This window comes from Bos indicus, chromosome 19 (genome assembly GCF_029378745.1).
Source record: "Bos indicus isolate NIAB-ARS_2022 breed Sahiwal x Tharparkar chromosome 19, NIAB-ARS_B.indTharparkar_mat_pri_1.0, whole genome shotgun sequence".
Classification (NCBI taxonomy): domain Eukaryota; kingdom Metazoa; phylum Chordata; class Mammalia; order Artiodactyla; family Bovidae; genus Bos; species Bos indicus.
Genome location: NC_091778.1, coordinates 34311048 through 34735049, shown reverse-complemented (window position 1 = coordinate 34735049; position 424002 = coordinate 34311048). Strand labels below are relative to the sequence as shown.

The 424002-nt window shown below is 46.4% G+C and overlaps 10 protein-coding genes, 3 long non-coding RNA genes, 4 other non-coding genes and 1 pseudogene across 62 annotated transcripts; 10 read left to right on the top strand and 8 right to left on the bottom strand.

The window, feature by feature from the left end:
* The first annotated feature begins 10100 nt into the window (after nucleotides 1–10100).
* Nucleotides 10101–31133, top strand: ADORA2B (adenosine A2b receptor). Of its 2 annotated transcripts, XM_019980610.2 has the most exons (3): nucleotides 10101–10997; nucleotides 17030–17125; nucleotides 29737–31133. In XM_019980610.2, exons 1-3 carry the CDS (start codon nucleotides 10663–10665, stop codon nucleotides 30398–30400), a joined length of 1095 nt encoding a protein of 364 aa, XP_019836169.1. In that variant the 5' UTR covers nucleotides 10101–10662; the 3' UTR covers nucleotides 30401–31133. The 2 variants fall into 2 exon arrangements, with proteins under 2 accessions (XP_019836169.1, XP_019836171.1); XM_019980612.2 differs by lacking the exon at nucleotides 17030–17125 and having other exon boundaries at nucleotides 10108–10997.
* Nucleotides 31134–31214: 81 nt separating this feature from the next.
* On the bottom strand, nucleotides 31215–40849 carry ZSWIM7 (zinc finger SWIM-type containing 7). Its single transcript, XM_019980622.2, has 5 exons — nucleotides 40705–40849; nucleotides 38744–38765; nucleotides 37745–37847; nucleotides 33625–33729; nucleotides 31215–32372 (listed from the first exon to the last, which is right to left on the bottom strand). Exons 1-5 carry the CDS (start codon nucleotides 40793–40795, stop codon nucleotides 32256–32258), a joined length of 438 nt encoding a protein of 145 aa, XP_019836181.2. The 5' UTR covers nucleotides 40796–40849; the 3' UTR covers nucleotides 31215–32255.
* TTC19 (tetratricopeptide repeat domain 19) lies at nucleotides 39453–70083 on the top strand. Of its 7 annotated transcripts, none has more exons than XM_019980615.2 (10): nucleotides 39460–40561; nucleotides 41203–41315; nucleotides 42652–42762; nucleotides 43189–43227; nucleotides 43952–44008; nucleotides 44274–44335; nucleotides 46466–46560; nucleotides 67597–67751; nucleotides 68468–68565; nucleotides 68985–70083. In XM_019980615.2, exons 1-10 carry the CDS (start codon nucleotides 40363–40365, stop codon nucleotides 69013–69015), a joined length of 960 nt encoding a protein of 319 aa, XP_019836174.2. In that variant the 5' UTR covers nucleotides 39460–40362; the 3' UTR covers nucleotides 69016–70083. The 7 variants fall into 7 exon arrangements, with proteins under 7 accessions (XP_070630478.1, XP_019836174.2, XP_019836172.2 ...); XM_070774375.1 differs by having other exon boundaries at nucleotides 39469–40561; nucleotides 68468–68630; XM_070774376.1 differs by lacking the exon at nucleotides 39460–40561 and adding an exon at nucleotides 40919–41123 and having other exon boundaries at nucleotides 68468–68630.
* A 1106-nt stretch (nucleotides 70084–71189) lies between these two features.
* Nucleotides 71190–186419, bottom strand: NCOR1 (nuclear receptor corepressor 1). Of its 21 annotated transcripts, none has more exons than XM_070774356.1 (48): nucleotides 186401–186419; nucleotides 169995–170172; nucleotides 166430–166572; nucleotides 159058–159250; nucleotides 153512–153694; nucleotides 147883–147996; nucleotides 142277–142333; nucleotides 141678–141730; nucleotides 141318–141344; nucleotides 139210–139276; nucleotides 136757–136929; nucleotides 135482–135572; nucleotides 133411–133589; nucleotides 132881–132935; nucleotides 132106–132207; nucleotides 128104–128231; nucleotides 126388–126605; nucleotides 125454–125516; nucleotides 123123–123262; nucleotides 121502–121628; nucleotides 113260–113812; nucleotides 110601–110730; nucleotides 107868–108063; nucleotides 103229–103378; nucleotides 102357–102517; nucleotides 100787–100907; nucleotides 100593–100694; nucleotides 100159–100259; nucleotides 99285–99453; nucleotides 98116–98256; nucleotides 96810–96893; nucleotides 96081–96337; nucleotides 95491–95851; nucleotides 93671–93898; nucleotides 91546–91755; nucleotides 90995–91144; nucleotides 90549–90656; nucleotides 88804–88969; nucleotides 88140–88627; nucleotides 85724–85852; nucleotides 85083–85240; nucleotides 84694–84917; nucleotides 82568–82714; nucleotides 81167–81309; nucleotides 78342–78395; nucleotides 77449–77670; nucleotides 73854–74033; nucleotides 71190–72230 (listed from the first exon to the last, which is right to left on the bottom strand). In XM_070774356.1, exons 2-48 carry the CDS (start codon nucleotides 170100–170102, stop codon nucleotides 72043–72045), a joined length of 7542 nt encoding a protein of 2513 aa, XP_070630457.1. In that variant the 5' UTR covers nucleotides 170103–170172; nucleotides 186401–186419; the 3' UTR covers nucleotides 71190–72042. The 21 variants fall into 21 exon arrangements, with proteins under 21 accessions (XP_070630457.1, XP_019836150.1, XP_070630456.1 ...); XM_019980591.2 differs by lacking the exon at nucleotides 186401–186419 and adding an exon at nucleotides 186021–186162; XM_070774355.1 differs by lacking the exon at nucleotides 186401–186419 and adding an exon at nucleotides 185427–185562.
* Nucleotides 186420–186427: 8 nt separating this feature from the next.
* Nucleotides 186428–236149, top strand: PIGL (phosphatidylinositol glycan anchor biosynthesis class L). Of its 5 annotated transcripts, XM_070774378.1 has the most exons (8): nucleotides 186439–186734; nucleotides 194752–194851; nucleotides 218943–219033; nucleotides 222267–222334; nucleotides 224079–224110; nucleotides 225838–225971; nucleotides 234648–234745; nucleotides 235988–236149. In XM_070774378.1, the coding sequence occupies exons 1-7, from the start codon at nucleotides 186497–186499 to the stop codon at nucleotides 234735–234737; spliced, it is 753 nt and encodes a 250-aa protein (XP_070630479.1). In that variant the 5' UTR covers nucleotides 186439–186496; the 3' UTR covers nucleotides 234738–234745; nucleotides 235988–236149. The 5 variants fall into 5 exon arrangements, 4 of the variants coding, with proteins under 4 accessions (XP_019836180.2, XP_019836179.2, XP_070630479.1 ...); XR_011562237.1 differs by lacking the exon at nucleotides 224079–224110 and having other exon boundaries at nucleotides 186428–186734; XM_019980619.2 differs by lacking the exons at nucleotides 234648–234745; nucleotides 235988–236149 and adding an exon at nucleotides 227855–228325 and having other exon boundaries at nucleotides 186448–186734.
* On the bottom strand, nucleotides 190179–222269 carry LOC139177727 (uncharacterized). The gene is made up of 3 exons (XR_011562238.1): nucleotides 219288–222269; nucleotides 199049–199131; nucleotides 190179–196437 (listed from the first exon to the last, which is right to left on the bottom strand). It is a non-coding gene; the product is annotated as an uncharacterized lncRNA (long non-coding RNA).
* CENPV (centromere protein V) lies at nucleotides 230140–238374 on the bottom strand. 3 transcript variants are annotated; one of them, XM_070774381.1, is made up of 5 exons: nucleotides 237978–238374; nucleotides 235902–236000; nucleotides 234587–234656; nucleotides 231323–231437; nucleotides 230140–230585 (listed from the first exon to the last, which is right to left on the bottom strand). In XM_070774381.1, the coding sequence occupies exons 1-5, from the start codon at nucleotides 238328–238330 to the stop codon at nucleotides 230575–230577; spliced, it is 648 nt and encodes a 215-aa protein (XP_070630482.1). In that variant the 5' UTR covers nucleotides 238331–238374; the 3' UTR covers nucleotides 230140–230574. The 3 variants fall into 3 exon arrangements, with proteins under 3 accessions (XP_070630482.1, XP_070630480.1, XP_070630481.1); XM_070774379.1 differs by having other exon boundaries at nucleotides 230140–230445; XM_070774380.1 differs by lacking the exon at nucleotides 230140–230585 and adding an exon at nucleotides 230600–230767.
* A 9326-nt stretch (nucleotides 238375–247700) lies between these two features.
* On the top strand, nucleotides 247701–248074 carry LOC109573563 (enhancer of rudimentary homolog pseudogene; annotated as a pseudogene).
* A 12938-nt stretch (nucleotides 248075–261012) lies between these two features.
* On the top strand, nucleotides 261013–262916 carry UBB (ubiquitin B). The gene is made up of 2 exons (XM_019981805.2): nucleotides 261013–261166; nucleotides 261852–262916. The coding sequence occupies exon 2, from the start codon at nucleotides 261858–261860 to the stop codon at nucleotides 262773–262775; it is 918 nt and encodes a 305-aa protein (XP_019837364.2). The 5' UTR covers nucleotides 261013–261166; nucleotides 261852–261857; the 3' UTR covers nucleotides 262776–262916.
* Nucleotides 262917–274382: 11466 nt separating this feature from the next.
* Nucleotides 274383–283536, bottom strand: LOC109574349 (uncharacterized). 3 transcript variants are annotated; one of them, XR_011562236.1, is made up of 5 exons: nucleotides 283018–283536; nucleotides 281637–281921; nucleotides 280359–280475; nucleotides 275327–275469; nucleotides 274383–274950 (listed from the first exon to the last, which is right to left on the bottom strand). It is a non-coding gene; the product is annotated as an uncharacterized lncRNA (long non-coding RNA). The 3 variants fall into 3 exon arrangements; XR_002183069.2 differs by having other exon boundaries at nucleotides 274383–275469; XR_002183070.2 differs by having other exon boundaries at nucleotides 274383–275465.
* TRPV2 (transient receptor potential cation channel subfamily V member 2) lies at nucleotides 282140–299818 on the top strand. 2 transcript variants are annotated; one of them, XR_011562233.1, is made up of 15 exons: nucleotides 282140–282344; nucleotides 283965–284201; nucleotides 286341–286474; nucleotides 288171–288464; nucleotides 289173–289456; nucleotides 291370–291543; nucleotides 291899–292054; nucleotides 292553–292648; nucleotides 293425–293495; nucleotides 293937–294102; nucleotides 295761–295827; nucleotides 295929–296245; nucleotides 297028–297213; nucleotides 298009–298088; nucleotides 299638–299818. XR_011562233.1 is itself a non-coding variant. In XM_019982335.2 (15 exons), exons 2-15 carry the CDS (start codon nucleotides 284002–284004, stop codon nucleotides 299730–299732), a joined length of 2262 nt encoding a protein of 753 aa, XP_019837894.2. In that variant the 5' UTR covers nucleotides 282140–282344; nucleotides 283965–284001; the 3' UTR covers nucleotides 299733–299818. The 2 variants fall into 2 exon arrangements, 1 of the variants encoding a protein (XP_019837894.2); XM_019982335.2 differs by having other exon boundaries at nucleotides 297086–297213.
* A 1343-nt stretch (nucleotides 299819–301161) lies between these two features.
* Nucleotides 301162–303319, top strand: LOC139177726 (uncharacterized). Of its 2 annotated transcripts, none has more exons than XR_011562235.1 (5): nucleotides 301162–301456; nucleotides 301623–301724; nucleotides 302163–302229; nucleotides 302670–302748; nucleotides 302981–303319. It is a non-coding gene; the product is annotated as an uncharacterized lncRNA (long non-coding RNA). The 2 variants fall into 2 exon arrangements; XR_011562234.1 differs by having other exon boundaries at nucleotides 301163–301456; nucleotides 301677–301724.
* LOC139177845 (small nucleolar RNA SNORD49) lies at nucleotides 301531–301597 on the top strand. Its single transcript, XR_011562311.1, has one exon. It is a non-coding gene; the product is annotated as a small nucleolar RNA SNORD49 (small nucleolar RNA).
* Nucleotides 302010–302079, top strand: LOC139177844 (small nucleolar RNA SNORD49). The gene has a single exon (XR_011562310.1). It is a non-coding gene; the product is annotated as a small nucleolar RNA SNORD49 (small nucleolar RNA).
* LOC139177867 (small nucleolar RNA SNORD65) lies at nucleotides 302836–302909 on the top strand. Its single transcript, XR_011562332.1, has one exon. It is a non-coding gene; the product is annotated as a small nucleolar RNA SNORD65 (small nucleolar RNA).
* Nucleotides 303309–337799, bottom strand: LRRC75A (leucine rich repeat containing 75A). Its single transcript, XM_019980429.2, has 4 exons — nucleotides 337401–337799; nucleotides 315142–315270; nucleotides 306944–307059; nucleotides 303309–305224 (listed from the first exon to the last, which is right to left on the bottom strand). The coding sequence occupies exons 1-4, from the start codon at nucleotides 337650–337652 to the stop codon at nucleotides 304684–304686; spliced, it is 1038 nt and encodes a 345-aa protein (XP_019835988.2). The 5' UTR covers nucleotides 337653–337799; the 3' UTR covers nucleotides 303309–304683.
* Nucleotides 337800–373372: 35573 nt separating this feature from the next.
* Nucleotides 373373–423725, bottom strand: LOC109573730 (zinc finger protein 624). Of its 9 annotated transcripts, XM_019981119.2 has the most exons (7): nucleotides 423576–423609; nucleotides 420374–420461; nucleotides 419809–419896; nucleotides 418368–418433; nucleotides 416436–416562; nucleotides 415628–415723; nucleotides 411383–413808 (listed from the first exon to the last, which is right to left on the bottom strand). In XM_019981119.2, the coding sequence occupies exons 5-7, from the start codon at nucleotides 416503–416505 to the stop codon at nucleotides 411584–411586; spliced, it is 2391 nt and encodes a 796-aa protein (XP_019836678.2). In that variant the 5' UTR covers nucleotides 416506–416562; nucleotides 418368–418433; nucleotides 419809–419896; nucleotides 420374–420461; nucleotides 423576–423609; the 3' UTR covers nucleotides 411383–411583. The 9 variants fall into 9 exon arrangements, with proteins under 9 accessions (XP_019836680.1, XP_019836684.1, XP_070630449.1 ...); XM_019981121.2 differs by lacking the exons at nucleotides 411383–413808; nucleotides 415628–415723; nucleotides 416436–416562; ... (2 more) ...; nucleotides 420374–420461; nucleotides 423576–423609 and adding exons at nucleotides 373373–377747; nucleotides 383375–383461; nucleotides 383899–384025; ... (1 more) ...; nucleotides 386488–387087; nucleotides 387177–387784; XM_019981125.2 differs by lacking the exons at nucleotides 411383–413808; nucleotides 415628–415723; nucleotides 416436–416562; ... (2 more) ...; nucleotides 420374–420461; nucleotides 423576–423609 and adding exons at nucleotides 373373–377747; nucleotides 383375–383461; nucleotides 383899–384025; ... (1 more) ...; nucleotides 385713–385813; nucleotides 386488–386504.
* Nucleotides 398625–398696, bottom strand: TRNAW-CCA (transfer RNA tryptophan (anticodon CCA)). Its single transcript has one exon. It is a non-coding gene; the product is annotated as a tRNA-Trp (tRNA).
* Nucleotides 423726–424002: the final 277 nt, after the last annotated feature.

The window sequence follows — 424002 nt, the reverse complement described above, 5'->3', positions numbered from 1 at the left end:
AGGGGACGACAGAGGATGAGATGGTTGGATGGCATCACTGATTTGATGGACATGAGTTTGAGCAAGCTCTGGGAGTTGGTGAATGACAGGGAAGCCTGGCGTGCTGCAATCCATGGGGTCACAAAAAGTTGGACATGACTGAATGACTGAACTGAACTGAACTGATGATAATTTGTTGGGTTTTGCCATGTAGGAGATTTTTTATCTTTATCTTTTCTTTTATGCCTTTGGATTTTAAGTCAAAACTGTTCCCCTTTCCAGAGTTATGAAGGAGCTCTGTTATGGAAGAGTGCTTCAGGGTTTTCTTCTAGAACATTCTTCGGTTTTAAATCCTTGGTTCCTTTGGGTTTCGATATGGTGTTCATGTGGGGTATGGAGATATATGCTTTTGAAAAGTGTATTTACTTTTTTCCATGGTAATACAAGCTCATGGTTTAGTTACCTCCCAACTTATAAATAGTAACTCACACTGCTCTGTGTTCACTCTGTTGATTTAAGTTTGTTTTTCTACGTTACATGAGAATTTAAGTCCTGTGTCTCCACTCCACATCCTTTGTTCACAAATGCCCATCAGATCTGTCTACTAGGCGGTGGACCCTGGGATATGACCATGTTCTATTCCTCTCCTTTTAAAAATGAATTAACTTTTCATTTTTTAGTAAGTGATCTTATTTAGTCATTATGATCCCCTTTTCAAAAATATATAAACTAGACGGATTTGGGGTTAAACTGCGTGGGATGGAGGAACTCCTCATTTTCTTCTGCAACACATTTTCTTCCAAAAAATTTTCTCCTCACACAATCTTGGGAAGCTTCCCCAGTGGCTCAGCAGTAAAGAATCCACCTGCCAATGCAGGAGATGCAGGAGACGCGGGTTCTATACCTGGGTTGGGAAGATACCCTAAGGAGGAAATGGCAACCCACTCCAGTATTCTTGCCTGGAGAATCCCATGGACAGAGGAGCCTGGCGGGCTACAGTCCATGGGGTCACAAAGAGTTGGACATAACTAAGCACGCATGAGTACACACTATTATCGTTTGAAATAGCTGGTTACATTTGTGTCTGAGTAAGTTACAGCCTGGTGTTTGTTTTCTTGACTTGAGTACTTTCAACCTAGCATCAGAGCAACCCTAAGAGTCATCTGCAAATATTCCACGTGGTTTTCCCATGTCAAGTGCTGGGGGATACAACTGTGAATGACACAGACTCAGCCCAGACTCTCTGGAGCTCACATTCTGATGCACTAGGAAGAAAAGTAGAGTGGGGAGAGAGGCGGGTGGGCTGGTGAGAGCAGGTACTGCTCTAGGAAGGATGATCGGAGAAAGGCTCTGTGAGGAGGTGACAAGAGTTTGAATCAATACCTGGAAGATATGAAAGGGAGCCTGATGAAAACGGGGAGGAGGGGTGGACAGACTGGGAGCAGCCTGTGCAAAGGCCCTGTGGCAGGAACATGCTGGTTGTGTGTGGGTGGGGGCAGATGTGTGTGTATCTGTGTCTGTGTGTTTGTGTTGGGAGCATACCAGGGGGCCAGTGTGAGCAGCAGAACATGGAAGCAACTGTCTAGAAGAGGGAGGGAGGTGAGAACCTCCCAGCCTGATCAGAAGTAACTGGAGGGTTGGGAAGATGGTCTGACTTAATCTCCTAAACATTCTTTTTGGAAGTCCAGCAGAGATGTGACTGTGGTGGGACAAGAGTGTAGTAGAGATAAAATGATAAAGCCTGGTGAGGAGGTCAGGTGAGCATGTGGGAGCTCAGACAGGATGACAGCAGGGAAGATGGACAGGAGGAGGGGGTTTCCAGCAGAGCTGACACGTGCTCCAGCCTGCTGTGGGAGAGGGATCTTGGATGACAGCGGGCAGGCATGTGAGCCGGGCATCTGCTAACCCTGGTGCCACCGGCTGAGCTGGAGGAGACTGGTGGGGGTGGGGGTGGGTGGGGGTTGGCGGGAACCCAGGGAGGCGGGGTCAGAGTCAGGCTCAGGTGCCTTTTCAACATCTAAGAAGAGAAGTTGAGTGGACAAGAAAACAGTCATCCCGAGCCCAAGAGAAAAGACAGAGAAGACACCTGAAGGAGGATGGTTCCTGGTCCTCTAACACGTAGCCACCGGGGAGGCCGAGGGCATCTCGGAAGCCAGCATTTGGGGAAGGAGAAAGTGATGAACAAACACTGCCGAGAGGCTGAGTAAGATGGGTGAGCACTGAGAACAGACCCTGGTTGTGGTGAGACAAGCATAGGTGTTGTGGGTTGACAGGGCCTGCGGGACCATGGGCTGGAGGTGGGAGTCGGGACACAGGAGGAAGTGGAGGCCGAGACCTCTGCTGTGAAGGGGACACAGGGCAGGCTGCAGGAAGTGACATGAAATGGGGAGGGATGTCACTGTCATCCTGTTTTCTCCCTGAAGGGTGGAAGGATATGGCCCATTTTCCTGCTTGTGGGATCAGTCTGGAGCAGGGGTCAGCGAGGGGAGCAGGCTCTCAGGTAGCAGGGCCGGGGTGTCCATAAGGACGTGCACAGAACGGGGGTAGGGGGCGAGCGGCTGTGAAATCCCGCACAAGCTCCAGGCGCCTGTGTGCGGAGGCATAGCAGTGGCTATTTGCCCATCTGGGTGGACACATGTTTGTTTTCACAGCTGGTGCAGCTGGATGAGGGCCCAGGGGCTGAGTGTCAGGTGTGGGGTGGGGTCTTGCACAGGAAATGGGCTGGGAGGGGGCTGTGCACAGCTGAAGCTGATGTCCTGAAGCCAATCCAGGTGCCGCTGGTGACTGTGAGGCAGGCTCACAGGGCCAGCGTGGTTCAGGAGGCTGGAGAGGCGCGTGTGGGCCAGGATGTGGGCCAGGGAGACAGGCAGAGGGGTTCACAGAAAGGCAGTGTTGGAGCCACCAGGAACGGCAACACTGGGGCGAAAAAGGCAGGGATGGGGAAGAAACTTCCTGGAAGTGGGCTGAGCACCGGGGAGCAGGGGGTGAGCAGGTGACCACAGAGAGAAATGGCTCCCAACTGTGGAGGAGGGGAGCTCAGACGTGAGCCCCACATGTCCCCCCTCCTCAGGGAGTCTGGCGGAAGCCTCAGGAGTCTAGGGGGACACGGCTGGGGCCCTGCCAGCAGGAGGGCAATGGACGTTCAGAGAAGAGGTGAGGATTCGCAGTGTTTTCTGGTGATGCCACGAGTTCAAGGCCTGGTAGAGACGTGGGGTCGGGAGGAAGTGGACTCTGAAGTCAGATGAGGGGATATTCGGCTGATGGGGGACAACCGTGGGAACATGAGGTGGACTCCAGCCAGATCCTGAGAGTCAAGAGCACCTCCTGGAGGAATCAGAGGGGTGGACCCTCAGGAGGGCCCAGGGGCCTGGGGCGGATCCCAAGACGACCCCGGCCTGCCCTGCACCCCAAGGAAGATACACGCGGACATGTGGATCTCTGCCCTTGCCCTGTGCAGGAGGCCAAGAGTCATTTCCGCACCTCCTTCCATCCTGTCTCAGCAGCCGCTGTGGTGTGCACCCACCCCTGGTCCAGCAGCCCCAGCACTGCAGGCAGGAGGTCTGTCCACACAGCAAGGAGCCTCCAGCCTTAAAAAGGGAGGAAGCCTTGACACGTGAACAACATGGATGAGCCGGGTGGACACCGTGCTGCATGAACTGACCAGTCACAAAAGGACCAGTACTGTATGATTCTGCTTCCACGAGGTCCCTGGAGTCATTGGGTCCATGCAGAGTGGGGCAGTGGTTCCCAGGGCTGGCGGAGGGGGAGGGGCGGTTATTTAACAGGTTGTGAGTTTCAGGTTTGCAGGATGAAGCAGCTCTGGAGGTGGATGGTGGTGACAGCTGCACCACGATGTGGTGGCACTTAGTGCCACAGAAGTGCGTGCACTTAGCTGTGGTTAGAATGGCTCAAGAGGAAAGTCGACGTGGGGGAACCGAGGCTGCCCTGTGAGCTCTGGGCTGTACGTCGGACCAGAATCTGGCTCCGGATCGTGGCGCCCAGAGGGAGGAGGAATGGGATGGGCAGTGACTCAGGTGCTGAGTGCCCGGGGGCTCCCTGGAGACACCTGGGTCACCAGGGTGGTAGCTGCAGTGGGCAGGGGCACCTCTAAGCAGCAAGCGGATGTCACAACAGCAGGCCCAACCTGTGGGCTCTCCCTGACTCCAGCCTCCATGCTGGATCTCAGAGCTATTGTTAAAATGGCCTGACTTCCCTTCAGAGAAAATAGGGTCTGCTGAGCTCCATACACTCACCTGAGCATCTGTGCCACTTGGCTGGGGCCCCGCAGTGCTTGATGGGAACCCGAGTCTGACCCACAGAGCCGAGGAGGCCAAGAAAATTCTGAACAACAAGGGAAGATCTATACTAAGACACCGTCAAGTCAGCGCTTTTCGAAAGTATGGCATCAGCTGGGGAGAGAGCAGTGATTGCTGCATCAGAGTGGAGTCCAGAGGTGCTGCGGCTCAGGGTGGCTGCCCACGCCCTGAGCTCAGGGAAGAGGATGCCCTGCGGTGGGCACCTGGCCACTGTGTCGTGATGAGGGGCAGGTTGGATCCTTCCTCCCCGAGGGAGAAACAGCTCCCAGTTCAGAGACTGGCCTGCTTCACCACATAATATGAAAAGCTTCTGTTCAACAGAAGACATTGTAAACAAAATTAAGAGATTAAAGACAGACTGAGGGGGGAACGGAGAAGGCAATGGCACCCCACTCCAGTACTCTTGCCTGGAAAATCCCATGGACAGAGGAGCCTGGTAGGCTGCAGTCCATGGGGTCGCTAAGAGTCGGACACTACTGAGCGACTTCACTTTCACTTTTCACTTTCATGCATTGGCGAAGGAAATGGCAACCCACTCCAGGTTCTTGCCTGGAGAATCCCAGGGACGGGGGAGCCTGGTGGGCTGCCGTCTATGGGGTCGCACAGAGTTGGACACGACTGAAGTGACTTAGCAGCAGCAGCAGCAGGGTGGGGGGGAAACAGGCTGAGAAAAATATCCGCAGTACATCACCGGCAATACCCAACATTGGGTAATAACTAACACAAAGAGCTCCTAAAAATAGAGAAGACAAACAATCCCAACAAAGGAAAGATTCATAGCCAACACTTAGGAAAAAATGCAAAATATTAGTAAGAATGAAGGGAAGCTTGCCTTCAGCAGAAAGCCATGTGAAATAAAGCAACAGTGATGGAGTAGGAAATAGCAACCCACTCCAGTATTCTTGCCTGGAAAATTTCATGGACAGAGGAGCCTGGAAGACTACAGTCCATAGGGTCATAAAGAGTCAGATGTGACAGAGCACACACACATACAGAGAAAAGTGATAAATTCCTTCAATTGAGATATCTGGTTTTCCTTTCATTAAAAATAATCTTTTGACATTCAGACTACCTGTTCTTTGTTGTACAACTTCTATATAATCTGGCTCTCCACCCCTCCTTGGATCATTTCTCTCAGGGTTCTTTGAGATGCTGCTTCCTGGGCTTGAAGTTCTAAAATTTCTCACCAAATACAGCATAACTCTCAACTTAAAAAAAATAAATAAAGCAACGGTGATATCAACATTTCCTTACCCAGTAGGGAAAAGCAAAAAATGTTGATAACATTCGGGTTTGGCACAATTATGCAAAAATGGATGTTCTCATGTACTGTTGCTGAAGGATTGATAAACTATCTTTCTGGAAAGTGATTTGGTGATGTTAGTGTGTTAAATGTTTACATTAAATGTTAAATAAGTAATTTAATACAGTGTTCCCACTTCTGGAAATTTAGCCCAGAAAGTACTCACGGATATTCATGAAGAGCTAGCAGCAAGAGTAACAGCAAAAATAATGGGAATAAAGTAGGAATTTCCATAAATAGAAGAGTGATAAAAACTAAACTGTGTGTGTCCAGTAGTATGGAATACTGGGCAGCTTCGAGAAAGACGGATGAATGTGCTTTTTGAAAGATGTCCGTGAGATAGTTGTTAGAAACAGGTTTCTTGACCATCTGGGTGGGTGGGGTAAGTCTGTTGTTTAGTTACTAAGTTGTGTCCCCAACTCTTTTGTGACACCATAGACTGTAGCCTCCCAGGCTCCTCTGTCCATGGGATTAGCAAGAATACAGGAGTGGGTTGCCATTTCCTACTTCAGGGGATCTTCCTGACCCAGGGATAGAACCCACATCTCCTGAATTGTCAGACAGATTCTTTACCACTGAGCCACCAGGGTAGCCTGGGCTAAGTCTACTTTTATTTAAAACAAAAATATGTGTATATGCACACACACACACACACACACACACACACACACACACACATATGCCCAGTTCACTAATTCCAGGTTGCATGCCTTTTTCATAGGATATGTCATCACTGACATCTTTGATTCTATAACATATGGCTCCATGTTTATATAAGCACAGAAACATGTCTGGAACAATACTCAAATCTGTGCACCCCAATGCGGGGGTGTAGGATTAGGGAGATTGGCGAGAGCACTTTTCCTGTCTTAAACATGTCTATGAGTTTAAATTTGTAATATGAGCCCCTGTCATTTTTGCCATGTGTGAAAACAACACATCAACAACAGGTACCAGACCTGGATGTGGTCACCAGAGCTGCTGGAGGGCCAGTTTTACTTTTCCACCCTGGACAACGTTTATTCTTAAGGGGGTGACGATTCTCCTTTCATAACTTTTTCGTATTTCCCCAGAATCCAAGCTGTCACCTCTGACACTAGGAAGAACAGAGCAGGAGCCGAGCTGAGTCTGGAGCAGGGGCTAGCTGCCCACTGTGTCTGTGGCCAGTGCAGAGTTAGGGCTTCTGTCCTGGACTCTGATTGACAGGAGGTTAGAAAGAGAAATGAAGTTAGAGGTCACTGAATTCAGCTTTCTCATTTCACGATTTCATCATTGAGGAAACAGAGGTTCAGAGACATGAAGCAGTGGTTGTAGTCCTGCAGGGAGAGCTGGCCCTGCCCTGGAGACTAGGCTATGGGGTCCAGCTGTCATCCTGCCCCATTGGGTTCTGTCTCAACCGGTGAACCAAGAACTAAGATCCCCCTGAACCAATAACTGTGTAGCTCTGAATTCTGTGGCATGCTTTGCCAAGAGTTCCAGAAAACATGCCCAATGTTGGAAACATTTGTGGGGTTATTGAACAAGAAATCCAGAGGGAGCTGTTGCTGGAGTTGGTTGTGCTGTTCAAAGATGTGATCAAGAACACAAGCCCTTCCTCCATCTTTCCTCCATAACCTTCTGTATGTTGATTTTCACATCCTGGACTAGGATGTGATATCCATATTCTTTGTCATGTGTGGCAATTGAAGTCTCTACTCAGTTTGGTGGTCAACTCACTATTGGACATAGATTTCTGCAAGTGCCTTGACCCTATAGGTCCCCCCGCAGGTCCCCCCGCTCCTGCAGAAGGGCTCCTGTGTGTGTCGGCCTGGCTTTCAATGCTCTGGTAGACAGTTTACAACTCTGCCTTAGCCTTCATTTCCTGCTTCCTCAAAGTCAGCCAGAAGTGAGAGATTATTTTTTCAGGTCTCCTCTGGGCATATGCAAACCTATGTAGCTTTCTATATTCTAAGGAATGAGTCAGAGCTTTTTAAAGCTCCTTATGGACATCTCATTTTCTGATGTTTGTAAGTTTTCAGGGACCCTCTTTTTAGCCTCAGGGGTACTGTACTCAGGCAGCTGCACTGTTTCTCCTCCCCTCTTTCTGAATACACACATTTCTCCACCTCCAATGGCCAATTCCTCTATAAAGCTTTATCACAATTTTTCTTTAAGCCAATATTTAGTTTTGAGTCAGAATTTCTCAATGAGGGCAACATTGGTATTGGCATTTTGCTGGGACAGTTCTCCATTGGAAAGGGCATTTAACATTCCTGGCATCTGCTCCCAATGCCAGCTGTGGTTACACAAAAGAGGGAACCAAAGACATGCACAGATTTCTAAACACTGGAATTCAGGGGTCAGTGTCACTTGGGTTAAGATCCTCTACTTCTCAGAAATGTGACTATCACTATGAGATACCTATGTACTATTATTACATTTATATAGAGAGAGTTAACCTCTCTGATGACATCTCAGAGTGCTGTACCTACTCTAGGGCCATCTTAATGCCACCTGGATTCTGCTCTTACGGCTGAGGCAGGACACGGGGAGGGAAGTGGGAGGCTGGGGGCCAGGCTTCTGGAAGAAGGTCAGCTGGTTCACAGAATACACCTTCCACCATCACTAGTTAAGACCCACTCTGGTTTGTATGGTTCTGGCCCTAATTTATCCACATGTTCCCATCACAGCAAGAGTTTGCAAGGAGCCTGGATCCCACTACAGGCGACCACATGGCATATGGATCCTTCTGCCCCCTTTCAGCCCAACGCCTATGAGGTAGGTGTTGCTATTTCATCTTATGCACAAGAAACCATGTCTTAGAGATATCAATTAACTTGTCCAGGGTCAGTCTCAGAACTGGGCATCAAACCTGTGGTCCCTGCTGCTGAGACCTGGGCTCTGTTCACTGAACCCCCAATTGCTTTCAAGACTAAACCTCAAGACCTCCCCCAGACTCCTCCCTTTCTCCTTTGTTTTCTCAACAATAACTGCCCGTTGAAGTTACTGCCACCCCGGTGGGTCCAGTTCAGATTCCAACGTGAGTTCTGGGATAGACAGCCAGGATCACTGAATTCATTTCCGGTAAACTTGGTAGAGAGGGGTAGGCAGCAGGGTGAGTGGAAGGGCATGTGTGAGCTGGGGACTACAGTGGAAGAGGACAGAGGAAGAGGCTTTGCTGGGGGTCCAGCGTGGACCCCTGTCGCATGGAATTTGGCAGGCTGCATGGAAGGCAGGCTGTGGGGTTAGGGTTCCTGCTTCAGTGATTCAAGGAAGGTTTCTTAAAGGAAGTCAGCCTTGGAAAGGGGACCCGGGGATTCCAGGCACAGCAAACCACACCCTGGGCAGAGCACAGCGACCAGCTGGCTTCCGGCTCCCTCCTGTGCCAGTGCTCCAGCCACCCCGCTCTGATGGTCAGCGCCCAGCTCAGAGGCTTCCTAGGGCTGGTGTCCAGCACCTCCAGTGGAGCCCTAGCATGCTCCCCAGCGAGGCGGGCCTCCTGTCTCTGCCCTCCCCGCAACCCCGTGTGACTGTCCGTGAGCCAGCGCCCGCCCCACCCCCAGCCAGGCACGGTGCCCCGACCCGGCTGCCTCCCCACTGCTCAGTGCTGCCCAGAAAGCCGGCCCCCCAGCTCTCCCCGCTCCTCCCCGCAGGAAGCGCTGACCTCTCTGCGGTTCTGGTTATGCTTCAGCCGTTGGTCGGTATGCCAACAGCGTTTGAGTTAAGTGCGGCGGATGTGGGCGGGGGAGGGAGCGCGTCTGAACTTGGGCCGGGGTGGAGCTTGTGGGGCCTCCAGTGTTTTAGCACAAAACCAAGCTATCTTGACAGAAGTAACACCACCACATGGAAACTAGAGAGAAAGCGCCGGTCACAAGCTCGCCCAGCCGGGCCCTCTTCTGTGGGTGCGTCCCAGACCCGGTTCCTCTGGTGAAATTCGGCAGGTGGTACCGGTCGTGCTGATGGGGACTGCGGGGCTGTGGTCACCGGCTGCGCTGAGAGAGGGTTTCCGCGCCATCAGTCATGAGTTTAAAGAGGGCACGGCCATAGTTGTTCCCTCTGTTCAAAGAGTTTGCAACCATCCCCGCACGTAGAATATTTTCATCACCCCAAAGGAAATCCTCTGTCCTTTTATCAGGCAGCTCCATCTTTTATTTTCTGCTTGACGTTATTTCACAAGTATCTTAACAACCTTGTCAGGTGACTGCCAGCAAGGGATGTGGGATGAATGGTGCTGTAGACTCCGGACCAGGAGCTTCCCGGAGAGGAGTGGGGACCCGGGGCAGTGATGGGGGCTGGAGGATGGTGAGAGCCGGCAGTGAGGGACGACCCCCAGCGGGACTGGGGTGCAGAGAAGCTCTGGAAGCGGGATGGGCAGCCCCGCGAACGGATGTGGCCGCAGAGACGGTGTCCTCCCGGGGCAGGCGAACTGGGGCCGGGGGTGAGATCAGTCACTGAGTCCGGGGAGTGGGGGCGGGCAGGGCCTGGGCAGGGCTGAGGATAGACTTGGTCTTTGGCCTGCTGGGCTTGGGCCGGGTTCTCCTCAGGAGTCCGATAGGCGGCAGGGGGCGCAGGGCAAGAATCTGGGGTTCAGCTTGGGGACTGAGCTCAACCGGGGTGACCAGGGAGCAGAGGGAGCGTTGGGAGGGAGAGGCCGTGAAGACGCGGTGTTGGGGGGGGTGGTGTGGTCGGCAGGCCAGCGTTCGGAGGCCGAGGGCAGCTGCCCGGACAGCGGTGAGGGATGAGGAGCTCCCCCGAGGGACAGGCGGGGAGGAGCGAGCGGCCAGTCCGGTCCCGAGTCCCCAGCGCCCGGTGGCCAGACGGTGAGACCGCTCCGACCGCCCCACCGGCTAGGGCGCAGGGAGCGCGGGAAGCGCGGCTCTGCCGGACCCCGCGGCGGGCGGAGGGGGCGGAGGGACGGGCCCGGGCGGGCTCGGCCGCTGAGCTGCGCCGCCCCCGCCCCGCGCCGCCCTCGCCCCGCCCGCCGGCCGGCAGAGCTCGAGCCCCGGGCTCAGACGCGGAGGGGCGAGCGCGGGCCGGGCGCTCCGGGAAGCCAGGTGGGGCGAGCCCGAGGCGGGCCGGGCGGCGATGCCGCTGGAGGCGCAGGACGCGGTGTACGTGGCGCTGGAGCTGGCTCTGGCCGCGCTGTCGGTGACCGGCAACGTGTTGGTGTGCGCGGCGGTGGGCACCTCGAGCGCGCTGCAGACGCCCACCAACTACTTTTTGGTGTCGCTGGCCGCGGCCGACGTGGCCGTGGGGCTGTTCGCCATCCCCTTCGCCGTCACCATCAGCCTGGGCTTCTGCACCGACTTCCACAGCTGCCTCTTCCTCGCCTGCTTTGTGCTGGTGCTCACGCAGAGCTCCATCTTCAGCCTCCTGGCCGTGGCCGTCGACAGATACCTGGCCGTGCGCGTCCCGCTCAGGTGAGGCTCCTGCCCCCGGGAACCCAAACCCTTCCGGCTGCGGGCGCGAGGCACGCGAGTTCCGGCCGGCAGCCTCCCGACCCACGTGCGCCGCGCCAGACCCTCTGGGCGCCTCGGGCGCGCGTCTCCTTTCCGGAGCCCGAGTAGGGACTGCCCTGGGCCCCGGGGGCGCAGCCTGGCGGGGCAGCTCCGGGAGGGCTCCCGGCGCACAGGTGGGCGCCCGCATTCCCTGGGTTTGGTGGGGCCCTGGAGGCTCCAGGACAACCGTGGACGCTGGGACGCGCGGGGCAGAATGACGGGGCTCACGGCCAGACCGGGCGGCACCGACCCGAGGGAGGTGCCAGTTAACTTTGGGGAGCCCTGCGTGCTGCGCGCGGACTCTAATCACTCCCTTATACTTTAAAGAATTAGAAGGCTTCCCGGCTCGCTAAGACCGACAGCCTGAGAGCCTCGTGCTTTGTGTAACCTTGTCCCAGCCGCTGGGAAGGTGCCACCAGCGTTTGCAAACACCGGAGGACTTGAGGGTTGCTCTTGGTCCAACACTCCGAAGATGCAGGATTCGGGGATGGAGCGCAGCGGCAAGGGGAGTACAGCCTCATGTGCAGCTGCGAGCTTGAGAGCCCGGGTGTTACGCGGGGCTGAATTGAAAGCACTTTCTCTGCCTCTGGTGCCTGGATGCCGTTTGGCGTTTCTGAGTTGGGTGAGCTTGGGATCTCTTTGGACTAAGAACTGAGACAGGGAAACTGAGTCATGGGGTAGGTGGGACAGGAAGGAGTTAATCGCTGTCTGCCAAGTCTATGAGGTACTTTAAACTCCTATCCTTTAATCCCAGCAATAATTCCTGAGGTGGGTACCTGCGTCCTGTCGGGGAGGGAGGAGGCTCAGAATGGCAGCTCTGGAGCAAGTGAGGGAGCAGGACCCATTCAGCGCTGGGCCCCCGCATTCCCAGGCGTGCCTGCCTGCTGCGTCCTGCTCTCCACCGGGGCAGAAAGCAGATTCTGCCTGCAGTGAGTCGGCGGTTATAAGGGAAACCTATTTGAGGGGAATTGACAAGGAATAACAAACACTCTCCCAGCAGGCTCACGTGTCAAGCCTGGTCCCTGTGCCCTGTATCTGGGTCCCAGCGGGAGCAGGAACCTCCTGCTTGGTGGGCTGTGAGCCTCCTGTCTGTCCGGGCCTTTCCACTTGCTGCCCCTTGGCCTGCGACCAGGACACCCCTTCCTCAGGTGTGACAGAGCCCAGGAATTTCCGAGGTCCGGGGCTCACAGCACACTCTTTTCGTAGAGGTCCCTTTCCCACCTCCTGGTCCTCATGTTGGTTACTTGGTGCCCTTCTGGACTTTATGCACCCAGCAGGCAGCCACAGGCACCAGCCTCAACTGCCGGAAGCCCTTTGGGCTTGGCCCTGACGGAGGTCCAGAGAGACCTCTGCTCAAGCTTCAGAAAGCATCCCCCACGCCTGTGCAGCAGGAAGTTCCATGGGAGTTTGAATCTGTCAGTTCTTGTCCTGGTCTCTGCTGGGCGGCTTGAAAGAATGGGTGTGGGTGTGTTAAGAGGAAAGAACTGTGAATCACAGCCCCTGAGTTCCCCTTTGTATCTGTAGAGGGCGGGAGGCAGGTGTGGGGAGGGCAGAGCAGCCCGTCCCACCCTGTCCCACCCCTGCCCTCCTGGCTGGCCTGCGTGAGGTGTGTGTGACCCATCCAGGCAAGGGGTGCCTCTCTTCCCCCCACCCTTCCCTCCCACCCCCTACTTCCCCACGTGGCACTAAGCCCACTCTCACAGGCTGGAGAGGTCCTCCTGGCTCCTGTTTCAGCACTTCCTGGCCCCTTGAGCTAAAATGGAGATTACAGGGCCCCACCGGGCCCTCCTGACTCAGAATCCATGGGGTGGGGTGTATCACCCCATGATTCCAGTATCAGAATTCACTGGGGACTTCTGGACCCACCAAAGTTTGAGAACTTCGGGGAGTCAGGGAGACTGGGAGCTCTCCCTTGTTCACTAGCCCGGCTCCCACGCAGCTCTGAGGCTCTCCCTAGGGTCACGGGTCATGGGAGTGAGGTTGGAAGTGAGCCAGCGAGGGAGGTGTCTCCTGTAGAGGCGGCAGGAGCCAGGTGAGGGCCAGGAGCTCAGGCCCGTGTCTTACCTGGGCAAGAACAGTGTTTGGACTCACCCTCAGTGCCAGGTCACTGGTGGCCCAAGGCTCTGAGTGAGGCCCACATGGCTATGGTGGGTACAGCTCAAGAGTACAGAGCCCACAGTCCCATAGCCACCCAGTTGTCAAGGCAGATACTGACCAGGGAGGGTTGCAGGAAAGGGGAGTCAAGAAGATGCTGGACACAAAGATGAGGCGGCCTCAGAGTGAGGGGCGCCTACACACAGGAGACTGTCCTAACTCAAGTCTGCGTGGTTCCTGATGCCTGCCCTGGCACAGGGTCCAGGCGCAGTGGTGCCCAGGGGACAGCAGGGAGGGGGTTCGGGGTGGGTGTGTCTGCCCGCAGCTGCTGGCTCTCACTTCACCCTGGGGCCATTTCTGGCTGGAGCACTTCCTCCTCCCTGATCTGGTTCCCCGCAAGCCACACCCCAGGCCATTGCAGGACTGAGTGGTCCCCTCTGCCTGCCTGGAGGCCTGCCTCCCTGCTTCTGGACACTGTTTCCCCAAGCTCCGCTGCTGAAGGAGGGTGTTGCCAGGAGCACTGGGTTGGCTGGGTCGGTCAGCAGGATGGAAGGGTCTGTCTGTCTGTCCCTGGACCCTCCTGCCCACTTTGCCATGTGGCGGCATCTGTTTTTCTGGGAGCCTCACATGTCCAATCTGGGAGGGAGGCGTTGGGGAGTCTTAGCAAGACTACGTCTCTGGTGGAAAGGTGACATCCTCGGAGCTCCTTTTAAGTGACTGAACTGTAAGTTTTCGGCAGGGCATTCTGAGTGGCTTTTTGTCTTGTTTACATTTTTTTCCTTTTTTAAAATTGAGCTTTGTTGTTCTTGTTTAGTCACTCAATCGTGTCCGACTCTTTGTGACCCCATGGACTGCAACACACCAGGCTTCCCTGTCCTTCACTGTCTCCCAGAGTTTGTTCAAACTCATGTCCATTGAGTCGGTGATGCCATCCATCTATCTCATCCTCTGTCGCCCCTTCTCTTCCTGCCTTCAGTCTTTCCCAGCATCAAGGTCTTTACCAAAGAGTCGGTCGGCTCTTTGCATCAGGTGGCACAGTATTAGAGCTTCCGCCTCAGTTCTTCCAATAAATATTCAGGACTGATTTCCTTAAGGATTGACTGGTTTGAGCTCCTTGCTGCCCAAGGGACTCTGAAGAGTCTTCTCCAGCACCACAGTTCAAAAGCGTCAGTTCTTTGGTGTTCAGCCTTCTTTATTGAGCTACAGTTCCCATATAGTAAAATTCAACTGTAATGTTGTGGTTTTTTTTATCTTTAGTATTTATTTTTGTCTATTTTATTTATTTGTGCCAGATCTTAGTTGCAGCACATGGGATCCTTAGTTGCAAACTCTCATTTGGGGCATGTGGGATCTAGTTCCCTGACCACAGATTGAATCTGGGCCCCCTTCATTGGGAGCATGGAGTCTTAGCCCCTGGACCACCATGGAAGTCCCTATGATGTTTTGAAATACGGCTGGGAAAGAAGGTTTCAGTTCTGGGTGCCCCCAGCCCCACCTTTCCAAGGACCCCAGCCTTGGGTCCTTCCTTCTTCCACAACAGGGCCGTCTTTTTTTCCCAGATCATTCCCACTGCGGTGGGTTCAATGGGGGCTCCCAGAAGGATGTCCGCATCCTAATCCCCAGAGCCTTAGATGGGAAAGCATGAACATCAGCTCATGTAGGACTTCAGGGAGGAGCTTATCCAGGATGACCTGGCTCCTGAGTACAGTCCCATCCCCATGAAATAGACAAGCAGGGAGAAGCAGGGGCGTGTGGGGATGGAGGCAGAGACTGGAGTGATGCTGGGCCTTCAGAACCCGACCTCCCCAAAGCCTCTGAGCTCTGAGTGCAGCCCTGCCCACACCATGATTCCAGACTCTGGCCTCCAGAACCATAGGGAGTGAATGTTCTTGGCCACCATGTAAGTTTGTGGTGCTTTGTTACGTGGCCCCAGGAAACCCGTGTCACTACGTGAAAGTGCGAGACCCCGAGTCCCTCACTGCTCCCCCAACCCCCGTGCTGGCCGCTCCACATTTCCTCCCCAAGAAGCTTCTCCACCACAACCCGCCACCAGGCTCTCGGCCTCCGTGTCCCACGTCACCATGGCGCCACCAAGTCATTCCTGTCGAGTCACCCTTCCTGGGCCCGCCCCTTCTCAGTCGAATCTGAGGGTCCCTCCTGTGCCTCGTTGCCCATATCCCTCAGCAGCTCTTTACTGGCTCCTGGGGGACCCCCACCCCACCTCCTCCCGCTCCCCTCCAGCCATCTCCAATCCGGAGGGTGCCGGGGTCCTGTCCTCTCACTGCAGGTAGCGTGCAAGCAGTTGGACAGTCGTGTAGGAGCCCCTGGGGCTGCAAGGCGAGAGGAGCCCCGAGAATCCGGGGTGGGGAGGAGAGGGGGGCTGCCCCCAACTTAGGCTGCCCTGAACCATGGTGACCGGCAGGCAGCCCCTCAACAGAGGAGGGACAGTGTGCTTGGCTGCAGGGTTTCAGCAGCATTTGCACTAGACTCTGGAAAGCGCAGCTCACCTTTGATGATGTAGAGAACGAGCGTGTGTAAAGGGGTGAGGTTAACTGCATTCTCGTGAGCTGTGACTACAGCTGTCTGCAGTGCCCTGGGTCACCCTCATACCAGCTCACCTGCTGGCCATGGTCACGGCAGAGGGACACGGACAGACACGGGGGGACAGGTGTGGTCCAGACATCGAACAGGAACATGGTTGTGAGAGGCAGCTGCTCTTTTAACCCTTTGCAAGTGCTGGGTCCCCTGTGTGCCTCCTCTGGGTGAGTCCTTACAGCAGCCTTCTGGGCGCCATCCTGTCAGCCCCTCCTCCACAGATGGGGCCACCAGGGTTCCATCCATCCAGGGCACATGGCCAGGATGGGGTGAGCCTGTGTCCCCAGAGGGAGTGGGTGCGGGTGGGCTGTCAGAGGACTCCCCTCACAGAGCGGTCCCTTCTAGGAGTGGACGAGATTGCCAAGACAGAGAGGACCCTGTGGCTGAGGGAGGAGGAGCCGGCTGTGCCTTGGCCGGCCTTCGACCCGTCACAGAAGGTGACTCAGCTGCTGGGACCCACGGGGGCATCTCGATCACCTTCCCCTTCCTCAGAGGCAGGAAGCAAGGCCCAGTCTTTCCTGATGCTTCTGGTTCATTACCCTCAGGAACTGGGCTTCCCCGTGCTTCTCCCTGTCACCCCGCCCCTCCTCCTCACCCCGGAAACCCATTAAGAGGTTGTGCTCTTGACCTCAGAGGCTGGCAGGCTGGAGACACTGCCCTGGGCAGCAGGAACTGAGGGGCAAGAAGCAAATGTCCCTTTTTGAAAAAGTTGGGAACAGACTGAGTGTGGCCTTCCAACTCACCAGGCTGACAAGGGGAGCAGTGCTCTTTCTGGAGGGCAGAGGCTGGAGTTTCCTGCGGGGGACAGATGGGAGGCTGGAGTGTTTGAGCTGTGGTGGGGCCTGTGCCAGAGCAGCGGGGCTGCTGGGCTTCGGGGTAGGGGTCCCAGCTCAGCAGGTCCAGGGGAGCCCCGAGCTTGCCTACAAGCTTGGATTTTGTCCTCGAGGCACCATAAGTCCATGAAGGACTTGGTTCTGTTTGTTTTGTGTTAGAAATCAACCAGTGTGAAGAAGTCAGCGTTCAGAAGCACAGAGGGCTCAAAAGGCAAGCCCACACCAGCCACTCTGCCTGGGCGGCCCTCCCACCCGGGTGCCCCCTCTGCGGTGACCACTGTGTTTGTGCTGCCTCCTTTAACAGAACCTGTTGACTCTCTCCCATGCAACCCAAGCCCTCTTCCCTGCCACGTTCCCTTCGATTTCTGTTACATTTTGATTTTTTCCTGTGGATCATATTTCAGCCTCTGTTTCTAACGCCATCACTTGTAGGCAGTATGTGTTCGCTGTCGAGAAAAAGAAGGAAAAGTGCTCCTCCCCCGTCTCTCTGCCCCTGCTGGCACCCCATCTCTACCTCCCTTTGAGCAGGTATGTGGTTTCGCCTACTTGATAGAGGTTTCATTTTCAAAAGGCGATCCCTGCTGTAGTAAAGAGATCGAAACTGTGTAAGAGGGTAAATTGTGGGAAGTCAGTCACCCAGTCTGACCTTTGGTTTCCCACTTTGCCTGTCAGACAGCTACACTGCTTCTTAGATTTTTTTCTACAGAAATTACGTATTGAATACGTTTATACTATACTATTGTTTTTACACTGTCAATGTTAATATCTTCTGCGTTTTATTCCACACCTGTGGTAAAGTTCCCTGCACTTTGTGGAGAAGTTCCGAAAGGTGGAAACAGGTATCTGGCATGTATAATATGTTCTGCTCATGTGTTTCTCACTCATCCTGAGCAGAGCATTCGATTGGAGCAGAAATGCACACCTGTCATTAACCCATCTTCTCCAGGTGCGTGCTCAGTCACTAAGTCGCGTCTGACTCTACAACCCCATGGACTGTAGCCCGCCAGGCCCCTCTGTCCGTGGGGTTTCCTAGGCAAGAATACTGGAGTGGGTTGCTGTTTGAGACGGTTCTAAAGGTGGGTCACTCAGGTTCTGTTTGTGGGTGCCTCCCACTGCTCAGAATGATGTCAGATTTTAGTCTGCCCCGTGTTTGGACCATGAGCTTCCCATTTGGAAATTAAAAGACATCCTGGCTCCCGCACGTCCTCATGGTGGAGGGTGCTGGTGCCATGTGGGTGTCGCAGGGGTTCTGCCATTTCTTGCCGCCGCCATATCTGCTTTCCTCTTTCTGGGATCCCACGTGTGTGTCTGTGTGCCGCCCGTAGGGGTCATTTTTAGGACCTGGGTTCTTCCGTGCCAAAAACATGGTTTCTTTTCATATGTGGTTGGCAGTTGGACTGGATGTGGTCACAGGCTAGAAGGCGTTGCTTTGACACCCAGGGTTGCTCAAGAAATCTGACGTGGGTGTGGGTGTGGTTCTTCTTTGTAACTCATGTTTCCTTGGAAGCCTTTGGGATCCTTTGCTTTGCTTGGTGTCCTGAAATTGCATGAAGTCAAAGTGTTAGTTCCTTTGTCCATGGAATTCTCCAGGCTTGCTACTGGAGTGGGTTGCCATTTCCTTCTCCAGGGGATCTTCCCGACCCAGGGATCCAATGTGGGTCTCCCGCATTGCAGGTGGATTCTTCACAATCTGAGCCACCAGGGAAGCCCATGAGGTTGGCTCTAAATACTCACTTTTCAACTCTTCTCTTTCCTCTGAGGATGATATCTTTCCAGTCTGAAGACTGAGGTTTTCTGTCAGCTCTGAAATCTTACAAGAGAAGTTTTCTAGATTATTTTCTTATGTCCATTCCCTGTTTGTCCTTCTGGGATTCTTGATAGGTGGAGACTTGCCCTCCTTGACTGATTTTGTCTCTTAGATGTCCTCTTACACATAAGATTCCAACGCTTACCTCTTCATTCTCCCCTGGACGAGTTCCTTGACTTCCCCCACCCCAGTTCTTCTTCTTTTTAATTTTAGCATTCATATTTTTTCTTTTGATTTAAGGTTAAGTTTCTGGACTTGACTTTGAAAGGCCAGTTTTGGATTCACATGATTGAAATTCTTGCTGTGGCATGGACTATATATATAATCAAAACTCTCCCCTCCCCCCCAACCCTATCCTCTGTCGCTAGGTCTGGAGCTTCAGCTGGAAGGGAGGGTGAAGTGTCAAGGGATATGTGCCCAGCACAGAGGGAGTGGGGTGAGGCTGCCCCAGGCTGGCCAGCAAGCCTTTGCCTTGACCTCCGCTCCTTCTCTAAATCCTGTCTGGAGCCTGCTGTCCGCGAGGTTGGAGCCTCTTGTGCCAGCCACCCTGTTTCTGATTCAAGGCTCCGTGCCCCTCCCGACAATCCCATCTGCCCTCTGGCTTCTGGAAACTCACCAGATTCTCTGGCTTGCTGGGCATCTCCTTCCACTTATACTTTTAGGAGGGTTTTGAGTTTACTTCCTTTCTGCTGCCCTTAAACATGGTTTTCTGAGAGGTGACAATTAGGTGGGACCTGGAAGGCCGGGAGGGGCTTTTAATCAGGAGTTTGTTGAGGTTGGGTTTGCATTACTGAACAGCCACTCTGGCGGACTGCAGGGGCATGGACTGGAGGGCAGCCCACTGTCATTGGGTGAGAAGGAAGGAGTGTGGCTGGCGCAGAGGCCACGGAGATGGAGACAGAGTCTAGGGATCCTCGAGGCGGGCAGCGTCTGGACTTCTCCACCTGGAAGAAGGCTGATGCCAAAGGCAGCCAGGAGGTTAGCAGAGTCCAGAGCAGAGGAGTTGCCAGGCCAATTGGACATCTGGACAGGAGAGGACCCTGAGGCCAGAGGTGGGCCCTGGGGTGGCAGTCAGTGAACAGGGCCAGAGACATGGCTGGTCAGGGCCAGATGGCCATGGACTCACTATGTTTTTTTTTAATATGGAGACTGTAAATATTAAATTTTGGTGTTGGAGAAGACTCTTGAGAGTCCCTTGGACAGCATGGAGATCAAAGCAGTCAATCCTAAAGGAAATAAACCCTGAATATTCATTGGAAGGACTGATACTGAAGCTCCAATACTTTGGCCAACTGATACAAAAAGCCGCCTCATTGGAAAAGACCCTGATGCTGGGCAAGGCTGAGGGCAGGAGGAGAAGGGGGTGACAGAGGATGAGATGGTTGGATGGCATCACTGACTGAGTGGACATGAGTTTGAGCAAACTCTAGGAGATACTGAAGAACAGGAAAGCCTGGCATGGTGCAGTTGAGGTTGCAAAGAGTTGGACATGACTGAGCGACTGAACAACAACAAATCTCTATTGAAAGGCATCACAGACAGGTGCTGCAGGCTGCACCTGCCCCCACCCCCAGCCAGGTCTCTTTGGTGGCTCCTCTGCTTCCGCCCTGTTCCCGACACCAGCTCTGCACCCATGCTTTGACCTGATGCTCCCTGCGGCTTCTGGGGCTGAGGCCGGCCTCCCACCAGTTCTGGTCTCTCCTCCAGCCTTCCACCCCCCGCCACCCCGCCTCCCCCTTTATGTGTCTGCTCTGCTTCTCAGGAACTGCCTCAGTTCCCTGGCTGAGGTCAGGCCTTTGCACCTGCCATTCCCCTGCCTGGCGCATTCTGTACCTGCGGGCTCTTCCTGATTCTCATGGCACTCTCTCTGCGAGGCACCCTCACAGCTTCTGTACACGTGGGGCATTTTCTAGATGATTCGTCTGTTAATGCAGAGCTCGTGCTGCTCCCTCAGCCTCCCCAGGAGGCGGCCCAGTGACTAGCCTGTGTGCTTGCGTGTGCACACATGTGTGCTGGGGGACCTGCCCTGATAGGTGTGGACCAGCCTGTGGCCGAGACACGATGAGCCCATGGAAGGTGTCTTCAGGAAAAAGCAGGGTAGAGCGGGAGTCCTGGGGCGACCCACAAGGAAAGGAAGGAGAAAAACAAGGTTGTGTTTCCAAGGGGAGACTTAACTCTTAAGTTTGGCATTTTATAAAATCATTAGAAATGTAGTTTTTTAATAGCAGGGACTTTTAAAAAATTACACGATGAATGTCTGTGTGTGTCTGTGCATACATACACAAGCACACATATACTGCACCCATTCTGAAATTTTTAAAAAGTCCCTGCTATTAATGGATGTGTATATGTCTCTGTACCTATATCTGTGTGTATGTGTATACACACATATTTGTATCCATCTGACTCATCTGGTCTGTGGTTTCAGAAAGAATGAGTCATTCTGAACTAGTGTGTTTTTTTCACAACTTCTAAATTGCAAAACGAATACAAATCCCTAATTGCTTACATTTTTCCTACTTTTGCTTCCTCTGTCTTACACCCACCCACACGCACAGTTACACTCAGGAGCTTTAGGATTGACACAGTCTATGGTCAGATGTCCCAATTGCCCTGATCACGTTCTTCACAGTTTAAAAAAAAAATAATCCAGGTTTCCAGTAAAAGGTCACGTGCGCATCTAATATGTTCTTTTGGCTTTGTTTATTTGTTTGGAAACATTTATTTGCCTGTACTGGGCTTAGTTGTGGCACATGGGATCTCTTAGTTGTGGCATGTGGGATCTAGTCCCCCTGCCAGGGATCACACACAGGCCCCCTGCAGTGGGAGCCCAGAATCTTAGCCACTGGACCACCAGGGAAGTCCTGATTTTCTTTCTTCAGGAAAGTTCCTCAGCCTTTTTTCCTTCTCTTTCAATACATTGTTTTTGGTTTGGTTGTTTTCTTACGATTAGATTAGAGTTTCTGGTGGGAACACGGCCTGCTTGATGTTGTGTCCATTTCCACCTGTCACAAAGGAAGGCACTCGGGGTCCATCTGCCCACTGCTGTCACGTTAAAGCTCGCTTAGTTACAGCTGTGGCCGCCGGGGTTCACCACAGTGAAGGTCTGCTTTCCCCAGCAATGATTCTTCTCGGGTCAGTTATCACCCTGTCAGGTGGTAATTTTATTTTTTCTCAGTTGTTTTACTGTATCAGTTGGCTTTCTTCTATAGGGAAGAGGTTGCCTTTTCTTTGCTGTTCCTTATATTACATTTTTACACACAGTGGACTTAGGGAATGTTATTTGCACATATTGTGTTACCGTCCATTGCTGCCCAGGTTTGGAGGATGGGAGCCCATTCAAGCTGACTTCCGCCTGAGCGTCCCCATTGAGTTTTTGAGCACGTCTTATGTTCTGGCACAGAAAGGTTTCTCAGGCTCCATTGCGTGTTCTAGCATCAGAATCAGCCGTTTCTCCAAGGAGCCCTGTTTCCTTTCAGTGGAGAATGATGTCTAGGAGCCAAGACCTGGCTGGTGTGCTCATGGATGCTGGAGCATCGTCTCTTCTGGCCCTTGAGATGAGCAGAGCGAGGAGAACTTTGTTTTGTTTTGTTAGATAACCACTTGGAAGAACTCTCACTGTCTCATTAATGAGCAGGATGATGGAGTTAATAAGCAGGTCATCATTGGGCAGCTGTCAGCGTAGTAACCGGTTCAGGCAAGAATAGTCAATAGGTGATAAAACTTACTGATGGAACTTAAAGGAGGGCCAACATACTCACCTCGTGGACTCAGCTCGCCAGGCTTCTCTGTCCATAAGATTCCCCAGGCAAGAATACTGGAATGGTTTGCCATTCTCTTCTCCAGGGGATCTTCCCAACCCAGGGATTAAACCCGGGTCTCCTGCATTGCAGGTGGATTGTTTACCATCTGAGCCACCAGGGAAGTCCAGATATATTTACAAAATCTTAAAGTACATATACCACAAGATACAACTCATCATAAACGGAGGAGCAGTTATAGTGGAAAAGCCTGATGGACACTCCAATGACCACTTCACATCAAGGTTACTGTCACCAGGATCCACATGCCTCTTGGTGTCTAACTGGTCAAGTGCATGGTGACCAATGTGTTTGATAATTAATGTGACAGCTGTCCTTCCCCAGGCGGGGGTTCCTGTCGTGTGAATGGGAGCACGTGTGCTGGGTGAACAGAAAGGTACTGGGGCAATGCAGGTGTTGTCTTGGTGGTGTTAACATCGCTGGTTTCAGCAGGAGAGGAAAGACCCCTCAGTGTGACTGCTGTGCGGCCCAGAGGGGCCAAGGAGAGTAAAGCAGGACCCAGGCAAAGCAGAGAGGTTGGGGCCTCTCTGCCTGCTGGCTACCCTGCACCCCCACCCCGCTGGCACCCAGTGCAGTCACGGTCCCACTCACTCGTACCTCCTCGTCCAGCTACGTCGTCTTGGCACCCGTCAGCCTTGCTGTCATCGCAGTTTTGCCAGGATTTCCATTAGACTTCCTGGTACATTGTTAATATTCACCGTGGCAGCTCTACCCCGAGAGACCTACCCGCTGGGTGGTGAGAGTTACTTTGTTAGTGCTCTAGTTACAGCGCTTGGTAGGTTTTGAGAGGTCTGTCCTCGCCCCTTGTCATGCAAGTCCTGTTGTTATTTGTGTGTGGTTTTAGAAGATGAGAAATTTTCTAAGGATTATACATTGCTTCAGAGCAGAAGTATTTCTGTTACAGAGGAATGAAACTTGTGAGTGAGACTGAACGTAAAGAAAAAAGACGCTGAGCGAACAATCAGCAATTTTAAGAAGCAGGACAGAACTCCGTGTGTGTTTACTTAGTGACCTGCCTGCAGAAAGTGCTTCGTGCACATGATGTCTGGGATCAAAGGCCAGGCAGCAGCGGGGCGGGTTCCGCTGCCACCAAGGGCCCCATTTTTCTGAGAGCAGAGCTCAGACTCCCCCTGTCTGGACTCAGTGTCACTGCCAGGGACAGCTGCCCTTGGGGATCCGCTGAACTCAGAGCTCCCTGAGCGCTGGGAATCCTGAGACAGTGGCTGGTCTGAGCTGGCTGCAGGAGAGGAGGAGCCCTGCCCCAGAAATAGGGCAGTGCTGGTTCAGCCGTGCCCAGCGAGCCCTCTTTCATGACTAACCCAGTGTCCACACTGCTTGTTCCTTTCTGTTGACTCCGGCCATGTGACTGTCTTGATCCGGCTCGTCCGTGGTGGTAGGGGCAGGGGGGTGGGGAGGGTGTCCAGCACAGCAAGGGTTCAGCCACTTCCTAGAGCTGGACACCCCCAGGACATCCTTCTGTGTGGCTGGACCCAGTCCTGCTTGTTTGGAATAGGGAAGGCACCTAAGTGTCCTCTATCCATCACCTTCCACTTACTTGCCCTGCACTCAAGGCAGATGTAGGAAAGGACATGTTGCCTGCCTTTCAGGAATGGTTTGGGGACACATGGGGATGTTCTGAGACGAGAGGTGCACAGGGAGAAGGAGTGAGGGGTGGGCAGGGTGGAAGCCAGGCATTCCAGAGAGGACAGGGGCCTAGCCGGAAGTGGGAGATGGGAGGGGACATGGGAGGAGGGGAGCGGAGCCCCCATGAGATGCCAGGGCTGCTGGGGGTCCTCCCCGCAGCCTTCTGCCCAGTGCATCAACCCCTGCCTGCTCTCCAGAATCCCTGGCCGTCTCCCACCTGCGCCCGGGTCCAGGCAGCACCGCCTGGACACTGACTGTCCTGCCATCGTGGGGCTGCAACTGTGGTGCCAGTTGTGACTCTGTCTTGAACTCCCCCACCCACCCACCCAGGGGTCTAGTTGTGTCACTAGCAGAAAAGTCTTTCTGCCACCTTTTAAGGACTGCCTACTGAGAGAGCATCAGAGGCCTCTGCCAGTTCCCACGTGGCTGCCCGTGGAGTCGGGGGCGGGGAACTCCTGGCACCAGCAGCAGCTTTGGCAAGAGCAGAGGGCGGCTGAGCTGGGCTTGGCTGCACCTACACTGGGCCCGTGGCTGGGTGAGCAGGTAGGTGGGGTGTGGGCAGGAGCTGGGATCGGGGGAAGAACCACAGGGTCCTGAGCAGGACAGTACCTGCCTTGAACACAAGTGGAATCAGATTGGATGAGTGGCTTTGTATTCTCACTGTGGCTTCGGAGCTGCAGGCCAGTGTCCACCTCTGTGAGCCGGAAGTGGCGGTGATGACCTTGGGCACCGGCTGAGAGGGACGCGCGGGCCTGCAGGTGGTGCCGCGCTCAGGTGAGGGAGGCCGTGTTTCTGATGTGCTCTGTGCAGCTGGTGGGGGGCAGTCTGCAGGGACGTGTCTCCAGGACAGGGTGTCTGGCCGTGAGATTCAGAGGCTGCTCCGGTGGGGGTATCTGTGTGTTCAGTCCTTGCTGTCACCCTGCTCCACGCCAGTGTCTTCTCTCAAGTCAACCACTGAAAGTTTCCTAACTGCCCTGCTTGCCTTTTTGCTCCGCTAAACTCCATCTCTGCAGGGATCTCTATACCAGCACAGCATGCCTTGGGGCCCAGCCCTCCATCCCCTGGCTCCCCACTGCTTTGGGGCAGCTGAGTGTCACACTTTGCCCCTCCCTGTAGCCTGGGGACGCCCCGCCTTGCTTGAGGTTCATTCATATTCCCTCCTGCTTCTCTGGGAGAGTGAAATCCCTTCCTGTCTGGAAGCCTTGCACATTCTGTTCTCTCTGCTTCTTGTTGAGTTGCTCAGTCGTGTCCGACTCTGTGACCCCATGGACTGCAGCAACACAGGCTCCCCTGTCCTTCACTATCTCCCTGCTGCTGCTGCTAAGTCGCTTCAGCCATGTCCGACTCTGTGCGACCCCACAGACAGCAGCCCACCAGGCTCCCCCGTCCCTGGGATTCTCCAGGCAAGAACACTGGAGTGGGTTGCCATTTCCTTCTCCAATGCATGAAAGTGAAAAGTGAAAGTGAAGTTGCTCAGTCCTGTCCAACTCTTAGCGACCCCATGAACTGCAGCCTACCAGGCTCCTCCATCCATGGGATTTTCCAGGCAAGAGTATTGGAGTGGGGTGCCATTGCCTTCTCCATACTATCTCCCTAAGCTTGCTCAAACTCATGTCCATTGAGTCAGTGATGCCATCCAGCCATCTCATCCTCTGTTATCCCCTTCTCTTCCTGTTTTCAGTCTTTCCCAGCATCAGGGTCTTTTCCAGTGAGTCAATTCTTCACATCAGGTGGCCAAAGTATTGGAGCTTTAGCTTCAGCATCAGGCCTTCCAATGAATATTCAGGGTTGATTTCCTTTACGATTGACTGGTTGGATCTCCTTGCAGTCCAAGGGACTCTCAAGAGTCTTCTCCAACATCACAGTTCAAAACCATCAATTCTTAGGTGCTCAGCCTTTTTTATGGTCCAACTCTCACATCCATACATGACTACTGGAAAAACCACAGCTTTGACTATACAGGCACTTGTGGGCAAAGTGATCTCTGCTTTTTAATACACTGTCTAGTTTGTCATAGCTTTTCTTCCAAGGAGCAAGCATCTTTTAATTCCATGTCTGTAGTCACTGTTTCCTCTGCTTAGAAAGCCACTCTTCCGTTTCCAGACCCTTCTCTCCTTCTCTGCCACTGTCTTAGAGGCTTCCCTAATGCCGTGTCTGAGCTCTTCCTGGCTTTCTCTTATCTGTACCCTGTTCATTTTGATTTGGCAAATTCCTTCTGACTTGTATGTTTGTGTGTTTACCTGTTTATTTTCTGTCTGTTCCATTAGCTCTATCATCCACGAGGGCTGTGATTCTGTTTGCTGTGCCAGCAGAGTGCATGGCTCAAAGGGAGAACTCTGAATGAAATAATGAACCATTAGAGGAGAAAGGCCGTGATGGAGTTCACAGAGAAGGCTGTGACCAGCGGCTCCCCAGATGAAATTAGCTGCTTTTCCTCATCTAAGACAACTGAACATGAAAGTTATTTTTCACAGGCAGGATCCAGCAGTTGTGAGTTCAGATGTGGTTGCGTTCCAGTTGTTTTGAACTCTGGCAGGAAACCCCACCCCCACCCCCGGGACCCTTTTGTGTACAGAGGACTCTAATGTTGCTCAGACACAAGTGAAGTTAAAAAAGCAGCATAATGTGGTGCGAGGAACAGGGGCCTCAAGTCCGAACTTAGCTTTGGTCTTTGGTTCTTATGTTCTTATTCTTATATTGCCTTTGTTACCTAAAAACTTTGTATCTCTATTTCCTCATTTGTAAAATAGAGAAGTTGGACTAGACAGGATAAAAATCCCTTCCAGTTTATATAAGCATGCTTTTAGCTGCAGGTAACAGTGACTTTTAAGCAGTCAAGACCATCGATTCTCTCTTGAGCTAGAATATGGAACCATGGTGGTGCTAGACTTGGTGCAGGGGCTAAAACACACCACTGAGAACCTGGACTCTTTCCTTGCTTCTGCTTTGCCATTAGCCTTGTTTTTCAGGCTCCTGCCTCATGCTCACAGGATGGCTGCTGCAGCTCTGGGCTTCACAGCCTCCCGGAAGAGTAAACGCATGGGCATGGGGGAGGAGCTCTCCTCATGGGTCTCTCTCCTGTTACCATGTAAAGTCTCTCTTGGAAGTATTCTAGCAGACTTCCTTTGTCTCATTGGCTACAACCACCTCCTGTAGCCACCCCAGTCCATGACTGAGAGAGAATTTGCTTGCCCTGATCTAATTCATCCCCGGGGCTGGTCTGCACTCAGCTGTATGAACTTCAGAAAGGCAGAGGCGTGAGAGCAGGGCCGCTGCAGAGGCTGCCTCGTGGGTCTAAGGTTCTGTGACTAGAGTTGTGTCTGCAGGAGGCGGCCCTGTTGCCCTGCAAGGGCCTGATGCGTTCTTCACGCCCCTGGTGCGGTCATGGCCGGGAAAGGTATTTCTGTAAGGAATGGCTTTACATTCCTAGACGAGGAGGGAAGCAGAGGGGAGTTGGAAATAGATGCAGCTGAATGGCAGCTGCGCCCACAGGTCCTTTGCCATCAAGGCCCCTCAGCTGAGCTGCGTGTTGCTGGGAGCAGAGATGAAAGAATGTAGCCGACGGGAGGCAAGACCAGTTCTGCTGCCCGTCCAGGCCCCAGCATTGGGCGTTCCTAAGGAGCAGGCTCTCTAAAGCTGTCTGGTAACAAGTTGGAATATGTGTGTGTGTGAGCTCATACTAATGTGCCAGGCACTTTGCTAGCTCCTGGGGATGCTGATGCAAAGGGATGAGGTCCGAGTCCTTAAGAGGCTGGATGTTCTAGTCGAAGGGCAGACACCTGTAACGTAAACAAAGCCCTGTGACAGGTGTGTGTCAGGGGGCGGAGAGTGGGCATGGCCCCCTTCACTGTGAGCTGAGCCGGAAAGGAGGTGACCTTTGAGACAGCAGCTGGGCTCAGTCGTGTCCGGCTCTTTGCGACCCCATGAACCATAGCATGCCAGGCCTCCCTGTCCATCACCAACACCTGGAGTCCACCCAAACCCATGTCCATTGACTCACTGATGCCATCCAACCATCTCATCCTCTGTCGTCCCCTTCTCCTCCTGCCTTCAATCTTTCCCAGCATCACGGTCTTTTCAAATGAGTCAGGTCTTCGCATCAGGTGGCCAAAGTATTGGAGTTTCAGCTTCGACATCAGTCTTTTCAATGAACATCCAGGACTGATCTCCTTTAGGATGGACTGGATGGATCTCCTTGAAGTCCAAGGGACTCTCAAGAGTCTTCTCCAACATCACAGTTCAAAAGCATCAATTCTTCGGTGCTCAGCTTTCTTTATAATCCAACTTTCACATCCATACATGACCACTGGAAAAACCATAGCCTTGACTAGACGGACCTTTGCTGACAAAGTAATGTCTCTGCTTTTGATTATGCTGTCTAGGTTGGTCATAACTTTCCTTCCAAGGAGTAAGCATCTTTTAATTTCATGGCTGCAATCACCATCTGCAGTGATTTTGGAGCCCCCAAAATAAAGTCAGCCACTGTTTCCCCATCTGTTTGCCATGAAGTGATGGGACCAGATGCCGTGATCTTTGTTTTCTGAATGTTGACCTTTAAGCCAACTTTTTCACTCTCCTCTTTCATCAAGAGGCTTTTTAGTTCCTCTTCACTTTCTGCCATAAGGGTGGTGTCATCTGCATACCTGAGGTTATTGATATTTCTCCCGGCAATCTCGATTCCAGCTTGTGCTTCATCCAACCCAGCATTTCTCATGATGTACTCTGCATATAAGTTAAATAAGCAGGGTGACAATATACAGGCTTGACGTACTCCTTTTCCTATTTGGAACCAGTCTGTTGTTCCATGTCCAGTTCTAACTGTTGCTTCCTGATCTGCATACAGGTTTCTCAAGAGGCAGGTCAGGTGGTCTGGTATTCCCATCTCCTTCAGAATTTTCCAGTTTATTGTGATTCACACAGTCAAAGGCTTTGGCATAGTCAGTAAAGCAGAAATAAACGTTTTTCTGAAACTCTCTTGTTTTTTCGATGATCCAGCAGATGTTGGCAATTTGATCTCTGGTTCCTCTTTTTCTAAAACCAGCTTGAACACCTGGAAGTTCACGGTTCATGTATTGCTGAAGCCTGGCTTGGAGAATTTTGAGCATTACTTTACTAGCATGTGAGATGAGTGCAATTGTGTAGTAGCTTGAGCATTCTTTGGCATTGCCTTTCTTTGGGATTGGAATGAAAACTGCCCTTTTCCAGTCCTGTGGCCACTGCTGTTTTCCAAATTTGCTGGCATATTGAGTGCAGCACTTTCACAGCCTCATCTTTCAGGATTTGAAATAGCTCAACTGGAATTCCATCACCTCCACTAGCTTTGTTCATAGTGATGCTTCCAAAGGCCCACTTGACTTCGAATTCCCCGAAGTCTGGCTCTAGGTAAGTGTGAGTGATCACACCATCATGATTATCTGGGTGATGAAGATCTTTTATGTATAGTTCTTCTGTGTTTTCTTGCCACCTCTTCTTAATATCTTCTGCTTCTGTTAGGTCCATACCATTTCTGTCCTTTATTGAGTCCATCTTTGCATGAAATGTTCCCTTGGTATCCTGCATACTGCAACTGAAAGATCCTGACTGCTGCAACCAAGAGCTGGTGCAGCCAAACAAATATTTTCTTTTTTAAAAGAATTTGCTACTTGCTCTCCTTGACCATGATTTATCATCAGAGGTGAGTTAGTAAGAATGAAAATCTTGTTGAAGCAAAGCTGCTTATACATTTGACTGTCGTCAGCATTGCAGACAAAAGCCCCTAGTGCCCTATGAATGTGGACCTGAGGCTGCTGGAGTCAAGTCCTGGCACAGAAAGCAGGGATGGTGGGATGCTCTGAGTTTGCTGTAACAGACCATGTCCTTTTGAACAGGTATAAGAGTCTGGTCACTGGGGCCCGAGCGAGAGGAGTCATTGCTGCCCTCTGGGTCCTGGCCTTTGGCATTGGCCTGACACCGTTCTTGGGGTGGAACGACAGAAAAATTGCCACCAACTGCACGGAGCCGGGGGATGCAGCCACGAACGTGAGCTGCTGCCTCATCAGGTGTCTCTTCGAAAACGTGGTGCCCATGAGCTACATGGTGTACTTCAACTTCTTCGGCTGCGTCCTGCCCCCACTGCTCATCATGCTGGTCATCTACGTCAAGATCTTCCTGGTGGCCTGCAGGCAGCTACAGCGCACAGAGCTCATGGATCACTCAAGGACCGTCCTCCAGCGGGAGATCCACGCGGCCAAGTCCCTGGCCTTGATTGTTGGCATCTTCGCCCTGTGCTGGCTGCCAGTCCACACCATCAACTGTGCCTCACTCTTCCAGCCAACCTGGGCCAAGGTGAAGCCCAAGTGGGCGATAAACACAGCCATCCTCCTGTCGCATGCCAACTCGGCTGTCAACCCCATCGTCTACGCCTACCGGAACCGAGACTTCCGCTACACTTTTCACAAAATCATTTCCAGGTACATCCTCTGCCGGACGGACATCCTCAAGAGTGGGGAGGGGCAGGTGGGGTCGCAGCCCACTCTCCAGCTGGGCCTATGACCCAGGCTTTGGCCTCTTCCAGGAGAAGGCTCAGTAACAAAAGGACGGGGCATGCTTGGCCAGTTCTCACTGGAAAGACAGCAACCCTCACAGGCCAGCTGGCTGCCTCTTCTGAGCGCTTCCCTGGAGGTTCCAAGTACCTCGTTAACATGTGACTACTACTTCCTGAGGTTGACAAATCTATTTATGGTTCTCTGGCTGCTTTGTGTGGATGATGCTGATGGTATGAATGGATTGTAAAAGTATGTTTTGCTTTTTTTTAAGAGTCTGCCTCTTTTATAGTAGAAAATGATCAGAACTATTTTACCGTGACATACTGTGAACTATTATAATACAAATATTTTTTTAACTTGGAGGCAATGGGAAAGGTTGGGCATGTTAAAAATAATACCTATTCTGAGGAAGGTTACCAGGAAAAGTAAAAGTATGAATATTCAACCAAGAGACTGCTGTTTTAGGGAAATAGGCTTATAAGTTCTTACGTAGAACATCATGGCAGGCTCGACAACATTCTGCTCCATGTACAGCACCCCACCCCGGAAGAAGCAGCTGGAGAAGCGGGGTCCTCCACTACCAGGCTCTGATCCCCTTCCAGAGCTAGGTGGTGATTTTTACATCTCTCCCAAGTTCAAGTTTGGCCATGATGCTGGACCCCAAAGTGAAAATTTTACTAAGGTGGGTTATGTAACTGTGTTTCTGTATGAGGTGAAATAAAAATAAAAACTTAACAAAAGTTCTGGGTGGTGTGCCAGCTTGCTGCAGAGCTCACCTACCTTCTGTTCCGTATCCTAAAATAAGTTCACACCCAGGCCCATTTCCTGAGTAGAGCCTTGACAGGTTTTATTTGCCGCACCACGGCCTAGGAGACGGCTGTGCCAACCACAGAAGCTTGCGCCGTTGTGACCTTCCACACATTCATTCCTTAGCACCTCCTGTTTCAGGGGTACGGGTTGGGAGTACCTAGGCTGCAAGACCATTTACTTCGCCTGTCTGGTGGCTAGCTCAGCTCCTCCTGCAGTAACCCTGCAAGGACGTGAAGCCCCAGAGAGACGGGGAAAGCCTGTCCTAGGACCCTGTTCAGCTGTGGATGATTGTCCCTGAGGGAGGTGCCTGTCCTGTCTCAGCTCCGTCTTGTGTTCATTTCCTTCCATCACAGCTCCTTTGCTCTCTCTTGGGGTCCAAACGAGTCCCATTCCTCCCCCGCCTCACAGCCTCTGGAGATCTGCCTTTTCTCACTCAGCCTGGAACACCCGGCAACATCTCTGGCTGCTACGAGTCTCAGAAATGCTCCCCCCGACCTGCCCTTCCTTGTTCTAGGTGCTGCCTTTCCAACAGCACAGCCTATTTAAGCAACTGTTTTGGCCTCAACACTGCAAATGTCTGGAGCCTGCTGAAACCAGCACCCCAACGTCTCTTTGTATCTGCTGCTGTTGTAGCCACATCCCTGCTCTGACCTTTTGCTGCAGAAAGACCTTCTGGGCCCAAGAAAAAGGACTAACGCTTGCGCGTCTACACCATCATACTGTCCCCTCTCCCATTCTAGCCTCTTAAGAAGGACTAGGACTTTGGTTGGTTGAAAATCTCACTCACTGTGGATGCGACTTGATGTTAGGCTTTGGAGGCTAAGATGCTTGATTACATCTGGAAATTTTTTACTCATGGGGCCTGGAGACTGGATTTTTCGCGAGGGATTCACACTGTATACATGTCCTGGCTCTCAAGTCCAGGGCGGAAGGGGACACTAACGTGAAGTCTGGTCCATGTCTCCTCCACGTGAACCACGCGTGACAGGGCACGTGTGTCTCTGGACGGGACTTTACTTTGAAAGATGGTCAGTGATGCTCCGTCTGCACTTTTATGCTTCCTGTGTCTTCTCCACTGACAGTATGTCAGTCAGTTGCTTGTCAGAGACACTCAGCTGCTGACAGGTCCTTGTGATCTGACTCAGGTAAACTGCCAAGAGGTGCTTGCACTGGAACACACAATACACAAGCCAGTTAGAAACAAGGAGGGCCAGGCTTCACAGAGCAGGAAAGGAGCGGGGCACACACATCAGGGGCCCGCAACCCACTGCCTAGAACCACAGACCAAGGTTAGATAGGACAAGGAGGTTTTATCAATACTTGGCCTGCTGTTTGGGGCAACAGTGTAGATCCAGCAGGAACAGGTGAAACCAAGTGAAAACCAAGACAGGCTCTTTATGTCAGTCCTAAATTATACTACTTTCTTCCTTGCCCTCAGAAAGCTGTTAACAGCAGTGGCTAAGGTTCTTCAAGGTACAGTGTTGCTAAGAGCATCTCAAAGATTATCTCATTTATATCTGACAGCCCCGTGGGGAACAGGGCTTATCTTCATTTTACACATGTGCACCGAGTCTACATAGGGGGGCTAGTCCTTAACCACTGGACGGCCAGAGCAGGGATGGCGGGACCCTCACTGTCTCTCCTGTCCCTCTCCGAGGCATGATCTGTGCTGGACCTGACACCAAGGGGCACACACCACTCTAACCCTGGACCTCACACTGCGGGGCACACCACTTGGGTTGCTGAGGACCTGGCTCCAACCCTGTCATTTTTCAGGTGAGATCACTGAGTTGAGGCTCCCTGTCAATGGGAAAACCCGCTTGCCACCCACTTCCTGCCAGGTGTGACAACTGTGTAAAGATGGGGCGGATGCTGTAATTTTCTTCCTTGGCAAGACTGGAAAGATCGCTCCCCGCCCTCAGGTGGGGTAATGGTTCTCCTGTGGACTCAGGATGGATGTGAGGAGGTCTCGTTCCTGGGCTCTTGTGAGATCGGCCGAGGCACCAACATGTTTTGCTGCCCCCGGTGAAAGTCAAGCAAGGCTGAGCACCACGCTGTCCGCGGGCAGTGGGAGAAGCGCCTCGTGGCTGGAGGTGGGGGCACACACAGTTGCCAGTGTCCAGTTTGGCTCATGTTTTTACTGGGCCCGATAACTGCCCAGGTGCCAACTCTGGGGATTACCTGCTGCCTTCCTGAAGCTTCATCTCTGACCTTTTAAATTAAAATGGGAAACTGGCATAGTTCTAAAAATGCCCCTGCGTTTTGGGAGGGTAAAGCCAGAATAGCTGACTGACTGAAGTCAAGGACAATGAACTACCGTCTGTTTCCACACAGAGTAAACCCCATGTAGGGTGCAGAGTGAGGCTCCCAGCGCCCCCTGCCCTGCCCCCTCAGCCATGGCTGAGGCCCACCCATCCTCACCAGGAGGCTGTCCCCCTTCCGCAGCACGGAGAAGGCGAATGCAGGGCACGAGCAGTAGTGGCAGGAAGCCAGACATGTGTACGTTCTCCCAGAGCTTCCAAGCACCTGGAAAAGGGAGGACAGGTGGAGTCAGGCCTGGAAAGGTGGGCGGGAAACCGCTATTCCCCTTGAGTGCACCTGTGTGAAGGTGCAGGGCTGTTCTCCGAGGGCCTGCCTGCCCACGGGACCCTCCTGCTGCCTCACTGCCCTGCCCTGACACCTCCACACGCAAAACAGAAGCGTCTCAGGTGGGCTGAGCCCTCCACACGAACTGCTGTTTCTCCGCCTGGGGATTCAGAGGGTTGACTAGAGAGACAAGAAGGCTCCCCGCGCCATGCTTGTTGTTTCTCAGCCTTTGTAGTCGTTTCCCAGCATGTGTGTGAATGTCTAAAGCCTCCACCACACTCCTAGCAGGAGTCTGAGGACAGGAAAGGCCCAGTGGGGAGTGGGAGGAACACGTGGAACAGAGACTCCTGTAACGGGGTGACTCAGCTGCCGTGGGGAGTGGCAAGCCCAGGTCTGCCCGCTCACCTAGCAGGACGGAATGAGGGCATGGACTTGGGAGGGCCGGCAGGAGGCCACGTTCAGAGCCAACGGCCTTGCTGTCAGTCAGGGCACACGGGGGACCCTGTGTTTGGAGGGTGGCTGGACAGACCTGGAGAAATGGCTTGTCTCCGTCCTCACCCGCAGGTGCCAGAGACAGGAAGAGGAGTGCTTTGTTCCTACTGTCCCAGTGGAGTAAAGTTACTATCCCAGGGACCTAGAGACCCCCTGCAGTGGGTCAGTGACAGGGAACTGCCCGTGGGGGACGTGCCCCAGGGCCTCACGTTTGTTTCAGGCTCTGAGATGACAATCTACATGGAGAAAAGGAACTTCAGTGCTCCTAGAATTGTTTCCTGTTTTCCTCACACAGGTAAGACTTCCACTGAAAAATAGCAGTGTTGAGTCAGGTGTTGTCTCTCTAGCATTTCGCCTGGTGCAGGCATGTCGCTATGGGTCTTTTTTGCCAAGTCAGGAGGACTCCTTGGGGGCTGCAGGATGACCAGAAGTGGCCAGTGACTGGGTAACAGGACACCTACTGAACCCATTACACATTTCAGCCCCATTACAAACCGGACATTAAGAAAGTCACACCACACGTTTCCAGTCCTGAGACGCTGATGTGTTGTAACTGGTGAGCGCTGGGGGTGCGAGAAGGAACTGCCCTTTGCCGAGGAGAGAGCGTGAGAGCAGACTGGATCCCACTCAGTCCCGCAAGAAAACCCACCAACGTCTGGCAGGGACACCAACAATTCTTGGGTCTCTAAACCATTACCAATGGTTTCTTCTTCTCTCTAGATTTATGGTTAATTAGGCATAAGCCTCTGGGATTCCACACAGACTACTTCCTCCTTATGCTGGGTCCCCAGCCAATTACTCTCTGCCTGAGGCCAAGTAAGTGCCTGGCCACTCAAGGGTGGGGAGAAATTCTGCAGAAGTTCCCTGGCTGGGACTCAGGACATGCAGCTGCCCAGGGCGGTGAATACGGTAAAGAGAGTCACTTCTCAGTTGCCTTCTCTATCTAGCAGTGGACGACTAATGAACCTGATAATCAGGCAGAGATCTGAGTCAGATCTGTTTGGAGCTGGAAACTGACCTCAGGGACTGTCTAATTCACCCTTTGTGGAAAAAACCACCTCTTCTTACAGGAAGTGCTCCAAGCTCGCTCACTCGGAGCCAGGAGTGTCAGTCCCAGAGGGGAGCCTTTACAAAAGTAATGTAGGCAGGATGATACTCAGACCCAGGCTGGACTTGCCCACACCTCCTTGGGAGGAGTCTGCTGCGGCTGCAGTGAGGCTCTAAGGAGACTGGCCCACTGGACGGTCATCCACCCACAAGCAGTTTACTTTATGGCTGTTCCAAGCCCTCAGCATCCACCACAGTGATGAACTGTACACGATTCACCGTTCCCTGAGTTCAGTGCCTCTCGGAAAGAGGCTGATATATCCCTGCCCTGTTACATATAGGCTGACTATGTGACCTGCTTTAGCCGGTAAAGTGTGACTGGCCAGGCAGAAACGTTCAACAACATGGATACCTACGATATCCTGACTTCTCTCTGCTATGAGATCCACAGTGTCCCAGACACAGGCTGCTCCATCGCCTGGGATCCTGGGCCACGAGGTTCTGGATCAAAGCTGCAACTGACTCTTGATGGAGATGGACAGGGAGTGAGACATAAATCTGTAGCTTTTAAATTTAGGGGTCATTGTTACAAATGTAACTTGGCCCCTTCTGACTGATCCAAATGTAACTTGGCATCCCCCTTCCTAGGAGGACTGAAGTTTATCAAAAAGTGACTCAGGTGACAACATGAGTGTGACTTCAGGGTAATTACCACCACACCCGGAGGAGGTGAGAATGTTAGATGGTCAACCTATGGAACGATAACAAGGCAACATGGGACTCAACCTTTATCATCTCACAGAACCTCTGAATTAAGCCGAATTCTTTCCGTATTACTATATACAGTGAAACCACTGCAGTTAATTGGAGGATGTCTGTAAGGTTTCTAAAAACTCATTTAATTCAAAGTCCAACACAATTCTAAGAACTTTGCATTTTTATGATAAATAAAGCAACATGACATAAGGCAGAATGTGAATGATGAAAACTAAAACAAGTCACGGTGATCGTGGGAGGAATAATAAGTCAACAATAACTGAAATATTTCCAACACAGTCTTTGAGATTTTAACAGCAAGATCATGCTTGTGTGGGTCAAGTGTTCTGCTGATGTTGGAACTGAGACAAGAGAATCTGAAACTAAAAGACATGGGAAAACTCAGAAGCCCTTTTTGACAAGGGTATGTTAGCTACATAAAACCCAAAAATAAATACACTAGGAAAGAAAATGGAAATCCTTCCTCAGGTACAAACAACATCACTTAAGAGTTCTGATTCTTAATCTATGATGTTCACCAACAGAAAATTCTAATAAGCAGCCTCTTCTGAGTAAATACAATGCAGAAGTTCTAACTGTAGCACTCGGCACTCATCACCCCAGCTTACTTCAGGCAGAAACGCAGAAAGCAGGACGTGCCAGCTGGCTGCACCATCCTATGCATGGAAAAGTGAGTTCATGGGCCAAGCCATCCATGTGCCTGAGAGGCTTTGCTCAGTCACTTGCTAAAAATGAATCAACACAGTCTCAACTCTGAGACAGTCATCATAAGTAAACCAGAACCCAAATGCTCAAAAGTTCCACCTTTCCTGGTCTTCAACAATGACTGGATATCATACAAGAGCTGATGGCCTCTGCTTCTACCCCTTCCACACACAAAATTTTGGAGACCACTGCCAACATTTTTATTTCATTCACAAGATCCCCTTCTCTGAATCCCAGCTGGCTTACCACATCTAACGTGGCTAAACTTGGGGTTTGGGGGGTGGAGGGTCTGGCCCGCTGTTGACATAGAGACAGGCAGGACCGTCTGCCAGCTATACAACCCTGCTGCCGTAGGGGGCTGTTAATTTTCTGCATCTCAGTTTTCAGCAAAATAAATATCTTTCCGGGCTTTTGGTGAGAATTAGCAATACATGAAAGTAATTCAGAGTCTGACAGGAGTCTGATTTGTACTTTACAAACCTGCCTACCTTAAGGTCCGCTTGAACTAAGGTCCAAGTAAACTGCCCACATTGAGCACAGTGTGGCCTTCGTGAATGCTTCCAACAACAGTTCTGACAGATCGTTTCTGTTAGATGAACCTTGACATGTGAAAGGACCTTAAAATGCATTTTGGCTTTTGCTTGTAAGCAAGAGACAAGGAACAGGGTGATCCATGTAGTGTCAAATGACAGAAAGGGAAAGTTGGCTGTGACTATCAGACCTGAGCAAAGAGCCTCTCTGGATCATTGCTGGTTCCACATGCTGCTCCCAGGTGGGGTTAACCGGCCACATCTTTCTGATTCTAACTATTCACACTCTCATTTCACTAAGTTGGGTCAAGTCCTTTCAACTGTCCACCAGCTTTCATACAGATTCATGAAAACGTTTGTCCTAAGGGGATCTGGTTGAGATTACTCCACCTCCGGGTTTCTACCTGGTAAACACGCCTCCCGCTGGGCGAGGATATTAAGGTGACAGACCGGCGGTCAACTAGGTCCAAGGCCTGGACGGCTGATGAGCCGAAGACAAATTTCAGCCTGGGAAGGAGAGGAGCCTCAGGTTAGATGGACTGAAAGCCACCGCTCTGACTCGACCCGAAGGATTACCATCAGCAGCTTCTGAGAATTTATTTTAATTCGGAAAAAAACGTAATACAGCAAAATCCCACATAATCAACCACCCAGAATAAATGTTAACATGTTGTTTATAAAGAAGCCTCTTTATATGTCAGAGGTCTTCCTGTTCTTCCTCAATTTCTTCATCCCCAAGGCAACCATATGCATTTCATATTAATGTTTTTATATTTTACTATACATAGTACATACGTGTATGTGCATACACACACACACATACATATATACATATGGTGATGTTTTCTAAGTTTAAAATATGAACAGTATATTCTGGGCTTTTTGGGCAACTTTTTTTCCCATTCAGTGTGCTTCTGAGAATGATGCACATATATACGTGTGTGTGTGCTCACGTACATATATGTATATACACAAATATATATTTTAAAATTTAATTTTTGGATAATATTCTAGTGTATGTACCTAGTACATCTTCTTTCTTAAATACTCTTAGCCTCTCACTCAGGAAACAGGCTCCCCCAAGCACTGCATGTGTAAGAGTTGTTGTTCAAGGGCCAAATGTCCTTCTCTTTCCATGTGTTACTAGTGTAAGAGCTACACCTTTTAGAACGATGTCAAAATACAGTGGCACTTAGCACAATAAGGGAGTGCCTTGTACTGTCAAGTACGGTGCTGGTTATTCACTTGAGACAGATTTTTAACAATCACATCAATAAACTATTGTTCCTAGCTTAGTAAGAATATTTTCTAAAAAAAAAGAGTTGATGTTGAAAGAACTGGCCTTTAAAAACACACATTAGTAGTTTATAAAGAATCCCAAATACAAAAGGATATATACTTACGATAACAGATGCTCATCGGGAACTGTAAAACAGGAATGGAAAGTAAGTGAATTGTGTTAAACCAGTGACCAGAGACAAAAACATTTTTCAAAGGCTCTTATAGCCAAAAAGACTTATGTGTATGATGGTGAACTGAACCTACTCATCAAATTTTACTCCTCAATATTCCACTAAACAATAATAAAAGAATTTTCTAAAATGCATAAACTCTCAAGGATGAGGACAGGGAGAAACACAGCTAAGACATGTTTGAAAATTATTTACAAGACCTGAGAAAACTGAAACTTAAGCTAGTAATAGGTGAGCCAAGCAACATCCTGATTTACACTTCAGACTCTAGTACCCTCACTCCCTAAAAAAACAAAAAAAACCCTCCTCCAGAAATTGGTGGCACCAGATGGCTCTGGAGTGGGAATGAAGCAGGAGGGCTAAAATAAGACTCTGTGAAAGTAAGTTTAAGAAGTTGGAAGGTAGTAGAATAATACTTTAAGATGTCTGAGGAAATATTTCCAACATATAATTCAGTAACACCTAGCCAAACTATTAAGTCTCAGGACAGGAGAATATGTGCTCTATAAAATAAGACAGTAAACTGAGAAAAAGAAAATTGTACGGTATACTAAACATTAAGGCCCAAAGTAGGTTAAGGGAATTCCCCAGATAGTAATGGTGGGGGGAGATCTCAGGAGAGCACCCTGGAAGCTCTAGGAGAGGAAAATGAAATGGACAAAACACCTCAGCATCTTGAGTAGAGGATTTAGAACACTGGTAAGAGTTTGAAGTTGAATTATGGATGTGTGTGACTAACACTTAGCCGTGTTTGACTCTTTGTGACCCCTATGGACTGTAGCCTGCCAGGCTCCTGTCCATGGAATTCTCCAGGCAGGACTACTGGAGTGGGTTGCCATTTCCTTCTCTAGGGGATCTTCCTGACCCAGGGATCAAACCTGGGTCTCCTGCATTGCTGACAGATTCTTTACCATCTGAGCTATAAAGAAGTTATTGAACTAGGAATAAACATATAGAAAAGTAAACAACCAAACAAATGCAATCATGACAGTTTTGAGAGGAAGCAAAAAGTTACAGTAAAGGAGAAGTAGTCATCACTTCCTACATGGCTCAGCTGTGACTAGATTTTTACATCATCATACAAGTGTAAACTCAGAATACTGATCTAAAGCAAATTATCGTCGGAGGAGGGGGCTCAGGAAGAGTGTATGACTGTCTAAGAACAAACATTTTTAAATAGCAGAAAATGGCTCTGAAAAACGTGAATAGGTGATAGTGGTCTCTATGAGCCCCAAGCCTCAGGGGCGCCCCCTTCAAGACTCTCACACTGTCCTCTTCACACACAGCCCTTTCTGGCAACCACTGTTTGAGCTGTCAACAGACTGGCTTTCCCCCCAAGCTTTTTGGGATTAGAGGATGTTCGGATACCTGGCTCGTCTCATCTTTTAAGCACATGTACTGCTTTAGATTTAACTGAAATGAGAAAAGTTGGCTTCCTGCTCTCAATTCTTAAAAAACAGTAAGTCAAGGTAAATCCTTTTCAAAGTGCGGTCCTTTGCAAACAAACGCCGCCCAAGTGAACCAGCAGGGGCAGTCCTGAGGCCTAACCGATGTATTCGATGGTCATTCAGATGCCGGTGGCGCAGCTCAACGAGGACGCGCTCTGGGCCCGTGCGTTTGCGGCCAGGGAATGCGGGAGCCTGGTCACAGAGCATCCTCTGCTGGTCAGAGGAATAAAGGCACAGCCACAGCGTCCGGACCCCTCAAGTCCTGCGTCTGCGGCCCTGAAACAGTCACTCGTGCACAGAGGTAAGGAGTGGAACCGTTTGGAACAAACACAGACGGCGGGAAGGAAGGGCTACAAGCGAGTAGAGAGGGTGGAGACCTCCCCAGTGGGCCCGGACCCCCAAACCCCGTCCCGCCGGCGCTGCCTCCCGCGCCCCCGCCCGTACTCGGCGCGCCGTCCCGCACAGCCGCCGCCATCTCGCTCAGCAGCTCCTCCACCACGGCTGGTAGCGTGAGAGGACCAGTAGGAGCCGCCATGGCAGGTCCCCCGTTCTCCGGGGCGGGGGAGGAGGGCGAGGTGACGTAGACTTGCGTCCCGGCGCATGCGGGCGGCCCGGCCAATCGGCGGGCGTTCGGCGCCAGGGGCGGGACTTCCGGAGCCCGTGGCCGCAGTGCGCAGAGGACGCGCGGGCGGCCATGTACCGGCTTCTGGCTGTGGGTCTGGCCCGAGGTCTGTTGCGGGTGGCGGGACGGCGGGGCCGCTGCCACCCCGTGTGCCTGTTGCCCGGGCCGCCGGGAGCCCGGGCGCCGCCGTGCCGAGGGGCGCCGCGCGGCCGAGGCTCGGGCCTGGTGCCGCTGCTGGCAGGTGAGGGGTGCGGGGCCGGCGGGCCGGGGGTGCCGGGCGGGCCGGCTGAGCGTGGTGACCTCAGTGCCCTTTCCTGCAGCGCTCGCCTGGTCCTCGAGGCCCGCGGCGGCGGAGCAGGAGCGGCGGGGCGCGGGCGGGGCTGCGGCCGGGGACGCCGAGGCCGAGATCATCCAGCTGCTGAAGCGAGCCAAGGTGAGGGGCCGCAGCGCGCCCCCCGGCTATGGGGACCCCGGTGGACGGAGTCCTGGGGTCAGCGCGTCGGGCGCAGGTAGAGGCGGCGCTGCGGGCTGCGAGGTTGCTAGCGCGGGGAGAAGTGCGCACAGGCTGAGGGGAGCGGGGCGGGCCTCCTCTTCCTGAACGTTTTCTCCTTTTCCCGGGGTACCGGGCCTCCTCCTTTGGGCTGACCACCGCCTCATGCCCGACGCGTCCACCCGAGTGCCCACACACGGCGGGTGCGGCCCGCGTGCCAACTCTGTTTGAGGCTTCAGCTGTCCCAAACGAACCTGTGGTCTTAGGCATCTCTCCGACCCCTTCCCTCAGTACCTCTTTTCTGTAGTCTGCCCCGTTTTCCTGCCTGGACGCTCCATAGTCATTCTGAGAACTTGTGGTACCTAACTACCACCTCCCATATACCGAGAATCCAGCAACGAATTTTTGGATTTTGCCACCAAATCCAAAATGCTTCTCAAACCTGTCGCCTCTTCTGTGTCTCCTGAGTCACCCTGGCCACGCTGCTACAGCCTGCAGTCTTGTCTGCCCTGTTGCCCCCTGCCATCCAGGTTTGACAGCAGCTGGAGCGATCATTTAAATGTAAATCAGCTGGTGTCATCCCGTGCCTACAAGCCTTGATTGACCCGTCACAGCGTTTGTGGTAGAACCCAGACTCCTTGCCCTGGCTGGTGAGACCTGTGATCCTACCCCCATTGCCTCCCTACTTGGCAGTAACAGTCACCATCCTCAGTTCACATCTGTTCACTTTCATTGTTTGAGTGGTTCTTGAAGATCCGTCATCTTCAGCCTGTAGCACCTTCGGTCATTCCCTGCTCTCTGGGTCAGTTTTTCCCCACAGTTCCTTACTTAGTTGGCTGTTTCTCTTCCTTTTTACCTCTGTTTAACTGTCTTGACTCCCATTTGAAGGAAACCCCTTGTTCCTTTCTCTTGCTTTCCTTCACAGCCTGTATCATTGGTTGTGATTGAGCCCACCTGTCCTGCAGGAAAGAGCGGAGGAGGATGTAGGGCCAGCAGCTCCGTTATAAGAGTTCGTGAAAAGTGCTCACGATCCTGCTGCCTATGTCTGTCAGCCAGTGTGCTATATCTGTGGCCATGCGGAGCTGCAGGGGAGCCCCTCTCCAGTCACCACTGCAGACACCATACCTTTGCACAGCAGGGATTCAATAAGTGTTCGAGGAATCAGTGACTAGCTTCCCTCTGTGTACTGGGACACGTAGCCGTACTTGTTTCTGTCTGGTGGTGCGTGTCTCTGTTCTTTTCGTGTTTCAGTTTCTTTTATTTTGTTTTCTCTTTTCAGTTGTGCATCATGAAAGATGAGCCAGAAGAGGCAGAGCTTATTTTGCATGACGCTCTTCATCTTGCCCACAAGAGTCACAACACAAAGGCCATCGCTTACACTTATGACTTGGTAACTTCTCTGACCAGTCTGAGCCGCCGCCAGTGGTGCAGGAGAAGGGCTGTTAGTGTTCCTGATTAGTATTCCTGACCTGCAGGATGTCTTTCTGGGTTTTGTTTTTACTAAGTTTTCTTTAGCTTTCAATTTTTATTACCCTTGGACTGTCATGTATAAGAAACCTCAACCCCAGACCGAAAAGAAACAATTATCATTAATATTTGTGTTCTCAGTGGAGAGTGGATCTAGAATTGTTACCATCAAAGTCTGCGCGTACTCTCACCCCATTGCTGGACTTTGCTTCTAGCAGATTAGCAACAGTTCCTGGCCTGTTTTTTTTAGATAGAAGGTGAAAGCAAAGGGGAGTTTTCAGTGTAAAGATTTTGAAGTAAGTGGAAACACAATGCTTTAAACTGAAAAAACAACTTAATCTGCTTTCAGATGGCGAACTTAGCATTTATAAGGGGTCAGCTTGAAAATGTAAGTAAATCGTGTTGTAATGTTGTGAATTTGTGAATGGCTAGCCGCTAGACCTCTGCACATAGGGGTACAGGCAAAGCTTCTGTAACAAAGAGACCCCAAGATAAAGTGACTGAAATAAGAGGGAAGCGTATCCGTTTAATGCATTAATCCAGAGGCGGCTGAACCCTGAAGAGGGGTGAGCACTTATACCCCATGAAGTGACCCAGGAGCCCAGGTTCCTTCTAAGATGTGTTCTCGCCTGAGTACGAGCACTGGCTCATCTCCAGCTGTGGGCAGGAAGAGGGACGGAGGGCCAGCAGAGTCCTTGTGAAGTACGCTGTTGAAGCTGTTCGTGTAAACTGCGTGCATCTCTTGGCCGCAGCCTCCTCATATGATCACACATGAAGTGCAAAGGAAGGACCCTTGACCTAATGGAAACTGAGGAGACTGTACCGGAAAAGATGGAGAGGAGAGTGACTGTTAGGGCTAGTTTTCAGTCTCTGCCACAGTGGGTTTAGGTGGGAAGTTGATCTCTGAAGCTGGTTCTACACATCACAGAGTAGTTTTCAAGGTGCCCAGGGGATGTGGGGTCCCAGTATTTTAGTCTGTTTTTCCAACAAAAGGTTACCTTTCTCTCTATGTGTGTTTTTCAAGGAATGCTGCCTTAGACTAGTACTTAGAATGTAGGGTCATTTAGATATGGGGCCCAAATAAAAGAAAAATCTCTTCCTTATGCTTTTAGGCAGAAAAACTTTTTAAAGCAACAGTGAGTTACCTGCTTGGAGGGGGCATGCAACAGGTAAGGACATTACATAGTATTGCACCCTAGCTGAGGAAGTTTTCAAAATAGCCCCCACATGTGTTTTGACCAAAAAGTTGGGATTTTCCTCCCTAAGACCAGTATAAAAATTGCCAGTCTTTCACTCATGCAAAAGCGTGATGCCTGATTCCTCCAAAAGCATCAAGACTATGGCTTTCAGGGTGTAGTCAGTCTAGAAATTAATCTGAAATACTTCATGTGGAAATTTTATTTGTTATGAACTTCCTTTTTCTTTTCCCAACAGGAAGACAATGCAATCATAGAGATCTCCCTAAAGCTGGCCACTATTTACGCTGCTCAGAGTAGGTAAGTGTAGTCGGAGTCTGGGTGTGGGAGCAGCAGTGGGTGAGGGCTGTGGGTCAGAAACTGACCCTGGGGTGTCACAGTTTTCATCCTACTAATCACCTGGGTATCTAAAATCTCGGTTGTCACACTCCTGGTGTCCCATCTCTCATCTTTGAGATCTTGAGCCTTTTCCAGTCTTGCCCCTCCTGAGTCCATTAGCGTGCCCGGTGGGGCCTGCAGCCCTCATCCCTGTGGCTGCACTGTGACAGGCCTGGTCACGTGTTCTGTTCCTGATTGAACTGGGAAGTCGTTAGAACCTTAGTTTTGCCCTTCCTAGGAGAGCTGGGTGGAGAAGGAAATGGCAACCCACTCCAGTATTCTTGCCTGGAGAATCCCAGGGACGGGGGAGCCTGTTGGGCTGCCGTCTATGGGGTCACACAGAGTCGGACACAATGGACGCGACTTAGCAGCAGCAGCAGGAGAGCTGGGAGCAATGCAAGAGTGGCTGGGGGTGGCATATTTTGCTGGTGGAAGTATCAACAAAGCGGGAAGTTAGGTACAGGTTATGTGATGAGAGAGTTGCTGTGAGAGGGTGTCACTGGCTCGTCCGGTGGGCGGTTTTAAGGCTGTAGAGGTGATGGGGTGGCTAGGTTGTACCAAGGAGGCACTGAGGCATGGGCAGAGGCCTTTGGACGAGTGGGACAGGAAAGCAGTGCTACTAAAAAGTATTGGATGAGTCTAGATTCTTACACAGAAGGAAAAGTCTGCCAGGCACATGGAAAGGCTTTGGGAAACATTTTAGATGTGTGCCAAAGGTCAGGGACATAGACAGAGGGGCCTGGTGCCCTTCACTCTCTAGGTGAAAACTCAGAGGATGTAAGAGGACTCCTGGAGGGTTAATTTGGGGTAAATTTAAGGGAAGGCTTGACTCTCCTTAGCCCTTGAGTTGCTGCAGAAATTGGGTACTGCAAGTTTTGAATGGTACCTAGCCCAGTGCTGTAGGAGGAGTGCTCACTGCAGCCAGAGACCCTGGCACTGGCACCTGCAGCCCGAGTGGTCCGCTCCTTTGTTTTTTGGGGGTCCCAGTCCATCTCCTGGCATTTGGCTGGACACTGGATGGACCAGAGCCTCAGGGCCTCTGATTCCAAGTCTATAGAGAAACTTTGAGGTTGGTTCATGCCAGGGAGCATTGCAGCCGGGTTAGTCTCTCTGGACGGGTTACAGACAGGACCAGATGTTGGTGGGTGTGGCCCCCTGGGTTAAGGAGAAGCCCGGAGATGGTAACACTGGACAGTGAGACACGCCCACGCTCTCTCAAGAGGTGAAAGCTGTGCGGTACCTACAATAATTAGCCCATAAGTTACCCTGCTCAGAAGCGTTCTCTCTTGATGACTGAGAACGTCTCGTGGGCAGCCTCCCCTGCTCCACGCCCTGCTTGGATGAGGTCCCTGCTGCTGCCGAGGTTTGGCTCGGGGAAAGCTGCTCCTCTTCTGAGAACGGAGTAGAGAGGGGTTGTCTGGCCAAGCCCAGAGGAGAGGTAAGCTTGTTTAGTGCTGCTTCCAGTGAGGAGCTGAGAGCCAGAGTGGAGGAGCAAAGACCAGGACAGATGGATGCTCTGTGGTGCTCACCGTATCTCAGATGCCAGCAGGCAGCCCTCTTTCTGTCCAGAGTCGGCCTGCTGGCCGCTTGGGCGTCCTCACTGGTGACTGAGGGTCCCCAGACTGGGGCCAAATGCCTTTTAGCACCCTGGTTGGGACTTCCATTTCTGTAAAAGAAACTTGTGTTGGAGACCTGCAGCTTGAGAGGAGTGGTGAGCTGATACACCCTCCGGAAATGGACGAGGTCAGCAGTCAGAATTCTGCCATGAGCCCAGGCCTCCTCTGGCGCTGCTCTTGGGTTGACCAGGCGTCAGATGCTCTCGCAGGAGGAGGAGCTGGCCCCTTGGCTCTGCTAGTGGGAAGGAGGGAGCGCTGGTTTTGTGGGTTACTGAAACCCCAGCAGCACTCCAAGATGACGAAAAACAAACTTCTGACAGAGGAGAAGTTGACACCCCTTAGGGACTCGAAACCGAGTTCCCATCCGTCTTAACACTAGATGATGCAAACCCGAGGCGGAAGACAGGACAACTGATTTATCCTCTTTGCTTTATAGGCAGGAACTGGCTCTTGCTGGCTATGAATTCTGCATTTCAACTCTTGAGGAGAAAATTGAACGAGAAAGGGAATTATCGGAAGACGTTCTGTCAGGTAGGAAACCTGGCTATTTTTTTGGCCTTCCTTTGCCACCGAGGGCTTGGCTGTCAGGCTGCAGTGCAGGACATAGAGGTGTGTCAGTCAGGAGAGGGGGATTACCGTTAGGTTAACTGTGGCTGTTCCTAAGGTCTCAGAGGGTTTGGAGTAAGATTTTCTTTAAATGACTCGATCACCGGTTTGCTTTGTTTTGTTTTTAACCCCATGGTGATATGTTCATAGTATGTCATTGACATTTAGAGTCTCTGGAAAACTTGGGGGGAGAAGGGACGTATTTTCTCTGGTCTCTTGGTTCAGCCGCGGTCACAATACACATTAAGTCGCTTAGCTCCGGTGTCCACGAGGGTGAGAGAGAGCAGTGCAGAGTCTGTCCGTCCCCGTCGAGAAGGTGTGACGTCGTGTGGGATGGGCAGGGGGCTCTGGCTCTCCGCCATTCCGGTGTCTTTTTTTTTTTTTAATTGAAGTAGTTGGTTTACAGTGCGGTGCCAATCTTTGCTGTACAGCAGTGATTCAGTTTCACACATACATACCTTCTGTTTTAAATATTCTTTTCCGCTACGGTTTATCATAGGATATTGGGTCTAGTTCCCTGTGCTGTACAGTAGGGCCTTCTTGTTTCTCAGTTCTAAATGTCATAGTTTGCATCTAAAACCCCACATGCCCAGTCCTCCTCCCTCCCCTTGGTAACCACAAGTCTGTTCTCTGTCCTTGAGTCTGCTTCTGTTCTGTAGATAAGTTCATCTGTGCTGTACTTCATTTTTTATAATTTTATTTTATGTATTTTTGGCTGCCCTGGGTCTTCACTGCTGCGGGCAGCCTTTTCTAGCTGGGGTGAGTGGGGCCTGCTCGCTAGTTGGGATTCGGGGGCTTCTCTCTGCGGTGGCTTCTTGTTGTGGAGTTTGGGCTCAGTGGTTGTGCATGGGCTGAGTTGCTCTGAGGCATGCAGAATCTTCCTGGACCAGGAATTGAGCCTGTGTCTCCGGCACTGGTTAGTGGATTCTTAGCCACTGGACCACCAGGGAAGCCCTGTGCCATTATTTTAAATTCTGCATATAAGTGACATCATGATATTTGTCTTCCTCCGTCTGATTGACTTCACTTAGTGTGGGGATCTCTAGTTGCGTCCGTGCTGCTGCAGATGGTGTTATTTTGTTCTTTTTTGTGGTTGAGCGGTAGTGCATTGTGTGTAGGTGCCGCGTGTGTTTTATCCAGTCATCTGTTGATGGACAGGCAGGTTGCTTCCCTGTCTTGGCTGTTGTGAATAGTGCTTCTGTGAACATACAGTGCGTGTGTCATTTTGAATTACGGTTTTGTCTGGGTTTATGCCTAGGAGTGGGCTTGGTAACTCTCGTTTCCTGAGGAGCCTCCATTCTGTGGTCCATAGGTTGCGCCAGCTTTCCTCTCGCCAGTAGTGTAGGAGGTTCCCTGTTCTCCACACCTCTTCCAGAGGTTATATACTTTCTGATGGCTATTCTGACTGCTGTCAGGTGTTATTTCATTATAGTTTTTATTTGCATTTCTCTTAATAATTAGGGATGTTGAGCATCTTTTCATGTGCATTTGGGGTTTCATTCCTTTTAATTATTTTATTTTGCTCTCGTTGTGGCAGGTGGGTGCTACTCTTTGTCTCGGGGCTTCTTGTTGCGGAGCATGGGCTCTAGAGCGCAGGCTCAGTAGTTACGGTGCACGAGTTTAGTTGCTCTGAGGCATGTGGGATCTAGTTCCCTGACCAGGGATAAAACCCATGTCGGCTGCATTGGCCGGTGGATTCTTAACCACTGGGCCCCCAGGGAAGTCCTTGCATTCAGATTTCTTACTGTGGGTTGAAATATTGGGAATCTTCAGATTGACATTCGTTCGGTGACTCTTGATTTCACACTTCCTCTTTGCTGGGCGCTTGCACGATGATGGAGGTGGAGCACAGCTCTGGTATCTCTGAAGGCAGTACATGTGGCTTCAGGGAGGTGTCTGTCCTCCGTGGTCTTAACAGTTTTCCCTGGAACAAAACTCAGTTTTCCTCCATTAGCTCTGCTGAAGCTCCCCGCATCAAGGTCAGCAGCTCCTCCCTGGCAGCTCAGCCCAGTGATCACCATCTCCTGCTGGAAACACTTTACTGGACTTCAAGGCCACCTCCCTGGTCGCTCGTGCTGGCTGGGTCACCTCTCTCGTGGGCCTCTGCGCTGTCTGGGCCACTCCCCTCTCTGCCCCTGCACACCCTGGGAGGCAGCCGTGAGGCCTGTGCTTCCAGTACTGGCTCCACATCTTCAGCGCAGCCTGTGAGGGAGCTTGTCTACCTGACATCTTGACCGGAATGCCTCATGATCATCTCACACTTCATATGTTCCACATGAGTCTCTCTGTTTTCCTGCGTTGATCTAGTTTTTCTTACTGAAGTGTAGTTGACGTGTGTTATGTGTTACAGGTGGACAGTACAGTGATTCCATTTTTAAAGGTTGTCTTCCATTTATAGTTACTGTAAAATATTTGCTACAGTCCCTGTGTTGTGCCCTATATCATTGTAGCTTATTTGACATCAAAAGAGTTTGTCCTTCTTACGCCCTCGTGTATATTGTACACCCCCACCCCACCCCCGTAAATGGATCTCTTGATTTCCACCCCTCACAATTGCTTCTCACCAGGCAGCCTGTTTTGTAACTGGCACCACCATTTACCTGGTGCTTTGGTGCCATCTGTGATTCTTCCTTACTTCCTGCTTGTAGCTCACCAGCAAGCTGTACTGAAACTGCCGTGGCAGTACATCCACGTCACAGCCGTCAGGCCCTCCTGCCCCGTTGTGGTCCAGGCCCCTGTGCTTCTTGCCTGGGCGCCTGTGGTCGTTCCCTCCCAGGGGTCCCTGCTCCCTCATTCCCTAGGGAAGGCATTCCCGCCCACCTGCCCTCTCAGGCCCGCCTCCGCCTGCAGCCCCAGCTCCTCTCTCAGAGGCTCCAAGAGCATTGCCTTCTCCAGCCTTGTCCCTGCTCTTCTCTCTGAAGTCTTTCTGCCTCCGCTTGGTCTTTGATCCTCTTTCTCTGCAGGTTTGATAAAAGTCTGTTATCAAAAGGAGAACTTAAAGGAGACAAAATTTCCAGTCTTGCATTAGTTCATCTAACAGTCCATTTACTTAGTTAACTTCAGTCTAAATTTCATTAATCGTGACTATGCATAAAACTTTGCTCAAGGTTCCTCCTCGTAATCTCTCATCATTTTTTGTATCCAACCTTTCATTTTTCATCTAAATAAAATTAACCAGCTCATTTATTTTTTACCAAGATGTAATTTCATTTCTCATGTCTTCTTTACTGAAAACATACATTGTATCTTTTACCGTATTTTGAAAAGTTACTGTATTGTTTCTCATAGCTTTAATTACATGTTTAAATTAGAATCCTCAACTCTTAAAACATTAATTTTGGTGAAACTAAGAAGTAAATAATTAGGTTCTGTCTTTACATTGGCATTTTATAAATTGGTGCGCTTAAACATCAGTGATAATTTTAAAAAACATTTATTTTCTTAATGTGTGTGTTGGTTCCTCAGTCGTGTCTGACTCTTTGCAACTCCATGGACTGTAGCCCACCAGGCTCCTCTGTCCGTGGAATACTCCAGGCAGGAATACTGGAATGGGTTGCCATTTCCTTCTCTAGGTGGTCGTCCCAACCCAGGGATGGAACCCAGCTCTCTTGCATTGTAGGCAGATTCTTTACCATCTGAAACCCTGTTTTCTTATACAGAACATTTTAGGTGATACCAAACGTTTTCATTAATATTTTCAGATACTTAAAAAATTTTTTTCTAGTAATTGATGACTTATAGTAACCTTAGTATCTTTTAGGTAAACTTTCATTATGTAGCTTAAATTGGCACAGCTTTAGAATCTTAAGTTATTAAACATCTGGAAAGACCACGTTAAGTAGACATTTCTAAAATAATATTTAAAGCTTTTGTCCCAAAGTTTTTATCTCATTTACCTTGAAGTTTCATCATGTGCAGTTATTTTCTTGCAAGAGATAGTAAGGTCTTATTTATTAAACCTAAATACAATAAAATGTTATACTTAATTTAGATGACTCTTTTGTTCTCCAGTCTCTCAGTTGTGTCCAACTCTGCAGCCCCATGGACTGCAGCACTCCAGGCTTCCCTGTCCTTCACGGTCACCCGGAGCTTGCTCAAACTCATGTCCATTGAGTCAGTGATGCCATCCAACCATCTCATCCACTGTTGCCCCCTTTTCCTCCAGTGAGTCAGCTCTTTGCATCAGGTGGCCAAAGTATTGGAGCTTCAGCATCTTCCATTGAATATTCAGGGTTGATTTCCTCTAGGATTGATAGTTTCATCTCCTTGCTGTCCATGGGACTTTCAAAAGTCTTGTCCAGCACTGCAGTTGAAAAGCATCGATTCTTTGACACTCAGCCTTCTTTATGTTCCAACTCTCAACATCCATACATGACTATTGGCAAAACCATAGCTTTGACTATGTGGATCTTTGTCAGCATAGTTGACGTCTTTGCTTTTTAATACACTGTCTAGGTTCATCATAGCTTTTCTTCCAAGGAGCAAATGTCTTTTCATTTCATGGCTGCAGTCACCATCGCAGTGATTTTGGAGCCCAAGAAGATAAAGTCTGTCAGTGTTTCCCTTTTTTCCCCTATCTGTTTGCCATGAAGTGATGGGACCAGATGCCATGATCATCGTTCTTTGAATGTTGAGTTTTGAGCCAACTTTCTCACTCTCTTCTTTCACCTTCATCAAGAGGTTCTTTAGTTCTCTTCCCTTTCTGCCATTAGGGTGTCATCTACATATCTGAGGTTATTGATATTTCTCCGTGCAGTGTTGATTCCAGCTTGTACTTCATCAGCTGGCGTTTCACATGATGTACTTTGCATCAGTTCAGTTCAGTCGCTCAGTCGTGTCCGACTCTTTGCGAGCCCATGAATTGCAGCACACTAGGCCTCCCTGTCCATCACCAACTCCCGGAGTTCACCCAAACTCACGTCCATTGAGTTGGTGATGCCATCCAGCCATCTCAGCCTCTGTCGTCCTCTTCTCCTCCTGTCCCCAATCTCTCCCGGCATCAGAGTCTTTTCCAGTGAGTCAACTCTGCATGAGGTGGCCAGAGTACTGGAGTTTCAGCTTTAGCATCATTCCTTCCAAAGAACACCCAGGACTGATCTCCTTTAGAATGGACTGGTTGGATCTCCTTGCTGTCCAAGGGACTCTCAAGAGTCTTCTCCCAACACCACAGTTCAAAAGCATCAATTCTTTGGCACTCAGCTTTTTTCACAGTCCAACTCACATCCATACGTGACCACTGGAAAAACCATAGCCTTGATGAGATGGACCTTTGTAGGCAAAGTAATGTCTCTGCTTTTTAATATACTGTCTAGGTTGGTCATAACTTTCCTTCCAAGGAGTAAGTGTCTTTTAATTTCATGGCTGCAGTCACCATCTGCAGTGATTTTGGAGCCCCCAAAAATAAAGTCTGACACTGTTTCCACTGTTTCCCCACCGATTTCCCATGAAGTGATGGGACCAGATGCCATGATCTTCGTTTTCTGAATGTTGAGCTTTAAGCCAACTTTTTCACTCTCACTCTTTCACTTTCATCAAGAGGCTTTTTAGTTCCTCTTCACTTTCTGCCGTAAGGGTGGTGTCATCTGCATATCTGAGGTTACTGATATTTCTCCCGGCAGTCTTGATTCCCAGCTTCTGCTTCTTCCAGCCCAGCGTTTCTCATGATGTACTCTGCATATAAGTTAAATAAGCAGGGTGACAATATACAGCCTTGATGTACTCCTTTTCCTATTTGGAACCAGTCTGTTGTTCCATGTCCAGTTCTAACTGTTGCTTCCTGACCTGCATATAGGTTTCTCAAGAGGGAGGTCAGGTGATCTGGTATTCCCATCTCTTTAAGAATTTTCCAGCTTGTTTTGATCCACACAGTCTAAGGCTGTAGTCAGTGAAGCAGAAGTAGATGTTTTTCTGGAATTCCCTTGCTTTTTAAATGATCCATCGTACGTTGGGAGTTTTATCTCTGGTTCCTTTTCTTTTTCTAAATCAAGTTTGTACAACTGGAAGTTTTCCGTTTGTGTACTGTTGAAGCCTGGCTTGGAGAATTTTTAGTGTTACTAAAAATGCTAGCATGTGAAATGACTGCAGTTGTGCGGTAGTTTGAACACTCTTTGGCATTGCCCTTTTCTGGGATTTGAATGAAAGCTGGCCGTTCCCAGTCCTGTTGGCACTGCCGAATTTTCCAAGTTTGCTGGCATGTTGAATGTAGCACTTTAACAGCATCATCATCTTTTAGGATTTGAAATAGCTCAGCTGAAATTCGATCACCTCCAGTAGCTTTGTTGGTAGTGATGCTTCCTAAGGCCCACTTGCCTTCCAGGATGTCTAACTCTAGGTGAGTGATCACACCATTGTGGTTATCCGGGTCATTAAGACCTTTTCTGTGCAGTTTCTTCTATGTGTTCTTGCCACCTCTTCTTAATGATGATTCTTAAATGGCGTCTTTAAACTTAAACATTAATCTCAGATATTAACTTAATATTGAGTATTTCCCACTTCATGTGAACCTGAAAATCATCTTGGCCAGTTTTCTTTAACGTAGGCACTTTTTATTAAAATTAAGTAGCAGTCCTTATAAATCCTGTTCTAATAATACCTTTTAGAAGTAGAAGCATCTTCTATGTGTATACAGACATAAGCTATAGGGATCTCATGGCTTTACCAGGTATTACAATATAAACTTACTGGTTAACAAACAGTTGGAATACCTTAAAGTTGCTTGTTTACATGATTAAGGCATACTATCTGTAAGATTTTGCTGAGGGAACATTCTCAGCAGTTTAGATTTAAAACTGCCACTTTTTTTTTTTTCTTGATTTCCCAGTCGTGCCTGCTTAATTGGGCTTAGTCTCAGCTCTTTGAGGCCTGTATTCATATTCTGGTTTAGACATTTGCAAGACAAAAGGCCGTTGGTTAGTTATTTTAAAAGATGGTTTTGTCGCCTAAAGATACTAAAATCAGTGGCAGGATATTTATCAAACTGAAATGTAATTTACGAAGTTCTATGTTATAAGGCATTTAGCAAAGACCTTTCTGAGTTTATTAATTAAAGCAAAGGAAAATCACTTTAAAAAATTAACCCTTCCATGTCAGTTCCCCGTTTACTCCTTTTGTATCACTCAGGTAACTATTAGTTTTCTCAGTGCGTTTAGTTAATATTTTCTTAGTGGCAATCTATATGCCTTGTTTATCCCACAATATAATTAAATAAGAGCTTTAACACCTTATATAAAGCTCATTTAAATATACCAACTTACATACATTTTTTTGGGCTTCCTTCCTAGCTCAGTTGGTTAAGAATCTGCCTGCAGTGCAGGAGACATGGGTTCGATTCCTATATCGGGAATATCCCCTAGAGAAGGAAATGGCAACCCACTCCAGTATTCTTGCCTGGAGAATCCCATGGACAGAGGAACCTGGTGGGCTACAGTCCATGGTTTCACAACAATCGGACACGACTGAGTGACTTTCACTACTACTACATACATTTTTATTAACTCAGTGGACTTGAGTTTGAGCAAGCTCCGGGAGTTGGTGATGCCCAGGGAAGCCTGGCGTGCTGCAGTCCATGGGGTCGCAAAGAGTTGGACACGACCTAGCGACTGAACTGAAATTGTGCCAGCTTCTATACCTTTAACTTAAGTTTTCATCAGTATCCAATCAACAAGTTTTGTCTTGAGGGAGAGTTTAGAAGGCTTTTTCTTTCTGTTCCCTGTCTATTTTACCTACTTTAATGTAAAAGGCTCTGGGTAAAAGGCATATATGTCTGTTTTATTTATCCCATTTTAAATAACCATCCAAAGAACTTTTTATTCATTTGACATAACTCCTTTTTTTTTTTAATATTTTTTTACCTCATCGAAATAATAACTAGACCTCCCCCTAGTTCAGTTCAGTCGGTCAGTCGTGTCCAGCTCTTTGCGACCCCATGAATTGCAGCATGCCAGGCCTCCCTGTCCATCACCAACTCCCGGAGTTCACTCAGACTCACGTCCATCGAGTCGGTGATGCCATCCAGCCATCTCATCCTCTGTCATCCCCTTCTCCTCCCGACCCCAATCCCTCCCAGCATTAGAGTCTTTTCCAATGAGTCAACTCTTTGCATGAGGTGGCCAAAGTACTGGAGTTTCAGCTTTAGCATCATTCCTTCCAAAGAACACCCAGGACTGATCTCCTTTAGAATGGACTGGTTGGATCTCCTTGCAGTCCAAGGGCCTCTCAAGAGTCTTCTCCAGCACCACAGTTCAAAAGCATCAATTCTTCGGTGCTCAGCTTTCTTCACAGTCCAACTCTCACATCCATACATGACCACTGGAAAAACCATAGCCTTGACTAGACAGACCTTTGTTGGCAAAGTAATGTCTCTGCTTTTTAATATGCTATCTAGGTTGGTCATAAGACCTCCCCCCACCCCCCTGTTTTTTGTTGATATTCTTAATTGCTTTTATTAGCATTTGTAGGGCTTCCCTGGTAGCTCAGCTGGTAAGAATCCATCTGCAATGCAGGAATGAAAGTGAAAGTTGCTTAGTTGTGTCCAGCTCTTTAGGACCCCATGTCTCCCACATTGCAACTTGATTTTTTACCAACCGAGCTTTCAGGGAAGCCTGCAATGCAGGAGACCCCGGTTCAGTTCCTAGGTCAGGAAGATCCCCTGGAGAAGGAATAGGCTACCCACTCCAGTAATCTTGCCTAGAGAATCCCCATGGACAGAGGAGCCTGGCACGCCATAGTCCATGGGTCACAAAGTTTCCCACATGACTGAGCGACTGACACACTCTCTGGTCTGTCTATAAGGGAAGCATGGTTGGCCTGCTGAGTTGGTCGCCAGATTGTGATTTGTGTGTGTGAAGCCAGCTTTTAATTTTTAACTGCGTACCTATTAAAGAGCTCCCTCAGTGGCTCAGCTGGTGAAGAAACTGCCTGCGATGTGAGAGACCTGGATTTGATCCCTGGGTTGGGAAGATCCTCTGGAGAAGGGACAGGCTATCCACTCCAGTATTCTGGCCTGGAGAATTCCGTGGACTGTATAGTCTATGGGGTCATAAAGAGTCGGACACGACTGAGTGACTTTCACTTTTTGATATTTAGGATGGGATTTAATTTGTCTAGTTAACTAGGTACTTGCAAGTCTGAGCTCCGTTCCTTATGTCTTTCTACAATTGAGCCACCTCAGTGTCTTTCAGCCAGACCCTGGGTATTTCTTGGTAAAAACTGAGCCTGCCCCCACCTGTGCCTTTCTCCTGGGTGGGAATTCTCTCAGGATCTTCCAACCAAGCTCCACCCAGTTTCTAGACCCTGGGTGGGTATTTCCAGGTGTCTTCTCATCCCCACAGAATTTAGCATGCAAAATTAAGCATGGAAAAATGCAAACCTCTGGGCTTACTGAATTCATTCCTTTCATATGCACCTCAGCTGCCTGGGGCCAGTCCTGTTTCCTTGCATCACCCCCTCCCCCCATAGTCACCATGGGGAGGCGGCAGCACCTGAGGTTTTGGGAGCCCTCATTCACATTCGCAGGCTAGAAATCGCTGATGGCTGTGACATTTCTTGTTTATTGATATGAAAGGAGGTATTTTCATTTCACAGAATAAAATTTCAAACAGCATTAAGAAGAAAATAAAGATCACTTATAATCATGCCAAGAATTCTTATTTATTTTTCGGTGTCTGTCTTTTAGGTTTGTTTTGCCCACTGCCGTTCACATTTTAGCAAGGAAGTGAGGGATCACACTGTACTTTGTAACCTGATTTAAAAAAAAAAAATGTAGTGTATGGGGAAAGCACCTTTTTTCTAGTTGAAAGGAGTCTTGTCAGAGCAAATTAATTTCTCTTGTAAATGTGATTTATCTTTTTCTCAGGAAATACATTCCCTCAGTTTTAAACAAAGCAAATCCATTATCACATTCGTGTGCTTTCAATTGACATGACTAACTTCATCCCAGGAATATATTACTTCAGATCAAAACTTGTTTTCTAATTACAGAGGAAATGCCCTAACAAATTAAGTGAAAACAATATAGTTAGGAGCAGTCTTAATTTTTTACAATACAGAGATTAAATGTAAGTATAGAACACAGGCTGAAATGATACCAAAATCTCTCTGGCTGATAGGCTTCATGGGGGATTTATATTTTATTTGTGCTTTTCTGGATATTTTTCTTTTAAAAATTACTTTCTGATATTACCTGAATAATATAAAAAATCAAAGAATATTACAACTTAATTTAAAAATAGCAATTTCAAAATAAACATCATTTTCTTTGCCCCGCTTGTTCCTAGTCATTTTGAACTCTTAACCAATTTCTTCCGGTATTTTATTTCTAAATAACATAAAATTATTATTTCTTAATTTAGTTTTAGAATCTAGTGGCTTGGAAGTGAGGATTTATCACAGATTTGAAGCTTGCACACTATGAATACAATATAAGCGCGTTAACTGCTGAGCCAAGTAACAGGGCTGTAAATTGTAGTTTCTTCTGTGTACAGCCTTTGTTTTCCTCCAAAGCCAGTAGGTGACTGGATTTGCTAGGTGTTTTTGTTCTTGATTTTTAATTGGAAAATAATTACAATATTGTGCTGGTCTCTGCCGCCCATCAACGTGAATCAGCCACAGGTGTACACATGTGCCCCGCCCCCCAGCCTCCCTCTCACCTCTGTCACCTGTCTTTTATGAATATGGCAAACTCTTCTAACTGGGCTGCTTGCTTTACTCCAGATCCCCTTCCTCTCAGTCTCTCCTGGGGCTGTCGTGTGAGTGAGGGAGTGGAGTATAACCCTGTGGGTCCAGTCCAGGCGGGGTGGCCCAGCCTTCCGCTACTGAACGTAAGGCAGTGTTCAGAGCTGACTCCTCCGGGTGGTTTTGCAGTGACATTGCAGGTCAGTCAGCACATATCAAGGTTGTTGATGAATACTGCACGATTGCTTTAGAAAGGACTGTATTAATTTACATTTTCTGATTCTGTTAATGTATTGCTTTGTGACTTTGGTCAAATCTCTATTTTTAATCCGCAGAATGGGATTAAGAGTAATATTTTCTCTTGGGACTGTTAAAAGAATTACACGTAAAGCACTTAGGACAGTATGTACTAATGCATACTAGGTACTCAGAAAGTATTAAGCATTATCCTTTTAAAAATAATTTCATTTATTTTCGACCCTGCTGGTTCCTTGTTGCTGCACAGGCTTTTCTCTAGTTTCGGCGAGTGGGTGCTAGCTGCTGTTCGTTGCAGTACACAGGCTTCTCATTGCAGTGGCTTCTCTTGTTGGGGAGCTCGGCTCTAGGCGCGCGGGCCCAATAGCTGCAGCTCCTGGGCACCGGAGCACGGGCTTAGTAGTTGCGGCGAATGAGCTTAGTTGCTTTACAGCATGCGGGAGCCCCCGGACCAGGGATCGAACCCATGTCACCCACATTGGCAGACGGACTCTCAACCACTGAACCACGGGGGAAGGGCTCCCATTTGGCTTTTCCCTTAATTTTCACATGAATTTTAGATCATTTTGTCAGGTTCCCAAAGTGCTTTGAGACTGAATTTTAAGATACTAGTTTGGGGAGATTGCCATCTGAATAAGTTAGCATTTGACTACTAACAGAAAAAAAAATTCAACTAAATTGAGTTAAATTATGAGGACACGATTATGTGTCTGGCAGTTCAGCCAAGGGCGCTCTTCCCACCGGCCCTCGCTGACATTCTCAGTGCACTGGCTTTCTCTTTGCGCTTTCCTGTGGGTGAAAAGTGACTGTCAGGTCCCAGGAACCTCGCCCAGAAACAGCAGTGTCCAGAGGACAAGGGAGACTCCTCGGATGTTTCTCTTAGAGGCCAGGTTGTCTCCGCTGGAATCTTTCCCCACCCCGGGGATTTACCGTTACTCCTTTTGGCTGGGGTGGGTCATGTGGCATTTCTAACCCAGTACTTGGCAAACCAAAGGGGATTACCATGACTGGTTAAAACTGGTCAGGATCCATTCCTGACAGGGTTCAGAATCCCTCTTCTTGAATCACATGAGAGAGTGGCTCCTGACATGAATGAATGGCATCCCTGCTGGCAGACGTCACTCTAGGCACGTCCTCCCACTCAGGGCTGCGGGCTGATTTCTTCACAGATTTGATGCTGTTCTGTCACATCTGATTCTCAGTGGACACCTTACTAAACTGTTTGGTTTCAGTTGATATTCACACTATTTCCAGATGCAGAATGAACTATTTGGGAAGTCATAGTTCTACTCCTGTGTCCCTTACCCCGCCCCCCCCTTGTTAAATTTAGTTCATTGGCCATAGTCTCAGAATGTTAAGTAACAGCCGTGCTGGACAACTTTGTCTTAAATCTAATTTGGTGTCAAACTGCATGAGTAGATGTACTGTATCAAGCTTGCTAGTACTGCTGGATAATATTTAATGCTCATATTTTATTTAGACATTTGCATTTATTTTCTCATGTGAAATCCGTAGTTGATTTCCCGAGCGTGTCATCACAGGATTGTATTAATGTAATAAAATGAGTTGGCATGTTCTCTGTGTTTCCTGGAGTAGGTGTGAGGCATTACTCGGAGTGACCTAGTCCTTGGAAATCGTAGGATCTGTGAAACCGTGTGGGTCAAACCCCCTTAGTTATTTTCTGGCACCCTTTTTTCTTCCTTCCTTGGTTCCTTATGCATTTAAGGTGGTTCTGTTTTCTTGAGTTGCTTTCAGTACCTGGGACAGTAAGTGAACGCATGGATGAAAGAATTTTATATTTATAAAGCATAGCTTAACAATATTCTGTTATGTATTCAAGATCATATTCCTTCCCCAGATTTTCATATTTTAAGTAAAACATTTTTGGAAAGTTGGAGTATTTCTGGTGGCATATTTGGTTTCATGAATTCTTTGAATTGAGCCAGGTTGGAATTCTGGCTTCTCCACTTAGAACAGCAGTGGGACCTCATCCATGGAAATGACTGGAGAGCCTTCCTTGTGGAGTTGTGGGGGTGAGATGCTCTAGCATTGTGGCCGGGCTTATCAGGGACTATCAGAGAGTTTGTTAACCTGTCAATTAAGTTTAGCTCTTCTTGTTAGGTTTACCCCTCTGAGTTACGAAAGACTTTCCTGACTATACTTGTTTCTTTTTGGTTTTTGTCAGTTTTCTTGACCTTGTCAAAGAGCCAACTTTTGGTTTCATTTTCTAATTTTGTTCATTTGTTTTCTACCTCATTTGTTTCCATTCTAATCTTTTATATCTCTTCTGCTTGCCATGGGTTTATTTTGCTCTTTTTCTAGTTTCTTAGGTAGAGGATCAGGTTGTTGATTTAAGATTTTTTTTTAATTGCAGGATAATTGCTCTGTAATGTGGTTTCTCCTGTACATCAATCCTAATCACTCTCACACACACACACACACACACACACACACACACACACACTTGAGTCTGCTTCCCAAGACCTTTCTTTCTTTTTTAATGTAGCCATTTACAACTAAAAATGTTCCTCTATTATGTTAGCTACATCCCATGAATTTTGGTGTGTTGTGTTTTTATTTTCATGTATCTCAAAATATTTTCTAACTTTTCTTGTGATTTCTTTTGAGATCTCTTGGATATTTTGGAGAGTGTTGATTAATCTACATGTATTTGTGAATTTCCAGAATTTCCTTCTGTTGATTTTTAGGTTTGTTCCATTATGATCAGAAAACATGCTTTGTATGATTTCAGTCCTTTTACATTTTATCAAGATTTGTTTCATGGCCTGGTACATGGTTTATCCAGGCTTCCCTGGTGGCTCAGTGGTAAAGAATCCTGCTAATGCCGGAGACACGGAAGACAAGAGTTTGTAGATTCCTGGGTTGGGAAGATCCCTTGGAGAAGGGAACGGCAATCCACTCCAGTATTCTTGCCTGGAGAATCCCATGGACAGAAGAGTCCATGGGGTTGCAAAGAGTCGGACATGACTGAGCAGCTAAACAACAGCAACATGGTTTATCTGGGGGTGTTGCGTATGCATCTGAGAGGAGGCGTACTCTGTAGATGTGTGTCGGCTTTAGTTGGTTTAGAGAGTTGTTCAGGCTTCTGTACCCTTGCTGACATTGTGTAGTTGTAGACAATATTTATGTTTTTGTGATTTTTTTCTTTATATATGCTGTTTAGAGTCCCAGATTTTATATATACACACACACACACACACACAGCTTCATTATGAATTATCCTTTCATCAGAAAAGTGACTCTTTTTTGTCCTACTTAAGGTATTTGTCACAAATTTTAGTTTCACATTGTTGACTGTATCTTACTCTTAAAATTTGAGTTATTTTGTTTTCAGTATGTTTTGGGGTTTTTTTGGCTGTGCTGTGTCTTCCTTGCTGCAAGGGCATCTCTCTGGTTGGGAGGCTCTCTTTGGGTACGTGGACTTCTCACTGTGGTGGCTTCTCTTGTGGAGCACTGGCTCCAGGTGCGAGGGGTCAGTAGTTGCAACTCGTGGGCTTTAGAGCGAGTGCTCAGTGGTTGTGACCCATGGACTTAGTTGCCTGTGGCACGTGGGATCTTTCTGGACCAGGGATCGAACCTGTGTTCTCTGAATCTGCAGCCCAATTCTTAACCACCAGGGCTTCCCTCAGTATGTCTTTTGTAGAAGGCTGTGTTTGGATCTTTTATTTTTTTTAAGCTGAGTATTGTTGCCTTGTGATAATAAAACGTACTTAAATCTAGAATTGAAAGTGGTATTTGGTCTAAATTTTTGCACTAAAAGCTTTCCATTTTTGTTATTTCTTGTGTTTTCAAGTCCCTCTTAAAGGGTTGTTTTCCTCACTAAATGTCCTTTTATATTTTGGAAGGAAGGCACATAATACGGTTCTCAGTTCTGTTAAGAGCAACCTAAAATTTCTTCAAGATGTATTTGACTCAGAAAAAAATTTTTTATTTTCAGTTTCCTGTGTAAGATGAGATGACTACAGGGTAATAAATCTGCTACTTTTCCCTAGTTCTCTGCGATCTGGAATTTTGCATCTGGTGGGATTTTTCTGCAGAGAATGCGGAAGCCAACTTGTTCACCTTCTTTTGTAAATAACCTGTTTTCTCCTGCCTGGTTACTTTGTAGGCATTGGAAGCTCTTTAGCATAATAAGGTTAGGGGTTGGTCTCTCTGAATTCTGCCTGGTCTTTGGTGAACCTTTCTGGGTTTTTTTGGGACGTGCTGGGTCTCATTGCTGCGTGTGGGCTCTAGCTCGTTGCTGTGGGCAGGGGCTACTCAGTAGTTGTGGTGCTCAGGCTTCTCTTGTACATGGGCTCCAAGTTGGCCTGAGGCATGTGGGATCTTAGTTCCCAGACCAGGGATGGAACTCGGGTCCCCTGCATCAGCAGGTGGATTCCTATCCTCTGGACCACCAGGATAGTCCTGGCCTCCCTCTTTTCTTGTTCTGTAGTATATAAATATATTGTCTCCTCTTTTCCACTGTGTATTCTGTATTACTGACTTATCCAGAAAAGTCAGTACTATATCTTTCTTCTTAAAGATTTTACACAAAAATAGTGGAAACTTTAATAGATACCTGTATGCTTTCAAACCCTTAGCTTTGGCAAGTCTTAGGTATTATTCGTTCGGGTTTTTCATCCCATCTTACAGAAAAGCCTGAACAAACCTTTCGGCCAACCCAGTATTTTACCTGGTCTGGGGAAGTTTAAACCCCTTGGTACTTCTGCTTGATGTAACTGTAATCCTGGATTTGGTTTTGGTGTTTATGAGTCTTCTGCCTGTTTATACTTGTATACATCAGTAAACTATGGGACTAAAATGTTTTTAAACTTTATATGAACAGTGTCTTACTGTACCATTGTTTCTGCAGTTTATTTCTTCACTCATCATATTGCTGAGCTTTTATCCACGTTGATACTTAAAATATTTTTCGCACAAAGGCCCTATTTGCTTGTCAGGCTGCATGTCTGTTCAGAAGAGGTGACTTCCCGTGATTGTTCCTGGGTCGGGGCGGCGGGGGGTTCGCCTTTTTTCCATCCTCCAGAGGAGAGATGCAGGCTAGTGGAGGCCCTGATCCTCCGCTGTGGACATGTGCTCACTTCGCCCGTCGGTGGACATGGAGGTCCTGCCTCTCTTGCTGTGGGAGTAATGCTGGGACCTGCGTCTCTGTGGACACGCCAGGCTGTTCCCCAGGGGCGTACTGAGGAGTGGGACTGCTGGCCTGCCACACTAGACATTACCGAACACTTAGCAGTGTGCTTTTTACCACTTTATGTTTTCGTCGGCGATGTGTTGGCGTTCTTATTGTGCTATATTTCATTTTAAAATTTTTCCCTTATTTTTTGAAGGGTGTTTTTCTTTTCTTCCTCAATGATTTGTAAATAATTCTTAATATATTTAAGCATCTTTTTTTTTTTTCCCGAGCATCTATTTTGTTGGTTACATTCTCTCTTTGTGGTCTTGTCTTTTCACTTTAGGGCATTTGACAGATTGGAGAATCTTTTGGTATTTTCCTTTATGGTTTGTGCTTTCTGAGTCTTGTTTAATGAAAGCCTCCACTTTCTAAGGTCAGAAAAATAGTCTCTTGTAAAGACTTGGCTTCTACCCAGCACCTTAGGGTGATAGTTTGGTTGTTATAGCTGGGGTCGGAGGGGAGGTGGACATCTAATGGGTATCTGACTAAATTTAAGTTAAACACTGTAATTCACAGAAATTATCTGTCAAAATATCAATAGCCAAAAGTGACACTGTTTGGAAACCATGATCTCCACACATCGCTTTGACAGTGGTTAGGTGTCCAGATACCTGCAAAATGACTGAAAAATTAGAGAATGCCGGTGTGTCATGATGGGGTCGTGTGTACGGACCTCAGAGGTAAATTTTGCCATTTTTCTTTTTATCTTTTCCTAATGGAGCTTCATAATAATTCTTTGATACTCCATCAACCAGGAATCAACAATAATCCAGAGGAAACCAGTTAACATGCTACACAAGAAATAAGTACTTGGTTCTTTTCCACTGAGTCTTTCATTACCTGGAATTTGTTTTTACTGTGGTGTAAGACAATGCTGTTATGTTTTCCTCCCCCAGACTGGGTTTTAACTTAGGGCTGCTTTATTAGTGAGTCCCTTTCTCGCTGGTGTGTAATGACACCTCTATGTTGAGCTTCCAGAGATTCACGTCCTGCTCCTGTGACTTCTGTAGGTAAAATTAATGTTTGGTGTCATCATACCTCCCGTGTATAGTTCATACCTTCTTTTTTCTCTTTCGTTCATTCAACCAGTCAGGAAACACTGGGATGCACATTAGATATAGCTGTAAGTAACACCTGGTCAGTTTCTAGTGGAGGAAGAAGAGCAAACATCCACTGAAGTCGTTGCATATCTGAAGATGGCTGAAGAATGGGGATGTAAGCTGAGGGATGAGGGCCAGAGGGGCCGGCGCAGGGCTCGTAGGTGGAGCCCCTGACCTCTGAGGAAGAGTTCCAGCCGGGGTCACTCAGTTATCTTCAGGGGAGGCCTCCTTTTACCATCCTCTTGATTCCCACCTGAGCTGTCTCCATGTTTACGTACTCGGGTTACAGACTCTTCAGCGGCTTTGAGAAATGAGTCTCTGGCCTGGCTTTGTTCTTCCAGACTCTCAGGTCCGAGCGTGGGGAAGGGATGAGTTGGATTTAGACATCAAATCAAGCATGGTGGGGTGGGGGGTGTCTGTGATGGGTTTCCATGTGGTCCCTGTCCCCCTGTAGCCTCTGGGGTCATCCTAGCTTTATAGGGAGTTCAGATCTACTTCTGTGTCCTGTGTGAGATGAAGAACCCAATTCTGGATTCAGAGACACCCAGGCCACCACACAACCAGCCAGAACTGGGCCCTGTTTCGTATTCTCCCCTTTGGGTTTTAGCTCCTTTGTAATTGCTGGCCCTCAGGATTTCCTTCTCTCAGGAGGTCAGCTGTGCAAGTAAAAAGGTATGTGTTATGATTTATCTAATATTTGAAGCAGAAGGGTTTTCAGATTATCTGTCATGTTACTGGAACCAAAACTCCTTCCACTGCCACCATTAGTGGTCTCGGAAAGCACCAGGGTCATTAGTCAGGTGATGAGATGCAGCCTGGCATGTCAAGGACGTTCCTGGAGCATGAGCAGCAAATGCCTTTAGCTTCAAAGACCCTGTAGCCTCTCCCAGATTATTATTGCTGGGTACCTGTGCTTGAGTTCTCCCAAATCACTGATGGAGACTCTGCATTTATGCAAGCCTGATTTGGTGCAGATAGAGTACACCGAGTCATTCTCAGCATTCCTGGAATAAAAGCTGCTTGGTGCATTTATCCTTAGTGCATTTGAAAATTCAGGTTGCTTGTATTTTGACTAAAGATTTCTGTGGTGAATCTTTTTCATAGACTGATTTTAGGTTGCCTCATCTTTTTCTCCTAGGAATGATTTGTGATAAAGAATTACTTATAATTAAAGTCTGAAGAGATAAATACACTTCCCTCCCCTCAGATCTGAATAGCCTTTGGGGGTGGCGGCTTCTCCGCTGTCAGTAGGTTTCTTTGGTGTGTGACTTCTAGTGGTGTTTGTTTATATTGGTATTTCAAAGCAGCATGTTTTAATTGTTATTAGAAAAAGGAACTCTGGTACTTTACTGAGGTATGAACTTAGCAGTGTGCTGATGGTCTCACTATGGAGTCTTTATTTCTCCCTTTGTCCTATATTTAGAGATATATGTTAAAAATTTTATGTTACTATGATTAGAATGTACTGTGAATTTAAAATGTATTTTCTTAATAATGAAATATTAACAGCTAAAATTTACCTCATCAGTTAATTCCTTCTAAAAAGCTTTATCTTTTCTGCCATTCTAGTTTAATTACCATTACTGGTATCAGGGGTAATAATTTTCCACTAGAATTACTTGTCACCTCATTCTTATATTTTTGAGTTACAGTATTGAACATATATTCTAATTTTAAAGTATACAGAGTATACTTTTTTTAATGTAGAAATATTTAGAGAGAATTAGCACATGTTTCAGTAATGAGTCAGCAGTCATTCTTGAAACAGTTTTCAGAACTGGAATAACGTAGACGTTATTTTGTGATGGTTTCGATATGTGGTAAACATCTTTGTCTTGTTCTCCAGGAGTGCAGGTCTTAGTGTCTGCAGGTGTTGTGACTCTTCAGCCTCCTGGGACCTGTGTCAGTACCTGGGGGCACAGAGCTGCTCTGCCTGGGCCTTTCTCCACGCTGTTATCCCCCAATAGTGTGGATCTTAAACTGCTAATTTTACAAGCTTTTTGCTCAGCATTTAAAGAGTGTTCCTAGTGAGATCTATTTTTATTGCTTCAGCATTTCCTTTTAATACAGAAAAATGGTATCTTAAGTGATATTTATTTGGTGCCATCTTATGTTTTGCTTTTTTATATTAGTTATATTTATCCATGAATTTTTATGTGCTTTTTGTTTAAAAATAATTTAAAATTTGTAAGGTGATCTATTTAAAACTTGGTTTGGTTTTTATCATTTGCCTTTTATATAATTAGAAGAACTTTGGGTTTTTACTAGAAGCAAAGTTTTATTTTCACTTTTACCTTCTGAGATTATTTTTATAGATTATTTGTATTGTTTTATTTAAACTATCCCCTCAGTAACTGATCATAGGGTTATTTGGCAACATCGTCATCTTTAAAGTCTATGCACCATTTAAACTTGGAAGATAGGGAAGGAGTTGTATTCAGTGTGGTGATCCCTTTGTTGTAAACAGACCCGTCTGCACCCCTTCACATGGGCATCCAGTAATCGTGCTCTGTGAGGTTATCCGAGGGAACCTCTGAGTCCTTCATGTGAACATTCCCCTCCGCCAAAGCTGTCTGCACAGTGTCCTTTCCGCTGGCTCACCACCACTTGCGTGCTGTTTGTGTCATGGCTCCAAGGCCTTTACTTGGCCGACTGCTGTTAGCTGCTGGTACCCAGCCCTGCTGTCTGGCTCTTTTTTTCCAGATATGGTACGTTGGAAGCTGCCATACATTGCAGCCTTTATTACTGTTCTTCAAAAAACAGATTAGCTGTTCTTTAAATTGGGTTATGATGCTCCATCCCAGGATTCTGAGTGTTCTCTGGTTCCTTTGTGTGCTGTTTTCATACCAGAAAATTTTATTGGCCCTAGGCTTTTTGTTGTTGTTCTAGGAGTTTATCTTCACCTGGTTCATGCTAGATAATACTAGTTTCAAACTAAAAATAATACTCAATCTTAAAAGGTATGGAAAAGTTCATTACTTATGTTACAATAATTGTGACTTACAAGAAATATCTATTTGGTCATTCAGATGATGAAAATGTCTCATACATTATTGGTCTTTGTTCATCATAGTTCCTGCCTCAGAACTCCCCATATCCTTTACATTTTCCCGAGTGTGGAGTATGATTTAGCTTATTGTTAAAGCACAGGGGCTGGTTGCCAGTGGAGCCAACCATGTGGTTGGAGGGTTGGAGCCTTCAGTCTTACCCCTGACTGGGATGGAAGGTGACTCAGCTGCCAGCGCTTTAATAAAGGCGCCACCATCAACACCCCAGGGGATGGGGCCTGGGGCTCTTGTGGAGGGCACAGGGACAGTGGCACCTGGAGAGGGCAGGAAGCCCCTCCCCCACACCTCACCTGTTCCTGAGTTGTATCCTTATAAAAACAGGTGATCTGTGAGCCACCCTAGCAAACTGATTGAACCTGAGGGGAGGAGTCCTGGGAACCTCTCATCTCCAGGTGACACCCTGGACCGGTGTCTGGAGTGGGGTGGGGGCTTACCTGGGGACTCTGGGTAGGTGGTGTCAGGGGAGTTGAATTCTTGGATACACCTACTTGTTGGTTTGGCAAATCCCCCTTCCCCACACAAACTTGGGTCCAAGAGCCAGTGTAGATGTTAATCACCTTGTGTAAAAGGATAGGTCAGGAGGACTGGTTTAGTGACTGTGTTCAGAGCACTTGCCCCGCCTTCTGGTTGTTGCTCGTTGCACCCAGCACTGCTCGCGTTTCCTTCTCAGCCGACGACAAGGCCAACACACAGCTCCTTCTGGGCATGTGTCTGGACACCTACGCGCGCTACCTGCTCTTCTCCCAGCAGCCATCTCAGGCACAGAGGATGTATGAAAAAGCTCTGCGGATTTCTGAGGAAATACTTGGAGAAAGACACCCACAGGTAAGGGGGGGCGTCTAAAAACAGCAGGCGTCTAAGACGAAGATTTCAGAATCCAGAATAGGAAATGTGGACAGACCCTCAGCAGAAGGCCCTGTTGCATCCACTCCCCCCACCCTCCGTTTTAGGAAGGGTTTAAGGCTGCCAGGGAGGTACTGGATCTGCCCAGAGGTCTCCGTGCGCACTGGTTTGCCATAGGACGGGTCACATCCTGTCACTACTTTTTGCTATGTTTATTTGCTGCTGCTTTTTTGACAAATTAATAAGTAATATTCATCCTGCTACCTAGTTTCCAGGTTTGTATCATTTTCCAGAGGGTCAGATTGCCGCTGTGCAGTGTGAATGATAAATGCACCTGACTTACAGAGGCAGACACCTGCCCCCAAGGGGCGCCGCTAGAAAAGACAGCCCTTCAGGGCATCCACAGAACACCAGACACTAGGGCTATGGAAAGTGAAGAGTTGCTCAGTCACGTCTGACTCTTTGCAAACCCCATAGACAAGTCTATGGAATTCTTCAGGCCAGAATACTAGAGTGGGATGCCATTCCCTTCTCCAGGGGATCTTCCCACCCAGGGATTGAACCCCAGGTCTCCTGCACTGCAGGTGGATTCTTTACCAGCTGAGCCATCAGGGAAGCCCAAGAATACTGGCATGGGTAGCTGTTGTCTTCTCCAGCGAATCTTCATTTGCAAGCAGCAGCTGTTTTCTCCTGTGTAGACCATTGTGCTGCTGAATGACCTGGCCACTACCCTGGACACACAGGGCCGCACTGACGAGGCCTGTGTTCACGCACAGAGGGCATCAGACCTGGCGAGGCAGGTGGAACACCCTGAACTGCATGTGCTGCTCAGCAATCTGGCTGCAGTCCTGACGCACAGAGGTGCGGGGTGCCCATCAGTGGGTCAGGAACTTGGGTGGTGGGCTGGGGGTGGGCAGTGAGCCCATGGTCCCTTGTTTCTGGAGTGCTCTGCAGGCTCCTCGTTGGCATGTGGACAGCTCGATGTGTCCTCACGAAGCTCTGCCCTCTGCTCAGAAACCTGCAGGGACAGGTCCCTTACCCGAACCTCTATCAGGGAAGGGCTCCCTGAGGTCCCGGTGTCCCATGGTCATAGCTTGTCTCACACCAGGTCTCACACCGTGAACTAGAGCTGTCCTATCGCACGTGCTTTCTCTTCAGAACATTTCAGAATCACGATGAAACATGCATTTTCTCCCTTCTCTCGGGCTGTTCCAGAACTGTACGCACAAGCAGAAGAGACCTATAGGGAAGCACTGAGGCAAGCGGAGCTGAAGAGAGATGAGGCTTCTGTGCAGCACATCAGGGAAGAGCTGGCCGAGCTGGCAAGAAAAAGCAGACCTTTGTCATGACTACTGATACCTCTGTTCCAGTCCTGGCGGCTCCCAATCAGTGGCTTAAATTCTCTCTCTGTGACATGCACGTCCCCTCAACTAAGCCTCGGTGGAGGACAAGCTGTGCTGTTTGTTTTGGACACCCCCCACCCCCCCTCCCCTGACTGTTTCTAAGGACCATTGTCAGGCGGTGCTCTGTTTTAATGGATGGTTGGGGAGGTGCTGAACCGTGCCAGGATAAGAGGGGCCAGTGTTCGTCTGGCGTGGGGGCATCTCTACTATAAGGTTTTGGTTCATTGATTTGCTGCTATGTCTTATTTTATCAAGACCTGGCAGAACAGAGCTACCAATCTCATGATGGTGAGTTGCTTTCTCTTATTCTCTATCTCATGATGACCACTGTGGGATTTAATGCATAAAAGAGTAGTATCTTGGTTGCTACAAAGCATTAGACATGAAGCTTTAAAGTGGGAATCGGGCACTTGGAAGTAGTAGCGTGCCCTTTAGATTATACATAAAAGTGGACTGCGTGTTGTTGTACGTATCTGGTTGTAGACCACTGTGAAAAAAAGAAAAGGAATGACAATTCCTACGGTCCCTCCCCTCTGAGCATGCACCCCTCTGGACCAAGTCACAGGGCAGAGCTGTCTGAGGGCTGCCAAGTCCCCTGACTCAGAGGGGAACCCTGGGGGTATTGTACTGACAGTAATGGGGCCATAGAGGAAGCACTGCCTGGACCCCAGCCCTAGCTCTCAGTCTGAATTTTGCTTCTCAGTCTCCCCGTGGGGGTCTTTGGACTCTTTCAGCCCTGGGAGAAGGTCAGTGTGGCCTAACCTGGATGGTGTGTCGAGAGCGTTGTCCCTGCCTTGGGGCAGTCCTGCAGTCCCTCTGGTGTGGGGGTGGGGAGGATGAACTAGTGCCTTTGGCTCCTGTGTACACGAGGAGGATCCATTCCTAATAAACCAGGAGATGCCACGACAGTATTGTACGTATTCAATACTGAAGTCTTTTGAGTTTCTCAAAAAGTCATTGACTCTTTAGAATTAAAAATACAGGAATTAGGCTCAAATCAGAATCTTCTATTAGAATAATCTTCTATTTTGCTGATATAAGCATCTTCTCATTGTCTCACCAGGTTAATTCCTTTAATCAAGTTTCAGTGCAGCCTGGTTGTAACTACTCACCTTGAGCATCTAGTGTGCGTTTACCTTTTCACAGCTGCATGAGTTGGTGAAAGGGAGGTATTCTTTGCTTCGCATGTTTTACTGAGGAAGTTCTCCCCCTCAGTGACACGGTCGAGTTTGCAGAGAGCCTGTCTGTACGGTTCCCTGCACTGAGGCCCCAGAGCAAGGAGGACTAACCACCGACTGGGCTGAAGTCAGAGGCCAGCTGCCCAGGCAGTGGTGCCCTGACCACCCCACCCGAAGCTTATTTTGAGCTCACTTACATGTGAGTGCAGCCACAGGCCTCAAGAGGTGTTAGCTAGCATTCCTGTCCTTCTTGCTTTTTTAAAACATGGGCAAAATTCTGAACCTGCGTCCACACCTATTAAACAGGGACTAGATGCCAAGGGATGGGAGGGTCTCAGTCACTACAAAGGAGGCTTGAGGACTAATGTTGAAAAACTGAGGTCTAGTTTGGAGTCTGTAAAGTCCTAGGGTTTATCATCTTGAGAGATCTCTTTCCTTTCTAAACACCTCCCCAAACCATTAGCATCCATGCGCTGCAGAAGGATGTGTCAGTGCTATGCTTGAGTGTATGAAAAGAATTTAATTCAACAGGCAGTTACTAATGAAGATTAAGACTGGTCCTCCAGTACCAGTCTTTTAAATTATTTGCTCCTTGAGATTCAGTGAAATGAAAACATTTGATGACAAACACTTGCCCACAAGGAATCGAAGTGAAAGTATAAGCACGAGGCAGCATGCAGCGGAAGGGCCGTCTGCTTCTCCTAAGCCCAGGAGAGCCGAGACACACAGCCGAGAGGCTCCATACCGGGTGTCACCTTCCAGCTCGGCCAGTGACACATCAGCTAACCTGAGACACCAAAGCCTTCAGTCACATCATCTACTACAGCTGTGGACAGGTGGACAGGGCAGTCAGATTTATTTCCAAACCAAAAGCTTTGCTGCATCAAATGCAGGCAAATACCCAAGGTGGGTTAATCACCAGTGTGCGTAACAGGGAGGTACGTACACCTCAAATAAGCCTTTAAAATGTTAGAAACTGAACTAGAACAATATCCATGCAGTACTGTTTTCGGTGCTTCTAATTAAAAAAAAAAGCCTGCCCTGGAAATTTACAATATGGCAGAATTGTTTCTCCCTTAGACCCTAATACGTTAATGTACAGATTTTATGGCAGCGTCTGTTAAAAATCTAAACATCTCCACAAGATTTTAAACATCACCGGGAATCTGAGCTTAGAAGGAGACAAAATTGGATAAAAGTACAGTGCCCCTGACAGCCAACACCATGAAACTGGGCTGTATGACGTTGTTTGGAAGGCAAGGGTTAAAAAGGTAGACAAGAGATTTCTTAAAAATCACCCCCAAGTTGATGTGCTGATTGAACATAAGTACACCAGATACTACAGCGCGGGGAACACTGCAAAAAAGGTCCTCTATTTACAGAGTGATTAGAGACATCATGGTTTCTTTACAAACAGATGTAAGAACAGGAATTACCCACTTTTTAAAAACTCTACATGTCGACCCTCCACTATTACTATAATCCACAGACCTGCCTGTATCAAGGCAGAGTTCTCCAAACCTCATTTGACCCCAAAATGAATTTCCATTGTCTCTTTACCGTCCATGGTCCAGGCTCTCCAGAAAGGTCTCTGGGCATAAATCCTAGGCGGGCAGGCATCAGGCCTGCAGTTAGAAAGGAAGCCACCAGAAACTGGAGCCCCCCCCCCACCCTGGGACCCCTGCCCACAGGTCAGTCGTCGCTGTCAGACAGCGTCTCGTACTGTGCGGACAGCAGCGGGGCTGGCTCCCGCTCCCAGATCCTGCTCGGCTGGTGTGGGGCAGCTGGGTTGGCCGAGGTGGGAGTGCAGGCGACGGGCGCAGGGGGCGTGCTGCTGAGCATCCGCATGGTCAGGGGGTTGTAGGGGAACTGTGTCGAGCCTGTGGAGAGAGGTGAGCACATCTGAGCAGGGCGCAGGGTCAGGGCAGAAGAGACCTCCCTGCTGTGCCGTTCCCAAGCAACCAACCATCCAGGACCACAAAGCCAGTGAGTACTCGAGGCTGGGCTGCTGCTGAATCCAAGTGGAACTCCTGGATTTTTGGCTCAAACTAAGACTCTGGTAACACAGGAGGAAGCAGGAAGTTTGGGGACAAGGGCCCAGCTCGTCAGGGGCAGACAGACCCAGGGACAGGCTTCAGAGGGGGACACACACACAAGCCTCACAATAGCACCACACCTCCTGCCAATGCCTAGACCGTGTCATTGTCTCCAGGAAGCCACCTACAATCTAAGAAATGCTAAAACCAGAGCACATACCACAGCATCAGAGACAAAAAAAAAAGTCATTGGCCTAGGAAGTTTTCAAACCAGTAAGCCCCCACTCTGCATGTGGTGGGAGAAACTATAAAGTGATTAAGTATACCTTAAATTAGGTTTTATAATACCAATAAGAAATTTGAATTGTGCCCTCCTTTAACTAGATTTTTTCATTGCTCTATTTGTGGAGTTAATTCCTCTGAAAAGCACAGATGAAACTCTAAAATCCACAGCAACTGTCCCAGTTTTACTTTAAAAAATTGTTCATTTTCAAGATGACCGTTATAGTGGAAGTGTTCATTACTCAGTCATGTCCGACTCTTTGTGACCCCATGGACTATAGCCCACCAGTCTCTGTCCATGGTATTCTCCAGGCAAGAATACTGGTGTAGGTAACCATTCCCTTCTCCAAGGGACATTCCCGACCCAGAGATCGGAAAACCTGAGTTTCCTGCATTGTAGGCGGGTCCTTCACAGTCTGAGCTACCGGGGAAGCCCACCATTATTATCATGGTTATTCATAATTTTTAAAAGGTTACAAAATGGGGACTTGCCTGGTGGACCAGTGGTTAAGAACCTGCTTCCAATGCAGGGGACTCAGGTTTGATCCCTGGTCAGGGAGCGAAGATGCCATAGGTCAACCAAGTATGTGCAGCCCAACTGCTGAGAGCAGGCAACAGCTAGACAGGCTGCTATACCGCAATAGGAAGCCCTGCACTGCAGCAATGAGAGGAGTCCAAGCACCACAACCAGGACCCAGTGCAGCCAAAGAGAAACAAAGCTTGTAAGTAGTCATAAAAGGGCAAACGTTAAAAATATCCTAGAGTTTTGTTTTTGTCTGTAAAGACAGCCTACAGAGGGGTGCCAGCTTTCTTCCGTGTTTGGCTTCAGTTCCCATTAGCTCCTAAGAACTTTCTCCGAGGACATCTGTGCGGAAGGTGTGGGAGAGCTGAAGCCACAGGCCCCAGCCACGCACCTGCGTCAGGTGCCGCTGCCGGCTCTCCACAGGTGCAAGGGGCCTGAGGGCAGCTGTGCTCACAGCTCTTCTTCTCTGCTGGTAATCAAATTTGCATTCTTAAAATTTTTTGGATTGTGTAAATTCAGTTTCTGTTAAGAACAGTGGAACCCTTTAACCATACCATAATGGAAAGCATTTTCCTAACAGAGCATCTGATTTTAGGAGCATCACTAACCAAGGCCCTGACGTCAGCTGCATGCAGACCTGCACTCTGGCAGCAGCCCCTCACCTGTCGAGGAAGGTCTGTCCTCCCAGGCCCAGCCCGGCGTCTGCCTGTGGTAGTCCCCTTCTGAGTGCACAGAGGAGACCGATGAGGGCCGCTCCGCTCCCAGGTAGCCCTGCCCAGGGACAGGTGATTTCGATTTCCTGCTGTTAGCCTTGCCGAGCAGCTTTGGTTTACAAACTCCTCCTGAAAGTGGAATAAACTGTCATTAATGACACATAGTAGTCACAGTCACAAACTGAAAGTGCACCCCAGTGCTGCTGACCATCTGCTGCAAGAGAAAGCAGGGTGGGAGCATGAAGAATCCAGACCCTGGTAACATACGAGAAAGAGCCAGAACTCACTCGCAGCAACTAAATTCAAAGGGGCAATGTCCGTCCTCATGCCATAAACTCAGAAACAGGTAACCAAGAAACTAACATTTCTGAAACATCATTTCTTTCTTGGCCTTGGAGCACAAAACTGCTAAGAAAATGAAAACGGTTTGACAAAAATCTTAAATCCTCACTATCTCTGCCCTCATCAATCTACAGAAGAGTGAAGAGAGGAAGGAGAAAATCTGCACAAGAGAAGCCCCTTCAAGCTGTTGGACATCAGCTGGGCTGGGCAAGTCAAGGAAGCCCTTTCTGCTTCTCCAGGCTGTTTAGTTGGTTTGCAGGCCTGGGAAGCCCCAACTGGGCTCTCACACAGAACATTAAAAGGATCTCAGAAGAGATCAGAGCCCAGGTCAGCAGCCCCAGCAGAATGGTTTCACCCTGCCCCCAATCCTTGGGGTACAGAAAAAAGGGAGAAAAAGCATTTTCTACCACTCTGTCTAGAGAGAGAAGAAATGCAAGTCCTTGGTGATAAAGAGGACGATATAACACAACAGAAAATGGGGGTGGGGTGTACTTCAAACACTGGGGAAAACTTGACAATACATGATGGCCATTTACAAAAGAAGCTCAAAGAAGAGATCACCAAAATGAATGAGGCTTATGAAAAGGCTTATTAGGAAGTCAAGCCATGAAGGAAAAGGAGACACTGGTGCAAAGGAAAAATTTGAGAGAGAAAGCAACAGAAAAAGGATCAAGATGATTAAAACAATGAGAAGGTAACAGAGTACAAAGACTATCCAGCAAAAAGGCAACTTTCTCAAATGGGAGAAAATAACTAAGGAACATGTGATAGAATTTTTTCCCCTGTACACAGAAACTGGGAAGGTACACATACCCTCTGGTGATGAGGGAATCGACACAGGCTGAAGAACACTAACACACTGATGGTACTTACTGAAGTTGAGGAAAAAAGGATTCTTTGGGCAGATAAAATGTCATCACTAAAAAAAAGGGGAGGTGGTGGTGGAATCTAGTCTTACTTCTTACACAGCAATGAACACCAGAAGAAATACAACCATGTTTACAGGAGGTTTTGAGAAAAGTATGTGTCTTAATAGTAGGTTGGTGCAAACGTAATTGCAGCTTCAGACCGTGAATTTTAAATCATTATAACTAAGCTCAAACATCTTTATTAATTAAAATAGGAACCCTTACAATCAACACATTTTTGCCATTGAGAAGTAAGTTTATTTCTGTAGCGTAAAAATCTGTACTTTGTGATTCAATGAACTCTTGGAAAGCATTTTCTGCATCTTGCTGGTTGTGGAAGCCTTTTCCCTGCAAAAAGTTATCAGGATGCTTGAAGAAGTGGTAGTCAGTGGGCGAGAGGTCGGGCAAATATGCAGATGAGACAAAACTTCATAGCCCAGTTCGCACGTCACAGAACCAATGCTTCAGAAGCTGAACAGTCAGGCTTCGTGCAGAATCAGGCTCTGTTTACCACTGCCAGTTGCAGGTGCTGCAGTTTTCGGTGCATCTCATCGATTTTCTGAGTGTACTTCTCAAATGTAATGGTTTCACCGGAACTCAAAGCTGTAGTGGATAAGACGGACAGCAGACCATCAGTGACCAGGACCTTTTTTTGGGTGCAAGTTTGGCTTTGGGAAGTGCTTTTGGAGCTGCTTCTTCCAACCACTTAGCTGGTTGTTACTGGCTGTCATATAAAACCCACTTTTCATGTCACAATCCAAGAAATGGTTCATTGTTGTTTCGAGTAAGAGAAGACAACACTTTAAAACAATTTTTTTGCAGCTCCTATGGCACCCACTTATCCAGCATTTTCACTTTTCTAATTTGCTTCACATAGATGTAGAATGGTCAACACTGAGTTCTTTGGCAACTCCTTATGTGCTTGTGAGAGGATTAGCTTTGATAATGGCTCTCACTTGGTTGTTGTCAACTTGGGGTGGCTGGCCACGATGTTCTTTATCTTGAAGGCTCTCATCTCCTTTGCAAAACTTCTTGAACCACCACTTATACTGTATATTCATTAGCAGTTCCTGGGCCAAATTCATTGTTGTGAGTTGTCTCCACTGCTTTATGACCCATTTTGAACTCGAATAAGAAAATCGCTTGAATTTGCTTTTTGTCTAACACCATTTCCATAGTCTAAAATAAACAGCAAGTAACAAGTCATTAGCAAAAAAACATAAGTGTGCATTAAAATGATGTACAACGTAACCACATTTAAGAAAGTACTCCAATATAGAACAGCAAATTTCAGCCATACAAAAACTAATTACTTTTGCACCAACCTAGTATTGTAATACCTGCCAAACCGTTAAACAAAGGCAGCCAAGAAGACCTTCTCGAGCAGGAAGGACCTCAGGACACAGCCTTTTTGAAAAAACAGGGTATGAAACCTCACCACCAAGAAATGCCATGATAAAAAGACTACACAACAAGGAGAACTCTGTAAATCACCAATATTATAACTTAAAACACACACACACATACACACACACATTTAAATCAATAAAACTTGAAGGTTAGAGCAGAAATTAGAAGACAAGTGCCTCATCTTTGAGCAGGAAGTGAATTTATATTGTCCTAATGTTAACATATATAGGGAAAAACAAAACCACTCATCTCTTTAATCATTTTCTTATCCTTAGTGAAATCTTTTGTGTGACCATAACAGTGTGACCGTAACAGGAAAACAGACCTGAAATGTTGCTGACCTTCAGTTTATTTTTAAGGCATAAGAGAGATTCTCAACAGATTAAGAAAAAAGGTTATATATTAACATAAAGCAGAGTCATCGTTTTTTGTGTGCTTGTAACAGGATGTGTAATGCCCTCATTCCAATAAGCTACCCTTTTTAACATTAGCTTTCTATACAATGTGATCGAAAGGATTTTTTTCCCCTTATTTTTTTCTGCAGCTTAAAATTCTTTTATATGGGGCCTGTCACTTTTATTACAATAGCAAGTCACTTTGATTCAAAAGCAGAATATGCAATTGCATCAGTATTACAATTACAATGTATGCACACAGGTAAGGACTAGATGAAAACAAAAACACTGATACACTGGAGGGTGACATTCTGGGTAGAAATTTTCATCCTTAATTTTATGTCACTTACAACATGTCTGAAGAGGTTGAAAAAACACTGAGGTGACTGAGCACATAAATGAAATCTCTTCATGACCCATCAGAACCTGAGGTATGGACTGGCTTTTTCTTGGGAGACATGGGGAAGAGCACAAAAATGAGCCCCTTACCTGAGTGAGGTGATGGGTCCCCTTCCTCCCTCCGGGTCTCGCCGCTGGTCACCACTGAGGTGCTGGCGCCCCCAGGCCCCACTGCCACCGGCTGGGGTATGACCACCCCGTGATCCTCCACTTTGTCGTCAAAGCTCCCCATGAGCGCCTTCCGGATGATATCCTCCAGCCCGAGGTTACTGGCAGGGTCAGCAAAGGAGTGGCCTCTGGAGCTCACGGAGCCTGCAGGAGACGGCACAGCACCTGCCTGACTCTGAGGGAGGACGGGAGCAGGAACCGCCCAGGACACACGGCCCGGCAGTGTTGACAGCACAGCCCCACAGAGGCGGCTAATCCCCTGAAAGCATGCGCTTTCCTGTGTTAAATCAGGTACCTGTTGGTGTGAAAGTTGCTTGACGGTTTTCTTCTCTACATTTTAGCTCTATAGTTTTGATTCTCTGTTCATTTATGTTTTCAACAAGTACTTGCTGCTGCTAAGTCACTTCAGTCGTGTCCGACTCTGTGCGACCCCATAGATGGCAGCCCACCAGGCTCCCCCGTCCCTGGGATTCTCCAGGCAAGAACACTGGCGTGGGTTGCCACTTCCTTCTCCAATGCATGAAAGTGAAAAGTGAAAGTGAAGTCGCTCGGTCGGGTCTGACTCTTAGCGACCCCGTGGACTGCAGCCTACCAGGCTCCTCCATCCGTGGGATTTTCCAGACAAGGGTACTGGAGTGGGGTGCCATCGCCTTCTCCATAACAAGTACTTACTGACCCTCAATTCACTTTTTACTGTGACTGCCTCCGTGTCCCCCCCACCCCCACCCCGACTAAATGATGTTCCTGGCATGCAGCCATTACGCAATGCCTATTTGCTGGACTGACTGCTACTGTATGAGTTTTCTGAATCTTACCTGAGGTGGTGACTGCTGGCAGATTAAAGATCTCAGTTCCTGGCTGAGCAGCTGCTGTATTTAAAACAAACATTCAAGTTAATTAACTGAGATGTGATGATCACGTACATGGAAAAAGAGAAAGTCTCCAAAAAAATTCTACGGTAAATTAACCTTATTTTCCATGATCAACTTTATTTTCTACCCATTAAGTGAAGGTAAAGAGAAATAATTACTTTTTTAAGGAAATCAGAACAGGAGTAATACAGCCCAGGAAGGAAAGGACCTTTTGCAGAGCCAGGGAAACACACATAGGAAAAAGCTGGCCTCAGGACAGGAACCCAAGCTTCCAGGGAAGAGTCCCTGCCAACAGCCAGGTGTGAGATTAGATCCTGGGGAGAATGCCCCCGTGAAAGGAACGAACATGACCATGTGTCTCTGCTGCAGTTGCCAGGGTGAGGCAGAGATCCTGCCTGTCGGTTCTGTTCATTTCTGCTAACTGTGCAGTCTGTCATTTGCTCAATTTGAATGACAGCAGCTTGGACAACCTGGGAACTACTTGTAAAGCACTGTGCCCAAAATGGAAGAAGTTTGGAAACAGATACCGTGTTTCTATCATGCCTTCCAACTCAAGGTTGAGAACTTGAAAGAAAAAGAATCCAGGAAGTAAGTTAGTAGCCAGACAAACAAGTGTCCCAGAGAAGAGCGGCCCTGCACCAGGGAGAAGGCCTGTCCACGCAGATTGGGGTGAGGGGGCCTGGATGCTGACTCCTGGGACAGGGAGACAGGGGGGTGGGGAGGAGGCGCCTGACTTATGGATCAGGGAACAGTAAACCGACTGAATCTGAAATAGCACAAGGGGGTAAGGAGGGCCTTGTAGTTCTCATAGAAACCTGGAGTACAGGACTTATTCATTACACAAATACATACCATTATTTGTGAAATGATACAAGCCATTACAAGCCATACAAATACAAGCCATTATTTGGCTGAATAATAAAATCATGTTCTTATTGGTCAAAAATGGTCAGGTGAAGACAATTTCATGTTGTTCAACCAACAATAACATACTGGACTTAAATACACCCTGTGGGGTTCAGGTTAGCAGGTACTTCCTGAGGCCCTCAGAGCAGAAATCATTTGGGAGCTGAGTGAAATGCCTTCCCAGATCCCCGCATTGCTCAGGACCGACAGGAGTGTAAGACAGGCTTACTAGAGGACATGATCGTTCCTCAGAGGTGGGGAAAGGCAGTTCGATAGTGCTGGAGGCAAACCAACACCTCAGAGGCCTGCTGAGCAAGACCGGGCTTCTGAGGAGACACAAAAATCAACCAAAGAAGCGGAGGAAGAAACTGGAAACAGCAGTATTGAAAACCAAGGGAACAGGGCATTTCTGGAAGGGGTAAGTTGTTCACTAGTGTTAACAACAGCAGGGAGAAAAGAGTCGCTAAGTTTAGAGCGTGAAGGCTTCTGCAGAGTAAAAGCACTGATGTCCTCAGTGGGAACCCTGAGCTGAAGCAAAGCCATCTTGGTTGCCGAGGGCTTGGACTTCTCGAATCTAGTAATTAAGAGCTGGGATAACTACACAAACAACATGTGACACTGGGCTCATCCTTTCTCCTCTGGGACTTTCAACCTTTGTTAATCACCATGTCACAGATCCAAACATAACTCCACCTGGCAGTTTCTAGTTGGCAGGGTTTACTGATGGTAGAAACCCTGGGTTCTGCAGGGCTTCCCCAGAGCCTTGGATCGCTGGATACATGTAAAGAGAAGGGGACGAGTGAACCTGGTTGATGGCGTGAGTGTGAAAACAGTAGGCAAGGAAGGTTCCAGCCCAGCTGTTCAGAATTCTGTCCTTGTGGGCATTTATGGGCAGCCCTGGTGAGGGTGTTGCGTGCAGAACTACTGGAGGCATGGACTCTGGAGCTGGCATCCATGAGTCTGAACCACAGCCCCATCACCTCAAGAGTCACTAAACCCAAGCCTCAGTGTCCTCATTTACAAAGTGGAGATGATGCCAACATGTGGCATGGAGAGTGTTGTGAAGGTGACAGGAGATAATACACATTGACGCTGACAACAGGGCCTGGAGCAGGCAGTGGTGCCCAGACCATCTGCTGCCGCTGCCTTGAGGCCAGCACCATCCTCAGTTGTGGGAGGTGCGCTTCGAAGGTAATCCACACAGACTGGTAGAGCAGAGAAAGGCGCAAACAAGTACACACATCGACACAGGACAGCAGGGAGAGGTATGGGCCGTGGGCAGCTCGTCGAAGGAGGCTGGTATTGGTACCAACACTAAGTCACTGGAACTGAACACAGGTCATGGAAACACCCAGTGTGGTCCCAGACCCTCTTAAGATGATGAATTGGGATGGGTCCTACCACAGTACTCAGAACCGACCGAAAGGCTAACTGAATGAAAGGTTTTTAGTGACCAGCACCTGGGATGATAGGAATGCTTAGAGCTGGCTGCCTGCGCACATCCACATTGGAAAGACAACTACAGGAGCACGACCTTGTCTGCAGACAGCTGGATGGTCTACCCAAATGAGGGGTAGACCAGGGGGTAAACACTGGAGAGCCAATCCAGCCCCATGTAAGACACACACTTCTGAGACCCACACTTGTTCGAAGAGAAAATGGGTAGCTGCACACGTGCTGGGTGGGGCTCCCTCATAGAAAGCCCCCAAGCAGAGCCAATGGAGGCCTGTGGAGGAGTTCATATTACATGTGGTTGGACCGGCCTGCCAGAGCCTCATACTCAAGGGTTACGTGAGAGGCAACATGGAACTATCATTATTTATGCACATTTTATGGGAGTTCATGAAAGAAATCCCACTTACCCATATCAGAGTCACCTCCACCAGAGGAGTTCAACTTACGAAAAATCTCTTGCTTCTTTGACTTCACCATGGGGGATGTGCTCTCGAGCTTGGTAAAGAATGAAGGCAGGTAGCTTATGCTGCCTGGTGAGCGGGAGTCATTCCTGCTGGGAACAGTCATGTGTTACCACCACACACTCCTACTCCCCTCCCTGTCCCACCCCTACCCCCAACTCCCCCACCCCCGACGAGTGCCAGGCCCGAGGCCCTCTCTGTCTGAGCACTGAGATATCTGGGGCCAAGAGGATGTCAGAAGAGGAGCCCTGGAGTGGAGACGGTCTAGAACCAAGAGAGCACACAGGTGGTGACAGGAGCCCTCAAAACAGCTTGGCAGCTCCTGTCTTCTCTGCAGCACAGACCCCGGTGCACTGAGGGTGACCACATAACCTGGGGACCGTTTAACCAGCAACATTACTTTGAAGTAACAGTAAGACTGTAACTACTAGCATACCTGCCTATAGAATAGCAAGCACTCACACCTAAGCGGTAGACAATTAGACCTAACAGCACAGCGACAATGCAGAAATAAAACTGCGTATTTGTTAGAATCTCTCCAGGCCTGCATGAGCGGAGTATCATGTAAAGGCTTTCACATTTCATCTGCGGCTTCCTATGCTAACACATTTAAAAACACAAGTCTCCTCAACTAGCTCAGGGCTACCCAGGAGCCAACTAGTGCCAGAGACGGTAACAGAGAACACATGAAAGGTGCTGATAACCTAATTGGGTCCATCACGCGAACATGACAAAGAAGGTAACAGAAAAATGACTTAAGATGTCGTCTCTGTCCTCAAAAATTCACAAGCTTAGGGGAAAACACGTAAACATATAACTGAAGTTACCATCACTCCCTTTCCAAAACAGGATTTCTTCCTCATTTCACTGAAAGGTACCAACACCTATTTGGGTGCCTGTGAATTGTATAGGGGCCAAACTAAAAGCGTCTAAACCCAATAGAATAAATATCTACTAATTCACAGGGTGGGGGTAAGGGTTAGAAACTGGTGAGAAAACAGCAAGCAGTGCTCACTGCAACCTTCCACGCACTGCACATGACACCAGGTGCCTGGCGGGCACTTGAGGTTCTCAATGTCCACACAGACAAAAAGGTTTTAAAAAAGATCCAGAAGGAATTAATTTCAAGGAGAATAATGAACAATTATTTTCTATCATCTACTTAAATATTAGAATTTCTTCAGTAAAATCCACTAGCATTTGATCACTAGGAAAACAAAGTGATTCTCCTGACATGTGATCGAAAGAGAAAAAACTGCACTGACTTCAGGAAAACGGAAGGCACCAAGTGCGAGCATGCACATGCGTGCACGCGCACGCACAGCCACGCGGCCTACCCCTACGCACCTCTGCTCCGCGGGCTCGGCTCCACGCTGGGCCAGCAGCAGCACACTGTCCTGCTTCTCATGCACAACAGGAGCCTGAGGCGGGGAGATGGGCTCATAGGGCTCCGAAGAGATGTGACTCCTCTCTGGGGACTTTCCGGGCCTGATGCTGCAACATATGAAATGTGAGACTGTCTTCTCAGGGCTCACCTCGGCTCACCTACACACACACAGACACTGGTTAGCTGGTTACTTCAGTCATTTCAGAGAACAAAAGTTGACACTGAATATTAGAAAAAAGTCACCTCAAATACTGTGAACTATTAATAAATCCCACTTATCACAACTAAAGATCCCGAGTGCCACAATTAAAACCCAGCACAGCCAAATATTTTTTTAAAAAAAATTAATAAAAGCCATCAGTGACCTTTAACATTATGCTTTCAATACCATTATAGGTTAGTATCGTTTGTCATTTCTTTTCCCAATCTACCCCATCCAATTAGAGGTGGCCATTTTTTACCATTTCTTTTAGCTCTTTGATTATTTAGATGATTTAGAGGTAACTACCAATCTTAGGCTTCCCTTGGGGCTCAGCTGGTAAAGAATCCGCCTGCAATGTGGGATCGAGACCTGGGTTCAATCCCTGGATTGGGAAGATGCCCTGGAGAAGGGAAAGGCTACCCACATTCCAGTATTCTGGCCTAGAGAATTCCATGGACTGTATATAGTCTGTGAGGTTGCAAAGAGTTGGACATGACTGAGTGACTTTCACACTTTACCAATGGTATATACCTTTCTTGGTGTATCAAAACTTGAAACAGTAGCTATCATTCTTACCACAAAAGATGAAGGACTTGACTATCTTCTCTCTATTGATTTTAATCTTTAGCTTGTCTACTTTATATAGCCTGCTCAGCCATTTTTATATGATTTACAGCATTTACATTGTTCCAGAACTCTAGAACAACTCCTCTGTGTTTTGCTCATAAGTTGAAAAATCAGTTAATGGTATTTTATAACAGTACGGATTATATAAATATTTTAAATTATAAAACCAGGTAATCTGAAAGAAATGTAACATTCCTCATTCAAAAGCAAGGTGCAATGATGTGGAAATTACAAGTGAAAAAATCAAAATGATTTATTTCTCATAAATGGCTATCAACTGTTCAAAATCTACATAGCACTTTGTATGAAGAATGTATCATGAATGACATAACTTTCTGTTCTTCTTTGATAACTGAAGCTCTTTTTTCTTAAAAGAGAATGCTTTCATCATGTCCTTAAGATCATCCAGCTGCTTGAGATGTCTTATGTCATTTGCAATTTACTTCAGAACACTCCAGTTTGAGGTGGGGATAATGAAACACATGGGGCCTGTACTGGGTGCTGGCATGTTACACTTTCTCTACTTCTATATGTTCAAAAAAATCCCACAATAAAGTTCTTTCCCAAAGGAGTATCGTTCATCTTATTAAATACACTGTTCTTACTCCTTTATGTTCTCTGCTAACTTAGGGGTTGGCAGGCAGGCTGGAGAACCAGGCCTGCTACAAAATCAACTGCCGCTTCCCACTGCCCTGGTCCATCCACCTGCCATGTGTCTCCAGATATTTGCAGAGTCTTTGACCTGCTGAACCCCAGACTCGTTCTCAGCATCTTTATGAACTTGACAAATCTGTGCTGCTTGCTCTCCATCAACTAACATGAGCACCAACATGCAGTCCACTACCTTCAACTTCCAAGTGCAAAGCACTGGCGAGAACATTGGAGAGAGCCCTGTACTGAGCAGCCTCACATTATTCAACGCCAGCTTCCTAAACATCTGAACACACTGTGATTCTGAAGACCCAGGCCGTGTCCCAACATTACCACCCAACCATCCATGCCACAGCACTGTCTGCAAACCTACAGACAGAGGACAGCAATCAACTTGTGGACACATAATAAAAACATATAGGACCAACTGCCCAGACAGTAGACATTCCAAGAATAATACACAAAGGAAAAACTATCATTTACACTTTCCAGGGAATTAAGGTAAAGAAACTTTACCTTAAGGTAAGAAATGAATCCCCTAACGTGAAGGTAGAGTACGACTGTTTCACTGCTGGGGAACCTACGTGTGGCCAAGGGAGACCATACCTTGCCCTGGATTTGTCCACTAGAGTTTCTGGAGAGACTCTTGAGCCTGGTCTCTGATGGTGAGCAGATTGAGACTGAGATTCTGGGCTGTAGCGGTTTGATGTTTTCGTTCTCACAGGTGTAGACACCAAGGCAGACGGTGAGCTCTGGAATGTAGAAGTGGAAGGCTGCTGGGGAGGCTGCGAGGAAACTTGATTTCTAGCAAAATCTTGTGTGATAATTTGCTGTGAATGAGAAAAAGAGGAACTGGTTAAATCCATTGAGCACTTGCCAAAAAAAAGTGTAACATAAAAAAATCTAGATATCTTTATTGTGATTCTATGTGAAACGTGCCCTGTGTGATTGTGTACAAAGACCCCACTAACTAGTAAGAGTAGTGAGAAACTCACGCAGATGTGGTCAGCAAGTGTGATGAGCCGGTGTGTCCGGGGCACTTGCCCCGCCCCCTCGGCTTGTGAGGGTGGGGGCGGCGGCTGCTGCGGGGACGGGGACTCCTGCTGCGGCCGGTAGTGATGCAGTGGTCCTTCGTACTGTCTGGGGGCTTCGTCTAACAGGGGACAGACAGACGTCTTACTGCAGGGAGGCCCACCTTTCACTCATGAGCAAAGATTAAACATAGCTCAGAGAAACACAGGAAGGGGAATTCATATCTTAATTTTGAAGAAAAAATATTTATTCACTGAGAGACATCAGAAGATTAGCATAGACTAAAATGTGAAAGCACAAGTGGGCAAACAAAATTAACATCAACTATTTTCAATATCATTAAAACATATTTAAAAAGTCATCAATGACTTAAAAATAGTATTCCATTGAAGTGTAGTCGCTCAGTCGTGTCCGACTCTTTGCGACCCCATGGACTTAGCCTGCCAGGCTCCTGTCCATGGGATTTTCCAGGCAATAGTACTGGAGTAGATTGCCATCTAGACTCATAGAAGATTACTCTAAAACAAAACTAACAAAATGAGCTATTTCTGAACACGCCCTGGACAGACAACAGGAAGCACATGTGAAGACACAGGAGACCCACTTTCTGCCTGGCTCGCCTTCACGACCTCCGGCTGGTAGGCCGTCAGCCTCTCCTGGGGCGGTGCGGGAGAGCTGGCGGGGCTTATCACCTCAATAGCATCGCCAGGTGTTTCATACCGGTGAGAAGATACTTGAAGAAAAGAAAAGAATCTATTTTAAAACTAATCTTATGTCAAGCTCAGAAGTCCCAAGCTCTTCAAATCTATTTGCATATTTTCAGTTTTTACTCGTCAGAAGTGCTCAACGGCACCTCAGGTTAATGAAAAAACAAACAAGGAGTTCAATGCATTGTGGCAAAGGTCAGTTAATCGCTTCCTCAGGCTCCTCATCTTGGCAAGGTACAGAGTTTCCTGAAAATCTGCAGGCTCTAAAACCTTGAGGTGAAGCAGATCAGAAACAGAGCTCGACCTTCTCCTGGGGGCTGAAAAAGAAAATCACCAGGAAATTCATCACAAGAGATTAAACCAACGAGAGGAGACCTCAACAGTACATACTTCCAAGTCACTTCCATCCCGGATAGTCTGCTCTTCTTCACCAGGACAACTTCAACGCTGTGGATTAACATCACGTAATAATTTTCTCAAATCACTGAGTGCTCCTGACAAAAATGACTCCCATTTTTAGCCCCATGTTACACCATGAACGTGAACAGAGGTGGCGGTGAATGTCTGCAGGGAGGAAGGGAGCACGCGCCGTCACAGCCGGGCCCTCCAAGAGATGGTGCCCTTGGGAACTGAGGGTCTAAGCAGTGGGGGTCCAGGCGCTTTCCTCAGTCCTGCCAGGGCCTCAGACTCGAAAACAGGGGAGCTGCTGGGGAGGGATGTGACCTCCTGCTCAGGACCCTTCTGACTCAAGAGTGCTGTGCGCACTTTTGGGTGCACTGAAGCATCTGAGGAAATGATCAGCGACCCAAAGAGTATGTGACCCTGGCTAGATCAGCAAGCGTGGTCAGGTCCTGGACACAGGGTAGAGGGTGGGAAGAACCCCACTACTAGTGCACCACCCACTGCTCCAACGGCAACTCTGCAGCCCTCTCCCGCCACACCAGGCCATGGAAGCCGCAAGGACCTGGCTCTAGTATACTCAGGACAGAGACCTGGTAATGGGAACTTGGAAACTAAAATATGTCACTATATGCAAACTAACTGGTACTACTTTGGGAAGGGCACCAATCACTGTTCACTGTTTGCGTGCTGCTCCCAAACTCTGCTCCCCAAGGCAGCACAGGCGGCAGGAGGCCTGGTGCTCCTGGCAGCTCAGTGCTCTTGATGTCTTGGGCGGGGGCCAGGAAGAGGGGGCTTGAGGAAGAACTGAAAGCCACGCTGGGTAATCGGGAGGACCCTGGGCGCTTCACACAAGGAATGGAGTCAGTGATGAAAATAAAACTATGCTCAGAGACATAAACCATCAGAAAAGCAGCCAGACTGCTTGCAGACATTCTGTGACGCAAAAAGGAAGTGATGTCAGGTAGTTAGCAAGTGTTCCACAAGCCCCAGGATGGTTACCACGCGTGTGCCAGTAACTTCCCGCCAGACGGCCCAGTCACACAACTAGAGACTGTCTCAATTCTCTGTAGGTACAGCACCGATTTTGCAGATTTCCACAGTCCAGGCTAACAGATATCTTTCATGGACACATAGGACTACCAAGCTTCTCTCCAGACCTCAGCCATGGGGCTATTTATTTATCCAAACAAGTCAGGATCAGGAGCAGACTAGCCAGAACCTTGTATTGCATGCCAGGCAGTGCACAGGAACCCACTGGTCACGGTCTCCGACTCTACTCGATTCACGAATGGAAATGAGAGGTTACTATGTGTAGTTACATTACTTCAATACTAAGGGATATGTGTTTAAATACTTGCCTTCAGAAATTCAATAGAGAATTTAGGATGTAGTTAAAAATACATTTAAAACAACTTTTCTAGCATTTTACTGTAGTCTGCTGAATTCTTACACTTGCTCAAAATCCAACTTATAAGAAATACCAATTACCAATAACCATAATTATCAATAAGGTGGTCTTTTAAAAATATCTATATCTTAGAAAAAGGTTACTAGTGGCTTTGGGGCACCACCCTAGACCCTGATGCATGCCTTAGGAGGGTCTCTTGAGGAATGAGGTCTCGAAGCGTGGAGCGTGTGACACACCCATTTGCAGAACCTGAAATGTGAGCGGCTCTGCCTCTGTCTGCCTCCCTGTGACTTCATCCCCAGAAAGGCCAAGTTCCTCAAGGAAACACGTGACAGTGCACTTAAGATGCTCATATACTTAAAGGCGTAACAGCAGGAGAGACTTTCGTGCACCACTAACCCACACCACCTCTCCATGACATTCACACCGTGTGCTTCGCTTCCCCTGGAGTCAGGTGACTCCATGTGTGGCCCCATGGGGCGGGCTCGGGCCGAGATACATACAGCTACTGGAAGAGTCTGAGCTCTGGGAGCCACGGTCCCTGCTGTCCTTGTCCGAGGCAATCTGCCGGGTGATGATCACGTCTATGAAGTTAGCTGCGGTAATGGTGGTCTTCCCTCGAGTCCTTAGCTCTTCCTCATATCTGGACTTGGGAGGAGGCCCTTTCTCTTTCCCAGCCTCAGAGTAAATTACTGCAGAGTGAGGCTGGGGCTTGCCACTCGGCAGGGCTGAAGAGGTGTACAGACACTGACCGGCTCTCTTCTCCGCCTCCAGGCTTTTCTGCTCTAGCTGCTGCTCACTGACTGCTGCCCTGCTCCTCACATTCTCTTCTAACCTGGTGGCGTCGTGCTTACTCTCTTTCGTTTTGGACACATCCATCTGGGGAGCAGATGCAGCAGCGTCCACAAGAGCAGCCAGGGCATCCGCAGCGGTGTTGTAACGGGAGGCCGGCAAGCCCTGGCTGATGGAAGGGCCCCCGGCAGGCAGTGGCCTGAAAAGAAAACCAAAGCACAAGTCTGTGATGGGGAGACTCTCCCAGTGTGTTGGGGTGTCAGGAGGACAGACTGCGGTGAGCACAGTGTGCAGTGCTACTGCAGTCACATGCTGATGAGCATGTGACACATGCAGCAGACAGCACGTCTGGTCCAAGTGCACTCGGAGGCTTACATGATCCGCAACTGCGCGCTAGGGTCCAGTGGGGTGATCACGCTGGTCCCGTTGGTTCCCTGGAAGACGCTGGGTCTCTGCTGCAGCAGGGTCTCCTGAGCTCTGACTGACGGGGATGGGGAGCGCACGTAGCCATGGCTGCTGGGCCGGCCAGGCTGCTCCGAGCCTGCGGGGCAGAGGGATGCAAGGACGAGCCGTCAGGAAGAGGCTGGATGGCAGCACAGAGGGTCGCTGACTTCCTCACATTCCCAAATAGAAGAAAGGAAAGCAGGTGGAGAAACTCACTACCCTGCTTTCTGGCCTTTCGAGAAATCAATGCTTTAAGAGTTTTCCAATAAAGATGCAATAAAACCACACTAGTAACTTGAAACAAAATGGTCAGCTACCACTTTACTCTCGTTCCCATTCCTGTGACAAGTCTCTATCTTGATTCCAAAGAGAAACAAAAAACCACCAATACCGGAGCACTAATACAAATCAGGAAGTTTGTCTCTGACTTTTCCTCAAACTCTGGTGTGTTTCTTATTTCCAAAATCAAGCCTGGAACAACTGTCTCTGAATCACAATGCAAATGATGAGCTTCTGCTGCAGCAGGGCCCAAGGCTGCCCGGCCCGCAGCTCCGTGGCTCCTCCACTTGACCATGGCTCCCACAGCAAAGCTCCTTCACTCGCAGGACCTCAAGTTCCTTTTCCTCACTCTCTCCTCCACCTCCTCGGGCTCTCAGACTCACTCTTTCTCACTTGAGCTGGCAGTTCTAGCAAACAGCCATATTTTTTTTTCAGAGCACGTACCACTTAGCACAGCCATTCAGCGATTCTCTCCCGTCTGACCACACAGCAGTTTATGTGAGCGTTCCCACAGGAGTGCATTCCTAGGACTCGATTATTGCTCATATTTTTATGTCTCTGAAAAGGTTATCCCTGTTTATACTACCACTGACAGTGTGTAAGAGGCAGTGTTTCCTCAAACACCACAATACTATCAAACTTTCAAATGTTTGATGGAGAAAAATTATGTTTGATGGACTTAAAGCTGCATGTTATTCATCAGTGGGATCACAAGCATTTTTAAAACATAGTTCCTACAGACATTATGTAGGATTTGTACCTGGCTTTCTTCAGTTAAGTCAATTTCTGCAGTTTCTATACAATCAACATACAATCAATATTATGGTGCTAGTTCATGATCCACTTCCCAGGTGGCTCAGTGGTCAAGAATCCACCAGCCAATGCAGGAAATGCAAGACACGCAGGTTCAATTCCTGGGTAGGAAAATCCCCTGAAGAAGGAAATGGCAACCCACTCCAGTATTCTTGCCTGGAGAACCCCAAGGATGGCAGGCTACAGTCCATGGGGACACAGAGAGCAGGACACAAGTGAGTGATTAAACGACAAGAACAGCTCATGATTCATTAAAGCACCTCCTACAGTCAGACACTGAGGGATTTCTTTTACATTAATCAGACAACCTTCTAAGCACACTGCATCCTCCCTTTACACGCCAACCCAAATGCCACACCTATCTTCAAGAATCTTCTGTGAGCCTCTGCTGGATGGCTTCAGCTTTAATGAGCTCTGAGCCCAGCGTTTTCAGACCCAACTGGCATTGCTAAATCCAAATGCCACCGTCCCCATGACAACACCACTGCCTCCGCCCTGCCTGGCAGCTCAGCAGCCTACACACGCAAGGGCCCCACTGTCTGAGGGCATCCCACCCCGAGCACGAGGCCAGTGCCTCCACCCACCCGGCCGCAGGTAGAGGTCCGAGGAGGCCGCGGCAAGGCGCTCCCGCTCCTTTTCCCGCTCCCGCTCTCTCTCAGCACTGGCCGCGGCTGCAAGGTGTGTCGAGTGTCCTGGAAAACACACAAACCTGCAGCCTGAGGACAATAACACCAACCTGGCAAGTGCATCAAACAAGCTTTACCTTCTCAAGTGACTGAACATTTTTCAGAAAGCTCCAAATCTGAGCAGTAGGAAGTGTGCTTTCCTAAGAGTTTCAATGATAATGGAGCATAACACGAGCTCCCAGGAGCTCTCAGAGGATCTAGGGACAGACATTGTGGAGGACCCATGACTAGACAGTAAACGAAAAACAGCAGACTGGGGAAAAGTGCCCAAAACACCCATAGAGGGTGTGCTGGCAACATGGGAGCACACTGCTCCCAGCAGAGAGGGGCATGCGCAGACCCACCTGGACTCACGGACGCGGAGCTGTAAGGTCTGGGCGGGAAGGTGATCTGTGTACCAGGAATATATGTGATTCTGTCCATGGGGGGGGTGCTCGTCCCCCCGGGGTGAGGCACTAAAATTGCTGGAGGCATGTTGGTCAGGTCAATGATTCCTGTTCAAAAGAAAAAACAAAATTATGTTTAAAGGGTTATTCTAAAGATAAAGAACTGCACATGGCTCTTGGGTTTCTCTAACCCCAAAATAATTTGCATACAGGACAAAAAAAGTGCTTAAGTTCAGCATGACTCTGAAAGACCTGCTTCATCAGAGTAACAGATGAACACTGCCCCACCCCCAACCCCCACCCTGTACATGGGGGGAGAGTGTGAAGCTGGCCAGACCACGGGTTCCAACCTCAAGGACATCGATCTGGCCTCGTTATTCCAGTGCTGCCAAAACAGCCTGTTTCGATGCATCATCCTGTCTGCCTTCAAGGCTAACGGCTACAGAGCCTGCTTTTCCTTCCTCCTATCATCCGCCCACCAAGCACTAGTCCTGGGCACAGACACACACCCCTGGTCGCTGGGTACGGGAGCCCCAGCTGCTGCTCTCGGGGAGACAGCCCCCTGGCTACGTCAGGCCGCAGGCCCACTTGCATCTGCTGGGAGGTGATGTAGTCATTGAGAATGGTCTGGCGCGTGTTCTCCATTGCGTAGAGCTGGTACTGACTGGGGTAGCCGGGGGTCGGTGACAGCTGCCTCTGGAACAGGTAAGCAGCGGCTGCTGATGAGAGCAGAGACAGGCATGTAGTTGAGTCTGTGCAGAATCGACTTGCTAAACATCACCCACAGAAAGAGTAAGGAAAAGAACCATCTGCTGAGCTACTGAGCACAATCAGCTTCTACCAACCTCAGGGTTGGGGCAGGGGGAGGGGGACACAGGATTACGGCAGATTCCTTTTGGACCTTGACAGAGCAGCAGTGTGAATATAAACATCCTAATGTCAGATGTAACGAAAACCAGGATGACAGATCAGACAAAACAAAAGTATTAACCTTTACCACCAGAAGAGCAGCTAAAACCTACTCTCAAGTAGTTTCACTTTCAGTCTTTGACATGTAACTTTATTAGATTTTTCACCTGAAGTTTCCAAAGAAATGGAAAAATTTGTAACAAATGGTAACTTTATTTTTTTGGGGGGGAGGGTGCTGAAAATGAACTGTCCATGGGCATTTAATCAGTGTGTGTGTGTACAGCAGAGATTAGTCAAAGGGCCAGATGGTCAATATGTGAGGATTTGTGGACACTATGGCTCTGTCACACTGACTCAACTCTGCCATTACAGTGTAAAAACCGCCACAGACAAAACAAACAAGCAGGCATGGCTTGTATGCTAATAAAACTTTATTTGCACCAACAGGCAGCAGCAGGACCGGGCCCCCATGACGCAGGTGCTTGAACACTGTAGGTGCGGTCATGAGCTGAGCACACACAGTGAACTTTATGCAGTGCCGGAGGTCCACTACATCCCAACAAAACTGCAACAGGAGATGATGCCTCTATCCTCAAAATACTGATAATCCAGCTCAAGCTCAACAATGACAAGCAAAGAAAACTGCTATAAAATAAAGAATTATGATACACACTAAATGAAAGCATAAACATTCACTTCTGTCTGAGAGTTTGAGTGATATAGTTTATGAACACATTTTCTCCTGAGAAGAACAAATGACAGACTCTCGGAGTGTCTGCTCCCCCTTCCTCTAGCCCTCCCAGTGGGGTCTCTCAGCCGACAGTGGGGGGTAGGGGTGAGGCTCCCGCCCCAGCTCTGGGGACAGGCCCTGAACAATCAGGCATGTGTGGGCGCCTCAGGGACCTGACGTTTTCAGGTGACAGACAATGTGATGGTACTGACCTCACACAGTCCAGCAGAGATGCTCCACCACCTGTGGACAGGAAGCCCTTTCCTGGGCAGAGCCCACTGTCCCGGGGCCCCGCAGGCAGCACTGCTGTGCCAGGGAAGCCCACCCTCCAGAAAACCTACATGCTTCTACACCTACTAAGACCATGTTCACTGACGGTCAGTGGTATCTGTTCAAAAGTTCCTTCCAGCTGTACTTGCTACTACAATAATGAAACAATGAAAAAATGACGCTGCTGTTTTGGAAAGACTCAATATAGAATCTGAATTAGGTATGGACTAGATAATTTTAAAAGATGAGGAAAAAAATCTAGAAGGATACTGTATTTATTGACAGATTCCTTTGGTGTGTTTTTAAACTTCAACTTCACTTAAAAAGACAAACCTGGAGATGTATCATTTGCATAAGGAAGAACTGTGAGGTGTAACCAGTGCCCTGACTAGAGATCAGAACACTGGTGAAGAAAGGCTATGTTGTAAACTAAAATGTATGAAGTATGCCTGTGTTATTTAAAAACAGTTCTTCACATGAACCCACTTTCCAATCAAATGCCACACACAAGAGGGCTTTCCACATACCCAGTATTTTAATTCTTTAAGGGGTGCTGGTAATATTCTGTGTCTTGATTTGGGGGCTTGAGCTGTAGAGTTTGTGAAAATCCACTAAACTGTATCCTAATAACACACGTGACTGCCTGCATTCTGTACAGAACGTCTAAAGAGGCACACAGCCGTGTTACTGCTCTGCCTTCAGTTTTCACTGAGCACTGTGCTTACCAGGATCCAGAGCCCGGTGAAAGGGCATGGCTGGGTCCAAGTGTGCCGGCAGGTGGCTCCGGTACACCTCCCCGGGGGTGCCGCCCCTGTGGTGCGGCTCGAAGGGGCTGTGGCTCACTGCAGGGTCCACGCCAGGCACCGGAGACTTGGCTGCGATGCTCTCCCTCTGGGTAGGGGTCAGGGTTGACTTCCTCTCATGATTAGCAGACTTGCCAGAAGAAATTGTAACTAGAAAAAAACAGCCAACACCACAAATCCTTAAGCAAGCTTGTTAAGTAGGATAATGTTAATCTATTTCTCAACCATTCCAATACAGACCATATACATATATCTCTTTGATCTTCTCTTTCTACTAAACATGAAACAATCAATCTTGCAGAACATGCAGGCACCTCTGGGTTGGGAGACTGCCCCCTTTCAGGTCACAGCCCGGTTTATCACCTAAAATTACGAATGAAAGTCGACGCTCAGTGCTTTGTCATCTCTGACCTGATAGGCTAATGCCTCCAGACCCTGCCCACACCAAGCCTCCACCCTCTCTCTGCCTGGCTGCCTGGCTCCTTGCTGGGTCACACAGTGTTCCCTGCTCTGTGCTTCCACACAGACTTCCTCACCAGCATTGGCCTCCTCCCTGCTCCAGCTTCTTCTTCTCTACAGGACATTATTCAGAAGTTTCATTATCTCATTAGTGCTACTGAGTCCAAACGAAAACCCTACCAGCCATCACCTTCCACTGTTTCAGTAACTGTGGTGAAACAGAGGATAAAATTTACAAGTTTGGCCATTTCACAGGGTATACTTCAACAACAGTAATACACAACACCGTGCAACCATGAGCACCATCTAATTACTATTTTGATAATATCGACTTTGCTGTGATCACACAAACCTACGTGTGGAAGCCAAGAAATCATGCTGGTTTATCACCTCCCTTCCCTGCCGCAGCTCGCTCTAACAGGCAGAGCCTCTCCCTCTGCAGGGCAATTCTCCTCCTTCAAGACCAGAACCAACAGGATGTAGGTTTACACCATGGCCCTAGACGGACATTTCCCTCTTCTACTCCCTCTGTGTGGCCCCTCCAACCGCCCACGGGAGTCTGCACATAAGCCCTCGATAAACGAGTATTGCAATACAATCTAAAACGCTCAGTGGAAATACTTCTAAGGGCCTCAGATTGTTCACAGACCACCTGGTAAAAATCCATGCCTCTCATCCCCCAGATGTCTCTGCAGCAGCATGAACCCCTAGGAGGGGTGGGTTCTGGTCATAAAACAGAACCGACAGTAATAACAGTTCACAGTTACCGAGTTCTTCCCACACTCTGTGCACTATTCTGCCAAAGTCCTTTCAACATATCACCTCACTTTATCTGCATAGCAATCCTATGAGGCCAGCCTTGGTATTACACCACCAGTTCACAGATGAGGACACTAGAGCACAAAAAAGCTAAGGAATGTGTCCAACTCAGTACAGTAAGAACCTCGATTCACCCTAAGCAGCCAGCCCCATGACCTGAGCACTCAGATAGCAGACACACAGCAGACAGTGAAGAGAGCTGACCATCCAGACCAACTTCCAGAAATTCTCACGGCTTAGCTGAAAATCCATGCCCAAGCATGACCTGTTCCACCATTTCTGGACTCCAGTGCACCTTGCACTTAATGAGAACATTAGACATTTTACTTGCAATGATGCCTATTTTCATGGGCAGCCAGTCCCCCAGAGCACAGCAGACAGGCTGCAAGCCCCTGGAACCAACGCTGGGCCACGTGCTGCGGTGGACAGCATGAATGTTCAGACAGCATATGAGAGCAACACACCTTCGGAAGCTCTGCTCAGCATGGGCGAGCCCCGGGACACGGTGCTGGCGTAGCTCCCTGGCGTGCGCCGTGCGCTGGCGTCCTCATAAATCCCCGGGCTCAGCTGTGCTTTGGGAGCTTCGTGGAGAGTGGACCTGAGGACTGAGGGGCCGGAGCTCACCACCGATGTGTGCCGGGACCGCACGGGCTCTCCTGCCTTCACGTCCTCATACTTGCCCCTTTCTACCACTTTCACGTTCTCGGGCACAATTTCCAGTGGAGGCATCCCACGGGGCAGTTTGCTAGGCCCCGTGATCAGGGACTTGACATTGTGTTTGATGGCAGATTGACCCGAGCTGCTGTCGAATTTGATGGGTGTGCCCTGTGGGTCAAGAGACAAGTGTTACAGGCAACCCTGCAGCCTGGCTCCATCTCAGGTTCCACACTGGCGTGTGCCAGGGAAGGACTGCTGAGTGCCCATGCCGCACATGCTCCCAGACCAGAACTGAGGTCACAGAGACCTCCACATTTACTTTCAGGAGACCCGATGTTTAAAATGATCTAGAACCACCGATAACTACTGCTGCACTGTGGTCCAAAGCGGATGGTACCTGGGAGATGGAGCCCTCAATGACGGGCCGAGCGCTCGGCACCACCTCGGGGGTTTTCCGACTCTCCTGAGCCAACACATCCTGCCGGGGGATCTCGTGAACGGAGCGCCCCATCTCTTTGATGGTGGTGATGCCATCATAGGGCTTTCCTTTGGTGATGGCACCTTCAAAAGCTCGGATGGGTGGACTCTCCCTTTTAATCTGTTTGGGGTACTTAAGGCCATCCTCGAAACTTTCAGTTGTCGCTCTTGGTGTGCCTTCAAAGGATTCAAGAAACACACATGGTAAATTAATGCCACTGAACTATACACTTAAAAACTGTTTTAACAGTAAATTTTGTTGCATATAAATTACCACAATATAAAGAAATTAATGCCTTGCTGTTTGCAGTTTCTAATCAGTTTTCTGTTTACAGTAAGATCCTTATGTAAATATTCATTGGCCATTATTTGGCGGGGGGTGGGGGGAGAGTTGTTCAAGACTTAATGTATCATTCAGCACAATCAAGAGTAGTTCTTACATAATGAAGATGTCTGTATTAAAAGATTAAGCAACTATCATCTTGAAATAAACTATGAACCTCAGAGAAGAGTTATAGTTAGGGTTTAAATACCTAACATGTCAAAAGGGAAGATACCTTGAAAAACAGGCTTCACATCCTGCACGTTAATTTCAAACTACTTCGCCCCTGAGACAGTTGTGAACAGAAGCAAACAAGCAGAGAGTTACCATGCATGATGGACCCAGACAGCACAGTCCTGTCCTTGAGGTCAGAGTGAGGGCTCCCCCTGGGCAGTGCACGGCAGATGAGCCCTTTCAAAACAAGCAGGCGGTTCTGGTGTTAGATACAGCACGGGTGTCAACTCAGGCACACAACTAACTGTTCTAAGAGGACACACTTCTGACAAAAGCTCCATGGAAAAAGGTGAACCGTTTTGGATTTGCAAACTATTCAGAAGAACATCATGGAAAAAACAGTAAAAGCTGGAAGTATCCACTTTTAAAACCGTTTCTTTTCAAACATTTTTGCAAATAGAAAATGGCCAAGGAAGACATCTAAGTCAAAGCCTAGAGAACAACACTTTCAAAGCCAAGTCTAAATTCTCAGTGCTTTTTTATCAAGGTGAGAGAAAATACAGAGGGTTAGGGTTAGGAAATCACTGTTAAGTTCTGAAGAGAAAAACATGAAAGATGGATACCTCAAAAACAGATAAAATACACTAAAGATGCAAACCAAAACAAAACACATGTAAATAACCTTTTCAGAAGTTTCATGTTACATTGCCAACAAATTTGAATCGAGGAAAGTAAGAATTTTTTTTTAACTACAGAGAAAATTCAGCTCTTAGAAAATTTCAACAGGCCTTCAAGACTGAGGAATTCTTACCCTGTTTCCCATTTCTCATCTAGATTAAAACAGAACAGTTGAGTCAGGTTAAGACTTAAGGAAAGTGAACCATTCACAAAACAAACCATGGTGATTGTGTGATGAAGGCAATGCCACATGATCAGCACAGGGCTGCACAGCTGTCTCTCTTCCTTACATGACTGCAGGCACAAGCCCTCAACTGACAGAGCAAGAGATGGGCACAGACAGACGCACCAGGAAAGAGCGAGATTCAAACACGTCTCTGCTCTGTACGTTATATACCACTCTGCCGGCCCCACAATAAAAACAAATGCTCATGATGAACTTCACATTTTTAAACTCACTTAAACAGGATCAATCTACAAATTACATGAGCATTCTAACAGTTACCTATGATAAGATCAATTTTGTCTTTACTTCCCCCTTCACTGTCATGTACTGCTTGATTTATATGTAGAGATGAACATGAATTTAAATGTTTACTAATACAACTTTCATATTAGTATATTAATTACTATTATACATTTTATACTACATGATATGTTTCATTTATAGATTGATATAAATTTCAGGTAGAAATGACATATTAAATGCAACCTAACCCAACAATGCAAACTGGCTGTACAGAATTAAATGTATCTAAACAGAGCTCTGGAAACACTTTACCCTCCAGCGGTGCTGATACGGGAGACTCCCTCATGGACAACCCTTGTTTTATTGTTCCTTCCACTGATTCATAGCTTCTTTTGAGACTGATTTCATGAGCTGTTCTCGGACTCCTTGTCCCTTCTCGGGCATTCTTAATATCTGCAGAACACAGACACAAGCACTGCTCGGATAGAGCCCAAGGCCTATTAGCCCAAGGCCTAAATAAGTTACTTTAACCTCATGATCTCATGATCTCATGAAGGTAATACAAAAACTGGTCTTAATCTACTACATACCTACCTCTGTGTAGATGATATTTATAAAAATGTTTCCATTCATTCAAATATATTTACTGGTCAGGCATAAACCAGGATTGCAGATATAGGGTGTAAATTAGGTCCTTTCCCTCAAGGAACTTAACAATAGTGATGGGTCCAGGTTAACTAATGGCAGTTACCACTAACAGGTACTACAGACAGCAGGCGATCAAACTGCTGAAAAGGGATCTGGGCACATGAAATTTCAGGTAAGGGTCACTGGATACAGCAATGCGACTGATGATAGTCATCGCCAGCTGAGCCAGGGTGGACACAGTGGAAAAAGGGGAGACGCATGTCTGGGCAGGACAGTGCGATTTCAGCACACTGCTCATAACAGTGGGCAAGCTGAAACTTAAACTCATGAACACATCTAAAGATGAATGTTTAGAGACAGGCATTAAAACAATTACATTTAAGGTGAATTTAAATTCAGTACTCTTTCTAGGATGATCAGACTACTATCTACTCCTTAACAAGTAAAACTGGCATTCCTTTAAAATAGAAGGGGGTCAAATAGCATTCACAGGGACTTGTTTTTGCTGAGCAGACATTTAGCTGTGGTTCTATTAAACAGAGATTCTTTTCCTAGGCTAAATCTAATGACCACAGCTGGCAGTGGGGAGCCACCACTCAGGGGACACTTACTCTGGGCTCCGCGCTCTTAAGCACTTTTCACTGACTGACTCAGTTAATTTTTCACCAAAGTTTCAAGAGAAGTACTCACGTTAACCCTTTTTACATTACAGAGAGGAAACCTGGGCTTGGGGAAAGAAAACTCACTTTCCCAAAGCCAGCAGGTAATGAGCCAGCCCCACACCCCTGTCACATGTGACAGCACCAGCCTTGGAGTGGAGAGGCGATACTTACTATCATAGGATAAGATGTGTCCACTTTTGCCTTCGTAAATAACATGGCCTTTGGAGGCGGCTTCCTCCCGGCCTTTCTCAGGACTGCTCTCTTCAATGGACAGTCTAGAAACAGGTCCCTTCACCAATGCCTCAGTGGGTATGCCAGCCTGGGACAGAGCTGGGGTCCCCTGCCATTCAATCAGACACAGGCAGCATGAGCATCACTTCAGTTGACAGGACACAAATGCTCAGAAAATGTAACCTGCCACACCAAGCATCAGATCAAGCCATGACCTCAAATAAGAAAGGCCAGCACATGATGGGAAACCGGACATGTTTTATAAAGGAAGACTGTACCTTGGTCCTTGAACCCTGCCATGCAAAACTTCCTAAAATGCCAACAGGTATATGAATTGAGTCAGCATTCTTCCCCACCTCAAAGTCAAACCACTATGAAAGCACTTAACTCTCAGAAACAAAATTTGTCTTAAGGCCTAAACTCATGCAAATGTAGTCAAGTTTTTTCAAAATTTGTAAGAAAAAGACGACAATTTGTAAAAGCAAGCAAACAATTTATGATTTTCCTCTCAATTTCTGTTTAAGCTGAACACATGTTAAAAGCTTTGCCAGGCAGAGTTGCATCAATTATAACTTGTTTTTTCTGACAATCTGCAAATAATCCACCTTTTTCAATGAAACACAGTATAGATGATTTGGCTTGTGGTTTATCATCTGAGGTTTATCACAGGTTTATCACTGAGACCTGTCCCAAATCCCAGAACAATGAACAACTTTGTCACAAAATTTGTGCTAGAATGGCCAACCCACTTGAGACTTCACTTCTGGTTTTCTCACCAGCTGTGGTTTGGGTCTTGGGAAGGAGAACAACTGACCTGGGTGATGGAACCTCGGAGGGATGGGATGCTTTCCACAGAGAGTTTGCTAGAGGGTGTTCCCCGAGTTATGCTTCCTTCTTGAATGGTTCCTGAGGTACCTGGATAACAACAGAATCATCAGCCAATTACACCCCCACACCTAGAAGAAAAACAGGCCAACAAAACCAGCCCCTGCTTGGGAGAGACGAGAAAAAAAGGGGAACAGCAGCACAAAAGGAACAGTGTTTTATTGAAACATACTTTAAAAATAATTTCACAATTTTTAAAAAGCACTGCAGAAACACAAAATTTCAAAGTTTTAAAATGATTTTTATATGGAAAGAAAATTTAAAGGCTCTAATTTAAGAGCCCATCTTTAAAACATATTACTGACTTCCCTTAACCCATTTACTGGGGACCAGAGTATATTTCTGCCCTACAGTGTGTCTTACCTCTGACCACCCCTTCGTGCTGGGCTCTGACCAGTAAACCCTCAGGCTGTGAGTTCTGGCTTCGGGGAGAGAACTCCTCCTGCTTGATGTAGGGCACTGTGGCTGTGGGCCAGAGCAAGACAGAATGAGCTCAAGTGCCAAGTCCCCGACTGGTGCGCCACAAAAGCGGCCACGGTCCCCCCCTCCTCACTGACCTGGCTTGGCGGCCTCCTGCTGCCGCGGCAGTCCCAGAGATATGGAGCCTGCTGAGGGCTTCGCTGCCTCGGGGGCGTAGGAGGCCTGATTAGGAGAAGGCAAGTAAGTGCCGGGTGTTCCCTAAAAATAATGTTAAAGGACTAGAATAACACTGTCTCTTCACAAGGTCAACTCTAGAGTTAAGGTACACATTGCTGTTTAGAAAACCTACCACCCATCCACCCCCCACACCAAAACTAAGAATAAGTATACATAAAGCAAGAAAATCCTCGTCGCAGATTGGTTAAATTTTAAAAGCTTTTAAAAGGAGCAAGACATCTTCCAAAATCACCCTAAATTTTAGGTAGATTGATGTGTATTATTAACAAATTACATAACTGAAAACACTTAACCATACCCTCAGATGTAGCTATTATTATTAACTGCATTTATTATTAACTGCATTTATCCCTTGAAAAAATGGTGGAGGAAGAACTTCCAAAGACCCTCCTCCACAAACGCAACCAAACCAGAAAACTAGCAGGAAGGTTAAGAATCAGCCCTTTAAGAACTCTTTTCCAACTCTATAACCAAAGACCTGTAGAAATCTGGGAGCATTTATTCAGGAAAACGGCGAACTCCGGTGAGAACTGTGAGCTCTGTGACCTGTGAACTTGCTCTGCTGACCCCCATTGCCGGTCTGCTTCAGCCCTTAGAACCCACAGCTCTGGTCACATCAAAGTACGGGGGGTCAGTCTCAGGTGACTGTCATTATCAGACTGGCTGAGCGGTTCTCTAAGAGACCCCACTTGCAAAGCTGTCTTGATTTGGCCTGATGGGGTGGGGAAGCAGGTGTAGGCTTGTCAGAAACAATTAGAGTCAATGGATTAACTTCTCCCCTGGCCGAGGCAGTCAGAGCAAACAATCAGGCTAACCATAAACTGTAAGAGGGACGTCCCTAGTGGTCCAGTGGTTAAGACTCCATGTTTCCATGGCAAAGGGTGAGGGTTCCATCCCTGGTCAGGGAACTAAGATCCTGCATCCTCTGAGGTAGACCCCACACCTCCCCACAAAAAGGACAAGCTAAAGAACGAGATGTCCACAGGGGTCTGCAGAGGTCCAGCATCTCCCTGGGGACCTAGAAGGCCATACACGTGTGCAGGCTGCACACCGGCCAGGGGAGACTCCAGAAGGCCGTGTGTCCTCACCATGTGTGGTCCCACCTCAAGGCTCTGTGATAGCAGGAAGTGAGGAGGAAGGCAGTGTTGTCGGCTGCCTGGCTGATGAGCCCCTTGGTAAAGACTGGGGAATTTAAGTCCTTCGGGCACAGAGCTCCCTGATCATTAGCTAACCACTGATTAAGCAGACAGAGATCTGAGTGGCCACATGACACACTCACTCAATTTGGGGACCTAACTCGAACAAACCTGCATGTGCCATGGAAGACAAAGCGACTGCTGCATTTTTAAGTCAATGTCTCGTCATAAATGGATTTTCATTTAGACTCTGACAAATAAATATGGGAGGGAGGGAAAATCTTTACAAAACAGTAACCAACAGAGAATCTCCTGGGAAGAGAAGCCCTCTTACCTGCGAGATGGAGCCTCCCAGTAAAAACGATGGTTTCTCGGAAGCCACTGTGGTTTTCGATGACGGGATGAGAGGAGGCGGCGGCCGAGTGGGCCGAGTTGTTGGAAGCCGAACCCCTTCAGGGAGGTTAGTTATCACCTGATGAGGAGCAGGCTGGAGGACTTTTAAAAGGAAGAAAAAAATTATTCGAAATAGTCAATTTCCTAGTTTGTGATGTTCCCACCTATCCCAATTTATTTCTTCAATCACAATTCAATTGTAAGTGCAAGATGAATTCACTTAGATTAAATCTGTATCCATACTCAGGTCACAAATGGTATCTGTGACACTGAAATACTCAACTCCCTGTCAAACCAGAGCTTTTAGACTGATGTCCATTTCAGACTATTTCTGTTCAGCTTATGCAAATGGCAATCTTTAGTGATTTTTTTCTCTCTTTGCACCACTCCTTGAACCTCACACAGGAGGTGAAAAGAAGGGTATTTCTTAGGGACAGCTGATATTACAACTCTAGAAAATATACAGATATGACTGACAGCCAGTTATATGTCCTCTTTGCATCTTGCATAATTTGAGAAACACTGATTCTGACTCTCATAGACACTGGAATATTTTTTAGCAGGGGATGGATCTCAAGATTTTCACAAAGTACATGTACTCATAGGAGAACAGGCAGTCAACGTCACAGTATACAGGTATGAACACAAACCTCCCAGTGGCCCAGTGAATCTCAACTGAATACAACTGAAGATGGGATGCAGAGAAACAAGAAAGGAATTCTGAAATAGCAGGGACATGTCCTGGGAGCAAACCACCCCTGCCAGCAGTGTAGGTGGATGGCCAGCAGCCACGGCAGGAGGATCGGTATTTACCTGGCGGGCCACTAGAACGGACTGCACCCACACCGGGCTGCGGAGAGAGCCTACACGGTGACGCTGACCTGGCCGCGGTACTGTGCATCTGTGCCTCCTGCTCTAGAGCACGTGTGGCCTCAGCATAGGGCATATAGGCGACTGATTTTCCTATGGAAGTTAAAGTTACCAACATAAGGGAAGAACCCCAGATTGAAATAGCAAGTGTGACAGGACCAGCCCACACTGTCCAGAGGCAGATCCAACTCTATACTACTATAGAGGTCTAGGTTACAAAACCCTACACATCCAAATCTTCTGTGTAAGCACCAGTACTCTGACCTAATGAAATCCACAAAAATCCGATGACAATTTCTTCTTTCAAAGCACAAAGAACTTCTCTGTCCTCTTATTAGGAGAATCAAGTCTTTTCACATGCAATAAAGATCACAACAGGCAAACAACGGATTATCCAGCCATTCTATGAATTCAAGTATACCCTGAATTAGAGACCAGAATGCTGAGGATTTTGACTTTTATAATTAGCCTCTTGAAGCCCACTGCTTAGTATTAGAGAAATAAATGCAATCAAGAAACGGAAGAAGGATTTCAAAAGATGCAGATCAAAATCATTTTTAATGGCTATGCAAGCTTATGAATTTTACTATAACAATGCTAATGAAAATTATTCTACTAATTTACCTCCACATGAAGTATAAAAATAAACTTTAAGCATTTCAAGGGCATATCAGATATGCAGTCATATTAAGAAAAAACACAAATATATATAATTATATAATTTTCTATATTTTATATATATATCATCTTTTCTTTTTTTAAAGGAAGTAAAATTGACATACTATAATTTTAGAAAAGAAAGTAAAAATCATCTGTAACCTAAACCACTTTAAACTGTGGCATTTTAACGTTTGCCAGAACAAATTCCCATTCATCTTTTATTCTTTTGCTTACCTAGTTTTATCCACTTGTTCTTTCAGATAAATCTAAATTTAAATCATTTTGAGTACTTCCTCCCCAATGTATCACTGGAATTTTCACTGGATGTATACTTACAGGAGACTTGACATTTTATACTGAGTTTTCCAATTGAGGAACGTTGATTTTTTCATACAGGTCATTTTTCATAATTTCATATAATTTTAATAGATGTTTTTTATTTTGTTGTGAGGAAAACCATCTGTTTAGTATTTATATTTAGTATAAATATATATATATATCTGATTTCTGCAGATACAAGAAAGATAAATACAAATCTCTGTATACCAATTTTTTCTGAGAAACTTAATGAACTTTCCTCTTAGCTCTAATAACTTCTCAGTTAATTCTTCAGGCTTCCTAGGTGGATAATCTTCCCCTGTGAAAAATAACTTGCCTTCTCCCTCAACAATAGCCCTCTTGCTTGATTCCTTTCTCCCTTAACTGCAGTGACATGGCATCTTCACAGGTCCTTTCTAAAGAGAAGGTCTCCCGCCTCTCATTGTGAAGTGGAAGGTTTGTGACTGGTTTCAAGTAGAGAATTGACTAGCACAATTAAAACGTTCTTGAGCTTATTAAGGTATTTTTTAAAAACCGGAAACAGTGAAAGTAACATCAGCTAATAGGAATCTGTACTATGGGCAGAGCACTGAAGACTACAGGAAGTATCTCGTTAAGCTCTCAGGACTGAGATCATTAAGACCGTTTGACAGAGGAGGCAACTGAGGCTCAAAAGACTCACACCCTAACTGCCCAACCAAGGCTGGAGACTTTCCTGCAGCAGTGCAGTTCCTGGCCTGAGCTCTGAGCCGCAGTGCAGTGATGGCTTCCTGAGCACTGGGTGCAGAAATTTCAGATGCCTCTGGGGACACCATCAGGATGATGCTACCCATTCCTTCTCTGACTGATTAATAAGTGTCCTAATACTGTGCAGATTTACAAAATAAACCAACTACAAAAAAAAATGTCTCCCTTTCTAGACAATTTAACGTGAGAGCACATTATATATATATATATATTCAGTGAAGGATGGCTTTATAAGTTTATAAACATGCATAAAAATAAATATACTTGTCATAATAGTGTTAAATAAAAAGATGAAATTTTAGATGGTTCTAAATACAACCATTTAAGTCATCACGTACTCAGTTGAAAAAATAAAAAAGATAAACTAGATTCAGTTGCACAGAAGCATTAACTCTTATTTTGGTTGGATTTTGTTAAAACCTGCATTAGAACTTCACTTCATTAGAAGTGAAGTTCTACCTTTACATATGTCAAGTCTGAGTTCTTTCACTGCAGAAAAAAGGTTTCCAACTAAAGCAGGAGTCAACTTGTATAAATGTTACTAGAAAATGAGAACAATTTTTCTCTGAGGCTTTTTCAAGCTTTTCTACAAATGGAAAGGCTTAAACCGCCTGTCTCATAAAGAGAAGGTGAACACAATCCAACAGGTGGACAACAGGTGCTGCCTATTACCTTCTAAATGAGCCCGTGAAAGGAAAAGCCAGAACTGTGTTCCTACCTCACATGGACAACACCAGTTGGTAATGGTTTATATGTTAGAACTCATTCTCACTGTATTTACCATTCTATAAACTATTCTATGATGCTGCACTGAAAATATTCCTATCAAACACTCTACATACAAGTGAGTTAATTGCAAACATATAAATGTTATTTGGGAGATTATCCTTTAAGCAAACTACAAAATAGCTATAAATTCAGGAGAGCCTTCAGCACTTGTTAAACGAATTACTGGATGAACATACTAGCTAGATTAGCTAAAACAAAACTTAACCTTAGAATAAAATGTAATCAACCACCCCAGTTTGTAGAGTCACCTTGAACCAAAGTGATGTCATATTAACAAACACTTTGGTGTCATACTGATCACATAAATAATGACAGTTTGGGTTTAACACCACTGTATCACTATTTAAAAAAGGATACCATTCAGATCTAAACCACATGGATTAATGTGACTGATCATGGAGAAATGCAATTCACAGTCTGAAGCCTCAGAACTTGGGGCTGCCAATATAACCCACTTGTAACGGAGATAAAGAAAAGAGCCTCAGTTCTTAAAACAATTATACAGACATATTAGAATGATTCAGATGTTGTCAGCTGAAAAATGCTAAGCTTTAGCATAAGTTCAGAAAACACTATTTGAATGTTAGTTTTTCCACATTTTAATTCTGTTTAAAAAAATTTATTCTAAATCATTTATGTAAGGGATAGATCAAAAGACTTAAATTATTCTATAATTTATAATTTTCATACTGACAGATTTTTCTCATCATTGGAATCCTCAAAAGACAAGTACTTCTGCTAAATCCATTTTTATCCTACTCCATTTAAATCATTCCTTTAACATGTAATTGCTGAGTACACATTATGTCAATTACTGAGTTAGGGATTAAGGATTCTCTAGAGGCAATATACTAAAAGCTCACAAGTTAACAATATTTTTTCTACTTTCATTCAAGAAATATTCATTTAGCACCTATTATACATATAGCCATGGTGGGTATTAATCTGGTTCCCATTTTTAATAGCCTAAGATTTATATTTAAAACACTAGCAATCTTATATGTAAAACTCTGACACAGGACGTTCAGTAACTAACCGTTTACCCCTGGTGGGACAGGGACAAGGAGTCAGCAGGGTCAGTTAAGCACGACAGTTCCACTTTTACGTTAAACAGTCCTTGAAATGCATGGCGTTCTATAGCTAACAGCCCTTATCTTATACAAGGTACTACCAACAGTCTACTGAATCATTACAAAAAATGAAACCATAGTCAGAGAAGACTTTAATGGTCTCATATTCTAAGTGTGTTGTACTAGGCAGTCCATCGGTTACTATCAACCAGACTACTACTACAGACTACTGACTACTAGGTGCCGTTTTCTAACCATAACAGAATTAACTAAAATTTAGTAATGGCTCCCTTTCTTCTTGTTTTAAAAGAAACTAAGTGTATCATGCACCAACTAAAAAGAACATGCACAACTCAAATCTGTCACTTGAAGTAACAACAGTGACACAAAGGATAACAGCACTCTTCAAGGTGTCTATTACACTATGCATGTGCTAATATACTACTGCTGTAAATTATCATACTGTATGTAAAATAATGCTGAACCACACGTTATAAAACAATACTGAATGTGCATTCGTTTTCAGAAAGGCAAAGATATAGCTAGATTAGACAGACAGATGTATTATTTGCACTTTACTAAAGCTGAGAAGGTCAAGTGGCTTGCCCACGACCATAGTGAGGGGTAAGTCAAGGTCTGATCGACTGTGCTACACCAAGTTGATCTCATCATATCAGAGGTTTAGAATATTTCCCTGACTTGCTTGGAGGACAGGTAATTCTCACTGACTCTGAAAACTCAGATGAACACAGCAGAAAGAACAGCCAGTACACAATCATCAGCAGTAAAGTGAACATCACAAAATTCACATTAACAAGAAGTCTACTGAAAACATCACCGCCATCCTTCAGTGATCAAAAACACTGACATCCCTTGACAGTCTAACGGAGGTTAAGGTAAGGAACTTTATCTGTTCAGGACAGCGCCATTAGGTTTCAAATGCAGCTCTGTTTCCCACCACCTGCACCTGTGTCCTGGGCGGTGCGCACACTACCCACCTTCCCAGTCTCTGCCGGGGCTCCGGGCGGCACTGCATGGGCTGGTGGAGCTCCGACACTCTAGGTCCAGCTGCTCCTGCCGTTGCCGCTGTTCCTCCAGGAGTGCCGACTCATGCATGGCTTTGATGTGCCGCTGGTAGAGGGCATAGCCGCTCACAGGGGTCCCGATCGGGATGTTACACGGGGTGCAGGAAACCTACAGGGAGGAAAAAATCTAAATACGCCAGACACCAACAAAGTAGCCATTTTACCATCTGTTGCAAGTAACCCTTATTTCTATATAATCTGACTGCTTGAAGTGGTTTTACCATTTTTTTAATCAAAGAAATCTTCAAGCTTTATGCTTAAAATGCTAAACAATTACTTTCAGATTTGAACACGATATAAATCCCAAACCTGTGTTGCTGCTGCTGCTGCTAAATCACCTCACAGTCATGTCTGACTCCGTGTGCCCCATAGACGGCAGCCCACCAGGCTCCCCCAGGCCCCTGGGTTCTCCAGGCAAGAACACTGGAGTGGGTTGCCATTTCCTTCTCCAATGCATGAAAGGGAAAAGTGAAAGTGAAGTCGCTCAGTCGTGTCCAACTCCTAGCGACCCCATGGACTGCAGCCTACCAGGCTCCTCCATCCATGGGATTTTCCAGGCAAGAGTACTGGAGTGGGGTGCCATTGCCTTCTCCGAAAGTTGTGTTAAGAGAAATCAAAGTCAGAAATCACAGTATTTCCATCTGCTTTTAACTTAAGACGTTGAGCCCCTGGTGGCTCAGGTCTGGCCCACCCTCTTCCCGACCCTCATAGGTGCTCACACCCACTCCTGTGGATTTAAATGTCACCTCTATGTTAATGGCTCATAAGCAAATATTTCTGAGACATTTTTCTCCAAGTTCCACAGTCACTGCCCTTAACAACTCCACTCAGCTATCTCAAAGCACCTCAAAACTCACATTCAAAATGGAGCTTCTCATTTGCTACACTGATCACTTCTCTGGCTTCTCGTACAAAGCAGAACCCCAGCAGCTTCAGCCAGAAGTCTGGCAGCCACCATGGCCTCACCCATCTCCTCCCCTCCACCACCAACTTCATAAGATGCGGTTCTCTTCAGACAAGCCAGCCCCACCATCCAACGCCACACTGCCATCCCTCCTGCCTTCCCTCTTGCTGCCGCCTGCTCCGCTCTCACAGTGCACATCACTGACACAACGGGCAACTTAGACTCCTGTTTTCTCTGTCTTCTGTCTCTCCCACCTCATAAAGAAAAGAATCCAAGCTGCTCTGGCATGAATATGCGCATCCTGGGACTAGCAGAGAGCAGACCCTTTTACAACCTGTGACCTAAAGACCCACAGTTTTTTCCACTGCTGTAGGTAGGATTTTTCACTGCACTCATAATACACACATAATTTTCTTGCCTTTGGGTTTTAGCTTATATGTAAATGTGCCTTCTCCTTCTTTTACTATAAATATAAAGCAAAATGAACTGCGTTGGTCCAATCAAAACATTATTTCCTATGAAGAGTTTTTAAGTGTCTCTTTAACCAGGAAGTACTCCTTCCTCTGAATTGCTCATAGTATATTTTTCAACCTAACAGAGCATCACATTTTAATTCTTTTAAATTTTTATTGTGCAGAGGGGACATACGTACACCTATGGCTGATCCATGTTGATGTATGGCAGAAACCAACACAACATTGCAATTATCCTCCAATTATAATAAATGAATTTCTAAAAACTGAGGCAGAACAAGAAACAGGATTTGCTTCTATGTCTTATTATCAAGACCAATCTCTAAATTTTCTGAAGTCAGAGATTATGACATTCCACAAAACATAAGAAAAATGTTACCTTGAACTCGGCAGACCCTCAATTTATGTCCATTTGGGTAAATCAACGAATGAACAAATGTTTAATGATTTTTTTGGTGAGCCTATTTATCAGAGGCACACACTTAACTTTTATGTATTGTCATGTGACCTAGGGAACAAATTTTTATCCTCTGAAATAAAGAGCTAGAACATAACTAAGGATCAATACCCAATACCAGAATTCAGGATCAAAAGGGAGTCAAATTCACAGAGATTAATAAGATAATATGCAAATAAAACTAGGTTTGGAACTGTATACTAAAGCTAACCATAACCTCTATAATTTATTCTAAACATTCAACATCTAGATACACTATTTATATTTACTATTATCTTATAGCAAAACAAAACAAACACAAAACTCAGTAACATTTATGGCTAGAGCACCACATTTCTCTTTTTAACTTAACTGGAAATGGATCATTTCAATCAATTCTCACATGAATTCATTTGAAAAAGCAATGCATTCAACAGATGAATGGATAAATCAAATGTGGTCTATACACACAGTCTTAAGATAGGAGAATCAACATGTGCCACAATATGAATAATCTTCAGAACATTAGGCGAAGTGAAATAAAACAGCCACAAAAAAACACAAACACTGTATTATGAGCCCACTTCTGTAGGTAGCCAAATTCATAAAACAGACAGTAAAAAGGTGTAGGTTGCTGGGGGCAGGGGAGAGTGATGGTTTAATAGATATACTTAACCCTACTGAACAGCACACGTAAGAGTTAAGACGTAAATTTCATGTTATATGATTTTTACTACAATTAAAAAAAAAAAATCAAGCACTGATTAAAGAAGAAATGTCTCTAAAGGTCTTTGTTTTCAACTCTACTTTTCTTACTCACGTTGAAAACTTACCATTGGTGGGATGACAGCAGCTCGATGCTGAAGCTGAGGCAGGTCCAGTGGGTTTGGTTTTATGGGTGATGAGACCAGTATAGACCCAGCGGGATTTAACAACGAAGGCTTGGAATCCATAGGAAACATTCTGAAAATGCAATTAAAAATGACTAATCAATATATTCTTATTCAAGACTTTAAACATACAATCACCATAATTCCTTGTAAGTTAACATGTACACACACACACATATATAACATTAACCTTACATATTTGAATAGTAAGGAAAAAATCTACAAGGCTAAATTTTCAGGTAAAGAAATCTAATGTTAATTTATAGGTTGATACTCATCTGCATCTAACCAACAGAACAATCTGAACAAGGGCCATTAGAGAATGTCAGGTCCTAATTTACCATTAACATAGGTTACAAACTAGTGTTTTGCTAAGATGAGAGAGTATTTTTAAAACATCTGAATAAACCACCATCATTTTAAAATCAAGAATTTCACCCAGGGACTTCCCTGGTGGTCCAGTGGTAAAGAGTCCACTTGTCAATACAGGGGACGTGGGTTCCATTCCTGGTCCACGAAGACCCCACATGCCACAGGGCAACTAAGCCCACGAGCACCACAACTACCAAAGCCTGAGCCTAGAGCCTGAGCTCCACAAGAGAAGCCACCTCACTGAGAAGCCCACGCATTGCAACAGAGAGCAGGCCCAACTCATCACAACTAGAGAAAACAAGCCTGCACACAGCAACAAAGACCCAGCAACACCAAAAAAAAAAAGAAATAGAAACAACAAAAAAATTTCACCCATAATTCCAGACTCCTGGTTTCTCATGAAAACTGGGGAGAAACGGCACCACAGAGGCAGCACTCCCACGAGGCAACAGCAGGTTGAGCTCACATGGCTGCCCGCGCTCCCCACCCAGCCCGTGCTCCCGCTCACCCTCTGCCACCGCACACTGCACCACTTCACTTAGTTTCAGGACCCACACTTGAGTAAAGGATGTCCAGAAGAGGAACTGGAACACAATACCTTACAGGCGCCATCATATTTCCCAGTGTTGTCAGTTACCGGGAAAGGTGAACATTTGAAAAGGTATAAATGTGTAGGAAAACAGGAATGTGTAAAAGAAAACAACTTTTTACACAAAGAATCAAGATATTATTAAAGATACAAACAACAGAAAGTGTCATTTTGCCAGCTTGGAAGCAAAGTGAACTAGAGGATCATCCACAGAGTACCATGTGCTGATAAGGAACGTCAGAACTTCATGACCACTATCACAGTCAGCCCTCAGGTGCTCCTCCCCTTTATGATTACTGCCATCCTAATTTTCCCTTCACTCATAAATTTATAAATAAGTCACTAAAGCCAACAGCACAGAATACATGACTCTTATTTTAGATGACATATTTCAGTAAAACATGCTTAAAAAAGGACCATACAGCTTGAATCCATTTATGTTTAAAGTTTGGAACAGTTAAAATCCACAGTATTGAGACATGAGAAGAAGAATGCTAGAACCTTCAATTTTCTGAAAAACCATGGTTAAGTAGGAGCCCTATATTATTTCTATTTTTGCTGATTAAAATTCTATTATCTACCACATAAAAATCTCCTTGGAGAAATCATGATTGTTATGTTCAATACCATTCTAGTATCAAGTCCCATTCTTTAGTATATAAGATGTACAATACACTGTAAACGGACCGAAAGCACAATGACACCAGGACACACTATAGAAGCAGAGCTCTGAGCAGAATCTGGCTGTCTCCTGAGAGCCTCTTTCTTATTAAAAAGGGGGAACATAGAAAAAAAGAGCTGAGTTGGGTTTCTGGTCAAATGACATTTTGGTCTAATTCATTCTACAGTTTGCACCAATCAATTCAACATGGTACAAATGATTCTAGGTACTGTGATTCTAGGTGACTGCATTTCTTTCAGGGAAAAGTAAACACCCAAGAAACTGAGTATACTAAAGAAGGTAGTATCTACTCCTATAAAAATTTATTTTTTTTACAGCAAATGTTATAAAAACCATAAAGATTGTATTTCTATAATATTAATTTGACTAAAAGTACATAAGTTAATTTGTATCATACTGTACTTTAAATTACAAATATGAATAATCTACCGTTTTAAGTGATACAAAAAGGTGACCATTACAATCACCACCAACTTGAATCAGATTATGCTTTCTAACACACTTTTCCTCCAGTCCCCATTTTTGCCCTCAGCATCTCGCACATCTCACACGCAGGCACTGTGGCCTCGCTCCGAGGCCATTCCATCCGAGGGCAGAGCTGGGGCCCCCGCCTCCCGCCTGCCCCTTCACCACCACGTCACATGGCTCGGCCACCACAGCAGCAGGCAACTGCGGTTCTGGTCACAGCTCTGGGAGCTGACCGCCATTCTCTGCTATCATATGGGATGTACCTAACAATTGATACGGAAAGAAGTTAAAGTCTTTTTCTTTAAAAAATAACGACCACACAGTTCTTTTTGGTTAATCAGGTGACTAGCATCAGAACCCAACAGTAAAAGCAGACAGACTCTCTCACTGGCCAGTATTTACACAGGAGCAACCTTGGCAGCCAGCACCACCCCGGGTTCAGTCTGCGACCAGCAGAATAAAGACGGGGGAGGTCAAGGAGGGAGCCTCACCGCTGCCTCTCGGGCTCCCCGTCCACGTCCTCGTCTGCACTGCAAGTGGCGCTGGAATCGTGGTCGGACAGGGGCTCGGGCCTCGGGGCACTCAGCTGCTGGGCCACCCCTAGATCGTCTTCTCCAGGCTCCGGCTTCTCGCCACTCCTCTGCAGGTCTCTGTCTTTGGGGTCCCCTTCGACTCTGGATGGACTGCTTTCTGGCACCCGCATTTCAACATCCACAGCATCGGCCTTGGCAGCAGAGGGGAGGTCAAGAGCAGAAGTGCCTTCAGCCCCGTGCTCCTCGTGCTCCACTTCCATCGGCTCGGCCGTGTCCACTGTGATGCTATCATTCGCCGGGGCTTCCACACTGTCATCCTCGGCCACTTTTGTGCTCGCAGCTGCCGGCGAGGGAGAAGGCCTGGGCACGGCATCAGGGGTGGCCTCCAGCTCGGCCGCGGCCTCAGCAGTCCCTCGAGGAGGCGCATTTTCAGTGCTGTCTTCGCCAGGCTTGACAGCTTCAACTGGTGAAGGAGAAGGAGCACTTTCTGTATCAGAACTATTTTCAGCACCTTAAAGATAATGATACAGCATAAAAATCTGATAATGAACATGTGTCAGGTGGTGACAGAAGCCATGCTTGAAAGTACTTGTTTAGGATGAGTTATCCTCCTGTGATGACCTCCCTTGAAGTACCACAGCACTGGGAAAACAAGTTTTCTAAAAAGTACGAAAGGGAAAGCTCAAATTGCCTCAGTCTTTGGAAACAGAAAGCATAAAAGCTTTTAATGTCCAAAAATAATTCATACAAAATTTGAAAAAGATAGATTAAAAAATAAAACTAAATAAAAACATTTCCATAAAAGATGACATTCTGATTTATTTCTACCAGTCCTGTCTCTGCTTTTTTTAACCCAGGAGAGCTGACATTAGAACAGCACCATCCAAAGAGGAACCTAATGCACATTACATCTGTAATTTTAATTTTTCTTGAGGCCACGTTAAAAAAGTAAGAAGAGAGACAGGTAAAATTAACTTCAACAATAATTTTATTTAACCCAATATGTGCAAAATATTACCATTTTAAACATAACCAACATAGAAACCTAGTAACAAGGTGTTTTACCTTTTTTTAGTACTAAGTCTTCAAAATTTGCTATTTCACATTTCGGCACATCTCAACTTTCTCGACAGCTGTCCCTTGGTGTCTGGAGGGGACTGATTCCAGGAAAACCCCCACACCCCACCACAGATACCAAAATCCACGGGTGCTCAAGTCCCTTGTATAAAAGGGCGTAGTGTTTGCATACAACCTATGCACATCCTCCAGTACTCTTCACATCATCTCGAGATGACTTATGATACCTAATAAAACTTCTGTCTGAAGAGCTGTACGAACAATGCAAATGCTGTGTAAATAGTTGCCATAGTGTGGAATTCTGCTTTGGGGCACCTTCTGGGTTTTTTTTTTTTAATATTTTGGACCCGCAGCTGGTTGAACCCGCATATGCAGGATCCTCAGGTGGAGGGAAGATTGCAATCACATTTTAAGAACTCAACCACCACACGGGTGTCCAGTGGCTACCTCACTGGATAGCAAAGCTCTAGGACAATATTACATAGGTTCTGTCATTTAATTTGTTGTAACACTGGTCTTTCCCACCATTTGTTCCATCTCATACATGTACTTTTAATGCTTTTACCTAGATGTCACAAAGGAATTACAAATTCTCTGTGTCTTACTCTGGACTGGTATTCAACTCTCCCAAGTCTCAAATCAAGCTCTTTTTTAGAGTTTAGTATCCAGCAAACAAGCTAGGAACCCAGGAGTCATCTTTCACACGCTCCTCTCATTTATCTCCAGATTCTGCACCCTGATGAGTTACAGATTTCTCTCTAAAAATATCCCTCAAATCCAGCCATTTCTATTCAATTTCACAACTGCCATTTGACTCCAGAAACGACTCTTCTCACCACCACCCCAGACTCCTCTCTACCACAAAGCCAGAGTGAATTTAAAAGCCAAATCTTACCAAAACTCACTCCCACTCTCTCCCGCTTAAAACATCTCCAGGAGCCTTGCTGCTCCCAGGATCCAGTCCCAAGCTGCTGGGTGTGGCCATTCTTGCGAGCTGCCAGCTCTCTCTGCAGCCCCGCCTCCTCTGTGGTCTTCTTTCAGTTCTTTGAAGGTCCATGCATCCCTTACCACTGACTACACACATTCTGAATGGCTTTCATCTACTCTTTCCTTTGGATATTAGATCAACTACCACATGCTTTAAAAAAAAGCCTTCTCTGATTACCTCAACAAAGCTGAACTTTGCTGCTGATGGCTTCCACAGCACATGTACTGACTGCAGCTACAATTTTACTTTTGTTCACAATTACGTGACCCCTGGCTGTTGCTCCCATGAGCCTGTGAACACCATACGGGTAAGGATTACACATTTTGCTTTTCATTTAGTCCTAGTGACCAGCACAAGGCCGAGGTCCTGGCACAGAGCGGGCTCACATACCTGATGCGGTGTGAAATGAATGAGTGGCTGTGAACATGTCTTTAAGTTTACGTCACCTTTCCTCTATTACTGAACCCTTGGGCTACTTTCAACGCGACACTGCTATGAACAGGACACAGAGATACTCACTTCAACATTATGTTTTCGATTATTTTCTTAAAATAGATTACAAGACAACACAAAAAATTTACATCTCCCTAAAATTAATACATATAACTCCAATGAGAATCCCAAAGGTGTGTAAGATCAATTTATAATTTATGTGAAAAAATAAGTCCCTGAGAAAATTCAAGAAAATTAGAAAATGTTACCAGCATGGGAGAGACTTACTCCTCAGACACTTAAACTCACTACAAAGTCAATGTATTACGACACGTTTGGGGCTGCCCCAGAGACAGACAAGACAAACCAGTGGTACAGAAGAGAAGGTCAGGAACAGGTCCTGATGGACGTGAGGAACTGATACATGCCAGAGCCAGTGCTCTAAATCTCTGAGGCAGGATAACAGCTAATGAGTGCGATTTCTCAGAACTGGTCCTTTGGTGGGAGAAAAACACGAATGCTGCCTTACATAATGCAGAAAAAGAATTCCAAATGGGATAAATCCTTTTAAAACTCTTAAGAAGATAATCTAGTACGAAATACAAATAACCTCAAGAGATATGCAGAAATATTTTAAGCAAAATAGGAAACTCGGATGCCATAAATGTATCATTTTTATATAAAAAACAGTAAAAATAAAAACTTAAATGATCATATGAGAACAAATACTTTTCACACATAATTTTTAATAACTCGACAAATTCATGCTTTCATTCATTCAAATATGTGCCTAACACCTGCCATGTAAGAAGCTGTTTGAGGTCCTGGTAACCCAGCCATGGGAGAAGAAATCCTAGGGTGAAACAGGGAATGAGCAATAAACACTTGACACATCAGGTAGTAATAAACGCAGTGAATATGGAACTCACTGAGAGCCAGTGGGTACAGAGGCATGAGAGCACTCACATGACATCGCCAGAGGCCCAAAGGAAGTGGGGAAGCGCATGCCAGGAAGAAATGAGCACGCGGAAAAGCCCCTCACCTGGGGTTGTCAGCTTGGGCGCAGCAATGAGGACAGTGGGCAAACAGAGGGAGTGGCGCCTCACACCTGCCAGTGCCATCATCACAAAGACAAGCAGTGCCAACAGCTGGGGGGACGTGGAGAAAGGGGGCCCTTAATGCACTGCTGGTAGGAAGGGAACTGGTGCAGCCACTATGAAAAAGAGTATGGAGCTTCCTCAAAAAATTAAAAACAGGACTACCATATGACCCAGCAATTCTATGCCTGGGTATTATCTGAAGGGGGAAAAAAAACACTAACTTGAAAAAATATATGCACTCCAACATTCACTGGAGCACTATTTACAATAACCTAGATATGGAAGCAACCTAAGTGTCTGTCAATGGATGAAAGGATTCAGAAAATGTGGTGTGTATATACACACACACACATATATGTAAACATATATAAATATATGTCTTGTCATTTCTGACAACACAGATGGAACTTGAGGGCGCTGTGCTAAGTGAAATAAGTCAGACAGAGAAGGACACTGGATGATCTCACTCACATGTGGAATCTTTAAAAAGAAAACAGCACCAATAGAGAGAATACACTGGTGGTTGTCAGAGGCAGGAGGTGAGGAGTAGGCAAAAGGGATGAATGTGTCAAAAGACTCAAACACCTAGTTATAAAATAACTAAATCCTGTGGATGTGACGTACGGCATAATGACTACAGTTAATTACACTGTGTTGTAAATCTGAAAGTTGCCAAGAGTAGACATTAAAAATTCTCATCACAAGAAAAGTAACTATGCAATGATGAAAGTTAACCAGACTTACTGGATGATGAACTAGATTATTTCATAATGTACAAGTACTGAATCATTATGTTGTTCACCTGAAACTAGTGTAACATTACATGTCAATTTTATCTCATTTAACCACAGTAAAAAAGAACAGAGTGAGCAACAGAAGGGGCCGCCAGAGGCCAGAGACGTAAGAAGGGCCAGTGCCTACAGGGAGGCTGCACGCCTCACTGCAGGCCTCCAGCTTTGATTCTGAATGAGATGGGAGAAGCATCACAGGAGGTGGAGCAGAGAGACCTGACCTGATTTGTATTTTACAAGGTTCACTCGGGCTGCTCTCTGGAGGAAAAAAAATATAATGGAACAAACAGCAGCAAGCAGACCAATCCAGAGGCCACTGAAGGAAGGGACAGTGGCTCTAAGTGGGGTGGCAGCAATGGAGGAGGGGAGATCTAAGGAGATGCACCCACGCACCCAGGGGGAGACTGGAGGGAAAGGGAGGTGTGGAGGTGAGAGACACAGGTCGGTTTCGGATGCTGTTAACCCTTAGGTGCCCAAATACAAAGGTTATACAGGCAGTTACATGTGTGAGCCTGGACTCAGATAACAGCTCAAGTCTCAACAACAAAAACAAAATCAAAAGACAAAAGCTCAGAAGAGCACCTCATGTGTTATAAGGTCTAATGGACAGCAGCAATTATGGTTGGTGAAAGATGTTACCAGTGTTGAAAGGCAGACAAAAAGCCAGACTTCATCCTCATTTCCGGAGAGGGCAATGGCACCCCATTCCAGTACTCTTGCCTGGAGAATCCCATGGACGGAGAAGCTTGGTGGGCTGCAGTCCATGGGGTCCCGAAGAGTTGGACACAACTGAGAGACTTCACATTCAATTTCAATTTCATGCATTGGAGAGGGAAATGGCAACACACTTTGGTATTCTTGACTGGAGAATCCCAGAGACAGTGGAGCCTGGTGGGCTGCCGTCTATGGGGTTGCACAGAGTCAGACACGACCGAAGCAACTTAGCAGTGGCAGCAGCAGCATCATTTCTATTCACACAGTGATGGAAGCCAAGTTCGAGGACAAACTAACAAGTCATTTCTCCTCCAAAGCCTGGAGGACACGTCAGTGATTATGCAGATGACATCATCTGGCATAAGCACTCCTTCAGTTATCTTCTTCTTTCAAGTCTCAGTGCTTTACCAAGCACCAGCCAAGTGTGAGTGTCTTTTTCTTTCCCCCTCAGAACACCTCAAAGAATGATTCAGACCAAGAGAAAATCTAAATTACAACAAAGGTTTGGTCCTTCTGATGTAACTCATCGAATTACGAAAGATACTCATATGGTCAGACGCCCATTCAGGAAGCCAACATGGAGACTTGGCCTCTAGCAGCTATCTCCACTCACCCGAGCGCAAGAGCCTGAGGGCACAAACCCATGTGGCTTCAGGGTCTCCCTGAACTGAGCAGTTAAGACCAATCAGGGCTCATGGAAAACGCACTGTGCTTGCTGCTCTTCTCTGACAAGTGAAATTAAGTCAAAGGAACTGGAGACCCCACCATTCTGGTGGCAAGTTCATTTCCTACTAATAGGAAACCATTCCAGATGTCATCATTCCAAGGATCTCCCTCATAGCTCAGTCGGTAAAGAATCTGCATGCAATGCAGGATACATGGGTTCAATTCCTGGGTTGGGAGGAAGACCTGGAGAAGGAAATGGCAACCCACTCCAGTATTCTCGCCTAGAGAATCCCATGGACAGACGAGCCTGGCGGGCTACAGCCCGCTGGGCCCCAAGAGTCAGACATGACTTAGCGACTAAACCAGCACCACCAGACGTTACAACACACACACACGTACAAATGGCATGATGTGACCAGGCCAGTCCACACTAGAGCCCACGGAAGCATTGCTGTAATACCAGGTTGTAATTAACCTGACAACCTCATTTGACAGTTTGGAAAAAGCTTCACACAAAGACAAAGAAACAGGAAGAAAAGAGAAGGAAAAAAGTCATTTCGTGGTGTTCAATTTTTAAGAGTATGTCAGCCCATGCAACAGGATTCCATGTTCTGAAATAAACATACATATGACAAATAGACTTGGCCCTTGTTATGCACTGAACTGTGTCCCACCCCACCCCCAAATTTATGTTAAAGCCCTAACCCTTAATGTGACTATATTTGGAAATAATGCCCTTAAAAGGAGATAATAAAGGTTAGATGAGGTCATAAAAATTGGACCCTAATTTAAAGGGCTTCCCTGGTGGCTCAAATGGTAAAGAATCTGCCTATAATGCAGAAGAGACCAGGTTCGATCCCTGGGCGGGAAAGACCCCCTGGACAAAGAAATGGCAACTCACTCCAGTATTCTTGCCTGGAGAATCCCATGAACAGAGAAGCCTTCTGGGCTAAAGTTTCTGAGGTCACAAAGAGTTGGACATGACTGAGTGACTAAGCACTAATACAATAGGTAAGTTTCTATTGTTTAAGCCACCCAGTCTTGTGAAATAAAAGCTTCATGTACATTTATAACCCAGGCAATACTGGCTACCAGTTACAACCCTATTGAAGTCAGCAAACTCTGAGGACCTCTTTCCAAATGCCAGCCACCCCTTCAGACTGCTTGCAGCCCCTCAGCTCGCCCCAGGCAAGCCTGCTCCAGTGGTCTCTCCATTTTGGCAATACCCTGGGATTTCTTTGGAAGGAATGATGCTAAAGCTGAAACTCTAGTACTCTGGCCACCTCATGCGAAGAGTTGACTCATTGGAAAAGACTCTGATGCTGGGAGGGATTTGGGGCAGGAGGAGAAGGGGACGACAGAGGATGAGATGGCTGGATGGCATCACTGACTCGATGGACGTGAGTCTGAGTGAACTCTGAGAGTTGGTGATGGACAGGGAGGCCTGGCGTGCTGCGATTCATGGGGTTGCAAAGAGTCGGACACGACTGAGCGACTGAACTGAACTGACCTGACCTCGGTTTTCACAAAACCTCACAGAATAAAGTTCACTATTGCTCAAAGTCAAAACCCATTTCAAGATAAATTTTAAGTTTAAAACCCAATGACAACAATTTGTAGAAAAACCAGAATTTAGTATTTCTAAAACTCCTGGAAGGTGTAGAACCTTTTAAGCTTAAAACATAAGCGCCTACAAAGGAAAATGCAAACAGCTCTAATTACCTGCAAAGCTTTAATTCTGGTAATTAAAAGATAAAAAGCAAATGAGATAGAGAAAATATTTGCATACATAAAACATGAATACGTTTAAGATATAACATATTAAAAGCTACTGGAATCACTGTGAAAATCCCCACTTGAGAAGAGGACAGTTAAAAGAAATTCACAGAAACTTTAATAGTAATGTAAACTAAATTAGGTACCTTTTTTAATTCGAAAAAAATCAAGAAAACATTTACTTTTTGAGGAAGTTGTCACTAATTTTTCAAAAGCATAAAGGATTTTATTTAAGTTTCTTGACATTTCTTTGGCCAACGCCTCTGGGACATTAATACATTTTTTTCATGAAAACATCAATATGACATGTTCAGCTTTATAAATGCTGAAATAAATCAAGCTCGATAAAATAAAGAAAGAGGAAAATGAAACTGAAGGTACTGACTGAACCAACATGTGTGGCAACGATAGAGACACAGTGACAGCTTATGGATGTCGGCACTTAGTGCCTCAGGTAGGACTGCCATCCTTCAAGACCTTTCAATTGCAGCACCTGGACCATCTCAGGAGCTACATAAATACACGTGTGATTGAATGATAAATACGCTGTGTTCTCGTTTCCTGAATGAAGCAATCCCTAGACAGCCAAACAACTAAGGCACCCATCACGCATGTGGGCCAGCAGACGCCACAACCAGACGGAAGAGTGGTGGTACCTTCACTGTCCTCGGGGTTCTCCTCTTCGTTAGAGGCCTCAATGTCCTCATCCTCCTGTGCCGAGACGGTGGAGGCCACGCTTTCACACTGAGACACGTCTCGCTCTTCACGGGGCTTCCGTGAGGCCTAGAAGAGTAAAACTACTGTTACTTTGGATTTACATAACTGAAAGGAAAGAAGCAAGCCTTCTCACAGCTGAGCTGAGGCAGAAGGTGTACTCTAGACCAGCAGCTGCCTGTCTGACAAGCACCCTGGCTGGGGGCAGGCAGTCCCTTCAGGGACCACTAACAGGCCTTGTGTGCAGATAGATCGCTTTTATCAGAATGATCAAGTCACATCCAAACCATTTTCGGAACTACTTATCACTCTACATGGACAAACAGCCAAAGCCTGAAAGACTCCTGTTCTTCTCCACCTCCAAAAAATGTTATTTTTCTAATAAAAATAACATACACATTTATTTTCTAGTAAAAATAATGTCATGGAATGTGGAAGACAGAAAATTATGTTAAGAAAAATAAAAATTGCTCATAATGCTAGCAGCTAGAGAGTCTCATCAGAAAAGTCTTTGAGTAGTGTGAAGATGTTAAGCTCATGGTGAGAGACACATATTTACCAAAATTTTAATTTTTGCCTAACAGCTGGAAATTTAAAAATGGCAACCAATATTAATGGATGTTTTCTTTCAAGACAGGCTCATTCATTTTCAAGAAAATGTCTGCAAACTTTCAGGTCTGAAAAGCCTGGTTTTTCTGTCATGCTTTTAATTAAAAATGACATTCCATGACAAAGGCGAGGTTTGTTTAGCTTGGAGCTCAAACAACCCCAGTGTGCCTTTCCTTGAGTGCTACCCTGGCCCAAGACAGTACAGAGGGCTCTCTGCCCCGCCCATCATTATACAGACACGTGTGCAAGGCTCAAGGTTTACCAAAGCCAAGTTTTATTTGCTTCACCAAGGGCACTAAGTGAAACTGCCGTTTTACAAAAACAAAGCTGCAACTGCCTGGAGATGAAGAGTGCACTGAGCTTGGCGGTGCCACCAAGGTCCACACCAGCGTACCAGCACTCTCACTCACAGCTTCTCTGACCCCATGGATGCAAATGTCCACACAGTGGGAAAGGGAACAGCTTAATATTCTTATGAAAACAAAATATTCATGGAGCCCTCAAAGAGCTCTGTAGACTCTGAGAACACTGGAATTTCCTTGTTAACGCATTTTCAATAATCTCTCATAATCTTTAAATAATTTTTTCCGTAACACTTCAAAACTTGCTGGTTTTTAGTCTTTACCCCATGGAGTCTCTGAGAAAACGTCTTTTTTCATAAGCCAGATCAACTCATTCAATATGGTCAACAGAACTCTGAAGTTTTCAATTCAAACTCCAAAATGCTTATATTTTTCAAATCCAGTTTACAGTAATTCAAAAGTACTGCACTGCCATTACTACTAACAGAAATTTTTCTCTCCGGGCAATCAACAGAGTCAACTTGTGCCAAGAAACTAGCATATCCTTTATAGGTAAGGCTACAAAAAAGTTTTCTTCAAGAGCAATCTTTGAAGCGCAAAAAAACCCCCAAAAAACAGTAAGTAAAAGATTCACCACCTCTGATACACTCACTTTCTGTTTATGCTGCTGCAAAAGGTTGTCAAGGTTGTGCCTCCGTTTATAGTTAAAATAGAAGTTTTTACATTGGGCTTCACTTTTAGTTCCCACCATCTTGGCAATTGCTGCCCAGTTACGACCATGTTCCACTAGACCTGTATTTTAAAAACAAACCAAACATTAACTGAATAGTCACCTGATACAGCAAACAAGAAAAATAATACAATACCCCTAATCCTTGCACTCACCATCATTAACACTGTGTTTTCAGTTATTTATTGATACATTTCAATGCTTATTGAAATGTGATTGACACAAATTCATTAACAGCTCTATTTTTCTATCCAAAGTTCAAACATGCTCAATATTGGAAGAATGTGACCCTGTCCTTGCTGTGTTATCTCCCAGAGGACCAGGACAATGCAGACACACAGGGAGGGAGAGCCCAGACACTGTCAACTGCGTGCTTAGGTACTTCTAGATCCTGGGGAACACTGTATCAGCACAAAGTTAATAAGGCAATCAAAAGTGAGTGACTAACACCAAGTAAAGACACATACTTGAGGCTCCAGGTATAATCAACATGTCCCCAGTCCATTTCCAATCAAGGATCCCCTCAAAAATATCAACCAGGTTTTCTTTTTGTTGTTGTTGTTGTTGTTTTACTCTTTCCGGAAGATTTTTTTTTTTTTTTTTTTTTGAATTTTTTTTTTTTGAATTTTTAAAACTTTACATAATTGTATTAGTTTTGCCAAATATCAAAATGAATCCACCACGGGTATACATGTGTTCCCCATCCTGAACCCCCCTCCCTCCTCCCTCCCCATGCCATCCTTCTGGGCCGTCCCAGTGCATTAGCCCCAAGCATCCAGTATGGTGCATCGAACCTGGACTGGCGTCTCGTTTCATACGTGATATTTTACATGTTTCAATGCCATTCTCCCAAATCTTCCCACCCTCTCCCTCTCCCATAGAGTACATAAGACTGTTATATACATCAGTGTCTCTTTTTCAACCAGGTTTTCTTAAACCTTCTGTAACACAATGCATCACAGGAACCTATGCAATCTGACTTCCTTCCAACAAATGACACACATATGCACACAGAAACATATGTGCATGAAATATGGGCATATAAATGCATAAACAGAGATGTACATTAGACATAGGTGTATCCAAACAGGAATTTCTAGTGCAAATTTAACAATTGGCGGGGAAAACATCAACTTTTCAAGGTTAACACCAGTAGACTCCTTCACAATGAAAACTGAAGATCACCTCCAGTTTCTGCCAGCATATGACAAAAGCTGAAAGGAAGGGGCAGGAGCAGTTGGGTGTGGGGATGTGCCTCGGACCAGACCACACTGTGGCCACGTGGGCATCCATTTACTGCGCTGTGACGGTCAGATGACAGCAATGCATATGAGTACAACTGTCACAGCAAACACACCTCAAATAAAAATATTCTGAGGACAGAACACTCTAAACTGCTGTATTTTAGGCAAAGTTTACATGATTCTTAAATGTGTTACTCATTACCAGCTAAATAGAAAATAAATCTGAAATGTGTCACTAAAAGGTCAAGCTATTTGTACTAATTTCTCTTTGGAACTGCAAGGTAAATCCTTAACCCTCAAAAGAATTGGCTAAATTTTCTCAAAATTATTTTACTTAAAAAGAATTTATTTATAAAACAATTATTTATCCTTTTAGAAATTTTAGCTAATTTCTAACTGTATGACCTGTACTTTATACAGGTCATTTATAAGCAAGAACAGAAGAACAAAAGACCCATAGTGTTCCAGAGTAAAATGAAGGCCATATGCTACACAAGTGTCAGAGGCAGAACTCAATCCTTCATCTGTCTGGCTGTAAAGTCCATGCTCTCATCTCTTGAATCACAGCACAATTTCTTAGCAATTTGTAATCAAACTTAGCCTTACTAAATGCAAACTGAGGAAATAGTTATCATTCTATTAAATGCAACTTTTAAATAAGAGACTTTTTCTATCAAATACCTTCCAAAACAACATTAATTGCATTTAATCACAACTCTTCTGTAAAACTGAAAGGGCTTACCTGCTCTCTAACAAGACATTCAAAATAAAATGAGAGAGAATGTTAAATCCCTCAAAAGTGGGTCCCTCAAACAAGACACACTGGGGTATGTTACAGAGCAGGATACTGTCAAAAAAAACCTTCTAAGTGTACTTCTAAATTCTGCTTCCATTGTGGAAGAACTTTTTTTTTTTTTATTAAAAAGGAATTAGTTCCATATCACTCATTACTAATAACCCTAAAAACAAACAAAAACAAACCCGAAGAACCTGAACTACTATCATTTACCTTTTTTAGCAACTTCCATTTCTTCTTCTGTCCATCGAGAGGTTTCTACAGGTTCCGTAGAAACTGAAACAAAGGTAGAACTCAGTAAGTCAGAGAAAAGTCATCCACAGATTATACAGCACCAAGCATATAATCTGTTAACTCCAAACACACCTCCACGCTCTCACCAGTTATCTTTCTAAAGCACCAATCTAATTACAACACTCATCTATTTAAAAATCTTTGTTTTGTAAGCAAAGCAGAATATAGTCAAAACAAAGCCCACCATTATCTGTCCCCATTCGCCTGTCTAAATTATTTCATTTTATCCTTGTCATTCCCAGAACTTGCACTTTCTTCATATCAATACTTCATGTAATAATAAACTTGGTACCACCGAGCCACCAGTGACAGGACTCGTCATTAATATGATCCTTTTATAAACTAATGAAGATAGTTCCTAATAAGAGAGAAAAATGCCTATGCTTAGACCCAGTATTTCCTTGTCTAAGAATTTATTCCTATGAAAGTCAATTTAACAGAAAGAAAATGCCAGGTGAATACAGTTTTTTTCATTACAGTGCCATCTATGTTAGCTTTAAAGGGGGAAGAGATGGCCAACATTTCACAGCTACCAAAAGTGATAATAAAGATCACTCAGAAACTAGAAGACATTCGTGACACGTGCCTAGTTAAAACCTTAGAAAACAAGGGGGCACGCACACTAGGATTACAACTAAGTACAAAGGAAACCCACAGTCTTAGGGTAGTGAGGTCAGGGCTGGTGCTCTTTTTCAGAAGACTTTGATATTTCAGTCTAACAAATGTAAAGGCCAGAGTTTTAGATCAGGATTTCTACGCTGCCCATACCAGATGTCCCTCCTGCGGCACCCCAGCACTGAAACGGAACCCCAAACAAAATTGTGGCCCATTCGCTCCAGCCCTGTCCACTCACCGGGCTCTGGCGGTGGTGGCAGAGGTGGTGGGGGCTCCTCAGTGGCCGCGGCCGCAGCAGCACTGGCCGCCGCAGCCTCACTGGTCATGGACCTGGTGATCCGGCCCTTCCGACGGCCCTGGCTATTGGCAGTCTTCCGGCCCCGGGGTGTGGCCTGCTCTCTCTCCTCAGTTTCTTCTGCTGTTCCCTCTGTCTTATCCTTTTCCTTGGTATTTTCTCTAGAAACAGTGGCCAAAGAACATTTTGTGTGATTTAAAAGTATACATACACCAAAAAGATTAAAGCTTTCAAAATTCTTCAGACAGAAACTGAACAAACTGCCCCCCTCACCCCCAAACTCTCAGTTACCTGGAATAACCATTTGGGCTTCTCATCAACACAAACTCAATTTACCCAAAGACATGCCCGCTCACCCTCCCTGCTTCCTGCTCCCTCGGCCCCAACTACCTGCTGTTGACAAAACCAGCACGCTCACCATCACCCAGTTTACAGACCTGATCGCGCCTGCAGCTCTCTCCCATACTCGTCACTCCCCATCAGTGAACCTTCCATCCCACTAACATTTCTCCCACCACCTGTGCTTCTTTCACTGCTGCACATGTCCAGAGCCCCAGCAGCCTAGCCCCAGCCTTTCACGCCTGCCTGCCTGCCTCCCACCTCTCCGTTCATCCTAAACTGCTCACAGAGCCACATTCTAGTGGAAGACCTGTGGCAGGAAATCATTTCAGCCATGCTAAGCCTACCTTTTCCCAAACAGAGCCATACCACTCCCTGAGTGAAGTCCACATTTGAGATTTAAGGCTTTACATATCGAACCCCAACCTCCTTCTACTTTTCTCCTGAGGCGTCTGATGTCCCAGTCTAATGAAACCACTATCTGCCATTTCCCAAGGAGGCCTGTCCATCCACGCTACACCCTCTATTGTACCCACACTGACCACTAGCTCCTGCATGAAGTCCTCTAGACTATACAGATGGAAGAAAATCTCAAGCTCTTCTCAGTCTCCCAGCTTCTGCACATTCCTTCCAGGCCATTTTCTTCTCCTCCCTTGGATCTTGCCTAATTCCCCTCCTGGCTTATAAACTGCCCGAGAAGAGCACATGTCATGCAGGTCTCTGTACCCTCCAGAAGACTGAGCTCTCAGAAGCAGCGTATGCGCGCTCATTAAACAAACCAGGGATTTTAAGAACAAAGTCAAAACGAGATGTGGCAGTAACTTATGAGCACTTATGAGTAATTTATAACCACTGACCACGTGGTGAGGACAAATGTTTTATCTGAATAAGTAAAAAAAAAAAAAACAAATTTTCCTAAAGTACAAAATTAGAATGGCCTGAGTATCTAACACTTTAAAAACCATGACAAATGATTTAGGCTGCTTTAACTGCCTCAAAATCAGACAAACCTTCAGTATTTCCAAGAAGATTAGAGAAATAACAAAATAAATATTAAAAAGAAATGAACAACTACACAAGCAACAACTACTTGTGTATTATTTAGTCCATCCCTTCTGAAACAGACTAGGTCATATCTGGCAAGTAAGTCCATCAATCCAAAAGTTATACTTACTAGAATATTCCACCCCTTAATTATGTCAAATAACTACTAGGTGACAAAACACATATCCCATTTATTTTTCTAAAATCTAAAACTTTATACCTTCAATAGATTCAATCTCATTATTTTCAAATAACAATAATATTTAACTAACTCACTTAGAGTCCTCCTTTTCATCTTTTTCTTCTTCATCTTTCTTTTCCTCCTCTTTTTTTTCTGTTTTTTCTGCTTTATCCTCTTCCTTTTCTTCTACTTTTTCTTCTTGTGAGGGTCGGGCAATTTGCTGCTAGAATGAACCATCATTTGTAAAGTTGGCAAGTTAAAAGAAATAGCTACTCAAATTGTAATAATAAATATCTATGCAACAAATTAAACATATTAATTAATCCTCCACAATGTAACTAGGGGTCATGTATTAAAAATCATCTGAAAGCTCTTTAATGTAGTCTGTATGTATTGCTTACAAGGGTACACACACACACATGCTCCTTGTGTTTGGATCCAGAGAGGTGACAATGTTAGGATTCCACTCAGAAATCTGAGGTTGATACTCTTAATTCCAACATCTAATCTGTCAAACATTTCAATTCTGCTGTGAAATTTGATAAACTATAATTTATCAAACCATTGTCCCTAGTATTAAATATTTAATATGCTGCCAATTTTTTCATCATTATGGATAATACTACAAGAAACCTCTTTATGTTGTTTGTCTTTGGGGGAAACATTCATTTATCAGAATAGTAGACAGTCAGGGTCATTATCAAGAATGAAGCAATTTGGAAAAATACTATGGATACAACAAAGTGAAAAGTAAACACTCAAATATATCTAAGCTGTAATTACAACTAAGTGACTGTAAATAAGCATATAACAAAGACTGGGAGAGATAAGATATAGACCCTTGTATCTCTGATGTATCGAGTACTAGAATTGTGATTCTGAGAGAAAAGTAAAATTAAGTTTGCGTTGAGTCCTACTACGTTTGTTTATTGAAGAAATCCAACGGCCTAACCAAACAGGACCATCCCAGGCATAGTACCTCTTTCCAGTCTCTGCTCCTTCCCAAAGGGTCTGTGCTCAGGCTACCCTCAGCACACCCAACATTTTCATGCCTTTGCCCAGAACAAAGCAAAATTTTCCTTAATTTTTGATGGAATCTCAAAGTCTTTTACCAACTCCCCAAAACTACCATTAGCTTTTTCCTTAAGATAATTTCTCTTCGGTCTTCTCCAGAAAATGTCCTACACTATGCCTCCTTCCAACCCAGGTGGAAAGAAGAATCAGAACCCGTCTTGTTCCCGACCGCCCCTTCTAGAACACTGTTCAACCATGGTGTTTAAAATCTTTTTACAAATTTCAGAAAGTCTACCTATGACACCTTTCTTCATCATTTAGTATTAAGGATCGACTCTCAAAGTCTCCCAGGAACACAGAGATGACTTCATCACATGGCTCATTCAGTTCAGTTCCGTTCAGTCACTCAGTCGTGTCCAGCTCTTTGCAACCCCATGAATCGAAGCACGCCAGGCCTCCCTCTCCATCACCAACTCCCAGAGTTCACTCAGACTCACGTCCATCGAGTCAGTGATGCGATCCAGCCATCTCATCCTCTGTCGTCCCCTTCTCCTCCTGCCCCCAATCCCTCCCAGCATGAGTCTTTTCCAATGAGTCAACTCTTCGCATGAGGTGGCCAAAGTACTGGAGTTTCAGCTTCAGCATCATTCCCTCCAAAGAAATCCCAGGGCTGATCTCTTTCAGAATGGACTGGTTGGATCTCCTTGCTGTCCAAGGGCCTCTCAAGAGTCTTCTCCAACACCACAGTTCAAAAGCATCAATTCTTCAGCGCTCAGCTTTCTTCACAGTCGAACTCTCACATCCATACATGACCACTGGAAAAACCATAGCCTTGACTAGACGGACCTTTGTTGGCAAAGTAATGTCTCTGCTTTTCAATATGCTATCTAGGTTGGTCATAACTTTTCTTCCAAGGAGTAAGCGTCTTTTAATTTCATGGCTGCAGTCACCATCTGCAGAGATTTTGGAGCCCCAAAAAATAAAAGTCTGACACTGTTTCCAAATCTACTTCCCATGAACTGATGGGACCAGATGCCATGATCTTCGTTTTCTGAATATTGAGCTTTAAGCCAACGTTTTCACTCTCCACTTTCACTTTCACCAAGAGGCTTTTTAGTTCTTTTTCACTTTCTGCCATAAGGGTGGTAGCATCTGTATATCTGAGGTTATTGATATTTCTCCCGGCAATCTTGATTCCAGCTTGTGCTTCTTCCAGACCAGCATTTCTCATGGGCCATTAGGCCTTGTCATTATTCTTCAGATTCAAGATGCTAGTCACACTGCCTTTTCTATCAACATGATATCCTGTGTGTGAAATACTTTCAGGTCATACCCATCAAAACCTCCCACAGGGCATCACCACCACCATCTTCAGTGGGCATGCGTCACCTTCAGGACTCTGCAATCTATTCATGTGCCCAGCCCTCCACATCCCATCTTTCCACTGTTGCCAATCCTGCTTTCTGTCCTCATGATCTTGATTCTATGAAATTTCCACAATTCATCAAGAATGGAATCCACTCTTCCACTCTGGGCCTTTGGCTAGATTGTTTCACTATCACAACTCCCTGCTGGCCTTATCTGACCTTCACAGCTTCACACCCTTTTAATTGCAAGTTTCATTTTCTTTTGAGTATGCATTATCACCTTAGAGAAAACTAAGAAATCGGGAAGATTTTCAAATGCATACTCTCCAATTGTGACTAGTTCTGCTTTACAACTGGGAATGTTTCATTCACCCCGACTCACGAGTATGCCACAGTGGTCACAAGACCTGTTTCAAATGCTAGTAACCTCACCCTGTACCCCACAAAGGTATCATTCATCTGTCATCTGAACCAACAAGATGGCACACCAATGACAAACTCAGCCATCTGCCTAGCAAGCGGGCTGCATAACCCAGAAACGGTTTACAGCCCTGAAAAGTCATGGGGAAGTGTCAACTCAGCTCAAGACAAGGAAAGAGGTCCACTGTCCTCAGGTTTGAACAACACATGTTCCCCCAATACTCTTCTGCCCCTAATATCAACCAGGGTCTTCAGGTAAGCAAACACCCCCACATGCCCTGCTACCTGAAACCAGCCCACAGCAGAACCTTACAAGCAAAGGGACATCTGTGCTCTGCACACACCACCCACCGATGCCCCTCCCTTACTAGGATCTCAGTCCTGGCCCCTCACCCCACTGTGGCTTCCCCAACCTCCAGCAGCCTTTACGCAGCTGACTCCTCAAATACTCTATACTTTTCTTGACCAAAAAACACTGCTTCTGAAGTCTGTGAGACCACATCCCAAAAAGTGGCATTGCTCTGGAGGAAACAATGACACAGAACACACAAGACACTTCTGACCACACATCATGAGGGAACCTGTATCTGGAGATCAGCATGACCAGGGAAGGCAGGCGGGGTCTGTGGAGAACAAAGCACTTCAGAACGCTCATGACGGCAGTAGCCGTCGTGTTCACAGGTGCCACCATCCTGAGTGGTCTCAGGGCATGTGGCACACAGAAGAGCAGGAGGGAGCTGTGGCGGCAGCTGACCAGCTATTCGAAGGAAAAGAGCTTCTAAAGTTCTGAACTGCCACTGTGAAAACACACACTGCACTGCATTAGACACAATCCTCTGACATCGAGTGCTCCAACCCCAGAATTGAAGCTAACCTGAAACAATCAGGTTCTAAGTATTTTAGCAAACAACCCTTGACTCTATAGTCACCTTACTCTACCTGTCCCCTTCACAGACCAAAGGACTGGAAAGGGTGGTGTATTCATTAAGATATCACAGTGCTTGTGTTTAATTATATTACAATTGTTAACTCTGACGTGCACAATTTCAGTATCATGAAAATATAAAACTTCTCATTAATTTTGGTATGCCAGAAACTTAAAATGCATTCAAAATAGAAAATGCAACACATTAAATATAGATTAACTTCAAAATAATCAAAGCATGTTCATAACATTCTAATTAGATAGAAAGGTCAATGCCTAAAGTATAATACAGAGAAAGCCCCTATTATAAAATTTTTCATCTTTATAGTCCACCAACTTTGAAATAGTTTCCATATGATAATGAAACATACCTGGTTTCTCCCTCTGCGTTTTCCATAGTTCCTTCTTACTAGGGCTTTATAATTCTCATTTTTCTTGGTTAAGTAGTAATATAAAACACAATCGGGAACACTCTATAAAAAAAATTGAGGATCCAATGAGATTGAATTAAAAAAAAAAATCAAGCAACATCTTCAAGGAAAATCTCTAGTGTTCTCAAAATATAAACTGGAGAAAAACACAAATGGCTAGCTCTTTAAGGCATATCTAGGCTGTAAAATATACATATATATAGTATCTACTATTTTGATGGACAATTACAGCTGTCTTAACACAAATTATGTAAAAGATACCAGGAACTATCAGAAGCATTCAAGCACTTTCTTATTAACCAGTAACTAAATTCTCTTTCTTCCTCTATATAAGTAAATATTCAAAATGTCTCTTTAAATATTTTGTTCATAAACCCAACATGCAATAATACACTGTCGAACAAATTCAGGGAAAATCAGGACTCTGAAATTTTAATTAGAAGTTTAATGATGTTCGGAAAAACACTGTAACCTGTGTGTTTTTAGGGAAACATAGTATCAGGTCATTTTCATTAACCATGAAAATTAGTCTGTGTTGTACTTAGAATCATCATCATATGACTGTAAACACCACTATATTATTCACGTAAGAATCTTTTCTATGTCAAGCCCTTTGCAAAAACTATTTAACTACTTCTGTGCTTTAGCACACAAAACCTTCAAAGCAGCAACCAACCCAAATCTATCAACAATCTCAGTGTAAACCACTTCCTACCTTCCTTTCCAAGTAAGATGCAATCAGTCCAAAGTTTTTTGGATGCTGGATAAACCTGAGTAAAACAAGAACAACACACACACACACTTTAACAACTTAAAAAGAGGTGGGGGAAGCCCTTGGGAATACAAATATAATGTAGACTAATTCCTAGTGACTCCTAAAGGCCAATGTCCTCTTAAAGGGCATAGGTTCCTGAGCACAGTCCACCAGGAACTGACTGGATTGGGATACAGTATTGCACAGATATCTGTAACTTTCAAATGCACCCCCAGTGATTCTGACACCACTCAGGTTTGGGTACCACTCTTAAAATGCCTCCACAACTCTGTTCTAAGCTGGTACCTATATTTCCAGCTATAAATTTACAGGAAGGTTGCATCCTATCTGTCTTCTCTGCCTCCCACGTTATTCAAATGCCAAAATGGGGCCATGTTTTGGGGGAAACAGTTCAATTTACAAGTAAATGCCAATATTTTTCACTAACTCATATAAGCTTCTATTAGAGAATAATTTAAAATTTAAATTACTTGTCTTTAAAGATCTCCTTCTCATGGTCAGTCCAAACATTCATGAACTGCCTATCTTTATAAACCTTCATAGGGTCCTCCATGAGCCCATTCATGTTAATGAACTTGACCCGTCTCTGTTCAGCATCAAACATCATAGGTGGGATCACAGAGAGCTGTCGCATTTGTTTCTCATTATTCTGAAGGAAAACAAAGAAGAAATGCAATGTACATAGAATTAAACTTAAAGAGGGCCACAGACTATCTTAACAGACACTGAAACACCACATATGCACTTTAATGACAATGGCAGTGGTACCATAACATCTAACATATGGTCATTATATACGAATCTAATAAATACTCATTGTATGAATAACAGAGGCAGAGAGGCAGAAAGTACATGTACTTTTTTAAATCCACCACTACAATGTGAGAAGAGTTCTTTCCTTAAACGCAGCAGATGGATCTTAGACCTAAAGGACACACAATGATGTCAGATCACTGAAGAAATGACCTTATGAAGCACTTATTAACATTAATATTGCCTCATTTTAAAAAGTCTCAACATCATTTTATAGAATAATAAAATAGAAAAATACGCAGATAGGAACCAAAATCTTAAGGTCATTGTTTTTAGATTAACTAAACTTACTCAAGTATCACACACTTCTTGCTAAACTTACATAATCTTTCCACTGCAAATTTAAGACTATCATCCTTCGAATTTCAACTAAAACTTGGTTTCAGTTATATAATTTATCTTCCCAAAGCTTAAGCCAGTAAGTTTATAAGCACAAACTTCCAGGAGAAATCTTGTACCAAAAATTATAACTACTGACCCCAACACAAGGCTAGGTCTTCTTCTAAAACTCTTCTAGCAGTGGACATTGCCTTAGTCAATTCCTGACAGAGTTTCTCATTTTACAGGGACTCTCAAGTGGTAAAGAACCCACCTGTCAATGCAGGAGACATAAGGGACACGGGTTTGATACCTGGGTCAGGAAGATCCCCTGGAGGAGAAAATGGCAACCCACTCTAGTATTCTTGCTGGAGAATTCCATGGACAGAGGACCCTAGAGGGCTACAGTCCATGGGGTCGCAAAGAGTCGGAAACGACTGGAGCGACTTAGCACATTCTACCTCAGTCTGTCTAAACACCAAAATGTGGTTTGGGACAGACACACTAGCTTGACATTCACCTTGACATTCACTAGCTTCACATTTAGCTAGTATTCACCTAATACTAGCTTGGGTTGCTTACAGATGCCCCCCTCCCCCCGCCCTTATAGAATCAGTTCAAACAGTAAGCAAAGAAATTAAATGCAGAGTTAGTCATCACTGCAGAGATCACAGCCACAAACCCTGAAATGTACAGGAATATAATAATTGTCCTTGATTATTACTTAAGAGGACCACCACTTCAGAACTGAGAGATGAGGTTTTCAAAAAGCCATATTTTCAAACCAAAACTAGCAAAAGTTAATACATGGCTTTTGGACCAAACTTCAGAGAGTATGAACCCAGCCATGAAGACTCAGTGCTAGGAACTGAAATTTATTCTTATTCAGAACTGATTTATTAACATCGTATCGATCTCTCCCAGGCTCGGCTGGCTAGAAATCACACTCTAGACATCACCCCCCACTCCACCCCCAATGAACCTCAGGTCCACAACCCAACACACAAACACCTGCTCCTTTGCTCTTTCAGGAAAACGGCAGCAGCAGCCCATCCTCTAACCTGCTCGTCTTTTCCCCCAACTCCTGTCCTATCCATTCTGCCTTCTACTCATCTGTCCTATAAGGCCCCTCTTAACACATTTCTACCACTGTCACCCTGATTCAGGCCCTTATTTTTAATCGTAACAGCGTCCTCACCTCTTTCCAGGCCTCCCTGCTGCCGAAGCCATCTTCATAAAACGCCAATAAGATCTCAGGGCAGCCTTGTTTAAAACCTTCTATAGTAGGCCATGTACTTTGGAAAAATCCATATGCCGTAAGCTTTCTCTCATATATATACAAATAAACCCTTAGTTCATGGGGTATGACACTAAAATGCCTAATCAATTAACATGAATTAAGTGTCTTACCTCCTGTTCAGAGAGCCCATCAATAATTTCAGAAATCTCATGTTCACTCCTAGCAATGGTGGCTGAAAGACCAGCTCCCCTCTGCCCAACTCTAAATATGAGGGAGAAATTACATATATATTTAAAGGCCTTTTATAAAGAAGTATCAATTAATTACTTTTACATCAATTTGCTTTCTGAGTGGGACTAGAAGTCAGGGGGAAAAAACCTAAAATGCTATTAACTACTTTTAAGCAATATGTTTAAGTCATTTATCTATAAAATTAGGAACAATTTAAATGCTAAGATTTCTTTTTAAAGGTTACAAGTCTAAATTCAAATGGCAGAACTATTTGCAGGAAATATCTGGAAAACTAGTTATTGGTGTCATTTTCATTTCAAATAGCAGTCTTTTGTCTGCCTTCCACAGCACAGGATAGCAGACTTAGAAAAATTCATAAAACATTTTTAAAGGGAGGGGAACAAAAATCCAATCATCACTCCTCACAACAACTTAACTGTGGTTACCAGGGCTTTCATGACTCACGTACATGAGACAGCAGAAAAGGCAACTAAAGATTCTACCTTTGCAAAAGCACTTGTCCTCTAAAGTAAAAACAAATCAGAAACTACATACCAATAACAGAGAATTTCTTAATTAGCAAACAATTTAATAAGACTTTTGATTATGCTGAAGGGTAGCGAAGGACCATGAAACACTGTCTTATTCTTACTGTCATTTCAAAAGGAATGAGCATTTTCAAGAACTGAAGAGTTAATTTCAACATATTCACTTAAATTTAGATTCAACAGCATGATTAAATATAAAAAGTTATTAGATTCACCAAGACATAAACATTGCTAATTGATAACCAAGTTTTATATTCAAAATAAAAGTTCTTAGACTCATAAACGTAGAGAAGAGATTTGTGATTGCCAAGGGGTGGGGGAGGGATAGATTGGGAGTTTGGGATTAGCAGATGCAAACTATTATATATAGGATGGATAAGCAACAAGGTCCCACTGTATAACATAAGGAACTATATTCAATATCCTGGGATAAATCATAATGGAAAAGAATATTTAAAAAGGAAGGTATGTACGTGTAAAACTGAGTCACTCTGCTATACAGCAGAGACTGGTACAACACTGTAAATCAACTATATTTGATTTATTTAAAAAAAGGAAAAACATAACAAAATTCTTTATGAACCTTCTTAATGGTTAGATTCAGGTGACAATAAATATTGTGAAAAATTAAAAATATGATTCACAGAAAAACATCAAACCACTTACCGCTGAAACCGTTCTTGCTGTTCTCTCTGTTTTCGAATCTCTGGAAATTGCTTTTCATAGTACTCTCTTGTTTTGCTTTCTTTAGCTTTCCTCCGAGGGTTATTTTCTATTCTGTCCACTTTTTTCTCCCATGCCTCCATGAGCTGATCATAACGTTGGCAGATTTTTTGTTCCTATTAAATACCCGTAGCAAATTAATAATTAAACTAAACTCTGTGATTCTGACAAACCTAATACTTTTAAAAGAACAGGTTACTTCTTAAGGCTAAGTCAGAAGGACATTTGGCCTATGACTCAACTGTGAATGAAAAGGTGTCCTTGATCTGAAAGAAGAGAAAGACAGGGAGCTGTTTTCTATGAAAGATCCACACACAGAGCCTATCATGGCTGGATTTCTTAGTCAACATTAAGACTACACAAATCAACAAACTACATGCTGAGCCACTCTGATAACAATTAAGTCTTCATTGTCAGGAAAATAAGAAATAGAATATGTAAATAGTTTGTAATCCCAAAGGCAAGCAGATTAACATTTTGTTGTCACCTTTCCATCAGTCAAAGAAAACACTCAAACTTAGACCACCCTCCTACTGTTGGAAGTTCTGGTTAGTTGCAATTTTTTCTTACTATAAATAATGCCATATAATGAACATTTTTACAGTCTGGAAAAGGCAGAAATTGGTTGTACTCTATGACAAAAAGAAATCCAGTAAACTACATGAAATCGAGAATGAATGCTTTTAGAGAAATGAATGTGTGACTTCATTCTTTAAACAGAGAAGAAAGAACCCTGTACTGTGGGCACAGGACCGTTGGTACAAAACAACAGAAAAGTGTGAAAGGGCTCAAGATGGCCCAGGAAGGGAAGAGAGGGAAAGCGCTGTCCCCCATACTCCCTCTGTCTCCTTGACACCCGTCCACCTCCTGGGCCTGAATCTACTTTCATTCGGCTCTACCGCCAAGTCACCCCCTTGCCTCCTTCCTACACGACTCCCACGCACCCTGAGGTGTAACTAGATGCACATTCCCTTCCTCAGCTTAAACATTTCACAGATGACCTCAGCATCTGACCTCAAGCCCCCTCCTGACCCTCAGGCCATGCACAACCTGGCCTGGCTCCCCTGCCCTGTCATGCTCCCTCCACTTCCCAGCCCTTCCCAAGCTTGTACAAGTTGGCAGACAGCTGGTTTTCCTGGGGTCCACTATGTGCCAGCTGTCCCCTACGTGCTCTCAGTCATCTGGACGTCCTGAACCACAAGATGACCACAATACAGTAATCGCCCGTGCCCTCATCTGCCCTGTTCCTCCTTAGACTCCCGAGGGCTAAAGCCACGTGGCTATCTACTCCCTTTGTAGAATAATACATGGGTTCATTTTCAATTATTACATTCAATTATAAGGCAAATATTACTTTTAAGTTATAATTACACTGTTACTGATTTTCCTTACGAATCCTGGTGAGATAAAACACCTTGGTTCACTCTTGGAAAAGGGGAAACTGCCAACAAGTATTTACGAAGCAAGTCAGTGAACATACAAAGTTCATCACTAAATACTCGGTGAAGTATAAGAACAAAGTCTGGACCTCTATGTTTGCCTCTTTGGACAGCAAATTTAGCAATTACCATAATTAAAACAAAATTACTGGACAGAAAAAAAACACTTTAGCTAATTTATTTATATGTGTATGTTCTTGGCCAAAAAAAAAAAAAAAAATTCAAGACTGATAATTTAAGAAAGTATCTGAAGGCCCAGACTGCCAGATTAGAACATTAGGAGTTATATACCATATAAAAGCTGGTGACTCTTACAATTCATTAAACTAACAGGTCCTTAAATACAAGGTACAAGTTCATTTCTGATGTGAATCAAAATATATCATTTATTCAGTAAGAAACCATTCAAATGAATTAACAGTCTAAAATTATTACGAACACACTATAAAAGAACAGTGGCATCATATTTTCTGTAACTTAATTTCCATGAAGATTATAACCACAAAATTTTTAGACTGCAAGTCATAATAAATACAAAGAATACCGTGAATTTGAAAAAGCTGAACTTTAGCTGACCCAGATTCTAACAAGAAAGAACAGTGATGCCTCATCGGCATGACCATAACTTACCCAATTTGTCTGAGGTTAAGAGACTAAATGAGATCATCCTACTTCTCTTTCATATTTTTTTAAACTACTCACCATTTTCTTTATTTTGGCTAGATGAAAATGCTATACACAGATGACCAAGAGAATTTGATGATATTAAGTGTGATTTATGATATCAAAATGTTACTAGACTCAGATTGATGTCTAAGTCACATTTATAGTTACAAATCAGCACCTGCTCTCAAGTGTGGTCAAGAACCGTTCTCACTAACAATGGGAAAGCGAATGCCTGAAGAAGCACGGACGGGAAAGCTGAACAAATTTCAGTGAACAAGGATAGGACCTCACCCTTTGTTTTCTTGCATGATTTCTTCTTTTAAAAAATAAAATGAGTTTTTTCCTCATCACCTGGTTTCTAGAAGAGAAAAATACGGTTGTATGACATTAAGAAAAAGTACAATTCAATAGTGCATTCACTTTGTTTTCAGAGACACTGAAAAACAAGCAAAGATCACTTAAGAATATACAATATAATCAAAGTTAATCCTAATTTTTTCACCCTGCAAAACAAGACTCCTCCAATAATTAGGACTAAATTTCCTCCCATTCTATAGTAAGGCTTTAACACAAAGAGTTCATTTTCAACTATTACATTCATAAGGCAAATATTATTTTCAAGTTATAACAATTACTGATTCTTCTTAAGAATCCTAGTGAGGTTAAGCACCCTGGTTCACTCTTGGGAGGAGGGAGGTGGAGAGGAGGCCAAGCTTTCACAGTTACCTCCTAACACAAGTCCACGCTGCCCTGCCTCCTCAGAGTGTACCAACACAGAGGGCTGACTCTGCCGTAAACAGAGGCTTTCTTCAGGCACAGAAACAACGCAGTCCACTCTAAGAAGTCATGGGGAGGGCAATGTGATAGGACAGCAAGTCCTCCCTTATAACTTAACAGTTTCACTTTTCAAATATGAAGCACTGTAACCTTCAAAAACAATGGCATGCAGGTTCAAATATAAATATTTATACCCCACCTACTTCCAGAAAGGATTTCAAGCTGATTATTCAAATATAAATACAAAGCCAAGGCAAGTAGAAGTAATTTTTTTGGTTATCTGCCACTCCGGACTAACACTGACACTGGCTCCACTTAAATAAGCATGAACAGTCAGGAGCTGGCTATATGGAAAAGGAGCCAAGAGATTAAAGAGAATTACTGAAAGGAACATTTGCTATTTCATACAAAGCAAATGATGATAATGACAGAACAGCTACTGAACGATCCGTATGGACACACGTAGCTGAGTAGACGGTACTTCACAAGATGGTGTGCAGTGGAAAGCATGGAAGCATTTCCATGTATGCAGTTTGCTCTCGCTGTAATTATGTGCTACTCAACAGCAAAAGACAATCAATAAATATAATTTACAATGGTTCCTAAGAATTTACATGAAGAACTCCTTCTCAGGATAGTGTGCTAAACACTATAGCAGGACGATAGCTAATATGAAATAAATCAGACAGGGCTGCTCTGCAGCAACTATCAGGGAAAAGACAGAACACAAACATAATGGAAGCTTTGTGGAAAAAAAAAATTATTAAAAGTAGCCAACTAGATTTTTATCCGCTATTCTCCTTTTTAAAAATGTTAGAACAGCTAAACAGTTCCAAAGTAAGGTATATTTTATATGTTTTGCCTAACCTAGTTCTAAGGGTTGTCAAAGACCACAGCAGCATCTCACAGAAAAATTCTAGGTATATGACTTTTATTATAAACCACTTACTTAACAAAAGTTAAAATCATTCAAATTTCAGTTTCTGTCATGCATACTACCATGCAAATTATATTTGCCACCAGTTCTGCAAAGTAGCTAACTATTGCATATACTCTCAGTAAGAAAAATTTTTTTTAATTATATATATATATATAAATATCAATGTGCTCATTAGTAACTGTACTAGTAAATAAGTATAATGTTCTGGTTATAGTTAATAAAACATAATAAAGAAGAAATATCACATTTTTGTTACAAACTAAGAATAACTCATCTAAAATTCTCTTAAAATATGATAATTTAAAAAAAAAGATACCTATCTAGCTTCCTCTCTTACTTCAATCAGATCAAGAAATTAGGTTTTCTTTTCACTTATTTTCTTATTCCAAAATGTGCATCCAGAAAGGCCTGGTGTCTGGGAGGAGCAAGGCTAAGCCAGCTACATTGTGGAGCAGTCTCCGCACCCACGTGAGGGCTGAGCGCTTCCGAGGCACCAGGGCATGAAACGGCAGAAGGGTCTACAAATACCGTCATTAGCAAGAGTCATGGAAGGGATTTCCCTAGAATAGGATTTGAATAATGATAAAATGATCCGTGGCACTTCTACTTTGCAATGGCAGATGTGGCTTGGTGGGGGACGGTGTCATCACTAGTCTTAAATGAAAAAGCTTCATTATCTTACTTCATCATGCGCCTTGCAGGTACTCCACTGAAAAAAAGACAAAACAGGAGGCAAAAAATTCAAGCCTCAAGGTAAGCCATTTCAATGTTAAGTATCCACCTTTTTTACTAGCAGATCATAAAACCAGCTAGTTTTATGCAATCATTTATTTTATTTTTTGGCCTCGGAAACTCAAAGCTGTTACCCCAACCCCCAAAAAGCCAGAGGAAGATAACATATAGTAAAACGACAGCAAATTACACAAATCTAAAACACACCTACACTACATTATAGTACTATGTCAGCAGATAATGTAAAAATGGTCTCTCTATAGAATATACGGTCTTTAACTCAAGAACTCCAAAGATGATCAATACTTACGTCTTGATGTTCTCATGGTACACCTTGGTGTCTGACGGCTGGTTATAGAGTGGCTATAAAATAAACCAAACATTTATAAACAAAATGTTGTACACTTGCCTACTAAGAGACAAAGACACACTCCCTACACATCAATGGAAGCTCAGGTAAAGTACTGCTAATGGGTCTACACACAAACACTCAGCCACAACCTCCAGACTTAGCTGGCCTCTCTGAATAACTCTGTCCACCCCATCTGCTAACAATGAAATCCACTGTACCCCATAGTCGCTTCACTCATAGATTTTTTTTTTTAACTTTGAAAGACAAAGGAGGATTAAATGCCATTATTACCCTAACAAGATGATTCAAAGAGTTTTCCATTTCTGCTATTACTTCTTCCTCCTTCTACCTCAGTGATTTAACAGCTGCTCGGGCAAAAACATGATCAGGAAAATGCCTCTGCAAAGGTCCCAAGTTTGTGCATATTATTTCAAGCTTATCACCCTTACTGTCCGGCCACAGTACTCTCATCCTGAATCAAGCGACCATACTCCACCTTATCCCAAGAAAAACTGCTTCAAAAAGAGCATTAGACACGAAAAAAATTTTTTACTCACCAGTTCAACTTTTGGGCCAAGACCTTCAAATATTTTATGAGCTTCTTCCGCTTTTTTCTACAGATAAAAATATTATAAGTAAAAATTACTTTACCTAAATGCAAAATGACTTCTAATTCAATAATATTTACCTAAAGGCCAATATATAGTCAAACTTATCCTTACTTCCAAATATTCTTCTTTCATATGATAGGCTAAAATACTAATTTTGTTTTCATAACTCCTTCACCAAATCAGTCAAATCTAAACATGTGTTTTGAAAGCAAAACCCAAAGAATTGCTAAGTTCTTAAAAGCAAATAGATATTACTAATAAGATTCCAAGGAGAGGAAGCAGAGATTCACTATTAGAAATGAATCCCTCAAACATGTTTAAAACTTCAACTCTTCATATCTTTAAAGATGATTTAAAAACACAAAATAACATAAAGTTGGCAATCTTTACCATGGTAGGCCAAACTGGTATCTTTGAAGAAAAGCTTCTAATGAGTATATTCTCTAGTTTTAAGAAAACCTTGTTAATAACAGAGAAAAACTAGTTTGAATTACTCAAAGTATTCATTAGTGAATAAATGTTGAATTATATACTTTTACATGCCTTTTGGGGCTTCCCTCATAGCCCAGTTGGTAAAGAATCTCTCTGTCTTGCAGGAGACCCCAGTTAGATTCCTGGGTCAGGAAGATCTCCTAGAGAAGGAAATGGCAACCCATTCCAGTGTTCTTACCTGGAGAAGCCCATGGACAGAGGAGCCTTGCAGGCTACAGTCCATGAGGTCTCAAGAGTCAGACACAACTTAGAGACTAAACCAACACCACATGTCTTTTTCAAAAGTTAAATCATCTAGACCAAAGTGCTATCTAGCAGAAATCTACCTTTAATAGACAAATGAAATACAACAAAATTCGACACTCAAGCTGTTTAAGCTGGAATTCTATATCCAGTAACAGTGTCAAGGTTCTCAGCTCTCTCTGCCCAGCATGTGCTCACTGGTCACAAGGGTTCCCTGTCCACTACAGACTCCCACTGTCCACACACTGCAGTTAGGAACTCTCCAGGACTTCTGATGTGAGACATCGTGGGAATGAAATTAAGAAGGATCCCCAAGTATAAAGAAAGATTTTCCCTTAAACATTCTCCTTTTCCTTTATCAGTCAATCGGTCAAAGATTTACTTAGCATATATTATGTGAAAAGAAGTATGTTTAACCAGTGTAGAAGGCTCAAACTAGTGTAATGTACTTTCTGAACTCCAAGAAACTCAAAATGTTATTGAGATGAAAAATAAACCTATCAAAAATGTCAAATACAAAACTGTAACAACCCATACAATGTGCCGCATGAACTCTATTTCTATTGACAATTTTAAGGCAGACTTATTGCCCTTGGTACCATTAACATTTTGGGCCAGATGTCTCTTTCTTATGGGGACTGCCCAGTGCATTATAAGCTACTCAGCAGTACCCCAGTCTCAATCCATTAGATGCCACCAGCACTCCACCCCGCTACAAGTTATAACAATCAAAAAAGCCTGCAGTTGAGAACAACTGTTCTCAAAAAGCCAAACGTACATACCAGAAAATTCAAATTTACTAACTATAAGGCATGTATTAAATAACACACAAATAACATAATCACACGTCATAAATTTGGAAATATCTAGCACCTTCAATGATAATCTCTCTAGATAATCTACACTTGCCAGTTTTTCAATTTGCCTTCTAGAGGCACTCCACCACTATACAGTCTACAGCCTGTTCTTCAACCAAGAACAAGCTGGCCAAGTGGAACTGTAAACAAATAATACTGGTAAACAAGGGGGAAATTATGTTATGGCAAATATTTACTGGTATCCTATTAATTAAAAGCACTTACCTCTTCAGGATTAATTTTAGAGCTGATATTTAGAAGGTGTTTGCATATTCCAAGACTTAAGTTTTGCAAAATTTTATTAAATATTTGACTTAATGTTGGCTAAACTGCTAAGAACAGATTAACCTATCAATTGTTTGGCAGAAACATTTTAATTTAAAACCTTCACATTTACATAATATAACTTTGTTCTAAATCTACAGATAGAAGTAATTAATGCCTCAAACACACACTGAATATATTATGTGACAAGTACCTGCTAGACCCTAAGCAAACAATGAATAAGACTGACTTTCTGGTGTGGAGGATAAGGAGTCCTGGAAGGCTTCACAGAGAAAATGATCCTTGCTTTGGGTCCTGAAGTGATTGCACTCGACAGACAAGACGAGCAAGACACAGGGACGCCTGGCACTGGGGCAACATTACAGGGTAAAAAGCACTGTCATCAAGGGGACACTCACACCTGTTCTGGTAGTGCTAAGAAAGGAGTCCAGGCCCGCAGGCTGGCCAGACAGGCATGTGAGCCCTGATGAAAAGGCTGGGCTACTTGGGAGAAAGAGAGAAATAGAAACTTAGCAAAAAGTTCTATTTGGAAATCACACTGGAGGTCTCAAATATGAAGGACGGATTAGAAAGAAAAGACTGAAGGAAGGAAATTCAGCACCTATGTGAGGTGATGGGTTAAAATAAGCTAGTGCCAAAGGAGGAAGAGAGAAGCAACTGACCAGACCAACACTCAGGAGGCAGGACTGAGGCTCCTCATTGATTAACCAAATCTGCAGAGTAGCAGAAAGAGAGAAATAGTTTCCAGGACAATGGCCTCAGTGACCAGGGGTTATTGGCACTGAGTACGTTCTCTATTGTCAATCTCTTTCTTCTAGTGAAACTAGTGCCACAGTAACTTGCAAATCATTCAACCAAAGCATAAATGTTTCTGAAAACTACACTCCACACCCCTCTTTCAATATGTATTATAACACTGAAATTAGAGCACTGACAAATATTTTTGGGATCTACAACTGGGAAGGGTGACAGCAAATTACACTATTAAAAATAGTTGAGAAGCGTCTGTTTAGAGACTAAATGAATCTTGGCCTCAAGTTTAACTATGATGCAGAGCACTTGTTCTCTCACTAAGACAGTTTTAAAGCTAACCATCAGCGTGAGCAGTTTTCTGCTTCCCATTAACGTCCTAAATAAAAGAAAGAAGTCGCCTCTCAGATCATGGCCCCAGTCTCTCAAGACATGTTAGGCTGCAACCAGCATGTGCTGCTGACAAACAAGAAGGGGACGACCCCTGTCACCAACCACTGCTCTCTGCCTTCTGAGTCAAAATGAGTAAGGTCATTCATGAAAAGCACAGATAGGGCAAAGGTCTGACAAAAGGCAGCTGGTGAGGAGAAAGGTTCGGGTCAGGGTCAGGAGTAAGGAAGGCTGCATGCTCCACTTCCGCCCCCGAGGACCTCCACCCTGCCCCCTGGAGACCCCTGCTACCATCTAGGACCTACTGCACAAGCACCACCACAGCAGACAACTAGCAACAGCGGATACAAAAAGAATTTGGTTTTCTGATTTTATTTTTTATTTTTATTACACACTACAAAATACAATGCATGCTACACAATATACAGCATAATCTACTAGCAGGGATAGAAGAGCATAACTAAGTTGTTCTTCATCAACCAGGAAAACATTTCCTTAATCAATGTTCTCCAAACCCATTGACACATAAACGGTTTACTCCAGAGACACGCCTATCTCCATCAAATACCACCGATATGAATAACGGGCAACCCTTTTTTCCTTGCCCCTGTTACTGAACCTGTGGATGTGTGCGGTGGCCATTTCCGGGATGAACAAGCACATGCCCATGACGGCGATCCCGGGGAGAACCTCGAACCACATCGCAACGCCCTTCCGGAAGCCAAACACTCCCTTCCAGGTCCCTTAAAGGTGACCCGGCTTCGATCTCTTCCAGGTAAGCTCTGCCAAGAATTTGTTTTAAAAGATGATTTCTGTGGTTACTGAGTTAAAAACAATCTTCACTGTAAGTCTAATATTAACACAGATTTCAAGCTAGGTTCTTCTACACAGAATGTGTAACAAGCTGAGTGTATAAATGCTGAAGTGGCAAGAAGAGGTCCACAAGGAGCTTTCCGGCTCTGCTGATGGGCATCGAGGAACACGTACCACACTAACTAATGAAAAAGAGCACACACATAAATCAAACACAAACCGGATTCTCTGTCACATCCTAGTCAGGCAACCGCAGAACCCACTAACACTGGAACTGTTTATTAAGCCTGTAAGAGAAGGCTAATTAAGCAATTCAATCAATTAATAAATATCACTGGATTCAACATACTTGAAAAGTAACTCATACTAAGAATTCAGTGTTTTATAAAATCCTTTTCCATCATCACCAGCTCTGATCCTTATTTACTTTACCCTTGAGTCACAAATTGACCTGAAGCCAATCAGCCCACAGAAGTGCTTTATTGTTCTAGTGTGTTTTATAAAGCAGGAGACTTTCTATAAAAGTCTACCCTCCAGGCATGCCCTGAGGGATCCTCATCACTTACTCCACCCACTGCCTTTCACCCTCACTGGACTCACCTTCACGGAAGCTGTTCTGTCCAATAAATTGGACTGATTTTGAACCCAGTCAAGAAACTGGTAATTAACCCACATTTCTGCCTCCTGGTGACAATTACCATCATCTTGAGTATTGGGTGTCTGATGACTCAGTTATCCATCTATACACACACATCCATGCACCTGACTCCAAGATCACTCGTGTAAATGCTTACTTAATGACTAGCTCACAGCTGCTTTTCTCAAAGCCATTTCCTTTAGGATCTGGGATAATACGGCTGTAGGCTGCCTGTGTAAGATGCACTGATTCTGGTGACTCCACTCACAACAGGGCAAACAACTGAAACAACAACCCCCAACTTCTGCTGACGGTAGCCTTTAGCTGACAAGCCAGTTCTCTAACACGGTACATAAAGCACGAATTCTTCCTTCAACGGGGGCTTCTGGAAGACCCATGATAAGCAGCTCTGTCACAAGGTTCTATTCACATTAGGGGGAAGTTGGTTTTCCTTTAACTGCTAGTTCCTGGGCTGGATTCTGGTCAAAAACCAACTTCAACATCACAAAATTATTCATAGAATTGAGGTCCAGCTTTCCTAAATTCATGGACACTTTTTAATTATAAGCATGAAGAAATTGTTTTAATAGACCTAAAAAGGCAAAATTCTACCTAAAGGTCAGTGGCCTCACACTTTATAACTAAAATTCAAACTACACCCCAACTCTCAGTTCTGGATAATGCAAGTCATTCCCACATCCAATGACACATTCTCTACTACAACAGTGTACTTGGCATCAAATGTCGCTTATAAAGTGAAAAACCACAGAATGGCTGCATTGTGTGCTACACACTTACTTAACACTATACAACAGGAGATTTGGCTGATAACATTATACTGTTAAAAGTAAGTATTTATACCATATAACATGAATATGAAATATTAAATAATTTAAGACACAACTATCAACTTTTCTTCAGTATGTAAAGAAAAGCACCAAGCTTCAAAATTTAAGAACATTAAAAAATTATAGCAGAAAGCAGGTTTTAATACAGTTAACATTACCACAGAACAGAGACAACTGGAGAAGGTACAGCCCAGTGGTCTTCAAGCCCTGAGCTGCCACAGAATGGCGTGAACTTACCCGGTTTTCATCATAGATAATCTGGACAACACTGCGGTGCTTCTGCTCCACAGGAGGGGGGGACACAGGCTTCTCGGGCTCTGGAGGCTTCGCGGCCTCCTCTTCAAGCTGTTGCTAAGAGACCCAGAAAGGGAGAGTCAGGCATCTGCTGCACGTCAGCCCCACCAGTAATTATTCACCAGAGACAACACGTGCTTCTGAGCAACGCTTCGCTGATTCTACAGGGTAATCACTTAACCAACAAGGGTCTAAGGACCCAAAGGCCCTAATGAACCCAACCAGATTTATTTTGACTAATAACTAAACAGCATAAGTCATCTTTTGATAGATAAACCCTTTCGTATTCTGATAAATTTAAAGCAAAATAATAAGGGAATCAAATAGCAAAGAGAGATAAGAGATAAGGCCTTCTTCAATGAACAGTGCAAAGAAATAGAGACGAACAATAGAATGGGAAAGACTAGAGATCTCTTCAAGAAAATTGGGAATATCAAGGGAACATTTCATGCCAGGATGGGCATGATAAAGGACAGAAACAGTAAGGACTAACAGAGGCAGAAGAGATTAAAAAGCAGCAGCAAGAGTACACAAAACTATGCAAAAAGGGTCTTAATGACCAGGATAACCACGATGGTGTGGTTACTCACCTAGAGCCAGACAACCTGGAGTGTGAAGTCAAGTGAGCCTTAGGAAGCACTACAATAAACAAAGCTAGTGGAGGTGATGGAATTCCAGCTGAGCTATTTAAAATCCTGAAGCATGATGCTGTTAAAGTGCTGCATTCAATATGCCAGCAAATTTGGAAAACTCAGCAGTGGCCACAGGACTGGAAAAGGTCAGTTTTCATTTCAATCCCAAAGAAGCGCAATGCCAAAGAATGTTCAAACTACTGGACAACTGTGCTCATTTCACATGCTAGCTAGGCTTCAGCAGGATATGAAACGAGAACTTCCAGATGTACAAGCTTGGTTTAGAAAAGGCAGAGGAACCAGAGATCAAATTGCCAACATTCCCTGGATCACAGAGAAAGCTAAGGAATTCCAGAAAAACATCTACTTTTGTTTCATTCACTAAGCTAAAGCCTTTGACTGTGTGGATCACAACAAATTGGTAAATTCTTTAAGAGATGGGAATACCAGACCACCTTACCTGCCTCCTGAGAAACCTATATGTGGGTTAAGAAGCAATAGTTAGAACCTTACATGGAACAAGTGACTGATTCAATATTAGGAAAGGAGTACGACAAGGTTATATACTGTCACCTTGTTTATTTAGCTTATATACAAAGTATATCATGTGAAATGTTGGGCTGGCTGAATCACAAGCTGAAATCAAGATTGTTAGAAGAAATATCAATAACCTCACATATGCAGATAATACCATTCTAATGGCAGAAAGTGAAGAGGAACTAAAGAGCTTCTTGATGAAAGTAAAAGAGCAGAGTAAAAAAGTTGGCTTAAAACTCAACATTCAAAAAACTAAGATCATGGCATCTGGTCCCATCACTTCTTGGCAAATAGATGGGGACATAGTAGAAGCAGTGATAGATTTTGTTTTCCTGGGCTCCAAAATTACTGTGGACAGTGACTGCCACCATGAAATTAAAAGACACTTGCTCCCTGGAAGGAGAGCTATGACAGAACCTAGACAGCATATTTAAAAAGCAGAAGTCAGAGCTATGGTTTTTCCAGTAGTCATTACGGATGTGAGAGCTGGACCATAAAGAAGTCTGAGTGTCGAACTGATGCTTTTGAACTGTGATGCTGGAGAAGACTCATTAAGTCCCTTGGACGGCAAGGAGATCAAACCAGTCAAATCCAAAGGAAATCAACCCTGAATATTCATTGGAAGGCCTATTGCTGAAGGTGAAGGTCCAATACCTTGGCCACCTGATGTGAAAAGCCGACTCACTGGAAAAGACTCTATGCTGGAAAAAACAAGGCAGGAGGAGAAGGGAGCGGGCAGAGGATGAGAGGGTTAGATAGCATCACTGACTCAATGGACATGAATTTGGGCAAACTCCTGGAGATAGTGAAGGACAAGGAAGCCTGGCGTGCTGCAGTCCATGGAGTTGCAAAGAGTCAGACAAAACTTGGCACCTGAACCACAACTTAAGTAAGAGAATCTAAATGTATGAAGGTATTACATCTGCCTCTATCACAAGGACCCTCTGTGTCCCTGGAATAATGCTGTTCTGCCTTATAGACACACAGTACCTGCTAATGTCTGGCAGAGAGAGCATGGTAGAACACTGAAGGGTTAACCCTTAACTCAGCACAGCACCACCCTCTACCCCACTCCCCCATCAGACTTTATATTCTACAGTGAGGAGGCAGCAAACTCAAAAGCACATGAACTGCTAGTGTGTGCAGCCACAACACAGGAGGCTGTGTGAACTACTCTGCCCAGGTTTGGCCCTAGGGTCACCCTTTACAAGGAGTTTGATCCAACGACCCTTTCTAGTTCTTACCTCAATCTGGAGCAAGTATACAAACCCCTCATATGTGAAGTGGGGATATTCATCCTACCTAACACACAGCTTTCTGAGTGGATTAAAGGACTCAGTACATGTCAAGCACAACTATAAATGGTCAGTGAGTATCACCTACTGAAGTAAGTAGGGACTGAACTTGGTTCACTGCTTTTTGTCTTCCATCACTCCAACTGATACCTAGTAAATGCTCAACAAACAGCTACATGGATATAATACAAAAGGCATTAAGGTAAAGGTGGTAAGTCTACTAAAAGCCCAGTGGAAAAAGATTACCTACATTTCCAAGTAAGACTGAGAGTCAGGTTCCTCATCATGTAAGTCAGACCACACCCAATGAAAGGATAAAAATCCTTCAAGAGGGAAGCTTTGAGTTCCACTTCCACTTTGGAACAGAAAGGACTCAAGCAACCTCAAACGATCATTCTCATGTTAATGAGGTCTCCAACCATGCCCTTTTATTCCTTTGCTCAGAAGGCCTTCTTTTAGAATGTCCATTAAGTAGGTATAGAGAAAGAAATAAACAGGTTTCAGGAAATCACATTTTGTTCTTCACAGTTAAGTAGCCCTGGGACAAAACCACAGACAGACACCAGACAAGCTCATAGATTCAAACAGACTGGTGGTTGCAGGGGCAGGCAGAGATGGACCAAATGGGTGAAAGGAGTCAAAAAGTATAAGCTTCCAATTATAAAATAAGTAAGGGATGCAGATATAAACTATAGTTGACCATAGTTTGGTGACTATACTGAACAACAGTTTATTGTATAGTTGAAAGTTGCTGAGAGAGTAGATGTTAAAAATTCTCATCAAAAGAAAAAAAAATCTGTAACCATATATAGCGAGAGATAGTTAACTAGCTTTACTGTGGAGATCATTTTGCAATGTATGTAAATATAAAATCATGATGCTATATAATGTCAATTTTACCCCAATTTTCTTTTAAACTGAGAACTACTAGGGAAAAGAGATAAATCAAAAATCCAGATATCTACTATATTTCTACATCAATACCACAAAGAACACCAAAGCCCAGAAATCAGTCCAAACCTGATTTATAATAGAGCTAAAAGTGCAGCTGGAAAAGGATGAACTTTTTAATAAATTAATAATATGGGGGAAAAAGTATTGACTTTTATCTTGAGGCAGACATAAAAATTCAACTTCTGGTAGATTAAGAATAATGTGATGAGAAACTATAAAACTTCTTAAAAGATGATAAACTCTTTTAATGATCCCAGGGTAGTCACATACAAAAACTACAGAAATTCTGTTCACCAAAAATGCTGACCTAAATGTAAGAGCTAAAACTATAAAACCCAGAGAAGAAAACACAGGTATAAATCCTTGTGACCTTGGATTAGGCAACGAGGATTATGGTTCTTAGATATGACACCAAAAGCACAAGTGATGAAAGAAAAAATAAACTGGACTACATCACAGTTAAAACTGAAAGCTTTCTGCCCTGGTGTGACTCCACCCTGCTCACAGCCCTCTGCAAGTACAGTCACTCACCTCTGCCCACCCTCTCTCCCACCTACAGGTGTGCCCCTGGGGCCCTGGAACCAACTTTCAGTTGTCAACTAAAGACCAACAAAGATGACTTTAAAGTGGATAATGATGAAGATGAGCAGTTATCTTGAGATAGGTCAGTTATACTCAGCTTGGACTCTGTCTCCTTTTCCTCTCTCCAGAGAGGTCAGTTCCAGGGCTGGTGCAAAGGATGAAGCGCACACTGCTAGAGCAGAGGTGGTCCCAACGAAGCAGCCCTGGCCGTGCTAATTTGTCCCTGGGGAGCTGAACGGCACCTGTGGTCCAAAAGTGGTTCAGGGCTTGTAGTTATTAGTGGACAGCTCTTAGAAGATGCAGAAGAAGACGAAGAGAAGGACGTGAAACTCTGGAGTATATCTGCAAGTGGTAGCAAGGTTCCACAGAAAACAAGCAAAACTTGCTAATGAAAAGGAAGCTGAAGAAAAAGCTCCAGTAAAGAAATCTATACAAGACACTCCAGCGAAAAAGGCACCAGATCAAACCAAAATGGAATAGATTCAAAACCATCAAACATCAGGAACAAAAGTCAAGAATCCTTCAAAACATACAGTAGCCTGCCAGACTCCTCTGTCCATGGGATTTTCCAGGCAACAATACTGGAGTGGGTTGCCATTTCCTTGTCCAGGGGACCTTCCTGACCCAGGGATCAAACCCCTATCTCCTGCATTGCAGGTGGATTCTTTACCGCTTGAGCCATCTAGGAAGCCCTCAAAACACAAACACTCACTCACAAACTTCCTAAAACACCAAAAGGATCTAGTTCTGGAGAAGACATTAAAGTAAAACTGCAGGCAAGTCTAGGAAAAAGCACGATGAACAGTCCTCATAAATTAAGACAGGGAGAGAGGAAAAGGAGACAGAGTCCAAGCTGAGTATCACGAGCAATTCAGACCAAGTTTTCTCCTTTAACCTCAATTCCCTCTCCTGATTTACCCCACCACCACCCACCAGGCTGGAAGCAATCTCACTCCTGCTTCATAAAGCACTTGTGTTTGATGGCTATGATTCAGCAAATCTTATACTTTGCTTTCTATTACTTATTCATTTGATTTATCTCCTTGACCATGTTTTAATCGCTTTTATATCTCCTTAGATGCTCAATAAGAATTTGAACGAATCAGAGGAAAAAACAGTTTTGTATATCAACAAACACTATCAGGTTAGTGAAAAGACAACTCACAGAATGAGAGAAAATATTTGTACATCATATATATGAATATTCAGAATACATTAAGAACTCTTACTCAACAATAAAAAGACAACCCAGTTTAAAAAAAAAATGGGCAAAGGATCTGAATAAACAGTTCTCTAAAGAAAATATACAAATGACCAACACGCACATAAAGAGATATTCATCACTGGTCACTAAGGAAATTAAAATTAAAACCACAATGAGATACCACTTCACATGCACTAGGATAGCTATTTAAAACACTGAAGAAGAGAGAGGGAAACCCTCCCTCAGACACTGCTAGTGGAATTTAAAATGGCACATCAACTAAAGTTAAAAATATGGAAAGTTCAACACTCTTCTTTAAGGAGACAAACATTCCGAGAACGTACTAAGCAGTAAAATCAAACACTTACTTGTTTTTTTTTCAGTTTAAGGATCTGCTGCTCTACTTTCGCAATTTCTCGATCTACACGATCCATACTCTGTATTAACTCTTCCTTTGAAAGTTTTGAAGGTGAAGCATTTTGATCATCCCCACATGGTTGCCCAGAGATTGGAGAGGAAGGAGCTTCATGTTTGACTCCAAATGCTGGGTCCTTTAAAGAAGAAAATCAAGAACAAATGGTTTCTCACTAAAGATCAATGTCAGTATCAAGAGTCTCTTAACGGGGACTTCCCTGGTGGTCCAGTGGCTACGACTCTGGCTCTCAATGCAGGGGGCCCGGGTTCAATCTCTGGTCGGGGAACTAGATCCCACATGCCACAACTAGAAGATCTCACGTGCTGCCACTAAGACCCAGTGCAGGCAAACAAATACATAAAACAAATAAAAATATTTTTAAAAAAGCACAATGGGTTCATTAAAAAAAGATTCTCTTAACTGAAAAAAAGTGCATTTTAAAACCTAGCAAAGCCATGTGTGCTCCCTTTCTACACAGTAGCCTATGGCAGCAATTTTCTCCCTTCTTCCCAGTCACCCTCCCTCTCTCTCACACACACACACTCACACACCACCAATGTTCACAGTTCAGACAAATCACTGAAGATCCTAAAAGCTATACGGATTGAGGTGTTTAAGTGGCCAACCAGCCTTTACTACAATACTGAGTGAGACATACAGAGAATTTCTGCAGAAATAATGATGCAATCACAACAAAGGAAGATGCCAATTCCTCAGCCATTTTGTTGTAATGTCACTCCAAAACGTCTGAACACACGCACTCTGTGTACCCACCCAACTTAACAGCTACAAATGGCCATTCCTATCAAAAGGTTTCAGGCTTTCCAAGGGCTAATACTGATGTACAGAAGTCTGGGGAATGACCTAGAACTTCTGTTGCTTTGATCACCCTCAATAAAGAGCAACTAAGCCTGCCCGTCTCACAGAACACGTAACATCTCTCCAGCCAAATGCACCTCCTCACTCCAGCTCCATACTGAGCAGGGACTACAGTAGACTGAAGGCCTCCACCCAAAACCTACCACCCTGCCAATACACACATGCACACTCGCACAGCCTACTCATCCCCAGTACAAGGTGAAGATGTGAGCAATACTGCAAAGCATATGAATTTCAGATTAAGACAATGGTTCTCTTTAGGCTGTAAGAAGTCTAGAATAAGCACAGTTCATAAGACCAGAGGGCCCTCAATGTATTAAACAACAACTAAGTAACTGTGAGAAATCAATAGCTCTAACCAAGAATGCACTTAAATATATCCAGATAGTTGTTCCAAAACACCATGGAACAGAGATTAACTAAAACATAACATGTATATTCCTGAAAAATCTGATATTCTGTAACATAATATAGCTAAATTAAGGCTTCTGGGGAAAATGGAATTATAGTTATTAAAACCTGTAAACTTTGCAAGCAGAGCATTAACAAAAGAGCAATTCTAATAAAATAATACTGTCAAAGCTCCAATACCATTTGCATTCAGACTACAGTCAATCCTTTGATAGCTGTAAACCCTGTAGTTTGTGCCTCCTCTGTTAATCCTTCAGGTCATTTGCTTCCAGTTCAAAATAGCACACTTCATCATAATGTTAATAAAAATCAGATTTGCAGTATAAAGACTTTGCTGTTGTTTAGTCACTAAGTCATAGCTGACGCTTTGTGACCCCATGGACTGTAGCCCACCAGGCTCCTCTGTCCATGGGATTCTCCAGGCAAGAATACTGGAGTAGGTTGCCATTTCCTTCTCCAAGAGATGTTCCTGACCCAGGGATCAAACTCATGTCTCCTGAACTGGCAGGCAGATTAACCTTTAAAAACATAAAAGGACAGGAAAAAAGGTCTCACAGTTTCTTTTCAACATTCCAATCTTCATTAATTAGTTTAACACTGACAAGCAGAGCAGTTCTTGAATTCACTAAGCTAGCTACTACCTGCACTAAATGAAAACCACTGATAGATGCAGACTTTTCAAATCTTTTAAGGTCTTCATCTATCTAGAAGGCTAATTCCTAATTATGAAAGCTTGATCTTGAGAGCTCTAAAACATTCATGTCCAACAATCATTCACCATGGATTTCCATGTTACATTAACATCATTCTCTTACATATGCATATGAGATCATCTGTGTTGCAAACACATGTAATACCAAAACAGATTACATTTCGACTCAGCAGATTTTGAAAATCCTCCTCAGGTGATCTGTCTGACCTATGCCCTAACAACTACTATTACAGATCAATATTTCCCACTGACTTCATCTCTAGTTAAATATTTAACAAAAAACAAATTCCTGTTTACAGTGCCTATCATCTGACAGGCACTAGGCAGAAAGGTAAACAAAACAGGCTTGCCATCAAGGAGTTTCTAATTTTGTGCTGGGACATTCTGTTAGCTATTTGAGGGGGGAAAGTTAAATTTCTATCCCACATATCACAACGAAAGCCAAATAATATTTATATGAGATTTATTAACAAATCACAAGTAGCCTCAAACAAAAGGTATTCATATTATACTGAGTACAGGAAAGTCAACAGCAAAAGACATTAAAAAAAGATTGATGAATCAAAATAAAGAACAATTTTCTCTTTAACAAAATAGGAATAAATTTACAAGGCAAACGGGAAAAATAATTTGCACAACATGAACTCTAACAACTCAACATAAAATAAAAAACGCATCAACAGAAAACTAGGCAACATACGAAAAGCAATTCATAAAACAGGAAAAAAGGAAAAACAAATAAAAAATGTTAAATTTTAATAACAAGCAAATAAATGCAAGTTAAAAATTTATCATACTAACAATGATCTTTTTAAAGACAGTAAATATGGGGTTTCAGTACAGACACACAGCTACTGGGTGCCCTTACATCATGCTGTCAGCAGCAAGAACTGGTTTTCCACCTTTTCAGGGCAAACTGGATACACCCAGGAATACTTTGAAATACACTAACAGGAATTTACCTTAAGGAAGTAAATAAGAATGTAAACCAAAAAAATGAACCTAGGGAATCCCCTGGTGGCCCAGTGGCTAGGCCTCCACACTTTCTCTGCTGAGGGTACAGGTTTGATTTCTTGGTTGGGGAACTAAGATACCACAAGCTGCACACAAAAAAGAAACGAACAAAATCAAGCTAAGAAAAATATGTCATTATTCTAATGAACAAGCAGGTAACCTACATATGTGACAAGTAAGTTATTTTATATCCATATATGGAGTATGACTGAAAATACAACTGTAAACTTGAGGACACAAAATGAACGCAGAACATATTTAAGCAAAAATAAAGTCATACACAAAGCACAAAATAAGCACAATAAAATATGCACAATTATTAACGACAAACTGGTGAGACAAACTTTTTCCTTCAAGCTTATCCAATTTCATTCTTCTATTAAGTGAAGAAAAAAAACAACAAATGCTAACCCTTTCAAAATCCCAACTTCTAAAATAAAAGGAAAGTCATGACTTACACCTTGGGCGGGAAAGAAACAGGACTAGGAATCACAGGTCATTAGTTTTCATTTCAACTCAGGAAACACTACCTAGGTCACTTAGTTTTTCTTAACATCTGTCTCTCTACTATAAAATGGAAATTAGCTATACTCTCGTCTAAAACAAATGGATGAAGTTTTAAGCTCTCTGCCAAAAAAAAATCTATAGCTATAAATTACATTTGTGTTCATTTATTCAGCCTTGCAAGAAGACCTTTATTCATTTCTTTCTTTCCTTCTTTGTTAAATGCTGCAAACATTCCTTATAAACCCACATGACTATAATACAGACATGGTGAAGTGGGTCCCAATATTCCTAGAAGCTTAGTTCATTTCTAGCTCATCACAAAGAGCTTTACCCACCCAACTTACTATTTTTAAAATTTCAAATTTACATAAGAGTTGAGAGACTAGTATAATGGATTCAATTACCCTTCATCTAGCTTCACTAATTGTAACATTTTGCTGTATTTGCTTGATCTCTCTGTATACATATACATATACCTACCTTTTTTCCCCAGTTGATCTATTTGAGAATAAAGTGCAAACATATTTATTGTTTTTTTTTTAATTTAAATCACTATTCGCTCCATAAAAACTCAAAGAAAATGTGTGGGTATTCAGTTATCTGATATCAGGGTGGAAAGGGCCACTAGCCCTAAAGGTAAACAAACATTTTTGGAAAGAGATTTAAGAACAAAAAAGCAAAGATAAAAAGATATTAATATATGATAGTAAAAGGGTTAATACTTTCTGTTAAAAAAGCATTTTAATGAATTAGGTTATTCTTTCTAAAACAAATATTTATTCTGTACCTACTAAGTGCCAGGTAATTCCTGATCTGAAGATCTAATGACAAGCAAGATAGTTAAATACAATAAAATGAAAAGTATAATACAGAAACATGCACGTCACCAAAGGCAGGCAAGTAACAATAAACAAAAAAGGAAAAGAGGTATGATCTTAATAGAACATGCTCATAAACCCACAACACATATTGTTTGAAATATCCTGAGATCACTGGAAGGACTGATGTTGAAGCTGAAACTCCAATACTTTGGCCACCAGATGCGAAGAGCTGACTCATTTGAAAAGAGCCTGATGCTGGGAAAGATTGAGGGCAGGAGGAGAAGGGGACAACAGAGGATAAGATGGTTGGATGGCATCACCGACTCAATAGACATGGGTCTGGGTGGACTCCGGGAGTTGGTGTGAGACAGGGAGGCCTGGCGTGCTGCAGTTCATGGGGTCACAAAGAGTCGGACACGACTGAGTGACTGAACTGAACTGATTGCTGTTGTTTAGCCACTCAGTCATGTCCAACTCTTTTGCAACCCCATGAACTATAGCCCACCAGGATCCTCTGCCCATAGCATTTCCCAGGCAAGAATCCTGGAGTGGGTTGCCATTTCCTTTTCCAGGGGATCTTTTCCCAACCCAGAGATCGAACTGGCATCTCCTGAATTAGAAGGATTCTTTACCACTGAGCTACTGTCTGGAAGCCCGTCATGAGATTATAGCTCATATTAAAAGTAGTTATTGCTAAGAGAATAAAAATTTTTCTTTACAAAAATTATAAGCATACTTAAACCTTACCTAAAACATGTCTTCTCCCATGTAGTAAGTTAATAAACTGCAACTGAATTTAAGGGGATTATTTAAAATTCAATTTAAAAGAACTGTGACAGTCTTGAGTAGCTCTGACTACATTTTACAGCCCAGCAAGCTGGTACAAAATGCTTGAGAGTCATTCAATAGCCATTTTTCTTTACAGCAGTCCTCAGATTGTTTCTCATTTACCAAAGAGTCAAAAGTACTGACTTTAAAGTCTGGAGTATTAAGTTTGTGGCTTTTTAGTTTTGTTTAAACAAAATTTTTACTTTCCCACAGCACTAACCTTTGGTGAATGGAATAACTGGTTTTTCTTTTAGGCACTGTGCCTGAATATGGCTAAACACACATTTCAGACCGACAACTCCACAGGGTAAGAGAACAAATATTTACCTTCTTAGCATCTGCAGAAGACCTCAACCCTTCTGGCAATGTGTGCACTAAAGGTAAGACCGCAGCGCTGACCCGCTGGAAATGGGAATCAGAAAGCTGCTCCAAACGCGGTCTCTTGGAGTCCAGTGAATCATGATCCCCTGGGGAAGGGCCTGGGTGAAACTGCTCATATCCAGTTCTCCTTTCTTGAGGCCTAACACACACAGAGAAAAGAATCACTCAAAAATGTTTAAGTAATGTACAACTTCCTGCTAATACCCCTGGTTGAACTTTGAAATGAATGAGCAGTTACACTTACTTTCAAAATGAAACCACCCCCACCCCAGGAGAACACATACCTCACTATTCAGTCTTATTAAAGTTCTGATTCTAACAGAAAAGTTTCTTCTTTTCTACTAGAAAAGGGGAGGTAGGAGTAGAGGTGGTAAAGTAGCAAAAGATGCAATAGAAGATTCAACTTGCAGAAAATTTAAAAGGTGCTAAAGAATATCCATAAAATAATTATTTTTAAATCCATGCCATAACAACTGAAGTAATATAATCTAGACTAGAAGAGCCACCCTTTTCAATCAATAATAAAAGCAAGAAGGGAAAAAAAAATCTTTCAGCAACTGCCACATGGAAAGATAAATGCCTTGAGTTGTGAGGTATTATCAAGACTTGAAAACAAGTGTCTTGAGTGGGAATACAATACTGCTTTGAACATGTAATTCTAACCCCAAAACATGCTTTCTGTCTAATTTCCCCAAGTACCTAAGTATCTTGAAGGTCAGGAATCTGGTTTCAATTTCCTTACACGATATACTGTACAGAGTATTTACAAAGTATTTCCAGACGCGACATTTTACTTGTGGCCAAGGTTTAAATGAACATCTCACAAAACAACTTTCCATTTTGAAGTTAATCATGGGGTTTTGTTTTTAGTATGTGATAAAACAAACCCTGAGGTTGATAATTTCATTATACTTCAAAAATCTGAAATCTCATTCAAGACATAAGATCCCATTGTCTCCTTAAAATTCACAGTATCACAAAAAATACTGCAATAGAAAGTTTCAGGAATAAGACAAGGAAGACAGTTTTAGCCACTTGTATTCAATATCATATTGGGAGTTCTTATCAGAATATTAGGCAAGAAAAATAAAGAAGCATCCAAATTGAAAAGGAAGAAGTCAAGTATTTCTATTCACAAATGATATGATCTCATATGTGGAAAACTCTCAAGAAACCACAAAAAATGTTAGAGCTAATAAATGAATAGGGTGAAAATTATGAGATTAAAAAAAATCAACATGTAAAAATCAGCTGTATTTCTATACATTGACAATGAATAATCTGGAAATGAAATTAAGAAAACAATTCCACGCCCCCCCCCAAAAAAAATTCCATTTATAATAGCATCCAAAAGAATAAAACAGGAGTGAATTACACCAAGGAGGCCCAAGACTTACACACTGAAAAATCACAAAACACTGCTGAAAGAAATTAAGGAAAATTTAAATAGTAAGACATCCCATTTTCATGCACTGAAAGACAATATTGTTAAGATAACAATACTACACAAAGCTAAGTACACATTCAACATAATCTCCAGCAAAATCCCAACAGAGTTTTTTTGAGACATTAAAAAAAAAAATCATAAAATTCATGGAGATGGGAATTCCCTAGTGGTCCAGTCGTTGACTCAGTGTTTTCACTGTCATGGGCCCGGGTTGGATCCCTGGTCAGGGAACTAAGATTCCACAAGACAGCTGGCTCAGAAAAAAAAAAATTCATGTGGAATCTCAAGGGATTGAAAACAGCCAAAACTGTAGAAAAAATATAAAGTTGGAGAACTCACACTTTGCAATTTCAAAATTCACTACAAATATACAATAATCAAGAGCACGGTACAGCCAGAAGGGCAGACCTACAGAATACAACTAAGAACCTAGAAATAAACTCTCACATCTCAGTCAGCCTCACCAAGGCTGTCGAGACCCTCCCACAGGGCAAGGACAATCTCTGCAACAAACAGTGCTGGAGAACGGAATTTCCACACGCACAACAATGAAGTTGGACTCACAATGGATTAAAAATCCAAAACTTAAAAACTCCTAGAAACAAAATATAGGGAAAATCTCCTGACCTTGGACTTAGTAGTGAATTCCTGGATATCACACCAAAGGTAAGGCAACAAAAGAAAATGTAGACAATTGGACTTCATCAAAATAAAAAATTTTAGTACATCAAAGAACACTATCATGAGAATGAAAAGACAAACTACAGAATGGGAGGAGATATTTGAAAATCATGCATTTGATAAGGCTGCAGTATCCTGTCTGATGTCCACATTCCTTCTCCCCAGCTCGCTCTCTGACACATTCTCTCTGCTTCAGTCTATGCACCTCAAATCCACCCTCCACAGAGCAGCCAGGGGCAATCAGATAAAGGCCATGCTCCTGGATGCAGCACTGAAAACCAGGGCTGCTACTGGCCTACTTGGAGATTTTGTGTGGAACTTCTATAAGCAAATGCAACCCTCTGGGGCCCCTAGCTGCGTCCCCCCAACTGGGCACCGCTGTTCAGGACACAATCCACAAAAGCTAACTTCCAAGGATCACATTTTACCTCCAGCCACTCTGCCTGGGAGACTGACCAAAGCCAGTGGGTGAGGTGTACCCACAGCTGGAGGAGAACTCCAGGAAGACAGGGCACAGGACAATAAGAAAAACAGTATTGAAAGCTCTCACTCCATCAAGAAATCAAACTATTCCCCATTTCAGCTTGCCAATTCTTTTTACAACAAAACTACTCATGCATAAATAAATACATAATTTACCATTTAAAATTTCAGAAAAAAATTTAAATGAACTATGAAAATCTTGGTGAAAACAAATACAATTTTTTGGGAGTTAAGCATGAAACACGCATCTTTAACAAAGTACTTACCTTTTAAAAACTAATACTGTATGATGGCGTGGCCACTTTGTACAGTCTGGTAGTTTCCCAAATGGCAAACAAAAGGGGCCAGCACCTAATCCAGCAGTCCCACTCCTAGTATGTGACCAAGAAAAGGGGCATATGGAACTTCCCAGGTGGTGCTAGTGGTAAAGAACCTGCCTGCCACCGCAGGAGATGACGGAGACAGGGGTTTGATCCCTGGGTGGGGAAAATCCCCTATGCACCCCAGGATTCTTGCCTGGAGAATCCCATGGACAGAGAAGGCTGGTGGGCTACAGTCCATGGGGTCACAAAGAGTCAGACACGACTGAAGCATGCCCGTGGAGTATAAAGGGGTATATGCTGCTGCTGCTGCTAAGTCGCTTCAGTCATGTCCGACTCTGTGCGACCCCATAGACGGCAGCCCACCAGGCTCCCCCGTCCCTGGGATTCTCCAGCCAAGAACACTGGAGTGGGTTGCCATTTCCTTCTCCAATGCATGAAAGTGAAAAGTGAAAGCGAAGTCGCTCAGTCGTGTCCGACTCCTAGCGACCCCATGGACTACCAGGCTCCTCCGCCCATGGGATTTTCCAGTCAAGAGTACTGGAGTGGGGTGCCATTGCCTTCTCCAAAGGGGTATATAGACAGCCACAGAAAAATCTGTGCTTGGATGTTCACAGTAATATTATTCACAACAGTCACAAAGTGCAAACAACTCAAATAGCTATCAACTGATGAACAGAAAAATAAAATGTAGTACTTCCAAACCAACCAAAAAAAAAAAAAAACCCCACCAGATTTCACACTAAAATATCTCTGCAGACTCTTAAATTTAAAATTTTCTACATTTTACTGACTTTCATCATCTATTAGTACCATCTTTAAATAGCTTTAAAGCAAATTTATCAAATGGATTTTTTATTGTAATAAACCTTCACTTAGGGGTAATACAAAGTTCATAGTTATTTAAAATACCGGCCCATGAAGATCAATCAGAATTATAATTTATTGTGTTTATTCCCAGCTGAGGGAGACTCTTGTCCAAAACAAAATTATTTTCACTTAAATTTTAAAATGTATAAATATGAGTTGACCTCTGTGAATTTCTGATTCTCTGAAATTCTCTTTCACAGTATCAGAGAAATCTGATTCTCTGATTCTCTTTTATAGTATCTGAAACTACCTCAGTTGTTCTGTACCTACTTAATTAAACATCCAAATACTTTAGATGTTGTGTGTTAGTCGCTCAGTCATGTTCGACTCTTTGTAACCCCACAGACTGTAGCCCACAGGTTTCTCTGTCCATGGAATTCTCCAGGCAAGAATACTGGAGTGGACTGCGACTCCCTTCTGGGCTAATTTTTCCAGTGAAATCTAGAAAACATGATGAATGATATTCACACAGAAATAACTCTTTTTGTGAGTGCTGTGTTTATAAAATAATAAACAATTGCTAACAAAAAAATTCCAGGAATATATTAACAGAACTAAGTAGCAAATCACCCCAAATCCCACCACATAGCAATAGCTGTAATCAGGGGTGAGTTTCATTACCAGACATCCTTTATTTCTACATACAGATGTATGGACATACAGGTAAAAATAAAACAGAAGAATCACATAGAGTGTTTTTTAAATACAGAATATTTGGTTTATTTTTATACAGATACATATATGAGAAAAAATAAAATAAGGCTTAAAAATGGAAGGAATTACTACATTCCAGTTAAATATTCCTTTACTGCAAGAAACCAGTTCCTTAAAAATTCTTTCTACAGGGTGAAAGTGAAAAGGGTAAGGAAAATAATTATGAAAAGCACTGAGAAGAATTTTTTTTAACCCGTTTTCCTTTTTAGAAGTCATCAAATCACTCCAGGCACACTTTTCAAACACATATCTTTAAACATTCTCCCAATACTTATCGTATCTCTGATTTGGGGCACTTATATTATTTTACTTTGTCAAGATTTAGTACTAATATCCGCTAAGGAACCATGATTCCATGATTCCTGGAGATGTCTCATATGGAACCTCCACTTGCATGGGTTTATGGCTACTGTAATCCTTTGACCATGGCTTCCATTCCTTATTCAACTGGATTCCATCTCTGTGAAATTCTTCAAGAAGCTTTAAATACTCAGTGTTTTCATGTCTAAAAATGTCTGCCTATTGCTTTTAAACATGTCTGATATAATATTTTTGGATCTCAATTTCTTCTCCTCAGAACTTTGTAGCTATTACTCTGTCAGATTCTTTTCTCTTATTGAGGACTTGTTCTGCTTGCTGGATTCCTGATTATTTTACTTATCCTTAAACTTTAATAATAATTCAACCAGGATCTGTCTCAGTATTGACCATCCTGTGTAAATTTTTCCTGGAGCAAGGTATGTCCTATTAACCTACAGATTTCTTCCCTCATGTTAAAGGGGAAAAAAGGTGTTTGTTTTTTTTTTTAATTATGAATATCATTTTCTTTCCCTTACTAGGTCCTCCACCTAGGAAACACATGTGCTTATAACATGTTGGATGATTTTAATTTGCCCTCCGTATTCATCCACCTCTTTCTAATTGCTTTGATTTCTCTGTCCTTTTCTTCTGCCTTTACTGTGATCATCTCAAGACCTTTCTTCCAGAACAAAGGTCTGACTTTCAGCCACATCTATCTTATCCCTTGTTCCTTCTCACTTTATACACAGAATTTAAAATGTGGCCCTGGGGGCAAAGGAATGTCCAGTCTCGCTTTATCTGATACGGTTGTCTTATTTTGTTTTTAAATACTTCATTATTAATTTTAAGTTCTTAAGTGCACAGCATTCATGGGGCATGTTCTTTGTTTTTCATCTTCTTATACACAATGGTTTTTGTTTTTGGAACAGTGCACTGCTTGAGTCTTCCTTTCCAGGAGTATGCTTTCCTGGTTCATGGCATCCTTTACCCTCCTGCTCAGGTAGACTATGAGCAGCCTTACACAGACTCTCTCTGTGGTACAGAATGGGGGTGGGGGGTGGGGGTGCGGTTTCCTTGCTCATCTCCACCTTGCCTGGTATGCATTTATCTACAGATGGAGGACTGGATATGGCTTTCTATATAATTCTCTACAGCCTAAGGAAACAAGAGAAATGGGGCGAGTCAGGGGAAAACTCAACTGGGGCTGTGATCCTTAGCCTTGGCTCCACCAGTCAGCCATGTAACCAGTTCTGAGGGCTCTGGCTCAGCACTTTGCAAAGTGGCACCTATAACTATCCTTACCACAGGATGGCATAATGAGGATTCCTAAGTCAACCGATCACATCACCACTTCCACTTGCATTTTCCCAAATCAGGGGGAATCATGAGAAATCCTAGGACTGTACTAACCTTTCTTTCTTCAACACTGCTTCTTTGACAGTAGAAGCAGGAATTAGGAGGCCAAGTTGTACAAGATTCTTCTCATTCCTTCCTCGAATAACACTCTTCCAAGTTTATGGCAGTGGCTATATCCTTTCCTTCTTTATGTGCAGGGTGCATTTTTAGCCCTTTCTTAAAAAAAACTATCTTCGTGTATTTGCTAGACAGCAGAGGAGAGTGATCTGATTTCTCTCCATAATCTTCGCCAAGAAATGCATTTTACAGTGATTTTAAACATGGCTGAATAATTTCAAACTTTTTACCATCTTAAAACCTAAACAATAAACATACTTTTTAAAATAGGAAATTAGGTTCTTTATAAAACTTCTAAAACGAGGACTCAAGAAAGGTGATTTACTAAAGACAGTTATTATATTTCAAGATACTTTAGATTAAGAGTGAGAATGGGAAAAAAAACATGGGGCGGGGAGGCGTGGAATTGAGTAAAAGACCGCAGAGACAGTAAGGACACTGGAGAGAATGAGTATCTGACATGGATGAGACCAACATCAGCTGACAAAATACCCACCATCCTTTGCAGACAATGCCTTGTTATCCTCATTTTTACAGGTAGAAATCTAAGGTCTGAGGAGTCTAAATCACTGACTAGCAACCCTGGCTGTGAATAAGAAAGACCTGGGCCTAATCCCCAAGACTAATTTAATTATTCTGAGATAAGATTGGGTATCAAGCTCTTCAATCTCCCCAGGTGCTCCTAATATGTAAGGTGAACAGAGAACACCAGCTTATACAATGTGACCAAGGCCCCAAGAGCTGACCAGGATTCAAATCTAGGTCTATTGGACTGCCCTCTGTACAGCATTAACTCTGAATTCTGGAAACAAGGTTTTAAGAATTTATAAACTATTATTGACAACTACTCCAAAAGGTCAACAAATATAAAAGCACTCAAAATACAACTGTAAATGACCGAGCACAATAAGACTATTAAGACTAAATTTAACACTGAATTGAAAGTAATAAAATAAATGACACACATGTGGAGTTTCCATATACTCCCCAAGTTCAGTCCTGGGTGAAAACACGAAAGAGAACCTGTTACCTGTCAGAACCCGGGTGAAACTCTGAAAGTAGGGAAGGCCTCCTGCGAAGCTGCTGCTGCTGCTGCTGCTGCTGCTGCTGCAAGAGCTGTGACGCCTGACTGACTTCAAGATGAGAAGAACGGTAATCAGGGACCGCAAATTCCTGGTAGTATAATAGTCACACGTTAATTATTAACCAACAAGCAAAAAGCATCATGCAGCCAAACCAAGGGCAAATGTACAAAGGCAGTTATGGTCCAATAGGCATGGGAAGAAGCAGCAATGGTGATTTCAGTGCTTCACTGACCTAATTCTCTTCCCATAACCTAACCACAATTAATCAACATTAATTGTGTATCACTCAAAAGAATTCAAAATGAAATTTCGTGTTCAACCTGTGTTTGATTTATTCTTCTAATAACGAATCACAGTAACTCCTAATCTGTATTATTTACTTAGTAGGATCTCAAACCCATGTGTGCAATATGAAATCCTAAAAAGTATTCCTATCTTAAATTTAAAATGGATAAGCTGGAAGGGTCACAGAAGCCATCTAGTTAAACCCATGTATAGTGACAAGTGAAGAAACAGAGGTCCAGAGATCAGCATGCTAGTTAAGAGTAACAGTTTCCCTCATTCTAGGTGGGTGTTTTTATGTTTATCTTCCTATTTTTTGAACGACACATATAAAGGGCAAATACAAGCAAAGACAGCACTGAGGAATTTTCTCAGAACACAGTAGAGCACAAAGATAGAGGAATTACAGAAGAAAAGTTAGAAATCTCAGCTACAGTAAAAGGCCCTAACATTCAATATCCATCCACAGGTGAGAGGCAATATTCTAAGAAATAAAAAAGCAGCATTTCTCAGAAGTTAGAAAGGACTCAGTCCTCTCCTCAGGTTTCAAAGGGCCTAAGAGAAAAGTTGAGCATACTTTAAACATTAAACCAGAATGTTTTAAAATTAAAATTAAATTTAAAATTAAAATCAGAATTTTAGAAAACCAATGATAGAAAACTATCAGTCATAAGACAGAAAAACTTGGTTTCCTACAAAGAAGGATCATAATTGAAAAAAGACTTCTCATCAGCAACACTGACTAGAACAAAACAGACAAATACATATTCCAAGTTCAGAGGAAAACAAATCTGGAACCAAATCACCAAGGGAGTTAGAGAATGATTTCCTGAAATATGAATTTGGGTTCCCTTAAGTGCTTGGCTGAATTCCAATCTGTAATGCATAAGGAGAGCACAGTCCTGTCTTTAAAAGGCTGGACCAAGAACAACTTCCGAAGAAAGAACTATTGGAATGATAAAACAAGCAATTCCCAGAGCTCCCATAGGGCCAGTAAGAGTGAAAGTCGCTCAGTCCTGTCCGACTCTTTGCAACCCCATGGTCTGGAGCCTGCCAGGCTCCTCTGTCCATGGAATTCTCCAGGCCAGAATACTGAAGTGCGTAGCCGTCCCCTTCTCCAGGGGATCTTCCCAACCCAGGGATTGAACCAAGGTCTCCTAGATTGCAGGTGGATTCTTTACCAACTGAGCCACCAGGGAAGCCCTACACATGGCCAGAACTCATTCAAATTTCCTCCAGCCAGTGACAAGAAACCTCACTGAATACAGAAGACATTTAGTAGATACCCCAGAAGAGAAAAGTTCAGAAGTGGAGAATAGGGTTTTCCTGGTGGCTCAGTGGCAAAGAAACCACCTGCCAATATGTAGGAGACAAGGGTTCGATCCCTGGTCTGGGAAGATCCCACATGCCCCAGATCAACTGAAACCCATGCACCACAACTATTGAGCCTGTGCTCTAGAGTCTGGGAACCACAACTGCTGAGACCTCATGCCCTAGAGCCCCTGCTCCACAACAAAGAACACTGCAATGAAAAGCCTGCGCACCACCACTAGGAAGCAGCTCCCACCTGCCACAACTAGAGGAAAGCCCATGCAGCATCAAAGACCCGGCAGAGCCCAAAATAAACAGATAAAATTAGTTTTAGTTTTTTTACAAAAAGAAAATACAGGGGGAGGGAACATTTCCCAAGCTAATACTCCTAACAGGCTGAATGCTGTCCTCTTAAGATCAGAAACCAGGCAAGAACGTCCACTCTCACCTTCTACTCAACATGGGACTCGGGGGGCTTGGGGCGGGTGGGGGGTGGGGTGGGGGGGCGGTGCGTCTAGCCAGTGCAATAAATAAGAAGGAGAACAGACACCTAGTGTGGAAACAGCAAAGCAAAGCTGTCTTTATTCTCAGGTTACAGTATCATCTACACAGTTAATCCTGGGGCATTCATAAAAAAGCAGGAAGTAACAAGTAATTTTGCAGGATACAAAATTAATATACATAGCAGCAGTGAACTGAAAACTGAAATTTAAAAAGCAGTACCAGTTACAACCCAACAAAAATACTAAATATTTAGGAATAAATGTGACAAAAGAGGTTCATGATCTGTACACTGAAAACTAAGTGACTGGATACATACACAAATTGTGGTATATCCATATCCACCAATAAAAAGAAATTACCAAGATGTGCCAGACACAGATATATTTCAAAAATATGAGACAGAAAAGAAGCCACTGACAAAAGCGTTCATGTGAAATTCAAGACAAAGGGAATCTGTCATGATGGGAAGCAGATGGGTATCCTGGGAGCTGAGGTCTGTAGGAGGTGGGGGAGGGGGCCTGAGCTGGACAGGGAAAAAGGGAACTTCCTGGGGTGGCAGAAATGCTCTCTCTCTTCATTTTGGTGGTAGTCTTATAGGTGTATGAAGCTGTCAAAACGTACACATACAATGAAATGTTATTATATATAAACTAAACCCAAAGTTGATTTAAAAACAGCAGCAGCAACAATAAGCTAGGAAATCAGTAATCAGATAAACAGCATTGAGGCAGTAAGGACACATAACCCAAAGTCAACACCTAACCACGGTTAAGAACCTCAGCGAAGAGTAGAGAGTGACTTTCTCAACCAAAAAGGGCATCTGCAAAAAAACGTGAAACTAAGGACCATTTCATCTCTTCCCATCTCTTTTTTTCAAAGCTTACACCCATGGCCCTGGCCTGCTCCAAGCTGGTAATTTCATCTTTTTCACAAGGTAAAATAATCACACAAACTCATCTTCCTACTATCAAATCTCTCAAGAAGGTAGAAGTTCTTTAATAGGTCACAAATAATACCAGTAGCTACATGAACACACACATAGAAAATCTAAGCTCAAGACCTGGCTCTCACTCAAGACACCAAGTCTTCCATCCAGCTTAATGCTCAACGAGAACCTGGCACATAAACATAGGTCTTAACTTAGAAACTCTAGGTCACTGACACTCTATCAACAACTCCTACCATCAGAAGCAGAGACATGGCCAACTCCTGGAATCTGGCATAAAGCCACACTAAGAAGATAAATATAATTAATCCTTAACCTTTGAGAATGGTTCCTGCCATTAAATATATATATACACACACACACATATATATAATTGTGTTTGGTTTCTGATCAACAAATGTATTACATAGGAAAAGTAGAGAGAAACATAGAATACATGTGCAATTTGCGTGATGTCTGTTCCTTACCTGCTGGTGGCGGGTGCTGGGAAAGGTGTACTGAACAGAGTGGGGAGGATACCGACTTTGTTCTGTGCTGAATGCTCCTTGGTTGGGAGGATAACCTGAACTTGACATTATCAGTACGGATGTCCTCACCAGGTTGTGAGATCAAGTGCAACAAACAATCATGCTTCTAGGAAATCACCTGTACAGGATGGGGAAAAAACAGAAATGATAAGAACTAACTCACCAAGAGTGCTTCTAATAACTTATAACCATAGCTGCATAAACAAAACCACTATTATCAGTAAAAGCTTTCTCCCGTATATTAATACTTACTCAATATAACAGAAGTTACAAGGGCTTTAAAACCAGAAATGGGTCTTTTCCTCTATACTGAGAAGAAGGTTTTTTAACATATCACAAATAAAACCAGTAGCTACATAAAGTGAACACATAAAATCTTAGCTCAGGAGCCAGCACACAGCAGCAGCTCAGTAAATACCTTTCTTTCAATAATTATCTGAGACACGAATATTAAACATTACAAAAACAAAAATCTATGGCTGTAAAACTGTAAAAAGTCAATTATTAAAAGGATTCAGGAATAGTTACAAGGTTAGGTGTTTGTGCAGAGGAAATATTGTCTTTATTCAATAATTTGGCCCCAGAATGACAGCCTAAGAAGACACTAGGGATAGAAACGCTTTCAAGGAAGAAAAACGAGAGCCTATCACTTCAAGAAAACTACTGCCCCCTTTTTTTTAAATTAGAGTTTCAAAAAAACCTGTATCCGCCACCATTAGCCTAGCAGCTTCCCCACATTTAAAGACTTTTCCAGCAAGACTGGTGGTGATATTAACAAATGTTGAGGTTTTGATATTACACAATGAAATTTAAAGATCTGCATAACTCAATGAATCAATATTTTCCAAATGACCAATACAGAATTATAAGATTATGCATAAATAAAACATTTTAAGTCAAAACATTTTACCACAATAAGTTGCAAGACAAACCAATAAATGTTTAATGTGACAGAATATGAAAGGTTTACTGATATGGCTGCAAATTCTACACAGTAATTAACCTTCAAAACCTTACCACTTGTCTGGTTTGGGTATGATATCAAAGAATACCCCCAGTTATCTTAAAAGGCTATCAAAATACCCTTCCCTTTTCCAAATACATATCTATATGAGGCTAGCTTTTTTTCATAAGCTTCCATCAAAACAAAGTATCACAGGACTAAAACACAGAAGAAGAAATGAGAATCAAGCAATCTTCTTTTCAGATACTGAAGAAGTCTGCAAAAATGTAAAACAATGTCACTCTTCTCAAACTTTGCTTTATTTTGGAAAATACATTACATTAACATTTGGGCTTATATTATTTTTAAATAAATATCTTTTGAATTTCCCCATTTTAATAGCTAATATGGTAAATATCAACATATATAATCCACATAAGCAAAAGCTCTTTGGAGTCCCAAGTAATCTTTATGGGTATAAAAGGAGTCTTGAGACCAGCAAGTGTGATGGTCGCTGGCCTAGAGAATTAGGTCGTCTCCAGAGAGACTGACAGCCACAGAGGTGGGTCGCGCCAGGTCCCTGACTCCTCCTAGAGGCCCTGGCCCTGTCAAAGTGTGGCTTCAACCCAATGTTTGTGTCAAGTAAACCACTCTATGGGGCAGGGTTGTACCAATCAGATTCCCCTCCAGGTATCTGAACTGAGAAGGTCAGTTATTGCCAAGTGGTCAGAGTGGGAGTGAAGATGAGCCAAAGGACATGTCAGAGCAGTTGGAGAGGAGCGGAGGACGTCAGCCTAGACACGGGCCAGAACAGGATGCAAAGAGCAGGGGTGCCCCTGAGACACCCCAGGAACTGCCTCTGACACTGTGTTCCAGAATCAGCTCCCAGGAGGAGGTACTGTGCTCCTTTCCTTCTCCCCGGATTCCTGCTCAACTGCCTACGTAGTCTCACAGTGAGTCCTCTTTGCTTAATACAGGTGGAATAAGTGTTTATATCTTAATATCACAAGATCTCAAGTCCCCAAATAACTACACAAACCTTGGAATACTCTAAATGTAAGGTCCATCAACTGATGAGGAACTGATAGATAAAATCGGGTATATTCACAAAAGGGATTATTATTCTGCCATGAAAAAAAAAAAACAAAGCATGATACATGCTATAGATTGAACAAACTCTGAAACATAACGTTAAGTATAAGACACCAATCATCAATGACTGTGATTCCTTTCATACGAAAGTCCAGAACAGCCAAATCTATAGTGACAGAAAGTAGATTAGTGGCTGCTTAGATATACTGAGATATATATATAAGAAAATAAGAAAAAATGATCACAACAGAAACATAAAACATGAGAACATGACAGAATTATGGGATTAACAAAAGAAATAAAATTAATGAAGGCAATCTGAATAAAGATAAGAAAAGTAAAAAACAAATTGGCAAAATATTTAAAAAAATAATGCCCAGTGTTGGTGAGGGTTTGGAGGAAAAGGTAGTTTCACAACATGACTGGTGTGTTGGTAAACTGGGTACAGATTGCTTTCTAAAGAAGAATAGCAATTTGTGCAGTATCAGCCCTGAAAATATGCACATTCTCTAACACAGCAACTCGGCTTCTAGGAATTCTTTTGGTTATTCAATAGACATATCCAAGATGAATGCTTGAGGCGGTTTCTCAAGGAGCTGCCCTAAATATACAAGAGCTTAGAAAATTGTTTTGTAAGAAGTTTAACTAATGAGGGACTTCCCTGGTGGTCCAGTGGTTAAGAATCCTCCTTGCAATGCAGGAGAAGCAGGTTCAATCCCTAGTCAGGAAACTAAGATCCTACATGCCGCAGGGCTACTAAGCCCACATGCCTCAAATAGAGCCCACCTGCTGCAACTGCAGAGAGAGCGCGCCACAACCAAGACCTGACACAGTCAAAAATAAGTATTTTTTAAAGTTTAGCTAATGAAAAATTTTACTTACGTGACACAAAAACGTTCTTATAAAAGAGAACATTTTGTTTTATAAAAGTATAATTTACATACACCACTACCACTTGATTTTTCATGTACGTCTATCATATCTTCACAAGAATTTAAGGCTAAAGGCAGAAACATCATGTACATATTCAGCAAACATCTACTGAGCTGTATACTCTGTATGTCAACACTGCTCTAAATGCGGGCACAGAACGGGACCAAGACAGGCATCTTATTTTGAGGAGACACAGACACGAAGTAACCACAAACACTATGATAAAGTGTTATAAATAAGACAGGATTGGAGAAGGGGAAGGGAGACATGCCTGGCAGGTAAAAAGCCAGGATGATCACATGCCCCAATTTTCTGAAACACCCAATTTACAACTACTGTCCCCGTGCAGTTATTAACCATGTTCCATTTCCCTCTCAAGACTGTTCCAGTTTGGGTAACACATTATATTCTAAGATGACTTTTGAGCCCAAGCCTTGAAAAGACAAGAGCATTCAGTGGAGAGAAACTAGAGAAACCCTAAGGCAAAGTGAGGAGGCAGAGGAAGAGGGAGGGAGAAGGTGACCGAGGCCATGGGGTTCTGCTGGCCATGTGTGTGACCTGCATGGTACAAACATTTTCTTTTGGCCTTCCCAACTCATTTCATCTTTCCGAAGACCTTTTCTACCCCAAATTTTAAAAATATTCTTCTATATTCCCCTCTTACACTTTCTTAAAGCTTTTAAAAATACATTCATGCTCCTTAATCATCAGAATGGGTCAGAAGACGGCAAAAGCCAGCTGATTGCTTCCTGCCTGCTCCCGCCAAGGTCCAAGGCACGAAAGTTAGAAAATCTAAGAATCGGGAGGTTTTCAGGTTTACCCAACTAACACTGATTTTTACAGATAAGGAATCTGAAAGCACAGAGAAATTTTAAAATTTCTCTATATCACAATCATCTATGGCAAAAATGGGAGAAGCTAGTGTTTCCTGTGACGCTGTGCTGCTTTCTCACAGGGAGTGAGCTACTCTGAGGAGCTGAGATAGATAAGACCACGCTCAAGACCACCTGGGCAGCGCTCTCCTCCGATACACCTGCACTTGCCAGTGGAAGGGGAAAAGCCAGCCAGGGACAGGGGAGGTTGTTTTGGTTTTGTTTTGGGGAATATATATTATATGCATGATCTCAGAGTTTCTCAAAGTACCATAGAATACAGAGGGGAAAATCTTCTCACCCCTGTCCCCAGCCTCTACTCAGTTCTCTTCCCAGAAGGCAACCAAAGTTGGTAGTTTCCAAAGTCTCCTTTAAAAATGCCTACACACACACTTTGCCCCCTACATAAATGGGACCTTGGTGGATATGTAACTGTCCAATATCTTGCTCTTATTACATAAGATCTTAACACATCTTGACAATCATTTTCATGAGTTCATAAAGACCTTCATTCTTTCTATTGCTGTAATGCATTTCACTGTATGAATGTTCACAAACATTTTATGTTTTCCAAGTAATTCTGATCTGCACCCCTGCTTATGAGATCTGAGGTCTCTGAGCTCTCCTTCCAACTCAGACATCCCAAGTAAATAAAGCTATAAATGGAATGGAGACACAAAAGGAAAGATCTTAGCTCAAGGTCACCCAAACTTTTTTCCAACAATGGCTTACATGACGAGAAATCTATGCTGTATGGTGTTGTTTTGAAGTTGTTTTGTTTTAATTTCCAGCAATGCTGAGTCCTGAGTACAACACATACTCAGATGTATATAAAATAATTGGTCTGTGTTTCCCTTTTATCATAACCAATCCTTCGTGACATCCTAGTTTTCTGATGTGGTTTTAGTGAAGTTTAACTTGAAATACTTTAAAGATAAAGTCAGTTACTATCGACCCAACACAGGTGGGTAACAGAACACCAGCAAAGCTAGAGATCAGCGCTTACCGGATACAAATTTACGGGTCAAACGGGCCCCACCTCTGGTCACAATAATTGCAATTTGCAGCCTACTATGAGCTGACCTCCTTCCTCAAAACTGATCCATGAGATGTTCAGCAATAGTTCAGACCTTTTGTTTTTTAACCAGCACTATCTCCTCAAAACCTTACATGGAAGCCAAACGTATAAAATACCCAAAGAAGAAATACTCAGATTCAGAGAGAACAGGGAAACTAGGTCTCTTTTCAGCCTCCTCATCCCCGTCCCGCCTCTGACCCTCACTCCAGTCCTGGCTCACCAAGACACCTTCCACAGAACACTGACAGTTTGCAAACAACTGAAATAAAAGAATCTGGCTGAAGGGGAAGGGAAAACCTTAAATGGCAGTTTCCAATTTTAAGCTCAGTTCCTAGCTTCAAAACTCTAACTCAGTTACATGCTTAATTCATGGACTGTAAAAATTCTGTGAAATGTTTAAGAAACCTGGTCAAGGTTTTATGTGCAACTCCCTCATATCAATACATTTAATTGTATTTTAGGGTGAAAATAAAACTAGATGTCATTGTGTAAGTGACAGAAGCACATTTTATCTGAATTTTAGAGAGAAACTTAGAACTAGCCTCCAATATTTCACAAACAGGTAATAAAATACAGTAAAATGAAGTCAGTCTATTAAATTTCCTTTGAATCTTCCCATACTAATGTAATAAAGACACACACTCACAAACACAAAAATTGACTCAACAGGAAACTTATCTTGCAAAATAAGATTTCAAATGCAACCCTAAAAAAAAAAAATTTACTTCTCCCCAGGAACTCCTGGCTTTTGGCCTACAATCTTTGCATAACCAAACGTACTTGGATAGGTTTTCAAGGTGGCCTCGGCTATCTTGGAAAAAGTGCTAAAAATATACCTCGCTGTGGCAGGACTGCAGACGCCTCTTCAGATGAGCAAGAACGTCTTCACCAAGAGTCACAACAGAGGTGAAGTCCGTATTTCACCAAAGCAGATAAAGGACCCTATAACGTACACAATTCAATTTTCTTTTAAAGGATCAAATAACACTTTCTGATACAAAAGTGTGGCGGGGGAATGACCTCTATGACACCACAGACGCCGATTCTAAACTGAGGTAAATCAGGTATCACTGATTCTCACAAAGCAGCTCAGCTCAGCCCAACTCCAAATGCACATTAGGCAAGGAGAGGCTAAGATGGCCCCCTGAGGTACCCAACTACCTCTGAGAAAGCCCATCTGAGCCTATCTCTGGTCCAGCCTCCAGGAGAGAAGATAGCTAGATACCATCCCAGTGAGCTCTGTCATTGGTGCCCAACCAAACAGGATTTCTCCTGTAAAATAATCTAGAACATTCTTCCTTCTAGGGAAAGAAGCTACTCTAGGGGAATGCCATTGACAATCGTGTTTTATTTTTGGCCTCTCTGACATAATGACATCTCACCTGAACACAGATGAAGGGGAGCTAAAGCAAAAGACCTTTTAGTTTAGACTACCCTACGCCCAATAAAGTAGGGCACTGAGAGGAACGCATTAATATGGGCATAATCATTTCATTAATCTTAGATTCCAGATGTTCAATAGGTAATTCTGAAATGAAAACACCACCACTACTCTATCCCTACCAAGGTGAGAAGGGAGAAGGTTCCCCAGACAGTGAGCGGCAGGAGACAGCACCGGGGAGCTGAGGACTCTGCCATGTGGCTGCACTGTACTGACCTAATTCTCTAAATTGACAACATTCACTCCTGCCGTGAAAATTAATATATTTCAAAGTCAAAATGGACAACTATTTGCAACCCTCTCCTCCATTAACACAAAGAACAGAGGTTTGAGATTAGACGCTTTCACTTTAGCTGCTTGACCAGGATTAATCAAGACAACTCTCAAGGAGAGTAATAAGGTGGCCACTTACCAAGTCTCTGTTGCATCGCAGGCAGAGAACCAGCAGTGGCGAGCATGCGCTCACCTAAACCACAAGCTCCACGATTCTCCTGAGTGAAGCTCTGGCGAGGCTGAGGAGCTTCCCCGAGACAGTTTCCTATCTCAGGGTGATCTTAAAGATCACGTTTTTTTGCTGCCTCCCACTAAGAGAGGCTGTAAAGGTTAGGAGGCAACACAAAACAGGGCTAACGAACAACTTCTAAGGTAGATACTAAAAGAAAGTAGGGTAAATGAGAAACTGACTTCAATGTACTGCTGCTGCTAAGTCGCTTCAGTCATGTCCAACTCTGTGCGACCCCATAGACGGCAGCCCACCAGGCTCCCCCGTCCCTGGGATTCTCCAGGCAAGAACACTGGAGTGGGTTGCCATTTTCTTCTCCAATGCATGAAAGTGAAAAGTGAAAGTGAAGTTGCTCAGTCATATCCGACTCTTAGCGACCCCATGGACTGCAGCCCACCAGGCTCCTCCGTCCATGGGATTTTCCAGGCAGGAGTACTGCAGAGGGTTGCCACTGCCTTGTCCGTAAATGTACTGAATTCTATACCAAAAAAAACGCAAACAAAAAATAAACAAAACCAGAGACCTGTGAAGGTAGCGGCCATCTCTTCTTCTCCCACATGGCTCCCCACCTAACTTCTTTCTTAGCTCTCAACACACTCACTCCAACAGCAAGTCCTACCCTTCCTTCATGCCCCCACCCACAGCCTCCCAAGATTCTCCAGCCGCACTACCCCCAGTCTCATCCTAACCAGATTTCCCACTTCAACACTTTCTCCACTCAAAAAGCCAAATGTCAAAAAAAAAAAAAAAAAGCTAAATTTAGTCTTTTAAACCATCATTCAGAACATGTCACTCTCCTGCTCAAGACTCCTTGGGGGCTGCCATTCACTACAGACAGAACCAGAACTCCTCACAGTGGCCCAGGAGCCCCTGCTGACTGGCCTCTTCCTCCCTGACTGCTCATGAGACCGCAACTCGAGCTTCCCTCCAGCCTCTCACTGGTGCCAGGCCTCAGCCCTTTGTCCTTCTGTACTCTCGGCCTGGAATGCTCTTCCTGGCTCGCCGTGGGGCCTAGGACTCCTCAAACTTAGGTCTCAGTTTCAAATGCCATCTTCTCAGAAAGGCCTATCCCAGCCACCCTTCAGTTACCCTTTTGTTCCTTTATAGGCTAATCATAATCTGAAATGCATTCATTTGTTCTATTTCCCCCACTAGAATATAAACTCTCTGCTTGATTCCTTACTACATTTGTTGGACAAAAGAAGTAAGAAATGTGCAAACTTATTTGAAGGAAAATTTGAAAATCTACTGAAGAACATAAGTCATTTGAATAACAGGATAGGAGTTATTCCTATGACTCCTATAACAGGAAGTACACAAGGTGTCAACTTTCCTAAAATTAGCCCATGAATTCAATACTGCCAATCACTATTCATAAAAACCTCAGCAAGATTTCTTTTTGAACTTCACAGAATGATTCTAAAGTTCATCCCGAAGAATACACAGACCAGAACTGTCAAAGTCTGAAAAAAAAAAAAAAGAGAGAGCAATGAACAGACGACTAACCCTATCAGTATAAAAACTATAAAATAGTAATTTAAAGAATATCATAACATATAACAAGAGACCAAGAAAAAGTTCTAAGTATATTTAGCAAATGATAAAAGGCACAAATCTAGTAACTGGGGCAAAGGCTGGATTATTCACCAAATGGTGCGAACACAACTGGTTATTTCAGGGAAAAAACATACACACCTCCTATCCCCCCCAGAATATATGTCTACCTCATTTCCTATACTAGAAATAAATTCCAGATGGAGCCCAAAAATTCAAAGTTTTTTTTTTTTTTTTTTAAAAAGGAAAAGAAAACTAAAGAGAAAAAGAAACCTTTAAAAATTAAAATCTGAGGACTTGTTTTAAAAATGCAGAAAGGTATCCAGTCAAGTCTTCCTCTCACTCACATGCCTCTGTCACTTAGCTCTCCTTCCTACAACAACCAACAATACTAGTGTCCTGGGTTTTCTTTCATAAACATTCTATGATATAAAAGCAAATGTGTATCCATTAGTTTTCCTCTTTAAAACAAGCAGTGGCATACTAGACTTAATACTTCTCACTTTGCTTCTTCAGTTTAATAGATGGATGAATATTTTAAATCTTAGAGTGAGGAAGGTCTAAGTAGATCATGAAACCCGAAAGTCGTATACAGACCAAGACACTCACCTTGTCCAGTCTCTATGTTAAATATCGTTTACATTATCTCCATTTCATTCTACAAACAAGGAAATTAAGGCTTACAGAGGTGAAGTAATGTGCCCAAGGTCACAGAACCAGCACAATCCCAGCTGGTTATACCTGACTACAGAATACTACAGATAATACTACAGAATACTGCAGATAATAATACTTACTACACAATACTGCAGCGGGCTATACCTGACGACAGAATACTATAGTTAACAATACTACAGAATACTACAGATAATAATACTTACTACATAATACTGTAGCTGACTATACCTGACTACAGAATACTACAGAAGGATGGGTGGGGGATAGGAGGTGTGCACAAATATGAAAAATGTAAACACCCTAATACCTAAAGAACCGAAAAACACCAATAATCCAACCAAAAAATAATCAAAAATAAAGGCAGATAATTTCTAAAAGAAATACAACTCCCTCCATTTAAAAAATGTTCAACAACAATAGTGATTGATAAAAGGCCAATTAGAATCACTTTTTTCCCCACTTCTTAAATTGACAAAATATTTTAAAGAGTAATTTTCAGTGCTGGTCAGGGTCTGAAAGTGAAAGTGAAGTCACTCAGTCGTGTCCGACTCTTTGCCACCCCGTGGACTGTAGCCTACCAGGCTTCTCCGTCCATGGGATTTTCCAGGCAAGAATACTGGAGTGGATTACCATTTCCTTCTCCAGGAGATCTTCCAGGCCCAGGGATTGAACCCAGGTCTCCCACACCGCAGGCAGATTCTTTACCATCTCAACCACAAGGGAAACCCACCTGTCTTCTTTCATAAGTGGAATACTATGTAGCTATTAATGACCAAAGTAGCTCTAAAAACACCAACTAGGAATAGCAGAAGAGCATATTAAGGTCTCATAATATAGAACATTACATAACATATGGGGAAAAAACCTGAAAGAATACACAACACTTAGCAAATTACATCTAAGAATTGATGCTTTCACTTTCTTTATATCTTAAAACTTCCATGTTGAACTTCTGTAAAAATAATGTATTGCTTATAATAAACAGAAAAGACTTCAAAATAACATATCCTCCTTCACTCATTAAAATGGTTCTGTGTAAATAGAGTGTAACTTCTCCTTCTACCCCTCCCCTCCTGCTCAGTTTATGCCCCACCCCATTCACACACACAGACACACACCATTAATGGACTACACACTCCCTACTTCTGGCATATTTACACTGTGTGTATTTTAGGCTGTAACTCCTAGAAAGCACAAGCTTTGGTTTCATTTCAAATACATAAAAGTCATTGTTATTCGAAGCTGAATTAAAAGAACTTAATCAAAAGTAATACAACATTAAATGTCTTTGAACAAAAGTTCAAAGTCATGATGATTACTACTTAGAACAAAAATTTCAAAATTATACAAATCCATATGCTACTGCCAAGGGAAATGAACTGCCAAAAACAGACTACTGACTCTAAACCATGCATGACAACAAAAATGTGAAAACAGCTTATCAGTTAAAGTATGGGAGGGAGGTGCAACCTATAACCATAAAGGTGACCCTCCTAACAAGTCAAATTTTCCTAGAAAAATGTAACCTCAATTTATTCTGGTTTAATTTCGATTTATGTATAATTGAGTAATCTTAACTCTTCTCTTCCTTCTATCTTGACTAATCTACTCAAAAATTTAATTTTTGACATAAAATTAATCAAGTAGTATTCTTTCAAAGATATCCCTTCAAAGGGATTTTATAGTAATCCTGTAAACCCACCATTCCTACTTCACATTTTTTCCCTAGCACCAAAACAACTCAAAAATCCCCTGCATATTTAAGTTAACACATTTTTGTTCTAATATTATCTGGAAATACAAATAATCTGAGATGAACTAATTCCCCACTTACTCCTTCTCCCAAGAATCCAAGAGAAATATTTTAAGAAATGCTTTAATAATAATTCACTGATAACACATGTTTTACCTGACACCGGTGAGTTTCTACCTGTTTATTAATTTCCAAAAACTGTTCATTATCAAGTTCCCACATGTGTATATCCACCAGCTTCCACAGCTGCACCAAGTACCTCCAGGCTCCTTCTTATACATTCAGCAGATCCTTACTACACCTTTCTCAAGAACAGAGAGTTATTCTGGGAGCAGGGCCAGAAGAAGGATCAAAAAATAAGTGAGACATAGACATGTCCACAAGGGGCTTATAGTATACTCTACTAGGGATTAAATGGACATGTATATAAGTAACTATGATGTTATAACAGAGGTTTAAGTAAAGTATTAAGAATTTTCAGACCAAAAGAAGTCATCTTCAGACAAGAGGAAGGAGCAAGGAGACTTCCTGGATGAAGTGGTATGTGATAAATACCTCTCAAAAAATCAGCAATATACATATGTGGTAGTATGGAAGTGTAAGGTAGGGAAACAGCATTCTGGAAAAAGCACAGAATGGGAAAAAACAACCCTTCTTAACACAACCCAAAACAGGCATGTTATTTAACAGCCCAAATGGAATTTAAAACACACAAACATATCATGCTTCAGTATTCATGTGAGGACATTAGTTTAAAAAGAAAACTATGCCTTTTCCTTTAAAATAAATTTTATGGCATGAGTACCTATAGAAAACTAACATTATATATGAAGCTTTTCAACATGACATTAAAAAGACAGTTCATGTTCACATTACTTATCTACGCTTTCATATTAACCACTGAAGCTTCTCAAACTTAAAAAAAAGTAGCAGTTTGAAAGTGAAGCAAGCAATAACTGATACATAACCTAACCTAGCAAATTGTGTCTCTAAACCATTGGCATAATAAAATTTCCATCACAGTAACACTTAAATTCCATGAAATGTCAGTAGGTCCAGATAACCTTAAAGGCCTTTTTGTTTAAGAAGATATTCATCATAACAGATTAAAAATGAAACTAGTAATTCCCAGTGATCATATTACTGATATAGATCAATACCAATTTTTTTCAAACTATCTTTTCACTGCAGAAATGTACAGTTAAGGAGGTATATTACTGAACTCAAATTCAGTATCTCAGCTGAGTGACTGACCGCTCATTCTCCAGCCCACCCCCTAATTTTTGTTTTCAGTTGTGTCAACCTTCACACCGAATCATCCCCTGATGATAGTGTGACAGCAGGAGCTACTCTGGACGGCCGAGGACTGGATTCTGCTGCTGGCCAATAGCAACAGTTCAGGCCAGATCTGTTCTGTTCACTGACCTTCGCTATACTCACCAGTAAAACACAACTGGTTAACCTACATGACTCTATATTCTATAATTCTATAAATAATGAGCATTTTGTTTTAACCAACTTAGATTTGTCTTTGAGATTACTGTTAAGTGACGGTAACAGCAGCACACATAAAGAGTCAACCTGAAGACTCCCCCAACACCCTCATGGCTTTGTATGCTCTCATTTTCACATGCAAAGAGGAAATCCCCTTCCCCCCAAAAAAGCAGGTTGTATCTGAAAACAATCCAAGTAATATCCAAGTAATATTTTGACCACACAAGCTTCTGGGATAGAAAAAATGGTAGAAGAGTAAAAATATTCAAGGAAAACCACCACCACAAGAATACCAAAATAAAAAACAGATGCTCTACATACAGTTCTTGCTACATGACAGAAGCTCTGGTAGCTTTTCAATACTCCTAAGGAAGTTCTGAGAGAAAGACAATGTTTCCTTAACCTTCTCTCTGAATGTACTTTTGCATCCTGAAACCTGAAAAGAACAAAGTATCAGACAATCTATAGACTGAGTTCTTTGTGCACATAACTGATCCCGTCAACTTTATACTTTAATAGCACTTAGTAACATGCCCTAAACATGAGGCACACCACACAGGCTGAACAAGTGAACGAACTACACAACATAAGTCCATACATAATAAATTCTGACCAACCTTTACTACTACTTTGTACTGCGTTCCAGTAAAACTCAATCTCTGAAGTAAATGAACACATGGAAATAACTAAGTATTCGAGATCTCTATTATCCTCAAACATGAGTTACGGATTTGAAATTTCAGTTAAGAGAGATTACAAAATACAATTAAAACTGAGTAACAAACACACAAAAAACTGAGTAAGAAACAGCCTGACATTAACCTACATCAATCCCTGGCTTATTTAAAAGCCTCTACTTTCTCCCAAAGATAGAAATGGCAAAACAAACTCTCCAATCCACAAAATTTAGAAGAAAAAAAAGCTTAGAAAAACTTGACTAATCTGTACTTAGCCTTGGAACAAATTTTACTCAATTGAATTCAAAGAAAGAGTTAATTTTTAGCATTCTACACTTTTTCAAAAAAATAGGTGGGCAGGCCAAATTCTTACGTTTTACTATATGAAGTCCAGCAAGACACCCAGTTAAAAACATTTATTCCTCAGAAGTCATGAAGAGGATCACAGCTACACAGATCTGTGACAGCAGATCAGCAGGTATACTCCATAAGTTGTAAGCTATAACTGTGAACACAATTTTCTAATTAGAATACAATGTTAATCCACACAATAAACATTTGCTGTGTCAATACCCTCTGGCAGTGCCTTAAAAGTCAGAGAAGGGCTTCTCCTGTCCTCAAGAGGAGATAAGACAAGTAGGTACCTAAATGGAAGGCAGAAAGAATAAATGCCGTGAGAGATGCGCAGATAAAGCATTTCAAAAATGAAGAGGAAGCTGTTACTCTCACACACAAATATAACCTTTTGATCTTTGTAAAGCAATTTCACAACTATTAATTCTCCTAGGCTCACAGTAGCAACCTAGGAGAGCAGATATTTTCCTACTAGCATAGATGAGGAAACTGAAGCAGAGAAAGGTTGATCCTGTTCCAAAATGACACATGGCTAAAGACCAATCAGGACTCTTTATTACATTTTCTCTGAGGGAGGAGTTCAACATATTGCAAGCCTTTTGTAAAAGGAAAGAGTATTTTCATATTGCAAGTAATCATATCCTTACATATGTATGTGCATATTATTCATATACATGTGTGTGTTAACCTTGATTTCCATTAACAGGTCTGCTTAAAGCACAGCAAAGCAACTGTGTACTATAAATATTAAAATAAATAAACTTCCACTGGAATTTAACAGAATGAGCAAATAAAAACAGTACTTCTTTCTGCAACAACTTGTGAAATAAATAAGATTTCTTCCATAATTTTTACCCATGTCTAAATAATATTCTAAAGTTGGTCTGCTTCTGACCAGTTGGTTCTGCCAATAATTATCTTTAAGGATACATCACATTTTCGAAAACTATTAAAAACTAAATAATGCCATCAACTCTTCAGCTATCCAAGGGAGACTCACGTGTGACGCATCAGCAGCAGCTATTGATCAAGACATGCTGAACGAATGAATGATTTGAAGGCATTTTAAAATCCCTGGCCTGTTGCTCTTTACGAAACGTTCAGCCTCCCATCACTGCCTCACCAGGGTGCACGCAAGGAATGTAAATTTCAATACAATTAGGATCTAATTAGGGAAGCAAATCTGATGCAGGTGAAAATACTAATCCCAAAGATTAGAATTACCCACACCACCAAACCAAGGTTAACTCTGTAGAAGCGGGACTGGAGCCCGCAACGTCGGTTAAAAGAAAACTGACACTTCTGAGCAAATACTTTTACTAAATATCACTTATGCCCACTCATACCTTTAATACACGACTATACCCCTAATCCAGTTAATTCGAAAAATTCTGTCTCCTCGCCACTAAGACTGACTTCTCAATGATAGTTTCTCTAATCCCTCTTCCCCCCAAAAGAGAATCCACGTTAAACAGCCACGATAAAAGCCAGAAGGTACCGGGTTCCCATCTCCGCCGTCCCCCGCCCTCCCTTCGCCATTACACCCCAAGCGGTTTGGTCCCAAAGGTGAACTAGTTTGCTCTTCACGCACTTGTCCACCGCTGTCACCCGCCCTGACCCCGTGCACACTCGCGGGCGGCCACCAACTCCGCCCCGGAGGGAGCGCGGGCCGCCACCTGCGCGGGCCCCACCCGCCGCCCGGGCCCGCGCCGCCCCGGGCCCCGCAGCCCCCTCCCCGCAGGACACCCCGGGCGCCCCGGCCCATTCTTCCTCCAAACTCCAGCAGCCTCCCCCACTCGCCCGGCCCCGCTCCCCGCCGCACCCTGCTCGCCCGGCCGCTGAGGGCAAGAAGCCCGTGGCTGGGCGGGTCCCGAGACGCCGGTCCCGCGACGCCCCTCGCCGGCCGGGAAGGCGCCCCGGCGGCGGGCGCCCCCGAAGCCCTCGGCGGCCCCGGGCGAGCGGCGGCCCGGAGGCCGGGCTGCGGGCGCCAGGCCTACTCACCGGGAGCGGGCGGAGCGCGGCGGACGGCGCGGCCCCGGGCCTGAGGGGCAGGACGCAGCCCCGCGCGCGGCCCTGCCCGGGCCCTGGTCGGCGCGGCGAGCCGGGAGCTCACTCCAGCCGCCGCCGCCGCCGCCGCCGCTGCTGCTTCGCCACCTCGGCCGCCATCTTGACTCAACCCCTCTCCTCCCCCCCGGCCCGGCGACCGCGGCTGAGGCGGCTCCGGCGCCGGCTCCTCCTCCTTCCGGAGGCTGGCAGGCCGACTCCCTCCGCTGGCCGAGTTTCCTGGGTTGCCCGTGTCCGACCTCCTGGCATCCTGCCTCGGTCCGGCGACAGCGGCGGCCCCAACGCGGAGCCATCGCGCCCGGGCCTCCCCGTGGGCGTGGGAGAGGGAAAGACGCGGGCCTTCGAGCCCGGGCTGCCGGGGTCGCGCGGCCACCAGCTCGCTGCTTCCCGGGCTCGGGCTGCGTTCGCAGCGGGCCTCCCTCAAACACCGCGCGCGGCCGACCGGCCCGTGATGCCAGCCCTCCCTCCGAGGATCCCGGGCCCCCGCGCCCGCCAAGTACGCTCTCGGCCTCACGCTCCCAAGGAACTGACCGGACGGGCCTCGCCACCGCATACTGTTCCTTTAGAGAAGCCGCCACTTCACATCCCACAATTAGGGAGGAGAAACACAGTCGGTGTCCACCCGGATAGTTACGAGAAAGCCCGGGTTTTAAGAAACGAGTGATAAAAAAGTGACATGAAGAGAACTCGCACTCAAGAGGTTGGGGGTTCTTTTCAGACGCTTCCCCTTAAGTTCTGTGTGGACGGCAAGGGGGTCGCTCAGCCCTAAAGCCGAGCGGGCATGAGAGCTCGTAAAGGCCGCTTAAAGTAGCGAGAGCCCGTGAAGAGGGCCTGAGAGGCGTCCGTGTCCGAGCACACAGCCCGACGCTTAAAGCCTCCGGCCGTTGGGGAGGCCGGCGGGACGGACTTACAGTCGGAACGGGGTTTCCGCGAGCTCGGTTTTCCCGCCGGAGTCGGCCCGGCGGCAGCCTCCCGATCTGCGCAGGCGCACTTTCTCCTCTTGGGGCATGGAAGTGGCGGCGCAGCTTCTGTGTTTGGCGGCGGCTGTCCTGGTATGGGGCGTTCTCTGGGTTTGGGGCTCCTGGGAGCGAATGACGAGGCCGGAGCAGGCTGGCCTGCCCGGAGGCGGAAGCCGGACACTTCTGGTGACGGCGCACCCCGACGATGAAGCCATGTTCTTTGCTCCCACTATTCTAGGCTTGGCCCGCCTGCGGCACCAGTTGTTCCTGCTCTGCTTCTCCGCAGGTAGGAGGCTGTAGGCGGGGCGCGGGGACTCGGGGCGGCGGAGATAATTCAGGCGCCGGCCTGTTTCAGTCAGCCTCTTACCGAAGAGGTTTCTGTCGTAGGCGCCAGGCGAATGAATACACTGAAGGAGGACCCTTTTCTGGGGCGAGAATCCGTGATCCCAGCCAGGGTCGGCTTCCCGGAGTGGGGGCACGTGGGCCGCATGTGCGCCAGGCTCCCGGCTACCGCGATTGGAGAGCATTTGCTTCCGATAAATACCTACATCTGCGCTGGGAACTGGCTGTAATCAGTATTCTGTGAAACCTTTTCATTCACAGGAGGGCCAAGAATAACGACCAAACAGAATCTAGGCCGTGTCATGACTGCTCAACTCTTCATTCTGTGCTAGAAAATGTACATGTCAAACCGAGGGGAGAGCCCATTAGACTAGAGAGTAATCTTACTGGTCATTTTAGCGGTCCACTCCACCCAGCTTTCACTGAAGGGACCTTTCAAAGAATAAATCCTCCTTTACCGTACAGAAAAGATGGGATGAGAAAACAGAAATTGACCATTATGCTGTATTATGGTGATAATTGCACAGCTGTATAAATGAAATAACTAAACTGTACATATACAGTGGGTGAAATGGATGGTATGTAAAAACCATACCTCAATAAAGCTGGTTGTAACATGCCCAATCAGCTCTTTTCTCATTTGGTTGTGTTTCCTACAAGTTCTTTTTCTATACAGATTTTTCCCAATAAGCATGTTTTATACGATTTGTCACAGAATATTACTTTGTCATTAATTTCTTAAATATTTATTAAAAACTTTTGTGTACTAATCACTATTAATATAGGCAGGGAACTTCCCTGGCAGACCAGTGGTTAAGACTACAGGCTGCCAATGTAGGGGGTGCCAGTTCCATCTCTAGTCAAGGAACTCAGGTCCCACATGCCAAACAGCACGGCCAAGAGATTAAATAATAATAATAAATGGCCAAAATCCAGAAAATGCTGGTGAGGATGTGAAGCAAAGGAATTCTCATTCACTGTTGATGGGAACACAAAATGGTGCAGTCACTTTGTAAGGAAGTTAGTTTGGTAATCTCTTACAAACCTAAACATACACTTATCAGCAATAACCTTCCTTGGTATTTATCCAAAGAAAGTGAAAACATGTTCATCCAAAAACCTACACCCAGATGTTTAAGGCAGCTTTATTTGTAATTGCCAAAACATGAAAGCAACCAAGATGTCCTTCAGTAGGTGTGTGGATAAACTGTGGTCCATTCAGACAGTGGAATATTAGAGCTAAAAAGACATGACCTGTCAAGTCATGAAAAGAAGGAATCTTACATGCGTATTACTAAATGAAAGACGCCAATCTGAAAAGGCTTTGTACTGTATGACTCCACCTACGTGACAATCAAGAAAAGGCAAAACTACGGAGACAGTAAAAAGTGGGGATCAGGGGCTTGGATGGGAGAAAGGATGTATAGACAGAGCACAGAGGATTCTTAGGGCAGTGAAAATACTCTGATACTATAATGATGGATACATGTCATTATATGCATGCTCATTCACTAAGTTGTGTCTGACTCTTTGCAACCCCAGGGACTGTGGCCCGACAGGCTCCTCAGTCCATGGGATCTTCTAGGCAAGAATACTGGGGTGGGTTGTCATACTTTTCTCCAAACCCACGGACTGTACAAGACCAGGAGTGAACCTAATGGAAAGTGTGGACTTCGGATGATGATGGTGTCAGTGGAGGTTCACCAGTTGTAACAAATGTACCATCCAGTGGGAGATCTGATAATGGGGAGGCTGTGGAAGTGTGGGGCAGGGAGTCTCTGGGAACTCTCTGTATCTTACCTTCAAGTTTGCTGTGAGCCTAAAACTTCTCTTTAAAAAGTCTTGACTAAAAAAAAAATTTTTTTTCATTAAATAAAGTCTGTCTGCTAGGATGTATACTCTGCCCTGGGAATAAAACTGAAACGAGTTAGGTAATGAACACATCTTTCTGAAACTTTTAATTTAAACATTTATCCATATTAATTAGAACTAGGTATATAGCCTTTTAAATGGTTTCATAGGGATAAACCTTAATTTAGTTTGTTGTTGTTTAGTCGCTAAGTCGGGACCCCATGGGCTGTAGCCCGCCAGGCTCCTCAGTCCATGGGATTTCCCAGGCAAGAATACTGGAGTGGGTTGCCATTTCCTTCTCCAGGGGATCTTCCCAACCCAGGGATAAAGCCTGTGTCTCCAGCATTGAGCCACCAAGGAAGTCTTTTAGTTAGTCATCCCTTCAATTCAGTTCACTCACTCAGTCATGTCCGACTCTTTGCAACCCCATGGACTGCAACGCACCAGGCTTCCCTGTCCATCACCAACTCCCGGAGCTTACTCAAACTCATGTCCATCGAGTCAGTGATGCCATCCAACCATCTCATCCTCTGTTGTCCCTTTCTCCTGCTTATATCAGGGTCTTTTCCAGTGTGTCGGTTCTTCACATCAGGTGGTCAAGTATTGGAGTTTCAGCTTCAGCATCAGTCCTTCCAATGAATATTCATGACTGATTTTCATTAAGATTGACTGGTTGGATCCCTTTACAGTCCAAGGGACTCTCAAGAGTTTTCTCCAACACTAACACCACAGTTCAAAAGCATCAATTCTTCGGTGTTCAGCTTTCTTTATGGTCCAACTCTCACATCTATACATGACTACTGGAAACACCATAGTTTTGACTAGACAGACCTTTGTTGGCAAAGTAATGTCTCTGCTTTTTAATATACTGTCTAGGTTGGTCATAGCTTTTCTTCCAAGAAGCAAGCATCTTCTAATTTCATTGCAGTGATTTTGGCGCCCCCCAAAATAAAGTCTGTCAACTATTTCCAGTGTTTCCCATCTATTTGCCATGAAGTGATGTGATGCCATGATCTTATTTTTCTGAATGTTGAGCTTTAAGCCAATTTTTTCACTCTCCTCTTTCACTTTCATCAAGAGGCTCTAGTTCTTCGCTTTCTACCGTAAGGGTGGTGTCATAGGCATATCTGAGGTTATTGACATTTCTCCTGGCAATCTTGACCCCAGCTTGTGCTTCATCCAGCCTGGCATTTCACATGATGTACTCTGCATATAAGTTAAATAAGCAGGGTGACAATGTACAGCCTTGATGTACTCCTTTCCCGATTTGGAACGAGTCTGTTGTTCCATGTCCAGTTCTAACTGTTGCTTCTTGACAGGCATACCAGTTCCTCAGGAGGCAGGTCAGGTGGTCTGGTATTCGCATCTCTTTAAGAATTTTCCAGTTTGTTGTGATCCACACAGTCAAAGGCTTTGGCATAGTCAATAAAGCAGAAGTAGATGTTTTTCTGGAACTCTTTTGCTTTTTCGATGATCCAACGGATGTTGGCAATTTGATCTCTGGTTCCTTATTGTATGTATATTTAGAAGTTTTCCCCCCCCCCAGTTTATCTCTATTACAAATAACCTCTTTATGTATACTTCTTGCTTTGATTAACATTTTTTTCCTCAAAAAAAAATTTTATTGGCAGTAAAGATTAAACCATTTTTCATATATAATGAGAATTTCAATCTAAGCACTTTTCTCAGTTTATTCTATTAAAGATAATAATTGCAAATAGATGCAAGTAATGGTCTCTTTTTTTTTTGCTTTTAATTTTATGTTTTTATCAACTATGGAAATCAATATAAGCAAAATTTATTTTGAGATGGTTGAATTTTATTTACAAAGTATTATAGGTACAGGAGATTCTTTACTAAATTTCTTCTTGTTTTCTAGTAGGTTGAGGCCAGAAATCAAAATTTTTTCAAAAATATAAGACCTACCAGACTCCGGACACATACTGATATATTAGTATCTGTATTGTTGTCTTTCATTGTTTCCTCTGCATCTAACTTTCTTTGTAATTTTTAAAATTACTTTTAAAATCCCCAATTCATTGAAAACATGTATGGATTAAACATTAGCCACCTTCCTGATTTATTCTAACTTGAAAAGCAGGAAGTTAATAACTTGTTATATAACATAATGAAAGCTGTAACTGCATGACAGAGAAAATACTGTGGACCCAAAATGGGGAAAAGCATGAATTTTCTTTTCACAGAGTTGGAGTAAGGAAACTTTGAAAAGCTTTTCTTTTGAGCTGGTCTTTTAAAATAGGACTTAGGTTCACAGGAAATAGGGCAAGTCATTCAGAGAAATAGTAAAAACATAAGTAAGTCTGGGACTCATTTGAATGCTTCAAAACTCCAGTTCTGAGGGGTAGGGAGAAGCAGGGGGGAAATTGTATCTTATTAGTGGCTCATATAATCCTCTCAGCAATCCTATGATAAGCATTAAATACACAGAATGGTACACATGTATATAATTTGTCCCCCCCGCCTCACCTTTTTCTAAACTATGGAATCTAAATCACAAAAAAGTAACTTAACCAAAGTTAAGAGCTAGGATATGGAGGAACCAGAACCCTGTGGGTCTTTCCAGTTCTGAGCCATTACATCCAATCTGCCTCACACATCTTGTTGCTGTGACAGTTAAGGAATAACTCATTTGATTCCCATTGTATGTTCCAAGAAATACCAGTTCATCAAGCTGCTATTTAAAAAAGTTAATAACGTGACCCAACAAGTTTAGGGAACTTAATCAGATATGCTATCCCCAACCCCCCCCGCTTTAAAGCTGTATAGTCCTTGTTAGACTGTCCACATCTTGGTGAAGTCTTGCTATAAAAAATCCTAAAATTTAGTTTAGTTTAGTCCAGCATTTATCCAGTTTATGTAACCACTGAGGTGTGCGTGTTTGTGTGCTCAAGTCGCATCTAACTCCTTGAGGCCCCACGGACTGTACCACACCCCACCACCACCGCCCGCCCCCAGCTCCTCTTTCCATGCAGTTCATGTAAGAATACTGGAGTGGGTTGCCATGTCCTCCTCCTCCAGGGAATCTTCCCAACCACGTCTCTTGAGTCTCCCTCATAGGCAGGGGGATCGTTTACCACTACCGCCATCTAGGAAGCCCAACCACTGAGATATCTATTCATATACAAATGGGAGAAAGCCACAGTAGACAGTACGGTGTTGTAAAATACATTTGGTGGAGAATTAGCACAGACAGTTTTGTATTTTAGAAAGCTCGTTCCAGTGGCATATGGAGGACGGTTTGGAGGGAAAGACTGGTTCTCCCAATCAGGAAGTGGAGCCTGTTTCTCTCCTTGAACCTGCATATGACTTGTGACACCTACTGTCTACTGACTGGGTGCACTGTTCTGGAGGGTCATAGCCACTTACTCCACTGAAGTGCCTACGTGTTTACCAGACCTAGTGAAAACACCTCAGATGCTCTCTGACTTCAACTCCGTAACCCCTTCTGTGTTCCTCAGTTCAAACACAAAGCAATAAAATCAGCTCCCCAAGCAGTTTGTCACGACCAATAATCAGAGTCTAATGTGTTCGGCCTCAGACATCAGGAATCGCATCACTAGTGTAAGTTAGGCTCTTAGTACCAAAGATAAGTAACCTTGAGACAAAATAGGAGAGGGGAACCTAAAATATGATGACTGTCACAAAATTGACAATTTCTGACTCAAAAATTTGTGATGAGTACAGTACAAAATGAAATTGTTGTCTGGAGTCTCTTGGGGGTTAGTCCTTCTGTCAGATACAACATAGCGACTGTCTCCTATCTGGGTTCAAAGAGTTCAAAACTCACCCTAGAGGAACCCCTGCAGCAGTGGAAAGGTTTCACTTGGGAGTTTCTGAGTTTTCTGGGACAGGAAGCAGAGCCACTCTCCACTCTCTCGGGGCCTCATGAGTGCCTGCAGGGTGCTGACACCAGGAATGAGACCGATGCTTTTAAGGTCAAAGACATTTAGGACTTAATCATCAGATCCCAGAGGAGAGCTCATCCTTCTGAGCAGAACACTGGAAACGATGACTTGCCAGGGAAAAATAGCAGAAGGCATACCTGTGGCTGATTCACACTGATGTATGGCAGAAACCAGTGCAATATTGTAAAGCAATTATCCAAAAAAAAATAGCAGAAGGCTTCCCAGAGGGATTGGCATTTGATCTGGATGATAACGGTGGATTGTAATTCAGAGGGAAAGGAAAGGAAAAGGGGGAACGTAAAGATAAAAAGTCAAGGAAAAGGGAGATTAACTCTGAGAACCAAACCAAGTGGATGTGTATTATCACATAATCTTCAGGAAAGCCTGAGGAGAAGGCCATCGTCCCCACTTCACAGCTGGAGAAATCAATGGCTCAGGAAAGTTAACTAGCACAAAGCATATACGCAATTATCTGATGGAGAGTTGGATTGAGGGGTGCAGCAGCCAGACAACTGCTCATAAGTACAGTTTGTGTGTTTAGCCAGTCAGTCGAGTCTGAGTCTGTGACCCCATGGACTGTATCCCACCAGACTCCTTGGCTCATGGGATTCCACAGGCAAGAATACTGGAGTGGGTATTCCCTTCTCCAGGGTGTCTTCCAGACTCAGGAATCGAACCTGCATTTCCTACACTGGCAGCTGTGTTCTTTACCACTGAGCCATCAGGGAAGCCCGAAATGCAATTTAAGTGATACCAAAATGTCACTGTAAGTTATTTGTAAGGATACAGAGCAGTTACTTACCAGAACTGTTATTGGGAAGTATAGTGGACACGACTGATGCAACTTAGCAGCAGCAGTGTATGTGTCAGGAAAATAAAGAATTTATGAGCTATTTAGGGTGCTGATGTGGTCCAGATCCCCAGAGGCATGCTGGAATAGCTGGTTACCAAATTCCAAAGGAGGATATTTTCCTAAAATACTCAGGACTGGCAGCCTCTTTAAGTGTTGAACGGATATTTGAAGACTATCAATTTAAAGGGGCCCAAATGACATATACCCAGACAACATTAATTCAAAAAGATATATGCTTGGAAAGATTGAAGGCAGGAGGAGAAGGGGATGACAGAGGATTAGATGGTTGGATGGCATCACTGACTCGATGGACATGAGTTTGAGTAAGCTCTGGGAGTTGGTGATGGACAGGGAAGCCTGGCATGCTGCAGTCCATGGGGTCGCAAAGTCGGACACGCCTGAGCGACTGAACTGAACTGAACTGAACATACACACCTGTGGTCATAGCAGCATTATTCACAATAGCCAGGACGTGACAACAACCTAAATGGCCCACAGAGGACTGGATAAAGACAATGCGGGAAATATATACAATGGAAGTTACCCATAGGAAAGAATGAAAAATGCCAGTTACAGCATCATGGCTGGACCTAGAGATTATCATACTAAATGAAGTAAATCAAAGAAAGACAAATACCACATGAAATTACTTATATGAGGAATCTATCTGTAACAGAAACACACAGACATAGAGAACAGACTTGTGGTTGCCAAGGAGGAGGGAGTTGCGGGGTAGAAGGACTAGGAGTTTGGGGATTTACTCGAGGTAAACTATTACATGCAGGATGGATAAACAGCAAGGTCCTACTGTATAGCAGAGGGAACTGTATTCAGCATCCTGTGACAAACTGAGTTGGAAAAGAATATAAAAAAGAGAATGTCTATATATATGTGTATAACTGAGTCACTTCGCTGTACAGTACAACATTCTAAATCAATTGTACTTCAATTTAAAAAATAAATAATAGGCCCAAAAGAGTAGTGTGTCTGGATACCCTACTTATTCTGAGTGGTTACAGAAGAGTCAGTCCTAAATCTGCTAACTGCAGAGCCAGTACGCAAAGCCTGTAGCGTGCGGCTGAAACACAGACAGGCAGACAGACAGACATATGGATAGACAGAGATGGAGAGGAATTCAATGGTGATTATAAAGATTGTGCTTCACAGGTGTGTCTGACAGTAGTAACCCTAGTGTTGTGTTTCTCCCAACTTTTTATCACAACCACAAAATTTTCAGATAGTTTAAGTCCTTTAGGGAACAAGATGAGAATGAGTGGACAATAGATCTCCACTGATAAAGAAATGGACGACCATGTATTTGTTATCCTCAGGAAATTACTACAATCAAGGGGAGATCCGTAAGAAGGAACTCTTGCAGAGCTGTGATGTTCTGGGGATTCCCCCCTCCAACGTAATGATTATTGAAAACAGGTAAATTTATCTTTTAACAATGTGGAAATTCAGTGGCAATAAATACACAGTGTACACTCAAAAGACAAAAAACTCATGTGGGTGGGCAAGAACATTCTTATTTGAGAAGTCGCCTGAATATAGTTTCACATTTGTTTTCAAGTGGCAGTGTAACATAAATGAATTTTTTCAACTTCTGTTCAGATTTTGTTTTAAGATAGCTACTTTTTTAATCTTAAAAAAAAATTATAAAATATGTCAGAAGTGTAAAGAACAGTATTATGAACCCTCACATGCCTGTTGTCTAAGGCCAGTAATTATCAAGCCTTTGCTATGCATGCATGTATCCCCATATATCTTTTGTGTGTGAAGTTTTAGGGGTTATTATGCAGTTATAACTTAGCTGTGTTTTTTCTTTTTATTGGAGTATAGTTGATTTACAATGTTGTAGTTAGTTTCTGCTGCATGGCAAAGTGAATCTATTATACATATACACATATCCACTCTTTTTTTCAGATTCTTTTCCTATATAGGCCATTACAGAGTACTGAGCAGAGTGCCCTGTGCTGAACAGTAGGTCCTTATGTATTTTTATATAACGGTGTGTATATGTCAATCCCAGTCTCCCAAATTTTTTCCTCCCATGTATGAAGTATTTTAAAGAAAACCCAACCATCAGTACATCAGGTTATTCTACCTTATGTACTTAAGGATAGATCTCTTAAGAAGATAGACTTTTCTTCATGCAGCCACAACGTCATTAGCCACCCATCAAACAAAATTGATAGTAATGGCAATTCCTTGGTTTGTCAAACACCCAGTCCATTTTGAGCTGCTCTGAGTAGCTCAAAAGTGTTTTTTCACCGTAGGTTTGTTCAAATCAGGATATAAACAAAGTGCACACGTTATAGCTGGTTGATATGCTTCATATCCCTTCCCCCTCCCAATGTCACTGATTGTTGAAAAAACTGAGGCAGTCATCATGTAGACGACTGTCTGCTGCTTCCATGTGGTATTGCCTCAGTGGTGGTTTTATCCTCTGTATTTCTTGCAAACTGGAAACGGGCACTAACTTTCAGGGACCAGAAGCCGGTCCATGTCCTCCCCATTCCATCATTTCAGGAGACGTGTACTGTCTCACTTTCAGTGATCCTGCAATCAGCTGGTGCGTTTACGTGGTAACGGCCATTCCTTTTCATTGTAAAGACCCACATCAACCTTTCGTGTAGTGCTTTCATGATTAGTAATCATTAATTAAGTAAGGATTGCAAAATGGTGAGTCTCTAAATATCTCCCGAGTTCCAAATATACCAGCTATAATTCTTCTATAAAGCAGAACTTTATCAACTGGGGCTATTTAGTTACCCTGATATATATAGTTTGACTCCAAAAGACAGGCTAAAATGCTTCTTTCCCTTTTGTTGCCATTTTCAGAATAGGAGTTGATCCCCTACGTACCTGCACCAGTAACCAATTATTTGTTTGTTTGTCGGATGAGGCAGGCAGGAACTTACATGTTCGGTTTTTCACTTTAAATCATTATGCTCTTTGATACTGCAATCATCTCCTCTTTGACCATTGAGCCTTTTCATGTTGGCACATATGTCCTTTAGATAAGAAATTAAGAATCTGACTTAATTTATTATACTTTTTATATATCCAAAAGATCATGCAGTTTCAGCAACATCCCCTACTTGTAAGATGCTACTCGTAAGAGGAGTCATAAACATGTTAAAAATAAATAATTCCACAGCCAGTTTGAAGATTCAAGGAAGCCAGGTGTCTTAGTCTGCTCAGGCCACCATGGCAAAATACCAGAGTCTGGGCAGTTTAAACAACAGAAATGTATTTTTCTCTCACAATTCTGGAGGTTGAAAGTATAAAATCAAGGTGCAGCAGGGTTGGTTTCTGGAGAGGGTTTCCTTCTTGGCATGCAAATGGCCATCTTCTCCCTATCTGCTCCCAAGCAGTGGGGAGAGGGAAGTTTCTCTCTTCCTCTTCTTACAAGGCCACCAGTCCTATAGGGTTGCTGCTGCTGCTACTAAGTTGCTTCAGTAGTGTCCGACCCTGTGCGAGCCCATAAACAGCAGACCACCTGGCTCCTCTATCCTTGGGATTCTCCAGGCAAGAACACTGGAGTGGATTGCCATTTCCTTCTCCAATGCATGAGAGTGAAAAGTGAAAGTGAAGTCACTCAGTTGTGTCTGACTCTTCATGACCCCATGGACTGTAGCCTACCAGGCTCCTCTGTCCATGGGATTTTCCAGGCAAGAGTACCGGAGTGGGTTGCCATTTCCTTCTCCCCTATAGGGTTGGGGCTTACCATTATGACCTCATTTAACCTTGTGCACGTGCATGCTAAGGTCACTTCAGTTTTGTCTGACTCTTTGTGACCCTATGGACCATAACATAGTCCGCCAGGCTCCTCTGTTCATGGGGATTCTCCAAGCAAGAATACTGGAGTGGATTGCCATGCCCTCCTCCAGGGGGATCTTCCCAAGCCAGGGATCGAACACAAGTCTCTTATGTCTCCTGCATTGGCATGCGGGTTCTTTACCACTGTCACCATCTGGGAAGCCCCTCACTTAACCTTAATGACCTCCTAAAGACCCCATCTCCAATACAGTCATATTGGGGATTAAGGCTTCAACCCTCGGATTTGAGGAGAACACAGTTCAGTCCCTGGCAGCATGCAGTTTTCAGTCTTTCAGCCTCTTGTTTCCTAACTGAGCAACGCAGAGCTCTGGAATCTTGCTCTGGGTTATTTAGATGAGTCAAAGGGAAGGATGAAAGGGACGAAGAGAAAGGAAGGTTTCACAGAAGGCCCACGTTCAGAATAATCGTGGTAACTATACATTCAATTCACTGTCAGTGCCAAGGACCTCACTAAACACATGATCTTGAAAATAATCCAGTTACTTCCCCAGGTTATAGATGAGAAACAGAGGACTAGTGAGAGGTTAAGTCATCTGCCCGGGGTCATCCAGCTGACACTAGCAGAGCAAGCCTTGCAGCCAAGGCCATCTGGTCACTGCGCCCTGACTCCTCCAAGCCTGACTCACAATTGCACAAAGGTCACCTCATTCAATTCTTCAATTGACTGAACAAAAACAGGTTTTTTTATGATCCTTTTTTAGTTTCACACAAAGAAACTGAAGCTTAAGAGACTCCTCTGAGGTCAGACGTTTAATAAATGACAGTCAGTGCTAGGATTCGGAAACAGAAAGGAAGACGGAATTGATTCCTGACTTTCTGCAGGGAAGTAGGTCACCACTTGATTAGGGTAAGCGAACGACCAACGTGTGCTTAAGAGAACATCTGAGGTTGTGTACTGTCAGTGCTGTCTTCCATTGCTCTGAATTTTATGGCTTGATTCCAAGGAGGTATTTAGCCATAGGAGCTCACCTAAGTAAACCCCTTAGCCAAAGCCTTAAAGAGAGAAAACAGTTCCATTTTCAAGAGAAGGCATCTGAGTCATTAGACAACTAAGTGGATACGCTTGGTAACCTTACCCAGTTCCTTAATACTTGTAGGTTCTGCTAATTTAAAGGACCATGTGATGTTTAAATGAATGTGATTAACAGATACAGATTAAAGCTCCTGGAATGGGCAAGGCACCGTGCTAGAGGCTGAAGAAAAAGAACAGTTCAAGGTCCAAGAACTGGATAATGGGTGTTGGTCTGATAGGCACCACTGCTGTGTTTGCACAAATGGTGGTTGTGCACGTGCTGAGGTTCAAGCCTAGAAAAGGGCTTAGAGACCCTCTCCCGAACACTTGGGAACTGAATGTGACCAGACTGAGTATTCATTTGTTGCTTTTGTGTTGGAGTCCATAGAATTGTTTCATTTACATTTCAAAACAAAAAGTAAACGCACATTTCTGTATGTATATTCTAAAAGAACACACACCAGACTTGTCAATAGCTGCTGCTCTTTAGTTGGGCCAGGGAAGAACACTAGCACTTCTTAATTTTCACAGAATTCTGTACAGTTTTATTTTGCTTTTGTTTGTTTGTTTTTTTAAAGGAAGCCTGTATTACTTTTTAAAAGACAAACAGACTTCAGAGATACTGCAAGTACAGGCCCAGACCACCGCAATAAAGCAAGTCAATAGGAATTTTTTGGTTTCCCAGTGCATATAAAAGTAACATCAACACTATACCATAGTCTATTAAGTATGCAAGAGCATTATATCTAAAAAAAAAATAACATACATACCTTAATCGAAAAGTAGATATCATCTGAGCCTTCAGCCAGTTGTAACAATAACATCAAAGGTCATGGATCACATATCACCATAACTAATATAATAATGAAAAAGTTTGAAATATTGCAAGAATTACTGAAATGTCACACAGATACACAAAATAAGCAAATGTTGTTGGAAAAAGGCCCCCAGTAGTAGACTTTGCTGTCATAGGTCCACAACCCTTCAGTTCATTAAAAATGCAGTATCTTCAAAGCACAGTAGTGAAGTGCAATAAAATGATTATATATTTTTAAAGACTACTACTACATGACTAATAAAAATTCTTCCCTCTGTACTCAGCTTCTATCCATACAAGTGAAGGCTAAATTAGAAACAATTCTGTATACATTTTGGTAAGTTCAAAGCATAGAATAGAGTTCCTTGAAAAGATAGTAATGATTTTTAAGCCTTTTTATAAACACTGTGGTCTTCTCAGGGCCTCATTCTGAAGGACCAGTGGGCAGAGGGTCAGATATGCTCTCCAAAGGGCTCAGGCTGGAAATGGGGAGGGGTTTAAGGGGGGCTTCCCTGGTGGCTCACATGGTAAAGAATCTGCCCGCAACACAGGAGACCCAGGTTCAATCTCTGCATTGAGAATATCCCCTGGAGGAGGGCAGGGCAACCCACTCCAGTATTCTTGCCTGGAGAATCCTCATGGACAGAGGAGCCTGGAGGGCTACAGTCCATGGGATTGGAGAGTTGGACACGACTGAGCGACTGAGACACACACACACATACACACACACACACACACTGACTGTAATGAAATAAAGTAGACCTTCCAGTCATAACCAGGCCCATAAAAATGCATCAGGGCCCAACAACCAATCGTTGGGAGAAACTTTTGGGGTCTCGGAGGTGATTGTGGTCTGATCCCTGCTCCTAGCATCCCATACCTGCCGTACCCACATCACATCTATTCCCACCACAAAAGCAGAGGATTCCCAGCACCCCAGTCTGTTCTCATATGCAAGTCAGGCTGCAAACCCACCAAGCTTTCTTCTGCATCCACACTCATGCATGTGCCCGGCCCTCCTCTGCCTGCTTCCTCCCTTCCCAGCTCCCCACATCCTGGCTGTCTAGCAAACTCCTATTCATCCTTGAAACCCCAGCTCAAGATTACCTTCGACTCTGCAACATCCATGATTTGCCCAGATTTTCTTGGGCACTTTGGCTACATTGTCATTGTCCCATCATATCCCAATATATACATCATTTTTTTACTCCATAAGCCCCTCTGTATCTTTTCTTCATGTATCCCCAACCACTATCCTAACACTTTATATATAGTTGCTCAATGCGTGTTTGTTGAATAAACAGGCTACTTGGCTCACACCAGAAGCTTCCTTCCTGTGGCACCCCATAAGTGTGTGGTCTCCAACCCCCTTTCCTCGATTTTTTTTTTTTAATTGACTCAGAAATGGTGAATAGCAAACCATTCCTGAGACTTCAGTAAAACTGTTTTCACTTTTTTTTAAAAGAAAACAGTCTTGATCCCTGACTTGCATGGTTATTTTTAGCCTTTTGGAAGTCCTAAGTGAGAACTTAGGTTTGGGAGTATTTTTCTACATCTTGATTTTCCCACTCTGTCAGTTTGGCTCCACCATCCTAAGGTTTCAGCATCTTTTCTCCCACTGCTCGTCTCAACGTCATCCTGGCATTAACAAGCCCAAGACCTTAACAGACTGATTTGAGTTGAACAAGGAAATAGAATCCAGTACCCACTAGGCAACATAAATGAGCCTGGCCTGCTACCAGTTCCTGGAAGTCTCTGTGTTTTCCAATAAATGCACACAAATCAGTGAAAGGGAAGCCACAAAGCAGAGAGTCTGGGGCTGTTGGGGTCCCGTTGGTAACTAATCCCCTCTCCTCTTGAGACCCTGTAAAAGCCGGCCCCTTCCAGAAACCAAAACAGACCATATGCCAAGTGCCAAAGTGAACATGACCAAGCATCCTCTTACTGTAAAGAGAGAAAACGAAGCTCCTCACAGGGCCTTTTCTCCAAAGACACAAAGAAGTGACTGGGTACAGTTAGAGGGCAGCGTTCCAGCCCCAGTTGGCAAGAGCAGGGCAGGGCTCCCGTCCTCCCAGAGGGCACAAAGGACAACGTTTCCTAGAAAAGGAGCCGTGGGAGGAGACTGCAGTGGACCAAGCTGATATGGAGCGACTGTGCCAACATGGAAGGCTGCTCCCGTGCTACTTCAAAGGCAAGTTATCCTGGGAGCTGGAGGGAGGCTGGGTCGTCAAGTCACGTGTCAGTTTAGAAGAAGAGTGGGACCAGGGAGGCTGGCCTCAACGAGGCATGTATTTGTGGCTGATTCTGCTCCTTGAAAGAGGCTGTAAATATACCACAAAAATGGGAACCAAGGTGACTGTGTGTTGTGATATTCATTACAGCAAAAAAAATTGATAGCAACCTAACGTAGCAGTAGGTGATTAATTATATAGCCATGGTCCAGAACATTAAGCCACAATTTAAAAGTTTCTTTTTAATATTTATTTATTTGGCTGCCTCGGGATATTCCTTACGTCCTTTGGGATCTTTTGTTGCAGTAGTTGCAGCACTTGGGCTTAGTTGCCCCACAGCATGTGGGGTCTTAATTCCCTAACCAGGGATCGAACCCAATTGCAGCCTTAACCACTGGACCACCCGGGCAGTCCCACACAATTGTTTTCCATGCATAGTTCATAATATAAGAAGATGTTCCTGATAGAATACTGAGTTTAGAAAGCAGTATATACTTCCTTTACACTCTTCTGTATTTTCCTTAGTTTTGATAATGAGCATACATCAGTTGTAAACCAACAGTCTCACTGAATTTATTTTACAGTATATTGTTTCTGGGAAGGTGAGGCTTGATTCTGAGGCACTTGCAAATCCTGTGGGAAGTGCCAAGGTAGAGCACTGCTGGCCAGCTCTGCACCCCTTTCTGGGGCAGATCTCACCAGGCGGGTATGTTCCATGTCCTGTGATTTTCTGATATGGTGGTTTACTTGCTTCATCAAAGTTGATGCTCTGTAATTATTTCGTTTGCTGTTGTTTGCTATGGAGTTTGAGGGAAGAGAGTGAAATGAAGATGTCGCTAGGACTATAAGTGGAAGTCTGCGTTTCAACTTAAACAGATTCCTGCTGGCAGTTGAAGGAAAGGTGAATATGAGGAAAATCAAGACCAGAGAAAAGAAAAAGGGAAGTACAGTGTGATGGAAGAGCTCTCGTCCAGGAGTCATGAAATTTGGCTTCAGCTTTTAAGGCTGTGTCACCTTTGGCAAATAATGCCCTCTCTCTGGGCTTCTCTCGTCTTATATGTGCAACGACTGGATGAGATGGTGACTTTTCCTAAACTCCTAGATCTTCTCAGGGGTAGAGCAGAATGTGTTTAGATGTGGTTGTTCTATAAATGGAGGGTCATGTGCTCAACTCAGCAATGTAGCTGATTTGTTTTTAAGTGCTTACCATTTTACTGAGCTACATTTCATGACACCCATGGCAGACTATGTCCCTTGTCACACACTTTGGTCCTTTCCTTGGGAAGCAGAGCAGGGATTTTTTTAATAAATTAACATTTTTATTCTTATTTATTTGGTGGCACTGGGTCTTAGTTGCAGCATGCACACGGGATCTTTTTTAATGTATATAATTATTTGCTTACTTATTTTTGGCTGGGCTGGGTCTTCGCTGCTACACAGGCTTTTCCCTAGTTGCGGCGAGTGGGGACTGCTCTCAGGTTGCTGTGCCTCTGCGAGCTGCTCACTGCGGCGGCTTCTCTTATTGAGGAGCACGGGCTCCAGGGCATGAGGGCTCAGTAGTCCTCAGGCTCTAGAGCACGGGCTCAACAGTTGTGGCGCGCAGGCTTTGCTGCTCTGCAGCAGATGGGATCTTCCCAGATCAGGGAACCATGTCTCCTGAATCCACAGGCAGATTCTTTACCACTGAGCCACCAAGGAAGCCCTGAATAGGGATATTAAAAAACTAAGAAGTAGACCCTTTAAGAACCAAACTGAGTTTAGCCAGCTCACCCTTACCTCCACTGTCATAGTCCATCTGGGAAGCTAGAACAAAAACACCACAGACTGGGTGGCTCGCAACAGAATTTTGTCTCACAGTTCTGGAGGCTAAGAAGTCCAAAATCACAGTGTTAGTAGATGAGGTGTCTGGTGGGGCCGTGTCTCCTGGTTCACAGACTACCGCCTTCCTGCTGTGTCCTCACGTGGTGGAAGGACCAAGGGAGTGCTCTAGGGTTCCTATTCTAAGGACACTAGTCCCATTCAGGAGGATTCTGCCCTCGTGACCTCATTACCTACCAGAGGCCCCACCTCCAGATACCATCACATTGGGGAAATGGGTTTCAACATATGGATTTTTAGGGGACACCAATGTTCAGTCTATAGCATCTGCAGTAATTGCAGTAGGAACCAAAAACTCTGGATGAGAGGCAACTAATTCTCTCCCACTCAGGCCTTACAGACAAAGTGTCTGCGCCCAGAACAAAGGTTACAGGGTCAGCCTTTCAGATTATTTCGCCACCACACCAAGTTCCAAGAAAAAAGTCTTAGTCATCTGGGGGATGAGAGCCCTTAGGACAAGAAACACTGCAGCTGCCTGTGTGTGTTGCAACATAAGATGATGTGGTGGTCCTCTGGCAAAACTGTCATGGTGAGACAGGCCTGGTTCTGCAGGGCTGCAGGCCTGCATGCTCAGTCACTCAGTCATCTCCAACCGGGGTTCTCTGTCCATGGAATTCTCCAAACAAGAATACTGGAGTGGGTTGCCATTTCCTCTTCCAGGGGATCTTCCCGACCCAGGGATTGAACCTGGGTCTCCCTGCATCAGCAGGCAGATTCTTTCCTGCTGAGCCACTTCGGAAGCCCCATAGCTTAACTAGCCAGTTTCTGTACTAGAAGGATTTATAGGGTTTACTCTCTTTCAGGTTTTCTTTTTCTTTTTTTTCCTTTTTTAATAATACTGTCACCCTCACATATATAGTCAGTTGATTTTCAACAGGGCTGCCAAGACAACTCACCAAGGCAACATAGTCTCTTCTGCAAATGGATATCCACATACCAGAGAACAAGCTTCCCCTCCTCTCCACTAAACACAAAAATTAGCTCAAATAGACCCAAATAAGAAGAGCTAAAACTATCAAACAGTTGCAAGAAAATATAGGAGTAAATCTGCATGAGTTTGGGTTAGGCAGAACCTTCTTAGATATGACACCAAAAGTATCAACCACTAGCAAAAGGAAAAACAGATCAAATTAAAACCTTTTTTGCTTGATGCATACCATCAAGAAAATGAAAAGACAACTCACAGAATGAGAGAAAACATTTGCAAATCATATATCTGAAAAAGGATTGATATCCAGAGATCAATATAGAGAAATGTAATATATCCTTATATATTATATAATATATATGGGCTTCCCTGGTGGCTCAGCAGTAAAAAAAATAATCCACCTGCCAATACAGGTGAAACAAGGGGCGTGGGTTCCATCCCTGAGTCAGGAAGATCCCCTGGAAAAGGAAATAGCAACCCATTCCAGTATTCTTGCCTGGGAAATCCCATGCTACAGTATATAGGATCACAAAAGAGTTGGACACGACTGAAGGACTAAACAACAACAATATAGTATATATAACATATAAAATAATATATAAAGAACTTCTGTAAGCAACAACAAAAAGACAAACAGCCTAGTTTTTAAAATGGTCAAAGTACTTGTATAGACATTTCTCCAAAGAAGATACACAAATGGCCGATAAGCACAGGAAAAGATTTTCAACATCATTAGTTATTACAGGAATGAAAATCAAAACCACTGTGAGACAGTACTTCACACTCCCTAGGTTGACCATTTTTTAAAAAATAAAAAGGGAAATGCTAAATGCAGGCCAGGATACAAAGAAGTTGGACCCCTCAGGCACTGGTGGCTTTGTGTAAAACAGTTTGGCAGGCAGTTCCTCAAAAATGTAAATACAGAATTACCTTTACCCAGCAATCTTACTCCAACATAAATACCTAAAAGAATTGAAAACATTCAGATGAAAATGTGTACATGAGTGCACACAGCAGCACCATGCATGGTAGCAAAAGGGTAGAAATGACTCAAGTGTCCATTCACAGATGAGTAAATGAGCAAAGCATGGTCTGGCCATACACTGGACACTACACAAAAAGTAGTGAAGTCCCATCACATGCTACAGACTGCATGAACCTAAAAAGAAGCCTGTTAACAGGCAGCCACACAGGGTATAATCATTATCCCCACACAGGGGATTATCTGAAATACCCAGGGCAGGCAAATCCAGAGACACAAAGTAGATCAGTGGCTGCCAAGAGTGGGGAGGGAAAGGGAGTGGGAAGTGACTCATAATGGGGTTTATTTTCTGAGATGACGAAAATGTCCTAAATTTGCAATGACAGTTGCACAACTCTGTGAACATACCAAAAAAAAACCCACCACACTGAATTGTGCACTTGAAATGAGTGGACTGAAAAATTATGTGAATTATGTCTCAATCAAGCTGTTCTGGAAATAACAGTAATATTTAATAACAATATTTATGATGTGCACTGTAAAAACAAACAGTACAAAAATATATCCAGTGAGGAAAAACGAATATCTCCCTCCACATACGCTTCTCTCCTCAGAAAATCACTGTTAACTACTCAATGTGTAAACTTCCATACCTTCAATACTTTACAAATGCAGATTTACATACAGAAACACAAATATATTTCATTTTTTCAGTGAGGCATACTACTCCATGGGATACCTGTATCATAACTTACTTGACTAATAAAACCATCCATCCCGTGGCTTTGCTAGAATCATCATTCAGTTCAGTTCAGTTCAGTCGCTCAGTCATGCTCTTTGCGACCCCATGAAGTGCAGCACGCAAGGCCTCCCTCTCCATCACCAACTCCCAGAGTTCATTCAAACTCACGTCCATTGAGTCCATGATGCCATCCAGCCATCTCATCCTCTGTCGTCCCCTTCTCCTCCTGCCCCCAATCCCTCCCAGCGTCAAAGTCTTTTCCAATGAGTCAACTCTTCGCATGAGGTGGCCAAAGTACTGGAGTTTCAGCTTTAGCATCATTCCTTCCAAAGAACACCCAGGACCGATCTCCTTTAGAATGGACTGGTTGGATCTCCTTGCTGTCCAAGGGCCTCTCAAGAGTCTTCTCCAACACCACAGTTCAAAAGCATCAATTTTTCAGCGCTCAGCTTTCTTCACAGTCCAATGCTCACATCCACACATGACCATTGGAAAAACCATAGCCTTGACTAGACAGACGTTTGTTGGCAAAGGAATGTCCCTGCTTTTGAATATGCTATCTAGGTTGGTCATAACTTTCCTTCCAAGGAGTAAGCGTCTTTTAATTTCATGGCTGCAATCACCATCTGCAGTGATTTTGGAGCCCCAAAAATAAAGTCTGACACTGTTTCTACTGTTTTCCCATCTATTTCCCATGAAGTGATGGGACCAGATGCCATGATCTTAGTTTTCTGAATGTTGAGCTTTAAGCTAACTTTTTCACTCTCCTCTTTCACTTTCATCAAGAGGCTTTTTAGTTCCTCTTCACTTTCTGCCATAAGGGTGGTGTCATCTGCATATCTGAGGTTATTGATATTTCTCCCAGCAGTCTTGAAGAAGCTTGTGCTTCTTCCAGCCCAGCGTTTCTCGTGATGTACTCTGCATATAAGTTAAATAAGCAGGGTGACAATATACAGCCTTGATGTACTCCTTTTCCTATTTGGAACCAGTCTGTTGTTCCATGTTCAGTTCTAACTGTTGCTTCCTGACCTGCATATAGGTTTCTCAAGAGGCAGGTCAGGTGGTCTGGTATTCCCATCTCTCAGAATTTTCCACAGTTTATTGTGATCCACACAGTCAAAGGCTTTGGCATAGTCAATAAAGCAGAAATAGATGTTTTTCTGGAACTCTCTTGCTTTTTCGATGATCCAGCAGATGTTGGCAATTTGATCTCTGGTTCCTCTGCCTTTTCTAAAACCAGCTTGAACATCTGGAAGTTCATGGTTCACATATTGCTGAAGCCTGGCTTGGAGAATTTTGAGCGTTACTTTACTAGCGTGTGAGGTGCAATTGTGCGGTAGTTTGAGCATTCTTTAGCATTGCCTTTCTTTGGGATTGGAATGAAAACTGACCTTTTCCAGTCCTGTGGCCACTGCTGAGTTTTCCAAATTTGCTGGCATATTGAGTGCAGCACTTTCACAGCATCATCTTTCAGGATTTGAAATAGCTCAACTGGAATTCCATCACTTCCATTAGCTTTGTTCATAGTGATGCTTTCCAAGGCCCACTTGACTTCACATTCCAGGATGTCTGGCTCTAGGTGAGTGATCATACCATCATGATTATCTTGGTTATGAAGATCTTTTTTGTACAGTTCTGTATATTCTTGCCACCTCTTCTTAGTATCTTCTGCTTCTGTTAGGTCCATACCATTTCTGTCCTTTATCGAGCCCATCTTTGCATGAAATGTTCCCTTGGTATCTCTAATTTTCTTGAAGAGATCTCTAGTCTTTCCCATTCTGTTGTTTTCCTCTATTTCTTTGCATTGATCGCTGAGGAAGGCTTTCTTATCTCTTCTTGGTATTCTTTGGAACTCTGCATTCAGATGCTTATATTTTTCCTTTTCTCCTTTGCTTTTTGCTTCTCCTCTTTTCACAGCTATTTGTAAGGCCTCCCCAGACAGCCATTTTGCTTTTTTGCATTTCTTTTCCACGGGGATGGTCTTGATCCCTGTCTCCTGTACAATGTCACGAACCTCATTCCATAGTTCATCAGGCACTCTATCAGATCTAGACCCTTAAATCTATTTCTCACTTCCACTGTATAATCATAGGGGATTTGATTTAGGTCATACCTGAATGGTCTAGTGGTTTCCCCTACTTTCTTCAATTTCAGTCTGAATTTGGCAATAAGGAGTTCATGATCTGAGCCACAGTCAGCTCCTGGTCTTGTTTTTGCTGACTGTATAGAGCTTCTCCACATCATTAACCATCGTGAAATAAATAACACCCCACAGCTGTTCACACTGGAGTGATACATAGAGTAAGAAGCTATTTAGTTACACATCAGGGTTTGCAGTGTGGGCTTCCTGTCCACCTCCAGGATAAGACCTTGACCCTAGTGAGGTAAGAAACCTAGATTTTGCATTTTTTACAGACTCCCTAGATGATCGTAAAGCACAGTAATGTTTGGGAACCTCTGAGCTGCTATTTCTGAGTTGCAACTCCCATTTCCTGAGACAGAGAAGTGGAGTGGGCAAGCCTGGATCAGGTCATCCAGGACAGGGGAAGCTTGGATCAGGTCACCTGGGAAGGGGAATTATTTGGTCTTTTTGCTTGGAGCATAAGTATAGGAGCAAGTTTTCTCATAGGAATGCAAGAGCAGGAAGGACTGAGAGTGAGGAAGAAAATTCTGGAGTCTCCAGTCACTGGCATTCCTGAGGGGACCTCTGTGTATCGCCCAGAGCATGCAGTCCCCCGAGCCCAAGTACCAATGACACAGCCTCAGCTCTGAGCTCAGCCACATCTCACGAGACCTCAGAAGCACTGGCTGCTTCAGAAGCCATCCACGAGGAGCAGAATCTCTCACTTAGGACTCACCACTCTCAGCAGAGATGTTAATCTCTATTAAGCAACCGAACAGTGAGACTTTGTAAACACTTTACCTCACTGATTATATAAAAGTTCTCACTGAACTATTACAAAGTCAGCAATTAATATTAATCCTGTTGAGTTAGAGTAAGAATACACTGCTTAGAGCCTTGTCCCATTGTCCCACCTCCCAGCCTGTCTGCTGGGGATGCCCAGGACCCCCTGCAGGCCAGTTACAGCTTTGGGGTCACTCCTGACACTTGCTTAGCTGTGCCTGGCCAGTAGCTGATCTCACCAGGCCCTTCTCGTAGCTGCTGAAACTCGTAGGGAGGATGTTAGTGTACCTCCCCGTAAACTTGGATGGCCACCAGGACCCTCCCGTTTTGTAAATCATTGGGCCCTGTGCCCTTCGTGCTCATGACCAGCACCCAGCCTCGCCCTTGGTGCTGGGGTGTCCATCCAGAGCCATCAGGCAGGCCACTCTCAGCTTCCCCATTCTGCCAGCCTGGTCACTACCTCCTCAGCCTCCTGGCAGTCCTCTTCTGGCAGCCTGAGCACTCACCTCTGCTGACTGCACCACTGCCCCCAAGGTTGCTGTGGAGGGTACCCGGGACCTCTCAGCTCCCTCCCCTGCTCCTACTCAGCCCTCCAGCCAGGTATCCATTTTGTCTCCATCTTTCTACCCCCACCCTCTGCGTCTAGGCTTCTGCAGAGAGGTCCTCTCATTGAAACACAGGTGGAATCCTCAGAAACCTTTGAAGACCCCTGGGTCTAATCACACAGGGTGTCTGCTGCTGACTGCCCTTCTCTGTGGCCCAGCACCCATCACCCCTTTCCTTTCTTGGCATCAAATACCATCCAATCCAGAGTCAGCTCAAGAGCTGACCTTTACAGGACCCTGACCACATGCCAGCCTCTAAGTGTCCACCAGGTTTTACCTCGTTTTATCCTCACCACGGCTGATGATGCGGGAGCTGTTAGCCCTCCTCAAGTCCGCAGCTCTGCTCCCTGCTTCACATGTCCATCCTCTGCGGCCAGATTGTCCGGGCCTTACCTGTCCCCTCCTGCCCCATGTGGGTAGCTTGCTCTCTACCACCATGGCTACTGGTTTGCTGCATCCTCAGACATCCTCACAGCTGCACAAACCCTTCCTGGCCTCCCAAGTCCCTCAGGCCTCCTGCCTCTTTCTTCCTCCCAAACTTCTTGAAGCTCCTGGCACTGCTCTCTCACCACCCACTGGCCCGTCCTTCTGCACTACCTGCCCCTTTTCATGGGCGCTGCTGCCAGGGCCACCCATGGTCCCCCTGAGAGGTGAAATCCAGCAGCCTTTCCTTCCTCAAGCCCCGCCATCACGGTCCCGTGGACTGGTCTGCTCCGTCTCTGCCCCACCAGACCATCCCTCCCTTCTCCCCCAACCTGACTCAAGCTCACCAAGCTACGGTTCTGGTTCCTGCTCCCTTGAGGCTATTCCCGGAGAGCTTCTCCATGGCTACAGCTCCTTCATGAGAATTTTTTTTTTTTTAATGCACTGTTTTAATTTCGACAGTCTTAAGACAAACCAAAAAAAAGGAAGCCCCAGTTGACTGAGCTCTCTCTAGCTGGGTACCACCAGTTTCAGTGCCCCTCCTAGCACTCTGCATTATTACACCCAGTGATGACTAAATAAAGTGACACCTCTGACATGGGTTTCCCTGGTGGCTCAGACAGGAAAAGAATCTGCCCACAATGTGGGAGACCTGGGTTGGATCCCTGGAGAAGGAAATGGCAACCCACTCCAGTATTCTTGCCTGGAGAATTCCATGGACAGAGGAACATGGTGGGCTACAGTCCATGGGGCCCCAAAGAGTCAGACACAACTGAGCAACTAACACTTTCTGACTGTAAGGAAGGCACCAGGCAAACATGAAGTCCTCGCATGTGATGCTGGAGTCACCTTCAATGGCGTTTTCTTTCTTACTCTTACCATCCAGTCAGGCACTAAATCTGACAAAGTCTCCTTCCATAAATGTTCTGGGCGCCTTTCTCTCTCCCATCCCCAGGGCCTCGTCTTTGGTCTGGACCCTTGCCAAGGCCTAACTGTGCTCCACCCCCAAGTTCACCCTTCACTTTCCCAGGTTGACATCCTAAAGCAAACCCGATCCAGCCACTGCCCTGAGGAAACCTCCCTGTGCCCCTCCCCCTGTATGACGGTCTCTACACGAGACAGGTGGTGACCTCAGTCACGGCCCCACACTCACCCCACACACCATGGCTCCACTCTTCTCTTTCTAGAACTCTAGCCCCTGTCCGGAGGCCTGTTCATCCTGACCCAACACAGACACTGCCACCTACATGACTCTTTCATCCATACTGTACAACCTTAACATTTCCTCTCTGAACCACCACAGCAACGTGTTTGACTATTTCTTGCAGTGACTTTTTGCCTTGGATTTAATTATTTGAGCACTGGTCTGATCCTCCTGAGGTGCCTTGCAGTTCAGTGGAACCTACAGTTATGGTTCCCTTTCACCCTGAGATGCCCCAGGGGCTCCCTGGTTTGGCAACCCCCTTCCCACACTGGGACTCCAGGGTGTCCTAGTGGGCTAACTGCACTGCCCACGGGGACTCCATATCCCACCCTCTGGCTTTGCTTCTGCTCTTCTCACTTGGTTCCAGGTGTGTGCTGAAGTCAGGGATGAACCCCTTCTCTGACATGACCCTAAATTTGGCTTTTTTTAAAAAAGGGAGTAAGGCGGACATTTCAGGTACCAGAAGATTGAGAAGTGTCCGAAGTGTAGGCCCCGGCCCTTCTATCTCTGTCCTGAGCAACACTGCACAGCCTCTGCTCAGGGGGGCCCTGGGGAGAGGGGAGAGGTGGGGACGGAGACCTGGGCCTCCCAGCTGAGCCCTGTGACCGCTGAAGTGAGCTCAGTAAGCAGTTCTGTTTCTCAGTTGCCAGGTAAGACAGCAAATTGGCAATTTGGGGGAAAAGATCTCACAAGAACTTCACAGGATTTACACACCTTGATGGGGGTACTGATTAATGTAAAATGCATGTCTTCCTGAGAAACGTGAGCTACAGCCCTGACCTGCAGGTCCCTTTTATGTGCCTGAGGAGGGCCAGGCGCCTCTGTGGACAAGGGTCTCCTGGGACACGTGGTCGTTGTCCACGCTCTTAAATTGCTTGCGGGGGTGGGATGGCTGGCAGCCCAGATGTTTCACAGACACCAACTGGTCTGTTTCAGCCTCTTCCTGGTTCTTGGTCCCTTCTTTCCTCTTCGCCTTTCCCTGTTTCTTTTCTTCTCTCCTCTTGTCCCTGGCGATTCCCAGACGCGACCCCACCCCCACCCCCGCAGCAGCCCAGGTGACCCGCCTGCGCCCCGCCCACCTCCGGTGGCCCTGAACTCGGGTGACCTTTGCCCGCCCGGAGGTCTGAGGAAGTCCTCGGTTTAGAAATAAGCCGGGGTGGGGGATGGAGATGGGGTGGAGGACGATCCACAGGCCCAAATAAGGGCGCACACGGCGCCCGCGGGGCGCGGTGACTGTGCCCACCCCCGGGTCCCCAGGCTCGGGAGGGGACAGCCCACCGCGCCCCCCACCCCGAGGCCACGCCTCACACGGCCGGGGGCAGTCACTACAAAGTGCAGAGCAGGTCACAGTTATTCTGAATCTCCCGGGCCGAGCCCGGAGGTCCAGGGCAGGGCTAGGTTTGGGGCCTTTTCCGGCGGAATTGAGGCCGTGTTCGCTCACTGCACCCCCGGGGTGCCGCATCCTCTGTGTGTCCGGTCGCGTCCAGAGCGCCCGTCCCAGCCCCTCGGGGGTCGCAGGGCCGCGGCCCCACGAGGTGCCCCCCACCCCCGCCCCGGACCCTGCATCCGCGTTGGTGCCCAGTCCACGCTAGGCCCGCGGGTAAAGGTGCAGAAATCCCGCGCTCTAGGAGCCCTGCCCTGCCCCATTCTGCCCTCGCACGGAATCCTGCAAGCGTTGTCGGCCCTCAAGATCGGTACATCCCTCTTCCTCCTCACGGACGGACGCGTGGCTCTGAGATGCTTTTCTCGCGGTCCGGCAGCCAGCCCGCGGGACCCCGGAGCCAGCCCGCAAGTCTGCACCGCTTCCCCTCCCCCTGCGACTGCCCTCCCGCGCCGGGTCACAGCCCCCGACAGGCCTTGCTTTCTGGGGAGCCCAGGCCGGGGTATCTGGACTCTTGAACCCAGAGCCCTTTATTTGGAAGTTCGCTCACAGAAGGGCTTTGTTTCCAGAATTCAATTCCCCTAAATAGATTTCCTCTTTCACATGAGTCTCATTCTTAAGTCAGGAGCAAAACTAAAGTTTAGTTACTGGAGGGTGTTTTGTTTTTTTTTTTTTTTTTCAATTTTGTTTTAACATTCCTTTCCTTGGGTGTATTTAACTTTCTTTGCTTTGACTTTGAACATGCCCTAAAACTCTTGTGTTATCTTTAGCATTTTTCAAAAGCCACAGTTCAGGAAGTTAGAGAAATTGTTCCCTGGTGGCAGAACTAGAGAACTGCAGCCTCTTTCCCTCTGTAAATGCAGTGAAAGTGGTGTCTGCCTGAGAGGACTTCCACTGTTAGGCTGATTACTTCCGTAGAGTCATTTCTAAAAAGGTCAAAGGGCACAATCGGGTAGCCAAACAGCCTTCCGGCACAGGTGCAGCCGGTAAACTGGCCCCTTCCTGTGAGCCCTCCTCCACACCAGGTCCTGCTTTAATTCTGCATTTGTTTGACTCCTGAGAATTAGAGCAATATATGTTGGTAGCTTGCATTTCCTGCTTTGTAAAATGCCTCTTCAAACAATCTTTCACAGGTCTTTATAATGTTTTAGTCTCCAGGCTTGCTTTGTGAATGACCTTGTAAATTCTGCCCTCATTCCTGGTTTTCCAGGGCCGGCTTCTTATCAGGAACCATCACCTCACTGATGAGACGTAGAGCGACCACAGGTCTCTTAATCAAGAGTCTAGGTTCAAGGTGTGACCTGCCAGACACTTCATTTCTGAGCTGAAGGGCTCTGCGGGTTGCAGTCCTCCTGCAGGGGGTGGCTGATACAACCCCTGCTTGTCCTCATCCTCAAGTCTGCAGAGGTGTCATCTCTGCTCTACTTGGCAAAACCTGACTAGAAACCTGTTTTCAGCCACCCTATCCCCTGTCTCATCCAGAAAGAGTTACTCAGCTTTCCGTGTTAGCAGAGCTACTCAGGCACACCAGCACCGGAGGTATCTCCATATACTTTTATTAAAATTGCGATAAAAGCCAAGAAGTAGCTTGCTAATAATTGAAGGAAGTTTCTGGGACCTCTTGGTAACTTTATTATTGTTTGCCATGGGCCTGCTCACATCTAGGTTTGGGGAGAGCTGGGAGCAGCTTCAGAATCCTTGTCCACGCTGAAGCAAACCCACCACGTGGTTCACACATACCTCAGGTTGGGTATGGCAAGTCCAGATGTCCCTTAAATATGAAGCCTGACTACTCTTACGGCTTGGCCTCTGTTCTTCTATTGAAACAGCAGGGAAGGGGGCCAGCATAACACTTCAAAAAACCACACAGCCTGAAGACACGACAGAAACTAATTAGAACCAAATAGATCCAAAATGGCCAACCCCTCGACTTCCACTAGACCTTGAGCCTCAGTATTCATTCGTTATTGTAACACATCAGCAAACTAAGTAACACACCCACAGGCACCATGACAGTTCTCAGGCCAACCATAAAGGTCAAAAAGTGGACAGTGGCCCCATTCCTGCAGATCCCCACCCCTTCCCCGAAATAGCTGGAACACTCCTCACACTCAGTAGCTCATGAAATTACCCACCCCTGTTGACAACCCCCTACCCTGTGCCACTCTGGGCTTCTGAGATGGCCCACATTCTGTCTGGGGTGTGTTTCTCTCTAAGTGAATCCACTTCTTACCTATCACTTTGTCTCTCACTGAATTCTTTCTGTGATGAGACATCAAGAACCTGATCTTCAGTAAGTCCTGAGACCAGGTGTAGTGGTCTCAGTTAAAAGACCGTGAGTTCAAGTCCCAATTGGACCTGCACCATTTCACTCTTATTGCTAAACGACATCCATGTGATTTCCCAGGAGAAGGGCTGGTTACCAAGATGAAATGGGGCTCCTGACAACACACATGTTCCACTGCAGCCCCACTCAGCCAGCCTCTAGTGCCTCTCACTCTACGTGTAACTCATTCCCTTCCAACCAACTCTCTCCAGCTGGAGAAAAATGTAAATGACTGGCCTTTGCCAGCTTCCCTTGTGGCTCAGACAGTAAAGAATCCACCTGCAATGCAGAAGACTTGGGTTTGATCCCTGGGTTGGGAAGATCCCCTTGAGAAGGAACTGGCAACTGACTCCAGTATTCTTGCCTGGAGAATTCCATGGACAGAGGAGCCTGGCGGGCTACAGTCTGTGGGGTCACAAACAGTCAGACGTGACTGAGTGACTTCCACTTTCATGAGTCATAAGGATAAGGAAGTAGGTATAAAACACCTGAGATTTTTAGGAGGCATGGAGCTCTGATAAGAGTTGTCCTTGTTTGTCTTTCCCTCCAGCCTATGAAGTACACTGCTCTTTGTCTCTCTGTGATGCTGTTCCTGGTGAGTTAACCCACTTTCCACTTCCTCCTCTTAACACTGCTCCTCACAGGGAGATCTGCAAGGTTCTCCTCACTTCATCTCTGACTCCCAAGTGACATGTCTAGGATTTTATCCCAAGGAAATATTGAGAGATTCATATGAAGTGTTAAGTATAATGATGCTAGTTACAACTTTTTTCAATAATAAAAACTGGAAACAACCTACATAATCAGTAAAATAGAGGCTTTACAAAATGATGGCATATCTAAATCAAGATCTGGTTATGCAGCAGATGACAGAAAACCCACAGTGACTACAACAGCTGTGATAGGAGATGCATTGGCTGGGGCTCTGGTGGCGGGCCAGGGCACTTTCCTTTTGGCAACTTTACTCTGCCTCGCTTTCAGACCTAAGTTACTTCATGCATCTCGATGGCAGCTTCAGTTCCAGCCCTCCTCCCTGACCCCAGCCAGCAAAACGCAGGACAGCACCAAGAAAAATAGGGCAAAGGCCGTTCACCAACACTCCCTTAAGGAGGGGCCGGATGGCTGACTCACACTTGTGTTCACACCTCTGCTGGCATGTTTATCTAAGGCGGGATTGTTAATCCATCAGAGAAGAAAAGAACTATTGCAAAAGTTACTACTTGGACCCAAGCCTTGAGTTGATTAGGGCTGAACTTTAGGCAAAAGTCTTCCCTGGTAGCTCAGATGGTAAAGAATCTGCCTGCAATGCAGGAGACCCAGGTTCTATCCCTGGGTCAGGAAGATCCCATGGAGATAGGAATGGCTATCCTCTCTGGTATTCTTGCCTGGAGAATGCCATGGACAAAGGAGCCTGGGGGGCTACAGTTGATAGGGTCGAAAAGAGTCAGCACCACTGAGTGACTAACACTTTTACCCATAGGCAAAAGACAACTCATGTTGTTGATCTCACAGGCGTCACTTTTTCTACACTTAACTATACTTTAATAAAATATAAAATTTTATATTTTCCTGCCTTGAGGGGAAGTGGTCCCCTAGGGATGCCTTATTCCCCCTGCAATTCAATTTTTTCTTTTTTTACTTATTTGGCTGCACCGTGTCTTAGTTGCAGCATGTGGGATCTTTAGTTGTGGCATGTGGGATCTAGGTCCCCAACCAGGGATCCAACCCAGACCCACTGTCTTGGGAGCAAGAAGTCTTAGCCACTGGACCACCAGGGAAATCCCCTTTTTTCCTTTTCGCCTCTAATCTGTTTTTATAAATTTTACTATCTTTTAAAACTCTTATTTGTATGTTTCAACCTCTAAAGGCAGGTATAGCTGCCTTTGGCTCAGTCAACCAGTCAAGCACTTTAATGCAGCGCCTGGCATGAGAAGACCCTCCTCCAGGGGATCTTCCAGACCCAGGGATCGAACCTGCATCTATTGTGTTCTGTACTGGCAGGTGGGTTCTTTGCTACTAGTGCTACCTGGGAAGCTCATCCAAGGCCCCTGCTGCTGCTGCTGCTAAGTCACTTCAGTCGTGTCCGACTCTGTGTGCCCCATAGACGGCAGCCCACCAGGCTCCCCTGTCCCTGGGATTCTCCAGGCAAGAACATTGGAATGGGTTGCCATTTCCTTCTCCAATGCATAAAAGTGAAAAGCGAAAGTGAAGTTGCTCAGTAGTGTCCGACTCTTAGCGACCCCATGGACTGCGGCCCACCAGGGTCCTCCGTCCATGGGATTTTCCAGGCAAGAGTACTGGAGTGGGGTGCCGTTGCCTTCTCCGCCAAGGCCCCTACTCTTTCCTAAAAACTACCATCCACCGTCAGCATTTCAACCTCACTCAAAAATTGCGTGACACAAAGTCCTAGACATCAGGGCTCTCAGGTCACCAGTGTGGCCCAGGTCCTCCTAGCTCTAGGGATGACGCAGCACAGGCCCCGGGCACCTGGTGAGCAGGCAACTGGAACTCGTGTGTTCTGTCATCCGACCTGGCATCAGGATGCCTGCTGGTGACACTGGGCCACTCTGATCATAGGCAGAGCTGCTGGGGTGGAGCTGCCCACCAGCCGCTGCCCTGTCTGTCTTCCCTGAGCCTGGACTCCTGCTTGCCCAGCAGTGACCTCTGTGACCTCCCTGCTGCCCTCTGTACCTGGGCAGCTAGTGGCGATTGCATTCCCAGAAGGGCAGACTGCTGCTACCCTTGAAGGTTTAGGCTCAAGTCTGGGGCGTAGTTGACAGCAAATGTCCATTGGGCACTTGCTTCGAGTGCTGCCAGACACCTGGACCGACGGCAACCATGCTTCCTGCCTCCCTTGCCAACTAACTGACTTCTCAGTAGGTCTGACCAATAGTTGGCCATAATGGGAGACTGGAAGGTCTCCCCGCTCCTCACAGCACCTCTATCAGCAGCTGAATGTTTGCCGGGCCTCCAGCTGCTGCCCTCGTAGTTCCTGCCATCAATCACTCCCGTTCCTAGGCTCTGATGTCTTTCCCTAGAGGCAACAGTGGCTTCTGGCCTTGCCAACCTCTGATCGTCTCCTTGTTCTCTGGTTTCCAAAATGACACCTTGGTGCATTTATGTGGGCCTCCCAGCCAGGGGGACGTGTGTAGTTGTTCTCACTCCTGGGTATTCCTGGGTATTTCCTGAATTCCCTGGAAAATTCCTGAATCTCTTCCTGCTCAAGCTCAGTAGGTCATGTTCTCCATCCCATGTTCAGCTCGTTCCCCAGGAATGAGGCCTAACAAACTTCATCCTGGTCCCTGCCTCTCCCTTCCTCCCCGTCCAGTCCCTGCCACCAACCAAGCTGTCTGTCCTATAGAGGCAGGAGCATTAGGGGGCCCCTGGGGGAGTGATGGGTAGGATGGTGCTTTCAGAGTCACCCTGGCAGGAGGCTCCCCAGGGTGTGGAAGAGGCAGCCAAGGAAGCACAGAAAGTTGCTGTGTTCTACCCTGAGATTCATGTCGTTTTCCTCCTAAAAAACCTTCAGCACCTCTCCTTTGACCATAGTCCTAAACGAGTCTGATAATGGCCTGTGTCCATGGAGAGTTGACATCTACCTCCTGGTGGGAATCAGGGGGCCCTGTCCCCCCAGCATAGGTGGGTGGCGCCCAGGACCTGAGGTGGCAGAGATGGCCATCTAGTTATAAGACTACGAATAATGTCTTCACGCTGGAGTCAGACCAGCAGGTGGTGGTGACAGTGGACAGAAACAAGGCCCAGAGTGGCCTGCAGAGACCCCTACCCCTGGGGGCACCTCCCTGGGGCTAAACTTCTCCCCTGTAAGTCAGAAAACCTGCATCAAACCCAACCGTAACGGCCCTGCAACACGCAGGCTACTCACCTGCATGGTCCAGGCTCCTTCATAGCTGTCTGAGGTTAAATGAGTACTGAGGTTAACTGAGTTGCTTTTACCAAAGTACTGAGTACTTTTACCAACAAGCCATTCCTGTGACTTTTACCGAGACACATCGGAGCTCTGCCCCATGTCTCAGCTCTTGGGGGCCACACCTGTCTCCCAGCTTGTGGACAGATCTGCTTCTATCCCAACTGCCCAGCCATGACATGAGCCAAGATCCCCTGAGTGTGCTGTGTTTGGTCTGTACATCCTCAGCACCCCACACGCGCGCACACCTACCAGAGCTGAGGGGAGAGCCTGCACCCCGTTAGAAACGGTTTCCAACGTGCACTTCTTCCTTCCAGGGATTTCCCAGATGACCCAGACGTGCGCTGGGACCCAGACCGGGCAGCTGATGTCCTCCTCCAGCACGTAGAGGCCAATGGCATCAAGCTGGTAAGGGTACATGCCCTCCTCTCCAGCAGAGACCTGGCCCATCTCTCTGCACCTTTCCTGCGTAACCACAGAGCTCAGGGGGAGGCAGAGATTTTCCCAGACTGTGCCCTCTTCACCCGCCCCCCAACCTCCATGCTGCCCTCTGAAAACCCAGGTCCCCACGAGCCTATGCCTCGATGCGCTGGCACAGAACAAGCATTTTCATGTTAGGGTGTCACTGTAACTCTGGGAGTAAGTGTTGTCCTAATGCTCACCTTCATCGAGGAGACAGGTTCCCAGAGGCTCAGAAGCTGCCCAACGTCGGCAAGCATGAAGCTAGGGGTTTGAGCCTCCATTTTTCCCTCCAGAAAATGCGAGGATAAATCCACAGCCCCTGCAGGGAGAACATTCCTGGTTAGAGCTCCAGTGGGCATTCGATTCACCTGTAGAGGCAGGAGGCTCAGGAACACCCACCTCGACGCTCAGGCCTCGCCAGCCTGCATCCTGCCAGCAGTCCATCTTAAGGTGCCAGGAAAGTCTAAAATAAGAATAACCCTTCACAAGTTAATACCTAAATCCTACCATTTAAAGCCCCAGCCACTGGCTTTTAAGTTTTGATTAATCCTTTTTAGAAGGTGAACCCCACTGTCAGGCTTATCAGTGATGCATCCTCCAAGTGAAATGAGTTATTAGGCCATTGTTAAGGGCAGATTCTCGTGGATTAGTCAGACTGCCTTTGTGCTCTAATGACATAAATACAACGGGCACCTAGCCAGCTGGCTGTGAACCACACAGAGCTGTAGGTGCAGGGGGGCCGCTGGCCCCACCAGGGATCGGCACCGGCTTTACACTTTGTTCTGGCCGGACGAATGGTCACCAACAGCTGCAGGCCCACCCCTCCTGGATGTACCTTGCTTCAGGGTCTGAGGTGATAGCTGGCCTGGCTCCTCTTGCCCTGCTTTTCCCAGACCACACTCAGACCCTCTCAGGGCTCCACAGCCTGGCGGTGGACAGAGCTGGTCCTCAGGGCCGGCTGGGGCACAGGGCAGGGTCAATGAGGTGTGCTGCAGTGACCCTCGGTACCCCGTCTTCCTGGGCAGTGGCATGCCCACAGCTAGTCCCCAGACTCTCTCCTCTCTGGCTTTGGTTCATAGGAACAACTGGTCTTCAGTCAGTCCTACTTGTGGGATAAACCCCCATCTTTATGAACTTGGCCACCTCTGACCAGCCCTCCCAAAGGTGCCACTGGCTGATGAACAGGGCTGGACCTCACCGAGGGGCCAGGTTCGTGTTTAGACCACATCACAGCCACAGCTCTGAACATCCAGGGAGGAGCTCAGGGCACAGACACAGAAGAATCTCCCAAGTTTGTTTCCCTGAAAACTGACTTGTGGTCCAGGCCCAGCTAAGACCGCCTTCTCCCAGAAGCCCTCCGTGACTTCTTCAGCCCTCTTTGGGGCAGTATTTGCTGTGTGTCTTGCCCTGGTGACAGGTGTTGCTGTTTATCCTTCACGGACCATGTCCTGTGAGCCACTGTCTTAGAGAAGTGAAAGCAGCCTATTGTTTACTGGGGTCCAGGGAAGACTTCATTTGAACAAAGATTTCTGCAGTTTAGGGGGGAAGGTGGACAGACGCCATTGCTGCCAGGTCCTAATCTGCATGAGACCAGGGGGTGGAGACAGTTCAGCTCAGCCCTCCTCACAGCAGGAAGACTCAGGGCTTGTTGCAAGGTGTGGGATAAACAGGAAACAAGACCTTGGAGAATTTTAAGTGATGGGGATGAACTGCAGTGGCCCTAAGCCCCCAGACCAGGGAGTGTGCCCCGGCTGGCCTGAGACAACCGCGTCCCAGAGTCACCTCAGCGAGGGCAGCAGACACTCAGCTTGGGCTGCTGTCCAGGTCCTACACGTTCCCACAGGGCTTCATTTGACCTTCACCTGACCCAGAGAGAAAGGAGGGAGGCCTCACTCTCCCAATGTCACAGATGAGAGAACCAAGACACTGAAGATGAAATCGCTCCCAGTAGCGACATTCTATGATATGCCCGAAGGTCAGGGTAACTAGGTCAGAGGTGAGAGTGGACTTCGGCACTCCAGGCTTGGCTCCACAGAAGGATGGGATCAGAACGGGGTACCTGGGTTCTAGGGTGAAGTGTTTTTTGTTTTTTTTTTAACACACTATAGTTTCCAGAGCAATGTTAGGTTCACAGTAGAACTGGGCAGAAAGTATACACGTACCCCTGGCCCCATGACCTGTACAGTGAGTGAATCTACACTAATATGTCATCATCACACTAGGGTTCACTCCTGGTGCTGTATGTCCCATGGGTTTTAACAAATGTATGACACGTATCCATCATAATGGGATCTGTTTGTAAGCCTTTTTAAAAAAAATTTCCCCCTGTGGAGAATTTCAAGCATGCAAAAGTAGAGCAAAGAGTATAATGAAACTCATGTTCCCATCATTCAGCCTCACTAATTATTAACTCAAGGTCAACAGCGTTTTTCTTTAAATGTCAGCTCACCTGCCCCTGCTCCTCTGTAATCCTACTCTCTTGGCTGCCTGGTCCCCTCTTTCCATCCCCCTCAACCAGCCACACCTGTGCCTTTCTCTGAGTCCTGTCTTCTTTCCTACATCTCTTTTTTTTTTTTTTTTTTACTTATTCCAGCTATTCTATTACATTTATTATTACTCAAATTATTCTTTGGATTTTTTAACTCATCTGTGCAGAAATGAATCTGGAGCCTAGGCTAGGCTTATAGTTGGAGAAGCAGACGCTGGTCTGAGAATGTGGACGCAGAGGCAGCCTACGAGGAGCCACGGGCTTCTCTGAGCCCCAGGGCGTGGTGGACACTGTCCCCTAGCGCTTTCATGCCCTCAACACAGCACCAGGAAGAGGGACCGAATCATCAGACGGCATCGACATGAACAAAGGTCACACAGCAGCCACTCGGGAAACCAAACGTGCTGCTAAGAGGCCAGGCAGATAAGAAACACAGACATGCTGAACCCAGGTTTCTCTCGTGGCCCAGTTCCACTCTGCTCTGCTGTCCAGGAGCAAGAGAAGAGTCAAGCCCACAGCCACAGGGCTGAACAGCAGTCACACACCACCGACCTGCTCCCAAGTCAGTTCTGATGCACTCAGAACACGAACAGGTTCAGGGTTCTGGGTCCTCCTGTCTGTCCCAGGTGGTGTGGACGGAGGCGGGAGAGACTATTCAGACAGTCTGGAGTGCAGCTCTGTGTCTCTGCAGGTGGTGACCTTCGATGAGGGGGGCGTGAGTGGGCACAGCAACCACGTGGCTCTGAATGCAGCTGTGAGGTACGATGGTGCGCCAGTTCCCTGGGTGGCTGGGGTGGGCGGTCTCCTCATTACTCTCCACCTCATGGGTCATCTCACCTTATCCTCCCAGGAGCAGGCGCCCTCAAGTTCTAGAGTTATGACCTTGCCTCCTAATAGCTGAGTCTCTCTGTCCCCAGATGCAGCCAAATGCAGGAACTGATTGGATTCCTCCCTCTGCTTTGGCCTCAGGAAACGTTAGAGCCAAATTTCACCTCCTTGTAGCTCATGGGCAGGTCTGAGGGCTGGGATCGATGAATGGGCATCCTCCTGATTTCAGATTTTTCTTTGGAGAAGGAGGATGTGCACATCATTTGAAATCTCACCTGTTCTTTGCAGCCACTGCATTTTACTGACATGCATCTGCATTTAGGGCTTCCCTGGCAGCTCAGTGGTAAAGAATCTGCCTGCTGATGCAGGAGAGGTGGATTCAATCCTTGTGTCAGGAAGATCCCTTGGAAGAGGAGATGGCAACCCGCTCCAGTATTCTTGCCTGGGAAATCCCATGGACAGAGGAACCTGGCAGGCTATAGCCCACTGGAGTTGCAATGAGTCACACACAACTGAGCGACTAACAACCACGACCACACAACTAACAACCATGACCACCACCTGCATTTAACTGGTTAAAAAAAAAAAACAAACCCTCACAGATCTTGAGGGACTTCTCTGGGGTCATACAGACCAGTAGCTTATGTCCTGATCTCTTGAGCCTGCTCCTCTTGGGCCCAAAAGCAGCTTGCTGGACCCAGCCTAGGGAAGGGAGAGGGCAGCTTGAGGTCAAGGACTGACTCTACACCTTTCTTCTGAATGTGCCCGTTCTCTTCAGGGCTTGAAGATGTGTCTCCAGGGTACCTCTCTCCTGCCCTTAGATCTGCCTCTGAGCTCTTTCCTTGGAGTTCATCCCCAGGGCTCCACCCAGAGTGCAGGATGAGCTGCCTCTGAGCTCGGCATTTTCTATTTCTCAAGCTCTGTAAGTCAGGCCAACTTCTTGTCTTTAATCCCTGCTCCTGAGAACCCCTTCCCCATGAGTCCATACGTCTGTGTGTTGGGGTGTGGGGGAAGGGGACTCTTTGTCCCATTGCCCACCTGTCAGGTTCCGAAACAAGGATTTCATTTTCATATTGCTGTTGGACCCAGCTCACCCCTCCTCTTAGGATACACACTTTTTTCTCACCACACTGCACAGCATGTGGGATCTTAGTTCCCTGACTAGGGATTGAACCTGCGCCCTCTGCAGTGGAAGCACCAAGTCTTAATGACTGGACCCCCAGGGAATCCCCTCACGCCTCCTCTTAGGGCAGTGAGCACAGAATGGCCTCTACTGCTAAGAGGTGTGTGCAAGGGGAGAGGACTGTCAGGGAAGAAATACCAATGAACACTTTACATATTTTCCCACCACACTCACATCACAATCTCATAAAGGAGAAAAACTCTGAAGAGTCCATTGTTACTTTCATCTCTGGTGGGCACAGCTTGGACCAGGGCACCTCATAAGCCACTGGTCATCTCCAGATTGGCTGACCTTGGATGAAGGACCCGCCCTAGCCCCTTCAGCCGTAGCCAGAGCTATGGAGTCCAAGGAATCTCTGTGGTGACTTATGCTCAAGAACCTGCCTGGAAACCTACGTGGAGGGACCCCAAGGTGGGGCAGGCCAGGCTCTGACAGCCCCTCCCATTAACTGCAGAGGGTTCTCACTTGCACTCTCTCCGTGTTCTCTGCCAGGACCCTGCAGGCAGAAGGGAAGCTACCCAAAGGTAAGGCCATGCCCTGTTGCAACAGGTTGCTGCCACTGTCCCTCTAAATGTGCTAAATATACAGAGAGCTGCCCTTGGCCCAGTGGCGGGAGGGGGGCAGACAGGGAGGCAGGGCCACACTGTCCTGACTCAGCTCACTGTGCCTGTCACAGTGGGTTCCCCAGGTCTCACGGTCAAGTTGTGTCCACTGAGAAGTATCCTCTGTGTGTGAGGGAGGAGGGGGTGTCATCAGGGTTCTCTAGAGAAATGGACCAACAGGACATGCAGATAGACAGATGTGCTTCTGTATATATTATACACATACAGATGTTTACACAGCATCACTGACTCAATGGACATGAGTCTGAGCAAACGCCGGGAGAAGGAAAGGACAGACGAGCCTGGCTTGCTGTGGTCCATGGGGTCACAAAGTGTTGGGCACGACTTAGCAACAGAACAACAACAATAATATATAAAAAGGAATTGGCTCACATGATTATGGAGGCCAAGAAATCAAGGATCCACCACCTGCAAGCTGGAGGCCTAGGAGAGCCAGGGCGTCCTGGCTGAGTCCAAAGGCCTGAGAACAGGGAGCCGATAGGGTCAGTCTTGATCTTGGGCAGACGAGCAGGGTCCAGCTCTGCAGTCGGACAGAAGGGGACACGTTCTCCCTCCCTCGATGGACTGGACAAGACCGATCCAGGCCTTCTGCTTTCCCCAGTCATCCAGTTCAGATGTGAAACCCACAGACACACCCAGAAACAATTTTGACCAAGAACCTGGGACCCATATGGGCTGACACAGGACGTAACCACTTCTGTGGGCCTTGCCCCTCACCTGCCCGGCTTTCTCCCTGGCCAGCTTCTATCCCACCTCTAGTGTCCTTTCAGGATGTCCATCCAAGCTCACATCTATCCCCCAGGTAACTGACCAGGCTGTAGGTGACTGCTGGGTGCTGGACAGGTCTGAAACACTTCCTAACTCACGGGAAGGCGTCTGACCGCCCTCACCTCCCTGAGCCAGTTTCTTTGTGGACATGCACCCCTCACAGGAGAGCCCTGGGGACTGAATGATGGACCCCCAGGCAGCATGCCCTCTCTGGGTGGGCTTCTGGCTGGTGAAGCTGCAGGGGCTCAGGAACATAGCTCTGGTGTGTTTGCTCAACCCCGGAAGACAGCCCCGCTGGCGCTAGTGGGAAAGAACCCACCTGCCAATGCAGGAGACAGAAGAGACCTGGGTTGGGAAGGTCCCCTGGAGAAGGGAATGGCAACCCACTTCAGTATTCTTGCCTGGAGAACCCCATGGACAGAGGAGCCTGGCATGTACTCATGAAGAGTTGGACACGACTGAGCAGCTAACCACATGGCATGTGGGAGACAGGCGGGTCCCACACTCACAAATGACCAACAACCCATCATACAGACGAGAAACTTGAGGCTCACTGAGGTGAAGGGACCTCCCCAAGCCCATGAGTTCTCCAGTGACGCAGGAGCCAGGCCTATAGCCTCCTAAGACAGAAAGTCTGCCTGCACCACTCCCCCCTTGGGTTTGACCCTGGCCTCCAGCAGCCAGTCTCTCCCTGCTGGGGGCACAGAGCACACAGAGGGTGGCCTCCAGGTGTTCTGGGCCCTTTCACCCTCTCATCTGTGAGAACAATGGGCAAAGAGCAGCTCTGATGCACACCAGTGGGGAGCTCAGGAAAACCAGCCTGGAGCTGCAAGTCACCCCGCCCTCCCCCGCCCCCGCAGGGTGCTCAGTGCTCACGCTCCAGTCTGTGAACCTGCTGCGCAAATACCTCTGTCTGCTGGACCTACCCTGCTCCCTGCTGCTCGCCCGCGACGCCCTCTTCGTGCTCACCCAACGTGAGGCAGCCCAGGCCCAGGTGAGGACCGCCCCTCGTCCCCACACCGCTCCCCCCGCCCCATCAGGTCCCCCAAAGCCCCTCACCCAAGGCCTTCCAAGTGGTTCTGTCCCCAGGGCAGGCCCACAGCCAGACACTGGGAGCCGTAGACCTTCAGGGACTTGCACCTTATCTTCTGAGTATAGAAACAGCACAACTGGAAAAAAAAAAAAAGTAACAATATAGGCTCAGTGTGGAAAGTCTGGGAGTAGATACATAAACGCAAGTCGAAAATAAAAATCATTCATCAAAACTACCTGCAACCCCATCCCATAGAGGTAATCACTCAAATACAAGAGTATTGACATATGTATGTAAAATGGGGTGACACAGAGCCTGCTGTTTGAAACCTACTTTAACATCTTGACCGTCTTTTCTGACATCCTTACGTGTTCAAATCTTAATGGCTGCCTGTGTTCCCTCGCACGGACATTGCCATAAAACAGTTCACAAACCCCTGAAGATTGGACATTTTGATTTATGGGTTTTTTACTGTTATACGTGGACCAGGCTTCCAGCTTGAGTCTTAAGAACTCAGACTTGTCAGCAGCCTCAGTAAAGACCAGTGGGCAGCCCACTGTTTGCCTGTTGAGGAGTCAGGCCAGGCGAGGCCCTCTTGGTGGAAAAGTGGTGGTCGGTGGGGGGCGGGGGTGGGGGGGGCGCGGTGGTCTGAGAAGCACTGGGCTAGCGACGAGGCTGCCAGGAGTTCTAGTCCTTAACCCTTTGCATTCATGTGGAACTCTGAGAGTAATTTTTTTTTTAATGTTTTAATTGGAGGATAATTGCTTTACAATGTTGTATTGTTTTCTTCTGATCAACACCATAAATCAGCTATATGTCTACACATGTCCCCTTCCTCTTGAACCTCCCTCCCACCTCACACCCCATCCCACCCCTCTAGGCCATCACAGAGCACCAGACTGAGCTCCCATTATCTATTTTACAGATGGTAATGTATATGTTCCAATGGTACTCTGAGAAAAATTTTTATTTAAAAATTGTGGTTGTATTTCCTGTTGAAACCACAGTATGTAATATTTTTGCCTGAATATAGTGATGTTCTCATTATCAGCTTCAAGCTTATAGTCATCACGGGGTATTTACATCTCTAAAGCCATGGATGTTCGAACAATGAATATAAAATGAGTTTTTTACGTAAATGTTTGCAATGATACTCGCTTAGATTATAAGCATTAGTTGTGGTCTTTACAGAAAAACAGGAACTGTATTTATAGGGTCTATCTAGTTAAATCAGTTGTTATGATCTATTCTATTTAGAAACCGAGCTACATTAGTTCTGAATAATAGGATAACATTCCCCCACCAGATGGCAAAGAGACCCCTGGACCTATGGGTACCACTTCCTTTCTTCTTCTCAGAGTGGCTGTATTTACCCAGCTTAGCTGATTCAGAGGAGTCTGGGCAGAAAACAGCCCTGCACGAGTCATATACATGGGGTAACGGGGCCAAAGGATGAAGAATATAGGCGGGGCAAAGGAGTGAAGAATGTAGGCTCGAGTCAACCTGAGGGCTCTGGGTTCCAATCTCAGCTTTACTACCTGCTTGCTATTTGAGATGGATGAGTTTCCTCATCTGTTAAAAAAAAAAAAGCAACAGTAAAGCCCTTCGCTCACAGGGTTGTGACTGAGATTGTGCTCGGCTGCATCAGCACCGGCTGGTCTTGTCATGGGGATGTCAGGAGATGGAGGGGTGGGGCGGGAAGCAGCCACTATAGGCCAATCCAGGGGATTTCGAAGGTCACAGGGGAAGCCAGGTCTGGCTGTGGCTCTGAGTGTGCAGGTGGGAGGAGGCAGATGGAAACAGCAGAGCCACCAGCTCCAGAACCACTCCTCTCGTCCCCCCAGAGAGCCATGTCCTGCCACCGCAGCCAGCTGCTCTGGTTCCGCCGCCTCTATATGCTGTTCTCCCGCTACATGAGGATTAACTCTCTGAACTTTCTCTGAGCCAGAACGGGCTCTCGGACCAAGAAACCAAGGGAAAGACAGCCAGGGAGCCCAGGGCCTGTCTGGAGCAGGCTTGTCTCCCCGAGTCAAGGACATCCCAGCATCAACCTGAGTTCCAGGGCCCTCTCCTCCAAACTGCCTGGCCTCTAATAAAATGGGAGCTGTGCAGACCCAACAGGCTGCCAGACCTGAGCGTCTTCCTCTGGGCGACAAAACCAAAGCCACCAAACACAAACCAAGCCAAGGACAACGACAGCTACCTTGCTAGCTTCTCGAGTTCTTATGTGGAACAGTTCACACAATGGCACAGTGTCTGTGAACTCCCTAACACAGACCTGCGATTATTATAAATAAACGTAAAGGTCTCTGGAATCCTGTCCTATGTCATGTATTTTCATGTTTTTTCCAAGGCAGGCTCACCCCCCATACACATGCAGAGCAGTCTATACTGAATTTGTTCAACCATAATTCCATGGCTTTATCTTTGTGGACTACACATCAGATTCAAATCTAGGGAAAACGCCTCCACAAGGGGACCTCCCAGGTGGTCCAGTGGCTAAGACTCCGCGCTCCCAATGCAGGGGACACGAGAAGAGCAAGATGCTACCAACAAAAAAAATGCAAGTTGCAAAACAAAACATACAGAAGCTGCTGCTGCTGCTAAGTCGCTTCAGTCGTGTCCAACTCTGTGCGACCCCATAGACAGCAGCCCATTAGGCTCCCCTGTCCCTGGGATTCTCCAGGCAAGAACACTGGAGTGGGTTGCCATTTCCTTCTCCAATGCATGAAAGTGAAAAGTGAAAGTGAAGTCGCTCAGTCGTGTCCGACTCTTAGCAACCCCATGGACTGCAGCCTACCAGGCTCCTCCATCCACGGGATTTTCCAGGCAAGAGTACTGGAGTGGGGTGCCATTGCCTTCTCCATACAGAATCTAGTAGTAAAGAATTCACCTGTCAATGCCAGAGACATACGAGATTTGAGTTTGATCCCTGGGTGGCGAAGATCCCCTGGAGAAAGGAATGGCAACCCACTCCAGTATTCTTGCCTGGAAAATCTCATGAACAGAGGAGCCTGGTGGGCTACAGTCCACAGGGTCGTGAAGACACGACTGAAGCGACTTAGCATTTGTTTTTAGGAGACACAAAACTATATGTTTTATATGCCACTGCAAGAGGGAGGCAGGTCAGAGGGGATGTTCACTGCACCATAATATACTCCTGTTTCACCTGTAGAATGTTTTACCAGCTCCTTCCAACCTGCCTTCAGCTGATGTGGTGACCACACAGAACCCCAGTCCATCTGGATGTCCTCCTCCTGCTCTTTTTTCTGGTCTACCCTCCCTCCCAGATAATTTCATAAGTCACTTTCCTAAAGCAAAGAGCAATACTTACTAAGCATTTGCCATTAGGTATGTACATATACACCCAGTAGTTGGTAATGGAAGGAATGCTTTAAGAAAGCATCTTATTGTAATAAATAAAGCACTGATTATGATAGGAAGCTACATGGAACACGGAGGGTGTGGCAGGGTACGGGTCGGAAGACGGTTTAGAACCCTCAGGGCTTCCCAGCACATATAGGACAGAGCCAAGATGCCACAGGCGGCTTCTATTTCTTTCTGACCCTCTATTTTTCCCACCACAAGTCTGGCTTTACCTTGTGCCCACACCTCTGTCCACAGCTGCTTCTCTCTTCTTTTCCCAAATCCTGCTTCCTTTAAAAACATAGGCTCAAAGTTATTGTTGATGGGTAGAGGGGGCTCAGTTTTGCAAAATGAAGAGCTGTGGAAATTGGTGGCACAAAACCGTAAACATACCCAGCACCACTGAGCTGTGCACTAGAAATTAATTTTGTGTATTTTACCACAATTGGCAGGGGGAGGGGGATCAGAAGCTGATTGACTTTAAAAAAAAAAGAAACAGGCTCCCATCACACTCCCCCAGAGGTTTTCCACAACTAGCTCCTTCTCCTCCAGACTCCTGGGTTCATGTTCTTGTCACAGCTTGGGTAGCTTGTGACCACTCACCAGCTCTCATTTGTCCTTTGACACCATCCCCCCCACCCCACCCCCCAGCCAGGCCAAGGCTACAAGAACCATAACAGTGCTCAGTAATTACCTGCCACTGAACCACTGGCCTCGGAAGCAAAACCAAAGGACAGGGAAGACGATAAACCAGAGGAACCGCTTTAATGTTAAAAATATTTATTTCTCTAGAAGATCGCACAAAAGTCAGGAAGGAGGACAGAAGGGTATCAACTAGCCTATGTCAAAATCAGCTAGGGGAGGACAAGAGCTGCCTGAAGACACTGGTGGCCGGAGCAGACTGCAGAGGCCGTAGGCCCTTCCTGGACAGGAGGCGTGGGAGCTCACTCCTTGGACATGTTCTTGATGGTCTTATGCTCCTTCATGGCCTTTTCCCAGTCGCTGCCATTGAACTCTTCCACCACCACGCTGCGCACGGTGCCCTCGTCCAGGCAGTGGGGGGCAATCCCTGCAGGGAGGTGGGCATGAAAGCCGGGAAGGCTCTCAGACAAACCCACCCCACAGCTCACCACGGCAGCTCCTGGCTCACTCTCCTTCTCTCAAACGGGGCTCAGGGGTGGCCAGGGCTGACTGTCATTCAACATCGAGCTGAGAGGACAAAAGAGAAAGGCTTGAGCCTGGAGCCACCTCTGCTGGGCAGCCTGAGGAATTCACAGGCCTCATCCAGGGCACTGAGGGGTAACTTTCTCAGCTTTAAATATGTCCCCATCCGTACAGGAAGGCAGGCGGGAAAGACGCTCCGTGTAGCAGGAAAGGAGCAGACAGGAGCTCTATGGGAAGAAGGGTAGGCGGGCAGGGTGACGTCAGGCCCCCCCCAAGGCTCAAGACAGCTGGCCCATGCAGTCCTGGAGGCTGCAGGCTTCCAGAAGCAGCCTCCATGGCTACTTCCTACCCGATTTGCATAGCGGCTGGTGTCATTCTTAACTGTCTAAGGGTGGTTTTGCCCCCAGATCCAAGAAGAGGGACCTGGGGTTTCCTTGTTTGTGTTTGAACAAACCCAGTTTTACTGGCATCATCACTGCTGTTCATCCTCACCTCCTTCACATGCCACCCCCGCCACCCCAGGCCCATGTCCTCCCCCTGCAGTGGGCCCCCCCGGCAGCATCCAGCTCCCACAGCAGCAGGAAATACGAGTCAGGACCGGAAGGTCTCTGGAGGCCCAGGGCCAGGCTATGCCGTGTCTGCGAAGAGTTCAGTGGGCGAGCCCCGCTCCTCTCACACACGTGAGGAGGATGGCCAGAGACTCCAGCACCCGTTCCAGAGCGTGTCTCACCCCAGGTGGCCACAGGGCGTTGGTGCCCCGAGCTTGCCCCCATTCCACTCACCGAAGCCTCCAGGGTTAGAGCGGGGAGAGTAAAAGCTCTGGACGCCACAGCGCTTACAGAAGGTGTGCTGCGCCTTGTGGGTATTGAAGGTGTACGTGGTGATGCTGTCGGCTCCCTGAGAGACACAGACAAGGAGCTTCAGTTGTCTTTTACAGAAATAAACCCTGTAAAAATCTCAGTGGGGAACGCCCTCTGGCCCGGCTCCCAGGGTCACGAGGACACGTCCTGTCTGAAGTTGGGGCCCATCCTCACAACCTGGAGACCCATCAGCCTGGAGCATGACAACTCAGGGCTCCCTGCACACAAAACCTCTGACCTTGAGCTCCCCACTGCGGCCCAGGCCTAAATGAGGAGGCATCAAGTGAGGGACTGGGTCCCCGTGTCCCCAGACAGCACCGCTCAAGGCCTTGAGAACATGCTCGCTGGACTCAAATTCATCTACAAAGGACCAGGAAAGGACATCACAGGCTAACATCCCTAATGGAGACACAGACAGGAGACCCAGCAGAGGACGTGCACAGACAGTTCAGAGAAACCGGAGAACAAGTCTCTCTTTAACCTTTGACACGATATCCATGCTCATGAACTGCAGTGAGGTATGCTCTTCATTGTCCCGGGGAAAAATCACCAACTGAGCTTACTCAGAACTGCGTGTGTAGAGAAACGTGCACTCCTGGATGTGAGTCACAGGAGTACAAATCCACAACACTGGATAATATCTGCCAACATTGCAAAACGCACACTTTCTCTAACCCAGCAATGCCACTTTTAGAAATGTATCTTGCAATTAAAACTCTGTATTTTATCCAACCACGTGGATATAGGTGTTAACGCACCATCTGTAAAGGCGAAACCTTATAAAAAATGGAAACTGTCCCAGAGAAGATTAAAGGAATCAAGTACAGACATTAGAATGGAATCTCTTCGAGTTTTGAAAAGAATGAGGCAATTCCACTTAGAAATACTAACAAGCAGACAATCTCCAAGGTTACAGAGGGAACTGAAAAGGCGAGGTTTGAAACAATTTGTGCAGTACACTACCATTCCTATTTTTAAAAAGCACACACCCTGGCACGCACTTTCAAAGAATAACTGAGAAAGCAGCAGTTTATCTCTGGAGACACTGGGTGCCTGAAGGGTCAGAGGTTTCCACATGTCTTCCCGACCATCACCATGGAGAGGGTCCCTCGGAGCCACACAGAGAAGTGGCTCCCTGAGGGGCCTCTTCTCAACACCCCCGCCCCCAACCTCTCCTCCACATACAGGCAGCAGGGAACAGTCACGTGGTCCCCAACCACGCAGGGGTATCTGATCAAACACTTCCCCTCAAGAAACTCACAGTCTCACGGCCTCCTGGGTCTCATCAGCATGAGAGCCCAGTGCTGACACCAGACCCTGTCCATGCATCCAACCACCAGCCTGACCCACCCTCGAAATTTCTGCTGAACACATGGCCCATCTTAGTTGTAACGCCCTGTACGTTCAACCTCCCTGCTTACTTCTGTCTCCCTGCCCTGTCAGAAATTACCACCATGACGACAGACCCATGGTCAATTCTCCCGACCCCAGGGGTCACACCCTCTGAGCCTGACCAGTCCTACCATTCTAAGGATGCTCATTTCCAGCCTGCCCACTGGTCTGCCTCCACCCTCTGGCCACGAAGGCCAACCTGCAGCTCCTTGGACATGCAGAGTGTGCGCCCCCAACAGCCTCATCTCTAGGGGTCTGCCCAAGCCCACCGAGACTCGCCACCAGTCGGCCTCTGCCACACTGCCCTGCTTAACTCTCCACATGGCACTTCTAGGCCTCTTATTTCTCTGTCTCCCCTTTGTAAAACATAAGCCCTGAGGGGACAAGGGCCTCGTCTGCCACATAAACTGCTGGGTTTCAGTGTGACAGAGCCTGGCACACAAGAGGTGCCCATAAACACTGCTGAATCAAAGAATGAGTTCTGTACTTAATTTTAAAGGACAAACAGAAAATTGCTCCTTCAACAGGCTGGGTCAGAGAAGAGAACAGTGCAGTAAACACCAGGGCAATGACTGGCGGGCGGGCCCATGGAGGGGACAAAGTGGGTAACTCTCAACTCTGAAACCGAGGGCCCCTGGCCGCCCATGTGTCTTCGGGGACCACTTGTCCCAAGGGGTTGGGCCACAGTCTCTAGCTGGCACCCGGGGGAGGGGTCTCGTGGGAAAGACAAGGGCAGGCCTGCTGCCCACTGGCACCCTCCTCCCCACATAAGACACCCATGGGAAAGATCCAGGGCAGACAAAGAAAAGCAGACAAACTGACCCAAAGTGACTGGGATTAAATTTCAGCTTCTCCTTCCAGACACTCACTGAGGGGCCACTCAGTGCCAAGGCCCTGGGGCCACGAGCGCAGACATGACCAGAGGTGCTTCCAGGAGGCCCTCCTGACCCAGGGAAGGAGACCTTCGCACAGGTCACAACCCCAAAGCAAAGACACTGATCAGACCACAGCAGGCAATGGGACCCAAGGACCAATCACAGCTCCATCCCACCCCGTGAGCAGAGTGCCAAAGCTTCTGTACTCTTTGACCAGAGATTTTACTTCCATGAGAACTGATCCAAAGAAACAATTTCTAAATTATTAAAGACTTAGGCACAGGGAGGTTCAAGATAGCACTGCACTCAACCTAGACGTTCAACTGTAGAAAATCACTTGTGGCACATTCATATAACAAAAAACACTACAAATATAGCCATAATTGTATAAGTAGGAAGTGGCTATGGCCGGGGAGGGGGTGGAGAGGAAGCCAGGGGCCAAGGGACGGTGGCAGGAAGGCCTTTCTCTCTTTACCTTGCAAAGCTGGGACCAAGCACAAAAAATTCCCCCAAAGAATAAAGTTAAAAATCTTTTCAATCATTTATTTTTCATTGGGAAATGGTAAGAGTCATTTATAATACAGAAAATGAGGTAAAATTCTGTGCTGAGAAAAACGCATATATTTAGACGTATTCATCCATGTCCAAAATAATGCACAAGGACACACACCAAAACACAATAATGGTTACCTTTGATTGAGAGGATCTGGGTGATCTTAAATTTATTTTTTGATCCTCCATGTTTATACATAATGGATCAAATATGTATCCAAAATATAAAGGAGAAAAATAACGTAACTTTTTAAAGAGAAGCATGAAACCTGGGTGACAGGGAAAGTAAAGCCCCCGAGAGGCCCAGGAGGCTCCCGGCCCCCTGTAAGCCAGGGCAGGGCCCCCCAGCCCCGCTCAAAACACTCACCTTCAGAAGCTTGAAGCGAGAGGCAGGGACAATGAAATGTTTGTTCTGCTTCTTCTTGCAGATGCTGCAGCTACGGAAAGACACGAGCAGACCCCGGACAGTGAACAACCCTATGTGCCCTCTGGGTTTCCCGGTCCCAGGAGCCGGCTGACCATGGAGGTGAAGGCCCTCTCACTGCCCTCCAAGGAAGGGTGGCTCAGGCAGGCAGGTTGGGTGCCTGGGGGCCTCTGCTCCGCAGGTCCACAGCCAGCAGTGCAAGCCACACAACCCTAAGAAAACCAGGACGTGCAGAACCACGTTCCCGCTCCCCACCCCCGCCCCCACCCCTGGTTTACGAGCGACAGGAAGGGTGGGTTCACAGAAATCTAGCATCAGGCAGATCTCTGCTCTCCGCCTCGGGATCCACATCCCCCGCAGAAACGGACAAGGAAGCCTAGGTCCCCTGACCTCCTCTGCACATCAGAGGAAGCCCAGCTCCACAGCCCACAGGTCCTCAGAAGTAAACCTAAGTCCCTTGTTTTAGTCCCCCTTTTACGAAACTCTAATTCCACACGGGGTCCTCTAACAGCTTATTCCATAGGGCTGCTTCTTCCATCTGTTAGTACTGGGTCAGGTCCCCGCGGGAGGAATTCCATGGAATTTATTCATTCTTCACATATAACCCAGGCACCATGGCACCAAGGGGCAGAAAGAACTGGCTATTGTTGAACAGTCAGTTACACACCAACCACAGGTCAGAAGGCAAGCCTGGAGGGCCTGACCTATCACAAGGTGGGCAGGTGCTGACAGCGGGCCCTCTGCTGTCCCTGGTAGCGCCACTTGCCTCACCTAGACAGATGCGCCAGGTGGCCTGGGGCATGGCAAGCTTCCAGGTGTGCATGCACTTGCCTCACCCCACCCAATTCTGTGGAGTTCTGCAGACTCTGCCCAAGGCCTTTCATCCAGCATCCAGCCCAACCATCTTCAAGGTACCACTCTCTCCCACACACGGGTGGCACTCGTCTCTGAGAAACTGCCTGGCCCGAGTTGAGGGAACCCTCCATGTCCCCTGAAGCTGTGCTGCAGGACTGAGCTGTGTCACACACACAGCAGGCTGTTATTCTTAGCCTCCCGCCATCTTTTAAATTTTTAAAGAAAACATCTAACACACATAAAAGGAAAAAACAGTACATGAACCTTTATGTTCCCATCACCTGACCCCAATTCCCTGCTCACGGCCATGGTGGTTTCACCTGGATCCCAACTCCCCAGACGATGCTGAAGTGCCCTCAGGCGCTGTGTCCTCTGAAACAATGTAGGAAAAGACGACACTCACTTGCAGTCGAAGATGTGCAGGTCAGCCGAGGCCCAAACTTCAAAGCGCACGGCCCCACAGTGGCAGCCTCCTGTGTGTTTCACCAGGCCCTGGTATTCGCTGGAGGGAGAAATCAGAGAGATTAGGATTCCTAAGCCGTCAGGCCGCAGTGGAAAGAGAGCAACAAGATGGAACTGGAGTCTTCACGGGACAAGGGGGACACATTTCTGCTTTTGAGGTGCCCTCAGTTTTATAAAAGGATTCAGTGCCTTCTGTGTCTACGAGCTCTTTTTTCCACTTCTATTTTGTTAAGTCGCAGAATAAATTATTCCCAATGTATGGAAAAGAGAGAACTGGGGTGAAGATCCTAAACCAGCCACCTGAACATTTTTATTTATATGGCCAGTACTAATTAAGATTTTTTATAAGCAGGGCAATAAAAAAACTAGGGACAGTAGACAGGGTCCCGGCCTTAGGGACCTTGAGCAGCCATTACACAAATTACTGAATATTTACATGACTGTGAAAAAGGGTGTACAGGCTGCTGAGAAAAAGAAAGACAAGAGGATCAGACAGAGTCCTGTGGTTCAGAAGAGTCTTTGAGAAAGTTAACAAAAGGCTCCTGTAATTCTGCTGCATTTCCCTCTGGTATTTTGCATACATGTGAATTTTTACAGAGCTATTTGTATACATTATGTTCAACTTTAATCCCTTTAAAACTTGTAAGTCAGGTCCTTCATTGGACATTATTAAGATTTGATAAATATCATCCAAGTACTTTCCAGAAGGGCTAAACACTCTTATCAGTAATGAATGAGAAAACATTTCACTGAATCTTCTCAAGCAATAATTACAGGAAAAGGAGCTTGCTGCAGCTTTAATTTGCATTTATTTGGTTACCAAGACTGTATGCTTTTTCATGTTTCTATACAAGCTGACTCCATTAATTTGATGTATTTTTTCCCCTGCATACACAAATAATGCTTATGGTAAAAAACAAACCTTACAACATTGGACAGTGCTAAAGATGAGAGCCTCCTAACACCCAAAGGGACCCACAGTTAACTGTTTGCTCTATGATCCTCCAGATTCATACAATAATGTTTTAACAGTAACAGTGAAGTTACATATTCTAATTTAGTTTTTCTTTCTTGAATGAATGTAACTTGCGCCAATCTGATAGGTTAAAAACAACAACAACAACAACTCACCCTTTCACTTCAACACTTTGAAATCTTTTTTTTTTTTTTTTTGCCATTTATCAGTTTGTTTTAAAATCTAAATTTACTCCAAATCTGCGTTTTACGACACTGGGCAGTAGCTAGCACACTTTAAGGGCTCAAAATTGTTGGATGATGTAGATTTTTAAATGTTCAGCCTACAGTCCAAGATGATAAACCAAAAAGTGAAGCGCACGGAAAACCCAATATTTCATCTCTGAGAAGCACTCGCCTAACGAAGAGAATTTCTTACGGACAAAAGACAAAAAAACACTTTTAAGAAAAAGAGATCCTCGAGTTGTTATGCAATTGTTGGGTTGTTTTGTTTTTGGGGGGGAGAGGTTCTAGTGAAACACGACTGACAATGAAATATTAAGGGCGCTACAGGGCAGGGGCCTCATCTAGACGACGAGGCGCCCCCCGGAGCTAACAGCTCGCTGCGAACCCCACGGCCCGTCCAAAGTCCTTCTGGGGCAGCTGGGAAGCCGGGGGTCCTTGGCCCGCGGTCGCAAAGCGGGGGGAAGCAGAGCCCCGGGCCTTGGAGCGCTCGCGGAGGTTCCGAACCCAGCGGCCCGCTCGGTCTTCCAGCCGCCTGGCTCCGCGCACTGCGCGCGCTGTAACCGAGCCGCCGGTCTACCCGGAGGCTCCGAACTGTCCCAGCGCCTCTCGCCCCGTCCCTGCCCTCACAGCCGCTCTCCAAACACACATGCACAAACACGAAAGAGGCCCCGGGACCGGGAGCCGCGCCGACCCTCATCCCGGGAAGGCTGCCGCCTCGGCGCGCAGCGCGGGCCGGGCGGAGGCCTTTGTCCGGCCGGTGCGCGGCTCGAGCACCGTGGCGACGTTAGGGGCGCCGGCCCGGCCGCGCCGCACTCACTAAGTGTCCAGCAGCAGCTTGGCGGCGCCCTCGAAGCTGAGCCTCTGCCGCTTTTGGAAGGTCTCCCAGCGCTCCCGCTGCTCGCCCAGGTCCAGCTCGGACGCGGTAAGCGCCGAGGGCGGAGGCGGGGGCAACGGCGGCACCGGCGGCGGCTCCCCGGGGCCCGCCTCCTGCACCGGCGGCGACCGTCGCTTGGCCGCCGGCTGCCTCGCCGCCGCCCGGCTCCCGCCCCCGGCCTGAACCGCGGGCCGCCGTGCGCGATCGGCACTAGGGGCCGAGGCAGGGGCCCTGGAGGTCCCCGGCCGCTTCTGCCCGCGTGGCTTGGTCGCCCCGCCGCTTCTCGCCCGCCGCATGGCTCCCGCAGCCTGGCGCGCAGGCCTCTCCGCCGCGCGTCCCCGCTCACCCGCGCGCCCGCAGCGCCCCGCGCGCTACCACCGTCCGCGCGCGCCCGCCGCCCCTCTGGCATACGGGGCGCCGCGCCCGCCCCGCCCCGCCCCGGCCGCTGTCCGGCCTCGGCCCCCGCCCCGCCCGCACCTGGCCACCGCGAGCGCACCCACCCCTGCTCGCCGCGGGGCCCGCACCTGCGCCGCTCCAGCCGGCAAGCCCTGCGGGACCGCGCCTCGGGCCTCGGCTCCCGACACTCGAGGCCCGTTTGCACCTGCCGCGAAGCCTCCTGGCCTCCTGAAACCCCTGAGTGCTTCCTCCTGCCTTCCTGAGGCCTGGGTCACCCTGAATTCCCAGTCACACGCGAGCAGGCACCCCGGGACAACTTCATCTCGGATGAGGACAGCACCTGCCTGGCAGGAGCCATCGTGCGCCCGAATGAGCTAGGTAATGTGGATAAATGACCTGCCTCTCCGGGACAAGCAGCAGCTGAAATCAAAGTTCTCACACTTGGGCTTTCCTGACAGATTATAAAACAGCGTCTTCAGGAGCTTGATAGTCAACAGATTTTTTAAATTTAGTAAGTGAATGAACTCCACACCAAATTCCATTATTATGGTTCTATTGATCACAGCACCAATTTAAAGACAAACTCACAAGAACCACTGATGGAACTCAAATATTTTCCAAACCTATTTTGTTGCCCTATTTTATTCTGATCTTGAAAGAAATAACATTTTTATATAATAACTTTTAACTAATTTTTTGTGCCCTACTTCCTTAATTTTCACCTTCCTTTGTTAATTGTTTTTATCTTATCGTTAGTTTATTGAATTAAATACAGAGGTTCTTTTAGTATTTTTTGTTGTTCAGCCGCTAGGTTGTTTGACTCTTCGATCCCATGGACTGTAGCACACCAGACTCTTCTGTCCTCCACTATCTCCTGGAGTTTGCTCAAATTTATGTCCATTGAGTCAGTGATGCCATCCAACCATCTCATTCTCTGCCACCTCTTCCCTTTTTGCCTTTAATCTTTCCCAGCATCAGCGTATTTTCCATTGAGTGGGCTCTTTGAAGCAGGTGGCCAAAGTATTGGAGCTTCAGCATCAGTTGTTCCAATGAATATTCAGGGTTGATTTCCTTTAGAGGTGACTGGTTTGATCTCTTTGCAGTTCAAGGGATTCTCAAGACTCCTCCAGCACCACAATTGGAAAGCATCAATCTTTCGGTGCTCAGTCTTCTCTGTACATGACTACTGGAAAAACCATGGCTTTGATTATATGGACCTTTGCAGGCAAGGTTAATGTCTCTGCTTTTTAATACACTGTCTATGTTTATCATAGCTTTCCTTCCAAGGAGCAAGTGTGTCTTTTAATTTCAAGGCTGCAGTCGCTGTCCACAAGGAATATTAATGACTATAAATTTCCCTCCAAGTACAGCTTTAGCTGTATGTATTAGGGGTTCATTGGAGGTGTATAGTTTACACACAGCAAAATGCATATATCTTTTGTCTTCTTTTTTATTGAACACTTTTAAAAATTAAGATGAAAGTGATATAACATTTTAACGTGTACAGTTCACTGACACTGCATTCATGGTTCTGTACAGCCATCACCTCGATCTAGTTCCAAACTCTTCTTTTTTTTTTATATTACATTTATACCTTGCTGGTAAATAGAAAATTCACTGAGCTAAACAGTGTGTCGATTTCCCTCAGCAGATAACTGACATTTTACTAAATGATTTTTTCTTTTTTAACAAGGCTAGCTAAAGACACTCCATCTGTATTAACTCTTTCCTAGGCTGCCACCTTTGAGCCAGTTTATGACTCCTTCATTCGGGGTAAATTCCAAATAAATCTGATTTAACTTTTTAACAAGTTTGCTTTAAAATTTTTTGCTTTAAAATTTTTATACAGTAGATATTGAAAAAAAGGAAGATAAAATAATTGACACTTTGCTAAAGTGCAATTTTTGTGACTTTTTTGGAGGGGTTCAATTTTTTTTTTGAAAGTACAGTTGATTTACAAGGTTTCTGGTGTACAGCAAAGTGATTCATTTATACATATATATATTCTTTTTTGTATTCTTTTCTGTTATGATTTATAAGATATTGATATTCCCTATTTGATAGGACCTTGTTTATCCATTCTATATATAATAATTTACATCTGCTAACACCAAACTCCCAATCCAACACTTGCCACTCCGCTCCCCCTTGGCGACCACAAGTCTGTTCTCTATGTCTGTGAGTCTGTTTCTGCTTAGTAAACAAATTCATTTGTGTCATATTTCAGATTCCACATATCAGTAGTATCATATGGTATTTCTCTTTCTCTTCCTGACTCAATTCACTTAGTATGATAATCTCTAGGGCCATCCATGTTGCTGCAAATGGCATTAGTTCATTCCTTTTTTATGGCTGAGTAATATTCCATTGTATATATGTACCCCATCTTCTTTATCCATTCATCTGTCATGGACAAGTAGGCTGCTTCCATGTCTTGGCTATTGTAAATAGTGCTGCTTTGATACAGAGATGAATGTATCTTTCTGAATTATAGTTTTGTCCAGATAAATGCCCAGAGTGGGATTGCTGGATCATATGGCAGTTCTACTTTTCATTTTTTTTAGTGCTGTTCTCCACAGTGGCTGTACCAATTTACAGTATCATTTGAATGTGTGGGAGGGTTCCATTTTCTCCACCCTCCCCAGCATTTTTTGTAGACTTTTTAATGACAGCCATTCTGACTGGTGTTTCTCTAATAATTAGTGATACTGAGCAACTTTTCATGTGCCTGTTTGCCATCTGTATGTCTTCCATTGAGGTTTCCTGCCTATATTTTGATTGGGTGTTTTGGTTCTTTGTTCTTGAGTTGTATGAGCTGTTTATTTTGGAAATTAAACCCTTGCTGGTTGTGCTATTTGCAAGTATCTTCTCCTTTACCGCAGGTTGTCTTTTCACTTTGTTTATGGTTTCCTTTGCTGGCAAAATCCACGTATCTTAAGTATATAGCTTACGTAACCACCACCAACTCAAATATAGAACACTTCCAGCAGTTTAGAGAGTTTCTCTCAGGTGAAAGAACAGAGGGGACCAGTATTTTGCCTTCTATCACCAGAGGTTAGTTTTACCTATTCTGGAACCTTTAAAAACAGCATGTCTGACATCTTTCACTCACTATAATGTTTTTGAAAATCATCCATGTTGTTTTGTGTATCATGATTTTATTTGCTGTTGTGTAATATTTGACATGAATACATCACAATTTATTCTCCTGTTGGTGGATTCTCCTCAGGTTGTTTCCAGCTTGGGGGCTATTATGAATAAAGCTGTTATTTACATTTGTGAAAAGTCTGTCTGTGAACTCATTTCGGTATATACTTAGGAGTGAAATTGCTGGGTCATAGATTAGCAGTATGCTCTTCCAAGAACTACTAAAGTGCTTTCCAAAGACCACACCATTTTATACTCCACCCGTGTATGAGAGTCACGGGTATGCTATACCCCCACAACATTTGGTATTGTCAGTCTTTTCAAATTTAGCCTTTCTGGTCGGGTTGTTTTTTTTGTGTATGCATGTCTTTGACAAGCAGTGATGCTGAAAAACGTTTTCATGTGCTTATTGACCACTTGGACATCTCTCTAAAGTGCCTGTTGATAGGCACTACGTTGGCTTGTTTGATATGTAAGACTTCTTTATGTCTGGATGTGAGTTCTAGGCCAGACATATATATTTAAAATATATGCAACTAGAGATTATCATACTATGTGAAGTAAGTCAGAAAGAGAAAGACAAATACCATATGATATCACTTATATGTAAAATCTAAAATATATCTACAAAACGGAAACAGACCCACAGACATAGAGAACAGACTTGTGGTTGCCAAGGAGAAGGGGAGCGGGGAGGAGAGGACTGGGAGTTTGGGACTGGCAGAGGTAAACTATTGATATAGGATGCATAAACAACAAGGTCCTACTGTGTAGCACAGGGAACTGTATCCAGGATCTTGTGATAAACCATAATGGAAAAGAATATAAAAAAGGATATATACATAACTGAATCATTTCATTGTACAACAAAAACTAACACAACATTGTAAATCAACTATATACTTCAATTTAAAAAATTTCTTTAAAGAAATGTAGGAACTTTCCTGGTGGTCCAGTGGTTAAGACTCTGTACTCCCAATGCAAGGGGCACAGGTTAGATCCCTGGTCAGGAAACTAAGATCCCAAATGCCACGTGGTGCGGCCAAAATAAAAAGGAACACAGCCTGACTGACACCTTCATTTTATCCAGTAAGATCTGCATTGGACCTCTGACCTCCAGAACTGGAAGATAATGGCTACTTTTAGCCATTATATACACACATGACTTCCCTGGTGACCAAGTGGCTAAGATGCCAAGCTCCTAATGCAGTGGACCTGAGTTCGATCTCTGGTCAGGGAACTAGATTCCACGTGTCACAACTAAGATGAAGATCCCAAGTACCATATGCAGTTAAGACCTGGCGCAGCCAAATAAATAATAAATAAATAAAATTTAAGTGGGCATCTTTTGGTTCTAGTCCAGCCCCTAAAATCAACATAACGAGGTCTCTGGTGACTCAGGATGTGGATAGACCCAGAGTATAATGTGCTGGCATAAAGACAACAGGGAACACTCAACTTTAAAAGAAAAACATGAAAACCCTTGGCAAATCTGCACAGGATTTTAGGAAAAGGGAATCTGAAAATAGAAGAGTGTATTCGATTTGCTTTTTTCTAAAGCATAAGTTCCCATGATTTTGGCCAGAATTGCTAGAAATATAGATGCATAAGAGAGTAAATGATATTGCCCTCCAAAGGCAAGCATGCTTTTCTGATACAGTTTGTGCTTGAGACTGAAGGTTGTTTTTGTTGTTTAGTTGATAAGTCATGGCCAACTCTTGTCACCCCATGGACTGTATTGCTTGCTTGCTTGCTAAGTCACTTCAGTCATGTCCAACTCTGGGCAACAGTATGGACTGTAGCCCACCAGGCCCCTCTGCCCATGGGATTCTCTAGGCAAGAATACTGGAGTAGGTTGCCATGCCCTTCTCCAGGGGATCTCCCCAACCCAGGGAGTGAACTGGCCTGGCGTCTGTCTGTTTCTTGCGTTGGCAGGCGGGTTTGTTACCACTAGCGCCACCTGGGAAGCCCCATGGACTGTACAGCCTAGGCTGATTCAGCTCCTTGGAGTGTGCAGAACCCACACCTGCCACCAGAGGGCAGGAGTCCCTGTGACACACAGACCAGGCAGGCACAGCCTCAGGGGATTAGTGCCCACTCTTAGAGGCATCATTTTGTACCCACGGGCAGGCTTGAGGCTACCTGCAAACTTTCCGACTACCTGCAGGTGCAGAAAGCACCTAGCAGACGTTAGGGTGGGCCAGCCTCACTGTCCCTCTCAACCACAGGAGTACCACCCAAATCTCTCTGGTCCTGTGACAGGCTTGTTGCTGTCCCTGCTGCTATTTATATCAATTTCTCCTCCCTCCTACGGACATGCCAACGGTAACTTCTGTTTTCTGAGGACTTGCGAGGCCACCACTAACTTCTGTGCCGATCAGAACATGAAGTCTCCGTTCCGGGCAGACTCAAGCTGGCAGGCATAGGACCTGGCAAGCTGACTGACTGCTCCTGAGTTACCCTCTCTCTGGGCAATTCTACATGGTCGGTGGTCCTGAGCACCAGGCACAGCACCAACAGGTGTTTCACATACTGTGTCTGAGGGTACTCAGGCAGGCACAGTGAGTGTCCACATTCTCCTGATGTGGAAATTGAGGGTGTAGATAACTCGTGCTCACACAGCTAGCAGGCAGGAGGGCTCATGCCAGAGGGAAGGGCAATGACCTTGGTTGCCTGAAACTTCCTCCCACACCCACTGCGCTCACAGGAACCCCAGCTAATGCCCCTCCCAAATGAGCTCCCTGCGTTCAAGTCTCCTACCTCCCCTCCTACTCCCTCACAGCAGCAAGAGTGATTTTTTTTTTTAGCTCCTTAAGCTTTTTTGTTTTGCATGGTCTTTTTTCCAAGGAAGAAGCTGCTCCTTTCTTAACTGATTGGGTTTCACACGGTACCAAAGCCCCCCGCCCAGACACCTCTCAGGGCCCCGCAGTCCCGAGAACATCCCGTGTTGGGTAGGGGGCAGGCAGCCCTCCACTGCCCAGGGGTGTGGTGGGCATACCTTGCTGCTCATAAATACCCTCCACAAATACAGCCCAGCTGTTTCCAGGTAAACAGGCTGAGCTGCAGCAGTCCCAGGGCCTGGCACCAGAGGACCTGCTCCGAGGACAGGAGCTCCACGCTGGCACCTGCACCCACACTTGCTGGCAGTCCCACCCCAGAGTGCCAGGGGGCAGAGCTTCCTCATGGCAGTGGTCCCAGTGCCTGCGAGCTGCAGCTCCTCATTGTTACAGTAACTACGGAATATATATGTACAGGTCAAATTACATTAATAAAAAGAATGTCCAACTAGATTAACGAATGGAGCTTTTGTCCATTTTTATAATATTCCCAACATCCTCCTCCCTGCTCTCTAAGAAGTAACCACCACCCTGACTCTGCTGCTTATCTAATCACGTGTGGTGGTGGTTCAGTCATGTCTGACTCTTGCGACCCCAAGGACTGTAGCCTGCCAGGCTCCTCTGTCCATGGTATTCAGCAGGCAAGAATACTGGAGGGGGTTGCCATTTCCTTCTCCAGGGGACCTTCCTGACCCAGGGATCAAACCTGGGTTTCCTGTATTGCAGGCAGATTCTTTACTGACTGAGCTATGAGGGAAGCCCTATCACCTGTGTATGTACATCTAAATGGGCTTCCCAGGTGGCTCAGAGGTAAATAATTCGCCTGTAGTGCAGGAGATGCAGGTTCGATCCCTGGGTTGGGAAGAGCCCCTGGAGGAGGAAATGGCAACCCACTCCAGTATCCTTGTCTGGGAAATCCTATGGCTAGAGGAGCCTGGCGGGCTACAGTCCATGTGGTTGCTGAAGAGTCAGATGCGACTTAGTGACTAAACAACAACAAACAAGGTACATGTATTTAGATGGTGTTTAGTCCTGCTTGGTTTTGAATTTTATGTAAGTAAAATAGCACTGTATGCATTCTTCTGAGACTGTTCTTTTGTGAATCATCCCTGTGTACATGTGTAGTGGGAGCTGATCCATGTTCACTGGTGCACAGTATTCACAGAATGAACATCCCACAATATCCATGTCACTGGTGACAAAGATACAGGTTTAGATGTTGCTACTATGCTACTATGATCAATCTTGTTCATATCCCCTGGGGCAGGTGTGCAAGCGATTCTCTAGGATATAGTGTTTAAAAATCTTTTCAGATAACTTAATTATTTGAGTACATGCCAAGGTTTTATTACAGTCTTGCTATAAGAACAAAGGGTTCTAACAGACAAGGTGGGGGTCGGGGAGGGGGTGGTCCTTTACCAAGGAATCCTCCAACACCAGCTAGGTGTCCTAGAATTTAACTAAATCTGATGCCACCTGCCTGGAGTCACCATCAGATCCCAAAGGTTAAAGGCTCAGTCCCACCAGACTGTCCCCTCACCTCCCCTTTCCCAGACACCAATTCCAAGTCCAGGCTGTCACCCGTGCTTCTGACCCAGGCCCACGGCCTCCTTCCTCATGGAGTTTGACTGATTTGTTCAACCGGCTCACAGACACCAGGAAAACTGTTTACCCACCAGATCCCCAGTCTATCACAGAGGACGTATCTCGGGAGCAGACGCACAGGGCCACGAATGTGGGAAGGGATACAGACCCTCCATTCCTCTCTGGGACCACTCTCACTGCCACTAGTCCCAGCTCCACCGTTCACCGTCACAGGCTCTCCAAACCCCGTACTTTAGAGATTTGTTTTTAATTTTAATTGGAGGATAACTACAGTATTGTGATGGTTTTTTGCCGTAAGTCATTATGCAGGCTTCACTACGTAGGTGTGATTGATGAAATCAGTGGCCACTGACGACTGATTCAACCTCAAGCTCTTCTCTCCTCCCTAAAGGTGGGGGAGGAGGGCTTAAGCTTCCAACCTTCTGACAAACAGCCCCCAAATTCAAGGCCTTTCCAAAAGTCGCCTCGTTAACACAAACTCTTGGAAGGTTGAAAGGTGTTCGTTATGAATAACAAGAAATTTTTATCACTCTGACCACTTAGAAAATTCCCAGGGTTTTAGGAGCTCTATGATAGCAATGAGGATGAAGACCAACTTCTTACAAATCATCACCACAGTAATCTCTGTTAGACTGTGTATAATAGAAACATCTAATTAAAGATCTTTAGACTCAATAAATAAATAAATAAAAAGATCTTTAGACTCTTGGGGACTTCTCTGGTGGTGCAGTGGTTAAGACTTCCAGATTCCAATGCAGGGGGCACAGGTTCAACCCCTGACCAGGGAACTGAGATCCCATGTGCCATGAGGTGCAGCCAGAAAAAAAAAATCTTAAGACTCGAATTAAAGTATGGGTATCTACTATCTCAGAAGAGATCTTATTTTGGTATTTTGGTTATAATCTATCATAAAATTGCTCGAATATGTTATTAGGAATGCTACCTGTTTGTGAATTATGTAAATTCACAGGCCAGACTGAGGATAATTTTTCTTCTATAATAACCAAAGTGATATTGCTGGATCCAGGAAATATTCTTGCTCAATTTTGTTTTCCAAAGGAGTTGTAACAATTTAAACTCTCACCACTGTGGATATTGTCTGACTTTTTAATTCCTGCACATCTGGAGGTTATGAAGTGGTATCTCACCATGGTTTTAATTTGTTTATTCTTGATCATCTTGAGCAACTTTTTATGTTTGCATACATGCTCAGTCACTTCAGTCCTGTCCAACTCTTCACAACCCCAACTGTAGCCCGCCAAACTCCTCTGTCCACAGGATCCTCCAGGCAAGAATACTGGAGTGGGTTGCCATGCTCCCTTCCAGGGGATCTTTCTGACCCAGGGATCGAACCTGTGTCTCTTACATCTACATGCACTGGCAGGCAGGTTCTTTACCACTAGTGCCACCTGGGAAACCCCAGCTTTTTATGTTTATCCCATCCTATTTCCTCTTCTATATTCTTCATATACTCTGCTGCTGCTCAGTCGCTTCAGTCGTGTCCAACTCTGTGCGACCCCAGAGATAGCAGCCCACAAGGCTCCTCCGTCCCTGGGATTCTCCAGGCAAGAACACTGGAGTGGGTTGCCACTTCCTTCTCCATATACTCTAGATCTGTGCTATCAATTTGGCAGCCACTAGTCATTTGTGACAACAATTAAAATTAAATACAATTTAAAACCGAGTTCCTGGGCTGCAGCAGGAGACTTTGGCGCAATGTCTCACACCATCCTACTAGCACAAGCCTACCAAGAGCCCAGAAGGCAGAACTTACGCTATGAATCTGTGAATGAGTATATGGTAGGTGTTTGTAAAATGTATGAAGAACATCTGAAGAAAATGAATTCCAACAGCCCCTCTATAACATACGATATCAGTCAGTTGTCTGATTTTATTGATGACCTGGCAGACCTCAGCTGCATTGTTTACAGAGCTGATACCCAGACATACCAGCCTTATAACAAACATTGGATTAAAGAGAAGATCTGCGTGCTCCTTCATCACCAGGCCAAACAGGCTGGGAAACAGTTGAGTTTGGAAGCATTAGGGGGATAGGGGTGGCTTGGAACACAGCTGTGTGCAGTGTGCTGTAGTCGAACTTTTGTATTATATTTATCCTGTTTCCATTTTGGTATACCCTAGCCAGAATTGAATGTATTAGATAAAATGTGATGATCTTGTTCAATCTGCAACCGCCTTTGCCCCCTCCCCCCCCTTTTTATTACTTAAACATTTTTACTATGATTTAGATGGAAGTTGGTTTTTGTCAGTTAACGTTGGTTCCAGTCCCTCAAACTGTTCATACTTGCTTTATAAATTTATAACATCCACTGTACTAATCCTCCTTCAAATTGGGGTGGGGAGTGGTGGCGCAGTTTAGTTACGTCCTCAAGACAAAGTCTTGGTGAAAAACAAATAAATGTTCTTTAGTTAAAAATAAATAAATAAAACTGAGTTTCTCAGTTTCACTAGAAGTAATTCAAGTGCCCAGTTTTAATGTAGTTGAATTTATGAAAGATCTACCAAAGCTCTTTTCCTTGGTCATGAAGATATTTGCCTAGATGTCCTTGTAAAAAATATAAAGTTTTGCCTTTCACAGTTAAGGCCTAAATCTGGGCCATAATTTAGTTTTTGGTGTGGTACTGAACAGGGATTTATTTTCATTTTTTCCAACAGTCCCTTCTTTACTGAATGTATATTAGGCTTTTTTATATGCATGGCTTTTTCTTTGCGCTTCTAGTCTGTTTTACTGATCCTGAGCTGATCACACTGTCTTATTATAACTTTAAAATGTAATAAAGGCTTGATATCTTGGTTCTTCAGGAGTGTCTTGACTGTTCTCAGACCTTTGCACATCCATATAAAAAAAATTTTTTTTGGGGGGGGGGCATTCCAAAGGCATGCTGTATTCCCCAGCCAGGGATCAAACTCACACCCCTGCAGTGGAAGGGAGGAATCTTAACCACAGACTGCCGGGGAAGTCACCCTAAAAATTTTAGATTTGCTGTTCAAGTCCCCCATAAAATCCTGTTATAATTTTGATCAGAGATGCTTAAATCTACAGGTGGATTTGGGAAAAACAAACAACTCTGCTATCTATGTGCCAGGTCCTGTCCATGGCCCTGGGGATATAGCAGTGAGCAAGACAGACGAGGGGACGTCCCATCAAAATTAGGGTAAAATCCAAACTCTTCACCGTCGCCTATGAACCAGTCCACATAAGACCTTCCCCAACCCCTGGCTGGCCTCTCGCCACTCGCTCTCACTCTGAGCTCCAGTCACAGCTTCCTTTGCATCCCTGGACCTCCGCAAGCATTCTCCAGCTGTGTTTTTGCCAGAATCCACTCTCCACTCTCTGCGCCTTACTTGTGTGACAGGCTCTTTCACCTTAAGCAGGTGTTTGCTCAAACGCCCACCTTTTCAGAGGCCATTGTGCTACCTAATAGAGCAGCATTTCTCTCTAACCTTAGCTTTATTCCATAGCCCTCATCACTACCTAATACGTTAAAGATCGTTTTGTTTTGTCATCTGCCTCCCTACGAGAAACTGAGCTCCCTGAACCAGGAACTCCATCTGTCTTGTTCATTATCGAGTTCTCAGGGCTTTGACCTATGCCTGGAACATTGTTGTTCCGTTGCTAAGTCGTGTCTGACTCTTTGTGACCCTGTGGACTGCAGCACGCCAGGACTGTAAGTAAGCACTCAGTAAATTTGCTGAATGAATAAAAGAAGCAAGATCAGACAAATGATCAGGCAGGTTTGGAGAAAAACCCAGGCAAGCTCTCTGAGTTGGTATAGCTACCCAAAGTTTTAAAAATATAGTGCTAGTCAATTTTTTTTAAATGGCCACATTCCCCAAAGACTTCCAGGGAGAATAGTATTTAACCATCTAATGATTTTAGAATCTGATTTGCAAGTATGTTATCATCATATTCCTATATGAGAGTTTGGGAGATAGATTTTATTTTTTTAAATATTTATTTGGCTGCACTGAGTCTTAGTTGTGGCTTATGGGATCTAGTTCCCTAACTAAGGATTGAACCTGGGCCCACCACACTGGGAGTGCAGAGTCCTAGCCACTGGACTACCAGGGAAGTCCCTGGGCAGATAGAATGTAATTAATTCCAATTTATCAATGTTTTATTTTACAGATTACATTTGTGGTATCATAATTAAGAAGTCTTTACCTAATTGAGGAACACACAAAAATATTTTTTCATTTAGACGTGACCAAACAGGTCACTGCCCTGCTGATGTCCACTGGGGTCTGAGGGACAACGCTGTGCACTGGAGCCCATTGTCTCCTGTACCACAGTGCCTTCCAGTGAGCCTGGACATTGACCCACTTGGTCTGGGCGGGAGTGTTACAGCCTGCAGATGCCCACTGAACACCAACTGTGTGCCAGGCATCAGTCTGGACACCATGATAACACAGTCTCTGACCTCCTGGACTTCCAATGTACAGGAGGTGAAAAATGAGTGAGCACAGCAAGCTCAGCCATCAATAAGTGTGCTGAAGGCAAGAACAGAGTATTCCAGTGGGTAGGACAATGTGGTCAGAGAAGACCTCTCTGAGGAGCAGACTCCTGAGTTGAAACCTGAATGATAGGATAAAAAGGAAGAGCTGTCCAAGCTGAAGGACGAACACAAGCCCCAAGAGCAGCAAGGGCGAGATGGGTCTGGGAGACGGAAGGAAGGCTGTTGGGGGAGGATTAGAGTGACTGAGGGAGTGCAGTGGGGGCGGCACTGAGCAGGAGGCTCCCTCTGACCTCACTGGGCCTGAAAGCCACAGCAAGGGGATCTGATTCCGGAACAGGAAGCAGAGGAGTGACTGGCAGTGAGTGAGCTGCTGGATTCTCCAGCGATGGACACGCCCATTTGAGACCACTCTGTGCTCAGCCTGGGGCCTAGAGGCCAGAATGTACATGAGACATCAGAAAAACCATCTTCTCCAATACCTGGCCCAGGAATAGGAGCCAAAGAATTTTATATGGAATGGAATCACACAGTCTGTACCCTGTACCCTTTTTTGTCTGGCTGCTTTCATTCAACATAATTTTTTTGAGATTCATCCAAGTTGTTTATATATGTATAAATACTTAATTTATTTTTAATTCTGAGTAGTACTCCCATGGACGGAGGAGCCTGGTGGGCTGCAGTCCATGGGGTCACTGAGTTGGACACGACTGAGCGACTTTGCTTTCACTTTTCACTTCCATGCATTGGAGAAGGAAATGGCAACCCACTCCAGTGTTCTTGCCTGGAGAATCCCATGGACGGGGAACCCTGGTGGGCTGCTGTCTATGGAGTCACACAGAGTCAGACACGACTGAAGTGACTTAGCAGCAGCAGTAGTACTCCATTGCATGGCTGTACTACAATGTATCACAAGGACTTATCATGTATGTAATTGATTGTGTCTCTCTCTTTCCACACTGGTTGGGGAAAAAAAACTACCAAAACAATCTGTGGCCCACTTCTAGCAAACAGACTGACTTCAAAGCCAGCATTTTCTATACTTATCTCACTCCTCATTTTCCTTTTTTTCTCCTTTGTTATAAGCTCCCCATCCATTTATCTTTTATTTTGTTACACTATAAACATTTAGGTCAGTCATCTAGGTACTACTCTGAAACAAGGATCAAATAACAATACTTGTCACCCTGCTTGTTTAACTTTTATGCAAAGTACACCTTGTGAAGTGCTGGGCTAGATGAAGCACAAGCTGGAATCAAGATTGCTGGGAGAAATATCAATAACCTCAGACACGCAGATGGCACTACCCTTGTGGCAGAATGCAAAGAGGAACTAAAGAGCCTCTTGATGAAAGTGAGAGAGGAGAGTGAAAAAGCGGGCTTCAAACTCAACATTCAGAAAACAAAGATCATGGCATCTGGTCCCATCACTTCCATCACCTCATGGCAAATAGATGGGAAACAACGGAAACAGTGAGAGACTTTATTTTCTTGGACTCCAAAATCACTGCAGACGGTGACTGCAGCCATGAAATTAAAAGACACTTGCTCCTTGGAAGAAAAGCTATGACCAACCTAGACAGCATATTAAAAAGCAGAGACATTACTTTGCCAACAAAGGTCTGTATAGTCAAAGCTATGCTTTTTCCAGTAGTCATGTATGGATGTGAGAGTTGGACCATAAAGAAGGCTGAGCACCAAAGAATTGATGCTTTTGAAGTGTGGTATTGAAGACTCTTGAGAGTCCCTTGGACTGCAAGGAGATCAAACCAGTCAATCTTAAAGGAAATCAGTCCTGAATATTCATTGGAAGGACTGATGTTGAAGCTGAAGCTCAGATATTGACCACCTGATGTGAAGAGCTGACTCATTAGAAAAGACCCTGAGGCTGGGAAAGACTAAAGGCAGGAAGAGAAGGGAATGACAGAGGATGAGATGGTTGGATGGCATCACCGACTCAATGGACATGAATTTGAGCAGGTTCCAGGAGATGGTGAAAGACAGGGGACCCTGGCACGCTGCAGTCCATGGGGTCGCAAACAGTCAGACACGACTGAACAACAACAATAAATAACAGTGCTCTGCTTTGATTTGACTAGTTCTTTCCTGCTACTTGCTCAGGGATGCTGAGCTTTGTTGATCTGGTCTATTCATAGATGCTCATCATCTCCTACTTGGCCAATGGCCACCACGTCTGGAGTGCTGATCTCTGATCTCATCCCCTTTCTATGCACCTGCTATGATGTCACCTAGTTATCATTCTACAGTAGCAATCTGAACATGTCCTTCCTATGCAGAACACCTGCAAGAAGAATCTAAAGTCCTCAGCATAGTAAGCCAGGTCCTTCATTAGTCATTCATTCTTTCAACAAATATTTACTGAGTGCTGACCATACACTAGGCTGCATGCTAGCTGGCTAAGAGTGGAGGTATGGTGATAAACCAGAGGGACCTGGTCTGTACCTCATAGAATTTATATTCTAGTGGAGGAAACAAAGAGATAAACAACCATGTAAGCAATACAATTATGGATTATGTAAACATGAACTCATTTTGAAAGAAATAACCAAGGTGCTGCAGTTGAGTACCGGGAGCAGGAATGGGTGTTAGAGAAGGCCTTTATGAAGATGTGATGTTTACACTGCATAAAGTAGGAGACAGCAAGAGCCACAGAAGAGTTCTGGGCAAAGGAAACATCAAGTGCCAAGGTCCAGAAGTGGGAAACACCTGGGACGGCAGGACTGCTAGAGGTAGTGAAGCTGCTGGAGTGTTGAGCTCTGCCTCCTTCTCCAGGCTTATTTTCCACCTGCAGTCCCCCTAAATCACAGACACAAATACGTAAACACCTGTTCTTTATCACACTATGCCTTCTCACTTTTCACCTGCTCCTCTCTCTCTGGACAATCCTGACTCCTCCCTGAGATTGGGCTTCTAAGTAATTCCTTTGTGGTAACTTTTGGGTTGCTCTGTTACCCTCCTCCAGGCAGCTAGACAGCTCCTTCCTCTTCTATGCCCCAGAGAAGTCTATGTACTTGTCCTTGTTTGTGCAGCTAACATTTACTGAGTGCTTCCTGTGTACCAAAAACTGTTCTAAGCATTCTACCTGTAGAAACTAACCTTGCAAGGCAGGTTCATTCAACCCTCAAAAACCCTGTAAGGGGGACCTCCCTGGTTGCCCAATGGTTAGGGATCCACCTTGCAATACAGGGGATCTGAGTTCGATTCCTGGTCAGGGAACTAAGATCCCATATGCTGCCAAGCAACTAAGCTCTGGCGCCACACAGAAAGTTCCTGCATGACGCAATGATGCCAAATAAATAATTTAAAAAAAACTTGTAAGCTAGGTATTATTACTATCTCTGCCCTATATACATGAAGACACTGAGGCCCAGAGAAGTTGAATAACTCACTGACAGTCACAGTGAGTAAATGGTAGAGTCAAGATTTCAACCCAATCCAGTCTGTGCTTTAACCACTAAGCAATTTTTGCCTTTCAAGATTGACAACAGTAGCTAGCATTGATCAAGCACCCCTCCATAAACTGGGCTTTCTTCTCAACCCTTTACATGAATTAACTCATTGAATCTTCCAACAACTCATTAAGATAAATACTCTCAGGATCACAATGATGCCCTTTATTCGCACTAAAACCATGACCCCACTGGGTGGGGGCCCGTGTCCTACCCAAGTCAGCAACCCCAAAGCCTTCCATACCCAGAAGCTGCTGGACATGCCTGCTGAATGAGCAAAGAAACCAACAAACCTAGTCTTTCTCTTGGCTCAACATTAAACTTCAAAGGACTGCCCTAGTGATCCCGTAGTTAAGAATCTGCCTTCTAATGTAGGGAACACGGGTTCGATCCCTGGTCACGGAACTAAAATCCCACACACTACAGGACAATTAAGTCCATGAGCCACTACAAAGATCTGGAGTGCTGTAACTAGGACCTGATGCAGCCAAAAACAAATAAATATTTTTTATAAAAACAAATAAACAGAAAAAACCCAAATAAACATAAAATAAAAATTTTAAATTATTTTAGCATTTTTGTTTGTAACAGTGAAAACTAGGAATATCTTGATGTTAAACTGTGATATCTTCACATAGGAGAATACTACACAGCAGCTAAAGCAATTGAACTAGCTTTATCAACACAGCTAAGCCACAAAAAACAATATTAAAAAAGGGAAGTTGTAGAATGATAGCTAGAGTATGACATCATTTACATAAAGTTTAAAAACAGGTGTTTTAGTCTGTTCAGGCTACTATAACAGAACATCACAGGCTGAGCAGCTTATAAACAACAGAAACATATTATTTTTTTCACAGTTCTGTAAGCTGGGAAGTCAACATTAAGGTGCTGGCAGATACAGTGTCTGGTGAGGGGCCACTTCCTATGTCCTCACATGGGGCAAGGGGGCTCTCTGGGACCTTTCATAAGGACACTAGGCCCATTTTTAAGAGCTCTGCTCTCGTGGCCTAATCACCCCCAAAGGCCTCACCTCCAAATATCACACTAGGATTAGCTTTCAACACATGAATTCTGGGGGGTCACATTCAATCTATAGTAACATTTAGTATTTATGGAAACATTAATGTATGTTATTAGTTTTAAAAAGTTCCTGGAGTTGATAAACAAAAAACAAACAAAAAATTAACACAGATCCATACAGGTCCAGCCAACTGAGTTTTGACAAAGGTACAAAAGTAATTCAATGGAAGAAAGATAGTGTTTCCATGGTGAAACTGGAGAATTTGACATCCAAAAGTGAAAGAATGAACCTCAACTTAAGCCTCAAAATGAGTCATAGATTTACATGTAGGGAAAACACAGACAAAGTCTTTGGGATCTAGGGCTGAGTGAAGAACTCTTAGACATGACACCAAAAGCACAATCCATTAAAGAACCAACAAATTGGACTTGGTCAAAAATTTTAAATTTTGCTCTATAAAAGATGCTGTGAAGAGGGGAAAACAGGGAACTGGGGAACTGCAGGTCTTAGAAGGTTTACAGAGCGGATGTAACAAAGCAGAAAGATAGGTAGATGGGCAAGAGGTTGGGCTCTGAGAGTTGAGTACTGGGGTTTCAGGAAGCAGAGTGCGATCGTTTTAGGTGATGTCGAGGTTTGTTGCTTAGGTGAAATGGAGGTGAATGTGGAAGAGATCAGGTAAGCATAAGATAGAGTGTTAAGACATCTCAAAATAACAAACTTTTGTACTTCAAAAGACACCACCAAGAAAGTGAAAAGACAACTTATAGAATGGAAGAAAATACCTGTATTTTCTAAGAATTTGTATGTAGAATATATAGCGAACTCTCAAAACTCAACAGTAAAAAAGGTAAACAATCCAATTACAAAATGAGCAAAAGAGACTAACAGGTATTTCAGCAAAAACAAAATCCACATGGCAAAGAAGCACATGAAAATACATGCAACATCATTAATCATTAGGGAAACGAAAATTCAATATCTAAACACTGCACAAGAATTACATAGCTAAAACTTAAAAAAAAGTGACAATACCAAATGTTGTGAGGGTGCAAAGAAACTGCATCTCCCAGACACGGGGGGGGGGGGGGGGGGGCGGGGCGGTGGGACAGTAAATAATACAACCCCTCTGGAAATGGCAGTTTCTTAAAGACCTAACCATACACATACCTGATAACCCAGAAATTACACTACTGGGCATTCATCCCAGGGAAAGAAAAACATCTGCTTACATGAAAATATACATGAATGATCAGAGAACCTTGTGTTTTGAGACAAAATGCCCAAAGAGGAGTTACTTGTGTCAGGCCCCAGGGAAACAATCTAAGACTTCATTCCTAACCCAACTGCAGTTACAAGCTTCCCCAGGAAACTGACCTTTAACCAGACAACCTGGAATGTCCTGGTCAGCACTAGGATCCACCCCTGTGATCAGTGGATACCTCTGCCCTTCCCCTTAGGCAAGGAAGGCAGCCTCGCCTAAAAAGAAGGTATTCTTTGCTAATTCTTTCCTTTTTTCTGCTTCCTCTCTGCCTTTAAAAATCTTCTTTTCTGCAGCTCAACAGAGCTCTATTGCTAGATGGGATGTTTCCTGATTTACAAATTGTTGAATACATTCATGTGATCCTTATATTTATTCAGTTGAGTTTTTGTTACTTAACATTTGTAATAGCCAAAAACTGGACACATCCCTCAAGTCCATCTGTAGGTGAATGAATAAACCAACTGTGGGACACATATACCACAGAAAGTTATTCAGCAGCAAAAACGGATGAACTCTTCATATATTCAACAATTCAGATGAAATTTACATGAAAAATGTCAAAAGGTTACATACTGTACGATTCCATTTATGCCACATTCTTAAAATGACAAAATTATAAAAGATGCAGAATGGATTGATGACTCCCTGGGCTTGTGGGGAAGGGGTAAGAGCAGCTGTGACTGACCATAAGAGGTTATCCTTATAGTGATGAAAATAGCTCTGTACCTTGACTGTGGTGGGGTGACATGAATCTACTACCCACGTGATAAAACTGCATACAACTGCACACATACTAAAGTACATGTAAAACTGCTAAAGTCTGAATAAGGTCTGTGTGTTGCACCAATGTTAATTTCCTGGTTTTGACATTGTACTACAACTGTGTAAGCTGCTGTCATTGGGGGAAAATGGGTGAAGGGTACATTGAGACGTCTCTATATTTTTGTGAGTTCTTATGAATCTGTAATTATTTTTATATTAAAAAATCATTAAGGAAATGCAAATCAAAGCCACAGTGAGGTGTCATCTTAGACCAATGGGGACAATCATTTTTTTTAAATAACAAATGTTTGTGAGGATGTGGAACAATCAAAGTTGTACACTGGGGAGGCATGTAAAATGGTGGAGTTTCTGTGAAAAACAGTTCAAAAAAATTAAAAATAGAATTACCTTAAGATCCAGCAATGTCACTTGTAAGTGCATATTCAAAAGAACTGAAAGCAAGATCTTAAAGAGATATTTGCACAACCATGTTCACTGTAGCAGCTCATTATTCACAAAAGCCAAGAGGTGAAAGCAATCCACATATGCACAGACAGATACACGGATAGACAAAATGTGCTGCATACATACAAAGGAATACTATTCAGCCTAAAAAAGGAAATTTTGTCACACTCACAAATACTGTATGATTCCACTTACATAACTTACCTAAGATAGTCAAAATCATACAAAGTAGAATGATGGTTAGGGGAAGGAGAAATGGGGAGTTGTTATTTAATGGGTATAGAGTTTCAGATTGGCAAGAGGAAAAATTCTAGATATGTTATACAATAATGTGAACACAGTTAACACTACTAAACTGTACATTTATAAGTGTATAGTTGGTCTGTGGGCTGAAACCACTGAAGCCCAAGTGCCTAGAGCCTTTGCTCCACAACAAGACGCCACCAAAAGGAGAAGCCTACACAATCCAACTAGAGAGTAGGCCCTGCTCGCCACAACCAAAGTCCACACGCATCTACAAAGACCTAGCACAGCCGAAGATAAATAATATTTTTCTAAATGTTTTTTAAAAAGTGCATAGCTCGTAAGATAGTAAACTTTATACCCTATGTTTTTTTCACTAAAATATTTTTAAAAGCTTAAGCAAAACAGCTTTTGCTATTTTGTTAAGATTAACAAAGTTGGGTGGTGGTTATATGGTGTTTGTTATATTATCTCCAACTTTCATATATGTATATAATCTTTCACAGTGAAAATCTTTTTGAATAGCTGTTCTTTTAAAATTTTTTATTTATTTGGCTGCTCTGGGTCTCAGCTGCATCACTCCAGATCTTCAGTCTTTATTGAGGTACTGGAATCTACTTCATGACCAGGAATCAAACCCTGGCCCCCTGCATGGGCAGCCTGGAGTCTTAGCCACTGCACCACCAGAGAAATACCTTGAATAGCTATTTTTAAATGGACAAATTTAAAAAGTTTTGAGGACCACTTTTAAGACAATTTAGAATTTTGCTCTGTGTTCATTTGGGCACTCAACATCAAAGTTTCTAACTTGCTGGTAAGAAATCAGAATTAGTCTTATAATTCTGTTGCAATACACTGCCAAACAAGGAAATGACAAACCACAGAATAACTCTGTATTTTAAATGTCAGCTGATAATGTCAAGAAAACAATTGTGAATTTGTAATTGGAAACAGTTTTCTCACAGATTTTTATTAAAAGACATCTAGCTAAGTAAAAAATCACTTTGAATCTTAGAATCAAATTCTTTCTTTCAAAGGAACTGCCTAGGCAAAACCATTTGCACATGGTTATTAAATAAATAGTCTTTTTGCTTTGTGTTTTAAGTGTCTAAGGCTGTCAACAGTTTTTTCCCCCAAGTTGAACAAAAGGGAAACTACAGTTCACTAAACAAACATTTATTAAGCTCAAGGCCAAGTACTGTGCTAGATTTTCAAATTTGTGATTTCAGGTATTTTTGTCAGTCTATTCTTTAATGTGTTTACAGACTACCTTTTACAATCACCAGAAATGACGCTATTATTAAAAGTTTCATTAAAAAACACACCATAAAAAAAACTCATCTTGTCTATTAAACATGGCACGCATACGCCTGTTTTCTGAAAACATTTTTCTGTGCTGAGGTTACCAAATGCCCTTTGTTCAAACATTAAACCAGGAAGCTGTATGACTAACTTCTGGCAACTGCTAGAATTTCAGGCCCTGTACCCATATCAAACCATGAGATCTCCATTCTAGATCATTCCACCAATTCACAGGGATGACTTAAGAGGAGCTGTCAGTTAGTGAAACAAGCTCAGACTACTGACTGTCAGACTAACAAAAACGAAAATCCATACTTTTTACCATGAACGTTTTATCAACTACATCATTGACCAAATTATTTTCAAGAAACTGTTTATTTCTATCTCCTACCATTCATGTAAATAGATTTTAGCAAGTCATAATAAATTTATTACCGTCTGGGCGTTAACTCAAATGCTTGTCACATTGTACCTCCTCTTACTGTTAAGCGTTGAAGGATTGTCATTTAGACTCACGACCTTTTCTACATGATAACTAGCCACTCTGTAGTAAGGTGCACATCTCCAGACCACCTCCTAACTTCGCGAGGTTGCTGCTACGCAACAACCACTCCCATGTTTATTTACACCCCCACCAGCATGACTCAGCCGCCGGGCTGCGTGGCTGCGGACCCAAACACGTCTGTCTTAGTCACGGTCCCCCGGTTATCTCGTTGCTGACCAGCGGCCACACCCGCGGCGGGGTCCTAGCTGGTTAAACCACCCGTAATGTCGCTGGCACAACCAACCTATTGATGGGACACTAAAAACGCTAGTGTCGCGAATTCTCTCGTGTGTGAATTCTGTCTCTCCATGTGGGCTGTCGGCTCCCCGATCCACATCATTTTTCACTCGGGGTTTGGACAAACAGCAGTGAGGGAAAGGGATGTGCGGAGGCATTTTTAAGCATGGCCACCTGGTACCTGGAGCGGGGATTGGGGGGAGAGGGGGCTGTGCAGTGGAGCAGTGTGGGGACTCCGCAATGAGGAAGGGGGAGAAGGCCTCCACCGCGGGGGGTGATGGTTCGTGGCGAGGAATGGGGAGTGGGGGGAGGCCTCCGCGTGGGAGACGCTGCGGGGAGGAGTGCCCCGCGTGGAGGGAGGGAGGTCGGGAGGAACCTCCTCGTCAGGGGAACGCCTCCGCGGTGGAGGAGGGGTCCTCCTCGGTCGGTGGGGCGGAGGGGTTTGGGGGATACTCGGGCCCAGCACGGAGTCCCAAGTCTAGATTTCGTCTCCTCAAAGCACGACCAAAGCACCCTAACTGTACAACGTGACTAAAGTTCCGCAACTGTGTTCCAGACAACAAAAATAAAACCGGCCGACGTAAAAAATAAAACCGGCCGACGTGAGAGGGGCTTGTGCCTCACAGCAGACACCAGAAAAACTGCGGGCTCCGCCGCCTACCTCCTGGGCATCTCCAGACCACCACTTTCTCGGGAAAATCACCGCAGAACCCGCTATATTTTGACCCAAAACCCAACAACACATTTGAGAAGTCCGGGCCTAAGAGGCGGGAGGAAAAGACCCCTCCTCCACCCCCAGCCGGAAGTATGCTTCTCTAGTGAAGGCGCGCCTCTGCCGCGCACGCGCTCTCAGTTACTAAGCAACGTCGTCGCCGAATCACCCCAGCGGGAGCCCAGCAACAGCCGAGCCGCTGCCTTCCCCACCAATCAGAGCCGGGCTCGCCTCACACCCCCTCACCAATCAGCGCCGGCGCTGCAAGGAAGTTTCCAGAGCTTTCGAGGAAGAGCCCCTTAACTCGAATTCATCCGCCCGATAATTTTCCTACCTTTTCCTAAAGGAGGAGAAGGATCATCTGGAGGAGAGGGGAGCTGATTTGTTAGGATCCTTTTTTTCGGTTCTGAGGAATTTAGAGCTCAGTCGAAGGACATAACTGCGTCGCGAGAGGTGGGGCCGGGAGAACTACTTTCAGCGGCGCAGGGACACTAGGCCTACGTAAGAGTGATAAGTGACGCAACAGACGTTGTATAAATATCGGCCCCGCCGAGCCGGAGCACTTAGACGCGGCTGGCATTGTTGGGTTCCTGCGTCGTCTTGGAGGTGACTCGGCGTGATTGAATTTGCGGCATCTTCGCATTCACTCACAGGTACTGGCCCGCAGCCATGAGCGTCGGGAGGAGCGGAGAAGGGGGCTTCCGTGAGGGCGAGCCGCAGAGGCCTTGGGAGTCCGCGAGACGAGGCGGGTGGGGGTGGGTGTGGGGGAGGGGAAGCGAGGTGACGCGGCCCCGGCCTTTCCGGAAGAGCAGGCCTTGTTTACGTGTCGGGTGCGGGGGCGGTTGGCGCGCGCGCCCGCCGGCACAGGTCAACGGACACTTAACCGATGGAGATTCCATCGCGTCTGCTTCAGGGGAGAAAGGTGGAAGAGAGGTAGTCGGCAGGGGCTTCTGGAAACGTTTTTAATTCGAATTCTGCCGTGGAGGAGGTGTAGGTCCCCAGTTGCGTTTAAAAAAGTTTTTTATCTAAATGCTGACATGATGACTAGGTTTGGGCGGAATTGGGCGGGATCTTAACGAAGTACCTGAACAGTTCTGGATGATGATCTCGGAAAGTACTTTCGAGTCTCCAGCCTGTTAGGGAGACATCTTGACTAAGGAATATTGCCTCCAGTGATGGATACATTGTCTAGTAAAAGAATAGGGGAGATTTGTGAGAGATCTTGACGTAAATAAGGCGTTTTAGAATACAATGTTAGTTTTAAGTAACCAATGAACTATGAAAGCGGTAAAAGATTCTGAAAATGATACAGTAACCTTTTCCTTTTTGACCTTAAAGGTCAAAATGCAGATCTTCGTGAAAACCCTGACCGGCAAGACCATCACCCTGGAGGTGGAGCCCAGTGACACCATCGAGAACGTGAAGGCCAAGATCCAGGATAAGGAAGGCATTCCCCCTGACCAGCAGAGGCTCATCTTTGCCGGCAAGCAGCTGGAAGATGGCCGCACTCTTTCTGATTACAACATCCAGAAAGAGTCGACCCTGCACCTGGTCCTCCGTCTGAGGGGTGGTATGCAGATCTTCGTGAAGACCCTGACCGGCAAGACCATCACCCTGGAGGTGGAGCCCAGTGACACCATCGAGAACGTGAAGGCCAAGATCCAGGATAAGGAGGGCATTCCCCCCGACCAGCAGAGGCTCATCTTTGCCGGCAAGCAGCTGGAAGATGGCCGCACTCTTTCTGATTACAACATCCAGAAAGAGTCGACCCTGCACCTGGTCCTCCGTCTGAGGGGTGGTATGCAGATCTTCGTGAAGACCCTGACCGGCAAGACCATCACCCTGGAGGTGGAGCCCAGTGACACCATCGAGAACGTGAAGGCCAAGATCCAGGATAAGGAAGGCATTCCCCCTGACCAGCAGAGGCTCATCTTTGCCGGCAAGCAGCTGGAAGATGGCCGCACTCTTTCTGATTACAACATCCAGAAAGAGTCGACCCTGCACCTGGTCCTCCGTCTGAGGGGTGGTATGCAGATCTTCGTGAAGACCCTGACCGGCAAGACCATCACCCTGGAGGTGGAGCCCAGTGACACCATCGAGAACGTGAAGGCCAAGATCCAGGATAAGGAAGGCATTCCCCCTGACCAGCAGAGGCTCATCTTTGCCGGCAAGCAGCTGGAAGATGGCCGCACTCTTTCTGATTACAATATCCAGAAAGAGTCGACCCTGCACCTGGTCCTTCGTCTGAGGGGTGGCTGTTAATTCTTCAGTCTTCTATTCATAATGGTCAATGATGACATCCTTCTGCACTCTAGCCGTTTACCCCAATTTAAGTTTAGAAATTACCAGTTTCAGTAATAGCTGAACCTGTTCAAAATGTTAATAAAAGTTTTGTTGCATGCATTTTTGGTGTCTGTTGTGAAATTACATGGTAATGGTGGGTACTCAACAGGTTAAAATGGTATTCAAAGAAGGCATTTGAGGTTTGTGCGACCAAATTTTAAGTCATTGGCAAACATCCCGTGTGCAAAGTATAGAACTTTGTTCAAGGTCATTAATAGGATTCTAGTATAATTAAAACTATTTCAAATTGTAAGAGTATGGAGGCATATTGAGGGAAAGCACTTTCCTGCCTCCTCAAATAGTGGGTAACAAGACGTATTACAGAGAAATGAAATTTTGAGGCTGTTCAATTGTGTTCTGAAATCTTGTAATTATTGGTTGGCTATTGTCCTTTTTTCCTCTGGTGCTTTACACTTAGAGGTGTTTAGCCTTAGATAATAGAACCATAATTTTCTCTTAAGTAAACTGAGCCAAGAACCAAATGGAGCCTTGGTCAACAAGGGTAAGGAGAAAAATTGAGTTAAGGTGGTTACTAACGTTGGTTCCTAATGACTTAACAGCTTTGCCTCCTTGTAGAGGTGAGATTGCTCCAGTGAAGGAGATTCTGTAACTTGGGTGGTAAGAATCTTGGGGAAGCCCTACACAGCAGATTTTATGCTCCCATCCCAGGTGGCGCAGTGGTAAAAAGCCTGCAGGAGAACCAAAGAATGCAGGTTGGATCAATGGGTCGGGAAGATCCTCTGGCGAAGGAAATGGCAACCCACTCCGGTATTCTTGCCTGGAAAATTTCATGGGACAGTGGAGTGGGCTCCACGGGATTTCAGAGTTGGATGTGAGGGTGTAACACGGTTAATTAAGCATTAGGAAGTATACTCCCAGTGCTAATTGAAGGTGGTGTAAGAATATTTGGGGGCACAGCCCTCGACCATTCCCCTGCTTCATAAATTTCTTCAGTGGTGGTTCTCAACTGGAAATAGGAAGGGGAGGGGCTGGGTGTGGAAGTAAAGGGGAAGAGTTGGAAGTCCTGGTTCTCAGCTTTACACTGCTAAGAAAATCACTTCTGGTACTAAAACTAGTGTAACCACAAGCATAGCATGAGGGGTAAGAATCACCCAGAGATGTGATATACAAATGTAGAAAGCCAAGCCTCACAGGAGTCGAGGTGTACCTGAGAAGAGCTTGGTGCATAACTTTAGGAACTCTTAGCAGCAAAAGCTGTTTGAACTTTTGTCCTAGAAACCCACTTAATTTTGAACATACACTAAATTGGAATACTTGACTGATTTTCTTGGGTAAGTTAGAGACTGGAAATAAGCACTTAACTTTAGCCTGTTAATGCTTCAGCTTGAGTGGTGGTAAAAACTTGAGCCAAAAAGAAACTATTAAACCAGTAGAGGTGGTAATGAAACATTAAGCCTTTTAAAAGCTTTCCTTAGACTTAAGGGAATGATTAGATTTGCTGTCAGGTTGGAAGATAATATCCTTCCCAGTCCAGTGTTTGACTTGCCCAAGCCCCTAGTTCTTGTTACAGGCCAGGCAGGGATTGGGATCCAAGTGTCAACTCTCGCAGAGCTCAGAAAATGCCTGAAGTTTTCATCGGTTCCTTCCCCTAACCCTTCAGGATGTCCCCAAACTAGTGCTTGCTGAACAAGTCTTGCTTGAATTTTTAAATAGGCCTTTTGCAACTAAACCTGAGTTTTGAAGATTAAAAGTTCTACATGTAACCTGAGAGAAAAGCATTTTAACAGAATAGCTGTAGTGAAGACTAGTGCTGATTTGGGCAATAGGACAAGAATGTCCTTTTCCCCAAAATCACTCCCTGACTTGACAGGCTTTGAGGTCTGCACTTCTGTGAATTCCCTGAGGGAAAAAGTTTTCAGCTGTTGCTCTAATTCTCTCATGGGATTTCCTCCTGTCCTTGGGGATCCCTCAAAGTATTCAGGGATCTCAGCAAACTGCACACAACCGGAGGTCTGAACAAGGAAACCTCTGTGTGGTCTTCACCAACCTGTGCTATCAACTGGGAATTGGGGCCAGCAGTCTCTGTTCCGTGAAGTCGGGCCACACTCAGTAGACTTACTTTGCAGAAGTGTCTGTTTCATTCTTTATGGAGACTATATCTCATGAGACTTACCCAATTTCAACAGGCTGCATTTTAGATAGACTCCGTTTATCCCTCAATCCGAAGGGGCAAAGGTATGGTGCCCTTTCAATCAGGCCCAGCCAACTCCAAATGGAAGCTGTAGGGACTTCCCTGGTGGTTCTGAGGTCCCAATGCAGGGGACCAGGTTTTGATCCCTGGTCAGGGAACTAGCGGAGAAGGCAATGGCACCCCACTCCAGTACTCTTGCCTGGAAAATCCCATGGATGGAGGAGCCTGGTAGGCTGCAGTCCATGGGGTCACTAAGAGTCGGACACGACTGAGCAACTTTGCTTTCACTTTTCACTTTAATGCATTGGAGAAGGAAATGGCAACCCACTCCAGTATTCTTGCCTGGAGAATCCCAGGGACGGGGGAGCCTGTTGGGCTGCCGTCTATGGGGTCGCACAGAGTAGGACACGACTGAAGTGACTTAGAAGCAGCAGCAGCAGGAAACTAGAGTCCACATGCTGCAGCTAAGACCCGATGCAGCTGAATAAATACTAATAAATATTTTCTTTTTAAAAAAATAGAAGCTTTAGACAAATGTTGATTTCTGGGAAAGGATCTTGCACTGAGTGTAACGATATTAACTGCTGAAATAAGTTTTTTGAGATTTTCCTTTCTTTGTACCTTGATCCTATCACCATCCTCTCCACCCCCACCTTTTTTGTGGTCATCAGAAGTTGAATGGTGAGGTTCACGCTCCAGCTGATAGGTCTCTGCCAACCCCTGTAGCTTATTCTAGCACCTATTCTTTGGACCATGTACCACCAGCCAGGACTCCTCTTAAGAAACATCTTTACTGGCAGAAACTTACGTGTGTTTTGCAAGCTTTGTCCTCTAAACGTTACAACCTCTGAGAAGGATGCTGTGGTCACAGGAGCTCAGGAAGCTAGCTGTCTGCTATCTTCCCCTTTGGGGCCATCTTGAAGGCTCCAAGAAGTTCTGCCTTAGAGGAACCAGCTTAGTGTGGTTCAGTCCAGTGTGTTCCAATGTCCAATTTCACTTTTTCTTTTTTTCAATTTCCTTTTCAATCAGTTACCATCACTCACACGTTGAGAAACCTTGTTTAAGCCACAACTCCTCATATCCACATCTCCTTGCCCAGCACTACTGATTGTGCTTTGTTCCCGGCCTCTGCAGGACAGAAACCTGCTGCCATGGCCTCAGAGACTGCCACAAACTGGGCCTGGAAATGCTACTGCTAAAATAAAGCAACACAGGGACATCCCTGGTGGTCCAGTGGCTAACAGTCCACGGTCCCAATGCAAGGGACCCAGGTTTGATCCTTGGTCAGGGAACTAGATCCCACATGCCACAGCTAAAGATCTCGCATGCCACAATCAAGACAGTGCAATCAAAAAAAATAATTTAAAAAAAATAGAGCAACACAAATACAGAAGAGAAAAATATAAATGAAAATATTTTTCAAACACAAGGAGATGGATAAAACTTTCCAGGTTAGATGTTTCTTCTATAAGTTGTTCTTAGTCAGGTGGTACCTACTATAGCTTGTCTTCAAGCAGCTGTTAACAGAGAAAATACTAGTAAATTTTGGATGTGGTTTTTAATTTTTTTTCTGATTTTTTAAAATAAAAAGGTGATACAAACTCAATAAAAATACATCTAATGATATACAGGAATATCCAGTAAAAAGTGAAAAATCTCTTACCTCTTTCACTCCCCAGAGGAAACCACTGAAAGACTACTTATCCACTCATCTATTAATTCAACAAATATCTACTCTGTTTCTCTGGTGGCTCAGATGGTAAAGAATCTGCCTGCAATGCAGGAAGTCCATGTTCTGTCCCTGAATTGGGATGATCTCCTGGAAAAGGGAATGGCTACCCACTCCAGTATTCTTGCCTAGAGAATTCCATGGGCAGAGGAACCTCGTGCGTCCATGGGGTTGCAAAGAGTCAGACACGACTGATCGACTAACACTTTCACTGTTTACAGCATTGGAAATGCAGCAATGAGCAAAGCTGACCAAGTCTGTCCTTACAAAACTTAAAGAGGAGAGGAGACCGATAGATAGATAAGTACATCATTTCTTAGGCAATGGAAAGTGCTATAGTGAGAAAACAAAGTAGAATACAGGGCACTGGATGATTGGGGAAAGCCCCGCAAATAATATGACATTTGAGCAAGGTCTGGAGGAAATGATGGACTTGCCTCACAAATCTGGGGGAAGGGCAATCCAGGCAAAGGGAACATAGTGTGCAAAGGTCCTGGAAGAGAAGAAAGCTTAAGTTCAAAAGCAGTATGAAGGCCAGTATAGCAGAAACTTAGCAAGGGAAAGAGTGCCAGTGGTTAGGACTCCATGCTTCCACTTCAAGGGCCATAGATTCCATCCCTGGTCAGGGAGCTGAGATCCCATATCCCTCATTGTTGGTGGTGTTTATTCACTAAGTCATGTCCAATTCTTTTGTGACCACATAGACTGAAACCTGCCAGGTTCCTCTGTTCATGGGATTTCCCAGGCAAGAATACTGGAGTGGGTTGCCATTTCCTTCTCCAGGGGAATCTTCCCAATCCAGGGATTGAACCCATGTCTCCTGCTTTGGCAGGGGGTTCTTTACCACTGAGCCACCAGGGAAGGCCATGTTGCACAGTGCAGCCAAAAAATAAATAATGCTGCAATGAACATCTTTGTAAATGTCTCATCTCAAATGTGCAAATATTTTTTCAGGTTATAACTAGAAGTGGAATGATATCAAAGAATGCCATCACTGAAATTTGTGATTACTACAAAGTCACCCTTCAAAAATACTGTACCATATGCAATGAAATATTATTCAGCCCTGAAAAAGAAGGAAATTCTGACACGACTGAGCAACTTCACTTTACATGTTCACATCATTGCCTATTCATATTGCTAACTGGTAATGTTGCTTTATATATTCTAAAAAGTAATCATTTTTCTTTATGATTGCAATAAATAGTGTCTTTCAGAGTGCTGTTTCGACTTTTGTTTATGGTATCTTTATAAAAACCTAAGTTTGGAATTTGAAAAAGAATCTGGCAATCTTTTTCTTTAGGATTTCCAGGCCAAAGAAGAGAGGGAGCAAAGCTGAAAACTAGCAGACTTCCCTCCCCTCAAGGCAGTGTTTGGGAGGCACAGATGACGTGCTGAAGGAATGGAGGTGCTGGGCATGCACCCTGCCCCTCAAGCAGCAGCAAGTTCGTGGCGCCCACAGCAGGCCCTGGAGCAGGAACAGGGATGGAGGGTCTGCTGAGCCTGCCCGTGTTCCAACTTCCAGTCTTCAGACCTGCTCTGCTCACCCTGAGGCAGAGTGGAAACTACTGACCATTGTGTCCAGAAGGCGATGCTTCAGTGTTTGCGGGGAAAGAGGGTTTTGAGGGGTCTTCCACAGAAGGCCTCACTTCTCAGGGAGAATGCCCCCTGCCCACCAACCAGAACCTTCAGCCTTTGCACACACCAGGCTCCCCCCAACCCCTTGGCAAGTTAGCTGGCAGCTCCAACCCTCCTTCTTGCCCCTGGCTTCTGAGAAGCAGCACCCCGTCCCCTCCACTCCTGTGAAAGCTGTCTTTCTGAACATCAGGCCTGAGCATAATCTCCTTTAGAAGCTGAAGCAGTCTGCTCTCTTTTTGCAGCCAATACTTTAACTCAGACGCTCTTATGGCCTGTTAGATAATTCTACTCCTCTCCCAAGCTTTTCCTGGAAGAAGCTGGCAAAGTTGGGAATGTATGGCTCCTGCCCCCATGCCAGCCAGGACCTCTGGAAGGAAGAAGGCCCTGAGTCACCCAAGGGCCTGAGCAGGGGGCTCAGAAAGAGAAAGAACTCCAGAGGCCAGAAGACAGGTGGTGATGGGGGAGGGGCAGCAGGGGGCTAAGGAGGGGCAGCAAGGACTAGGGAGGCAGCAGGGGCTGAGGTGAGGCAGTGGGGGCTGGGGGGGGCAGTGGGGGCTGGAGGAGTCTGCACTCTCATCCTCCACTCCTCCAGGTCCTCCCCCAGCTGCTGATACATCTGCTACCTCCCCCCTCTCTTCTGTAAAGCCACAAGAAGGCAGGTGGAGACTGCCCGATTCCAGTAAAGTGCTAAAGATTTCCTCTAAGGGGCTGCCCACCGCGCCCCCGCCCCCGCAGACTCACGTCACCCACCCAAAATAAGTCACTTGTCTCACTTCCAGCTCTGCCCTCCCCACTCCTATTTCAGGCCAGCGCTGTGCAGCATGCCTCCAAGCTCTGACCAGTGGGCTCAGTGAGCGGGTGTCTTAAGATGGGTGTTCTCATGTGAAAATTTATGGGCTTCACAGGTAGCGCTAGTTGTAAAAAACCTACCTGCCTATGTAGGAGACTATCAGAGACCTAGGTTCAATCCCTGGGTTGGGAAGATCCCCTGGAGGAGGGCATGGCAACCCACTCCAGTATTCTTGCCTGGAGAATCCCATAGACAGAGGAGCCTAGAGGGCTACAGTCCACAGTGTCACAGAGTTGGACACAACTGAAGCAACTTAGCACGCACACATGTGAAAATTTATAGTGAAATAAGGGGCCCATGCCTAAAGATATACACTCAAAGTACATATAACACGTATGCAGGCTCTCCAGGGTGACCCCGGAACACAGAAGGTAAGAGGCAGAACCTTCTATGGGACACGCTTTGGGTTTGCCCAGAAATCAGCAAATATAACCCCTTTCATCTGGGAAGGTGGGCCAAACAGCTATGTGTAAATCTGAGCCCAACATCTCCTGAGGATGAGAATGTTACTCTGAGCCTTACTCTAAAGCCTCATGGTCTGTAGAAATAAAACTGGTCCTTCTTGCAGGGAGGGAGAGGGATGGACTGGGAGTTTGGGATTAGCAGATGCAAACTATTATATATAGCATAGATTAACAACAAGGTCTTACTGTATAGCCCAGGGAACTATATCCAATCTCCTTGGAGAAACCATAATGGAAAAGAACATGAAAAAGTATATATATAACTGAGGCACTCTGCTGTATAGCAGAGATTGGCACAATACTGTAAATCAACTATACTTCAATTTAAAACAAAAAAAAAAAAAAGGAAGGAAAAAAAGGGAGGGGGGGATTGGTCCTTCTTACTCTAAGCAAAGTGCTGAGGCTGCCCAGACAAATATGCTTTGTCATGGAGCAGAACAGACAGGTAAACAGACATGGTGATAAATACCAAGCCAGGTCACAGTCAGGCACCCTGCGGGCTCCTCCCCAAGAGAGGAGAGGGTGTGAGAGTCTACAGGGTGCTGGGGACAAGGAAATGGAGGAGTGGGTTCTGTACTCCCCTACCATTCCCTTAGGACCCATAGGACCTGCCCCATACCTGCAGGGACTCTAATCTCTGCTCCAGGTCTTTGGAGTCAAATCAGGGCAGCCCAGATCTCCTGTGTTTGGGAGACACTGGAAAAAACAGGTCAGGACCCACTGATTTTGCCAGTTGCCTAATCATCTCCTGCTCCAAACACCCAGACCTTAGGGATGACGTTGCAAGGCAGAGTCCCTCTAATGCTGCTTCCCTCTGGAGAGCAAAGTGTGAAGGCAGGCCTGGAGAGCTTGTTCTGTGGGGTGAGGAGTGGCTGGCTGCTTCTCTGGTGCCTCCCTCTGGGGCTTATCTGCTCCCCACGCACTGAAATTGTCAGGACCTATGGACAGAACAGAATACGCCCCAGAGGATGTAGTACGGCAGCCTTCTCTGCTCTCAGTACTTCACTTTTGACTTCAGTGACACCAGCTGGGAGACATTGACTTGAAGACAGTGTTAGATCTCACGGGTTAAGGGCATCACCACTTTCAGGAGAGAAGTTACACACTGAATTATCTTCAGAATAAGGATTTTTAAATTAGACTAATGAACATGTTAAAAGATACAAGGAAGAAATTGGAACTACAAAACAAGAACACAAAAACATCAAAAAGAACCAATAAGAGATACTAGGTTAAATATATAATAGTTGGACTAAAGAACAATATTCAAATATTGTGGGACATGTCCCACACAAAGTTTGCATCTCCACCTTCTGCCCCTTACCTTTTGTGTTCCAGGGTCACCCTAAAGAGCCTGCACACGTGTTATATGTACTTTCAAGGTATGTCTTGAATGGATGAATTAGCTGAAGAGTGAGTTAATGAACTAGAATGACAGAAATTCCCCAAAAGTAAAACAGAAAAAAGGAACAGATAATATAAAAGAGAAGCTAAAAGATACAGAGGATAAAAGTAGAAGCAGTAACATACAGACAACAGGAGTCCTTGGTAGAAGGTGATAAAAATGGAGGAGAGGAAAAGCAAAGGAAATAAAAGCAAAAATAAACAAATGGGACCTAATGAAATTTACAATCTTTTGCACAGCAAAGGAAACCATCAACAAAAAGAAAAGACAACCTATGGAGAAGGAGACAATATTTGCAAATGATATGATCAACAAGGGTTTAATTTCCAAACATAAACAGGTTGTATAGCTCAATAACAAGAAACAAAGAACCCAGTCAAAAAATGGGCAGAAGACCTAAATAGACATTTCTCCAAAGAAAACATACAGATGGCCAAGAAGAACATGAAAAATGTGCTGATTAATAATGTTGCTAATTATTAGTGAAATAAAATCAAAACTACCATGAGCTGTCACCTCATACTGGTCAGAATGGGCATCATCAAAGATTCTACAAATAACAAATGATGGAAAGGATGTGGAGAAAGGGGAACACTTGTACACTGTTGGTGGGAATATAATTGGTGTAGCTGCTATGCAGAACAGTATGAAGGGTAAAAAACTAAAATAGAGTTACCATTTAATTTAGCAATCCCACTTCTGGGCATATATCCGAAAAAGATGAAAACTCTAATTAGAACTGAAATCCCACAAGCCACGTGGTGAAAATTATATATATAGCTAAGAGCAAAGAAAAAGAAGAAATATTTCCATAAAACCAGCCCTCAAAGTCATAATTAGGACTTCCCCTGTAGTCCAGTGGTTAAGAATTCACCTGCCAAAAGAAAAAGAGAAGAATCCACCTGCCAACACAGAGGACACAGGTTCAGTCCCTGGTCCAGGGAGATTGAACATGCCTTGGGGTAACTAAGCTCGTGCACCACAGCTACTGAAGCCCTCACACCTACAGCCCCTGCTCTGCAACAAGAGAAGCCAGTACAATGAGAAGCCTGTGCACCACAGCCAGAGAGCAGCCCCTGCTCACTGCAACTAGAGAAAGCCCTGCACACAGCAATGAAGACCCAGCACAGCCAAAATCAAATGAATAAAATTTTAAAAATAATAAAGTCAGGAGGGAGGTGGGAGGGGAGTTCAGGATGGGGGACACATGTACACCCATGGCTGATTCATGTCAATGTATGGCAAAAAAAACACTACAATATTGTAAAGTAATTAGCCTCCAATTAAAATAAATTAATATTAAAAAATAATAAAGTCAGAATTAAACTAACTATGGCACGTGTGAGTTCAGAGCTGGTAGATACCAAGGAGAGGCCTTTGCACATCTGCAAGTCTGAGGTACAGACATGAACTCAGAGCCCCATTCCAGTCCCTGGCAGGAGAGCCCCTTAATTTGGCAGGGTCAGCTTGAGTTTCCTTCATGCTTCCTAGGTGGAGCAGGTGGTAAAGAACCTGCCTGTCAACGCAGGAGACATAAGAGACGTGGGTTTGATCCCTGGGTCAGGAAGATCCCCACGGAAGAGGGCATGGCTACCCACTCCAGTTTCCTGCCTGGAGAATCCCATGGACAGAGGAGCATGGTGGTTACAGTCCATGGGGTCGCAGAGTTGGACATGACTTTAGCACAGGAGCAAGGCCCCCTATTCAGCCTTTGGAGAGCATCTTTCATCTTTTTCCTTCTCTGACATTTTCCCTGTTTCTCAGGCTCAGGCAGTTTTGTGCACCAGCTGTAATGTGGTTTCTGGCTTATTTTTAAGAGAAGCCAGCAACCCCTTGAGCTTTGGGGTATCCAGGGTCCTAGGAGCTGCTGCGCATCCCCAGTGTATGGATGGTGGGGAGGTAGGAGAGGGTCTGATTCCTCCATATAACCCCACCCTTGGAAACACACCTCTTCCTCCTTCCTAGTCACCTAGTAAAACCCCAAGCCTGGAAGAGTCCTGCACCTGTCTTCCCCCACCTTCCAGCGGGAGTGTACCACACAGTCAAGTTGACTGGTTTCATTTTCTTTTTTTTTTGGTGTTTTTCAATTTACTCTTCAAATTTATACGTATAAATCACATGGCATATTTTAACAGTAATTAAACCTGAATTTTCAATCAACTTCCTTGTTAGACTATTTTGAGGAACTATAGAGAACTAATTTTAAGTCTTGAAGGACATTTACTTTTTAAATTACTATGAAAATTATTTCCTAAGATATTGAGCACTAGGAAAATAGAAGAAATAAACTGCCACAGAAGTAAAAGACCAACAATCTGTTTTTAAAGCATCTCTGAGTTTGAACTGATTTAGCTCTAAGTATATAAAACAAACAGTAAAAACCTTTCCAGACTAAAGAATATAATTTTTATTATTTATAATAGCAAAATCAGATGAAGGGATTTCATTTTAAAGACATACTGTGTTTTTCGCTGAAAATTTAATTAAACAATTATTTCGGCTAGGTCAGTGCAAGAAGCTATAAATACTTGCATAACTTTAAATCTCCCAATAATTACGTCAAATATTTCACCAATACAAGTTTTCACTAATCTACTTTAAAAGGTCAATTTGTATTTTCTATTTCAGCTAAGTAACCACAACAAATTTAAATTTTGTAAGGCTTATCTTTAAGATTTCAGATAATTTTCAATTTTGCTCTCAATAAAGCCAGTTTTCAATATTCTATAGTGTTCATGTTCATGCTCAGTTGCTAAGTCGTGTCCGACTCTTCAGGACCTCAGGGACTGTAGCCCCTCAGGCTCCTCTGACTATATTTCCCAGGCAAGAATACTGGGGTGACTTGTCATTTCCTTTTCCAGGGGACATTCACAACCCAGGGTCAAACCCCTGTCTCCTGCATTGGTGGGTGGATTCTTTTACCTGCTGAGCCACCGCGAAAGTCTTAGTACCATTTACCCTGATTAGATCATTATTTTTAGTTATTACAGAAAGGTAACTGGTAAAAACCTATTCATTAGTACTGGCAAGGAGGAGGTGGTAAAATATAGTCTCACTGGTATCAAACTTTTAAGACATCTCTTTAAACAGCACATTACATTGATTCATCATTGATTTAAGTGATTTAATTAATAGAAAGCATAAGACCTTTCATTTAAACATCCCATTAAAACAAACCTTTTATAGATGTTTTTGCCCCAACATAAGGAAACTTTTATGATACAATTTAAAAACTGGATTCACTAATGTAAATGCCCTTACAGTCTTAAAAAAAAAAACAAAAAAACACGACTTTCCAATGCTTTATGTGAAATTGTATGCAGAATTCCAACATATAAATCACATAAAATGCAAAGCACAGCTCTGGTTGCTACACAGGTGGGATCCAGGTTACCCTCCCCAGGTCTCCCCTAGGCAGACTTGAAGCATCTCTGTGGAATGCCAAAAAACTAATCTTCTAAGTCCCTGATTTGTCTGGGTACTTAAGTATGGCTCAAAATCATCATCATTTACAGCATCTTTTTGATGAATCGAACCGTTTTGTACTGAAACTTTATTTCCTTGCCCTTTAGGTCTCTGATCCACGCTAGTGGCTGACATTCTTCACCGCAACCCGAGAGCTGCTGCTGCTGCTGCTACCGCCGCCGCCGCCGCCGCCTGGGCCTCTCCCTGTGCACTCACTGTAGTTGGCTGCCGCCCTCGGCCGAGAGGCTCTTCCTGCCGCCGCCGCTCGCTGAGAAGCCATAAAGACGGCCTCGCGCTCGGGAGTTGGTGGAAGGGGCTCGTCTCTTCCGCTTGCACGCTCCTCTTCCCCTCTCGCTCTTCACTTCTCGGGTCCACAATGGCGGACAGACTCCTCATTTTCAATTAATGTTAACAAAACTCAAGTCCTCCTCCATTTCTCTAAGAGGTAATAGGTTCTATATCTTCAAACTTGCCACACCCTCATTCCCAGATGGTGGCCTTGGCTTAACGTTTCTTAGAGAAAACACAGGCCATTGAACCTTCCCACCCTTGACCTGAAACCTGTCTGCACTGGACCCATTTTGCCTTCTTTTCTCACTACATGAACAGATGAGTCCCTTCACTGGGGCCACCCTCTGATCTTCTCGAGGTCTCTGTTGGTGCAGGTACCCTCCCCCTGCACTGACCATTGTTGGATCATTCATTAGCGTATAAACAGAATCTGTCACTACATGGATAACTGATCTTTAAACAGTAATCCCTCCTACCTTGACTCCACATCTCCTTCCAGGTACTGGCCACTCCCTGCTTCCTTATATCATGAACGCCTCCAAAAGGTAGTCTGCACATTTCCTCAATTTCAGTGTCTTCGTTTTTTGGGGGTGAGGACATGGGGATGACTCCAGACTGTCTTGAAAATAGACATAATACATCACAGTCATAGTTGGTCTTCCAGTATTAAAATGGTTTCTTTCCAAATTCTTTTAAAGTGATCATAGAAGATTAAAAAAAAAAAAAGGTGCAGGACTCCCCAGATGGTCCAGTGGTTAAGAATCTGCCTGCCAACGCAGAAGGTTCCGTAGGCTTTGGGGCAACTAAGCCCATGCGCCACCAACTACTGAGTCTGTAAGCCCTAGACCCAGGGCTCAGCGACCAGAGAAGTCGCCACAATGAGAAGCCCACCTGCTGCAACTAGAGAAAGCACACACACATCAAGGAAGCTCCAGTGTAGCCAAAAATAAACTTTTAAAAAGTATGTCAACATGGACAAAGAGAGTGGGAGGGGAAACCAGGCAGGGCACGGCCAGCAATGTTTGGCCCTGGATGGTGGATGAACACATGCAACTCAGTGCAGAAGCTGAGACCTCCTAATGCCCCTGCTGAGCTGGGGAGGGGGGCAATGAAGTGGACACCTGTCTGCTAAACTTGGAGGTGCTCAGTGAAGCCCCATCCACACAGCTGGCTTTTTGGTGAAAGACATTCAAGGAAAGCCTCTCTCGTGAAAGGCAGAGTTCTCCAAAGAGCAAACAGAAAAAGTAGACCTGTGACCAAAGGAGACAATGCAGAGAACCAAAGGAAACTCTGATGCATAAGCTTTCCTGTTCTCTCTCCAACTCTCTGGACCTAAGGGCCGCTTGCAAGCCGTGCTGGCCTGGACACCCAACGTTTCTGGCCAACAACCTTTCTCCTCTGAGATGGTTTCTTAGCAAAGAGGCAGCTCCCAGGGCACTATGCGGGTCTGAGGGAGGGTCTAACGTTCAAATCTAAGTCACTCTCCATGACTTACCCAACAAAGTCTAAATGTGAGTGGTATTTCTGAAATGTTCCAAGTCTTGTTCTGAGCTCCTGTCCCTGATTCCTGAGTCACCTTGTCATTTCCTCTGCTATGGTCTGAATATTTGTGTGTCCTCCAGCCCAGGTCAAAATTTTAATGTCCAATATGATGGTATTAGGAGGGGGGGCTTTGATAAGTGCTTAGTTCAGGAGGATGGAGCCCTCATGAATGATATCAATGCTCCTACAAAGGAGACTCCGTGAGTTAGGATGAGGACACCAGGAAGAGGTGCTGGCTCCACCCAGGAAGAGGGCCTCCCCAGTGTGACCATGCTGGGGACTTGACTTGAACTCCCAGTTTCCAGAACTAAGAGGAATAAACCTCTATTGTTTATAAGCTACCGTGTCTGCGGCAGCAGCCTGAATGGACTAAGACAGCTTTACAACATCCTTCCTTTTCCAGGTTTGCAGCAGCCCCAGGCAGTGAGGACAAACTCTCCTCAAAGTCTAGGGGCCTGGGAGGGGGGTCAGACACTGCCAGGGGGAACTGCAGCAAGAGCAAGACATGTGATGTGGGCCCTTAGAAGAAGACAGGATGACACAGTACACGATTCCATTCACGTGACATTCTTGAAAACAAAGCTGTGAGAACGGAAATCATCCTTGGTTATCAGAGTATGGCAGTGAAGGAGGGGCTGGCAAAGGAGCACCAGAGCACATTTTGGGGTGATGACAACGTTCTGTATCTTGACCACTGTGATGGTCATATGGTTATATACTTTTGTCAAAATTCTAGAACTGTTAGCTTTAAAAGTGTGTACAGTCTTAAAAATTACCAAGCACATTAAAAATTTTAAGGGTGTAAGTTATACAATAAACCTTTGTGACTTTGAAAAAAGAGATGGGAAGGCAAAAGTTGGCGAGACTGCCTGTGTTCAAATCCCACCACCGTCACTTGCGAACTATGCTGTGATCCAGAGCAAGCCAGTTCGTGTTTGGATCCCTTCTCTGAATGGAGATCACAGATCTACCTCCCAAGATGGTCAGGAGTGAAAAAGAAAATGCTGTGAAGGCCCGGCTCGAGAGCGCGTTTCCAACCTTACCCGCGTCCAGAGAGTGCGAGGCAGGTGCCTCCCCAGCCCTGGGTGCACCACACCGCGGGCGCACACCCGCTCCCCTGGAGAGAAGCAGGAGCCCCAGCCTGGACGCCCCGACTCCCTCGCTGTGCTGTGACTGAGGAGGGGAGTGGGGCCGTCGGCTGGGAAGCACTGCCGCGCTCCTACAGCTTCCTTCCCTGGGGAGCCCCAGGGAACCACGGACACTTGCGTCCTGCGGCATGTGGGGAAAAAGGCGGGGCCTCACCTGGGCTGGCGCCGGAGGTGACATTAACGGGGGTGGGGGGGGTGGGGTGGGGGGGGTGGAGTACTGGGAGGAGGGACTCCCTCGGGAAACTGGCTATGTGTGAGTGGGGCGTTGAGGCGCGGAGCCGAGCCTTCGCACGAGGGGTGTGGTTGAGGCGCGGAGGGGAGGAGTCGTGGGGTGTGGGCGTGGCTGAGGCGCACTGCAGAGGTGTCCTGGGTGTTGGCGTGGCTGAGGCGTAAAGGCAGGCCCTTTGCGTCTCTGTGCTTGGTCTCCTGGTTCGCCTTCACCCCTCCGTGCTCTATCGCGTGTTCTTCGGCTCGACTTTGGACACACCCTGGGTAATCCTTTGCCTCAGTCAGGCTATGTGATGCTTCCTTGGCCCAGGCTGACTCTGCCTGTGTCTGGTCTTTCTCCTATCGCTGTCGCTGGTTCTGGCCAGACTGTCTGGATCTCTGGTCTCAGGCTGTGTCTCCCTTACCGGCCTTGACTTTGTAGGACCTTTGACCAGCGGTTCCTCTCAATGCCCCATCGTTATCTCGACTCCGCCTCTCCACTCCCCTTTCTCTCCTGTCTCCCAGACGGCAGAATATCCTTCCCTTCTGGTCTTTGCAGTAGTAAAATCGGATATCCATAAGCCAGTAGCTGCGGGTTGTTGAGAACGGGCCCAGCCCCAGCCCAAGGTCCGGAAAATTCCCCAGAGGCTGTGAACTTGGGCTCCCAGATTTGGCCCGGGGCCTGGCTGTGGCTATTCTGGGTCCTGGGACAGAGGGCCCACATCTGGGCCAGGCTGAGCTGTGCTCCCAGGGCGGGGGCAGAGACTGCGTGAGAAGGGGCAGCTTGCTTCTGCTGAGAGCGAGGATCTCCCAGGCCAGGCAGACTGCACCCACACTCGCAGGACTTCGCAGGACATCCCTCCTGCAGGAGGCATTCTTGGCCTTCCTGGCTACCTCAGCTAGTATTTTTCTCTTCCAGTACCAGCCTGCTCAACTCTAGTCTCCTCCCTTGTTCCAGGAAGCCTGTTCAGCCTCCTAAACTGGCTTATTTCTACTTCTCTGTCAGTCTCAGACACAGAGCTGCTCAGAGAGGCTCCACCTAGCCAGGACACCGGCCCAGCCCAGGCTCTGGACCAAGTCTTGGGAGAAGCAAAGGAGCAAACTCTGGTTGTGCACTGACTTCCCCCAAGTTCCACCTTTCCTTCTCTCTAAGGCCAGAGCAGCTCTGGCCTTCCCACTCTGCACTTCTCTTTCCACATCTCTTTAGAATTTACATTAATTATGCACAGGCTTTAGACACTTCTTGCATAGTTGAGCTGGGTTTGTGTCTTTTTTTTTTTCATTTTTAGCTCTGCAAGAGATGCCCTTTTTTTGTTTTTTAAGTCAGTGGTGAAAAACTCAAATGGTTCAAATGATACACATCAAAAAGGCAGTTGCCTTCCCACCCTCTCCAAAGAATATCTCTGCTGAACTTGCTTTGAATCACTTGTCTTCCTTAAAATTGATTCTGAAAACAAATTCAAGTGGAAAAACATGTCTTTATAAAAAGTTACTAAGTGTAACACATGGAATTGAAACATATGGAAAGGCCAAACATAAAGACTGCTTGGGGGAGATTTTCCTCCAATGGAAACTGGACTGGATGAAGCTTCTTCAAATATGAGTTCAGTAGCATTGGGACTGAGAAAGCTGTGTTTCTCTGCTTGATTCATTTCTGACTAAAAACACAGGCAGTCTGCTCAGAGGACCTCTTTTTTTTAAAGATAAAATTAAAGATATAGTTTGCCAACATAAAGTGTACAATTCAATGGTTTTTGGCATATCTACAACCATCATCACAATCAAATTTAGAACCCTTTCATCACCCTCTCCCCCCAAAGAAGCCCTGTACTGGGAGTTCCCTGGTGGTCTCGTATTTAAGATTCAGTGCTTTCACTGCTGCGGCCCAGATTCAATTCCTGGTTGAGGAACTAAGATCCTCAAAAGTTACACATAGGCACAGCCAAAAAAAAAAAAAAAAAGCCCTGTACCCTTCAGTTCCCCAGTACTCCCCACATCTGTAGGGATCTACTTTCTATCTCCACAGAGTCCCCTATTCTAGACATTCCCCATTTCTTTTGAGTATATACCCATGAGTGGAATTGCTGGGTCATATGGTAATTCTATGTTTAATTTTTTTGAGGAACAAGCAGACTGTTTTCCAAAGCGGCAGCACCGTTGTATAATTTGCCAGCAGTGTATGAGAGTTCCAATATCCATATCCATATCCAATATCCATATCCAATATCTCCATATCCTCACCAATACATATCATTATCTGTCTTTTAAAAATTTTTTATTGTATTCTAGTTGATTTAAAGGTAGTGTATAATCTGTCTTTTTAATTATAGCTATCCTAGTGGTGTCAAGTGGTATCTCATTGTGGGTTTTGATTTGCATTTTCCTGATGATTGATAATCTGAGGACTTTTTATAAACTTGACTTGCAATTAGGGTTGTCTACCCAACTGTCACTGAAGGACTTGAGAGTCTCCACTTACTCTTTACTTTTCCCCCAACAGCACAGTAATGTCCTCTGCATTACAATAATAATTCAAAGGTTTCTTGAGTACCACCTGGGGTTAGGCATTGTGCTAGGTGCTGAGGATACAGCAAAATAAGCAAGATCTCACCTCTTGGAGAGCTTGGTGTGTAAAGGCGCGGCTCCAGATTCGAATACTTGTTCTGTCACCTCCCAGCTTTGTGGCCTTGGACAGTATGTCCAGTCTTGCCCAGCTTCAGTTCCTAATCTGTGAAATAAGGTTGCTCTGAGAATTACATGCAAAGCACTGAGCAGTATCTGGCATATAGTAACTGCTCAGGAGGCTCTTATTATTATTAAAGATGAGGCCAGACAATTAAATGTTAACCATAATGGACAATGAGTTACTGTCAGAGAAAGCAAAGTATCATGGAACACAGGGGCTTCCCTGGTGGCTCAGACAGTGAAGAATCTGCCCGCAATGTGGGAGACCTGAGTTCAATCCCTGGGTGGGAAAATCCCCTGTGGAGAAGGAAATGGCAACTCACTTCAGTATTCTTGCCTGGAGAATCCCATGGACAGAGGAGCCTGGTAGGCTACAAACCATCATGTTGCAAAGAGTCGGACACAAACGAGCAACTAACACTTAGTGGAACACAGAGAGGGGACCCTCAAACCAATCCAGGGTCTAGGAAAGGCAACCCAGGAAGTGATGTTTAAACAGAGAGGTAGGAATTGGCTAAAGCAAGGCAGTGTGTGTGTGTGTTCCTGACAGTTGCAACAGCTTATGCAAAGACTTGAAGGCAACAGAAGAGAGCATGGTATACTGGTATACTGGAGAGATTGAAATGTGTTCAGAATGTCTAGAGCAGGACTGTCCGACAGAATTCTCTGCTATGATGGAAAAGTTTTGTATCTGTGCTGTCCTCTATAGTAGCCACTAACCACATGTGACTATGAGCATTTGAAATGTGGAACTGTAGAACTGAATGCTTAATTTAATTTTACTATAGTTGACATATTTAAATAGCCACTGTGGCTGGTGACCTTACATTGGACAGCACAGGTGTATACACTGAAATGTCATGTGAATGGCAGGACTGCAATAAGAGATGGGGTGTGGAGAAGGGTATCCTGCTGCACGGGCTTGGTATGGGGGGTTGTTTAAGCCAGGGAGTGAGGTGATCTGGTTTTCATTTTTGAAATACCACTCTCATTGCTGTAAGGAGAATGGATTATGGAGGAGTGCCAGGCAGGAGTGAAGCAAGTAGACCAGCCTGAAGCTGGCTGTGGTCTCCCTGGCAGGAAAGACAGTGGTTTGGACCAGGCAGAGATAGAGACAAATTGGGAGGTTTAGGGGTGTGGGGTTCCTGATGGGGTGGATTTTAGGAGTGAGGGAGAGGGAGATGACCTAGGGCTGGCTACTTACTAGGATGATGGCTGTGTCCCCAGTCTGGACCAGGGCTGGTTTGGAAGGGAGTTGTCTAATTTCAGAAGCATAGCCGCCCCTGCTGGCCGGTGCTGGAAGCTCCTTTAGCTCAGGGAAGGAAGGCTGTTGCCCTCAGGCTGGGGATCTCGGGGACTGGGGAAACGTCCCAGGAGGTCGGGAGGTCGGGGTGGTGGGGTGCATTCCACGGGCAGGTGCTGGGCGGAGTCCCTCCTCTCTGGGGGCGTCCAAATCAGCTTTCCTTGCCCCGTCTGAGCCACATGGCCGCTGGGGGACCAGTGGTGGGGAAGAGGAGGTGTGGGGGTCAGTGTAGGGGCCGAGTCCCTCCCTGACCCAAGGACCCGCCAGCTCCCCTCTCCCCCGAATAGGACCCCGCACCCAAGGGTGGCCGCTGACTGCGCCACCCCCGGCATCCGGGGGCCTCAGAGGCAGGCAGTGGGGGTGGGGCGAGGCGGGAGGCGGGGCGTGTCTCCCCAGAGAGGGTGTGGCCCTCGGTCCGTATGGTCAGTATCCCGGCCAGCAGGTCCTGCCTCGAGAGCGTTGATCCGGCTGCAGCCAGGCGGGCTGAACCTGCGGCACGCAGGGGGACCCAGCCGGCTCTCGGGGCTCCCCGCCGACAAGCGCCCCTCCCGGCTGCACTTCCTCTGCAGCCCCAAGCCGGACGCTCCTCGCGCTGCCTCCGCCGAGCTAGTGAGTCTGGGATGATGCGGGCGTCCCAGGGGCCCGGACCCCCAGGTCTAGGGGTGGCGGCTAGGAAGCCCAAGTGGGCTTCTTGCTAGCCCAGCCCTGAGCCAGGGTCTCCGCGGGGCTCCGGCTCCCTCCTTCACCTGACCACCCAGGTCGTTCCTCCCTGGGAAGATGGTGGGGCGGGGGTCCAGGCTGGGGGTGGGGGGCAGCGATGGGCAGGGCAGGGACTGTTGGGCAGGACAGCTGTTGCTGCGGAGGCTTGGGAGCCGTGGGCCGGGAGGCAGAACGGTGCGAGGGTGGGGACCTTAGCCAGGTTAAATGGCGAGTGGCATGGGAAAGACGCCCCCGGGGTGCGCAGAAAGATGCTGGTTCAACACTGCGTCGTGAGGACTAGACAGGCCCCCGCCTCCCCTGCTTCTGTGGGAAGATGCCCCGGCGTCGCCGCCCCCCCTCCGGGGGCTGAAGCTGCAAGGAAGATGGTCCAGGCCCAGCCACTGTCCACCCTGCCACTGCTGCCCTCCGCTGCCCTTCCGCAAGTCCCCAAGCTCTGCTCCCTGCGCCCTCTCCCCACACTGTTCTCTCCACTCTCCCCACCTTGGGCTCTTTTCCCTTCTCTCTGCTCACCCAATGGGGGGCCCAGGGGCTTCCCCCACCCCACACTGGGGCCCCACCCTACCATGTGATGGCGGCTGTGGTTTCAGCGCTCCCCTTGAGGGTGAGGTGGAGCTTGGAGCTGAACTCCCCGCCCAGCCTGGGGCCTGGTGGGGCTGCAGGCTTGGGGCAGCTTGGGCGCAGCGAGGTGTCTCCCTCTGGCTCTGAAGCCCCTAAGAGACACTAAGGCTGAAAATACAGACAGGCCCTGAAGGATTCTGAGAACTGAAGAGGAACGGCATGGTGGGGCGAGGCGCTGCCCACAGCTTGGAACCTTGGGAAAGTCACTTCCCCCTTCTGAGCCCTGGTCGTCCTGGCAGCAAAATAAAGACTTTGATAGGCCCGTGGTTTTCCGAAGACTTCCCCTGAGCGCCCCTACTCTGCGTGGGAGGTGGAGTGACCTGCCCCCACCCGAAACTGCATTTTCATCTGCTGTGAATGTTGACTGCTGGGCAGGAGGTTGTGTCGAGAAAGGGTTGTGCTGTTAACACAAACGTTTTGGGACCAGGGACTGTGGCTTCTCAAAGATCAGGAAGTCCCAGAGGGAGACTCAGGGACAGTGATGATCCATCCCTGTTTCTCTGACAGGGCCTCCCTCTCGGTCCTCCCTCCTCTGGCTCCTCTCCCTGCTCCTGTTGGGCTGAGTCCCTGCCCTGGGGGCTGGTCTACTTGTGTGTGCTTACCCCAAGGACTGTAGCCCTCCAGGCTCCTCTGTCCAAGGGATTTCCCAGACAAGAATACTGGAGTGGGTTGCCATTTCCTCTTCCAGGGGATCTTCCCGATCCCAGGATTGAACCTGCTTCTCCACACTGCAGGCAGATTCTTACTGCTGAGCCACCAGGGAAAGTCTGCTTGTACCCAGCTTCTGTTAATGAGCCTCTCTGGTCCCAGGCTCCAGCCAGCTCTTCTAGTCCTGCTCCTACTGGGAGAAGGAGGTTCCTCTGACATCTCTGTCCCCCGCCACCCCTACAGAGATTCCAGTCAGAAGGGGCAGCCGTCTTCCCTGAGGATGACCACGCCCTCCAGCTCTCCTGCTTTCAGACTCGAGACCTCAGATGGAGGCGATGAAAATGGTGCCCAGGGAGACACAGGAAATGGGGGCCGGAGCTCTGAACCACCCCCCATGGAGTCCCGGTTTCAGAGTGAGGACCGGAACTCCTCCCCACAGATCAGAGTGAACCTCAACTTCCGAAGGGCGGCAGGTGCCAGGTGAGGCAGCAAGTGTGGATGGAGCCTGGGGCCTCACTTCTAGCAGAAGCAAACTGGGTAGCCTGGCCCAACACCAGCGCCCCTTCCCCACAGCCTGCGGGGTCCTCGGTCTGGCTCTGATGGCTCCAGGGCCGACAGGCTGAACTCTGCTCTGCTCGCTGAGGTTGCTGCTTCCAAAACTTTCCCCATTCTTGCCTTTCTGTCTTCTGGGGTTGCATTTCTCTTGGTAGGGACATATTCTTTCAGCTCCAATTACTCAACTGAGCCTGGCATGTTCCTTGTTTGTCACAGTCCCTGCGAGGGGTGGTAGCAGGATCCACACCCCAGTCCAGAAGAGTCAAAGACATCCAGGAATGTCCCGCATGCTCCCAGGCTCCTCCGAGGCTGGACCTGTTGCCCTGGGGACGTGGACTCTGGGGATTAAGGACAGTGGGCTTATTCTTGGAATCACCTCCACTCTTACTTTCCTGTGATGTCCACTAATTCAGACCCTGGGCACCACTCTGGCGGGGAGCCCTGTGGGTGTGGGGGAGGGGTGCACCTGGCATGCCCCAGGGTGAGGTCTGCCATATCTGCATGGGCCAGACAGCACTCTGCAAGTGAAACTCCTCCATCCTTCCCTCCCACCTCACTCACCCCTGGGACTCTGCCGCCCGCCTTGGCCTCCCAGCCCAGAGCCCCCGTCCTGTCTGTGCTGCAGGACCGAGGTCACATTCACACCAGGGCAGGAGAGGATGCTCGCAAAGCTTGTGGGATTGGGCCACCAGCCCCAGGCAGAACCAGCCCCTCGGTGCCCTTTGTGCCCCATGGGCTTCCCTGTCCCAGGACTCTGATGCTGCCCTGTGACAGGAAGTGCCTGTCCAAATAGCCACTTCCCCTAGCCAGACTGCCCTGGGCTCCCCAGTCAGCCGCAGAGCCCTCTTGGTCATGCTGCATCCACGTGGTCTGCTGGGTGAATGATGGTGCGTCAATCATGCGATCACAGCTTAAAACACGACTGATCCCAGCAACCCCCCACTCATCAGAGCCTCCAACCCTTTCTTGGTTGATCCACTCCATGGTAGACCTGAGGGTCCCCAAAATGTCAATTAGTCCCCCCTTTGTCCCTTCATATTGGCTGGTCATGGTGCCAGGAGCCCAGAGGCGAGCTGGCCCTCTGTGAGTAGGGACGGGTCCAGGCGGGGGTACCCCACACAGCACTGCTAGACTCAGAAGGGTTACCAGCCCCTTCTGGGGATTTTCCCCGAAGTGTGGCTTCTCAGTAAAATTCTGAGTGTCTGGTTTCCATTTTGGGACCCATCTCTCTGAGGAAACTCTGTCCAGGCTGGAGTTTCTCTGGAGTCGGGGTCTGGAGTTAGTTGAGCCCTCGCCCCCCACCCCACCCCCCTGCCCCATGAATTCTTTACCATGTGACTTTGGGAAGGTTACTTTATCTCCTTGTTTGTCTGATAGAGATTGCTCACCCAGGACAGAAGTGATGGTCGGGGGGGCAGCTGCTCTGTTGTTAGTCCATGGATGGTCTGAGAAGACGAGGGGCTTTTCTTGATTCCTTGGTGGGGACCAGTGGTGCAGACAGCCCCCAAGTCTGTGGGCACCTCCGGTAGCCCTGTGCTGACCCAAACCCCAGTTCAAGGCCCATGATGAGTTCCTGTGCTGAAATGGACAGTGAGCTTGTTGTGAGACCCTCAGGGCACCTAGAGAGTGAGAGCAGATCTCCCAAATGCCTGAGCTCGGGGGACGCAGAGACCACAGCCCCGGACAGCCTCCTCCTCCAGGGGTCTGAGCACCTGGGGTCTCATTGGTCAGCCTGGGAGAGTGCATGCTGCATGCTAAGTCACTCAATCATTTCTGAACTCTTTGTGACCCCATGGACTGTAGCCTGCCAGCTCCTCTGACCATGGGATTTTCCAGGCGAGAGTACTGGACTGGGTTGCCATGCCCTTCTCCAAGGGATCTTCCTGACCCAGGGATTGAACCCGTGTCTCCTGCATTGCAAGTGAATTCTTTACCACTCAGCTACAGGGAGGGTAGAGGCCCTCAAGAGGCTCCCATGGGGCTCCCTGGGAAGGGGAAGAGCTTCCCCTCTTTTGGGGGCCCAGAGCTCTCTTGCAGTATCAGTCACAAACCACATTCCCACAGCCAGCCAGACCCAAACCGCTTTGGCCGAGACCGGCTCTTCAGCGCTGTGGCCCGGGGGGCCCCCGAGGATCTGGCGGGGCTACCAGAGTACCTGCGCCGGACCAGCAAGTACCTCACAGACTCGGAGTACAGAGGTAGGCTACTGCTCGAGCCAGGGACTCATGAGCTGGGCCGAGACTGAGCTCCCTGGGTGGGTCTCGACCATGGTCAGGAGCTGGGAGGCAAGGAGGGGCAGTGCTCCTAGCAGCTCTCCTGCCAACAGAGCCCGCTACCCTGTCCACCTACCCCACCGGCTCCCGACCTGGGCCTGCCTCGGCCACCGTCAGCCATGTCAGTGGCGAACGGATATTCCCAGGCTTCCTCAGTGTGGCCTTTCCCTGCCCCTTTTTCAGTAATAGCATCACCAAGATCTGACACACATACCACACACTTCATCCATCTCAGAGCGTTCTTTGCCCCAAATATAAGTACCTGTAATATTTGGGCTGATGAAGAAAAGAACATTTGTGCATTCTAGAAGGCTCAAATAGTAATGAAATGTATAAAGCTGAGGGTAGAAACAGTCCATCATCCTGGCTCCTAATAATGATATGGAATACATCTTTTTAAACTTTAAACCCAGGGGGTGTATATTTATAGAAGTGGGGCCGTGCCATGTGTGCTGATCTGTAATGTGCTTTCCCCCTCTTACTACATCTTATAGCACGCTCCATCTCAGTGCACAGGCCTCTAACTCAGTCACCGTAACAACCGGCGGAGTTTCCCACCCTGCACATTGACCACAGTTCAGTTAACTAACCCCCTACTGGTGGCCATTTATATCGTTTGTAATTTTTGGCCTCAACACTTCTGTGTACTAAAGAATTTTGTATATAATTCCACGTGATCCTTACAAGAACCCTAGGATGGTCCCATTTTACAGTGAGGAAAATTGAGGTTAAGAGAGGCCAAATGACTTGCCCAGAAGAGACAGTTTTTAAGCGGTAAAGCCGCTTAACAAACACTGCTCCAAACGTTCTTGTGTAGAGAACGTTGCCTACACATCTTAGAAACTTAATTTATAGGGTAGAAAGTATAGCATACCAGAATATTACTCAGACATAAAAAGGAACAAATTTGAGTCAGCTGTAGTGAGGTGGATGAACCTAGAGTCTGTGGTACAGAGTGAAGTAAGTCAGAAAGAGAAAAACAAATATCGTATATTAATGCATATATATGGAATCTAAAAAAGTGGTACTAACGAACCTAATGGCAGAGAAGGAATGGAGATGTAGACACAGAGAATGGACTTGTTGACACAGCAGGGGAAGGAGAGGGTGGGACAAATTGAGAAAGTATCACTGACGTGTATCCACTGCTGCTAAGTGGACAAGGCAGCAGTGGATACACGTCAATGATACTTTCTCAATTTGTCCCACCCTCTCCTTCCCCTGCTGTGTCAACAAGTCCATTCTCTGTGTCTATGACATGTATCCACTACCATGTGTAAAATGGACAGCTAGTGGGAAGCTGCTGTCTAGCACAGGGAGCTGAGCTCAGTGCTCTGTGATGACCTAGAGAAGTGGAATGTGGGAGTGGGAGGGAGGCTATAGAGGGAGGGGATTTATGTATATAATTATGACTGATTGGAGTTGTTGTATGGCAGAAACCAAGTCAACATTGTAAAGCAGCTTTTCTCCAACTAAAAAATAAAGAAAATTGCAGCCATACCTGTTGGTATTCTAATACCTCTGGCTTGAGCCGTGTCACCCTGCAGCATGGCTGGGATGCTCCCTGTATGGGTGGGTGGGCGGCCTGAACACCACAGTGCTCCCTCCCCTCCTCCCGCAGAGGGCTCCACAGGGAAGACCTGTCTGATGAAGGCTCTGCTGAACCTTCGGGATGGGGCCAACGCCTGCATCGAGCCGCTGCTGCAGATTGACCGGGACTCGGGCAATCCCCATCCTCTGGTCAACGCCCAGTGCATGGATGAGTACTACCGAGGCCACAGCGCCCTCCACATCGCCATCGAGAAGCGGAGCCTGGTCTGCGTGAAGCTCCTGGTGGAGAATGGGGCCGATGTGCATGCCCGGGCCTGCGGCCAGTTCTTTCAGAAGAGGAGGGAAGAGACCTGCTTCTACTTCGGTGAGCTGCTTTTTTGGATAAAGTGGACTTCAGAGGGGATAAGGCCTTGCCCATGGTCACAGGGTTAATGTGACCCTGAAACCCAGACCTGTTTGACCCCTCATGCTTCTAATTGCTCGGCTACCTGCAAAGGCAGCTTGTCTAAGAGATGTTTTACCCTTATCTGGCCAAGGAAGCTCACTCACTACACACGAGCTCAGACCAGGGCCAGGGGAGCGGGAGGCTAGCACTGGTGTGTGATGAGACTCGACCGGACAGGGCATGGAGGAAGGGACATCTGTGCCCAGCGGCAGTGGGTCTGGGCCCTGGCAAAGAAAGGAGACAGAGGCAAGGGGTGGGAAGCCTGGTGGGCAAGCCCACACTCTGATCCCTTAGATGGTAAAGAGCTCCAGGTCCTCTCCCTTGGGTCGGAGCTGGACAGAGCCACCTCGACCAGCTCCTGAGAGAAGGCGCAGCTGCCCTAGGCAGGGCCTGGGACCTTCTCTGCTCACTGCCGGGCCTAGCTGGGCCTGGGACCTTCTCCGCTCACTGCCCGGCCTGGGTGGGTCCAGGACCTTTCGCACTCACTGCCTGGCCTGGCTGGGCCGGGGACCCTGATATAATACTGCATCTCCTCCTCTGGCTGCCTCAAGGTGGTCCAGGGAGCATGACGAGCCAATGGGTGGAAGCTGAGAGATCCAAGGCCCAAGCTGTCTCCTTGGCCCCCAGGCGAGCTGCCCCTCTCCCTGGCTGCCTGCACCCAGCAGTGGGATGTGGTGACTTACCTCCTGAAGAACACGCACCAGCCTGCTAGCCTGCAGGCCACTGACTCGCTGGGCAACACGGTGCTGCATGCCTTGGTGATGATCGCAGACAACTCTCCAGAGAACAGCATGCTGGTGACCCACATGTATGACAGGCTCCTCCAGGTGGGGGGCCTGCAGCTGGAGGACATGACCAACCTGCAGGGCCTCACGCCCCTGAAGCTGGCCGCCAAGGAGGGCAAAATCGAGGTGAGCGGCCAGGCCACGCTTTCCAGGAAGCAGGAGGACTCAGCCAGGAATTTTGCAGAAAGAGCCTGGGGTGGTGTCTAGCTCAGAGCAGTTTCGGCATGCACCTCTCCTACATGTGTGTTTATTATTGATAAATTATCCAGGAGCTGCAGTATGAATATATTACATTATAAAGCAGGGATTGTATATTTTTGGCTGCACTGTGCAGCTTCCCAGATCTTAGTTCCCCGACAAGGGCTTGAACCTGGGCCATGGCAGTGCAAGCCTGAGTCCTTACCACTGGACCACCAGGGAAATCCCAGGGATTCTTTTTAAAGTCATTTGGGTTTCTTGATTAGCAAATAGCTGTCTCATATTCTTTGCTGTTGTGTCTTCTTCCTATTGATTGTTGTGTTCTTTTTAAAAAAAAATTTATGTATTTATTTTTTTAAATTTTGGCTGTGCTGGGTCTTTGTTGCTGCACACTGGCTTTCTCTAGTTGTGGCAAGTGGGGGCTACTCTCTGGCTGAAATGCAAGAACTGCTCATTGTGGGGGCTTCTCTTGTTGAGCAGTGTGCGCTCAAGGGTACGCAGGCTTCTGTGGTGGCGTGTGGGCCCAGTAGTTGGGGCTCACAGCCTCCAGAGCTCATTAGTTGTGGCACATGGGGCTTAGCGACATATGGGATTTCCCGGACCAGGGATCGAACCCGTGTCCCTTGCATTGCAAGACAGATTCTTAACCCCTTGACCACCAGGGAAGCCCCATAAGTGTTATTGATCATGAATATAACAGCATTTTGTTTACAATTTGTCATAGTTGCAAATTTTTCTCCCAGTTCAACATTAAAAAATTGTTATGGCATTTTTTGCTACACAGAATTTTTACATTTTTATTAGCTGAGTATAATTATCTTTTTCTTGATTTTTGCTATTGCTTAACTCCTACAAGATTTTAAAACTTTGTGTGTGTGCATGAGTATACATGTGTGTGTGTGTGTATGCATGTGTGTGTATTCCATAGCCATATCTTCTTCCAGACTTTTCTTTTGTAGTTTCAATTTTAATGCCTAAAGGTGATTTATCTGGAAGTTATAAGTTACTCTAACAAAGAATAACCATGAGGAAATTCCCAAGCAGTCCAGTGGTTAGGACTCTGATTGCCAAGGGCTTAGGTTCGATCCTTCATCTGGGAACTAAGATTCCACAAGCTGTGTGGTTAAAAAAAAAGAATAAACATAATCTAGATTTACTTTTTCCTCAAAACACTTTCTCATTGTCTGATCCTTATTATCGGGGGGAGCTTCATGGGTGTACAACCTACACAGTTGACACAGGGCCCCATGCTTAGAACATAGGTGTCTTTAAAGTTTAAGACCAAACTGAACATAAATGGAAGTTTTACATTTTCTTCCTGCCCTCCAAGGCCCCTGGGGTGTGGGGACCTCCCTTTGTGTCTAGAGGCATGGCTGTGTGACCTGTGGAAGCTCCCCAACACAGGAACCCCCGCCCCCACTCCTCATTTGTAAAACCACACTGCTCGGAACCTGTTCAGGTCAGGGACACTTTCTAGCCTGCTGAGAGCTCTAGACTCTGGCCACAGTCATGCACACATGTGTGTAGCTGGCAGCCTCTGATGTCATGGGGCATTAAGGACCCCTGAACTGGGGGTCCCTTGGCCATAAGAGTGTCCAGGAAAGAGGCCTTGGGGCAGGAATGGGGAAGGAAGAGCCAAGGTTGCTGGCAGGCCCTGGCATAGGTGGGTAGGTGGGAGTGCCTTAGTATGTGGACGTGTGTAACAGTTCATATGCGCAAGTGCATGTGTGTGCAGGGCACATGCGTGTGTCTGCTCTGCAGGACACTGAGTCCAAGGCTTCCCATCAGTGAGGGTGGTGGCCATGCGGGTCAAGCTCAAGCTCACGTGCCTGGCCCTGTAGATTTTCAGACACATCCTGCAGCGGGAGCTTCCGGAGCCATACCAGTCCCTTTCCCGAAAGTTCACCGAGTGGTCCTATGGGCCCGTGCGGGTGTCGCTGTATGACCTGGCCTCTGTGGACAGCTGGGAGGAAAACTCAGTGCTGGAGATCATCGCCTTTCACTCCCGAAGCCCGGTGAGCCTGCGGGGCGGGGGTGTGCCTAGGGGGCCTGGCAGAGCTTCCTGCAAGGTCTACCGCTCGGGCCAGCCTGCTGGACCACGTGGGCCCTGAAACCGGGATGTGGAGGTGTGGCCTCATGTCCTCACCCAGCCCCTGGGCACATGCTCACGCCACACACTGGTGCCACCCGACCTGGGGATCACGCCAGGGTGTCCTCTCTGTTGCCAAGCACCTGCTCAGGACTGGTCACTCTGTAGCTGTGAGGGTGGGGAGGGGTCATTCGGGGCTCCCCGACCTCTCCCCCTCCCCTGGTGCCCCCAACTGTACTTGCTGAACCAAACGCGCCTCTGACTCTCACCTGCCGTCCCAGCTCCGGCACCGGATGGTAGTCTTGGAGCCGCTGAACAAACTGCTGAAGGCGAAGTCGAATCTGCTCATCCCCAGGTTCCTCTTCAACTTCCTGTGTTACTTGACCTACATGCTCATCTTCACCGCTGTCACCTACTACCAGCCTGCCCTGGAAAAGGCAAGGCGGGGAGGGGCACGTCCTGGGGAGGCTTGCTGGAAACAACCCTGGCAGAAGACAGGGCAAGGATTAGCACCCACCCTGCAGATGCTGACTGCTGGGTGCTGCAGCCACGCGCTAACCTAGCTGGTCACAGTATGGAAGTAACAGCATAGTGGTAACAACAATAGTTAGGACTTAGTGAGTGTGCACCATATGTGAGAAAGTGTTCCACATGACTGACATGTGTTAACATATTTAATTAATCTCACAACAAGTCTCTGAGATGATAACTCTCATCATCGCTGGTTTACAGGTGAGGGAAGGGAGGCACAGAGAGATTAAGCAGCTTCAGGAGATGGGGCCTGAAACCAGACAGTCTGGCTCCAGAGCCCCTGCTTGCTCTGCTGCTCTGGGGGCCTCCCCACTGCTCACACTCAGAATGGGCCCCCAGCCTAGCTATCAGTGGGGGGCTGCTGGGAGGACACCCCAGGCTGAGCCAAGTGTCTCTTCGAGCAGGACTTCCTCCCACTGGAAGTGACGGCTGGGAACACCATGCTGCTGCTGGGCCATGTGCTGCTCCTGCTCGGGGGGGTCAACCTCCTTATGGGCCAGGTGAGGGCTCCTCCGACCACCCCGCTCCAAACCCAGAATCCTGCTCTGAGGAGCCTGGGCACAGGTTAACCAAGTCCCTGCATTTTCAGGAGACTGAGCCCCATACCTGGTCCCGTGCTGACCAGCTTCAGGGCAGCCTTGCCTTCTGGGCTGAATGCCCTAACCCTACTGTTCTTGCTGGGGTGCCCTGAGGGCAGCAAATGACTCCTGTGATCCCCTGGCAGTGCCAGCTCTGCTCCCCTGTGAATGGAGCTAGATGCCCCCCAGCCCACGGTCCCTTGGCTGGGTCATTCCTCACTTGAGGAGCACAGAAGGGTAGGCTGGGGGCCTGAGCAGGACATCCTCAGGGGAAGATGCTGCCAGCTTGCAGGAGACAGACTGGGCCATGGTGTGGAGACTCTCTGGGAGGCCAGGGTGGCTGGAGCACTGGATGGTCCCTGGGCAGCCAGGGAGGGGGAGGGAAAGGAGCCCCCCTCATCGTATGGAGCGTGAGCCCTCCAGCTGGATCCACAGGGAGCCAGGGGGTCCCTGGCATTGTCTGGGTGTCTTGACAGTTTGGAAACAGGGTCTGGAGCTTTCTCAGCTACCAGCCGGATTCATAAGCACCCCAAAAGTCAAAGCTGCCACCTGAGCCCCCGAGGTGGTTTTGCTCGGATTGTGACAGGCCGGCGGGAGGAGAGCATGGCAGTGGTGATCCAGCCCTGAGGGCAGTGGGGCTGTGTTGTGACCCCCCACGTGTCACAGCCTGTCTTCCCGGCCCCCTTGCCCCCCTGCAGCTGTGGTACTTCTGGAGGCGTCGTCTGTTCATCTGGATCTCCTTCATGGACAGCTACTTTGAAATCCTCTTGTACGTGAGGCCTTACCCCTCCTCCCCCATCTTGGCCTGGGCACCACGCTGGCTTTGGGGACCAGGGAGCTCCAGGGGCTGGGACCAGCATGCAGGCCGGACCCAGGAGCTGGGCTGCTGTTGGGTCCAGCTCATCACTGAGATAGTCACGTCAACCGAGTCCTCGCTCTGCCTCAGTGGAGCCTGAAGTCTTTACCTACTGTGTCTCACTGAATCCTTGCTGACACCCGCCAAGTCAGGCATTGTTACTGTCACACTCATTTTACAGGGGAGGGAACTGGGGCCCTCAGGGACCTCACCCAAGATGGAGGTCAGGATGCTCAAGTCCAGTCTGGACACGGAGAGGACATCTCATCTCTGAGACCGCGGCAGGGTTGAGGGGCAAGGGGGGTCTGCCCCGGCCAGGGGAGGCCCGCGAACTGACCGACCCTGCCCCCCCAGCCTGGTCCAGGCACTGCTCACCGTGCTGTCCCAGGTGCTGCGCTTCTTGGCCGTCAAGGGATACCTGCCGCTGCTCGTGTGCTCTCTGGTGCTGGGCTGGCTGAACCTGCTCTACTACATGCGTGGCTTCCAGTACACGGGTATCTACAGCGTCATGATCCAGAAGGTGAGAGGCAGGGGCAGCCCCGTGCAGCCAGACTGGCAGAGCTGGACACTGCACCCCAGGGGCACTCCTTTTGGGCTCAGCAGGCAGGCTCACCGAGTGTCAGCATCAGGGCGCACATACAGGCTGCCCTCCATACAGGTAAGCACATATGCACGTGTGTGCTGGCAAGTGTCCACACAGGAGCATGCGCCTCCTTGCTTGCTGAAGTAGCAGGGACCAAGCACAGAAGCTCACCGGTGTGCCTGTGCCCTGGGTCGTCTGGGCATGTGGAGGTGCCTGCATTCATTCAGTCATTCAACAAACATTTAGGAAGCGGATGCTAGGTATGGGTCAGGCCCTGTTCTAAGTGTCAGGAACACAGTATTTTGTTCACAAACAGAATAGATCTCGCTCTCCTGAAGCTGACATTCTAGCCGAGGAGACAGCATAAGAAAACAAATGAGAATGCTGCATTACACTAATGTTTCTGAAGGAAACATGTAAGGGGGTGTGAGGGACAGTGATGGGCCCTGTAGACTGGCTGTTCTGCGGGTCTCTTTGCAGAGGTGGCGTGTACGTTAAGATCTGAGAGAATGATCCAGCCACCACAGACTCAAGGAAGTAGAAATCTAGGCAAAGGGACTGAGGCCAGAAGCTAGAGCGAGCTGGGATGGCTAGGGACAGACAGAGGCTGGGAGGGTATGGGAGGAAGTGGGGGGAAGGGAGTGGTTTTGCTGACCTCGGGGAGGCCCCTGGAGGATTTCAGTCATGTCGAACTCTTTGCAACCCTATGGACTATGGCCCTCCAGGCTCTTCTGTCCATGGGATTCTCCAGGCAAGAATACTGGAGTGGGTTGCTATGTTCTCCTCCAGGGGATCTTCCCCACCAAGGGATGGAACCCGCATCTCTCACATCTCCACATTGGCAGGCAGGTTCTTTCCCACTGAGCCACCCAGGAAGCTCAGTGACATTAAATACATTCACAGTGTTGTACAACCATCTCCATCATCTCTAGGACTTGTCCACCTTCCCCAGTTGAAATTCTGTCCCACGAAACCCGAACTCCCCGTTACTTGCCTCTTCCTTGCCCCTAGTAACCACACTATGACTTTCTATCTCTATGAATTTCACTATTCTGAGTGCCTCATCACGTAAGTGCCAGTCATACAGTATTTGTCCTTTTGTGTCTGGCTTATTTCCCTGGGCATAATGTCCTCAAGGTTCATCTCTGCTATCACACATTAGAATTCCCTTTCTGTTTAAGACTGAATAATACTGCACTGTATGTAGACACCACATTTAGTTTATCTGTTCATCCATCTGTGAACAGTTGGGTTGTTGCCACCTCTGGCTGTTTGAACAACGCTGCTGCAAACACGGGTGCCCAGGTTATCTGTTCGAATCCTTGTTTTCCATTCCTTCTTTCGAGGGCATGTCCAGACGTGGAGCCGCTGGAGCCTGTGGTTTAATTTTTTGGCCCTGGAGGGTTTTGAGCAGGGAAATGATATGATCTGATATAGATTTTTTTTAAAGACCCCCCTTCTCACTGTGGCTCCACAGGGCCTGTGTATGCACACATTGTCCATGTGCGTGTGCACATGTGCAGGGCTGAGGCAGGGTCTGGAGTCACACCTAGTGACCTGGCCCCCCCCCACCAACTCTGGGGCATATGTTCTAGGTCATCCTTCGGGACCTGCTCCGCTTCCTGGGGGTCTACTTAGTCTTCCTTTTCGGCTTCGCTGTTGGTAAAGGCCCTCACTCCCCTACCCAGCCCTTGCCCACCCTTGAGGCTGCCCGCTGGTCTCCCCTGGGCTGAGCACCCTCTGCCTCCCTCCCCTCCGCGCAGCACTAGTGAGCCTGAGTCGGGAGCCCCAGGACACCGGGGCCCCTGCGGGTTCCAACACCACAGAGGTGGCGGGGAAGGAGGACAAGGAGGCCCCATACCAGGGCATCCTGGACACTTCCTTGGAGCTGTTCAAGTTCACCATCGGCATGGGCGAGCTGGCCTTCCAAGACCAGCTGCACTTCCGCGGTGTGGTGCTGCTGCTGCTCTTGGCCTATGTGCTTCTCACCTATGTCTTGCTGCTCAACATGCTCATTGCGCTCATGAGCGAGACCGTCAACAGCGTCGCCACTGACAGCTGGAGCATCTGGAAGCTGCAGGTACCTGGGGAGGGTCCCCATCGCCTCCTGCGTCCTGAGCCCCCGAGTGGGATCTCCCTTGTCCATTCCTTCCTTCCTGCACAGGGCTGATTTGAGGACAGATCAGGTCTTGGGAGGTGCCTCGCACATACTAGGTGCTGTGTGTTAGCTGCCATCATCGTTAGTACTAAGTGTTTTCCGAGTGCCCAGTGCAGGGCTAGACATGGTTCTAGGCTCCAAGCATATGGCAGAGAACGAGATGAAGACTCCACCCTCGTGCATCCCGCTTCTGTACTCATCGAGTGTTCAGTGGGGTTAGCTTGGTGGGCGACACATGTGGGATGCAGGGGCCTGGGTTGGCCTGGCCTGGAGGAGCTGAGGGGGAGGGCAGAGGCTGGGGTAGCTGGGAGCTGATGAGACCTGGGAGGGTCAGGGTGAGTCTGGAGAGGTGCTGCGGGGAGAGCCTTGTGGGTGAGGGGGTGCTGAACTGTGTGACCAGTTCACTGCTGACCTTGGGCAAGCCACTTATCTTCTCTGAGCCTCACCTGCAAAGTTCCATGCCGCCCCCACCTGGCTTGAGTGCCAGGGGCAGGCACTGTGAAGTTCTGCACCTGCTGGAGTTCTAGAAGCTGTAGTTATGTGACTGCAAGTCACTGCAGGGCATGCATCACCTGCGGGCTCCCCAGCAATCACCCAGGACGCATCATCCTCAGTCTCTAAGTGGGAACACATTCAGGGGATGCAGGGCTTGACACACAGGCATGTGAACTGTGGGGCTGGATTCAGATGCACGCACTTCACAGATGCTGAGTTACACTGTGAAGTGCCGGCCACGCTGTCTGATGAATCCTTTGTTCCCAGAAAGCCATCTCTGTCCTAGAGATGGAGAAGGGCTACTGGTGGTGCAGGAGGAAGCAGCAGCGGGCAGGGGTGAAGCTGACAGTTGGCTCCAGGCCAGATGGTAGCCCCGATGAGCGCTGGTGCTTCAGGTGAGCAGGGGGGTGGGGCAGCCTGGGGGCCCTGCTGAAAACCAGCGGGGGAGCAGCTAGGAAGGAAAGCCAGGTCGGGAGGGAAAGGCAAGGTCTGCGTGCCCAAGGACTCTGGCCAGGGCCGGCAAGGTCAGTGCTGCTAGACCTCATTAGACCCAGAGCTCCAAGGCCTGCCGCTCTATCAGTTCATCTTCCTATCCACTGACTGAAACTGAAGGTCCCTCCCCGATGGTCCTGATTAACTCCTTCAGGCCTGAAATGGGGTACAGTCAGGAGGTCAAAAGCCAGAGGCATCCTGGGGTCAGAGCGTGCTAAGCCTGCTGTGACTGGTTGGCTTTGCCCTTCTACCCTCCACCCCGATCCTGACCCTGAGGCTGCAACCCTTCCCCCGAGAGCAGACTCTCCCCACAGAGAGGGAGCCTGGTGACAAGTGCACGGCCAGAAACACACTTTTCTGAGGGCATAGCCCGGCAAGGGGGTGGGTCTTAAGACGTGGAGTAGCTGTGAAAAGACTCCAGAGCCTGGGTCCACAAAGACCCAGCTCCTCTAAACTCCTCTCTGGATGCTGGGGACAATCCAGGTCACTGTGAAGAGCCAGAGGGGAGAGACGCCCGTTCCTCCCTGTGGGCCCCTGGCAGGGGCAACGGTCTGAGAGCTGGGAGCACAGGCTCAGGTGGGCTGGTGGATGGTCCAGAGTCCCGCAGAGAAGACTCGCCCTCCTTGCCCTCCTCTGGGGCAGCCGCTCTCCTGCACCCCTGGCCTCCTGGAGCCTCACAGCTACCCTGTCTCCTGCAGGGTGGAGGAAGTGAACTGGGCTGCGTGGGAGCAGACGCTGCCCACGGTGTTCGAGGAGCCCTCAGGGCGGGGCGGCCCTGGTGAGTGGCTGTGGGGTGTGTGTCAGTGTCTGCCTGACCCACAGCACAGAGAGTCTGGGCTCCAGGCTCCATCCGTGGAGTGGCTTTGTCCCATAAAGTGGTGCCTTCCCCAGTCTGTCCCCCACCTCCTCACCATCACTTGGGCAACTAGCTCCTGGTGCACCCTCCTCTCCTGCTTCTTCCTGTCTAGGTTTCTGTCTGTCTGCTGCACCCTCCATTCATTCAATGGGTTCTGGGCGGACCCAGCAGAGGAACAAGTTAGGGAGCCCCCAGTGCCCAATGGCTCCACCCCGACAGGCCAGCCTGGCCACCCCCACACCTGACTGAGAAGCCACTTCCTCTGCCTTTGCCTCATGGCCCAGGCTTGTTCAAGGCCCCTCCATAGAAAGGCCCCTCCATTCTAGGGTGGTGCTGGCCCCCCTCCAAGAATGATCCCCACCAGAGGCCTATTCTGAGGACTGGCTATCTGCAGGACAGGCCCCTTTAGAATCCTCTGTAGCTCCCACTTCAAGACTTCTGGCTGCCCTTCTCTCCTTTCTCATGCTCTTTCCAGACTCCACCTGCTGTGCCCTGGCCCCCTCCCCACAACAGCCTCCCCATCGCCCGAGAAACCTGTGTGTGGAGTCTCCTCTGGCCTCCAGGGCTCCTGGGTCCTTGACCACACGGCCCTCACTGATAACTTCCTGCCCACTCGTCTGTGTGTTTCCCTCCCTCTGAGCCCTGCTGTCCCCTCCCTTCAAGACTCTGAAAATCCCCTTGTCGTTCCACACCCCACTGCCTGCTGTGACCTCTAACTGGACATCACCATCGGGAACAGCCTTGGGACTGCCCTGCCAGGACCACATTTGTCAGCCCGCCCCTCTTCGCCCAGGCGGGAGGACTTGTGGGTCTCTACCACCCCCTGCCTCCTGGTGCTGAGTGTCCTTGGGACCCTCTGCCCTGCCCCTTCCCTCCCACATCTGCACCCAGACCTTAGAGGAGGCTTTTGGCTCCCGGCTCATCCCACTCCAGTCCCTCTGATACAGACAAAAACCACACACAGCCCCCAGCACACAACGCCTCCCACTGCCTGGAAGGCCACATTCCTCCTCCTCAGGTCAAGGCCCCAAACTGTTGTCCAGCCCCCTCCCTGCACCTCCCTCCATGTGACAGCAGTCCCTCAACAGTGCTCCCTGTTCCTTTCTCTCCTTGGCTCTGTCCCAAGTGCCCTTCCATTCTCTGGGCATCCACCTTTCCCAGCTTCTCCTTGGGGTGGGGGGTCTCCTCTCTTCTCTGAGCACCTGACTCTCGCCACCCTCTGGCTTTTCAGCACATCATCTCAGGTGTTCCGGTTTCTAACACAAAAGCCTGTCACCTGCAGGCACTCTCAGATCCTGGGAGGAGGCCCCTGATGGGCACGTGGTGGGGGGAGGCATTGCCGGGGACTTCTCGCCTGCTGTCTACAGGCAGGGGTGGTGCCATAGCTGTGGCCTCCTCCTGTTTGCTGGCGCCTGCCTCCTGGGGTACACACCCTGAGGACCAGGCCACCGTGGTCTTCATCCCTTTACAGGCGCCATCACCAGCCCGGCTTTGGCCTCCCAGTCCAGCCAGGACAGCGCGGTGGAGGAAGACCATGTGCCCCTGCAGCCCCTGGAATCCCACTGATGGATATCTTTCCAGTCCCACCTGCTGGCTCTGGGGCTCCAGGGGTCTTTGGTGGCAAAAATGAATAAATATTTTCTTGTGGCTAACTCTCCTGGAAACGTTAGTTGAGTAAAGGTATTGGGCCCTTGGCCTGTTTGGCATCTGACATTTCTCTGCGAGTTTACCTGTGTCTGGGGCCGGGCTGCTCCCTCAGTCTCCTGGGCACAGGGACCCTCACCTGCAGCCCCCCAACTGCCCTCTTTGGGGTGCAGGCAGCTGGCCGAGGCGCTGTGCCTGCTGTCACCGCAGAAGCGAGGTGGTGGACACAGGCCAGTAGGGCCACCTCTACTCCAGCCTCCAGACACCTGCTAAAGTCACCAGCAGGACGTCTCTTAGCCCGCTCCTGGGCTGAACTTCATTCAGGCTGTGGATTACCGATTCCTCTTGAGCAGTTCCCACCCCTGCAAGCCGGAGGGACCTCCCTGGGACACGAGAGCAAGGTTACCGGCCTCTGAAGGCTTGCGAGGCTCCGGGCGCCCTCGGGGTCCCTAGCCGGCATCCCCAAGCATTTCCGGACGCCTCCTGGTCTCCTTGGCATTTACACTAAATCCTTCGCGCATGACGGTGGACCTCGTGGGTGTCTGACCCCTAGGCGTGGGCCCCTCTAGAAGCCCCCCTCCCTACATTAAAACCCCACGCCTATTTCTAAGACCCGTTCAGTAACCGATGGGTCACCACCGCGTTTCCGGCATTTTCCCTTGGGGTCCTGTGTGTTTGTTCACAGGACGTGCGTGGTCGGGCTGAATGTTTTTTAAGTGGCCAGACCCGAGCCTGTTCCCACGCTGTGGGAGGGAGGAAGGCTTCACCGCTGGTGAAACGCGGGCGCGGCTGGAGGAGTCCCGAAGGAGCGGGGGTTGGGGGTGAGCGAGGGGGGGCGCGGAGCGGGGGCGGAGGAAGGGGAGTGAGGGGGGCGGTCGGGGCGCAGCGGCTGGAAGGGCTGGTGCAGGGAGGGCAGACGGCCCCGGTCCCCAGGACGAGGAGCGGTCACAGTGTGTGCACGCCTGCCGCGCGCCAGCCTCTGTAGGGTTTCGAGGGCGTGATCGCATGTAACGCGCAGAACCACGGTCTGTAGCCTCCGCCGTTCCACCTTCCAGAGAAGCAACCGGAAGCTCGCGATGGCCGAATCTCTACTCCCGACCACCCAGGGGCGGTGCGGCGGGACAGTCTGGCTCTGCGCAAGCGCTCTGGGTCTAGCCGCGTGCCTGTGACCCAGAATTCTTGGGCCTCGGAAGAGACCATGAGCTCCGGAGGAGGGGAGAGTCCGGCCGGCGCGGCGGCGTCTGTGCCGTTAAAAGGACCGGAAGTTCCCGTGAGTCTTTGCCAGGACTCCCCTCCCATCGCTGAGGAGTGGAATGTTCCGACTCCTTAAGGGGCTGGGACGCAGACTCTCTGGCCTTTCCACTGCTGGTGTCGCGAGCTGGTTTGGGTACTCAGTTAGGGCCTGTCCGCGGCCGCGAGGGCGCCAGAGCTTGTTAGTTTCTCGACCGATGTTCCCGGGAAGCGTAACTGGAGTGCGGCAGGCGGCTGCGGCCAGGCGGGCCTGGGGGCGGGCGCCTTGGCCCTGTGTTCATATCTAGGGACCGAAATGGAGGAGCGCGTGCATCTTTGTCTGGCAGGGTTCCGCGGTCTGGGAACCTCTCCCCCCGGGCTCGCAGCCGGGAGTGAGTGACCCCAAGGAGGACTGGGTAAAGCGGAGCTGCCTGCACCCGAGGGCGCGGGGCGAGGCTCGTAGGGGGGTCGCGAGGGAGGCTTGCTCGGCTGTCCTGATGATCCCGTAGGAAGTGCCGTCAGAAGCGATAACTGACGACTTTTACGCTAATCTGATGCGGTCGCTGACACCTGACGCTTTAGGTGCCCGTAGCTGCCAGAGTCTGCCCTTAATGCACGTCCTGATCCTTGTTTCAGATGGCGGCCCACTCAGTTTTGTAGACGGGAGCAGCAGCCCTCCTCGAGGTAAGAACCAGTCTCTGTGGACTTAATAACGTTAACTTAGCTGTGTCTAAGGTTCTTCCACCCTTAAACGCACGGATATTGCTTGATGACTTGTCGTTGTCACTTTCATGCATTTGATATAATTATGCACGGCCCCTTGGCCTGTTTGGGACGATTAGGTTGCGGCCCCTAACCTGAAACGAGTTTTGTCTAAACCGCGTCTGTGTTCAGAAACAGATGCCTTCAGGCGGGTTTAGCCAAAGCCCAGGTCCCTGGGCCGGTAATAGGAGTGGTGAGGTGCTTGGCTGCTCTGATGAGATCACTAATAGGAAGTGCCGTCAGAAGCGATAACTGACGATAGTTTTCCCGACTGACTGCAGTCAAGGCATCCTCACCAGTTGCCGGTGCCCAGGAGTTGGGTGGTCTGGACTGTGACCCGTAATTTCTATATTCACCCAGGTTGCCAGCTAGTGAGGCATTGCCAGCGCGTGCTCACCAGCCACCGAGTATGGGCGCCTGGACCGAGGTGAGTAAACTTTGGACTGTAGTTGAGGAGGCCGAGGTGTTGAATCATTAAGTTGCTATTGGACCATATGTTGGCAGTTTGACGTGGCTGACCTAGTACCTTGACCTTTATCGACCGAGTATCTGAGAATGATTTTGGTTTGTGTGTGGACTAGATTGCAGAGTGAGCCCAGGAGTTCCTTTTTATGTCGTGGCTGTAGAGCCCTGAGCAAACTTTCTGCTTTGAGATGCTCTGGAAATCGAAAGCGTTAGGTGTGTAATGTTTAAAATAATGTGACTGAATGGAATTTGAAACATCTAAAGATGGCAGTTATGACTCAGTTCCTAAGGACTGTTGAGAGGATGGATGTGCATTTGTATAGTCGTGGCTGTCAGCACAGTGGGAACTGCTTCCAGTTGCCCTTGGCTGTCTGTCCACAGGTGCCTTATTCATCCCTCCAGGGTCTGAGCTCTGAAGAGTGGTGACCAGCAGAGTTTTAGAGCCGGCAGCAATGGCAGGAACACCCCAGCCCAAGACAAGGTAAGACTGATCTGGACCATGACCATTCTGCATGGTAGAATGGATGAGCAGCTAGTTTTGTTAAAATGGTTTTGCAGAAAAGGATATCAATGATGAAATCACCCAAAAGAAGCTGGAATTACCGGCAGATTGTGTAGTGGTGAACCTACCGTTTTCTGAGGATATCTTTATGCTGTGAATGACTATTCTGGGGAGTATAAAGTAAGATTCACTGATACTAGTTTCCTTGCAGGCTAAGCTGCAGCAGGGGCAGAATTTGGAAGTTGCAAGGACCAGTGGCAGCCATCAACTTGGACATGGAAAATACAGGCTTCAATGTTTTGTTTTGTGCCGAGTATCAAAGAGGACATTCTTAATGTTAAAGAGCCAAGAAACGGATTTGGCACCTTTTTTCTAGGACAGCGGAGTCATTAAATTCATAGTTTCCTAGTATTGTCCCTTAAGCAAAAGTAGCTTTTTTGTACTTGTAAGTATTGTATGCATTTGTTATACTGGGAGAGAGAAAATTCCTGAAATTTGTATCTCCATGCAGTTACCATAGAGGTAATAAAAGGATGCTCTTTTGTATTAAGTTCTTAGAAATGTATATTTTTGAAGAAAAAGTCAAGTCTGATCACTGCTGACAAATATTGTTCGGTCTCTAAGTCGTGTCAATATTAGTGGTCCAGTTAACTCCTTGTAACCTTCCCTTATGGTCAGTTTAAGGTGTTCTCCCCTCTTGAGACTTGGGGCAGAAATCCCCAAGCGTTTAAGGCATCTATACACAGTCCTGTTCCTCTGGGCTCTGTCCACTGGCTTGAGCGTCCTCTCTCCTGAAGCCCCACCCCCATTCGCACCGACTGCAGCATCTGAAGCCCCGGTCTGTAAAGGTCTTGGCTCCCTGGCATCAGATTAGAAGCTTCCCTCACCCTGTTTACCTGAGGGGCCCTGGTTCACCAACATCATGGGTACATGGATAATTTTCTCCAATTCAGCAATCAGCTGGGCTTTTTGATTGGGCCTTAATGGGGAGGCTTTGGGTGTAGGGAAGGTGGGGTGGAGATTTTCTTCTCCTCCTCCCAGCTGTGGTTGCTCGGAGGCACCTCATCTTTGTGGTCCTGGGGTTTGGGGAATGTGCTCAAATTTTGGGGACCACATGGGAAGGAATTTTATGAGAAATGGTCCTTTTAAAAGGAAGCAAGGCTCACTGTGGCCTGTACCCTAGCAACAATCACCCATGGGAAGGTCTGGCAATCTGCATAGAGGATGGGGTTTGTTTTCTGAGTGGGTCATATTTTGTGCATGCGCTAGTCTGCCCCAGGCTTGCTAGGCAGGCTGCCATAAATACTGGCGGGTTTAGGGAATAGCTGGTCCCCTGGGTAGGCCCTGGGGTCACATCACAGGCTGAAAGACTTTGTAGATGATGGGAAGTTTGTTTCAAGGAGCCCAGGGCTCCACAAGGAGAGACCCTTTAGTCCAGATGGGGAGGGGACTCCTGGGGGTCTCTAGGAGCCAGTCCCCTATCCCAGCCCTTGACCTGAGGTACAGTCAGCATCTGGCTGGGGTTTGCTGGCCTGAATATCTGTAATTCAGGATTGGAAAGTCCTGGGTTAGATGGAGGGCCCCTGCTACACTCCTTTCCTGGAGGAGAGGTCTCCAGATTCACAGTAGCTCAGGCTTCCAGCATCCTCAACCTGCTGCAACCACAGGTCTAGGGAGGCTAAGGGTGGATTCCTTTCAAGCCAGGGATGACTTCTCAGGAGCCAGAGGCAGATGTGGGTGGACAGGGGAGAGGGAAAGGACCGAAGAGGAGTTATAGTGCTCCTTTCCCAGATGGCACCATCCGGCTTCCCATGGGGGTGGGGGGAGGCCCTGCCCGGGCCCACTGTGGAGCTCCTCCTCAGGAGCCCCAGCCATCCTATCCCAGGAGGAGTGACTTTGGCCTGTATTCCCCTGTCACGTCTGGGTTGCACCTACAGTTTCCCTGCCCTCCTGGTCTCTGGCCGGGGTTTCGGGGCCCCCTCCGGGATCCTCTGGGCCCAGGGTCTCATCCTGGGTCTCGTGCCCACTGCCCGGGCCCTCGCCCAGCTCCAGGATGGTGGGCAGGTGGCCCTGCTTGGGGGATCGCTTGCGTAGGCTGAGCAGGAAGGGCTGGGGCAGCGAGAAGATGTCCACATTGTTGCCCAGGTCGATCCACGTGACGCTGGGGAACTTCCGGGGGTCTCTGAGGGCGTCGGTGAGGTCACGCAGCAGGGCCCGCGTCAGCCGGTTGCCGTTGAGGGCCAGCGTGGTCATCCGGGGCAGTGTGCTGAGCGCCGGCAGCAGCTGCAGAACCATGTCATCCGTGAGGCCCGTGAAGCCCAGCTCCACACTGTCCACCTGCTCCCCGCAGCGCTGCAGGTAGCTGGTCACCCGCTCCAGGTCACGGGAAGTCAGCGGGATGCCTGACAGGTCCACGGTGTTGTCCGGAGGGCTCCCGGCCAGGACCGCCTTGAGGCTGAAGGGGAAATGGGACAGCAGGGCTTGAGCGAGAGCAGGAGGCTTTTCTCAGGAGGCCGAAGTGGGTCACCTCCAGGAGCCAGCCTCCACTCATCCTTGTGACTTCAAGAGGCCGGGGACCCCAGGCCCCTTGCACTGCCCCACCTCTCAACCTGGCTGCCCAGCGGGCAGAGGCTGGGAGACCCCAGGGTAGGCCTCAGTGACTAAGGGTACATTCAACAGCCAAATGTCTGGGTCTGCCCTGGATTCCTTTCTTCCTACTCGTGACCTTTAGATCCTTAACCTCTGTGCCTCAGTTATTTAGCTGAAAAATGGAGCCAACTGGGTACCACAGGTTGTCATGTGAAATAGGAATGCATTCAGGACAGTGCCCTTTAGAGGAGGTGGCGAATGGGCGAGTTCCCTACTCCACCCAAGAGCAAAATAAGATCTCGGATGCCCCTTCTTCGGGACCACCTTTAGGCCAGAAGGAGGATCCTTAGCGAGAGCCCTCAGGACAGCAGGCAGGGGTTGGGGGTGGGTGCAGGGGCCCGGAGCCTGGTGGGGGCGGCTCTCTACCCACTTCCACTCCCCACCTCCGCCACCCCTTGCTCTTCTGCCCTGCCTCTTGCTCCGGACCCAGATCTCCTGGTCTCCAGGTACCCAGGTAAACCCAAGGCTCCAACCCCTGGCAGGACAGGGAGGTGGAGGGGCCCCAGATTGCAGCTTGGATTTCCTGTTGGCCTCATAGGAGAAAGAACCAGGCCGAGGTAAGAACTCACTAGGAGTTCCTGCAGAGGGACCACAGGGGCAAAGGCCCCGAGGCTGTTGGAATTCAGCCTGTCTGTGAGCCAGGAGGAAGGCCACCCTGGGGGAAACAGACCTACACTCGGGGCTGAGCAGGTGTGAGTCAGGGGGACGGGGAGCCCCCGGCAGGAGGGAGGCTTCTGAATGGAGAGTGGACCGAGCATGCCCGTGCCCTGGGGAGACAGAAGGCCCTGGCTCCCAGCAGAGCTCACAGCCCAGCTTCTCCCTCTGCAACCAGCTCAAATCTCCTGGCCTTCTGGGTTCCACGGGTCCTGTCTTGCACTCTCCCCACACTTGGCCTCACCTTGGCCCAGCTGGAGCCCCCTGTGCCTACTTTCTCCCTCTGGGAGGGGCCCTGAGGAGTCTTCCCCTGGCTGGAAAGTGGGGGCGGTGTCCGGAAGGGAAGGGGGACCAAAGCTCTTCTCTGTGCTTCCTCTCGCATCCCGTCTGCAGGAGCTGGAGAGGAGCCTGCGCACCAGGACCCCAGCCATTCTGCCCTGTGATTCATCCACAGTATGTTCCCTTCCGCTTCCTCTTATGATGCTGTCCTGGCCCTGGTTCTTTGCCCCAGTGTCCCCTCTGCCCCCAGGGTGCAGGCGGCCACACAACCTCTGAGGGTCCTCAGAGCTGCATGAGCCAGGGACGTGGCTGGGGTCTGGGACCCTGGGAGACATCAGGAGGGCTGGTGATGGGTGGGAGGAGTGCCCACATTCAGCCCCCACTGCATAGATCAGGGCCTGGATGCCAGTGCCTCTCAGGGCTCATGCCCACCTGGAATGCCCTCCCCACCCCCATCAATCCTTCTTCTGCAAGCAGGTCGTGTCCTCTCCCCACTGCCCTGGGAGGGGGTGCTGCACCCCGCAGGCCCAGCCCGGCACAGCTGACTGGGAGCTGCCCTTGGAGGAGGAGGCTGGGCGGGGGCGGGACTCACCAGGCCTGGGGCTTCCTCTTCACCAGCCCACGGTGGCGCCTCCACTGGGAGTGGGGGCTGAGGTGGTACGTCAGCTGCCGGCACAGCTTCTCCATGGCGCCCAGCGCATCGCCCTCCTGCAGACCAACCACAGGTCCCTGAGTCGCTGGAGCAGGTGGGGAGCCAGGCCCCTCTCCCTGCCTCCTTCCTCTACGGGACTAGCAGAGCCACCCGACCCGGGCTGAGCTCGGTGTGGAGACCTGCTGCGCTGGCCCCCCGTGGCTGCCCGAAGCAGGGGGCACGGGTTGCTGACTCATCTGCACACTGGTTTCTGTGAATTAGTTGCTGTCGTGAATAAACCTGCTGCTGCTGCTGCTAAGTCACTTCAGTCATGTCCGACTCTGTGCGACCCACAGACAGCAGCCCGCCAGGCTCCCATGTCCCTGGGATTCTCCAGGCAAGAACACTGGAGTGGGTTGCTATTTCCTTCTCCAATACATGAAAGTGAAAAAGTGAAGTTGCTCAGTCATTTCTGACTTGTAGCGACCCCATGGACTGCAGCCTATCAGGCTCCTCCGTCCATGGGACTTTCCAGGCAAGAGTACTGGAGTGGGTTGCCACTGCCTTCTCCGGAATAAACCTGAGATTTCTATAAGAGCCTGATTTCAGGTGATGTGACAGGTGACCCCTTAGCCAGGGTCACCACGGTCCCTGCCGCTTCCTGATGCCCAGGGCTGTCCTGCTCACTGGCTTTCCTCACAAATGCCCACTGGGCCCCTCCTAGGTGCTGGACATTTGCTCTGGACGCTGGGAGCAAATGTCCTTGCCCTCGTATTTCACAAGACAAAGAGGACAGTGACATCCTTTACCACGTCTCTTCTGCCCGCATCGGCAGTGGGAAAATAAAGGAATGCAGGGCCAAGTCTTCCCCCACCCAGTTCATCCCCCTTCATTTCCTGTCTGGTCCTCTAGCATTTGAGCTCGAGACCCTGGGTGTTATGGCCTGAACTGTGTCCCCCCAAATTCTTAAACTGAAATCCTAATCCCCAGCACCTCAGAATGTGGCTGTATTCAGAGACAGGGCTTTGAAAGAGTAATTAAGATAAAATGAGTTCATCGAGATGGGCCCTAATCCTATATGACCAGTGTCCTCATGAGAAGAGACCAGAACACAGCTGTGTACAGAGGAGAGACCATGTGAGCACACAGGGAGAAGACGGCCATCCGCATGCCAAGGAGGGCAGCTTCAGAAGAGACCGACTCTGTTAATGTCTTGATCTTGGACTTCCAGCCTCCAGGTCTGTGAGGAAACACATTTGGGCTGTTTAAGTGGTATTTTTGTCGCGGTAGCCCCAGCAAACAAACACGCTAGGTTAGAGGACGCAGAGGGCAGATTTTAGAGACTCCTGCTCTGTCCAAGGGAAGTCAGTTCAACAGAGAGTCTCCGGCCTGAGAGACTGAGTGGCCCAAAGCCTGTGCGCTCACCAGACGGTCCAGGGCCCAGGACCAAGGCCACGAAGTGCCAGGTGTCGATGCAAACCCACTTGCAGATGGCAACGCGATGTGGTAGGTCAAACCTTACAGTGGCCAGTGCCCAGTGGGGCACCTGACACAGTGGGTGCTCGGTGAAGACCAGCTTGATTGTTACCATTGTCATCATTACTCTGCCAGCAAGAGGCAGCACACAGCTCTCCCCCTTCATCTGACGTTTGGCTTTCCGAGGTTTTCGTTACTTGTGGTCAACCTTGGTCTGAAAATATTAAGTGGAAAATTCCCGAAATAACTCATAAGTCTAAAACTGCACTGTCCTGAGAAGCGTGATGAACTCTCATGTTGCCCCGTTCTGTCCTGTTGGGGACATAAATCATTCCTTTGTGTGGTGTAACCCACACTGTATATATTACCTATACCGTTAGTATAGAAAACACAGTTTTATGCAGTTCGGTACCATCTGTTTCAGGCATCCCCTGGAGGTCTTGGAGTGCCTCCAGGTGGCACTAGTGGAAAAGAATCTGCCTGCAACGCAAGAGACTGTAAGAGACTCAGGTTGGAGCCGTGGGTTGGGAAGATACCCTGGAGGAGGGCATGGTAACCCTCTCCAACATTCTTGCCTAGAGAATCCCAGGACAGAGGAGCCTGGCAGGCTACAGTCCATAGGGTTGCAGAGTTGGACACAACTGAAGCGACTTAGCAGGCACACACAAAGGTCTTGGAACATATTCCCCGAGGATAATGTGGGATCTACCGTATTGAGTAGTTAAGAGTATAGACTTGATCCAAACTGTGTGGATTCAAATCCTTGCATTGTCACCTTCTGTGTGACCTTGGGCACATCACTTGACCTCTCTGTGCTGCTGATCCTTGTCTGTAAAGGATTAAGTAGGATGGGGGAGAAACCAGCTCACATGGGGCCATATGGAGTTAAAGCGTCTGCCTCTAATGCAGGAGACCTGGGTTCGATCCCTGGGTTGGGAAGATCCCCTGGAGAAGGAAGTTGCAACCCACTCCAGTATTCTTGCCTGGAGAATCCCATGGATGGAGAAGCCTGGTGAGCTACAGTCCATGGGGTCACAAAGAGTGGACACGACTGAGCAACTTATCTCACTTATGGGGCCTCTAGCTGGGGGATGTGATTGGATTTATGGGCTGGGGGTGAGGACAGGTCTGGCCTGGACACAATCACCAGCATCTGATTAAACCCCTGGCCAAGGAATGAGCAGAGCAGGCAGACAGGGGGATCAGTCAAATATCAAAGAGGCAGAGGGCAGGCCCAGGGGACATGAAATAACGGAGAAGGCTCGGCCAGAGAAGCAGGAGTAAGCAGAGCCCTGGGCACCAAGAAGAAGGGGCTGGTGGGCTCAGACACCTCACTGGAGACTCCAGTGAAGAGGTGCTGGCCAGCACAGGCTCAGGGATGGTGGTCATAGTGCTGGCCGGGGTGAAGGCCAACTTCTAGGCCAAAGGGAGAAGGGAGGGTGGCGCATCTCAGCCAAGGGTCTGCATGTGGGATCCTTTCACAATTCTTTATTTATTTATTTGGCTGCTCTGGGTTTTAGTTACAGCATATGGGATTTTCGACTTTTGATGTAGCATGTGGGATCTTTAGTTGTGGCATGCAGAATCTAGTTTGATTAGGATCAAACCCAGGCCCCCTGCATTGGGAGCAAGGAGTCTGTGCCACTGGATCACCAGGGAAGTTCCCTGTCCCTAGGACCCTTGTACATCAGGATCACCCAGAGCTTTAGAGAACACAGCTGCCTGGGCCATCCCCAGTGATGGGTGGGCACTGGGACTTTTAACGCCTCCCCTCCCGACCTCAGCCGAGATTCCCCTGTGCTGCCAGGTGGACCAGTGGGGTGGGATGTGGTAGTCTGCCCAGGATCACCCCCGGGACCACCCGGGCTATTCCAAAACTGAGAAACGAGCTCCTAGCCCTAACCTTAACCTCTGACCACTTCTCAGGGGTTCCAAAATTGGGAGCCACAGACTGTCCCTCAAACTTCTTGGCCAGAAGGAAGAAACAGAAAGTTCAGTTCTGTCGCTCAGTCTTGTCTGACTCTTTGCAACATCATGGACTGCAGCACGCCAGGCTGCCCTGACCATCACCAACTCCCGGAGCTCGCTCAAATTCATGTCCATTGCATCGGTGATGCCATCCAACCATCTCATCCTCTGCTGTCCCCTTCTCCTCCTGCCTTCAATCTTTCCTAACATCAGGGTCTTTTCCAATGAATCAGTTCTTCGCATCAGGTGGCCAAAGTATTGGAGTTTCAGCTTCAGCATCAGTCCTTCCAATGAATATTCAGGACTGATTTCCTTTAGGATTGACTGGTTTGATCTCCTTCCAGTCGAAGGGACTCTCAAGAGTGTTCTCCAACACCACAGTTCAAAAGCATCAATTCTTCGGTGCTCAGCTTTCTTTATAGCCCAACTCTCACATCCATCTATGACTACTGGAAAAACCATAGCTTTAACTAGACGGACCTTTGTCGGCAAAGAAACAGAAAAAGAGGCGGCAAAGCAGCCGCCGCACTGCGCCGGCATCGCCACCAGGGGGCAGCCGCGCACAGGGCGAGGCTTCCAAGCTGGGCCTGGGCTCTTGTTTACTAAGCAGGGACTGGAGAGGTGGTCAATTTGCACGGGGCCTGAGGCCAAACGTGAGCCCGAGTCGTCAGGGGTGAGAGCGCCTCCGCTTGTCTGAACTAAGATTCAGTGACTTATATTATCTACTAGACACTGGGCACTGCCTCTGGCTTCTCCTTCATCCCAATCCTGTAATCACAGCCATCGCATGAGATGGGTGCCCCTGTAATCCGGCTTGACAAATGCGGAAACAAGAAGTCGAGGGGATGGCCGGCCAGGCGAGGTGAAGGCTGGCATCAGGACACAAACCCCGCAGTCACTCTGAGGCTGGGTTCTGCTCTGCCCTCAGGTAATGAATCTTTCTCCAAAGTGAGTCCAGGGTGCTTCTATCCTTTGCAACTAGGAAAGCCTCAAGCAAGCTCACTTGTTTTCCCACTCCAGGCCTCTGCCTTCAGGAACAGCTAAGCAGGACTGGCCTGGCGGAGGAGGGAAGCGGGGAGGCAAGGAAGAAGGCCTCTTTGAAAGCCGTGAGGCCCAGGAGCCCCTCTGTGGGACCAGACCCCACTCCCAAGCCACCGCTGACGGTCCAGAAGGGGGCGCTGGAATCCTGACTTCAGACAAGACTCCTCAGGGGCTCAACCCTGACAAGTCAACTCGGGAGCCCCGGGCAACCCTGAGACATGGGGAGAGGGGGTGAGGAGGCAGGCAGGAGCAGAGGTGGGGGGCAGGTGTCTGTGCTGGTTGGGGTCCCAGGGCCTCTTCCCAGCTTGTGCTGCCGCTGGGCCCCACGAGCCCCCTCAGTATAGGAAGGATAAGCCCTCTTCCTGGCTTGAGGCAGCCTGCATGGGCTTCTGTTACTTGCAAAGAGTCTTAACCCACAGCAGAGGGTTGTGGCAGGCAGGTTGCGGAATCTGCTTTCTAGGCTTTCCTCCCACCTGTGGAAAAGGAAGGAGGGGGAGGGGTGTGGCACAAGTTGGGGTGACCGGGCACCTGCCCAGTGCTGCTGACCGGAGGCCCCAGAAAAGACCCTGCTTGAGGGGTTCACTGACCTGTCAGGGGAGAGGCCCACGGCAGACCTGCAGGCCCCTCCAGACGGGGTCAGGCCCCTTCCGATGCCATCTGCTGTCTTCACCCCCGACCCCAGGGCAAAATAAGCAGAGCCTTCCACCACTCTGCACCCAAGGCTTCCTCATTCATTCATCAAACACGGCTGCCCTGCCTACTGTGTGCTGGACGCTGCTCCAGACACTGAGACTGTGCTGGGCTTTCTGTCTACTCCTCCCCCTATCCACTCTCTGTTCTCTGTGCTGGACAGGCTGAGCTCTTACGGACAGACCGCATCACTGGCCCTCTTGCTCCTGACTGCCAGTGTGATCAGCTAATGGGAGGGAGGTCTGAGGGCAGGAGAGAAAGGCCTGGGATTAACTCTTCTTGTTCCTGCCCTGCTTCAGTCAGCCTCCAAGACAGCCCCACAGATGCCGGACTCCTGGGCGTGTACAGCCTCCTTCCACCCGCGTCAGGGCTGATGGGACGATCCACTACGGCAGTGACAGCATGTGACATCTGAGGCTGGCTCAGAAGACACTGTGCTTCTCCCTTGCTCTCGGGCATCACCCGCTCTGGGATAAGCCAGCTGCCCTGACATGAGGGAGCTCAAGCAGTGGACAGGCCGCGGGCAGAAAGCTGAGGCCTCCCGCCATTAGCCATGGGGGGCGCGCCATCCTGTCAGTCCCCTTCCAGCCTCCAGACACTTGCAGCCTCGGCCAGTGTCCCGAGCCCCCAGCTAGACCCCGAGCTGCTGCTGTTCCTGAATCCCCCGCCTATAGAGATGGTAAAACAATATAAGTCCGTTGCTTTAAGCCACCACATTTTAGGGTGATTTGTTATGCAGCAACAGAAAACACAATAAAGTATAAAAAAAGAAACAAAGAAAGAAAAAAAGGAAGATACAGGGTGATTTTGGGAGAGGCGTTCTCCTCCCGGCTCCAGCAAACAGCTCTGCCCACAGCCCTTCCTCAGTAACAACTTCCTGCTGCTGGTCTCAGGTGTCTCAGTGGCCGCGGTCCATGGTCCATTCCCTTCTTCCTGCCCACAACCCTGGAAATAATCTCTTATTGTTGCTATTCAGTCGCTAAGTCAAATCTCTCTTTGAGACTCCATGGACTGCAGCATGCCAGGCTTCCCAGTCCTTCACCATCTCCCAGAGCTTGCTCAAACTCGTGTCCATCGAGTCAATGATGCCATCCAACCATCTCATCCTCTAATGCACAGTGGAATGTGTCACCTGCTTGTGCCAGGAGCAGGATGACTGTGAACAGGCGGACGTCCTCTCTTGCCCCTCCGGAGTTTATATTCTAGTGGGCAGAGCAGCCACTAAGCCAACAAACATGTAAGCAGGATAATTTCAGAGGCCAGTGAGCGGAATGAGAAAATAAACGGGGCGTGAGGTAGATGCTGATCAGAGACCTACTGAAGGGAGGCTGGGCTAAGAAGGCCTCTGAGAGGCAATGCTTAGGCTGAGTCTGAAAGGAGGAGAGGAGAGCTGGGGCAGGAGGCAGCAGAGTCCTGAAGGTTGGAGAGAATCTGGTTGCCGCAGGAAGAGAGGAGCGTGGGGGCTGGAGCAGAGTGGGGAGTGATGGGAGGGGAGATTCAGGTGGGTCTAGAGGAGGGATCCGCGAGTTCCTTAAATCACAGCACCGTACAGAAGGCTTTTCAGGAGGTTCCTGGTGATGCAGTTTACCTCTGCACAGAAGGGCAGAGAGGGCATGGAGCCAGGAGCGGAGCCTAGAGTCCGTAGCGGAGCCCAGAGTCCAGCTGGAGGCTCTTCCAGCAGCCTGAGGAGGAGGGCCTTGGACACGGCCCCGACACATTAGAGAACTAGGACTGCCGGGACGTGCTGACAGGTGGACAACACAGGTGCCCCGTGCAAATCGCCCAGGGTCCATTGTTCCCAACTTTGTGCCCGACCCTTCTCTGCTGTGCCCCTGCCTGGACAACCAGAACCTGCCGGCTTTGTGGCGGCCGCCCCCACACCTGCCCCAACGGACCCCCAGCCCTCCTTGTCTAGCCCTCCACCTAGGAGTCTTGGCACCAGACACTCTGGAAGCCAGAGAAAAGGCCCTAGACAGAGCTCCAGATGGGGGTGCCGCCCTCGAGCAAGGTTCAGCCCCTGGGCACCCAGGCCAGGTGCAGGGTGGACCTGGGAACCACCTCTTGCTCTGATCTTGGTTTTACCCTAAAGTGGGGCCCATCCCAGGACTCCTCCACCCTGCCCTGGCTTCCTGCTTCTTCCTCCTGCTACAAGGAAGCATGTTTTTTAGAAACTGCTGGAAATTGAGGGATGGGAGAGAAGACACCAAAACAGAGAGGAAAGCCTAAGTGGGCAGCTTCCCTGCTGTGGCTGTCCCCTCCCTGCCCGGGTCCCGGCCTGGACTGTGGAGCCAGCGGGAAGGGGAACGGATCTCTCACCCCGAGGGGCTGGGCCGCGCCCACAGAGCCTGGAGAGCCTCGGAGTCAGGCAGGAAGTGGACCTGAGTGAAGCGGGTGCGTGTAAAATGACACTCGGTCCAGAAAGGAAGACCAGTGGATGTGGTGGGGAGTGTGGTGAACTGAACGGCGGGCAGGGCCGCGGCTACCCTCACACAGCACCTTTGTGCAAACTAGACAGAGCTCACCTCTCGGTGGACGTGGTCCTGCCCCTGTGCCCATGGCTGGTGGGCAGAGAGAGGGCTTGGACTGAGCTGTCTCCTCCTGCCCCACCCACTCTGTGCACGTGTCTCTGTGCAGGATGCAAACTATACAATTGTACATGGCAGCCCTGGCCCCAGACAACAGGGGCAGCTACTCAGCTCCAGGCTTTAGACCCCATTTTCCAAGGGCAGCCAATATGGGGATTGTGTGAAATACTTTGAAATGTTGGCAGTGAATCCAGATTTGATGCACCTGGTGGGCCGAACAAAGCCAGTACTGAGGGTGCAGGCGTGTAGCCTTTACTATGGACGCTGGGCCTCAGGTGCCTGCATGAGGGGCCTGGGCAGCATTGACCAGCCCCCCACCCCAGGCACCGGGCTGTTCTGCCCAGGAAGGCGCTCGCCTCACACCCCAGACCTGGCTGGCTCAGACCATGGCTGCCCTACCGGCTTGGGGCAGTGGATGTAGCGGGCCAGGCTGATGATGAGGTCGTGCGTGATGGGGTCCACCAGGTTCCTGAAGCTGGCGTAGCGGTACAGGACGTCGTCCAGCGAGGTCGACTCCATGCCCAGGTCCTGCAAGAGGGGAGGATGGCCAGAGATCAGCGAGGCCCCCCTGCCCTGCCCTGGAGCCCCGCCCAGCACACCCGGGGCAGCCTGTGGAGGTGGGTTACAGTCCCTGGGGTTGCAAAGAGACACGACTGAGCGCGTTTTCACTCTGTGTGGCAGGCGAGGCTGGGAAGGTAGGAATTGGAATTCAGACTGTCCATATGTGGATGAGAGACCTCCTCCCTTCTGGGGTCTGTTTCCCCACCTGTGAAATGGGCAGATGGACTATGCCAGCAGTTACCAAACCGTGTCCCCAGGTCTTGGGGCTGATAAGACAAGAGGGAGGCCAAGGGTCAGCAAATCTTTGGGCCCAGCTCTCAGAAGAGCTGCTCTGCTCGCTGTCCTTCAGTTTTTTTTTTTTTTTTTTTTTTTTAAGGCAGTTCTAATGCCAAACTCTGAAAAACCTGGACCGGATGGCTGCTTGGGTTTCTTGGGTTCCTACCAGCCCTACCCTATCTTCCCACCCCCGTCGTCTCCAGGCCAGTAGAAGTCATCCCATCCTGGAAGGACCAAGAAGACCCGACCTACTCACCCAGGACGCCGGGGCAGGTGTGGGAGGATGTAAGTTGCTCATTCCCAGAGGCCCCCCACCCCCAGGGCCACGTCCCCATCCTCTCTGTCAGTCTGGACCCCTCCCAGCCTGCTGACAGTGGCTCTCTGGGCAGCTCTTATCTGGAGTCATGAAACTGTCGCTGGGGAGGGGGCCGAGGGTGGAAGGAAGGAAGGGGGTGGGGAGGGGGTCTCCCCAGGAAGGCAGACGTGGCCCTGATCACGCGCTCTGGGTAAGTGAGTCACGGCCACCCCGCCCTGTGAATTCCAGCTGGGGTGGGGCTCCCGAGGTCCCGGGGCGCCGGGTTATGAGAAGCTGCAACAGGGAAAGACCAGACGGGGCTGGAGAGAGGTTGCTGCGCTTTTATTGCTTTATTTCTTTACTTGGACCCCACCTCCTGGAGGAGGAAATAGCCGCCAACTCCAGTATTCTTGCCTGGAGAACTCCATGGACAGAGGAGCCTGGTGGGCTACACAGTCCATGGGTCACAAAGAGTCCAACACGACTGAGCGACTAACACTACACTTTCGACCCCACCTAGGTCCATGGGGTGCCTGTGCTACTTCAGAGCACCTCACACATCCCGAGGACCTTGGGCCACTTCCGGCATCCCTGGTGTCCTCTCCATGTCCCCCACCAAGCCAGTGTACTGGAGACAAATGTGTCATGACCGCACTGACAGTCCTACTGACCCTGCCCACCAGGGACCTTGACGCTCTGCTCTGGCTGCATGTGGGGGTGGGGGGATGGGGGGTGCAAGAATCACATTCACATGCGGCTCCTCCAGGCTGCCCAGGGCATAGCTTTGGCCTGGGAGAGGCTGGTCTGCCTTGCAAATACCAGGCAGTGAGGAGAATCCTGGCTTCCTCATTATGGGTCTAAATGGTGCCATCTCTAGGACCTGTGCATGTGAGGTTCCTCATCAGGAAACCTGGGCACATCAGCAGGTACCCCAGAGTCACTGCTGTGGGCAGCTTGGCATGGAGACTATCCCTGACCTGGGACCAAGCGGGTCAATGGCCAGCATGTGCCATCTCGAAGAGGTGGGGCCCCCACCTGAGCTTGAAGAACCAGGTTTGGGGGCTCACTCCGGTGGGAAAGGTGAGGGGTATGGCTTTCCAAAAAGCAACCAGAGATTCACACAGCGTTTCTCAAAGCATGAGGGGCGACTCTCAAGACCCTTTCAGGGGTTCTGTGAGGTCCTCTTTTCCAAATCAGCATGATAAAATTTTCTCTGTCGACTTCAACCAAAACAGCCTACTGCAAGAGATTAAACACAGAGCAGCAGGTATGAGGGTTCAGCTGTCTTCCAAGCCAGCCACACACTAGAGATTCACAACACTCTGAAACAGTGTGGCTCTCTTCACTGTATTTTTTCTTTTGGAAAATATATTTTCACAAAAATTTACTTTTTCCACATGCAAGCTTATTAACTTTTTTATTTATTTTTTTTTAAAGAATTTCTTCTGGGCTTAGAAACATCAAAGTCTTTTAAGATTTTTTTTTTTAATGTGGACCATTTTTCAAGTTTTTATTGAATTTATTACAATATTTCTTCTGTTTCGGGTTTTGGTTTCCCGGCCATGAGGCACGTGGCATCCCAGCACCCCAACCAGAGGAGGTGGAACCCACACCCCCTGCACTGGAAGGAGAAGTCCTAACCACGGGACACCAGGGGAAGTCCTGAGCTTATTAATTTTAAATGAGTGAATAAATAAATATTTTAAATGTTTGTTTTGATTTCTTCTAGGTAGACAGCCTTTATTAGATATGACCCATGCATAAAAAAACCTCTTTGAGGCCCTCCATAATTTTAAGAGTGTAAAGATTCCTCAGGAAATTAAAAGTAGAGAATTCCCCGGGAGTCCACGGTTAGGACTCAGTGCTTTCACTGCCGTGGGCTCGGGTTCAAGTGCTGGTCAGGGAACTAAGATCCTGTAAGCCACATGTGTGGCCAGAAATAAATAAACAACATTAAAAACAGAACTGCCATACAACCCAGCAGTCACACTTCTGGATGTACATCTAAAGGAGACAAAAACATACTACCAAGGAGATGTCTGCACGCCCATGTTCACCGAGAAGTTACTCACGACAGCCAAGTCAGAAACAATCTAAATGCCCATCAAGGGATGACTGGATACGGCAGATGTGGTCTCTATATACAATGGAATACTATTCATCCACAAGAAAGAAGGAAATCCTGCCATTTGCAACAATGTGGATGGACCTTGGGAACATCATGCTCAGTGAGATAAGGCAAAGACAAAGACAAATACTGCATGACTGCACTTAAATGTGGATCTAAAAAGAACTGAACTCTGAAAAACGCAGTGCGCCGGGGCTGGGGGTGGGGGAATGGGAGATGGTGCTGAAGGTTCGTACTTGCAACAAGAAGATGAGTAAGTCCACAGTACACTGTTAAAGAAATGCACGCAGGTCAGCCATGAAAGACACCAGAAGTGTTATAAACATCAAGCTTTCTAAGAGATAAGACCTTAAGTGTTACCAACACTAGAAGAAATGTTATTTATGGGACAAAAACAGGGGTGTTTGCTAATGCTACAATGGTAACCATACTGCAGTATGAATGTATCAGATCAATACAGTATATGCCTTAAAATTGTCATATGTCAGTTATATCTCAATTTTAAAAAGAGATAGAACGTATAAAGAGGGCTCTTAATGCCAAAGACACTTGGGGAACTGCAGGGATGGAAGCAGGCGGTACCCTAGGAGACAGTACAATTCACCATGGTCAAAGGGTGGAAACAACCCAAGCGCCCATCAACTTCCATAGGCACATGCATAAAAACGTGGGATATGTCTGCGATGGAATGTTATTCAGACATACAAAGGAACAAAATATGACATATGCTACACCGTGGCTGATCCTTGAGGACTTTATGCTAAATCAGTCACAAAAGCAGGGTTCCACACATGTGAAGCAGTCACATTCATAGACGCAGAGTCTATGCATTCATAGACGCATAGAATGGTGGGGGCCAAGGGCTTCCGGGGAATTGCTGTTTCAGGGGATTGAGTTTCAGTTTGCAATATGAAGAGTTCTGGAAACAATAGTGTGATGGTTGCACAATGATGTGAATGAGCTTAATGATACTGAAACATAAAAATGGTTAAGATGGTAAATTTTATGTGATGTGCATTTTTTTTTTTAATGGGCTTCCCTGGTGGCTCAGCAGTAAAGAATCTGCCTGCCAGCGCAGGAGACTCCGGTTTGATCCCTGGGTCAGGAAGATCCTCTGAAGAAGGAAATGGCAACCCAGTCCAGTATTCTTGCCTGGGAAATCCCATGGACAGAGGAACCTGGCGGGCTAAGTTCATGGGGTTGCAAAGAGTCGGGCATGACTGGCTGACTAAACAGCAAAGACAACAACTTTTTAAAAAAGATCCTAAGACACAGGGGACAAACACAGACACCTTCCTGGGAAAGGAGGGAGCAGAAGGGGGCATATTTACGTGGCAATTATTTTTCCTGCCTGTCCCACCTGGTTATTACAGTTTTTCCCACCATGGGTATTTCTAGCTGTGGGTATTTTCTTTAAATTCTCCTTCCATGTCAGGGTCTTTCCATCTACGGACATGGACTTTTCGGAGCCTGTCTCCTCACCAGGAAAGCCGCGCTCTGAGTATCTCTTGACTTTCTCTCTTCCCGTGTTCCACCCACCTCGCCCTCCCGTGGAGGGCCCGGGTTTGCTCAGTCACTGACCTCGTGTCCTGCAGCGTCAACCCCATTCCCACTGCCCCTAGTTAGGACTGTGTGCTGGCTAGCATGCTGAATCCTTGCAATTCTTATTTTCCTCGTTAATCTCCCTTTTCATCTCGCCCTGTTGTTTTCTTTCCATCTCAGCTTGGCCTCTTTTCATGACATTCTGTGCTTTTTTCACAAAGTTCATTTCCTCCGGAACCTGCCATAGATCATTACAGAGTCAGGGTCTGGCCTCCACACATTTCCCTGACGCACAGGATTTTTTCCCCACTTGTTCACCCTTGAAGGAGGGGCGATCTAGTGAGATCCCCCCACCTATCAAGTCTAGTGTGATGCTGTGATTTACAATACATACATACTTGGACTTTCTGGCACGGAGCTCCTAAACCCTCAGAATTTCCTCAATGATGAGAGAGACAAAGGTGACTTTTGTTATGAGATGACATTTTAAAATGCTTTTTGTTAACGAGGTGACTTTTGGAAAGTCCCTTGGTCATCTGGGAATGGGGCTGGTAGCCAGGGGAACCAATCTTGTCATTAGTGAAAGTGAAGTCGCTCAGTCGTGTCCAGCTCTTTGCAACCCCATGGACTGTAGCCTACGAGGCTTCTCCATCCACGGAATGTTCCAGGCAAGAGTACTGGAGTGGGTTGCCATTTCCTTCTCCAGGGGATCTTCCCCACCCAGGAATCAAACCCGGGTCTCCCGCATTGCAAGCAGATGTTTTTACCATCTGAGTCACGAGGGAAGCTCTTGTCATTAGAGGTTGGGAATTTCAATCCAGCCCCTGGCCTCCAGGGAGGGTACGGGGGATGAAGAGAGTCAGTCACCAGTGGCCAGCAAGGTCATCAGTCAGCATGACTGATGAAGCCTCAGGAAAATCTCCACAGTGCAGGGTCCAGAGAGCTTCTGGGTCTGTGAGCACGGGAGGTGTGGAGAGTGGACACCAGGGGGGTGTGGAAGGTCCTGCCCCTCCCCACAGCTGGGTCTGTGCCTCTCTCCCGTCGAGCAGCTCCTGAGTTACATCCACTATGTTAAACTAATGAGTAGAATGTTTTCCTGAGCTCTGTGAACCACTGAAGTGAATTCATCTGACCTGAGGAGAGGGTCGTGGGAACCTACGGCCGAGAGCTGGGCGGTCAGACGCACAGTTGACCACCTGGACCTGTGACTAGAGTCTGCAGTGGGGGCTGTCCTGTGGGACCGAGCCCTTATCTGCAGGGTTGGACACTCTCGCTGGGTGAGTGTCAGAACTGAGTTGAACTGTAGGACACCCAACATGCGTGGGATAACTGTTCATTGTGGTGAACCACACCCACATGCCGAACTTCTGACCTTGTCCCATGGCTGCCTTCCTGGGGGAAGAGCTGAGTCCACCTCTCAGGTTTTGGTTTGTAAGGAGGCCAGCTTGGCTGGAGGCCACATTCGGGACACTGAGCCAGTGCAACTCTGACCTTGGGGAGGGGTGTCTTTGCCCATCACCATGGACTGGGTCTCCCATACTTCAAAAATGAGGTCTGCGGAAAGCCACTATGTGGTCAGTATCCCAGGACCTCCCTGTCCCTGGCCGAGCCCAGGGGCCACAGTGGACTTCCGGTGGCCACGGCTCTCGGGTTTCCCCATTCTGCCTGCCTGGTGGAGGTGGCGTCTGAGGGCCACTTTCTCTGAATACACTCAGAGAAGCACGGGGAGGGTGCAGGCAGGGGAGGACTCCAGCAGTGCTTTGTCGACCCCCAAACCGTCACTCTCAAGGGGAAGGGTGGCCGCCTGACTTCCTCAGATTGGGGAGAAGGGCTCCCTTTCCTCCAGGAGACCTCGGCTTCCTGGGGGAGCCGGGTGGCTCCGTTTGTCTCAACAGAGCAAGAGGGAGATCCTCCTAGGCTGCCCACCTGTCTCTGTTTTCAGGAATTTTCATCTTTTTTTGGCGTGTCTCCTCAGGTATTTTAGGGGAAAGCTGGGGGAAGCCACACAGGAGGCTGCCACGCACATGCTATTTTAAACCACAACCACCCCCTTCCCTTTTAAGTTCCAGGTTTCAAGCCTGTTCCCAGGAGGGAGGCCCTGCAGGAAGCGAGCTTGTTTCTGTCTCTCTCTTCCAGGCATGAAGCTGCGGCTTCTGCAGTAACACAGTCTGGGGAGCGAGCGGGCGGCCGGGTCCGCATATTAACCAGCAAAAGCGGACAGCTGGCACTGGAGCCGCCGGAGCCTGTGCGCTTGTGCTCTCGTGCTCGGGGTGGGTAATGAGGCTGTGAGCAAACAGGGTCCTCTTGAGGACAGTAATTAGTCCAGAGGGCAAGCAGGGAGCCGGCAGGCTGCTGGTCTCCTCCTGGGCCCAGTGCATCAGAGGTCACTCCTCTGGGGAAGGACACAGACTGGGTACTGGCCTCGCCTGGGTAGCCAGCTCTGTTTCCCCTCCCCCTTGACATTCTAGCCGCCTTGAGGATTCCCAGGAGAGGGACTGGAACTGTCGGGTACCCACCAGGAGAAGAAGCTAGAGGATCTCCACAGGCAGGGACCCCGTGCAGACACCAGCCAGCTGCTCGCTGAATGAAGACAATGGCCTCCAAGGAAGGTGGCTGTTGTTGTTCAGTTGCTCAGTCGTGTCTGACTCTTTGTGACCCCGTGGACTGCAGCACGCCAGGCTTCCCTGTCCTTCACTATCTCCCGGAGTTTGCTCAAATTCATGTCCATAGGGTTGGTGATGCCATCCAACCGTCCTCTGTCGCCCCCTTCTCCTCCTGTCCTCAGTCTTTCCCAGCATCAGGGTCTTTTCCAGTGAGTTGGCTCTTCACATCAGTGGCCAAAGTATTGGAGGAGGAACGGCAAACCATCCCAGTATTCTTGCCATGAGAACAATACAAAAGGAAGGTGGGCAGAGTCTTAAAATGCTGATGGGGATGGAGGAGACACCTGGGGCCAAGCACACACAGAGTGCAAGAAACCGAAACGGATGCACTAGTTAAATGGTAGCCCCTGAAAGACAAGTCCATAATTTCAGTCCCTGGAATGTGTGAATGATGTCTCATTTGGAAAAAGGGTCTTTGCAGATTGATTACCTTAAAGTCCTCAAGATGAGATCATCCTGGCTTATCCAGGTGGGCCCTGAACCCAACAACAGGTATCTGATAAGAGACAGATACAGGGGAGAAGGGGACAGGAAGATGGAGGCAGAGACTGAAGTGATGCAGCCACAACCGTCAGCCTCAGGGGAGACTGGGCTTGACTTGAGACTTCTGGTCTCCAGAACTGTGAGAGAATAAGTTTCTGTTGTTCCAAGTCACCAAAGAGTTTCTCTTGATGGCTCAGTGGTAAAGAACCCACCTGCCAATTCAGGAAGACATGGGTTTGATCCCTGGGTCTGATCCCTGGGTTAGGAAGATACCCTGGAGTTGGACATGGCAACCTACTCCAGTATTCTTCCGGGGATAATCTCATGGACAGAGGAGCCTGGTGGGCTACAGTCCACGGGGTGGCAAAGAGTCAGATGCAACTAGACAATAACAAGTCACCAAATTAGCAGTCCTGGGAGACAAGAGATGGAAAGGAGGTGACGTGTTTCTCAGTGATGCACCTGGATGAAAAGAAAAGGTCAGGCCAAGTGGGCTGGAGCCCTTTTCTGCTCTGACTGCTGCTGACCTCAGGCAGGAGCACAGCTGCAGGCACCTGGGAGCATCACCAGCAGAAACATCCTTGCTGTTTTCACCGGTCCTGGGTCCTCTCTGGATGAGTGTACCCCAACACACTCTCCCTTGCTGTCTGCTCCCAGAGGCGGGACTGGGCTGGTCAGAGATGCTCCCTGAGATGGCTCCAAGCCCAATATAAGAAAGAATATTTAAAAAAACAAGTGGTAAAAGAAATCAATGGGCATCCCTGGTGGCTCCGTGGTAAAGAATCTGCTCACCAGTGTGGGAGACTTGGGTTCGATCCCTGGTCTGGAAAGATCCCACATGCTGTGGAACAACTAAGCCAGTGCCCCACAACTACTGAGTCTGTGCTCTAAAGCCTGGGAGCCGTAACTACAGAGCCCGTGCTCTGCAACAAGAGAAGCATGTGCAATGAGAAGCCGAAGCACAGCAACTATAGAGTAGTCCCTGCTCTTTGAAACTACAGACAAGCCCACGTGCAGCAACAAAGACCCAGCATAGCCACAAATGATTAAATAGATTATTAGGAAAAAAACATTCTGACACATGCTCCAACAGAATGAACCTTGAGGACATCATGCTAAATGAAGTAAGCCAATCACAGAAGGGTCTCAGACTGTATTATTCCACTCATATGAGGTCCCTAGAGGAGCTGAATCCATAGAAACAGGAAGTAGGATGGAGGCTGCCAGGGGCTGGGGGAGGTGGTGCAGAGCTGGTGTTTAATGTGGACAGAGTTGTAGTTTGGGAAAACGAAGAGTTCTGGAGGTGGACGGTTGCATGACAATGTGGATGTGCTTAATGTCACTGAACTGTACTCCTCAACGTTGGTTAAAGGAAGTTTTATGTCATCTATGCTTTACTACAACTAAAAAAAAAAAATCAAGTGATGAGTTCACAGGCCCTGGAGGTATGTAAGAAGCAGAGAGATCTCTTAGCTCAGTGGTGGCAGGATTTCTGTACCAGGAGGGAAGGACTCTCTAAGGACTCTCTCTCCCTTCTGGCTCCCTGGGAATCATCGTTAGTGTGGCCTTGGATGCAAGATCCTGGAGCCAAGGGTGTGCAGCGTGCGCTGTCCAGAAGGACATCCAGGAGGAAGCTGAAGAGGTGGGGCCTCGAGGGAGGAAAGCTCTGGGAAAGACCATGAGAGGAACAACGACAGACAGAACCCAACCCAGAGAGGAAGCCACCCGGATGGGGAGTTGGAGGAGGAAAAGTCTGGGGGTGGGAGGTGGAGGTGGAGGACTGCAGAAGGAGGAAACTGGAGGACTTTGGAGACCACCCCCTGGAGGTGGCACTGGGCCTGTGGCTCCCCTGCTCCCTTGACAGTGTCCTTAACTCAGACAGGGTTGAATCAACCAGAACATAACGGGAGTGAAGTAGCTCAGATACCTCAGAAATGTGTCAATCTGGCATCTTACACATTTGTAACCTTTTAGAGGATCAAGTGGGCTTCCCAAAGAAACTGCCTGCCAAAGCAGGAGATTTAGGAGACTCCGGTTCAATCCCTGGGTCTGGAAGATCCCCTCAGGGAGGGCACGGCAACCCACTCCGGTATTCTTGCCTGGAGAACCCCATGGACAGAGGAGCCTGGTGGGCTACAGTCCATGGGATCGCAGAGACACAACGGAAGGGACTTAGCTCCCATACACAGAGAATCAGGTAAGTCAGAGAACCTAACAAATGAGACCTGCATTCCAATTTGAAAGGGGTGAGTGAGTAACTGAGGTTGGGCTTATGATTTTAAGCAGCCTGCCAAGGGAGGATTTGGCCAAGTCTGTGACAGTTTTGAAATCTTTAACAGAACTTCATATCTACCCTATTTATAAGCTTAATATGTTACATTTTAAGAACTGCTTAGGAGCTTGGGAAAGTCCTGCTTTTTAGGATGGCTATTTACAAACTTAGGAAAACTGGACATATTAAATTTGTAAGAACACTAAGATATCTAAATAAATTTAGTTAATGAAGTTATAAGCCTCCTACCCTTAAATGTGACCACTGAAATCTACTAGATTCATAAACAAAATAATGGCATTTGTAGATTAAACTTAAAATGTTAGGGAAATGGTAGGCTTTAAGTTTTTCAGTTCAATATAGTGAATCATAACTGAGAAAATCAAGCACCCATGAGCACTGTGCGTACATGTGTATATATATATGTGTGTATACATATACGTGTGTAGGGCAAGTGTGTATGTACATGTGTGTATATGTGTATGGATGGGTGTGTATATGTAAATGGGGTGTTTGTGTATGTTTGTGCAGTTTGTATGTGTGTATATATTAATGTGTGTGTGGAGCGTGTGGTGTCTGCACAAAAAGGCCCCAAGGACCCTGTAAACCTCCCAGGGACACAACAACGAGGCCGAAGTCGGTTGGCAGGCAGCTGTCCTTGTCCTTGTGTCCCCGGGGAAAGAGGTATTGAGTGTGCCCACACCCACACCCACACACTCAGACTTTGGAAACACCAAACAGCAAAGCAAAAGTCACGAAAGCAATCTCTGCCCTGGCCTCTCCTTGAAGGAAACGTGCCAGTGCTGGCCTGCTTGCTGGCGAGCCCACTCCTGCCGGGTGCAGGGGAGGAGCTGGAGCCCAGGAGATACCCACGGGCACTGCTGGCAGGCCTCCCCACAGGCCCCAGTCACCACTGCCCCCTGCCTGCTGACCCACCTGGCTGAGGGGCAAGGATGGGCTCTGGTCCCATCCCCTGTTCTCATGAACGGGCTCTCATGGGCCCGTTCTCATCCCCCAGGGGTGGCTGGTGACTCCTGTGCTCCCATGACCACTGGCCCTGTGGGGTCTGAAGGTGGGCAGGCACCCCTCCTCAACCGTGACAAGTGCCCGCGGGTCTGCTCTCCCCGCCAGGATGCAGCAGGGTGGCTTCATGGCTGCATGCTGTTTGTGTTTTAACTTTGAAGTCTTTAAAATAGACACCCTTTGCACAAAGCAGGCCTCTGGAAAACACATGTCTGACCACTGCCAAGTGTAATTCAATTAAAATCCAAGAAGCAGCAGTAGCAACAAATAAATAACAAAAGGATGCTTTCTCTTCAGAAAATCATAAAATCAGCTGGAGGCCCAGTAGGCCTGAGGGGGTCTGCTCTGCTCTCTGTGGTCACGGGTCCACCCAGGCTCTGCTGGGGCATGATAGGAGCCCCCAGACCCAGGCTTGAGTTAGCCCCTAGGTCAGTGTGGCCCTGGGCACCCTCCTGTCCCGCTGTACGACAGCACCCCCACCTACAAGTGAGCTTGTCACCAGCTCTTTCTTTCCAGAAAGTGGGAGAGAACAGCAGAAGAGGCCTGGATCACCAGGGTTTGGAACCCATAGAAGAAATTCAGCAAATAGCACTGCATTCCCCCCATCGGACCTTTCAGCTACTGTGCTTTATGACTCTGAAAGGTTGGTGGCATTCCCACTATTATACTCCCCAATCTTCCTTTCCAGTCCCAACCAGCTCCGCATCTTGTGGGTCTGGGATTCTACAGAAAGACTGGGGCCAGCGGGTCCCTGAGGTCTACCGGCTCCTACACTCGATGGATTCTCAGCACTCTGTCATCCATCCTGCATCCTCCAGATCTCTACTTAGGAAATAATCTGTCGCTGAAGCCTTCCGAAGCGCACTTAAGCCCATTTGTCTCTCTTGTGGTTAATGTTGTCCATTTTAAATGAAAGGTTTGGTCCATTGTGGAGGGAAATGTAGGTGACAAAGAGGTGGCGGGGGTGACTTCCAGGCTCCTTCTATCTGGCTCCCTGACAACCTGCTTTCCAAGCAGGACACATCTCATGGAAATAGCCTGTTTCTCAGGGTGAGAAGTCAAGGACCTGAGGGTTGTGAGCAAGTGGCAGAGACAGGGGTGGAGTGGGCCCTGGAATTTCTTACTCCACCTCCCACAGCTGCCAGCCCTTGGAGAACATATGTAAGTCAAGGTTGTCCAGAGAAACAGAACTGATAGGGTGTGAGTGGATGAGAGGGAGAGGAGGGAGGGAGGTGTAAGGAATAGTGACCATGGGATCTGGCAAATCTGAAACCTGGACGGCAGGCTGGGACCCCAGGAAGAGCTGCTGCCACCACCTCCTCAGTCTAAATACAGCACCCCCGCCCCCAGCCTCTCCTCTCAAGGTCTCAACCGATCGGACAAGGCCCACCCACGTGTGGAAGGCCGCCTGTTTACTCAAGGTTGACTGATGTAACGCTGCTGCTGCATGTGTGCTAGTCACTCAGTTTGCCCTACTCTCTGTGACCCCATGGACTGTAGCCCACCAGGCTCCACCAGGCACGGGATTCTCCAGGCAAGAATACTGGAGTAAGGAGCCATTCCCTTCTCCAGGGGATCTTCCTGACCCAGGGATCCAACCTGGGTCTCCTAAACTGCAGGCAGATTCTCTACCATCTGAGCCACCAGGAAAGCCTGACTTAATGCTAATATCATCTTAAAAATATCTTTGCAGTAAAATCTAGACTCACATCTCACCAGAAACTGGGTACCATGACCTCACCAAGAAGGCACATAAAATCAACCGCCCCCGCACACTGAGAGTCTTTACCACTTTACTTTTTTTTTTTTTTTTTATTTTGGCATGTAAGATGGTTCCCCAACCAGGGGTTGAACCCAGGCCTCCACAGTGAAGGCCCCAAGTCCTAACCACTAGGCCACCAGGGAACCTAAAGGGTCTTTACCACTTTCAATCTCTAGGTCAGAGGCAAGGCCCCAGGCACAGCCTCCAAGAGCAGAGATGAGTCACACGGGATGGGAAGTCCAGCTCGAATCCAGCTCACACCCAGGTGCGGGGCTCGGGGGGAAGTGCAGGGAGAGGAGGAAAAGGCCCCCCAGGCTCCTGGCTGAGGGTGAGCTGCCCATTTCCCCAAGGCCTTTTCTCTGGGCAGTGGGGAGGGCAGGAGTGGACCAGGGAAGGAGCTCTGGCCGGCAGACTCCGCCCCACCCCACTCCTCCTCGGGGCCTCACTGCCCCACAAGTGGAAGAACCTGGGGCCACAGCCAGCAGCACCGAGAGGTATCGGTGAGTCCCAGAGACTGCAGGGCCAGGGCAGCGTCCCTGGGGAGGGAGCGGTTCTGCCCGTCTCCGCGAGTCACAGAGTTTGTCCTCATTTTCCAGGGACTCTGGGAGGGCGGCCGTGCAGGTGGAGGTGGGTGGAGTGAAAGGGCCCAAGCAACAGGCCCACGAAGGCCCAGAGCTTCCTGCCAGGGTCTCAGGCTCTCTCCCATCCCAGGGTCCCTGGGTTCTGCCCACAGGTTCTCCTCAGCAGCCAGACTCCCTCCAGAGCAGGGCCCACGTGTGACACACCTGCTCGCACGTCCCCAGCCAGCTGCCCCCGCTCCTCTGGGTTTCCTGGCCAGCTGCCACCAGTCTTCCAAAAGCTGTTTCTCTAATTCCACCCCACTGCCCGCTCTCCTATTCCAGGCCTTCCCCCACCTCCCAGAGCCCCGTGCCCCCCAGAGTGCCCCCATGTCTGAGCCCTAGCTCATGGATCATCCTCCCAATGAGACACGTCACAGCACAAATACCTTTATCAAGCTCCCCGTGCCTAACCGCGCCTATTCTCAGCCAGCAGGCGATTTCTGGAGACGTGAGAATTCTCACAACGGGTAACTTGCAATCTTCCGAGTCTGTTTCCATCTCCGAGAACCTTCCCCTCCCGATGGTCCCTAGGCTGGCAGCTGCTTGGAAACCCCGTGGGAGTTTTTACCCCAAAACTCCACAACTCCAGGAGAAAATGGGGATGAGGTCTGCGACTGGGAATGACAGGAAGTCCAGAAAACAGGCTCATTCCAGGAAAACCCAACTGAAGGGAGTTCTTTTATCTGGAGAGGTGGATGGAGGTTATTTACAGGAAACGGGAGCATCCAGAATGCGTTCATGCTAAGTCACTTCAGTTGTGTCTGACTCTTGTGACCCCATGGACTGCAGCCTGCCAGGCTCCTCTGTCCAGGGGATTCTCCAGGCAAGAATACTGGAGTGGGTTGCCATTTCCTTTTCCACAGAGACAGGGATATAAACAGTCTGGGAAGCTGGAGGGGAATTCCTGGGTCCCCAGGACATGGGTGGGGATTGGAGATGATGGGAGCTTAGCAAAGAAGGTGTCTTGAAGGTCCCTGTGCTCCTAAGTCCTATGGGCCTGACTCCAGACTCACTGAAGGCATCTTTGACTCTGTTTGACACCACTGGGAGAGGCAGGAATGTTAGGCTGGAAGAAGGTGCCCAATTGCTTCAGCTTCCCAATTGAGGAGGAAGGGGACAATCGTCCGGCTCAGAGGCAGAAATCATCCCATTCTGGCTGGCATTGCACTGCTACCTGCTTCAGGTGACATGGGAAGGCTGTGCCCGAGGGCCCACATGGGAGAAAGGCTGAGCCTCCTGACTGGCTTCAGCTGATAAAGACTGGACTTCTGCATGACTTCACCAAGGTGGCTAAGTACAGCTGTGCAGGGTGTGCACTGCACAAGGGTGTCTGGGTGGAGTTGAACTTGCTGAGCTTTGACTGTGTCTCCACCAACCAGACAGGTGTCTCCTACTTCTCACAAAGGCACTGTGTGGGCCTGGGGTGGCCTTACATCTCCCTGGAGGCAACTGAGGGGATGAGGCATCCTTGGGCCCTCTGCACTCCTCACTGAATGGCCTTCACAGCTCCAGTCCTTGGCTGTCAGGAGCAAGGGTGTGGCCACGCTCCATGGAGCGGCAGTGAGCTCATGAAACATGCCCCTTACAGGAACCACTCTCTCTTCAGGCTGGGTTCTGCTCTCCTCTTTCTCCAATATTAATTCATCTTGGCCACCACCATCTCAACATCTTATTTTAACAAATAAGCCACTGAAAAAAGTACCAGTTAGGTCTTCCCTGGTGGCTCAGTGGTAAAGAATCCACCTGCCAATGCAGGAGATGTGGGTTTGATCCCTGATTTGGGAAGATCCCACATGTCACAGAGCAACTAAGCCCGTGCACCACAGCTACTGAGCCTGTGCTCTAGAGCCCGTGCTCTGCAACGAGAGTAGCCACCGCAACGAGAAGCCCAAGCGCTGCAACTAGAGAGCAGCCCCATTCTCCGCAAGAGAACAGTCCATGCAGCAACAAGGCCTAGTGTAGTCAATATAAATAAAGAAAAGAAAAAGCGCCACTTGGAGAATGTGCTGGGGGACAGATGGGGACCAAGGGCATGAGAAGGGGGTGTGGGCAGGAGAGGCTCAGGCCTGAGTACCAGGGCCACTTGCAGGGGCTGTCAGGGCAGGTGAGACAAAGCCCCACCTGGGAGCTGGTCCACTTGGGAGCCCTGAGGGAGGAGAGGTTTGTGCCTGTATGTGGGGATCAGTCCTAGCTCTTGCACAAACTGGGGACAAGGGAGTGACATCAGAGCATGACAGGGACTCTGGCTCACGTGTGAATGAACGGGTCCATCCTGAGGCCACAGGAGCCTGGTAGAAGCTGTGAGGCAGTCAGGAACCTCAGTGGTTACCTCAGCCACACAGCCTCTCACTGTGCTGGTGGGCAAACTGAGGCCAGAGAAGGGAAAGGGGCTGGCGAGTTAGAGTTAGGGGCCCCCGGTCCCCAGAGAAGGCTGCCACAACTTGGAGCCCTTTTTCGAGGCCCTGCTGAGCACATGCTGGCTTCCTGATCCTCATAATCTGTCCATGAGATGGGGGAACAATTTTACTCCCGTTTCTCCTGCCTCCCGGGGCCTAGAGCAGTGCCTGGAGGGGCAGACACCAGACTGTACGACAGACAAATCTCTTCGAGGTCTTATTTTGGCTCATCTGTATTTTCTCATTTTTGAACAATTGTCTTGTTCAGTTGCTCGGTCATGACAACTTTGTGACCCCGTGGACTGCAGCACTCCAGGCTTCCCTGTCCTTCACTAACTCCCAGAGTTTGCTCTACCTCATGTCCACTGAGTTAATGATGCCATCCAACCATCTCATCCTCTGTCGTCCCCTTTTCTTCCTGTCTTCAATCTTCCCCAGCATCAGGGTCTTTTCCAATGGGCTGGCTCTTCACATCAGGTGGCCAAAGTATTGGAGTTTCAGCTTCAACATCAGTCCTTCCAATGAATATTCAGGGTTGATGTCCTATAGGATTGACTGGTTGGATCTCCCTGCAGCCCAAGGGACTCTCAAGAGACTTCTCCAGCACCACAGTTTAAAAGCAGCATTGTTCAAAACAATGATGATGCACTGTTTTTTTTTAAAAAAGAAAACCTACCATTTCTTACTTTAAGTGAGATCCTGTCGACCTCATAGGACTATTTAAAGAGCTAAATAAACAGGAGAAAATGCTTTATGGACCGGGAAGCAGGGCACGGGCAGGAGGGATGTCCCTAGAACTTCCCCCACTCAAGGCGCTGGCCCCTACCAGACTAGACAACGAAATGACCCCCACTCCTTCCTGTTCTCACGGTCCCCGGCTGCCTTCCTGCCATGAAGGCTAGGGGGTGGGGGCAGCCCTGGGAAGCTGACCAAGATGATCTGAACAACAGAGATGCAAAGTCTGCTTCTCACCCAGGGAAAGGGAGAGACACAGAGAGGAGACGGTGGGAGGGGGAGCGGGAGAGGTCGAGAAAAGCTGGGATGCAGAGGACAGCGTGGGCGGGGGCAGCCGTGGCTGGGGGCACGGCCCTCAGGCCCGACGTGAGGCCACCCTGCAGGTGAACACTACCCTTCTCCACTCCTGCCTGACTCCTTGTCTATACTGGTGAAGATGAAGTTAGAAACATCGAAATGCCACATCGCCTGAACAGCAGCCGTCGGCAGAACTCCATATGGCTGCAGCAGCCAGGAGTCTGAGCTAATAAAAGTTGAAAAAAAAAAAAAAAGAAGGCTGGGAAATGCTCCCAGAGAGCCACGTGGGCGCTGCTTGGGCCAGCGAGTGGGGTGGGGAGGAGAGCCAGGCACTGTGAAGGCCAGCCCCCACCCCTGCCTGGCCGGCCAAGGTCACTGTGCTCATTAGGACAGCCACCTCTTCCAGGGGCAGCGATGGAGCCTGCCATTTTTGACCACTGCCCCCACCCCAACCCCTGTTTCTCCTAATGAGAGTGGATAGGACACAGCTGGCAGGCCAGGGGAAGGAAGTGGATGGCAGGCTGAGACCCCCACTTTGGGGAGGGGATCTCCTCAGATGTGGACCCCACCCCTCAAGCATCCTGATGGGGAAGCCAGACCAAGACCTGAGTCACCTGGAAACTCTCTTGCAGGTGGCTTCTGCCTGCAGGAGGTCGGGGGAGTGTTTTGGCGGGTGCAGGGGGAGCCCGAAGGAGGTCTCTCCCCACCAGACCTGCAGTCAGGGCAGCTGGCTCAGCCTCAGGCCCTGGCGTCACTCCTGGCCACACAGAGGTGGCCGCATCCCTGGCCTTGGAAACCAGCAGAGCAGGCCTTGGTCTGGGGCTCCCCCTGCCTTGGCACCACTGGAAATGCCCAGCCTGGCCAGAGAGCAGCAGGGCTTACAGAGGGAGGAAGCTGTCTCTCTGCGGATGGAATCAACATGATTCAGCACAAGGAGCGTGGAGGCCGGGCCCTCCCGCCAGGCTCCACTCCCTGCTGCCACCTCAGCGGAGGCCCCAGACGGCACCTGCCATGGGGTCCCTGTGGTGCCCACGGAGCCCGGGCACCATGCCACTCCTCTCTCCAAGAACACCACTGCCTGGCGGGCTGCCAGGAACAGCCAAGCCCTGTGGACAGGGCTCCTGGGAATCCAACCAAACGAAAGCAAACTTGCCAGATCTCTCGACCACACCCATGGGCCTGGCAAATAAGCCCCGGGGTGCGCAGCCCAGACCCAAGGGCTTGCTGGGGACACACCAAGACAGCGTGTCCCTGGCGCACGACTCACTGCAGCTCGCCACAACCTGTGGGTGTCAACTGCCTGCCAGGGACAGAGGTGGTGGTGGGGGTCTCCACTCTCAGGAAATGTGGGACTTAGTCTAACAAAATGGACAGCGGGAAAAATGACGTACATACGGACGGTTAAATCCATACAGCCTAACGGGCAACTGAATCTCAGAGTCCATGGGCTGACGTGGCCCAGGAGGGTGGCCTTGGAAACATAAGGAGCATTCCATGGAAATGAAGACGTGCATCCCAGGTGGAGAAGAATAAGATCAAGGCTAAGGGTGGGGAACTCCCTGATTATTCTGGGGGTTGTCAGATGAAAAAGGCAACCTCTTGCTCATCTTTCTGCCGAGCTTCTGGGTCCCCAGGGAGACTTATCCAGACCCCTGGGGCAGCCAGCACCCTAGGTTCCTGAGGGCTCTTTTCTGCATTGCGGGGGTGGCTTGTGTTCCCAGGTGTAGCGTGAGGCCAGCCCAGTCACCCTGGTCATATGGCCTGAGCCACAGCATCAGGCTGACCCTAGAACTGCCCTGCCCAACAAGGCTGCATCGTATAAACCAACCCAATCAGATCCTCTTTACAGAAAAGCTGGGAGATGGGCCACTTCAGCCTGGCGTGTGCTGGGGGAACTGAGCCCCTACTCTGGTGCTCTATGAGGCTGGGAGACGACCGAGTCTGGGACCTGGGGACTCAGAGCAACCCCTGTACCCAAGAGATGACCCCCACCTCCTACATGGGCTGGCACTCGCCCTCTCTCCACGACTAATGGGTCCTTCTTCCCAGGGCACCTTGAAGACTGCAAATGTGAGCCGAAGACTTAGGAAGCAACACCTGGAGAAGAGGGAGGTCTGGAGGAGGGGACCGGAGCAGCCTCTTTCATCCACAATTAGCTTCTTTCACCCCCCAACTCCCGGAGCACTGCCCCACACTGCTTCTGAACTTTCAGTGAGTTCTGGCCCAGACTGAGCCCTAGTCAGACAGACAGAATCTAAAACTTCCCGGGCCCGGCCTGAGAAAGGGGACCGAGACCCTGCCAGCAGGCCGGCCAGACCCCAAGCAGATTCTCTTGTTCCTTGCCGTTGCTGCCATGAGAACGGGTTTAGGTTTGCAGAGCCGACGCAATCTCACACAGTTGTAGCATCTGGTCTGCTCAGTACCTCAGATACCCTCAGGGAAACGAGGAACACAACTCACAGGTTATCGGCTGGGTCTCAAGTGGGAGCAGACTGAGGACCAGAATGCAAGCTGCCCGAGCTGACCCTTGGCCCTAGGCTCTTCTCAAGATGGCACAGCTCCTCAAGGGAAGGGGACTCCCCTTGGCTCCTTCCCTCAGCAGGCAGCTTCCTGGGAGCCTGCTTCCCTCCCCACTGCACAGCTCAGCATCCTAAACACCAAGGAGGCCTCCCTATACTGCTTGGGCAAGGGACATGCAGGGACAGGCTGGAGAGTCTCCAGTCAGGAAACTCCCCCAAATCTAAGACCAGAGAGACTCCTAGATTCAGAAGCAGAGGCACCGGCAGCCACAATCCTTCAGCCCACTGCGACTGTCACACATGGTCCCCAGGCCCCTGTTTCCACATCCTGAGCCAGTCGCAAGTCACACAGGTGGGGAAGGAGAGGTCCCAGACGGGGGTATATTCTGAACCTGGGGTCTGTGAACCCTCCAACATTCTTGCAGGACTGTGAATGTTGGCGCATTGTTCTGGGAAGAGTGTGGAGAGATCATTCAGGGCTACAAAGAGCTCACGGCCCATAGAGACCAGGATAACCTCCAGCCCCCTCCCACGGGGCTCTGGGCAGCCACACACATGGACAAACACAGGAGGTGAGGATGGCCGTGACCGTGACCGTCTGGGCTCCCGTTCCCTCTGCCTGTTCACCTGCTCACCGATGCCCACCCTTGTGCTCTGTGGGGCAGGAACGGTGTCCCAGCATGACCGAGCCCTGAGCTCTGCACACCCACCTCCGCCTCCTGTTACTGATGCGCCCCTGCTGGTCCGACCCTAGGGAGCCCTGGGTGTTTCCTGTCTCTCAGTGACTGCTCATTCGCTTTCTGAACATCACCACCCCCGGCCTAGAGGAGGAAACTGGAAAGGAAAACAAGATTTGGGGGAAAGAGCCACTTCTGTGCACACCACAGATGCAGCTCCTCATCCCTCCAAACAGCCTCAGGGTCCTAGAAAACCACCTCTTGCTTCCCACGGACATTTGGACACTGGGGCTCCCGTCCCATGCTGCCCAGGGCTCCCAGCCACTCCCTGGAGGGCCCTGATCTGCACCTTAGGCAGGTCCGTTGCCGGCTCTGCAGAGCCCACAGACCTCAACCAGAGGTCACGAGAGCCCAGGACGTGCCTGGAGCAGGAGGGCAAGTTATTCTGCTGTTTTCGCAGCGAAGGGGAAGCCTGGCTGACCTCCTCCGACCCCCATCAGCTGTGCCACTGTGTCAGGACAGAAGAGTGTCAGGACACCAACGAGACACCATCTGTCAGGAAATGCTCCCTATCTCAGGGACGCTGTGGGTGACACAGACAGTATTAGTCGCTCAGTCGTGTCTGTCTCTGTGACTCCATGGACTGAGGCCTCTATCCATGGAATTCTCCAGGCAAGAATATTGGAATGGGTAGCTATTCCCTTCTCCAGGGGATCTTTCCAACCCAGGGATGGAACCCAGGTTTCCCGCATTGCAGGCGGATTCTTTACTGTCTGAGCCACCAGGGAAGCCTGTGGGGGACACAGGGATGTGTCTACTCTCCAAAAACCAGGGGGAAGCTCAGGTTCTCCAGGATGTGGAATCACACTCATCCTGTAGGCCCCACCCGAACGACTGGCCCTGACTGGCCCTCGAGAACAGGGGCTGCACTCTGCTTTTTCAGCCCCAGGGGGGCGTGCCTTGACCCCCACCGTCAGCCCCTCCATGGTCCTGTACCCTCTGCAGCACCCAACCCAGTGCCGGGAGACAGCATACGATCAGAGAAAGCATCTCACCGTCTGGTTGCAAATGGATATGATGGTCTGGAAAACCCATTATTCTGATAGAAAGCAAAACAGTTTCCGCAGAGGCCATACCCTGGCTTTCAGTTCTTGAAAGACAAAGAAACACACACCACTAAAAAGTTACTAAGTGTGGAATGTCATCTTTCTCTGAAGATTCAGTTCAGAGATGGAACCTGGGGAAACAGCGGCGTCTCAGGTTGCCTTCTGGATGCTGTTTGGGAAAGTGGAGGGGAGAGCAGAAACCCCAGGCTTCCCAAGCCCCCAGGCCTCTGCCTCCCTCTCCCTGTGCGCACACACCTTGGGAACACACACTCCAGGGTGACCACACACCAGATACACAGTGGGGTGGGGGGGTGCTACAGACTCCAGGAGGGATGAGGGTCTGATTGATTTCTGAAGCTCCCCCCAGGAAGGCTCTCTGACAGCCTCTTTCAACAGTGATGGGAGAACTTCAGACAGGCCACCTCAGAGCCCCTTCCCCATCCTCACTGGACTCCACCACTGAGCCAGAATATGGGGCTTTGACTCAGCTCCCCTGCAAAGGTCTGCCAAGAGAACCCGGAGGGATGCAGGAGGGGCGCCTTCCTGCCTCTCTCCCACTGGACAGAATCCACGGAAGGGATGAAAAAGTGAAGAAGGAAAACAAGCCCAAGAGAAGTGGACAGCAACGGCTCCAGGGAGACCCAAAGCAGAGGGGACCCGCCAGAGGTGCCAAGGCAGTCCCTAACCAGGGGGATCAGGCTGAGGGCAGGGTGCAGGCAGCCTTGGAAGGCCCTGCGGCCAGCCGGTCCCACGGGAACCGGGCCAGCTCCCCCGCCCCACAGCTCGGCTCCAGGCTGAGCTCCGGTCAAAGTTAGTCAGAGGAGAGAAGACGTGTCTCCCACCTGAACCCCCTCTCACCCAGGCTGCCTCCCGACGAGCGAAGCCCCTGGGGGCTGGAATCTCACCAGTCCCAGAGCTGTGCCCTTGGACTCCCCCTGGGGAAGCTGACAACTGCGCATTCCTTGAGGACCCTTGATGGGAGAGACTGCCAGTGGGTAGGGGGTAAGAGAAGCACCTTGGCGCAGGCAGGCGTCCCCTCCCGCCCACCGCCCCGGGCCAGCCTCCTCCGCTACCTGCGGAGGAGAGAAACGGGGACGTTATTCCAACAGGTCCCCCTCGGCCGGGCCTCTCCGGGCAGCCTTCCTCCGCCCTGCCCCGAGGCCTCAAATTCAGGGGCAGCGCCGAGGCACCTGCGGCTAGACCGGGCCCGGTCCCCGCGAGAAGGGGCCCGGGCGGTGCCCCTGGTGCCCCGGGGCCTCCTGGGCAGGGGCGGGGCGCCCCCGCGGCCCCTCCCGGCGCTCACCTGGCGCAGGTGCTGCAGCAGCGTCCCCGCCTCCTCCCGCCGGCCCTGGCGCAACATCCGCAGCAGCTCCTGGACCATGCCGACGCGCCGGTGGTAGGGGGGCAGCCCCGCGCCCGCGCCCGCGCGCCCCGCCTTGTCCCCGGCGCGCAGCAGCAGCGACGCCCAGAAGTCGGGCCGCTCGCGCCGGGGGCCGGGCGCCGCGCCGGGGCCGGCTCGCTCCGCCAGGCTGCCCTTGGTCTGCCGGGTGCCCATGCCGCCGCCGCCGCCGCCGCTGCCGCGCTCTCCGCGTCCCCGCCGCCGCCCGCCCGCCCCTCGGCCGCCCGGCGCGCGCCTCCCGGGCGCAACTTTGGGGGAACTGTTGCGCGCGGGCGGGAGGGCGGGCGGGGGCGCTGGCCGCGCTCCTCCTCCGCGCTCCCCGGGCGCGCTCCCCCGGCGCTCGCCGCCCGCCGGCCCCGCCCCGGCCCGGCCGCCCCGCCCCCGGCCCCGCCAACGCGCGCCTCCGGGCTCGGCGCGCCCCTCCTCGCCTCGCCGCCCCTTGGCTCCGCTCGCCCGCCCTGCGCCCCCTCCTGGTCCTCACCACGTTCCCCAGATGCTACACGATCGCGCGTGGATGAGACCTACGGAGCGGGGTGGGGGGACATGCGCCCGGAGACATGCTGAAAGTTTGGAGAATCGAGGCGGAGCGGGGCTGGGGTCTCAGCCCCAGAGTCGGGTTTCTCAAAGTGGGCGCCGCGGAGAATCCGCTCCCAAGTCGTCCGAGGGCTTGTTGAGAACGCCGACTCCCGGTCTCGCCCCAGACCCGGTCAGTGAGAATCTCCGCCGTGGGACCTGGCGATCTGCATTTTTAGCTTCTTGGCTGATTCTGATGGACACTCCTTTGAGACTCGGCCAGTGAGGGCCGGTGGTGGTGCAGAAACCAGGTGCAAGGCTGTGTTAGGCCGAGCCCGTAGCCTGCATCAGTCCAGTCTCAAAGGAGCTGGACCATCCAGGGGCAAAGAAGAGTCCTTTTCTCTTGTTTTTGCTAGTACACCTCCAGAGAAGGGTCCTGGGGGTATACCCCATGCAAAGCAGCAGGAGCATGCCTGCAAGTAGGCCCGACTGCATGTCCTACTGTTCCCATTTACCTCCCACCCCACCCCCACCTGGCCAGACCAACCCTCCTGTCTTTAGTGCACCCGATCACCCCCTGGCTCAGACGGTGCTTGGAACGCCCAGGACAGCCCAGCCAGAGAGAAGGCCCAGGCACCTGGGGACCTTCCCCAGCCGGACCGCGGACCACCAGAGGCCTGGGGTGACTGCCCTGGTCCCAGGTTGGGGCTGCAGGAGGAGCAGCAGTCATGTCTCTTGCCTCTGACCCAGGGCCTGGGTGCTGCTTTGGGACAGCATGGGCTGTGGGGCAGGAGAGCTGGGGTCTGCTGTGTCCTGAGCCTGGAGCATCCGGTATGTCTCTTCCGTGTGGGATGAGAACACTGTGCCACGAATTGGGAGAGTTAAGATCGGGGTGGTGGTGTCAGAAACTCCGAGAGGATACACGTGTCCCACTCTGTGAGTAACTGCTGGGTCAACCCCCAGTCCCTGGAGGACGGCCCTGTGTGCCTCTCACTGGCTTGCTCTTCCCTTTGGACGTCCGGCTCCCGAATGCCCAGCTCTGCTGGCAGAGAGCATTCAGTCTTCCTGAAGGCTGGTTTCACAGGGCTGGGTGACATCTTTCAAATTAATCCCCACCCTTTGTGTGTGGGCATCTCCAGAGGACCCCAGCTGGGAGACACTTCGGTGCCTCTCATCTCTAACCTGCAGGATCACAGGCAAGGTGGCCACCAGGAAACCTGCTGACCTGGCCCCTTCCCAAGGATGGTGGGCTCCCTCCACCTGGAGGCACACTGCAGCTGGAGTTGGCACGTTGACTGGCCGGAGGGCATGGGGCTGGGACAACACCATCTTGGTGGAAGGTGGCCCAGGCGATCCTTAGAGTGGGGTCTACTCGCTAGTTGTGGTACTCGGGCTCCCGCATGGGCCTGGTTTCTCCGCGGCATGTGGGATCTTCCCAGCTCAGGGGTGGAACCGTGTCTCCTGCACTGCCAGGTGGATTCTTTACCACTGAGCCACCAAGGAAGCCCTCTTCCATCTGTTTAGAAAGGAAACTTGTAGTTGCTCCCGTCTCTCTGTTACCAAGGCCCCATCTCTCTTCTTTCCTTTTGAGCCAAGTTTCTTGGAAATGCCTAGTATTTACGTCCATTCATTCCTCACACACTGTCTCTTGCCAGTGACCCAGTTGCTAAATTCAGTGGCCACTTTCAGTCTTCCTTGACTCTTAAGCAGCATCTGATCCCATTCCCTACTCTGTTTCGAAGAAAACTGCACTCCCTTGGCCTATGGGGATACTGCTCTCCTCCAGGGACGCCCTCTGGGGGCTTCCTGTGTTAGCGGAGTCCTTTCCTCGTCGCTGCCACCTGGGTGCAGGCACAGACCTCTGCCTTGGCAATGTTATTTATCCTCATGGCTTCACGAGACATGCACACGCTCATGACTCCAAGTCTTGCTTTCCAATTCACAAGCTGAAAAGTTAACCTGTCACTGATTCTTGGATGCCAATGGAAGACGTGACACTCCTGGATCAGAGATGTACGGCTTTCTACTCAGGCACACGTAGTGTGAACATCAGCATATATGCATCGGCTCCCCTGGCCTCCGAGTCCCACGGGGATGCTGTACCTGTCGCGGGTTTACATCACCAAGGGTGGAGGATACCCGGCTGGGGAATCTACCGGTTATATCGGAAGCAATGAGCAAGCCTGGAGGGAACAAACACAGCGCTGAGAAGTGATCCGGATGTAAGGTGGACAGGGGTTCTGGCTTCTTGGCACACGAGGCGAGATGGGAAGGAGTGAGGCAGGCCCTCACTCCTGAGGAAGGAGTCTCTCTTCCGCCAGCGGGCGCTTCATACTCCACGAACGAGCACATCTCTCTTCCAGGCCTCCTCCCCAACCTGCCCTCCGCGGGCTCTGCTTCCTGTGAGCTGCCGGAAACCCTGGAGCCGCTGTGCTCTCGGAGCACCTGCGTCTGGTGAGTCCTGGTGAAGATGCCCAGGGGGTGGCGCTCGTTTGTGCGCGTTCACTGCAGGCTCCATCTCGGGCTGTGTCTGGTGGTACGGTGCACCTTCATCCTTTTAAACAGCTGTGAGGTCAGTCTCACTTCTGGCCTGAGTTCACAGCTGAGCATATGGACTCTGGGACATGTTAGTGATGGGCCAGGCAGGGATTCACACTCAAGTCTGTCTGACCTGAAAGCCCAGCTACGAATGTGACTTGAAACATGGATCCTTGCTGGACACACATTGTTGTCGTTTTCACCCCAGTTATTACATCACAACAGCCTTCTTTTTAACTTCTTTCTAACTAAAGGGGAAATACTTACACACCACACACACACACATTCACACACAGAGGATTCAGTGACTTATATCCCTTTCTGTCCAAACTACTCAACATGGGGGCTTCCCAGGTGGCGCAGTGGATAAGAATCCACCTGCCAACGCGAAGGACATGGGTTCGATCCTGGTCTGGGAAGATGCCACACGCCGCAAAGCAACTGAGCCGGTGTGCCACAACTACTGAGCCCATGCTGTAACAAGAGAATCCACCACAGTGAGAAGCCCATGCACCAAGATGAAGAGTAGCCCTCACTTGTTGCAATCAGAAAGCCCTCATGCAGCAACAGAGACCCAGTTTAAATTTAAAAAAATTAAAAAACAAAACAAAAAACTACTCAACATGCGTTGCTTCCCCCACGTGCGACGCTGTCATCATCCTGTGTTACTTCCTCCTGTCCCGAGATGCTGTCTCCTGTGCCTTTGCACACACTGCAGTATCTTCCTTCACCTCCTTAACAGATAACGAGTCTCCCTTAAGACTTGGTTTAGGTGTGTCCTCCCTGAGGAAGCTTTCCTCAATGCCTCCCTCGCCATCCTCCATGTGACTGCAATACCCTGGGACTGCGACCGTGCATCTCGTTTGTACTGTTTGTTGGCAGGTGCTCTTCTGCCTGGAGCATCCCCCCCTTCCCTTCATTGCTCAGCTCCTCTTCTTCCCTTGCCTCCCACCAGCTGGATAGGTGTCCATCTCGTGTTTCTCCTAGTCTGACTACTTGAGCCCGATGCTGCTGTCCTGGCCTGGGATCTCCTCAAGGGCTGGTTGTCCACTGGTGGCCAGTGGAGGAGCTCAGCATAAATGTGCTAAATGAAAACTGTGTGGACCCCCGTGCACGGCAGGTGCTCAGGAACTAGAGCACTAAGATGCCAGCGGGGCATGTTAACATGGAAGCTACAGGTGACCTCCAGGAAATCAGTCTGCAGGGAATCGAGTTGGCTGGTGGCTGGTTGGCTCGGGGCAGTTCCTTCTTGGTGGTGGTTTGTTACAAGTGAGCTGGAGCATTTATTTAGAGGGAACCCAGGAATCTAGCCTTTTGGTTGTTCTTTTATATTTAAGCATCTAATGTTGGTAACTTGAGACGCATTGGACTTTTCTCACCATCAAACCAGGAATTACAAAATTCTCATCATGATTTTTCTTTGAACATTCACTTCAGTTTCTTCTATTGTAAGATTTGAAGTTAAAATTAAAGATCTTTCAGATTATATAAATGTTTAAGTAAAAACATCTAATTCATGGATAAAATATTTTTATCCACAATGTCAAGCTCTTATTGCTGCAATGCATTTTACACTTATAATATTGAAGCCTTTTCTTAATAATCATGCAAAAATGTTTTGATAGTCCTTTTTAGAACAGAAGAAACTGATGTTTTTTAAAAAACACAGAGTTTGGCTAGTGCTTCCTTGACAGTCAGAATTCAAACCCAGGTCTGCACTGCTTTAGAGAACATGTTGTTGTTCAGTCGCCAAGTCATGTCTGACTCTTTGAGACCCCATGGACTGCAGCATGCCAGGCCTCCCTGTCCCTCACCATCTCCTGGAATTCCCCCAAGTTCATGCCCATTGAGTCGGTGGTACCTTCCAACCATCTCATCCTCTGTCGCCTTCTTCTCCTTAGAGAATATAGATGGTCAATAAAAGTAAAAAATTTTATTTGAAAATGTTATGCTGGTGCTGTTTGTCCTTGAATGTAGGGAGAGGAGTTGGCCAGGAAGGGCACAGGAGAAGAAGCACACCTAAGCCACGTCCCACCACTAGGATGTCACTGGAGGGATGAGTCTCAGACTAACCTCAGGGAGACTCTGGCTCTGATTTGGGAAAGGAAGAGGAAAGACATAAATAGTTTGCAGATGGAAGAAAAGCTGGGTGAGTAACTACCTGCTAAGATGCCTGGAAGGCAGGGCAGGGGCTTGTGGAGAGAGAGGAAGTAGGACCAGAACTGGGGGAAGGAAAGGGAGCTCTCTGGGCAGCTGGAGGGGAGCCCAGCAGGACGGGCATGACCAGAGCCCTCTGCAGGTGGGAGACAGGAGCTTGGTGCAGCATCCTGCTTCCATGAGGTTTTGCTCCAGCAGCTCAAGAATTGGGGCCCAGAAGTGAGGAATTAGACCTGCTGGTGCTTGGGTTCCTTGGGGGCAAACTGGGCGACTGTAGGTCCTGGGAGCAAAGACCCGTGGAGTACTGTCAGGGACGGAGGTGATGCCAGGACCCAGGGATGGGACACGATGTACGTCCTCCAGCGGTTCTCAAACTGGAGCCGGCATCAGAGTCCCCAGGAGAGCTCGTCAAGGGACAGACCACCGAGCACCACCCTCAGAGTTTCTGACTCAGTAAAGAAACTGGGACCAGCTGCCTTTGTAATGAGTTTCCAGGGATCCCATGTTGCCAGGTGGCTCTGCTCAGGGACCGCACTTTGAGAAGAGCCAGAAGAGCTGGGTGTAGGGAGGAAGCAATCAGGAGTTTTTCTCTCCTAAGGTCTTGATAAGGTTGCCAAGGGGCCAGACCACTCCTGTGCTCAGAGGAGTTGAGGGCGTCCCTGAAGAGCTGGCCCCAAGAGAACGCGGAAGGCACATGCACGCATAATGCGGGGGCCCTATCTCTTAGTCCACTTTTCTCTTAAAGGAAGACCCTTCTCCCTTGCAGGATACCGCCAGCCCACTTCTCTGTCAGCAGCTGTTCCCACACGTGCTGAGGTCTTCAGGGCCCTGAATGCTGCTGTGTGCTGGGGGCGAACGTGAAACCCTGTGTTTCAATCCCCAATTGCAAGCAGACCACCGGTGACATACCCGGCATGGGACCAGCTCTCATTAGGAAGCTGGAAGTCCCAGGATAACTGACCCAGGCCTTTGCTGGCAAGAACACTCTCAGATTGTCAGCAGGGCAAGTGAGAGAAGTGACCCAGGAGGGAGAAGGGCTGGCTGCATCAGGAGAACGAGCACCCAGGGCTCCGCAAGTCCCAACGCTCGCCTTGCAGACGGAGCTCCAGGAGGGCACGTCCTGGAATCCATCCACTCAGGGCCTCTGAGAACCATGTACAAGGCTGACTGCACACTTTCCTTCTACTTCCCTGATTGTTTCTCCATTTCTCCATGCATGGCTTGCTTTAATTTGGTTATTTAGTTATGTAACAAGCGCCCACGAACTCCCCATCCTAAACAAAACAAAGCCAAACCAGACCAATGGCAATAAGCGACCTTTCATCCCTGTATGCCATTGCCTGACCCCCTTTCTCTTTATATTATTTTATTTTAAAAATTTTTTTCTTTCTTTATATTATTTTAATGTTTCTCTACATAATGGAGAAATCAAACACATCCAAAGCTAGAGAGACTAGTGAGTTCACATGTCCTCCTTGTCCTCCTTTAACTTCTCAAAACATGCCCACTCTTGTTTTACCCATTTTCTCTGTTTCCACGTACTTTAGGTAGTTGTATTGCATTTATAAAAGTGATAAAGTGTTAGTCACTCGGTTATGGTTGACTCTTTGTGACCCCATGGACTATAGCCTGGTAGGCTCCTCTGTCCACAGAATTATCCAGGCAAGAATACTGGAGTGGGTAACCATTCCCTTCTCCAGGAGATCTTCCTGACCTAGGGATCAAACCAGGGTCTCCTTCATTACAGGTGGATTCTTTACCATCTGAGCCACCAGGGAAGTATGTGCTCTTAAAGCGTATCTTTTTTTTTTTCTTAAATTTTGGTTGTTTTTAATTGTATCAAAGAATATCTTGGGACTTCCCTGGTAGTCAAATGGCTAAGACTCTGTGCTCCCAATGCAAGGGGCCCAAGTTTGATCCTTGGTCAGGGAACTAGATCACATATGTTGCAACTAAGTGTTTCCATGCCAAAAGTAAAGATCCCAGTGATGCAATGAAGAAGGAAGATCCCATGTGCTGCAACTGAGACCCATTGCAGCCAAATAAATAAATAAATTTTTTAAATGGCCAAGATGGTAAATTTTATGTTATGTGAATTTTATTACAATTTAAACAAAAACACAGTTACAGTCAAATTCAGTGCCTTGCCTTCCTTAAGATTGTTCTGGAATCCAAGGATTTATACATCCAGAATATGGAGTAAGGACCACAGCATCTCAGCTGCACTCTAGCTGACGTGGCCTGTGTGGTCCCCATGAAGGCAAGAGCCAACTCTTATACTCCTTCAAGCTTGGGCACTAGGGTAGTGTCACCTCGTCCTTCCCATCTTGGGCAACCACTGGCTGCCCCCCATTTAGAGCACTTCGTGTAACTGGAACACCAATGGGTTTCTACCTCTTGCAAAACTCCTTTCCAAAAAAGAGTGGTCCCTTCAGAAGCCTTGAATAGAGTTTTCTCCAAAGAAGACATACAAATGACCAACGGGTGTATGTAAAGATGTTCAACACCAGTAATTATTAGAGAAATACAAACCAAAGCCATGGGATACCACCTCAACCTGTTAGAATGGTCATCATAAAAAAAAAAAAAAAAAAGACAACAAAACCCACCCTAGTAGCTAAGTTTTCAAAAAATTAAAAATAGAACTACCATGGGCTTCCCTGGTGGTTCAGTGGTAGGGAGTCCACCGCTAATATAGGAGACACAGGTTCAATCACTGATCTGGGAAGATCCCACATACCACAGAGCAACTAAGCCTGTGTGCCACAACTATTGAGCCCACGGGCCCTAGATCCTGTGCTCTGCAACAAGAGAAGTGACCACAATGAGAAGCCTATGCACAACAGCTGTAGCGTAGCTCCCGCTCACAGCAATTAGAGAGAAGCGCACCCAGCAATGAAGACCCAGCACAGCCAAAAATAAACAAATAAACAAATAAAACTTATTTCACAAAAAAAAAAGAACTACCATGTGATCCAGCAATTTCACTGAAGGGTATTTATCCAAAAGACTTGAAGATAGGATCTCAAAGAACTATTTGTACTCGCTTGTTAATAGCATCATTATTTACGAGAGCAAAGAGGTGGAAACAAGCTGAATGTCCATGAATGGCTGAATGTATAAGGTAAATGTAATCTATGCATACAGTAGGATATTATCCAGCCTTAAAAATGAAAGAAATCCTGTCATGTCTTCAACATTAAATGAATCTTGAGGATATTCTGCAAGTGAAATAAACCTGCCACAGAAAGACAAGTACTATGCGGTTCTAGATATATGAGGTGCCTGGAGTGGTCCGGGTCATAGAAACAGGAGGTAGAACGGTGGCTGCCGGGGGCTGGGGGAGGGGGAGGAGAGGAGTTGTTGTTTGACAGCATTAGTTTCACTCCTGCGAGATAAAATGTGCTAGAGATTTGCTGTACAGCAACGTATCTATACATACCCAATGTTTGTTACAGCGCTTTTTACAATAGCTAGGACGTGGAAGCAACCTAGGTGTCCACCAACAGATGAATGGATACAGGAGTTGTGGTACATATATACAATGGAATATTACTCAGCCATAAAAGAACACATTTGAGTCAGTCCTAATGAGGTGGATGAAACTACAGTCCATTATACAGAGTGGTGAGAAAGAGAAATATTGACACATATATATATTGATATATATATTGATATATTGATACATATATATGGAATCTAGAAATGTACTAATGAACCCATTTGCAGGGTAGCAGTGGAGATGCAGACATAGAAAACAGACTTGTGGACACAGCGCAGGAAGGAGAGGATGGGATGAACTGAGAGAAGAGCATGGAAACATACATATTACCATGTGTAAAATAGCAAATGGGAATTTGTTGTGTGACACAAGGAGCTCAACTCAGTGCTCTGTGACAACCTAGAGGGATGGGATGGAGTGGGAGTGGGAGGGAGGCTCAGGAGGGAGGGGACACATGTATACCTGTGGCTGATTCATGGTGATGTGTGGCAGAAACCAACAAAACATTGTAAAGCAATTGTCCTCCAATGAAGAAAAGCAATATATGTATAGTAACATCGCTGTACTGTACACTGAAGTATTTGTTGAGAGGATGTTGTCTTTAACCATTAATAAGAATAATCAAAGCACTGTCCTTCCCCAGTCTTAGGGAAAGTCTCCCCCCCTGCACTCTTCTTATCTGGAACCAGCTTCTTTCCCCTCCCCCATCTGTGGAAACTGCACTTAATTCATTGATGTGCTTCTCCCTGGGGACCAAGTCCTGGGTGGGCACTTCATCAGGTGCCCCCCAGTATTCAGGGAAACCGCTAACTGCCCTCCCTGCTTCCCTCCCCAGGGAGTGCCTAGGCTGGCCCTTTCTCACGAGTTGGGAACAGAGGAAATGGCCTTTTCCCTCTTCAGAGTTGCCTCCAGTTTGTGGTTTGTTTATGTGATAAATGCTCAAGTGTGTGTTGTGCACTGGGGTGGGCTCTGGAGACAAGATAGCAAACAGGAAGGACGGGGACCCCGCCTCAGGGAGTTTACTTCCCAGCAAACAAAGAAGGTAACTTCAGAAGGTGTCAAATGCTGTGATGAAAATAAACAGAGGGACCTAGCGATCTGGGAGGTGCCCCAAGGAGGTCCCTCTGAAGAGAGGATGCTCGTCTTGAGATGTGAGGAGAATGGAGGCAGGAGGAATGGCATTCCAGGAAGACCTAACAGTTTGTGCAAAGGTCCTGGGTAGAAAAGAGAGGCATGTCTAAAGAACAGAGGAGGCTGGTGGGAACGAGGGGAGAGTGGACTGGAGGAAAGTGAAGATGTAGCTGGAAGGGGTGTGTGCAGGGCCTCCTGGAGCAAGTTGGAGCAGGAAACGGTTAGCTACTAACAGACAAGGAAGGAACAACAGCTTGGAGGACATCCTTGGGTTCTCGCCCAGGTCTGTTACCTGCTACTTGCACGACTCCAAGTCAAGGGTTTTCAAACTTGGGCATGCATCTGAGTCAAGGGGTGGGTGAGGGGAGGGTTGTGACAACACCCAGCTGGGCCTCATGCCAGAGTGTCTGATTCGGTGGGTCCAAGTGGGGCCCACATGTATGTGCTGATCAAGTTCCCAGGTGATGCTGCTACTGCAGGTCCTTGGACCACTTTGAAAATCATGTTCTTAAAAAAAAAAAAAAAAAGAAAATCATATTCTAAGCAAAATACTGATTCTGAGTCTTTTTCTTCACCTGTAAAATTGCACTTCTCTGAACTTAGCAGTTGCCAGAGAGGACTGAGGGTGGAGGGAGGGAGAGTTAGAGAGTTCAGGATGGACATCTTCATACTCTGCTATGTTTAAAATGGATAACCAATAAGTACCTATTGCATAGCACAAGGAACTCTGCTGATGTTACGTGGCAGCCTGGATGGGAGGGGACTTTGGGGGAGAGTGGATACATGTGTATCTATGGCTGAGTCCCTTTGCTGTGCATCTGAAACTATCACAACATTGTTAATCGGCTATATTCCAGTACAAAATAAAAATTTTTTTTTTAATTAAAAAAAATTTTTTTAAGTTTTTAAAAAATTGCCCTTTTCTCCTGGTTGATGTCATTATCAAATGAGATAAAACCTTTTGTAAAAATAAAAAAGACACAAAGAGGGAAAAATCAACTTAACTTTAATAATAACCAGTGTGTGTTTCCTTCACAATTTACAAAGAATGCTCACATGTAACACCAGCAGCAGGTGCCTTGGGAGCCATGGCAGTTTTATTTTCTCTACCGGAAGGCTGGCTGACTCTCGGACCGTGTACATGTTTGAATCTCACTGCTGCTGGAAGGACAGACACCTGCTTTGCCCTTCTTAGGAGAGACCTTGGGATGGGCCCCCCATTGTTCACTCCACAGACGGAGGCTTGATGATCTCCTGTGTCTGTGGTTATTTTTGTTAACCATCATCTCCTCCCACTCCTCCTCAAGAAAGGCGTCCTGTGAGTCATCCAGAGGCCCGGGAGGAAGCCATTGGTTGCTCGGCTGGTTTCTGGCCATCAAGGGACAGACAGGAGGAGTGGTTGAGGTCTCCTTGACCTTTGAAGGAAAAACTCCATCAATTCATAGACTCCCAGAAAGTCAGCCTCTAGGACATGTGTCTATTATATACCCTTGGAGTATTTTTATTTGTACTCACTCACAGAGTCAACAAATATGTTGACTATCTGCTACAAAGCAGGCTGAGGATACAGCCACGACAAAACAACAAAGCGGCCCTTTTGTGGAGTTTGTGTGTGTGAGATCCATCCATGGAATGCATACTGAAAGCCTACTATGTGATAGCCACCTATGGAATGCATACTGAAAGCCTATCATGTGTCATGAAATTTATAGTCCATCAGGGAAGACAGACTTGTAATCAGATAAATGCAGTGAAGTGTAATAGGGCTTGTGATGGTGATAAACACAGGGTGGGGACAGTGAGTCATAAGGGGGAAGAGGGCCCCGAGGAGGCGTCCCCATAAACTGGTTATTAAAGGCGACTGACTAAGGGGAGGCATTCTGTAGAGAGGAAGCGGCTATAGCTTGGCACATGGGGCACGTGCCAACGGTTCTACAGATTTGGGATACAGCGTGCCCGGGATAGAGCAGAGGCTGGGAAGGGTGGCAGGGGTCTGGCCACAAATGGCCTTAGGTGACCTGGACATGGGGCTTAATCCTGCATTAAGGGTATTGAAGTGTTAAAAAGCTCAGGGCGGAGAGGGAACAGTGACAGGGCTAAGCTGCGTGGGGTGATTATTCTGGAGAACGTGTGGGGGGAGCCACTGGGTGCAGAACTGGGGGTGAGGAGAGGAGGCTGGGCTCATAGATGGAAACAGGGATGCAGGATGCAACGGGGCCAGGAGAGGCAGGTCAGAGAGGGACGCTGAGGATGCAGAATGGACAAGGTTGGTCACAAGCTGGAAGAGGGGAAGGAAGATGCCGAGTGGAAGAGAAGCAGCTAGAGGAGCAAGAATGTGGGGAAGAAATGACTTCTGTCCTGCACATGCTGAGTCTGAGACGCATGTTGGCACAGCACAAGATCTAACCAGAGTGTGAGGTTGAGAACCCCACACTAAGCAGTAACTGAACCCAAGTGAGTTTGGGGATGAGGGCAAGGACAAGCAGACCAGTGGGCACTGCATCCTTTAACACACTGGAGGAGGGGGTAAACTTTGAGGGGAACTTAGAGGAGATGTCAGAGGAAGACAGCAAAGGAGGAAGAAACAGGGTCTTGGATGACTGCTGTGGAAGTCAAGGACAGAGAAAGTTCCAGAAAGAGCAGTCAGTGGTGACAAATGCTGAAGAACAGGTCACTGGAAGGACTTGAAAGTTTGATTTCAAGAGAGTGAATGGAGACCCTGCCAAGAAATAAAAATGTATGGAATGAATGGAAAAAACTTGGGAGATGAGACTCTGAACACCATCTCCAAAGGGCAATCACTGTTATATGGATTCACAACTTTCTAATTTTGACTCTTCTGTTTGTACCAGAAATCTCCATCTTCTAGGCGACCAGAGAAAGAAATAAAACAGAACTACAAAAACATGGGAAATTACACTTGAAAACACACTTTCAGGTCTCAGAGACTTCAAGGAACTTCTCTACAAGGGGTGATGCAAACAGGAGCAGATTCCACGAAGTGCCTGCAGACAGTTCAGTCATCACACACAGAGGACAAGTGGAATGCCCCTCAGCAAAGCCCCACACGCCCAAGCTTTGGCAGAAGCAATGCTCTCTTGCACACATCACGTCTGGCACCTGGCTGGGTGAGGACACAGCAGGAACCAAGACAGACAAGATCCCGGCCCCCAGAGGCTTGCATTCTAGTAGGAGGGATAGACAATAAACAAGTAAACAGATAAACCAAGTAACCAGAGTGGGATAAATGTTATGAATGAAATAAACTAGGATGAGCCAGTAGAAACAGGAGAGGATTGCTTGAGACAGATGGTAGTCAGTTTATCTTGCTGAAAAATTTCCAACTTTAGTCACATAGCAGACTTCACGTGCCATCATATTTTATGATTGATCACATCTTGCACTGTTCTAATTGTCTCCTGTTGCATTTCAGACAACCCTAACTGGCAGTGGTAGGGGTTGGGGGTGAAGATGTGAGGAAAATAATTCTGTGATACGTTCCCTGTGCTTACACCCTGATCCCTGGCTGAGCATCATGGGTGGGGACAAAGATGGGTCACTGGGAAGATGAGTGGATCTCCACTGACTAGAATGCTTGTATGGGATTGTTTATGTGGGGGCAGCCCCATATCTCACTGCTTCCCAAACACATTCCAGCTCCAGCCATAGCATGAATGCTCAACCCAAGACCCTCCTGGAGTTTTTCAAAATGCGTATATGAGTTCGAGGATGAATAAACCTTTTCCATCCTGTGTGAAGAGGCTTGACTGCAGAAATCCAAAACTAAGCCAACTCCCTAGAACAGCGGAGGCAGGAGGTGGAGGAGGTGAGTCCCGCTGCTCCAGGTGTCCCGGGGGCAGGTCCACTTGCTGCTTTTCTTGAGTTTTGGTTACTTGAGCTGCCTCTTCCTTCTGCTGCCTAAGCTGGTCCCAGTTGAAGTTCTGCCACTGTGAACTCAAGTGCCCCAACTGTTATGATGCAGCTGAATCACACAGAGCTGGGCTCAAACCCCCTCAGATTTTGGAGCTGAGGCTGTGCTGAGCAAGGCAGGAGCCCCAGCAGTGGGCTTTGACAGGTGCTGCCCACCCCCCCACCCCGTTGCGGGAGCAGGGGGTGGGGGGTGCCCACACTAACTCCAAGGCAAAGATTCATTCAGAGGTCTCGTCTCCCTAAGGCTCCTAGGGCCAAAATGGACTTTTGGGGGAATGTGTGCTTTTAGCTAGGATGAGCTCAGCTGCTGCGACAAACAGACCTAAAGATGCTTATTGACTCAAACACAACAGAAACGTCTCAGTCACATAACAGACTCCAGTGTGTGCTTTTAGCGACAGTGGCTCTCTCCCATATAGTGATTCAGGGATCCAGGATCCAAACTGAGGCTCCAGCATAGCTTGGCTGTCATTTACATCTTGCCAGCAGAAGGGGGATTGGAGAAGGAAATGGCAACCCACTCTGGTATTCTTGCCTGGAGAATCCCAGGGACAGGGGAGCCTGGTGGGCTGCCGTCTATGGGGTCTCACAGAGTCGGACTTGACTGAAGCGACTTAGCAGCAGCTGCAAAAGGGGGAGGGATAGCGCTAAGGTGCTGTTCTATTGGTGAGAATCAATCACATGACCACACTGAACTGCAAAGGGGGCTGGGAAATGTAGTCCAGTCTTGCACCTTGCTATAACTCCCATTGCTATCAAAGGGGAGTATGATTTTGGTGGGCAGAAAAGTTTGACTTTCTGAGAGGACCAAATGGGAGGCACTCAAGTGTTTTTAATCTTGACAATGTTGACATTTTAACTGGATACTTTTTTGAGGGTGGGAGGGAGGCTCCCTGTGCAGTGTAGAACATTTAGTAGCCTCCCTCCACCCACTTCTAGTCATGACATCAAAAATGTCTGGAGACATTGCCATCGATCCCTGGGGCATAAAGTCATCCCTAGTCGAGAATCACTGCTCCAGACACTGAGAGCAATGTCAGAGTGTTTGTCAACCAGGGACGAAAGGCAGCAAAATTACCTGCTCTCCTCTCACTTGTCACTTGGAGATTCTGTATGGCTTAGACAGTAAAGAATCTGCCTGTAATGCAGGAGACACGAGTTTGATCCTTGGCTTGGGAGGATCCCCTGATGGAGGGGGCAAGCTTCTCCAGTACTCTTGCCTAGAGCACCCCATGGACAGAGGAGCCTGGCAGGCTACAATCCATGGAGTCCCAAAGAGTTGGATATGACTAACTAACACTTTCACTTTCTTCATTTGTCATTTGGGAAGCTCATGGTGTGGATGCTAGTTTTTGCTCCTGACATTGACAGATTAGCTGAGGTGCTGACTTGAAGTTTCAAAGAGAACAAAGTGATATGGACCCCAACTCTCAGACTCTCAAGTGCATGATGGGAACAACGTTAGAACATGCAGGTGCCTCGTGCATAGCCAGGCAGCCTGCAAAAGAGATGCTCTACGGCTTTCACTCAATTCAAAACCCAAAGGGCACTGACTTGTTTGCAACAAACAGATTTTCTGAATTATTTGGTGCCGATTCCCTAAAATCTCTGGGAGAAATAAGATTTGTTTGATACCTTTCCTAACATGAGGCAAATTTGTAAGCACCTACTGAGTTGTTCTGGATGGACTTAGTGAACTAGGACTGGGCAGACCCCTAGAACGTGTTTGTTTGCAGGAAGTGGGCTGCAGGGAGGATTTCTAGCAGCTTGTTTTATACCAGAAGTACTACCATCCAGCAAAGCATTAGGCTGCCAACAGTCTGCTTTCTCTCTTAGAAACCCAACAGTGCTGCTCTGACTTCACAGGAAACATTTCCTGGCTGTAGCTGATGGGGATTCCTTCATATCCCACGGAGAACTTCGGGTTGTAGTCCCCGACAATGAGGTCTAGATTGGTGTGTAGCTTCCAGCGTAAAAATATTAGTTTCTTGATTCACTGGGAACATGCACCCTCTTGAACATTAAGTAAAACTAGTTATGTAAGTCTTTTATTTGAAAGCTACTTGAAATGAATACAAGTCATAATCAATAAAGCTCAGTTTGAAACACTGCCGAGAAAAAGGAAGAGAGAAACATTTTCTCTGCCCCTGGAGCTGCACAAAGTAACAAGTTTATGTTAGACTGAGGTTTGTGTGCAAATAACTCAGTAGTCCTTCTGAGGATGAGCAATTTGGGTCTGAATAAGTGTTTGATGTCTCACAAATCCATGCGGATCATTCTCTCTGAGCAGGCTTGAAAACACTAGACTTTTCGGCTTTTTACCAGTTGCTATTTGTCTGCAGGGTTTCCCTGGTGGCTCAGATGGTATAGAATCTGACTGCAATGCAGGAGAAATAACAATGAAAAACCGAGTAACAAATCTGGCGCTGCTGAGGGGTGGTTCTCCAGAGCCCAGAGCCCTCTGTGGTCCGGTCTTTGCCTTGTTCTTGAGCCTTGTCTGCTGGCGTGGTCTTGCCTCTTTGGACACCTCGAGCCCAGGAGAACCAAGCACATGGCCACCCATGCACCAGGACCCCAGTGCCCAGATTTCTCTCCACCTCCCATCCCAAATCCCAGAGCTTGACGGCCATGTTGTCAAGTTTCAGGATTCAGGTCACACGCGAGGCTATCCAGAAAGGCTTTTTGACTTTCACTGGTCTCTCAAGAAGAGCTGGCCAGTTGTTCCTGGTGCCCCTCAAGTCGCTGACCGGCCTTTATCACCCAGGACACGCTGTGCAGATGCCTCACCCCTGCTGGACTGCAAGCGCTGAGGGCAGGGCCTGAGTCTCATTCCTCGTGGGAGCAGCAGTCCCAGCACAGAATCTGGAGAAGATTTGATCAGTAAGAGCGATCAAAGAAACAAACAGTCATTTTATAGCAAATGTTATATGATTCTCCTTGCTTTTAAAATTGTGGTAAGACACACAGAACATAACATTTACCATCTTCACCTCTTTTAATTGTATGGTTCCATGGTGGTCGGTATGTTCACAGTCTTGTGCAACCATCAGTATCGTGTGTGCCCAGAGTTCCTCCATCTTCTCAAACTGAAAGTCTACCCATTAAACACTAACTCCCCTTCCCCTCTTCGCTCAGCCCCAATACCTGCCCTTTGACTCCCTGTCGCTATGAATTAGATAGAGAGGTCAAACATTCTAGGTAGCTCAGCCGGTAAAGAATCCGACTGCAACACAGGAGACTCCAGTTCAATTCCTGGGTTGGGAAGATCTGCTAGACAAGGGATAGGCTACCCACTCCAGTATTCTTGGGCTTCCCTGGTGGCTCACAGGATAAAGAATTCACCTGCAATGCAGGAGACCTGGGTTCAATCCCTGGGTTGGGAAGACTCCCTGGAGGAAATCGTGGCAACCCACTCCAGTATTCTTGTCTGGAGAATCCCCACAGACAGAGGAGCCTGGTGGGCTACAGTCCATGGGGTCGCAAAGAGTCACACACAACTGAGCGACTAAGCACACAGCACGTATAAGTGAAATCGTACACTATTTGTGCTTTTGTGTCTGACTTATTTCACTGAGCTCAACATTCAGAAAACTAAGATCATGGCATCTGGTCCCATCACTTCATGGGAAATAGATGGGAAAACAGTGGAAACAGTGTCAGATTTTATTTTGGGGGGCTCCAAAATCACTGCAGATGGTGACTGCAGCCATGAAATTAAAAGACGCTTACTCCTTGGAAGGAAAGTTATGACCAACCTAGACAGCATATTCAAAAGCAGAGACATTACTTTGCCAACAAAGGTCCGTCTAGTCAAGGCTATGGTTTTTCCAGTGGTCATGTATGGATGTGAGAGTTGGACTGTGAAGAAAGATGAGCACCGAAGAATTGATGCTTTTGAACTGTGGTGTTGGAGAAGAAGACACTTGAGAGTCCCTTGGACTGCAAGGAGATCCAACCAGTCCATTCTAAAGGAGATCAGCCCTGGGTGTTCTTTGGAAGGAATGATGCTAAAGCTGAAACTCCAGTACTTTGGCCACCTCACGCGAAGAGTTGACTCATTGGAGAAGACTCTGATGCTGGGAGGGATTAGGGGCAGGAGGAGAAGGGGACGACAGAGGATGAGATGGCTGGATGGCATCACTGACTCGATGGATGTGAGTCTGAATGAACTCCGGGAGTTGGTAATGGACAGGGAGGCCTGGCGTGCTGCGTTTCATGGGGTCACAAAGAGTCAGACACGACTGAGCGACTGAACTGAACTATTTCACTGAGCACAATATCCTCAAGGCTCATCCATGGGGCAGCCTGTGTCAGAATTTCCTTCCTGTTTAAGACTGGATAATATTGCATTTTATGGATAGACCACATTTTGTTTATTTATTCATCTATCGATAGACACCTGGGTTGGTTCTACCTCTTGGCTACAGTGAATAAAGCTGCTGTGAATGTGTAAGTACAGCACCTATTTGAGTCCCTGCTTTCAATACTTTTGAATATGTACCCAGGTTGCTGGATCATATGGTGATTCTGGGTGTTTTGATGTTTGGAGGAACATACATGCTCTTCCAGGCTAGTGCTTTACACACACCAGTTCACTTAGTGCTCATGAGAGTTCTAGGAGGGAAGACTACTATTAGTCCTTTCTCGTGGGACTTCCCTAGTGGCTCAGAAGGTAAAGAATCTGCCTACAGTGCTGGAGACTCGGGTTTGATGCCTGGGTTAGGAAGATCCCCTGGAGAAGGGAATGGCTGCCCACTCCAGTATTCTTGCCTGGAGAATTCCATGGACAGAGGAGCCTGGTGGGCTACAGCCTATGGGGTCACAGAGTCAGACATGACTGAGCAACTGACACTTTCATTTCTTTCTGGACAGATGAGGAAATGAAGGCAGAGAAAGTTAACTTGTCAGTTTCATAGTCAGTCAGCGGTGAGCTGGACTGAGGCTCACATTTAGATTCCAAAACCTGCTTTTGAGCCCTGTGCTGGGTCTGTTTTCTTCCAGAAGCAGCAGGGCGGTGGGGTGGGGTGGGTGGGGGGCGCTCCCTCACTCTGGTGGGTAAAGGGCCTGCCTTGAGTTGGGGGAAAGGACCTTCTTTTTTTTTTTTTTAAGATCTTAATGTGGGCTATTTTTCAAAGTCTTTATTGAATTTGTTACAATACTGCTTTTTTAAAAAATGTTTTTTGGTGGTTTTGACCATGAGACATGTGGGATCTTAGCACCCCAACCAGGGTTGAACTAGTGAACTAGTGTGTGTAAAGCACTTGCCTAGAAGAGCATGTATGTTCCTCCAAACATTAATGCACCCCCAGCATTGGAAGGTGAAGTATTCACCATTGGGCCACCAGGGAAGTCCCGAAAGGGCCTTCTTAAATAAGAGGCATCTTGCTTGTAGGTGGTCTGGCTTTAGAGGTTAGATGTGTTCAGCTTTTCCCTAGTCCTTCACAGGCCTGGAAATTCTGTAGTGAGGCCATAACGTGCTCTGTGGTATACATTCTAGGATGAGACCGGCTAACAAGCTCATACTCAAGTTTGGTAGTAATTACAAATTCACTGAATCAACTCTCAAAAACAACCTGGGTGCTCTGTATATCCTCTGAAGTGATGACTTAGTACAGATGGGAGGTCATTAAAATCTGGAACAGATCTCTCAGGTTTTGTAATCCAACCTCTCTCTTAGTGGTTTGGACATGAAGGAGAGAACTGGTTCATAATCTGCTAAGTCATTCAGAACTAATCAACCTGTGGTAAACTTTCCCCATCTGTCTCATCAAAGACCTGGCAGCTGATTATGTGGTAAATGGTAGTCCGCGTACCCAGATACACCACTGGATCAACAGACATAAAACTTTCCTTGCTTAGTAGCCACTGGACATAAAGACTTGGTTGGGCAGAGAAGAATGGCCAGGGATAAGAAAGAATTCATGCTTGAGGTACCTTCTCTGCTCCAAACATACAGCAGTGACAGAAAAAATAATGAAATAGAAAACCCAATATTCCTAGATAAACCCAAGAATAAGATGAATAGCTGAAGATTGAAAAGATCAAGCAGAAAAGAGATAAATACACTCTGCAGAAATGCAAAGCAGAGCAGACTGCAGCCTGGGATGTGCTGTGCTCTGGTCTGGAAGTCAGGAGAACTGACTAGAGTTTGAATCCTACGGGATAAAGAGAACTAAAGATGTTCCACACAAGGCTCACTGCTGGAACTGAGAGGCAGAGCAGGTCCTGAAAGGAAGCTGGAAAAAATAAACAACTACTGCTGACTGCCACCTGGGGAGGTGGCATTTCCGAAACCATGAGACACAGATGAGTCTCACAGCCAAGCCTCCAGTTGGCCCATTTCCTGATTCTGCGAGACTGTGAGACTAGCATGGGGCAGGGGAGGCCTAAAGTGTCGTTTATAGGACTTTAGCTGGGCCAAGGGTCAGGTGCAAACAAGTGTGGAATGCTAGGCAGAGAAGTGTGAGCCCAGAGTAACAGGGAAAGAATAAATCAAAAGCTTTCCAAGAAAATAAAAAAATAGAACGTGAATTCACTCCAAATTTACACTTTGGAATAGATTGATAAAGACTTCACAATAAGTGTGTGTGGCATGCTCAGAGTGATAGAGAAAGGGATGATTTCCATTTTAAAAGAGAATGAGAAACTAAAAAAAAAAATGCAATCAGAAATAAAGCAGAACAAGTGATGTTAAAAAGCAACAAATTGAAGAACTTCTCTGGTGGTCCAGTGGCTAAGACTGCTCCCAATGCAGGGGCCCTGGGTCTGATCCCTGGTTAGGGAACTAGATTCCGCGTGCCAAAACTAAGAGTTTGTATCCTGCAAGGAAGGTTGAAGATCCTGCAACTAAGATCCCGTACAGCCAAATAAATAAATAAATATTTTAAAAATTGATAACCACCTTGATGTTGGAGAATGAAGAGAACTAGATAAGAACATAGATTGATTACTATATTTTGGAGCCAAACAAAACTTTAAAATTTACCATGAGATTAAAGGCTATTATTTATTTATTGGAGTAAATAGATTTAGTAATTAGATTGGGAAGATAATATAACGTTAGAAACACATCTATAGGTTAATGGATATAAATTTTTTTTAACTAAAAGGTTATTTTTATTTGTTAAACTAAATGTTGTAATTTTAGTTTTAGCAAATGTATTTCTGTTTTTAGGGAAAGTCTGGATTTTTGTGACTATACATTAAAAAACAGCTCCTCTTTCCTCTGATGTGTTCAACTTCACGACGATCTGGGGACAGACTATAGGGGAGGGAAATCTTAGCATTTCTCACATTCAACACCACTTAAAAATTTCCTTCCATCATCTAAATATGATGATATCCAGGCAATGAAGGAAACACAGTGAGGTATGACCCTTGGCTGAAGGCTTTGCTCATACTCCATTAGATTTCTCCCAGTGAAAATCTTCTGAGATCACAGTGGGCTGAATGATCATGTCAGTGTTTGTACATTAATTAAGAATCATAAGATTCAATCCCTGGTCAGAGAACTAAGATCGCATAAGCTGAGCAGCCAAAAAGGAAAAAAAAAGAGGTATTTATTTACTATGAATTTCCTACTATCCAGGAAGTTGTGTATTTTGGTGAAGAAATTTCCTTACAGTTTCTACAGTGGTAAGATCTTTTTCTAGTGAGATTTTTCAGATCTGATCTTTAATAAGATATCCACTCTGTTTCAGAACTGTGTCACATTGGGGATATTTAGAGGGTGCCCCTGTTCTGGTAGTAGGAGTCCTCAGTTGACAATAAGGGATGAGCTATGATTCAAGACTTTTCATGGTTATTACATTCATGGAGCCTCTCTCTAGTGTGATGACATGGAGAATAAAATCCACCTTTTAAGTGAAGACTTTCTCACACATTCATAAGTAAGTAAGTGTTAGTCGCTCAGTCATTTGTAACCCCATAGACTGTAGCCCACCAAGCTCCTCTGTCCATGGGATTCTCCAGGCAAGAATACTGGAGTGGGGTGCCATTCCCTTCTCCAGGGGATCTTTCTGACCCAGGGATCAAACCCAGGTTTCCCACATTGCAGGCAGATTCTTTACCATCTGAGCCACCGGGGAAACCCATAAGGCTTTCTCCACTATAAATCTAGTGTTGGAAAAGGATTTTTGAAGAATCCTAATCATGGAAGAAGTTACCCTACTCTATATACAATATTCAGTGATTTCCCCAAGTTTGAATACTGTGATGGGAAGTAAGAGGTGACCTTTTTCTAGACACTAGACATTCAGTACACAGGCAGTCTCTCTCTGTATGATTTCAGAGTCAGTGGAAGAGATAAGCTGGGACTGAGGCATTTATGTAATTCTTAACACATGCTTGGGAATCATGTATTCATTCCAGTATGAATTTTCTGATGATGCTTGAGAGATGAGCTCTGGATGAAAGCATTCCCTCATCCCTTACATTCAAAGGGTTCCCTGCGCATCTGAGTTTTGTGGTGCAGAATAAGATGTGTATTCTGCTTGAAATATTTCTGTATATTTTGCACTGAAAAGATTTCTCTGCTGAGTGGATTTTCTGATGTTGAATAAAATATGAGTACAAGTATTTCCCATATTCATTAGGGATTTGATATATTTGGATTCATTCATATAGGACTTGATAGTTTGCTGGAACGGCTCACAGGGAAACATCCGCTTATGTTCACCAGTTTATTATAAAGGATACAACCCAGAAAGAGTGGAATGGAGAAGTTGCATGGGGCAAAGCACTCCCATCCCCACATGTGTGGAGCTTCCACACCCACTCTGGGCACATCACCTTCCAGCATCTCAGGGCTCAAGTTCCCTTTGGGCTGACATTCCAACCATCTAATCACATGCCTGGTTTCCCTGGCAACCAGCCCCCATCCTTAGGGGCTTTTCAAAATTCACCCTATTCATATAAACGCAGGTGTTGTTATGAATAACAAAGGATGCTCTTTTCATGTTTATCACTCACAGAAGCCAAATATTATAGCGAATGATGCTATTTCTTTTATCACTTAGGAAATTATAACAGTGTTGGGAGCTCTGGCCAGGACCTTAGGATGAAGCCCCAAATGTGTATTTCTTATTACATTCCAACATCACAGTTAAAACTGTAGTTAAATTTGTATGGTTGCATTTGGGCAACAGCCCAGCCAGAGCAACACCATTGCTGCTGACTTGGGGCCGCTGTGGAAGGGCCCATTCCTACAGCACTGGAAGCTGCTCTGTTTGAGGCTGGACTCTCCCACTTGGAAGGGTGATACTGAGACTGAGCAGGATCCTTTGGTGCCCTAAAGGGTACAAAAACCCCTCTGTGTCCCCTGTTTCTTGTTTGTAGAAAAACACTTTAGTCTCCCAGGCCTCTCCTGAGCTCCAAAGAACAGGTACAGGCAGTTACTAATTAGGGAAGTGAGGAAATGCAGACAAAGGAAAAGCAGTTAAGCAAGAAAAGTAACCGATGAAGAAGAATGAATGCTTCTGAACTGAGCTGCTAGAGAAGACTCTTTTTTTTTTTTTTTTAAACTTTACAATATTGTATTAGTTTTGCCAAACATCAAAATGAATCCGCCACAGGTATACCCATGTTCCCCATCCTGCACCCTCCTCCCTCCTCCCTCCCCATACCCTCCCTCTGGGTCATCCCAGTGCACCAGCCCCAAGCACCCAGTATCGTGCATCGAACCTGGACTGGCAACTCGTTTCATACATGATATTATACATGTTTCAATGCCATTCTCCCAAATCTCCCCACCCTCTCCCTCTCCCACAGAATCCATAAGACTGATCTATACATCAGTGTCTCTTTTGCTGTCTCGTACACAGGGTTATTGTTACCATCTTTCTAAATTCCATATATATGCGTTAGTATACTGTATTGGTGTTTTTCTTTCTGGCTTACTTCACTCTGTATAATAGGTTCCAGTTTCATCCATCTCATTAGAACTGATTCAAATGTATTCTTTTTAATGGCTGAGTAATACTCCATTGTGTATACATACCACAGCTTTCTTATCCATTCATCTGCTGATGGACATCTAGGTTGCTTCCATGTCCTGGCTATTATAAACAGTGCTGCGATGAACATTGGGGTACACGTGTCTCTTTCCCTTCTGGTTTCCTCCATGTGTATGCCCAGCAGTGGGATTGCTGGATCATAAGGCAGTTCTATTTCCAGTTTTTTAAGGAATCTCCACACTGTTCTCCATAGTGGCTGTACTAGTTTGCATTCCCACCAACAGTGTAAGAGAGTTCCCTTTTCGCCACACCCTCTCCAGCACTATGAGGTACCATTTCAACCCAGTCAGAATGGCTGCCATCCATAAGTCTAGAGAAGACTCTTGAGAGTCCCTTGGACTGCAAGGAGATCAAACCAGTCAATCCTAAAGGAAATCAGTCCCGAATATTCACTGGAAGGACTGATGCTGAAGCCGAAGCTCCAATACTTTGGGCATCTGATGGGAAGAACTGACTTTGGAAAAAACCCTGATGCTGGGAAAGATAGAAGGCAGGAGGAGAAGGGGACAACAGAGGATGAGATGGTTGGATGGCATCACCAACTTGATGGACTTGAGTTTGAGCAAGCTCGGGGAGTTGGTGATGGACAGGGAAGCCTGGTGTGCTGCAGTCCATGGGGTCACAAAGAGTCGGACACGATTGAGTGACTGAACTGAACTGAAGAAAAGTAATGACAATAGGTCAATAGTAAAACAGAGGCCTAGTTCTTCCCAAGGGATGTACATAGCAATCAGGTACATATCCTAGAGTTTTCTGTAGGAACTAAGACCATCCACCACCTCAAGTTGGATGCTGAGCACAGCTGGTAGACCCCAGTCTGGTTGGAACCAGAAGGTTGATAATTAAGATTCCTGAAATACCACCTGGTTACCTCCCCTCCAGCCAATCAGAAGAAAGTCATGCACCCTGCAACCCTAGCCCCACATGTCGTCTTTAAAAACCCTTCCCAGAGACCTGCCTGGAAGTTTGGGTCTTTTGAGCATGAGCTGTCTGTACTTCTTGCTTGATGCCCCACAAATAAGCCCTGGCCTTCCCTTTACCATAATCCAGGCCAGTAAGTTGGCTTTGCCATGTGGCAAGCGAGCAGACACAAGTTCTGTTCAGTGACAATACTCACAAACCCTGGAAATGAGGTGAAGTGAATTTCTAAATCAATAATAAAATTATCTGTATACCCCACTGTCTTTAACAATTTAGCAGCAGTGGCATCGGAGCTGTGGGATCTTTACCCACTCAGTGTAAAAGACTTTAGCAAAGCCACTCCTTTGATTACCACTGATTTTCATTTGTTTTTTTACTTTTTCAAAGCTGTCAGAGACAATGTTCCAGAATGCCTTGGTAAAAAGATTCCTACAGACATAAAGGTAAACTTTTCTTTCAGATGAAGGGCAGTTGGTGAAACAGTGATTCCACTTCATTTTTTAGAAAACCATTTTGATTTTTAAAAATATTTATTTTATTTAATTTTGGTCTTAGTTGCAGCGAGTGGGCTTCGTTGCCGCAAGGCACATGGGATCTTAGTTCTCCGATCAAGAGTAGAACCTGTGTCCCTTGCACTGGAAGATTCTTAACCACTGGACTGCCAGTTAAGTCCCTCCACTGCACTTTAATTCTCCAGGATGTAACCGTTTTCACAACACAAAAAATTTACATTTTAAACACTGTCTCCATTTTCTTCCAAGCTTAAGGTCTCTGATACGTGAGAAATGGAGAACGTCTACATTCAATGCACATCAGAAATACACTGTGACTCCTCAGACTCTCCATTTCTCTGATCCTCACGAGAAAAATACAGAGGATAGGATGGCATGGTTAGGAGGCTTAACCAGATTTCAATTACTTGCTTTATTTTCCTTTAAACCTCATGGCACCCAGGGGACAGCTTCATGCTTGCTGTGTTTTCCTTTCCTGCAAACCTGCTGGCTGCCCTCCTCCCACCTCATTTACTGGAGACTTTGCTCATGAACTCCCTGTCCACTCCAAGTCTCAGCTTCCTGCTCTGTGAGGTCAGGGTCCACAGGATGACCGACCCCCACCCAGACACACTGCTGTTTCAGTATCTTCTGGCCGCCCACCTGAGCCTTCATGCTGAGGCTGCACCCACTCGCTCCTCCACCACCAGAAACCTGCTCCTTCTGGAACATCCATGTCAGAAGCCCATTCTCTTCCCACATCAACTCAAAAGAACTTGAGATGCTCAGGCCCTTCTACCTCTGGGGGACCTCCAGACACTGATACCATGCACCCCCCCAACAAGTTGGTCACTTGGTTCCTCAGGACACTTACTTTCCTGAAATGCCCCCAACTGCCTCAAAAAATCAACATTTTTTTCTTTCAGTTTTATTGCTATATTAATATAATTAACATACAGTATAAATTTAAGGTGTATTGTATAATAATTCCCTGGTGGCTCAGACAGTAAAGAATTTGCCTGTAATGCAGGAGACCTGAGTTTGCTCCCTGGATTGGAAAGATGTCCTGGGGGAGGAAACGACAACCCACTCCAGTATTCTTGCCTGGGAAATCCCATGGACAGAGGAGCCTGGTGGGCTACAGTCCATAGGGTTTTAAAGAGTCAGACATGACTGTACAACTAACACTTTACTTTGCCTAATAATTTGACTAACATACATCATGAAATGATTATCACAGTAAGTTTAGTGAATACTCATCACCTCACATAAAACCCACATTTTAGATGAGCTCAGGGGGCCTCCTTCTATAGGCCTACATTCAAACAACTGCTTATTTCAAATTCCCGATCGAAAGACTCAAGCCAGCACACCCATAAATAAGGCCATTTCCTTATGGTTGGCAGCCTGCCCCACTCTCCAGTCCTCTGCTACCAGGACTCACCTTTTCACATAATAATGGTTCTTGCAGAGCTTCTGGTCTGAAGTACAAGGTTGCAACTGACCAGCCCCACCGCGACAGCATGGAGAAAAGCGGAAGAAACTTTAAAAATGACACTTCTAAGCTTTTGAACTGTGGTGTTGGAGAAGACTCTTGAGAGTCTCTTGGACTGCAAGGAGATCCAACCAGTCAATCCTAAAGGAAATTAGTCCTGAATATTCATTAGAAAGACTGATGCTGAAGCTGAAGCTCCAATATTTTGACCACCTGATGCAAAGAACTGACTCATTTGAAAAGATCCTGATGCTGGGAAAGATTGAAGGCAGGAGGAGACTGGGACGACAGAGGATCAGATGGTTGGATGGCATCACCGACTCGATGGACATGAGTTTGAGTACGCTCCGGGAGTTGGTGATGGACAGGGAGGCCTGGCATGCTGCAGTCCATGGGGTCAAAAGAGTTGGACACGACTGAGCAACTGAACTGAAAAGACTGAAAGACACACAAGTGAGAGGTGGATGCAAAGAAGTCCAGAGGAGTGGGATTCCAGATAGCCAGGAGTGCTTCGCAGCGACCAGCCTCCCTCCCTGGAATCAAGCTGGCTAGGGTGGTGGGAGGAGGGTCTCTGCTCACTTGAAGAGGTGTCAGTGTAGGTTTTTTTTTTTTTTTTTTTTAGTATTTGTAAAGTATCTGGTTGGCACGTTGCACTGAAATCTGTAGGAACTGCAAATGCACAGTTAATTCTACCCTTGCTGAGTGTGGGCGGTGGGGCTGGTGGGGCTGGTGGTGGGGGCGAGGGACTGTCATGGTACAGGCAGATAAGAAGGATGAGAGGGAACCAGGATTAGCCAGGTGACACTGCAGAGAATGCCTGTCACCTGTGGACACCCACCTTCTTCAGTCCTGCTCCCACCAGTGTGGGGGTGGGAAGCTGCTCCCCAGCTATAAGGACTGGCTTCACATTTCTGACCCGACTCTCCATTGATTCACAGGCTGCCTCTCTTGCAGCTGCTAGAAGGAGGTTCTCTAGATGATTCTTTTCAACACTGTGAGTCAGAGGCAAGCAGCCACTGTCTAAGGCCCTAAGCCATTCCTTTCATCTTAATTGCAACCAATATCCTGCTTAGAAGTTCATCACCATCTTTAAAGGAACAGCTATTTCTGATCCCACTCTTCTTTGATGAGAAGGAGAGGAAAGCTTTTACATACTGAGGTTCAGGGAAGTCAGTCTGGTTATATATGAGTCAACTTGAACTTTATGTTAGCTAAAACAGCCTGCATCATACACCTGATTTAACCATTAAAGGGTGCAAGGACTTCCCTGGTGGTCCAGTGGCTAAGACTCCATTCTGCCAATGCAGGGGGCATGGCTTCAATCCCTGGTCAGGGAACTAGAGCCCACATGCCGCAACTAAGAGTTCACATGCCATAGCCAAAGATTCTGCATGCCGAAACTAAAGGGAAGGTCCCACGCTCCAAAATTAAAAGATCCCACATGCTGCAACCAAGACCCAGTGTGCATGCTCAGTCACTTCAGTCGTGTCCGACTCTTTGGGACCCCATGGACTGTAGCCTGCCAGGACCCTCTGTCCATAGGATTCTCTAGGCAAGAATATAGGATCCTCTTGATGCAGGGATTGAACCTCATCTCCTGCATTGCAGGCGGATTCTTTACTGCTGAGTCACTTGGGGAAGCCCAAGACCCAGCACAGCCAAATAAATAAATATTAAAAAATCATAATAATAAAGAAAAGGTGCACTGACCAGAAGCAAAGAATGTCTATGTTAAAAATAAGGATGAAATGCCTCCCCTTATTCGGACGGCAATGCTGGGACTCCTTCCTTAACCAGACTCCCTTCCTGGTTCCCAAGGCTATACTGATCCGCTGAGTAGGTGCTGGTCTGCTTTAGTTGTTTAGTTTTTCTTTTTTTTCCCTCTTGGCTTCTGGCATCTTAGTTTCCTGACCAGGGATTGAACCCAAGCCCCCATGGTGAAAGTGCTCAGTCATAATCACTGGACTGCCGAGAAGTCCCAGATACTTGACTGTTTTTTTGGAAACCCTGACGGAATGTACCCCTGTCAGGTTTGACTGTTGTTCTGACAAGCCACAAAACTGTGCTGAAAACCCTGCTTCTCCAGAGCAGGTCCTCAGAGCCACTCAGAGGCCTTCTCCTGGGCCACAGTCCTCAGCTCTCTCAAATAAAACCCTTTTGTATTCCTATTACAGACTGTTTATCACCTATTTGCACTGAAAAGGCTTATGCTTCAACCACCTTCAAGGCTTTGTGTCACCAGCAAAGCCCATAAACAGTTTTGGAGAAATAAAAATAGAATCTGGGTAATAAAATAAAGTCTTACCTTGCTTTTTGTCTGTACTGAGTCTGGTTGCTCCAGCTTACTGGGGGCTGCATGCAGAGGCCTCACACCCGTGTCTTCAGCCCAGAGCTCCCCATGGGGCGTGGCTGCCCTGGCACCTCAGCTACAGGCTGTAAACAGAAGCCTGGCTGGACACTCAATCCAACATGGAGGCAGTGAGCTGTGTGCAGAGACTGCACACAGCACTCAATCCTAGATGGTGGCAGTGGGCTGTGTGCAGAGTCGCTGTGCTGGGCACTGCAGACCTGGGTGGTAAACAGAGAGCCTTGCCCCCTCCCCACCCTGGAGACCCTATGAAGCAGCCCCACCATCACCTGACCAGCATGTCAGAAAATCTTGTCCTCTCCACCCTCTGACCCGAGGAAAAAAATCCTCCTTTGGTTCTGAACTGAGATGAGTCTCTTATTACTCAAAGCACCCTTTTGGGGCCAGACTCGGGAGGGTTGGTGACAACTGGGCAATCTCATTGCCTTAAGTTTTCTTGTCTTGGGCTTCACTGGTACCCCCACAATTTACAATTTTAAGAGAAGTCAGGCTGCCAGCCTGGAAATCAGTGGGCAGGGAGAGCCTACTTCCTTTTTTTTTTTTTTTTTTTTAATTTGATATGGACCATTTTTAAAGTCTTTATTGAATTTGTTACAATATTGCTTCTGTGTCATGTTTCGGTTTTTTGACTTCAAGGCACGTGGGATCTTAGCTCCCCAACAAGAGATCAAACCCATACTCCCTGCATTGAAAGGTGAAGTCTCAACTACAGGACCACCAGGGAAGTCCTGAGAGAGCCTACTTCTAATGTTTTTTTTTTTTTATTGTTTTTTGCTGCACTGCATGGCATGCGGGATCTTCATTCCCCAACCAGGGATTGAATTCATGCCCCCTGCAGTGGAAATGTAGAGTCTTAACCACTGGACTGCCAGGGAATTCTCTAATGTCTTATTTCTTAACAACAAAACAAGAAATCAGGCAAATCTGGAGGGTTAAGAATTGACAAGACAGAGTAAACACTGGCATTGGTTACATTCTTCACTGTAGTTTTCAACAGAGGTTTTTAATTAAAATAATGCAAAGTGTTACTCCTTCAGTTGTGTTCAAGTTTTTGCAACCCAGTGGACTGCAGCCCACCAGGCTTGTCTGTCCATGGAATTCTCCAGGCAAGAATGCTGGAGTGGGTTGCCTTTCCCTTCTCCAGGGAATCTTCCTGAGACAGGGATCAAACCCAGGTCTCCTGCAGTTCAGGCAGATTCTTTACTGTCCAAGCCACCAGGGAAGCCCTAATGCAAAAGGGACTATAAAAGATGGATGTGTGGCAGGGAAGGCTAGGTTAGAAAGTAAAGTCTGAAAAAGCTGAACAGAGTGAAAAGTTGCGAGGTGGGGGGGAAATCCTTAACTCCTTATTTCACCCAAAGGAAACTTAAGCATTAATAGTTTGCACCTCTGATACTAGAGTAATTCATATGAATTATGTTCACCTTTTGTTTTTATAAAAGAAATATATTTCCACGGCACCAAAAATTTCAAACAGCTTAGAAGGATTTAAATGAAAACAAATCATGCAATTGTTGGAGCAGAAACATCATATTCTTTAAATTGCTAATATAATTACTGATCTTTATCTGCTTGTTTTACCAGTGACTGACAGACATATGTCACATCATCACATTATGATTGAGCTTTTATTTCTTTTCTCAGTTTTGACAGTTGTTGCTTTATGTATTTCGAGTTATATTATTAAGTGAATTTCAAAGTCAGAATTTTTATCTTTCTGGTTGATTAACCCTTCAGTCATTATGAATTTTGCTCAATTCTAGCGATGCTTCCTGGCTTAAAACCTCTTTTGTCTGATATTAATATCAAGACACTAACTTTCTTTTGATCAGTGTTTACACTGTATATATCTTTTTTCCATTCTCTTACTTTCTACTTTTTTGTGTCCTTAAACTTCATCTCTTTTAAACAGAATAATTTCTCAAAAACCCAGTTTGACAATTTTTGTCTTTGACTTGAAGTATTTATTCCATTTATACCACAGGTAAATATAGATGTATTTGGGTATCAATCCACCTTCTTCCTATTTTTCTACTTGTCCAACCCTAATCTATGCTTCTTTTTCTTGCCTCTTTTTACAAAAGACCTGAGTGTCCATCATTAAACGACTGCTTGAATATACTGCAGTACATCGGAACACCGAAGTCATATGCAACTGTGAAAAGAGGGATGAAACCATCTCTGTGATTTCTAGAGTATATGTTTATGTGGAAGAGGTGGAGAGACATGTGCATACTAGGTTACAGTGTATCTAAGAACGGGTGTTGACCCTTGAACAACATGGCTTTGAGCTGTCTGTCCACTTACATGTGGATTTTTTTTTCCAGTAAGTATGAACTATAGTACTGTATGACCTGTGGTTGGTTGACTAAGCAGATGCTGAACAGAGGGGAGGAAGGAACCTTACATGTCACACTGCTGGGCAGTCGTTGCTCCTAACCCCCCGTCGTTCAAGGGTCAATATATTTCCTCAAATTTTTAAAAAAAATAATAGAATAAACCACAACCTTTTAAAATGGTTAGCTTTGGGGGACAGGTAGACAGGAAAGGGATAGACGTTGGATTTCTTGAAGTACTTTGTTCTACAGATTTTACATAGCATGAAAAAACTTCACCTAATTATAACACAGAAATACAATAAAGAAAATGCAATTTTCAAATTTTGTAAAATAAAATGAAACTGTGTATATTAGTGTCTTAACACCACAGTCTGGATCGTGAGAAATGCTACCAGACAAAGACCTAGTTTGTCCAAGAAATACATTGACAGAAATAAAAGAGAAATGTCAGAGAAATTTACAGATTGAAAAAGACTTACAAAGCATCAATTAACTTCAAAGTGTGCAACTCTCCTGGATCTTGAATCAAATAAACAGACTGTAAGAATGCAAAAAAAAAAAAAAAAGTTACACCAAGCAGGGATATCTAAGCATTCAATTGCTTTTTGATAATATTAAGAAAAAAATTTAAATGCAACAAATCTATGTCACTGTGTTTAAAAAGTCATCTTTAAATGTGTACACTGAAATATTTGCAGGTAAATAATAGGATGCTGAGACTTGCTCCAAAATAACAGGAGGTGAGTGTCAGTGGTGGACTGTAGACCGGAAGCAAGGTCGGCTGGCTGTCCAGGCAGGTGGACAGGTATGTGAGGGTCACCGGGAGAGAGAAGAGGCTGCTGCACTCTTGGAAGGATGCGATGGTAGCGGCTATAAGGGGCTGTTTGAATAGCCTCGTCACGAAGCCTCTCGGCCCCTTAAGCGGAGCTCAGGCCGAAGCTTGGAGATGTCCGAGCGCGCGCCTCGGCGGCGCGGAGACGCCCCCTCCGTTCCGCTCTCCAGCCTGGCCGGGAGCGCGCCGGCAGGTGGTCGCGAGCCGAGGGGTAGAGTCGCCGTGATCGGCGATGCGCCTGCGTAGCGAGGCTCTGCCCGCATTTCTTAGGAACGCCTGTGCGCCTGGCCCCGCCTAGCATCCCAGAATCCTCTTCAAGCCGGAAGCTGGGCTTCCGCCCGGGACTGTCGGGGCTCCTTCTCTCGAGGTCCAGGGAGGGTGACTCTGGTCCGAGCCCCTCCCTGCAGGAGGTATGCTTGGCCTCTGGTAATTCCCTCTCCTCAGTCTGATGGCGGCTTACCGGGACGGGCGAAGGTCACCCGCCACTGGATGAACTGCAGCGCTCGGGGCGGGCGGAAGATGGGCTTCAGGCAGAGGGGGCTTATTTAGCATTCTCAGAGCGGGAGGGGAGGACTCTGTGCCGAGGAACCACCTCCCTGTGGCCTGTGGGAGATAATTGAAAGGTGCAGGATCAGGGGTGGGGTGAACACTTACCTGGCTACGAAATAATCTAAACGAGAGTTGATGAAAGGCTGTGGGGATGTAGAAAAATGAACTGTAATATGAAGAGGTAAAACCCAAACCTGATGGTCCAGGCAGTCACTGACCACATGGCTCTGAAACGTGGGAAAGATCTGGATGAGAGACCAGAATTGGAGCAGGGGGGAGTGCATCATTTGCTAGGCAATTCTCATAAAGATTTGAATGTAGAAGACTCCAGGGGATGGGAGACAAAAAACTTTCAGTGCTGTAATCTCATCAAGTGCTGACCAGTACTTTGCCAACAGAGGTCCATCTAGTTAAAGCTATGGTTTTTCAGTAGTCATGTATGGATGTGAGAGTTGGACTATAAAGAAAACAGCGCCGAAGAATTGATGCTTCTGAACTGTGGTGTTGGAGAAGACTCTTGACAGTAACTTGGACAGCACGGAGATCCAACCAGTCCATCCTAAAGGAAATCAGTCCTGAATATTCATTGGAAGGACTGATGCTGAAGTTGAAACTCCAAAACTTTGGCCACCTGATGCAAAGAACTGACTCATTTGAAAAGATCGTGATGCTGGGAAAGATTGAAGGCAAGAGGAGAAGGGGACAACAGAGGATGAGATGGTTGGATGGCATCACCAACTCAATGGGAGTTGGTGATGGACTGGGAAGCCTGGTGTGCTGCAGTCCATGGGGTTGCAAAGAGTTGGACAGGACTGAGCGACTGAACTGAATCTCATCAAAATAATGTAATTTTATAGAATTGTAGGTACATACTTTTTGTATTCTGAGTTTTACCATTACTTTAAAGCAAGAACTCAACCAAGTGCTGGAGCCAAGGGTTCCAATCCCTGTTCCCTCACTGGGTGTCTGTGATCTGGGTGGGCTTCACCTTCCATGTCCACACAAAGGACTCAGTCCTGCAGACAAGCTTACACACATTATACATATCACTGTAGTGCACATGCTTGCCATTTTTAATGGGTACTGTGTTCTAAAGGGGTAGTAATTATACTGAAATATAGAGCTATGAGGAAAGTAACAGAAATAAAGGGTTGAAAGTGCATGTAAGTGAATTCATACCAGAAGATAAGAATCAAAGAATGAAACTTAATGGCATTAAGTTTTAAAGACCAAATAAAAGTTTAGCAAGAAAAACTAGTACTTGTATGAAATAGATCCTCAGAACTCTGATTTAGATCAGCAACCTGCTTTAACGTGATGGGAAGAGAGTGTAATGAGCTCAACACAGTAAATCATCAAGACACTTCATAGTCAGACCACCACATAGTTGGTATCATTCACTCAGTTGCTCTCAACTGCTCTCTACTTCGGAGAAGGCAATGGCACCCCACTCCCAATGTTCTTGCCTGGAGAATCCCAGGGATGGGGGAGCCTGGTGGGCTGCTGTCTATGGGGTCGCACAGAGTCAGACACGACTGAAGCGACTTAGCAGCAGCAGCAGCTCTCTACTTAACGTGCTTCCCAGGTTAACTGAAAAGCTCCATCCCTCTGAAAACTTATTGCTCATGGCCTTGGCACAAGACCTCTTGTGGTTAAGTGTGTCGTTTTCCAGGTACACATAGCCCTTGTGTTCCCTCCAGTGTTGTTTGCTCAACAGGACTTATTTGATCCCTAAATGTTTGCCTGGATATGTAATTATGTCTCCCCGTTACAGAATTAGATACTATGTAACCGGTGAAAGAAGGGCAGAGTTGCCTTTACTGCAGACCCTTCCAGTGGTTGGAAGGACTCAGCCCACTTGCTAAGTATGCCCAGTAGCAGAGAGCATGCCCACTGCCCAGATCTGGTTTCTAAATTGCTGCCTATAAAAAAGAGTCAGGGATTCCTGGAGAAAGGGCTCATCCCATACCTGGGGTATTGACACTGCAAGGTGAACCGGAGGTAGCTTTGTCAAAAGGCCATTAAGTGCCCAAAGGTTGGAGAGGAACGACAGAGGACAAAAGGGCTACCTGAAGGTTTCTAACTGGCCAAGTCTGGGATAATCAGAGAATCTGAAACAGTGATCCTAACCGTGCAGCACCGAATCATATGTCATCACTGCTGGTGACTCCTGACTCTTGCAAAATCGGTAATTTAAGGAAAGACTTGAGTGTGATCCTGTCTCTAGTGGTCCCAGCTGATGAAGGAAAACTCTTCCTTACAGAGTACCAGTCAATAAATGTAGGAAAGACAGAATTAGAAAATTTCAGCAAATTTTGCTGAAATAATGGATTCTGGCAAGGATCATCATCATTGGATCCCCAAAACCGCCAGGGAAAAGGTTGCTGGTAAATGGGCTACCTACGCACTGCCACATCACTGCACAGGTTATCTATTACCTGCAACAGCAAGGACATCCTTTTAAGTTGGGAAGATGTGATCAAATTTTGCATCACAGTGAGTCATCAGTTTGTTTTTTTTTTGGCTGTGCCAGGCAGCATGCACGATTCCCCAACCATGGATCAAACCCATGTCCCCTGCATTGGGAGTGCAGTCTTAATCACTGGACTGCCAGGGAAGTCCCTAGTCAACCCAATATTGAGACTTTTGATGGGATGCAGTATGAAATACATCTGTGAAGTGTTAATGTAAAAAACGTGTAACATGAATATACCAAGCCTTTGGCCCTAACTGCTAATTTACAGAAACTACAGGAACAAGATAAACAAACCACATGTACAATCTATTAAATCCTGAAAGACATTCTACAACTGACCTGTTCTATTTAAAGGAGGAAAAAAAAAAAAGTCCTGGAAAACAAACCTTAAGGCAGGAAGCTATTCTGGGTGGAAGGAACAGACAAGCATCTGTACGGCTTGAAGATGGAAACACAGACTGAGTGCTTGGTAGTTGGGAGTTAATGTTCATTTTTTGAGATATGTAATATTATTGTGGTTTTTAGGAGATGCATGGTTAGTCTTAAGGGGTGAAATGTCTGTAAGTTACTCTCCAGTTGTTCAGTAAAAAATATGGCAAAATGTTAATTTTTGAATCTAGGTGGATATATATAGTTCATTTTATTTAACTTTTCTGTATATTTGAACATTTCATAATAAAAAGTTGTGGAAAATAATACTACCTGTTTAAAAAAAAAAAACTTCAAAGCATGGATCAGACAACTGTAAAAGTGGGAAAAACATGAAGATCTAGGATTCTCCACGATTATTATTATAAGGGCATCAACTGCCTCAGTGTTTTCAGTGGAAGACCTTATAAATGTATTATTTACACAAAACACACAAAGGTAGGAAACACAGATTAATGCAAAGAAAGGTGCTATGGACTGTAACACTCCACACTTTCTTTCCAGGAGAATAAAGTATAAGGTATGAAGTGCTGTTACAAAAATTGCACCTTAAATACAATGGTTACTTTTTTAACATAACTATGGCATGAGCATAATCTGAGAATTATGCAACCTTGAGAAAACCTGCACTTTGTGAAGGGTGATTCCATGACATCGAGGTTAACTAGGAGGACAAGGGGAAAGCAGCTTCTTGAAGAAAACGCTCAAGAAGAGAACCTGGAAGATGCTGGCACTCCAGGTCCTTTGCCACCTCCCCCTCAGGTCTTTCCAATATCCAAATGAAGCTGCATGCTCCACACAGGCTTCCAGTGTTATTTATGGCACCAGAATTTATATCAGGTTTTCCTCACCTAGCTCAGGAAAGCTTATATAAAGATGTCCCGTGACATTTTAGGAATATCCCCACTAATAAGATTGGGGATTCTGGTTCTTCATTTTGAAGTCATTCCTATTAGTAACAAATGGCCAATATTTGTTAGATATTTCTTTGCATGTATGCACCAAAAACTATAAAGATTTGCCAATTTCACACATCATTACTCTACCTTATTACTCCAGCCTAACTTGACTACATATTCATTAATTCAACCAGCATATCTCAACCACCTACCAAAAGCAAGGCACTGAAGGAACACAAGCAGAAGGGAAGGTCAGCTGTCAGCACATGGTCTGAAATTCTGAGAGTACAATGCTGTGGACAGTACATACAGTAGTGGTTTCACCTATTTCTAATTGTGTTTCTACCAGTTTTCCTTGTGTGCTGCTTGGGGCCCCACAGTTATTACTGTGTAATAATTACTGCAACAGTGATAGTTTCTGCATCATTGCTTTTTCCAATGAAATGTACCGTTATCTTAAGAGTAATCCCTATTTTACTTACATGTATGAAGAGTACCAATTTTAGTGATTCTTTTGAAACCAGTCATTTCAATTTTAGTTTCTTCTTACATAAATAGGCTGGTTTGCTTTTTCATTCACGTGGCCACTCTTACTTTCTTAGGTAATCAAGCCTAGTTAACATTTCAGCTGTAAGTAGTCTCTGTATCCTCTTTTCTCACCCTTAAAGTCTTTAGATTTTTTTTTCCCTGACCCACTTTCTGCACTAAACTCAAACCCATTTCCCACTAATTTTTTCCTCATACTGTTTAAATAGCTGCTTTCATTCATTACTTTCTTAAGATAACGGGGCTGCATTTAGCAATCCATTTCAGCAGGTTCTTAGCTTCATTCCATGAAGCACTAGTTAAGATCACGTCCTTGACTTTGTTACCTTTCATTATTTTAGAAAGCTTTCTGTTGCTTCAGTCAGCTGTGACTTTCAGCAGGCAAGCCCTGGAAGGATCTAACTAGGAGGTCTGGGCCCTGAGCACAGCAGGCACTCAAGAAACATGTTTCAAAGGAAGAAACGGACTTTCTACAGTAAGACAGTCACGGGGGAGCCTTAGGGTATGATTTTAGGAGTCAGATGGGGGAAAAAAGGAACTGTGAATTTAGGAATCAGATTGGGGGGTGGGAAGAACTGTATTCTTTTTTTTTCTTCTGATGACAGCTGTCAAAAGCTAATGTGTGCTTAGCTGTGTCCAACTCTTTGCAACCCCATTCATTGCCTGGAGCCAAAATACTGGAGTGGGTTGCCATTTCCTCCAGGGGATCATCCCAACCCAGGGATTGAACCTGGGTCTCCTGCATCTCCTGATTGGCAGGGAGATTCTTTACCACTGAGTCACCTGGGAAGCCTGTCAAAAGCTAGGGAGACTCAGGCTATTATGTTTTAGATACTAAATATACCTAAATTTTAAATTGTTTCAATTTTAATTTTTGCCTGTTTAAGAAAATTTGTGCATGTGTCTAAGGGTTACAGACACATTAGCTTCTCCTAACAGATCATCTTTCACTAGGCTGCTCTTCCTTTAACATCTCAGTATTTAGAGGAAAGCATAATTAAACAGTGGTCACACAAAAGTCCTTCCTTAACATACTTTCAACCATTTTCTTTTTTGGCAAACCTACTGGCTTCACGTGGCAGTTATGGCATAACAGGAAAAGGGAAGGGGGCCCTTTACATATTTAAGGCTTCAAAGCTGGGAAGAACTAAAGGCTGGAGGGCAGCTCTTCTGTTCTGTCACCCTGGGATTACCCTCTGGTGTGGAAGCTCTACTGGATGGAAGCCTTCCTGTTACAGTACATTCTTAAGGCCTCATGAAGAAGTACTTGAAACTCGGTCTGAGTTAGTGGCTAACAGGTTTCTGGCACTCTTCCTTTCCTACAGTTTCTTTCTGGAATGAACTAAACCAGTATCAAATAAAGGTTATTATGAAGTGAATGTTTTCATCTGAAATTTCACAGTACATTTAAATAGGTTATACTCCCATCACTAATTCCGATACTTCTGCTGAGTGAAAATCTAACCCATATTGCACTTCTTTTGAATAATGTTTTCAACAAGCACAGTACAAAATAAAACGCAGAATGATTAGGTCTGAAAACCTATGCGCAGTCTCCCGGATGCATTAGTTTCGATTTTTGGCACCTGTGTGGACGCGCTGATGCTGGATGAGGTTCGTACTCTGGGTGAAGCTTTTGCCACATATGCGGCACGCATAGGGCTTCTCTCCCGTGTGAATCCTCTGGTGCTGAATAAGGCATGTTCTCTGGCTAAAATCTTTGTTGCATGCGTTACATTTATAGGGTCTCTCTCCAGTATGAGTTCTCTGATGCTGATTAAGTGATGAGGAATAAATGAACGCCTTCCCACACTCGTTGCATTTGTAGGGTTTCTCTCCAGTGTGAATCCTTTGATGCTGAGTAAGGTTGGCACCCTGTCTATATGCTTTCCCACATATGTTGCATTTAAATGGTTTTTCACCATTGTGAATCCTCTGGTGCTGAGTAAGGTGAACGCTCTGGCTGAATGCTTTCCCACACACGCTGCACTTATAGGGTTTCTCCCCAGTATGTGTTCTGTGATGCTGGGTGAGGTTTGCACTCTGGCTGAAGGCTTTCCCACATATGCTACATATATAGGACTTCTCTCCAGTGTGAGTGGTCTGGTGCTGAATAAGTGTGGAGGAGTGAGCGAAGGCTTTTCCACATTCGTTACATTTGTAACACTTCTCTCCAGAGTGAATTCTCTGATGTCGAATAAGGTAAGTGCTCTGACTGAATACTTTCCAGCACTCATTGCATTTATATGGTTTTTTTCCTGTGTGTATCTTCTGATGCTGGAGGAGGTGTGTGCTCTGGCTGAAGGTCTTCCCACATTCGTTGCATATGTAAGGTTTTTCACCAGTATGAACTCTCTGGTGATTAATGAGTGATGAGCTGTGGCTGAAGGTTTTACCGCATTCCAAGCACTTGTAGGGTTTCTCTCCCGTGTGTGTCCTCTGGTGGATGGTGAGGTGAGCACGCTGGCTGAAGTCTTTCCCACAGTCATCACACTTGTAGGGCTTCTCTCCTGTGTGGATCCGCTGGTGGATGGTGAGGTGGGCACGCTGGCTGAAGGCTTTCCCGCACTGGTGGCATTCATAGGGTTTCTCTCCTGTGTGCATCCTCTGATGTGCAATGAGGGATGAGACGTGTCTGAACTCTTTGCCGCACTCTTCACATTCGTAAGACTTCTCTTTGGCATGGCTGTTTTGGTGTGCGATGAGGGACGGGTACTTCCTGAACTTCTTCCCACACACCTTACACTTATAAGGCTTCTCTCCGGGGTATATTTTCCTGTGTACGACGCCGGGGATGAAGGTCTTGTCTTCATCGTACATGAAAGTTTTATTGTCTGACTGGGTACCAAACTGCATAATTAGGTTTGAATGCTTTTCAAAATCACTTCTATATATATCATATTTATAGTCTTCGACAGGACCATCTTCTTGTGAAAGGACTGACTTCTTAACACCGAAATGTCTCCTTTTGGTGGGAATTCTCCTGAAGGTCTCTGCCACTTGCCCCTCCATTCTGTCATCATAGTCAGAGGGTTCTTCCAGTTTGATGAGCTTGATTCCATCCTTTTTGAGTTTAGAAACATTTTCCACCAGAGTACACTCTTGGGCTTTGGTTTCCCATTCTGAAATTAAAAAAATACATATAAAAAAGTCTTCCTCTGTTTGGAGAAAGGAAACTGCTAAAGTAGAAACAAAATAATGAACATGAATAAAATGCCTAAAAAGACTGTGGCTTTGACAGCCTCAACATTGTCCTCAACGTTCAGGAAAGGAGGATAAAACAGCAGAAAACAGGCCTAAATAGTTGAAGGAGGAGCAGCTCCCCTCTATTTAACACTAGCGTGGAGTTACTAGGATAGGTGAGGTCAGGCAACAGAGCTAAGAAGTGAAAACAAATGATGAACAACGTGGTATGACTTTCATTACATAATCATTTATAATCATATAAGTTAATTTACATAACAGGTCATAAAGCAGGCTGGCTGTCACCACCCCTCCTTCCAATCTACCCTGGACACCATCATGATATCCTGGGCAGTTTCATGGCATGTGTCCCTGCTTTAATACTTAGAGTAACTCCTACAGCCTTGGAGCAGTGGTCCAGACCCTCAGCGTAAGCATCACTGTCACCTGAAACACATCAAGTGACTGGGATCCTCCCAGACATCCTGAGGCAGAAACCCTGGGAGTAGGGCTGAGCCCTCCAGGAAGTTTAAATCACACTGAAGTTTCAGGATCAGTGGCTTAAAGGATGAAAGTTAAAGGAAAAAAAAGTTAAAATACCTCCATTCAGTTCTCAGGCCCCAAATAATCTACCCTTTTCTATTGTACTCTCCCCTCTTCCACACCTCACATTCACCTTAAAGTTCGACATTATCCACATATCTTACAACTGTGTCCTCATCATCTTCTGAAGGTGCCACTAATTCCAGACTCCAGATTTCTCTTATGACACCTTCACCTATTAAGAAAGATGCTTATGGCCCAGCTCATGTTTCTTTCTCCTTCTTAGAATCCTAAAGTACAGATTAAGTTGAATCATACAAAACTGCCTTGTATATAGGTCAAAATGGCAGAATATCAGCAGTTTCATATAGTTCAACTTAATATCATGTTGGGCCGATGGCAGAAGTTGGCCTTACATCATTTCATAGTTTTGTGTGTTTATTTCCAACTCAGATGCAAACTCTGGAAATGGCTTATCCTTCTCTTACATTTCCTTCAGAAAAAGGCATAAGACTCTGGATATGGAGGCCACTCAAGTGAACCTGGTAAAATAAATGATGATACCTTGCTGTAAAATGGTGAACTCAAACGAAAGCATGTGCATGTGTGCGCACACACACACAGGGACCCTAAAACCTGACTGCAAAGCCATCAAATATTCATTTGTTGATGCCTATGTTTCATTATGATGACGTAAAACAAATTTAAGCTACAACACCTTTGAAATCAGGTAAGAAACTTGTAACTTGAAAATATTAAGAATCATATAATGAAACATCAAATAGACTTTATAATACAGTACAAACAATACTGGATTGTTCAGAAACTTTCTAAGTTGCAGATCAAAGTAGGATATTTACAAATATATCCATTCAGTAGACTCATCCATCAGTAAAGGACTAGTTAGAATAGGAGACAATGGAATAGTAGGTACATTGACCTGAAAAAGTGTTCAGGACATATTAACAGGAAAAAAAGAGAGAGAAAATGGTATGTAGGGAAAGATCCCATCAGTGTAAAGATGTGTATCTCCGACTCCTCACCCCAAACCAGGGCCCTCTCCCCTCAGATCAGCATTCTCTGCATGCGTGCACATACATGTGGTTAAGCAAAGGGAGACATGTATTTTGTTGCTCTGCCTTGTGCTGCTTCGATTTACACACTACTTTTATTACTTCGATTCAAATACAAAAATTAGACATTACAAAATGCTTAGGAGTAATGTTAAATGAAAAAAGCAGTATTATGACTAGCATGAAAACTCATTACAACTAGGTAAATATTATCAAGATGCCAACAATGGGATTTTTAAGCTTCAAAAAATATTTTCTGATTTTCAAGAAATTGCCTGTATTTCTTTATTATTTAGTACTACAAATGTTGATATATTACTTTATCTAGTGGAAAAAAATTTAAAAACAACTTTCTTAAACCAGGATTTATTACTCCCTCCTTAAAAAAAAATAAATAAAATGAGAACATAATGGAATGCATGGGAAAGTGTGTGTATGTATGTATGTGTATATGTGTGTTTGTGTATGTATGTGTGTGTATATATATACACACACACACATATACACACACACATATTATGGTTTCTGAGGTGGCTCAGCAGTAAAGAATCCACCTGCCAATGCAGGAGATGCAAGACACGGGTTCCATCCCTGAGTTGGGAAAATCCCCTGGAGCAGGAAATGGCAATCTGCTCCAGTATTCTTGTTGGGAAAATACCATGGACAGAAGAGCCTGGAAGGCTACATTCCATGGGGTTGCAGAGCTGGACACAGCTGGGCGACTGAGCACAAGCACAGGAGTAGTGTGTATATAAAGACAAGCGAGTCCCAGAAACTGGGTTTAGCTTCTATGTGATCAGAATCAGTCTATGACAGAATGTCCCCTACACCTGAAAAGGAAGTGCTAAAGTTATAATTAGGGACTTCCCTGGTGGTCTAGTGGCTAAGACTCCTAGGTTCCAAAGCAGGGGGCCTGGGTTCAATCCTTGGTAAGGGAATTAAATCCCACATGCTGCAAACTAAAGACTTGGTACAGCCAAATAAATAAATAAAATAAAGTTATAATTAACAAGCTTAAAGTAACAAGCCAAAATGATGACGACAAAGAAATGGCTACTGTAAGCATACATTCTTAAACCAATGAGACCACTAAGCAGGGCTTAAATATGTATATATAACTAACCAGAAAGAATGGATTAAAAGCATAAGGTATCACACAGTGGTATAATATTTCTAGCAGGAGAGATCAGTGTTGATCAGGCTACCAAGGGAGGGATATCAAGGATGGGGGGAGGTCTGGTCTGAACCTGAAGAAATAGGTGGTCCTGTATGATGTAAAGAACCATGAACTTCTAAGACAGGACTTCTAAGACAGGCCATCAGAGACCAACACAGATGCTCGAACTGTGAGTTGTCAAAGTTCCCACTCCTCAAACACGACTGATGAGATGTTGTAACCAAAGGTTCAACTTACACCTCTCTGAGCCACTAAGAAAGTAAAACCCTTAGAGGCCCCAAATCAAGTAAAAGCAGAAGACCGGGAGTCTTGGAAGTTGACGCTGACTGCCCGAAAAACTCCTCCATCGTGTTGATGGCCTCCAGCTGCCCATTAAGGGTGCAAGGGGTTTGGGGGCCAGAAGACAGAGCTTGTAGCCAACCAGGAGGGGCAGGGGGTGGGAGCCTGTATGCTCTGTGCCACACCCTCTTTATAGAGGATGGGCTAGAAAAACAAACAAAACGCAAAAGCTCACCTCAACTGAAGAAGAGGAACTTGCCTTTCTCAGTTTTGTGCTCTTTGGTGGGAGCAAAATCCGCCCCCCCCAATAGGCCCCCTTTTGGGGGTTTGTAGCCTTAATTCAACCTAAATTATCTGAAAAACTGAAGTGGCCCCAAAGGGGCAGTGCCTCCCAGAAGACTGTCCTGACTGCAGTGCAGGGCTAGTTCCATCCTGCCACATGTTTTCTCAGTATTTAGACTGTGCTAAAATCACTCCCTAAATAATTTGGTGTATATTTTGTGTCACTCTGCCAACTAAAGCCAATAGGCCATAAATTATAAGAAGAATTAGTTTGTCAAGTAGCACCTTTAAAATACCTGGTGATCAGATAAAGTTACCTTTTTAAAAAAATGAAGCAATCGGCTCTAAGGGAGCATATTATTCTCTGTGATTACTATTTAATTTACTGTTACGACTATATTCCAGCATTGATACTGGTAGACAACCAGAAATCAGTGCCTTAAAAAAGGAGGGGTGGTGGATAGGAAAGGAAATGCAAATGAGTACAATGTACTTCTTTTCTACACAAAAGGAGAGCTAAGACTATATTTATGATTTATCTCTGCAAAGAGAAACACAGGAAGGATAAACCAGAGACAAGTGAACAGAGTAAACTGCACAGAGTGGGTTGGAACAGGGCAGGAGGGAAGACAGCACACGCTTTTCTCTACAGTTTTCACTTCTGAACCATGTTAATGCTTTTACAGACTCAAAAATATAAGATTAAACAAAAAATAATCAAGAAATAAGAAAATACTAAAACTGAACCCAAATGGAATCAAACAAGCTCAAATGTACATGGAACTGTTAAGAAAACCAGAAGGGAAGAATTCAAGTAACTCTGAACCCAGCATCCTTGGTGGATATCCTTGTGTATACTTGGTGGAATATTTCCTGAGGACAAGAAGGCGTTCTGAATATTACCTGAACAGTCTGTTATTTCAGCGATATAATTCTGAAACCATTCTTGTGTGTATTATTATGACAGAGCAAATGAGTAGACAGATATACTGATGCTGGGAACCAGGTGACTCACTGTGGGAAAGAAGTAGAAAGTGGATACGGGAAGGTACAAGATGGACCTTGTGATGCTGAACTGGAATTTGAGTTACCAGTATGAATCCAGGTTTCAAGAAACCCACACACACAGCTCTACCTACTGAACTGATCTAGAAGCAATGGTACCCAGGTTAGTGAACACCCTCATTGCCCAGATTCTGGCTTCTCATCACTAATCTCCACTACAATGAACCACTGTTCCTCAGAGAAATTCCAGGTCTAAGGTGGGCATGAGGTGTGCCTACAGACCATCCTCTGCCAGGAAGCCAGGAACACTGAAACATGGATGGAGATGCCTCAAAAGGACATTTGGGCTGAAAGGCGGCCATCACCCACATTTGGGACAACTGATAATTAAAAGCAACTTCCCCACCCCACAAATGGAATGGACCAATAATACACTGAATTTTTAAAAATGCCGTTAGTCCGTAGTGACACGTACACATAAGAACGGGATGGGAGGAGGGATAGCTGTTTTTTACAGATAAGTAATTTCGAATAGATGAAGAATTAGAAAATCACCATTTTTCAACCTGCAATGTAATAAAGCAAGGATCTTCAGTGGACGCTACGAACCTTAAATGAAAGATCATCAGGGACTGGAATAGTCATTCTAGGTGTCAATCCACAGATGACTACACAGATGTAGGAACTGTGTGAATTCGGCAAACAGGTAGAGACTTCTGTCCGTATAGCTCTGGCTTTACATGTTTTCACAATTTCTGGTCTTGTAAACATGTTATCTTTTTAAATAATGAGAAAATAAAAAAGGAAGAACTGAGGTAGGAGACTAGAGGCAGGTGGATACAGGATTTTGTCAATAAACAGAGTAAAAGAAATTCAAAAAGATGTCGAAAGGGTTTGAAATTTAAGATCTTAGGGGACGTTCATGTGTGCTTAAGAACACAAGGAGGGAACACAAGGAAAGCCCCCGACAGAGCTCTAACAGAGGGAAACCAAGGGTCATGGAGAAGTACAAGATGATATATGGTAGACCTTTTCCTGAAGACGGGATCTGGAAAGAAGCATCACCGAGCAGCTCAGTCATCTCGACAAGCTGGGGTGTCTCTGTGTACAGTGAGTGACTTGGCCATACTTAAAAACACATCTCACACACTTAGGATAACACAGGCTCTTAAGCACAAAGAATCTTGTCCACTGGTGGTTCTCTCACCTGGACTTGGGCCTTCTAGAATTTCTTTTAGCACCATCCATGGTTCTTCCAACATGGGGATCACAGTTGGTCTATATACTGTAAGTCCTGTCCAGGAGGAACAAAATGAGTTTTACCCTGGAGATAAACAGTCATTCTACTTTTATTAACTGACTTCTTCTTACCCATGAGGACAGACCTCTTACAGGAAAAGAACGATTCAGACACGATCTCATGAATGAGGTCACTGCCCTTTTGGAGCAGGGACAAAAATCTCCCACCACCCTGGAGGATGCGTGTGCAGAGACTGTGGGGGAGGCAGGCGCTGGGCAAGGCGTGGGGTGGCGGTCTTGGGGGGCCGTGCATCGTGGTTCCTGATGACCTTTCACTTTGAAACCTTTCATCTGGGAAAAGGGAGCAGAAATTGGCTGTTTCTGTGCCTGAACAGATGAGCATGTTCACCTCTAGGCCCAACCCACTTTTGAGAGCTGAGGAAAGACAGACTCTGGCATGTGTGTGGTTGGGGGGCACAGACAGACGCTCACCGAGAGAAACCATGTTCCAGTAGTTCTGCAGTGTCACGGTCTTGTACAGTTCCTTCTGCACAGGACGCATGAGCTCCCAGTCCTCCTGGGTGATGTCCACTGCCACATCTTTGAATGTCACAGATTCCTGAAACATCGGAAGGGCACAGTGATGGCACAGGTGTGTGAATGGTGGGGGAACCACAGACTCTCGAGCGTTGGCAGAACCCTAAAGGTTACCACCCAATACTCACCCAGTGTGTGGATGAGCAAACTCAAATGGCCTAGAAGTATGAAAATAAAATCAAATTTACCATTTTTAGTGCAGGCATTGGCAGTTCCATCTTAAAGAAGAAAGGGATGTGAACATAGATGACACAGAGTTGAAAGGTTCGGCTTTTCAAGTGCTGTCTTATGAATTAATGAAATGCGTTATAATTTGACATTTTAAGATATTTTATCTTTCTATTATGGAAAGCAGAGCCCTTCCTCTTCCTTTGTAAAATAAAACTGGTACTAATAACCACACTGAACTACTGAACTTACAGATACATCTTACAGTTTGATAAAGTTAGCATCCCTCTGTTCTTCCTTTGTTAAAAAAAAAAAAAATTCTTGGTTACTCTCACATGTTTTTCAAATAAATTTTCTTTCTTTAAAAAACTGTACTGGGATTTTCAAATCACAGTTTAGTGTAAAATTTAGGGAGAGCTGACAATTTTACAATATATAAGGCTTCTTCTTTCATGTCCCATAGAATAACACAGGATTGCAAAATTTATACTATGTTGGGTTCTGGCTATTTTAAATTTGAGGGGGTAATACTATGAATGGAATCTTTTATTTCATTTTATGATCCGATTTTTTCAGGTATATAATAAAATGATTAATTTTTGTAAGCCATTTTCTGTAGTTGTCACTTTACTCAAATTTTCCATTATTGTTTCTAACAGTTTTCCCCTTGATTTCCTTAGTTTTTTTGTAAACATTCATATTATCTATAAGTAATAATTTTACCCTGGTTATCAATTTCAGACCACATATACTTTTACAGTAAACCTTTCTCTTAAGACAGCCTGAGCTGCTCTTCCTTAAGATAACAGAGACTCATAATCAACAGGAACACCACACAAGTCATGGCCTTTAATTACCTGTTAAACAAAAATAATAACTGTTGTTTAATCTCACTGTGGTCCTCTTGATGACTTACTGTAGTCCAGACTAATGGGTCTCATAATATTTAATGCTCACAATCCAAGAGGAATATTCTTTCATTGGAGTTGAGTAATTTGGGCTACGAGTAGTTAAGCATCTTTGCCCCAAGTCACGGGTTCCGTGGCAGAACCCGGAACCAAATCTAGACACACATGGCTCTGGAGGTCAATGCTTTAGCCTCTATGTGATACTGCTCCTTGAAAATAAAATAGCACCCCTTCCTGCAGTGAGGAAAGGGATGATCAGAAGAAGCAATGGGTCCCATTTCCTGTAAAAGGTGCTCAACCTGCCTTAACAGACCAGGGAGACTTAAGTTGAAAACTGAGGCTTAGGTCTTTGATAGGACTTCTGGGGTAACAGAAGGTAGAGGGCCAGGTTAGAATACGTCCTCACACACGAGGGAGGCATTTTACAATCACAGAAGGAACTGACACTCGGACTCCTCTGGTGGTCCAGTGGTTAAGACTTTGTACTCCCAATGCAGGGGGCCCCAGGTCTGATTCCTGGTCAGGGAACTAAATCCCACATGCTGCAACTAAAGATCCCAAGTGTTGCAACTCAGATGCCCAGCAGGCAAATAAATAAACAAATGTTTTAGAAAGGAAGAAACTGACACTCACTTTGGTAACCAAGTCATTGAACCACCCTGCCTGGAAAGCTTGTCTTCCTTTGGGGTCGTCCTCTGGGGTCTCTTGGGAAAGGGTGAAGTTCTGAGGAGCAGCTGGGAAAGAGAGAGAGAGACCATGATGGAGATCAGAGGTGTCTGAAGAGCCTAGGAAAACTCTTCACCAGTAGATATCTATGGTTTCTTAAAGTGAAGAGGAGTCGGAAGGAAACCAGAAACAGCACCCCTGCTGCAAAGAACTAGAGGGAAGGGGCAGTGACTCACCTGAAGACCCTGGCACAGGCCTCAAAAACAAGTCGGCTCTGGGACTCCTCGGAATAGGTGCCAAACTCACAATTTCCCACTAAACCCTCACGTGATAGAAATTTTGCGAGTTTTCTTTTTACTTAGTAAAGAAATATTTCCTGGATAATTTCCTAGCTATTTGGAAGCATAAGTTAAAAAACTAAATAAAATCCAGTTCACGAAACAAATTATTTACTGTCAAAAGGTTCAAACATCTGTAGGGAACCTCCTGAGGCTCACACAGGGGTCATCTATTGTGCCTGGCCACTGTTTTACAAGACACATTGTCTGCGATCAGAGAACATGGGCTGGGTTCTGAGCAGGTAGAAGGGGAATGCCGTATAGAAGGGGGTTCAGGTGAAGCGGGTCCTCACTCACTCCCTGACCTCCGTTCTCCTTATCACCTCCAAGGGCTGTTCTCTGACATGAGGGCTGTTTCCTTGGATCACCCTGGGCTCCTCCCCCCTCTGCCCTACAAGTCTTACCTTCTTCTTTCAGAATCTGAGTCAAGTCCTCCACCAGTGTCACCACCTCCTCGCTGTTCCTCGGGTACTGGGACTTCACCCACGTCCGAACCTCCCCAGGCAGGATGCTCAGGAACTGCTCCAGAACCAGCAGCTCCAGGATTTGCTCCTTTGAGTGAATCTCGGGTCTCAGCCACTTAAGGCAGAGCTCTCGGAGCTGGTTCAAGGCTTTCCGAGGACCGGCCAGGTCTGGGTACGGGAAGTTCCTGAAATTCTGCCGACAGGTCTCAGTGTCACGCAGGAGTCTCAAGGCGAGGATTTCCTTCTCAGCATTTCGGGGTCCACTCTGAGCCTTGTCTGTCTTCCATGTTAGCAGGACTTGGGCGCGAGAAGAACTGGTCGTCCTCCTGCTTGGGGAGAACATTGCTACAAACAGGAGAGTCAATCTGGCAACAGCCTTTATTTCTCCAGGTCAGAGCCAAGTGCTTGAAGTCACATGCTAGAGCCACTGAGACATTTACGGAGGGCTGCTGCAGCCAGGGGCTGAACAGAGGCTAGGAGGAGTCAGCTGTCTTCCTTACAAATTCTGAGCCCAGAACTCGTAGGGATGGGGAACAGACCCTGAAACACAGGAATGGACCACAAGGTCAGGAATTCCTGGTGCTCTCTGCCAGACGCACAAACAGAAATAGCCCACTTAGAGACCTTACCAATTGGGCACCAGTTGGGACTGCCATAAAAGAGTGGTGCTAGATGCAACGACTTGAATCCTGAGCAAAAACACAGGTCAAACTTCTAACTTGTACAGGAAAAAAAAAAAGCCTCAGTATTTTAGTCATTGATAATACACAAGCTGTAATGACTGAAGTGACTCTCAAAAACAACAGCATATCTGTTACTTCGAACAAACTGGGAGAACTTTTTAAAGCGTTCAAGGTTGGGGAAAAGGGGCGAGCCATCCACCTGCTCTGCATATCCTTGCCAGTCAGTCCAAGCCCATCACTACCTGAGGTCTGGGACGGAAAAGCAGCAGAAGGGATCCGTGTGACTTGAAGCCTGTGCACAGCTTCTACAGGACAATTCTTTAGGAATCTGGAACCAGTTTTCCCACGGAAAACCTCACTGCAGGCCTGACACCACCTGTCCACGGTCTCCTCCTCCGAGCCCCCCTCAACCGCACCGTGTCCCCTAAAGCCGGCTGCTCACTAGGCCTGCAGGGCAGAGGCGACCCTGGCCTCCTCACCCGGCGGGGTCCTCCTAACTCCGCAGTCTGAAGGTCGCGGGCAGCTGCGTGGGGTCTGCCCTGCAGCCCCCACCCCTCAGGCCGCCCGCATCCTAACCTGTGGCCGGACCGGCGGACGCGCTGCGGAGCGGCCCTAGAGGCCCCGGGCAACAATGGCGGCTGGCGCTGCGCCTGCGTGGCGGGCTCAGTTCCGCGCTGCAGAGGGGCCTCCGCCCGCCACGTCTCGTCCCGGAGGGCACGGAGCCTCGGCCGGAGCCGCCCGTCCAGCCCGGTCCTAGGAAGCCCGGCCCGGAACCACCGAGCCCCGGCTCCGCCGTGACCTCGCCTCGGCGCCACTGCGCATGTGCGCAGGGAGGACGCTGCGCGCCCGCGGAGCCAATCGGAAGCCGCGCCGGCCCCACGGCCGGAGCCGCGGATAGTGAACCCGTTTCCGTGGCAACCTCCTCCACCCACCCCTGTGAATTGCTCGGTAGCCGGCGAGGTTCTGAGCGGGCTTTAAAGTTCCCCTGGGCAGAGGCAGATGTGGTAGATGACTGAGAGAGATGTCGGGGAGCAACAGTATCTGGAAAAAGGGATGCGGATGAGGGGAGGGGGCGGTTGTAACCCTGCGCGAATCAACTTGAGAAAGTTGGTGCCTGAATTCTAGAGGAAGGATGGGCAGGGAAGATGTGGGTCTTAAGGCAGAAAGACCCAAAGTGTTGGTTCTTTACTATTCACTGTTAAAGACTCTGAGTCCCTCCTCAGGAATCTGATTCTGAGACTTTCAGATTGGAAACAAGAACAACATCCTGCATCACGTTTATAAATACTCACAACATACCAAAAAAATGCCTGAAAATAAAAGAATGAAAAACATACAAGTGTTCTCATTATATACGGCTGTGTTGGCAAATCACCCCCAAACTTAACGGTGTTAAAGAAGAAGCATTTTATTATGTTTATGGATTCTGTGGGTCAAGAATTTGGAAGGTGAACAGTGCCTGTGGCTTTTCTCTGATCCGTTTGTTTCTGGAGCCTCAGTTAAGAACATGATTTGATGGCAGGGAGGGTCCTCTTTCAAGCTGTATCTGTACTCACGTGTCTCCTGGTTGGGCTGAGATGGCTTAAGGATAAGCTCAGTTTGGACATGTGGCCTTTTTGACATGAAGGACTCAGCTGGCAGCTGAGATGGTGGCTCTGAGCTTCAGGAACAGGTGTCCTAGTGAACAAGAGAGAAGCCCGTGGCTGATTAGAATATAGCTGCAGAAGTCACAAAGCATGACTTCCATCATACTCCTGGCCAAAGGCATCACAAGTTGTGTGGAATCAAGTTGAGGCAGATGTCGACTCCATCTCATGATGGGTGGAGTGTCAGAGTCTTACAATTAGCTCACCAAGCAAATCTGAACAACAAAAAAGTTGGGTAGTGTGATGATCTTTGATGTGTCAACTTGGTAAGGCTACAGGCTCCTACTATTGAATCAAACTCTAACCTAGATGGTGTTGTAAAGCTACTTGTAAGTGTGGTTAAAGTCCATAAACTGAGATGAATTAAGTAAAGGAAATTATCTTATTAAATAGGTTGGATCTGAATCAATCAAGGCCTTAAAAGCAAAATTGAGGCTTCCTAACATTCAGAAAACGAAGATTATGGTATCTGGTCCCATCACTTCATGGGAAATAGATGGGGAAACAGTGGAAACAGTAGCTGACTTTATTTTTTTGGGCTCCAAAATCACTGCAGATGGTGACTGCAGCCATGAAATTAAAAGACGCTTACTCCTTGGAAGGAAAGTTATGACCAACCTAGATAGCATGTTGAAAAGCAGAGACATTACTTTGCCAACAAAGGTCCGTCTAGTCAAGGCTATGGTTTTTCCAGTGGTCATGTATGGATGTGAGAGTTGGACTGTGAAGAAAGCTGAGCGCCGAAGAATTGATGCTTTTGAACTGTGGTGTTGGAGAAGACTCTTGAGAGTCCCTTGGACTGCAAGGAGATCCAACCAGTCCATTCTGAAAGAGATCAGCCCTGGGATTTCTTTGGAAGGAATGATGCTGAAGCTGAAACTCCAGTTTCGCATGGCCACCTCATGCAAAGAGTTGACTCATTGGAGAAGACTCTGATGCTGGGAGGGATTAGGGGCAGGAGGAGAAGGGGACGACAAAGGATGAGATGGCTGGATGGCATCACTGACTCGATGGATGTGAGTCTGAATGAACTCCGGGAGTTGGTGATGGACAGGGAGGCCTGGCGTGCTGCGATTCATGGGGTCGCAAAGAGTCGGACACGACTGAGTGACTGAACTGAACTGAACTGAACTGATGAAGAAAAAACTCTGGACAAAGCTTCCAGCCTGCTGTTCCCAAAAGATTGCCCTCCAGGTTTTGAACTTTTCTAGTCAGTCTCCTCAATCAAGTAAGCCAATTTCTTGCCAAAAAAGAGAATCTTTTAGTATGTATGCCCTACTGATTCTGCTTTTCTGGCGGAACCCTAACTGATGCAAGTAATAAGCCTAATTTCTAATAAAATAGAATCTTAAAAAAATCATTAGGGGAGGGACTTCCCTGATTGTCCAGAGGTTAAGAATCTGCCTTGCAATACGGGGGATGCAAGTTCAAACCCTGCCTGGGGAACTAATATCCCACATGCCTTGGAGCAACTAAGCCAGAACACCATAACTACTGAGCCCCCATGCCACAACTAGAGAGTCTGCACAGCAAGGAAAGGTCCTACATGATGCAAGGAGGATCCCACAAGCTGCAACCAAGACCTGACACAACCAAATAAGCAAGTAAAATATTTTAAAAATCATTAGGGGAAAAGATAAGCATGACATCAACTTCATAACACTTATAAAACTTGACAGAGAAGACATATCATCTTAAATACATGTCTCTAACAATAATGCCTCAAAAGATACCAAGCAATAACTCATATAACTGCAGAGAGCAAAACAGAAATCAAAACTGAAGCTAGAAACTTTAGTACACCCTGTAGAGCACACTGTGATGGGCTGTAGCACCCCCCTCCCCAGCCGTCTGTGTGTTTGACTGCTAATGGTTCACAATAAAATATTTCCCTGGGAATTGTCCTGGCTGAAGCAAGCGTCCTTTCTCAGGTCACACGTCCTCCTTGGGGCAGCCACATCTAGTGGTGCTCACTGTGGGGGTTCAAAGACCTTCTCCCCTTGCCTCAGCTTGCAATCTCTCTAAAGGGCCATCCAGCTAAAGACTAGCAAGGGGGGACTCTTTCTGTCCCCTTCTGATGTCTATGTCAGAAGCTTTCTCTATCTCTTTTATACTTTAATAAAACTTTATTACACAAAAGCTCTGAGTGATCAAGCCTCATCTCTGGCCCTGGATTGAATTCTCCTCTGGAGGCCAAGAATCCCAGCTTCTTTCGTGGTTCAGCAACAACCTTTCATGAGGATGGGGGAGGGGGCAATTTTAGGACTGGAATTGAGTGGTTATTACTAGGAGCCATTGACAAGAAAAGGCTGAGGGTGATTAATCACCAATTTAAGGTGAAGTGTGAGAAGCAGAGGGCTTGAAGCCTGAGGCAAAAATGTAAGAGTAGCGTAACTTCGGCTAAGTTGGATTCTTGATCCCAGGTAGTTTTCTATGCCAAGGTCAGGACCTTGTTCGCAAAGGAGGAAACCCAGAGACTCGGGATGGGGACATTTGGGTTGATGTGGACAAATATCTTTAAACACCAATCCCTGTGGATTTTGGGGGCCTGCAAACGTGACCCACTCCTCTTGGTCTTGTTTGAAGATGATGCAGAGGAAGCTTCTATTTTGTGATAAAACCTGTGTCCCCTCACAATCTACTTTCCTCCTCTCCTGATCCCTAGACCCATAACTAGGGTCAAGTCACCATGACAGCCCAGAAGAGAAACGCTGGACATGGTAAGAGATGAAGATGACTATTCAGCTGCTGTGGGCCCTGGTCAACCTACATCTGCTGGAATCAGGAGAGTACGGTCTGGATACTGAGGATGCTGGACCATGGAGCGTAGAACATACAGCTGGGTGTGGAGAGTTCATTGGAAAGGAGCACACGCCTGTGATAAGGGTTTACACACTCTGCTGAGGGTGTCAGGAAGTGGTGCTAACACACTGGTGGTGAGAAAAGCTTGGAGAAATGATGGCTCCACACTGAGCAGAGAGGCCAGAATCACATGGCAAATGGTGGAAAAGACGGTTAAAAGGCTCAAAGAAGTGGACAGTCCAGAACAGGCAGAGAACGTAGGGGTGGAAAACGTCCCCGCTCCATTTCTTTGGAAGATGGGGGAGCCCCTCCGTAGAGATACAGAAAGGGCTGGTGGGAGAGGGCACTAGCGTCATTGAGAAGCTCTGTTGGGGCTGATGTAGGGGGTTCCTTACAGAACCCGGCTCACCAAATCTCAGAGATCAGGCTTACAGAAAGAGCAGAAAGGCCAACGTGGAAGGCGGGTGAGCAGGTGAGGGGAGCGCTTTATCTTCAGAGAGCGATGGGGACAATTACTTGAACACAGTGTCTTCACAGGCACAAGGGTGGTGTCCAGTCTACACAACCAATGAGATAAAGGCTGGATGATGGGAGGTCGCGGTTAGCCTTTACCTTTACTGACCAAGAAAAAGAGGAAAAACAGAAATTAATCAAGCTATGTTGGAAAGTGGAGTCACTGCTATGGTCTCTTAGCAAAGGAAAGATAATATAACAGTGCTGTGAACTGCCCACGAGTTTACGTAGTTTAGACGAGACGGAAAATTCAATTCCCCGGATTCGGCAGGCAGCCGGCCCCCCTGCGCTGCCCACCTATGGCCACAAGAGAGCGCGCGAACCCGCCCTTCATGACCCTCCTGGAGCGCAGGCATGTGCCGCCCGTGGATGGCGCACCTAGTCCAAGGGGGAGGAAAACGCTTAGTGTGAGCTTCCCAACTTATCTTGCAGAAGCTTTCGTTTAATAGAATGTCCCTATGTTTCATTCTTTACCTTCTCTCAGTACTAGGATTTATTTTACAATAGCCGCTCATTGAGGCGTTTGAGTGTCGTACTCATAACTTGAGGGAGCATTTTGTAAAATAAGACAAAATCTTATCCAGTTGTCAGGATGTTTCTTGGCAAGAGTAGTGATCACAAGAAGACAACACATCAAAGAATATGTGATCAGAGATTTCAAGGGCCGTTATAATTATCTGCATTTGGGAGTGAAGAATTCTGCAGAGCAGACTGCATGTTACCTGGAGTCTGAATGAGCCGCTCCTCTATCTTCACCTGTAAGTTCCTATTGCTTTCATCAGCTAAATCACAACATTGAATACAATTCTATATATTCTGCCCATGCTCACATGAGCCCTAATAACGAAACCAAAAGGATAAGACTCTTATAAACCGAGGAAAATGAAACAAAATACTGACGGAATTACTGCTGTATGTTAATTGTATTTAAATTATTGTGATTGTTCAAAGCTATTATATTGCTGGATAACGTTAGCCAAGAATTTAACTAAAATTGTTCTTTAAAAATTTGCTAAATGATTTGTCTATTACACTTTGGTGAGGCTAGGGGGAAAAATTTTTTTTAGCTTTGTTAAAGGTACTATAAACGTGTTCTGTATCAAAGTGTCACAAAATCATACATTTCAAATAACCATCTGGCCACGGATGAAGATCAAGGTGTTTTTGCACAAAGGACTTGCCACTCTGATTACCCCCGTGTGTCCTGAACATCATCCCCATAAATGAAGTGAAGACTTGAATTACCTCTCAGCCTTTGCTAGTAAGGCTGGCATCAACTGTCCTCAGTTAGGACTCCTGAAGTGCCTCTTCCCATCTGAGCTGGTCTCCAGGAAAGAGTAGGGTGCAGGATGCAAGGGTCTGGTTACACGCATTAGCTGTCAGCAGATGTCTTGAGATGTTTCAGCAGTCTTGGGGCCTGCGGAGCACCACTATCTACACCAGGCTGAGCCTCCAATTGGGGCTTCACCAGCAATGGTTGGATTTCGGCAAGGTCCCCTTGTGAAACTCGGAGGCAGCCAACACAGGACCCTTGCCCAGGCTCCAGAGGGCCTATTATAGGCTCCCTTCGATAGTCTCTCAAACCCTGTTCCCTCGACCACGACCTGGTCGCACACTGATCCTTTACACTGGTTAAGGAGATGGGGGCCCTGGGCTGTGGAGCTGGTGAGTGAGATAGAGTCTGGGTCCTGGCTGCCAGCTTCTAGCTGCTTATTCTGCTTCCCATTAGCTCTTCTTTGCCAAGCTGGCTGCTGCTCCTTCTTCGTGGTCCCGAACATCACGGCCATCCAGGTTTTGCAAAGCTTCCAGGATGACCTTCATCAGGGACACATCTCCCTGAGCTTGGGGACAAGGGGTGCTAACATACACATAGCTGGGAATCACCCAGACTAGACAGTAAGCCGTCTTTACACCTGGAATGTGCCTGTGAGGGGTTTAGGATTTCTTGGAATTCTAGGATTTGTTGGAAAGGGTTGTGTCCCTAGAAAGAGGGAGGGGTTTCCTCGTGGCCAGCCCCCAAATCCCAACTCGCACATTAGGTCTGAGTTTGAGCCTTCCCCTTGTTCGGGGAAGTGGACTGAGAGCTTATGCCAAGCCATTGGCTCTCTGTGGGACTCCTTAGGGAAGATTGGACCTCCTGAGGAGATGCTGAGGGTTCAAAGGCCTGTTGTGGTCTGTGGCCGGAAGGGCTGAGGCATCAGTGCATTGCTGTGGATCATTGAACCTGCGTGTCCTGGGGGTTGGGTGGGGGTGGCGGGGAGGCTGCTGCAGGCTGTGGCTCCACTTCCTTCAAGGGCAGAGAGAACCAAGGTGTTTCAGCACCAAGGTCTGGACAGCGCCCTCCGACTGGGCTGGTGGTGCCCTCAAGGGTGGTGTACACACCCCTCAACAGGAGTGTGGGTCTGGCGAGGGAGGCAAGGGAGGGAGCCGGGCCTGGCGCCCTGACGTCTCAGGGACAGACGAGAGGCAGATCTTGGTGTAGCCGACCCAGAGCAGCGTGCCATGCATGACCCTGGGGCTACTCCACTCTTGTGCAGATAAGAATGCTGCCCATGTCCACCCCTTCCATTGCCTAAGTGCAACATGGTGTTAAAATGGGTATTTCTGCTAAGAATCTAAGACAGCAGAGATCAGATACCTAAAGTGAGATGTGAGGCAGGCCGCCATGCAAAATTGACCCCCCCCAAAAAAAAAGTGGCTGAGAAACTGTTGGGGGACTCTTACGCCCCTCACCTATAGTGAGAACATCAAAGTGGTCCTGAAAAGGACTGAAAAGGATTTCTAAGCTTTTGGAAAGATTGTGGGGAGGTGGCTTGTCCCACAGATCAAACCTAGTGACAATGATTTTAACAGAGTGCCTGGACAGCTTGACATAGGTCCCCTGGTGTTTGGGGGGGTACTCAGTGGTCTGATGTATATTTTTGCTCCCCTGGTAGTCCAGCGATTTAGACTCTGCACTTCCACTCCAGGGAGTGTGGGTTTGATCGCTGGTCAGGGAACCAAGATGCCACTTTTTGCGTGGTGCGGCCCAAAAGTAAAAAGGTATCTGCACACTTTTTAAAGCACAGATTTGGGGGCAAAAGATGCAAGAATTCTTCCCATGATCTACACATGTTCTGTGTGCCTGGGGTACGGGATAGGGGGCTGGGAGTTTGGGGGAAGGTCCTCTAAGGTGCCATCTGAGGGGTGGCCTGGAGGGCTGATCACATAAAAGAGCATCCTAAAGGCTTCCCTAGTAGCGAGCAATGAGCTGAAATACTATTTTCTCCAGGGCTAAGTGAAATCCAGGAGATGGAGCCTCAGCCCTGAGGGAGTCTCTTAAAATTCCACCAAAGTCGGAGAGAGTAGGGTGCTCCTAGAGATACTGACCATGGAGAGTTCTCTGCATCTCTGTTTATCCTCCCTTCCCTGCTCTGACTCAGAAGCGCTCAGAGAAACTTCAGCAAGACCAGGAGGGAAGCGGCTTCAACTTTGATTCATGTTCAGAGACTTGACTGTTACATAGGATAGTTGTAATCAGTCTGGGGGAGTGTTTCTTAAGTGGATTTGTCTCTCACTCTCTTCACCCACCTTTGCTCTGTCATCCATGAGAAGGAGAACTAGAAACTGAACACCTTTTTGAGGAATGATAGGGAACAGTCACTTTATGATATCAGCTCACCTTATACATGTTTAGAACACCTTCTGAAACAAACGGCCAGTCCCATTTGCTTCCAATCCTGATTCCTTGGAGACAACGCATACAGCACCGGTAGCTCAGCATCTATCGGGAGAGCATCTCTCTGGCCAGTTGACGTGTCCCAGGTCTGGAGATAAGGAAACATCCTCAGTGGGAGAGGCATTTGTGGCAAGGCTGTACCATCTTCATTTTTAAAAAATTCATTTAAAAAATATTTATTTGGTTGCATTGGGTCTTAGTTACAGCCTGTGGGTGAGACCTAGTTCCCTGACCAGGAATCAAACCCAGGTCCCCTACACTGGGAGCGTGAGTCTTAGCCACTGGACCACCAGGGAAGCCTGTATGCCATTTTAAAATGCTATCTTCCTTTCAAAATGAAGCAGTACAGCTAGTTTGGTGTGAAGCAGGAATGTGTAAGTAGATTAATGGAACAGAATAATATCTAGGAATTAAAAAATTTTTTAAATATTTGATGCCTTGGTGCCGATGGAATAAACTTTTGAAGTTAAGTTTAAGACAATTTTTCTTTTTCTTTCTCTTCATCCCTACTTTTTCTTTCTAAAAAGTGATACTTTAACCACAAAAAATACCCTTGCCCCAATTTTTCTAATAATGTATGCTGCTTTGCTTTCTCAACTGGGGGAACAAGTGCTTATTCATGTGTAATAAATAAACTGAGAATTAAAACTGATAACTGAAAATCCACTTTTATAACAAAAATGAGATTGTATTGATAAAATATTATCTGACAGTTACAACCTTTTACAATTTGACTTATGAATATACAAAAAGAATTTTATCAATTCACATGAGAAACCTGAAAGACACCATTAAAACTTTAATAAAGTTTGCTTAGAACTAATTCTTAGGCTAGAATATCTACAAAAGAGATTTGAACATAAAATTCTTTTTTAAAAATTATTTATTTACTTGGCTGCACCAAGTCTCAGTTGCATGCAGGATCTTTAGTTTCAGCATGAACCCTTAGTTGCCGTGGAAGTTATGGCATGTGGGATTTAGTTCCCTGACCAGAGATTGAACCCAGTTCCCTGCACTGGGTGTGCAGTCTTAGCTACTGGGCCACCAGGGAAGTCCCTGAATGTAAGATTCTTGAAAGAAGAACAGTCTAAGAGATTTCAGAGTGTTTGGTATTAAATTAAAATGTTACTTTTAGGAGATTTAAGTGAATAGAAAGGGGTTGTTTTCTGCCTTAGCCAAGGAGGCAAGACCCACTTAAGACATTTAAGTTTAAACTCATGCTGAAATGTGAGATCTCTTGGATTAAGTATTGCTTCCACTGGTTCACAGTAGCAAGGGAACCTCAAGGAGAAGAGGAGAAAAGGTCACTGCAAGAAAGCCCTAGGGGATAGCCTCCTGAGCACTGGGCGATGGGGATGGGCCCTGTGCCCCAGCCTGTCCTCTGGTCAGTGGATTTGAGAAGGGATCTGCCCCCCTCCCCAACCCCCAGGGAACAGAGAGCAAGACCACGCATAGCAGAGCCCCATCTGCTGCCTCTGAACAGATTTTAGAGAAGGCCAAGAGTAATTTCAGAGTGTGAGTAAGAGAGAAAAGCATGTTGTTTGTTTATTTTTAAATTCTGAAGAACTAGGAAAAGAGACTAGTTCATGACAGAAGAAAGATATAACAATGAAAATGATGGAAAGGTTCAGATTTCTTTTTCCCCAGAAAAATAGTATGAGACTTCCTTCAAGGTATGGCCTCTTTAAAATGAGGTTTGAAAAGCTTTATGGGGCAACTGACTTTGAGTTTAAAAGAGAGGAGAGTAAGACAGGGGATGCCTTTTGGAAACTGAAATGACAATAGCAGGATCAGGTGCTCTCTGAAATTGCAGAGCATGGAATCCCAGATGCCTGAGAAGATGCCCAAAGGGCAGAGAGAATATGAAAACAGGAGACAATCTGAGAGGAGATTACTGATGCAGAGGATGGAGCAGCATGATTATCCATCCAGGTGGTGGGGCCTATCCACCCTATGGAAAGGTGAACACACTCCCGGGAAAAGTCTAGAGTAAAAGGAACTGAAGCAATACTGAAAAATACGCTAGGAAACTTTTCTAAACTGGCTGAAAAGTAGTCTTTTATAATTATTTTAGTTTCCTCTGGTCTTGGGCTATGTTCCTTTATCTCCATAGCTTTGAGTATGTGAGCAATGCAATTTAATAAAAGCTTTTTGATCATAGGTTAGTCTCACAGGTTAAAAACAACTTGTTGAATTTTAATTTGCATTTCTCTAATCCTATAAAGAAGTTATTTTCATGTGTTTAAAAATAATTGACATTTAGTTTCCCCATAACTCTCTCGTCCTGTCTTCCGTTGTGCTGTTTGCGTGTTCATCGCTCAGTCCAGTCCCACTCTTTTGGACCCTTGGGACTGTATCCCACCAGGCTCCTCTGTCCATGGGATGGGTTCTCCCAGCAAGAATACTGGAGTGGGTTGCCCTTTCGTTCTCCAAGGGATCTTCCTGACCCAGGGATTGAGCCCAGGTCTTCCACATTGCAGGGAAACTCTTTACCAACTGAGCCACCAGGGAAGCCTGTACTGTTTATCTCTTTTAAAAATAGCTCTTCGGGTGACAAGGGGCTGCAGTGCTCGGTTCACACCCCCAGGAGTCTTCCATGTCACCCCTGTCAGATAAGAAAACGACACTATTGCAGAGGAATAGGAGCACGGAAGCACGAACAAATCCTAAGCGGTCCAAAGTCCCCGGTTTGCTCGGTGCGAAAATGCGGAGTTATGACCTCGACGTGACTTGAACACGCAACCTTCTGATCTGGAGTCAGACGCGCTACCATTGCGCCACGAGGTCACGAAAGCTACCTCACTTTTGATCCTTTAAGGCTCCTCAGTCCCGCCCATCCAGGTCACTTCTTAGAGTAGACTCTGCTTTCCCGGTAAACTTCCGGTCAAACAGAAAAAGAGCGAGAATTGGGCGGAGGACCTGGCTGTGCGAGCTCCCAGGACTCCCGGCCCACCCAAGCCCAGGCGGGGAAGCAGCTGCAAAACCCAAAGTCCGGCCGGTGCGGGGGTTGGGTGAGTGCAGTACCGGATTGCCGCCGCTGAAAACCATTAAAGAGGGGAACAAAACCCGAAATCGGCGTGCACAGCTGTGAGGTGACTTTGAAACTTAGCATAAAATTAGATGCTTCTGTGTCCACCCTTCGCCCCATCCTCCGTCATTTTTGAACATTACATAAGTGTGCAGTAACAATTAAATTCAATAATCCCACCACCCGCTGTAAAGCATTTTGATGTATTTCTTTCCAGATTTCCAACCTACTCCAGTATTCTTGCCTGGAGAATTCCATGGGCAGAGGAGCCTGGCAGGCTACAGTCCATGGGGTCGCAAGAGTCGGACATGACTTAGCGACTAAACCACCACCACCAGTGTCCACCTGTGTGTGTTAAACCTTCTTTGCCGTAAAGTACAGCAGTTACAGAAATTGGCACAAAGCAAAGAGAAGGATCGCAAACCCTTGCTCCCCCCAGACCTGCCAGCCACCCCAAGAGCTTGACATCTCCCCTACAAGCAGTCGACCTGGATGTCTATGGAAAGGACTTCCGTGCTTCATAGTTTTATCACCCAAAGGTGCATCAGTAAAAACTGTGGTGGCGTTCTGTCTGGGGCATGTGTCACTTTACATCCACCCCGTTCTCAGGTTTCACATTTCTGTTGTCAGTGTGTCTTGTTACTAGAGAATGCTGACTTACATCATTTAGTTATGCTTTCCATGGCGGTCCTCCACTGTATGCTATTTCCCCCTTGGTAATTAATAAATATTTCAGGGATAAATGCTTTCAGGCTATGCAAGCTGTTTCTCTTCAGACTTGCACCAGTTTTAGCATCCAGACTTGACTGCAACAACTATGACTGTGGTGTTTGTCTCATGGTCATTTTCTGTTTCCCTTTTTCCATCTATGTTCATCAACATAATTCTCTGTGGGAAAGAAGTGGTACTTCTTGGGGTTTTCCTGGTGGCTGGTTAGTTAAGACTCTGCACTTCCATTGTAGGGGCCGCTGGTTCAATTCCTTGTTGGAGAATTAAGATCCCTCAGGACCAAAAAGTTGAAAACAAAAACAGAAGAACTGGTACTTCTCTTCCGTTTAGTTAGGTATTACATATTCATTTACTTATTTGCATCTATACAGATTCATGGATATTTTTAAAATTTATAGTTTTAATCCATGTGTATTAGTTGCCCAGTCCTGCTTGACTCTTGGCGACCCCATGGACTTGGGCCCGCCAGGCTCCTCTGTCCATGGGATTTCCCAGGCAATTATCCTGGAGTGGGTTGCCATTTCTTCCCTCAGTGGATCTTCCCAACCCAGGGATTGAACCCAGGTCTCTTAACATTGCAAGCAGATTCTTTACCATCTGAGCTACCAGGGAAACTCTTTTCATCCATAGAATATCATTTTTAATAATGTTTCTGAAAGTCTCCCAGCTTTGGCTACAAGTCCTTCTGGTTGGTTCATGTGGCCTTTTGACATCTGCATCCTGTTTTCAGCACTTTTTTAGTTTCTGACACAAGATGTTCCAGGATTATTTTTTAGTTTCCCTGCACCAGGAATTAACCAGAAAACCATTTCTCCAAGGAGCTCTGGTTCCTGTTTTTGGAATATGGTTTTAAGAAATCAAGATCTGGCTGTTGGGTGTGCTCATTACAATGGGCTGTCACCCTCCTTTTCATTATTTGTAGCTTCTCTGACACTGAGAAACACAGCTCTCATTAGTCATAATATATGCACTTATTATACATATGTAAACATACATATATGTGTTTCAGAATTACTAACCTATACACCTGTAAGAAAAGATTTACTAAGAGGATTACCTTATATGTGTATGGCTTTTTGTTTTTGCCTTTAGCTTTACAGGCAAAATACTGTTTTGGAAAGTCATTAGTTCTTCTCTTCCCCAGGTCCTCCATGCCTGGTTATATTATTTATCTGTAGTACAGTTAGGTTGTTACTTTTATATTCCATTTCTGGTTCATACAGGCACACACCTGATTACTTTTATTTTCTTTAAACTTCGGCATTTGTAAAATATTACCATGGTTCTAAGTGCCAGAGCTGTGTGAAAGGGTATACTAAAAACTGTGTCACTCTCTTGTCATCTCTATTACCCAGACTCATTGCCCTCTTCTTTCCAGCTCTTCAACTACAGCTGTAGGTAACTAATCTTTTCAGTTTCTGGTTGATCCTTCCTGCATTCTTTTGCACAAATGAGCAGGTATATGTTTATTCTATTACACCCTTTTCTTTCTTAGATAAAGGATAGCACACTATAATTATTATTTTGCCCTTTGCTTTTTTTAGCTTAGCGAAAAGGAAATCACTCCACGTCAGTTTGTTGGGATCTTTCTTTCTTACAGCTACACAGTGTTTTCTGGTGTGGATGCAAGCAAAGCTTACTCAATCACTTTCCCATAGTTTTTGCAGAATATTTCCAAGATTCATCCATGTTGCTGTATGTATCAACACTCCGTTCTTTTTTAGTGCCTAATAATATTCCATTGCATGGATATATCAAATTTTATCTATCAGATTGGTACAGTTAAAATCTACCAAAATACCAAATGGAGATTTTTTCAAATAGAGGAGTAATCAGATTCTTCCCTTTACAGGTTTTTAAAAAATTGTTGAAGGTTGTAGTAATCCATTTGTTTTTGTTTGTTTTTAGTCACCAAGGCGTGTCCAACTCTTTTGTGACCCCACAGACTGTGGCCCACCAGGCTCCTCTGTCCATGGAAGAGTACTGGAGGCAAGAGTACTGGAATGGATTGCCATTTCCTTCTCCAGGGACTGAACATGTCTCTTCTCCATTACAGGTGGATTCTTTGCTGCTGAGCCACCAGGGAAACCCCATATAATAACTTACATCTGCTAATCCTAAACTCCCAATCCAACACTCCCCATTCCTTTCACCCTTGGCAACCAGAAGACTGTTCTCAATATCCGTCTGTTTCTGTTTAGTAATATGAATTTCAAATATTTTATCTTGCAGTTCTAAAATTTCCACTTGATTTCTGGAAGATTTTGTTTTGAAATATTCTATCCCAGATGTTTTAAAAATCACTTGTAATCCTCTTTCCTTCTAGCTTTCTAAACATATGAATCACAGCAGTTTTGACTGTTCATTCCAGGTCTGGATCATTTCTGGATTTGTTTCTATTGACTGTTCTGTTTATTATTGCTCACCAATTTTCCCCTCTGGTGAATGTTGATTTAACTTTTTATTTTTTTCTGGACAATGTGGATGATGAATGTAAATTTTAGAAGCTCTGGCCTGATTACACTAACTTCCTTTCCTTCTGCCTTGTAAAGCGATGAGCACTGGCCCCACAGAGAAACCACTGTGAGGGAGACAACAGCTTTCTCCTCAGGAGACTCGAGTCCAGAATCTGCTGTTGCACTGATCCTCTTATCACATTTCTGGATGTACCTGGGTTTCCTGGTGTATCTACTGCCTGGGGATGTGGAACATCAGCATTTTCTATGGTGAAAATATCACCTAAACTGACAGGGTGGTGCTCTGCTCACGTGGTGGTTTCAGGGAAATCCCTGGTGCAGATGGGTTGGCAGGAGTTGAGTTTTCTTTTGAAGATTGGGATCCTGCTCTCCTCAGTTATTTTGCTGTTCTCCAAAGCTCATTTCCTTCTTCTAGAGATTTCATGGGCTTCCCTAGTAGCTCAGCTGGTGAAGAATCTGCCTGCAATGCAGGAGACCCTGGGTTCAATTCCTGGGTTGGGAAGATCCCCTGGAGAAGGGAATGGCTACACACTCCAGTATTCTGGCCTGGAGAATTTCATGGACTGTATAGAGATTTTACATGGAAAGAATTTTACATGGAGATTCCTTTTCCAATTTGTATGGGATGCAAAAATTCTCCAACTTGGTAAAGTGAAAGTGAAGAAAGTGAAACTGAAGTCGTGTCCGACTCTTTGCGACCCCATGGACTGTATCCTACAACGCTCCTCCATCCATGGAATTTTTCAGGCAAGAGTACTGGAGTGGGTTGCCAGTTCCTTCTCCAGGGGATCTTCCTGACCCAGGGATTGAACCAAGGTCTCCTGCACTGCAGGCAGACGCTTTACCCTCTGAGCCACCAGGGAAGCCCAACTTGGTAAAGGCAATGTCAAAATAGCAATTATTAAAAAGGATGCGATTGCCCAGTATTGGCAAAGATATGGAGCAGAAGGTACCCTCATATGTAACTGGTGAGAGTCAGGGCTTTTGGAAGGCATTTGGCATGTGTATTAAAAGGCCTTATTAATATGTGCACTTTGTCCCAGAAATTCCATTTTTATGACCCCATGGAAAACAGTTAAGGATATTTGCAGTGATTTTCCTGTAGGGTTATTAAAATTGTTTATAACAGTGAAGAATCAGCAGCACTTTTAGCTGCTCTTTTCCAGAAGCAGAGTCTAGATTTTCAAAATATGAGAGGGAGGAAGAATACTCCAGGTTGGGTTCCCCAGCCAACTCTGAGTGGATCTTTGCACGGAGGGTTTTGGGATCACAAGAGAAGGAAGCAGGACTGGGTAGAGAGAGGAGACAGCTGTTATGCAGATTCAGTGAACACATCAACTGACCCCATGAAGAGCTCCAAGTTTACAACTGCCTCAGTGGAAAGGCCGGATCTCTACTCCTGGGTCAACTAGTTGTTGGATGTGGGCTGTCCCGGGAACGGGTCTGCTTCAGGGGTGAGGTGACTTTCAACCTCAGGACTGCTTGCCAACAGCATGTCTAGGGTATGTTTAAGGTGTGTAGAATAAACACTTCAGTTCTGAAAGTGGGGACTGGGCAGCCCACTGTTTCATCACCGGGATTCACTTCATATGACTTTTGGGAGAAGCAACACCAGGATTCTGGAGGGTCTGTTTTCCTGGAAGAAACTTACAAGGGAGATAAACTACAGTCTCCTCTCCCCCTGCTGCTGGTCTTAAGGTTGTAATTTATATTCACTGTTGCCTCCTCAACCTCAGCCAGCACCTGCACTCATCTTGGTGGCTTACCCAGTGGCAAGACTCAGACATTCATCCTTGGGGCCCTGGTTGCCATGTGCTCCTCAGGCTATGACTGCTGTGTTTGTTATTCACCACCAAGATGGGTAAGTTGGTACTAGGAGGTATTCTAAGACAATGGGGAATTACCTGGGGGTCAAACATATGCCTCCCTTCCCCCACTGCAGTAACAGCCCCGCACTCTCCTAGAGATCAGGATCAGATATCCCTGTAGCAGTGCTGGCTCCTCTTGTTGCTGCCTGGTCCCCTGGCAGCAGCTGCAGTTTACATCTCAAAGGGATTATCAATGACTATCAATGTGTTTCCTGAATTAACTGTTCTACAAAGTGTGGCCTACACTGGCACTTATGGCATGCCTTCAACAGGCCATTCCAGTTCCAGTGTCGATCACCCTGGAAGCTTCTGGGGACGTGGTTGGTGATACAATTAGTGGATCCTGTGAGAATATGCACAATCCATTAACCTCCTCTGCTGTAGTCTGTTAAAGGATAAACAAGGATAAAGCTCCTTGTTTATTATGTGGATGTTATCATGTGGATGAATCAAACATTCTATGAGCCCCAAGATAGTGAGTGGTTTTGTCTGAGACCTTGCAAGCAGGAAAGGAAAGCAAATAGCTAGAATATGAGTTGATTCAGTCATATGAATTGCTGTTGCTTTCATAACAGAAGGGATCCAGTGGCACTAACTTGCCACCAAGTGTCTGAATGGTCTCCTAGTGGGGTGGTAACCATATTAGGGACCTAGCACTGGGGAGCCTGTGGCTGGAAGGCTGGACAGTCAGCAGTTGCAGAAAGTGAACAAGCCTTGGGAAGGGGCAGCCTGGGATGATGGGCATATATGCAGAGCTTCCGTCTCTGCCACCAGGGCTTCAAAATTTAAGCTTGTGTTGTCAGTACTGAGTGACTGAACAAAAGCTGATGGACATCAACTTAGATCCTGGATAGAAATGAAGTATAGGAGCTGGGCTTACATTTACCTGGCTTTTCCTCTGTTTATGGAGCGCAGGGAGAAAATTCCGCTCTTACTGTCAGAATTTAGGGGTGTTGCTGGGAGACAAAGGGGTGATATCCTAGAGGAGAAAGGTTTACAGTTACTTCCCCTCAAACCTTTAGCTGACTTCCAAGCTGTGAAACAAGAGAAACCCTGTAAAAAGCAGCACCTTTTTAAGGTGAGGTTGTGTGTGTTAGTTGCTCAGTTGTGTCTGACTTTTTGCGACCCCATGGACTGTAGCCCGCAAGGCTCCTCTGTCCATGGGATTTTCCAGGCAAGAATACTGGAGTGGGTTGCCATTTCCTTCTCCAGGGGATCTTCCCAACCAAGGAATCGAATTCAGGTCTCCTGCATTGCAGGCAGATTCTTTACTCTCTGAGCCACTGGGGAAGCCACCAGGGAAAGTGAGGTTAGGAAAGGTTAAATGGATGAGCTGATTTCAGCAGCTGGCACAGTACAGGGAAGATAGAGATTACAGTTCAAGATCAAGCTCTACCAAGTGAGAAGGGCTTGGTAAGGGCCTTGGAGCTTGCGCTGTGACTCCAGGAGAACCATGCTCTAGAGCAAGGACAAAACTGAGACAGACCAACTTTAACGTGATCTACTGCTGCTGCTGCTGCTGCTAAGTCACTTCAGTCATGTCTGACTCTGTGTGACCCCAAAGATGGCAGCCCACCAGGCTCCCCCGTCCCTGGGATTCTCCAGGCAAGAACACTGGAGTGGGTTGCCATTTCCTTCTCCAATGCATGAAAGTGAAAAGTCAAAGTGAAGTTGCTCAGTCGTGTCCCCATGGACTGCAGCCCACCAGGCTCCTCTGTCCATGGGATTTTCCAGGCAAGAGTACTGGAATGGGTTGCCATTGCATTCTCCGAACGTGATCCACTAGTACTCTGTTAAAATACAACCTTATCCTCTCTAGAGGAAGATAAACCAGGGATCGCTGCAATTTTTATACTTACAATAGCTGGCATCAAATGAAATATTTTACTAATATTTAGTAGGTGTATTAAAAAATCATATAAAGCAAATATCCTCCATTAAAAAAAAAAAGATAACAGCTGACTAGATAGCAACAAAAACAACAGACATAGGAGTAGGTTCCAAAGTGTAGCTAGTGTAGTTAACTGTCCAGGACTTGAAATAAATATTATTAATATATTCAGGAGAAAAGAATGGAGAATTTCAGCAGATACCTACAATCCATATAAAGAGAGGACAAAAATTCCAGAAATAAAATCTGACTAAAGTTAAAAATTCAAAATGTGGGTTTATTAGCAGATTAAGACAGTGGAGGTATATAGTTTGATGCACACAGAGAAGAAAGAGATGGGAGATAGAAGAAGCTTTGAGACCTGGACCACAGTGAGAGACAGTGGAATGCCATTTTATTTTAGGTTATGAAAAAGATCCCCAAAACTAGCTATAATGAAAAGCAAATGCCAGATTAGAACCCTTATCCCAATGAAAATATCCTACCTAAATGAATGCAAAGTAAATATACAAAAAAAAAAAAAAAGAAAGAAACAGTAAAGACAAAAGCTGAGATAAGTCACTGGATGCTCTGATAACCAGGCAAAGGGAACATGATCCAGTTAGAATAAGGAAAGTCTGGGAAGAACTAAGAACACAGGAATAGGCAAATATGTGAATAAATATGAGTAAACACTGTTTAACACAGTGATAATACTATCTTTTGGAGTTTAAAACAGAAATAAAATATATGGCTACAATGGAACAAAAGGCAGAGTATCAAGGGAATTAGACCATTATTTTTTTTCATTGCTTTGAAATATTGAAATACTAATTTCAAGAGTGCTCCAATGAGTCAAAGACATTTTAGGGGTAATGATTTTTCAGATGTTTCAATATTAGGACAAGCTTACAATTTTAAAAATTAAGGAAACCAAAGACTTTTTATTTTTATAAATTATATCAATATTTATTGTATTTGAAACTAAAATCGGAAAAATGTTTACTGTTTTATTGATTTAAAAATACTAAACTTACAATATGATATTGAAAAATATTTTTGAAAAAAAAATCTTCAAAACAAAAAATTAGTGCTAAGAGTGGTGGTGTTTGAAATTTTTGCAAATCTCTCTTAATGCCTGACTGGAATAGTTTGTGAGGTCTGCTGTAACAAAAGCACCACAGATGAAATGGCTTAAATGACAGCAGTTTATCTACTCAAGGTTCTGGGGATAGAAGTCCAGGAGCCAGGTGTCTGCAAGGCTGGTTTCTCCCGAGGCCCCTCTCCTTGGCTTGCTGGTAGCTACCCTCCTGTGGCCTCTTCACATGGGTGTCCCTTTGAGTGTGCACTGCTGGTGGACTCTCTGTCCATCATGTTTCCTCTTAAGGACACCAGTCAGACTGTATTTAGGAGCCACCCTAACAGCCTCATCTTAACTTGTGTTAGTCGCTCAGTCGTATTTGACTCAATGCGACCCCATGGACTGTAGCCCACCAGGCTTCTCTGTCCATGAGCTTCTCCATGCAATAATACTGGAATGGACTGCCATGCCCTCCTCCAGGGGATCTTTTGGACCCAGGGATCGAACCTGGGTCTCCTGCACTGCAGGCAGACTCTACCATCTGAGCCACAAGGAAAGCCTCCTTGTAGAAGGGTGGCTTTTAACTTATCACCTCTTTAAAGGGCCTATGTCCTAAAGCAGACATTCTTGGGCACTTGGGAGTCAGAGTCTCAGCACATGAATTTGAGGGGTGAGGGACACAGTTCACTCAGTAACAATGGCTCAATAGAAGACAGCTGAATTCTGAGATCTTCTTTTGCATTGAATATTTTGCAATATCTCATGCCATGCAGCTTCCGAAAAACAGTAATCTATACTCATGAGAAAATGAGTATGAAAAATGAGAATGAGAAAAGTAAATAATGCCTTAGATTATGAAAATAGTCCTGCTGCTCTAGGGTAGCAACCAAAATAATAACTGAATGTATAATTAAGTTGAATAGAATATGAGATAATGAAGCATATTTGATTAATACAAAGAAAAGCAATAAAGGAGAAATGGAAGAAACAAGGTAACACAAGCAGACTTACACCCAATGAGTAATTACATGAAATGAAAATGGATTACACTCACTAATTAAACTACAGAGATTGTCAGACTAGATAAGACCCTAAATGGGTGCTGCTTACAGGAGACATACTGTAAATATAAGGTCACAGATTAGGTTAAAAGTAATAAATAGGAGAAAGACATATATCGCGTATATTTGCTTTCTACTGCTGCATAACACATTAATGGAAACAGTGGCTTAAAACAACAACTGTTTATTAGCCCACAGCTCTGTGGGTCAGGAGTTCAAGCACAGTGAGGTTGGATTCTCTGCTCAGGTCTCAAAGGCTGAAATCAATGAGTCAGCTGGGTTGATTCTTGTCTGAAGGCTGAGGAAGAATCCATTTCTGAGCTAAATCAACTTGTTAGCAAAATTCAGCTCCTTGAAGTTGCAGGACTGATATTCCTGTTTCCTTGCTGGGCTCAGTCACAAGCTGCTCTCAGGTCCTACAGGGTGCACATTCCTGTCATGTGGCCCCTCTGTCTTCAAGGTCAGCAATGAAGAACATGGCTCACACTGACTCCCCCTCATATTCCCAATCTCACTCACCAGGAGGAGCCCCACACTTTTTAAGACCTCATCTCATTTTGTCTGGCCCACTGAGGGTAATTTCATTATTCTGAGTCAACTGATTTGGGACTTCAGTTATATTTGCAAAATCCCTTCACAAAAGTACCTAGATTAGTGTTTGACTGAGCAACTGGGAACCTCTTGCATACCAGGGGCCAGAAGTTTAGGGAGCAATTTAGAATTCTGCCTAACACACCATGCAGACATGAACTGAAAGAAAACTATATCTAGAATACAGAAAGATATTCTAATAACCTGCAAATAACCAGAAAGAGTTATCAATTTAAAAATGGGAGAGTCTTGAATGGCACTTCTCAAAAGAGGATATTCAAGAAGCCAGTAAACACCTAGAAAGGGACTCAACATCAGTAGAGTGTAAGGTGATGCAGATTAAACCTCTAACGTGATAACACTACACACTGGAACCAGGCTCTGGAACCTTCCAGTTCATGGAACTGCTCTAGTAAAGGTGTCCTGCATTATCTCTGCACCCAAATCCAATGGACATCTTTCAGTTCTTAGGTCACTTTAACCTGCTGACCTTACTGCTTAGCTCCTTTCTTGGGGAGGTAAGACAGACAGGGTATAGGTGTGATGAGGGGTTGAAGGCAGAAAGGAACAGCCAACACAGTTTATCAAGTCATGCAGACTGTTTGACAATATAGTTTCTTAAGGGTAGTATTTCAAGGTTAGACCCTCAAAACTTTCCAATCACAAAGTGGTACGTTTTGTCCAAAGAAGACACATCTAGTAATAGTTAATAAATTTCACTATTAAAATTCAATCAAAATAGTCATTTTAACCACAATGTCAAATTCATTTTAGGGAGACAGTTCCCATCACTCACCCGAGATCCCCTTCACAACATTGTGAGAGGGTATCTGACTTTCCTTCAGTCTCCATTAAAGTGTTGCCCTACATGCCTTGTCCTTTTCAGGGGTCAGGTCCACGGTCTGTTAGGGCCTTCTGGGACCAGGATTACAGCCTCTAGGTTCCCATTTTGACTGCACGACTCTCTTAGTATTTCCAATACTAAGTATTGGAAAGTATTTCTAATACTTTAAAATGGACTTGGGAGTCCTTGGCTGTTTCCCTCTCTATACATCAGTAATGAAATGTTGTGTGGGGCTGTACACAGACCTTTTCACCACTGTGATCTCCTTCAGTGCCATGTTGAAAGTGGAACTTGTCCTGAGGCTTGCAAGCCTTCTGGTCTATAACCTGGACACAAGTTCCAGATATTCTTGGATATATTTTGCATCTACCTGAAATTTCTATTACCTGCTTCAAATGAAACTGAGAGAGTGAAGGGTGGTGGTGAAATGCTGGATAATTTCTTTGGAATCTAGGCAGCATCCAAACCAGTTCCCAAGCTCTTAAGATCCATGATCACTCCTGCCCTGCCAAGGTATACTCAGCATCCAGGGTAATTCCTGGGACATGACAGGTGTCCACAGGGAAAAAAAAATTAGCTTCACAGAAAAATAGGTTTTCATGTTTACATAAATATTACATACTCGCTGGAAAGAAAAACTGAAAAATATGGAAAAACAGAGAAAGGTAAAACAAATAAAAAAACACTGGATTCTAAAAAAAATCTGAAATGAATGTCATTAACTTTTTGGAGACCATCCCTTCATTCATGGTTATCAAATGTTGACACATAGTAGTTTTATACCATATACATTGCATTTACATTTTTCTGTTATCCTTGTCTTTCCCCGCACTTATCTTACGCTTCTCCTTTCCTCCCTCCCTTCGAGGTAACCAATATTAACAGCTTGGTGTATATTCTTGCTACCTGTTTCCATGCTCATCTAATCACATGCACACATATACACATAAATGCATGTGATCATTACTTTAACAAAAATGAAATTTTGTACATATACATCTCTGTAATAAAGCACTTACCAAAAAATTGAGGAAACACCTTTTAGTCAACTAGTGTAAATATAACTCATTAAAAAAATTACTCTCATGTTGTTCCATGGTATGGCTATATAACAGTTAATTCACCCATTCCCCAATTAGTTGGCATTCACTTTGTCTCCAGCTGGGTTTCATCTCTGTCTCTATAAATAATACTTTAACAAACATCCTTACTAATGCATATACTTTTGCACTGATGCTACTATTTCTGTGCAGCAAATTCTCAAAGTGAGACTGCTGGGTCAAAATGCCTTTAAACATTTAAAAAATCTAAAAAATATATAGCTGGATTGCAAGTGGAAATATAAGTTGATATAACCATTTTGTAAGAGCACATGGTTTACCAAACTCCACTAGCAAAATATCTCTTAATTTCTGCCAACTCCACGAAGTGGAAGTAACATCTCATGGGCTGTTTTAACATGTACTTCCCTGAGTACTATTTATTTAGGTTCATAACATTGTTATAGGCTAATGCACTTGGAGTTGTTTTTCTATGAACAGCCATCTAGTCCAGATGGATTAAGACCTCAAGGTAAAAAATAAAATTATAAAAATCTCAGAAACAAATCTAAGAGATTATATATAACCTGGGGATTACATGGGTCCTTTTAACTGAGTAAATTAGGAATATAAAAAGGAAAAGATGTTTTACTATAAAGAATTAAAGACTTACAATCTTTTACTATATAAAAAATACAAAGGCAAATACTAGGTTAAGAAAAACATTTGGAACACACATGAGAAAGGATTAATAACTCAAATACATTAAGAGCACCTCCAGATTCATAAGAAATATAGACAGGCCAATAGGAATATATATATAAATATATATATAAGCAATCATTGAAGACAACTTGTTAAATGAATAAAATATGAAATTTGGATGAAGGTTTTCACATGCCCTTTTTATTATGAATTTTCTTATAATTTCTAAGCTTTAAGATGACCAACTACTTTTCTACATTCTTATAAAGCATCTCTTCAGTGTGTATTTTCTGGTGATTGCTCCTGGATGTTTTCCCACATTCATAAAATATACAGTTTATAAGATTCTTGTTACTGTCTGAACAATGATTTGCTGTTCTCTATATTAACTGAATTTCTCTCTGATGTGTTCTTTGATGTACAGTAAGGCTGGAGCTACTCCTAAAGGCTTTTCCACATTCACTACATTTATAGGGTTTTTCTCCAGTGTGCATCCTCAGATGCACAATAAAGTCTGAGTTAGTTCTGAAGGCTTTTCCACATTCTTCACATCTATAGGGCCTCTCGCCGGTATGAATTCTCTGGTGCAGAGTTAGCTGTGATAGAGTAATACAACCTTTCCCACATTCCTTACATGTGTAAGGTTTTTCTCCAGTATGTGTTCTCCAATGAACTGTAAGGTATGAACCTCTCCTGAAGGCTTTTCCACAGACATCACATTTATAGGGTTTCTCTCCACTATGGATTTTCTGATGTTCTGTAACGTGTACCATCTGGCTAAATGCTTTGCCACAGTCATTACATTTAAATGGCTTCTCCCCGGTATGTGTCCTTTGATGGGTATTAAAGCCTGAGTTACTTGTGAAAACCTTCCCACATTCATTACATTTATAGGGTTTCTCTCCAGTATGCCTTCTCTGATGCACAGTAAGCTGTGATGTATTAGTGAAAGCTTTCTCACATTCATTACATTTATATGGTTTTTCTCCAGTGTGGGTCCTCTGATGTACAATAAGGTATGACTTAGTTCTGAAGGATTTTCCACAGTTGTAGCATGTGTAGGGTTTCACACCAGTGTGAATTTTCTGGTGTTCCTTGAGATTTACCATTTTGGTAAATGCCCTCTCACAGTCAGTACATTTATATGGTTTCTCTCCAGTATGAATCCTCTGATGTACAGTTAAGTGTGATTTTATTCTGAAAGATTCCCCACATTCATTACAGAGATAAGGTTTCTCCTCAGTATGAATTCGCTGATGTATAATTAGAGATGAAGAACGCATGAAGGCCTTTCCACATTCATTACATTTATAAGGTTTCTCTCCTGTATGCATTCTGTGGTGTACACTAAGGCATGAATAATTAATAAATGCTTTCCCGCATTCATTACATTTATAGGGTTTTTCTCCAGTATGAATCCTCTGATGTTCTGTGTAATTTGCTATACGATTGAATGCCTTCCCACATTCACTACATTCATAGGGTTTTTCCCCAGTGTGAGTTCTGATATGCACAATAAGACTGGAATTACTTCTGTAGGCTTTGCCACATTCATTACACCTAAAGGGCTTCTCTCCAGTATGAATTCTCTGATGAACATTAAAGATTGTGGTATTCTTGAAAGATTTCCCACACTCATTGCATTTATATGGTTTCTCTTCAGTATGGGTCTTCTGATGTACACTAAGATATGACTTATTCCTAAAGGCTTTCCCACAATCATTACATTTGTAGGGTTTCTCTCCATTGTGAGTTTCCTGATGTCTTGCAAGTTTTGATTTATCACTAAAAGCTTTCCCGCATTCACTACATTTATAGGGCTTCTCTCCAGTTTGAATTCTCTGGTGTTGATTAAGGCGCGCACACTGGCTAAAAGATTTTCCACAGACATTGCATTGATAAGGTTTCTCCTTAGTATGAATTCTCTGATGTACCATAAGTGATGAAGAAGCAATGAAAGCCTTTCCACATTCACTACATTTATAGGGTTTTTCTCCAGTGTGAATTTTTTTATGTTGACTAAGATAAGAAGGCTGGCTGAACATTTTCCCACATTCACTACATTCATAAGGTTTTTCTTTAGTGTGAGTTCTCTGATGTTGATTGAGTAATGACCTGTAACGGAAGGCCTTTTCACATGTACTACATTTATAGGGTTTTTCTTTCTTATTGGGTTTTTTCTCTAAAGTGAGTTCTGAGGCAGGGCTTATGACTTTGCTGCCTTCTGTATCCTTGCAAATTTCCTTCCTCAGATGGGTATCTGTGGTCAAATCTAAACCCTCTGTAAAATTTCCATCATGTGTTTGGTATTTGCCATGGGGCTCTTCTGTGATAACTTCTGGTTCTGGAAGAAGAACAGTTCCAAACTCAAAGCCTTTCTGAATAGTGGGGATTTTCTTGTGTTTAACTGTTTTTTGGCCTACAGGACTCTGCTGACTATACTGCAGTCTCAGTATCCTGTCGCCCCATTTCCATAATCCTCCCATTATGGGGTCCCATAGACCATTCTCTGTGAGTTTCTCTACAATGGCATCCTGTGATAAATGTTTTTTAGAAAAATCCTCTGTTGGTATCGTATTCTTGGTTGTAGGTTTGGTCTCCAACTCTGGGAGGAAAAAAAGAAAACTCAAATGACTCCTATTTCCTAGGTTGAGGAGATTGTACTAACAGGATAACAAAAGGGAAGCCTGAATTGATAATGAACATATGTTTTTAACTGCTTGCAAATTGGCCTTATTTTCTAGGAAGAAGGGGGTAGGGTTAAGGGTGGCTGATAACCATAGCAGTAATTCAAGGAGTTTTCTTCCTATTAAAAAAAATTTATTCCCGGTAACCCTTCTACAATCCAAGTTTCTCAAATATTTCTTCCTTTTCCCATTCCTTTTAGAGTCAAATTCTTTAGAGAGCTTCTTCAAAAGCTATAACTACTTCCTTGATTCCCATTTACTCCACAAACCAGACATTCACCCCCAACAACACTTCCCACTTGTTCTCATTATTTGTTCACTAGCTTTTCTGAGAGGGCTTTCTCTGACATTTCCTTGTCAGAATAGCTTCTTCAAGTCTTCATATGTATCTTTTTTTTTTTTTTTTGCTCTCAATTTAGATTTAAAAAATTGTATTTAACTATTTAAGTACAGTTTATTTATTATACAATGTTGTATTAATTACTGTTGTGCAGCAAAGTGATTCAGTTATACATTAATATGTTATTTTTTAAAAAATATTCTTTTCTGTATCTTTTTACAGAACATTTATGGAAGACACTGATTTTTCAGAAAGTAGGCTGAACTAGTCAAAATTAATATAGTTGTGAATATTACAAATAACGACAATTACTTTTATCAAGAGTAGTTCTGCAACCTTTTTATGGGTCTTAAGAAAATTTCTGACAGTTTCAAAATTTTCTTAAACAATTATACTGGGTGGTTGTGGTCTTATAATTTATTTGTATAAGCAAACTTAATATTTTACTTTTTAAAACACTGTCAAACTTCTTGAAAATTTTTATTTCCAAGTAATCACATCTAAATTAAAAAAAAAAGGAATCAAAACCTGTGGTTAGTAAAATGGTTTTATGAAAAAAGAAATGGTTTGAGGATTTTAAAACTCAAGTAGAAGTTTCAATGAATTCACAGGATGAGACACAGGTCTGAACTTAGGGTCACCAAAAAAGACCACTCTAGAACCCAAGGACTAAAACCTAGATGATTTAAATATCTAAATGAATTAAGGTGACAGGATTTTTTTTAGGGAAAAAGAAAAATGGAGAGAATATGACACCAGCATATCTGAATAAAAGAGAGTATTGAACAGTGTTCTTTAAGTAGAAGAAAAATAATCTTAGTTAAAAAGGTAAATATTGGTTAAATAGATAAATACTGTATTTTGATTCTCAAATGATTTATTCATATTCTCAATAAGTTAAGATCTTGGAAGAGTGGAGGGGGGTTCAGCAGGCTTGTAAGTGAAGAAAGTTAAATAATCAGTCAACAGGTTTAGCTTAAAAGAAATCAGTGATGATCCTTAAGAAAGCACTTTCAGGAAAATGAAAGAAGAGATATCAGATACACAGCAGTTAAACAAATGAGAAAAATATAAAGTTAACTGGAGAGGAGAGAATTGAAAGAATGAAGAAGAAATGAAAGAACAATTATGAAAATCATGCTCCCAAGAAAATAAAATAGGATGGGATGGGGACTACAAGTACAGGGCAGAGATGAGGGAGAAGGAAAAGGAGAGAAAAAGGGAGAGAGGAAGAAAAGGCAGGAGGGAGGTGTAAGGAGAGAGGATGAGATGGGGAGAATCTTTTCCTCTGAGACAGCTTTGAACAAAGATACCCCCCAGATATTTCAAATATTCTGCTCCATCCAAGATCTACTGACTTTAAATAAATCTCATCCTCCAGTTTCTTATTAACTCACCCGAAAAGGGGGTTCTTGAAATTTCTCTCACTACCACCCATGGTCCTTTTCCATTCTCCAAATGAGATATCATGTCTGGTTTGGAAATTGCAAGCCCTGCTCAGAGAAAAATGAATAGGATTTGATTGTGCCTATGAGCAAGAACCAGGGTCAACTGCTCTTTATCTCCTGTGTGGAGTTGCTATGAGAAGTTCTAGAGGTGCATTCTCCAAGGCAGCTGCCAAGAGCCACCTATGGCTACTTAACTCTGAATTTAAATTAGTTAAAATTATATACAATTTAAAATTCAGTTTTTCATTTTACTAGCCAGATTTCAAGTTCTCAGTAGCCACAGTGTCTACTGCTTGTCATACTGGACAGCACAGATGCAGCAAATTCCCATCACAGGAGAATATCCTACTGCACAGCAGTGTTGTAGAGAATTACAAAGGTACCTCAAAGAAGCTCTGGACTGTAATCCTAGGTTTGGAAATAATCTGTTTAGAAAGAAAATAAACAGATTTGTTCATTCTTTCTAGAGGCACTGATAACTTTTACTCTTGAAATGACTGGAAAAAACTTTAGTCCTCAATCAGAGGGACTGTCAACACTCTCTAAGATTACAATGAAGTACATATTTCTTACTCTACAATTGGCAGACCATTGAGTTAAGAGCAAGAGACAATATAACTCCTAACAATATGCACCTAAGACTGAGATTTTAATGCTTAAATTCTAACCCAAAATTCAGTTAAGTATTTTAGAGAATCTATTATCTTCAGTAAATCTGGTCCAGTGGCAGGTACATACGCACAGAGCTTATCCTTACCCAAGGAGACAAGATTCCTATAATTCTCTAGCATCACGTCCTTATGCAGGTCCCTCTGTGTAGGGTCCATCAACCTCCATTCTTCCAATGTGAAGTCTACAGCCACATCTTTAAATGTCACTGATTCCTGAAATAAATACAGAGATCCCTCAGGGGACTATACAGTTAGACCTATTAGGTAGATTAATACATACAAAACTGGGGAAGAAAACTAGCAGTTTCCACCCAAATATTTCCTTCCTTAAAATTCTGCCTTATGCATATTATCAACTTTTTTCAGTTCTATTCTATAAAATATGGCTTAATAAAATACATAGTTTATCATTCAGATTGTAGTTATAGAATATTATAAGCTGTCTGAGAAAGAAAAATAAGAAATCATGGGAACTTGAGGAGCTTTTTCGGTCAGGTTATAAAATATACGTATATGCATCTTGTAAAAAAAAAATCAAAGAACGAGCTATAAAACTGTTTTAATGGTTACCTATTAGAGGGAGGAGGAAATAGAGTGAAGAGAACTGGAACAGAAGCTAGATTTCCTTGAATATTTCCTGCCTTGTAGATTTGACTTTTGATCCATACAAATACTTTATATTATTATAAAAGAAAAACTAAATTTAAAAAAGCAATTCCTAAAAATTAAAAGTAAGATGAAATCAACTGGTAGCATACACATTCATCAGAGAGGAACTATTTTGAGCATCTTTAAAAGACAGTAATTTTGAGAGATATATTCTGAGGAGAAAAAGAATTGTAAAAAACAGCACATTTTCAGCAAATAATCCTATTGCTGGTGGCAGTGATGGAAATGCTAAGCTATTTTGTAACTGTGTGTGTGTGTTAGTTGCTCAGTCATGTCTGATTCTTTTGCCACCCCATGGACTGTAGCCCGCCAGGCTCCTCTGTCCATGGAATTCCCCAGCAAGAATACTGGTCCAGGGCTGCCATTTCCTACTCCAGGGGAATCTTCCCTACCCAGGGATCAAACCCAGGTCTTCTGCACTGCAGGCAGATTCTTTACCATCTGAGCCACAGCATTTACCCACATTGTGTGTGCAGTGTTGGATAAAGCAAGTTAGAATACTAGTACCATTCAGAGCTAATAAATCTGACGTGGGAGAAAGAACATATAGATTCAATATCAATGAGATTATGTATAAACTCCAGAAATTCAAAACTGAATTGGAAATATTGGTATAAACTCATTAAGTAGTTTAAGGAAAATATCCCATTATACTTCCTAGCTTTGTCCACTGAAAAGGTCTAGAAACGATAACCAAAAAGGTACTTTTATGCAGTTTAGACTGTGACCTCTACAGATTTCACTAAAGGAAACAAGGACCTGGAACTTTCTGTCACAATTAAAAGCGAGGAAACTCTCAAAGACTATCAGGACAATATGTAAGACATTGGAGACAACTTAAAGAGGCTCCCACTAGCCAAAGATGGGAAGACTTGAGCATCAATAAGAACAATAACTGTAATGGATTTAAAAAATATCTAATATATTTAAAATTATTATTTCATTAAAAAACTCAAAGGATACTCATTGATCAACTTTGGAGGATTCCTGGAGACTAGTAAATAAAGAGAGAGAATCAATCCTTGCCCTTCTTTTCCTATGCAAACATCCAGTTTGCACAGTAATAAGATGGAATCAGATAATTGAGCCTCTGTAGGCAAGAAGTGAAGTATGTGACACAGGCTACTTTTTCATCAGGAATTATAACAAGACCACCTGTCAAATTAGGGCTGCCACCACTAAGAGAAACGAAATCTGTCAAATTGCTGCTACTAGCCCTGGGGTTACTATACCGATCAAGCAAGATGGTATGCATGGTGAACCTGCAATGGTATTGGAACATTAAGAATTAGGGCAGTAAAAGAGGAGCTGTCACTTCATTCCCCTTAAGATACAACGCAAAGTATTACCTTTACCAATTCTGGCTCTTCTGCCTGAAGGTGAAGATCTTCCTCTGGCTGGAAAACTTGAGGACTCTGAGGGGACACAGAATAAGATCACTCCATGACTGGCTACCTGTTACAGACAGCACACCTCAACAAGCACCACCAGTCCACCGCAGATGTGGTGTATATACACCTCTTCTACTGTTTTATTTAGGGATGAAATTAAGGTCCATAGCAACATCCAATCATAACTTTCTTCCATTTTGTTTGAGACAATGACACACAGAAGACTGAAAAAGATATAACTGTATAGATTTTAAAGGCTCTAACAAATAATCTATCAAAACAAAAATAAACATATAAGGGGTATTAGATGCCACATAGTTCTTTTTCCTATGAGGATGAAGTCTGTTTCTCAAAAATTATCTATCTTACTCAAGAATAATATTCAAACGCTACTAACACCTGTTTTCTACAGTTGGAAAATCATTACCATGCCTGGGGGTTGGAGGGCATGTCTCCATACTCATTCAGGAAATATTTCAGGGACCTCTCACAACACTGTTTTCTTCCAAACCTTAAGATACTGTATACCTATAAGGACCTGATTTTATAAATTAAATTAAATTTTACTATACCTTTTAGTAGTACTTACTGATTTTGGATCTTGTGCCATTTTAAAAAATTAAGGGTAACAGAACTATTTTTAAATTTCATTGAGAAAAATGTCATCTTAGTTCTTCCAAGTTCTTATGTTAAAAATACAAATATTCAGCTTCTAGAAAATCAATGATGATGTGAGCTCAACTTCTGATAATTAGAGATGGGTTTGATCAGGCCTATACTAGACAAATACTTTAGATCTACTAATAAAGTGATTTTCATTTTATCTTTCCAAGGATTTGTCTTAAGGACTATTTACATGTTATATATTTTTGCTATCAAGAATAAAAGATCACCACTACAGGTTATTATGAATCATTACTATAACAAATTATATTGGGACTACTTTTCTTCTGTCTCTCCTATTTAAAAAGTCACTTCTAAAACACGGCTTTAATCACATTACTACCCACCTCAAACACACCCAAACACTCACACATGCATGTATACACTTAAATGTCTTCAGAGAAACAAGATCTAAGAAACATGAAAATATCTAAATTTCAATCCTATCTTTCTCAAATTATCTATCTTGAATCACTAGCTCACTCACTGTTCTCTGCCTCAGAGCCTTGCCTTCTCATCTGAAGTACCCTCACAATTAATTTATGACAATTTAAATCCCACTTGTAATTGGGTCACAGCTTAAATCTAACCATCTTCCTGGGCTTTCCATGACTGATTTAGCCCATACTAATATCCCATTTCTTTTCTTACATATCACTCATCAACTTTATCATACTGCTCAACAACTGTCATTCACCTAAATAAATTATGTAACTGTTTCTTTTGTAAGCCTTACCTCAGTGAGACTGTAAGCTCCCTACAGCCAAGCACTGTGTCTTAAACATCTTCTTTCTCTCCATGTCATCTATTAAGCTTGATCACTTCTTAATGGGTAGAAAAGAGGAGAACACTAAGAGTGGGCACAAGGGGAACAGTCCCTATGAATTAAGGTGTGTGTATGTATGCATATGTGTACATATATTCTTTTTTCAGTTTCCTAAACAAAATTTTCCGATTGGAAAATACTCCATTCTACTATTGGATAAATAACTGAAATTTCCTGGGAACAACACAAAGTTAACATCATAAGTAAATTTCCCAGACTTCCTATCATATCTCAAGATAGTGCATATACTGTTTGCGAGATCTGGTGTCTTGGTATTTGTTTCAATATGCATAGTGAATCTCCCTATAGATTACAAGCTTTACTATGATGAACCCAATTTTCATGGATCAAACAATTTGATTCAGTTACCAAAAGGGGTATGGGTGAGGTAGAGAAGTCACACAACTTTGAGAAAAGTAGGCATGCTCTCAAACCAGGACAATAGGTCAGATCAGAGGAGGTTTCCCCAACTTACCAGAGGTCCAACTGAAAAAACTACAGCAGCCATAATCTCTTCCTCTGGGTTCCCCTCTCTGGAAAAAGGGAGTCCTGCAAAGACAAATCTAAGAAAGAGAAATAAGCCATGAAAACCAATCTTGCCTTGGAAATCTCAGATGTACTAAGGGGAAATCTTGACATTACAAGTATGACCTCTCTAAAAATTACAAGTTAATCCCCAAGATCAGTGAGGGAATACTACTCTTACTAGTGTAGCTCCTAATACTACTAAACGCAGTCACTGCTAGCAGATCAAACATGGTACAAGCAGCTTTTAAACTACTTTCTCAATGACCTTCACATCACCCAATGGAAACTACATTCCCATTTCACATATGAGAAAATCGAGGCTTAGAAAAATTAAACCATTTTACACAATGCCATGTAGGATTCCAAATCAATCTACTTATAATGCCCACACTTTTTCCATTACATCAACTTGCTGTGTGTTGTGAAATAAAACAATTCAATCTTTCCTTGCCACAATCACCTCCTTACCTAACAATGAAATAATCTAATAATCTCTTTTTTCCTGTCTTTCCTATGAAGAGTCAATTTGCTAACAGTTTCACAGACCTCAGCTTCATGTAAAAAGAACACCACAACTCCAAAGATATTAGAAACCTTGACATGCTTCTCTCAATCTCCCATTTAAATAGATCTTTTATCTATCCTTTCTATATCAGGCAAAACCAAACAATAAGGAGCAGGATAGTAATAACGATATAAGACAAAGTGGAATCCAGTGCACAAAGCACTGAGCAGTAGTCCTCTTATAGTGAAAATGTTATATGCCTAAAAAAGGCTTTACACTGTGCAGAAGCAAAGTGGCAGAGATCTTGTTCAGATACCCGAGGCACTGATTCTGCTTTTTGTCTTTGGTTAAAGATACGGCCTTGTTGATGTTGAGTTTGGTTTGAAAACAAGAGCTTGAGGTTTGAAAACATTTTCTTAACAAATGCATAGTTGCGGAATGATGCTGCAAGGCATATAAAAGGGCAGGAGCACAGAGAGAATTGAGTTTTCCATACCTTGTGAAATTCTACTTTTGAATAAGAGCTTCCTGGGCAGTTTGACATTCTCACCACTCAGCAGGGCTTTGGAGGCCCAAAGGGATCTATGCTGAATTATGCTGAATATGTCCCTCCTTTACATGTATAATATACTTTCACTAAGAATCCACATCCGAGACTTCCCTGGTGGCTCAGTGATAAAGAATCCACCTGGCAATGCACGAAACACAGGTTTGATTCCTGATCCAGGAGGATGCCACATATCATGGAGAAACTAAGCCCGTGCACCACAACTACTGAGCCCATGTTCTAGAGCCTGGGAGCCACAACTACTGAAGCCCGAGAGCCCTAGATCCTATGCTCTGCCACGAGAAGCCACCATAATCAGATGCCTGCGCCCCACAACCAGAGAGTAGCCCCTGCTCGCCACACTAGAGAAAAACTTGCACAGCAAGGAAGATCCAGCAGAGCCAAAAATAAATAATAAACCAACTTCGAAAAAAGTGTGTTGTGCATCTATACACTAATAATGAACTACCACAGAGAAATTTAAGAATCAATCTCATTTACAATTGCCTAAAAAAGAAATACTTAGGAATTTAACCAAGAAAGTAACAGACCTGCATACATTGAAAACTTGAAGACATTAAGTGGAAAGATGTTCCCTGCTCAAAGCCTGGAAGAATTATCGTTGTTAAAAATGTCCATACTACTTAAAGTAATCTATAGATTAGATTCAAAATCCATCAAAATTCCCAAGGCATTTTTCACAGAATTGAGCAAATAATACTAAATTTGTACAGAACCACAAAAGAGCCCAAATTGCCAAAGCAAGTTTGAGAAATAACAAGGCTGGAGGTATCATGCTTCCTGATTTCAAACTATGTCACTAAGCTATAGTAATGAAAACAGTATGATATTGTGAAAGATGCAGATTAATGGAAAAGATTAGAGTACAGAAATAAACCCACACACAAATGGGCAATTTATAACAAAGGAACCAAGAATATACAACAGGGAAAGAACAGTCTCTTCAAAAAATAGTGTTGGGAAAACTGGACAGTGACCTGCAAAAGCATGAAACTGGACTACTAACTTACCCCACATTAAAAAAGATTAAGTCTAAGTGAATTAGGTACCATAGGATCTCATTTAAATGTGGAATCTAAAAACAAAACAAACACCCTAGACTGCCAGATACAGAGAACAGATTGATGGTTTGGGAGGCGGGGTGGGGGTGGTAGCTGCGAAGTTGGTGAAGGTGGTGAAAAGGTACAAACTTCCAGGTACAAAATAATTAAGTCCAAGGGACTTCCCTGGCAATCCAGTGATTAAGACACAGCACTTCCACTGCAGGGGTACGGGTTCCAATCCTGGTTGGGGAACTAAGTTCCTACAAGCTGCATGAAACGGCCAAGAAAATTAAATAAATAAAATAAAATAAGCAACCAGGGCTGCAATGCACAGCACCATGACTAGAGTTAATAATACTGCATTCTGGGAATTCCCTGGGATCCAGTGGTTAGAACTCCCGGCTTTCACTGCCTTGGCCCAGGTCAGGCTCTGGTCGGGGAACTAAGGTCTTCCAAGTTTGAGTAAGCTCCGGGAGTTGGTGATGGACAGGGAGGCCTGGCGTGCTGCAGTCCACGGGGTCGCAAAGAGTCGGACACGACTGAGCGACTGAACTGAACTGAAGTTGCCCCAGCAACAAAAACAAACAGACAAAAAAACCTGTGCTGCGTATCTGGAAGTTGCGCCGGCAGGAAAAGCTGCCTCCGCTTCCCAAAGGCAGGAGGGGGACACCTGTCAGGTTCCCGCTATCGAACCCCAGTACTTCCACGCTGCCAAACCCAGGACGGAGAGATTCTCCTTCTTCCAACCCGTCTGCTCCCCTCAAAGCCCTTCTCGGCCCACTCTTCCTCAGTCCAGGCGCAGCCGCGGGAAGAGGGGAGGGTCCAGTCACGCCCCCGCCCAGCCCGGCTCCCTCTCCCAGAGCCTCCAGGTCGCTGACTTCAGAGGTAGCCCGACCCCGGCCGCCTCTGAGGTGGGCGGGTCAGCTCCAGGCCCGAGGCCCCACCGGAAGCGGCCCCGCCCCCGACGCCGCCGGGAGCCGAGCGCCGAGGGAGGGGTGAGGGGGACCCGGCCAGGCGCCAGGGCAACTAATACCTGGCGGCCGCCCGAGGACAAGACGCTCTCAGAGCAGGGCGTGAGCGCTTCCAGCAATGGCGCCGGCGGCGGGAGCGGCCGCGGACGGCAGTGCGCCTGCGCAGCCGGCGGGGACCACGGCGCCCAGAATCCTCCGCGCCGCCGCCCTGCTTTGGCAAGTCCTTTCTGCTTTGGTGTGGGAGTTGGCATCGTAGACTGTTTGTGGACCTAAGAAGTTTGGTCACATTGAGAGATCACGACTGTGTGTCGAGCACTAAAACTAGTGATACAAAGAATGACACAGCCCTTGCCTCTGAGCACTTCCATTTGACTAAAGAAATAAAGCCACTGAGAGAACAGTGTGCGAGTCGCTGTCATGTCAGACTCTTGCGACCCCATGGACTGTAGCCTACTAGGCTCCTTTGTCCATGGGATTCTCTAGGCAAGA

Bases quoted from the DNA above. Each gene is read 5' to 3' on its own strand.
- ADORA2B (XM_019980610.2), top strand. From the start codon at position 10,663: ATGCCGCTGGAGGCGCAGGACGCGGTGTACGTGGCGCTGGAGCTGGCT. The intron at 10,998-17,029 runs GTGAGGCTCCTG...CATCACTTGTAG, and splicing joins GCCGTGCGCGTCCCGCTCAG to GCAGTATGTGTTCGCTGTCG. The intron at 17,126-29,736 runs GTATGTGGTTTC...CCTTTTGAACAG, and splicing joins CTCTACCTCCCTTTGAGCAG to GTATAAGAGTCTGGTCACTG.
- LRRC75A (XM_019980429.2), bottom strand. From the start codon at position 337,652: ATGGGCACCCGGCAGACCAAGGGCAGCCTGGCGGAGCGAGCCGGCCCC. The intron at 307,060-315,141 runs GTAGGGCAGCCA...GTTGGTCTGCAG, and splicing joins ACATCCACTGCCCCAAGCCG to GAGGGCGATGCGCTGGGCGC. The intron at 305,225-306,943 runs GTGAGTCCCGCC...TTTCCCCTTCAG, and splicing joins AAGAGGAAGCCCCAGGCCTG to CCTCAAGGCGGTCCTGGCCG.
- NCOR1 (XM_070774356.1), bottom strand. From the start codon at position 170,102: ATGTCAAGTTCAGGTTATCCTCCCAACCAAGGAGCATTCAGCACAGAA. The intron at 153,695-159,057 runs GTAAATATTTGT...TCTTCTTTAAAG, and splicing joins CTTCTGCAGATGCTAAGAAG to GACCCAGCATTTGGAGTCAA. The intron at 141,345-141,677 runs GTAAGTATTGAT...TCTTTTTTTCAG, and splicing joins TACCATGAGAACATCAAGAC to TGGAGTACCTGCAAGGCGCA.
- TTC19 (XM_070774375.1), top strand. From the start codon at position 40,363: ATGTATTCGATGGTCATTCAGATGCCGGTGGCGCAGCTCAACGAGGAC. The intron at 41,316-42,651 runs GTGAGGGGCCGC...TTCTCTTTTCAG, and splicing joins AGCTGCTGAAGCGAGCCAAG to TTGTGCATCATGAAAGATGA. The intron at 44,009-44,273 runs GTAAGGACATTA...TTTTCCCAACAG, and splicing joins TTGGAGGGGGCATGCAACAG to GAAGACAATGCAATCATAGA.
- UBB (XM_019981805.2), top strand. From the start codon at position 261,858: ATGCAGATCTTCGTGAAAACCCTGACCGGCAAGACCATCACCCTGGAG.
- PIGL (XM_019980619.2), top strand. From the start codon at position 186,497: ATGGAAGTGGCGGCGCAGCTTCTGTGTTTGGCGGCGGCTGTCCTGGTA. The intron at 219,034-222,266 runs GTAAGGGTACAT...GTGTCTCTGCAG, and splicing joins AGGCCAATGGCATCAAGCTG to GTGGTGACCTTCGATGAGGG. The intron at 222,335-224,078 runs GTACGATGGTGC...GTTCTCTGCCAG, and splicing joins GCTCTGAATGCAGCTGTGAG to GACCCTGCAGGCAGAAGGGA.
- ZSWIM7 (XM_019980622.2), bottom strand. From the start codon at position 40,795: ATGGCGGCTCCTACTGGTCCTCTCACGCTACCAGCCGTGGTGGAGGAG. The intron at 37,848-38,743 runs GTAAGTATATAT...TCTCCTTCCCAG, and splicing joins CCCGATGAGCATCTGTTATC to GCTGAAATTTGTCTTCGGCT. The intron at 33,730-37,744 runs GTAGAAACCCGG...TCCCTTTTCCAG, and splicing joins GCGGGAGGCGTGTTTACCAG to GTGCTTGGAAGCTCTGGGAG.
- CENPV (XM_070774379.1), bottom strand. From the start codon at position 238,330: ATGCGGCGGGCGAGAAGCGGCGGGGCGACCAAGCCACGCGGGCAGAAG. The intron at 231,438-234,586 runs GTGAGTGTTTTG...TGTGTCTCTCAG, and splicing joins CTCGCTTCAAGCTTCTGAAG to GGAGCCGACAGCATCACCAC. The intron at 230,446-231,322 runs GTGAGTGGAATG...ACCTCCCTGCAG, and splicing joins CTCTAACCCTGGAGGCTTCG to GGATTGCCCCCCACTGCCTG.
- TRPV2 (XM_019982335.2), top strand. From the start codon at position 284,002: ATGACCACGCCCTCCAGCTCTCCTGCTTTCAGACTCGAGACCTCAGAT. The intron at 288,465-289,172 runs GTGAGCTGCTTT...CTTGGCCCCCAG, and splicing joins AGAGACCTGCTTCTACTTCG to GCGAGCTGCCCCTCTCCCTG. The intron at 298,089-299,637 runs GTGAGTGGCTGT...ATCCCTTTACAG, and splicing joins CTCAGGGCGGGGCGGCCCTG to GCGCCATCACCAGCCCGGCT.
- LOC109573730 (XM_019981117.2), bottom strand. From the start codon at position 420,406: ATGGCTGCTGTAGTTTTTTCAGTTGGACCTCTG. The intron at 415,724-416,435 runs GTAAGGATAAGC...TTCTCTGAGCAG, and splicing joins TAGGAATCTTGTCTCCTTGG to GGCTTGCAATTTCCAAACCA. The intron at 413,809-415,627 runs GTGAGTTAATAA...TTTTCCTCCCAG, and splicing joins TTCAAGAACCCCCTTTTCGG to AGTTGGAGACCAAACCTACA.